The sequence below is a fragment of the Bos indicus genome, chromosome 10 (genome assembly GCF_029378745.1).
Source record: "Bos indicus isolate NIAB-ARS_2022 breed Sahiwal x Tharparkar chromosome 10, NIAB-ARS_B.indTharparkar_mat_pri_1.0, whole genome shotgun sequence".
Classification (NCBI taxonomy): Eukaryota; Metazoa; Chordata; class Mammalia; order Artiodactyla; family Bovidae; genus Bos; species Bos indicus.
In genome coordinates this window covers 57,638,587-58,215,302 of record NC_091769.1, presented here as the reverse complement: position 1 = coordinate 58,215,302, position 576,716 = coordinate 57,638,587, and the positions used below count along the sequence as shown (strand labels likewise).

Sequence of the window (576,716 nt, the reverse complement as noted above, 5' to 3'; positions counted from 1 at the left end):
ACCTAGAATATATGTCCATTCCTGTTAGAATGAAACAGTCTACCTTTTAGGGTAGAAGAGTCTCAAAGAAATCAACTTGCCACCAACTGGTTGGCGGTTGGTTGATCTCCTTGAGGAACAGTGCCATATCAGGAGCTCTTTTGCTGTCAAATTGGACATTTAGCAGTGGCAATAACTAGATCAGCTCTAATAAGCAGGAACCTGTACTTATGGGCCAAAATAGCCTCAATCTCTGCTGCATGGCCACTTTATTCAAGTATCCATTGCACCAGCAACGGTGTGGTCAGTGGAGGCCACAGGTGGAGTCCAAAGGTGGAGTCAACTGGCTAAGTCATTTTATATTAAAGGATTTATAGCTGCCGTTTTGCCTTTTCCATACGCCATGGCTTTTTTACTCCTCTATTCCCATTTTGCCATCCTTTGCGTTAAAGAATGTTTTCCAATGTAACATTTTTAATTCCCTTGTCGTATATATTTGAGTTATTTTCTTAGTGGTTGCCCTGGGGATTATTATTAATACTTTAATGTATAGCAACGTTGTTCCAGTTAGTACCAATTTAATTTCGATAGTATTCAAAAACTTTGCTCTCAAATAGTTCCATTCCCCACAGCAGTGTTCCCCAACCTTTTCGGCACCAGGGACCAGCTTCACGGAAGACAGTTTTTCCAGGGACTGGCAGGGAGGTGTTGGTTTCAGATTGATTCAAGTGCTTGCGTTTATTGTGCAGCTTATTTCTATTATTATTACATCAGCTCCATCTCAGATCATTAGGCTAGACCTTGGAGGTTGGGGCCCCCTGCCCTACACCCTTTTTGTTTTCTTTTGCTTGTACAAACTGAGTAGTACCCTTATTGGCTGCCCATATATTTTTTTAGCAAGTGACACCAAGTTTCATTAATTATCTCCATAACTCTCTGCTGGTCAAGTTCCCCTGGTTGCCACTCTGATCTTACCACTTATTATCATAATTGTACCCTCATGGTTTCTGACACTTGTGTGATGCCATCTGGTTCAATTATTTCTGGGTTGTATTAACTCCATTGCTAATAAGGAAGTGAGTTTTACAATAATATAGCCTACCATCAGTCCAGCCTGCAAAAGAGCCGCCACTGAACTTCATAGCCAGGCTGGTACGTTTTCACCAACACATCCTGTATTGCTTTTGTAGATGGTGTATCCTCCCCGTCCTTCCGTGGGACAGTCATCTGGTGGGGTTTCTGGTCTTTCATAGTATATCGATACCAGCATGCTCACTTCCCTGAGTCCTTTTTAAAGCACTGAGATAGCATTATACGTAAAATTCACCATTTTGAAGTATACAAGTCAATGTTTTTCAGTATGTTCACAAGGTTGGGCAACCATCACCATAATCTATTTTAGAGTAATTTCATCACCCTGAAATGTACCCCTGTGCCAGTTAGCAGTTCACTCCTTATTCTCCCTGACGGCCCCTGGCAACCACTAACTTACTTTCTGTCTCTAAGAATTTGCCTACTCTGGACATGTCATTAAGTGGATGCATACAATATGTAGCCTTTTATGCCTGCCTTCTTTCACTTAGCTTAATGTTTTCAAGGTTTACCCATGTTGTGGCATATATCAGACTCTCATTCCTTCTTACAACTGAATAGTATTCCATTTTATGGATAGAGCAAATTTCATTTATCCAGTCATCGTTTGATTAACATTTGGGTTGTTTTCCCTTTTGGGCTATTATGAATCATGCTGCTATAAATATTTGTGTACAAATTTTTGTGTGGACATTATGTTTTCAATTCTCTTGAGAATACTTGTAGAAGTGGAATTGCTGGGTCAAATGGTAATTTTATGTTTAACAGTTTTAGCAGTTGTCACACTGTTTTTCAAACTGGCTGCACCATTTTACATTCCCACCAGCAGTGTATGAGGGTTCCAATTTTCCCACAACCTCACCAACACTTCATTTTCTTGTTTAAATTGTACTTTTATTTATTTTTAGCTGTGCTGGTTCTTTGTTGCTGCATGGGCTTTTCTCTAGTTTCAGCGAGCAGTGAGTGTGCGGGCTTCTCATTGCCTGGGCTTCTCGTTGCGTAAGCTTCTCTTGTTACAGAGCGCAGGCTTTAGGGCTTGCGGGCTTCAGTAATTGCATCACGTGGGCTCAGTGGTTGCCGCTCCCAGGCTCTAGGGCACAGGCTCAATAGTTACGGCACACAGGTTTAGTTGCTCTGAGGCACGTGGGATGTTCCCGGATTAGGGATCGAACCCATGTCTCCTGCAGTGACAAGCAGATTCTTTATCACTTAGCCACCAGGGAAGCCCTCTTTCTCTTTATTATAGTCATTCTTAGTACTCTTGCCTGGAGAATCCCATGGAGGGAGGAGCCTGGTAGGCTACAGTCCATGGGGTTGCAAAGAGTCGGACACGACTGAGAGACTTCACTTCATTGGTGTGAAGTGGTATCTTATTGTGGTTTTGATTTACATTTCTATAAAAATCACTGATATTGAACATATTTTCATATGCTTTTTTATCCATTTGTATATCTTTCTTATTGAAATGTCTATTCAAATACTTGGTCTATTTTAAAATTGGGTTATTTGTCTTATTACTATTAAGTTTATATATATATATATATATATATATATATATATATATATATATATATGTTAAGTCGCTTCAGTTGTGTCTGACTCTGTGTGACCCTGTGGACTGTAGCCTGCCAGGCTCCTCTATATATACATTCTGGGTATTAGATTGATATCAGATATATGATTTGCAAATATTTTCTCCTATTCTGTAGGCTGTCTTTTGACTTTCTTGGTAGTGTTCCCTGAAGCACAGAAGATTTTAATTAAAAGAAAAGATTTTAATTTTGATGATCTAAACTTTGGTTGACTGTTTTGTATCATGTCTAGGAAACCATTGCCTAATACAAAGTCACTAAAATTTATACTTTTTTCCTAAGAGATTTATAGTGTTAGCTCTTACATTTAAGACTATGATTCATTTTGACTTAAGTTTTGTGTATTTTGTGAGATAAGGGTCCAAATTCTTTCTTTTGCATGTGGATAGCACCATTTATTGGAAAAAAAAAAACAACTATTCTTTCTTCACAGAATATTTTTTTGGTATTCTTGAAAATCCACTGCCCCATAAATGTGTAGATTTATTTCTGGACTGTCAGCCTTTTTTCCTTGATCTACGTGTTTATCCTTATGCCAGTACTACAGTAGCTCTGTAGTAAGTTTTGAAACTGGGAACTGAATCTTTCACCTTTGTTCTTTTTCAAGAATGTTTTGGCTATTTGGGGTCCCTTACATTTCCATATGAGTTTTAGGATCAGTTTGTTAAGTTCTGCAGAAGAACCGAGTGAGATTTTGATAGGGATTACATTCAATCTATGGATCAATTTGGAGCATATTGCCATCTTAATATTATGTCTTCTAATAAATGAACATGGACTATCTTTCCATTAATTTAGGTCTTCTTTAACTTTCTTCAACAAAATTTTGTAGTTTTCAGTGTACACATCTTGTCAAATTCACTGCAATCCATGTCAGTTAAATCATGTTACTCCCTTGGGATACGGTTTCTTTCCTCCCTTATCAGACCTAGCATGTCCCCAGCTGAGTTATGCTGCCCCTTACCCCTAGGTATAGACTTTGTGGACAGGAGGGTAGAGGGGGAAGATCCTGAGGAGACACATTTTGTACTGTAGGAAGAGTCCTTGGTATGGTCTCCAGCAAGGGGAGTGGATGGCTCTTGATAGAAAAGGGTGGCTCACTTTTTCAGGCTCAGAGGATGAAAAGAAACCTGGGAAGGTATGTGTCAGGGTCTCCTTCTTCCCCAACAAAAGCCCTGCCCTTGGACTAGGAGACCTAGTCTAGTTAGTAGTTTAACCTTCTTTGGAGCTTGGCCACATTGATGAGTTAGTGTTGTCTGGTCCTTATCTTTCTCTGTGCTCCCTCTGCTGGTTATTAAAGTCTCTTTGCCAAAGAGACTCTGGCTTTCACTGTTGGCTTTCAGCTGCCTGCTATCCACTCGCTCAGCTTTTTGTTTTCTTCTCCTAGAGCTTCAAAAGAGCTAAGCAATAACCATACAATTCCACTGTCCTTATAGTTACTACTCTCTCCATATATTGCACCAACTAATACATTCTCTTTCACGAGTATGCTATTCCAATTCACCACTGGTGGAGGTGTAAGTAACTAGACTGCTACCTTATGCCAGGGGCCATCTGTGCTCCATTCATCACCAGCGATGTGGTCCTCCTACAAGTCAGGTGGTGATCCAACTCCAAAATCCCATCTTATCATCTGCTTTCTCAGGTCTCTCCTTGCTCCAGCTGTGCCAGTTTGGGTTTTCCAGGAAGCAGACTAAGACAGGCTTTAGTGTTCAGGATAATTATGGAGAAGGGCTCTTGGGATCAATATCTATGGATTGGAGGAGAAGGAAACAAGACTGGGCAGACAGAGGTACTAATCTGAGACGCAAACTGGATAAGCTCAACTAACCCCACTGGGAGTTCTTTAGCAGAAATGGCCCATTGCAGTTGTCCTGCACAGGGCTAATATAGCCAGGCTTCTCTATTCTTCGCTTGATGAGTCCTTGGATTTGGGCCACTTGGGAAAGGGGCATCTCCTTAGGCAAGGTGGCTCTTTGCAGGTGAGGCCAAACCTGAAGGAAATGACCACTGACAGATGTGTGTCAACCACAGTCCTCATGACTGGGCAAAAGATCCTTCCTTGACGGGCATCTGGTCAATGCATCTCAACGTCCACCACAGTTGTCATGCCAGCAGCCTACTCTCGAAATATCCAGGTAAAAAAAAGTTAATGATGCTATGTGTGCAACTTTTTTGTAAGCTTGAATGCTTTCAATTCAAAACAAAAAATATGAACATGCTAACATAAATTAAATGTGACTAAGGAAACACCTAGAAAAGAGCCTTCTGTTGCCGATACAAAGAAAAGGGGATTGGTGTTGAAAGATGAAAACTCGTTTGAATGAGTAAAATATGGATCACCAGAAAAGTCAGTGGGAGGTAAGACTGAAAAGGCAAGTTGAGGCTTCATCCTTGCTGATACAACATACTTCAGAATAGGGTAATAACAGGAGGTTCCTATTTCATCACAGCTAGACCTGCCTTTAATTTCACCTCACCTCTTCTGAGTAGGTGAAATCTTTTTCAGATTATTGTTAATGGTTACTGTTTCTTATCTCCCTCTTTTGTTCCTTTCCTCTCCAAGCCCATCATGGAGCTTGAAATGTGAAGATGCATGTCTTTGCTCAGCTTCTCATACTGGGATGAAGATTATTTTTAAAATTAATCTCTGAGTCACAGAGCGAGGAGGGAAAGAATCATTTTAATCTCTTCCTTTTCCCTCCTTCATAATCTGCTGTACGGCTAAATCATTTTAAAAAATCTGTCTTTTTCCCTCTTCCCCAAGAATCGTTTCCCTTTTGTTTTTCCTTTGGAAACAGTATTTACAAACCCTCAGAAGCTTCTAAAACTGGAAGAAAATTTTCTTTGCTGAATGGACCACCAGCTAAATTAAGGCTTCTGTAAGCTGCTTTCATGTAAGTAAATCTTTTTTTTCTGATAGTTCTGACTGTTGGGGCCTGTAGAGATTTTACACAGTTTCTCTTCATCCCCTTCCCATTGTGTCATCAGCTTTACCTGTCTGAACTTTCCTTTGTCTCTCCTGGGCTGCAGAGAAAACACTCCTGTTTTCTGTGGAAGATGCAGGCAGAGTCTTCTGGCCTTCTATCTTTGCAGCATGCTCCAGCATGTCTCATGCTTCACTATTTGATCACAGTTCTTTGAAGGATAAATAAGTATGGAAGCAGTGAAAGCTGCATTCTTCAAAACCTTTTTTTTTTTTAACCAATTTACACACTAAATGTTGAAGAAAAGCCCTACCCAGCTAAGTTACTCAAAAAATAGGGAGAAAGTTCTACCTTGGGTAAAGCAGGCACTTAAAAGGAGTATCTGTGAAATGAATTGAGTGAAAGAAGAGAGAGAGCTGGCTTAACTTCAGGAAACCATGGTTTAAACAGGCAAGCTTCTGGGTAGAGATATTAATAGCACCCCTTATTTATACAGTCGTTTAGCATTTTCAGAGTGCTTTCACACACATTATCTCCTGAGATCCTTGGAACAAGCCTGCAAGGGAGTGAGGCATTTTAACGATAAGATTAAATGACTTGCCTGGACTCTAACAACTAGTAAGTGGCAGAACTGGGGCCAATACCAAGGTCTGCTGACTACTGTTGGTGCCAAAATACTGGATGGATTTTTCTGATTTCAGGGTGGAATCCTCAAGGATTACTAGAGGACTAAACTTAAAAAATTTCATAGACTGTTTTAAAGTGGGCTCATACAAAAAAATTCACTAGACTGAGATACCCTTAAGCTCTCCAGAGTAGTAAACACCAAGCGGGCCAATCTAAATTGATGTAAAGATAAATTGCACAAAGCCACGTGAGCGGACAGAAGTATGGCAAATGAATTTCATTCCGTACTGATTTTTGATAATCCTTTTAGGTGGTTAGTCTGAAAGACACTTGGAAGAAGATGAGCTTGGAATTATGTTTTATTTCAAGAAAGAGAACCATGAGCTATTGCTGTTTGCTAAAGTCATATAACAATGATTTCCACGTTCTTAGCCTCTTTGCTAAGAATGTGGAAAACAAAACTGAGAGCACTGTTTTGTTCTACCTTTGACAAAATGGTAATGAGGCTAAACCTGGTGTAAAGCATCTAATTCTGCCTGAAAACCTTAAAAAAGAGCCTAGTCTATATACCAGGTCAAAGAAAAGAGCAACTACAATAATCAAAGATTTCCTAAGACAGTTGCTTTAAAAATAGGAGTAAATAAGTGGATATTTGGAGGAAATTCTTATTTACCTTTTGAAGTTAATGTCATGGGGGCAACTGTGATATTCAAAAACATTTCATTTTCAACAAACATTTTATTGGGAGGATACTATGTTCAGATACTATGCCCCACACTAGAGTTTAGGGTGAATAAAATGTAGACGTCAGAGAATAACAGGCTGGATGAATTTTTAGCCCAACTCAGTATAGTTTTTCTCATGTTCTTTACGAATTGGTATCGAGTTTACAGTGAAGTCTTTTGGGTTTGGTTGGTATGTGTTGGTTGCCAGAGACCAGTCAACCGTGATGAATTTGCACACAAGTTCTTCAAGCAGCAAGTCTGAAGGACTGGACTCTTCATACCGTGTGGTGGATACAGTGAAGTTATTACAATTAATAACCTTTCTCATTAATGTTTAGTTGTTCATCTGGGTCTTACACATACCATCCTTCTCTAAGAGCTCAGCATTTCTTCTGAGTTAGCAAAATACAGATAGTCTCTGAATGAGAGTTATGTTCCCAAACTTTGATTTCTCATTTAGTTGTTTGAAACTGAAAATGCATTTTTCCCAGAGAATGTGACAAATACTGGTTAGGTTCTCAAGCCAACTCTTAGAAGCCCATTTAGCCCACAAGCAGCTGGACTACAAGAGGATGAGAACTGTGACCTACAACATTGTTTCCATGGGAAAATGTGCTCTACAGCAGAACAAGGACTTCCTTCCGCCCCCACTTCCTACCTCCTGAGTAGAAGCCACTGTTTACTATAGGACATGCAGCTCCTGTGAGTGGGCAGCTGGTCCTGCAGCAGCCTTGGATGCCCGACCCACAGAGCAGAGGCACTCTCTCACCTCTCCTGCCCTAACCCCGTCGTCAGTGAACAGGAGGCAGGCAGGTAGAGTGTCTTTTCCAGACCCACTTTCTCCAAAGCAAGGCTATTGGGACTCTTTTGTGGGCTGGGGGGTTCGAAGTTGGCTACCTAATTTCTGAGGCCTCTTATTCATAGAGTAGGAAGAAAGAAAGGTACTAAAATATAAAGCTTTTCTCCTTTCTTTCTGGTCTCTCTTGACTTACAGTGTTTTAGACAGTCAATAATTATAACAAATATTCTAGATAGGGAAAAATTAAAAACAAGTTGTCAGCATGAATTTTATATTTTTATTGTAAGATAAATATAGTTTGAAATACAAATATGAGTGTTTACCTCCTATGTGAAATCACTAAAATGACCCGACTTCTACGTCGCAGCTCTTATGAGCATGTGTTTTGATCTCACCAGAGCAGTGGAAAGCAACTAACCATTAGCAGCAGAAAACTAACTTGACCATTATTTTGTCACTTCCTGATATACACATTGGACCAACACTCTCTAGCTTTGACTTACTGAGGTATAAGAAATGGCTGAAAGGAAAAAGAAATATTTTCGGCCTGGAAGGAAATGGCAAACCACTCCAGTATCCTTGCCTGGGAAATCCTATGGACAGAGGGGCCTGGCAAGCTACAGTCAATGAGGTTGCAGAATCGGACACGACTGAAGCGACTTAGCATGCATGCAAGTGGTTGACTAATAAGGGGAAGTAACGAAAGGACGTGATAGGGTTCCTTGATCTTTTGTGTTTCCTAGAATGCCTTCTTTCTGTGTTTGAAGCAAGTTCTGGTTCCAATGGAAACATGGCCTCTCAGAGCTGTCAGCACCCCCACTTATTCAGTTATAAATGTATCACACCTTGTACTTCCTTGCTGTGTCTCACTGAACTCCAGTGCATTGTGAGTCCACCAGAATTCTGTCCTCACGGAGCACTGAGAAAACTGCATGTGAATAGGGTGGCAAAGAACAGTGGACACGAATTGCATCCATCTCCTGCTCAAATGGATGTGGATGCTCCATTGTCCCATCCAACCGCCCTACAAGCATGAGTTCAAAGATAAACTTACTAGGGATTTCAAGATGGTGAGAGGAGAGTATGAAACCAAACATGGGGTCTTTCTGAGCTTGGGTCCTGTGTAATGCCCTGGATATGGGGCAAGGGTCAAAGATGGGGAGATAGCCTGCAGTGGGAATTCACAGGATAGAGCTTCCCAGGATGGGCAGATGGATCTTTTAAGCCTCCTGAGGGTCTGGCCATTTCCTTTCAGAATACCACTCCTAGGGTACTCTTCACTGGAAACGGTGAAGGCTTCAGTCAGGTCTCAGAGATGGGTACTGGCCTCTGGGGATGACATCTTCAGGGAAAGTTGTTCCAATGGTGGTAACTGACAGCTGGCAAAATACATCAAATAGAAGATGAGATTGTGGCAGGTAGACCTACTGAACAATATACCAGTTGATAACTTGAGCACTCAGAATGACCAATGTAAACACATCTTCAGCATGTTTCCTTAGAGTTACACATAGTGACCACCTTCTTCCCCAAATGGCAGATAGCTCGACAATTTGGAGTGCAAAAAGGAGGGGAATGACCTCGTGTACTGAAAGCTGCTTTGTCCCCACAATTCAAAATATTTATCACTCGGTGGATGGGCTAAGGAACAGTTTGTCGAATCTTACTTTAATTTGCATTGATCATGTGCTGGAGGCCCAGATTGTTCTCATAAACTGAGGATGGGTATAGAAGACTTTGTGGTCTCAAGAGTTCACTTCAAAAATGTGGACTATCTCCAGAACTCAGGAGCATCTCTTCTCCTCAGGCTAACAGGGCTCTCAAGATAGGAAGAGGACGGACAGAGTATAAATAAGAAAACCCTCATACCAGATTTCTCTAAAGCCAAGAGTGTCACCATAGCTCTGCTCCCTCTTAAAAAGTGTTTGTGTGTGTGTTGCCACAGGAGCTGCACTATTGTATTAGTCATTTAATTCTACCATTCTGCAAATTTATCCCACTTCCAGAAAATACTGACTTCCAAGGCAGATAAATCACAGGGAGGATCCTTTGATTATCTGTTGTTCTTGTAAAATTATCCGAATAGGTATTTCCCAGTATATTTAAGTGGTTAGTTACATAACCATTATTCAAAAAGTAAGTGTACAGATTGAGATTTTGTTGCAAAGAAAGCTAGGTTTTGTCTAAAAAATGTAAGTAGCTTATGGCATTACAGCTTTTCTCCAATATCCTATTTATCATAGCCTAAGAGAATGAAATAATGTTTATAAAGTGTTTATCTGAAAGGGTTACTTGATAAAGGCTATTACCAGGAAACTAACAATAAATAATAATGAATAAATAATAAATAAAGGAAACTAATCCTGTATCCCCCTTAAAAGCAATGGTTCAGCAGTCACTAGCTCAGTGTTCAAAGCAACCTTACAGAACGTAACTACCACAAAGAACAAGAATCAGCTGGACTTGGCAATCAATTTCTTCAGTGGAAAGTTGTTTTATTTACAAAGAAAATCACAACATATTCTTTTGGAAACCATGTCTAGAAAAGCAATCATTTTAAATTAATAGTATAAATACTGACACATGGAAACTTCCAATTAAAGACCTTGGATGTTATCACCTCTCTATAGGCCCCTCCTCCCCCCACCCCCCCAGAAATTCCTTTTATAGCATCCCTGACAGGTGGCCATTGTTTTCTGATTGAATGCTTCCAGTGATGTAGAACTCATTTCACCAGGAGGTCCTGACTACGGGGCTCAATTCCAGTATCCAAAACTGTCTTTTCTTATGCAGAGCCAAAATCTTCCTCTCCATAATAGCCCTCCTGATGGTCTTATATCTGAACTCCAGTGCAATATGGAAGAAATCTACTCTCTGCATAACAACTCTTTAGCAAATTGCTTTTCTGCAGGTTAAGCAGACCGAATTCCCTCATCTTTTCTTTAGAGGAAAAAATGGTTTCCATACTCTACCTGGATGTCTCCTTCTAAAGAATTCTGATTTGTTATGCAAGGAGCTCTTTTAATGTTGTATCTATATTTGAACACATGAGTTCAGAAATTCTGAACTGAATAGCATAGGTCTAGTACCCCTGTGACTTGAACACTGTTTTGCATTAACACAGTCTACATTTTGTTAGGTTTTTTTTTTTTTTTTTTTTTGGTGGCAGCTCACATTGTATGCATATCTCTATCTTATAGTCATACTATCAGGTCAAGTCTCCTAAATCCTGGCCCCTTTCAAATGATTTCTTGAACAAAGATACTATGCTTTGTATTTATTGCAACCAGATGTCATCTTTTTTAAAAAAAATTATTTTGAGTAACTATTCTGTCAACATATTCAGATCTGAGTTCTGTATCTTCCTCAAATCTTAACTCAAAACATTGATAAAAATATTGCCCAAGTCTTGACAAAGGAGGACAAATCTGTATCGCTTGAGACTGGAAGCCTCAAGATTAATGTCTCTCCAGTAATTAGCAGTCTTTGAATCAAACTTTCTCTACAATTCAGTTCAGTTCAGTCTCTACAATTATCTAAACCCATATTTCTCAATCTTATCCACAAAAATGCTTTGACTTTTTGAGATGATCAAGACTACACTACCCATTATTTAGTAATATAATAATCCTATCAAGAAAGAAGTGGTATTTCTTTTGTCATTATTTACTTGAAAAGAATCTATGATGACTCCTATTAACTGTTACATTTTCCCTAACATATGTTTAATGATTTACATTAGAAAATTTCCAGGAATTGGCATCAAGCTTGGTGGTCTATATGTCTAATATCTGCCTTACCCTCCATCTTTAAAATCAAGATACTGACAGTTTATTTTCATAGGAAGATAGTAAGTGAATTGGAAAAAGATCAAACAAGTAGCCTAATGAGGGAATCTAAACTCAAACAGGAAAAATGGGACCCACCTGGGTGACTCACGACTTTCCCTTCATCAAGGCCAGTTGATTTGTCTTCAAGTATCACTTGTATTAACATCCCCTTTCTATGCCCAATAGAAACACATTTCCCCTCTCTTCCATCCCTGCCCTCCTCTCATGCTTAAAACACAATTTGAATTGGGTTTTCTGTCACTGTAACAAAAAGAATTCTTACACAGAAAGGGTGGCTCCTTAAACGACATCAGAGTATTGTCACCAGAGTAAGACAGACTGGATGCATGGCAGAAAACAACAATGTAGATGAATCCTTCTACCTTCTTCCTGTTGCCAACTTCTTGTTCACCAAATCTATCCTTTGCATTCATTCCAGAATTACCGTTCTTAAATACTAGTTGAATCATCTAAATTCCTCTCCTTCTGCCTTTAGCATAAATCCAAAAGTTTTGGCATCCAAACAAGGCCTTCTCAGTTGGGTACTAACTTGCCTTCATTTCCCCAGTCCTGTCAGACTTTTTTCCAAAGCGTGTCCAGCACATTCATGCTTTTGTACATTCTGCCCTCTCATCTTGAAATGTCTTTTTCCTCATACTTTGCTGATGGAATCAAGCCCAGCTCAAATGCTCTGTCTTCGGGTTGAAACTTTCCTGGTATCTCTAGACCTCATCACTTGTTCCTTCCAATAAGAGCAGGTACTTTGCATTTCTGCTCAGGAAGCACTCATTTCAAGCTGCCTTATGGTGGACTTACCTGCTTCTTTCCCACATTCTTCCACTACTATGGTGGCTTTCAAATGCTTAGCAATAACACAGCTCAAAGCAGTAATGACCAATAAGTAGCACTAAATGTAATTCGCTCAGTCGTGTCTGATTCTTTGGGACCCCATGGACTACACAGTCCATGGAATTCTCCAGGCCAGAATACTGGAGTGGGTAGCTGTTCCCTTCTCTAGGCGATCTTCCCAACCTAGGGATAGAACCTAGGTCTCCTGCATTGCAGGTAGATTCTTTACCAGCTGAGCCACCAGGGAAGTGCTACTGTGATCCAATTAGCATTTTTATAGATATCTACAATTAGTTCATCAATTCTAAGAAGTACTTCCTCTATTTTAATATCTCTGTGATTAGGATGTAGCAATAGGGTATCATCATCTGGATAGTTTTACTTTCTTATACTACATAAAATATTGGTGTCTTCAGTTCAGTTCAGTTCACTGGCTCAGTTGTGTCTGACTCTTTGCGACCCCACGAATCTCAGCACGCCAGGCCTCCCTGTCCATCACCAACTCCCAGAGTTTACCCAAACTCATGTGCATTGAGTCGGTGATGCCATCCAGCCATTTCATCCTGTCGTCCCCTTCTCCTCCTGCCCCCAATCCCTCCCAGCATCAGACTCTTTTCCAATGTCTTTTCCAACTCTTCGCATGAGGTGGCCACAGTACTGGAGTTTCAGCCTCAGCATCAGTCCTTCCAATGAACACCCAGGTCTGGTCTCCTTTAGGATGGACTGGTTGGATCTCCTTGCAGTCCAAGGGACTCTCAAGAGTCTTCTCCAACACCACAGTTCAAAAGAATCAATTCTTCGGCATTTAGCTTTCTTTATAGTCCAACTCTCACATCCATACATGACCACTGGAAAAACCACAGCCTTGACTAGACGGACCTTTGTTGGCAAAGTAATGTCTCTGCTTTTTAATATGCTGTCTAGGTTGGTCACAACTTTCCTTCCAAGGAGTAAGCGTCTTTTAATTTTATGGCTGCAGTCACCAACTGAAATGATTTTGGAGCCCAGAAAAATAAAGTCAGCCACTGTTTCCACCGTTTCCCCATCCATTTCCCATGAAGTGATGGGACCAGGTGCCATGACCTTTGTTTTCTGAATGTTGAGCTTTAAGCCAACTTTTTCACTCTCCACTTTCACTTTCATCAAGAAGCTTTTTAGTTCCTCTTCACTTTCTGCCATAAGGGTGGTGTCATCTGCATATCTGAGGTTTTTGATATTTCTCCCGGCAATCTTGATTCCAGCTTGTGCTTCTTCCAGTCCAGCGTTTCTCATGATGTACTCTGCATATAAATTAAATAAGCAGGGTGACAATATACAGCCTTGACGTACTCTCTTTCCTATTTGGAACCAGTCTGTTGTTCCATGTCCAGTTCTAACTGTTGCATCCTGACCTGCATACAGGTTTCTCAAGAGGCAGGTCAGGTGGTCTGGTATTCCCATCTCTTGAAGAATTTTCCGCAGTTGATTGTAATCCATACAGTCAAAGGCTTTGGCATAGTCAATAAAGCAGAAATAGATGTTTTTCTGGAACTCTCTTGCTTTTTTGATGATCCAGCAGATGTTGGCAATTTGATCTCTGGTTCCTCTGCCTTTTCTAAAACCTGCTTGGACATCTGGAAGTTTACAGTTCACGTATTTCTGAAGCCTGGCTTGGAGAATTTTGAGCATTACTTTACTAGCGGGTGAGATGAGTGCAATTGTGTGGCAGTTTGAGCATTCTTTGGCATTGCCTTTCTTTGGGATTGGAATGAAAACTGACCTTTTCCAGTCCTGTGACCACTGCTGAGTGTTTCAAATTTCCTGGCATATTGAGTGCAGCACTTTCACAGCATCATCTTTCAGGATTTGAAATAGCTCAACTGGAATTCCATCACCTCCACTAGCTTTGTTCGTTATGATGCTTTCTAAGGCCCACTTGACTTCACATTCCAGGATGTCTGGCTCTAGGTGAGTGATCACACCATCATGATTATCTGGGTCGTGAAGCTCTTTTTTGTACAGTTCTTCTGTGTATTCTTTCCACCTCTTCTTAATATCCTGTGCTTCTGTTAGGTCCATATCATTTCTGTCCTTTATCGAGCCCATCTTTGCATGAAATGTTCCCTTGGTATCTCTAATTTTCTTGAAGAGATGTCTATCTTTCCCATTCTGTTGTTTTCCTCTATTTCCTTGCATTTATCAATGAGGAAGGCTTTCTTATCTCTCCTTGCTATTCTTTGGAACTCTGCATTCAAATGGGAATATCTTTCCTTTTCTCCTTTGCTTTTCGCTTCTCTTCCTTTCACAGCTATTTGTAAGGCCTCCTCAGACAGCCATTTTGCTTTTTTTTTCATTTCTTTTCCATGGGGATGGTCTTGATCCCTGTCTCCTGTACAATGTCATGAACCTCCGTCCTAATTGATGACATTTTAGATTTGTTGGAATAAGATACATAATCAAAACACAAGTTTCACAAAACAATGTTTTTACTCTATGTTATAGGCTATGCTCTCTAGTTTTTTCTATTTCATTAAGAAAAAATTTCACATCTTAATCCACCAAAATGACTTCACTATGTTTGGCAGTTTGAAAAACTACTGAGAACTTAAACTTTTTACAGCCACACAATAGAGTTAAGAACTAAAACTGACTACATTGACTCTACAACCCCAACATATGCTTAAACATGATTTTAATTTCAAGAAATTTCTGCCCCAAAAGATGAAGTGGCAAATAACTATTGCAGTTTCAAGACCTTCCTCAAAGTCCATTTAACTGAACAACAAAGAGACCTAGCCTTCTTCAAGGTAAACAGCCCCTCCTCCATAATATTACTCTTGGGTTTATCAAATAACTGTTGACTTTTTAAGGTTTGCTTCACAACTCTTCCCTAGGTCTACTAATCCAAAGATTTGTTGTTTGTTAAGTCACTCAGTCATGTCTGACTCTTTGCAACCCCATGGACTGCAGCATGCCAGATTTCCCTGTCCTTCACCATCTCCAGGAGCTTGCTCAAACTCATGTCCACTGAGTTGGTGATGCCATCCAACCATCTCACCCTCTGTCGTCCCCTTCTCTTCCTGCCTTCAATGTTTCCCAGCATCCGGTCTTTTCTAATGAGTCAGTTCTTTGAATCAGGTGACCAAAGTATTGGAGTTTCAGCTTTAGCATCAGTCCTTCCAATGAATATTCAGAGTTGATTTCCTTTAGGATTAACTGGTTTGATCTTCTTGTAGTTCAAATATTATATCACAAAATTTAGTCTTATCTCAAACATGCTTTCATTGAAAGACCTGTTTTTAACCCTAATTCTCTGAAGCTTTCCTACCCTTGACCTCTTTCTCTAAGATGCTACTAAAACTGTCAACAAATTTGGCTATGCTTGAGCAACAGGTTATTTCAGTGGTCTTTGACACATTATAAGCTAAGGGAAAGCACAGTGCTTCTTATTTATTCTCTACCCTCTCCTCATCACTGCGGATGGTGATTGCAGCCATGACGTTAAAAGATGCTTGCTCCTTGGAAGGAAAGTTATGACCAACCTAGACAGCATCTTAAAAAGCAGAGAAATTACTCTGCCAACAAAGGTCCGTCTAGTCAAGGCTGTGGTTTTTCCAATAGTCATGTATGGATGTGAGAGTTGGACTATAAAGAAAGCTGAGCACCAAAGAACTGATTCTTTTGAACTGTGGTGTTGGAGAAGACTCTTGAGAGTCCCTTGGACTGCAAGGAGATCCAACCAGTTCATCCTAAAGGAGATCAGTCCTGGGTGTTCATTGGAAGGACTGATGTTGAAGCTGAAACTCCAATGCTTTGGCCACCTGATGCGGAGAGCTGACTCATTTGAAAAGACTCTGATGCTGGGAAAGATTGAGGGCAGGAGGAGAAGGGGATGACAGAGGATGAGATGGTTAGATGGCATCACCGACACAACAGACATGGGTTTGGGTGGACTCCAGGAGTTGGTGATGGACAGGGAGGCCTGGCGTGCTGTGGTTCATGGGGTCGCAGAGGCGGACACGACTGAACTGAACTGAACCCTCTCCTCCTGGTGTTCAAACACTGATGGATGGGGGAGGAAAGGTGTCATGAATTTCAGAGGAGCTCCAGCAGGCAGAGCAGGGATGTACAGTGGTCAAAGAGAAGGAGCTCTTATTGCAGAGAAGCGGCATTCACAAATAAGAAATCCTGTGGTTAGGACAACCCTTCCCTTTTTCTTGGTTTTATCTACTCACTGTGTCCTCTTCACACCTGTTATTCAAATGGCATTATTTTAAATATAAAAAAAAATAAACCATTCAAACTCCATCCCACTCACTTAACTTCAGGCTAGTATGTGAGCTTTGAAGTGGTCTTTGCCTCCAGCTTGAAGCTTGAGGATGCGCATAATAATGGATATCTGATTGCCAAACGTTTGGTTCTCACCAGAAATGGTGATTCGGTTACTGAAAAAAATGCTGACCTGCGTCTCTAATTTAATAAATACCTACTACATTTCACACAAATACTGGAAGGCTTCCTGGATTCAACCAGCCATACTAAAATAAATAAATAAGCTTTTTTTTGTCCTAGTGGGCCCAAGAAGGTACCAATCTACATTTCCCACTTTTCTCACTGTACACTCTTGTCCAAATTCTACGCTTCCCTCAGACTGGCTTAGTCCCAGTTCCTGCAACAAGCCAGGTGTTCCCCTCCTCCATGTCGTTGCTCATTCTGTTCCCTCCGCAGGAACAGCCACCCCCACCCCCCCACCCCCGCCTCCCCGCCACCTCCTCTAGTTTCACGGGCTCCTTCTCATTTGGCTGAAAGGTCAGCGGTGGCAACCTCATTTAGAAGCCTGTCTTAGCACTTGACCTTTAACGCGTTTGCCTTGTTCCTTGGCTGTTGCCTTCTAGTCCATCCATCTTCGGGTCCAGCTTCCTAATTCCCAGGGGATGGGGAAGTCCTGTTCCTCTAGGTCGTCCAGTCCCATGCACGTAGTAGGTGCGCAGTAAACGCTCACAAAGAGTTTGACCACTATGTGCTCTAACCCTGGGTCAAGTAGCAGAGCGAAGAGTGCCTGTCTGTTCACCTCCTTGCCAGCTCCCTAGCCCAGCCCAGCGCATCAGACCGGAGGCTGGGGACAAGCCCGCGTGCTTCTCTTGCCGCCCCCGCGGCGCGAGGAGCCCAGTCACGGGCGTTGGAAATTCCGGCGCGTGCCGGCGCGCTGGGCCGGGCGGGGGCGGGGGAACCCGTGGAGTGAGCCTGTGACGTACGGGGGCGTGGCTCCAGAGCCTCCGCCCCCTCTTCCTCGCCCTCTCTCGCGGGTCGGGGTTACATGGCGGCGACTGCGGCAAAGCGAGAGCCTCGGAGACGCCGCTGCCGCCAGCACAGCCGGAGACCTGAGCCGACACTGGGGGCTGTCCGTGGGCCCCGCACTCCCTCGATGAGTCGGAGAAGTCCGGTAGGTATATGTGTGTGCGTGTGCGGGGCGCGCCGCCGGGGCGGCTCAGGAGGGCGCCGCGGCGGGCCCGGTGGCTGAGCCGGCTCTCTCCTCCATTGTGTGTGACCCTCCGGCGGCCGTCGCTCAACAAAGGCGCTTTTGTTCCTTCTCCCGCCCGCCCTCGGCCCGCCCGCCGGCTCGCTCTCTTGGGCCTGGCCGGCGCGTCCTCCCGCGGGCCGCCGGCGGCGGGCCGGGGTCCCCGCGTGGGGCCGGCAGAGCGGCCGGCGCGCCCCTCCCACCCGGCACGCCCCTCGCGGGCCCGGGTGCCGGGCCCAGCAGTGCGCGCCCGCCTCGGGCCCGGCTTGCCGGCTGCCTCCCGACCGCTTACGTCTGGCTCCGCAGGTTCGAAACCCGGCCCGGCCGGCGGCGGGCTGACGCGGGGCGGCGGCCGGGAGGGGTGACCCGCCCCAGCCGCGTGAGGTGGCGCGGAGTCTAGCCTTCCTGGCACTCCGCCTTTCGAAATGCTCCCGCGTCTCCTCCCCCATCCGACTCCGGTGACTCGGCCTCAGCTGACTCCGGCCGGGCAAAGTCTCCCAGTGCACTCGGCACATTGCGTAGCGCGCCGGTCACTCGACTCGGCGCGGAGCCCCGAAGTCCTCTGCCCGAGTTGAATCTGGCCGCTAAGGAGGTACAGAAAAACTCCTCCAAATCGGAATTCCTAATTTCTTCCCCCTCCCTTTACTACAGCCTTGTCTGAGCTGCGTTCGGGACGCGCAGCGGGGGTGGTCCTTGAAAGTCCCCAAATGAAAACTTGTTTTGTCGGTTCACTGAAAAAGAGCTTCCTCGCTTCTCGGTGCATTTTTCTCTGACTTGGTGAGGTTTGTTGAAAAGTAAGGATTTTTTTGGTCGCTTTTTGTTCCTTGATTGGTAAGACTGGTTCAGGTGTTAGGTGGGAGCGTTCCGAAGCAGGATCTTTTCGATTCCTTTCCTTTTTATTTCTACCTTTGCTCGCTCATTGGGAAAGGTCCACTAACGTGAGGTACTGCATTTGCAGCACAATTAGTGTTCTTTTCCTTCATCGCTAAAAATGCCCTCCAAAGTCAGTCTGAGTTTTTGTTTTTTGTTTTTTGTTTTTTTTTTACAGATACAAGATGATTTATCAAAGGAAAGAAAAATTAACAGGGGACAAAATAGAGCGATAACAGCTTCAGAGTACTTTTCCGATTGTTTGAGTCGTCTAGCCTTGTTATTTTTTAAAGCTCTGATTGGACGCATCCTCTCTCTCGAACGTTGGGGAACTGAAATGGAAAGAGTAGTCTAATTAGAAGATTGAAGGGATCAAACAGGAGTGGGCCCTGAAAGGAAATTGCCTCTAGAGTTTCTTCGTAGAATGTCAGATACTTATGTTTGAAATATGCTTGGTAATCGGTGGCAGAGACTTTACATTTCTTGAATGGGTAGTTGTTCAGACATGTTTAGGAAGGGCTTGCTATGTGCCAAGGAGCAGAGAGTCCTTTCACATATATATGCTACATCACTGAGTAAGAATTGCCTTGTGAAACTTGTAAAATTGCTTATTGGTGTCCTGAATTCAAGAATTGCAGTCGTCTAGGAAATATACCAGATTTGAGCAGGAGGTGTTTTAATCACCTAAGAATTACTGTTAGAGAAAGAGCTCTGGGAAATGGAGGATTATTTATAAAAACCTTTATGACCATATTTTGTAGTTCAGTTATTTGCAAAAGAGGATTAAAAATGTTTGCTACTTTCTGTGATTAAGAAAGAATCCAGAGAAGATTGATTTGAAGATCAGTTAATTTTGCGATAGAAAAAGTACGTGTTCTAATGACAAATGTTAGTACTAAAAGTGTTGCAGCATTTTGCATAAGTTCGTTTAAACATCGTGAGAATTCATAACTGAGAAAATAGTAAGGTTTGCTGACTCAGGGTACATTGCTGAAGGGGATGGGGTCGGGTAGGAGGAAGCTTCGAAGTGCTGCAAGTTTTGAGTTGGGTGATGACTCATCCTGCCCACGGACTGCTACGTGGCCCTTTTTTTTATACACTATTTTTTTTTTTTAATGATAGGCTAAAATGCTCCTGTCTACATTATAATTCTCTATCACACAGAGGAGCCACAGATTCTCTAAAAAAGTAATGGCTTCTGAAATTGCATTTTAAAGGGATATCTTATATCCTGCAGGTGGAATTTGGTAACATTTGTTGAAAAGAAAGGTAAAATTAATTGCTAGTCAGTTGGGGCAATGAAATATTTGATCCTATGGGTTGGCCAAAAAGTACATTTGGGTTTTCCTGTAAAATGTTAGGTGAAAACCGGAGGGAACTTTTTGGCCAGTGCCACAGCAGTTCCTTGGCTATTGATGAGAGAGGTTTCTTATGGATTTTTTACAGATAGTACTTTTATGGTATAGATAGAAATTAACCTTTTTGTTTTCATTGGTAATGTAAAAGTTAACTTTGTACTATCTAGAAATTAGTTTGTGTTGTAAAACTACAGCAGTGTTTAATCAGATAAAGCTCTGAACATAAGCATTTCACTCTGGTGGAATTATATATAGTGCTTTCTTCTTTTTTCTAATCTATATTAATTTAATAGACTATAATATATAATAATTTAAAAGTTAAAATAGGTATTGTTATAGGCACTATTTTTTCATCAGTCCTTTTCTTAGATAAGCTGATTGTATAGTTCCAAATTTAAGATTTACATTGAAATTTGGTAATAAACTATTTTGACTGATTGTAGAAAGCCATTGTTTAGCAGGTTGACCTAAAATAAGATTGAGAAAAATGGGGATTGAGAATAACAATGTGTTTTAAAAGTGAGAAGAAAAACTCGCCATTCTCATATTTTTCTTTGTGTATACTATTTATCTTCTCAGTGATTTATTTGAATGGTTTTGTGGGCAGTAAAGTGTATTAATGTGAATTAAATCTTTGAAGAGATTTTGGAAGAACATTGCATGATTTATATAGGGGAACTTTAATAAAGTTTAGATAAAACTTTAAAATATACTTCCTACTAAAGTAAATATAAAAATACAAGTAGAAAGTATTAAAGACTTTCAAAAGCCTTTTAGAGGTTGAACGTGTATTTCCAGTGTGTGTTTGTGTTTTAAGAATGTAGGTAATTACCTGTCATGCTTAATTCAGAATTTATAAACTGGTTGTGTTAGTCTGTCTTCCTTCTATGAGGTATTGACTTATGAAATGATGATGAGCCTCCCTGTTGCTTTCCAGTTCTGTGTTTGCATTGCCCACTTGAATTCTGTGTTACTTTAGGGCCCCTGTTAAAATAGAACATGCCTCAATAGTAAATTCTTTGTAGCGTTGTTGGCTTCCCACTGTCAGCTCCTTTAGCCTGTTTTGTGGACTCTTAACGTTACCCTATAGCCTGCTAGAGATACGGAGATTTTGGTTGGTTTTATTGCTCAGTCCTGATTGAGACTTTACAAAAACAAAAATGTTATTGTAGTTACTGGGTTTTTTTCCCCTTAGGAGTTGCTTTTCATGTGGAACTGATTCCTTTAAAGTAATAGTGGCATGGGCAGAATCCACCAGTGTTTTTTTTCCTTCTGAACTGCATATTTGGAAAGTGTAGTGTATCCCCTTTGATACTTTTTAAAAGGTTTATCTTACATAACATGTCTACCTTTTAAATCCATTTCTGAAAAAGTATACAGAGATTGTAGCAAACGACATTTTCCCATTGATTTTCATTTAAATTTGATGTCTTTTTCATAGGGAAAAAAATTTATTTCAGGAAAGATACTGTCTCTTCAGAATGTGAGAAATCTTATGTGCATTTAATTCTGTACAACCATAAAACTATAAAATGTTAGTTTTTACGGAGGAGTTATGGACATTTTATCTTCCCCCAGGTACATCATTTTGACTGCTCAAGAAACTGAGGCCCAGAGTGATCTAAAATCTTGGTACAGGGTGATTTCTGGACCAGTAGTATTAGCATCATTTGGGAATTAAATGCAGAATCCTGACCCCATCTCAAGACTTATTTAGAAGCTACAGTTTAACTAGATTCTCAAGTGATTCAAACGCATGTTCATTTCTGGCAACACTGCTAAGTGATGCATACATAAGTTGCTCCGCTGGTTAGTGACTGATTTGGAAAACTCAGGTCTTCTGAGTTGCTCTTTCCATTGACCCTCCTAAAAAACATCAAAAGGAAGATTGAGAATCTAATCACTGTCCAGTAGAACTTTCTGTGATCATAGAAGTATTAGTATTTTACTCTGTGTTGTCCAGTGAGATAATCACTAGCCACATGACAGTTGAGCATTTGACAGGTGGCTAGTATACCCAAGGAACTGAATTTTTAATTATATGTATTTCTAATTAATTTATTCTCCGCTGCATGAAGTTAGTGGCTACTGTATTGGACAGCACATATTTAGATGATCTTTGCCCACATTAAGTTTAAAATTATTTGAGCTGTAATTTAATAACTGATTAGGCTTAATTTGGGATTCCCTGATGGCTCAGATGGTCAAGAGTCTGCCTGCAATGTGGGAGACCCAGGTTCGATCCCTTGGTTGGGAAGATCACCTGGAGAAGGAAATGGCAACCCACTCCAGTATTCTTGCCTGGAAAATCCCATGGATGGAGGGGCCTTGCAGGCAACAGTCCATGAGGTCACAACAAAGTCGGACAGGACTGAGCAACTTCACTTCACTTAAACTTAATAATTTCCTCCTAATTTACAAATTGGAGTGATGGTAGGTTTCTAACTACCTACATCCCTAAAATGCCTAGGTATTAGTTTAGTAGTTATTATAAAGCAATGCCAATTTTCTGATATACTCCTGTGTTCAATAGTGTAGATAATCTAAGCTGCTGCTCCTGCTAAGTCACTTCAGTCGTGTCCGACTCTGTGCGACCCCATAGACAGCAGCCCACCAGGCTCCCCCGTCCCTGGGATTCTCCAGGCAAGAACACTGGAGTGGGTTGCCATTTCCTTCTCTAATGCATGAAAGTGAAAAGTGAAAGTGAAGTTGCTCAGTCCTGTCCGACTCTTAGCGACCCCATGGACTGCAGCCTTCCAGGCTCCTCAATCCATGGGATTTTCCAGGCAAGAGTACTGGAGTGGGGTGCCACTGCCTTCTCCGAATCTAAGCTGCAAGAATATCTATTTCCCCGTTTGTCTCAAACACTTGGATTTAAAAATATTAAAAATAAACTGTTAGGGACTTCCCTGGTGGTCCAGTGGCTGAGACTCCACACTCCCAATGCAGGGGCCTTAGTTCAATCCCTAGTCAGGGAACGAGATCCCACATGCCCCAACTAAGAGTATGCGTGTCACAACTGAAAATCCCAAAGGCTGTAACTAAGATCTGGTTTGGCCAAGTAGGTAAATATTTAAAATAAATAACCTGTTAAGTAAGTGTTCCTTAATTATCTTATGGATAGCATTGAGGGGACAGTTTTTGCCTCTGGCGTAATATCTCCAGGTTTTTTGGCAGTTGTCGATAGCTGCCAGATTGATCTGCCTTTTCTTGTGTTATTTCCAGGTGTAGAAACATTGAGTGATTCTTAACCTTCCACCTTATGCAGTGGGAAGAGTCTAACCCTAGAGTAAGTCAGAGTGACCTGTGTCCAAATCTTGCATGATTTTGGTGAACTTGCTTTATCTTTTGGAGCAGTGCTCTTGTTTGTAAAATGAGACTTAAAAGGTGGTGGTTCTGAGTAACAGAAATAGTTTTTTACTTAGAAAATGTGTGTGTGTACTCAGTCATGTCCGATTCTTTGTGAACCCATAGACGTAGGCCTCCATTCTCCTCTGTCCATGGAATTTTCTGGTCAAGAATACTGGAGTGAGTTGCCATTTCCTTCTCCAGGGGAGCTTCCTGACCCAGGGATCAGACCCACATCTCCCACTTCTCTTGTACTGTAGGTGATTCTTTACTGCTGAGCCACCAAAGAATCCCCACTTAGAAAATGCCTGGCACTTAATGGACACTCAGTAAATTTGAATTACCTTCCCTTTCCCTTGTTCTCAGCTTCTTACAGCCTGTATTTAGTTTTATGTTTAAGATTCTGATTTTAAATCTTGTTGGTTCCCACCAATTACATGACTTCTTGCCTTGCTTCATTCATGTATATCCCTAGTACATTCCTCCACTTGTGCTCTAAATTCCTTCTCTTGATCTTTTTTTTTTTAATATTTTTTTGATGTGAACCATTTTTAAAGTCTTTATTGAACTTGTTACAATATTGCTTCTGTTTCACCTTTTGGTTTTCTGGCCAAGAGGTATGTGGGATCATAGCTCCCTGACCAGGGATCGAAGCATCACCCCCTGCCTTAGAAAGTGAAGTCTTAACCACTGGACCACCAGGGGAGTCCCGTTCTCTTAGCTTCTTAAGGACTCGTCTCTTGCCTGCCTCATGAATTTTGCCCCTTCTATTGGACTGTCTTTGAAAAAGTGAAAAGTAAAAGTACCAATCCAACTCTTTGCAACCCCATGGGCCCCCTGGAGCTCTCCAGGCTCCTCTGTTCTTGGAATTATCTAGGCAAGAATACTGCAGTGGATAGCCAATCCTTTCTCCGGGGATCTTCTTGACCTAGGGATCGAACCCGGTATCTTTATTGATATACAAATGTGCTATAGAGCTATACAGTAGCCACTAGCCACATTTGGCTATTTAAACAAAAATTATCAGTTCCTTAGTCATGCTAATTATATTTTACTTGCCTGGTATCCATGTGTAGCTATTGGCTTCTGTACTGGACAGTGTAGATATAGAGTGGAAATCTCTTACAAACCCTCTCCTGATTCCACATTTTTCTCTTCTAGCTATTGCCTCATTTCTCTAGTCTACTTTGAAGCATATTTTCAAGAACTATCTTTGTGTTCTCGTTCCACTTTGCTTTGTTCTTCAACTCTAGACTTGTGTCACCATCTCACCACTGAAAGTACTCTTAAGTCAAGGTTACCAGCGATACCATTTACCAAATCCATCTTAAAGGATCTTATAGCAGCATTCAGTATTGTTAACAGTTTCCTGCCTATTCACCTGCTTCTCTTAGTTTATGGGACACATATTTTTGTTTTCCTCCTACTTCACACCTTGTCATACATTAACAGGCTTCTCTCTCCTCTCCTGCCTCTAAGTATTGGCATATCCCAGAGGTTGGTCTGGGCTTCCCTGGTAGCTCAGCTGGTAAAGAATCCACCTGCAGTGTAGGAAACCTAGGTTCGATTCCTGGGTTGGGAAGATCTCCCTGGAAGAGGGCATGGCAAACCACTCCAGTATTCTTGTCTGGCGAAACCCCATGGGCAGAGGGGCCTGATGGGCTTCAGTCTTTGGGGTTGCAAAGAGTTGGACACGACTGAGCGACTAAGCACACAGAGGTTGGTCCTGGACTTTCTTCCTCTTCTCTTAGTTCTGTCCATAGATAGTCTCATTCAATTTAGTTTTTAAAATATTATCTCAGTTCATTCAGTTCAGTCGCTCAGTCGTGTGTGACTCTTTGAGACCCCATGAATTGCAGTACGCCAGGCCTCCCTGTCCATCACTAACTCCTGGAGTCTACCCAAACCCATGTCAACTGAGTCGGTGATGCCATCCAACCATCTCATCCTCTGTCGTCCCCTTCTCCTCCTGCCCCCAATCCCTCCCAGCATCAGAGTCTTTTCCAATGAGTCAACTCTTCGCACGAGGTGGCCAAATTACTGGAGTTTCAGCTTTAGCATCATTCCTTCCAAAGAAATCCCAGGGCTGATCTTCTTCAGAATGGACTGGTTGGATCTCCTTGCAGTCCAAGGGATTCTCAGGAGTCTTCTCCAACACCACAGTTCAAAAGCATCAATTCTTCGGCGCTCAGCTTTCTTCACAGTCCAACTCTCACATCCATACATGACCACTGGAAAAACCATGGCCTTGACTAGACGGACCTTTGTTGGCAAAGTAATGTCTCTGCTTTTCAATATGCTGTCTAGGTTGGTCATAACTTTCCTTCCAAGGAGTAAGCGTCTTTTAATTTCATGGCTGCAGTCACCATCTGCAGTGATCTATTTCCCATGAAGTGATGGGACCAGATGTCATGATCTTCATTTTCTGAATGTTGAGCTTTAAGCCAACTTTTTCACTCTCCTCTTTCACTTTCATCAAGAAGCTTTTTAGTTCCTCTTCACTTTCTGCCATAAGGGTGGTGTCATCAGCATATCTGAGGTGATTGATATTTCCCGGCAATCTTGATTCCAGCTTGTGTTTCTTCCAGCCCAGCGTTTCTCATGATGTACTCTGCATATAAGTTAAATAATCAGGGTGACAATATACACCTTTGACGTAGTCCTTTTCCTATTTGGAACCAGTCTGTTCCATGTCCAGTTCGAACTGTTGCTTCCTGATCTGCATACAGGTTTCTCAAGAGGCAGGTCAGGTGGTCTGGTATTCCCATCTCTTTCAGAATTTTCCACAGTTGATTGTGATCCACACAGTCAAAGGCTTTGGCATAGTCAATAAAGCACTATCTACATGTGAATAATTATCAAATATATGTTTCTGGTTTAAATATCTCACCTGAATAGACTTAATGTGTCCAAAATAGAACTCCTTCTCTTATAGTGTTATCCCAGTCTCCCCCATCTCAGTAATTGGCACCTAGGAGTTATGCTTAAAACCTGTTTCCCTGTATCATCCTCCATATCCAATCCATCGCCAGGTTTTCTTGGTCTCCAGAATATTCGGGTTGTCCTGGTTTTCTTCCTCATGTCTACCAGCCTGGTCTCAGTCGCCGTTATCTCATGTGGCCTGCTGAAATAGCTTTTAACTGGTCTCTGCTTTCACTTGACCATCTTCTTCAGTGCATTCTCCTCCCAGTAGCTAGAATTATCTTGGAAACATGGAAATGCAACCATGCCAGTTGTCTGCTTAAAATTCTTCAATAGCTTTCTTAGTTATAAAATTCAGAATCGTGCCTCTTTTTCGCATCACTCCCTGCTCCCTTTACTAAGGACACCGTCAGTACACTGGCTTCTTTTCTTTTCCTCCAAAATTCCAAGTTACATCCTGATCTAGATTGTATTTCTTTCCCCTCTGTTTGGGATCCTCTTGTTCCATCTCTTAGTAGTGCTGCTTCCGTTTACTATTCGGGTTACAGCATTTTAGATGGCCATTTCCAAGCCACTCCATCAGAGCACTTGGCCAAACCTGAAGTTATACTTACTTGTTGGTCTTTTCTCATTAGAGTGTAAACTGTTTGGAAGCAGAAGAACCTTAATTGTCTTATTCTCCACTGTGCCATAGAACACTGCTTGACACATGCCAAGTGCTCAGTAAATTTTTGTGCACCTATAAAATGTTTGGCTCCCTTAAATTTCTGAAGGGAAAAATATGTTAAAGATTGCATTGTAGTCATTGTAACATGATTCTGAACTGAGTTTTTTAGCTCTCTGTACATTATTGGTACAGTTGCAAAAACTTAAATGGGATCTGAGTATTAGGTGGTAATACTATGCCAGTGTCAATTTTCTGATTTTGATGATTGTATTCTGGTTATGCAGAAGAATGTCCTGTATATAAGAAACACTAGGGTTGGGAAGAAAGGTACAGTGTACTTGTCAATAAATTACATTACTATTAGAAAGAAGATCATGGGCTTTGGACTGAAACCTGAAGTTCAAATTCTGGCTCTCAGTGTGTGTGACCTTTAATGCGTTATTTAAATTCTCTAAAAATCTCAGGACCCATTTTGCAGTGTTGTTAGGAGGATTTAGTGTAAGAGTAGTATGCTTCATATATAATACATTCTTAGGCTTTCTGTTGTTCTATATTAAAAAAAATCTATTCTCATGTTCAGTGCTGTGATTTCCTTTATAATACAAATTTTTTCATTAATTGCTTTTATAAAAGCTGATAATGTAAGATAAATATGTACCAGATAATGTTATTTATATCCTCAAGTTAAAACTTTTTGAATTGTATTCCATAATGTAGTTCTTAAATTCTTAAAAACTGTATACTTTTAAGTTATAAAGTAGAGCCTCTAAAAATTATTTCAATTAAAATATGTGGGAAAAATAATAAAATATGTGTCTTTGTCTTGAGTAACATGGTAAATTTTTATCTTCTTTGAAAGTGTCAGTGAATCTGTGGTATTTAAATGCTAATGTATTAGTTTGTATTATTATTGATGTAAAAATTACACAAAAACTGCCTAGGAAAATGAATCATTACTTACAATTGGTGATTTTAGTTTTCTCTTTTTCTTTCCCTTCACTCCCCTTGATGGGATATTATTAAGTAAACATAATGACCAAAAAGGAACTTTCCAGGTGGCTAAGTGGTAAAGAATACATCTGCCAATGCAGGAAATGCACGAGATATGGATTTGATCCCTGGGTCAGGAAGGTCCCCTGCAGAAGGAAGTGGCAACCCAGTCCAGTATTCTTGCCTGGAAAATTCCATGGACAGAGGAGCCTGGCAGGCTACAGTCCGTGGGGTCGCAAAGGAGTCGAACACGACTCTTGACTAAAACAGCACATACAGCAACAGATGACCAAAAAGGGAGAAGGTGTTTAAGGATGACCCCTGAGCCTTTTTATTTTTTTCAGTCTATTTTTCACAGTTTATTTTCACAGTCTATTTTAAACAGTATAAACTACTTCACTAACACTGCAAACCTTAAGACCGCATGATTCAGGTCACCCTCTTGAAACACACTGTGCTCTTATGTTTTACTTCTACATATGCTGTAACCCCAATACATTACTACTTTTGCTTTAAACAATCAATAGTCTCTTAAAGACATTTAAACGTGTGGATTGGGTTGTTTTTTTTTTAAGGCTTTTTGCTTTTTCCAATTATTTATGCTTTCTGTAGATCTTCCATTTGGTTCATCTTCATGATAACAAACTTCTTTTAGCATTTCTTGTAATGGGAATCTGTTGGACAAATTCTTTTCATTTTTTTCTCTTTGAAAATGTTTTTGTTTTGTCCTTTTTGAAGTATGTTTCCCTCGATGTAGACTTCTGGGCTGGTTGTTTCTTTCGACACTTGAGAGATGATGTTCTGTTGTCTCTAGCTTTTGTGTTTGTCTGCCTTTGTTCCTATTGTTTTTCCCTAGTATATACTTTTTTCTCTTTCATAGTTGCTTTTAAGAGTTGCTTTTGACCTTCCCGCTCTCTAACTTTCAACAGTTTATCATGTGCCTAGATTTTTCTTTGTATTTATCCTGCTTGCAGTTCATTGACCTTCCAGGTCTGTGAGTTGATGTCTTTATCAGTTTGGGGAAGTTTTTGCCCATTGTCTCATCACATACTTCTGCCCTGTCAGCTTTGTAAATCATGTCAGCTTTCTGAACTACTTTTCAGCCTTGCTGCTGGCTCTTTGGATTGCTTGGACATTTTCTTTGATTTCCAGTACCACCTCCGGTTTTCTTTACATCAGGTTTTTGCCCATTTTCTTAAGGAAGAATATTTGCCTTATACTCGAGTGCCTTTGAGGGATTTATCTCATACTTCGTGTCTTGACCTCCACCTTGAGAGGGGCATCTGTCTTGGACAAAATGGATACCCATATGCTTCATGAGGTTTTCCCTCAGCTTTTCTGACTTGGCTTCAGACTTGTACTCTCAGTGAAGACCCGTGGGGAAGGATTGGCAGGTAGGGCTTGTAACTGGGCTTCCTCTGAATTCTAATCTGTTACCTGAATCCGCGTGCGGCAAATATCATTGTTTATAAATTTGACTGGTTTCTTCTTCGTCCTGTTAGTGGAAAATATCTTGTTCTCTTGCAACTTTATGAGAAATGAGAATAACCATGGTCTCTTGTGTTAGGAAGGGCTTGATATTTTCTAGAGTTTAGAGTTCTTTGCATCCTTAGCTTTCAGGTATATTTCTTAATTACAGTTCTGTAGCTAAGAGTCAGACACGACTGAGTGACTTCACTTTCACTTTTCACTTTCGTGTGTTGGAGAAGGAAATGGCAACCCACTCCAGTGTTCTTGCCTGGAGAATCCCAGGGACGGGGGAGCCTGGTCTTTGGGGTCACACAGAGTCGGACATGACTGAAGCGACTTAGCAGCAGCAGCAGCAGCTTACTCAGTTTATCATGGTTTATCGGGAGAGAGTAATGGTGTCTTGCAACTTTCTGCATTTTAATCAGAAGTGGAAATCCTGAGTCTTTCACTAAACTTAAAATATTTTGGAGCTGGAAGAAATCATGGAGTTTAGCTACATCATTTTCCTGATGAGGAACTGAGACATAGTAATATGAGAGGCTTTGATTACAAAGCTAGTTTCGCCACAGATCCTAGACTAAACTTCAGATCACTTTATTTCGTGCTTCTTTGTTTTTAATATGGGGTTGGTGACATCAGATGAGAAGTTTTCAGCAGTATCAAACTGCTGAAAGAGACTTACGCTATTTTTTTTTTTAATTTGGCCGCATCAGGTCTTAGTTGCATCACATAGGGTCTTCGTTGTGGCTCACAGTCTCTAGAACTCAGGCTCAATTGTTACGATGCCTGGGCTTCATTGCTCCATAGCATGTGGAATCTTCTGGGACCAGGGATTAAACCTGTGTCCCCTGCATTGGAAGGTGGATGCTTAACCACTCGACCATCAGGCAAGTTCCTACTTACACTATTTTCTATCTTACAAGCTTTCTTGTTTAGGTTTGGAGAAAATGAGAAACAAAGGAGAAAAGATATTCCAGAAAAGCTATATGCCATTCTGAATAATTTTTTTTAAAAATTGGGCACACTTTTAAGTAAGCATGTGATTGTCTCCATTTGGTGGGGGTCCAGACATGTTTTTTGTGGCCTTGAGCAGTGGAACCTTCTTCAGACCCTCACCAGGGTTAGCTCAGAAATGACAGCTGTTGTATTTTTGATGCCAGTCTGGAAAGCTGTGGTGCTTTCAGATTCTCCTAACATGGGATAAAGAACAGTACAATCAGAGAGTACTGGCATGATCTTCCATATCTTCACAATACCCACTTGCCAGGCTAGCAGGACTTTTTACAGAGTCCTGCTCATCTGGTTATATAGGGCACTGCTTCAGTGGTGCAGTCCCTCTCCACTACCTCAGCAAAACAAACTAGGAGCTATAACAGAGCTAACGTTTTTCTGTTTCTCCAGTCCAACTGGGTTGAAATCAATTGCTTTCTTCGTGTGTTGGCAGACCTATATGTTCACCATAGGGTGAGGCTCCTGAGCTAATGCCTGGAAAGGAAAGCACCGTATCTGGAGTCATCACCGATGTTCCCACATGGTAGGTCAGAATGTGATCAAATTCTGAAAAATCTGAGGGTAGAGCCTGTGTTCTCCAAAGCTTTCTATGTTATTTACATTAATTCATTCAGTAGTGTTTAAGGTGCCTACCATCAGGAACTATGCTCAGAAAATGTCAGTAAAGGTACTTAGTCCCAAACCTTTAAAAATAGAACTGCAGCAAGGGGGAAGGGAGTGGTGCCCTAGAAAATGAAGATTAGAGGATTTGAAGATTAGAGGGTAGATTAAATGAGATTGGGGATGGATGGCAAAAGACAAAGGAAGGAAAATGCTATGGAAAAGAGAAAGCAAGCCTAGTGGACAGAGAGAAGTCTACTACAATGGAATCTACTGCAGTGGAATACAATGCTCTAGGAGTACGTGCTCCATGAGGCTTTTTTTTTTTAAACTATTTTGATCCCTTCTATACTTTAATGCCTAAGACAGTGCCTGGCATTTGATAAGCACTCAAGGTTTTGTTGAATAAAAATGTAGTGGATGGATGGAAGAATTGAAACAAACAGTGAAAGCTCTTAAAAACTGCTTCTGGGCCATTTTGGGATGGCATTTCCCTACTGCATTGAAGTTGGTGCCACCATGTGACCTGCTTTGGTCAGTAAAATATGAGTAGAAGTGAAGTGTATGATTTGTTGGATGAAGGTTTACGAATCAGTGGGGCGGCCCAGGTGGATCAGTGGTAAAGATCCTGCCTCCCAGTACAGGAGATGCGGGTTCCATCCCTGGGTCAGGAAGATCCCCTGGAGGACATGGCAGCCCACTTCAGTATTCTTGCCAGGATAATCCTTAAGACAGAAGAGCCTGGCGGGCTACAGTCCATGGAGTTGTGAGCAGTTGGACGTGACTGAGCACGCACGACGTTACATATCAGTGAGAGATTCTCATTTCTTTCCCTCTGGTACATTGAGTGGCTGTGATAGAGGTGGTATAGCTCCTTCAGGAGTTTGAATAACAGCTGTTTCACTTGTTGCATGAGCCAGGTTTAAAAGGTCTTTTTACTCACTGAGGTTTGGGGGTTATTTGTTACTGTAACACTGTATAAGCTGTCTCTCGACTACTATAGAAATTTGTATTCATTTTTGTTTGGTTGGAATCGTTAGATTTCCAAAGGTACTTGAAGAAGGCGGCTGCCCAAGTGTCTTCTGCTTATATATTTGCCCCAGTGTTTCCTTGCCATTGGTTAGGAGAAGAGTCTTAGAAATGACAGCTCTGACAGGAGGAAGATAGGAAGGGGTTGAAGGGTTATTAAAATTATTTTAAATTTTCCAGCCATAAATTTGTAGATGGGATTGTGTTTAATGTTTTCTGTTAAATGTTTAATGTTAATTTTATAGCAATTTCAATCACAGTTCCACCATTCTGGGCGTCCTAGTATATTAAGTGGGAGCAAAACCTAGTCAGGTTAGAAAACTTGTACTGTGCTTTCATAGGTCATAGACTTTTAGAATTGGAAGGGTATGCCTAGCCGCTGTTAACGGAGAAGGCAATGGCACCCCACTCCAGTACTCTTGCCTGGAAAATCCCATGGATGGAGGAGCTTGGTGGGCTGCAGCCCATGGGTTCACTAAGAGTCGGACACGACTGAGCGACTTCACTTTCACTTTAGAGATCGTGTGACTAGTTTATCTAATCTGTAAAGTTCTGATATTCCAATGTGAGTACCTAGAGTAAATAGCAACTAGATATGAGCATCAAAATAAACATATGACGTTTATCTTATAATGGCCTTTTAAATGGTTGAAGTCCCTAATGTTAAAATGCATTTAGGCAAAGGTTCAGACAATTTAAGAACAGAAGTTAGGACTAGAAGTTTTTAAAAAACTGGTTACTTTGTTAGAAGCTATGTAAGCATCCATCTTTGAAAGTCTGTCTCTGTAGCTAATGGTAGTTACTGATAGCAGGCAAAAGCCCCTTAGGCTTTGATGCTTAAGTGTCAAGGTCCTCCCTCTCACACCGAGTTCCTGAGATGATTCACTGACACTGGTTTGCACTTCCGACCTCCTTGAGGCCCAAATCCTGAGAGGGGTCCCTGATAACTGTGGGCTACCCTGCATTAGGAGTAAGAGCTTTGTCAGGAATGCGTATAAGCAAGCAGTTAAGCTGTAGTCTTTGGCTTTCTCTGCCCTAGAAGCTTAGTAGCTTTGATGAGAGCTTGAGAACATGATCTTAGGGAAAGGTGAATTTGTTATAACAACACCTCTCTGTGCCAGGGTTAGGAAACCGTCCTAGGTGAATGTAAGTAGAGCTCAACCTTTCCCTTCTCTCCAAAAGTAACTGAGCTTTGGCTGAGATGTGAGGCTGGCTGAATGCCAGTTAACTCAGGTTACTCGGTTGACCCTGGAGAAGAGCTAAATAGGCAAGAGCTGGTGAGGGGTGGGGGTAAGTGAGTGAGTGAGTGTGATCAGGCCAGATGACCCAAGTCAGCATTTAACCTGAGAAGCAGCAGAATAGAAGATGGAAGGGAATATCAGGCAAGTAACCTTCATATTTAAGGCCCTCACCTCAAACTTGTACTTGCTGACACTTACCAAGTTGTTCATGGGTAAGAAGGGAAAGAAAATCGAATTTCTGTAGAATGTGGAAATGAGGCTGCTGCTGCTGCTGCTAAGTCACTTCAGTTGTGTTCGACTCTGTGCAACCCCATAGACGGCAGCCCACCAGGCTCCCCCGTCCCTGGGATTCTCCAGGCAAGAACACTGGAGTGGGTTGCCATTTCCTTCTCCAATGCATGAAAGCAAAGTGAAGTTATTCTACTGTCTTTTTTATTTCTTTCTTTTGTGTTTTATGACTTCATACACTTAGGCCTGACTTAGAGTACCTGCATTTCTCTTGGTGATGGAGTGAGCTAAGTGACAGAAAGCAGGAGGCAATTTAGGGAAGAAAAAGCTCGAGGCAACATTTGTGGCTAATGTAGTTTCAGGGAACTATCTTGTAAATGTTGGAAGCTGGTACTCAGCCTGGCTACACAGAGAGCTTTTACTTCCATGTTATGGTGAATCACTAAAAGAAGACCAAAGAGCCAGCTTCATTCTTATAAATCATTCTCTGCCCTTCATTTTTATTTACCAAATTGTTAAAAACAAAGCAACATCAACTTAGCTAATTAAAACTTAACCAGTGATCTCTCTCCAAGCAACACAGTATCAGCACTCAGATTAGTAGGAATGGGAAACATTTGGAGACATAGAAATTAAAAAGGTGGTGGGAAGGGTCATTTTAAAGTTACTGTCCTGGCTTGGTTTTCCCTTTCTTCCCTTGAAGTGTGTAGAAAGTGCAAAAGGAAGGAGAACTGCACATCTTGAGTCTGAGCCTTGAACTTTGCTTTTATGAAGTTAAACATGATAGATGGTGGAGAAAATGGTATAAATGAGACATTTCTAGAGGTTGTTGAGGTGGATGGAGGATGCACTGACCAGTAATCTGCTGATCCAGTTTACTTGCAGTTGCATGCCCGATGACTGCTTGGTGGATGTGAAAGATGGAGGTGATTGGACAAGATCAGGATTTGAAATGTAGCTGCTGTAAGGGTCATAGTGATAAGGAAGAAGCTGTTTTCATAGTCACTAAGGAGGAGCATGGGAGGCCTTTGGCTTTTTATGGCTTCCAGAGGCGCATATCCTGACTGCTCTAATTAGGTCAGATCACCCAGTGTCTAGGCTCTCACAGCATCCTGTACTGCTTTTTCCCTTCTGCATTCCCTTTTTTCCTATTGTTGTTTGTTTCCAGCTGTACTATAAACTTCATGAGGGCAGGGGTCAAGCCTATTTTTACTTACCATTTTATCTGCAGTGCTTAGGATGCTGACAAGTACATAACACAATTTGCAAATACTTGCTGAATGGAGGGCACTGAATTGGAAGCATTTACTAGATCCACTTTATCATACAGAGGTATGGCATTACCTCCAACTTACTGATTAAGGTGGGCTTACTTTTCAAGCTCCTGGATGAAAAGGTGGTAAAAAGCTTTTGGTCTAACAGATATTGAAGGACTTTGAAGACTACTACTCACAGAGCAGTGAGGCGACTATACAGGCAAGCACTCCCCAACCTTTCCTCCGCCACTCCTCCATCCCAGTTTTTTTTATTGGTACAGTCCTCACTGTCTGGTGGAATTACAGTTTAGTTGATAAATATTACATTCTTTCTTGAGATTGTGGTCTCATATTTCTGTAAAGTTTGCTCAAGGCTTTCAGTATAGGCATCATCTGAGTCTGTAATGAGAACTCTGTAGCTCTCAGCCTAGGCACAAGCTCTTACCTTCCCTGAAATGAATTTTTACCCATTCTTTACCCCTGTAAATGATGACCAGTGTCTTTGAGATTTCCGAAAGGGCATTCTCATCCTTACATTTGTTTCTGGTCTGTAATGCTTCTTGATCTCACTGAGATTGAAAGGGGCCCCATATGGATGGAGGTCTTGAGTCTGCAATTCATCCTCTGAATGGAGTTTCTACTGTGATACTTTTCTCATGAATGACAGTGGTGGTGTTTTAGCGAAGCGTTATTTCTGCTTGTCTCTGATTGCTGTGTTAGTGAACTAGAAGCTTATGAGAGTACTTAGAGGTTTTAGTATTATGTCAAGTCTGTTAAACAGACATAAAAATGTACATTTATCAAAAACTTAAAACTTGACTGATCTTTAAGGAATTGTCTACATCAGGGCAAGAGGGGTCATTTATCTACTTAGTTTCTGAGTTATTCGTATTATCAGTTTCTCACACAGTTATTTTTCGTATTTATGGATCTCTCAGAATGGAAGATTTGCTCAGATTGAAGCATATGCTGTTACCTTATTTTTCAGGATCATATATTTCCACATGTGAAGTATATAGAAATATGAATGAAGCAGACAGGGAAATAAGGTAGATTCCTCTGTTGTATAGAAGCTTCACCACTGTGAAATAGCTGATGTGTTTGGTCCTAGCAGTTCTTAAGCCACACCTGAAGGTGATTGCAAGTTGTCATGTCTTCAGGTTCAGAATGGACAGCTTTATTTCATTCACTGATAAAAGTTTCTCCTGCCTTTAAATAATTATAATTAGCTCTTTGAACCAAGGATTATTGCAGCTGTCCTATTTCCAGTCCTTTCAGACTCATTGAGAAAATAGCATTGTATATGCACCTATACTAGCTTTAAGGTCAAAAGTCAGCAACAGGAAGCCTTTTCGTTTAAGGGTCTAGGCTGTATTACATGCTTATAGGCGTGTATTAATATGTTTAAATGAGCTACTGCATTGGTCTCCTAGTTGCTTCTGGAACATGAAACAAATGCTCATCTTAGTGTATTTATTTATGCCTAATAGCTTTTTGATGTTTTTACTTTTTTCCAATATTTTATGATAAATTTATTTTATTTTGATTTTTTAAAACTTTTTATTTTAAATTGGAGCCCCCTCTGTCTATAACAATTACTTCCACATAACATCCTTAAGGCCCACCCACCTCCTTACTTCCTCCCTTAGAGCTTTGCTCCAGTAACACCTTATGAGAGAGGCATTTCCTCACTACCCTCTTTGTCTCTTTTTTCTATTTTATTTTTCCATACCACTTATTGCCATCTAATATGTGTTTTGCTTTTTGTCTGCCTATGTTTCCGCCTGTAGTATGAACTCTTCATTTACATTCTACCTAACTCTATAACATTCTAATAATTTGTCATACTTCAGTTGTTTTTTAAAAAATAACACATTAAAGATTGGTTGAAGCATGCTGTGTAATCCCCCCGCCCCATTCTTGTTTCTTCCTTCATTCCTAAGGTGATTATTATCTTTAATTTGTTATTTATCAATCTTATGTTTTTATACTTTTGCTACATCTGAATGTACGTTAAAATAGCTTGATTTTGCATGTTTATCCACCTGCTATAACTAGTTGCAGCATGCATGTTTCTGTATGCAGTTTGCTTTTTAAATTTAGTATATATTTGATGATTTCTGCCATCTTCATTTTTACTATTATATAGTAGTTCACTGTATGACTATAACTCATTTATTCTTATTGTTGAAAGTTTAGGCTGTTTTTGTTATTTTGCTATTCCAAAAAAAAAAAAAAATGAACATCTGTATATCCATTTGTAAGCACTTATCTAGGGAATTTTCCTTGAAGAAAAATTGCCAAGTCATAGGTATGATATTTATTTATTTACTTATGTATCTACTTAATGCCAAATTGTTTTTTGATGTTCTTACTCTTTCCCAATATTTTATGATAACTTTATTTTGTTTTAATTTTTTATTAACTTTTTATTTTAAATTGGACTATAACTGATTAATAATGATGTGATAGTTTAAGGTAGACAGCAAAGGGACTCAGCCATACATGTACATGTATCCATTCTCGCCTAAACTCTCCCCTCCTATCCTGGCTGCCACATAATGTTGAGCAGAGTTCTCTGTGCTGTACAGTAGGTTCTTGTTGGTTATCCATTTTAATTATAACATTTTGTATACATATCAATCCCAAACTCCCTAACTGTCCCTTGTAAACTCTCACCATTTTTGTAGGAAAGTTCCTGTTTTTCTACATTCCTCTCCAGACTTGATATTTGCAGTTGAGACACTTCATTCAAACTATTTTTCCAATCTGAAATATCATCTTCATGAAGTAATTTGATATTTTTGATCATCAGTGAAGTTAAACATTTCATAGGCTTTATTCATAGGTTAATTCACTGTTTAAGTTCACCCCTTTGTAAGTGAACTTACGAAGTTCACCTTGTAAGTTTAAGAGCATATTTGGCAAATTTCTTATTTGTACTGCTACATTTTTGTTCATTAGGTATTGTCAGGCATTAACTCTGTCAGGCAGAGTTAATAAATAAACATGCCCTTTAATGAACTAACACTTTAAGATATTATGTATGTATTTTTAGAAAAATGTGGCAAATGCTTTACTGAAAAATTCTAAAGAATTCTGTAAAAATATTATGAACTTTTCCTTTGCTCATTGGCATTTAAGAAATTATACGGCCTAATGACCTAGATAATACAAAGAATCTAGTATGGTGAGGTCTGGAGCCTGAGTCAACACATGTGAATTGCTTACAACATAGGTAGCTATTTTTGATTGAGGGTAAGCTTTCCATTTAGTGACGTATGTAAGTTTAATACACCACCAGTGGTAGCTTATAGCTAAATGCCCAGTTTGTGTCATTTTATAAAGTTGATTAAAAGAGCATTTCCTGCAGTGGTGACTCTTTTCCTTCTTTTTTCTCATCCTCCAGGTTGTATCAGAGTAAGATGGACGGTAGCTTTGATTGTGATTGTGGTGAGCTGGAGCCACCTGATCACTAACAAAAGACATCTTCTGTTAACCAACAGCCGCCAGGGCTTCCTGTTGAAATATACAGCAACAGAGGAAGAAAAGAAGCAAAACGGAAATAGCGCTTACCAGCACCTTAGAATGATGCTGCTCAGGACCAGTCCAACACTGAATGTATCTGCACTGTGAGGAGAATGTTCATAGAAGCCTGTTGTGTGCATATTTATTCACATTTTTGTTAAATGTTAAATCCTTCAGCACAGTAAATCTGAGTGCATAGTATGTCATTTCATTCCGTTTGAGTTTCTTGAGTGTTTTCTTTAAATGTCTGCAGAGTTGCTGTCCCTTTCTTGAACTATGAGTACTGCAATCTTTTTAATTCTCAGTATGAGTAGAGCTTTTTGAGCTTTAAATCTAAGGGGAACTCAACAGGCCTGGTTGGCATATGCAATGAGCATCAAGAAACCATCTTGCTGTGGACGCAGAATTATTTTTTTCTCCCTTTTTAAAAGATCTTTCCTTTCGATGCCAGTTTTCTTCCTTGTTCACACAAGTTCAACAATTTGAAAGGAAAAGCCAATAGTAAGGGTTTAAAAATGGCAGAGAAATTTGAAAGTCTCATGAACATTCATGGTTTTGATCTGGGCTCTAGGTATATGGACTTAAAACCATTGGGTTGTGGAGGCAATGGCTTGGTTTTTTCTGCTGTAGACAATGACTGTGACAAAAGAGTAGCCATCAAGAAAATTGTCCTTACTGATCCCCAGAGTGTCAAACATGCTCTACGCGAAATCAAAATTATTAGAAGACTTGACCACGATAACATTGTGAAGGTGTTTGAAATTCTTGGTCCTAGTGGAAGCCAGTTAACGGATGACGTGGGCTCTCTTACCGAACTGAGCAGTGTTTACATTGTTCAGGAATACATGGAGACAGACTTGGCTAATGTGCTGGAGCAGGGCCCTTTACTGGAAGAGCACGCCAGGCTTTTCATGTATCAGCTGCTGCGTGGGCTCAAATACATTCACTCAGCAAACGTGCTGCACAGAGATCTCAAACCAGCTAATCTTTTCATTAATACTGAAGACTTGGTGCTGAAGATAGGTGACTTTGGTCTTGCACGGATCATGGATCCCCATTATTCCCATAAGGTATGTGGAAAGTCAGTTGAGGCAGACCTCTAAATTGATACACATCATCAGAAACAGGTGCTTGTAATTTCCTTTGTGTGTTGTGGCAGAATTTGTAGTTAATTGTATTAAACTTTGCATACTACCTTTTTTCCATTCACAGTCTCCCTGTGTTTGAAGTGAAGGTGGAACGGGATCCTAGTTAAATACAAATTCTGGTTATTTGTAATAACTGAAACTCTCTCTTACTTAAAAGTAGGATATATCATGTGTTTAGGGCAGAAGGTTGCTGTTTCAGTTTTTACTTTTTTTTGTTTGTTTGGATATACTCTTCTGTTATGCTTTGTTTAGCAAACTTAGTTTGAAATCTAAATTTGCACAAACATAAAGTAGGCAATAAGAATAGGCAGAAGAATTCATAGTAACTTTGCCTTAAATAAAATTTGCTTTTGTATAGGAAATTAATGATATTTTTTGAGCTGAACTCTTTAGTTTTAGTTTTTTAGTTTTCAAATGAAATCATATATGGGACTGTGATGTTTAAAATGTAAAAATGGAGCTGTTTTGGTATAAACCATCCCTGGGAAGCCTGCTTGCTTGGCTTCCCATAGCACACATCTAAGACACATCTTGGTATTTGCATGTATCATCTCACATTGAGTATAACTTAACTTTAAAAAAACTTCAGGATCAAAATTGAGTACCAAAATGAAATGGATGACCACATCTTTATGGATAACAGTGAAGTATTGTGGATAGAACACTGAACTAGGAGTTACACTATCTAAAATTGAGTTCCATTTCTACATCCAGCTAAACTATATGACCTGCAGACTCCTTAACCTGAGTGTTAATATCTACCTTCATATTTTCTCAGCATTATTTTTAGAGTGAAACAAGGCAACATATATTTAACTGTTTTTGTCAAATACTTCATAAATAAAAAGTAGTGAAATTGATTAGGAATGGCGTGTGCAGTATAGCCACATCCCCTGGGTTGTCAGTAAGGAGGTTGGTATTGCTTTATGAATAGCTCACCTTTGGTACTCTTTCCTGACTTTTCTCTCATTGATTTAAAGCATACCTACTTCATTGTTGACTTGAAGTGATAAATAGCTTCTCTTCTCAAACCTGTTGTGAATATGTGCCCTAGAGTTAACACTAAATTCTTATAGTATTCTTTGGTCGGAATACTTCATGAGAATATCATGTTGTAGATGATATGTTACAGGGGGAGTTTAATCTCCATACAGCCTCAGAAGTGCAAGAGCCTTGAAAAAAGGCATAGAAACCACCAGTACTGTTTAAGGATTTTACAATTACAGTTTGTTTTTAGATTAAGGGCGCTTTAATGAATCATGTTTTATGTACTGTTATTCAGCTAAAGTAAAAAGTATATTTTTGTTTCTTTTTCAGGGTCATCTTTCTGAAGGATTGGTTACTAAATGGTACAGATCTCCACGTCTTTTACTTTCTCCTAATAATTATACTAAAGCCATTGACATGTGGGCTGCAGGCTGCATCTTTGCTGAAATGCTGACTGGTAAAACCCTCTTTGCAGGTTAGAAATTTTAAAATAAATGGAAAAATTATCCCAAGGAGAAATAATTTCATACATTTCTATGAATCAAGATTTATGTAAGATTTAAACCAATTTATTATAGTCTAAACTATTAAAATTAAAAGATAAAATGGTATTTTAAAGATTGAGAACACTTACATATTTACTGGATTGTTCAGTAAAGTTAGTCTGAATTCTAGTGTTTCTTTAAGAAACATCTTAAAAAAATTAAGAAATATCTTTATTTCTTAAATATAATTTCCTATTTTATAGATCAATATTTGTCGGTTGTTTTTATTAAATGATACCTGTGTTACCTGATTCTGTCAGTGTTTGTCACTTCCTGGTGAAATTTTTTTTAGCTATTGTAAATTCAGTAATTCTTTCTTTGTCTCCTATCAACCCTGTTGCTTGAACTGCCATATCCTGTTGGCCTGACTGATGTGATATTTCAGAAACAACCAGTTTTATAATGAGTTTGGTGCTATGAGGGAGTCTAAAAAAGTGCATGAGAAAGTTTTGAGTTCAGGTGGATTAAAATAAAAACCTCTAAATAAACAATTTTTTATCTTAAACCTTTGTACACTTTAAACACTTAATTAAACAGAAATGTTTATGAAATGATTTGAAAGACTCAGTTGTAGGTCCCTTCTAAAAACCTTTTCAGTAGGTTTGTGAACCATTCAGTAAAAGCAGCATGAGGGAAATCTATTGGTTAGGATAGGCCTCATATTAATAGCACCAAAAGGCAAGGCCTAAGCATTCATTGGAAATCTGTGTATTTTTAACTTACAGTAAGTGTTCTAACCTTATTTTTTGGTCTTACTCAGTATCTCCACTTAGATGTTTAATGGCATCTCAAATTTAACTTATCCAAAACTGACCTCCTGATATCTCTCCCTCCTACTTCCTCTTTCTGCTGTCTTCCTCATCTTAGTAAACCAGACCCACTTCTTAGTTGCTCAGGCCAGAATCTTGGCGTCATCTTTCACTTTTCTCCTTACAGGTCTTATGGGCTGTTTCTTTAAAGTATATCTTGAATCTTACTGCTAGTATCTCTTTCACTACTCTCATCCTCCCAGTCCAGGAAGCCATTCTGCCTCTCCTAGTCTAACGCATGATCTCCTAACTGGCTTTCCTGCTTTAACTCTTCTTGTCTGTGGTCTAGTTACCACATAACCACATAGTAATGCTCTGAAAACACAGCTCATGGCATTTCTCTGTTCAAAACTCTGTAATGGTTTTTTATCTAATTCAGAATGATGTAAACTCTCAGTGTTCTGGTACCACTGGGCTCATCTCCTGTCACTTTCCTGAGTCACTGTACTTCAGCTACACTTGCCTAATTGTTGTTTCTTGTACACACCAAGCCCACTGTCTCCTCTAGGCCTTTGGGCCCTTTCTCATCTTACTGGAACTCCCTTCCTCTTTATGAATGTATGGTGTATTACCTAACTTCCTTGTCAGCTTCTCAGTGAGGCCTTCCTTGGTCATAAGGATGATACAGTCATAACAACCAAGGGGTTGTTAATATAAATTAACCCTACTCCTAACAGTGCTCTCTGTCCCCCTTCAGTTCAGTTCAGTTGCTCAGTCATGTCTGTCTTTTTGTGACCCCATGACTTGCAGCATGCCAAGCCTCCCTGTCCATCACCAACTCCCGGAGTTCACTCAGACTCAGGTCCATTGAGTCGGTGATGCCATCCAGCCATCTCATCTGTCGTCCCCTTCTCCTCCTGCCCCCAGTCCCTCCCAGCATCAAAGTCTTTCCCAATGAGTCAACTCTTCGCATGAGGTGGCCAAAGTATTGGAGTTTCAGCTTTAGCATCATTCCTTCCAAAGAAATCCCAGGACTGATCTCTTTCAGAATGGACTGGTTGGATCTCCTTGTAGTCCAAGGGACTCTCAAGAGTCTTCTCCAACACCACAGTTCAAAAGCATCAATTCTTTGGCGCTCAGCTTTCTTCACAGTCCAACATCCATACATGACCACTGGAAAAACCATAGCCTTGACTAGACAGACTTTTGTTGGCAAAGTAATGTCTCTGCTTTTGAATATGCTATCTAGGTTGGTCATAACTTTACTTCCAAGGAGTAAGCGTCTTTTAATTTCATGGTTGCAATTACCATCTGCAGTGATTTTGGAGCCCCCCAAAATAAAGTCTGACACTGTTTCCACTGTTTCCCCATCTATTTCCCATGAAGTGATGGGACCAGATGCCATGATCTTCATTTTCTGAATGTTGAACTTTAAGCCAACTTTTTCACTCTCCTCTTTCACTTTCATCAAGAGGCTTTTTAATTCCTCTTCACTTTCTGTCCCCCTTAGCTTACTCTAATTTTCTTCATTTGTCACTGTTGGATGTAAATGTTTACAGAAGTTGTTATCTGTCTTCCTCCATTATACTGTGAGCTCCACGAAGGCAGGAATTTGGTCAGTTTTGTTTCACAGGTGTATTCTAAAGTACCTTGCTCATGGTAGGCACTCAAGAAAAATTTTGATTGTTGAATGAGTTTCTAGAAATAAGTGGAAAAACAAATGAATGTTTTGTTTTTTAAATATTAGCTGCCCATTTACCCTGAAGTTTCCCCTTTTATTTCTTTAATAGTGGTTCTGAAATGTTAACTGAGCTTAATCCATAACTATAAAACTTTCTGTTTCACAAATCTAGTCTAAGGCTCTATTTTATTGATAGGGAAATTAAATCATCACCGTGTTAAATATTCTCCGAGTTATAGTGAGTTAATTAGTATGTATGGTTGAGACTAGAATCTCATCTTTTAAATCTCAGTTTATTGCTTTTTTCACTACTTTCTGATACCTTAATATGAGACCAGACTTCAAGTCAATTTCTTACGGAAACAAAGCAGCTAAAACTGAACATATCAATGAGCAGAATTTGAAAAAGATAAGCTTTTTGAGCAGATTGATGATGATGTTCAAAGTAGTGCAATCTGCTGATTAATGATGCAGTTAAAACCATTTTCCTCTTTGATGGTCATTATAGTTCTGTTAGTTTCCTGTAGCTTTAGAATGTTTATTGCCAATAGGTTAAACATTGAGAAATGTGTTTATTAATGTTGTATTTGGTATTTTTTAATCTTATCTAGGTGCACATGAACTTGAACAGATGCAGCTGATTTTAGAATCTATTCCTGTTGTCCATGAGGAAGATCGTCAGGAGCTTCTCAGCGTAATTCCAGTTTACATTAGAAATGACATGACTGAGCCACACAAACCTTTAACTCAGCTGCTTCCAGGAATTAGTCGAGAAGGTACTATAACTGAAGAGTAACCATCATGTAATGGTGTGTTTGTGTGTGAGCAGGATGTGTGTAGGGAAGCTTTAGCTTTTTATTGTTATAGATGTGGCATTCTCCCAAATAGTCTTTAGACACTCAAGGTGCACCTAAAACTTAAGCTCTTGCTTTCCTTTTTATAGCCAAGCACTTAGGCTGGGAATCTTTTCTTTGCTCTGAATAATTTTCCAGATTCCAGTGTACCCCTCTTTTCTGGTTCTGACTCCATGTGCTTTTCCAACTTTTACTTCTGATCATCTCTGCTAGGTGAACGTGTTTATCACTGACTCTTATTGAGCTGGAATGGGATTCTCTGAGGGTTATATGATAAATAAGTAAGGGTACAAATATAAGTGTGATTTAGATATGAAAGAGGGTATTGATTTGAAGGAAAGCAGGGGTTTTAGAGCAAGGAAAAGATGGAGGAAAGATCAAAACTACATATGAACAAACTTGTTACATAAAAGATTGCAGATTGGTGTTAGTAATACTGGGTGCTAAATGTGACAGTTTGTGTAGACTTAATAGGAACATGGAGAGAATCAAAACTTCATTGACCATTAAAGCAGTTAATTTCATACATCAGAATGGAGAGATGTATCTTCAGGGTTTGTTGATACAAATAAGATACAAAAGTCTAAATGCTGTAATAGTTATCTGTAATAAGATAACATTTTTTAAAAGAAGAGCATTAGAAATGAAAAATATCTTCCTTAAAAGTTGATTGTATCATACCTTTAAGGATTATTGTACTGTATTTAGCTGTATCCATGCCAGAATTGTGATAGTTTTTTCCTGAATCATAAAGTTAGGGAGATAGAGTTTCCTAAACATCTTAAACTTTCTCTTTATATGTTTATTGTTCATATCACCCACTCTGATCATTATGTAGTTAAGGTTAATGTGTATCAAAGTGCTTTAACTTAGCAAGTGTTTTGAGAAATAGGCACTGGATGGCAAAACTGATGACATTGTCTTTTTTCCCCTCAGCTATGCTTGGAACTCATTATTAAATGCTTGAATGAAAAGGAAGCAACTGTATTTAATTTCAACAGGTTTCATAAGCTTCCTTTTCAGGAATGCTACGTTTTTAACCCGTCTTTTAGAGTATCTTTACAGTCAGTAATATATTGCTGACTTTCTGACTCCTGATCTTGTTGCCATTGTCATGATGGCATCCTGTTCATAACTGAACAGCAGTCATGTAGCACTTGACTATGCCTCAGAGTTGTCTGTTGGAACTCTTTAAAAAGTGCAGAATGTTAAATCAGAATCCAGAGGTGGGGAGGCAAGCAGGACATGTGTCTGCTCTGCAGGTATGACCCTGCTCAGCCAAATTGAGAGAGAGTGCTCAGGGATTGGCTTGGAGTCACTGTTGCCATTGCTGAGTCTTATCAAAACAGGCAAGCTAGTAATACAGAACGTTGCTGTTGAGGCATTTGTAACCTAATTAAATTTGAATCTTCTTTTCCCTTGTCCTCATTAGTCAGCTGTGAACTAACCTGAATATTTAGTTGGTGCCTGGGATTTATTCATAATGTGTTGAACAAATGTCTTTGATAATAGGTTCATTAAAGTAACCATTGAACAAGGATTCTTGATTTTTATAAGTGATAGAACTCTGTGCATGTGTGGGTGCACGCACGTACTCATTCATGTCCAACTCTTTGCGACCCCATGGACTGTAGCCCATCAGGCTTCTCTGTCCACAGGATTTTTCAGGCAAGAATACTGCAGTGGGTTGCCATTTTCTACTCCAGGGGATCTTCCCAACCCAGGGATCAAACCTACGTCTCTTGCATCTTACGCATTGACAGGCAGATTCTTTACCACTAGTGCCACCTGTACTCGCGTACAAATGCATTGCAGAGTGTTCAAAGTTCCTGAAGCTAAAGACTTGTTACATAGATGTGCTCTGCAAGTTTCTTCTTCATTACCACTGGAATTTTGTTTGGAGGCAGAGTACCTTCTGAGCAATGGGGAACTCTTAGAGTAGTATATGTTCCTTTCTCACATTCTATTTATGATCTTCAGAGGGAAAAAGCAGACAAGATTAAGTACATGTGAATTGACAGATTAAGACTACTGGAACCCTGTACTGGTTAGTGTCTTTAAATGGATACCCAAATCTTTTAAATTTTCCTTCATGGTTACCTTTTATCCTCCCTTTCTCTATAGTTTACCACTTATTTCTTTGTCTTAGCATACCATTGTAGTAAATAGACTGATTTCCTCTAGAGCAGGGCTATCCAATAGAATTTTCACAATGATGGAAATGTTTTTTATTTGCATACATTTGGGAGTTCAGCCTGACTGTTAGCCCTCCCTTTTCTCCCTGCTATCAGTTTTAGGGATTCTAGAGTATATTCCTCTCATGTAGTTGGATATGTTTCACTCTGAGAATGGCAGTTATGCTGAGTCAACTATCAGTAACTGTGCCTTAGATTGTCTGTTGCCTTGAGACACGTGGGGCATTGACTTGCAGAAGAACCAAGAACAGCTTGATGTATCATGAAATCATTTCCTAGGTTAGGGTAATATAGTAGAGGCGGGTGGGGAAAAGTTGGAGCACAGGCAGGAACCTCAGCCCTGGGCCACTGAAGGGTATGAATAACAAGGAGCCTTACCTTTCTTCTCTTTAGTACTTCATTGGACTGATCTGAGGATTGAATGAGATAATGTAGTGAAGCACTTTGTGGAATATAAATCACTGTATAAATGTCAGCTACTTTTAATATTAATGAGAGATTGGGAGTTGAGAATAAGGTCCTTTCTAGAGTGCAGCTTAGTTTTAGAGAAGTGCTAACTAGCTTTTCTGTTGAGATAGAAGGCAAGGATCAGTAGATGTGTGACAGACCAGAGTGAAGAAGTAGGGATTGAGATAAATGTGAAGGTTTATCTGCTTAGAACAATGAGAAGATTGAGAGCAAAAAGAAATGGTGAGGAACATTGCTGAGCCATTTCAAAGGCCAGTTGAAATTCCACAGTATGTGTGAGTCTGTAGAGAGCTTAAAGAGAGAGAGAGAGAGATACACGCACGCGCGCACGCACACACACACACACACACACACACACACACACACGTGATTTTGCATCCAGCTTTTATCAGTACTGTATAACTAGGAAACAGAAAAAGTAGAAGGTGGGAATGGTTCAGAGTTGAAGATGGTGTCACTCATAAGGCATTCAAGTGTGTGGTGGTGGTAGAAGGCTGGTGACAGTGATGCAGTCTGAGTTAGTGAAAAGATCTGGGTTTGTGGTAGCTATGCTGTAGCCCTAAAGTGATCAAATGCATTGTGTGATCTGCAGTAGTATGATTGGTGTGAAACAGAAGTCAACAAAATTAGTACAACAGCTGGTCAATGAGGTTAGGGGAGCAAGGGGCTTTCTTTATATTGAGCACTAAACACTATACATTTCATTTTTATACCTTATACCTATCTCTGTATCCATTCTATACATGAAAAAATGGAAGTTCAGCAAGTTTAACCTCTCCAGTTCCACATAGCTAGTAATCCAGCTAACCTAGTGAGTTGCAGAACTGAAATTAGGACCTATGTATCAGGTTATGCCATATGAAATTGCTGTTTTTTGACTGACAAAAATGAAAATTTCATATGGTTCAACTTCATATATTCCTTTTCCTTTATAATTGGCCATAATATGAGATTGGGATATATTTCAGACACTTACTTTGTTTCTTGGACACATGTCTTTTTAATCAGTGAATCAAGTAAGTTGTTTTGTTTCTCTGACAGAACTTCAATTAACTTACCTTTTAATTGTGTAATCCCTTTTTTTCTTTATGGGTTGCTGGACCTCCAGTACAGTTAAGGTTTTTTCCTTCCTCTTGTAGCACTGGATTTCCTGGAACAAATTTTGACATTCAGCCCCATGGATCGATTGACAGCAGAAGAAGCGCTTTCCCATCCTTACATGAGCATTTATTCTTTTCCAATGGATGAGCCAATCTCAAGTCATCCTTTTCATATTGAAGATGAAGTTGATGATATTTTGCTTATGGATGAAACTCATAGTCACATTTATAACTGGGAAAGGTAAAACTGACCCTAAATTAGGAAAAGCTTTTGTTTTGAATAAAACATAATTTAGTGAGTTTTATTTTAAATTGTATATGATAAGACAATGTAAAAATCTTAAAAGTTTAGAAATGGTCTTTTTGGCTTTCTGCTAAACTTATTGATGTCTTTGAATAGCCTTTATGTAATTTCAATATTTAATAGTTACTGCTTAGTATATACATAATGGGAAAAATTAAATGCTACTTTGGAACAAGAAGTAGTTAATGTTGAAATTAGTTTGTTTACTTGCTGCATTTTTTAACTCCTAAAATGTTGAAGTATTTATGATCAAACATATCTGCCAACCATCTACATGAACATTTCTACTATCTATATATATAGTTGTTTTCTCACATACCCAGATGTCTTCCAATCTCGACATTTTCTACCATACTTATTAGTTAAGTCATCTGATTTCTTTTCTATTCTCTCCTCTTCAACCGCCACTGTTTTCGCTTGTGTCTTAGTCTGCCTGTACTTGGTTGTAGTGTGGGCACCTTGCTGTAATGTGTCAGTAAGAGGATACCACATTCAGTAACACATTTACATGGAGACTTGTTTTGTTCTACTTATGGTGATGAGTTCCAGCAAGCCTTCCTCTAGTCTGCTTTATTACCATAGAGTGAAAATCTGTACGGCACCTGATTGAAATTAGGGATCTACATTTTGTGGCCATAAAGGTTTTCTTTTTCACCCGTGTGTGAAATTATATTTATAGAAATTTTGAAATTGAACTGTAGACCAGCCAGCCACTCAGCTGTTTATGTGCAGTTTATATAATTATATGCTCTGTTGCATCATACTGCTTTTATATAGTAACAGGGCTTACCTATCCATTAAGATTATAAATTCTTATATGACTTAATACTCTTATTATTCCCCTCATAGACCTAGCAAGCATAGTGCTTTGACTCAAAAGGCATGCAGTAAATTTGAAAGTGAAATCATATACCTGGAGTAACACTAATGTATTAATTTTTTTCAGGTACCATGATTGTCAATTTTCAGAGCATGATTGGCCTATACATAACAACTTTGATATTGAGGAAGTTCAACTAGACCCAAGAGCTCTGTCTGATGTCACTGATGAAGAAGATGTACAAGTTGATCCTCGAAAATATTTGGATGGAGATCGTGAAAAGTATTTGGAGGATCCTGCTTTTGACACCAGTTACTCTACTGAGCCTTGTTGGCAGTACCCAGATCATCATGAAAACAAATACTGTGATCTGGAGTGTAGCCATACTTGTAACTACAAAACGAGGTCATCATCATATTTAGATAACTTAGTTTGGAGAGAGAGTGAAGTTAATCATTATTATGAACCCAAGCTTATTATAGATCTTTCTAATTGGAAAGAACAAAGCAAAGAAAAATCTGATAAGAAGGGCAAGTCAAAATGTGAAAGGAATGGATTGGTTAAAGCCCAGATAGCTTTAGAGGAAGCATCACAGCAACTGGCTGAAAAAGAAAGGGAAAAGAATCAGGGATTTGACTTTGATTCCTTTATTGCAGGAACTATTCAACTTAGTTCACAACATGAGGCTGCTGATGTTGTTGACAAATTAAATGACTTGAATAGCTCAGTGTCCCAATTAGAATTGAAAAGTTTGATATCAAAGTCAGTAAGCCGAGAAAAACAGGAAAAAGGAATGGCAAATTTGGCTCAATTAGAAGCATTGTATCAATCTTCTTGGGATAGCCAGTTTGTGGGTGGTGGGGAGGACTGTTTTCTCATAAATCAGTTTTGTTGTGAGGTAAGGAAAGATGAGCAAATTGAAAAGGAAAACACTTATACCAGTTACCTGGACAAGTTTTTTAGCAGGAAAGAAGATACTGAAATGCTAGAAACTGAGCCGGTAGAGGATGGGAAGCTTGGGGAGAGAGGAAATGAGGAAGGATTTCTGAACAGCAGTGGGGAGTTCCTCTTCAACAAGCAGCTTGAATCCATAGGCATCCCACAGTTTCACAGTCCAGTTGGGTCACCACTTAAGTCAATACAGGCCACATTAACACCTTCTGCTATGAAATCTTCCCCTCAGATTCCTCATAAGACATACAGCAGCATTCTGAAACATCTGAACTAAAACACTCAGCAGACATTTCCCTTTGTATTCTTCATGAAATGTGTTTTGTCTTTTTTATTACTAGTGTTTAAGTCTTTTTTTTTTTTTTTTACTTGAATCAGATGGTGTCATTTAGAAAGGATTTTTTTCTTGGTTTTTAAAATCCAGACTTTTTTTCTACATGTGAGATGGTTTTCATTTTAACTGGCATGTCGTTTGCACACAAAAATAAAGAATAGAGCAAAATAATGCAATGCAGGAGGAGACAAAAGAAATGCACTAAGACAAGTAAAAAACATTCTCTTATAGAACAATGATCTGTTTTACAGGAAACAAAAATCTTGCCTTGAAATTTACACAGTGAGACTGTACATAATTGCATGAAAATATCTATTTTTTTCCTAAAACATTTTTCATTCATGAGTATTTTCAAGTTTTTCATACTGTACACATTTCTTAAAAACACATGATACCAGCAGCAACTGAAAATGAATGCCGAATTTGGTACACATGTGTTATCTACCTCAAGGTAACAAGAGTATGTGGCAAAACATATACCACCCATAGTGCTTCACAATATGCACTTCTATTTAGCCAGCGTTTATTGTAGTAAACTCTTCTTAATGAGATTCACTCACTGTTTATAAATGTTCTGGTATGCATTCTTTATAGTGAAGTGTTACATCACATCTTATTTATTTTAGCAAATCAGTATATTTTCTGTATTTAATGATAAAAAGTTAGTTTTTGAGATTTATTTGCAAATACACTTTTTTCCATTTGGCACTATGGTTTGTTGCCTACTTAGCTGAATATATAATGTCAGCTTATCCTAAGGCTGTCCACGTACTTAATTTACTTAAGTATTCATTTTAAGTAAAGCGCTCACTGTGTATAGGAATTTGTATTTTGGAGGTGCTTGATCTATCTACAAAGAAAAATTAGGAATTACTTTATTATAAAATGCTCCTAGAAGTCTTAATTGTGTTTATTTTTTAAAAAACTGTAATGTTAGACTTGTGTGCATGGAAGTAATTAAGGTACATCATTATTGTAGTTTAAAAGTTGTACATGATAAGACATATTTTGTTTTTACTGTATGTTTTTACTGAATGATCTATTCCCCATCCCAAAGCAAGCATGAATAAAATTAGGTTAAATGTAGCATGTGGCATCGCAGTCTCTTAGAATTTGTCTCATCTATTTTACTTTATGGAATACTGTCTGTATCTTTGGTTATCCTGTTTGAAGAAAAAGGACAAATAAAACATGGCCAGCAAATATGGCTCCTGTTTAACTCTTTGGCTTCCCTGGTAGCTCAGCTACCAGTAAAGAATCCTCCTGCAGTACAGGAGACCCTGGTTCAATTCCTGGGTCGGGATGATCCGCTGGAGAAGGGAGAGGCTACCCACTCCAGTGTTCTTGGGCTTCCCTGGTGGCTCAGCTGGTAAAGAATCCACCTGCAATGTGGGAGACCTGGGTTCAATCCCTGGGTCGGAAAGATCACCTGGAGAAGGGAACAGCTATCCGCTCCAGTATTCTGGCCTGGAAGATGCCATGGACCGTATAGTCCATGGGGTCTCAAAGAGTCGGACACGACTGAGTGACTTTCACTCTAGGTAATGAAAATGATTACCTAGCTATAATGAAAATCACTAGCAGAATCTTCTCTAGTTCCACTTTTCAGCATCTTTGAATTGTGGCTACAGTTTAAACTATGTTAGGCTAAAAGACTTAGAAGAAAAAGACTTTTTGTCTCCACACAGAAATCTCTTGTTGACTTAACCTCACATATTAAAATGGTAAGGCTTTATAGATTTCAAAGCTATTATATAAGATGTATGTGGAAGCTTTGAACTGTGCGGTTGGAGGATGTATTTGTATTTTAATTGTATTAAATGTATTTGTTCTGCATCATCATTCCTTTGCTCAAGAACATACCCATTTACCTATCCAAATATGACCATTCTTTGTTTAACTTCACTTTTCCTGTTTGTCTTCCATTCTTGTTTCATACATTCTCTTAATATCTGGACTTTCTGCCTTCGCACTGACCTATTTATTGATTTCATGTGGATTCACAAAGGTTTTAAAGATACATATATTTATAATGAATTCAGTGATTTCAGTGAATATCACTGTTGTGAATTTATATACTCAAATTACCTTAAAAACTTAAGGTCTTAGAGGAGAAGCTTTCAGTTTTTCACATTTGGATATGATGTTACTTGTGGATTTTCATATGTAGCCTTTGCTATGTTGAAGTAATTTCCTTCTGTTCCTATTGTGTTGAGGTTTTTTTTTCTTTTAATCATGAGAAGATGTTTAATTTTGTAAAATGCTTTTTCTCTTGAGAGTAATCATGTGGGTTTTGACCTCCTGATGATGTGCTGTATTACATTGATTTTTTTCATATATTGAACCAGTCTTATTTTCCAGGAATTGCACCTGTCCATAGTTGATAATGGACAGTTTTTATTTTCTTATATACTCGATGGACGTGAGTCTGAATGAACTCCAGGAGTTAGTGATGGACAGGGAGGCCTGGTGTGCTGCGATTCATGGGGTTGCAAAGAGTCGGACACGACTGAGCGACTGAACTACACTGAACGGAACTGATACTATATAATTCTTTTAAGATGCAACTGGATTTAGTTGGCTTGTTTTGGGCTTTTTTTTTTTTTTGAGGATTTTTGTATCTATTCATCAGGCATATTGGTCTGTAGTTTTATTTTCTTATATCTTTGTCTGATTTTGCTATCAGGATAATGCTGGCCTCATAGAATGAGTTTGGAAGTATTCCCTCTTTAGTTTTTTGGAAGAGTTTCAAAAGGATTGGTATTAATTCTTCTTTAAATGTTAAACTTCTCTAGTGAATCTGTCTGGTCCTGGGGTTCCTTTGTTGGGAGGCTTTTGATGATTGATTTAATCTCCACTTCTTCACAATTCACTCTTGTAGGTTGCGTATTTCCAGAATTGTATCCATTTCTTCTAGGTTATCCAATTTGTTGGCATACAGTTGTTCATTATAGTCTAATATGATCCCTTTTTAATTTCTCTCTCATTTCTGATTTATGTTGACTCTCTTATTCTGGCTCAGCATTTATTAAATTTGTTTATTTTTTCTATATTTCCATTTATTTCTATTCCAGTTTTTTTTTCTTCCTTCTGATAACTGGGTTTAGTTCTTGATAACTGGGTTTAGTTCTTTTTTTGTTTTTTTCCCTTGCTCCTTGATGTGTAAAATTAGATTGTTGATTTGAAGCCTTTTTTTTTTTTTGGTCTTTTTTTAATGGAATTTATTTTTAGGGAAATTGTAGATTCTCAGCAAAAGTATGCATAAGGTACAAAGATTTCTGATATATCTACTGTCTCCATATATGTATAATCTTCCCTATTATCACCATCCCCCACCGGAGTGGTACATTTGTTATAATTGATGAACATAGCACTGACACATCAGAATCAGCCTAAGTCCATAGTTTACCTTAATTAGGGTTAACTCTTGCTATTGTATGTGGGTTTGGACAACTGTATAATGACATGTGTCCACCATATGTCAGGTGATTCATAGATCTCCATTTCTTTTTGGTCAGTTTATGGAGATTCATTTTGTTTCTTTGAGCTTTGTTTCCCTGTTTATTCATGTGTCTTGTTATTTTCTTTGTTCTGATTTTTGCATTTGAAAAAACAGGTACCTTTGCCTGCTTTACAGACTGACTTGTACTGGGAAATATCACCAGTCTTGTCAGCTCCAATACTTTGACCACCTGATGCGAAGAGCTGACAAATTTGAAAAGACCCTGATGTTGGGAAAGATTGAAGGCAGGAGGAGAAGGGGACAACAGAGGATGAGATGGTTAGATGGCATCACTGACTCAATGGACATGAGTTTGGGTAAACCCCGGGAGTTGGTGATGGACAGGAAGGCCTGGCGTGCTGCGGTTAATGGGGTCCCAAAGAGTCAGGCACGACTGAGCAACTGAAATGAACTGAGCTTCCCAGCTAGAGAAGTTTCTCAAACCTTTTATAGGATTGTGTAATCTCTGTACTTGTATGTATAAACTCCTCCCCGCCCCCGCTCCAACTCTTCATCCCCCAGCCAGATTTCTTTTCCGAGGGTTGCTTTGTCTAGTGTATGTCCGAGATTGTCTGATACTACAGCAATTCCCTGAGCTCTCTTTTGTTCTCATTGGCCCCCAGGCATTCAAGAATGGTGCTTTTAATCAGGCCAAACTGAAATCAAGTCTCTTGGGCAGCCCCCCAAAACCTGGAACAGTGGGGGATTGTTCCAGTCTTCCATTTCCCTCCCAAAGGAGGAGCTACAGGGTGGGTGGGCTTTCCCTCCCAAGCAGGAGCTATGCTGGCTTGAGGAGGGGGCTGACATGGTTGAAATAAAACTGCTTTTCAAATTATTCATTTAAGTGTATCTGTTCTTGGCTTTGAGATTGTCAACTGGTGTCTGGAGTTCTCATGAAGGCTTTTTGGACCATATGCTGTTAAGTCAGTTTTTCTCTGAGGTAGTGAGGTCTAGGGGTTTCTATTCTGCCATCTTGTCTATGTCCAAAAATAATTTTTAAATGACTGATTATGACTTAGAGGAATGTCCCAGCTGTGGTGCAGCTTTCAGACTTTTGGATGATCTGTGTCATGAGATGAGTCACATCTCTGAACTAATGGCTTGGCATCACGATTTTTAGAGCTACTTCTGAATCTTAGATATTAGGTTTAATTTGGAAATAGCAACACCCTCCCTCCCACACTTCTTTGGTTGGTCTTTAAGATTTCAAGCATGTAGAAAAAGAATTTTTTTAAAAACATACCACTTGCTTTATTAGTTTATCTAATGTCAGTTTGTGTCAGATAAACACCTACAGATAAAACTGAATCCCTCTCAGCCCTCCCACATCTCATTTCCCTGCCTCTGTCCTCAGAGGTAGACGCTTTCTGAATTTGGTTTATCATTCTTTGCACAGTTTTTGTATATGTAATGTTGCATGTTAAAATCATGGCATATTTTTTCAACTTAGGTTTTTCATTCAACATGTCTGAAGTTTATGTTGGTGTGTGTAGGCCTCCTAATTCCATTTTAATTGCTGTTTTGCAGTGTATCCATTTTTGAAATGACACTTGTTTTTAAAATTTTGCTGCTACAAACACATTTGCAGTGAGAATTCTTGTAAACACATATAAGAGTGTCTTTTGGGTAATACATAGTACAATTGCTAGATCACAGAGAAAACATATCTTCAAGTCTGTGAGATGCTACATTGCTGTCCAAGTGTATGAAAGTTCCTGTTAATCACATCCTCCCAAAGAAGAAACCAACTCTTCTCAGTTAACCCTACCAGGCTCGGTGTGTTTACTTGAAGTACAGTTCAGTTCAGTTCAGTTGCTCAGTCGTGTCCGACTCTGCGACCCCATGAACCGCAGCACGCCAGGTCTCCCTGTCCATCACCAACTCCCGGAGTTCACCCAAACCCACGTCCATTGAGTCGGTGATGTCATCCAACCATCTCATCCTCTGTCGTCCCCTTCTCCTCCTGCCCTCACTCTTTTCCAGCATCAGGGTCTTTTCAAGATGAGTCAGTTCTTAGCATCAGGTGGCCAAAGTATTGGAGTTGTAGAAATCGAAATTTCTAATTCCAAACAACTTCACGACAAAGTTAAGACTACACCTTAGGGATTTTTGTGCAGTTGCTTCAATGATGATGAGATAGTCTTGCTTCTTATTTCTCACTGCAGTTGCTGTAGCTTGGGGACAGGTGAGTCAATTTTATAAATTTATACTTGGGCCTACATCTAGGGAGTAAACCAAACTTTTAAAATAAAATCCAATATGGTATCACCTTTACTTCTAGGTTAAAATAATGTATTTTACTAGGTTCTGCACAGTATTATTCCTTTCGAAATTATTTAGAAGTACTGTTTTCTGTAGCACATTTAGTGGGCTGGTTTTGTTCTTTGAATTGCTCACCTCCTAATCCTGGCCTTTTCAGTTTCCATTTACTGTTGAATTCAAAACAAGCAAAGACTCTACCCTAAATGGGTTTATCGTGTATCTACTATTAATAAATATTAATAATTAATAGTTTGCCTCTTAATATTAGGGTTTCTTACTATTTAATATTTTGAAATCTGGCTTGAGAGGAAAAAGGACAAATTGGGAGATCCAAGTTTTGGATCCACTTTCACCATTAACTCATCTTCTCATTGGGTGGCACTTACTCTTTGGACCTAAGGTTCTTGTTAATTTAGGTGATACAGATTACTTGAGCGTAATAATACAGCCTACCTGGGACAACTCTGAATGGGACACCTTTTGAATTCTAACCCACTATAATAGCCATGATGTTTAACCTTTACCAGTATATATTCCTTCTAGGTCTTATTTCTGTAATAGATGCACTGGGCTGAGTAAATTAATGACCCTGAAGCAGAATAAGAATGAAACTTTGTGTTCAGTGCAACCTTGCCAGAAACAAAAGTATTCAAAGTCCAAAGTTGTTTACCTTTGAAAGAGCATTGTGAACTCACCAACCTCTTTCTTCATAGTGCCTGGGGCATGCTCCTTAAATAAACCAGGTGAAGAGAAGGATCTTTACAAGCTCTTCCAAAGCTTAGTGTGTAATAAGTATCTTACAGAAAAGATGGATGTTTGATTACCCATGTTGGAACATCATCTCAGTTCCAATGCGGAGATCTAACAAATTCCACTGGATTTGTATGCTAACCCTTGCTGTCTTGATACAGCACAGTGATAGTGTTACAAGTCTAGCTAAACAGGATACTTACCTTGGGGTATGTCTGCATGTACAATGCCTTCCTTATAGCTCGGTGCTGCTGGAGTAGGATGACGGTTGCTTTGCCGGATCCTGGGCTTCTGATTTCAGACTCCAGCCCAAGCCTGTTTCTTCACGTCCAGCTTAAAACCACAAATTTGGATCCAAATTTGTCTGTGTACTTGGACTCTGCTTCCACTTGAGCTTACCACTCCCACACCCACATAACTTGAGATGACTTCAGCTGCCTACTGAGACATTGAAACTTGCAGTATTGTGCAGTCTTTAAGCACACAAGCTTCAGAGTCAGATCCAAACCAGGCTTAATACTGTGTTCTACTGCCTACCAGCCATATGTGGGTTATTCATCCTCTTGCTTTTCCTTATCCGTAAGATAAGGCTAATGACACCTAACTCATGGGGTTTTGTAAGGATTAAATGAAATGTATTCAAACTCTTTAGCAGAATGTGTCATATATCATAAACTATCCTTGCTCTTGTCCTGTTTCCATTGTTGCCTTTCCCTCCCCAATTGGACTGAAACTCTGAACTCTGACCTTGACTTTGCTTTCATTATCGCTTCCCCTTATCTAAGTATCATAACTTCTGGCCTTGACATACAGATGGCATTTTGTTCTAGGCATACTGCTCATCAGCTCTGCCCAACTCCTGCCTCCAGGTTTTGATCCTTCCTCAGCCCAAACCCTGGCCTGAACTACTCCAGCACAGGCAGCTCTCAGATCTATGAAGACTAAACAGTTCATGTCCACTTTCTGTGTTTGCTGTAAATAGTCTGCGTTGCTTTTTGTCTCCCTGGAGAACAAGTGTCTTCATTTGAAAGTCAGAAGCCTAGGAGTCACTCGGTGTTCCTTCCTCTGAAAACCCACAACCAATCCCTCAGTGAGTCTATGGCAATATCTGGAGTCTGACCACTTCTCACCATCTCCATCGCTGCTACGTGATCTAACCCACCATCTGTCTGCTGGACTATGGCCATAGTCTCCTTTCTGGTCTCCCTGGATCCCCTACAGTTTATTCTCTGTACAGCAGCCAGAATGATCCTTTTAAATCATAAATCAGATCATGTCTCTCCTCCAATTACTCAAAATCTCAATGACTGCCCTCCTCAGAATAAATGTGAAGGTTTTGACTGAGGCCTACAAGGCACCCATCCACAACTCCTTGCCAAGTTCATGAAACATTTTGACGTAGGAGAGGGAAAGTGAGAGAGGGATGAACAGCCACCTTGGCTCCCACCGGCCCCCACCTTAGGCTGTGTACTAGCTCTTCCCTCGGCCTAGAAAGCTCGACCCAGAGTGCAGCATCCCTTCCTCCCTCCCTTCTTAGAAGTCTCTGTTCAAACATCAACTTATCACAGAGGCTGTCCCTGACCAGTGCATGTGAGGTAACACACATCTATTACTCCTGTACACCTGCGCTGGTTGATTTTTTTCCAGCAAATACACAAACACATAATATCCCCATTTTATATTGTCTGTCTCTCTCCACTTAGACCATAAGTTCCTTGAGACAAGGACCTCATCAGTTTTTTTCACAGCTGTATCCCCAACCCCTAACGCAGTACTTGGCACATAGTAGACACTCAATATTTGTTGAATGAAGGCATGAAGGAAATGAATGATGACTGCTGTTTTCTAAATTTCCTTTTGGATTGACGGGGCTCAGGGCTAGTGAGGCTCTATTGACTTTTCTCGAAGAAGGCAATGGCACCCCACTCCAGTACTCTTGCTTGGAAAATCCCATGGATGGAGGAGCCTGGTAGGCTGTAGTCCATGGGGTCGCTAAGAGTCGGACACGACTGAGCGACTTCCCTTTCACTTTTCACTTTCATGCATTGGAGAAGGAAATGGCAACCCACTCCAGTGTTCTTGCCTGGAGAATCCCAGGGACAGGGGAGCCTGGTGGGCTTCCGTCTATGGGGTCGCACAGAGTCAGACACGACTGAAGCAACTTAGCAGCAATAGCAGCAGCATTGACTTTTCTATTTGCTAAATAGTTTTGAGGTTAAATTATAGTGTTCATGGTTCTCCAGCCTTTCTATGATTTGCAGTGGGGAAGGAATAACTTTGGCGTTCCTTAGGTGTGACTCTCCATAACTAAGAAGCTCTAAATTGCAGTCTCAAGAGCAGTTAGAAATTCTCAAAAAAATGTCATCTGGTCCAGCAGGTTCATTTTCCTGAATTGCATTTCCAAAAGTGGGTGCAGTTTAGGTTAATGACAGTCTTTGCTCCTGACTCAGCTGCTTGCCTATTTTCCTGTTCTCTTTGTTGGAATGACTATACCTGTCAGGGTTGCACAATATGTTCATGACCCAGTTAAGCCAGGACGAGGTGGTTTATTTTTTAACTGCCTCTGTGCTATTCCTGTTAATCGTAACCCTGCCAAATGAGCCAGGCCTAGACTGTATGTTTAGTTCAGGAACTTTGGCAACAGAAACCATGCTAACCTTTGAAAATTTGTTGGGATTCAACAGGGGACTCATGGAGCCCAAGAACTGGGCCTCAAGAAGAACCAGAACCAGGCTGGAGGGCACCAGCAGCACAAGGAGGGCTGTTTCTCAACCCTGCCTCATTCTTTCTAGACCAACCGGGCTTCCTGGCCCAAAGATGGCTGCTCACAGCTCCAACTTCAAGTGTAACTTCCGGATGTACAGAATGCTTCTGTCTAGGTGTGCATCTCTCTGTTTCCCTCTCCTAAGTCAAAGCTTCTCTGGAAGAAAATCATATTGGCCCACCTGTGTTTAACTATTACCAGTGACTGGGTTGTGTTGAGGAAACATTGCTGCTGGAAGTCAGCCCTTTTAGTGGAGAGTGGAAGGCAGGTAGAGGGGTTGTTTTTAGATGGCTGTCCCCAGTGTGCCTGCGACACATGGTGATAAACTCTCTTTCCTCGATCATTTTGAAGGACAATGCTTTTGCAACTGGACCCCACGGGGTCTTCCAGGCATTGATTCCACTGGCTTGTCTCTTGTTGGGTTTATCAGAACAATCTGTAGCTTCATCAATCACAATTCTTTGATTTGTATATAGTGTTTGAGGATTTTTTTTTTTTTTTGTCTGCACTGGATTTTTATTGTGGTGGCAGGCACTTTGGTGCTGTGAGCCAGCTTGGTTGTTCTGTGGCGTGTGGGATCTACTTCTCCGACCAAGGATGGAACCCACATCCCCCACATTGGAAGGCAGATTCTTAACCACTGGACCACCAGGGGAGTCCCTGTTTGATGACGTTTAGAGCATACTAATATACTTCATGTGAGTTTCACAATAACCCTATGAAGTCAAGTAGACCATATATTATTATCCCCAACTGCAAGTTTAAGGATACAGATAGAGAAATAAGTAACTACCCCAGGTTTGGGCAGTGGTGGAATCAGGACTAGAATTCAGGCCACCTAATTCTTAGGTGCTTTTTCAGGTTTTTTAATTAGAATAAAAATTTCCTTTAATGTCTGCTAAGTGACTTATTTGAAAAGACCCTGATGCTGGGAAAGATTGAGGGTGGGAGGAGAAGGGGACGACAGAGGATGAGATGGTTAAATGGCATCACTGACTCAATGGACATGAGTTTGGGTAAACTCCGGGAGTTGGTGATGGACAGGGAGGCCTGGTGTGCTGCGATTCATGGGGTCGCAAAGAGTCAGACATGACTGAGCGACTGAACTGAACTGAAAGTGTCACACCAGTATATTTCTCTGTTGGTGGTATTAAATAACCAATTACTGATAAAGGAATTTTTTATTTTTAATTTAAAAATATGTGTATAGATTCTTTTAATTTAATTTTTATGTATCTATCTGGAGAAGGCAATGGCACCCCACTTCAGTACTCTTGCCTGGAAAATCCCATGGACGGAGGAGCCTGGTAGGCTGCAGTCCATGTGGTCGCTAAGAGTTGGACACGACTGAGCGACTTCCCTTTCACTTTTCACTTTCATGCATTGGAGAAGGAAATGGCAACCCACTCCAGTGTTCTTGCCTGGAGAATCCCAGGGACGGGGGAAGCCTGGTGGGCTGCCGTCTATGGGGTCGCACAGAGTCGGACACGACTGAAGTGACAGCAGCAGCATGTATCTATCACTTAATTGTCATTAATTATAATTCTTAAAAATTATATTTATTCATTGTGAGATAGTAGAAATATATTGGTCCTTGCCCCTGGTTCCTGGCACAGAGTTTTTAAAATCCTTGTAATTTCTTAAGTGATAAGACCACTAGAAGCATCTTATGTTCTAATATTTGGTCTTTGACTCCAGTTCTGACACGGAATTCCTAAATCCCTTGGAATTTCCCGGGTGTTAGCAGTGCCTTTTGTTCCAAAGAAGTGACACCTGGTAGGCTTCTAGATGGGGACTGGTGACCAGAAAGACCAACTATGATTAGAAGCTTGATGTTTTCAGCCGCTTTCTCCATTCTCCAGGGATGGAAGAGGGGCTAGAAATGGGATTTATGACCAATCCTATTAATGTGATGAAGCCTTCATAAAAATCCTAAAAGTATGGAATTCAGAGTTTCCAGGTTGATGAAAACATGTGTATTCTGGGAAGGTGATTCACCCAACTACATGGGGAAGAAACTCTTGTGCTCAGGATCCTCCCAGGTTTCACCTGTATCTCTTCATTTGCCTGTTTATCTGCATCCTTCATCACATCCTTTATTTCACAGCATAAACTTTTAAGCGTTAAGTAGACATTTTCCTGAGTTTTATGAGCTGTTCTGGAAAATAATCAAATCCAAAGGGGAAGAGGCTGTGGGAACCCTCAATTTGTAGCCAAGTTAAAAGTTGCAGGTAACCTGGGACTGCTTGTGATTGGCATCTGAAGTGGGGGCAGCCTCAGATCCCCTTAACGTGGGATCTGATGCTCTGTCCTGAAAGACAGTGTCAGAACTGAGTTTATTTGTGGGAGACCCAGCTGGTCTCCCAATTGCAGACCCAACTGCAGAATTGGAAAACACCCTCAACATGTAGTGTCAGAATGTTGTGAGTACGGTAGTAGTAGTAGGGCAAAGACACAGGAGAAGTGTCGGTTTTCTACTCATTCATTGAATATTTTGTCTTATTTCCTTACATATCACCACAGTTAATGTAGGTTATGATTTACTAACATGTTATGTCTAAAGTTTATTATCTTCTGGAGTGTAAGCTTCTTGAGGGTAGAGATCTTTGTCAGAGTTTTTCACTGATGACCTACTTCAACACCTAGAAGAGGGCCTGCATATAGTAAATCCTCAAATGTTTGTTGAATCTGTTTTTTATTTAACACAAATACATAAAGGTAATTTCATACATTTTTAGTGCATTTTACTCTCTTTGCTTGTTTCTCCCCAGTTGTCTACTCCCTCTCAGAAATCCCCACCATACGTGCCTGGTAATCACATGTATCCTAACATAGCATACTTATAGTATATATAGACAGATAGATAGATATACACACCATATTCACACATATGCAAATATACTTTTAACGTTTAAAAAATGATTGGTTTTCAAAAATGTCATATTGTTGGAATAAACTTCCTTGTCTATCTTGCTTTAAGATACGGAACCTGCCTGACTCGATTATTTACTTACCAATGGGAGAAAAGACAAAAGGAGTTCTAAGACTTCTAACAAATTAAAATGTTACCTTATTTACTATATGGACTCACACATGTCAGTTGAGTACTGTAGTCCATAATGATCAATTAGCATAATAGAACTTTCAAGTTTCAAGTCCATGTTGCACCAAAAATACCTTAAAATTTTGAAGTTCTGATGCCTCAGAGAGACATTTTCATGATTACTAAGTATTTGACTTAGGATTTCATTCTTTTTTTTCCCTGTACTGTACCAGGTGGCATGTGGGATCTTAGTTTCCCAACCAGGGATCGAACCCATGCCCCTTGCATTGTAATCGTGGAATCTTAACTACTGGACCACCAGGGAAGCACCAGGATTTCATTTCTATATGTGTTTCCAGCACCATTTCTCTTAACATTCTCTTCTAAATGGCTTCATTGTTTGGAAACTAAATCCTTTTGTACCTGTGTCACCGAGTCTTTCCTTATCTGTTTAACTGGTGAACAGAAAGGCATTAGGACGTTATTTTATTTCTAACTATTTTTTTCAACAACTAATAAAAACTCATTGAAAAATTAGAAAATGCAGATAGGCAAATGGGAAAAATTCTCCAAAACTCCATCACCTAGGTAAAAATCAATGTTAATTACTATTCCTATATTATACCTTCCCTCTCACCTTCTCTGCTTCCTTCCTGGTTTTCTCCTAAGGTAATTGCTTTATTTTTCCATATTTATCAAAGTATAAAAATGATTCAAAGGTATACAAAGAAAATTTCCTCCCCCCACCCCCCATACTCTCTCTCTTCTAAATATCCAGTCCTCACAGGTAACTGCTGTTATAGTTCATTGTGTACTTATCCAGAATTTTTTCTATGCATATGCAAACATCTATACCATTACTTTTTCAAAATTGGGATCACATTAGACATACTGTTCTGTAACTTATTTTTCTTCTCTAACAATGCATTTCAAGCATCTTTCTATGTCATCAGTAATTGAGTTTTTTTTTAAATGGCCATTTAGTGTCTAATGGTAAGGATTCATCATTTGTAGCTAGTTTCCTATGAATGGACATTAATTGTTTACTACTTCTGTGAAGAAAGCTGAGCACCGAAGAATTGATGCTTTTGAACTGTGGTGTTGGAGAAGACTCCTGAGAGTCCCTTGGACTGCAAAGAGATCCAACCAGTCCATTCTAAAGGAGATCAGTCCTGGGTGTTCTTTGGAAGGAATGATGCTAAAGCTGAAACTCCAGTACTTTGGCTACCTCATGCGAAGAGTTGACTCATTGGAAAAGACCCTGATGCTGGGAGGGATTGGGGGCAGGAAGAAAAGGGGATGACAGAGGATGAGATGGCTGGATGGTATCACCGACTCGATGGATGTGAGTTTGAGTGAACTCCGGGAGTTGGTGATGGACAGGGAGGCCTGGCGTGCTACAATTCATGGGGTTGCAAAGAGTCAGACACGACTGAGTGACTGAACTGACTGACTGACTGACAGACATAGCTGTAGTAAACATTCTTTGGGTGTCTTTGAAACATTTCTGAGGATACAATTCTAGAAGTAGAAATGCTGGGTCAAAATTCTCCTTACACTAAACATTTCAAAGATCCCCCAGGGCTTACTTTTAGCCTGCTGCCTCAAGGTGGAAGGCTGGTTATTCTCAGCTTCTCACTCAGACATGAAAATGTATTGCAGGTCCCATATGGCGCAGTGGTAAAGAATCTGCTGTCAATGCAGGAGACATGGGTTCAATCCGACTGGTGGCAACCCACTCCAGTATTCTTGCCTGGGAAATCCCATGGACAGAGGAGCCTGGTGGGCTTCAGTCTATGGCTTCTCAAAAGAGTTGGACACGATTTAGCTACTAAACAACAACGAAGTATGTATACACCAATTGTGACCTTCCAATCCATCCCACTCCCTCTTCTCCCCTTGATAGCCATAAGTTTGTTCTCTATGTCTGTTTATTGTGATTTTGATTTCCATTCCCCTAATGACTAATGATGCTGAGATATTTTCATGTGTTTATTGGGTATTTGTATATCTTCACTGGAGAAATATCTACCTGGATCTTTGCCCATTTTTAAATTGGGTTGTCTTTTTATTACTGAGTTGTGAGAGTTCTTTATGTGTTCTCTGTACAAATCCCTTAACAGATATATGATTTGCAAATATTTTCTCCCATTCAGGGGGTTGTCTTTTCAAATAATGAATTAGAAAATATTCTTTCTTCTATTTTGGGGGAGAGTTTGTGAAAGATTAGTATTAGTTCTTCTTTGAATGTTTGATAGAATTCATCAATGAAGTCATTGGAACCTAGGCTTTTCTTTCTGGAAAGTTTTAAAATCAACTACTAATTATTAGATTTATTTTTGTTCTTGATTTTAAGGTAAGACTCTAACTTAGTTTTTTCTAAATAGATAGTCAATTGTTCTAACATCATTTACTGAATAATCTGCCTTTTCCTGCTGATTGTAAATGCCACAAAAATTTCTTTAGACCATGTTTGGATCTTGTTTGCAGCCTTACTCCTAATGAAGTACAAAAGGAATTTGCTTTATCAGTGGCTAAATTCTTTGTCCTGGGGCATGTAAGGTTGGAAACCATAAGGGACCAGGAATGGCTCATGATTTCCCTGTCTCACCATGAATGTGTCAGTGTGGTCTGGACTGCACACAGAGTCCACCAACACCCCCAAGCCTTTGTCCTCGTCTGGGAGCATATCCTTGGATGCCTGCCTGCCTGCCCACACCACAGCAGAAGTTCAAGCCAGGCCAGGGCCACCAGTCTGCTGGCCTTGCTCTTGTGGTCTGGATCCCTGCCTTGGATGATTTCCTGGACTTTGGAATCAGATGGGCCTATGCGTCTTTCCTGAACCTCTCTGCAATCACATTTTTCTATGACCTTGGACTTGGTCTTTTAATGTGCATCAGTGTTCACCACTCCTTCCATGCTTGGGAACAGTGAGTTGTGTTCTCTGCTTTCTTTCTAATCCAGGACACTAACTATACTAATCTGCAACTCTCCTCTTCCCCGCCCCCCACCTTATTACATGCCTCTACTGATCTCTGAACTACTCATTCTGACCCTCTCCACTCTGACTCATCCCACAATTGTTGATGGTTCAGTATGAACATGCAGACTCAGCCATGACACCCCGGAAGCAGGACCCTATGCTTGATTTGACTTGATTCTGAGTCCTCTCCTCTCCCCTAATTCTATTATGTGTAATAGATGCATGTGAAGCCATGGGAATAAATGAGGTGGTTGAGAGCAAGAGTGAATGGTGAGAAGGTGCCAAGACACACCCTGTCAAATACCAACATTCAGAGCCCAGTGAGAGAAGTAGAAGCTGAGACGAGTGACCAGGGATGTGGACAGAAAACCAGGAGAATGTGGTGACTGAGAAGTCAAGACATGAGAATGCTCTAGGATGGAGGGAGAGGGCAGTGGGACCAAACGCTACCTTGAGAATTCACGTTAGATTGAAAAGTACAAAATGGATTCGGCAACACAAGGGTCATTGGTGACTTTAGTAAACTTCGGTATCAATCATCAGCTAACTCCATTGTTTAAAACCCTCAAAGCTTCCCGTCGCCCTGCAGAGAAAGTGGCCTCCACTCCAGCATCGCCCCTTACCTTGTCCACGCACTCAATGTCAGACTCCAGCCAGGCTGAGGTTACTGCATAAAGAGATGCCCCATTCCCTCTCCTGTGCTGCTCCCTCTGCCTGGAACCCTCTCCTCTTAGACTCCCACATGCTCTTCCCATCCAGTTTAAGTACTGTCTCCTCCAGGAAGCCTTCCCTGACCCCCAGGTTGGGATAGCTGGTCTTCTTCTCTTTTCCCAGCACATCATGTATTGGGATGAGAAAGATACATTTTCTCCCAGGAGCATGCCTAGTCCCCCTTCATTCTCTCATCCTCTGGCCAGGACCTGCCCCACCATGTTTCCAAGCATGCAGGGAAACAAGCCTCAGCGATGAAAGCGGGATTGCACCCAGCTTCCCTCTGACCAGGTAAGTAAACACTTGAGAGTCAAGTTGGTTGGCAGCAATGGGATGGCTGCTTCAGCATCACGAACCACAAGTGTTTCTTTGCTCTTTGGTTTCATGTGGGTCAGGTTTGCTAAGAGACCCATGGCCAGGAGTGCAATTCCTGGTGACCCCTTCCTCGGGGTCATGAGGTTGCAAAATCCCCAGTATCAGTTCAGGTCACAGGCTTTTCACAGCACTACCTGTGCCTCCAGTATGGACTTGCTGGCCTCTGCCTCTTTCTGCTTCTCCACCTGCCCTCCTCCCCTGGAGCCCTTCCCTCCTCTATGTACCCATCTTTCAAGCATCTGATAACATCCTGCTGATTCACATTTGCTTCTGCATTGATGAATCTCTGCCAAATCTTCCCTTGCCCCACAGGTCTCTTCCTCCTTTCCCAGTGGAAGGGTAATCTCTTGTTGAACTGTTAATTCCCTAAGGTCGAGGAGCATATTCTTCCTTCTTGTATTTGTTGAGTCCAAGTTTTGCTAAACTGTACTTGCTAACTGATTTCAAGGAAAATGGACTTTAAAAAATTAGTTTATTTATTTTAATTGGAAGATAATTACTTTACAATACTGTGGTGGTTTTTGCCACACATCAGCGTGAATCAGCCACGGGTGCACATGTTTCCCCCCATCCTGCATCCACCTCCCCCCTCCCTCCCCACCCCATCCCTCTGGGTTGTCTCAGAGCAGCAGCTTTGAGTGCCCTGCTTCACACATTGAACTTGCACTGGTCATCTATTTTACATGTGGTAATACACATGTTTCAATACTATTCTCTCAAATTATCCCACCCTTGTCTTCTCCCACATAGTCCAAAAGTCTGTTCTTTACATCTGTGTCTCTTGCTGTCTTGCATATATAGGGTCGTCATTACTGTCTTCCTAAATTCCATGTATATGTGTTAATATACTGTGTTGGTGTTTCTCTTTCTGACTTACTTCACTTTGTATAATAGGCTTCAGTTTCATCCACCTCATTAGAACTGATTCAAATGTGTTTTTTTTTTTTTAATATATAGCTGAGTAATATTCCATTGTGTATATGTACCACGACTTCCTTGTCCATTCGTCTGATGATGGACATCTAGGTTGCTTCTATGTCCTAGTTATTGTAAACAGCGCTTCAGTGAACCTTGGGGTACATGTGTCTCTTTTAATTCTGGATTCCTTGGTGTGTATGCCCAGCAGTGGCATTTCTGGGTCATATGGCAGTTCTATTTCTAGTGTTTTAAGGAACCTCCACACTGTTTTCCATAGTGGCTGTACCAGTTTGCATTCCTACCGACAATGTAAGAAGGTTCCCTTTTCTCCACATCCTTTCCAGCATTTATTGTTTGTAGACTTTTTGATGGCGGCCATTCTGAGCGGCATGAAATGATGCTTCATTTGTGATTTTGATTTCCACTTCTCTAATAATGAGTGATGTGGAGCATCTTTTCACGTGTTTATTAGCCATCTGCATGTCATCTTTGGAGAAATGTCTGTTTAGTCCTTCAGCCCACTTTTTGATTGGGTTGTTCATTTTTCTGGTATTGAGCTGAGTGAGCTGCTTGTATATTTTGGAAAGCAATTCTTTGTCAGTTGTCTCATCTGCTATTATTTTTTCCCATTCTGAAGGCTGCCTTTTCACCTTGCTCATAGTTTCCTTCCTTGTGCAAAATCTTATAAGTTTAATTAGGTCCCATTTATTTTTTGTTTTTATTTCCAGAAATGGACTTTTGTATTATTACTGACCAGAGAGGCAGGATTAGAGTGTCAGAAGCATTCCAGCCACTCTGAGCATGGTTCTTTAGGTGTGGAGGTGGACTTTTGAAAAATTTACCCTTTACACATGGCTCCCTTGAAATCCAACTCCTGACTCCTGACTCAGCTGCCTCCTTATTTAAAGGTAAAGCTCCCACCTGAGGAAGAATACAGTCTCCTCAGAAAGGTCAGACCCCTTACTGCTGTCAAACCACACCTCCTTGCCCCTTTAAGAACACCTTTCCTGGGGTTGAAAGGTAAAATAGCTCTGCTTTTTAAAACGTGTAATGTTATATATTGTTTTACTTCTGATAATAAACTAGGTCTATTTGACGTTATAAGTGTTAGTTGCTCAGTCGTGCCTGACTCTTTGCAACCCCATGGACTGCCGCCCACCAGGCTCCTGTGTCCATGAGATTTTCCAAGCAAGAATACTGGAGTGGGTTGCCATTTCTTTCTCCAGGGGATCTTCCCTGACCCAGGGATCGAACCCGGGTCTCCTGCACTGCAGGCAGATTTTTAACCAACTGAGCTACAAAACATAGCAAATACACTAAACTATAAAAAAAAAAAAATTAAATAAAAAAATCACCATATTCTTCCACAGATAGCCACTGTAGATATTTTGTACTTTTTTTCTATGAAAATACAAGATATGTAAAGAAACCACATGGATATATATATAGTATAGTTGTTAAAGCATTAATTTAACAGGTGAGGTCATAGATGTACTTTTGCATATAGGTGTTCTTCTCTTGATAGTCTTGTGGACTAAGCCCTTTGTCTTGGAGCCTTTGTGCCTCTGTTTAGCCCTGCAGCCAACCCTTGCCCCACCCCTCAGCATTCCAGTTCCCCATCCTCCTCTACTTTTGTTTTCTTAACACTTCTCATCTCTTACTTATTAAGCAATTTTCTTATTTCTTATGCTAACTGGTTGTTGTGTGTCTCCCTCATCCACTCAATGTAAGCTCCCAGAAGGCAGGACCTTGTCAGTTTTGTTCAATAATGTATCCCAAATGCCTAGAGCAGTGCCAACCATATGTATGTGTGTGTGTGTGTGTGTGTGTGTGTGTGTGTGTGTGTGTGTGTGTGTGTGTGAAGTCGCTCAGTCGTGTCCGACTCTTTGTGACCCCGTGGACTGTAGCCCGCCAGGCTCCTCTCTCCATGGGATTCTCCAGGCAAGGATACTGGAGTGGATTGCCATTTCCTTCTCCAGGGGATCTTCCCAACCCAGGGATTGAACCCAGGTGTCCTGCATTCATTGCAGGCAGACGCTTTATCCTCTGAGCCACCAGGGAAGCCCCAACCATATAGTAGGTACTAAATAACCCCTGTGGACAGATAACTCAACACTATATGTCTTCCATTTTTCATTACTAAAAGTTATAAGCATATGTATTACTAGTAAAGAAAAAAAAAGTGTACTGTAACTAAACTCAGGTTCAGCTGTTTGCCACTTAAAAGCCAATACACAAGAGTGAGTGTTGATTAGAAAAGAAAAGTTGTTTTATTCAGGAGGTTGGCAACTTGGGGAGAAGGTGAACTCATGTCCAAAAACCAGCTCTGAAGATTCTGCAGGGGCCATGATAGTGTTTGAAGGGAGAAACACCTGGGGGGCGGGGGTCAGAGTCTTTGAGGTCTTCCACAGTCTGCATACTTTCTCCTGATTGGTTGGTGGTGAGGTAACAGGGTGGTGTTCCAGGAACCTCGCGCAAAGCCTGAAGTTAACGTCCTCGGGCTGGGCGGAGCTTAAGGTCTCACAGAAGATCTCAACGGTGTTTTGTTGGATATGTTCTCTGAGGGAAGCAGAAGCCTGCCGCACACTGCGCTGCTGTCTCTTGACTGCCTCTCCTTTGTTTCTGCTTGGTGTAGGGGAAAACTTCCAGACATTTGGGGATCAGGAGTGTCAGAAGTGAAGTGTTTTGTGTGAGTAGTAAAGAAGACACAGTAGGAAAACACTGGGGTTTTCCTGGCTCAGGTGGAAAATTGAGTTTTTCCTTTATCATCTATTTCTACTTTGATCTAGCTCTGACCGCTGAAAAGGCCTCTATTTGCATAGGGCTAAAAAAAAAAATCATTTCTCATTCTCTGTGAAGTTTACGTTTTATAGTTCTCTTCTTTTGAAAAGCTGAGGAAGGTAGAATGTCAGCTACGTTACTAAGCAACATTGTTTATGGTAAAAATGACCTACTATATCTGGACAATGAGGACAGTGAATGAATTAGAAAGACATGGTGGAAAGCTGTGGCTTTGCAGTTTCCTGAGAAGTATGACTCTTGGAATTGGACATATCCCTTGAGGGAACAGGGAAGCAAGCTAGTCCCATAAAAATATTGCTAATATTAGAATATTAGTTTCTAGTTGGATTATATGAAGATTATATATGAGGATTATATTCATTGTTTATCTGAAATTCAAGTGTAACTAAGCATCCTATACTTTATCTGGTAATTTTGGGGGGGAGGTGGTATCAGTTTGCAAACTGGCTCCTGTACAGGGAGGGCAAGGAGGAGAGACTGAAGAAAGAGGCAGCCCACTCAAGGTTGGTAGGTGGCAGGCTTTAACAAACAAAGCAACTTACATACAAGGCTTGTCCTAGGATGCCGAAAGATGAAAGGATTTCTGGCGCCCTCCAGCACCTGCCTGCTAGAAGCTTAATGAAAAGTTCAGTCATCCTCCCTTGGTATCCTCAGGGGATTGGTTTCAGGACCCCCATGGATACTAAAATCCGTGGATGCTCAAGCCCCCTACATAAAATGGCATAGTACTTGCATATAATGTATATGAATATTTTCCCTATGCTTTAAATCATCTTTAGATTACACACAATGCCTAATACAATGTAAATACTATGTAAGTAGGTGTAAATACAACGTAAATGCCATGTGGTTACTGGTCCACTGGTAAATTCAACTTTTGCTTTTCAGAAGCCGTTGGAATTTATTTTTGACTCTTCCATCTGAGGTTGGTTGAATTCAAGGATGTGGAACCTGTGGATACAGAGGGTTGATTGCCTTAACTGGGTTCAGTTATGTATACTGTCCAGGTGGTCTCAATAACACCTTACTCAAGGCTGCATCCTTGGAACAGCTCCCACTGTGGGAACACAGGGCAGAACATGCATTCCAAGGAGCGAGTAGTGGATGAGGAACCTCTGACTGCCTGGGTCCAGCTCATGGATCAACCGGCAGTCACGTCCTTTTGATGACCTCCTTCAAGGGGTAAGGAATGGGGGTACCTAGACAAAGGCCTGCCACTCCCCTGTTGGTGGGCTGTTTCTTGTCCTGTATCCTTATTCTAAGTGAAGTCAATGCCAAGTGTGGCCTATTGTAGTGATGTGAGTCCAAATGTTTACTAGAGCCTGAAAAGAATGCCCAAGTAGGCACTGTATCCTAGAAACGGTGATCAGCTGATGCAACAGCACCCTGGGAACCCAGACTGCATTCTCGAAATACTGTTTCTTATTTAAGGAAATGGCTAATTCTACTGGAACAGTATAAGTACAGGATGAACCTGGAACATTTTGTCATACCAGAAAGCAGGACCACTTGAGGACCGCTATGTGCAGGTCAAAGAACTCAGAAGCTTGCCTCGAGTGGTTGGGATTTGCTTTTTGAAGTGATAGGTTGTAAGGAAGCATATAAAAGATGAAAAAGGTTGGCTGTGAGTTGATAACAGTTTAGGCTGGATTTGTAGAATGTGAGGAATCACTACGTTGTTTCATCTAAATTTGTATTTTTGAAATTGTCCATAATAGAAGTTTAAAAATAATAAAAAAGGTGTCTGTGCCACATAAAAAGGACCAAGATGTAAAAAAAATTGTTCCTAAAGTTGAATAAAGGCTTCCCAGGTAGCTCAGTGGTAAAGAATCCACCTGCCAGTGCAGGAGATTCAGGAGATACAGGTTGGATCCCTGGGTTGGGAAGATCCCCTCGAGGAGGAAATGGCAATCCACTCCAGTATTCTTGCCTGGGAAATTCCATGGACAGAGGAGCCTGGCGGGCCTGCAGTCCATGGGGTCGCCAAGAGTCGGACATAACCGAGCACACATGCACACACGAACACACAATTGAATAAATAATTTAAAAATCTAGATTCAGGAATTCCGTGGTGGTGCAGTGGTTACGACTCTCAGCTTTTGCTACTGAGGACTCAGGTTTGATCCCTGGTCAGGGAACTAGGATCCCACAAGCTCCATGGCACCACCATAAAACAAACAAAAAACTAGCTTCAACAGGTAAAGAGCTAAGGTTAAGAGAGAATTTCAATTCTCTTCAAAGGAAGTTGAACGAATCACACTGGCAATTCTGGTATGCATGTACATCTGTGCTCATTTATTCTCCCCTCTGGGAGCAGAAAAGAGGCAAACCAAGCATCTTGGGACCCTCGAAGACCCAAGCCTTCCCCACGAGCCTAGAGGGGAGTGTGACCTTCCTCCTGCCTGGGCACAGCCAGGGCCTGCATCCCTCCACCTCACTGGTGGCCAGGGGACCCTCTGAAACCTCCAATAAAGAGAAGAGCCAGGATTACTAAGAATTACTGTTTAAGAGCCTCTCCTCATCTCTTCAGTGACCATGAAGATGGTCATGTTGGGAGAGCAGCAGAGAGTAGCGCTGTATCCAAGTACTCCCCTCATGCAGCCTAGGTTCCAGTTCGCCCAGTGGCTCAGTCAGCACGAGGTCACCTGCTGCCCTTAGCCCACCAGGTGCCCTTCCCTCACCTCACTGCAATGCCACTTGCTATTTCTGGGCCCCTTGTTTTATTCAGTCGTCACATCCCTTCCCCTTCTCCCCTCCCCCCTACCTCCTCATGGAGCAGGCCCTGGTCACCACCCTCCTAGGACAGTTGCCAACTCGAGGGCTGCTCACAGTTACTGGAAAGCAGCTTTAAAAATATAAATAGCTGCAGTAAAGACTGGTCAGAGCTGTCAAACCACAGAAAACCCAACTTCTCTTTCCTGAAAACTGATTTCTGAGAAATAGGCTTCTCCCCTTGAATAGCTACCCTGGTCTCCAGCTGTGGGGGCAACTCTTGTTCCCAAAGGTATACCAGATCCTGTGGTCGACCATGATGCTAAGTCCCTTTTATCTGACCTTGTCTGACTTTTTAGCAGGAAGTCAGTTTCATAGCCAAATTAAGCCTTTTCTGGATGTGCAATTGGTGCTTAATACATGTCTTTTAAACAAAATTTACTCTTGCTGTAGCTGCTTGATTTTTTAGTGTGGTGGAAACATACAATTACAATCATGCTGAAATGCATTTGTTTCTAGAAAGTTTCAGTGTCTGGTTTTTAGGATGAAATGAGCTTTATTTCTTAAGCCATTCATTTGCTCCTTGTTAAAACTCTGATTCTGGACTGGTCTACTTTGTGAACACAGATTGTGTGCTGTGCTAAGTCACTTCAGTCATGTCCAACTCTTTGCGACCCTACAGACTATAGCCTGCCAGGCTCCTCTGTCCATGGGATTCTCCAGGCAAGAATACTGGAGTGGGTTGTCATTTCCTTCTCCAGTGGATCTTCCCAACCCAGGGATCAAGACTGTGTCTCTTATGTCTCCTGCATTGGCAGGTAAGTTCTTTACCACTAGTGCCACTGGGAAGCCCAGGAACACAGATTGCAGTGTAATTATTATTTAGGTTCAATATATATTATAGGTAAGATGCATCAATGGGTATGCCAGTACTTTTGATAAAACCAAGCATTCCCCTGCCAGACCTTTTAGGTCTTTTTTCCCCTCTTGCTAATTTAAGAAATGCCACCCCTTACTCTCCAAATACTATAATTCTCTAAGCTTGTGAAGTGTGTGCAGTGGGGTTTTAAATGCTGTCTCATAGCCATGACACTGATCTCTTTTCAGTTCCCCCAAGCACCTTTGGTATCTTCGGGTGCTTTGATCAAGTTCCTCTTTTATGTAGAGGTTTTTTGAAGACACCAAGAAAAAGACCTGGATACATTTTTTAAATTTTTATTTATTTATGGCCATGCTAAACAGCATGTGGAATCTTAGTTCCCCAATCAGGGATTGAACCTGTGCCCCCTGCATTGGAAGTGCAGAGTCTGAATTGCCAGGGACATCCCAACCTGGGCACTTTTCTTTCTCAGTTTTCTCCCTTAGAGAAGACACAATTTCGTGTAAGACATCTATGAGCTCAAATCTTTCATCCTGTCTATAGCATTCAGCCAAATAAATGTTTATCAAGCATCTACAGTAAGCAGGAATCTATCAGGAATAATTGGCTGCAAGTAACAGAAAATCCAACCTACAGAGTTTATTTAAAAAAAAACACACAAAAAACAGATTCATTTTTCTCATGTGAAAAATTCAGGAGACACTCAGATTCTGATACTGCATCAGTGGTAAAAATTATCAGGGATGACATCTGTGATTATTTTGCCTATCTCCCATGGGTTCAAGATAACTCTTACAGTTCCATTTTTATCCATATGAATCCGTATTCAAGGGAAGGAGAAGAAGAGGCCATACTAGCACTTTTCTGTGTCTCAATATTAGGGAAGCAAAAGATTTCCCAGAACCTCCTGACAGACTTTTGCTAACACCTCATTGGCCAGACCATGTCACATGGACACTTCTAGCTGCAAAGGCAGCTGGGAAACAACTTCCACAACTGAAGGACACAGTTTTCAGGTTGAAAGGGCTCACCTAAGTGCCCAGAACAATGGATGAAAACATACCCATATATCATTGTGAAATTTCAGAACTCTAGGGTCATAGAGAAGATCCTAAAGGCTTCTGGAGAGAAAAAAATGAGCCACCAAAAAAGGATCAGGAGTCAACACTGCAAGCTAAAAAAACATGGAAGATTGCCTTTAACACTGAACTAGAAGAAAATGAAGAAATGGATCTAAAATACTGAAGGAAAATGATTTACAATCTAGAATTTGATACTAAAAATATTAATCAACTGTGAAGGTGGGACTAAGACATTTTCAGACATGCAAGGGCTTCAGTTTTTTTTACCTCCCACATACTCTTTTTCAAGAAGTTAGTGGAGGATGTATTTCAGCAAAACGATGGAGTCAACCAAGAAAGAGAAAAGACTCGGGTACTGAAACAGGAGATCTGGGACTGCCTTTGTGGTTCAGTGGTTAAGAATCTACCTTCCAATGCAGGGGAGGTGGTTTCAGTCCCTGGTAGGGGAACTAAAATCCCTCATGCCAGGGGGCAACTAAGCCCAGCATGTTTGAACTACTGAGTCCTCAAACTCTGGACCCTGTGTGGCACAACTAGAGAGAAGCCCACGTGCTGCAACAAAGATCTGACACAGCCAAAAATTAAAATAAATATGTAAAGTTTTAGAAAAAAGAAACAGGAGATCTTACAGGCAATAAAAGCTAAGGCAATCCCAGGATGATGATACTGAATGGATGTTGCAGGATAATAATTGTGTACCAGGTACAGATGGCAACCAGCACAGATTTGAGCAGGTCAGAAAGCTCTGAGAGACAGTTCTTCAGGAAGATGAAATGTATGAAATACCTGATATTAACTAACTTCCTTGAGTTAATACCTGCCTTAATTTTCACTTGATTAGGTTTTTAAGTGAGTATTTTTATTTTTAATTATTTTTTTGCTGCACCCAAAGGCTTGTGGGAACTTAGAATTTGAAAAATGTCTTGAGAAGAGATTTAAACAACTGTTGGAGAATTTAAGGATGGATTACTGAAAAGTTCATAGAAAACTAATAAAAAAAAACTAATCAAGTGGGAAATTCTCCTCAGGTCCTGTGGTTAGGACTCTGAGCTTTCACTGCCGAGGGCTCAGGTGCAGTCCCTGGTTGGAGTTTAAAGATCCCACAAGCCTCCAGGTGCAGCAAAAAAATAAATTGATTAAAAATAAAAATATTCACTTAAAAAAACCTAATCAAGTGAAAATTAAGGCAGATATTAACTCAAGGAAATAAGAGAAATGTACATGAAAGGAGAAGTAATCATAGTTTGTTACATGGCTCAGCTCTGAATGGTGTACAAAATCAAAATAATGTAAAAAATTAATATTTATTTAAGCAAAATCATGATATAAATATATTGGGTGGGAGTAGAGGGACAGAAATTTGTGTGGCAGGAGTTGAGGGGATAAAAAAGATAAGTCTTCACTATCATGGTGTGAAGACAATAGATAACATGCCACACTGATAATCAAGGAATAATAATCCAAAAATTCTGTTTAAAGATATAGAGGCAAATCCAAAAGAATCAGTTAAAAGCATTGAAAGGAGTTGTCTCTGGGGCTGGGAAATGGCAGGAGAGGGTCTAAGAACTGTTTCTCCAACAGATCTTACTGAACCATTAGACTCTTTAATTTATGACTGCATATTACTTCAAAAAAAGTAAAAAAGAAAACAAGAAATTTGACAATGATTTAAGTGGAAATCTTTAACTATCTTGAGATTTAACTGAAATCTTTACTGGATCAATTAGTTTGATTGGGCTCAAGAGGAAATGTATTATCATGAAAGGTTAACTATCGGGTAAGCATTTAATGAGGTGGTTCTCAACTCTGGCTGTGCAACTCTGTTTGCATGGTAGAATCTTCTAGAACCTGTTCAAGCTGTGCCCCACACAAGTCAATCAAATTGAGATTCCAGAGCTGGCAAAGGCATCCATAGTTTTAAAAGTACTTGAGGTGATTCTGATGTATATCAAGACTGAGACCCACAGGTCTAAAAACAAACTGAGGAACATATTTTACAATTTACCTGCTTCCCTTTATTTTATTTTTAAAAACAACTTATTCATTTATTTTATTTTTGTCTGCACTGGGTCTTTGTTTCTGTGCAAGGGCTTTCTCTAGTAGTGACGTGCCAGGGCTACTCTTCGTTGTGGTTTGCTGGCTTCTCGTTGTGATGGCTTCTCTTGTGGAGCACAGGCTTTAGGGTACATGGGCTTTCATAGTTGCAGTTCATGGGCTCACTAGTTTTAGATCCCAGGTTCAGTTACTCCACAGTGTATGGAATCTTCCTGGATCAGGGATTGAATCCATGTCTGCTGCACTGGCAGGCAGATTCTTATCCAGTGTACCACCATGGAAGTCCTACCCTAATTCCTTTAAATAAAGCTCATAGGATACTTAAATAGTGACTAGAAAATAATAAAGAGTTTGACCCCGTTCCCAGAAGAATAGGTGATGTGAAGATATAAGTGAAGGCTGACATGCTGGCCCAGCATGGAGGCAGCTTTGGACCAGGGTATCTAGGCTGTATGGAGAAGTCAAGGTCAGTGTCACTACAATCCTAACATCAGGAGAGCAGTGGCCTCCATGGTTTCAACACAGGATAAGGGTGCAGGGTTCAGATCACAGATTTCTTAACTTTATCCTTTCTTTTTGCATTTTCAGCTTCTGAAAGCCAGATACTCAGAGGGTTCCTCTTCATCAGGTGATTAGAGCACAAGGTAGCCAGTGACCTCTGAAAGCAGAAACACATAAAATCAAGCTCTCAAAATGCTTACATTTTGCAAACTGATACATGCAAACCGATGGTCTCTTTATGATCCTGTACATCCCTTTGGGCTACCAGACTGTCTTTTATTAGTCTTGAGGCAAGATGACTTCATGACTCATCAGGTTTGAATCTTATTTTTTAAAATATGTTTTATGGATAAGCATTAGATGAGCAGAAATGTCTTCCCCACTTGGCATTCTTCATTAATTGAATGCAGAAAACACTTGGAAGAAAGACTGTGCCAGGAGATCCAGGACTCTATCAGGAAATCAAAAGTCACTATCATTATAATCCAAGTCAAGAGGAATGGGCTCATTGTGTCTTACCTCTTAGGATATAATTTCGGCAGTTATGGGGTCTCTTTACCTGAGGCCTAGGGCGGAAACTGGCTTGTAAGCAAAATGGGGAGTCCCACTCCCTGAAACATGACCTATCCCCCATCTCTGCCCTTGTCTCTAGGCTTTGCTAGATCTCTCTCAGGCTGGCTCTGGGATCAGGAATGCAGTTATAACAGCAGTGGATTTTTTTTTTTTCGCTTTGCCCCTTGGCATGTGGGATCTTAGGTCCCTGACCAGGGATGGAACCTGCACCCCTTGCAATGGAAGCCCGGAGTCTTAACCACTGGACTGCCAGGGAGGTCCTATAATAGAAGTGTTCTAAATGCTTTGTGCATATAATCATCACTGGAGTGTTCAAGAGTTTTGTTGTTGTTTAGCCGCTAAGTCGTGTCTGACTCTTTTGTGACCTCATAGACTGTAGCCCACCAGGCTCCTCTGTCCACAGGATTTCCCAGGCAAGAATACTGGAGTGGGTTGCCATTTCCTCCTAGAGGGGATCTTCCCGACCCAGGGATTGAACCCACATCTCCTGGATTGCAGATGGGTTCTTCACCACTGAGCCACCAGGGAAGGATTTAAGGTAATTACAAAAAGAGTCAAAATTCAAAGTGGAAGGCTCAAGTTTGGGACAGGGCTAGGTTAAATATCCAGGCAAAAGGGACTCCAGAGAAGCAGCCAGGAGGGCTGCTTCGAGGCGGCAGAAGGTAGAGGTGATGCTGGTACCAAGTGGCACCCCTGTTCATGGCTTCTCTTTCCGCTTTCATTCAACCTTCCCATCCCAGCTCATCTCTGCTGCTTGGCCCATCATCCTCTTCCTGGGAAAAACACAGGGGCTAGGGAGGGCCTGCAGTGCTTCAGCGTTAGCACACACCTCTGGCCTGATGTTTATGACTGATTAGGGGGTAGTGTGAAGCACCAGGCATCGCTCCAGTGCTGAGGTCCCCAGGCAGCCAGCTAGGAAGAGGAGCACACCTGGGTCACAGGCAAAGCGCTTGTGTGAAGAGGTGTGCTCTCAGCCACCGCTTTGCAGAGCCTCGAGTCTCCGTTCAGTTCAGTCACTGAGTCGTGTCTAACTCTTTGCAATCCCATGGACTGCAGCATGCCAGGCTTCCCTGTCCATAACCAACTCCTGGAGCTTGCTCAAAACTCATGTCCATTGAGTTGGTGATACCATCCAACCATTTCATCCTCTGTCATCCCCTTTTCCTCTTGCCTTCAATCTTTCCCAGCATCAGGGTCTTTTCAAATGACTCAGCTCTTTGCATCAGGTGGCCAAAGTATTGGAGTTTCAGCTTCAGCATCAGACCTTCCAATGAATATTCAGGACTGATTTCCTTTAGGATAGATAGGTTGGGTCTCCTTGCAGTCCAAGGGACTCTTAAGAGCCTTTTCCAACACCACAGTTCAAAAGCATCGATTCTTCAATGCTCAGCTTTCTTTATAGTCCAACTCTCATATCCATACATGACTACTGGAGAAACCATAACTTTGACTATGTTAGGTAGTTAGAATAGGAAACAGGAGTCCAGAATGGCGGTGGCTAAAAGACAAGGAAGGGAAAAGCCTGTGAAAATAGAACAAAGGAAGGTCCGAGGACCAGAGTGAGGACCTCAGGTAGAACAAACAGCACTCCTGGCTAGCCCAGTTTATAAAGGGCAGGCCCAGGGGGAGAAAAAAAAAAAAAAAAACATATAAAAAGAGGAACCGAAGGGCAGGGGCTCCTCTCTTCTCTTCGCGTCTTAGGGTTGGCATGCCCTCACTCCTCGAGGATGTATTTTCCTGCTATTTTCTAAATAAAATTGAGCTATAACACGGAGCTGTAACACTGATCTAAGAGCTATAACACAGTCTGTTCGAGACCTGAGAGCTATAACACGGTCTGTCTGAGAGCTATGACATGCTGAGGGCTCTAATGTCCGTCGCTTCAAATTTTTGTTGAGACGAAGACAGAACTGACGATACACTCGCCTGACAACTAGACGTACCTTTGTTGACAAAGTAATGTCTCTGCTTTTTAATATGCTGCCTAGGTTGGTCATAGCTTTCCTTCCAAGGAGCAATCGTCTTTTAATTTCATGGCTGCAGTCACCATCTGCAGTGATTTTGGAGCCCAAAAACATAAAGTCAGCCACTGTTTCCATTGTTTCCCTGTCTATTTGCCATGAAGTGATAGGACTGGATGCCATGATCTTAGTTTTCTGAATGTTGAGTGTTAAGCCAACTTTTTCACTCTCATCAAGAGACTATTTAGTTCTTCTTCACTTTCTGCCATAAGGGTGGTCTTATCTGTATATCTGAATGTGTCTTCTGCATATTTGAGTTTAAGGCAAAATTGTTGTGGGAGGAAGCCTTAAAAATAGCTGAGAAAAGAAGAGAAGTGAAAGGCAAAGGAGAAAAGGAAAGATATACCCATTTGAATGCAGAGTTCCAAAGAATAGCAAGGAGAGATAAGAAAGCCTTCCTAAGTGATCAAAGCAAAGAAATAGAGGAAAACAATAGAATGGGAAAGACTAGAGATCTCTTCAAGAAAAGTAGAGATACTAAAGGAACATTTCATGCAAAGATGGGCACAATAAAGGACAGAAATGGTATGGACCTAACAGAGGCAGAAGATATTAAGAAGAGTGACAAGAATACATAGAAGAACTGTACAAAAAAGATCTTCATGACCCAGATAACCACGATGGTATGATCACTCACCTAGAGCCAGACATCCTGGAATGCAAAGTCAAGTGGGCCTTAGGAAGCATCACAACGAACAAAGCTAGTGGAGGTGATGGAATTCCAGTTGAGCTATTTCAAATCCTAAAAGATGATGGGAATACCAGACCACCTGACCTGCCTCTTGAGAAATCAGGTCAGGAAACAACAGTTAGAACTGGACATGGAACAACAGACTGGTGCCAAATAGGGAAAGGAGTATGTCAAGGCTGTATGTTGTCACCCTGCTTATTTAACTTATATGCAGAGTACATCATGAAAAACGCTGGGCTGGATAAAGCACAAACTGGAAGCAAGATTGCTGGGAGAAATATCAATAACCTCAGATACACAGGTCATACCACCCTTATGGCAGAAAGTGAAGAAGAATTAAAGAGCCTCTTGATGAAAGTGAAAGAGGAGAGTGAAAAAGTTGGCTTAAAACTCAACATTCAGAAAACTAAAATCACGGCATCTGGTCCCATTACTTCATGACAAATAGATGGGGAAACAATGGAAACAGTGGCTGACTTTATTTTTGGGGGCTCCAAAAACTGCAAATGGTGATTGCAGCCATGAAATTAAAAGAGATTTGCTCCTTGGAAGAAAATCTATGAGCAACCTAGACAGAATGTTAAAAAGCAGAGACATTACTTTGCCAACAAAGGTCCGTCTAGTCAAGGCCATGGTTTTTCCAGTAGTCATGTATGGATGTGAGAGTTGGACTATAAAGAAAGCTGAGCATTGAAGAATTGATGCTTTTGAACTGTGGTGTTGGAGAAGGCTCTTGAGAGACCCTTGGACTGCTAGGAGATCCAACCAGTCCATCCTAAAGGAAATCAGTCCTCAATATTCATTGGAAGGACTGATGTTGAAGCTGAAACTCCAATACTTTGGCCACCTGATGCAAAGAACTGACTCATTGGAAAAGACCCTGAGCTGGGAAAGATTGAAGGCGGGAGGAGAAGGGGACGACAGAGAATGAGATGGTTGGATGGCATCACTGACTCAATGGACATGAGTTTGAGTAAACTCCGGGAGTTGGTGAGGGACAGAGAAGCCTGGCGTGCTGCAGTCCATGGGATCACAAAGAGTTGGACTTGACTGAGCGACTGAACTGAACTGAAAAGATGATGCTATGAAAGTGCTGCACTCAATATGTCAGCAAATTTGGAAAACTCAGCAGTGGCCACAGGCCTGGAAAAGGTCAGTTTTCATTCCAATCCCAAAGAAAGGCAATGCCAAAGAATGCTAAAACTACTGCACAATTGCACTCATCTCACAGGCTAGCAAAGTAATGCTCAAAATTCTCCAAGCCAGGCTTCAGCAGTACGTGAATTAGATCTCCGTAGGAGCTCAGAAAATGCGCGAGCTTTGCCGAGGTAGACGCTGTCTGGATCCCAGTGTTCAAGTTCAGGGTCATTAACCTGGTGACCAGAATTGGAGAGGTGTAGCAGTAAGTCATCGGAGAAGGCAATGGCACCCCACTCCAGTACTCTTGCCTGGAAAATCCCATGGATGGAGGAGCCTGGTAGGCTGCAGTCCATGGGGTCGCTAAGAGTCGGCCACGACTGAGCGACTTCACTTTCACTTTTCACTTTCATGCACTGGAGAAGGAAATGGTAACCCACTCCAGTGTTCTTGCCTGGAGAATCCCAGGGACAGAGTAGCCTAATGGGCTGCTATCTAAGGGGTCGCACAGAGTCGGACATGACTGAAGCGACTTAGCAGCAGCAGCAGCAAGTCATAAACCTGTCCCCAAGAGCGTGCCTAACAAACGGGCACAGCAGTGCCTTGTTTCAGGGTTTTTATTGTGTTCACCTGCGTTTTCAATTCCTTTGAATTTTAAACAATATTAGAAGAGGTTTGGCTGAGAAATGTAAAATCACATACTTCATTATCTTCTTGAGCAGAACTTGTAGTGACAGCTGAGTGGCAGACAAAGCAGAATGGAGGCCACGGGGCAAAAGTGGCCAAGTGTTGTGGGGGAAGCACCTTTGACTTTGTGTGGGGCAGACAGAGGAGTCAGTGGCTGATCTCCTACCTTGTCTAGGAGAGGTGCCCTGTCTGTCAGTCAGTTTTGGGGCTGGTACGTCAGGATGGGTGGCCATGTGGCACTGGAAACGTGAAGGGGTAGGGGGCACAAGTCATGAGTCCTCTCTGCATTTTAAAGGCACAAGATGTATTTTCCTCAGGTTGTGCCCAGGCAGCTCTTTCCTTTCCCCCTTTGAAACCCTGAGGTTGGAAAGTTGAAGAAGCTGAAACTCTCCTGTGCTGCTGATGGGCATGTTAAATAGAACAATTGCTCTGGGAAACAGTTTGGCATTTCCCCAGGATGTTAAACCTAAAACTACCTTATGACCCAGTAATTGAACGCCAAGGAATATACCTTGAAAGTATATGTCCACACAAACACCTTATAAAAGAATGTTCATAGCAGCATTATTCATGATAACCAAGAACAGCAAACAACCCAGATGTCCATCAACAGATGAATGGATAAACAAAGTGGATACAGCCATACAATGAAGTATTACTCAGCCATAAATAGGAATGAAATACTGACATATGCTAGAACATGGATAAACCTTGAAAATATAATTCTGAATGCAAGAAGTCAGACTCTAAAGGCCACTTGTTGTATAATTCCATTTGTATGAAATGACCAGCCAGAATAGGCAAAGCCAGAGATGGGAAGTACATTGCTGGTGGTGAGGGGTTGGGGGAGGGAGAATTGGGAGTGACTGCCTAATGGATGTGGGGTTTCCTTTATAGGAGCTGGAAATGTCTGGAATTAGATAATGGCAATGGTTGCATAACATTGTAAATACACTGAATTGTACAATTTACGTTGGTAAAATGGTGAATTTTATGTAAAAATTGCAAAAATTAGTGGAAGGCCCAGCAAATTTATCTCAGTAATGTTTCTCATTTCCAAGAACTTTATCGCAGGAAGATTGTTAAAAGGCTTCCAAATCTGAGGCACTGATGTTGTATTCTAGTTTCTTCTTTGCTTCTGCTCCCTTGGAAATTTTCTTTCTGCCATGTTGTTGCTTCTGCTATGCAGTTGGAGTTCTCTTTTGTGAACCTTGGGGGTTAATGGTTATTGATGAGGGTCTAAATCTCATCTAATTCTTGCTACTGATTAGAATCACCTGGGAATGCTGCAGTTGGTGTGTAGACCAACTATATCAGAATTTTCAGGGGAGGTAGGGGGATCCCTGGGCATTGGTGTCAGATCCCCTCGGTGATTCTCTATACAGTTGGAGTTGAGAGTTTCTAATCTAGATTAACTGATGTGCTGGCTCTGTCCAATTCTAAGCCCTGTTCCCTGGTAGAAACTTACTTTAGGTGATAGTAATAGTGTGGGCCCAAGAAACTCTACCTTAGGTGGTCGTGGGGGCATGACAACTCTCAGCATAGGTTATGTGGGCCCGGGAATCCCTCATTTAGGTGATTGTAGGAGGCTGGTAATCTCAGGTTACTAGATAGGTGCTGTGAGGGCCCAGGAAACTCTATTTTAGGTGATGATGGTCCCAGAAAACTCTGCCTTAGCTAATTGTGCTTTAGGTGATTGTGGGTGCCTGGAGAAATAAGCCATAAGTGATTGTGGGGGCCCAGGAATCTTAACTATAGGTGACTGTGGGGCTCTAGGGCAGTGGTCCCCAATTTGGCACCAGGGACCGATTTCATTGAATACAATTTTTCCGTGGACTAGGGCTCAGGAGATAGTTTTGGGATGATTCAAATGCATTACATTTATTCTCCAATTTCTTTCTTTTTCATTAAATTGATTTTTTTAAAATTTTATTTATTTGGGGGTGTGCTGGGTCTTTGTTGCTGCATGGGTTTTGCTCTAGTTGGAGTGTGTGGCATTCTCATTGCAGTGGCTTCTCTTGTTGTGGAGCAAGGGCTCTAGAGCATGTGGGCTCAGTAGCTTTGGCTCCTGGGCACTAGAGCACAGGCTTAATAGTTGTGGTGCGTGGGCTTAATTGGCTCCATGGCATGCGGGATCTTCCCGGATCAGGGGTAAAACCTGTGTCTTCTGCATTGGCAGGCAGTTTCTTTTACCACTGAGCTACTGGGGAAGCCCAGTGCACTTTATTTCTGATCTAATGCTGCCGCTGATCTGACAGGAGGTACCAGTCCATGGCCCGGAGGTTGGGGAGCTCTGCTCTAGGGGAATGTACCTTAAATGACTGTGGGTGCCTAGGAAAATCTACTTATTACTTTGTGGGGGCCAATCATTCTATTTTACTGATTGTAGGGGTCCAGGAAAACTCTGCCTTAGGTTGTTGCAGGGGTCCAGGTAACCCTAAAGTAGGTGATTGTGGCCCACACTTTACTTAGATCAATGTGGTGGGCTGTGGCCTCTACTCTAGGTGATTGTTGAGGCCCAGGAAGTTGTAGCGGAGAAGGCAATGGCACCCCACTCCAGTACTCTTTTTTTTTTTTTTTTTTTTTAAGTTGGTTTTTATTTTCTTTTTTTTTAATTTTATTTTATTTTTAAACTTTACATAATTGTATTAGTTTTGCCAAATATCAAAATGAATCTGCCACAGGTATACATGTGTTCCCCATCCTGAACCCTCCTCCCTCTTCCCTCCCCACACCATCCCTCTGGGTCGTCCCAGTGCACCAGCCCCAAGCATCCAGTATCGCGCATCGAACCTGGATTGGCAACTCGTTTCTTACATGATATTCTACATGTTTCAATGTCACTCTCCCAAATCTTCCCACCCTCTCCCTTGCCTGGAAAATCCTATGGGCGGAGGAGCCTGGTAGGCTGCAGTCCATGGGGTCTCGAAGAGTCTGACACGACTGAGAGACTTGACTTTCACTTTTAACTTTCATGCATTGGAGAAGGCAATGGCAACCCACTCCAGTGTTCTTGCCTGGAGAATCCCAGGGACCACGAAGCCTGGTTGGCTGCCGTCTATGGGGTTGCACAGAGTTGGACACGACTGAAGCGACTTAGCAGCAGCAGCAGCAGCAGGAAGTTGTAGAGAGAGGGTGATTGTGGGTCAATGAAACTCAATCTTAGGTGACTGTGGGTCTTGGGTGATTTGGGGTCTGTGATCTCTACCTTGGGGCTTCCCAGGTGGTGCAGTGGTAAAGAAACCACCTGCCATTGCAGGAGACACAAGAGATGAGGGTTGGATCCCTGGATCATGAAGATCCCTGGAGGAGGAAATGGCACCCTTCTCTAGTATCCTTGCCTGGAGAATTCCATCGTCAGAGGAGCCTGGCAGGCTGTCGTGCGTAGGGTCACAAAGAGCTGGACACAACTGAGCAACTGAGCACACATGACCTCTACCTTAGGTGATTTTGATACTCAGGACACCTTCCTTAGAGTATTTTGGGAGACCAGGAAAGTTTAATGAAGGGGATTGTGGGAGGCCCGGAATCTCTAGCTCAGGTGATACCTGGGGCCCAGGAAATTGTACCTTCGGCAATTGTAGGGGAACAGGAAACTGCAGCTGTAATTATGCTATTATGGAGGCCAGGAAAATCTACCTTAGGTCATTTAATTCTAGGAAACTCTATCTTGGGTGATTGTGTAACCAGAAAACAGGAGATTGTGGGTACTCAGGAATCAACCTTAGTTCCTCATGGGGGAGAAGGTACTATTAGCAACTGGGGGCCCTGGAAATTCTACCTAAGGTGAAATTAATGACCCTGGTAACATTACATTAGGTGATTTTGGACTCAGGAATCTTAGGTAATTTAGGTATATGAAAATATAGCAGTGACTTTGGTGCCCCAGGAAATCTTATGTTAGGTGATTTAGGAGGCCCAAAACTCTAGCTTATGTAATTCTTGCAGGCTCGTGATACCCTATGTTAGGTGATTATAGGGGGCCAGCAATTCTACCTCATGTGATTGTGGGAGTTTGGGAAACCCTAGCTTAGGTGATTGTGGGACCCTAGAAATTCTAGCTTAGGTGGTTGTGGGAGGCCCAGGAGACTCTGGCTTAGGTAACTGTAGGTAAACTGCCTAGAACGTCTACCTTAGTGATTGTTGGGACTAGATAGTTACCTTTGTTGATTTGGGCTCAGGAAAGTCTACTTAAGGTGATCATGAGGGACCAGAAATCTTTATTTCAGGTGATTTGGGGATGCCAGGAAACTGTCTTCATTGCTTTTGGTCTAAGGAAATTTTGGTGATTGCAGGAGCAAAGGTACTAACTTATGTGATTGTGGGGGATGAGGAACTTCTACCATAAGTGGTTATGGGGGTCCAGAAGTCTCGCCCTTAGGTAATTATGAGAGCCAAAAACAATTGCTTAGGTGATTCTGGGGCTTTTGGGGACTGTACTTTAGGTGAGTGTAGTTCAAGCACAGTTTACTATAATTGATGGTGGGGGCCTAGAAAGGTCTACCTAAAGTGATTTTGAGGAGTTGGAAAAGTCTAACTTACGTGGTGCAGTGGCCCAGGAACTCTCCCTTGGTTGGAAGGTGGGTGTAGGGTAAGGGAGTTAGAGAAGGTGAGGTTTAGAAAAAGAACGAGACAGGCGCTTTACAGGAACAGATCACCTTTAATGAGGCGAGAAAGGGCAGCAGTCAGATTAGTGAGCTGCTGCACTAACCCAAGAAAAGAGTAAGTATATATAGGCATATATGTGGAAAGCTACTATCTTAAGGGGGCCTGTTCTTCTGCAAGGTGTTTTGGAGTAGTTATCTCTTAAACGGCTGGGGCAAAGAATTCTGGAGATTGGTCAGAGGCTGGACCAGCTGGGACCTGGGTGTAATCAACCTTAATGTCCTTTTTTTTTTTTTTTTTTTTTCCTTCCAGGAGAGAGAGTTCTTTGCTTTGCATAGAATGGTGGGGAGGACCTGGAGGGGAGTTTTAACTCCAGGCTATTTTGAGCCATGTAACTTTCCTTCATTCCAGACCCTAAGAAATATATACAAAAAGATAAAGAGAGGTGGATGCCATTAATGTTCAGGGCTTCTTTGTGCTGATAAATGAGAGTCAGGGGTTTGTGGTCTGGGAGGAAGGAAGTCTAAGGCCCGTAGTGTTGATTTTCTATTCTAGCCGTCAGGGTCTCAAGTAAAAGAATAGTCTTGACTTGGTCTCAGGAAATGGCTTGGATTCGGTCTTGGAGGAATCCCTGAAAAGATTAAAAAAACAAGGCCCAAAGGTGAGTAGGAGGATGATAAAAATAAATGGTCCGAGAAGGGGTAAAACCCAAGGCATCCAGTTCCAATCAGTTAACCATGACTGCCAGGAGTTGCTTAATCTCTGGCGGATTCATGAGGCTTGATCTGTAAGGTTTTTTGCAGCTCCTTGGACAATATTGGACTAGTTGGCATAGAAACAGCAGGATTTGTCTAGAAAAAGACACAGACCTCCCTTCTCTGCAGTGAATAGATCTAATCTTCTATTTTGTAATACTACGGCTGCCAAGGAATCAAGTTGATTTTGGATAGTTATTAGGCCTTGAGTTATTTCATGGAGGCTGTCTGATAGGTCTTTAGATAGTGTCTGATAGTTCTTTAGATAGTGTCTGATAGTTTTGGTTGGAGGTGGTTAAGCTGGCCGTTCCTGTTCCAATTTCAGCCACTATTTCTAGTCCTACTAAGAGGGGAATGAAATGAATGGCTTGTCTTATTCGATTGTGGATGAGAGGAATAGGCAAGCTGTGGTTCGTGGGGTCACAAAGAGTCGGGCATGACTGAGTGAGTGAACTGATCATTGGGGGCTATTAAAATGTTTGGACTGGAGAATACAAGGGTGGAGGTCCCGGTCTAATTAGTAGGTAGACGGAGGTATGTGGATGTTCCACACAGGAAAAATAGGCCAGGTGTCATAATACAACAGCTGAAGTCAATGGCGAAAAGGAGTCGAGGCGGGGTCTTGATCATTCGTTCAAGGACACTCAGAGATCCTGCTAAGGTGGCCCCAACGATGGGAGAGGTGGAGGAATATGCTGAGGGAAACTGCCCTGTAAAGGTTAAAGAGTGTCCTGTAGGACCAGAAACATTATATATAGCCTTTCCAGTGGCAAAGAGTAAGGTGGAGGTATGGTTGCACATGGAGTTAGGGATTGTGCCCATGGTGGTTGGTCATTTGAACTGGTTTGGGAATTTCTGGATACGCAAAAAGGAGCTGGTTGTAACAGTGTTACTCTCTGGGCAATAGGGCCTCCTATTGGAGGTTTTTTGTTGAAGGAGGGAAGTTTGGTGAATAAAGATTCTAAGAGTATGTCTGAATTTCTGATTTGGTCACTAGTGTGAAGATATTTAAGATATAAGATGAATAAAGGCTCTCCACGATATGAGTGGTGTAGGGACATGTTACCTGTGGTCCAGTCGAGGATGGATGTGGGGAGGGCTGAATCTCCCAGAGGAGTTATGGATAAACATATCCAGCAGTCTTTAGCCAATTGTGGGTTAGAAGCATTGAGAAGGGTATGGGTTAAATTAAGGGTCTGGAATAGATAGTTGAGGTTAGGATTTTGAAGGAGTTTGTGGGTCAGAGGAGGAAGGGAGGATAAGAAGATGTTAAACAACATTTAGGGAAGTGAGTATAAGATAGAAAAGAATTGGATTTCAAAGGGGTAAAAGTTATAAAAGGTTTCTTGTAGCCACAGGGTGGAGATGTAATCTTCAACGTGTTCAAACATGGATCCTTGAGGACTCCAGACCTAGATATCTGCCAGAAGTTGTTCCAGGAATAATTGCAGCCATGAAAACGACAGGCTCATCTGTTGCCAGTTGGGGCCAGGAGAAGCCGTGAGAGCTGTAGAGTTGTAGGGACTGTGTGAGAAACTTGATAAGTATTAGTCTGGCAAGCATTTTCATCATTGGGCTGCATAAACTTTTTTAAACGAGTGATGTGTACCCAAGGGATGATTTCTTTTAATTTTGCGGTGGTAGGAGTCAGCAGAATTACCATGTAGGGACCTTGTCATTTTGGGGTTAGATCTGAGTGGGACTGAACTGTCATATAGACTTTGTCTCCTACCTGAAGGGATGGGTATGGAAGATTGTGGTGTCGTCGAGGGAGTAAGTTATCCATATGTTGCCAAAGGGCATCTTGTATCTGGGCAATTAAAGGAAAAGGAAGGTGGGAAGGAAATTTGGGACTGTCCTGGGACGGGGGAAGACCCAGAGTATTATGGGCCTCCCATACGTGGCCTCGAATGGACTGATATTTAAGGGTTTTTTTTTTTGGTAAGGCCCAGACCTTTAAGAGGGCTAAAGGGAGAAGTTTAGTCCAGTCTTAATGAAGTTCGATCGTTAATTTGGTCAGAATTTCTTTTAGGACTCAGTTGGCTATCTCAACCTTACCGGAAGACCAGGAATGATAAGGAATGTTAAACCTCCAAGGAACTTGAAGGGCTCGTGCAATATTTTGGGTGATCTGGGATGCGAATTCAGGTCCGTTGTCAGACTGGAGGGAGGAAGGCATTCCAAACCTTGGGAGGATTTCATTAAGAATAAGCTGAGCCACAGAAGGGGCTCATTTGTTAGTAGTCGGGAAAGCTTCAATCCATCCAGAAAATGTATCTACAAAGACTAGGAGAAATTTAACCCTTTTTACAGATAGCATGTGGGTGAAATCTACCTGCCAGTCTTGTGCGGGAAGATGTCCGTGAATTTGGTGGGTGGGGAAACGAGGCGGGGTGGGGGTGGGGGGGCACGAATGTTAGAATTAGGATTTGTCTGCAGACAAATGGTACAGTTTGGGTCAGATTATTTAAATAAATCATATCGTCCTTAGTTCAATAAAGTTCTTAAGGAATGCCTTAAGTACTTTTGCAGAGGGGTGGAAAAGGGAATGTAAATATGAAAGTAATGTGCGGATGTTAGGCTCGTCAATTTGGGCTATAGTGAAGACAGGACTAACAGAGGCAGCCTGTCACTTTGCTTCGTGATCTGCTATATTGTTATAAAAGGAGATAGGACTATGTCCCTGATGTCCCCAGCAATGTATTACAGCAGCTTGTTTTGGGAGCTGAGCCACATGGAGGAGTTCAGAAATAAAAAGAAGCATTGAGAAACAGGTGTGCCCTTCTGAGTCAGGAATCCCCTCTCCCTCCAGATTATAATGTTAGAATGTAATATGTTATAGACATATTTGGAATCAATGTAAATGTTTATCTTTTGGTCTTTGGCTAGGGTCAAGACTTGTGTAAGAGCTATCAGTTCAGCCTGTTGTGAGGATGTGTGAGCTGGGAGTGTGGCTGACTTGATGAGGTGAGGGGGGATAACTTTGTTGGACTGTCCCTGAACTATAGCATATCCAGCCCCAAATGGGGCTTGTTTCTGGGCACTGCCATCTATGAAGCAGGATGAGACTTTGGGGTCAGTAAGGGGCTGATCAGTTAAATGTTCAAAGGGATTAAGTGTCATATCTAAGGTCTGAACACTGTCATGAGATAGATGTTCTGCTTCTGGATCTGGTATAGGGAGTAAGCTAGCAGGATTCAGAGGTTTACAAGGCATAAAAGAAAGGGATGGGTCGAGGAGGTGTGCTGGAGGATCTGTAGTCAAGCAGCGGGCAGAGAAAGGAAAGCCTGATGAGAGAGTAAATCTTTGAAGGAATGAGGTGAGCATACATTTAGAGGAGCATTTCGGGTTAGTTTTTGGGCTTCAGGTATTAAGAGGGTGGTTGCAGCTAAGGCCTAGAGACAAGGTGGCCATCCGAGCGTGATGAGATTGAGTTGTTTAGATAAGTAAGCCAGAGGGCCCCATATGTCCTCCCTTTTTTGGCACAGAATCCCTAAGGCATGTCCTTGTTGAGAATGTACAAAAAGGGAAAAAGGATTGGTGTAATCAGGTAAGTAAAGAGAAGGGGCCTGTAGTAAATGTTTGATAAGAGTCTGTGTTGGGGTGTGGAGAAAGGTGGGGGCCAATAAGGGTTCATCTAAGTTTCCTCGAGTAGCTTGGTAGAGAGGTTTTGCATAGAGAGCAAAATTTGGGACCCATATTTGGAAGAAGTTTAATGGACGTAATAGAGAAAGAAGTTCCCTCTTGGTTTGGGGCCTGGGGGTCTGTGTCAAGGCTCGCAGTCTCTGAGCTGGGATTATTTTGGATGTGGGAGTGAGAAGCAGTCCCATGTAATTGACAGTGGTAGAAGCTATTTGTGCTTTGGAGGACGAGACTCTGTAGCCCCAGTTGCCGAGGGCATTTAATACCATCACAGTGTGGACTAGGCAGTTATGGCGAGAGGAACTATGTGACAGTAAATCATCCATATATTAGAGTAAGGTAGTAGAGCCTAGGTCTAAAGTTTGTAGGTTTCTTTGAAGGGCTTGACGGAAAAAATGAGGGCTATCTTTAAACCCTTGTGGTAAAACGGTCTAAGTTAATTGTTGAGATTGATATGTGTCTGGATCCATCCAGGTGAAGGCAGATAGGGGCTGTGAGGAGTGGTGTAGAGGTATAGTAAAGAAAGCATCTTTGAGGGCTAATACCGTGAAATAGAGTGTGTCAGGGGGAATATGCGAGATAAGGGTGTAGGGTTAGTGACCACGGGGTGTACAGGTATTATGGCCTCATTAATCTTGTGAAGATCGTGGACTAGACACCAGGAGTGGGGTCCCTTTTTAACTGCCAGGATAGGAGTATTATGAATAGAACAGATAGGCTGCAAAAAGCCGGCTTTGAGCAGTCAGTAGATTATTGGTTTAAGTCCTTGTCGGGATTCTGTGGTCAGGGTATATTGAGTTTGGGTTATTACTTGAGAGGGATTTTTAAGAAAGAACCACACGGGGGAATGGTGTCTAGCTACTGATGGGGGCTTCAGTGTTCCAGACCTGAGGATCTATCTGGGGAAGATCGGGGCAGGTTTTGGGAATGAGGGCTGGCCAATGGTTCAGGTGCCATTTGGATGCAAAGAATTGATATGGGATCTAAGAATGGGAGGTTTATAGAAGTTTGTAGCTTAGCCAGAAGATCACGTCCCATCAACGTCATTGGGCATTGAGGAACTACTATAAAAGAATGTGTTAGTGTTGCTTTGCCAAAGGAACAAAGGAGAAGGAGGGGTTATTTTGGGATAAAAAGGGATGTCTGAGACCCCTTCGATGGCCACTTCTGAAGGTTGGAGAGGGCCCTTGCTGCTGCTGCTGCTGCTAAGTCACTTCAGTCATGTCCGGCTCTGTGCGACCCCAGAGATGGCAGCCAAACAGGCTCCCCCGTCCCTGGGATTCTCCAGGCAAGAACACTGGAGTGGGTTGCCATTTCCTTCTCCAATGCATGAAAGTGAAAAGTGAAAGTGAAGTCGCAGCGACCCCATGGACTGCAGCCCACCAGGCCCCTCCGTCCATGGGATTTTCCAGGTAAGAGTACTGGAGTGGGGTGCCATTGCCTTCTCTGGGAGAGGGCCCTTAGAGGAGGTTAAAAGTGAAAAGGCTGCTCCAATGTCTATTAGAAACGAGACTTTGTGTCTGACCACTATGCCAATTACTTGAAGCTCTGAGTCCATCTGTATGGGGCAGACTTGGGGTCTGGAGCTTGGGCTCCGTCACTGGAGTAACTCAGGCACAATTGGATCATCTCTCACCTCATCCGAGGAACCATGGTCTGGGGTGCCAGGGCCTCCCTGAGTCTGGTTCCTGGCCCATTGTTGTTGGGCCTGGGGTGGACCCCGAGATTTGGTGGGTAGTGTCTGAGGACAATCCATTTTCCAATGGCCCCACTGTTTGCAGGTGGGGCAGGGTTTGGTGGGTGGCCGGGGATTTGGACAGGACTTAGCCCAGTGTCTCGTTTGGTTACATCTGAAGCAGGGGCCTGGAGGGTTAGGTCTCATACGGTTGGGCCGAGGTTGATGGGCCAAAGGGGTTGAATTTTCTCCTTGGATAGCTGCTGTATAAAGCATGTTTGGCCTTTCTTTTCTTTCCTTTTTTCGCTTCTTCCTCCCTATTGTTGAAAACTTTAAGGGCTATTTCTAGGAGATCTCGCTGAGGGGTTTGAGGGCCCTTCTCTAACTGGCGTAGTTTTCCGCGAATATTGGGGGATGACTGGCTTATGAACTGGACATGTAGGTACAGAAGTCCGGCAGGGGTGGAAATATCTACTGTATTTTTGGATTGCCTCAGTAAGCTGTGAAAGAAAAAGGGCAGGATTTTCATCTTTTTTTTTTGAGTCACTTCCCTAATCTTGTCGTAGTTAACATGAATGTGAGAGCTTTTTAGCATTCCTTCTAAGTAACAGGTAATCATATGACGTAGGTACTGGATGTCGGCATCACCTGCTTGATATGTCCACCGTGGCTCAGTTAAAGGGACTGCATCATCAGCCACCGCATGAGTCCTATCTTGGTTATAGAGCTGATCAGCATGGGTCCAGGCTGCCTGCCATATCCGTTCCTTTTCTTCAGGGGTTAAAGTGGCATTTAACTTTAATAAAGGTCATTCCAGGTTAAATGATATGCTTGTGTGAGGTGGAGGAATTCGTTTCTATATCTAGTAGGATTTTCTGAAAAGGATCCCAATTTTTCTTCAGTTTGGCTCATATCAGAAATTGAGAAAGGCACATGAACCCGTGTAGGGCCCTCGGTCCCGCTACCTCTCTGAGAGGAAATGTATTTGCTTCAGGTCCTGGCCGATGGAGCGGGGGTGGAAAACTCTTTCGGGGTTTCCTGTTTTGCAGGAGAAAGCGCTAGAGGATGGGGTCCCGTCTCCGGAAGCTTTCTCTCCTGGACTGTAGGGAGGAGGCTCATCTGCTGGGTCAAAATAGGGGGCTGAGGGTTTAGGAGGCCTTTTAGGGGCTTTAGATTTGGATTCTTTTGTAATGGGGGAGGGGGAGAGAGCAGAGGAGGATTTCATAGGTAGAACAGGCCTTGCAGAGAGAAGGATGGCTTCTAAGGTCCCAGAAGGCTTGAATATAGGGGACCTCCGACCATTTGCCATTCCGTTTGAGGAAGTTAGTGAGATCTGATAAAATATTGAAATCAAAAGTCCTAACTCAGGCTAGTGGTTTTGGTTATCCAGTTTGTACTGAGGCCAAATTTGAGTGCAAAGTGACTCGAGTTTATGAACCTTGAGATCGGTCAAGAGTAGAGGTTTGAGGTTTCGTTTTCACAGGCTAAGAGAGAGTCCCATGGGACAGACTGGTTTGCCCCCATAGCAAATGGCTAGCGACTGTCTGGTCGAGAGAAAAGGTCATCTTTTGACTGGGCAAAGAGAGAGAGAGAGACTATGAAGGAGGGAGGGGTGTCCCCCAAGAACCTCTCCAGAGGGCCTTTTGGCCTGAGGGTTCCCCCGGAACATGGGAAGGATGATAGTAGTCTATGGCACCCTAGCGTACTGTCCGAGCTTACCTGGGCTACTGGGTCAGGTGAGAATTCGTGGTGGATGGAGGGAGGTCGAATGGCAAAAGGCCTCTGTCCTGGAGTTGGTCGGTCTCATGGAAAAGAAAGTATAGAGAAAAGAGGAAGAGAGAGAGAGAGAGGCCAGTATTCCTTGGGTTATGTGGAAAACCAATAAAGCCCTTACACAGGACTTGTACTGTTCACGAAGGCATAGGGTGTCCTGTCGAGGAGGTCTTGAAAGCCCGGGCGGGAAAGTGGGCTTGGCAGGCTTCCAAGAGCTAGCCAAAGAGCTGGCTGTGGAGAAGGAGAAGGAGCTGGCCGTGGAGAAGGAGAAGGAGAAGGAATCTCAACCTCCTGGGTTTTGGCACCAAAAAGTGTAGGGTAAGGGAGTTAGAGAAGGCGAGGTTCAGAAAAAGAGGGAGACCGGCACTTTACAGGCTGGACTGGCTGGGAGCTGGACATAATCAACCTTAATGTCCATTTTTTTTTTTTTTTCGGGTGAGAGAATTCTTTGTTTTGCATAGAGTGGTGGGGAGAACCCGGAGAGGAGTTTTAACTCCAGGCTATTTTGAACCATGTAACTTTCCTTCATTGGGCAAAGGAAACTCTAGCTTAGGTGATCGTGGGGACTCAGGTAAATCTAGCTTAGTGATTGTAGGGGTCCAGGAAATTCTGTTGTTCAGTCACTAAGTTGTGTTGACTCTTTGCAACCCCATGGACTGCAGCATGCCAGGCCTCCCTGTCCATCACCAACTCCCAGAGTTTACTCAAACTCATGCCCATTGAGTCAGTGATGCCATTCAACCATCTCATCCTCTGTTATTGCCTTCTCCTCTTGCCTTCAATCTTTCCTAAGATCCGAGTCTTTTTCCAATGAGTCAGCTGTTTGCATCAGGTAGCCAAAATATTGGAGCTTCAGTATCAGTCCTTCCAATGAATATTCAGGGTTGATTTCCTTTAGGACTGACTGGTTGGATCTCCTTGCAGTCCAAGGGATTTTCAAGAGTCTTCTCCAGCACCACAATTTGAAAGCATCAATTTTTTGGTGCTCAGCCTTCTTTATGGTCCAGCTCTCACAGCTATACATGACTACTGGAGAAACCACAGCTTTGAATATAGAGACATTTGTCGGCAAAGTGATGTCTCTGCTTTTTAATATGCTGTCTAGATTTGTCATAGCTTTTCTTCCAAGGAACAAGGATGTTTTAATTTCAAGGCTGCAGTCTCTGTCCACAGTGATTTTTGAGCTGAAGAAAATAAAATCTGTCATGGTTTCCATTTTTCTCCCTATCTATTTGCCATGAAGTCATGGGACTGACTGCCATGATCTTAGTTTTCTGAATGTTGAGGTTTAAGACATCTTTTTCACTCTCCTCTTTTACCTTCATCAAGAGGCTCTTTAGTTCCTCTTCACTTTCTGCCATTAGGATGGTGTCATCTGCATATCTGAGGTTATTGACATTTCTCCTGGAAATCTTGATACCAGCTTGTGATTCATCCAGCCTGGCATTTCACATGATGTACTCTGCATTTAAGTTAAGTAAGCAGGGTAATAATATACAGCCTTTCCCAACACGTACTCCTTTCCCAGTTTAGAACCACTTGTTCCCAGTTTAGAGTTAGTTGTTCCTGCACGATTCTAACTGCTGTTTCTTGACTGGCATACAGGATTCTCAGGAGATAGGTAAGGTGGTCTGGTATTCCCATCTCTTAAAGAATTTCCCAAAGTTTGTTGTGATCCACACAGTCAGAAGCTTTAGTGTAGTCAATGAAGCAGAAGTAGATGTCTTTTTGAAATTCCCTTGCTTTTTTTTATGACTCAGCAGATGTTGGCAATTTGATCTCTGGTTTTCTGCCTTTTCTAAATTCAGCTTGTAAGTCTGGAAGTCCTAGGTTCACATACTGCTGAAGCCTAGCTTGAAGGATTTTGAACACTACTTTGCTAGCCTGTGAAATGAGTGCAATTGTATGGTAGTCTGAATATTCTTTGGCATTGCCCTTCTTTGGGATTGGAATGAAAACTGACCTTTTCCAGTCCTGTGGCCACTGCTGAGTTTTCCAAATTTGCTGGCATATTGAGTTAAACACTTTAACAGCATCATCTTCTAGGATCTGAAATAGTTCAGCTGGACTTCCATCACCTCCACTACCTTTGTTTGTAGTAATGCTTCCTAAGGCCAACTTGACTTCATACTCCAGGATGTCTGGCTCTACATGAATGACCACACCATGGTGGTTATCTTGGTCATTAAGACCTTTTTTGTACAGTTCTTCTGCATATTCTTGCCACCTCTTCTTAATATCTTCTGCTTCTGTTAAGTCCTTGTGGTTTTGTCCTTTATTGTGTCCATTTTTGCATGAAATGTTCCTTGGGTATCTCCAGTTTTCCTGAAGAGACCTCTGCTGCTGCTACTGCTGCTAAGTCGCTTCAGTCGTGTCCGACTCTGTGCAACCCCAGAGATGGCAGCCCACCAGGCTCCACCGTCCCTGGGATTCTCCAGGCAAGAACACTGGAGTGGGTTGCCATTTCCTTCTCCAATGCATGAAAGTGAAAAGTGAAAGTGAAGTCACTCAGTCATGTCCGACTCCTAGCGACCCCATGGACTGCAGCCTATCAGGCTCCTCCATCCATGGGATTTTCCAGGCAAGAATACTGGAGTGGGTTGCCATTGCCTTCTCCGGAAGAGACCTCTAGTCTTTCCAATTCTATTGTTTTCCTCTATTTCCTTGCATTGTTCACTTTAGAAGGCTTGCTTATCTCTCCTTGTTATTCTCTGGAACTCTGCATTCAGATGAGTATATTTTTCCCTTTCTCCTTTGCCTTTTGATTTTCTTCTTTCCTCAGGTATTCGTAAGGCCTCCTCAGACAATTATTTTGCCTTCTTGCTTTCATTTTACTGTAGGATGGTTTTAATCACCACATCGTGTACAAAGTTGTAAACCTCTGTCCATAGTTTTTCAGGCACTCTATCAGATCTAATCCTGTGAATCTAATTGTCACTTAGACTATATAATCATGAAGGATTTAAGTCATACCTGAATGACCTTGTGGTTTTCCCTACTTTCTTCAATTTTAAGATTGAATTTTTCAATAAGGAGCTCATAATCTGAGCTACAGGTCCTGTTTTTGCTGATGGTATAGAGCTATTCATCCTCGGCTGCAAAGAATACAATTATATGATTTTGGCCATCTGGTGATGTCATTGTGTAGAGTCATCTCTTGTGTTGTTGGAAGAGAATGTTTGCTATGACTAGTGCGTTCTCTTAGCAAAAATCTGTTAGATTTTGCCCTGGTTCATTTGTACCCCAAGGACAAACTTGCCTGTTACTCGAGATATCTCTTGACTTCCTACTTTTGCATTTGACTTTGGGCTTCCCTGATAGCTCAGCTGGTAAAGAATCCACCTGCAATGCAGGAGACCCTGATTTGATTCCTGGGTTGGGAAGATCCGCTGGAGAAGGGATAGGCTACCCACTCCAGTATTCTTGGGTTTCCTTTGTGGCTCAGCTGGTAAAGAATCCACCTGCAATGCAGGAGACCCTGATTCGATTCCTGGGTTGGGAAGATCCGCTGGAGAAGGGAAAGGCTACCCACTCCAGTATTCTGGCCTGGAGAATTCCATGGACTGTATAGTCTATGGGGTCACAAAGAGTCGGACACGACTGAGCAACTTTCACTTTCACTTCACTTTCACTTAGATGATTATGGGGGTCCAGGAAACTCTGAAGTAGGTGATTGTGTCCCAGACTTGACCAAGATGGATGTGTTGGGCCAGAAACTCTACGTTCGGTGACAGTGGGCCTAAGAAACTCTAATTTCCAAGAATGTCTCCCTAGGAGATTGTGGAGCCAGGTAAATACCATAGATGATAGTGAGGGCCCAGGAAACACTCCCTGAGATGTTGGAGGCCTAGGAAATCCTACCTTGGGTGATTTTGGTGGGGCTGGGAATCTTAAGCTCCAGGGATTGAGGGCCTAGGAAGCACTGGCTCCAGTGATTGTGGACCTAGGAAACTCTTCCTTTGGTGATTTCTGGGGGCAAAGGTCATAGTACCTTAGGTAACTGTGGGGATCCTGGAAAATCTCTTGTGATTGTGATGGCCCAGAAAGTTTTCTTACAGTGATGTGAGGGCACAGGAATCTCTACCTTATGTTATTTTGGGGGCCAGACATTATTCCGTTAGATGAATTTGGGGGCCCAGTGGGGATAGGAACTCTACCTTTTAGTGACAGTGAGTCCAGGATACTCATACTTGGGAAACTGTGGTACCCAGGATGGTCTAGGTGATTGAGTGGGCCTCCAACATTCGACCATAGGTAATCATGCTGGTTTGGGTAACTCTAACGTAGGCTTTTTTGGTGGCCCTGGAACTTAGCTGAGGTGATTGTGGGGCACAGCGAACTTACCTTGGTTGATTGGGTGGGTGGGGAGGCAGCCAAGAAAAATCTAAGGTAGGTGGTTGTAGGGCCAGAATACTCTACCTTAGGTGATTGTTGGTGTTCAGGAAACTCTAGCTTATGTGAGTGTGGAGGCCAGGAAATCATCTCTTAAGAGATTGTGGGGTCCAAAATTTAATTACTTTAGGTGATAGTGGCCTCAGGAAAGTCTAGCTGGGGAATGCTATCTAGGTGAACTGGGAGCCTAGAAATTCTGTATAAGTGATGTGGAAGCCCAGTGAAATCTCCCTTTAGAGCATTGTGGGGCTTGAAAACTTAAGTATTTTCCTGAATTCAGGAAAGTATATCTTAGGTGAGGAGGGTGGCTTAGAAAATTCTGTGTAGGTGATTGTGGGGGCAAGGAAAAGTCTAGCTGAACTAATGATGGGGCTGGGCTATTCGAACTTAGGGGACTATGGTGGCTGGAAAAACTCTCCCTTCGGTGTTGTGGGCCTCAGAAGTTCTATAGTAGGTGACTGTGGCTTAAACTCTACCTAAGGTGATTGTGGGGCTACAGGACACCCTAAATTAGGGGACTGCATGGGCTTCCTAGGTGGTACAGTGGTAAAGGATCTGCCTGCCAAGGCAGGAGATGCAGGAGACTCTGGTCTGGTCTCTGGGTTGGGAAGGTTTCCAGGAGGAGCAAATGGCAACACAATCCATTATTCTTGCCTGGCAAATCCCATGGAAAGGGGAGCCTGGCAGCCAAAGTCCATGGGGCCACAAAGACTCAGACACAAATGGGCTCGCATGGAGGCATGCACGCAAGCAACTCTATGTTAGGTAATGTTGCTGCTGCTGCTAAGTCGCTTCAGTCGTGTCCGACTCTGTGTGACCCCATAGACGGCAGCCCACCAGGTTCCCCCGTCCCTGGGATTCTCCAGGCAAGAACACTGGAGTGGGTTGCCATTTCCTTCTCCAATGCATGAAAGTGAAAAGTGAAAGTGAAGTCGCTCAGTCGTGTCCGACTCCTTGCGACCCCATGGACTGCAGCCTACTGGGCTCCTCCACCCATGGGATTTTTCCAGGCAAGAGTACTGGAGTGGGGTGCCATTGCCAGGAGCATGGAAAAACTCTATCATAGGTGATTTGGGGAATTAGGAACTTGATTAGGTGATTGTGGGGGCCCATGAAATAATACTTGGGGTGATGGTGGTAGACCAGGAAACTAGTGTGTGTTTGTAGGGGCCAGGAAACTCTTCATCAGTGTTTTTTCTGGACCCACATCTCTAACTCATGGAATTTGGGTGGCCCAGGAAACAAATCCTGGGTGATGGCGGGAGCCCAAGGAACTCTTGTTGTTCAGTTGCTCAGTCATGTCTGACTCTCTGCAACCCCATAAACCGCAGCACACCAGGCTTCCCAGTCCTTCAATAGGTTTGCTCAAACTCATGTGTGTTGAGCCGGTGATGCCCTCTACCTATCTACTCCTCTGTTGTCCCCTTTTCCTCCTGCCCTCAGTCTCTCCCAGAATGGGGGTCTTTTCCAGTGAGTTGGCTCTTTGAATCTGGTGGCCCAAGTTTGGAACCTCAGCATGAGTCCTTCCCATGAACATTCAGGGTTGATTTCCTTTAGGATGGACTGGTTTGATCTCCTTGCTGTCCAAGGGTCTCTTGAGAGTCTTCTCCAGCACCACAGTTCAAAAGCATCAAGTCTTTGGTGCTCAGCCTTCTTTGTGGTCCAGCTCTCTGATCCAATCTGTACATGACTACTGGAAAATCCATAGCTTTGACTGGAATGGACCTTTGTTGGCCAAGTGATGTCTCTGCTATGGTGTCTAGGTTTGTCTTAGGTACCTTAGTTAATTTTGGGGGCCCATCCAAGTGTAGCTTAGGTGATTGTGAAGGCTCAGGAAAACTCTTAGTGGCTTAAATGATTGAGATGCCCAAAACTCTACCTCATTTCACTGTGGGCCCCAAGAAACTACACCTTATGGGATTTCTGAGGCCTACAAAACTCTCCTTTAGGATATTTTGGGGAGCCAGAAACATCTGTGTTAGTGGATTATAAGAAAGAACAGAACTCTACCTATCTAAGGGGGTGCTGATTCCATCCCTGTGGGGGAAATAAGATTCCACATGTCCTGCAGTGAAGCTGAAAAAAAAAAAGAAATCCTCATGGGTTAGATGATTTCTAATGTTACTTAGATTCTCTGATTCTAAGGTGTAATTAGGGTTGTTATGCTTATCACAAGCTTGTTCTATGTTTCTTTCGCAAGAATGGATGTATCCAGAATCTGCAGAGAATTAAAATTCAAGATCTGCAACCATGTGGAGTTACTTGCATGTCCCCACACGGTTAGGCATGAGAACTCTTATAGAGGCGAAAAGGAATTCGGGAGAGCTAGAGTAAACAGGAGCCATGGGTTTTCATTGGCTAAGTTTTTGCCAGGAAAGAAGAGTCAGATGTGTGGGCTCAGGAGCCTGTGGGACTTCAGGAAATTCCTCCTTGGTGAATGTAGAGACTATGGAAACTCCATCTTAGGAGATTGTGTAGGGCCAGGAAACTCTATTTATGTCCACCTTAGGTGTTGTGGAGGGTGGGGTTGAGAAGAACAACAGCTCGAGAGGGGTCCAGGAAGGCTCGCAGGTATTTTGTGACTGCGGCTCTGCTGCTCCTCTTGCTTCTATTCTAACTTTGATGGCTCCCTTGCCAGAACTCTAATTTATTAAAAATGTAATTGTGCTTTTATCCACTGGGAAAAAGCTAGAGTCAGAAGTCTGGGGTTTGAGACTGGACCTGGTGCTTCACTGTTTATTTGATGCCCAGCCAACAACTTCCAGGTACTACTCCCTCTTTTGCAGCTTCTGATCTTGGCATTATTTCATAGTTTTCTGGGAGAGAAAGTTCAATTTTTGGAGATACACTTTATTGCCTGAAGTGGGCTGTGAAAAATCTCTCAGTTCTGCTGGATTCCTCTGTCAATGTGTTCCCATTGACATTAAATCTGGAAACTCCATACTGCTGAAGACACCATCCCAATTTTCTATTGATTACTGTAGTGTCTTTCCAGTAGTCTTTGAGAAGAAAGGAGGAGATTAATATATATTTAGTTGATTTTCTATTATCAGTATGGACACTTGCAAGTAATTTGTGATTAAAAATGATAGCAGAAACATAAAAGGATAAAAAGCTGTTTCAGCCCATCAAACCTAGTCTTCCTAACAAAATAAAAAATTTAAGAGTCAGATGAATACAGATGTAAAATCTTAGTGTAAAATGCAATTCAGCATGTAAATACCATCTGCTGCTAAAAGGAACCAGGTTTTCTTGGAGAAATGACTTTCCCTTCTTGGTATCTGTTTTTTATCAGTATGGGCTTTGGTATTTTACCCATTATTCAATGGGTTCTAATCATGTCTTATCTTTATTAATTGATGCTCAAGTTGTCCCAAATTTTGCCAGTGGATGCCTCTTAGAGAAAAAATTAATAAAGAGGAAGACAACAGAACTGTGAACTTGGAATCCATCAACTAAGGACCTTTAAGACTGTACTGGTTATAATTATATCCTTAAGCATTGTGCTCTCAATATTTATAAGTCTAAATGAAATATCCCGGAAATAAAATACATAAGAAATAAAAGAACAATTATTTTTTTAAAAAACTGCTAATGACCAAGTTGCCTGAGCCATTGTTGGATCATGCCTGATGATACTTGAATGAAGGGAAACAATTTTCTTAGGGAGTTTCGGCCTGTTTGCTACAGCATAAATGTAGAGATTGTCAACATACTGTACTTTCTTAAATGGGCTTCTTTTAACTTAACCACCAGTGAGGAAACTGAGTTCCAATGAATGTAGGCATTACAAATTGCAAGACTTGGGGAAGGGGTCAGGGACTGATGAAGACCATTAATTCTGTCTGTACATTTTCCTCAGAAGAACCACACCATTGCATACTTTTGACTTAAATGTAACATTTCAATTTTGGAATGATACAGATATACCTCTAAAACAAAAATCTGAGCACTTTTAAATACCAGAAAGGCTTTGTGCAAGGTGACTAAAGATAGATACCACAACTCTTCCAAAATAAATTTTAACGTCAGTGAGAACTTTATTGAAGTATGGTTGATTTACAATATTGTGTTAATTTCTGCTGTACAGCAAAGTGATTCAGCTATATATATATTATTTTTCATATTTTTTTCGTTATGGTTTATCCCAGGATACTGAATATATATAGTTCTCTGTGCTATACAGTAGGACCTTGTTGTTTATCCATTCTATATATGATATTAACAGTTTGCATCTGCTAATCCCAAACTCACAACCCATCCCACCCTCACAGCCCCTCTCCCTTGGCCACCATGAGTCTCTTCTCTGTGAGTCTGTTTCCATTTTGTAGATAGGTTCATTTGTGTCATAGTTCAGATTCCACAAATAAATGATCCCATACGGCATTTATCTTTCTCTTTCTGACTGACGTTAACTTAGTATGATCTCTAGGTCCATCCGTGTTGCTGCAAAAGGCTTTTTTTTTTTTTTTACAGCTGAGTAACACTCTATTGAATATATATATATATCTTTTTTTTTCTTTAAACTTTTTCTTTTGTATTGGGGTATAGCCAATTAACAATGTTGTGATAGTTTCAGGTGAACAGGGAATGGATTCAGTCATACACATACATGTATCCATTCTCCCCCAGACGCCCCTCCCATCCAGGCTGCCGCATAACACTGAGCAGAGTTCCCTGTGCTATACAGTAGGTCCTTGTTGGTTAGCCATAATGTTCATCTCAAACTTCCTAACTATCCCTTCCCCCCAATCTTCTCCCCCAACCCCTGTACCCCAACCGTGCTGCTGCTAAGTCTCTTCAGTCGTGTCCGACTCCATGAGACCCCATAGATGGCAGCCCAGCAGGCTCCCCCGTCCTTGGGATTCTCCAGGCAAGAACACTGGAGTGGGTTGCCATTTCCTTCTCCAATGCATGAAAGTGAAAAGTGAAAGTGAAGTCGCTCAGTCGTGTCCGACTCTTAGAGACCCTATGGACTGCAGGCTACCAGGCTTCTCCGTCCATGGGATTTTCCAGGCAAGAGTACTGGAGTGGGGTGCCACTGCCTTCCCAACCCTGTTTGTTCTATAAGTCTGTTTCTGTTTTTTAAATAAGTTCATTTGTATTTGGGCTTCCCTTGTGGCTCAGCTGGTAAAGAATCCGCCTGCAATGTGGGAGACCTGGGTTTGATCCCTGGGTTGGGACGATCCCCTAGAGAAGGGAAAGGCTACCCACTCCAGTATTCTGGCCTGGAGAATTCCATGGATTGTATAGTTCATGGGGTCGCAAAGAGGCGGACATAACTGAGCGACTTTTACTTTCTTTCATTTGTGTCATTTCTTTTTGGGTGTGTTCAGACTGTGACCCAACGAACTGTAACCAGCCAAGCTCCTCTATCCATGGGATTTCCCAGGCAAGAATACTGAAGTGGGTTGCCATTTCCTCCTTCAGGGGATCTTCCAGACCAAGGGATTGAAACCATATCTCCTGCACTAGCAGGCGGGTTCTTTGCCACTGTGCGGCCCGAGAAGCCCCATCATTTCTTTTTAGATTCCACATATAAGGTATGTCATATGGTATTTCTCTTTCTGACTTATTCCACTCAGTAGGACAATCTGTAGGTCCATCCATGTTGCTGCAGATTGCATTGTTTTTTACGGCTGAGTAATACTACATTGTGTGTATATGTATATATACACACATCACATCTTTTTTATCCATTTATCTGTCAGTAGACATTTAGGTATGCAGGCGACCCCGATTAGATTCCTGGGTAGAATCATTCCTGGGTTGGGAAGATTCTCAAAGAATGAACAGGCTACCCACTCCAGTATTCTTGGGCTTCCCTGGTGGCTCAGCTGGTAAAGAATCCGCCTGCAATGCGGGAGACCTGGGTTTGATCTCTGGGTTGGGAAGATCCCCTGGAGGAGGGCATGGCAACTCAGTCCAGTGTTCTTTACTGGAGAATCCTCACGGACAGACAAATCTGAGTGACTAAGCACAGCACGCAACACACACATTTAGCTTGCTTCCATGTCTTGGCTGTTGTAAATAGTGCTGCTGTGAACATAGGGATGCATGTATCTTTTTAAATTAAGAGTTTTCTCTGGGTATATGCCCAATAGTAAGATTATAGGATTATATGGCAACTCTGTATTTATATAGTTTTTGAGGAACCTCCGTACTGTTTTCCATTCCCACCAATAGTGTAGGAGTATTCCCTTTTCTCCACACCTTCTCCAGTATTTGTTATTTGTAGAGTTTTTTCACTATGGCCATTCTGACTGGTGGGAGGTGTACCTCATTGCAAAAGAACTGACTTTAGACCAATCCTCTCACCCCGAACCTAAAGCCCTTCCAGTCTCTGCCCATCTGACTACTGGGCAGAATTGAGTGCTAATGAACCTGTCTCTTAGGTTTTTAATCTCTGGAGAACTAAATATTATCTACTGAAAAATACTTTGTTTTTACCATTTTTGTGTGACCTAATTTTACAATTTTTCTGTGGGAAATTAGCACTGATGAAAATATAAAAGTCTCTGTACTGTAGTTCCAAATAAATAATAGGCAGATAGGATATAACAGCTTCCCAGAACAAATACAGTCACTGCGTGAAAAGAGTTTCATGGGATGATCAGAGAACTGAAGAATTAGATGTCCTTATGATTCTACCAGGGCAAAAGCAGGAACATGGTCACCTAAGGTATACCTTACATTGTTCAGTGATTCCCAGAACTCTATCAAAGCAAATCAGGGGAGTGGAACATGATATTCAGAGATGTGCAGTCACTTGCCCAAAGCTGATGAGTGGTAAGAACAGTGTTGTTAGGTAACATTTAGTTAATACTCATTATGCGGCAGGCCCTGAGTTAAGTAATGCTCCCATTCAATCTTCAAAACAACCTTATGTTGTAAATCTATTAACAGGCATTTTTCCACACTAATGGGGTAATGTATGTTACTAAAGGCTAATATGTCATTTAGTTAGGAAGTGGTGGAACTGAGATTAGAGCAGGCAGGGTCAGGAGTCCAGCCTGTGGTCTGAGTTTGCTTTTCAGCATGTCACTGTGCTAATGGGGGAGAGGGGGGGACCTCTCTGCGTGATAGCCAAGGGGGAGAAGTATTGTGGCTGGGACAGAGGTCTTGGAAGTCATATGACCTTAGTTTAAGAACTAAGTCCTTTACCAGTTATGTGTCTTTGCGCGAGTCACTTAAAAAAAGTCCGTTTCTTCAAATGAGTATAAAGCATAGAGTGCATACTGAATAAATGTTAATTAGCCATTATAATTTCAGAGATCTGTGAAAGCAGACAGGAGTGAATTTACAGAGGAGAGTTTAGATAAATGTAAAGGCGAGGAATGTCATAATATAGTTCGAATAATTTTTAAATTTGCAATTAGCCCTGAAAAAGCTGAGAGAAATTCCCAATTGATAATGCAAACTTTCAAATCAGAAAGCAGAAGCTGAGAGATAAAATGGAAGGTGGGGACAGCAGCAGTTTCTCTTTCGGGATTAGAATTTTTTCTGTTCTACAGTGACCACCTCATTGGGCCTTGAAATGGACCACTCATTAACAGTCTTCAAAACTAGAACGTCCAGTCACTTGGCATACAGATAGATTTGGATATAAATTCCTGAACCTGGAAATGATGAAGTTTTGCTTCTGCACCAGTTACTTTACATGCTCCCTTTGAATTGTGTTTTTAGTGGTGGCCATGCAAAGTGACTTGGCTTTCTACTCCTGCTCCTCTTAAGGATGCCAAGTAGTGCCTGGCCTCTGCTATTGCACACTTTCTCCTCCTCAAACCTCCAGTTCTTTCTCTTCCATCCTGACCCCGGATGAGGATACTGCTGCTTATTTCACCGGGAAAATGGAAGCATCTACATAGAACCACCACACACCATCTCCACCACATTTCCCCCATGCTGTGCATCTGTGTGCACACTCTGCCTTCTCTCCTCTCGCGCAGGCGACCACTCTGCACCTGGGTAAAGCCACTGCTCCCTCCATCACCTCTTGTCCTTTCCATCTCTTTGATCAGTCCCATCAGTATACACACATGCTGTTAATTTTCCCTTTAAAAATCCTCTCTTCTATTAAAAAAAGATAAACACCGATGAGTTATGATATTATGTTAAGGCACTCTTGTTAATAATGCTATTTTGATAAGTTTTAAGTTCTCATCTGAAAATGATATACACTAAAGTTATCAGAGGTGAAACAATGGTTCTTAAAAATATTCCAATCAAAATGTTGTAGATGAAGCACAGTTTTCAACATATCAATAGGTATTGAAATTGGGTAACGAGAACATGTAGGTTCATGTTACTTTTCTCCTCTATTCTTATGTATGTTTGAAAAATATACATGGAAAAGGTTAAAAAAAATCATCTCAATTCTGCTTCCTCTCCAGCTATTACATTATTTGCTTCTCTTTAGGATAGTACTCCCTGAAATAGTATATTCACTGACTGATTTTTTTTCTTCCTTCATTCAGGTTTTTCCCCCTTACCATTTCAGCAAAATTGCTTAAGACCACTAATGACATCCACATTGTTAATCCAGGGGTCATTTCTCCTACATTACCCATTTGATAGCTGATTACTCCTTCCTCCTTGAAATGCTCTCCACTAGACTTCCAGGACTACAACCAGTGGGGGACATGCAGTTGTCAATACTATGGATACAGGTATCATTCTTGTCTTGTTAATCCCATGGGCTTCCCTGGTGGCTTAGTGGTAAAGAATGTGCATGTGATGCAGGAGATGTGGGTTCAATTCCTGGGGCTGGAAGATCCCCTGGAGGAGAAAATGGCAACCCACTCCAGTATTCTTGCCTGGAAAATCCCATGGACAGAGGAGCCTGGCGGGCTACAGTCCACAAGGTCACAGAGTCCAACATGACTTAGCACGCACACATGTTATCTCTGAATGATAAATGGCTTCTGAAAGGATTTGATTTCCACCTGTTGTTAATTACATACAAGAAAAGGATGTGTTTCAGGGCACAATGTAAATGTTGGCAGTTGATCACAAGAGTGAGGCTGGGACTGAGGGCAGCATCATGGTGGCATGAAGTGTTCCTTTTTTCTCTCCCCTTCAACCTACAACTAATTAGACATCTGTAACGAAAGTGCCTCTGCACACACACCAAGACACCTAGAGATGCACCCATCTGTGTATCTGAACGTGGGTGGACTGCACCCTGGAGAAGGCCACACCAAGGGAGTTGCGGTGAAGGTGGCAGCCAGTGGCATCAGTTTCTCTGGCAGAGCAGGTGGAAAGGGAAAAAGGTGAGTGAACATCCAGCTGGTGATGGCGCAGCTGGAGTCCTCAGCAACACCCTGAGTCCTGAAGAGAGACCTCTGTGACTGGGAGGATGGAAAGGAAAGAAGGCAGCCAAGGACAACTGAAGGTGTGGACTTCCTGCTGTTTGTCCCAGAATTCCACTGAGACATGTCCTCCCCACCCTGACCTCTCTCTGCTGGCATTCCCTTAGTAGAGGACTCCCCTACTGGGCCATGGGCACACTCAAAGTGCCAAGTGCTTACTGTATACCTCCCCCACCCCAACTCCATCACCATCCTTTTTTTAACACTAGGTTTCTTATGCATATGTGTGTGTGTTCAACCCAACTATTTTCGACCCCATGCATGGACTGTAGCCCATCAGGCTACTATGTCTATGGAATTTTCCAGGCACATGCACGTCTTCCCTATTTAGCACCAGTAGAATAAATCAGAATCTTGTGCTATAGTGCCACCTTCTGGAAAGCAAAAAAAAAAAAAAAAAAAGGCATTTTATTGCCAGCCTGTTGAAATATTAGAAGCGAAGTAAAAAAGCCTTGAATCACTCAGGTGACACAGTGGTATAGAATCTGCCTGCCAATGCAGGAGATGCAGGTTTGGTCTCTGGGTTGGGAAGATGCCCTGGAGAAGGGCATGGCAACCCACTCCAGTATTCTTGCCTGGAAAATCCCATGGATAGAGGAGACTGGTGGGCTACAGTCCATGGGGCTGCAGAACTGGACATGACTGAATGTGCACACACAAACAAAACCTTACCTAAATAAGAAAGGCATTCATTATTTCAAATGAAGATGTGCAGAGGTACATTTCATCAAATAGTATGAAAAAATCATGGTAATACGGTATCCCCAAAATAAAATGACCATTTCCAGCAATTGAACTCAAAGACACAGAATACTATGATTTACCTTATAAAGAATTCAAAAGAGTTGTCATGGAGAAATTCAAGCTATATATAAGAAAACTTGGCAATTCAATGAACTAAGAAATAAAATCAGTAAACAGAAGGAATACTTGACCAAAACTGCATGCATGCTCAGAAATGTCTGACTCTTTGCCACCCTATGGACTATAGCTAGGCTCCTCTGTCCATGGAATTTTCCTCCTCAAGGGGATCTTCCTGACCCAGGGATTGAGCTCATATCTCTTGCATCTTCTGCATTGGTAGGCAGATTCTTTACCACTGCGCCACCTGGGAAGCCCAAGAAGTGAGATGAAGACTGCATTACAAACACTGAAAAACAGAGCAGATCGGATGGAAGAGAGAATTAGCAAGTCAGAGTGTAAGAATTTGGAAATGATTTAGGGGAGGAAATCCGTCAAGATGGTGGAATAGAAAGATCCTGAGCTCACATTTTCTCACAGGCATACCCAAATAAAAGCTATCTGCAGAACAACCATTGATGAAAAAAACCAAAAAACATCTATAACTAAAGACACAAAGGAGGAGCCACAACAGGTAGGAGAGGCAGAGTGCTAATATAGTCAAGTCCCCTGCCCACTGGTTGGCAACCCACAAATGGGAAAATAATTACAATTGCAGAGGTTCTCCCCAAATAGTGAGAGGTCCAAGCTCCATGTAGGGCTCCCTAGCCTGGGGGTTCTACACCAGAGAGATGAGCTCCTAGAGCATGTAGGTTTGAAGGCCAGCAGTACTGACTGTCAGGGTTCCCAGAGGGCTGTAGGAAAGAGAGACTTCACTCAGAGTGTGCACAAAATCTCACGCACTCCAGGACCCAGGGAGAAGCAGTGATTTGACAGAAGCCTGGGTCAGACCTCCTGCTGATGCTGGAGAGTCTTCTTGAGAAGCAAGAAGCACCTGCAGCCCACCCTGGAGATACAGGTACCGACAGCAGTTATTCTGGGGAGCCCCTTCTGTGGACGCTGTGTGGGCAAGTGCCTTCATGGATGGAGCCCTCCCTCTAGTTCCTCAGCCCCAGGAGCCGCCTTGAACTGGCCTGTGGGCACCATTGCTGGGATGCTTCGGGTCAAGCAGGTAACTGGGTGTGGCTCCAGCCCCACCCTCCAGCAGAGAGGCTGCCATGAGACCCTCTGAGCCCACCAGTGCCTCTGGACATGGCCCTGTCCACGAGAGGGCTCATGACCCAGGCTCACATACCAGCGTGTACTAGACCTGAAGCATCCAGAGCCCTCTAGCCAGAGACCCCAGTTCCCAGTCTCATTTACCAGGGGGCAGACACCAGCTACAAGAAGACTGGAGCCGGGTTCCACTGTAGCCTCGCCACCCCCTCCTGCCAGCCAGCAACCTCCACACAAGATAAGACTACAAAGCCACAGGCATCAAAACAGTGCAGTACCACCACAGACACACATAGGTCAGTGAAATACAACAGAGTGCCCAGAAATAAACCCATACACCTACAGTCAATTAATCTTTGACCAAGGAGGCAAGAATATACACTGGGAAAAAGACAGTCTCTTCAGCAAGCTATGTTGGGAAAGCTGGACATAAGTCAATGGTTACAACACACCCTCTCGCCTTACAGGAAAGTAAACTCAAAGTGGCTTAAAGACTTAAACATAAGACATGACACCATAAAACTCCCAAAAGAGATCATAGGCAAAACATTCTCTGATGTACACTGTACCAATGTTTTCTTAGAGAAGTCTCCCAAAGCCATAGAAATAAAACAAGGATAAATGGTACCTAATCAAATTTTCCTCTATTTCTTTGCTTTGTTCTTTGAAGAAGGCTTTCTTGTCTCTCCCTGCTCTTCTCTGGATCTCTGCATTTAGTTGGGTGTACTCCCTTGCTTTTTGCTTCTCTTCTTTCCTCAGCTATTTGTAAAGCCTCCTCGGACAACCACTTTGCCTTCTTGGATTTCTTTTTCTTTGGGATAGTTTTGTTTGCTGCCTCCTGTCAAATATTATGGACCTCTGTCCATAGTTCTTTGGCAGTCTGTTCACTAGATCCAATCCCTTGAATCTATTTGTCACTCTACTGTATATTCATAGGGGATTTAAGTTGTACCTGACTGGCCTAGTGGGTTTCCTAGCTTTCTTTAGTTGAAGCTTGAATTTTGCTATGAGGAGCTGATGATCTGAGCCACAGTCAGCTTCAGGTCTTGTTTTTGCTGACAAAGGTCTGTATAGTTAAGGCTGTGGTCTTTCCAGTAGTCATGTGCAGATGTGAGAGTTGGACAATAAAGAAGGCAGAGCACCAGAGAATTGATGCTTTCAATCTGTGGTGCTGGAGAAGACTCAGTCCCCTGAAAAGCAAGTAGATCAAACCAGTCAATTTCAAAGGAAATCAGCCCTGAATACTCTTTGGAAGGACTGATGCTGAAGCTCCAATACTTTGGCCACCTAATGTGAACAGCTGATTCACTGGTGAAGACCTGGATGCTGGGTAAGATTGAAGGCAGAGGGTAACAGAGGATGAAATGGTTGGATGGCATCATTGATTCAATGCACATGGACTTGGGCAAACTTCAGGAGATGATGAGGGTCAGGGAAGCCTGCCATGCTGCAGTCCAGGGAGTTGCAAAGAGTTGAACATGACTTGGCAACTGAACAAAAACAATCAAACTTACAGGCTTTTGCATAGCAAAGGAAATCATAAAAAGAAATAAAAAGACAACCTAGAGAATGGGAGAAAATACTTGCCAATGATGTGACTGATGAGACAGATTATATAACTCAACAACAAACAACGCAATTGAAAAATGGGCAGAAGACTTAAAGAGACATTTCCCAAGGCAGAAATACAGATGGCCAATAAGCATGTGAAAAGAGGCTCAACATCACTAATTATTAGAGATATGCAAACCTAACTATAGTAAGGTGCCACCTCACACCGAGCGGAATGGTCATCATTAAAAAGTCTACAAATAAATCCTGTAAAAGGTGTGGAGCCAAGGGAACCCTTCTGTTGGTGGGAATGTAAGTTTGTGCAGCCACTGTGGAAAACAGTATGGAGGTCCTACAGGAAACTAAAAATAGAAGGAACATATGATCTAGCAATCCCACTCCTGGGCATATACCTCGACAAAATTCTAATGCAAAAAGATACTTGCATCCCTATGTTCATAGCAGCACTATGCACAAATACCAAGACACGGAAACAGCCTAAATGTCCATCAAGAGATGAATGAAGAAAGAAGATGTGGTACATATAAACAATGGGGTACTACTTAGCTATAAAAGGGATGAAATATTGCCATTCGCAACAACATGAATAGATCTGGAGACTATCATATTAACTGAAGTAAGACAAATATGATATCACTTATATGGCATCTAAAATAGGACACAAATGAACTTATCTACAAAAGGAAAACAGACTCAGAAATAGAGAACACACTTGGTGCCAAGGCAGAAGGGTTTGAGGGAGGGATGAATTGTGATTTTGGGGTTAGCAGATATAAGTAATAATATACAGAATGGATAAACAACAAGGTCCTACTACTAGATAGCACAGAGAACTATGTTCAGTATCCTGTTAGAAAGCATAATGGAAAAGAATATACAAAATAGGTAACTGAGTCAATTTTCTGTATAGCAGAAATTAACACATAGTAAATCAACGACACTTCAATAAAAATAAATTTAAAAGAAGATAAAATTGTCCCTTTTCTGTTGATAGCAATTTATATATGAGATGATGTATGTAAACTTCATGGTAACCACAAAGTAAAAACCAAGATCAGAGACACAAAACATAAAAAAAGGGGATAATGAACAAATCACCATGAAAAGAAACAACTTACAAAGGTAGAAACAGAAGGAACAAAACCAGTGGAAAGACAAGTAGTCAGAAAGCAAAATATAAAATATAAAGGGATTGAACTCAGCAATCAAAAGGTACAGAGTGGCTGGCTGGATTGCAAAAAAGACCGAACCGAATGCTGCCTAAGGAGACACATTTCAACTGTAAAGACATATATAGGCTCCAAGTATAGGCCTTGGAAAAGATATTCCAAGCAATCAGAAGCAAAAAGAAAGTGGGTTTAGCAATATTTATATCAGTCAGAGTAGACTTGAAATAAAAAATAAGTGACAAATATAGTCACTGTATAATGACAAAGGGGTCAATACACCTTTCACATGTTTTATAGTGAGATCTATACAAGTGAAAACTAAACAATACACTTTTAAACACCACCAACGGTTAAAGAAGAAACTGCAATTAAAAGTTACTGAAACGAACATGTAAATATACCATTTCAGATCTTGTGAGATGCAGTGAAAGAAGTTCTGAAAGTTTATAGCAATATGCACATATATAGTCTAGCTATCTTTTCAAAGAACTAGTTCTTAGTTTTGTTGATTCTTCCTATTTTTATCTAGTTTCCATTTCTTTCTCTCTGATCTTTATTTCCTTCCTTCTGCTAATTATGGGATTAGTTTTTTTTTTTCTAGTTCTTTGTGGGGACCATTAACAAGATAGCTTATAAACCAGGGCCAGCTAGTAATATATCAGCATAATCAGTGAGAAAGGATGCCCCCGTGATCATCGTAATAGGAATCCACAATGGCCACGAACAGTGCCATTTGCTTAGAAGATGGAATGAGAGAAGGAGAAAAACTCTCCTGCACTGTTGGTGGGAAGGTAAATTGGTACAGCCACTATGGAGAACAGTACAGAGGTTTCTCAAGAAACTACAAATAGAACCACTATATGATCCAGAAATCCCACTCCTGGGCATTTACCTGGAGAAAAGATAATTCAAAAAGATACATGCACCCCAATGTACACTGTAGCACTACTTACAATACCAGGGTCACAGAAGCAACCTAAATGTCTATCAACAGAGCAATAGATAAAGAAGAAATGGTATATACTTACAACGGAATATTACTCAGCCATAAAAAGGAAGAAAATAGGGCCATTTGCAGAGATGTGGATATACCTAGAAACTTATACAAAGGGAAGTAAGTCAGACAGTGAAAAACAAGTATCATTTATTAATGCATCTGTATGAATCTAGAAAAATGGTACAGATGAACCTATTTGCAAACAGAAATACAAAGATTTAGAGAACAAACATATGGACACCAATGGGGGGTGGGGTGGGATGAACTGGGAGGTTGGGATTGACATATACACACTACTATGTATAAAATAGATAACTAATGAGAACCTACTGTATAGCACAAGGAACTCTAAAAAAAAATTAGTTCCATGGATTTCTTCTTCTAGACATCCTAGGCATTGTGCCAAGGGTTGGGAATACAAATGGAATAACAAGGACATAGTCCCTGCCCTCAAGGAGGTTATGGTTCAGATGGGGTGAGACACACCAAGAGACACAATCGGAGCTATAAATATGCACACAAGATAGAATGCTGTGCAGAGAAGTGTCCTGTCAAGAGGCTTCTAGAAGAGGAGATACTTCCACTGAGTCTTGAACAAGTAAGATTCAACTGCATAAAGAATATAGATAATAGAAGAGCAGATAGAAGCCCACAGGAAAAAAATCTAAGTTTGCAAGCTATAATCACTTCCATAAGGAAGGAAAATGGTGGAGAGGGGACAGGAGAATGGTGAAAAAGGGTCAGAGCATCAGCTGGGGTGGCTTGTACTCAATAGGATATGAAGTCAGAACTGAGCAAGATGCCAATGGCTTAGACCCTTATGGATTGATTTAGATAGTGTAAACTGTGAAAGCTGGGAGGCTCGCTACTAACAGTCTGGCTTTGTAAGAAAGCTTTCTGGCTGGAAAGATGGAAAACTTTCAGTAGGGTTGAGCTTCTTAGGTTTTAGTTTGAAGAGGATGGGAAATTGACAGTTGTTATGGACTTAACTGGCCCCTACAAAATTTGTAAGTTGAAATTCTACCCCTCAGTGTGATTGTATTTGGAGACAGGGTCTTTAAGAGGTAATTAGTGGTATAATATAAGAGGGGAGATACCAAGAATGCCAGTGCAGAGAAAAGTCCATGTGAGGACATGAGAAGATGGCCATCTGCAAGCTGAGAAACCAATGCAGCCAACACCTTGATCTTGGACTTAAAGCCTCCAGAGCTGTGAGAAGTCAATTTCTGTTGTTGAAGACACCCAGTCTATGGTGTTTTGTTATGGCAGCCCAAGAAGAAGAATACAAGTGGTTACTCTAAGTCCTAGATGTAAATAGTAATCATGAACAAAGGCCATAATCCATGAAGGCTGAGCACAGTAATCAAATGAGTGTTAGATAACCGACACATTGCAGAATACATATATATCTATTACAGGTGTGTGTGTGTGTGGATCAATCAAGGTGTGGAATAAGAGGACATGGAGTTCACCTTCCCCCCATGAACGCATAAAAAATACATCTACATGTGGAACAATTCTCACTGAAAACTATCAAGAAAGTGGCAGGAGGACTCCTGTACAACCAAGGATGTAAGAAAGATCAAGTAGGAAAGGAAGAATAGAAATTAGGTATGGATCTATGCCCCTGGGAGGGAATTCAGAGAAAAAGGGAGATTACATGGGTGGACACCCACCTTAGGGAGTGACTGGTCAGGGCCACAGATTGAGCATCACAGTCCTGGTATCCCACACCAGAAGGAAAAGAAGAGCCTACACGGCTCATTGGAAGATTGCTGGGAGTAACAGCAGGGCTCTGGGAAGCCTGGAGTCCACTTGAAACAAGCACCCATGTGCGGGCTGCCCCTGAGGCAGGGCAGAGGTCTGCTCTAGCAGCTGCTGGGTTTCCTGCACACCCTGCACACCCTACCCTGAGTCAAGTGAATGGTCAGCACTGGATTTGGGGTGGCCATCAGCAGGGAGGAGACTTGACTGTGGGATAGAGAAGTGACCTGGTTCTGTGGTGGAGCCTGGGTGGGGCAGTGGTGGCCACTGGTGGAGCTTTCTCAAGCACATACCAGAAGCAGCCCAGATTCTGACGGTGTTGCTCCTCCACAGCTCAACCCGTGATACATGTTCAGAGTCCATGTGGGCCCCTCCTGCCCTGTAGTGTGGATCCAAAACAGGGCATGGGCAGCAGAGGCTGGGGGCACTGACTAGCTGTGACAGACAAGCGACACTTGTATCTAAGGCTGCATCTGCGTGGAGGGAAAGAAAGCTGCAGGTGCCTGCACAGAGCGCATCAGAGACAGCTTGGACCTCTGTCTACACCGACATGAGCCAAGAGCCCACAGGGGCCCCATATGCTTCAGAATGTCCTTGATCTGGGGAGAAGGGAAAACACACGCTTAAAGGGCAGGTCAGCCCGAACCTTGGAGCTTCTGCTCCAGCTACTTGGGACCAGACCCTGCCCCTGATAGGAAGATGACAGCCGCTGAGAAGAGCAGAAGTCCCCCCTCACACTCAGCTCTAGCTCCAGCCCCTCCATCTCCAGCCCCACCCCCTACCAAGGTGATGGCTGCCAGCACACCCTGAGGCAAGATGTGGATGTGTCCATTCGAATCCAGCTCTCCCATCAAAGGCACTGGGCACACAGTCTGTACAGGGACACTCCCACATAATAACACCCCTACAAGAGGCAATCCTAACTGTTTTACCTAAGTTCACAGAGGCAGAGAAAAGTCAAGCAAAATGGAAATGCACAGGAACTGCTCTCAATTAAAAGAGCAAGAGAAGACCTCTGAAAAAGTAATGAAACAGAAATAAACAATTTATCATATAAAGAATTCAAAGCATTGGTAATACAAATGTCAACTGAATTAGAGGAAAGAATATATGTACATAGTGGAAGATTTAACAAGGAGCTAGAAAATATAAAGAATCAGAAATGGTGAAGTCAATAGCGGAAATAAAAAATACACAGAAAGGAATGAACAGCACACTAAGTGACTCAGAAGTATGCATAATGGAAATCACCCTATCAGAACAACAAAAAGAAAATTTAAAAAATGAAAACAATTTAAGAGATTTTTGGGATAACATAAAGCATATTATAATTTGTATAATAAGTGTCCCAGAAGGAAAAGAGAGCAAGAAGAGTATTGAAAATATAGTTGAGGAAATTATGGCTAAAAACTTCCCAAAGTTGAAGAAGGAAATAGATACCCAGGGATAGGAAACAGATAGGATCCCAAACAACATGAACCCAAATGGACACACAGTAAGACATATAATTAAAATGGCAAAAGTTAAAAAGACAATTTTAAAGGCAGCAAGAGAAAAACAAAGTCATATACCAAGGAACTCTTCCCCAGAAAGCTATCAGCTGATTATGTAAAAGAAGACTGCAGCCCAGAAGGGAGTGGCATAATACATTCCAAGTGCAGAAAGGTAAAAATCTGCAACTGAGGATACTCTACAGCAAAATAATCATTCAGTAATAGAGGAAAAAAACTCAGACAAGCAAAAACTAAAAGAGTTTATTAATATTAAACTTACCGTAAAAGAAATGTTAAAGGTTCTTCTCTACATAGAAAAGAAGTAAGAATTCAGAGGAAAGGGAAAATCGCCAAAGGAAAGGCAAATATATAAAAGTGACTGAAGATCAGTCACTTAAGTAAGGCAGTCTGAAGACAGAAAGACATGAAACTGTAGAAGCAATTATAACTAAACACTCAAGGGATAAACATGATGTAAAATATGACATCAAACACGAAAAATGTGATCAAGGAGAGTAAAAAAAAAACGTAGATCTCTTAGATGTCTCTGAACTTACATGAGTACTAGTTTAACACAAATAGATATAGTTAGGTCAACATGGTATTATCCACATGGTAACCACAAATCAAATATGTACAACAGATACACAAAAACTAAAAAAGAAAGGAAAGCAAGCATATTCTAAGGAAAATCATCAAACCACAACGGAACAAAAGCGAAGAAAGAATAACTATAACTTCCATCCCCCATCCTGGGAAACAATAAAATGGGAATAAGTACATACTTATCAACAATTTCTTTGAATGTCAATGGACTAAATGCTCGAGTCAAAACATAGCTTGGCTTATTGGATGAAAAACCAAGACCCTTCCATATGCTTCCTATAAGAGACTCACATCACAGCTAAATACACAAAAACTGAAAGTGAAGGGACAGAAAAAGATATTTCTTGCAAATGAAAACAATAAGAAAGCGGGGCTAGCAATACTCACATCAAGGTATTATATAATGATAAAATGATCAGTACAAGAAGAGATTATTACACTCGTTAACATTTACACACCCTATACAGGAGCACCTGATATTATGTTCATATAGCAAATACTAACAGACATAACAGGAGAAACTGACAATAATACAATAATAGCAGAGGACTTTAACACCTCACTGACATTAATGGAAACTTCAGAAAATCACTAAGGCAACAGTGGTCTTAAATGATACAACAGACTAGCTGGACTTGTAGATATCTATAGGACATTCCATTCCAAAGCAACAGAATATATTCTGTTCAGATACACATGGAATGTTTTCCAGGACAGATCACATCCTAGGCCAGAAAATAATTCTCAACAAATTTAAGAGGATAGATATTATATCAAATATTTTTTGAACACAATGGTATGAAACTAGAAATCTGTTACAGAAAGAAAAATGGGAAAACAACAAACATGCTACTAAAAAATCAATGGGTTAATGAAGAAATCAAAAAAGAAATCAGAAAATATCTTGAGACAAATGAAAATGGAAACACAACACTCCCAAATCTGTGGGACACAGCAAAAGCAGTTCTAAGAGGGAAGTTTATAATGATACAGGCCTTCCTTAAGAAACAACTCATTGCTTAAGTGCTCAAAAATTAAAAACACAAATACCATATAATTTAGCAGCTTGACTTCTGGAAATATATCCAAAAGAAATGAAAATATTAACTCAAAAATATATGTGCACTCTCGTGTTTACAGCAGCATTATTTACAATTACCCAAGACATGGAAACAACTTAGGTGTTTATCAATCAATGAGTGGAAAAGGAAGCTATGGTGTATGTATGCTAATTCAATATTAGTGTATAGAAAAGCAACAGAGTTCTGTATATTGTATCCTGCAATTTTGCTGAACTCATTTATTAATTTTAATTATTATTAGGTGGAGACTTAAGAGTCTTCTACATACACACCCACAGACACACACAGGAATATTATTCAGCCATAACAACAGCATGGAAATCCTGCCATTTGCAACAACATGCATGGACCTCTAAGACATTAGGCACTAGGCATGTGTGCTCAGTCCTGTCCAACTCTTTGCAACCACATGAACTATAGCCAGCCAGGCTCCTCTGTCCATGTAATTTTCCAGACAAGAATACTAGAGTGGGTTGCTATTTCCTTCTCCAGGGAATCTTCCCAACCCAGGGATCAAACCTGCATCTCCTGAATTGGCAGGTGGATTCTTTACTGGCTGAGCCACTGGGGAAGCCCTGTAAGACATTATGTGAACTAAAATAAATCTAAGAAAGACATACTGTATCATCTCACATATACATGGAATCTAAAAATAAAGCAAATCATAAAAAAAAGGTCAGATTTGCGGTTACCAAGAGTAGGGGTTGGGGGAAGGAGAACTGGATGAAAGTAGTCAAAATGTACAAACTTTCAGTTATAAGATAAATACCTACTAGGGATATAATGTTGGAGAAGGCGATGGCATCCCACTCCAGTACTCTTGCCTGGAAATCCCATGGACGGAGGAGCCTGGTGGGCTGTGGTCCATGGGGTCGTGAGGAGTCAGACACGACTGAGTGACTTCACTTTTACTTTTCACTTTCATGCATTGGAGAAGGAAATGGCAGCCCACTCCAGTGTTCTTGCCTGGAGAATCCCAGGGATGGGGGAGCCTGATGGCCTGCCGTCTATGGGGTTGCACAGAGTTGGACACGACTGAAGCGACTTAGCAGCAGCAGGGATATAATGTACAAACGATGACTATAATTAACAATGCTGTATGATAGACAGGAATGTTATTAAGAAAACTATTAGATCCTTAGTTCTCCTTAGAGGAAAAATAATTTTCTTTTTATAGTAGTAATCATTTCACAATATAAGTTAAGCCATTAAGATGTATACCTTCAACCTATATAGTGATAAATGTCAATTACACCTCAGTAAAACTGAAAAAAAAATACTGTGACCTCCCTCACCCCCAGAATCCAGAGGGAGGAAAATGAAGACCTCCATGCCAGGCAAAATCCATGTGGGTCAGTCAGAAAGCAATTCAGCCCTAAATTACCGCTGTAGGTTCTGTCATGTGATGTTAAGGAGTCCTGACTTCAAGGGCCACCTCCTCTTGGTTGCTATTACACTCCTATTTTCCTCCTTTTCTTTCCCCTCTTCTCTTCCCTTTCCCAAAGGCTCTCCCCACTCCTCCTCGGACTCAAACATCATCTCCACAGGGTGGCCCTTTTCACCACCATCTTCTACTTCCCCTACCATCAGTCACCTCTTCTGGCTACCACCAATCAGTTCTGTGAGTTTGGAGGGTTTATTTTATTTTTTATTAATTTATAATGCAGTATACTGGTGAATGTTGACATTCTAGGAATCAGTGAACTAAAATGGACTGGAATGGGTGAATTTAACTCAGATGACCATTATATCTACTACGGTGGGCAGGAGTGGTCAACAAAAGAGTCTGAAATGCAGTACTTGGATGCAATCTCAAAAACGACAGAATGATCTCTGTTCGTTTCCAAGGCATACCATTCAATATAACAGTAATCCAAGTCTATGCCCCAACCAGTAATGCTGAAGAAGCTGAAGTTGAATGATTCTATGAAGACCTCCAAGACCTTCTAGAACTAACACCCAAAAAAGATGTCCTTTTCATTATAGGGGACTGGAATGCAAAAGTAGGAAGTCAAGAAACACCTGGAGTAACAGGCAAATTTGGCCTTGGAATGTGGAATGAAGCAGGGCAAAGACTAATAGACTTTTGCCAAGAAAATGCACTGGTCATAGCAAACACCCTCTTCCAACAACACAAGAGAAGATTCTACACATGGACATCACCAGATGGTCAACACTGAAATCAGACTGATTATATTCTTTGCAGCCAAAGATGGAGAAGTTCTATACAGTCAACAAAAACAAGACCAGGAGCTAATTGTGGCTCAGATCATGAACTCCTTATTGCCAAATTCATACTTAAATTGAAGAAAGTAGGGAAAACCACTAGACTATTCAGGTATGACCTAAATCAAATCCCTTATGATTATACAGTAGAAGTGAGAAATAGATTTAAGGGACTAGATCTGATAGAGTGCCTGTTGAACTATGGACGGAGATTCGTGAAATTGTACAGGAGACAGGGATCGAGATCATCCCCATGGAAACAAAATGCAAAAAAGCAAAATAGCTGTCTGGGGAGGCCTTACAAATAGCTGTGAAGAGGAGAGAAGTGAAAAGCAAAGGAGAAACGGAAAGATATTCCTATTTGAATGCAGAGTTCCAAAGAATAGCAAGGAGAGATAAGAAAGCCTTCCTCAGCGATCACTGCAAAGAAATAGAGGAAAACAACAGAATGGGAAAGACTAGAGATCTCTTCAAGAAAATTAGAGATACCAAGGGAACATTTTAGGCAAAGATGGGCTCGATAAAGGACAGAAATGGTATGGACCTAACAGAAGCAGAAGATATTAAGAAGAAGTGGCAAGAATACACAGAAGAACTGTACAAAAAAGATCTTAATGACCCAGATAATCACGATGGTGTGATCACTGACCTAGAGCCAGACATCCTGGAATGTGAAGTTAAGTGGGCCTTAGAAATCATCACTATGAACAAAGCTAGTGGAAGTGATAGAATTCCAGTTGAGCTATTTCAAATCCTGGAAGATGATGCTGTGAAAGTGCTGCACTCAATATGCCAGAAAATCTGGAAAACTCAGCAGTGGCTACAGGACTGGAAAAGGTCCATTTTCATTCCAATCCCAAAGAAAGGCAATGCCAAAGAATGCTCAAACTACCACACAATTGCACTCATCTCACACGCTAGTAAAGTAATGCTCAAAATTCTCCAAGCCAGGCTTCAGCAATACGTGAACCATGAACTTCCTGATGTTCAAGCTGGTTTTAGAAAAGGCAGAGGAACCAGAGATCAAATTGCCAACATCCACTGGATCATCGAAAAAGCAAGCGAGTTCCAGAAAAACATCTATTTCTGCTTTATTGACTATGCCAAAGCCTTTGACTGTGTGGATCACAATAAACTGTGGAAAATTCTTCAAGAGATGGGAATACCAGACCACCTGACCTGCCTCTTGAGAAATTTGTATGCAGGTCAGGAAGCAACAGTTAGAACTGGACATCAACAACAGACTGATTCCAAATAGGAAAAGGAGTACATCAAGGCTGTATATTGTCACCCTGCTTATTTAACTTATATGCAGAGTACATCATGAGAAATGCTGGGCTGGAAGAAGCACAAGCTGGAATCAAGATTGCTGGGAGAAACATCAATAACCTCAGATAATGCAGAGGACACCACCCTTATGGCAGAAAGTGAAGAGGAACTAAAAAGCCTCTTGATGAAAGTGAAAGTGGAGAGTGAAAAAGTTGGCTTACAGCTCAACATTCAGAAAACTAAAATCATGGCATCTGGTCCCATCACTTCATGGGAAATAGATGGAGAAACAGTGGAAACAGTGTCAGACTTTATTTTTTGGGGGCTCCAAAATCACTGCAGATAGTGATTGCAGCCATGAAATTAAAAGATGCTTACTCCTTGGAAGGAAAGTTATGACCAACCTAGATAGCATATTGAAAGCAGAGACATTACTTTGCCAACAAAGGTCCGTCTAGTCAAGGCTTTGGTTTTTCCGGTGGTCATGAATGGATGCAAGAGTTGGACTGTGAAGAAAGCTGAGCGCCGAAGAATTGATGCTTTTGAACTGTGGTGTTGGAGAAGACTGTTTAGAGTCCCTTGGACTGCAAGGAGATCCAACCAGTCCATTCTGAAGGAGATCAGTCCTGGGTGTTCTTTGAAAGGAATGATGCTAAAGCTGAAACTCCAATACTTTGGCCACCTCATGCGAAGAGTTGACTCATTGGAAAAGACTCTGATGCTGGGAGGGATTGCGGGGAGGAAGAGAAGGGGACCATAGAGGATGAGATTGCTGGAGGGCATCACCGACTGGATGGACAAGAGTTTGGGTGAACTCTGGAGTTGGTGATGGACAGGGAGGCCTGGCATGCTGCAATTCATGAGGTTGCAAAGAGTCTGACATGACTGAGTGACTGAACTGAACTGAAGCATGGACTGCCCACCAGAAAGACAAGACCCAGCTCCACCCACCACTGGGCAGGAACTAGCCCCTCCTACAAGGAAGTCTACATAAGCCTCTTAGTCTCATTCACTAGAAGGCAGACAGTAGAAGCAAGAACTATAACACTTTAGTTGGCAGAATGGAAGCCATGTGATTATCTCAATAGATGAAGAAGTTTTGACAAAATTCAGCACCCATTTATGATAAAAACTCTCCAGAGAGTAGGTACAGAGGGAACCTACCTCAACAATAAAGGCCAATGATAAAGGCCATATATACATCTCTCGGAGACAGAGTTGCTCAAAATTTTGTCCATTAAGTTGGTGACTCTATCTAACCATCTCAACCTACATCAATAATAAAGGCCATAAATGACAAACCTATAGCTAACATCATATTCAACAGTGAAAAGCTGAAAGCATCTCCTCTCGAAGTAGGAACAAGGTGAGAATATTCACTCTTGCCACTTTTATTCAATGTATTTTTACAATTCTTAGCTATGGCATTCAGAGAAGAGAAAGAAATAAAAGGAATTGAAATTGGAAAACAAGAAGTTAAGCTGTCACTGTTTGCAAATGACATGATACTACATATAGAAAATCCTAAAGATGCTACCAGAAAACTACTAGAGCTCATCAATGAATGTGGGAAAGTTGCAGGTTATAAAATTAATATGCAGAAATCTGCTGCATTTCTATACACTAACAGTGTAAATAAAGTCTGATGCTATAAAGAACAATATTGCATAATGTTAAGCCCATGAATCAAGGTAAATTGGACATGGTCAAGCAGGAGATGGCAAGAGAGGACACTGACATCTTCAAAATCAGTGAGCTAAAATGGATGGGAATGGGCAAATTTAATTCATATGACCAGTATATCTACTACTGTAGGCAAGAATCCCTTAGGAGAAATGCAGTAGCCCTGATAGTCAAAAAAAAAAAAAAAAAGTTAGAAATGCAGTAGTTAGGTGCAATCTTAAAAATGACAGAATGATCTCAGTTCGTTTCACAGGTAAACCATTCAGCATCACAGTAATCAAGGAAAAAGTATACTGGGGGAAAAACATGACCTAAATATTTTTGCTGCCTACAAAAAATATTTTAATATGATACCTACAGATTAAAAGTAAAAGGATAAAAAAATGATATACCATGCTAATGTTTCCAAGAAGCAATTCTGACTCCATGTTGGAACAGCTTCTTTGACTTGTCTTTCATGCTGCTGTAATTATCATACATAAGGCCCTGTCTCAGTAAACCCAGCCCCTCTGCCTGAGTGTTGGACTAAAGTGCCTTTATTCAGTTCACATCTGACACTTCTCACCTGCAACTGGATACAAGAAGGAATAGACTTCTGTGTGTGAACAGTTACTCAGTTGTGTCAACTCTTTGCAACCATAGACTTTAACCTGCTATACTCCTCTGTCCATGAAGTTTTCAAAGGAAAAATATTGGAGTGGGTTGTAATTTTCTACTTGAGTGGATCTTCCCCACCCAGGGATCAAACTCACATCTCCTGTATTGCAGTAGATTCTCTATTGCTGATCCACCAGGGAAGTTCAATTATTAGAGAAACACAAATCAAAACTAAAATGAAGAATCACTTCCACCTATCAGAATGGTCATCATAAAAACATCAATGAACATAAATGCTGGACAGGGTGTGGAGAAAAGGGAACCCTCTTGCACTGCTGGTGGGAATGCAAATTGATAAAACCACTAAAAAGAATATGGAGATTCCTTAAAAAACTAGGAATAAAACTACCATATGACTCAAGAATCCCACTACTAGGCATATACTCCAAGAAAACCATAACTGAAAAAGACATATGTACCCCGATGTTCATCACAGCACTATTTACAATAGCTAGGATATGGAAGCAACCTAAATGTCCACTGACATATGAGTGGCTAAAGAAGTTGTACATACACAATGGAATATTACTCAGCCATAAAAAGGAGCCTAGAGCCAGACATCCTGGAATGCGAAGTCAAGGGGCCTTAGGAAGCATCACTACAAACAAAGCTAGTGGAGGTGATGGAATTCTAGTTGAGCTTTTTCAAATCCTAAGATGCTGTGAAAGTGCTGCACTCAATATGCCAGAAAATCTGGAAAACTCAGCAGTGGTCAACAGGACTGGAAAAGGTCAGTTTTCATTCCAATCCCAAAGAAAGGCAATGCCAAAGAATGCTCAAACTACCGCACAATTGCACTCATCTCACATGCTAGTAAAGTAATGCTCAAAATTCTCCAACCAGGCTTCAACAGTATGTGAACCAAGAACTTCCAGGTGTTCAAGCTGGATTTAGAAAAGGCAGAGGAACCAGAGATGAAATTGTCAATATCTACTAGATCATAGAAAGAGGAAGAGAATTCCAGAAAAACATCTATTTTTGCTTCATTGACAATGCCAAAGCTTTGACTGTGTGGATCACAACAAACTGTGGAAAATTCTAAAGAGATGGGAATACCAGACCACCTGAGTTGCTTCCTAAGAAATCTGTAGGCAGGTCAAGAAGCAACAGTTAGAAATGGACATGGAACAGTGGACTGGTTCCAAATTGGGAAAGGAATACATCAAGGCTGTATATTGTCACACTGCTTTTTTAACTTATATTCAGAGTACATCATGCAAAATGCTGGGCTGGATGAAGTGCAAGCTGGAATCAAGATTGCTGGGAGAAATATCAATAACCTCATAATATCAAAAACATCAATATGCAGATGACACCATCCTTATGGGAAAAAGTGAAGAGAAACTGAAGAGTCTCTTGATGAAAGTGAAAGAGGAGAGTGAAAAAGCTGGCTTAAAACTCAACATTCAAAAACCGAATATCATGGCATCTTGTCCCATCACTTCATGGCAAATAGATGGGGAAACAATGAAAAAAAATGACAGACTTCATTTTCTTGGGCTCCAAAATCACTGTATATGGTGACTGCAGCCATGAAATTAAAAGACGCTTGCTCCTTAGAAGAAAAGCTATGACAAACGTAGACAGCATCTTAAAAAGCAGAGACATTACTTTGCTGATAAAGGCCCATCTAGTCAAAGCTACGGTTTTCCAGTAGTCATGTATGGATGTGATAGTTGGACTATAAAGAAAGCTGAGTGCCAAAGAACTGATGCTTTTGAACTGGTTTGGAGAAGACTCTTGAGAGTCCCTTGGACTGCAAGGGGATCAAACCAGTCCATCCTAAAGGAAATCAATCCTGAATATTCGCTGGAAGAAAATCAATCCTGAACATTCACTGATGCTGAAGCTGAAGCTCCAATAAGATCCAGACTGCCGTGCGCTTGCTGCTACCTGGGGAGCTGGCCAAGGACGCCATGTCTGAGGGCACTAAGGCTGTCACCAAGTATACCAGCTCCAAGTTAATATAATATGTCTTGCTGCTGTTAATGGAGAAGGCAATGGCACCCCACTCCAGTACTCTTGCCTGGAAAATCCCATGGACGGAGGGCCTGGTGGGCTGTAGTCCACGAGGTTGCTAAGAGTCGGACATGACTGAGCGACTTCACTTTCACTTTCACTAATGCAAAGAACTGACTCACTGGAAAAGACCCTGATGCTGGGAAAGATTAAAGGCAGGAGGAGAAGGGTCGACAGAGGATGAGATGGTTAGATGGTATCACTGATTCAATGAACATGAGTTTGAGCAAGCTCTGGGAGATGGTGATGGACAGGGAAGCCTGGCATGGTACAGTGCATTGGACACAACTGAGCGACTGAAATGAACTGAAGAAGCAAGGCACTTGATTCAGTTTTAATGAGGTGGATGAACCTAGAGCCTATTACACAGAGTGAAGTAAGACAGAGAGAAAAAGAAATACTGTATATTAATGAATGCATATATATGGAATCTAGAAAGATAGTACTGATGAACCTATTTGCAGGAGAGCAATGGAGACACAGATTTAGAAAACAGACTTGTGGACATAGTAGGGGAAGGAGAGGGTGGGGCCAATTGAGACAGTAGTATTGAAACATATACGTTACCCATATGTAAAATTAAATAATCAGTAGAAATTTGCTGTATGATGCAGGGAGCTCAAATCAGGAGGTCTATGGCAACCTACAGGGGTGAGATGGAGTAGTATGAAGGAAGGAGGTTCAAGAGGGAGGGTTATGTTGATACATGACAGACCAACACAGTATTGTAAAGCAATAGCCTCCAATTAAAAATAAGCAAACTTAAAAATATAAAAATACTTTAAAAAGTAAACAACTAAAAAGAACAAAGCAGGAGCAGACTTGGGGGAAAGCATGACTTAAATATATGCTGCTTACAAAAAAATACTTTAATATGATATCCACAGATTAAAAGTAAATGGATGGAAAAGATACACCACGTAAACATGGCAGAGAAGAAGCAAATCTGACTTCATGTTGGAACTATTTCTTTGACTTCTTTTCCTGTTGTTGTTATCATAATCATATATAAGGCCATGCCTCCGAAAACCCAGCCCCTCTGCCTGACTGTTGGTCTAAGTTTCCTTTGTTCAGCTCACAGGGAGATAATTTGACAATCCCCACCTGTGACGGGCTGCAGTAAGGAAGAGAATGTTTGTGCTGTATGTAGAGAGTTGCTCAGTCATGTCAGACCCTTTGTGACCCAACGGACTTAGCCTGCTAGGCTCCTCTGTCCCTGAAATTTTCAAGGTAAGAATACTGGTGTGGTTGCCATTTCCTTCTTGAGGGGATCTACCTGGTCCAGGGATCCAACTTGTGTTTCCGGCACTGCAGTGGATTCTTAACGCTGAGCCACCAAGGAAGTCCAATTATTGGAGAAATACAAATCAAAAGTACAATGAGGTATCACCTCATACCAGTCAGAATGGCCATCATAAAACAGTCTACAGACAATAACTTCAGGGGAGAGCGTGGAGAAAAGAGAACTTTCCTACTCTGTTGGTGGCAATGTATATTGATAGAGCCACTATGGAGAAGAGTACAGAGAGTCCGTAAAAAACTCAGAATAAAAGTACCATATGACCTGGCAATACCACTACTGGGCATATATGCAGAGAAAACCATAACTGCAAAAGATACATGTACCCTAATGTTCACAGCAGCACTACTTCCAACAGCTAGGACAGGGAAGCAACCTAGATTCCATCCACAGATGTGCAGATAAAGAAGTTGTGATATGTATTTACACACAATGGAATGTTACTCAGTCATAAAAAGAAATGAGATTGAGTCAGTTGTAGTCAGGGGGATGAACCTAGAGCCTGTCATACAAAATGAAGTCAGTCAGAAAGAGATAAACAAATACCATATACTAATGCATATATATGGAATCCAGAAAAATGGTACTGATGGGCATACTTGCAGGGGAGGAATAGAGACTGAGATGTAGAAATGGACTGGTGGACAATGGAAGGACTTGTGGAGGATGGAGAGGGTAAGATGAATTAACAGAGTGTCACTGACATATATACACTACCATGTGTAAAACAGAAAGCTAGCATGCAGCAGCTCTGTAGCACAGTACAATTTGTGCAGTGGTCTGTGATGATCTTACAGGTCAGAGGGTGTGGGTTGGAGGAAGGCTCAAGAGGAAGGGAATATATGTATACTTATAGCTGAGTCATGCTGCTGTACAGCAGAAACCAATACAACACTGTAAAGCACTATTGTCCAATTTCAGGATAAGAAAACATCTACAACCCATAAATGCTGCACAGAGTGTGAAGGAAAAGGAATATTACTACACTGCTGGTGGGAATGTAAACTGATATAGCCACTATGGAGAAAAGTATAGAGGTTCCTTAAAAAGCTAAGAATAAATGTTATTGCTGGTTGAAGATGGCGGAGAGGAAGAAGTACGTTCATCTCCTCCTGCGAGAACACCAAAATTGCAACTAGCTGTTGAACAACCATGGACAGGAGGACAGTGGAACCCACCAAAAAAATGTACCCCATGTCCAAAGACAAAGACGAAGCTGTAACAAGACCGCAGGAGGGGTGCAATCACGATAAAGTAAAATCCTATACCTGCTGGATGGGCGACCCACAAACTGGAGAACAATACCAAAAAAAGTTCTCCCACTGTTGTGAAGGTTCTGAGACCCACATCAGTCTTCCCAGCCAGGGGATCCAACAAAGGGACTGGGAATACCCAGTGAATCTGATTCTATGGGCTGGTAGGATTTGACTACAAGACTTACTCAGGACTGGGGGAAACAGACTCCACCCTTGGAGGGCACAAACAAAATCTTGAGTGCACCAAGACCCAGTGGAAAGGAGCAATGACCCCACAAGAGACTGGATAAGACCTTCCTGCTGGTGTTGGGGAGTCTGATGCGGAGGCATGTGTCAGCAGCAGCTTGCAGCAGGGACACAGGCTCTGGCAGCAGCAGTCCTGGAAGGGGACCCTTGGTGTAAGTCCTCTTGAAGGTCACCACTAACCCTACCATAGAGCCCATAGACCCCAGGGCAGGTCGCTTCAGGCTAAACAACTAACAGGGAGGGAACACAATCACATCCATTAGTAGACAATTTGATTAAAGTTTACTGAGCACACCCTGCCCGCCAGAGCAAGACCCACTTTTTCCCACCGCCAGTCCCTCCCATTAGGAAGCTTACACAAGCCTCTTAGCCTACTCCATCAGAGGGCAGAAAGAAGCAGCAGGAAGATCTACAGTTCCACAGCTGGCTAGAACAAAAATCACATTACAGAAAGTTAATCAGAAGAAAATGCAGAAAGTTATATCTCAGATGTAGGGACAAGATAAAACCCCAGAAAAACAACTAAATGAAGTGGAGATAGGCAACCTTCCAGAAAAAGAATTCATGATAATGACAGTGAAGATGACCCAGGATCTTGGGAAAATAATGAAGAAGATGCAAGAAATGTTTAAAGACCTATAAGAACTAAAGAACAAACAAACAGATGAATAATACACTCGAAGGAATCAATAGCAGAATGACTGAGGCAGAAGAGACCAATGACATGAAGGACAGAATGGTGAAAATCACTGCCACAGAACAGAATATAGAAAAAATGACAAAAATGAGGCAGCCTAACCCACTCCAGTATTCTGGCCTGGAGAATTCCATGGACTGTATAGTCCATGGGGTCCTGAAGAGTCGGACACGACTGGGGCCTTTCACTTTAAAGAGATCTCTGGGACAACAAGAAAGGCACTGACATTTGCATTATAGGCATCCCAGAAGGAGGAGAGAGAAAGGACCTGAGAAAATATTTGAAGAGATAATAGCTTGAAAACTTCCCTAACATGGGAAAGGAAACAGTCTATGAAGTCCAGAGGCATGACTCAGACAGGATAAACCCAAGGAGGAACACACTGAGACATATAGTAAAAATTAAAGACAAAGAAAATATACTAAAAGCAACAATGGAAAAACAACAAATAGCATATGAGGGAACTCCCATAAGGTTATCAGCTTATTTCGCAACAGAAACTCTAGAAAGTGAAAAGTGAAAGTGGCTCAGTTGTGTCTGACTCTTTGTGACTCTGTATAGTCCGTGGAATTCTCCAGGCCAGAATACTGGAGTAGGTAGCCTTTCCCTTCTCCAGGGGATCTTCCCAATTTGGGGATCAAACCCAGGTCTCCTGCATTGCGGGCAGATTCTTTACCAGCTGAGCCATGAGGGAAGCCCAAGAATACTGGAGTGAGCAGCCTATCCCTTCTCCAGGGGATCTTCCTATCCCAGGAATTGAACCAGGGTCTCCTGCATTGCAGGCAGATTCTTCTTTTTTTTTTTTTTCAGTTGATTTTTTTTTTTCTTGATGTTTTAAAAATATGGAACGCTTCACGAATTTGCATGTCATCCTTGCACAGGGGCCATGCTAATCTTCTCTGTATCGTTCCAATTTTAGTATATGTGCTGCCGAAGCGAGCACTGCAGGCAGATTCTTTACCAACTGAGCTACCAGGGAAGCTAGAAGGAAATGGCATGATATATTTAAAGGGATAAAAGAGAAGAACCTATAACCAAGAATAGTCTACCCAGCAAGATTCTCATTCAGGTTTGATGGAGAAATCAAAAGCTTTCCAGATAAACAAAAGTTAAGAGTTCAGCACCCCCAAACCAGCTTTACAATGAATGCTAAAGGAACATCTCTAAGCAGGAAACACAAGAGAAAGAAGAGACTTACACAGAATAAATCTAAAACAATTAAGAAAATGATAATAGGATCATACATATTGATAATTACCTTAAATGGAAATGGATTAAATGCATTAACCAAAAGATAGAGACTGGCTGGGTCAATGAAAACATATGCATGTGTACCTTTCCACTTACCACATCATTCTGCTGCTGCTGCTACGTTGCTTCAGTCGTGTCCGACTCTGTGAGACCCCATAGACGGCAGCCCACCAGGCTCTCCCGTCCCTGGGATTCTCTAGGCAAGAATACTGGAGTGGGTTGCCATTTCCTTCTCCAATGCATGAAAGTGAAAAGTGAAAGTGAAGTCGCTCAGTCGTGTCCGACTCTTTGCGACCCCATGGACTGCAGCCTACCAGGCTCCTCCATCCATGGGATTTTCCAGGCAAGAGTACTGGAGTGGGGTGCCATTGCCTTCATGGTATCTAACTGCAAAAATTCTGTTAGGTTAATCATGTTTCTATTATTGTTTTCATACCTTATTCAAGACTCCACCTTTTATTGCATTGAGCAGCTTCAGCTACATGCAGCACATTTTGGTAAATTCTCTTTTCATTTTTATTTTATTACAAATATTTTCTAATTTTCCTTGTTATGGCTTCTTAGATATACCCTCATCTAAAACTGGACATTTAATTTCTACATACATGGGATTTTTAAAAGATCTTTGTTATTATTTCTCATTTTGATACTAAATTCCCACTTAAATCCTTTACTCTTTGTAATCACCCTCCATGTTTTTTCAGTCTTTGAACTTTATCAAGAGTTTCAACAGCTAACTCAAAGATCTCTCTTGGTAAATGTCACATGGCACTTGAAAATATGTAGGTTATTTTCAAATACCTTTTGATATTGGTCTGTAACATAATTCCACAGTAGTAAGAGAACAGATCTGTTTTATTTCAATACCTTTAGACCATGACATTTCTGTACCTGGTCTTCTGGATGTTTCAGTGTCTCCTAGTTTATAGTCTATGGGAACTTGAATAGAATTTGTATCCTACTGTTGTATGCAAATTGTATAAACCTTAATCATGTTGAATTGGTTCATAATGCTTTTCAGGTCTACTATATTATTTTACTTTTATGAACATTCATTCAGTTAATTTCTGAGTTTGATATTAAAACTCCAACTAAAAATCTTAATTTATCTACTTAAACAATTGTCACATATAGTGAACCATATGTAACTTTGTTCTGTATTTTCCAAGTCTCTTATAAATGTGTTATAATTTCATAACTTAAAAAAGTAAAACAAAAGATTTTAAAAACTATGATTGTCACAATACATGTCCAGTGAGAATCATCTAGAAGATCTATGTTATCCTCACTCCTGGAATGCTAACCTGTAGAGCAGAACTTTCCGGAATGCTGCCTGTGACTGGATGCTCTGGCATTCAAAGGTTCATCTGGGAGTGACACAGGTTCAGTTCAGTTCAGTTCAGTTGCTCAGTCATGTCTGACTCTTTGCGACCCCATGAATCACAGCACGCCAGGCCTCCCTGTCCATCACCAACTCCCAGAGTTCACCCAGACTCACGTCCATCGAGTCAGTGATGCCATCCAGCCATCTCATCCTCTGTCGTCCCCTTCTCCTCCTGCCCCCAATCCCTCCCAGCATCAGAGTCTTTTCCAATGAGTCAACTCTTCGCATGAGGTGGCCAAAGCACTGGAGTTTCAGCGTTAGCATCATTCCTTCCAAAGAACACCCAGGGCTGATCTCCTTGCAGTCCAAGGGACTCTCAAGAGTCTTCTCCAACACCACAGTTCAAAAGCATCAATTCTTTGGTGCTCAGCTTTCTTCACAGTCCAACTCTCACATCCATACATGACCACGGGAAAAACCACAGCCTTGAATAGACAGGTACTTCCATTTATATTTTATTGGTCAACTAAGCCACTTGGCCATTCCTGAATTAAGTGGGGGAGGGGTGAGGCACAGGCAGGAAGAATAATCTTATGTGACTAGGAAAGAACCAAACATTTGTGAAAAGCCCAAATAACTTCCACAGTTCACTCCACCCCTGAGGAATACCTCCTTGTACTCTCTCTTCGTAATACTGAAGTATGTTGGTTCCCTTCCCATCTCCATAAATTGTCCTCTGCCAGTTCCTTTTATTTCTCCTTCTCCTATATGAGATTATTACTTAAGAGTATGCTCTTGGCTAGATTTTGAGTGTGTGTGTGTGTCTGTGCATATTTTAATTCTCTCCCTTAACTTTACCTGTAAAACTTTAATTATCAAAAGCTGTGGAGATAATCTCTTGAATTCCAAACCTATATTTTTCTTTTGGAAAATCTCCTTGTTTAATTCATGACTTTTCTGTTTCCTTAATGTTCTAGGAATCAAACATTCAGTAATTTTATTCTTTTGCTTTCTTCCAACCTATCAATTTCCTTTTGTTTTCTTTTATATTGCTTTGCAAACTAGCCTTTTTTTCTATAACCTATTCAAATAAGAAGTGAGTTCTGAGCTCAGACTTTCTATATATAATATTTCCTATATATAATATGTTGATACACTTCAAGCTGGCTTATCTAAACATTCTTTTGAATGCATTTTTCTCACTTCTGAATCGACTTTGTATTTTTACTATTAGTGTACTTGACACTTCACTCAACTTTCCTACGACCTCCCACAATGATTATTCTTCTAGGGAATATACGTTTTTCCTTGCTTTTCATTCTCTGTAGTATCTAGCAAAGATTTTGCCATTGAGGTGATACTCATTTTTAAATATAATATGTAGATGTCAACACTCAATTGTAGATTAATCCCCAAGTGTTAATTAATTAGGTTAAAGTATATGTATTGAAAACATATTTACCACACCTTTTTCTCTTACCTTGAACTTATTGCCTAAGTTCTTAGATCTTTTCAAATGAATTATTACTGAGTTGTCTGACTCAGCTCACACCTTCCTATAGTTAATATTTTTTTTTTGAGTTACCTAATCCTGGAATTTATTTGCTTTATGAATGTATAACTTTCACTTAACTCTGTTAAATTCCCTGTGTTGATTTTAGCTCTTTTTCCAAGATTTAAAATGCTAATTAGAATAATGCTCACAGAGGTGAGATAAATACCCTAAACATTTAAGATATACCTATTAATTTGCTAAAAGAATCAAGCATTTTCATTTGGTAAATTCAAATCTATGGAATATTTATCATTCTTTTATTATCTTTTGCTTTCAGTTAAAAATAAATGTGCTGTTTTTATGCAAAAATATATATATATAACTACCATATAACCCTGCAATCCCACTTCTGGGCAAATACACAATGAAAACCATAATTCAAAAGATACATCCACACCATTGTTCACTGCAGCACTATTTACAATATCTAGGAGAGGGGAGCAAGGTAAATTTCCATTAACAGAGGAATAGATAAAGAAGATGTGGTACAAATACACAATGGAATATTACTTAGTTAGAAAAAGGAGGGAAACTGTGTCATTTGCAGAGACATGAATGGACCTACAGACAGTCATATAGAGTTCAGTATGTCAGAAAGAGAAAAGCAAATATCGTATACTAACTCATGGACATGGAATCTAGGAAAATGGTATAGATGATCCTATTTGCACTCATACACACACAGAGAACAAACGTATGGACACCAAGATGGAGGAGGTGGGGTGGAATGAACTGTGAAATTGGGATTGACATATGTGTACTATTGGTACTATGCATAAAATACATAAATAATGAGAATCTAGTGAAATGCTCAGGGAACTCTACTCAATGGTCTATGGTGACCTAAATGGAAGGAAATCCAATGACAGGGGACATATATAAACATGTAGCTGACTCACTTTCTGTACAACAGAGACTAAAACACTGTAAAGCAATCATACTGCATTAAAATTTAATAAAAAATAAGTAGGAGCAGCTCCGAGGAGGCGGCTGTGGCTGTGGTGAGGGAGGAGGTGGCCTGGGCAATGATCTAATCATGTCAGATAAAGATGATCTTGAGACTGCAGTGATAACTGAAGCAACTCCCATCCATGAAGATGAGAACTTATCATCTTCTCAACTTCAGCCAAGACTTTTGAGTCAGTTGACTAGTGTCAAGTCAGAGTAAATCAGAATCTATAGCTTCTACTCAGAAAAGACCAGAGTCCAAATGTTCCAGTGACCTTGAGACAGAAGTTCTCCCTGTTCAGGCATCACAAGCTGCAGGCCAAGAGACTGTTTCCAAAGATGTACCCAAGTCTGGATGGGGCTATTGGGGCAGCTGGGGCAAGTCCTTGCTCTCCTCAGCCTCAGGTAGGACAAGGTATTTCAAATGTCATTGAGAAGGCAGAGGCCTCCCTTGGAATCCCTAGTCCCAGTGAAATTTCAACTGAAGTCCAGTATGCAATAGGAGAGACAAATGCCAAAGAGAATGGAAAGTCCTCTCCAATGAGTGGGCCATTTGGGGTATTCTCGACCATCTCTACTGCTGTTCAGAGAACAGGAAAGAGTGTTATCACTGGGAGTTTGGATGCCTTAGAATTCACTGGGAAAAAGACAAGGGATGTAATAGCAGAAGGGGATCCTGGATTTAAAAGAACCAAGGGCCTGATGAACCAGACTTCTGATCTACACTGTCTCAGGTTTTACAAGAGGCAAAGGAGAAAGAAGAGCTACAGACTTCCAATGAGGTTACCATGGAAACAGACAAGAAAATTCATTATGGGCTACCCTTTGATGAATTTCAAGGCCTTTCACATATAGAAGCTCTGGAGATGCCCTCTTGAGAAAGTGAAATAAAGGTGAAATCTATTCTTAATTATCTGAGAAAAATTAGAGACTCTAAAACTTGAACTGGAGCAACTCAAAGAAGCATTTTCCCTAGCAGAGTTCTATGAGGAAGAGGAGGAAGAGAAGAAAGGGAATGAAGACTTTACCAAAGAGAGAACAGAGCTATTTTCTCAGCTGCATGTCTCCTCCAAACAAGAGAAACTTGCCAGGGCAAGAAATACAGCCTATGAATGGATCAGGACATCCCTGGCCAAACAAGTGGAAGAGAGGAAGAAGAAGAAAAAACAGTTGGAAGCAGAAAAATCTGAGCAAATCAATAACAATTCAATAGAGGATATCCATGCATTTGCAATCTGGAGCCTAGCAGAACTGACTGCCTGCTCAATTGAACTGCTTCACAAAACAGCTGCTCTGGTTCTGCATGGCTAGAAGCAGGAAGTAACAACCATAGAAAGGAGAAGAGCCCTTTGCCAGATGACAGTTTTGTTGTGTCAAGAGCTGTCCTCTCTGTCTAAAGAGTTCATCACCTGCCTAACAGCTGCTGGGGGTAAGGAAAAGGGTGATGTCCTTAATCCACTAATCACTAGAGGCATCAAACAGTGCTTCCTACATGCTGGATGTCTTTCAGTGACTTTTACCCGAATTGGAGATCTCTCTTATTGAGAACATTACTGAGTTACCAGAGGCATGAACTTCATGTCCAGAAGCCTTTGTCCAAACATCGAGGAACAGAGAAGATTCTACCTAAGACTTGTGATGGCCAAGAAATGCCACTGTCTTCTGGTAGCCCTGCAGAAGTGAGGGAGAATGGTTATTTAAGTATATAAAAATCCCGGCAGGAGAGCAGGTTTGAAGGAAGTTTGTTGTCTGCACTGCTTGGCTGAAGTATTCAGGTCCTCACACGGCTCTTCCCAGTTGTTATAATTAATAAATTATTTGAAAAGAAACTTTATAGACAGTTAAAAAATAGCTCTAGGTTAAAGTTAATGGGACACTCAGGTAAAGATAGTGGTCTTTTTTTTTTTTTTTTTTAGATGGTGGTCTTTGACAATACGCAAAACACTAAAATTTTTGTCATGGATGTAATTTTACAATCCATGGATTTAACTGGTTGTTAAGCAAGAGGAAAAGAAATTTAAAAAAAAAGAGGAAAAGGAATTCAGTATTCTGGAATTCATGTGCTTGATCTATTAATGCCATTTTCTTTCTACTTTCTATAATAAAGTCTATGGCTTTAAGAAAACTGAGTATGTATAAATCCTGTAGCGATTACCCTTTATTACATGGATTCTTGTAACTGGTTAGAAAATTTCATTTACTCTTTAATTCTCAGTAGATATGTGGCATTGAGAGAAGCTTATAGAATATTTAACTATAGCAAAGTGCCCCTTGAGTTCAAATTGCTCTCCCATCCCACAATGGTAAGCTTCAGGTTGTAGCTGACCCCAACTCTACCAGATTCAAGACCAAGAAGTGCAATTTTGTGTGCAGATATTCTGAGTTTCCAGGATGTTTTTCATGCATACCTTATATACAGGATGAATTCTATAATAGCCAGCTCCAAAGAGTGTTGAAGCTCTCTCAGTCATTGTTTTTGTTGTATGAATATTGCTGAAGTGGACTGTAGAGTCCCATGAAAACGATGTTCATGTATAATAGGATTAAGACACAGTATAGTTTCTTCATTCTTTTTTATTTCTTTTAATGTATTCTTTAGCATGTTTATAAATGTAACTTTTATCCTTCAGATCTTAAGTCTTCTTTTGCTTTCTTCAGCAATTTAAAATACTTACAGGTTATCCCCTTCCTTAAAGCTATTTTGGTATCTACTCTTTTAAAAAACCGTTCTCATTAAAAAAAAAAAAAAAATAAAGTCCATTGTGAAAATAAATAAATTTATATTTAAAAAAAAAAAAACAAAAAACCGTTCTCCAACTTTATGGTTTTTAATGATTCAGGTAACTTTTGCGAGCTCTGCTCCGTATCTTTTAAAACCTTTAAATAAAATGTAATAGTTCTTTCAGTTTATCCTTTCATTTATTTTTCCAAATGTAAGCCCCAATATCTTCTCAAACCAAAGAAATAGCAAAGCGAATCTATAACATAGGTTGATATCAAGACTGTTTCTATGTGTCACCTTATTTGGGATGGGGGAAGTTTGTTAAGCAAGGTAGATTTGGAATAAAAAGGTACACAAACATCAAAAAAAATTAATAAAAAATAAATAAAAATCCAAAACTCATAGATACAGAGAACTGATTGGTAGTAGTCAGAGGAGGTGGCTATTGGTGGGGAAAATAGAAGGTGGTGAAAAGGTACAAACTTCCAGTTGTACAGTAAGTCCTGAGGATGTAATGTATCTGAGTATAATTGATAACACTGCATTGCAGAACTGTAAGCTGCTGAGAGAGTAGGTCTTAAAATTTTTCATCATAGGAAAAAATCTGTTAACTTTATGAGGTGATGGAAGTTAACTAAACTTATTGTGATAATCATTTTGCATTATATATATTATACACATATTAATATATATGTAATCACTATGTTGTACACCTAAAACTGATGTTATATTCCAATTATATCTCTAGAACTAACACCCAAAAAAGATGTCCTTTTCATTATAGGGGACTGGAATGCAAAAGTAGGAAGTCAAGAAACACCTGGAGTAACAGGCAAATTTGGCTTTGGAGTATAGAATGAAGCAGGGCAAAAGCGAATAGAGTTCTGCCAAGAGAATGTACTGGTCATAGCAAACACCCTCTTCCAAAAACACAAGAGAAGACTCTACACATGGACATCACCAGATGGTCAACACCGAAATCAGATTGATTATATTCTTTGCAGCCAAAGATGGAGAAGCTCTATACAGTCAGCAAAAACAAGACTGGGAGCTGATTGTGGCTCAGATCATGAACTCCTTATGCCAAATTCAGACTTAAGTTGAAGAAAGTGGAGAAAAACCCCTAGACCATTCAGGTATGACCTAAATCAAATCCCTCATGACTATACAGTGGAAGTGAGAAATAGATCTAAGGGACTAGATCTGATAGACAGAGTGCCTGATGAACTATGGACGGAGGTTTGTGACATTGTACAGGAGACAGGGATCAAGACCGTTCTCATGGAAAAGAAATGCAAAAAAGCAAAATGGCTGTCTGAGGAGGCCTTACAAATAGCTGTGAAAAGGAGAGAAGCGAAAAGCAAAGGAGAAAAGGAAAGATATAAGCATCTGAATGCAGAGTTCCAAAGACTAGCAAGAAGAGATAAGAAAGCCTTCCTCAGCGATCAGTGCAAAGAAATAGAGGAAAACAACAGAATGGGAAAGACTAGAGATCTCTTCAAGAAAATTAGAGATACCAAGGGAACATTTCAGGCAAAGATGGGCTCGATAAAGGACAGAAATGATATGGACCTAACAGAAGCAGAAGATATTAAGAAGAGGTGGCAAGAATACACAGAAGAACTGTACAAAAAAGATCTTCATGACCAAGATAATCATGATGGTGTGATCACTCACCTAGAGCCATACATCCTGGAATGTGAAGTCAAGTGGGCCTTAGAAAGCATCACTACGAACAAAGCTAGTGGAGGTGATGGAATTCCAGTTGAGCTATTACAAATCCTGGAAGATGATGCTGTGAAAGTGCTGCACTCAATAGGCCAGCAAATTTGGAAAACTCGGCAGTGGCCACAGGACTGGAAAAGGTCCGTTTTCATTCCAATCCCAAAGAAAGGCAATGCCAAAGAATGCTCAAACTACCACACAATTGCACTCATCTCACACGCTAGTAAAGTAATGCTTAAAATTCTCCAAGCCAGGCTTCAGCAATACATGAACCGTGAACTTCCAGATGTTCAAGCTGGTTTTAGAAAAAGGCAGAGGAACCAGAGATCAAATTGCCAACATCTGCTGGATCATCGAAAAAAGCAAGCGAGTTCCAGAAAAACATCTATTTCTGCTTTATTGACTATGCCAAAGTCTTTGACTATGTGGATCACAATAAACTGTGGAAAATTCTGAAAGAGATGGGCATACCAGACCACCTGACCTGCTTCTTGAGAAATCTGTATGCAGGTCAGGAAGCAACACTTAGAACTGGACATGGAACAACAGACTGGTTCCAAATAGGAAAAGGAGTACCTCAAGGCTGTATATTGTCACCTTCCTTATTTAACTTATATGCAGAGTACATAATGAGAAATGATGCGCTGGAAGAAGCACAACCTGGAATCAAGATTGCCAGGAGAAATATCAATAACATCAGATATGCAGATGACACCACCCTTATGGCAGAAAGTGAAGAACTAAAGAGTCTCTTGATAATAGTGAAACAGGAGAATGAAAAAGTTGGCTTAAAGTTCAACATTCAGAAAACTAAGATCATGGCATCTGGTTCCATCACTTCATGGCAAATAGATGGGGAAACAGTCAACACAGTGGCTGAATTTATTTATTTTTTTTTTGCTCCAAAATCACTGCAGATGGTAACTGCAGTCATGAAATTAAAAGACGCTTGCTCCTTGGAAGGAAAGTTATGACCAACCTAGACAGCATATTGGAGAAGGCAATGGCAACCCACTCCAGTATTCTTGCCTGGAAAATCCTATGGACAGAGGAGCCTGGTGGCCTGCAGTCCATCGGGTCGCATAGAGTCGGACACCACTGAGCAACTTCACTTTCACTTTTCACGCATTGGAGAAGGAAACGGCAACACACTCCAATGTTCTTGCCTGGAGAATCCCAGGGAGGGCAGAGCCTGGTGGGCTGCCGTCTATGGGGTCGCACAGAGTCCGACACGACTGAAGCACCTTAGCAGCAGTAGCAGATAGCATATTAAAAAGCAGAGACATTACTTTGCCAACAAAGGTCCATCTAGTCAAGGCTATGGTTTTTCCAGTGGTCATGTATGGATGTGAGAATTGGACTATACAGAAGGCTGAGCACCAAAGCATTGATGCTTTTGAACTGTGGTGTTGGAGAAGACTCTTGAGAGTCCCTTGAACTGCAAGAAGATCCAACCAGTCCATCCTAAAGGAAATCAGTCCTGAATGTTCACTGGAAGGACTGATGCTGAATCTGAAGCTCCAATACTTTGGCAACCTGATGCGAAGGGCTGACTCATTTGAAAAGATGCTGATGCTGGGAAGGATTGAAGGCAGAAGGAGAAGGGGATGACAGAGGATGAGATGGTTGGATGGCATCAGTGACTCAATGGACACAAATTACTAGTAAAGTAATGCTCAAAATTCTCCAAGCCAGGCTTCAGCAATACATGAACTGTGAACTTCCAGATGTTCAAGCTGGTTTTAGAAAAGGCAGAGGAACCAGAGACCAAATTGCCAACATCCGCTGCATCATGGAAAAACCAAGAGAGTTCCAGAAAAACACCTATTTCTGCTTTATTGACTATGCCAAAGCCTTTGACTGTGTGGATCACAATAAACTGTGGAAAATTCTGAAAGAGGTGGGAATACCAGACCATCTGACCTGCCTCTTGAGAAATTTGTATGCAGGTCAGGAAGCAACACTTAGAACTGGACATGGAACAACAGACTGGTTTGAAATAGGAAAAGGAGTACGTCAAGGCTGTATATCGTCACCCTGCTTATTTAACTTCTATGCAGAGTACATCATGAGATACGCTGAGCTGGAAGAAGCACAAGCTGGAATCAAGACTGCCAGGAGAAATATCAATAATGTCAGATATGCAGATGACACCACCCTTATGGCAGAAAGTGAAGAGGAACTAAAAAGCCTCTTGATGAAAGTGAAAGAGGAGAGTGAAAAAGTTGGCTTAAAGCTCAATATTCAGAAAATGAAGATCATGGCATCTGGTCCCATCACTTCATGGGAAATAGATGGGGAAACAGTGTCAGACTTTATTTTTCTGGGATCCAAATCACTGCAGATGGTGATTGCAGCCATGAAATTAAAAGATGCTTACTCCTTGGAAGGAAAGTTATGACCAACCTAGATAGCATATTGAAAAGCAGAGACATTACTTTGCCAACAAAGGTCCGTCTAGTCAAGGCTATGGTTTTTCCAGTAGTCATGTATGGATGTAAGAGTTGGACTGTGAAGAAAGCTGAGTGCCAAAGAATTGATGCTTTTGAAGTGTGGTGTTGGAGAAGACTCTTGAGAGTCCCATGGACTGCAAGGAGATCCAACCAGTCCATTCTGAAGGAGATCAGCCCTGGGATTTCTTTGGGAAGAATGATGCTAAAGCTGAAACTTCAGTACTTTGGTCACCTCATGCGAAGAGTTGACTCATTGGAAAAGATTCTGATGCTGGGAGGGATTGGGGGCAGGAGGAGAAGGGGACAACAGAGGATGAGATGGCTGATGGCATCACTGACTCGATGGAGGTGAGTCTGAGTGATCTCTGGGAGTTGGTGATGGACAGGGAGGCCTGGCGTGCTGGGATTCAAGGGGTTGCAAAGAGTCGGACATGACTGAGTGACTGAACTGAACTGACTGATGGAATCTAGAAAAATGGTACTGATGAGCCTATTTTCGAGTCAGGAATAGGAAGCAGATGTAGAGAATGGACTTGTGAACACTGCTGGCTAAGGGAAGGGTGGGACAGACTGAGTGAGTAGTACTGAAACATATACATTACCGTGTGTAAAATAGCTAGCTAGTGGGAAGCTGCTGTACAACACAGGGAGCTCAGCCCAGTGCTCTGTGATGACTTAGCAGGGTGGGCTGCGGAGCTGGTGGGGGTGCAGGTTGAGAAAGAGGGGATATATGTATATTTATGGCTGATTCATGCTGTTGTATGGCAGAAATCAACACAACACTGTAAAGCAATTTTCCTCCAATTAAAAATAAATTCTAAAAAATTATGCTTAAAAAACTAAAAACAGTTGCTGTACGATTCTGCAATCCCATTCATGGGCACACATCTGGAGAAAAACATGATCTGAAAGGACACATGCACCCCAGTGTTCACTGCAGCACTGTTTAAAATAGCCCAAACATGGAAGCACCCTAAACGTCCACTGACAGAAGAATGGGTAGACTATGTGGCACATATATTCCACGGAATATTACTCAGCCATTAGAAAGAACGGAATAGTGACTTCTCTGGTGGTCCAGTGGTTACGATGTTGCCTTCAAATGCAGGAGGTGAAAGTTCAATTCCTAGTCAGGGAGCTAAGACCCCATAGGCCTTGAGGCCAAAAAACTAAAACATAAAACAGAAGCAATATTGTAACAAATTCAATAAATACTTTAAAAAGGATTCACTTTTTAAAAAATCTTTAAAAAAAGAATGAAACAATGCCATCTGCAGCAACAGTGACGGACCTACAGATTGTCATACTGAGTGAAGTCAGACAAAGACAAATATGTAATGTCGCTTATATGGGGAATCTAAAAAATGACACAAATGAATTTACAAAACAGAAACAGATTCACAGTCTTAGAGAACAAGCTTTTGGTTACCGGAGGGGAATGGGTGAGGGTGTGGGGGGTGGGGGGTAGGGGGGATGGGAAGGATAGTTAGGGAGTTTGTGATTAACATACACATATTACTATATATAAAATCAATAAACAATAAGGACCTACTGCTCAATAATAAGGAACTCTGCTCAATAATATTTAATAAGCTAGATGGGAAAAGAATTTGAAGAATAGACACATATTTATGCTAGCTGAATCACTTTGCTGTACATCTGAAACTAACACAACATTGTTTATCAAGTAAACTCCAAAAAGAAATAAAAAGTTAAAAAAATTAGAAAAAAATCAGTTTAAGCCAAAAAGGAAATTTATCAAGCCCCAAGTAGCTTTAGGCACACTCAAATTATGCGATTTCAGTCATGTCATCAAAACTATTTCTCCACACTCCATCCCGCCCCCAATCTCTGACCTCTGTTCTGTGACCTCTTCTCTGTGGGAAGGCAAAACATTCTCTCCAGATTCTATTCCCAATGGTGATGTAAGTCAAAGAGCTGGAATACGTCTGGCAAGAACACAGGACCTATGTGAAGAAAACTGTAAAAGACCTAAATAAATGGAACAGAAGTTCATGTTCTTAGAAGGGAAAATGCAATATTGTAAACATATTACTTATTTCCAAATTGATTTATAATCTAATCCCATTCTATTCAAAATCCTAAAGAGAAGTCTTAGTGGATTCTTTATTAACTGGTTTTTAGAATTTATCTTAATTCACAAAAATAGCCAAAGATTTTTTTTTTAAAGAAGAATGGTGGAGGAGATTAAACTATAAAACCAGATGTTCAAATATGCTATAAACACATAGTAATTGAGACAGCGCTGTTAGTAAAGAAAAAGATAAGTCTACAAACTAGATAATACATTCAAATTAGCTAGGAAAAAATGGACCATCTATAAACAAGGCTGAAATACTACCCCAACTCTTCTTTTGGAAGGACTATGTCCTACTTCATGCTGCTACCAAACGCAAGTTCAAGTGCCCCACACACAGTGAAGCCAGACAAATCGAAATGACAGAGTGTGGAGCACAGAAAGACTTATTGCAGAGCTCTACAAGGAGACAGGTGGCTCCTATCCTCAAGCCTGGAACTTCTCAGAGTTTCATCAAAGCACTTTTGAAGGCAAGGTGAGGGAGGGGCTAGGTTAGATGTTGCAAACTTCTTGGTGTGGGAAGCCTTTGTTCTTGCAGCTTCCCACATAGGTCAGGTCATGATGGTCCTGTAAACCTCCAACAAGATAGATATTATTCTCTGTCTTGCAACTTTTTATCTATATATGAATAGACTCTTAAAAGTCAGAGCCCTGAGAATAGGCTATCCTGTATATTGCAGACAGTAGGCAACACCCTTTTACAAGAAGTGCAGAGGCAGCATGACTAAGCATTGGCAACAAAGCACAAATGTTAGTAAAAGGAACAGATCAAGCATGGAGTCAGATTTGTTCTTCCCTATCACATACTACATTAAAAAGGATTCCAGAATGGATCAATGACCAAGGACATAAAATACTTTCTTTGTAGTCCTGGGACAAGAATGACTTTCCTAAAGGTGACAAATACCACAAGCTATACAGGCAAAAGCTTAGGATGATTTAACACTGGCAGGAGTGTGAAGAGCTAAGCATTCCCTGACCTGGTGTAAGTTTGGATTGGTAGAACCTCTTTTGAAAAGTAATTTGGCAGCAGCTAAATTTTAATACACATCCACTGTGACTCAATCTTTTTCTAGAATTATTTTCTGTAGACATAATAATGCAGGGCTATGCACATATACAAAATCCATGCAATATTGTTTCCAATAGCCCATAAAGGGAGAAACACCCTAAAACACAAGGCAATGGAAAGTTAAATCAGCTTATCCTGCCATACTGAACAAGTCAGAACAGAAAGCAGAACTGCATGTTCTGAAGAGAAAAGGCTCATAAGATGAGGCAACAAAGCAGGTCCAATTGTTTGTAAAATGCAAGTAATGGCCAGGAAGGCCTGGGGGGACACTGCAGTTTTTTAATTTTATAACCAAATAGTTAATATTTTCATTGTGTCAAGACAATTTCAAGCAAATGCCAAGTGGAAGACCAAGCCCAGGAATGTAAAGAGGAAACAATCTCACAAACAAGAAGGGACACCAAGGCAGCGGTCCACTCCAGCCACACTGTCAGTGGCCATGACGGGGCCAGCCAGCACCATCCAGATCACTGAGCATTTACATCATCAAGGTGCAGGATGCTCCAGACAGTTTCAGTTGCTAGTATCAGTACACTGACTGAAGCCAACAAAGGCTGAACCATCAGTTCCTCCAAAGCCCTGGAAATACCACCCTTTTGGACACTAATGCCTACCGTTTTCTCCTTGGGCACACCAGTTTTTCGCTTGTTTTTTGTTCTGTTACTGTAGGGATGGGATTCAGCCCAGCAGTTTTAGCTAGCGTAGATGAAATGACCGCCTCAACATCTGTAAAGGCACAAACGCAGTAGGATCTCATACCACTCAACGTTCATGCATATCCAGTTAACCATGGGGCCCACTATTTCTGGAGCACGCCCTCCTGCAAGAAGAACTCTCTGCTTCACTCAAAAACGAATCACACATAGGGCATCATGAATCAAGGGCTCAGCTTCTTCAAGCACTGGTTTGTTAGGACCAGGAACCACAACCGGAACCTTTTCCTAGGCTTATACAGCCTGTAACCTGGAGCAGTTTGCCAGAATCATGTAAACTGATCCCCTCGGCTCACTCACCCAAACCCAGCATGTCAGCAGTAAGTTGGTCAGTATGAGCAAGTGGCTTGGTTCCAGTTTCTTTCAATATCCTTAACTACTGCAATGTTCATTTTGATCAGGAAACTTAATTTAAGATCACTACAATCATGTCTTAAGAAGAGACTTCTATCCATCTTTAAAATTTGCTTCACTTAGAACATAGACTGTCTTCCCTCAGGGCTTGGTCCATCTGGGCACAACAGACACTGATTATCCTGATTTGCTTTTAAGCCCAATCTTAGGCTTTTCAATTCTGCTTATGTCAGAATTGGCCACATTTTGGTTGAGAACCGGCCCTTGCACCAACTCACAATGAACAGTCCCAGCAAGTTTTCCCCCCGCCCCCGCCTCTTTTTTAAAATGACAGTTTACCTATTTCTCTCACCCTCCACCCCCTACCTCCGGCAACCACCAACTTATTCTATCTATAAGCTTGGTTCTTTATTATTTTTTAGATTCCATCTGTAAGAGAGATCACACGATATTTGTCTGTCTGTCTGATTTATTTCACTTAGCATTACACCCTCGAGGGGATTAGCAGGTTTCTTAGCGCTTCTGACATCTCTAAGATCTACGCCAGCAGCTGTGGTGGGTCTGTTGCTCTCCTCCCTGCATTTACACTTGATACTGAGAGACAATGGTTGAGTTCAACGAAGCGGTTGCACTGCTAACAACTTTCCTCTGTCACTTGGTTCCACAGGTCAAGGCACGTCAAGACTTTATTACCCTTTTCCAAATCCTTCAAGGATGACTCAGAAATAATAAATCCATTTCTGAAAAAAGTTGTTTTAGCAATTGGAGAGAGAGTGTGAGCCAGAAACAACGACCGCTGATGTGGCGCCACTTCCCTGGTTCTCTTGAGCCGTAGCTCCCAGCATTCTGGCGGCTGGATATAACATTCGTGTTTGTTTCAGAATGGAAGCACCGTTTGTAATGGTCTCATTACCTCTCCCATCTTGAACCATTTTATCCATTCCTTTTGGTCGAAGTCTTGTTCTAACAGCATCAGCAACAGCTTCATCTATGAAGACATCGCTGAAGCAGATCTAGGCTGGCTTTTTATCCACACAGATGTTATTCCCCTGGCTGCTGACAAGCTTGGCTGGGTCCATGTTGGCTCTAAAAGGACATATGGACACAGATTCCAGTGGGCAGCAGGATAACTATGCTCACAGTTAACCACTGAAACAGATCAGAATATGTTACCCCCAAATATGCCACTTTGACATATTGATTAATTTGAGCTGAAGAAAACTGAGAAATAGCATATATAGGAAGGGCTCTCTATTCTCCCTCTTCCTGCCTAAAAGGAGGGCATAAATTTCCTGTGAGAAAGGTGCCTTTTTGTACCAGGAAGGGGAGAACACTTCTATTACTGGCAATGGGAGTTAATACCAAGATGAATCTGCATTAATTTTACTAAAATAATCCTCATCTTCCATTTGCTTCCCCCATTTATTTCCTAGTCACTGTCTCACAATATATTGTGTTGGCCAAAAAGTGCGTTTGGGTTTTTTCATAAGATGTTACAGAAAAACCCAAACAAACTTTCTGGCCAATGCAAAACGACCCCTGAGAGCCCAACCCCTTCCCTTTGTTTAGTCATGCTTGTGTGCCTCAGTCGTGCTGGACTCTTTTGAGACCCCATGGACTCACTCCTCTGTCCATGGAATTTTCCAGGTGAGAATACTGGAGCAGGCTGCCATTTTCTACTCCAGGGGATCTTCCCCAAACAGGGATTAAACTTAAACCATCATCTCCTGCATTTCCTGCATTGGCAGGTAGATTCTCTACCACTGAGCCACCTGGGAATCCCTTGTTTAGTCATTCCATTCTCTGCTAAAACGGTATACAAAGCCCAAGTATGTTTCTTTTTCACTTGTTTTCTATAAAGTCCCCTGTAAAAAACAGCAACAAATAAAATATGTATGTTTTCCTCCTGTTTTCTACCTTTTGTCTTCTAAATTCACAGGCCTCAGGTACAGTATCTAAGAGGCTTCAAGTTTTCTCTTTCCATCAACTTCAACTGATGAACTGAATTCAGAATGGAAGGTGAAAGATAAGGACTTGCTAAGCACTTGTGTATTGATTAAATGTTTAAAATGATTGTTTGTGCTATATTTAAAGAGACAATAAAAGGAAACTGTCAAGTTACTGCTAAGAATAAAGGCTTATTGAATCCCAAGCAACACCAACTACATTTTTGAAAAAGATGCATAAATTTATTAAAACTTAAGATTTAAAAATTTATTGAAATAAAAAATAAAATTTAATAAATTTCAATACATTAACTCTAGAAACCAAGAAGAATTTAGAAAGGATTCCTTTAAAAAGATTTACTATTACATTCTTTGTCAGACTGTGACTCAGGGAACTTGTGGTATCCTTTTACACCCCAGACACACTGCCTTGACAAATCACTCAGCAGTAGCACATGAAATCATGGATAGATGAGAGACGCATATCCACTCTTATCCAAATGTAGCAAATAGCACCATATTGCGTAGTTAATGGTAAGCAGTTTCTTCTGTAATTCTTTGGAGCAATAAGCCTTTCGACCCCTGTGTCCCCCATTTTAAAAAGAGCCACTTGGGCCTTTGTCCCAATATACTGGGTTGTCAGGAGTTAAAACGCTGGCTGAAACACTGCAGGACTCCTTACATCAGGTCAGATCAGTCGCTCAGTCGTGTCCGACTCTTGCGACCTTACATGAATGCAGATAAAAATGTCTCGGAAGGTGGTTTACTCTGATTTGGTCTTTCACATTTCAATTTTGCTTGGTTGCTCAGAGTTAGGCAGGTAGAAATAAGAATTTTAGAACTCACGATAATTTTATCCAGAAGTAGATTATGATTATTGCTGTCCAGTATGAGAGGAAAAACCAGACCAGCTGTCTTTCCCAAGATGGCTGGAATGAGTGGCTGAAGAAGAGACAAAATCCATCCTAAAAGGGGAGGGAGAAGAGAATTAGATTGTTTCATAATACTCAAAACCTGTACTCAATTAAACACACAGTGCTTCTGGACGAAACACTAAGACAATTCCTGGATTTAAAAAGTTAAAAAAAAGTCCTGACCAGTAGGTTACTTGTAATTAGGAATCTTTCAGTTAGGGTTTGTAAGAAGTTGTCTAACACAGGAGGTAGAAGAACGTAGAGGACGTGATTTTGTCACTTAGAGCGGGAATCCTCATCTTTTCACTCACTTCTTTCAAAACCCAAGAAGAAAGTAGAATACTATAGCCTGTTTTTTCCTGATCACAAAACAGATGCTATCTGGGAAAATGACAAATTACTAACTTGAAAGGTATCTCCTGAGACAATAAAGCAAGTAGTTCCATTCAGAAAAATGGGCAGGAAGGGACCTGAAATCCAGACTGTGGCATTTTAACTGCAGCTGAGAGAGATGTGGGCACGTCTTCTTTACCCAATTGGAGAGTTTCTGCATTTTGATATTAAAAGATTGTTTCTTACTCAATGGTGATTAGCCAAAAGTTGAGAAAAAAAAAAAAACACCACCTCCCCATCAACTTCCTCTTTCGTGTGGAAGGCCCTTGGGGGCCAAATGCCTTGTTAAGACTAATGGCTCAGGTGAGTTTCTGATAATTCACAGGCCTGGAGAGTTTGAAGACCTACGCCCCCATCCCCTCAAAAGGATGCCATTAATGCTAACACCTTAAACTGTTCGTATAAGGTCAAGGTTCTGACTCAGTACTATCCTTCCTCCACAAAAGGAACCCAATTCATCGATACAGGTCTGTCAGGAAATTGCAAACAGTGCAGTGTCTTCCCTAGATTATTTTTCGATTATGTTTCAATTGCTTTTTAGATCATGTTTTTAATTGCTGGTTTTAATAATTTGGCTGCATTTCTTCTGTAACTTGGGTCACTACAGTCATTGCTTCAAGTCCAGTAAGGAAGAGAAGAAAGAAGCAGGGGTCTCGCTCAGAACCCAGCAGGGCATTCTACCCTCTTACTGCAGGCTGGCCAGATTCTGCTTGATCATCGGCTTCGTTATGGAGCAGCAGTGAAACTCCTGCTCCAGCCTAGACCACAGTGATCAATGACTTACAGCTGAGAGCCAGGGCGACAGGCGATCTCACAATTGAAGGCTAAGTGCAGTAAATTAGAAGTTAAGGAACCTCAGGTCAGCACCACCACAGGGCGCACGTGCACACCCCACCCCCCAGACACCTCCGCCTTAGCGCTTCCTGAGAGATGTGGGGACGGACCAGGGGCTGCTTTTTCATTCTCATGTTTTAGGCTGGGGTGCTCTGACCTGCAGAGCTGTGGGCTCCATAAACAAAGCTGCATCTAAAAGTTCTGTATAAAGAATCCATCTGGCCCAGGTCACCCCATTGCGGACTTCATCACTATGGGATCTACTTAACTAAACAAAGCATCCAGACCTAACACGAGCACATCCTAAAACCGAAAGGTGGTCAAGGGAAGGGCCTGATGCTTTTTCAGAATGGTTTCGTATGCGAGCTGTCTAGCTAGGCCTGTTTCGGTAACTGACTCTACCAGTACAGAAAGTCAGACTTCACCCCAAACTTCCCAGTCCTGCTGAAACGAATGCCCTACAGGACTGGCGTCTTGGAGTCCCTCTGCTAGCCGGCAGCGTGGGCGCGTCCCAGGCTGCCCACCAGCCCCGCGTCCTTCGCGCTCACCCAGCCGCCGTTAGTCATCAGCCAGGCGCGGTGCCTTTCGCAGAACTGAGCACACAGAAGGGCCACCAGGAGCCGACAGTCCCTGCTAACGCCGTCGTCGTCTCTCTTCTCCTGCCGTCGGGTCGTCTGCGGTGGCCTCTCCAGCAGCGACCCCGCGAAGGTTACGAGTGAGGCCACGCGGCCCCAGCTGGGGCCAGGGTCTTCGTCGAGTAGCCTCTGCGCCATCCTGGCCACCAGCTCGACGCGGTGCCTGCGGCAGCGGCGGTATAGGGGCAAGACGTTTCGATTTGCTTCCTGGATACGTGCGGCCACGTGGCGCAGCACGGCAGCCTCAGGCGTGGACGGCGCAGGAGCTGGAGTGCCCGGCTCCCGGGCGCAGAACTCCAGGTAGTCCATCAGCAGCCGGGCGGTGCGCTCCCTAAACGGGTCCACCATGGCTCCGCCTCTACCGGGGGTCCGACCCCGGCCTGTTTTCTGGGCCTGCCGGCGCCCCGCCCCTTCTCGCATTGGCTCGGCTCAGCCCGCCCCCAGGCAGTTGCTTTCCCAGGTCTGGAGAGGCGCCTTTGATGGGAATCCCATCTACACTTGTTCCGGTCCGAACAGCCGAGGCCCCGTGGTGTGCATGGATTCACATAGAAGTCAGGGCCAGAGTGAGACTCTTTGGGGGTTATTGTTTTTAGCTTTCGGCTTGGGGACTAAGAACCCGGAGGGGACAGTCTGGGCAGCTGGGCTAGACTTGTCTCTCCTTTAGGAGAGGTTCCCTGGTGGCTCAGATGGTAAAGAATCTGCCTGCAATCCAGGAGACCAGGGTTTGATCCCTAGGTGGGGAACGTACCCTGGAGAAGGGAATGGCTACCCACTCCAGTATTCTTGCCTGAAGAATTCCATGGACAGAGGAGCCTAGGGGCCTATAGTTCATGAGCCGAACATGAGTGAGCCACCAACACTTTCTTTCATACTAGGAGAGGTTGACAAAGGCTACACACAGCCCTCCACTGGTGACTCCCTTGAAAGTATTATCAGCATTTTCTCCGATTGGATGGAAGCATCCAGGTGTGTGTTGGAATCTGGCCATACGGGACAGGAAACAGGATAATTCTCCTGCATGTTGCTACTAGAGTACCAATATTATCTACTTTCGTGCATTCATTCATTCACTCATTTACTCCTAGCCTTTGGGGTGCTAGGTCTCCCCCTTAGCACTGGAGATACAATGGAGAACACGGCATGTGGTCTTAAGGACCCTACAGTCTAAGTGATGGGACAAAGAAACGGCCAATCCCAGCACAGTTAAACTGTGGCTATAATAGAATTATTCAGCTTTTGGCTGTTTCTTATAGCTACATCCTTATATTACTTAAAATTCTCCACTTTTTACTAGCCAATCCCTCATTACTCCACTCCCCTATTATAGTTAATGTACTTCTTATACTTAATCTTTCTCTGTTCATGTTACTCCATGGCTTCTTTCTCCTGAATGGACTCAGGCAGACACAGAATTGGTATCAGCTGTGAAATTTGAGAGGGTTCATTGGTCTGGAGCAGTTTGAAATATCCCCACCAGGGTGAAAGATGAATAGCTGTAACTTGTATCACCTACAAAAAGAAAGAGGCACGAACTTGGTAGGTCACTTTGGAGGGAACATACACATCTGAGTATGCAACCTCAATGCATCTACAGGCTGGTGGACTTAGGAGTAAAACAAGAGAAGGCTCTGCAGCTGTTCAGGCTGCAGCACGAGCTGATTTCCCAGGTGGTGCAGTGGTAAAGGATCTGCCTGCAATGCAGGAGATGTGAGTTCAGTCCCTGGGTTGGGAAGATACCTTGGAGACGGAAATGGCAACCCAATGCAGTATTCTTGCCGGGGAAAGCCCATGGACAGAGGAGCCTGGTGGGCTACAGTCCATGGGGTGACTAATCGGCAACAACAAGCTGCTGTACTACTTGGGTCTTATGATCCAACAGATCCAATGATACTTGAAGTGTCAAACAGGGAAGCTGGATGGAATCTCTGACGAGCACCAGTAGCATTGCAGTGCAGACCTGTAGGATTTTAAAGCAAATCTATGTCCTCTTTTGCCAGTAACTATTCTCCTTTTGGGGAGAAGGCAATGGCACCCCACTCCAGTACTCTTGCCTGGAAAATCCCATGGGCGGAGGAGCCTGGTAGGCTGCAGTCCACGGGGTCGCTAGGAGTCAGACACGACTGAGGGACTTCACTTCCACTTTTCACTTTCACACATTGGAGAAGGAAATGGCAACCCACTCCAGTGTTCTTGCCTGGAGAATCCCAGGGACGGGGGGAGCCTGGTGGGCTGCTGTCTGTGGGGTCGCACAGAGTCGGACACGACTGAAGCGACTTAGCAGCAGCAGCAGCATTCTCCTTTTGAGAAGCAGGTTCTGGCTTGCTACTCAGTCTTGGTAGAAGCTGAATGAGGTGATCATGAAGTTTGAGATCTCATCATAATATGGATGCTGTTGGACCTATCTGGTTATAAAGTTAGGCATGCCCAGTAGCAATCTATCATAGAAATGGTATGTAAGAGACTGAACTCAGGTCCTTGACGTAGGATTGTATAGGTAGGTGGCTCAGATCATTGCAACACCAACTCCTGTTGCTTTGCCCCCTCATTCCATGCCTATGGCCTCCAGGGAGTTGCTTATGACAAGTTGACTGAGGGACAAGAACTCAAGCCTGGATTGTAGATGTTGTGTTGTTGTTTAGTTGCTCAGTCATGTCCGACCTCATGAACAGCAGCATACCAGGCTTCACTGTCCTTCATAATCTCCCAGAGTTTGCTCAAACTCATGTCCACTGAGTCGATGATGCCATCCAACCATCTCATCCTCTGTCACCCCCTTGTCCTTCTGCCCCCAATCTTTCCCAGCATCAGGGTCTTTTCCAATGAGTTAGGCCTTCACATCAGGTGCCCAAAATATTGGAGCTTCAGCTCCAGCATCAGTCCTTCCAATGAATGTGCAGGGTTGATTTCCTTTGGGATTGACTGGTTTCATCTCCTTGCTGTTCAAGGGACTCTCAAGAGTCTTCTCCAGCACCACAGTTTGAAAGCATCAATCTTCAGCACTCAGCCTTTTTTATGGTCCAACTCTCATATCTATACATGACTACATGTGGTGGAAACACCACAGCTTTGGTTATACAGACCTTTGTCAGCAAAGTGATGTCTCTGCTTTTTACTACACTGCCTAGGTTTGTCATGGCTTTTTTTCCAAGGAGCAAGTGTCTTTTAATTTCATGGCTGAAGTCACTGCCCACAGTGATTTTGGAGCACAATAAAATTAAGTCTGTCATTGTTTCCATTTTTTCCCCATCTATTTGCCATGAAGTGATGGGACCAGATGCTATGGTCTTAGTTTTTTGAATGTTGAGTTTCAAGCCAGCTTTTTCACTCTTCTCTTTCACCTTCATCAAGAGGCTCTTTAGTTCCGCTTTGCTTTCTACCGTTAGGGTGGTGTCATCTGCATATCTGAGGTTATTGATATATTGTAGATAGGTGTATATGATATGCTGGTACCACATGAAAGTGGATGGCTAGAGCCTTATAGCTCTGCTCAGGGTCCGGGGGCTTGTGAAGACAGTGGTGAAGGAAAATCCTCCCACTGGTTAGAAATTGAAGCAGGATATATGACTTTACCCTAAGTCTGGGGTGAGAGATGGCTAGAGTAGAGACCTACACTGATACTTGGGCAGCTGCTGCTGGTTTGGCTGAATGGTCAGGACCTTGAAGACTGGTGACAAGGAAATCTTGGACACAGATATGTGGGTGAACCCCTCTAAACAGGTGCAGATTGAAGACAGTTGTCTCCCATGTCAATGCCTCCAAAGGGTGGCCACTATAGAGGATCTCACTAATCAAGTAGACAAAATTCTGTGCTATGTGGCTATCAGAGAGCTTCTTTACACAGCTGCCATGGTGCCTGCTCTATGAATGCCCATGAATGAAGAGGCCATGCAGCAGAGACAGAGGATGTGGCCATAACAGAACTCCCTCTCGAGGGCCTGATCTGCAAGTGCCAGCGATTCTGATGTGGTGAGAAATGAATTTTGCCAGAAGGGAATATAAACCTTGTCAAACTGAGCTGGTTGGGACATCTTATGAGTTCCCTTATTAAGTTAAATGTTTTGATATAGGTTCATGTTTTATTTTCACGGGAGTCATGATTTTACATTTTTGAACTTTTTATTTTAGCAGCAAGCACAGTTGTTTCTTAGATTTGGAGTAGCCTGGGTGTTAGTAGTAAATCTTCTGGCCCTGCCATTGGTTAATATCAGCTGAATCAAACAAATGAATAAATAACCTCCACACAGAACTTCTTATCCAGTTTGCAGTCAGACTTGGCTATAATCTCCGCTCTGCCACTTGGAAGCTGTGCAACTGTGAAAAAAGTTTTTCAGCTCTCCCGGCCTCAATTTCCTAATGTAAGAAATGAATGTGATGAACTGTCTGCATCATAGGTTGTTACAAGGGTTACATGAGTTGGTATGTACAAAGGCTTTAGCATACTGCTTGGCACATAGTAAAAGCTCTTTACAGAGGAGCTTATATTATTAATATGAATTGATCAAGGTTACCAGGCTCACTAGCACCACTTCTAACCCAAATGCAATTTGTGACATTTTTGGTGAGTCTTACCTATACAGTTTCTGGTTTTGATTTTAAAATACTGAAAGTAGCTAGAGACCACCTACTATTTTTTCATATACATTTTAACAGCTTTGTTGTGATATAATTCATAATACCACAAAATTCACTTTTATAGATTTCAGTGGGTTGTAGTATATTCCCAGTAGTGCAACCATCACCACTGTGTAATTTCATTATCTCAAAGGATATCCAATCTCCTCAGTAACCACTGATCTACTTTCTGTCGCTATGGATCTGCCTATCATGAAAGTGGCACATTTCGTGTAAATGGAATCATTCACTATGGGGTCCTGTGTGCCCGGCTTCTTTTACCTGGTATGTTTTCAAAGCTCATCCATGTTGGAGCTTGAATCAGTACTTAATTCCTTTGTATTGCTAAAAAATATCCCATTGTATAGATAGACCACATTTTGGCTATCCATTCATCAGCAGTTGAACCTTTGAATTGCTCCACTTTGAGCTGCTCTGAACATTTGTGCTCAAGTTTCTGTGTGGACATGTTTTCATTTCCCTCAGGTACACGCCTAGGAGGGGAAGGCCACCTATTACTGGGGAACACAGACAGCGACTTCTGGTTCCTGGTTTACATGAGTAACCAGGCAAATGTTAAGCATTCCCCAGTGGTGTGTTGGTCAGATAACCTGGGGTTCAAAGATAGGCAATTTTTGTTGTCACAGTCTTTGCATAAATGTTCATACCATATTTGCACTGAGTTTTTCTTATGTATGTGGTTAAATCAACCAGCACATTATTTCTGATCCCATCTCCTCCCTGGAGGGTCTGCATCCTTTTCGCAACTACAGAAACATATTCATTTCACTTCTTTCACCAGAATTACTGTAAGTCCACGCACCGTGGAGACTGACCAGTCCTGAAGGCCAGCCTAGCTAGCACCAAGCCCTGGTTAGAGAAAAAGGCGTTGGCAGATGCTCTGAAGACTGATCTGATTCTCCCCTCTCACTGGTGAGAGAGCACGTGCTCCCAAAGGATCTACAGACAAGAAGATTCACTGAGACCCTTCCCCAGCTTGCCCCCTCATCAGAATTCCCAGCCCACTTCAGTCCTGCCTTATCCTGATCTCCAGGGAGGGGCCTTAGGGTCTGTGTGTTCAACTTGCTGTTGAGCCAGTGGGCACATGTGGGGAACGCAGATCTACAAATGCCTGCTCAGTCAGCAATCCTAGGCTTGGAGGGAAGCTCCAATCCCAGTGCCAGTTAATCTTTGAACTCAGCAGTTGGGCTTACCCCAGAATCCCAAGGGTCTTCCTTTGAAAAGACTGTCAAAGAGACAGCCCCCGCTGGTCTCTTGCCTTGCCCACTGCCTCTCTGTGCCCAGGTATGCTGCTTTCAAAGTCAGTATGACCCTGGGAGTCTTTCCAGGGGACTCTCCAAAGTCAAAACTATTTTCACAATAATACTGACTCCTTTTTTGTACGTGTGGCTTTTAAAACTCTGATTTTCTCAGGAGTTTTCAAGAGCTACTGATGGGTGGTAGAATATGTGCTTCTGGAATCCTGTGTTTCATCATTTTTCTCAGTTTTCATTTCTAATATGATAAATATTGATAGATATAAGCCACATAAACAAGAAGCTCTTTGGGTCCTCAATAATTTTTAAGAGTGTAGAGATATCTTTAGATGAAAACATTGAGAACCACTAGCCTAGATGAATCTTTAATAATTACTATTTTGATACATGAGTAGGGACTGTATGGGTGAGAGGAGAGGAAAGAATGAAAAAGGAGGAGAGTAGGGAGGAGGGGGAGAGGGAGGAGGAGGAGGGGGAGAGGGAGGAGGAGGAGGAGAGAGACAAGGAAAGAGGGGAAATAAGGAGAGAGAGGAGGGGGAAGATGGGAGGACAAGGGGAAGAATGTGGGAGAAGGGACAGGAGGAGTTGGAAGGGAGAGGATGAGAACAGCAAAGGTAAGAGGGAAGGAACTTTAGAGCTCTCCCATTTCCTAGATGAGGAAACTGAGGCTGAGAGGCATTTAGATATTATATATCCTGTAAAAGTGGAAAAGCTCGGTCTAAACCTTTGTCCCTATGCTGTCCCCCTCTTAAGATCAATCAAGGGTTAGCAGGATCACCTTCTAGCCAGATGGCCAAGCAACTAGGAGGCCAGGTTGCAACGGCCCTTACATCTTGTGCTCTTTTAAAGTCACTTACAATGCAGGGAAGGGTGTGGAGGAGGCCCAGGATAGGAAGAGGGAAGTGGATAATGGGTGCCTGCTCTGGCCCCGGGCTCACTGCAGAACCCCGAACCCAGACCCGCTTCTGGGAGGCCAGCCGCCCGCTCCCTCAAAGCAGCTGCCTTGGTTTTAGTGCACAGGTATGTCCCACACCACCTGTCATCACACACCTCCTTGTTAAACCCCTTCTCTGCCTAACCTTTCTCTTCGCTGGCTGGAAAGGGGGTGTCCAAGGCTGTGCACACCAGTGGGCACATCTGTTTGGCCCCTTCACCACAATGGTTTAGGACCTTTGCCTCCTAGTCTTCTAAAAAAAAAGAAAGCCTGATTAACAAACTCCACTCAGTATTATTTTCAATATGCAAAATACAATTTATTACCTAAAGTTTAATCCCTGAATCTCCATGTAGTCTGTATATTCCCAACCACGTATTTCATCAATAATACTACTGAACAACACCCAAGTGAGACTAAATACTTATAGGGGAGGTGGCTTACTGACCATGGGGGTGAGTGTTGGAGGGAATACTTTCTTAGGGCCCTGAAAGTCACTTTTCTGATTGTAAAGTTAGGGACTACTTTGCACATATACTGATGATACCTCCCACCTCTCCAAATATACATTGAATTTGCTTGCATCTGAGTGACTTCTCCTTTGCCCTGTCTTCTTCACTTCTGGGAGGTCGAGGTCAGAGTGCAGACACATGGAAGGGTCTGTGGGAGACAGGGAAGGAAGTACCATAATGAGGAGCCCAGGAACAAACTCGGGAGAACCTTCTGGGAGCGGAGCTTGGGGATTTCACAGGACACGTTGTGGGGCCAGCACTTCAGCAGCTGGCAGGAACTGGGTGGACCTGCTGCCCATTTCCCTGAGCCCCTGATCAGAATGGAGTCTGCTAAATGGAGAAGGTGCTGAAAGGTGTCCCTCTGGGCTATGCTCTGGCCCATCTTCTGTCTTGTTCTCAAGGTGGGTAGAGCAGCAGAGATGGAGTGGGTGCAGGTTGGGGGAGGTGAGTAGGAGCCTTTCACATGGTCTCTCTCTACTCCAGGACCTACTGTGTAGTAAAACCCTTAGTAAATGTTTTCTTGGCAAATGATTGAATATAACCATTATGTTTATTTTAAGAGTTTATGGAAAAGCTGGCCTGGGGAATTTCTGACTCATTTTGATATCTGAATGAGTAGTTTTGCCGGTGGGCCTGGTGCACCCCCTGAGGTTTACAGGCCTATCAGATGGCTCCAGGTCTGGAAGGGCCTCTGCAAGCAGCAGAACCTGGGGCTGGGCCTGCAAAGCCAGAAGAGAGAAGGGAAGAGAAGGAGAAGGGCCAGGCTGCAGCAGAGCCATGAGAGGGGACCGAGGATCTGGGGGACTCAGCACACACAGCCCTCAGACAACACAAGGACATGGCCCGGCAGACCCAACCACCCAGAGGGCAAGCCTCACCCAGGAATGGTTTTTGGTTTGAGGTGACCTTTTATTTCCCTAAGTGATGAATCCCGTCTTTATGAATGAGGAATTTTCTAAAACAAAGGATAAGCTTCTACACTTGAAAATAAGGGATCCTACAACTAAAGCACTTGGTATCTTCCAGAAGGATCTGCTGAATTTTAAATAAAGGCAGGATATTATGTTTTTTTCCTCCATATAAGTGAAGCAAAGACATCATCATTCAAGAGCTAACAATCTGTGTATGTAATTACACTTGCAATGCAATAAATATGAGTATAATTGATATGGACAAGATTCACTTTAGCTTGAGTAGATGCTACTAATCCTAATACATCTAATACCACAAATAGGTTTTTAAATAAGTTTACTGTCCTCTGTTCCCACATAGAACGGTTTTGGTTCCTCTGAGAAGCGTTTGTGTCCCAAACAGCACTCAGCTTTTCCCTCTAATGACAGAAAATGTCCCGTCCTCCCGATACAAGCCACCATCACAAGAAACACAGATCAAACCTGTCTATTCTACCCATATCTCTGCTTCATTTGTGACACGGAAATGTTTTACCTGAAAAAAAAAGACAAGAGGAAGCAAGGCTGAAAAGGATACTTTCACAATAAAAACACATGTAAAAGAACTGATTTTGTCTTATTACATTTGGAATTGGAATTTTCTTCTAAGACCAAGTAACGTGGTCCTCACATAGTCCATTAAAATCAGCAGTTCCTGGGGAAGGTTTCAAATGTCAGAATGCACACTAAGAAAAATCAGCTTTTAAAGTGCTCCAAAAAAAAAATCTTGATTCCAGGAAACAAAACGGGATATAGTAAATGGTCAATTCTACTGGGAATAGTAGAATTCTACCAGGAATAGAGAATGAGTTGAGACTAGTATAATTTATAATAATCTTAAAAACAGATATATTTGCAAAAATGTTCAAAATGAAAAACACTGTGCTGGAAGGTGTTTTCATAGTGTTGGAGGTTCACACCGGGATCTTTCCAGGGTGATGGTTTTAATAGTAATGTTGGAGGCGTTTGGTGAACTGTCAGTCACGGAGCTGCTCACTTGAAGCTAAGTTGCAAGAAACTCTCAGACCCTCTAGAAGTAAGATCTATTTACATGTGATGAGTTCAGGTTCTATTTTCAGGTGCCCATGTGCACTGTGATTAAGCCCAGACCTGCAAAGACACAGACAGACAATATTCAGTCTGTTTTCCAGTTGACATTTGTAAAACCTGAGTTTAAAGACAGAAAATCAAAATTTTTAATACACAAACATACACACTGCATCCAAAATAGAGCACTCACATGTCTCAGAAGGATAATACTTCATTCCTAGCGACTCAAACGCGCTTCTTTGGCCCTCGCCTTCCCTCTCCCTTAGTTAACTGTCTGAAGGGCATCTGTGGCCCCCTTGCTGCTGCTGCTAAATCGCTTCAGTCGTGTCCGACTCTGTGCGACCCCATAAATGGCAGCCCACCAGGCTCCCCCGTCCCTGGGATTCTCCAGGCAAGAACACTGGAGTGGGTTGCCATTTCCTTCTCCAGGCCCCCTTGCTAAGGAATGGTAATTCTTAGACTGACAACTGGAATTCTCTGTACGCATCCAGCTCTCTGGGTATACTGACATGGCTTTATTAATTTATCAAACTCTTGCCCAGGATGATGGAATCACAACTTCACTGTTTATTTCATGAATTTTGAAAAAAATCCATTTATCCTAAGACTGGACTATTCAATTACTCATTTTAGAAATGACATACACTTCTTAGGATAATATGCAGCATCAAATGACCAGCTACTTTTCTAGACAGTCTTTGAAATTCTCTCCCTCCCCTGACCCTGTGTCCAGCAAACAATCTTAAGCTATGTCCCAAATTTGTTCAATCCTACTTAAGTCCCTCCATCAAAAGATTTACCTTCAATCAGACCCCTAAAACCTTTGGCAGATAAATATCTGCCTTTGCTCTCTCCTTCTGAAATGCTAAGATGACTGTCAAGCTTGTGATCTTCCACAGTGAAGTAAGTTTTGCTTGCTGAACAGTTATTTTGGTGGCATTTCTAGGGAGCTAACACCTGACACAGTCATGGAGCTCTTTGAGAATCTAATAAAGCCATATGGACACTATTCCTGGAAAAATGCACACATATACACAATTTAGCATGTAACTGCACAGACTTCATAGGTCTCCTGAAGCCTCTGTGTGAACTTCACAGGGGTCTGTGACTGGGATAAGGATCCTGGTGCTCCTGGGAGGTGAGATTGGAAATTGGATTTGTCACAGGCTGGAATCAGACTTTTAGGGTATCTGTGTTGGAATACCTGCATTGATGGGAAACTCACTACCTCCCAAGGCAAATCATTCCTCTGTGGCTACAGACTTGAAATTAGAGCTCTCTTTTGGCTGCCCAGGCCCATCCTAGCTTACTCTGACCTCTCTGCTTTCAAGAAGACCAATCCCGCCTGCTCTCACACACACAGTAATGTAGAAAAAGCTTCTCTTACTCTGAGGGTATGATCCCATGATCCTGAGCAAAAGGCAGTCCCATCAGGGGAAACTCGTAGAGTACTAACACGGTTTTCATGTCCAAACAAGATGGAGACTCGAGACCCCTTGAGGACATCCCAGACGTTGATGGTATAATCATTGTATCCAGCAAACAGCAGGCGACCTTAAAGCAAGAGGTAACATGGTTACTCAACCAGCTCCTTCCTTTTGATTTTCTTTTCATGACGCTCATTCATGTGCTCGTTCACTCATTCATTCAATAAACAGTGCTTTAGTGCCCACTGTATACCAGGCATTGTGGTTTGCCCTGGGGATTCAAAGAGGAGAAAGCACAGTTGCTGGCCCCTGTGGAGGGTGATGGTGGGCGGGCTGACTCATGTATCATTGCACGCTGTGTGGAAGGGGCTGTAATGGAAGTGCTCAGCTATGTGTTAAGTGCTATGTGATCACAGAGGCAAGGTGATCAAAGAGGATACTATGGGAGAAGCACTATCTGAGTTGGCCTTGGAGAGTTGAATAGGAGTTTGCCATGCAGAGAAGGGAGGGAAGATGATGTTCCAGGGAGCAGCAGCAGCACAAAGGCACAGCTGCATGACTGGAAGGTGTCTGGGAGAACTGAATGGTCCACGGACACAATGTGCCAGTGCTGCCCTGACTTTCCCTGGTAGCCTCTCCAGCTGCGAAGGCAGAGGCGACGTGAGCTTCGGGGCAACAAGAAGGGGACTCTCGCTTCACTCCTTCCACCTCTGAAAAAAGTCCCTTTTCAAGTGTCAAGGGGGAAATGGAAGGCTGGAGAGGAAATGCCTAAAGGCATAGCAGATGGAGTTCTGATATATCATTGTTCTGAAGAAGAGTGTTAGATGGGCCCAGCCTTCATGTATGGACTGGGGAAGCTGCTTCAGGCTGGGCAAAATGTGGTGTCAAAAATGCATTGGAGGAAAACCAGTGCAGGCTAGACTCTCAGCAGGTGGAGCCATAGGAAGTTCAGCTGAGGGGAAGCCTGACGGATTCTCTGAGGTCCCGTTTCACAGTCCCAGGAAAACCTTACCACTGAGGGAGAAGTCCACGCTGGAAGCTCCAAAGATGATGCTCTCTTTGGAATAGATGGCGACCTCCCTGTCTGCCCGGAGGTCATAGAGGCGACACTGGGGTGACAAAGAGGACAAAGAGGCACTTGTTTCTGGGTCCTGTTTGGTGCATCAGTGATCACAGAGCTACAGGCAGGTGCCGGTAGCTTGTGTGGTTTGAGGGTCAGGGGGAAAACCTTTCTCTTTCTCTCAGTGTTTTCTTCCTCAATCCCAATTCTTATTATATCCCCATGAAGCACTGGAGACTCGAAGAAACAGCAAATGCAGATTTCTTTAGTACAAAAAACAAAATGTAAGCCTTCTTTTTTTCTGATAAGGAATATGTGTTCATTGTAGAAAATTCAGAAAATCTCAGAAATGCATAAAGAAGGAAATCCTAGAGATATTTACTAACACCTGGCTATTTCCTTCAGTTTTAATCTACTTTAAAAAAATTACTTATTTGGCTGCAACAGCTTAGTTGTGGCACGCACAGGGTCTTCAGTCTTTATTGTGGCATGTAGCATCTTTAATTGAAACACGTGAGATCTAGTTCCTTTATCAGGGATCAAACCTGCGACCCCTGCATTGGGAGCTCGGAGTCTTAGCTACTGGACCATCAGGGAAGTCCCAGTCTTAATCTATTTTACGTGTGGATTTAAATGGGGTGGCTGTTTCATTATTGCTTCAATAATAATCTTCAAAAAATAGGATTAACGTGGTTGTTATATTCCTCATGTGGATAGATCAGAATCTACTTAGCCATACTCTGCTAAGTGTCTTGATTGTGTCTAATTTTTCTCTTTTATAAATAAAATTATGAGGAAGCCATGATCATTCTGCTATCAAAATCTTTATACGTATCTTTAATATTTTCTCAGAATAGCTAAGGAATGGAATCCTTAGAATTGTTTCCAAGAAATTACAAAGGATAAGGAAAGCTTTTAAAATTCCCAAAATCTATGCCCTTATATTTTGTTAAATATTCTTTGGCATACAGAAGTTTTAAATTTTCATTATTAACAAACTCTCAGTCTATTCCTTGTCATTTCTTTCACAATAGCAAACTAAGGTGAAATTCATTATTTAATAAGATATTTGCTATTTTGAGAGCATAGTAAGGTTGTGCCTACTGAAAAACAGGTCAACATTATTTTGCAACTAGTATCAAAAGACTTAAAATTAGGCCAGTTTTTGACTCATCAAGTTTATGTATGAGAATTCATCCTAAGGAAACAATAAGAGAGGTACCAAAAATACTTGCTTATAGCAGAGTTTTTAACAGGGAAAAAAAACCCTAAAAAAAACCCTAAATGTCCCCAGATTGAAGATTGGTTAGTAAATGATGACATATCCATAATATGGAAAACTATTCAATCATTAAGAATATATAATGTAGGAAAGTATTTATTGGCATGAGAAAATGTTCACAATCTATTGCTAAGTGCAAAAAGCAAATTATAAAACAGCATTTGTTTAAAAACTAAAAAGACAGAAAGGAATTTACTCAACTGTGATTTTTCTTGTATAGAATGATTAACAAAATTTAGTTTTTTCCCCCTAAGTTTTCTTTATAGAAGTCATATCAGTTCTGTAATCAGGAAAACAATTATTTTTGAAACATAAAATTAAGTCAGCATATCTCTCCTTCAAATAGGAAAAGCTCTTGAGGACTTAAACATACCGTAGCATCATCTGATCCTGAAGCAAAGGCATCTCCACTTGGGTAGTACCTGCAGAGAGGAAGTGTGGGGAGAAGGCACTTAGAGCCGTGATTCCCAATCCTGGGTGACCATCAGAAGCCTCTTGGAAGGCCGGCCCACGCTGGGCCCTCGGACTCTAGGGACACAAGGACTACTCATTACAGAGACCAGAAACGGAGGCTCAGCAGGGAGGCCCCACTGGCCTACCTTAGTTTCTTCTCTGTAAACAGGGGACAGTGACACTGGCCTTGCAGAGTGTTGGTGAGGATAAATGAGACAATATGTCTATTTGTATCTGACACTGAACACAGGCAGATGCCTATATCCTTACTTTCCCTTGATCACACACCCCATTCCAAAGGCTTGGCCAGAGGTCAGGGATAAGACAGTGCTTACAAACACAGACGCTGCAATTGGATGAAAGGGGACTACACTGGCCACTCACTACAGGGGGTACTTTTGGCAAGCGACTTCGACTGGCCCAGCCTCAGTTTCTTCATCTGAAAAGTGAGGAGGATAATGCACACTTCCTATTGTAAAGACTGAATAAGACAGTATACACACAAAAAAATGGCATGGGGCCAGATAAAATGAATGCAATTAATGATATGATTACTGTTACAGTCATCCTCTCCTCAATAATCAGGCCTCTGGAGAGAGGGTACTGTAAGTTGAGACCTGATGAATATTAGAAGAGGGTTCTGGGTTGAGGGGACAGCATGGGTGAGAGAATATGCAATTTTAAGCTGTTATTTCATGAATATATAGGAATTTATTTTTGTAGCTTTATAGTCTATCTTGTATCTTAATAACTTCACTTACTGTAGTAATTTCTCAAATTATTTCCTTGGATTTTCTAGGTACTCTCTACACATCTGCAAAAAATGATAGTTTTTTCCCCTTCCTACATTTAAGGTCAGTGAGCTAGAAAATTCTTATTAACATTTCTACTAATAAAGTAATTATTCTTACTGTGTTCTAGCTTTTAAGGGGAATAAGTCTAGTGCTTTCCTCTAAGTATAATGAAGATTCTTCAGTGGTTACACTTTAAATGCTGTCCTGATGGTGCCATCTTCCAAATGTATATGTTAACTCCTGACCTCTCTCTTGGAATCCAGTTCCCAGATCCGGCTACCTACTTGACGTCTCCACTTGGTCATACAATAGCATCTCAAGCTTGGCTAGCCCAAGACAGAACTCCAGAATCCATGTGCAACCATTGCCTTCTCCCTGCACTGCTTCCAACCCTCCTGGATTTAGCAAATGGATCAGGGTTTATGTCCCTTATAACAGATTCAGGTTCCCTGAGCTCAGGATTCTCCTCCTGAAATGCAACCCCTTGAATGTGCAGGTGTCATTTAGTCCTTTTCATGTCACCCTGTGATACTGGAGCTTGGATAACTAGCATAGCTACCACCATCACTATTAGTAATCAACTATCCTTCATCTCTAACCCAGGAATCTTATGCCTTTTACCAGCACCCATGAAACTCTGGAAGCCTTACTTGATAGCCTGCAATCAGGGTAAAATCTCAAATCCTTCCCAATTCTAGACATTTCTATCCTCACTGTGTCTTCTTTAGTTTCAGCCACCATCACTTCTATCTGGAACTCACACAACAGCCTTCTAACTGGCTATAATACTTCCATTCTCATTCCCCTACAATGCATTCTCCATACAGCAGCCAGAGTGATCTTTTAAAGACAAAACTTGTATCATGTTAGCCACCTCAAGTGGTCACCTGGCCTTTTGTTAGGTCCCTGAGCATCTCATCTCCCTGATCCTCCTCCCAGCTCTTTGAAAGCCTGGCTCCTTCACTATCCTGGTATCAATTTAAACATCAATTTCTCAGAGATGCCTGACCAGTCAAAGAAATAACCTATCTCCATCACAGTTCCCTGTTTTACTTTTCAATGGAACTTATCAGTATCTTTGTATACTGTACATTTATCTGTGCTTTGTCTTATTTGTCTCCTATAGGAAAGTAGAAAATTTTTATCTTGTTTAAAACAATATTCCCAGTTCCTGGAATAATGTTCAACAGATAAGTACTTAATAAATATTGGTTGAATGAATGAACAAAAAACACTGACTTCCTTTAGACAGGAAATAGCCATTGCTCCTGGTGAAATTACATTGAAATGCTCCAAGAAATCTGGAGTATTGTTCGGTCTCACCACACATCAGCTGTTATTGCTGGAAAAGCCTCTCTCAGCAAAGTAAATTGAGGCTGGAGGCTAAGCATTAGCCCAGGCTAGGAGACAGCAGAAAATAGAGAAGCAATGAGAACATTCTACTCACGGACCGGACACTATTGATGTCAGATTCGTGTGTTTCAAAGGCCTGCACGCACTGTCCAGAGCGCATGTCCCACACCATGGCTTTCTTGTCACATCCCTGCAAACGTAAAGTTACCCCGAGTTATGACTACTGCAAGGACTGCCCACAGACAGGTATGAGTTCTGGTTATATCACAGAGATCGTTCAGTTCCCATTAGTAAAGGGCTCTGACAACATGCTTTTTTTTTTTTTTTCTAAGACTAGCTTTCTTTAAGGCCACTTCCCTCTGACCTCAGGAGGTCAGAGCTAGGTCCTAGGGTAGGGGGAGCAAAAGAAAGTACCCAGACACCCTTTTTAGCATGTTTTCTTCTCTGCCATCTTTCTAAATGGCTGCAAGTTCTCCAGGGCCTCCTTCTTCCTTTCCTCCTAGGCATTTCTCTTCATGTTTCCCCCTCCTCTTTATCTCTGCTTCTATAAGGCCAGAGGGGAGGGCAAGTGGACAGTGGGTATGGTGGGAGCCCCCAGGCTTGCCTCAGGTGTGTGGGGCAGCCTGAAGACAGGTGGACAGCCAGGTGCTCCTGGCCAGCTGCAGCCCAGCAGCCCAGTCAGGGGGCTGCCCATAGTCAGCTGGGTGGCTCAGGCAAGTCACCTCCCTGGGTCTCGGCCTCAACACCTATAAAATGAACCCTCTCTGGGTAGCTAACATGACCCAGAGAATCAAAAACACCAAGTTTATGCATACTATCCTGCTTCTAGAAGCATTTTGATAAATTTTTGCAGAGCAGTCTGTGATTAAGCATGAGCTATATAATTAGAGTCTCAAAGGACAAACAGAAGGAAACATGGGTTAAAATTAGATTGTTGGTTTCAACTCAGAGGAAGGGGTGGGTGAGGTACCATACTGATGTTTCAGAAAGACCTGCAATGGGGATTCAACTCTCCAACATCTTTACTGAGAATGCGGACAAAGGAATCAGAGTGTCTTCAAATCTTTGGAGGACCCTAAATCATGAAGTTTAATACTCTGAAAGAGAGAATATGATCTATAATGATATCAACAATCTGAAAAAACAGTGTAGTTGATTGGAGATAAATACAGTTATACAAAGACACGGGAATTAAACTTACACAGATGGGGCCAAATATTCAAGAAGAGAATCAGTGTCCCTGCCAATTAGAGGCTTCACAACCCTCACCTGAGGTCCAGAACCAAGAGGTGGGCAGCTTGGAACAAAGGGCCTTTATGTCTTCCAGTTGCAAACATCATTAGATGGTGTCTGCATCTCTGTCCCCTCCCACCACTGTCTCTTGACAGAGATGAGACAGGACCAGGGTCAGGTCAGCCAGCTCAGTTCTCCACACTTATTCCCAGATGTCCTAGAAATACTTGCCTCTCCTACTTGCATAACACACTGGAAACTCTTCCCTCTACTATTCATAATACAGTAGAATATATGCGGAGGTGGGGGGCAAGTGCTTTTGTGCCTTCTGCACAATTTACAAAGGATGAAATGTGGAGTCAGGCAGCAAAGGTGGGTCCCGGGTGTCCTAACTCGTCTGGTGCTCCTTTGCCATGGTGGCCTGCCTGCCGACTCTGAGCCTTCAGACACACTGTTCCCTGTGCCTGGGAGTTGGAGGGGCTGGAGGCTGGCAGGGGTGGGGTGGGAGAGTGTCCCACTGATGCCAAAGCCCTGATCACACCACAGCTATGCCTCACTGCTGTTTCTACCTGAGCCGCCTGGTGTCCTGGCTGCTGTCTCTACTGCTCTTGGATGCCAACTCTCTGCTACTCAGCCAAGGAGTCTCAGCCCTGCTCCAGGGGTGTCCCATCTAGTCCCACAAATTGACAGGAAGTGCCACCCTGAGGCTCCCTGGGGGACAGGGGGCTCCTAGAGATCTTCCTGGGATCTTTACCCCAGACACGAAGGTGTTCCCGGTTTCTGATGGGGCCAGGTCCAGGCAGAGCACGTCGGCCCCATGCCCATGGAAGCTCTGCAGCAACTGCCCGCTCTCCACATCCCACAGGGCACATGTGCCGTCACCGCTCGCCGTCAGGATCTGCCGCAGGAAAGGACAGGAAGGGTGTCATTAGGCCCTCTGGGAAGCCAAGCAGATGCTTGCAGTTCCACAGGGAAGAGAAGGCTCCTCACACATACACACACACACACCCCTGCTGAATCTGGACTCTAGCACAGAACTCTTTCTCCAGTACTGAGAAAGACAGTCCATTTTTGACACCCTTGCTGTCGTGAGCTGTTTACATTCCTGTCCTCTTGCAGAGGATGAAATCTGGAGGCCTTCCTGCAGTACCTGCCTGCCTGACACGTAGGAAGCACTCTGTGAACACCTGCTGAACAGAACCCCCAGCGGGTTCCACAGGCAGCCAAGCCTACCACTGAGCTTCCCAGACATTAGCATGCACCCCACACCCAGAGGCTCCCTGGGCCACTGAGTGGTGCGGACACACACGTACAGGGCCAAGGCCTTTGCTGTGTGCTAACCACGTCCAGGCCCTCCACTAGGTGGCAGGGTTGCAGAAAGACTGTGCCTTGGTCGCTGCTCTCCTGGAGCTCTGTTAACAGGATTGGCAGGAAGCCCATCTAACTCCCTGTCCCCGTGTTAATCAATTCCAGGGCAAGCCACACTTTCCCAGTGCTGCATTAGACAATACTGAGACCAAGTAAAAATAAACTAGCTGCTTGCTCCAGGAAATAACCTGATCCTGTGAGATAAAGACTCTGAACTAACTAAACAACTTATTAGCAGGACTAATAGCTTTGTAAAAAATTAATGAAACAGAGTGTGCTGTGCTAAGTCACTTTAGTCATGTCTGATTCTTTGTGACTCCATGGACCATACCCCACCAGGCTCCTCTTTCCATGGGTTTCTCCAGGCAAGAATACTGGAGTAGGTTGCCATTCCCTTCTCCAGGGAATCTTCCTGACCCAGGGATTGAGCCTAGGTCTCCTTCATTGCAGGCGGATTCTTTATCGTCTGAGCCACCAGGGAAGTCCTCAGTCTAGCTCTTTAATGGAAAATTTTCCTGGCATACTCTTTGATCAAAGAAATGAATAGTTTTTAAAAGTTAACAGTAAATTCTTAATCTTTAAAATATTTTAAATATTTGTGCTCTTCATTATAAGTAAAAATAAAATTTTTAAATCAAACATTCATTATGATAAATGCACTAAACAGATCCTCTAACTCCACTGTCACTCATTTATTTTGGATTGTATAGAACTTGCAGGTCTTATACCAGCCTTTTGAGGTTTTCATTTTTCACCTTAGATCCCAGGGCTGGAAGGAGGCTTAGTTCATGAGTTCAGTGGTACCCAGCAAAGGCCATGCATCTGAATTACCTGTGAAGCTTTGTGTTAATAATAAAATAATAAGAGCTAGCATTTATTGATATTTACCAGGGTTTATACCAAGTACTTCTGGAGAAGGAAATGGCAACCCACTGCAGGATTCTTGCCTGGGAAATCCTACGGACAGAGGAGCCTGGTGGGCTACAGTTCATAGGGTTGCAAAAGAGTCAGACACAATTTAGTTACTAAGCAACACCACCAAGTATTTTACATGAATCATCTCATTTAACCCTCAGAAAACCTCATGAGGGAGGAATATACTACCATTCTCACCTGTAGGTGAGAAAAACGAAACACAGGATAATAAAACCTGGTTTAGAACATCTTCTGTTGCTTTGGCTGCTCCTCACACCCAAAGACGTGAGGAATGGCCACGGCAGCAGCCAGGGCTACCGTGCCCCCTACTGCACAGACACGCGAGACTCCTGGTGGCGAACAACAGGGGCAAACACTGCCCTCCCAGTCAGAACACGGCCCCCAGACGGCAACCGAACAGTTCCCCATCACAGGTCTCCCGGCCACTGCCCTTACTGGCCCGCCTCCTGACATCAGTCAGCTGAAACCAGAACGGGCTTTAGTCTGACTCAGACAATCTCCTCCTTCAAATAAACCCAACCTGCCCCAGCCCCTGCAATGGCCGCCCACCGTCTGTAGGGTCAGCTCCGCCATGCAGGGCACGTAACCTACCCTCCTACCTCTCAGGCTGCCTGCCTCCCACAGTGCTCCCCTCACACCTCACTGGCAACACAGTCCTCCAAGGCAGCCTCTCAAGGCATGTTTATGACCCCCAACTCCTGCTCCAGGCTCCCAGCCTCCCCGCTGTGCAGCCACCACTGGTAGCTGGCCATGTGGGTGGTGGCATCTACGAGGGTTTGTTGGAGAGAAGTGACAAGGGCAGTGTAGGATGTTTAGGATTCTGAAAGAAAATGGAGCCTATGTATTACCTCCACTTTGTGGCTTATTCAAAGTAGGGTACAGATTTTCTATATGAAGCCTTCTTTTTTCACATTTGTTAAAACAGAAGTCTAATATAGGTACAATGAGGTGTGTCAAGTACACAACTCTGAAAGTCAGCACCCAGAAGGACCTTGGGACCACTTCTCCCACTCAAGATAGGAATTTCTACCACCCCAGAAGATTCCCTGATCCACTCCCACCCCTACCAACTCAATTAGAGGAGGAGGTTTGATATGGCAGGGAATTATTTCAACTGTACCAACAATTAACAGCCCCGACTCTACCCATTTCTGATCTTATTAAAAATAATAATGTAACTAGGAGTTCCCTGATGGGCTAGTGGTTTGGATTCCACACTTTCATCATTGTGATCTGGGTTCAATCCCTTGTTGGGGAACTGAGATTCGGCAAGCCATGTGGTATGGTCAAAATTATAATATATATATATATACACACACACACACATATATATTATACTTGGGCTTTCCAGGTGACACTAGTGGTAAAGAACTCGCCTACCAATGTAGTAGATGTGGGTTTTAACCCTGGGTTTGGAAGATCCCCTGGAGGTGGGCATGGCAACCCACTCTAGCATTCTTGCCTGGAGAATCCCATGGATAGAGGAGTCTGGTGGGATATGATCACAGGGTTGCAAAGAGTCAACTAAAGTGACTTAGTCTTCTATATAAAATTATATATATATATATATATATATATATATATAAATTATAGTACAGATAAAACCAGTGAGAAGCAACAGGAGCTTCCTCTTAGGGCCAACTGCTGGAGCATACACATTCTCCTGTAAAGAGGGACACTGGAACAGTTTCCTCACCTGCACCCCCTCTTTAGTTCTCCACGACTGAACTTGCTCCCCCTGCAGGCTGGCCCACCATCACGCAGGCCCCTGATTTACCTGCATGTCAGAGTTGGTGAAGCTGCAGGCCGACAGGTAGTTGGTGTGCATAGCAACAGACTTCTTTTTGGCAGCCATGTTTTCATTTTTGTCGAACGTCAGTGGATACACAGAACATTTATTATCCAAACCACTAGCAGGGAAAGACAGAAGTGTCAAATGTTAATACAGGGCAATAGAACATGTGTATACTTTCTCATTGACACACACTTTCAAAATGTTTTCCTTTGGCGGTATTATATGTTGTAACCTATCCCTAAACTTTTACTTTGAATATTTTAAAATGAATAGTAAAACTGAAAGAAAAGTAGTACAACAAACTCCCAGATCCCTTCATGTGGATTCGCTAACTTAACATTTTGTTGCATTTGTGGGAGCAAATTCTGAACCATTTGAATGCAAGTTGCAGATATGACATACTACATCTAAATACTTCAGTCTGCAAATTACATCTCCTAAAAATAAGACCATTCCTTTATAATCACTAACTCATTATCACGTCTGAGAAAACTAACAAAAATTCCGTAACACCATGTAGTAAGCCATCCATATTCAATTTCCCAACTGTCTCAAGGATCCAGAGCCCAAATAGGTCTACACATTACATTCTGTTTTTATATCTTTTTCAGATTTTTTAATGGAGAAGGAAATGGCAATCCACTGCAGTATTCTTGCCTGGAGAATCCCAGGGACAGAGGAGCCTGGGGGCCTGCAGTCCATGGGGTTGCAAAGAGTTGGACACAACTGAGCGACTAAACAACAACAACAAGATCTTTTAATGCAGGACAGACACAGTTTTTGACTGTTTATAATGAGAGACTTCATTAGGTCAGTTGTCTTAGAGAATGTCACACAGTCTGGATTTGTCGTGTTCAGAATGGCTACCCACTCCAGTATTCTTGCCTGGAGAATTCCATGGACAGAGGAGGCTGGTGGGCTACAGTCCTTGGAGACACAAAGAGCTGGACACGACAGAGCCACTAACACTTTCACTTTTATTAATGTTACATTTAAGTATAACATTTCTAGCAATAACACAAATGTGACATTTTTGTGCATTTCTTTCCTACTGCTTCACTTTAGGAGGCTTGCCATGCCTCTCAGTCCAAGATTGGTGGTGCCAACTTTGATTACTTGGTCAGAGTGGGGACCACAAGATCTTTCCACAGTAAGGGTGACTTGCTGGTGATTACAAGCATACCTTGTTCTACTGCATTTTGCATTTTTTACAAATTGAAGGTTTGTGGCGACCCTGCCTCAAGCAAGTCTATCAGTGTAAGTTTTCCAACAGCAATCTGCTCACTTCATGTCTCTGTGTCACGTTTTGGTAATTCTCACAATATTACAAACCTTTTCATTGTTATTACATGTTTTATAGTGATCAGCGATCTCTGATGTTACTACTGTAATGGTTTAGGAATGCCACAAACTGTGCCCATTTACAATGGTGAACTTAATCGATAAATGCTGCATGTGTTCTGACTGCTCCACCGCTCAGCTGTTCCTCCATCTCTCTTCCTCCCCTCAGGCCTGCCTATTTTCTGAGACACAACAAAAATGAAATTAGGCCAATTATTAACCCTACAATGGCCTCCAAGTGTTTAAGTGAAAGGAACCGTCGCAAGTCTCTCACTAAATCAAAGGCCAGAAATGATCAAACTTAGTGAGGAAGGCATGTCAAAAGTGTTAAGATTCATTACTATCATCATTTCATGATATGCTGAAATTATCCCAAATTTGGACACTGGGAGCCCCTTCAAGCGGGTCTTGTTTTCCATTTGATATGACTCCACTGATATGACTGAATGTTCCCTTGCTTCCTGGAACGAGGAAACACCTTCAGCTTGCTTTATTCTCTTCCTGCCCAGACCGACTCCAAGGAGCCCTGCTTCTATTTAGTGGGGAATGACATTTGGGAGGGGTACTCTCTTCTGAGGCCCTGTGCCTTTCTAATTGCTTGGAGGTACAGGTGTAGGCCTGGCTAGTTTATGACCAGTGACTGGCCTTGGCAAGCTTGTTTATAGATCATGTGGGTGAGAACGATTGGCACTTGGCTGTGACAATGGACAAGCATGCTCCAGACTGGGCTTCCCTAACCCTCGAGGTGAAATATGTTCTCCTATTCTGAAGCTTCAGGGTCATCGCTGTAGCTCTGTTGGGATACTCACACTTAGGATTAGTTGTAATGCTATGCGAAGCACACAAGTCCTGCAGTGTGATGCAAGAAGAAGGAAGGCCACGTGACTTCACAGGGAGGGGATGACTGGGCGCTCCACATTTAGACCCCTCCTGGACTGTGCCCTGTGCATCTCCTCCTCTGGCTGGTTCTAATTTGTATCCTTTCACTGTGATGAAACTGTGAGCGTTAAGTATAGCACTTTCCTGAGTTCTAGTTAATTACTGAGCCTGATGGTAATTTTGGGGCATGACCCTGTGCCTATGTGAAGTTGAGGAGAGTCTAGTGGGGGTTATGCTGTGTAACTGCTGAGCTGTCTGAACTCCTTCACACCTACCTTGTAACTGTGTCATATGTATATAAATGTGTTAAACATGTGTGTTCACATCTATATTTATACCTTTATCTTTTATTGTCCCTTCATATCCTTTTAGGAAGTACATTGATATACAGTTTACATAAATATTGCCATCCAGTTATAAAATGATACAATATACTTTTGAGTTATTAAAAAGTGGGAAAATATGAAATGCATGTATATAAGCAGGGTCTCCAGAGGGATCTCAGCAAGTGGAGAGAGTGGGAAGTTGCCCTAAAACAACGGTCTAGACAGAGAAGATGTGGGGAGTGATGGCTAGGGTGACCCTGGCTGGAGAAGGCTTCAAAGTTTTTGCTTGGAGGTCCAGTATTTTCATATTTGAAATAAAACCCTTTTCTCTTGATTATAAAAATAACATATGCTTAAAAAAAACTGAAAATAGACAAAATTGTGACAAAGAGAAAAACATCCATAGTCTCAACATCCAGGAGAACTACAATTGCATTTTGGTGTACTTCATTGCAGCCTTTATGCTGACGCTTCTTCTCTAAATATGGCTGAGCTCCTACTATAGAAATACTTTGAATGGTCCAGAATTAACACAAGGACAGGGAATTATAGTGGTTGCAATTCTCACTGCCAACTCTGTTAAACTGAGCACAAGAAAAACAGATTAAGGCACAATATTTCTATTACTCTTGATGCTCTTTTCACTTACTGTCATTAAGAATCTCCTTTTTAACAGTATATAATATTCCATTCAATTCATGTACCACCATTCACTTAATTTCCTTTGGTGGGCATATTGTTTCCCCTTTTTTGCTTTATTTTAAATAACAATACAATAAATGTTATTGCTCATTTTTTTTCTATATTTCTTTCTTTCAAACAAGTTCTTAGACGTGGAATCACTAGATCAATGGTCATAAATTTTTCAAGGCTTTGAATACGTATTACCAACATGCTTTCCGAAGTATCTGCACAAATTTGTGGTCCCTGCCAACAGCATCTGAGAGCAGAGAGAATAGATTTTAAACTTATACTAATGTCAATCTGTAATGAAAATCAATTATGAAAGACATTCTGCAGTTTCTTTTTCCTTGGTAAAATTCAAGGAGGATTACACAATGCTTAAGTAATCAACAAAAATTACAAGTTCTTATCTGTATGTTTTGTTTATAGAACAGTGTTTTATGGCTAACAGGACACATGAAAGGCTGCTGTCTCCCCTACTCACCCACATGCAATGGCACATCCCGATGGGGCGTACGCACATGCCATCACCCACGTGCAGGGCATCGTGACTGCGTGCTCCTGAAACACAGCACACACCGTGCTCAGAACAAATGAGGGCGCTTCTACACAAGTGTCAGCTTTTAACAAGGAAAATGGCTGAGGCATCTACCAAATTACATTCCAGTTGCAAAGGGGTTGAGACTGGTGAGGAGACTCAGCTCTCCAATAATCATCCAAACCTTATATCATATATTCTATGAGTGAAAAATCTCACAGAGCAAAAAAGTATCCTTAACATCTTCTTTCTTACTGCTATACTCCCCCTGTTGTTCTGAATGAATACTGGGGCTCATTTTCTTTGAAAAGACTATCCAAATTTCATTTCAGATATATATGTGTGTGTGTATGTGTGTATATATATACACACACACACACACTTCATCTTATTTACTCAGATGCTATTTTTAAAACATACTCTTGACTTTTTATATGTGTAAGTTTGTTTACTTGCGAGTGAGTATATGATAGCCTCTGTCCCCTGTGGGTCCTAAACCATTCCAGGCAGGAGTGTGGGTGAGGGTGGGGAGGGGGAGTGGAGGGAGAAAAGGGAACCAGTAAAATGGAAGCACTAAGAGGACATGAAAGTCCTCGGATTCTGGCTGGGGTCTGAGTCACCCGTATTCTCCTGCCTACACAGATAGGCAACCAAGGCACACTTAAAAAACTTCTGTGGCCTTACTTCCCTGGGAGCCCTGGGCCCTGGTCCCGGTCCCAACACCAGCGATACGTGCGGCCACACAGGCTGGCCGTCGGATCCACCTCAGTTTCCCTCTCCACCCGGCGAGGCGGAAGATGGGACTAGACGGTTTCTAAAGCACATTCGAGCGCTGGTCTTCTTTCCTGTTATGATCCTCTGTGTTTTTGTGGGGAGACATTGGCCCTGATACTCCTGTCAAGATTCTGCTGTCACTCCCAGTCTAGCAGCCCTTTGGACACCATGAATAGCCTCAGGGTGTCACGAAGGAGGTGAGGTGGCCACTCTCAGCACAGGGCATGCAGCCCTCCTGCTGACCAGCAGTGATGACACCCTGCCAGGGGCCTCCAGTGGCAACACTGCAACTCCCCAGAAACCAGGCAGCGTGTGCTTCCCACCATGCTAAGGCCTCCGGGGAAGGGTCCCCACTCCCCACTCCTGAGGATGCTGAGGAGTGCTGGGAGAGGCAGGGCACATACAGGGAAGCCCTCTGCAAGCTGCTCTACTGTCATCTCTGTCATTCCCCAGGGGCGTTGACCATTTAGGACTTTGCTCTACAAGATGGTTCTTGAATAGCTGCGATCCAAAAATCTACAAATAATAAATGCTGGAGAGGGTGTGGAGAAAAGGGAACCCTCTTACACTGTTGGTGGGAATGCAAACTAGTACAGCCACTATGGAGAACAGTGTGGAGATTCCTTAAAAAACTGGAAATAGAACTGCCTTATGATCCAGCAATCCCACTGCTGGGCATACACACTGAGGAAACCAGAAGGGAAAGAGACACGTGTACCCCAATGTTCATCGCAGCACTGTTTATAATAGCCAGGACACGGAAGCAACCTAGATGTCCATCAGCAGATGAATGGATAAGCAAGCTGTGGTACATATACACAATGGAGTATTACTCAGCCATTAAAAAGAATACATTTTAATCAGTTCTAATGAGGTGGATGAAACTGGAGCCTATTATACAGAGTGAAGTAAGCCAGAAGGAAAAACACCAATATAGTATACTAACGCATATATATGGAATTTAGAAAGATGGTAGCAATAACCCTGTGTACGAGACAGCAAAAGAGACACTGATGTATAGAACAGTCTTATGGACTGTGTGGGAGAGGGAGAGGGTGGGAAGATTTGGGAGAATGACATTGAAACATGTAAAATATCATGTATGTAACGAGATGCCAGTCCAGGTTCGATGCACGATACTGGATGCTTGGGGCTGGTGCACTGAGACGACCCAGAGGGATGGTATGGGGAGGGAGGAGGGAGGAGGGTTCAGGCGAACACATGTATACCTGTGGCGGATTAATTTTGATATTTGGCAAAACTAATACAATTATGTAAAGTTTAAAAATTAAAAAATAAAAAATAAAAAAAAAAGATGGTTCTTGACCACACCAACTGCCCATTATGACATTTAGTGAACATGTTCAATAGTGCACAATAAGGATGCTGTTGAGACAGATATGGGTTTTATTTTTTACACAGTGAAAGGGACACTGTCTTTCTAAGTAACTATTGGAGTCCATATTTAACATACAGTACTTGTTACTGTAAATGCCGACACAATGCAGGCACGCAAGCTCACCTACACATAGATTCTGCCCTTTCCGTTTAGTTAATAGTCTAAACTTAGGCCTCCTTTGGAGCAGTGCATGTCTATGCCAGACTTGCAAGGGGCTCAGACTCCATAGCACCCCCATGAAGTGCAGTTTAATCCCACGGAAGTCTCAGCTCCCCACCTACCATGGGGTCTAGTGGGAGACAGAGAGGGAATAGAAGACTGGGGATTTGGTATCTCTTCTCATCCATCAGAAGAAAAATCATCAACACAGTAGCAAGTGTGAATGGGACAAGTTTCTGGGCCACACTCTTTCCTGTTTCCATGTCAGCCTCCTCATGCTCTTCTCCGGGCCAAGGGCTGGATTTGAGAGGAATGAATGCTACAGTGGGCTGCTGAGCCATCTGAACACAGATGGGCTTTTGTGGAGTTTACACCCCCAAGTAGGCTCCTGAGGGGCAGGGAAACCACTAGGGTGATGCTTGGAGAGGATGAGGACAGGACTGGGATTCTGGAGTGCCTCAATCCGCCGGGGACAATGCCTTACCTTGTTAGTGGTGAAGGAATCCCACACGATCACTTTCCCATCCTGGAGGAAAAGAGTAAAGAGTTCAACAAACTAGTGATCACCACTGGGGAGATGGTGGGGGCAGGCGCAGCATAGGGGCGGGGAGGGAGAGGTACAAACTGTTACACTGCTAGATGCCAGGGGCTGGGGGTGGGCTGGGGAGTGGGCAGTTAAGTGTTTAACAGGAAAAGTTTCAGTTTAGGAAAGTGAAAAATTTGGGAGATGGATGAGGGTGAGTTGCACAACCGAGTGAGTGTACTTAGTGCCACTGCACTATGCAGCTAAATCTGGTTAAAATAGTATGTTTTATATTATGTGACTTTTACCGCAATAAAAAAAAAACATTTAAAAAAGAGGTACAAACCATTACGTATGATATATTGTACAACATACAGAATATAGCCAATATTTGTAATAACTATAAATGGAGCATACAACCTTTAAAAACTGTACATCACTATACTGTACACCTGTAACATAATATTGCATATCAACTACAAGAGAAACAAAACAAAAACAAAAAAGAGCAAACAGTTTAAGAATCATCAACAAGACAACAGGTGAACTGCTCAGAACCACTTGGAAAACCCGAGCAAGTGTCTGGACAATCAAGACCCTACAATGCACCCTTGAGGAAACAGGAATAGATGAGGCTACACTTCCCAGCCTGGTGCAAGGCTCAGTTCTAAACCCTGCATTCCTTGCATAGATACAATGACAGAAAGCAATGCTCAGACACTTTTTTCCTACCATTTATAAACCAAGCACAAACTGCTGGTAAACTCCCATCACCAACATACCCCGAATGTCAGTGAGTTCACTAGGATGAGGTAATCCTGAAATGACCTTCAGATGCCTAACAGCCACTAACAGTCTCCGTCTCCTCACCCTCCCCACCAGTCTCTCCTCTCTACCACTCACCTTGGAGTCCACATTCCCTGTAGGAATGTATAAGAGCCTCACACCACTCCTGGTCTCCCCACCCTGTGTGGAAGCTGTGGAGCAGTTCTGAGATCAGTCTGACTTCTCCAGGTGCTCAGGAACATCCCCTACCCTGACGTTTCACACCTACCACACCTATGCTACAAACATGGGACTCACACCTATGATGGTGGGGACCCCCGTGGGCAGCTGTTCAGGAAACGCAGAGCACTTCCACAGACCTCTGGGCTGGCGATGCCACGGACAACGTGGCCATGTTCACTGCAGTCACTGCTGCAGCCCTCACTGGGGGTGTGGGGAGGGGCTATGATCTCATCCATTTAATACAAACTCACCAGAGATAAACCCACATGAGCTGCAGTCCCTACAGGGCAGTCATCTGCCCAGAACGTGGTGTGCGGGTGGTCCAGGCCCCCAGGCTCCGGCCAGCAGTGGAGGAGAATGGCCGAGTAGATTTCCTCCAGCACGTGGGTGGAGGATGTGCAATCCTCAGGGATGGAGAATCTGCAGCCTCTATGGTGGGCTGGATTTTTTATTAATCACTCAAGCCATCTGGAGCCAAATCTGGTAAGTGAGGCGGATGCCACTTAGGGACACCAGCAAGGTCTGATGAACTAAAGTGACACAGCAGCTTGCTTCACTTCATCTGATGCTGAGATCATGCTGCGTGGGCCTGAGGAGTCATGGTCAAGGTCAAAGCCGGCAGCTCGGAGTCTTTTAAGACTCCTAAGCACATTAGTTCTTCTAGTCTAATTTCTCTGACTAAAGGCCCAAACACAAAATTTGGGTGGATTAGATACAGAGCAGAGAAGAGAGCTGGGGGTGGGGTGGGGTCTGGAGCTCCTGCTTGCTGGGGTGGGGGTAGAGACTCGGTGCATCGCCCAAGTCAGCGCTCCCTTCAGAGGCTTCCTCCAGCGCACAGGTGGACTGCCTGGCCCCACCACCCACCCACTGTGTGCTCTGGAGAGACAGAGGCACCCGTGAGGCTAAAATCAGTCTCAGAGCTAAATGTGGTCCCTCCATGAGCACAGATGTATACACCAGGGGCCTATGTACCTGGAGAGATTGAGCCTACCCCAACCCCACCCACACAGTCAGGTGGATTAATCTGCCTTTTAGGGGAGAAAGGCTGCTCTGAGTCACTCAGAGTCTGTTCCAGGGCCCTTCTGCTGCTCCCCACCTTCCTCACACCTCCACCCACCTCCAGATGCCCTCTGCAGTCCGGGTGGATGGATGGCGTGAGTCAGCGGTGCCGATGCAGCCCTCCTTCCCTCCCTCCCTCTCTAGTAAGAGCGGTACAGAGCGACAGAAACCCAACATATGGTGTTCTTTCAAGGATTAAAAAAAGTCTAAAAGACTAGGCAGCAACACAGACATCTGAACAACCTCTTTGTAAGATGGAGCATTTGGGAAAAATAAGCCTAGAAAGAAATGCTCTAAAATAATACTGACTATGACAGGGTGGTAGGAGTAAAAACTTCTCTTTGCTCTCATTTCCAGTAAAATACATAACCAATAAATTAAAAAGCACATGCAATGTGATATACTAGATCTGTAGGTAATAAAGGAGATTAATAACACCTGTCCTATACTGTACTGACATGGATATTAGAGCTCATGGATTATTTAGAATATGTACCTCCCTGGTGGTTCAGATGGTAAAGAACCTGCCTGCAATGCAGGAGACCCAGATTAGATCCCTGGGTTGGAAAGATCCCCTGGAAAATGGGAATGGCTACCCACTCCAGTATTCTTGCCTGGACAGAGGAACCTGACGGGCTATAGTCCATAGGGTCGAAAAGAGTCAGACAATGACTGACTGACTAACACTTTCACTTCCCCCCCGCCCCAGTTTTAATATTTATAAGGGCTATAAACAAAAATCAAATTTTCCTTTGAAAAAGCTGGACTAAAGGAAGCGGCAGGAGCCAGAAGCTAAATCAGCCAAAAAAATATATGACCTCAGTGTGTGGTTCAATGCGTGTAACACCAATATAGACATAAAAAGGACTAAGCAGTGTAGTCAGCCTCCTGAAAGACACGTCCTTGTCCAGGCCCCTCCCTCATTATATCAGGGTTGGTCTGTGGGACCAGTGGTATACAGCAGAAGGGAGGGGATGTCACTGCTGAGGCCAGGTCATCAAACACAGCATGGCTTCTTCTTCTGTCTCCTTCTGTTGCTGTGGGAGGCCAGCTACCGCGTCATGAGCAGACCAATGGAGATGTCCACACAGTGAGGAGCTAAGGCCTCCAGCCAAGAGCCAAGTGAGCGAGCCATCTTGGAAATGAACTTCTGCCTTAGCCGAGCTGTCAAATGACTGCATCCCCGACCAATGTATTGACTGGAACCTTGTGAGACACCCTGAGCCAGAACCATCCCGCTGAGCTGCCCCTGATTCCTCACTCTCAGAAACCATGTAAGATACCAAATATCCACTGATTAAGTTGCTAAACTTGGGGGAAACTTGTCATGCAGCAGTTTAATAAGTAATACATAGGCTGCAAAATCAATGATGTGACCTATATAAGCTGACTGACAAAAATTATATTTCACAAAATACACAGTTTAAATGTGTTACTTAAGGTGTAAAAATTGCTAAACTCTTAAGCTGAAAGTAGCCAAGGTGGCACTTCACTTATGCCCTCAGCTTGGGGGAGAAAAACATCCTAATTTAAAAATGCTTTCCCTTACAAATAAGACCATGAAATATGCTCAGGAAGAAAAACTTTTGAATGGTTTGTCAAACAGAGTTTATAATATTTTAGTTACTGCCAATTGCAAATCTACCCAAATTAGTTAAGTTCTCAAGCATGCCAGAGAATTCTTAACGAGGTAACTGGTGCCCTTTGGCAAACAGGCAGAGTCATAATGTCCTAAGAGGGTTTTTGAAAAGGATGGCTCCTTCCCTTCAGCTTTACAACCAGAAGCATGCCCACCATCACCCGATGGGTGTGACATACCTGAGAGGAGCTCACGAGCCTCCTCTTATCCTTGCACCAGTCCATGCACAGAACCTTGTTCCCGTGGCCTTTGAGGGTCCTTCTGGTCTTCATGACAAACTGTCCCAGGGCCTCCACGCGCTCAGCCACCTGGTGCACTGCAAGGACAAGGTGCGCTCAATCCCGTGACCAAGGACCAGGTCTGAGCCACACACTGAACAGGAGGCTGTCAGGGCTCTTCCTCCTGCACTTTACCCTCAGGACTCGAGATGCTCTCTCTTTCAGGCTCAGCCCCCATAGCTCAGCGGGTGAAGAATCTGCCTGCATTGCAGGAGACACGGCAGATGCAGGTTCCATCCCTGGGTCGGGAAGATCCCCTGGAGGAGGAAATGGCAACCCATTCCAGTATTCTTCACTGGAGAATCCCATGGACAGAGGAGCCTGGCAGGCTACAGTCCAAAGGGTCACAAAGAGTTGGACATAACTGAGCAACTAAGCACACACAAAACACAGAAGGTAGAGACATGTTGTCATTTTCCGTGGGCTTCAGACTCTATGTTTATAACTTACGTAATATCATATATCAACTATGCTTCATCAAAAAAGACCCTATGTGTTTCAAGGCGCTTGCATCCATATATGCATGCTGAGGGCCTGAGGAAAGGACTGCCTGCTATCTGCAAAGCTTGACACAGAATCCTCCCACTGAAAGGCCACAGCTCTGCAATTCAGGGGCAGGCAGTGGAATGAGGTCGCTACTCCCACCGATGGGTGAGGAGGCTGAGGCTCACAGAGGTTATCCGGCTAATACCAGTTCATACAACTAACTGGGAGCGAAGAAGGGGCTTGTGGCTCTCTCACCGACTCCTTTCCAGTCACAAGGACAAATGACCTTACAGAAACTGCCCCATCGGGTGCCGGGATGTGCCTCCACGTGCTCAACAGCAGGCCCGTGTGTCCTCTCTGGTCCCCCCACGCCTGGCTCAGGCCTGGGATGTGGCTGGTGTCCCCTCCACATGCTGTTGGAAAGAACGAATTGACCAACCCAGCAAACAGTACCCCATGGATTTACTGAAAGCTTACAGTGCCGGCAGAGATCAAGGCAACATTCTATGGGTCTGAACCCATGAGGTGCAGGAAGTATGTACACCAGGAAGATGCTCCAAAAATCAATCCTTCAGGGGCTGGGACCACAGCCTTTATCATGAGGTTTAGGGAGAGCTTCTGAGGGGTTTTTAGAAATGCAGTCAACTGACGAGTCTTAAAAGGAGACAAGTTCACATGAAACAGCAGAAAGGGCCCCAGAAGCCATCCGGTCCATCCAGTCATCGAGGTGGTGGGGGAATCACATGGCATCTGCCCCTTGCTGCGCTTGCCTCCCCCTTCCAGGTTAGAGGCTGTGCCTGGGCTCCTCACCTCATCTCTGTCGCTCTTTCCTCCACACCTCTCAGCTGGGCCTTTTTTCAGGCAGGTGGGGAGGACAGAAGGGGGCATTCTAAGCCAGGGGTCAGCCCCAGGAAAGCTGTAGGGTCTTGGTACAGACAAAGCATCTGGGGTGGAGAGGGACAAGGCACTGGCCCCTTCCTTCCTCACTGGGGAAGTGCCCACCTCCCTCCCGGGAAGCCCGGACCGAGGGGCTGACCCTGCAGTAAGCCCTGTGACAACAGTGCCCCTTCTTGGGAAACCCTTCCTTCTTCCTTCCCCTCTTCCCTTCTTTCTCTCTAAACACTTTCGTGTATAGTTCCCCAAAACAAGGAACTTTCTTACATAACTACTGTATAATGATCAGAGAACAGACACAACCCTATGTCTAATCTATAGACCTTACTGAGACGTTCTCCATTGTCCCAACGATATCACTATAGCAAAAGAAAACCTAAGATCACATGTTGCCTTCAGTGGTCATTTTCTTTTGTCTCCAGTGATTTTGTTCCCCAGCTGGGCTTGTCTGACGCTTCTTCCAAATGAGCTTTGGGTAAAGGACATTGGCAGGAACACTGCGGACCAGAGATGAGGTCCTCCCCGTGCATCTGCCCCACCGGGAGGCGTCTGCTGTCTGCTGGTCCCTCCCCAGCGGTGCTTACTCTGATCACCTGGTCAAGGTGGCATCTGCCATGGTGCTCCACTGTACAGTTACCATTGTGCCTTTTGTCATGAAAAAGTACTTTGTGGGGATGTACTCTGAGAGCACATACATATCATGTTACCCCTCAAACTTGAATATCCCACTTTTAATATCCATTAATGATTCTTGCTTGAATCTGATTATTACAATGGCTGGCAAGTGGTGACTTTTCTAAATTGTTCCTTCTGAAGTTTTCAGTTGGCCTTCTAGTATACAGAGGAAGGTTCCCTCTTCCCCAGTGTATTTATTCATTTATTTACATTAGTGGGGAACTCATGGATTCTCACTTAATTCAAGAGGTTATAATCCTTTGCTACTATTTATTTGGATGCCCAACTGGGCCCTGATTTGCTCAGTGGGAGCCCCATCAAGCAGCAGAGACCTTCCCACACAACCACATCATCCTCTGAGAGCATCTTCTGGCAGGCTCATGTCCCCTCCATGCCCTGGCCCCAGAAGCAGCCACTTCTCCAAGAAGTCTTGGTTTCTTTTAGTTGTCCCATTTTTTATGATGAAAGAAAAGAGTACACAGGTTAAAAGTCTTTGTGAAAACCCAAGTTGTTAAAAGTGCTTGCTAAACTATAAAATGCTACATGAATGGGCAAATAAAACACCATTGCTTCTGTTAAAACACCACATTTTTTATTGCCATAAACAGCACATTAGTCTTTTATGGCAATGTTCTTCACAAAAACATACAGAATGCAATTTAAAAGCAGACAGAAGTTTTCTACTTTTTTACAAGCCTTTTACACAAGCTTGCCCCAGAGCTGTGAGCATATCCTAGTTGGTATTTCACTTTGAAACTTCGTATCTGTACTAGCGCTGCTTCCCTCCGTTCAGCATTAGGGCAATCCTAGCCATTCAATGTCCCTCTTACCAAAAAAGACTCACCAAGCAAAATGGGGTCTCCTTACATAACATGAATTTGAACACATTCCAACTTATTAATTATTTTTTCTCATGACATTTTCTCTTCCTATACACAGATTCACTCCCAACCCACTCTATCCTGCTTCTATCTGCCAAATCTCACATTCACTAAATTCGAGTTTAAAAAAAAATTTTTTAATGACATTAAAAACAAAAACCTGGAAATGAGCTGAATATGTCCTGTAAATCTTTTTTGTGGGAGCTTGGTTCAGGGCAGATGGGGTTTCTCCTTTGCCTTCTGATGAACTACCCCTTCAGAAGGATTTAACTTTTTCTTGAAAAACAAAAAAGAAAAGAAATGATAAAGACAACCAGCTGGTTTCTATAATAAGAACTTCTAGAATATAATGATAACCTGTGAAGAAATTCCTCTAGAAGGTAAGTGGCAGGAGGATGGGGAGCTTTCTGCTTGGATCTCCTTGGAGCATGCACTGGAGCAGAGCCGTCAGGAGCCTGGGCTCTAGGTCACAGCCCCGTGCAGCTGCTCCACATCCATGAGCAGGGGCTCGCCTTCCTGCAACCTCATTTTCCTCATGGGGTTGTTGGCAAGACTATTCCAGTCAGGCACAAAGGAAGCACACTTAAAATATCCTTGAAAACAAACACTGTGAAATCAATTATTAATATAGAACATAAGTTTAAAATGAATGAGAGGTCTTAAACAGGAAAACAGAATTATTTTTTAAATGATCTTGATTAACTTTCTAAATTTTGCACCAATATACAGTTTCTGTGATGGCCACAATTTGGTAGAAGATGAAAGGAATCAAGCAAGAAAACTTAAACAAAGCTAATTTGTAAAAACTCATTCTGTCATCCCACCCCAAGGCAAAATGGGGTGGGATGTATACAAAACCCTCAAACACCTGGATGGAAGGAAAATATTTACAATCACTTACCTCACTTATGTTTGTAAGAGATTTTCTAATTGCCCCCAAACCATAAATTGGGCTTCTCTGGTGGCTCACATGGTAAAGAATCTGCCTGCAATGCAGGAGACATGGGATTGATCCCTGGGTCAGGAAGCTCCCCTGAAGAAGGAAACGGTAACCCACTCCAGGATTGTTGCCTGGGAAATCCCACGGACAGAGAAGCCTGGCTGGCTACATAGGGTTCATGGCATTGCAAGAGAGTCTGATACGACTTAGTGACTAAACAACAACAAAACCATGTATTAGCCACAGACAAAAAACCTCCTCTCAAATCCCGAATTAGAAGCTGGAAGGGTCAAATTACGTATGGTAGAGCCTTTATGATGGAATAATATGTGATTTTAAATCATACTTTTAAATACTGACATTAAAAAGAACTATAAAAATGATACATGGGGCTAGTCAATTCACTGGGTTCAATTAAAACTAGGCTCAAACGAAAAACCAACTCAAACTGTACCTCGGACAATTCCAAGCATGCTTATAAATATATACACAAAGTGAAAACATAAGCTATAAAACACAAGATACTAAACGTGGTTACCTCTGGGTGGTGGGCTTACGGATGATGTGTTTCTCTGTATTTCTGAATCTGCCACAGTGGCATGAGCTTATGATGACAGTCTTCTAGCAAGAGGAAGGGGTGGGGAAATGAAAGGCAGGTTTGCTTTCTGCTCCTTCTGACCTAATAGGCCACACACACAAGAGCCAGAAGCAGATTACTCTGCTGGGAAACTCACTTTTTTAAAACTCAGTATACATAGCATATTTCCTCAGAACATGGAAAAAGTCAACCAATAAATTTGCTTCAGACTAATCCAGAAATATGGTTTTCCTAACATGGGAACATCAGAATAGTCCAAGACTACAGCCATAGAGCTTTTGAGATAAAACCTTTCACAATGTTGTATTTAGAACAGATAGAAAAGGGAATAGCACTGGGTGATAAACCCTGTGGTTTCCCATATTTTGCCTGGATTTGTACCTAGAGATGTTACATAAGTCTCTTTTTTTGAGTTACTCTGTTCCTAGACAAAAATAGAATCTTCCCTTAAGGGGCTGGAAACCTGCATGGAACCCCCACACAGGCCCACGAGACCTTCACACATGTAGGCTGAAACGAACACAGCCTCCCTCTGGCTGTCTGCTTTCAGCCTGTCTTCCAGATCATTTGTCACTTTAATTTCAAATTAAGAACTCTTTAGAGTTGAACTCTCTCCTTTTTTTCCCCTTGATCTTAACTCTCATTCCAGTATTCACTTTTGATGACAAAAGCAGTAAATACACCAATGGGTATAAAGTTAAGAGTACCTCTACATCCCCCTCTACTCCCCTCTCTGGAGATAACATCTCCCATGCGTCCTGCCACACATTTAATGCATATACAAGCATCTCTTGTTTAAGTTAATAAGACCATGTTGTATACACTGTTGGGCACTTTGGTTTACTTACTTAATATTGACAACTTTCAATATACACACAGACTTAGTTTCCTTTCCCCTTTTTAATGTGAATTTCAGCTTTCTGAGAGATGGCCTAGCATGGTGAGAAGGAGAGCTACTAGGAGCCTGGTGTCTACTCTGCATGTTCTCTGAGAGTAGCTGGATAATCTCTGGGAAAGCCCTAAGCCTTCGGCTGCTTCTTCATTCACAAGGAAAGGGGAGAGGTGTTGGGACGGGAAGAAAACTTTTTGTGCTTGAAGACTGAGGTTGAAGCAAGTGACCCCTGTAGTTTTAAGAGTTGTATGATAGCCACATCCCCCAAAGATGTTCACATCCTAATTCCCAGAACCTGTGAATATGCTAGCTTCTGTGGCAAAAGGGACTTTGACGATGTGATGAAGTTAGGGATCTTGAAATGGGAAGAGTATCCTGGATCATACAGGGGGGTCCAATGTAATTAATTACAAGGGTTCTTATAAGAGGGAGACAAGGGGTCAAAGTCAAAGAAAGAGATGTGATGACAGAAGCGGAGTTGGAGTTTTATGGAGCTACAAGCCAAGGCATGCAGGCAACCTCTAGAAGCTGGGAAGACAAGGAATGGACTCTGCCACAAAGCCTTAGAAGGAACGCAGCCCTTCTCACCGCTTTTAGACTTCTCACCTCCAGAACTGGTAAGAGAATAAATTTATGTTGTCTTAAGCCACTGTGTTTATGGAAATTTGTACAAAAGCAACATGAAACTAATACAAGCTGTCACCTCACGGTTCTAAAATGCCTGAGAATCAGGTGAGGAAGCACCTATTCAGGGGGGAAGGTCATCAGAAGGTCATGAGAAGGTGATGAAGGTGAGGATGGGGAGAAGCAGGAGGGGCTGGAGGAGTGAGGGGAAAGGCAGGGCAGTGGCACAGGGCGTGGGGCTGTGGAGTTTGATGTAGGCTGGCTTGCCCTTAGGTCACCCATAAGAACCACTTCCTGTAGTTACGAGTTGGCCCAGGCTTTGACCTGGGGATGAGGGTCCAGCGGTATGGATGCTGGTCTGAGGGTCAGAGGGAAGGGAGCTGAAGAACTGAGTCTGGAATTAAGTTCACTTTCCTCCATGTTTATGCTCTAGTTTTGTTGTATTGACTTTTTTAAGGCAAGAATTTGGGCAAGGTAGAGCAAACAGAAGGCTGACCAACTGTTGCAGTTTGCCCAGGACTGAAGGTCTTCCCAGAACGCAAGGCTTTCCATTTTATAAAATCGAGAGTCCCAGGCGCGCAAAGATGACTTGGTCACCTTGGCTTATGGCTTAAAGATCCTTTCCAGACCAGGACAGGGGCTACAGGGTCACCTATAACAACACCAAAACACAAACACACACACACTCAGGAAGAGGCTGAGAGACTGGAAGTGGGAAGAGCCCAGCGACCCAAGATCAAGGAGATCTCTAAGGGAGAGGCTGCGGTCAGAGGAGCTGTGCTGTGATTCCAGGGGTCTGTGATGGCGTGAGGGGCCAGTGTCTGATGAGGGTCACCCTTGTGGATCCTGAAGACGCCAGGGATGGGACAGGGCTTAGAGTCAAAAGGAGGACTTGAGCCATGTGCCGAAGTCCTCAAGAAAGGAGGGAGCCTGGCTGGGAGGTCGGGAGACAGTAGAACAGAGGTGAGGGGAAGAGGGAGGTCAGCTGAATGCTCAGAGCCTCAGTGGAGCAAGGGTTTAACATGAGAGTGAAGAGACGTGGTCCAGAAGCTGCAGAGGGAATAAATGAGATCCTGGCCACATGATCTCTGATCTTTTCTACTCAAAAATTCTGCCATATACAGGTGGGGATAAATCCTTCTGCTGTGGGCTCATGATTTGACCCCGGTTTCTGAGAGCCCTGCATTTTGGGCAGGACAGGGGTTCCCCGTTGAAAAGCTGCATTGTAACCATCTCTCTGTCTCAGGCAATTTACCAGATTCACAGAAAAGGCTGAAAAATATCCCAGTGGGCAGCCTGTACTGTTGAGTAAAAGAGTTTCTAGAGAATGCCCTCTGCACTGAGCACTAACATATTTGGTAAAACAAACAACAACAACAATAAAACAAATTGAAAGTGAGGCTGGGCTGGAATCCCGGGTCCTCTACTTAGTAGCTGGGATCATTTGGTAAATCCTTTCACCTCTTTGGGCTTCCCTAGTGGCTCAGACGGTAAAGCGTCTGTCTGCAATGCAAGAGATCTGGGTTCGATCCCTGGGTTGGGAAAATCCCCTGGAGAAGCAAATGGCAGCCCACTCCAGTATTCTTGCCTGGAAAATCCCATGGACCGCGGAGCCTGGTAGGTTGCCATCCATGGGGTTGCAAAGAGTCAGACACAACTGAGCGACTTCACTTTCACCTCTTTATGCCTCAGTTTCCTCATCTGTAAAATGGAGACATCAGATGACCCAGAGGCACTAACACCTCGGGGTGATGATGCTCGGGGCATCATCACTATTGTCTGTGGAGCATAGGAATTTGCAAAGGGAAATGGGACAGACCCATCAGCCATTCCCTACTTCTCTGATAACAGAACCCAACTTTGTTTGGGGATGGCAGCCTGCCCAGCTTACTTCCTTTCTCAGCCTCCCTTGCTGTAGCCATGTGACCTAGTTCTGGCCAATGAAGTACAAAGAGAAATATGTTGGGGAGAAAGGAGGTTTATGAAAAAAACTTTTGCCTTCCTGAAAAGAAGGAGAAACAGAGGCTGGTGCCCACATTCCCCCTTCTTCCAGCCCTGGATACAAAGGTGATAGCTGACGCTGTGGCAGTTATATCATAATCACAGGGCAGACACGAGTGCCTTAAGCAGTGGAAAGAAAAGAAGCATGGGTTCCTGATGACACGCTGGGCACCTGAACCAAAGCAGGCGACTGCCTACCCTGATTCTTGTTATGAAAAACAACTCCCAATTTACTTAATTACTTTGGGGATTATAGCTAATTGTAACTGAATATATTTCTAAAAGATATAGGGGCTCAGCTTACCTATTTAAAGGAGGCCCCTACAAAGGCACAACATGTTTGAGATTCAGGTCATCTACTTCTATCAAGAGGTTTGTCAAAGAAAGGAATCAGGTGCTGAAGCACCTAGCACTAACCTCATTTTTTTTTTCCAAAGAGGATGCAGACAGGGTGGTACCAAAATGGCAGGAGCACAACGCTTAGATGTGCCTGAGGGTGCCTTGGAAAGGTCCGGCTCACCCTCAGGGCTGAACAAGAAGCAGATAAAGCCACTTCCCCAAGCCTGGCCTTAGCCCAAGCCCCGACAGAGTAAAGGGAAGCCGATTCCGCCAGGAATCATGTCACCGGGCTATTTAATTGCTCACTCATAAAAATCACAGAGCTGGTTCTGCATTATGGTCGTGAGTAATAATGTAAATTTATTTAAGACTGCTGCTCCTCTTTTATGCCAACCACACCGCATCCAAACAAAAGCATCTTAACAACCTCAAATGAACGAAATGTTTGCGTTTGGTAAGCCCCTCTGCTTCCTTTCCCTGTTTCCACCCTCAGATTGGAAAAGTGAGATTTTAAATCAGAGTCTGGTTCCTTACAAAAGCAAAACTGAGAAAAAAGAACAGTGATGGAGAAAGTAAAATGACAACCGAAAAAATCCCCAAACCAAACCCCAAACCAGGAGTTTCCCCTAGGCCGTGTCCACAAGAGCTCGGGGCGCTTGCCTCCCCTGACAACCCCCTACACCCCGCTCTGCTTGGGAACGGGAAGAATGAGATCAGTTTGCTTCGTCCAGGCAGGTGATGACGATAACTGGTCCCACGATCCCCCGTCAGGAGGACAGCGGCCAGGAGCTGCTCCGCCCAGAGGCGGGCTGGCTTCCGCCAGCGGGCGGGGGGCTCTAAGAGGTGCTGGGAGCCCGCGAGGGTCCGGCTCCGGCCCCCCACAAGCGCATCCGGGGGATCGGGCTGCGTCTCAAGCGGCGCCGGGGCGCCGGGCCCTCAGCCAGGGCGGCGGCGCGGGCCTGACTCCTCCATCCTGCGCCCCCGCCCCCGGACCCGCCCCGCTGGTCTCCTTCCCACCGCCCGCCTCCCGGCGCGCAGCCCCCGCCGCGGCCCGCACTCACACTCCACGTCGTGCAGCTTGGCCCGCTCCTCCTCCAGTTTGCCCTTGAGGCTCTCGGCCTCGCTCTTGAGCGACGCCAGCGTCTCGTTCTCATGCAGCCCGTCGGCTGCCATCTTCGCGCGGGGACGCAGCGGGAGGGAAGCGGGGATGCGAGTTAGCAGGCGGCGGTGGCCGGGCCGGCTAGCGGGCGCCCAGCCGCCACCGGCGCAGCTCCAGTCGCCTCCCCGAGCGCGCCCCGCCCTCCGGCGCGTACGCCGCCGCTGAGAGCCCGGCTGCGGAGGCCGATCCTCCTCCCTCTCCGCGGGCCGCAAGAACAGCGCCACCTCCGCGCCCCCGCGCCCCCGCTCCGTGCCCCCGGCGACGCTAATGTTAGCGCACAGCCTGCCGGCACGCAGGAACGTTGTGCCCATTTTGCTGGTGGAAAAACCAAGGCTCGGAAGTGATATGCGACTTGCTGAAGGATGCGCAGTTAGTGAAGGCCAGGCTGGGATTCCAACCCAGGACTGCTCCTGCTCCTGGGAGTTTGGCGAAGTCCCAATGGTAGAGCCCTTCCAACGCCCCTTCCTCTCACCTCCCCTGTTTGGGACTTAATGTTTAGGTGTGCCTGAGGGTAAAATAGGAAAAGGAGTACGTCAAGACTGTATATTGTCACCCTGCTTATTTAACTTATATGCAGAGTACATCATGAGAAACGCTGGGCTGGAAGAGGCACAAGCTGGAATCAAGATTGCGGGGAGAAATATCAACCTCAGATATGCAGATGACACCACGCTTATGGCAGAAAGTGAAGAGAAACTAAAAAGCCTCTTGATGAAAGTGACAGAGGAGAGTGAAAAAGTTAGCTTAAAGCTCAACATTTAGAAAACTAAGATCATGGCATCTGGTCCCATCACTTCATGGGAAATAGATGGGGAAACAGTGGAAACAGTGTCAGACTTTATTTTTTGGGGCTCCAAAATCACTGCAGATGGTGACTGCAGCCATGAAATTATGAGACGCTTACTCCTTGGAAGGAAAGTTATGACCAACCTAGATAGCATATTCAAAAGCAGAGACATTACTTTGCCAACAAAGGTCCATCTAGTCAAGGCTATGGTTTTTCCAGTAGTCATGTACGGATGTGAGAGTTGGACTATAACAAAATTTGAATGCCAAAGAATTGATCCTTTTGAACTGTGGTGTTGGAGAAGACTCTTGAGAGTCCATTGGACTGCAAGGAGATCCAACCAGTCCATCCTAAAGGAGATCAGTCCTGAATATTCATTGGAAGGACTGATACTGAAGTTGAAACTCCAATACTTTGGCCACCTGATATGAAGAAGTGACACATTTGAAGTGACCCTGTTGCTGGGAAAGACTGAAGGGAGGAGAAGAAGGGGACCACAGAAGATGAGATGGTTGGATGGTATCACCAACTCGATGGATGTGAGTTTGAGTAAGCTCCAGGAGTTGGTGATGGACAGGGAGGCCTGGCTGCAGTCCATGAGGTCACAAAGAATTGGACATGACTGAGAGATTGAGCTCAACTGAACTGATACAAAAATAAAGCTAGTTCTGGCTTCTGAAAAGCTCTGGGGTCTTTGCCCGTTCTTGGTTTTGCTCTTCTCTTATTCACTACAGAATCAAGTCCCTGTCCTGGGGGGCAGTCAAAGGAAGTGATGATGGGGTCAGGGACTCACAAGGACCCAGACTCAGGGCTTCGGAGCCCCTGATCAGTGATCTCAGACCGGTCGCTTATGACGGGTCACTCCACCTTAGAATGAAGGGCTGCTGCAGTTCCCTCAAGGAAGCAAATTAATGACTTTGTGGCAAACTCAAGCATCTGCGCTTCCCAGTCCCTTTCGTGCCAGGCACTGTTCCACTGCTTTACATTAGTAACTCACGACAGTCACCCTGAATGAGCACTGTTGTCACCTCTGTTTTACAAAAGAGGCACAGAAAAGTGAGATGATTTGCTTGGTTCACTCTCCCAGAAACAATTTCAGAGTCCTTAGAACAAAATATTAAGAACACAGGCTCTGTCTACATTCCACTGCCTGGGGGTGAATCCTGGTTGTGCTGTTCGGCCTTGAGTGGCTTACTCAGTTTCTCTGTGTCTCAGGCTCCTCATCTGTAAATGGGGAGAACACCTTCCTCATAGAATCCTCATAAGGAGTGACTGCGTAGAGCATTCAGAGCAAAGCGTGGCACACAGTTATGTGCTCCTTGATATTATGAAGGCTACCTGGTACATGTGAGCAATTAACAGGAAGTATGAGACCGGGGGTCATGGGGACACCTCTCACAAGGCCATCTCAGAAAGCCTGGGAAAAGCAGCATCCTCGTATCACCTCTTCAGGACTTCATGGCCCACCGCGGGATACGTGTGCCTGACTCAGGGTCTGCGTGTTCGTGAAGACCTGGGGTGAGTGGAGCTTCATACTGGAGTGTGCCCTCTTCTGAAGGTTCTGTGTAAAATAACCCCCAAACATCCTCCAATCTAGGGAGTTTACCATCTGGAGAAGAAGCCAAGGAATGCTTTAATGTCTGGCAAGGTTTGCAAGGGCTTCCCTCATAGCTCAGTTGGTAAAGAATCCGCATGCAATGCAGGAGACCTCACTTGGGTTCCTGGGTCAGGAAGATCCCCTAGAGAAGGGAAAGGCTACCTACTCCAGTATTCTGGCCTGGAGAATTCCATGGACTGTATAGTCCATGGGTTGCAAAGAGTTGGATGTGACTTTCACTTTCAAAGTTTGCTAAGTGCCTTCCATTACTTTGCTGTGCACTGCTTTTTTAAAGTGTAAGTCAGAAAAGTTATCTGCTACATTTCAGCAGTGGTGGAGTTAGAGGGTTGCCCCATCCATGAAAAGTACCCACTGGGGGCTATGTCTACACAATCCCAAACACCCGGATTAAAAAGTTAGCTGTTAGTCATTTGGAGGTCTCTACAGTCAAAAGAATCTGTCTGAATATTTGGGAACCTTCCAAGTGCTCGTGGTGGAGCAGATGACAATCCTCTGAAGAACATCTGCAGGCAGGGTTCTGACCTGGGAAGAATCTGTGATGCTACAGAGAACCTGACATCTGGGATTCTGGGCTCCAATCTGTCCAGGGAATGTAGTTTCAAGTAGAGAAAGATTAACACATAGTACTGCTCCAGGATGGTAGGGCCACCAGAAAGCAGGTTTAGGAACTGAGTGTCCTCAGCTTGCAGTGTGCAGATCCAAGTTTAGAACAAAATGTGCTGCAGGTAGAAGCCCATCACAATGAACCTGAATCCTGTGACATCAGGATTACTATACTGCACCAAACCCTGTGTGCCCCCTTAGGCTGCTTATCTGCCATTTGCTTTACAGGAATAATTTTTTAAAATGTGTTCACTGTTAGGAGTTATAATGTGACCAAAAGGATGAATACGGTTTTCCCTTCAGTTGGATAAAATGTGAAAGTTATCTTTCCCCACTTAGCTAAGTGTCTCGGTTTTTGTTTTCTCATTGTGTCCACGATGGAGATTTCCTACGGAGCCTGTGGGAAAGTGTGCTTTACCACTTGTGACCAGGTGGGGGCTCCACTGAGCTGCGCTGCTGAGGACAGCTTTGCAAATCCTCTGAGACAGGACTCATTCCTAGAGCCTCAGCCAGACTGTGGACATTGCTGCTACAGGATTTGAAGCCTGTGCAAAGCCATCTCTGGTGAAGACTGATTTGTATACTCTGAAAAGTGCCAGGTTTTTGGTTCGGTCCCTACCCTGGCTGAAGGCTTAGGTCCAAGGAACAGTTTTCCTTGAGCTTGATTTTGCTCATAACTGAGGCCTATGTGCTTCAGTCTTCAACAGAGCTGTTCCTAGGGACAGCTGGCACAAAGCCTTTGGGAAGGTGCTCCCTGGCTGTTTATTTACCAGAGTCCCTTTTAGCTTGCTTGTTTGCCAAGCCAACTAGGAGAAGACAGAAGGAAAAAGCATTCGCTCTAAAAAATAATAAGCTGAAACATTTATTGAGTGCTTTCTCTGCTGAGTATTAAACACTTTATAAAATAAACTCATTCTTCTTCCTCCCTAAACCCTGAGATAGATGCAATATTGTTGTTTTCTGATGGGAAAACAGATCTCTTGGCAGAGCTGAGATCCACTGGCACAAGGCCCCCGAGGAACATAACTGGGAATTGAAGCCAGCCCATCAGACACCAAAGCTCACATCCTAAAGCCTCACACTGTACTGTCTCACTCAGCCTGGGTGTGATGCAAATGTTCGTGTGTGTACCCTGATTCTATGGCAACCCACCAGTCACAAGACCCTCACATTAGACATTATTTAAAGACAGGTAATGACATAAATGTTTTTTTAAAAAGCAGCACTTACAATTTCTACACATAGTGAACAGTAGTTGAGCTGTTCAGATTTCTTGAAAACTGGTCTCAGAGCCCGTTGTTTGAAGCATCTGTCACAGGAGCCAAATACGTTAACTAAAAAGGTCTGATCCATATTTTACCCCAGCTGACGCTGGAAAAGAGGGAGAGAAAAAAAGGGAGGTGTGTGTATGAGAAAAGTTTCACAAATTAAGAAACAACCTTTAACAAGCTCTTTAGTCTCATTTCTCTGATTTCTTGGGCATTTCATAAAAACTGAAAGTATTATGAAACAGTCCTAAATATTTTATCGGTTCAGTTCAGTTGCTCAGTCGTGTCTGACCCTTTGCGACCCCATGAATCACAGCACACCAGGCCTCCCCGTCCATCACCATCTTCCGGAGTTCACTCAGACTCACGTCCATCAAGTCAGTGATGCCATCCAGCTATCTCATCCTCTGTCGTCCCCTTCTCCTCCTGCCCCCAATCCCTCCCAGCATCAGAGTCTTTTCCAGTGAGTCAACTCTTCGCATGTGGTGGCCAAAGTACTGGAGTTTCAGCTTCAGCATTGAGGGCCTAGAGGAGCTATCCCACATTGAAGGTCAGGAGGGGCGGCGGTGAGGAGATACCCCTCGTCCAAGGTAAGGAGCAGCGGCTGCGCTTTGCTGGAGCAGCCGTGAAGAGATACCCCACATCCAAGGTAAGAGAAACCCACGTAAGATGGTAGGTGTTGCAAGAGGGCATCAGAGGGCAAACACACTGAAACCATACTCACAGAAACTAGTCAATCTAATCACATAGGACCACAGCCTTGTCTAACTCAATGAAACTAAGCCATGCTGTGTGGGGCCACCCAAGACGGGTGGGTCATGGTGGAGAGGTCTGACAGAATGAGGTCCACTGGAGAAGGGAATGGCAAACCACTTCATTATTCTTGCCTTGAGAACCCCATGAACAGTATGAAAAATATTTTATAATGGTTTGCAAATTTTTACTTTCTACTGTTTGTTCATAAAAGAAACTTTGTATTAGACTTTAATAAGCTTTGTATTAACATGGTAGTTAGCATAGATGTAAAATCAACTTCTTGAGCTGAAAGCAGAGCAGAGAGCTAGATAAAGTGACTTGTTAGACAAAGCATGCGTCACCCTCCCATGCAGCTTCTCTTTTCTTTCTTTCCTTTTTTCCTCCTTTCTTTCTTGTTTTCTTGGCCATACGTGTGGCATGTGGGATCTTAATATCCCAACCAGGGATCAAACCCTCACCCCCAGCATTGGAACCATGTAGTCTTAACCACTGGACTGCAAGGGAATTCCACAATACATGTTTTTGTTGACTTTTTTTAAAAAAAGAAAGAAAAAGAGATAGAGAGAAAAGGGGAGAAGGGGTGTGTGTGTATGTATGAGAAAAGCCAATGGAAACAGCTTTTTAAAACCTCATCTTGGGACTTCCTTGGCGGTCCAGTGGTTGAAGCTTTGCTCTTCCACTGCAGGGGACTTGGGTTTGATTCCTGGTCAGGGAACTAGGATCCTGCATACCGTGAGGTGTGGCAAAAAAACATCAACTCATCTTCTCGTTATCATGGTAGTTGCTCAGACCTATACATGCAAATAAAGTCTATGCAGTTAATTTGTAACCTTTACTTTATTACAAGATGATGGGTCAACACCAGCTCATTTATTTAATCAGTAAGAAAGTGTCAGACAATAGACTTTCAGAACAGACATGGACACAATTGATCTTTGCAGTACAGTATTTTAATCCTGTGGGGCCTTACAATGTTGTTGTTGTTCTTTAGTCTGTAGGTCGTGTCAACTTGTTTGTGACCCCATGGACTGTAGCCCGCCAGGCTCCTCTGTCATGGGATTTCCCAGGCAAGAATACTGGAGTGGGTTGTCATTCACTTCTCCAGGGGATCTTCCCGACCCAGGGATTGAACCCACGTCTCCTGCATTGACAGGTGGATTCTTTACCACTGAATCACCAGGGAAGCCCCTTGTAGTGGATTCTGTAATTTAAAACTTAAAAAAATTTCTCCCCTCCAGATGAACTTTTGGAGTAAAGATTGAGCCAGAAAACCTGGAGCCTGACCCCAACCAAGTAAATGTGGTATTGGTTCCCTGTAAGGAACACACCTCATTTATGAAACATTTGCCAGTCACAGATCCAGGGGTCACTGCCTGTCCACCAAAGTCAATAGACAGGCCCAGGTCACCGAAGGGAAGGCAACCTTGAGGAAACAAGCATTTGTGCTAAAGGGTGGGGTGCTGACTGACCCAATCCTGGCCCCACTACTTGGGCAAGTGACTTCACCTCTCTGCATCTTTGCTCATCTGTCAAATGGGGATCTTAGCATCTGCGGTGTCAGGGGAATTATGAGAGATAGCACATGAAGTATTTAGCTCAAGGCTGGAATACAGTGAGTGCTCCATGGATGTTATGCTGCCCTGTGAGTGGCTACAACAGCAGAAGCTGTGGCAGCGGGAGAAAGGAGGGGAGTGGGGATGAGGCTGGAGGTGAGGAAAAAGCAGAGGGGAGTCTATGGCCACAGTTTAGACGAGATGAATCCTGTACTATGGCAATGCTGTGGGATGGACTTGGACCATGCTTCCAAAGGAGAGGGAACTGGACTTGGTGATGTTTGGGGAAGAGGGGAGGGAGATGTCTAGGATGTCTCTTAGGTTTCTGTTGGAAGGCTGAGGGGTCGGGGCACCACTGTTGGAGAATGAGGACCAGGGGGTGAAGGTGGGAGGGGACAGTCATCGTAGCCACGCCAATTTAATACATGTTCCAAAGGGTGGGCCATGTCAAGGTTCAAAGAAGAAATCCCCTGAGTATAAAGAGCTTTGGGAGCACTAGCCTGAATGTTTGAACAGAGTCCAAATTGAGAAGGATGTATTTGTGGGGCAGGTGGCAGTGGGGACACCCCTGGGGGGGATGTCTACCACGCAGGGGTAACCATGGGGCTGGGGAGAGACTGGGGAACTCATGAGAGGGCCTGTGAGAGGCCCTGACCTCTCACAGCCACCCAGGGAGGGAAGCAGGACATCTGTGTTACCACAAGGGAGATACTGAGGGTTTAACAACGGAAAGGTCAGTGATGGAGCCTGAATCTGTATGCAGAGGAAGTCCACGACCCTTACCACAGAGCCAGCACCATCACGCTGTTCTGCTTTGTCACAAAAAGAGAGTTAAAGAATGGGAAAGGGCCTGCCCACCAGGGACTGGCCTGGGGTGGAGGCCTGGTAATGCTGCCCCCGCCTCCCCCACCCCCTGCCACTGCCCAAACCTGCCAAGGTGGCCAGTCACAAGGTCGTGCTCAGGACTCCGAGTAATAGCATTAGGAAGGTGAGCCATGGGTTTTCAGCAGGGAGTGACGTCATTCAAGTGGATTATTCCAGCATTTGCACTTCTGCAAGTAGGTCAGAGAGAGAGTGTACAGCAGGAAAATCAATTAGGTTAAGAGACTGTTATCAAGTACTGGAGAAGAGGAAATATGCTCTGGACAGAGTAGTAGCTGCAGGAGTGGAAGGTGAGAGGAACCCCAGGAACTAAATGCAGAAGGAATAGAAGGACGACTAGGAATTATGGGAGATCGACTCCCACCAAGAGAGAAGTAGAAAAATTGCCACACAGAAAGACAAATATCATATGATATCACTTATATGTGGAATATTTTTTTTAAAGGAACAAACAAACTTATTTATAAAACAAAAGCAGAGTCACGGATGTAGAAAACAAACATGGTTACTGGGGGATGGGGGGGAAGATACATTGGGAGATTGGGATTGACATATACATACTACTGTATATAAAATAGGTAATGAATAAGTACCTACTATATAGCACAGGGAACTCTGTACTCTGTAATGATCTATAGGGGAAAGAATCTAAAAAAAGAGTGGATATATGTATTTGTATAACTGATTCACTTTGGTGTACACTTGAAACACAAAATTATAAATTAGCTATACTCCAATAAAAATTTTTAAAAATTTCCAATATTCCAAATCTGGATAAAGACTTTTCCCATACTGAATTTTATATTTTTTTCACATTATAAAAGATGTACATGTTCATTATATATAATTGGAAATAGAAGGACACGAAAAAGGAAAATCTGTCATCTACATGCCTTGTCCTAACAAGTAACTGACCTCTGTTAGCATTTTATGTTTTATTCTAATATCTCCATAGGCATCTATGAATACACATTAAAAAAATTGGAATTACATGCCATATGCAATTTTGAACTTTGGTTTTTTGCATAATAGCGTTTTCATCTTCACATGTCATTGCATATTCTTGGAAAACACCAATTTTTAAATGGAGACCACAAGTCTTGAGTCATATCCACCGTAAATTATATTGTATAGCTAGCATTTTAGATCCGGTTGGTTGAACATGAGCAAGCAACAAAGTAAATTTGGAAGATTATAGCATTTTAAAACTATAAACGTTATACATGCTCATTGTGGAAAATTTGGAAAAATCAGAAAGGTATAAGGAAGAAAACAGTCACCCATAACCCATTGCCCAGAGACTCCACTTCACATTTTAGCTATGCAGGAATAGACTTTTAGGACCAGAAGTCATACTGTTCGTGTGCACTCTTTACATCCTGGTATTTTCCATTTAGTTTTTATAACATGGGCTAAATTTAATTTTAGTACAGTCTATTGTACTTATTGAAAATAATCATTTTTATGATGAGGGAACTTTTCACAGCTAGAGCAAAAGCTTCAGTGGGCACTTTGACAAGAAAAAAATAAAAATACCCCATTTTAACAAATTCTGACATGAGATTGCTCTGCAGTAGGAGTTACCTAACCCTAAGCCAAGCACAAAATTTCTTTGAAATGTTTCACTTAAATATACATTTCCAAAAAAAAAAAAAATTACCAAATCACCTACTACCCCATGATTATTTTTTTAAAAAGTCAGTGCCAAGGATAGAAAGTCAAAAGTGAAAATCCCCATTACCTGCCCTACACTCAGTTCCCTGAGTTTGGAGGCTATTCTTCCAGAGTTTTCTGATGCCATAGATAAAAGTTTGTTAGTTACATAAATGGAATTGTTAGCCACTTGCTTTTTTACCTAACTTATTCTGTTACTGCTTACAGAGCTATCTGTTTTTTGGTAATAGCTTTAGTATTATTTTATACTATGGAGTGATGGAGTATCACAATTTAATAAGCCAACATCCTACTGTAGGATATATAGGGTACCCCCAGTTTTCACTTTTAAAATTGTGCTTCATTGACCCAATTAAAAATGGGCAAAATTACCCTCATACTTTGCCAGTGGGAATGTAAAATGTTGCTGCCTCTGTAGAAAACAGCTTGGCAGTTACTCAAGAAGTTAAACATGGTTGCTACCAAATGACCAAGCAGATTTACTCCTGGGCATATTCCAAGACCATCAAATACATATGTGCACATAAAAATCTACACATGAATATCTGTAGCAGCATTTAAGCCAAAGAAGTGGAAACAACTAACATGTCCAGCAACTGAGGAATGAATAAAGAAAATGTGGTCTGTTCATCCAGTAGACTCTTATTTGGCAATTAAAAAAAGGATGAAGTCTGATGTGCTACAACATGGATGAACCTTGAAAACTTTACGCTAAGTGAAGTAAGTAAGATGCAAAAGGCCACAGATTGTGATTGCATTTATACAATACATCCAGGATAGGCAAATGCACAGAGACAGAAAGATTAGAGGTTGGCAACAGGTGGGAGGTAGGGGGTTGGAGTGACTGCTTAACGAGTATGGGGTTTATTTTTAGGAGTGATGGAAATTCTCTAGAATTAGATAATGTAATTTGCTTGTGAATTTACTAAAAACCACTGAAATGTATGCTATAAAACAGTGAGTTTTATGTTGTGTGCAGTTGTATCTCAGTACAGATTATTTTTAAGTGGGCAAAAACTTGGACACTTAACAAATGCAGATATTCATACAGTCAATAAACAGATAAAGAGGTGCTCAACATCATTAGGTGTCAATGAAATGCAAGTTAAAAGACACTGTGAATCCACTACTTACCCACCAGAACACCTAAGAGTAAAGACTGATGGCGTGAAGTGTGGGTGAGAATGTAGAGAAGTGGACCCCTTCAGCTGGTGAGAGAATAAACTGGTACAACCACACCAGAAAACTAATTGATAGGAGCCACTAAAGCTATGCAAACATATCATTTTACTCCTTGATATATACTCAACAGAAATGAAGACTTACATCCTCAAAAAAACCATGAATGTCATAATAGTTTAATTTATAATAGCCCCAAGCTGGAAAAACCCAAATATTCGTCAATTTAGATAGATACATAAATTATCATCTAATAAAAATGAATAAACTGCTGATACACATGACAATGAATGGGTGAGTCTCACAGGCATTAAAACTATGTAATGTTTAGTGTTAGAAGCCTCTTTCTATTCTATATGCTGCACTTCAAGATTTACGTTGACATGTGAAGTGTTATGTGGGTCAGTTTTTAAAACTTATTAAATTGTAAAGATGCTTAATTTGCCCCTGATGTCAATACTAAATATATTCTTAAAACAAAGCACCTATCTATCTCAGAAGAAATGCATGTGAAATGTGGAAAAATTAGAACATACAGATTAACTACCATAACTTCCTTTACCTATACTCTCACTGCCCAGAAAGACCCCTGTCAACAACTTGGTATGCACACACCTGAACACTTTTCTGAGCATTTAAGGAAGTCTGAGTACTCTAATGTTAACACATACATACCTTCCAGAGAGTCAACACTTGGAACCGATCAGCAGAATGTGGAGAAGTTAGAGCTGCAGCTTCAAGGTGCTAAGGCAACTGCATCCGTCTAAGTAATCTCCTTATCTGGACTTCACAGCTCAGCGGCTCTCTTCCTTCCCACCTCCGCTCTGTGTTCACAGCTGGGGCACTCACTGCAGGTTGCATCACTCACTCACCCCCTAGGCCTCCATACCGCCAGGTTCCCTCAGAAACCCCGTGGACCAGTTTTTAGAGTGCAGTTCTCTGCTCTCTGCAGGAAGCAGAGTTTGGCAGGTTTGACCCCTATGAATTCACACCCTGCTTCACTGAGTGGCCCCGACATTTACCTGTTATTGAAGGTTAGCAGCAGCTCCTGCCTTTTCACAGTCCTCACCCCATCAGTACCTCATGGTTTTGGCCACTCTTTCCACCTTCGTCTTTGTAGAATGGATCCAGACAGTGCGGTGAGTGCTTCCCTGCCCCTTTCTCCATGTGTATGCTCTTCAGGCTCTGCAGGTCCCCTTGTCTTCAAGCAAGATCTACTCCTTCCCAAGACTGACCCCCTACAAACCCTGCTGCCTCCAGTAGGACTCTGCTCCTGAAGTTCCACTTGCTAGCATTGAGATGACCTTTTCTCCAGGAGCTCACAGGGTACCAGAGGGAACAGCCAATGTTACTGTCCTATAGCCCATGATGGGTGCTATAAAACAGACAGGAAGCTTGAGTTATGGGAGCCAAAAAGGAAGAGTGATGGGCTCTTTGTGGTGTCGGGGAGACCTGGAAGGGGCAGGAAGAAGGCAATCCATGTGAATCAAAACCCAGCCAACTCTCTGCCAAGTAGCCCCTAATGCTGGCACAGTCTGGGAGCTACATGGAGATATAGCCAAAGAGGGCATATTTACTTCCTTGCTAAAAAATTTTATATATGTTTTATGAGGTGTTATGAATCTGTAACATTTCCAGCATCTTTAAGTATGACCCTTAAAGCAAAGCATAAACCTTGTGCACTTAGGAAAAATGTAATCTCCTGGCAAATAAAAGAATTTGACCCAGATCACGTGGTAATTTTATTGATTAAAATATTACAAAGTTCTACTCCTCATGTCTTCATATACAATATATCCGAGTGAACTAAATTAAATCATTTATGATATGAAAAGACATTATTACATATTGGAAGGGTGACGTTAATTCATCATCATGGATTATCTCTACTCCTAAGGTATATGCCCATATTAGAGTCAGCCATGGCCTGTGACTCTGGGGAGGTATGGAAGAACACTGAGTCCACAGGCCAGGAGTGCTTATCAAGTCACATTTTCTGCTCTGAAAAGAAGAAATAAGGAAACCTGGAGGAACAAGGAATAGTCAGTTCCCAGAAAACTTGGGAGATTTCTCAAAAGAAGGAACTGACATAATTTTTCAGTTATTTTTATGAGGAAATCTTAAAACATATTTGAATGCTGATAAGACAGAAAAAATCATTTAGGTTGCCTTTTCAAACTAGTTTTTTAAGTCATTGTATGAAAGATATTAAACAATGACAAGTTATGGCAAATATGTTGGCAGAGAAAATTTAATGACGTGTTCTTTTGGAGGAGATGATAAATGATGTGGGAGTTAGACTTGAATGATATGTTAGTTTTAAATGAATATTTACATAAAAATACTTCATGATTTATTTCAGATTGAATATTCTCTTAAAAATTAGAGGGGCCTGAAATAAATATTTTTTAATGCAGAAGCATCTTCAGTAAAAAGAGTTGGTGAAGCACCCCCACTCTCATCAAGCAAGCGTGTGGGTGAGAGAATTTCTGATGGGTCATGGTCAAATGGGATTATTTGAAAGACAATCCTGGAACCCATTTGTGGCTTCATAAATATCTGGGCTTCACATGAACCTTAGAAAACAGGATAAGCTGTGTCCCGAGAGTCTCACTCCCACTGGGTGGACCCTTGTCATAAGATAGAGGCACCAGGCAGAAAATATGAGTATTGAAGGAATTCTAGTAAAATTTGGCTGAGATTCCAAAGGTAGATGTGGGCTTTCCAATCTCAACTGGTGTGTGTGAATTCTTACAAGATGACGGCGGCAGCACCATCACCATGAGCAAGAGGAGATGTGGCCCATTTGGGAGAATTCTTATTTTCTTCATTAAATCACATTCCAAAGCATCTCCAGTTCCAATCAGGTGTAAGCCACCTCCCTCTTATTTGAGCTTCACTGAGCTTTTGAAAGAAAAGTGCACTTATGCCCTTTTCTCCTGCTATAACCTATTGAGAAAGCCAAGCTTAAAACTGCTGGGGATCTGGATCATTTCCAGGGCATGTGGAGAGGGAGTAAAAGGAAATGTGACTTGAAAGAGGTGTTTGGTGTCCAACATCAGGTGTGATGAATCCTCTCGGCTGTTGAGGAGAGCCTGAAATGAGAACCAGGGGGAAGATGAATAAGGAAACCAGCGCGCTCTGCTGTGTTGCTGTCTGGAAGTCAAGAGCAAGGAAAACACAACAGTGAAAAACTCCTTTCAAAATCTTGTGAGATAACACACAAAGGGGCTTTTCGACAGCACAGCACAAGGTGAAATGGTCTGTTTGGGTCTTCCAGGCCAGCTCTCATGAAGACCTACTTGCTCTTTTTCACTTCAGAAGTTAATTTCCCCCAGGATGGGCTGACTGTAAATCGATCTAGTTTCTATTCTTACCTATTCTCATGGCATAATTCTCAGCTCATGAGTGGAGCTCAGTATTAAATTTTTATTGCATTCATAATTATTTTTAGTTCAGTGGTTTGCAAACTTTTTGGTCTCAGGACCCCTTTAAAATCTTAAATTACTGAGGACCCTAAACAGCTTTCGTGCATGTGGTTAGAGCTATGGATATTTATCATATTAGTAATAAAACAATAATTTAAACTACTTATAACAAGAAAAGCCCAAGACATGTTAACATATTTTTATTGAAAAATAACTCAAATTTGAAAGAAAATTTTAAAAAAAACTACTGGGAAGTAGTATTATTTTTTATAATTTTGTAAATTTTTAATGACTGACTTAATGTGACAGGTGGAATCTTGTATCTGCTTCTGCATTCACCTGTAGTGATTTGCTATTCTGGTTGAAGTGTGTGAAGAAAAGTCTGCCTCACACAGGTATATATTTGGAAAAAGGAAGACTTTGCAGACTCTCTGAAATTATCTCAAGGATCCACTCCTCCCCACCTCACCAAAGACTCTTGAATGCAACTTTTGAGAACTGCTGCCCTAAGGCATTGGGAAAGAAACTTTAGGGATTAAAATAAGAAAAAATGAGTACGTAGGTTCTCTGTTTCTATTCAGCCTCTGTTCCCTTGTCTATGCTCAAAGACTGATGAGAAACAAGACATGCTGAAGGACTGTAGACTGAGAGTCATGGTTTTGGTGTTTTCAGTCCCTTGCCACCAGGGCTAAAATGGCTTCTGAAAACAGGGGGAATTTGACAGGGAAGATTTCTGCCACTTTTCCTGTGGGCATTTCCTTTGTATATTTGTTACATGTACTTTAATTCTGAACTTCTATAGTGGTAATTAAATATCACTGTCTCATACTAAAAATTAAAAGGCACATCTTAAGCATCTCACCTGCACTTTGCGAACGAAGGATGGAGTCACTCTTTTTTCAAAGTCATCTATAGGTGTGTATGAATTAAGAATCTTTATGATCTGCAAACAATGCATAAGATAGTATAAGGCCACGAAAAGGATAACTCTGTCCATGAAATGATTGTTCCAGTGGTCTGGGAACAGTTGGGAACCACAAGTGGTTCTTTAATACTGTAATCTGGCTCTAGGAACCATGTGTTATTTTTTTCCCCAAGAAGAGAGAAAACAAACTGAGAAGAGCATAGATGGGAGCAAGGACATCATATAATTAGATGACTGTGAGACAATTCCCCATTTCCAGCCTCCTTCTCCAGTCCTACATCCTCTCCCCACACACACACACATCTGTGGTTTTGTGGGCAGGGAATGTGCCATACGAACTTTTAGGTTTTCAAGGTCTAGAGTTACTATTTAATAAATGCTTGTTAGATAAGTGGGTAGGCCAAAGAGCACACAGAGATGCAGATGCACCCCATGCCAGCTAAGCCAGGAAAGGGGATGCCAGTCACATGATCACTGGTGAAGATCAGGGAGACACTGAACAAACCTGATTACCTGCACAGCAGACAGGGAGGTACAGCGTTCGTAGATCTCCTTGGCATCACTGTCGGTGGTCTTCTTCACCTGAAGCAACCATGCTGCCTGTGAGAGAGGCTCCAAAGTTTCCTTGGCCAAGTTGTTCTGTAAATTCTTATCTTTAAGCCATTCTTCTAAGTAACTGATGTTGCACCTGGAGTAAAAGCCAGAGGAGCAGAGAATAGTGGGTGATCCATTTAGAACACTTTAGGGGAAGGTGTAGAGTCCCTAAGCATGTCCCAGCATGGTACCAGTGTTCACTAAGATCCTCAGGACCACGTCCAGCAGTTTCTTCATTTGTAACAAGAGGGGGTTGGGCCAGGTGATCAGCTCTCATCCATGATTCTAAGGATCAGGATGGTCTAGGGTGAGTGGTCATAATAGCAATAAACTTTGGAGAAAATCTGAGCAAAGAACAGTGACTACAATAATTTATAAAACAATCTATTAATGTACCTTTAATAATAGATTTGAAAATATCTTAAAGGAAAACCTCATAGTGATATTTGAAGGGGGGACTTCAATTCAGTTCAGTTCAGTCGCTCAGTCGTGTCCGACTCTTAGCGACCCCATGAATCATAGCACGCCAGGCCTCCCTTCCATCACCAACTCCCGGAGTTCACTCGAACTCATGTCCATTGAGTCAGTGATGCCATCCAACCATCTCATCCTCTGTTGTCCCCTTCTCCTGCCCCCAATCCCTCCCAGCATCAGGGTCTTTTCCAATGAGTCAACTCTTTGCATGAGGTGGCCAAAGTATTGGAGTTTCAGCTTCAACATCAGTCCTTCCAATGAACACCCAGGACTGATCTCCTTTAGGATGGACTGGTTGGACCTCCTTGCAGTCCAAGGGACTCTCAAGAGTCTTCTCCAACACCACAGTTCAAAAGCATCAATTCTTCGGCACTCAGCCTTCTTCACAGTCCAAGTCTCACATCCATACATGACCACAGGAAAAACCATAGCCTTGACTAGATGGACCTTTGTTGGCAAAGTAATGTCTCTGCTTTTTAATATGCTGTCTATGTTGGTCATAACTTTCCTTCCAAGAGGGGATTTACACTGGTATAAAAACTGTTTGAACTCTTTTCCTAAAGTATCAGAAAATTTTCAACTGGTAGAAGGTTTTCTAAGTTCACTGGGGTTTCTATTCTAGTTTCTGTCACTTACTATCATAGGTTTATAAGTTAAGAGGCATGGGTTTTAATCTCACCAATCTGTTTTGTGAGCCTGGAAAGTTACTCTACCTCTCTTGGTAAATCAGGGTGTTGAGAACACTCACACATTGCTAGGGAGAATGTAAATAGTACAGCTGCTAAGGAAAACAAGCATTTCCTCAAAATGTTAGACATAGAACTACCATCTGACCCAGCAACTCCGAATTGAAAGGTCCACACAAAAAAATCATACACAAATGTTCACAGGAGCATTAATCATTATAGTCAAAAAATGAAAACAACCCTAATGCTTACCAATTGGTGGGCAGATAAATAAATTGTGGTCTATCTATACAATAAGATGTTATTCAACAATAAAAATGAGTGAGATACTGACACATGCTACTACATGGGTGAAATATGAAAACATTACACTAAGTGAATGAAGCTACTCACAAAAGACAATGTATTTTATGGTTTCATTTATTATAAGCAAATCTGTAGAGGAAGAAAATATATTTGATGTTGTCATTGGATCAAAGAAAAAGCAAGAGAATTCCAGAAAAACATCTACTGCTGCTTCATTGACTACACTAAAGCCTTTGACTGTGTGGATCACAACAAACTGTGGAAAAATTTTTTTTAATTTTTTAATTATTATTATTATTTTTTTACTTTACAATATTGTATTGGTTTTGCCATACATCAACATGCATCCGCCACGGGTGTAAACGTGGCGGATGCATGTTGATGTATGGAAAGACATGGGAATACCAGATCACCTTACCTGGCTCCTGAGAAATCTGTATAAAGGTCAAGAAGCAACAGAACCAGATATGGAACAATGGCCTGGTTCAAAATTGGGAAAGGAGTACATCAAGGTTGTATATCATCACCCTGCTTATTTAACTTATATGCAAAGTACATCATGTGAAATGCTGGGCTGCATGAAGCACAAGCTGGAATCAAGATTGCTGGGAGAAACATCAATAACCTTAGATATGCAACCTTATGGCAGAAAGCGAAGAGGAACTAAAGAGTCTCTTGATGAAAGTGAAAGACTACAGTGAAAAAGCTGGCTTAAAAAAAAAAAAAGCTGGCTTAAAACTCAACATTCAAAAAATAAGATCAAGGCATCCGGTCCCATCACTTCATGGCAAATAGATGGGGAAACAATGGAAACAGTGACAGACTTTATTCTCTTGGGCTCCAAAATCACTGCAGATGGTGATGGCTGCCATGAAATTAAGACACTTGTTCCTTGGAAGAGAAGCTATGACCAACCTAGACACCATATTAAAAAGCAGAGACATTACTTTGTCAGCAAAGGTCTGTATAGTCAAAGCTATGGTTTCTCCAATAGTCAGGTACTGATGTGAGAGTTGGACCATAAAGAAAGCTGAGCACTGAAGAATTGATGCTTTTGAACTGTGATTTTGGAGAAGACTCTTGAGAGTCCCTTGGACTGCAAGGAGATCCAACCAGTCCATCCTAAAGGAGATCAGTCCTGGGTGTTCATTGGAAGGAATGATGCTGAAGTTCCCATATTAAGGCCACCTGATGCAAAGAACTGACTCATTGGAAAAGACCCTGATGCTGGGAAAGATTGAAGGCAGGAGGAGAAGGGGACGACAGAGGATGAGATGGTTGGATGGCATCACCAACTCAATGGACATGAATTTGAGTAAACTCTGGGAGTTGGTGATGGACAGGGAGGCCTGGTGTCCATGGGGTCACAAAGAGTCGGACATGACTGAGCGACTGAACTGAACTGAACTGAGGTGAGGAGGAGGGGACTCAGTGGGATGTGGGTAGGGGATAAGAGTGGCTGATAACTGGGTTTAAGGTTTCTTTTTGGAGTGATGAAGCTTTTCTAAAATTACATTATGGTGATGGTTACATAATTCTGTAAATATACCAAACTTCATTGACTCTACACTTTAAACAAGTGAACTGTATGGCATGGAGATTATATATCAATGAAGCTGTTTAAGAAATTGAGTGAACTAGGTGATCTTTAAGGTCAGCTCTAGCTCTGACCTTCCAGATTAGCAACTCCCCATGGGTTATATCACTGGGACAATAATGCTGAGTTAATGTATTCCATAAGGAGGTAATAAATGTGAAATGACTTCTCTTGCTCTGATAAGCACCCCACCCCCACCCCGACACTGTCATTCTCAATTTTGTCCCACTAGTTTAAGTTCTTATTACAGTAGATTCCTAATGGGCCTCCCATCTCATCCCTTCTAATCCATCCTATTCAACTCTGCCACAGTTTTTCTAAATCTGAATTTTGAGCATCTTAATCCTCCTACTCAAAAATCTGTATTGGGAGCTCTAGTTCTTGGTAAGATGGAATAAGCACTCCATTTTGTGTCTCCCACGGAATGCAGTTATAAAACCTGGATGGAATGCCTGGAACAACTATTTGAGGACTTTGAAAAGTAAACAGTAGCAGGTGGTGTGGGGAAGAAGACCAGAATCTGAAGTATCTCCCAATTAATACTGAGTTTACCAGTATCTTCCCCTTGGCTAGTCACTGGTTTGAACTCAAAGCAGCCTGAAATTCAGCAGTGGGCATTGCTGATAACTAAGAGCTCTAGGAGGAACCCTCCAGTTCTGGTTTGAGGTGCTGAAAAGGGGGTGTCCTAATACTCTGAGAGAGGGTAGAAATTCTGTTTTTCTTATTTCTCCTTTTCTTTCTTTTTCTTCACTCTGTTATGCGCAAGCCCCAAACAGTCCTATGGTGGTGGCAGCAGGCTCCAGCAGCAAACTAAATCAGAGAGGGGAACTTCTTCAGCTGGAGGAACTGCAGCTCAAGGGGATGGGGGTGAATGCCTCTAGCTCTGTCCTCCCACCACCTGGCCCCAGATGGGGACATTTGCTGGGAGTGTAGCACATAGTGAGTTAAGTAAAGCCCAAGTAGACTTAATGTGATAAATGGTTGGGGCTCCAAACTTTCAGTGAAGGGGGCATGGGTTCAATCCCTTGTTGGGGAACCAATACCATGCATGCCATGCAGTGTGACTAAAAAATCCAAATAAACAGCTTTTTAAAAATCCAATTTAAAAATAAAAGATATTGATTCCAAATAGATTGAAAAAGGTAAGTATGATACTATAATTTCTAGAACAACCATTAAAAAAGATACAGAGAGATATAGAGAAAATACAATAGGGAAATTTAAAAACGATGCCAAAAATATTCAAAGAACCCCAAATAAGACAGAAACAGGAAATCAAAGAAATAAAAACCAGAAGGAACAAATAGAAAATAACAAAAATGTAGGCTTATATCTAAATATGTCATATATCAATAAGTACATTAAATTAAAATGGTTTAAATATAACAAGAAACAGAGATTGTCAGACTGGATTAAAAAAAAAAAGGACCCAAATATATGCTGCCTACACTTCAAATATTACACAAATAAGTTTACAATAAAAGGATGGGAAAAGGTATACTATGAAAACACTGATCCAATTAAAAAGTAGACTTTCAGACAAGATATGACTGACTCATTTAGCTCAGTCATGTCCGACTCTTTGTGACCCTATGGACTGTAGCCTACCAGGCTCCTCTTTCCATGGGATTTTCCAGGCAATAGTACTGGAGTGGATTGCCATTTCCTTCTCCAGGGGATCTTCCCAACCCAGGGATCGAAGCTGGGTCTCCTGCGTTGTAGACAGACACTTTACCGTCTGAGCCACCAGGGAAGTCCATAAAGTAGACGTCAAAGCAGAGAAAATTAACAGGATGGGATAAAGAGAGACCCCCACATAATGATAGGAGGGTCAGTTCACCAAGATGACATAACAATGTTTAATGTGTATGCACCTTACTCAGAGTGTAAGAAAAACACAGCTTCAGAATACATAATGCAAAAACTGACAGATTGAAAGAATAGATACATTCATAATTACAGTTGAAGACTTCAATACACCTCTCAGTAGTCAATTGAATTAGTAGACAGAAAATCAGCAAGGATACAGAAGAACTGAAAAATGAAAGTGAAAGTCAAAGTCTTAGTCACTCCTCTGTCCATGGAATTCTCCAGGCAAGAATACTGGAGTGGATTGCCATTCCCTTCTCCAGGGGATCTTCCTGACCCAGGGATCGAACCCAGGTCTCCTGCATGGCAGGCAGATTATTACTGTCTGAGTCACCAGGGAAGCCCCAAAAAATACCATCGACAAATTGGGTCTGACTGACATTTATAGAATATTCTACCCAACAACAGAAGAATGTACATTCTTTTCAACTGCATTTGGAATATTCACAAAAGTAGACTGTATTCTGGGTCATAAAAGCAAGTATTAACAAATTTAAAAATAACTGAAATCATATAAATTTTCTCATCACTTCATGGCAAATAGATGGGGAAACAGTGGAAACAGTGACAGACTTTATTTTCTTGGGCTCCAAAATCACTGCAGATGGTGACTGCAGCCATGAAATTAAAAGATGCTTGCTCTTTGGAAGAAAACCTATGACCAACCTAGACAGCATATTAAAAAGCAGAGACATTACTTTGCTGACAAAGGTCCGTCTAATCAAAGCTATGGCTTTTCCAGTAGTCATGTACGGATGTGAGAGTTGGACCATAAAGAAAGCTGAACACCAAAGAATTGATGCTTTTGAACTGTGGTGATGGAGAAGACTTTTGAGAGTCCCTTGGACTGCAAGGAGATCAAACCAGTCAATCTTGAAGGAAAACAACCTTGAATATTCATTGGAAGGACTGATGCTGAAGCTGAAGTTCCAATACTTGGCCGCCTGATGCAAAGAGCCAACTCATTAGAAAAGACCCTGATGCTGGGAAAGATTGAAGGCAGGAGGAGAAGGGGATGACAGAGGATGAGATGGTTGGATGGCATCACCAACTCAATGGTCATGAGTTTGAGCAAGCTCTGGGAGATGGTGAAGGACAGGGAAGCCTGGTGTGCTGCAGTTCATGGGGTTGCAAAGAGCCATGACTTAATGACTGACCAACAATAACAAATATAAAGTTTGTTTTTTTCAATGTAAAAGTATTTATAAGTTTGTGTTTTAAAAATAAATCTGGGAAAGTCTAAGACAAAGTGGGATGGTTGGGAACTCTAGCATCATAACCTACAGTGTATGTTAACCTGTGTGCATCTAGGGATCTTTTTAAAAATTGTGGTAGAAAATATTACCATGTTAACCATTGTAAGTGTATAGGATAGCATAGTAGCCTTCACTATATGCACCATGTTGTGAAACTAAGCTCCCAGAACATTTTGTAAAACTGAAACTGTACATCCACGGAACAACAACTCCCTTTCTCTCTCTCTCTCATCAGCTTCAGGCAACCACCATTCTACCTTCTGTTTCTAACAGTCCGACTGACAAAGTATATTCTTTAAGCACAACAAAATTAAACTAAAATCAATAACAGAAAGGTAACAAGAGAGTCTCTAAACACTTGGAAATTAAACAACACACACTTCTATACCATCCAAGAGTCAAAGAGTAAGACTTGAGGGAAATTAAAAAATATTTTGAATTGAACAAAAATGAACTGAACAACATACGTCAAAACTGTGTGTTGGGGGATAGAGTTAAAGTAGTGCTGGGAGAGAAATGTATAGCATTAAATGCTTATGTTAGAAAAGAAAGTCTCAGAGCTAATAATCCAGGCTTCTACTTTAGGAACCTAGAAGAAAAGAAAACTAAATGCAAAGTAGGCAGAAGGAATGAAGAAAGACAGGAACAGAAGTCCATTAAATTTAAAAAATAAGACAAAAATCAATGAAATCAAAACTTGGTTCTTTGAAAAGATCATAAAATTGATATACCTGTAGCAAGACTGACCAAGGAGAAGAGAAGACAAATTACCCACAGAGAAGTGGATGGGGGCTGTTGCTACAAATTCTGCAGAAATTAAAAGAATAATAAAGGAATATTCTGAACAGTGATATACACTTTACCTCAACTGTGATGAAGCGGGCTAATTCCTTGAAAACCAAAAACTACCAGACTCACCTAAGATGAAATCTATAACCCGAATAATCCCACAACTACTAAAAAAAAAAAAAAAATCCATAGTTTAAAGCCTTCTGAAAAAGAAAAATCTCTGAGGTTGCTGCCATTCCCGAGGGACTAAAGCATGCATTTCTCATGCTGGCACTCCGCTCTGTCTCCGTAACTCATCTTTCTAGATCCACATATCACTCTGGTTCTCCTTTCAAGGAGGGCTATTCATACCCTGCCCTAAGCATTCCTTCACTGAGGCCTGTGCTCAATTCTCTAGTTCTTGGGCTGAAATCCTTCTCGTCCTCTAAGACCCAAGTCAATGCCTTTTGTATTCTCCCCAGATTCCCTCAGGACAACAAGCAATGTCTGTACTTGGGCCACATCATTCTGGTTCCTAACAGAACTGTCTCCACAGGCCCTACCTAGGTTCTTATCAAAGAACCCTGGGCGGCCTTCCTTGAAGGCTCAGTGGTAAAGAATCCACCTGCCAATTCAGGAGACACAGGTTCAATCTCTGATCCGAGAACATCCCACTTGCCGTGGAACATCTAAGCCCATGCACCACAACTGTCGAGCCTGTGCTCTAGAGCCTGGAAGCTGCAACTACTGAAACCACGAGCCACAATTACTGAAGCCCCTGCACCTGGAGCCCATGCTCAGCAGCAAGAGAAGCTGCTGCAGTGTGAAGCCTGCACGTTGCAACTAGAGTAGCCCCCACTTGCTGCAATTAGAGATTTGCACAGCAATGAAGATCCAGCAGAACCAAAATATATATATATATATTTATATATATAAATATATATATATAAAATTGCAATAGCAAAACATTAATTATTTTAATTAATTTAATTAAAAAACATTTAAAATATATATTATGTGTGTATATATATATATATATGTGTATATATATATATATATATATAAAATGCCTGGGCAAAATAACCACAATGGAACTTGCAATAAAAATGCTATTGTGGAGATGGTGAGATAAAGTTCCACGTGAGATAATATTTCTTATAAATTTATGACTGCTGCTGCTAAGTCGCTTCAGTTGTGTCCGATTCTGTGAGACTCCGTAGACGGCAGCCCACTAGGAACAAAAAAAAGAACTACGTACTAGGAAAATTTTTACATTTTCCCAGGAACTGGTCTGCTTCACCATGCCAGATGAGACCAGAGAGCTACTGATGTTTTGCTTTTTTCTCCTGGCAGTCAGAAAGCCCAGTGCCTGTTTTCAAGCTACTCTGTCCACTGTTAATTTTTCCATTCTTAGAGTTTGATTTTCCACTTGTGTTCATGTTTTGCCATTGCAGTGCTTGTGTTGTCATGGCAAAATCACTGCCAATCCTGAAGTACCTTGTTTATGGCAGAAGCTGAATCAATATCTGAATGAACAAATGTCTCTAAGATGTATATGCTGTTCACTCAGAGCAACACACTGGAAAGGCAGTACCTCCCTAATAGCACTTCCAATTGGTGAGAGGAAAGAGTGCTGGGCACCTATGGGGACAAATGTTCACTGAGCTTGGGGACCTCCTGGTGGAATAAGAGTTGTTTAGCAAAGACTTTGGTGACATGTGTAGGTTTATGACTTGACTTTAAATAAGCCTGAGGCCTGCCCCAGAGGACTTCAGGGCATCTGTTCAGAGCCTGGGAAATAAACAGAAGCCTTTCCTCTCAGTGAAGAAGAAAAGACCCACAAAGCCCAGCCCTCCTGAATACTCCCTTGTATCTGAAAACCACAACCTGGGGTCATGGGAATTTCACACACTGCTTTGTAGAGATGTCCAAGCTTCACCAACGCTAAGGTGTAATGGATGCCTCTTGTGTACTACTTGGCTTAATAAACTTTTTAGGTCACTTTTCATTGTGTCACTGCCATCACCACCACCCTACATCCTCCTGTCACCTACAGGTATCAAATCTGTGTGCATATTAAAAAATCTTAAATACCTACCCCATATTATTTGGTTTCTAATCATGTGACTGTTAATTCAAACAATAGCTAATGATCTGTGTTTTCTTGGTTTAGAGACAGAAGCTGACACACTTCAAAACTGGATAACTAGACTTCCAGGTGGCACAATGGATAAGAATCTGCCTGCCAAAGCAGGAGACACAGGTTCAACCTCTGGTCCGAGAAGATCTTGCATAACACCAGGCAACTAATCCCACATGCCATGACTACTTAGCCTGTGCTCTAGAGCCCGTGCTCTGCAACTAGAGAAGCCGCTGTAATGAGAGGCTTTCACACTGCAAAGAATAGCCCCATAAGAAGTAACTAGAGAAAGCCCTTGAAAAGCAACAGAGAGCACAGCCAAAAATAAGTACACAAAAAGAAATTTAAAAAAACAAACAAACTGGATAACCATGTCTGCAGGATGAACTCTCAATGCTTGGCCTGGCATTTTACGCCCTCCCAATCTAGGTTCAGCTTACCACTCTACTATAGCCCTGTAGATCCTGACATAAGCCTTCACTTAATTTAGCTGCTGCTGCTGCTGCTAAGTTGCTTCAGTCATGTTCAACTCTGTGCGACCCCAAAGACGGCAGCCCATCAGGCTTCCCCGTCCCTGGGATTCTCCAGGCAAGAACACTGGAGTGGGTTGCCATTTCCTTCTCTAATGCATGAAAGTGAAAAGTGAAAATGAAGTCACTCAGTCGTGTCCGACCCTTAGCAACCCCATGGACTGCAGCCTACCAGGCTCTTCCGTCCATGGGAGTTTCCAGGCAAGAATACTGGAGTCGGTGCCATTTCCTTCTCTGCACTTAATCTAGACAGAGCTATTAATATTTACTCCTGCATGAGGAGGGGTCCTCACTCGGTCCTACCACTATGGCTTTGCCCACTCATTCCCTTGCCTGGAATGTTCTTCCATTTTTGATTACTCACAAACAGTTTTCAGGCTTCTTTAACTTTTCTGGCCACAATCATCTCTCCTCTCTGAAGCACTTCCTGTACCACTTATTTATGACTTAATTATAGTGGTCTTGAATCATCATTTAGCTTCTCAACAGCAGGGATCAAATCACCCTTTCCTTTGTTTCCTGTGTCCCCCACCAGTGCTAATCACAGAGGTGGTGGTCAACAAGTACTGGCTGTATATATGATAACCACAGAGGGCCAAAATTTAAAATACACAGTTAGTTCTTAGTTGAAGCCACTCTGCCAGGGTGTCAAGTTAGCATAGGTAGAGTGATGGGAGGAGGGCCTGGCATCATATGGCTGAGATCTCCTTGGCTCTAAGAGTCATTTTGCACACCCTCCAGCAGTGCCGCTCTTGTGGAGGGAGGGCGGGCAGAGCATGCAGTCTCGGACTTCAGGAGCATCCTTTCCAGCCAGCCTCTCCAGGGTTAGTGGTGGCTTATGGATCTTACCTTATCTGCATCCCTTTTCTACAGGAGCACATGTCCTTGCGCAGGAAGAGGCTGTTCAGGGTCACCGCCCCGATCAAGAAGAAGAGCTGCTTCACTGCCTGCCTCATGATCTCAGGGTCCAGGCCATTCTGGCACATGGTGCTGTAGAAGTAGCTCAGCTGCTGCAGGACGGAGGTCATCGTGTAGGCATCCGTGTCATCTATGCTGGAGGACCGCTTCCGGAAGCCTGTGGGCTTCAGGCCAGAAATGCCCTGCAGACTCTCGTACTCCAGCATGCCTGGCACTACGGAGAAAAATGGAAGCTTTTCTTGCACATGCAGTGGGGACGCCCAGAGGACATTTCCCCTGCTCTCGTGTGTCTGTTTCAGGGAGTGGGACAATTTTCACAAGAGTTAGTGTGGATACAGCTGTAGCAGAGAAAGCAGAAGGATGGAGGGTTGGGGAACACCAGGCTGTAAGGGGTGGATGGGAATGCACCACCATCTACAGGAGGGGAACAGTTCCTCTTCTTTCAACTTGACAGGAGAGAGAGCTGGTTAGCATGACAACTCATGGTCTGGAACTACTTAAAGCCTACAGTATTTCAATTTCAGAAAACTGAAGAAAGTATACAAGAAATTGAGTGGAGCTCTAGGATTTCAAAAATACTTGGCTCAGAACCAGTGTTAGCCACATAAGGAGCAGCGGTTCTCCCAAATCTTTCCCTACAGGATGGATCCCCCTTACAGAAAGAAAACTATGACCCATGTACTTTTATATATGTAATCACTTTAGGCAATCAGAGAATTAAATAGTGGGCATTTATATTAGTAAAGTTTCTTGTTCTAAAATTATGTTCTTTGAAGCTACAGTAGAGAAGCATACTTATGTAAGGTGATACTGTGAATCTCTTATTTGCATTGTGGTTAGGGAAAATCTCTAAAAATAGTATTACTTGAGGAAAAAATGGTTCTCTTCCTTTCTGAGTATCATGGCTGTACCACCTCTGAAAATTAATGCTTGTTTTTGGGAGATGTAGAGGTTTTTGTGTGAACGTTTGCTTATACCACTGGAAACATGACCAAGTCACGATTTGGATTGTCAACACCACACTGGCATTTTCTGCTACTATGAGTACTATCACCCTAGTGACTAAAACCACTTATGTCAACATGACTTAGTTGTTTTCTTTGGGGGAAGGGTGGGGCAGAAAAGGATAAGACTAAACCAATACATTATTTTACTATTTGCTTAAAAAAAATTATATTCTTTTCAATTACACATTCCATGCAGATTTATTTTTTAAGGTCTCAACATCATTATAAATATTTCTTAGTCATCAATTCTTTTCTTACCTATTATTGGTTGAATGTTATTTTCCATTACGATAACGAACTGATGATATATTCGTATAGCCACATCACTAAGAATCTGTCTGTATTCTGAAAGGTCAAAATTGTTCAAGCAATTCTTATTCTGATGTGGACTATTATGCTTCATGAATTCCTGAAAGTAATTTTGAACATATAAATATTAGAATAATGTAGACACATAGGATATTAAAATACTATCTCTGTATCTAATGATATTACAATAAGTTTATACTATAACTCCTATGGAGAAGGCAATGGCACCCCACTCCAGTACTCTTGCCTGGAAAATCCCATGGACGGAGGAGCCTGGTGCGCTGCAGTCCATGGGATCGCTAGGAGTTGGACACGACTGAGCGGCTTCACTTTCACTTTTCACTTTCATGCATTGGAGAAGGAAATGGCAACCCACTCCAGTGTTCTTGCCTGGAGAATCCCAGGGATGGGGGAGCCTGGTGGGCTGCCATCTATGGGGTCGCACAGAGTCAGATATGACTGACGAGACTTAGCAGCAGCAGCAGCAGCATAACTCCTATACTTAATGTCTGATCTGTATCAAATTCTTAGTGTTTGGGATAGCATTTATTTTCTATAACTAACTACACTTGACCCTTAAATGATATGTGTTTGAACTACATAGGTCTTACATGTGTAAGGTCTTAAAAAGGTCCACTTACACGTGGACCTTTTTCACTAAGTTATGTATTATATAGTACTACATGATCTATAATTGATTGAATCTAAGGATCTGTAAATATTACTGTTCCCCCATGGAAGCTCATAGGAAAAACAGTGAAGCATTCAAGGAAGTAAACTGCTGTAAAAGGTTGATAGATGCAATAAATGAGATTCATAACTTTACAGAGTATAGACCAATCTGAAATGCTTTAATATGGATGTTATGGACTGAGTATTTGTTTCCCTCTCAAATTTATATGTTGAAGCCATAATCTCCATTGTGGCTAGCTTTGGAGATGGGGTCTCTGTCTCCATGTTATTAAGGTTAAACAAGGTCACAAGGGTGGGAGTCCTGACCTGATAGGATTAGTGTTCTTATAAAAGGAGACACTAGAGAGATCCCATGCACTGAGGAAAGGCCATGTGAGTACACAGGGAGAAGGTGGCTATCTTCAAGTCCAGAAGTGAACTTTCACCAGTGACCCAATGCTTGCACCCTGATCTCAGGTTTCCATTCTCCAGAACTGTGAGAAAATAAATTTCTGTTGTTCAGGCCACCTAGTCTGTGGTATTCTGTTACAGCAGCCCAGCCTGAACATGGTAATACATTTACAATGTTCAAAGAAGTAAAATTAAAAAAAAAAATTTAAGATAAGAATAGGACATTGTAAAAGGCAGAGGTAAAAAAGAACCATTGGAATTTTAGAAATAAAAAATAGTAAATAAAGAATCTTCAGACAAGGAAAAAAACCTTGTATACATGGTTAAAGTGGGTAAAGAAAGGATTTAAATAATGGTGATGCAATTAAAAATAAAATTTTTAAAAATGATGATGATATGCCTCCCATTAAAGCCACACAGATGCCAGGTTATCTTAAAGGACTGGTCTGTGCCCCTCTTAGCTCCAACGTTCCTTTTGGTTAGAAGTTGGATTTTCTTTACCTATTTCTCCTTTTGTTCTTTAATACTAGTAGGATTACTCATATTTTATTTTCTCTCCTGAAAGAAGATATGTGATCATTACTTCACATGTCAATTTGGGATAAATAATCACATCAATTATGGATAAAAGCATAATTATGAACTCTAAATTTGAATTATAAAGTTAGAAGAAAAAAGAACTTCATGATCTCAGGGTAGGGAAGAATTTCTTGAACAGGACACTGAATCATGTATCATAAAAGAAGAGGACAGATAGATTTAAGTACATCAAAATTCAAAACTTGTGGATGACAAACGACTCCATAAAGAAAAGTTAATGATAGGCCACAATCTATGTAAAGACCTCCTATAAATCAATAAGAAAAAAGAATCACCCCTAAGAAAAACGGGTAATGGATGTGACTAGGCAATTTAAAAAACAAACCAACTGATGAGTAAGCATATGAAATGATGCTTGACCTTGCTAGTGATCAAGCAATTACAATTTAAGTCAACAGAGTATCATCTTATAGCCATGAGACTGATAAGCAATAAAACATCTGTCAATACCTAGTGTTGGCAAAGGTATGACACGCTAGAACTTTATATACTACTGATAGGACTATAGAATGGTATACCCATTTTGCAGAGCATTGAAAATCCCAGTCATTTTTGTTCTTTTAGGTCAGTGAAATAATGCTCTGTGAGTATTTGATGGTGAAGAACTTCAATATAATGTTAGCCCCTTGAAAGCAGAGTCAGAATGGCAAAGGATTTACAGATGATGGAGGAATAACCAAAATCTTGTAGTGATAACAGCTATGAAAACGTAGGCAGGTTGAACTAAAGGCTGTGTTTTAGAGTGATAACATTAACAACTCCAGAATTTTACAGCCAGAAGGAAAATGAAAAATCTCTGAATCTATCTCATGAATTTTTTAAAAAGATTTTTTGATGTGAACCGTTTTAAAAGTCTTTATTGAACTGGTTCAATAAAGACTTTTAAGTTACAACATTACTTCTGTTTTATGTTTTGTTTTTTTTTTTTTGACTGCAAGGTATGTGGGATCTCAGCTCCCCAACCAGGGATTGAACCCACACCCTCTCCTTGAAAGATGAAGTCTCAACCAGTGGACCACCAGGGAAGAATCCACCTCATGTAATTTGAAAGTCAAGGACACTGAGGCTTAGTATCATGCCCGGGGTCTAAACCTCCTTCTGGAAGTCTTTTTGCCTGTGACCTCCATTCAGCTGGTGATGTGAAGCTGGTCTCCTGGGGAAGAAGGAAGCCAGGAGGCCAGCTGGAGCAGAGGATGTTCCTGGGCTGGGCAGTCTGATTCCTAATTACTCCGGCGAGCTCGGGCCCACAAGGAGGTCGCAGACTGGCAGTCAGTACACAGCATGGAGCAGCAGGCGTCCCTACCTCTTCTCCACTGTACTGCTTCAGGCAATTGAGGAAATGACAGGTATTGGAAAGCCAAAAGGACAGCATCTCAAAGTCTTCTAAATGTTCCTTAAAAAAAAAACCAAGAAAAGACAAAGTTGGATTTTGTTATTGTTCTGAGCCAAGAACAGACATATCTTACTTGTTTTTCTAGCTGGTGGCTTTTGACCAAAAATAATTCTTCTTTTATTAATTAAAGACTTTATTAAATTTACACTATAAAAAGAATTTTATTTTCTTGGGCTTCAAAATCACTGAGGATGGTGACTGCAGCCATGAAATTAAAAGACAGACACTTGCTCCTTGGAAAAAAAAGCAATGACAAATCTAGACAGCATATTAAAAAGCAGAGACATTACTTTGCCTACAAAGGTCCATATAGTCAAAGCTATGGTTTTTCCACTAGTCATGTATGGATGTGAGAGTTGGACAATGATGCTTTTGAACTGCAGTGCTAGAGAAGACTCTTGAGAGTCCCTTGGACTGCAAGGAGATCAAATCAGTCAAGGATTTGACTAAAGGAAAGGAAATCAACCCTGAATATTCATTGGAAGGACTGATGCTGAAGCTGAAGCTCTAATACTTGGGCACCTGATATGAAGAGAAATTCATTGGAAAAGACCTCCTGATGCTGGGAAAGATTGAAGGCAAGAGGAGAAGGGGACAACAGAGGCTGAGATGGTTGGATGGCATCACTGACTCAATGGACATGAGTTTGAGCAAGCTCTGGGAGATGGTGAAGGACAGGGAAGCCTGGCGTGCTGCAGTTCATGGGGTTGCAAAGAGTCAGATACGACTGAGCAACTGAACAACAACATGAAAATAAAGCCGTATTTATTTAGCAGGTTATGGTTTGCAAAGTACTTCTGTACAGGTTATATCATCTGTTATGACACTTGAAGCAGGCACTGTAGGAATGCCTGAGAAAAGTCTCAGTCCTTGGCCTCCAAATGTCACATTCTGGCTGGGAAGACAGACACGACATATGTAGGACACAGTTAAATAGGTGGCTGACAGCTTACATGGTAGGCATAGGCGGTGCTACAAAAACTCAGAGGATGCAGAAATGATGGGGAACCAAGGCAGCTGAGAAAACCACAGGAGAGAGGCAGAAGGATAGCCTCCTTGAAGGAAAAGGGTGGCCAGACAAGAGCTCAGGATCAAGGACTCTGCTGGCAAGAACATTCCAACTTATGGGACAGGAAGGAGAGGAATGAGCAAAGGAGTCAGAAGTAATGAAGACCAGAGAGATAAGAAGAAAACTGGGAGAGCCCTGGGTTTTAAAAAACAATGTCAGAGAGTTTCAAAGAGGTGCTGCTACTGTTTAATCCATTTAAAGAGAATAAGTTAATAAAATACCATTGGATTTAGCAAGAGGAATTACTGGTGATCTTTCTGTGGAGTAATGTGGGTAGAAGCCAGGCTGCAAAGAGGGAAAAATAGTTGGTGGAGACAAGTATTTTAAGTGCTCTGGCAGCCAGGAGGGGGTGTGTGAGAAAAAGGCCCAGTGGTCAAGGGGGTATGTGGAACAAGTGAGGGCTGCTTTAACGTGCTATGCACTGGAGTGGGAGGATCACGGAGCCGTTGAAGAAGCTGAGGTGGAAGATGCTCACAAGAAAGGCTTCATACTCCTTATGCTATGTACCCTTCACTTTCAAAGTATTTAAACATTCCAGAGCAGCAACAAGGGGCAAACACCGTGTGCCTACAGCCTGGAACGTAATGCGAGTGTGTCTGCAGAAAACCCAACTTAGGAAAATAGGGACAGGGAAAACATGATTTATGGCAGTCTCTTCTAAGAACACATGGGTGGTTCCCATGAAGACTGACTGTAAAGCACCAAATCAATGTCAGCTTTCTACTCCTAACTCCTGATGAATAATGAATTCTTAGTACAAAATTGGGCAGGGTGGACGGTGGGAGAATTACCCATTTCCTGATGCACTCACTGCTTTTATTTCTTCTCTTTTCCAAGAGTATTTAAGATAGGGTTTGATTGCTCATGACTTTTCTAGAACACATATTTTACTAAAAGTAAGATAGGCCTTTCCCAACTACACATTTTAAATACATCTCATAATCAAACATCACTTCTTCTTTGGAAGGGGAATAAAGGATAATGGATCTATATTTTACTGGTCCCTTACATATACCTTATCTTCATGTCTGGGCTAAGAATAAAAGTATATACTGTGGTTTTATAAAGGAGAATTATGTAAGTGCCAAGGGAAGAGATGAGTATTTTTCGGCTATTCCTATTCCTTGGCATTCAAACTTGTTACGTGGATAGACACATACTCCCTACAGTCAAGAATCTCACACCTGAGGGGACAGACGTGATGGGGTGGTGACCATCAGGTTGTAGTCTTACAGGTAAGGACTTGAGGTGTAACTGGCCGTGTCCCACCCTTAGGGCTGTCTGACCTAAGCTGTCTTTTCCTAATTAGATTGGCGTCTTTCACTGGGCCTCTGACTGGCTTGAAGAAGCATGTAGTTGACCAAACACTGGAGGTGTAGGTTGGGAAAAGTCTGGGCATCTGGTCATTTCCACAAAAGTTCCTAAAGTAGCCCTAATACCAAGGTCCAATGTCAGAAAAGTAGTTCCTACCTTAACCACCTGCTTGATGCCATTAATGGTGCTGTTCATGAGGGACTTGAGCATGTCAGCGTCATTTAGAGAGTCTGCGTAGCGTACACACATGAACAGGATATGAGCCGGCAGCCCGGGGATCATGTTCACCACCACACCGCGGGGCTTCAGGTCTGGAGCAGAGAGAGTCGGTGAGGACTGCAGCTCCCCCGATAAGAAACCTATGTATGGGTGGGGGTGTCTGCTTTTCTGTACTTGATGCAGTGCCTGAATACCCAGAGATGTTTTTTCCCTTTGAGGAATTAAGGCTGGCTTTTTTTCTTAGCAAAAATATACATGCAGGTGCCACCTGCTTCTCTTACTTCTCATTTGCAAAGTATTTTCTCTTTTCCAAGGTTGAATAAAAGACAGAATTTCATATCTCCAAGGTAAGAGAGGAACCCCAGTCCATGCACCCCCACTTCAGCCTCTATGATGAGGATGGAATGATCTTAGCAATCACATGCCTCTGCCATGAATAGAGAAAACAGGTGTACAACAGTCCTGCAGAGGAGGATCAGTTGGCCTTGAGGAGAAGAGAATGGCTGGAAGTCGGAGTAGGGATGTAGAGAGAAACTTTATAGAACAAGTTAAGAAAAGCAAACAAAGACCTCTCCATGTCTGCATTAGGACAGGGGAACAAAGAGGCCCCGCAGCTGTGTACCAGTGCGGGGTGGAAAAGAATGGGTAGGCGGCTCCTGTGCTCTGGGGAGGGTCACTTAGGAGAAGAGGAGTAAGGCTATACATGGGCTTTCTGCTTTGAGATCCTGGGACCAGCTGATAGGGAGGCAGTTTTTCTCCTTCTCCCTAGAAGACTATGTGGTTTCCATGGTGACGACAGGCAGGCTAGTAGCACTGGTTCTAAGACTGCCAACCATAGAGCATGCCAATCGGGAGATTCCTGTAATAGCCATGGCTGAGAAGGCCCTGCCACACAAACGAATTTCTCAGCAGAAGGCAAATGGAACAAGGGAGCCACGGTTACTTCTCCCAAGACTCCTGTGCTAAACCACAAAGATGAGGAGGTGTGTCTTCTACCCTGACCATGTGATGAGACTTGGGAAGAGGTTAGGGTAGTGCATCTCAACTGAAGGCAAGGTAGCAGATGCCAGAAGGCATGTGGCAATGTCTGACAGCATTTTTTTTTTATTGTCATGATTAGGGGTTGCCACTGGATTCTAGAGAATAGAAGCCAATGATACTGCTCAATATCCTACAATACAAAGCCCCTATCCACCCGAAACAAAGAATCACATGGTCAAAAATGAGGCTGAGAAGCTCTGTGCTAGGGGAAGAAGCAGTGGAGGAAAAAGAGGAACTATCATCCCTGCCCAAGACCGTGGCAATGACTAAGGCTCAAGTTCTCAAAAATTAAGCAAAAATTCAGAGTCCCAGGTTTCATTACCAAGAATGAGGTTTTGAATGAGCTTGGCCTCATCTTCTCTCTTGTATTCCAGCATTCCAAGGTACTCCTTGGGTCCTGAGGACAGGTGCACGTCATTGGCTGTAGGCAGAGGCAAATAATCAGCTAAATACACAATAACAAGCATTATAATGAGACTACTCCATCTCTTTCCATCCCATTCTGGCTGATTTGCCCATGAAATGCTCTGGCTTTCTGATAAATGCAAACTTTATTGAAGCCTGAAGAATTTCTTCTGGTAGCAATTCTTATCTATGAGTATATCCATGAGTATAGCTGCCAGTGTATTTTCTCATGGTCACCTGGTATATAATGAGTGCAGTAGGGATATGAAAGCAATACAGGATATTGCTTCTGCCTTATTACAGTTAAAAAAAAAAAAAACGAGATTCACAAAACATGTAGTGTGCAGTCACCAAACAGCATGATCCCAAGGTGGCTGGACTAGTTTCCTATGTGCTGTTTTATGCCACTGTTACAGTGGCATAAAACAAAAATTTTTTAAACTACAATTTAAAAAATCTTACAGTTCTGGAGTTCATAGACTAAAACAGATCTTACAGTACAAAAATCGAAATGTCAGCAGAGCTGTTTTTCTTCTGGAGGCTCTAGTGGAGAATTCATTCCTTGCCTTTTCCAGTTTCTAGAGGCTGACCACATTCTTTGGCTCTGGCCACATCACTCTGACCTCTGCTTCTATCATCACTTCTTTCTCTCTCTCTGCTTCCATCACCTTCCCTCACTCTGTCATTCCTGTCTCTTTCTTACAAAGTCTCTTGTGATTATATTGGATCTACTTGGATGATCCAAGTAGATCTCCTCATCTCAAGATCCTTCACGTAGGGACTCCCCTTGGTGGTCCAGTGGTTAAGAATCCCCCTTCAATGCAGGGGACATGGGTTCAATCCTTGGTCGGGGTCCTAAGATTCCACATACCATGGAGCAACTAAGCCTGTGTACCACAGCTATTGAGCCCATGTGCTCTGGAGCCCATGTCCACAACTAGAGTTAGTGCACCACAACAAAAGATGATGAATGAAGATCCGGCTTGCCACAGCTAAGACCTGAGGCAGCCAAACAAATAATTAAAAAAAAAATACTCACATACTCACATATACAAAATCCCTCTGCCATGTAGAGTCATATATTCATAGGTTCTGGGGATTGGGATGTGGACATCTTTGGGTGGGCCACAGTCTGCCTTCTGGTCCCCAAAGACTCATGTCCACTCTGAGAGGAGATGTGACTTATAGAAGTACAAGTTAGAATGTCAGAATGATTCCAAAGATTTTATGCTGCCAAATTTGAAGATGGTGAAAGAGGCCCACAAGTCAGGAAAAGTGGGTGGCCTCTAGAAGCTGGAAAAGGCAAGGGAATAGAATCTCCTCCTAAAGCCTCCAGAAGCCCTGCTGACGTGTTGATTTTAAGCCAGTGAACACCATTTTGAACTTCTGACATCCAGAACTGTAAGTTTCATGTTCTATTAAGCCACTAATTTCACGGTGATTTGCTAAGCAGCCATAAAAAATAAATACAGAGGACATAAGAATTTATGCAGAGGTAAGTAAGAACTGTTGAAAAATGGTTCTTGAAGGAGGTAGCACTCCAGCTGGGCCAAGAAAAGTGAGTAGGCTCTGATGGGTGAGAAAGAAGATAATACAGGTAAAGAATTAACAGAACTCTCTTCTACTGCATGAGAGTTTGTTCTGTGATTTACCAGCCCTGTTCCCTTGAAGACTGATAAAGGTAGAATGTTAACTATTTTACTAAGCAACCTGTTTATGGTAAGAAGGACCACTGATTGCTGAACTCCATCTAGACCGGGAAAACCAATAAATGATGCAGAAGCACCTGATAAGGACATCCTATTTTGGGTATTCTTAAGTGTGGTGACTTGTATCTGAGCATGTTTCTTGGGAGCTAGTGCCACCTAAAGAGTGTCCTAGAGGTACTGGCTTTTCCTGACAACAGTCATGTGAGTGAGCCTGGAAGCAAGTACTCCAGCTCCAGCTAAGCCTTCAGATGTCAGCATCCTTGCTGACTACTCTACTGTGACTCAGCTAGAACCAGCCAGCTGAGCTGCTTATAGATTCTCGACCTTCAGAAATTGCACTGTTAAGTGTTTGTCATTTTAAGCTACTAAATTTGGGAGTAGTTTGTTATATGATCAATAGATACCTGATACAGGAATGGAAGCTGATGCATTCCACTTAAAACAAGTTGGGCTGGAGGTGATAATAGAAAGGTGAAGGAGTAATCTTAGAGGCAAAAAGGGAGTAGGACTCAGGAAAAGTGAGGAACGGCAGGTGGATTTTGGAAGTCCTTACGCAGAGACGGCAGTTGATTCATTCTTTCCCACAATGGGGATACCATGGGGTAATGGGAAGGACAGACATGGTCTCTTCCCTCATGGGGCAGATGACCTTTATCAATAATTATGGAAAGGAAAAGAGCCTCATTTTGGTTTTGGAAACTTAAAGTCTGATGAAAAGTTGAAAAAAAAAACCAATAAAGGAGTTCTTCAAAGAAATGAGGATAGTAAAAGGAACAGAGAGTTGCAGATACAACCTTAGTGACAGAGATTGGGAGAAAGCAGCAATATTGAACAAATGAGTAAAGAGTTAGATGAGAAAAGTCAGAACGTTTCAGTGACTATTTGCAGGGCAGGAATAGAGACACAGACATAGAGACCAGACGTGTGGACACAGCAGGGGAAGGAGAGGGTGGGGTGAATTCGAGAGAAGCACTGGACATATATATTACCATATGTAAAACAGACGGCCAGTGGGAAGCTATGCACAACATAGGAAACTCAACCTATGGACACTCTGTGACAACCTGGAGGGGTGGGATGGGGGGTGGGAGGGAGGCTGAAGAGGGAGGGGACGTATGTGTACTTATGGTTGATTCACACTGTTGTATGGCAGAAACCAGCATAGCATCGTAAAGCAATTATCTTCCAATTAAAAATCAATTTAAAAAAAAGAAAAATTCAGTGACACAGAATCAGGCGAACGAAAGAAAGGCAGAGAATCTTTTTCCCTGGAACTTATAAGGACACTCAGTGTGCAATTCAGTTCATGTTGAGGACTTCAGTCTGGCTTCTTAGCTATCTAATAGATATCTAATTAGCTATCTAGTATCTTTTCTTCTAATAGAAAGTAGGATATTGACCCCATGTAACAGAGAGGAAATAAACTTTAAAGCAGTTAAATCTGAAACGTTTTCACAATTCCATTTTAACAACGAGAGAGTTAACAGAGAAAGAGGTTAAAAGCATTCCTTTCAGGGTACCCCTTACAATTACATGAGCACATCTGGTATCACCTGAGAGGTGGTGAGCCACCTGCCTGCCTTTAAGGATCTCCACTAGCCCATCACTGGGCCCCAAACACACCAGTGGAGACTCATTTCTTTAGTTTTCAAATTCTTTGGACCACATCAGGAAGTAATATGTCAACACATGTAAACTGTAGCTGAAAGTTCAAAAAATTGGAACATGGATGTTGTTTTTCTACCTTTTTCAATTGTCTTGGTAAGAGTCTTCACTTGATCTTGTAACTTTTTAATCACTCTTTCCTTCATGTCTAACTCTTCTTCAAGATCCTACAAAAATCAAAAGAAAGAGGATGTTAGCTCAGAAGCATCTTAATTCTATTATTTGGTAAGAACTTTGCTGAGCTGTAATTCACATACCACACAATTCACCCACTTAGTGTACACTCATGATTTTCAGTATAGTTGGTTGTGCAACCATCACCACCATCTGATTCCAGAATATTTTCATCACATTAAAAACAAACATATAACTTTTAGCTGGCACCTCTTTGCCCTCCTATTCCTTCCCAGCCCTGGACAACCACTAATCTACCTACTGTCTCTACATATTCGCCTATTCTAAATATTTAATATAAATTAAATCATAGAACATGTGGCCTTTTGTGTCTGGCTTCTTTCATTTGGAATAACGCTTTCCAGGTTTATCTGTGCTGCAGCAGGTATCAGTACTTCATTGTTCTTTTGGCTGTGGGATCTTAGTTTCCTCCAATCAGTGAAAGCACTGAGTCCTGACTACTGGCTGCTGTTGCTGCTGCTAAGTCGCTTCAGTCGTGTCCGACTCTGTGCGACCCCATGGACGGCAGCCCACCAGGCTCCCCTGTCCCTGGGGTTCTCCAGGCAAGAACACTAGAGTGGGTTGCCATTTCCTTCTCCAATGCATGAAAGTGAAAAGTGAAAGTGAAGTCGTTCAGTCGTGTCCGACTCTTTGCGACCCCATGGACTGCAGCCCTCCAGGCTCCTCCATCCATGGGATTTTCCAGGCATAAGTACTGGAGTGGGGTGCCATTGCCTTCTCCACATGACCACTGGACCACCAGGGAATTCCCAGTACTTCACTCCTTTTTTTTTTGACTGAATACTATACTATCCTATTGTATGGGTATACCACATTTATCTTGATCTAATTTTTCCTTGATAAAGCCATGCCCATCGTAGAGAGTTTAAAAATTTTCACACGCAGGTGTGAAAATGTGCTCTCTTGATGTCAGAAGCTGAAGGCAGAGAGGCTTCAGAGATTTGGGTCCCGGCTTTGCCTCTCCTTCCTGATAAAGGGGGTGGCCCTGCCTATGCTGAATTTGGCTCAAGAACCAGAAGAGTCTTGGACACCTATAAATATTTCCTATAAAGGGCAGAGAGTATTCAGGTTCTCCCTGAACTCCAAGGGCTTTGACACAGAAAGGATTCAGGCTTCTCTGATCCAGCAATTCCCACCTCGCAATCAGTCCCTGCAGCCATGGATGGGCCCTCTGGGGACTCTCAGAGCCCAGGGAAGTTGTGCTGTTTCCACTCATGGCTACCTCTCCCTACTACAGTCATGTTCCTGGCTAAACACATTAGGAGCTTTATCTGGCCTCACATGTGGGACTGTGGGCGCAGTTTCTTTCCTCCTATTTGAGCCTATTTTACAATACATCTAATAATTAAAAAGTCACCCATCAATCCAGAACCTGAGGAAATCACTGTTTATGTTTTATTTCATTTTTTTTCCTCCTAATATGGCATATATCCATTTTATAAAATTGGGTCATACTGCTTATAAAGTTTTAAATTCTGTTTCTCATTATACCGTAGATATTTCCCCCATCATTGATAATATACCAAACTGTCATCTGATATACAATAATTTAATCTACCCACTACAGCTGGGCATCCTTTCTTTTTTTGCTGTGTCTAATAATACTATGCTGACCATTCTAGATGAAAATCCTTGTTCACATATTTAATTATCTACTTAGGACAGAATCTCAGAAGTTGCATCACTGAGTCAAAGGGAATGCACTTTCAGAGGTTCCTGACATTTGCCTCCAAACTGCCCCTAAGAAAGTTGACACCAATTTCTATCCCCTGAAATCATGTGTGGCTGGGTGCACTTCAGGGTGTTCTCACCAGCACCATAAGATCTCCATTATTTGAGAATCAAAAAAATACCTAGCTTTAATTTGGTATTTCTTTGATAAATAGAAGATCGCTTAAACTTTTCTTTCCAACTTTAAATAAATGATTTTCTTTGACTCAGAGGCTCATGCAGTGGGCTGAACAGTGTCTCCTTGAAATTCACATCCATTTAGATGGACATGTACACACTGCTTTATTTAAAATGGATAACCAAAAGGACCTACTTTATAGCCCAGGGAACTCTGCTCAATGTTGTGTGGCAGCTTACATGGGAGGGGGATTTGGGGGAGAATGAATATACGTACATATGTGGCTGAGCCCCTTCAGTGTTCACCTGAAACTATCACAAAATTGTTAACTGGCTATACTCCAATATAAAATAGAAAGTTAAAAACCCTTCATATCCACTTAGAACCACAGAATGTGACCTTACTAGAAATAAGGTCTCTGCAGTTGCAATTAAACCAAGGATCAATGTGAGGTCACACTGGATCAGGATGGGTCCTAAATTCAATAAGACTATCCTTATGGTGTGACTTGAGAAACCTATTCTCTGAGAAAGGCATACCCCTCTCAAAAAAGATGGTCATCACCCAAGTGATGATCTGGATCATCTGACTGCTGCTGCTACTGCTAAGTCACTTCAGTCGTGTCCGACTCTGTGCGACCCCATAGGCGGCAGCCCACCAGGCTCCCCCGTCCCTGGGATTCTCCAGGCAAGAACACTGGAGTCGGTTGCCATTTCCTTCTCCAATGAATGAAAATGAAAAGTGAAAGTGAAGCCGCTCAGTCATGTCCAACCCTCAGCAACCCCATGGACTGCAGCCCTCCAGGCTCCTCTGTCCATGGGATTTTCCAGGGATCATCTGACTAGAATGTATTATTTCCTATTAAATGTTAAACTCTCTGCATTCCTCTTTTTATATATATAACTACCCTTTTAAGTTAAGTTCTGACACTGCAAAATATGATTTTACCCTATCATGTTTTTCTTGTGAGATAGGAAATGGGGGGGCCTGATGAGGAGGAGCAGAGCCAGTGGGCACGTGCAGCCTGACCACTGGCTGGGTGAGCCCTTACCTGGTCATGGTCTTGGAGGCTGCCAGGCCAGGAAGGCGCCTGAGAGCATCCACCTCCCAGGAAACTACTCCATCTGCTACTCTGGCGCTTCTCATCCTTGTGGGTTTCACACACCAATACAATTTCAGAAGCATTTCTGGGAGCTAACAGAGTTGCCAAATGCCATTTTGACAGGGGCATTTATAACTGGATGAATACTTTCATAGTTTAAAAAGTTAGCCACCTATTATTTTGATCATTTCATAGAAGAACACTTTGACTCTGAAAATTATGGGAAGAGCATTTCCCCAGAAGCAAGCGGGGGTCTTGGATGGAGTAAGCTTTGTTCAGAGAAGGTCACACATCAGCCTGGCATCCTCAACATACTCCAGGCAAGGCTGTTGTCATCTCAGACAAGCACTGCCCATGGGACAATGCTCAGGACCTTCCACTGGTCCTCTCTCAGCCTGCGTAAACCCCCTGGCTCCCCTGCAATGGCCATAACCTCAGAGGCCACCTGTCTTTTGAGAAAAAGAAACAGATTGCTCTAGTGAGAGGTGGATGCTACTCATCAGATGCTTGGGGTGGCCTGTCCCCCCTTTCAGTGATACCTGGACATAGGCAGTCATTTATCAACAGGTTAGAAAACTTCTCACCCTCTTCTCCATAGTGAGACGAGATGCTTCCTGCTGGAAACTACTCTTGACTTCATTTTCAGTTTCAGATTGTTTCCTCAAGTGCTCACTGGCCTCCTGAATTTCTTGAATCTTATCCATCAGCTTCTCTTTCTCTTTGGTATGTATTTCATTTTGGGCTTCTATGGTCCTGAGGAAAGGATTAGGAAGTTTTGGTATAAATTTGATCATCATGAAAAATCAGTGGAAAAATAGTTTGGCCACCTTACGTGTAAAACAAATTGTACCTGAATAGGGGAGTGCTCACAGTGTGGGGGAAGAGACCAGGGTTAGTGGGGTATAGAAGTCCACAGCTGCTTCAGCCTCTTAATCTGATAAAAATTTCTCATCCTCACCCGCCCACACCCCTTGATGGCTCCCGTAAGATATCCATACCCACTCATACCCTTATGACCAAAAGCCCAGTCATTATATCCTTTGTGAAAAGCCTGGGATCAGATACTCAAAAATCCAGGGATCAGAGAGAGAAGAAAAGGGACCCCATCCAGAGTCCCAAAATGATGCCCACCACTTTCCTACACCTGGCCCCTACCCTCCCAATGAAGAAATTCTCTCTGGGATGTAGAGTGTTTATTTATTTTTCTTGAAATTAAGTATCTTGAGGATTTTTAAATTGGAATGGAACCTGAATGACAAGTTTGACATCTATTCCTCTGATGATAAATAATAATATGAGAGTCGATTTTAATCTGATTAGGATAACAAAATGATTGTGAATAAAATTCACAGTGAAGAAGTCAGGGTAACTGACTTTTCTAAAGATTATAAAATTTTCCAAAATATTTTTACCATACAAAAGCACAATCTAATCTAAGCTATAAAAATATTATTTGATATGAGCAATGTTATGTGGTATGGAAAAACACTAGGATATAAAATGGTACCCTATTAATGAATGTAAAGCTCTAAAATTGCAATTCTAACTTGAGTTACACATAAATAATTTAATCTAGATTTTATTATGAAAGAATTGAATCAAAATAAAGCTTTAAAAATGTTTTACAGTTATGATCCAGTGATTCTATGAAGGTTTGTCAACTTCTCCATGATGGACAAGTCAGCAGGAAATGCATAATCTTTCTATATTTCTAAGAGAGAGGGAAGAACCCATGCACTGTGTGTCTGTACATGAATATGACTAAGGGAATTCACCACTCTGATTGACTGGAAGAAGTTCAGTGATGAGTGGAAGTAAATTACACAGGTAAGGATCTTGGAACACAAGACACTGAGGAAATTGAGGGTTTGGGCAAATGCCTCACTCACCTTCGCACCTTCATGTATTTGTCAAAGCTCAATGTGCGTTTTAAATGAATTAAAACACCACTGATTATTCTTTTATCTGCTTCTCCAGAGAAATGGTTAAAATTTCTATTAAAATAATTTTTGATCATCATCAAAAAAATTTTACACAAAGTATCTCAACAAGCTCACAAAACATTTTTCTCACAAGGTTCCACCAGGGGCTCTGTTGGTCAGGATGTAATTTGGGGGAGCAGTTATCAAATGAAGATTCTCTATCAAAATGGATTTTAAGCCTCACCCTAAGTGGCCTGCTGAGAGAAACACTGTCCTCTCTCATACGATATTATTTTATCAGTTTTTTGAAGATATAATTTATGCATATGGCATAATGTTCTAAGGGCATAAACGGGTACACAGTGAAAAGCAAGTCTCTTCCATCTTCCGGGCACCAGTCACCCAGTTACCCTTCCTGCAGGCAACCAATGTTTTGTTGGTTTCATTTCTTGTACATTATCCCAGAGGAGGGTGTGTGTGTACACAAGCATTTATTTTTACACCTGAAGAATATCTTGCTTTTGTGGCTTAATAACCTTCTTTGGTATCTCCCACAATTTCAGAAAAGCAAAGCATTGCATGAGTGTGGGCTTGAGGTACATGCAGGTTGACACTTACTTGCTCTGTGTTCCTTCTTCTTCTTGATTGTGATTCGACTGATTTGACAATTCTTCTAGTTTTCCTAAGACAAGAAGAGCTATCAGTCCTTTGGGGGGTCATACCACTGCATTCTGATTTGGGTTTGATCATATTTCATATTTTCAGTTATCAGGAGTCCTAAAATGCACCCAGCTAGAGATGAGGTTTTATTTGATCTGAACAATGTTTAAAAACTTCATAAGCCATTATTTAAAAATTGTGATATTTCACATAAAAACCTGGATTTCTATTTTTTCTTTAAAAATAGGAATATCAAGCAACACTGGAGCCCGAGATCTTAGTCAGCAAAAGTCAACAGGGCTTGCTTGGAGGCAGCTGCTGCCTTCAAATGCCTATGAATCTTACTGTACTGTCCACACATCCCACTTTCACATTTATGTCACCTAAGTCCTTGGAGAATCAGTTTGACAATGACCTTTTGGTCATTTCTTGGATACAGGAAACCATTTTCTTTTTTAAAAAAACTTTCTATTTTTTTTTTTTTTAAACTTTCTATTTTATATTGGAGTAGAGCCAATTAACAATGTTGTGACAGTTTCAGGTGGATAGCAAAGGGACTCAGCCATACATATACATGTATCCATTCTCCCCCAATCTCCCCTCCCATCCAGGTTGCCACGTAACATTGAGCAGAGTTCCATGTGCTGTACAGTAGGTCCCTGTTGGTTACCTATTTTAAATACAGCAGTGTGCACATGTCATCCTCAACTCCCTAACCACCTTTTCCCCCAACAGGAAACCATTTTCTAAAAGCAGGTTCATGAGGGTTCCAGTTACCTTTCATGGTTTCAGTTTGTTCATTCAGGCGGATTTCGAGATCTCGCTTCTGTTTTTCCAGTTCTGAAATTTGTTGTTTAAAGTCTGGGATCATCTTCAGAGAAGAATTGGAAATATTAGAATATGAAACACTTTGAAATCCCAGAGCTGCTCAGAAGCAAACTAAACTGCCTAGATCTTTAACCCCATGGAACATACGTCTAGAATAGTTATGTAAGACAGCTAGCCAAGGTATTAGACTGGATGAAATCATGTTTTTTACCTCAAGACCTATACTGTCACAAGAAATACCAGCATGCTCAGAGTGTGTGGTTCTCACCCAGCTCCACCCTCCACATCCTGGAGGGCTCCTGGAGGGGCACCATCTGGGAGGATTTATGGGAATTCTCTGCTGAGCTGAGGGAGGGAGATGGGAAGAATGACAACCAGTCTCTTTGGTTCAGAGACATCATCTCCTCATCAGAAATAGGAGAATCATCTCAAAGGGGTCCTGCTGTGCCCTGTGAATTCCAGGCCATGCACTGCTTTCTTATCAGAGGTCTGGAACGATCCAATAAGTTTCATAATCCTCTGTCCTTGTCTAGCTGTATGCTTGTTTAAACGTCCACCATTTCTACTTGTAGTCAGGTGCAAGTGAAAGTCGCTTAGTCATGTCCAACTCTTTGCGACCTCATGCACTATACAGTCCATGGAATTCTCCAGGCCAGAATACTGGAGTGGGTAGCCTTTCCCTTCTCCAGGGGATCTTCCCAACCCAGAGATCGAACCCAGGTCTCCCACATTGCAGGCATATTCTTTACCAGCTGAGCACAGTCAGGTAAGGAGAGTTTTTTTTCAACTGTACATGTTTATGAAAACACCTGTGCCTCTGAAGTTAAGATGAAAAATACTTGTTTGATTGTGCAATCAGATCTTACTGTAAACTCCTCATTAAAGTTTCAGCCAAGTAGTAAATAAAAATGTGCAGGTCCTTAACTACTGTTTCACACATCTGCTGTGCCCAGGGTCATTTCTCCTCACCTGCTGACACATCCTTGAGATTTCCTAATACTCCCAGGTTAGGCAGAGGAGGAAAAGCCAGTAAAGAAGTTGAGAAGGAGCAACCAGTGGGGTGGGATAAGAAACCCAGGAGAGCATGGTGTCCTGGAAGCCAAGAGAACAATAAAGAGGAAGAGGGAGTGATTAAAAACAAACTGGAGCCTATTATACAGAGTGAAGTAAGCCAGAAGGACAAACACCAATACAGTATACTAACGCATATATATGGAATTTAGAAAGATGGTAACGATAACCCTGTATATGAGACAGCAAAAGAGACACTGATGTATAGAACAGGCTTATGGACTCTGTGGGAGAGGGAGAGGGTGGGAAGATTTGGGAGAATGGCATTGAAACATGTGAAATGTCATGTATGAAACGAGATGCCAGTCCAGGTTCAATGCACGATGCTGGATGCTTGGGGCTGGTGCACTGGGATGACCCAGAGGGATGGTATGGGGAGGGAGGAGGGAGGAGGGTTCAGGATGGGGAACACATGTATAATTTTTTTTAAATTTAAAAAAAAAATATATATATATATATAAAAGAAAAAAAAATTACCAAATGCTGCAGAGAGATTAAGACCAGGGTGAAAAGGAATCTTTGTGTTCAGTTCTGTGCAGGCAGATTCAGTTAGAGGGAGGAACACACCGCAGCATGGGGTGGCCACAAACAGGAGATGAGTGGAGCTATCACAGCCAGATGGCATGGAGAAGTATGGCCAAGTCCCCCAGAGAAATGGGGAGGTGGCTGCAGGGGGTATGGGGTTAAGAAAGGCATGTTTTTGATAATTAGATTCCTAAGGCATTCCTTCATACCAGTAGATAAAAGTGAGAAGGAAGAATTAGACAAATGCAGTGGAGAAGAGCAGGCATCATGGAAGAAGGAAGTTGTTGAAACAGTGAGATGAAGAGCTAGAAGAGGGCAACTGACCTTCCGCATGCAAGCCCCTCTCAAGAGGTACCTTTTTATCTTTATGCTTTTTGTGACTTTCCAAGGGGTTGGGGCTAGATTTAACATATATAAATTTAAAAGCACACACAAATCACAGAACTCGGACTCATCCCATGGTACACACTTTCAAAATGCTTTCTAGGCTGGTGTAATTTTATAGTTTTATCTTCTGAACCAGTTCTTTCACTCCTGGAAAATGTAATTTGTTTTCCAGCTGAGACACTGAACTTTACTTCACTAAAGCATAACATCTCTAGAATAAAGGCTGAGATCATACCATGTTTTCCGATGTTAGCCTGGTAACTTCATGACGGATACTTTCATTGATGTCATTCTCTTCTCTAAATAATTTCTGCAGGTGGTTGATTTCCTGACTTAGATGCACCACTTTGAAGTTCAGAGCTTCAATCTCCTTTTCATAGCAGTCCTTCTGGGACTGGAAATGGTTCTCCAAAACGCTGTCAGAGGAATGGTCAAGAAATTAACCACATGGTCTTTATCCTGATGACAACTCTCAGCAGTTATGAAAACCCACAATCAGCGCCAGGTGCTAAGCACATAAAGTTCACCTGTGTCCAAAAGGTTACAGGCTATAGAATTAGTAATGTATAATTACAAACTTCAGCTATGTGATGTTATGTGGTATTAACAGGTAGTGGATGATAAAAAAATTTTTAGACATTTAAAAAATTATGTTTCTATTCTAATAATTAAAAGTACCCTCTGTTTGATGCAACAATGATAAAGACACATGTCACTACACATTTTTCAAAACCCATAGTATGTACAACATCAAGAGTGTAAACTATTGACTCTGGGTGATAATGGTGTGTCAGTGTAGGTTCATCGGCTCTAACAGATGTACCCTCTGGTGACACATGTTGATGGCTGTGTGTGTGTAGGGGTAGGAGGTATATTAAGAATCTCTGTACTTTCTGTGAACCTAAAAGTGCTCTAAAAATAGTTTATTAATTTTAAGAAAGCAAACATATTAAATTTAAACACATCTATATATCTAGGAAAGTGAAAGTGAGAGTTGGTCCATAAAGAAGGCTGGTGGTGAAGTCACTAAGTTGCGTTGTACTCTACCGACCCCATGGACTGTAGCCTGCCAGGCTTCTCTGACCATGGGCTTCTCCAGGCAAGAATACTGGAGTGGGTGGCCCTTTCCTTCTCCAGGGGATCTTTCCAACCCAGGAATTGAACCTGGGTCTCCTGCACTGCTGAAGGCTGAATGCTGAAGAATTGATGCTTTTGAATTGTGGTGCTGAGAAGACTCTTGAGAGTCCCTTGGACTGCAAGGAGATCAAACCAGTCAATCCTAAAGGAAATCAACCCTGGATATTCATTGGAAGGACGGATGTTGAGCTGAGGCTCCAATACTTTGGCCACCTGATGCGAAGAGCCAACACGTTGGAAAAGACACTGATGCTGGAAAAGATTGAGGGCAGGAGGATAAGAGGGTGACATAGGTTGAAATGGTTGGATGGCATCACTGACTCAATGGACATGAGTTTGAGCGAACTCCGGGAGACAGTGAAGGACAGGAAAGCCTGGCATGCTGCAGTCCACAGGGTCACAAAGAGTCAGACATGGCTTGTGACTAAACAATAACAACAATATATCTATAGCAACACTGGCTAACTTGTTTGCTATCAGTTTTCATTTAACAGGTTATGTGTTTTACTACTTGGCCAGTTATCCCACAAAGAGATTGTTCTTCATTATTAAACTAACTGCTCAATCCTTGAAGAAATCATCCCAGGAATTATGAGACCATTCTGTAAGGAATTTACTTTGTCAATCAAATCTATGAAAGGTAAATTTTTGACTTTGCAATAGTATTTTGTCTCTGAAAAACCATGAAAAATCCTGAGGGAAATTTCTCACCGTGTTGCTTTCTTTAGTCCTTCATAAGCAAACCAAAGTTCTCCATCCTCATTTAAATGTTCCAAATCTTCCAGAGAGAGCCTGAAACATGAAGAGGGTGAGAGAATCATTTCTCTCATGTATTATGTGTTTCTAAATACTTGTTCATGCAAAAATGATTACCTGTTTCTTACATCTTCAATGTCATAGCTCTCAAGAAGTTGTCTGGTGATCTCTGACATCTTTTCTGAGGGGAAAAGGCAGAACTGGAATAAATTACATTTTTGCATAATTTCTATTTTCCCATTTCCTTTTTTAGGGCCCGGTCCTCTAGCCCTACAGACTCTCTAGCTAACCATCTCATCAGCTAACTTACCAGCTATCTAACCAACCAATCATGAAGCCAACCAACTATTCAACCTTCCATATACCCAACCAACCAGCCTCAGATCAAAGGACACACTGCCCGAGTGGAGACACCTATGATGCCTTCAGCCTGCCTGCCATGGACTCAGTGACTCATATTTTCATTACCTCTCATTTCCCTTTTCTGGGACTGCACATGTTTTTCCACGTCTATCTTCTGTGTCTGAAGTAACTCTATCTCCTTTTCAAACTCAGAGATCGTCTGAATCCCAGCAATGACAGAACCATGTGAAGAAAAAACAGCTGTCACAATTTACAGCAGACAAAGGGAACACTAGTACTGTGTATTTATCTACGCAAGTTGTCCTCACCAGTTTCTCAGTTAAAATCTTGTTAAGCCCTCACTGCTCATAAAGTTTGGCCATAAAGTATTGTTTAACTATCTGAGCTACTGTTATTCTCACATGTACTTGGTTGTATCAACCGAGTTAGCCCCACTACTATATAAAGGGAAAAAGTAAGTCCTTACTACCTGGGGTGGGGATGGGGAGGTGAGGGAGCTGAGAGAAGTCCAGGCACAAGGGCCAAGTTCTCTCTCACTCTATGATGGAATCTTGCACACAAAGAAGTGGGCAAAGTCATCACCTATTTAGGGTTTGGGCTGCAGCTAGTCTTAGATGGGACTGAGTGGCAGGGCCAGGGTGCGCCCTGGGTCTGTGGGAGTTGGCAGGGAGGGCATGACCTGAGTCCAGGAGGGGGGCGAGGCTGCTTGTGGGGAGAAGGCTGCATTCTGCCTGTATTCACCTGTGAGCTCAGGTTTGTACTTGTGTAGATGTGGGAGCTGTACAGAGATGAATAACCCCTCCTGGATATTCTTTTCTGTTTTTGTGAGTTGTCATATCAGTGTGTATTAAAACAAAAAAAAACTTTATCAATACTGGTGAATTTTTGTGTGGCCATTTAAAAAAATTTTTTTTATTTTGCATTATCTAGTCATTGAACTCAGTCATGTCCAACTGGCTCTCACAACATCTTTAAAAAGTGATTGCTATTTATTTGTATCATTAAACACAAAAGCTTTTAAATTACTTTTCCTTAAAATGTACTTATGAACAGAGCTGAATATGCAGCTTGCCTTAAAAATGGGGAGGGATGTGCTTTAAAAATCAAGCATTTAACAGAAAACATAGTCAAAGTATTTTTAGTTTATATGACTCAATTTTCAGGTACAATTTTCAGAGATGAGCTGGAACTGATGTAAGGCCAGATGTTTATATATATGATCTCCCTAAACTGATAGTAATTCTTAAGAAGGCTTATCAATTGAGATTAGGTTTGGCTAATATAAAAATGAGATGTGCCCTTTTTTTGTTATTGATTAAAACACAGAGATAGAAAATCCAAGACTGAGAGAACAGTCCCAGGCAATTTCCAGCTCAATTACTCCACCATGCCTTTCAGCAGCTCCTGTTCTTATGGTTCAAAATATCTGCTGGAATCCCAGTCTCCCACCCACATCCCAGGTGGCAGATAGAGAAATGGAAGTGGAAGAGAAAAGGGTATACACCTTATCTGTGAAAGTAAGCACCTCACAGAAGCATCACTGAACAATGGAACCCTTCCATTTATGTTACCCATTCATGGAGTTGTAACTCATGACAAAGGAGGGTGGGGATTGAAACAGGAAAGCCATGTGTCTAGATTGCTACTATTGTTTTTAATTAAAAAACAAGGAGAAAATATATGTGCAGACTATAACCTGCAGCTTCTGTTACTGAAGTGTGGTGTAACAGTGTTTGGGACAGATAAAATTTTGCCTGTGAAATTAAAAAAAAAAACAAAACATCAAAACTGGTGAATTTTTGTGTGGCCATTAAATTTTTTTTTTTTAATTTTACATTGTCTAGTCATTAAGATCAGTCATGTCCAACTTTTTGTGACACTATGGACTGTAGCCCACCACACTCCTCTGTCCATGAAATTCTCCAGGAAAGAATACTGGAGTGGGTTATCATGCCCTTCGCCAGGTGATCTTCCCGACCCAGGGACTGAACCTGTGTCTCCTGCGTTGCAGACAGATTCTTTACCACCTGAGCCACCAGGCAAGCCCATTTTGTATTGGGGTATAGCCAATTAACTGTGGAAAATTCTGAAAGAGATGGGAATACCAGACCACCTGATCTGCCTCGAGAAATTTGTGTGCAGGTCAGGAAGCAACAGTTAGAACTGGACATGGAACAACAGACTGGTTCCAAATAGGAAAAGGAGTACGTCAAGGCTGTATATTGTCACCCTGTTTATTTAACTTATATGCAGAGTACATCATGAGAAACGCTGGACTGGAAGAAACACAAGCTGGAATCAAGATTGTCAGGAGAAATATCAATAACCTCAGATATGCAGATGACACCACCCTTATGGCAGAAAGTGAACAGGAACTCAAAAGCCTCTTGATGAAGGTGAAAGTGGAGAGTGAAAAAGTTGGCTTAAAGCTCAACATTCAGAAAACGAAGATCATGGCATCTGGTCCCATCACTTCATGGGAAATAGATGGGGAAACAGTAGAAACAGTGTCAGACTTTATTTTTCTGGGCTCCAAAATCACTACAGATGGTGACTGCAGCCATGAAATTAAAAGACGCTTACTCTTTGGAAGGAAAGTAATGACCAACCTAAATAGCATATTCAAAAGCAGAGACATTACTTTGCCAACAAAGGTTCGTCTAGTCAAGGCTATGGTTTTTCCTGTGGTCATGTATGGATGTGAGAGTTGGACTGTGAAGAAGGCTGAGCCCCGAAGATTTGATGCTTTTGAAGTGTGGTGTTGGAGAAGACTCTTGAGAGTCCCTTGGACTGCAAGGAGATCCAACCAGTCCATTCTGAAGAAGATCAGCCCTGGGATTTCTTTGGAAGGAATGATGCTAAAGCTGAAACTCCAGTACTTTGGGCACCTCATGCGAAGAGTTGACTCATTGGAAAAGACTCTGATGCTGGGAGGGATGGGGGCAGGAGGAGAAGGGGACGACAGAGGATGAGATGGCTGGATGGCATCACTGACTCGATGGACGTGAGTCTGAGTGAACTCCGGGACTTGGTGATGGACAGGGAGGCCTGGCGTGCTGCGATTCATGGGGTTGCAGAGAGTCGGACACGGCTGAGTGACTGATCTGATCTGATAGCCAATTAACAATGTTGTGATAGTTTCAGGTGAACAGCAAAGGGACTCAGCCATACGCACACTTGTATCCATGCTCCCCCGAACTCCCCTCACATCTCTGGATATTTTCTAAGTTAGCCTAAGTGTTTAAAGGTTATACAGCTTTTGTTTCCACAGTGGGTAAAATAGGAGATCAAGTTGGCATGTTTTGATCATTTTACATATATGACCTCACCCCTGTAACATGCCTATGAAGTGAGTAGAATGACTAGAAAACTGAAGATGCAAAAGTGTAACATGCATTGTTTAGGGTCACAGGGCGAGCTATCAGGACCTAGGACTATCCATCCTCAAGCTCCACTCTCTGTATTGTTAAAGTAAATGTTCCAAGTCTTATCTGTATTTACCTATTGCTATTTAGTTGCTCGGTCGTGTCCAACTCTTTGCAACCCATAGACTGTAGCCTATCAGGCTCCTCTGTCCACGGGATTTTCCAGGCAAGAATACTAGAGTGGCTTGCTTCTCAAAGGGATCTTCCAGACCCAGTGATTGAACCTGCATCTCTTGCACTGGCAGGCAGATTCTTTACCACTGAGCCACCAGGGAAGCCCTTATTTAGGTATAGGTATTTACCTATAGGCTTATTATAACATGTATAAATGATGATAATGGGTTTATTTTCTTTGAAAATCAGACTAATCTCCTTAATATACCACACTGAAGAGTTTAGATCATAGTTTTAGCTACCAGAGAGGGAGTGAGTGGTTTCCTCTCACTCACTTCACCCCAAGGGCAGCCACATAATCTCATGAAATACAAACTGCAGCCAGATGATGTGACTCCCAGATTGACATCAGTCTTACGTGGCTGCTAAGGATGAAGGGCTCACAGGTATATGTGGTCCTTCTGGATTCCACAGTCCAATCTACTATTTTCAACAGTAGGAAATCAGAACCCAGAGTCTGAACATGGGCAGTTCTGCTAAGAAATTCAGGTATGAGTCCACGACATATCTTCTAAACTATGCATGGCTATTCCATGATGATTACAGAGGATATTTGTGTAATTGTAACAACTATTCTACTAACATGTGTTTCACGTATCTAGTGGAAGCTTAAAAATTTTCCAATCTCACTAAAATGGTTTGCATTGAAGAATGGAGGGAGAAACAAGCTTGGATGCTTTTAGCTGATCCTGTGGGCTGCCGTCGGTGGGGTTGCACAGAGTCGGACATGACTGACGCGACTTAGCAGCAGAGCCGAGGGGACGTGAAGCCGCTCTCTCTTGTGCAGACAAATCAGCCAAGAGCTCGTGGATGATCGAGGAGTCTTACCTTTGCCTGCTTGCTCAGCCAGGCCACTTCTCCTTTCAGGTCATCAGAGGTGACCCGCTCTTCTTCTAGCTGATGCTGTAGTTGCATCTTCTCATCCTTGAGAGCTTTAATTTCTTCTTTCAAGGACCGGATCTGCTTCTCATAGTCTTGTGTTTTCAGTTCAAAACTTTTTTCAAGAAGTCTAAGCATCAAAAGAAAAATTTGAACCATTTCTAAGGTCTTTACCCTTAATTAGAACTACACATCATTTTGGAAATAAGAGGAGACTCAGAAAGGAAGAGCCAAGTGAAGACCTATTGTGAGGACGGTGGCCTTATTTTTAGAAGACTGTTTTTATGTCCCCTTAGGTTAAGGCAGCTTCTTACCTCTTCAGAATCAGAGAAGTGTGGCTCTACAGTGATCACACACAGGGAACACAGGAGAGGGAGGCTGAACTTAAAGACTCAATGGTTGTTGGGGTACTATAGCCCCCAAGCCACCCTGGTTCCACATAGTCCCCTAAAGGGACCGCTTCACTCAGCAAAGACCTTGGCACATTCTGCCAAGTCCTGTCTCCTGCCTAGAATCAAGGATCCTGGAACAGCCTGGCTTAGTCCTAAACAAGTTAATATGGCCATTTAATAAGGAAAAGGGTCCAGCTTGTCAAACATTTTAGAATAAACTGCAGCAAATCCAGGTACCCCAAAGGCCACAGAAAGCCAATACCTTGTAAGAAGATTGCACAATTAAATACAGGGTAAGTGCCCAAGAAAATAACCCCAGACAGATACAGAACCTAGACCAGCCCCACGCAGCCCACAGGGGCCCAGTCAGAATTGAAGCTGTCCAAGGAGCTCTGTGAGTTTATTAAATCATTTTCCCACCTGCTGGGCTGTCAACTCAGTCCATTTTATGACTTGCTTTTATAGTACAGAGGGGAAAATCCTGAGGAAGAGTCATACTCCCAATAGGATTTTGTTTCTTTTCTTCTTATAAATATCAACAAACATTTAAACTTTGTTTTCAGATTAAAAACAAAACAAAACAAAACAAAAACTACAGTGTTCCTAAGAGTCCAGGAAAATACATTTGAAGAAGCAAATTGCAACCAGAAATCTTATGTAAAGAGAATCTTAAGACTTGTAGTCTAAGACTTGGAAGCTGACCAGGAGTGTGCCCACTGACTGTGGGACCCTTGAGCTTCCAGAGGGTTGTGATGGGACAAGTCTTTCCCAGTCAGCTGACCAGGGACCAGACTGAGCTGTGGGTGAGTGCTGAAGAGGACTGTAAAGAGCTCAGGCTGGCTCTCTAGCCCCTGCTTGAAATGATCGCTCTTAAGTGGCCTCAGATGACCAGGAGATGCCAAGAGCTGAGCTCCTCTCTTCTAAAGTTAAGAATTCATGGAAAAACAGACTTTTCAAGGTAAAAAGTTAACTAGTCCTATTTAAAACCTGATGTAAATATGATGCAGCAATTCCACTCCTAGGTATATATGCAAAGAAAAAGAAAACACTATTTTAAAAGAATACATGCACCCCAGTGTTCATAGTAGCACTATTTACAATAGTCAAGATATGGAAGCCACCTAAGGGTCCATCACCAGATGAATGGATAAAGAAGATGTGGTACATATATACAATGGAATGCTACTCAGGCATAAGAAAGAAAAATTTCCATTTGCAACAACATGGATGAAACTGAGGGATCTTATGCACAGTGAAATAAGTCAGACAGAAAAAGACACTGTGTTTTATAGGTGGAACATTAAAAAAAAAAAAAACCACAAATGAATATAGCAAGGCAAACAGACTCATAAAAAACAAACTAGTGGTTACCAGTGGGGAGAGGGAAGGTGGAGAAGCAAGAAAGGGGAAGGAGATTAAAAGGTACAGACTACTGTGTATGATATAAATAAGCTGCTAGGATATATTGCATAACACAGGGAATATAGCTAACATTTTATAATAACTACAAATGGAGCATAATGTATAAACATTTTGAACCACTATGTCGTACACCTGAAGCTAATATAGTATTATAAATCAACTGCACATCAAAAGGACTTCCCTGGTGGTTCATACAGTAAAGAATCTGCCTGCAATGTAGAAGACCTGGGTTTGATCCCTGGGTTGGGAAGATCCTCTGGAGAAGGGAATGGCTATCCACTCCAGTATTCTTGCCTAGAAAATTCCTTGAATAGAGGAGCCTGGCAGGCTACAGTCCAAAGCATTGCAAAGAGTCAGACAGGACTGAGCCACTTTCACATATGCACACACATACATCAAAAGAAAAAAAACTGATGTAGGATCATGAAACACTGTATGTATACATTAACTCTTGGAGTTCTTCAGTGACACTCTCTCCCCTGACTTCTTGGCATCCTGGCCCCCTCATCCAGACCCAGGTTCTTCCGCTAACTAACTTCACAGGAAAGTTGTATATGCTGCCACCAAGGCAGCACTGTGCCATCTAGCCTCCAACAGAGACGCCAAGAATGTTCCATCTCTTCCCAGCACTCTGCCATGCAGCCCTATCTGGAGATCTAAAGACCTGTGAATTTACCCCTTAAGAGAGAGAGACACAGACTGGAGCCTTTAGATCTTAGCAAAGCGTTTGTTGAGACAGGAAACATGGGGCTGGTACAATTCAAGGTTATGGGGACCTGTCTTTTTAACTAATTTTTATTGGAGTATAGTTGATTTACAATGTTCTGGTAGTTTCTGCTGTACAACAAAGTGCACCAGTTATACATATCTGCTCTTTTTCAAATTCTACTCCCATATAGATCATTACAGAGCACTGAGTTCCCTGTGCCATACAGTAGATCCTTATTAGTTATCTATTTTAGATACAGTGGTGGGTATATGTCAATCCCAATCTCCTGATTTATCCCTTTCTCCCTTGGTAACTATAAATTTGTTTTCTAAATCTGTGACTCTATTTCTGTTTCATAAATAAGGTCACTTGTATCATTCTTTTAGATTCCTCATGAAAGCACCATCACATATTATATGTCTTTGTCTGACTCCACTCAGTATGACAATCTTTAGGCCCATCCATGTCACTGCAAATGACATTATTTTGTTTTTGTTTGTGGCAGAGTAACAATATGCCATTGATTAATATATATGTCCATCTTCTTTGTCCACTCCTCTGTGGTGAATATTTAGCTTGCTTCCATGTTCTGGCTATTGTAAGCAGTGCTGCTATGAACACTGGGGTGCATATAATATTTTGAATTATGGTTTTCTCTAGATATACGCCCAGGAATGGGATTTCTGGATCATATGGTAGCTCTAATTTTAGTTTTTTAAGGAACCTCCATACTGTCTTCCATAATGGCTACACTAATTTTTATTCCCACGAACAGTGCAGAGGGTTCCCTTTTCTCCACACCCTCTCTAGCATTTATTGTTTGTAAATTTTCTGATGATCGCCATTCTGAATGCTGTGAGGTGATACCTCATTGTAGTTTTGATTTTTATCTTTCTAATAATTAGTGATATTGAGCATCTTTTCATGTGCCTCTTGGTCATCTGTATGTCTTATTTGGAGAAATGTCTATTCAGATCTTCCAACCATTTTTTTTTATTGGGTTGCTTTTTTTATATTGAGCTACATGAGCTATTGGACCTGCCTTAATTTATGTGAGGTGAGTTACACGCCTTACTGTCTGGGACAAGAGTCAAGTTTACAGATACAATGTGAGGGTAGGGGGCAAAGAAGGACGGTTTAAGAGGCAATAATTTTCACCCTTGGACTTGAAAGCTGAAAAACGTGGCAGTCTCTGAACTTGTCACTGTCTTGGTGATAAAGAGAAAGCAAGACATGCCCAGTGGTCCACTGAGCCCATAACTCCAGAACCTGTGCAGTGTCTGAAATGTGCACCCTTGGGGACGTAGCTCTCACAAAGCTGTCTCTCACTTCCTAAAAATATCCGTGCTGTGCTCTCCTGTATCTGTGATCTGCAACCTGCAAGCTGAGAAGCAAATTAGAAAACAGCAGAGAGAGAAGGAAGCAGTGGCTTTAAAGCAAACGAGATTTCATACACTCTTTGTTGTTCTTCTTTTCGCACATCATCAAAGAGCTGCTTGGTGAGGTTATCCATTTTTTCTGTGAAAAGAGAATGAATGCTCTTTGAAATAGGTGTGAAAAGCAATGCCTTGATTGTTTCATGCCACATTTAACAAAGTAAGAATGTAAGAACAATCGGGTGGTATTTATTATTAATGGGACTTAAGATGAGAGTGTAATTGTCATCTTTTATAAATTAGAATTCTGCAATTAGAATCTGAATTGGACAAGTACAGATGGACAAGCTAGGCTGCGGATGGCTGCTCCACACGCCAAAGGAAACTGACGCTGCTGGTCCCAAGGGTCTGCACGTGACAGCCCAGGGCTGACGCGGCTCAGTGCTAAGGAGGCGTCTTTGTTCAGGGACAGGACTGGGTACCACTTACACTGGGTAACTTGGCCAGAGCTAAAATTTGAGTGCAAATCCTTGGCAAGCCAGAAACATTATCCCAGCTTTGCCCTGACAATGCACAAGGATGGCTATAAAATTTTTAAAAAATGAGATTCTGAATGATCCCTGTTACCACTACCCACAGTCATCACCCCCTCCCCATCTTCTGATATAACAGCTCCAGGCTTACGGCCCACCCATCTGTACTTTGCAAATGGCCCAGGAGATTCTGAGGCACAGACAGGGACTACTGTGCTCTGATAAAAGTTGGAAACAAGCCAGGTGACCCTGCAGGGTACAGTTGCCACAATTTAAATACAGTTATTTTCTGTGGAGTGAAAGTGTTCTCATTACACCAGAGGCGTCTGGTTCAGCCTGAAACTCGATTCCTGCCCAGTGCCTATTTCCTGAAGGACTAGGCCTGTGAACCGGTGAATGTGCATCGGGCCACCTCGGGCTTTACCTTTCAACTCTTCAGTCTTCTCTTGAAGCTTCAGCTGTATTTGTTCTTTCTGTATTTCCAATTCTGAATTATGCTTCTGAAGCTTTGCCAGTTTCTAGCAAAGGGAAGGGAAAAAATGGTTTTTTGAAAACCTTGCTTTGAGTTTCATCACCATTGCCTGCATATTTTTAAATTAGTTATTTTTCGGTCTCGGCGCCCGTCCATAGGTAACAGCTGGCAGCAGCCCACTGCGAGATGCTGTGTTTAGCTCCACATGCAAGGGCTCCATGTGACTTCAATAGACACTAGTTCCCAGCCCCATCCAACAAGGGCTGAAATCAAGGAGAAAGAACCAAATCCAAGGTCTTCCCAAAGTCAAGGCAACTCCTCTGTCTTTTTATTGGCTAAAAATAGCCAGGGTATTCATACATTAAATGTAGGAAATTTATGATATAAAGTGGATTCACACTTCGAGAGTCTTATGACTCAGGAAGGATGTATGATCACAGTAGTTCTCCAGCAAAGTCTCTGCTGGGCTGGCAGCTGGGGGCCCCTGGGTGCTGGTGACTGGTGACTGGCAGTGTGGGAGATGCTAGCCTCTGTGTTAGTGCAGCCGGGCACTTGGTCATCGGAAGGGCAGAGGGATGCCCTAGTACCCCAAGCTGTCACCACTCTGGGTGTTGTGGGACTTTAGAAGGTGCAGAATGGATGGTAATAAATAATGGGTTTGAAAATATCAGCTCACGCTTTTGCAGGGCTATGAGTCACTTGGCTGAACTATTTCATGTGACAATTTTATCGTCACAGTAATTCTGTCAGTCCCTTTTTGTTATTCCCATCTTCCATATGAGGAAACTAAAATTCAGAGAGGGTAAGCGACTTGTCCAAGTTTCCCAGACAGAGAAGATCTCAACCTGGGACATCTGGTTTTTACATCTACTGCTCTTTTTACTATGACACGAGATGCAGACCTGCCCACGCTTTGCACTGCTGCCCTGGGGATGATGCTTCCAGGGTGCACGCCAGGTGGACAAGTGACAGCAGACCAAGGTCATGCTGGATGAGAGGGAGACATTGCCTAGGGCCCTTTCTCAGGCCTTCCATCACTCCACACAAGTGGAAGGCAGTGAAAACCTTACAGTGTGCTTCTTGAAGCACAGGTCTCCTCTTCCCCTTACCCCTTTCCCCTCCAGACTCTGGGCCTCAGATCTCCCTTCTCTAAAACGCAGGCTTTCTCTGGTAATGAAAGCCAACAGCAAAATCTGATTTCTGTGCAGAAGTCATCTCTGTGGGAAATGCTGCACCATGATCTCTTCCACAGAAAGACTCACAAGCTACGTGCACAGTCATTTCCAGCACAGACCTCTTCCACGGAAGCCCTGTATCTCATCCCCTTCTCCTCATAATTCTGCCTGTGGGCGGCTGCTCTGTCCAGTTCAGATTCCAGTTTCTGAATCTTCTCCACGTCACCGGCCCGAAGGGCAGCCAGGCTGGTCAGCTTCTCCACCAGCCCATGGTTCTCTTTGTTCTGGAGGAAAGAAACATCAGATACTCAGGGGTTTATCCAAAATAAAGAAGCTGTTCCATTAGCTTCTTGCAACTTCTCATCTAAGTGGGAGGTTTTTTTTACACTGACCATGATTATCATCACAATGGCCCGTAAGCATCTTCACCCGGTGAGAATAAGGAGGCAGAGCTGGTCAGGCAAATGCTTTCCTGAGTTGGGGGATCTTTTGGTCCAAACCCTGGAGCTCCAGGACAACCCTAGTTCTGTGAGTTGAACTGGGTCTTCTTCATCTCCCCAAATCCACATGTTGAAGTCCTAGTCCCCAGTACCTCAGGATGTCACTGTATTTGGAGATTTGGTCTTAAAAGACGTAACTAAGGTAAAACGAGGTCACATGGGTGGACCCTGATTCAGTATGACTGGTGTCTTTATAAGAAGGGATTAGGACAGATGTGAGGGGAGGGGAGACGACGTGAAGACACATGGGGAAGAAGGCCGTGTATAAGCCAAGGAAAGACACCTTGGAAGAGACCAAAGATGCCAACATCTTGATCCTAGACTTTCAGCTTCCTGCACCGTGAGAAAATAAATACCTGTTGTTTAAGCTGCCCTGCCTGTGCTGGCTTATCACGGCAGCCCTAGTACATGAATATCTGGAATGCAGCTCAGGCAGTGTGGGGTCTCCCACAGGCCCCGCTGCCAGTGGTCAGGGCTGTTTTTCAGGGCTGTTCCATACCAGCGACATAATGTGCAGGACTGCTGCACAACACAGGGAGGGGGAACTGTATCAAAACCTCAAGTTTTTGGTTTGCACATTCACCCACTCACCAAGGACTCCTATGATACAGCTTAGCACTACCTTTAAAGTTTATCAGAGGAGAATCTGATTATTACTTGAGACAGATGTAGGAGTGAGTTTTATAGATCTGGACACATTCCTGGACACAGCCTTCCCACACTGACTGAGGGTGTATAGAGTTTGGGTTTTTTTTTTTTTTTCCTATCAGTAGGAATGGAATGGGGAATCTTCCCTAACTAGGCAGGGCTGTAGTCAGACCACATTGACCTTTGGGGAAGTAAAAAATGGCAACTCCTCTGGGCCAATGCAGCTCTGAAGGAGCATGGCTTGGCATGAAGGTAGCATCTTTGTGCAAATTAGAAAAAGACACTCTTGCCTCAAGGCAGTACAACTCTACACCAAGACACATGGCAAGTGAAGTCACACTGGATTTCAGCTCCCTCTCCTTTCTTGGGCAGGTGCCCTTGTGCAGTGTGCAACCTACACACTCGTGTGTATCAGCCCTTTACAGTGTACTTCTGCTTCCTAGCTCAGGTAGTCCATATAAACTGCTTAAACCTCCTAACATGGGCATAAATCTTCAGTGTTGACAAAAAATTAATTAATCAATAGTCAATATAAGAAAGAAATAAAGTATTTTATTTGAGTCAACCTGAGGATTATAACCCAGGAGACAGTTTTTCAGAAAACTGGTGACTGTTCCACCTGTTAGAGGTCAAAACACAGGTATATAAGCTTTTGAGACAAAGGGCTATACATCAAAGTAAAATATTGATATTTTACACAGTCCAACAAGGCAAATAGCAAATCACTGTGACCTCTTAGAGGATTTGAGCAGACTCTTATCTCTTAAGGGGCTACCTTGCTAGTTGGGACCTGCCGGGAGCCGGCATATTGCATATTGAGTGCATATTGCATATTGAGTGCAGCACCTTCACAGCATAATCTTTCAGGATCTGGAATAGCTCAACTAGAAGTCTATCACTGCCGGGAGCCAGCACGAGGAGCTCCACCCATGACAAAGGTCATGAGGAAGGAGGCTTGGCATACGCAAAGGCGGGATCGAGCCTCAGGAATCCCCCTGGAAATTCTCAAGCATCTACCCCCAAAACCAGAGTCTGCCTACTTTCTGCTTTGTGTTCTCACCTACACCTCTGACTTTACAGAGGGGGCTGTCCCCCACTACCTCTCTCTGAAACAAGAGTTAACTTATAGCTCCAGTTAATAAAGTTTCTGGGTGTGATAGTGTTTCAACCTACAAACTCCTTTGGAAGTCCTCTAGCCTGCCTGAATAGGTTTTTCCAGCCACATGTGATCGCTCAGAGCCTCCCAACTGTGAGAGGCAGGAGATGTTCTAAACTGTCTAAACACAGATTCCTTTGAGTAGTTAAAAGATTGATTTGAAATTGTATTGGTGAAGGGTTTTTCACTTGTTGGGCTAATGTTTGCTGCTAAGTCTCCATATCCCTTACCTGCTGTGTCCCTGGCAGTGTATTGATTAATATAATTGGTGTAAGTAGTAGCTTTAATGTTTATAACCTGGGACCCTTGAGTTAATTCTTTTTCTTGTTATAGCCCACCACACCTTTGCTCTGTAGGAATGAAACTTTATCTAATGCTTTTGGAGGGTGGCTCCTGACCAATCACCTTTAGAGAAAAATAAGTTTTCTGAAGAAAGGGTCTTAAAATGTTAACAGGCCTCCGGGCCAGAAGATGATGCAAATCACCTAAGCTTTTGCATATGATAAGTCTGCAGGAAGAAAGCCTGGCTTGCTGCATGACTCTACCCCTTCCCCCATTATCCTCAATGCATAATTTAAGGTATAAAAACTACTTTGGAAAATAAAGTGTGGGCCTTGTTCACCGAAACTTGGTCTCCCCATGTCGTTCTTTCTCTCACCTTCTGGCTGAATTATTCAGCCTCTTTTCTCCACTGAATTTCCTCACTGAGCTATCCTTATTTTAGTCTCTTTTCTTCACTGAATTTTCCTACTGAACTATCCTTATTCTATTACTCTTTATATCCTTAATTAACATTTAATTAGGCAGTTGTTTCCTGATCCTCGCCGATGCCGTCCCCGCTTCGAATTCCCTGGATCCACCGGGGCTGGACCCCGGCAGCGACCTGAAGGAAATTGCTTTCTTTTGTGGGGTGGGGGCGGGGTGTTAAACAGACATTTCTGTGTCCTCTAAGGGGATCCAGCTGTCGTATAGCGCAGATGCACAACGTCCACTAACGGGGATAACATTGTGGCTCAAAGGGCAGAGAAAATTTTATGTTCAATTTTTCTTGTCTTGCCTTAAAATAACTTTATTTCATCAACAGCATAGTTAAGGAACTAGTCTGGAACTAAAATAAATCTGTTAGAAAGAGTAAATATGAAGGATGCATAATGAACACTTACCTGGTCTTCTAACTTTTTCTGCAAACGCTGAACTCTGTAAGTGAGCTGAATGTTGAGCACGAATCGTCGGATATTCTGAAATCTGCGTCTGGCCAGCCATGCCCGGGCATATTTCTGTAGGATCACAGCCTTGTGTTCCTTCAGCATCTTTAAAAGAAGATTTTGGGAAATGCAAAATGGGTCTCCACTGTTTTTTCTCATCAACTCTTTCAGTGTTGAGAGATGTAACTACCAGAATACTCCTACAGGGTGAAATACTAATTTTTTGTAATCAACCCACACAATTCTGTTTACCTATTTTTTTTTCAGATTTTTAAAAATTGAACTCTAGTTTACTTACAATGTTGTATGAGTTTCAAGTGTACCGCACAGTGATTCAGCTATACCTATATATATATTCTTTCTCAGATTTTTTCACTATAGGTTATTACAAGATATAGTTCCCTGTGTATAGTCTTTGTAGTTTATCTGTTTCATATATAGTAGTGCATATATGTTAATCCCAAAGTCTTAGTTTTTCTACTCCCCTCCCACTATCCTCTTGGTAACTAACCCTATGTTTGTTTTCGATGTCTGTGAATCTATTTCTGTTCCATAAATAAGTTCATTTGCATCATTTTAAAAGATTCCACATATAAGTGATGGCACATGATATTTGTCTTTCTCTGATTTACTTCACTTACTATGATAATTTCAAGCCTCAACCATGTTGCTGCAAATGACATTATTTCACACTTTTTTAATGGCTGAATAACATTCCGGTGTGTATGTGGTATGTATGTACCACATCTTGTTTATCCATTCATCTGTGAATAGACATTGAGGTTGTTTCCAGGTCCTGGCTACTGTAAACAGCACTGCTATGAACATAGAGGTGGGTGGATCTTTTCAAATTAGAATCTGTTCTAGATATATGCCCAGGAGCAGGATTGCAGGATCATATGGTAATTTTATTTTTAGCTTTTTAAGCAACCTCCATATGTTCTGCATAGTGGCTACACCAATTTACATTCCCACCAAAAATGTAGGAGTGCTCCCTTTTTTCCATAACCTTTCCAGCGTTTATTATTAGTAGATTTTTTGATGATGGCCAATCTGACTGGTGTGAGATGCTACCTCACTGTAGTTCTGACTTGCATTTCTCTAAATAATTAGTGATGCTGAGAATCTTTCATGTGCCTCTTGGCCATCTGCATGTCTTGTTTGGAGAAATGTCTATTTAGGTCTTCTGCCCATTTTTTGACTGGGTTATGTTTAGTAGTATAAGCTATTTGCATATTTTGGAAATTAATCCTTTGTTGGTAGCATTACTTGCAGATATTTTCTCCTACCTAGACTTTGGAAACAATAACCAAATCCTGGCTGCAGCAGACACATATGAACAGACATTCATATCCCAGAAAGCCACACCTTTTGATACCTCCTCCTTGCCAGGAATCCTCGGGTGTAGGCCTGGATGGTGATAGTGGCCACACGAATCAGCTGGTACAAGTTGCGGACGAGATACGCTCGACAGTACTTCTGAATGACAATGGCTGCCCATGCTTCTTTTAAGGCAGTGGCAGTAACAGCTTTCCTTGGTTAAAAAGAATGCAGAGTAAACCTGTTGCCAATGGGGCACTGACTTCCACCCCAGAGCAACCAGCTTGCACAATACTTCTTAACTGAGGCATATTCCAAAGTTCTGCAAATTATGCATTTAACGTTGGAATGGTTTACGCTAATGTCTAGTCAAGATCAGTGTTATTACTTCTTCTTTCCATCCTGATTCGAACATGGATCTGTTCCAGGAATGAGGCACCACAGGGGAACTATCCCACTCTTCACATTCAGGCCGATCACCCCACCATCACTCACATACCCACAGAGGCTGTGACAACACAACTGTGCTTTGGCTTTGCGCTTGCTCATTCATCTAGTCATTCATGTGGGAGATCATGCTGGCACCTCCAGATCAGGGGTTGAAAAACTATGGCCTTGGGGCCACAGCTGCACCTTCCCACCTGCTATTGTCACATTTTGTTGTAACATAGCCACACTTATTATTTACATATAGCCCATGGCTGATTTCATGCTACAAAGGTAGAGTTTAATAGTTGTGAGAGAAACCACAAGACCCCCAAAAGCCCAAACATTTGGCCCTTACAGAAAAAGTTTGTCAACTCCTATATGATGGCCTGGAGGTGAGGAGAAAGTTCTTACTTGCAGAGTTCACAACCTCGTAAAACAGACTTAGAAATGGTCAAGTGGGATAAGAAGAAAAATAAAATTACTACTAAAAGATCTGTAAGAGAGATCTTACTGAACTATCATTCTGCTTGGGAAGAACTGACATGTCAGCCAGGCTTGACAGAAAAGTAGGATTTCTGAAGACAGTAAAGGCTGGAAAAGGCATTTCAGACTAAGGGACAGGTGAAGACACGGAGGCCTAGCAGTGCCTGAAACATTCAGAAAAAGAGAATTTGTCTGGAGTTGCCAGAATATAAGATACATGGAGAAAACTGGTAGTTAGTGAGGTGAGAAAAAATAGATGGGGACTGTTTGTTATCAAAATATGTACTTACTGAACATGTACTATGTGCCACTCACTGTGCTGGGTCCTAGATATGGATGCAGAGGCAACCAGGCAAGTATCATCCCTGTCCTCTCAGAGCGTCTGTGCTTATGGCTCCATCCAAGCCATGGGGACCCATGAGTACCATGTCAAAGGCTGAGTGCCCTTCTCTGGGAAACAGGGGCCACTGCAAGCATGAGAGGCAGGAGCAGGGGCTCTATGAGGCACTGCTTTAGAAGTCAGGAAGGAGAGGCAGCGGGTAGAGGGCTGTGCTACAGAGTGAAACACAAATGATAATGAAGGCTCCATGCAGGGCAGGGGTGTGGGAATGAAATAAGCAGGACAGACACAGGAGGCAAATGGAGGAAGCATGAGTTTGGGGAAGACAGTAACTCTGGACTTTCCTGCCCTGGGGACTCCTGCAATTAACTGAAACCAGAGGCTTGAGAGGGAAAGCGAGACTGACTGTAAGTGTATGTAAGATGGTTGCCTAGGGGAACGTGGGCCAGGAGGTAGGGGCAGGGTGGTGGAATGGCAAGCCCAGTTTGGGGTGGGCTGAGATGAAGGCTGTGGTGTGTCAGTCACGTGGAGGAGCCCAGATACTGCTGGAGGTCAGGCATAAGGCTCAGGATGAGGGAACCTGAGCTACACAGCCTATCTTTAAAAACCTGGCTCTCCTACTACTGTCACAGCAAGGGAAGGAGGGAGGCTGGGCAGACACGGAGATGCTCACAGTGCTATCCAGGAAGGATGCTCGTCTCGCTGGCCATCCCAGGACGGCCTCTTGGGAGCGCTCACAGAGGGGTGGGATGGCTGTGTCCTCCACTCGGGCAGCCCTACCCAGGGCACTCATTGCTTGTGGGCAGAGCCTTGCCACGATCTCTCAGGCATGGTCTGGCCCCACTACCTGCAAGTTAGGTTGGTCAGTGGTGCCCTTATTCACAAGCTTCACTTGGACCCTGATCACCCTTAGGCGTTTTAAGTTCCCAAGGACTAGCGGCTCAGCCTCTCTACCTGGTCTCACCAGGAATTCTGGCCCTCTTCAGCAACACCCTGATCGGGGCTTTCTCTCATCAAGGTCTTGGTTGCCACCTCTGCCATGTGGGGACAGTACGCAGAGTCAGCACCACCTGCCCCCAAGGACACACCCGTCTGCTCTTGAGGCTCACAGCCACCTGTGTACCCACACACACATCTGCACCTGGGTCCTGGGAGAAAAGAGGCCCTGGGGGTGATAGGGAAGAAACTCGTACAGTTGCTCAAGTTTTCTTGATTCCAATTCCGAGGGTAAAGAATCTGCCTGCAATGCAGGAGAGCCAGGTTTGATCCCTGGGTCTGGCAGATCTGGAGAAGGGAATAGCTATCCAATTTCCAATTGCCTGAAGAATTCCATGGACAGAGGAGCCTGGCAGGCTACAGATCATGGGGTCTCAATGAGTTGGACATGACTGAGCGACTAACACTTACCCAATTTTCACTCCTGGTTTCAACATACCTCACGGTTTTCTGACCCCGGAAGTACTGCTGGATGATCAGGGCCGCTTGTCTCTCTCTGAGGAATTTTTTTCTCTGGAGCCAGCCACGGATGTGCTTTTGTATCACAATACAACCCTGCCTCAGTTTATCCAACCGGAGTTTTTCTAAATAAGCCACTTGCCCTGCTCTGAAGAAAATTTTGGTTTTACCAAACTGGTACTGATTAGAATCCTGGAAGAGAAAAATGACATAATCAGAACAAACTGTCAAATTTTCTACAGTATTTGGAAAAGATGTTTAGAGATCCAAACACACCACCAATATTGTTATTTTGACATCTCTGTTCTTTGACATAAAGAGGAAAACTGATTGTGACCTGGAAGTTTATGTTTTGCCTTTTTTGTTTAAAGACTCTTCGGAAGAAGAAGTGGACAGGAGGGTGAGGGTTGTGTCTGTGGGGTGAGGGTGAGAGGGGATGTTATTATTGTGGGTGATTTTCAACTGGGCTGCTGGGGAGCTCCAGCCACTTATAGGTGGTTTTCACAGAAGGGCAGAGGTGCCTGGAAAGGCTTCATTTCTGTCTTCATTTGGCGTCTCTTCATCAATCTTCCAACAAAACGAGAGAAGAGTCTCTACATGGACATCGCCAGATGGCCAACACCGAAGTCAGACTGATTTTTGCAGCCAAAGATGGAGAAGCTCTATACAGTCAGCAAAAACAAGACCAGGAGCTGACTGTGGCTCAGATCATGAACTCCTTATTGCCAAATTCAGACTAAAGTTGAAGAAAATGGTGAAAACACTAGACCATTCAGGTATGACCTAAATCAAATCCCTTATGACTATACACTGGAAGAAATAGATTTAAGGGATTAGATCTGATAGACAGACTGCCTGATGAACTATGGACAGAGGTTCGTGACATTGTACAGGAGACAGGGATCAAGACCATCGCCATGAAAAAGAAATGCAAAAAAGCAAAATGGCTGTCTGGGGAGGCCTTACAAATAGCTGTGAAAAGAAGAGAAGCAAAGGAGAAAAGCAAAGATATATCCATTTGAATGCAGAGTTCCAAAGAATGGCAAGAAGAGATAAGAAAGCCTTCCTCAGTGATCACTGCAAAGAAATAGAGGAAAACAATAGAATGGGAAAGACTAGAGATCTCTTCAAGAAAATTAGAGATACTAAGGGAACATTTCATGCAAAGATGGGCTTGATAAAGGACAGAAATGGTATGGACCTAACAGAAGCAGATGATATTAAAAACAGGTGGCAAGAATACACAGAAGAACTGTACAAAAAAGATCTTCATGACCCAGATAATCATGATAGAGTGATCACTGACCTAGAGCCAGACATCCTGGAATGTGAAGTCAAGTGGGCCTTAGAAAGCATCACTACGAACAAAGCTAGTGGAGGTGATGAAATTCCAGTTGAGCTTTCCTAATTCTGAAAGATGATGCTGTGAAAGTGCTGCACTCAATATGCCAGCAAATTTGGAAAACTCAGCAGTGGCCACAGGACTGCAAAAGGTTAGTTTTCATTCCAATCCCAAAGAAAGGCAATGCCAAAGAATGCTCAAACTACCACACAATTGCACTCATCTCACATGCTAGCAAAGTAATGCTCAAAATTCTCCAAGCCAGGCTTCAGCAATACGTGAACCGTGAACTTCCAGATATTTAAGCTGGTCTTAGAAAAGACAGAGGAACCAGAGATCAAATTTACAACATCTGGTGGATCATCGAAAAAGCAAGAGAGTTCCAGAAAAACATCTATTTCTGCTTTATTGACTATGCCAAAGCCTTTGACTGTGTGGATCACAATAAACTGTGGAAAATTCTGAAAGAGATGGGAATACCAGACCACCTAATCTGCCTCTTGAGAAACCTCTATGCAGGTCAGGAAGCAACAGTTAGAACTGGACATAGAACAACAGATTGGTTCCAAATAGGAAAAGGAGTACATCAAGGCTGTATATTGTCACGCTGCTTATTTAACTTCTATGCAGAGTACATCATGAGAAACGCTGGGCTGGAGGAAGCACAAGCTGGAATCAAGATTGCCGGGAGAAATATCAATAACCTCAGATATGCAGATGACACCACCCTTATGGCAGAAAGTGAAGAAGAACTAAAGAGCCTGTTGATGAAAGTGAAAGAGGAGAGTGAAAAAGTTGGCTTAAAGCTCAACATTCAGAAAACGAAGATCATGGCATCTGGTCCCATCATTTCACGGCAAATAGATGGGGAAACAGTGGAAACAGTGTCAGACTTTATTTTTTGGGGCTCCAAAATCACTGCAAATGGTGACTGCAGCCATGAAATTAAAAGACGTTTACTCCTTGGAAGGAAAGTTATGACCAACCTAGATAGCATATTGAAAAGCAGAGACATTGCTTTGTCAACAAAGGTCCGTCTAGTCAAGGCTATGGTTTTTCCAGTGGTCATGTATGGATGTGAGAGTTGGAGTACAAAGAAAGCTGAGCACCAAAGAATTGATGCTTTTGAACTGTGGTGTTGGAGAAGACTCTTGAGACTCCCTTGGACTGCAAGGAGATCTAACCAGTCCATCCTAAAGGAGATCAGTACTGGGTATTCATTGGAAGGACTGATGATGAAGCTGAAACTCCAATACTTTGGCCACCTGATGCAAAGAGCTGACTCTTTGGAAAAGACCCTGCTGCTGGGAGGGATTGAGGGCAGGAGGAGGGGACGACAGAGGATGAGATGGTTGGATGGCATCACCGACTCAATGGACATGGGTTTGGGTAAACTCCAGGAGTTGGTGATGAACAGGGAGGACTGGCATGTTGCAGTCCATTTTCAGGCACAACTGAGTGACTGAACTGCACTGGATACCACTCCTCTCCTGGCCATCAGAGCTACTTTCCCCATCTCTTTTCTGTCAAAACTCATGGCTTCAGCAACCTTCTAAATCCACACTGAGAGCCACGACCTGGCTTAATGACTGTGTAGCTGAATGTGTAACATAAGTTAGGCCCACAGAAGTCGCTGGGTTGCAGGAGAGTCCAGCAGGACAGGAGGACTTGGTGGGGTAGGGGAGGGACCCTGAAGATGAGTCCTGCTGTTGGGAGATGATGCTCCATGAGTAAGTCTGCTCTGACCTCCTTAGCACACAGACACTCGGGCACATCTTCTTTCTTCCCAGGCATTCATGACATTTATGGCCCCAAGACACAGGCAAAGATGAGGCAAGTGCTTGGGAGCCCTTGATTCCAGGAAGGAGGACTGACCTGGATGAGCCGGTGTAAGACCAATTTGCACACTTCCTTCTTATCGCTGAATGAAAGCTCCTGCTTGGTCATGAGGACCCCATAGCGGCTGTAGAACTCAATGTATGTCCACCTGGAAAACCAAGGCAGACCTGAGGAGGCAGGCTGGAGGAAAGCGCACATGCTGTCTGTGGACCCCACAGGCTTACTTGCCACTGTTTGGGGGGCCTTGACCTTTGACCCAGAGATGCTGGGACACCGCCCAAGCCTCACCTGAGCACACTTGTGTGCTCCCCGGATGACTTCTGTTAATGCTCCACTTCAACAACTGTCTCCCCCACCCCCTCCAGACCGCTGTCCCAGGAGCCCTGGGGGGGCAGCAGGTGACCCTCACTAGGACAGATGGGGTGGCAGGTGGGGACGGTGGCCTCTGTCTACCATGCTGCCCGTCTATCACCCTCTCTGACCTTCCCACGGCATGGTGGGATATCTTATGGACAGATCTGCCGGAACACAAGGCAGTTCCTCCCTTGGTTCTCAGCACAGACCTGAAGTTGGGCACTCTTCCCCCCAAATGAGGAGCTGACAACATACCTAGAAGGGTAGCTCTGGGCACTAATGCGAATCGTTTCTAAGACGCCACAGGCTCGCAGCTGCTGAACAATTCTTTTGGAGTCAAACCTTAAGGACGATTTGATCATGTATTAAATCATCATAGTTGACAAACAGGCCCATAAACAGTGTAGCAGACCTGCCCCGAATGTGAGCTCCTGGGGACCAGGATCTGCCTGTCTGACCCCCAAACCCAGCAGATACTTGATAAATACGTGTTGGATGTCATTGAGGGTAGCACCTCTGTGGAACAGTTCAGAAGCCACACTGAGGACACGGAAAGGACCAGTTGATTGTTTCTTTTTTTTTGGAGTTTCAAATCAGCTTTCTAAAGACTATCCAGTGTGAATTAATAGTTGAAGAATGTATGATATTTGAGAATAGTTCCAATTAAAAGTAAACTATTGAAATTTAGGTTATTAAAATAATAAATATGAAGCAGAATATATATACTTGCATAAATATATAACTTCTTTAATCTACCATTCTTCGTTATGATGGTATGCCATCACTTGGACTAAGAGGAATGTATGCCCTAGGTCTACATCCAAACTGTTGTTCTGTACTTACTACAATTTTGAACCACAACATTTTAAAAATATTTTATGTCTTGATAAAAAACGTTAAATTATTGTAAGAAAACAATTAATAAATAACCAACATTTAGGAGAAATAGATCATGGAAATCTGCTTCAGTTTTTAGATTCAAATGAATAAATGTTTAAAAGTTTTTGGTAGATACACAGTAACTTAATTCCAGTAATTTGACTTTCAAAATATTTACCTCAAACTAACTTTTTAACATCTGTTTTACTCTTTATAGTATGATCATTTAGAGGGCTCCAAAAAACCATATGCTAATCCTAACAGATGCAGAAAAGGCTTTCAACAAAATTCAACATTCATTTATTATAAAAATTCTCCAGAAAGTGGTAAAGAGGGAACCTACTTCCACATAATAAAGGCCCTGTATGATAAACCCCCAGCAAACATTATTCTCAACTGGGAAGAACTGAAAGCATCTCCTCTGGGAGCAGCTGATTCTGACCAAGATGGCAGGAGCAGCTTTGTGGGGAAACGACAACCAGAGTGAGAGAAACATCCAAGTTCCCCATCCTAGCACCTACACGTTGCTATGTTCCCTGTACAAGACACTCCCCAGGTGGCCCTCTGGCCTAGGTCTGACCCTCTGAGGACCCCAGACACAGGACAGTGCAGCCCCTAAGGTGCCTCTCAGCTCGAGTCACCTAAGAGACCCTCTGTAACTTCTACTCGTGGGTTCGGGTCTTCCTCTTGGGGCCCCAGAGAACAAGCCTAAGACCTCATGCCAGGTTTGAAGGCAAAACTTCAGACCCCTCTACAGCCTTTCTCCTGCAAACACATACAAATTCTCACCATCAAGGAAAATGTTCTGGCTTTCTCAGTTGCATAAGCCCTAGCCGTAGAATAATTCTTTCAGATCTAGCCCCTTTGCTTAATCCCGGAGATGAGCCGGCTTAGCCAGAGGGGTTGAACTAATACTAGATGTAGAGGGCAGACTTGTTTTGAATCATTTAAAAACCCAGAAATAGTAAAGTTCTAGACAATTATAAGCAAATTCTCCAACATCATGACAGAGACGGCTTTCTCGGTGTTTGCCCCCACCCTCCTCTGTTGCAGAACACTTACTCAAAGGGCAGTTTCTCATCATTTGGCTTAATGCATCGGACATAGTGGGGAGTGGTGGCGTTGAGTGTCTCCATGAGCAAGTACAGAGAGCTGCGGAACTAGGAAACAAGGTCAGGCGACAAACATTGCCCTGAATATAATAACGCTCAGATGAAGGTTAAAAGAAAAAAAGGGCCTCTACTGTATAGCACAGGGAACTCTGCTCAATGTCCCGTGGCAGTCTGGATGGGAGGGGAGTTTGGGGGAGAATGGATACATGTATATGTATGGCTGGGTCCCCTTGCTGTTCATCTGAAACTATCACAACATTGTTAATCAGCCATACTCCAGTATAAAATAGAAAGTTAAAAAAAGAGGTTCAACCTTGATAAGTTACTCAAGAAGAGGAAAAATGAAATTCATGCATAAACATCTATTATGAAAGGTTTTAGTCTATGACTGGGTTTATCTCAGCATATCCTGCTTTTACGGACAGAGGAGTTCTCTGTCCAATACTCCCCAACAGCCAAGGGCTTAGTGAGGCAGGTTATTGTGCAAACATACAGTTTGCTCAGAGGTGGAGGCACCATGACGATGAACTACTACTCTTCTTTGCATTTATATTAGGTTTGAAGAAGCCCAGTGCCAGTGTCCATGTCCATGGCTTCCTAGGTAATGCAATGGTAAAGAATCTGCCTGCCAGTGCGGGAGACATAAGAGACATGGGTTCGATCCCTGGGTCTGGAAGATCCCCAGGAGGAGGGTGTGGCAACCCACGCCAGTATTCTTGCCTGGAGAATCTCATGGAGAGAGGAGCCTAGCAGGCTATAGTCCAAAGGGTCACAAAGAATCAGATACAACTGAGCACAGCACAGTGTCCAGGCCCAGAATGGTCCCACCCAGCCCTGATCCTGCCCTCAGCCTGGCTGGGCCTTCAGCCACTCTCTGGGTACCTTGCTCCCCACGGTGCTCCGGAAATGCTTGTTGTTTGGCTTGATGACTGGCTTTGCAGATTTCACTGTGATTGCTGAACCAAATGGGGAAGAAGGAACTGGATTTTCTTGAAAAAAGTTGGCACAGAGATGAAACTAGGAAGAACAGAGAGGGTTTTAATGTCAAAAGTGTTTGCCCACAGTCCTCAGCTGGTATAATCGAGGAAAAGGTCAACATAATCCCAACCTGTCTAAACCAGTGGTGGGTAAAGTAACAATCCGGGCCAAATCTCAGTTCCACAAGGGGACCGCCCTCACTGGGGATGCCTGATGGTTTCTTTCCCAGGAATGAGAGCAGGAAGGAAACCATGTGAATATCTGTATGTGGGTATCGCTCCACCAGTCAGAAAACGAGATAATCTTCCTCCTTCTGTGCCTTGGCTCATGTTGCTTCTGCACTTGGAACCTCTTCCCTCCTAACCTCACATTCTCAGCCCCACAGATTTAACTGTTGTTCAGTCACTAAGTTGTGCTGGACTCTTTGTGACCACATGGACTGCAGCCTGCCAGGTTCCTCTGTCTTCCACCGTCTCCTAGAATTTGCTCAAATTCATGTCCAATGAGTTGGTGATGCTATCTAAACCCTACCCATTATTTAAGGTTCTATTATAATATTTTCAGCCCCACTCCCTTCAGAATACCTTTCCTGGTATCCCAGCATGTATTAATTCCAACTTCCTCTGAGTTATCTTAATCTTTAATCTGTACCTTTTTTTAAGACACTACTTTCTACTCTGCATCACTTTTTCCTTTAAATGCCTTATCTCTTAGAGAAGACCTTATGTTTTCTTCTTTTAAATCAGACATTGAGAATCTCCTTTGGGGGAGAGTTCTTGCCTGATGTATCCTGTAGCCCCCATGGAACAAGTAAATGCGAAATTCCCAGGCCTCTGATAGCTTGTGGGTTTAGTGGAGAGACCCATCTGTGCTTCATGGCAATCTGAATCCCTCTTGAGGAATTCAGCATGCTGGACCCCAAGCTGGCCTGGGGTGAGTATACATACAATCGGTGAATTACGTCAACTAATTTGGTACACAAAATACAGACTATTTCTACATTGAATTCTCTGTCATAGATCAATGTTAATAACTGAAGTTTCCATGGCCTGTGATTTATTTATGACCATTAGGGGAAGTGCTCAGGCTTATTTGGGAAACTGTCAAAACACCTGAGCATTAACAAAGGACAAGAGACCTTCAAAAACAAGGAAAATAAGTATGATAATCAAATCTTCACAAAAAATGAAGGACTGTGGATGAAACATCCTTATTCTCAAACTTTAAGAATTTGAGTTCTTAAAATTCTTAAATTGAGAAAAATGTTTAAGGAGGAAAAGAAAAAGCCAGAAGTTACTCTTACGGTGACACTTCAGCACATGGTACCATGGATTCAAGGAGCCCACGTTCGCAGAGCAGCATCCTGCCTTGCTTTGGTTTCCTTGAGCACTTACTTAGCACTGCCTTCCACGAATTGCTCTCATCTGGGAGGTAGGTTGCTCCCTGTGCAATGTGAGCTCCTTGAGGTCAGGAACCCTATCTGTCTTGTTACTGCTGTTTCCCCAGAGTCTAGGACCGTGCTTGGTGTATGGTAGGTGCCCTATAAATATCTGTGAGTGAAGGTATAAAGTGTGAATGACTTTTTAAATGATCTTCTTCACTGTCCTTCCTCTCTATCATCGGCACATTTGATTTTTGATTTTGCATGTAGTAAAAATTTGAATGCTTTCAGAAGCTAGAAGCATATTTTAGTGCCAATTCTAAAATGGTCATTTTTTGTTTGTATATGAAACCACCTTGAGTGGCATCTAGATTTCTAATGAAGAAGGACAATACAGTTGGGATTAAGTATCTTGGACTAGTACTGGATCTTCTGAAGCATCTGGCCAGCTTGGTATCCTGTGAAAGTTTTTTGTTTTCTGGGTAGACATTCTTATACAGTATTGTCTTTAAAATTAGATTGTCTCTTCTATATTGAAAGCATTTTTATATTTTCTAATTTAAAAATTAGTATTTTCTTATAGTGTGCAATAAAGCTGAAGAAGGATGTATGGTTTTTGCAAATACTTAAAGAGTAGATAAAATTTTAGATTTGTAAAATTAATATACTGTACTGGCACAAAATAGTTTTAAATTATAATTTAAAAAGCTCTCTAAAAATAAAAATAAAACAAAATAAAATACTCATCACTATACTAATGAGGATGATTTTTTGTATGTAGAAGCTACAATTTATTGTTACAAGACAGATAACATGCACATGTTTCTTTCTCTTGATACACATCTAGGTCCATGTCAAGTACACAATGAATAACATCAATTACCCTTTAGTACTTTACAAACCTTGCTTGCTCTCAGGATTTCAACCAGCATGTCATAGACGGTATCTCTGTTCTTCTCAAGGAAACCTTCACATTTATACTCTACCTATGCAAACAAAGGCGTTATTTCCAAAGAGGCAAAAGCTGAAAGCATCTAAGTACCACAAGTTTCTTTTTTTTTTTTTTTAAGAAAGATTAATGAAGGGGCTATAAAAGCAATGTTTTAAAAAGAGATCCAGTTTCTGTTTGTCTCAGCAACCTCATTATATTATAGAAATCTTGGAAAGCTGGGGCTGTGTCATCTGATGGGAAGCACTGTGTTCTCCCACTGCCTGGACTTCTCACTGGCCACTCTACACTCACCTACACTCACCTGTTAGTTTCCACTGGCCACAGGTGGGTGACTGTTCCCTGTTATATGTGCAATTAATAAACGAAGACCTCACTTAGGGTTCTCTTTGCCTTTGAAGTCACCAGGAGGAGCAGAAAAGCTCAGTGGTATCCTCTGAGTTCAAACAGAAATGTCTTCCTGAATCAGCATTAATGTGGTAGAAAGAAAAGAAAAACTGACCAGCTGACCACACAGCTTTCCAAGGCACAAAACCCTTAGAGTCAGATTTACAGTGGGTTAGAGTTTGGTTTAGAAAAACCCTCCATGAAGCCCTTTCTGATTCATAAGGCTTCTTGAATCTGTAACAACAAAATAGCCAGAGTGGCTCCTTAAATATTCAAATCTCTAGTTAGTGACAAAGCTACAGTCATCAAAACAGTATGGCACTGGCATAAAGACAGACACATAAATCAATATAACAGAGCAGAGAGCCCAGAAATGAACCCACACTTTTATGGACAATTAATCTATGACAAAGGAGGCAAGAGCATACGGTGGGGAAAAGACAGCCTCTCCGGTAAGTGGTGTTGGGGAAACTGGACAGCTACATGTAAAATAATCAAACTGGACTACTCCCACATCATGCACAAAAATAAATTCAAAATGGATTAAAATTTAAATGTAAGACCTGAAAACATAAAACTTGTAAAAGAGAACACAGGTAGCATGCTCTTTGACATTGGTCTTAGTAATACTTTGGGGGATATGTTTCCTCAGACCAGGGAAACAAAAGCAAAAATAAATCGGGCTACACCAAACTAAGAAGTTTTTACACAGCAAAGGAAACTATCAACAAAACAAAAAGGCCACCTACAGAATGGAGAAGTTATTTGTGAATGATATATCTGAAAAGGGATTAATATCCAAAATACAAGAACTTAGATAACTCAACTACAAAAAAAGAATCCTATTTCAAAAATGAGCAGAGAATCTGAATAGATATTTTTTCAAAGACAAACAGATGGTCACCAGGCACATGAAAAGATACTCAGGGCTACTAATCACTGGAGAAATCCAAATCAAAGCCACAGTGAGATAAACCTCACACCTGTCAGCATAGCTATCATTGAAAGGACAACAAATAACAAGTGTTGGTAAGGATGTGGGGAAAAGAGAACACTCGTGTACTGTCAGTGGGCATGCAGATTGGTGCAGCCACTATGGAAAACAGTATGGAGTTTACTCAAAAAATTAAAAATAGAATTACCATTTGATCCAACAATTCCACTCCTGGGGGGTGTGTGTGTGTGTGTGTGTATATATATATCTCAAGAAAACCAAAACACTAATTCAAAAAGATATTTGCACCCCTGTTGTTCATTGCAGCACTATTTACAATAGTCAAATTTCTGGACTGTTATTTTAAAATGTGATATTCTTCATAAATAAAAAAACATTTTAAAAATTGTGAACAAACAGGCTCTTGGGGTGCTGGAATGTGGAGGCAGAGAGGGTGTTCAGGGACCCCTGACAAGGACTCTGCTTTGTCCCATGGGGAGGAAAGTATCCTTACTGGTGCACAGTTGGGTTAGGAACCAGGAACGCTGGCTGGCTGTAAACACACCCGTGTGAATAAAGCACGAGCACTGTTGTGTAAGTTCTTCCAGGCTGGTGTGTGAGCCACTAGATAAACAAGCAATGGTGTAATAAATAGAGAGCTTTCCCAGGAGACTGTCTGCAGGGACTGTGTCCCAGGCAGCTGAGTGTCTCTGTCTGGGCTCTGAAGACCACAGCAAAGTGTGCTGACGTACTGTATCTAAGCACAGCTGCCTTGTTCTGAAAACAATTTTATTTTCCTGGCTAATTAAATTGAGAACGTAAGCTAACGCTATGGCATGTGTGGTTTCTTCCCTCCAATCCACAGTCCACACAAAATGCAGCGTTGTTAGCTCTCTTAAGAGGATCCTCTTAGAAGTACCAAATGACAAGAATTAAATGTACAGAAATCATGTACTATAGACAGGGTCTCTTGAAGTAAATCCCATATATGTGCTTTGCAGGAAGTCTGATACCTTTTTTTTTTTAAACTTGGGATCACAACTGAAATTATAAAGGACAGCTAGAAAATATAACTTGCTACATCAACACTTGTTTCATGAGCATCTCTTCAGGAGCCTATGTGAAAAACTAAAGCACTAAAAGGCGATCATGTTTAACAGCGCTCCTCTCGCCCACACAGGTTATTACAGCTGAGCAGCTGGCTGTCCCCTCCACTGCCCCTGTGGGCACCCAGGCACGACCAGCAGACTGACCCACAGCATCAGTGGCTAGGACACACAAGCCCAGGCTGTCCCCACAATCCCAAGGTGCAGGCCAAGCCACAGGAGTAACACCCAGCTGGGTAATAAAGCAGACAGCAGGAGTTTTCTTGAGGAAGGAAAGTAAGATGAGGAAGCATGTTTAGGCAGGTGGCTATGGTGAATTGTCTTCTTATCCTTCCATCTTCTAAGCTTTCTTTAATTTGATTTTTTTAAATAATTTTTGAAATTAAAGTAACATTTTTCCATAAGAAATTGGAGACATACAAAGAAAACAAAGATCACCTAGAAAACCCATCATCTTGAGTCAATCTATGTTACCAAAGTAATAAATAAATTATGACAATAGAAAAGCAAAGGGTCAAAAACAAGACATAGCTTTCAGTGTAGGAAACAACTACTCTGTCTTTTTTAAAAGTTTAATGTATTTTGGCTGTGCTGGGTCTTAGTTGTGGCACACAAACTCTATGTGTGGCATGTGAGATCTAGTTCCCTGACCAGGGGCTGAACCCAGGCCCCCGCACTGGGAGCATGGAGTTTTAGCCACTGGACCACCGGGGAGGTCCCTATCCAGTCTTGATTAGAACAATTTCATAGAGAAAATAAACTGATAAATGGTTAATGAACTTACGATAAGCCCCAAATCAGAAATGAGGTCCACTGGCAATACGTTTATCTTTAAAAAATATAATCGAAACTCATGTATTATGTGATAAAGCCAAATTGAGAACTGTCTCTCTCACACACACACACACACACACACACACACACTTGCGTACACACAAGTATTCCTCATCACAGCCACACGCTAAGTGTGACAATTCTGACCAGAAAAGCCCCTGGCTTGCCTGCTCATCCCAGGGGACAGCTAGACAGCCGTGGGCAGACAGCTCTGCTCCAGACTCTCACTGTACCTTATCTGCAAAGTGCTGGATGATAAAGGAGGTGTTTGACATTCTGGGTTTTTCAAACAAAGAGTTTTTGTTGACAAAATTATTATACAGCTTTTGAAGCCAGTTTTCATCAGTCCCATGTGGTAACTGGAAGAGAAAAGCAAACCAAATAGCAAGTAAGACAACTAGAGACAAAAGATTAACCAAGGGGAGGAAAAGTGCTAATTCTAAGAAACCAAGATGAGCTGCACTTCCAAGTGGACTGCTCGACACGGGAGGCTCCTTTTTTAACAGCAATAGAGGCAAGAGTCTGTCTTTGATCTTATTCTTTAGAGTGATATTTCAATAGACATTTTATCACTGCTCTTTTAGAAGAACAAGATGTTACCAATGAAAAGGAAACAGTGATATAATCATATAAGGATGAAGGATTTTATTTCTGCAAAACTGGCAGTATTTTAATATTTTTTCCCAAAGTAGTCTAAAGATTCAGGAAAAAGTAGCATAAATTCCATTAGGTGAAAACAATTTTTATTCTTGGTTGAATGGAGAAAGGTTGGCACCGAAATGTAGTCCTTTCCATCTCCTGCCTCAGGAAGAATTTTTCTTTTGTTTTACTGCCTAGTTAATAACTCCCTCCTTGAACTAAGCTAGTTGCAGAACTTGTTCTTGATACTGGTGATTTTGAAGCTATCACCAGCTATATTCAGCCTGAACTCTGTGAATCTAATACTACATAGTGTCCAAATGACATCTGCAAACTTCTTTGTGACACTGGTCACCTAGGGACTATCTCTGTAGTGTTAGTCACTCAGTTGAATCCAACTCTTTGCGATGTTAGGGACTGTCGCCCACCAGGCTCCTCCTGTCCATGGGATTCTTCAGGCAAGAATACTGGAGTGGGCAGCCATTTTCTCCTCCAGGGGATCTTCCCAACCCAGGGATGCAACACAGGTCTCCTGTGTTGCAGGGAGATTCTTTACCATCTGAGTCAACAGGGAAGCTCTGTAGATTTGGTACAAATATTCCTAGAGCCCACACTGGCCTCTGAACCCTGCCTCCAGTAGATCATCCCAGAATGTTTGGCCTTGGTGCTTGCCTTTTAATCTTACATCACTGCAGGGACTAAAACATAGGTGGCATCAGAAAGGATGGTTTGTGAGAAGAACCATGGAATTGAGAATTATAGGGAGAAAATACCAGTACGTCTTCAACATTATAATCATGGACAAGTGAAGTCGTTCAGTCGTGTCTGATTCTTTGCAACCCCAGGGACTGTAGCCTACCACGCTTCTCTGTCCAAGGGATTTTCCAGGCAAGAGTACTGGAGTGGGTTGCCATTTCCTTCTCCAGAGGATCTTCCTGATTCAGGGATTGAACCCAGGTCTTCCACATTGTAAGCAAGACGCTTTACCATCTGAGCATGGAAGGGGGTGATAAATCTTTGGAAAAAAAATGTGTTTAAACATTAAAATATCAATTTCCAACCAAAAAGACCAAATATCGTCCTAAGGGTTATTTTTTCCTATGGCCCCATGAAGGCCACTGCTAGGCTGACTCACTATAAAGTTGTTCCTCCCAGAGGGTAATAACAATAGGAAAATTCCTAGAGACTCTTTTCTCAATTGTATGATGTTGATTTTTCAGCTGTACCTCCCAGTGGATGACTCATGGAATCAGGAAGTAAGAGAAAACTCAATTCCTGTTAGTCATTAACAACTGGAGTGTGGTCACTTGCTGTTTCCATGTCTACTCTATATACACACCCAGAGACAGCTTCAAAGGGCTCCTCCCTGCTGGACATGACCTAAGAGGTCATGCATGTTACCCATGGGTGGGCTATACATGCTGAGGGTGGGAGATTTACCCGGCCTCCTGGGGTTCCTGCTATGGACTGCTGTCCCAGAATTAACAGCCAATCAACTGGTAATTGATCAATCAGGAATTTACATGTAGATTTTTAAAAATTCTATTTGGAAATAGGCTCATCTATTATTGCTCTGAAGTTAAAGAAAATTATTTTTAAAAGTTACCAAGCATTCTTCATCCAGTAACTCCAAAATGCCCATTTTTGCTTCAATCAGGTCAATGACTGGTTGGTTGTCATAAAAGTCTATCAGAGTCCAAGGAATGTCTTCCTTCATATACTCTTCTTGTTCAAGTTTAAAGACATGCTGGAAACCCACAAGTTAATATAGAAAGTAAAAGAGAGTATTAGAGTGTGCTTCTGAAGAACAGGACATAAACATTTGGAAAATGTAGGCACATGACTTGATTTGTAATGTTTATGGAAGCCTTTGAGGTGCATGTCACTCCCCTTTCCCACAATCAATGCTGCTGGGGTCCTAACCTGGGTCTAGTTGTCATCTTGCTGCCCAGGCTGAGTGGGTCCCCACATCCTGGGGTGTAAACTCTGGGCCAGCCTGCCACCTTTGGCACTCAAGGCGGTCCTGGAGCCTCTCCCTGCTCAGCCACTGCTGCTGTCAAACATGGAGCCAGTCTCTTTGATTGGGTTAAGAGCAAGCCCACCCAAGAGGGCTGGCTGTGGGGCCAGTGTGAGAGGCTAACAACTTGAAGAGCTTTGTGCATTACTTGTTTGAGCCACAGGGGTACAGGAAAGGCTTCCCAGAGGGCTGGCTCAGGCTCATCCTGGCTGCAGGTGGCAGAAGGGGGAGGGGTTGCGAGGAGAAAGGCTCCCATGGGAGAATCCCACTGGGAACTGCAGGAAGCCCAACAGGTGGCTGGGAACTGGACAGTGCCCACACAAGCTAGAAAGAGAGAGAGAACACACAATGGTAATGGCTGGAGTAATAGATGGGGCTGCGGAGGACGGCAGAGGGGAAATCATGCCAGACCAGATTCGTGGAGAACCCCCAGAGAATCTCAGTCCTGTGGCCTTTTCCTGGGGGCAGTGAGCACCCATGGAGTTCATGTCGAGACTTAGGTTCTGGAAAGGTAACTCAGTTTGGGGGTGGGAATGGCTTTGAAGAGGCCAGTACTGGAGGGGAGAGCCTAGACAGGACTCAGCCCAGGGCTCCTCAGAGGCCGGACACTGCAAGGAAGGGGAGTAAGAGCAAAGAGGCTGGGTGAATGCAAGGCTCAGGACACCGGGTCAGGGGTGGGGCTTTAACCACAGAAGGGAGCATAGACGACACCGAGGCCAAAAGAGGAAGGTGGCAGGGTCCCTTTGTCATGGCTTACCTCCCAGAGGCTACTCAGATGCAGGGGTCCAGCAGAGGCCAGATTTATGGGACAGGAGCCAGGAGAGAACTCACTAGGGCTTATACTTATATTTTAAGTCATTACCCCTCCCAGGAGGATCTGCCTATTGATAGATGACTCTAACAACATCAAAGGGGGAAAAATAAGGATTTAGTGGAAGAGGAGGAAAGGCAGAATAAAAAAAGAAAAGAATGGAATTTCAGCCTCTGATGTGTTATTTTCAGAGTGTCTCGCATATTTATCATTCTAAGGTTGCGGTGAATGTGTGTGTTGGGAAGCAAGGTGGCCCTGGAGTCCGGAGAGGGGCAGGATCCACATGTACTATTTGACTTCAGGTGAGTTATGCAGCATATCCACTTGGAATAAATCTTAGTTTCAGTTTTAAATGCTAAACTTCCAGGGAATCCATGAGAATGATAACAGAGTACAAATGTGGGGTGAAATTTAATGCTTATACATGGATTAACTCTGGAGCAAGGAATAAGAAAGAAAAGAAGCATTTACTGAATATTATTCAATATTAAGTCTTCTCCTCACAAGAATACTAGGAAAATACAACTGGCTCATTTTCAAAATGAGAAAACTGAGGCTCAGAGAACCCAAGGCCCCAGAGGAAGGAGGTGGTAAATCTGAGACTCAAATCCACTTCCGTTTCAGCAAAAGCTCATGCTCTCTATGATGTCACACTATCTTTGCCTCATGAGTTGTGTGGGAGAAGCTGAATTTCAAAGACAAGCAGGAGTTCTCCAGGTGAAGAGGAAGGGATGGGAAAGGACAGGGGCAGGGGGGTTGTGGCAGAGAGTATGTGCAGATACCGAGGCTCACAAGGACCGGAGCCTGCAGGAAACTAAGTGACTTGGTCTGGCTGGAATGGGTCTGTATCCAAGAATGGCAGGTGATGAACTGAAACAAACGTTGGCAGGTGCCTCCACAAAAATGACATCGGATGGGAAGGTGCAGTTTCAAGAAACAGCCACAAGATGGTGCAGTGAGCCAGCATGTGACTCTTTAATGCTGGTGAGATTTGAGGAGGACAAGAGCCAGACTCGGACTCGCTCCCTGTTCAGACAGACAGACAGACAGACACAGCTGAGAGCAAGTTTCAAGAAGGCAAAAAAGTCACCTACCAGGTTAAACTGCTGTTGCAGCTTTTCATTAGCATAATTTATGCAAAACTGTTCAAAGCTGTTCACATCAAAGGTTTCAAAACTGAAATACAATTTAAACTAGTTAAGACATAACTTGAAGGACATACATACTTGCTTATAGGTTAGTATTCTTCACAACTTTAATAGTGTAACTGTTTTTTATGTTTTCTGTGAGTTTTAAACATGCTTCAATTCTTGTTTTAACCATCCTAGCAGTCAGCTTGTAAGTCTCGTTTTTCCAGGCTGCCCCAGGAAGGAATCTGGTGTGTACAACACACCTACTTGAGGCAGGCACTAACGCAGGCATGTGCACAATATGGCATATCACATAATCTGTACAACAACACTGACATCAGCCTTATTATCCTCAGTTCACAGATGAGGAAACAAGACTGAGAAGTTCAAAAATGTGTCTGGGTCACACAGTCAGTGTCAGACTTAGCTATGAGTCCACCTGACTGTAGCACTTCTGCTCCCAGTGAAAACAGCAACATTGTCTCCTGTGCCCCGACTCCTTGCTGAAGGCAGAGGCAGCACAGTTTTGCCTCCCAGAGGGGCGCTTTCATAGTCCTCAGAGGAAAAGAGCAAGGTCACAGCCCAGCAGACCCCTTCAGGCCCAAGGAAGACATGGCCCCACCTCCGTCTTCAGACTTTTCAATGGCTGCCGCTGGAGTTGCAGACCCAGGAGCTGAGAAGGCCAGGAGATAACAGCATGGAGAGTGGCTGGAACTGTGTGGGACCCGTGATAACCAGGTCTGCCCTACAGGATGGTTGCTGCTCAGCTCGAGCCAGCTGTGGCCATGGCTTAATCAGATCAGGATGTCTGGTCACCTGACTCTCAAAGAATCCAGAAACCTGGACTTTTATGTGAATTACCCCACTCTGTAAAACACGATGTCAGAGAAGGCGATGGCACCCCACTCCAGTACTCTTGCCTGGAAAATCCCATGGATGGAGGAGCCTGGTAGGCTGCAGTCCATGGGGTCGCAAAGAGTCGGACACGACAGAGTGACTTCCCTTTCACTTTTCACTTTTATGCATTGGAGGAGGAAACAGCAACCCACTCCAGTGTTCTTGCCTGGGGAATCCCAGGGATGGGGGAACCTGGTGGGCTGCCATCTATGGGGTTGCACAGAGTCGGACACGACTGAAGTGACTTAGCAGCAGCAGCAGTAAAACACGATGTAGGCTGAACAGAACTGGGGCACCCGATCCACCACCTGGGCAGAGGAGCGTTCCTGCCAGGAGGAATCCGAGCACTTTAGGTGTTGGTGCTGATGCCCATCACCACACTTAACCCTAACACCACCCTAGGTGAGGGGTTGCCCTCACCCCACTGTTACACATGACGGTCAGAAGAGATGGTGACCATCACAGAGTGGTGCCAGACACGCGAAATCTGACCCCAGCTCGTGGTGACTCTAAAGCCTTAGTTCTTAATCGCTCTAATCCTGAGAGGTTCCTGCCAGCTTCAACCACGGGTCCCCTGGGAGTCTCACGTGGCTGAGCCCATTTGGCTCAGTACAGAATTTCTGGGGAGGTTAAGGTCCCAGACTGTCCATGGAGCAAGAGGAGAACCCAGAGCCCTGACAGCCCCATTCCACTAGTGCCCTGTGTGATCAAGAGGCTCGGCCGGCTGGACACTGCAGACAGGCCACAGCTGGGCCTGGAGGGGAGGCAGAAGGGCCTCACTGTGCCCTGAAGCCCACAGCTGGGGTCAAAGGCAGGACTTCCTAGGGTAGAGGCGGGATGTCAAACATCAGTGACATTCCTTTTCCTGTTCACATCGGAATAATCCTTATGGTTTGTAAAGACGCATTCACAATTTCTTCCATTTGACCTTGGTGATATCCCTGCGAGAGAGGCCCCATCTTACAGACACAGAAAATGAGGTTCAGTGACACCCTCCAGGCCACACAACGGGTGTGGTGCAGTGCTTACTCCCTGGGGTGTGACTCCTGGCCCCAAGCCCTTCCAGCTAGGCGTCCAGAGAACATAAACACCTGCCTGGCTAGGGAACCACAAGCCTCCATGACGTCCGGAGCTGAAATCTCAAGGCTCACAGCTTGGGCTTTCATTGTCTTCATGCAGGGTAACTTTCCCTTTCAGGCCACCTTATTCCCAGCTCACCCTGAGCTCAGCTCTCGCAGCAGCTCCAGGTGTGCAGGAATGAGGGCTAATCCACCCATGAGCATACTGGAGAAAGGCATGAAAGGATTCACTCCAGACAGTACCACTCTTATTTAAAGGGGAGAGCTTACTTTTTTGGAGGGTGAAATGAATTCATGGGTGACAAGTGAGCATGTTACCGTTTAAATGTTTAGAGAGGGGTTTAATTTTAAAATTTAAATTTAAAACATACTCTAACAAGTTCTTAAAAATTTACAGTTCCTCCTGTCTAAAGTTAGCCCACTTAGCCAAAAATTCAAATTCCTGATTACCGTGGTCTATCAGCTTTGTGGATGCCTGCCTGCTGTTCTCCTGACTCCTAATTCTCAGCTGCCCCCTCTCTTCCTGGTGCCTGGTTAACCAGTGGCACATCCATCCACTTATTCCTTTCCCAGGAGCCACCCCAATCTCTGATGGCCTCTTCCTCCACTAAAATTTAAGTCCCAACAGGGCAGGGGCCAGATGTCTGTTCTGTTCACCCATCACACCTGACACAGTTCCTGGCACATGAATATGTGTTCTTGAATGAGATAATATATTCTTAAAAATAAAGGGCTATTTATTTTTGAAAACACAGAAAAGAACAGAGAAAAATATAACAATCACTTATTTCCATCACAATGAGAGAGACTGTTATTAAGCAGGACTATTTCCATGTAAAAGTCTACTTAGATGATTACTGGCTGCTCAAATCCTTACTTTTAAGGTAAATAATTTACTAGACTACCCCAGCAATGTAAGAGTTTTATAACTGTTGACAGATACTATTAATTGGGAGTCACATGTATTAACTTAGAACCCAGATGGCAACCCATTCCAGTACTCTTGCCTGGAAAATCCCATGGACAGAGGAGCCTGGCGGGCTACAGTCCATGGGGTTGTGAGAGTCTGACAAGACTTAGTGACTAAACCACCAAACCACCACCGTGTTAAACAGGTAACACCCCTGAGTCTATTTCATACAAAATAACTATTTCTCTATATTTGGGTAGAAATTCTGCCTGCCTCACCCTGCAGCAGGTAGCAGCTGGCCAGCAGAGCTAGCTCGCCCCTCCATATGGGAAGGGAGGAGGGTGAGTTGCTTTCTCCAGGGTGTGAGGGGCTACTCGCCAATCCAGGTGGAATACTCCGTGATGCCTTCCCTGGGAAAATCTGCCCTCCCGCTCTGAGAAACCAGGGTTGGTCCTGGGAGGGGAAGGGGTTAGGCGCTTGAGGCCAGCCTCTAACAAACAAAAGCCCAAGTGCTAACTCCTCTCAGAGCTGGCCACCATGCTGGCCGGGCTTCCCTCCCTCACTCTCTCTGGCTACTCTATTCTTTAAGTGTCTTTAGGATGAGTCTGACCCAGAAAAGCAGGACTGGGCAAAGAAAAGAAGCTAGAAAAAACCCTCCAGTGTGGTAGCTTGATCCACCAAATATATCAGAATTCATGGAGAATGGGGCAAACACATGACCCCTATGATCCAAGAATGGAAGAGGATGTAGGCATGAGGGGCCTGGTTGGTAAAAGGCTCGGGTCTGAGCCTGCCTCTGGCCCTGTGCTCGTGGGCAAGGTGCAGGGCCTGTGGGGCTGTCAAGTGGGAGAGGCATGTCAGGGTTCTACACTTCATGTGGCCTCTGCAGGAAAACAGAGGTGGGTGCAATCTTCACGTGGTACTGGGTTCTCCCACCAGCAGCGCAACCGTGAATGAGTCTTCCTAAGCCTTGGTTGTTTTATCTGTAAAATGGGGACAATTATAAGGTTGTTTAAGGAATAAAAAAGTGCATGGAAACCACTCAGCATGGTAGTTGGCATGCACTCTTCATGTTGGCCATTCCTGATTTAGAATTTTTTTAATGCACCCTCCACAAAAGACACTGTAGCCCAGGAGACTATACTTAACATCCATAGACGCAAAACCAGAGAACACCATCTTCCTGATCATGTGAAACACAAAAGAACAACCAGACTAAAAACGACCTAAAGATAACAGGCATTTGACATTTAAATGAGGAAAGACAAGCTCACCGAAGAGAATCTTACCCATAAATGTCCAAAACACCAATAAAAGTGTGCTGCTTGCCTGAAAACTGCAAGGCTTGGTTAATTCTCTCCACAATGTAGTCAAACAGGTGAGCGTAGATCTTTTTGGCCAGTGCATCCCTGGCATTGACAGCCTGGGGCCTGGTCATGGGCTTCACCACTGTCTCGGAGGTTGTGACGATCTTGCGATTACACAGCCACTGAGCGACTCTGCCACTCTCCAGGCCCAGGAGCTCACAGAACACCTCCAGGTGATCATCATCCTCCTTCAGAAACAAAAGACACAGCCCCATCAGGCCATCTAAACTGGCACTGGCCCACTCAGCTGTGCCCCTCGACCTAGGCACGATCAGGCCTCACAACACAGAGCCAGGGCTGGGAGTGAAGCAGGAGGGCCCGTGGGGGCATGGAGCCTGCACCTGGTCCTAGGCTGGGCACCGCTGTGGTGATGCCAGGAGATCCCAGGCTGTGTCCTACCCAGATTTTCCTTCTGGCCAAAGAATGTCAGTAGTGATGTTTAGGCCACAGAAGCAATCCTCCCCCTCTCCCGTGCTTGTGGACACAGCCTTAAGGCCTCTCTCTGCCCTTTTGTATCACACCCAGGCCACCTGTCAGAGCCAACACTTGCCCTGTAACTCTTTGTGTAGCTGGGGTCTGCCCAGCGTGGGGTCTGGCCCAGGAGGGACCTCAGCGTGTTGTCAGGGAGAACGTGGTGGGCTCCCTGAACTGAAGTGGTTTTCCAGCCAACGTGAGGGCTGTGGTGGGGGACTTCTGGATGTACAAAGTGAATCTTGTTTCTCTCCCAAGCCTGGGCATGAGAGCTGCCCCACTGGCCAGCAGACGAGGAAAGGTCTGCTCCTGCTTTAGGCAGCAGGAACTAGGGGTTCCTGTCACTAGGCAAGGAGATGCAATCCCATGTGACTGCATACCACCATTCCTCTTGGGCAGGGAAAACTTCCCAGATGGGCTCATCTGTAGACAGCATCTCAGTCAATTGGGAAAATCACATGACTGCATTTAAAAAGCATCAGGTTATAGTGGCTCTAACAACCTAAAAAGTCCTACCACCTCCCTACTGCCCACCCACATCCCTTCTGACCAATATCACAATAAAATAAAGCATGTCAGGACTATGAGGTTTGGTTGAGCCATTGGTTTCCTTCCTTCTAAGCAGGAACCCAACCTTCTGAGACAAAAACACCCAGCTATAGGGGGAAATGCAAAGGGGCAGCAAGTTTTAAAATGTAAGATGGCTTCATTCAGATTGAATTTGCCCAATATTTCACATTCTTGATGCAAATGAATGAAAATTATTTTCTACAAAGATCTGACATTTTTTGTGTGTGGGATTTGTCTTCTAAGATTGATAGACAAAGGATTTTTAGTCTATCAATTTTAATTCCTTCTCCAAAATGCTACCTTCACAACAAACTTCACAGAACAGAGTTCAAAGCCAGGGTATTTGAAAGTCGTATCTTCAGTCTATGTGAGTTTCAGAAGAAAAAGTGCAGAAGCCCATTTCTGAGGTAAATGAGCCAGGACCCAGTGGGAGAACTACCCCGCACATCTTCCAGGGCTGTCATCACCTCCTCCAAACTTCCCAGTCCTTTGTGAACTGACTCTGCAAGGACTGGATACTGGTGGGGATGGGGCAAGGCACTTAGTGTGATAATCTGAAGAATTACTTCCTAGTTACAGGGCAACAGGACTGATGCACTGAGCCAAAAAACACATCCTCCACATCTGCTCAGCGCTCTCTCCCCTTAAACCGTAGGTACCAGAGCTGAGAAATGAACAGGTGTACAAAATTAACAATTGTTCTCATCGGTTGTTCTGGAGGCATTGTTGTAAGACTGAATGTCTCAGTCATATGAAAAATTCATGTGTTGAAGTCTTAACCTGGAAGTGGGGCCTTAGGGAGGTAATGAGGTTTAGATGAGGATGGGGTCCCTTGATGGGATTAGTGTTCTTATAAGAGGAGGAAAGAGAATAGAGCTTGGCTTTTCTCTGCCCTGTGAGGACACAGCAAGAGGGCAGCTGTCTGCAAGCCAGCATCTTGAGAACTCAACTGTGTTGGTACCTTGATTGTGAACTTCCAGACTCTAGGACTGTGAGAAAATAGATTTCTGTTGTTAAGCCACCCGGCCTGTGATATTTTGTTATGACAACTGGAATTGACCAAGACACACATTGTTAGTACAAAGCTTTAACAGCAAGGAGATTTTGCATTTCACAGAAACATTGTTAACATGTGACTGTCCTCGTTACATGGATATTGCTGAGGATAACCACATACCTCACACCAAAACATAGCATTTGTTGCCTAACACACATATACAGAAACTTATCTTGTGTCCATGAAACGATGAAATCGGTCACAAAACTTACAGGGAAGCCTATTTCCAGAGAGGAAGCCAGCACCATTGGGGTTTCATTCAGGCACGTGTCAGGAGGTAAGACACCTCCAGAGCCCTTGAGGTTCTTCATGATCTGTGCCCCTCCCCCATACACAGTTTCTGACCTCACCCGCCACTTCTCCTTTCTCTCACTGTCTTTGCATTTACCAACCTTTTGGCTATTTTTTCAATAACACTTCCTGCCCAAGGGCCTTTGTACCTGCTGTTCCCTCTACTTGGAATATTCCTCCTCCAGATATAGACACAATTTCACTTGCTTACTGAATTAGAAAGGCTTTCTCTGGATGCCCTATTCAAAAGGCATAGCCTGTCCCCACCTATTCTGCTATACTTTCCTTTTTTAAATTTTCGGCCATGTCCTGTGGCATGTGGGATCTTAGCTTCCTGACCAGAGAGTCAACCCACACTCCCTGCATTGGAAGTGTGGAGTCTTAACCACTGGACTACCAGAGAAGTCCCTATTTTCCTTCTTTTAAAAAAATAATTTGTATTTATTTTTATTTTGAGCTGTGCTCAGTCTTTGTTGCTGTGCAGGCTTTTCTCTAGCTGTGGTGAGTAGGGGCTGCTCTCTAGTCGCGGTGTGCAGGCTTCTCAGTGAGGTGTCTTCTCTTGGTGAGGAACATAGGCTCTAGGGAGTGTGGGCGTCAGTAGCTGTGCTACTCAGGCTCAGCAGTTGTGGTTCCTGGACTCTAGAGCAGACTCAACAGTTGTGGTCCATGGGCTTAGTTGTTCTGCAGCATGTGGGATCCTCCCTGACCAGGGATTGAACCTGCGTCTCCTGCATTGGCAAGTGGATTCTTTACCACTGAGCCACCAGGGAAGCCCCCTATTTTCATTTTTAATGGTTATTGCCAGCTGCCAGCGCCTATAACTTTTACTGTGTCTCCTCACCTCCATTTTCTCCCCTTGATCAAAAGCTTCATGAAGGCCTTCTGATTTTGTTTAGTTCACTGATGTTTCTCCAGAGCCTACAACAGTGTCTGGCACATAGCAGGCTTTCAGTAAAAATCTGTTGAATAAAAGGAAACCACACAGGGGTTGTGTTTCCCCCTTCTCTGCTGTTGCAAGGGGCAGAAGCTTTCCTCTTTGAAGGTAACGCATGGAAACCCCAATCTTCCTTGTTCCTGTTAAACTAGTCTCCCTAGTAGGTCCAGTGTGCCTGGTGCTGAAATACAAAAGCAGGGTAACCCTGAGAGCTTCTGCTGATCATCCTCCCAGCACAGGATGGGGGAAACAAACACGTATCTTACGCTGATCACTGATCTCTCGTTGCCCACTGCTGCAATCCGTACATTGCCCAGATGTAGGATGGCCGCCAGAACCTTAAAAACGTCCATCTGAAAATCTTCCTTGAAACCTGAAAACAAAATGTTTCCCAAATTAGGAATATTCCATTTCTTCTCTTGCATAATCACTAGTAAGATAAGCACGTGAATTCTTTCAGGACCCTCTAATACCGTCAGTGCCAAGAGATGGGACAGGGTACAAGGGAGTGGACCCCAGGGAGAATCTGGCTCACTAGTTTGTCTCTCTAGTGTGACGTGTGCAGACACGCAATGTAAACTGTTCGGCCCACCAGGCTTCCCCTCTGTGGTGGCTGCTAGGAAGTTCAACCCAGAAATTAATATCTGAGAAACTATTTCATGTCAGGTTCCTGGGAGAATTGGCTGTCATTTATTCTGTATGTTGTGCTTACTTTTTTAAATAAATAAAATTTTAAACTTTTTTTTTTAATGTGGACCATTTTTTTAGAAGTCTTTATTGACTTTATTACAATATTGCTTCTATTTTATGTTTTTTTTTTTTTTTTTGGCTGCAAGATATGTGGGATCTTAGCTACCCAACCAAACTCAAGCTTCTGCTTTGGAAGGCAAACTCTTAACCACTGAACTGCCAAGGAAGTCCCTGCTGTGCTTTTTTTACTGGTATGTTTTTTTCTTTTTTGTTCACAAGCTCCCCAAATGCTTTTTATGGTGGTGCTGGAAGGACTCCATTTGCCCCTCCAGCTCTGCACCCTGCTCTCTGACCCAGGGGGCTGGTCTGTTTGGACCAAGGTGATGGGTTTTCATGCCCTCTGGTTGGGTCTGGCCAACTGGTACCCTGTCAGGAGATCAGAGGACAGGAGGAGAAGGTATTGGTACATCTCCCCATCTCTTTCCTTGAAGTTGCCTCAGGCTGGCTGTGCAGGAGGTATCTATTCCAGATCTGGTGCTGACTTTTCCCAACCCTCCTTTCAGGCTCAACTAACACCCCTGTGCCCAAACAGAAAGAGTTGTTATTTCCAGGTCCCTACTGCTTCTTGCAGCCCTCTCAGCCCCACACAATTTGCAATTTGTATTTGCTCCCTTGGTAAATAAACTCTCCTCCTTTTATCTTATTTAAATGTGCCCCATGTTCCTTGCATGGGACCTTGACCAATACAGGTGGAATTATCACTTGTGAATGAAAAGAGTTGCCTGCCGTATCAGCAAACAATGGATGCTGTGGCCATCAAGCTCTCAGCCACTATCACTGCCCCCAGGGGTGCACCCTGAGGGGACTCAGGATGGAGAAAAGCAGAATACTGGTCCTAGGTAGCTAAGGTGCCTATCAAAGGAATGATTTCACTGAGCCCAGACTGTTGCACCTTCCCATATATATGATAGAAAAGCGCTGAATTCCTTAATTTGAGATACCTGGTTTTCTTTAACTAACAGTAATATTTTGATGTTCTGACTACCTGGTCTTTGCTGTAAGACTCCTATATATCCTGGCTCCTCCCTTACCTCTTCAGAGCAGTCCCTCAGAGCTGTCTGAGAGGCTGCATCCTGGGCTCAAGCCCTGCTTTGTCTACTGAATAAAACATAATTTTCAGTTTTAAGGTTGTGTATTTTTTTTCAGCCAACAGGAGACCCTCACTTACTCCAGCAAAAAAGCAGCAGGCCCTCAATGCCCAGAAAGAGCCATTGTGGTCACTGCTGCTTCCGACTTGAAGATACCTGGAATATCTCAATAGCAGCTAGGTCATGTTCCAAAAGAATTTCAAAACCTGGAGAGTCTTCTCTCCTTCAAAGATCACACAAAATCAAAGTCACATATGATTTCATTTGCTATATGACTCAGGGAGTTCAAACTGGGGCTCTGTAACATGCTAGAGGTATGGGAAAGGGTGGGAGGTGGGAGAGAGGGGCATATGTACAACTATGTGTGATCCATGTTGATGATGTATGGCAGAAACCAAATCAATATTCTAAAGCCGTTATCCTTCAATTAAAAATAAACAAATATTTTAAAAAGTCAGATATGATTTCAAACCAAAATTACATAGATGCCTCCAGTTCAAGCAGAGTCCAGACATTTGCAGTCACCCCATTTCAAGCTAACATTTCCACCTGAAGGACAGCAGATTCTAAAAGAAATAACCTCCAGGGCAACACCATGATAAATGACAGGTAAGTGATGAGGAAAAGCAACTAAAAATGCAAACTTGGAGAATCTGCTCTGGCACTCCCACTCTCTGCATAATCCATGACTAAGCCCATGCCTTCCAGAACTGACAAAACTGAAATAACAACTCCAAAGCAATGACTCAAAGAAAGAACTTAAGACCTTAGTTAAGTAATTCTCTTCAGTGAGATAAAATCCTTGCAAAAGCACTGATGGCTTGAAGTGGGTTTCAACAAGAAACACAGTGGTCAAGTTCCTTGAACCTGAGGTCCAGGAAAGATCTGTTTCCAGAGTTTTCTTTCTGACAGAGATCTTAATGGTCAGGCAGAGATCAAAGGATAAATTAAATGAGAGTCAGCAGAAGAACAAAGGAAGTAAGCTCTTGATCAAAATGCACCCCATTCTGCTCCCTCAGGGGGTAACTTGTGGTCTGCTAAGTTCCTTGAGATATTGTGGTTTGTATTAAGAAATATATAAATTGGCCTTCATCTAGTTTCTGGCACAGAACTTCTAAAAGCCTGGGAACTTCCTAAGTGGTGAGAGAGACTTCTGTCTTTTGGTAATGAGGCAATTTTGGAATGCCCCCTGGGTCATGTGTGGATGGGGCCTGGTTGCCAGGGGAAGCAACCCTGCGATGAGAGTGGGAACTTTCAGTCTCACCCCTCAACCTTCGGGGAGCAGAGAGGCACTGCAAGTTGGACTGACTGCCAATGGCCAATGATTTAATCAGTGTACCTGTACTGAAGTCTCCATTAACCCCAAAAGGACAAGGTTTGGAGAGCCCTGGAGTGAACCCATGGGACTGGGGAGAGTGATACACTCAGCACAGAAGTTTTTGCTCCTTCCCACATACTTGCTCCTATGTATCTGTTCCAATGGGCTTTTCTTGAGCTTTATATTCTTTCATAATAAACTGGTGATATACTAAGTAAAATGTTTCCCTGAGTTCTGTGAGCTGCTTTAGCAAATTGGTTGAATTCAAGGAGGTGGTTAAGGGAACCTCTGATTTACAGCCCTTCAGTCAGGAGCACAAGTAACAACCTGGACAGGAGGCTGGCACCTGACATGGCCAGGGGCGGGGCTGAGCCCTCAACCTGTGAGATCGGATGCTTTCTCCAGGCAGACAACGTCAGCACTGAGTTGAACTATAGGACACTCGGCTGGTGTCCAGGGAATAGCGCGGTATGGGAGACCCCCGTCCCAGCAACACACTGGAATTGGGTACCAGAATCATTTTAGCACGTCAGAAACAGAGCCAGAAGAGAAAGAGCATGAAACTCTGCATCAAGCATTATCCTGAGTACTTTCCACATGTCACCTCATCTAATCCTTACAACTATATAAAGTACTAGTATTTTTTTAGGCTCCAAAATCACTGCAAATGGTGACTGCAGCCATGAAATTAAAACATGCTTGCTCTTTGGAAGAACAGTTATGACCAACCTAGATAGCATATTAAAAAGCAGAGACATTACTTTACCAACAAAGGTCTGTCTAGTCAAAGCTATAGTTTTTCCAGTAGTCATGTATGGATGTGAGAATTGGACTATAAAGAAAGCTGAGTGCCAAAGAATTGATGCTTTTGAACTGTGGTGTTGGAGAAGACTTTTTTTTTTTTTTTATAGAGAAGACTCTTGAGAGTCCCCTGGACTGCAAGGAGATCCAACCAGTCCATCCTAAAGGAAATCAGTCCTGAATATTCACTGGCAGACTGATGTTGAAGCTGAAACTCCAATACTTGGCTACCTGGATCGAAAAACCAACTCATTGGAAAAGACCCTGATGCTGGCAAAGATTGAAGGTGGGAGGAAAAGGGCATGACAGAGGATGAGATGGTTGGATGGCATCACCAACATGATGGACATGAGTTTGAGTAGGCTCCAGGAGTTTGTGATGGACAGGGAACCCTGGCCTGCTGCCGTTCATGGAGTCACAAAGAGTCTGACACAACTGAGTGACTGAACTAAACTGAACTGAACTGTTTCCATTTTACAGAGGGGGAAACTAAAGCACAGAAAGTCTAGTGAACTTGCCAAGGTCACAATCACACTGCATGTGTCATGGCTAAGCAATTTACTGCCAGTGACCGCTGCAGTGTATGAAAAGACCCATGGAATCACAAAGCTGCCCTAGGTCACCCCAGTGTATCTAAATGTGATGCTCTCCTGACAACCCCACACCAGGCAAAGAAGTGTGAGCAGACTCCAGAGGTCTGTTTACTGGGTGTGCTGTGAAGTGGATCTGGGTACTGAGCTGGATGACCTCACTGCTAACCTTGCCTGTCTCTCCAAACTGTCTCCATAACAAATCACAGCAATGGACAAATCAATCAGCAAGTACCTATTTAGCAATGACATTTTAAGAAAGGTATCTGCCCAAATGTGTTATAAGCCTATGTATGATTCACACTGGGTAGTCTGCTCATGAGGGAATCAACATCTAAGACAGAAAACACTGAGACACAAACAAGAGGACACGACCTATGGGCTAAGTAGTGTACACGAGGTATTCACATTGTTGGAGATGTGCTGTTGGACAGAACTTTCCTTGGGGATGAAAGGTTCTTTATCTGTGTTGAACTACATGGCAGCTATTAGCTACATATGGTTATGAGCACTCAAAACACACCTAGTGCAACTGAGAACTGAATTTTAAAATTTATCTCATTTTAACTAACATAGACAATCATCTGTGGCTAGTGCTTACTGAGTTGGACAAGGAAGGTTCACAGACCATGAAATTGACACAAAGCATGAGATTATTGGCTGTGGGGGTCACAGGATGATGGCAATCTCAAAGTTACAGTGAGTTCCATATGTGAATCCACTCCACAGCAGGAAACAGGTCTCCAAAGACTGCTGAAACTTCTTTGCCTGGTCAGGGGCCCTCAGGAGATGTCCATGTTTTAGATACACTGGGGTTGAAGCTAGGCTCATGACTCCACCCACAAGTCCTTTCACAAATTTCAATAAAAGTCAAAGGAACCCATCAACTATGCTCACTCTATCACCTGGGACAAGGTTCAACAAATGTTTTCTTACTAGGCTTTGCAGGCTGTAGAGGTTGTCACAAGAACTCAATTCTAGCATCAAGCATGAAAACAGCCATAGATCATAGTTAAAAAGTGTCTCTGTGTTCCAATAAAACTTTATTTATAAAAAAAGGCTGTAATCTGCCAACCTCTGACCAAAGACATTTTTTTAGTGATTCATGCACTGAGGTCACGCTTTCATTAAACGTATACTGATCTCTTACAGACAGAGCATACCACAGTTCACAAACCATTTAAGACATTCTCTCTTAATTCCCACATCATCCCTAACAGCTACTATGGTGGCTACCAATGATGACCCCCCCCACAATGCATCACCCTCCAATTGTTCATACCCTCTGTGGTTCCCTCCCTGAGGGTCATGACTCAGCTGATCCTATGCCTTGCTTTTGATTATAAGCACATAAGCAGTAGTGATGCTGCACTGCTTCTGAAGCTGGTTCATAAAAAGACCCACAGAGTCTACCTGAGCCTATTGGAACTGGCTCTGGGAGAAGCCAGCTCGTGTGCAGTCCATCTACCCTGAGACCAGCATGCGTGAGGAAGGCCACACGGAGAGAGAGAAATGCCTGCCCTGCGCCCAGTAGTTCCAGTCACCCCAGCCCATGTAACAGAAGAAGTCTTCAGCTGATCGAGCCCCTGCCACCACCAGACAAGAGTCCCCACGTGAGAAGTGCCCAGCTGAGCCCAGTCAGCCCAGAGTCACAAGAGACAATGATAAATTGTCATATTACTTATTTATATTTTTTACCAATTAAAAGTGCCTAATTCAATGCAGTTAAACTGCATTCACAATATGGTGCAACTATCCATTTCCATACTTTTAAAGAAAATCATTCCAAACAGAAATTCTGTAGTCATTATTGAATGACTCCCTATTCCTCCCGCTCCTTAGCTCTTGGTAACCTCTCTTCTATTTTCTGTCTCTATGAATTTGCCTATTATTGGTACCTCATATAAGAGGAATCATACAATATTTATTATTTTATATCTGGCTTATTGATAAAGTTCTTATTCTTAGAGGACTCACAGCCATCTCCAATGCATGCATGTGGAGAAACATTAAGAACTGTATATTTCTCTATAACGATTTTCTTTTGTTGAGTTTAAGTGAACTTTGGAAAATAAAATTTTGTAGCAAAAAAATTTTTGATTTTTTTAAGGAGTGGTACTTTTTAAAAGATTTTTTAAAATGTGGGCCATTTTAAAGTCTTTACTGAATTTGTCACAATACTGCTTCTGTTTTATGTTTTTTTATTTTGGCCATGAGGCAGGTGGATATCAGCTCCCTGACTAGGGATTGAAATTGCACTCCCTGCATTGGAAGGTGAAGTGTTAACCACTGGATCGCCAGGAAAGTCCCTGATCTTTTTAAAATGAGAAGTTTTGTTAGAACCATTGACTAGGTTAGAAATTGAATGTTAGTTCATAAATTCCTGATGGAAAGAAGCCCAGAGTTAGATATTTTTAATTGGAAATGTCTATCTCGAAGTTTTCACACAGTTCATAGATTAGAATGAGAAGCTTCTGCATGATTATTTTTTTCTCTTTCAGATATATCATTATTTGCAGATATTCTCATTCAGATTTAGTTGGTCTGGGGTGATATCTAGATGTTAGATATGTTTAAAAGAAAAGTCTCAGGTGACCTGATATTCCAGTATTGAGAGCCACTGGCATAAGTCACTTTCTCAAAGAGTAGCACTCATAGTTAAGATCATTTAAAACAGTGCTGGATTGTTTGCAATTTTAATGGTTATTTGTTAAATGGAATTAATTGTTCATTAAAGTTTCATCTTAATGACAATAATCCAGTAATAACCTGAATGTTTGTAATAGAGGAACATTATGATAAATTATGTCATATGTTATCAAAAATAGTCATTTTAAGCTACCAAGATTTGGAGTACAGCAATAGATAACTGAAATGACTGAGTATTTTCATTGCTGCCCCAGTGTACAGATGGGGAAACTGATGCCCAGAGATAATAACTGACCTGTGCCAGGTGGTGCTAGTGGTAAAGAACCTGCCTGCCAATGTAGGATACGCAAGAGACGTGGGTTCGATCTCTGGGTGGGGAAGATACCTTGGAGGAGGAAACGGCAACCCACTCCAGAATTCTTGCTTGGAGAATCCCAAGGACAGAAAAGCCTGGAGGTCTACCTGCAGTCCATGTCGCAGAGTCGGACATGAGTGAAGCGATTTAGCACACACACACGTGCGAGGCCACAGACCTATTCTATGAGGCATGGGGAAAAGCCTGAGCAAATTCATGACAATAGATAGTTAAGGGCTAAACTTTGAGGTCTAATGGGCAAGCGCAGGCCATCAGAGGAGAGGAGGTCACCAAGCTAGTGTTTTTAAATAATAAGACTTGGTGGGAAGTAAGCAGGTACAGATTCTACGGTTGCCCTGCCAGCCACACCCAGTCACTCTCTGAGACAAATCCCGGGAAGGACTGAAGCAGGACAGCTCTGCCTCTTTCTTCCCAGCCCCCCCTCGCACAGCACAGTGGGCAGCCATCACCTTTATCAGCCATCGGAGGCAGCGGACTGCTATCCTTATTCCCCACAAAATTTGGGGGCTTTGCCTAAAACATCTTGGCCCGGTGTGCAGGGCTGGGGTCATGGTAACACAAGCAAGGTGCCCAGCGCCAGCTCTGCACTTATGCCATGGTGAGAGCAAGCACTCCTTAAACTCTGCACCCCAGTTGCCTCTCTTGTCCCATGCTAGTCCTGGCCTTGCTGGCGTGGACATTTGTAAAATGATCTAATGTATGTGATAAACTGGAAGAAAATTGCTGCTGCTACTTCCAGTAATTAGGGAGGGTTTCCTGGAGGAGGGGATGGTTTTGTTCAAAGGATGGTTAGGACTTTGACGACAGGGTATAGTTCATAGAGACAGAAAGCAGGCAGGAACATTTAGCAAGTATCTGCTGTGTGCTCAGCCTGGTGCTGCGTGCATTTCCCTACCAGTTGTCTTGAGTGTCCTGTGGGTAAGGAATACAGCCATTCTACAGATCAAGAGGCTGAGTCTTAGAGAGGGTAACCTCCAGAGTCCTGCCAGCTTGGCTTTTAATTCTTGCTTATTTGATTGCAAAGCCTCCTCTTGTTGCATCATTTCACTGTGAGGTGCCATTAGAGGTGGGAAGGAAGGACAGGTCCCCTGGGAGCCCTGCTAGAGCTAGGCTGCCTGTCCCCTCCTCATGCTGCCTCTCAATGGAGCACGTTACACAGAGATTGAAATCATGATTATTATTTTAAGAAAATGTTAATAAGCACCAGAACTGCTTATCACATTATTAGACACTGTCTAAATTGCCCTTCTTAAAGCAGTCACTTTTAAGGTTTTTTTTTCATGTGGACCATTTTATTTAACTTGGGTAAGGACCCAAAGGGTAAGGACCAAGTCTTTATTGAACTTGTTGCAATACTGCTTCCATTTTATATTTTGTTTTTTTGGCTGCGAGGAAAGTGGGATCTTAACTCCCCAACCAGGGATTGAACCCTCATTCTCTGCATTGGCAGGCAGTCTTAATCACTGGACCGCCAGGGGAATCCTAAAGCAGTTTTGAAGGAGCAGAACTGGATGGAAATTGTGCTTAGGAAACCATCTTGTGTTCATTCTTGATTACACAACTGTGCTCATCTCACCTATTACTCTGATATATTTAACCTCAAGTTCTTTGCCTTTTGCATTCAAATATCATCAGCTAGGCCACAACAATGAAAACAGCTAGGGCTAATAAGAGATAAACATTTTCTGTAAGATGTAAAAATGGTCTATAGTCTCACATTGATCAGAAGCTTTGGCAGTTTTGTATGTATGTCTAGACTAACACAAAATGGGAAAGTGAATGACTATTTTTATAAATATCACTTGTAGTCTTTTCAAACTTGAGCTCCATTTGGGAAAGGCAAGGTGGGAAAAAACTGAAGAGTACCTACTTCACCTGGGTCAGCATCCTAGCAATTAAAGATCAGGTTTTCTGTATACAAATGAGATGTCTAAAGACCCTGGGTATAAATTCCAGTTCTGCTCTTTACTAGCCACCCCAACGTTGGGTAAATCACTTACTGTCTCCATGCCTCAGTTTTCCTATTGTAAATGCAAAAAAAAAAAAAAAAGCAGCTACCTCATAAGGTGGTTATAAGGTTTAAATGAATTAATACAGGCAACAAAGTATTTAGAATGGTGCTTGGTGCATACTGAACTCCATATAGGTGTCCCTTATTTTACCATGATCATCAGGATACCTGTCAAGGCCAAGTAGGCTCAACATCACACCTCTAAACTGATTCAGACCTTTCCTTTCACCTGTCTTCTCTGTAGTCAGCCTGGAAGAGCTAATGAGCATCCACAGGGTTTATGGCTCATGCTTCTCACAGCAAGCCAGTGAGCCTGAGTGCAAAGGAGTTGATTTCTAGATCTGTCAAGGGAAACGCACAATCTAGATCATTTGGCCTCTAAATATGTTTTTTGATTGACTCATCCTAAAATTGGGCTTCCCTGGTGGCTCAGATGGTAAAAGATTCAACCTGCAAAGCAGGCGACCTGAGTTTGATTCCTGGGTTGGGAAGATCCCCTGGAGAAAGGAATGGCAACCCATTCCAGTTGCCTGGAGAATCCCATGGACAGAGGAGCCTGGTGGCTTACAGTCCATGGGGTCACAAAGAGTTGGGCATGACTGAGCAACTAACACAACAACAACATCCTAAACTTAGAATTGATTCGATGTCTTCAGAACACACGCATGCTGGGCATCCCCGTGTTCTTAGAGAAGACGGCCACTCCTGGGACAGGATGTTTTCGCTCACCCAGCAGTGTGAAGGTCTTCTGAGTCTCTATCATGTCGGCTCTGTCATTCACACCCTCAAGGACCGTGCTGCCCCCCATTCGCGTATAATTAAATTCTTCTGCACTCCCTGAAATCAAAAGATCATGATGTTTGTGACACAAGAAGGTGAACATACATGTTTATCAGAAGCAAGAAGAGCAGTTCACACTTAATGTGCTATATTAAGCACTTCACAAATGTTTTTCCACTGACTCCTTAGAATTCTACGTTGCTGACTCGGAAGTTGAGGCTCAGAAAAGTGAAATGGCCCGCTCACAGTAAGTGACTGTGGCAGAGCGAGAAGTAAAATGCAGGCGTGACTCCAGAGCACATGGTTTTTGTTCCCACAGCTAACAATTTCATATAGCTTTACTGAGGTTCATTGAATGTATGATGAACTGTAGAAAACTTGATGAGTTTTGACATACATATACTGTTACAAAAACATCACCATGGTCAAGATAATAACCAGCGGCTGCTAAGTCGCTTCAGTCGTGTCCGACTCCGTGTGACCCCATAGACGGCAGCCCAGATGTGCACCTAAATTTGAATAGTAAGTGATGCTTCAGAAAGCCCTTCCACATTCACTATCTGCATTCTGTTTGGCAGATAAGGCATGGATACTATCATTATATAACATCTGAAGAAACAGATTCTACAAGTGCAAACAAATTCTTCAGGATTAGAGTATGTGTCGGAGAAGGCGATGGCACCCTACTCCAGTACTCTTGCCTGGAAAATCCCATGGATGGAGGAGCCTGGTGGGCTGCAGTCCATGGGGTCGCTAAGAGTCAGACACGGCTGAGCGACTTCACTTTCACTTTTCACTTTCATGCATTGGAGAAGGAAATAGCAACCCACTCCAGTGTTCTTGCCTGGAGAATCCCAGGGACGGGGGAGCCTGGTGAGCTGCCGTCTATGGGGTTGCGCAGAGTCAGACACGACTGAAGTGACTTAGCAGCAGAGAGTGTATATTCAACTCCAATACACTAGACAATTCTATCTACCAACTCAGCCCGGGTGACCAAGACAGGAGAGCTAAGGTACCACAGGAGCTGGGCTGTTTGCACTGAAGGAAAAGTGGCTCGTTAACTATGATTACAATTAATAATGATTTTGAATCTTCAAGGATGTTCAAATTATGATATATATAGATACTCTGTCTCAGGAGAAAGGGAAATATGTCATACCTTAGAAAAATGACCATCCAAGGAAATTCAGATAAAAATAAAATTTAAGGACTTAAATCAGTAAGTCCTAGCAGTCAGAAGCCTTCTTCAGGTGATTCTAGATGGATGATCTCCATTGCTCTGGAGCTTTGAAAAGAACCCTGGGGTTGAAGGGTACCTGATTCCTGGACCAACCTGCCCCTAACTAATCTACCTGCTTAGTTAAATGCATCAATTCCACTCCTGGAACTGAAGGATCTTATGTTTTTGGACAGAATACTTTTTTAAAGTGATGTTATTATAAGAAGAAGAGATTAACCTAGAATTTAAATTCTTACACAAAAAAAGAGACTCTTCTACACACCATGCATTACGTACCTAATTTAAGATGTTTAAATTCCGACTGCTCTGCGGATGCACAAAGCTGATAGAAAATGTGGTAATTTCGTTCATTTTCTGACTGTAAAATAAAGAGGAATCCTGAAATCACACCAGACCTTATCAAATGAAAATGTGAGGTTTTCCATAAGAGGGTCTTAGATGGCTAATCTGATCTCACAGATATGGACATCTACCTGTGTTTTTGCTGTGACCCAACCTGGTGGTCCAAGATCGCCTTCCAAATAACCACCCTCAGAGAAAATGATATTAAATGAAAACATGCTACGAAATGGGAATAATGTAATTTGTACTAGTTGAAATTTTAAAGAAACTCCTTGCAATACAAGGCTTACTTTCTCTCCTTCTGCGTCAAAATGAAGATAATTTTCTCCATTTTATGGACAGAAGAATCTTTCTCTTAAACCCCACCTCACTAGCTCTGATCCCATTCTCTTCCTAATACAAAAAAAACAACTTCGTTTATTTTAAATAGTTTTTGTGTTCTAGAAAGACAAACGATCTTTAAATGCTAAGAATTTTTAAAGTGCCTAAAATTGAAAGTCATAAACTTTTCCCTTGATTGTGAAATTCTATTGATACTGTACCTATCATCAATTTTCATTTTTAAGAAACAGAAAAAAATAACCCACATTGCAAATGAAAGATAGGAAAATTCTACCTCAAGTCACCAAACAACATAGGTTGTGTAATGAATACATAAATGTGAGCCATACTATAAAAGTCGGGAAAAAGGAAATTTAACTAATATTTTTATCCTTACTTGAAAGACAACTCTGGATTTCTCTAGCAGGTAAGTTCTCATGTTCGCTCCTATAATTTGATTTCTCTCATCAAAACTAATTTCCGTGTATTTCCCAAACCGACTGCTGTTGTCATTGCGGGTGGTCTTGGCATTTCCAACAGCCTACAAAACATAGCAACAACATTAAAAAACCTTTGCATCCATATTCTTGGAGCAGTTATAGTAAAATCCAATCCTGTATGCTAGGGGAAGATCTGATTAGAGAGGGAGGCTGGAAGGCAGGGGCTTGCAGAGAATGAAACATATCCTTAGCTCTCCTCAATCTTACTTCAAGGCTCTCCTCAATCTTACTGGTAGACACTGAGCAGGATGAGGGAAAGCATGGGTTCTGATGTTTTATGGCCCCAGGTTCATTTTTACTATCTGGGTGATGCTAGCAAGCATCTTTCTAAGCCTCAATTTCTCTATCTGTAATATAAGCATGCATCTTACAGAGTTGGGAGGATTAAATGAGATAGTATCAATATAAAGTGCCTCAACTCATCTATGCCTAAAATATTAGAGATGCTTAAAGTCCACTTCCTTCATTCAACCTTTATTTTTGTCCTTATCACTTCCCTACTCAAACTTTCTACTCAACCAAAAAACAGCCCTCTCCCATCCCTCCCATGCTGAGGATGACTTTTGCTTTTTACTTCTGCTCTTGACTTCTGTCTCTCCTCTTGCCCTCTCCCTTCCTGAGCACCCTCCATATCAAAGTGCCTTTCCTATGCACAACTACTGCGCTCCTGTCCAGGTCATTACACTTTCAGACAACATATGTTTGCTCAGCACCTGCCGTGGGCCACATGCTCGGTAGGTGAAGATGGACCAAGGGAACACGGTCCCGCCTTCACGGAGCTTATAACTGCAGGTGAGACCAACCCTAAAGAAACAGCCACACAATATTATCCTGCGGGCATTTAACAGCGCAGTGTTTCTTGACACCTTTTTATAGCTATCTTGGGTTGTGATTTATCTTTCTATTTAAGTTTAAAATATGTTAGAGGAGTCTTTAAACTTGGGGATTGGACCTTAATCTTTTCCTTACTTCCTGTATTATCAGGCATAGTGACTTGAACAAAATAGGTGGTCTGATAAATATTCATTGAGGATTTTGATTCGAGAGAGCAGAAAGAAAAGGTCTAAGAATCCAACAGTCTTAACTATTTGCTACGCTTCCAAATAAATCCAAATCGATTCATTTCCCTCTCCCCTGAGCTGTCAGATGCTCTTTCTTCCTTGAGGGCTGTTTCCTTAACTCCTTGGTGCCATCATGGGTGGCCTTGCCCATATGTTTGCCCAAGTCAGTGGTGTGCTAATGAGTCAGTCTTGGGGAAGGGAGGAGGAAGAGCCTGGATATGTGACATTTGCCAATTTGAAAGGTATAAATACTTCCACCATGACTGATTTCAAACTACCAAGGCTTTAACAACAACTTGCAAAAAAAGTCCTGAATATTTAAAAATCAGCTTATGAAAGCTGGTATTGGTTGGCTAGAGAACACTGCTGGTCTCAGTGTGCCAGTTGTGTCTGCGGTTGAGGAATTTTCCCCTGGGATATAAATGTAAACAGGGGACTCCTAAAATCCTGATGGTAGAACTTCTAGCCCAGCAGGTAGAGCAGAGAAGCTTTGGAACCAGCAATCCGTGCTCCAGTCTCCTACAAATCCCACTAGGGAACAGACTTCCTGGCTCTTTCCTGCTCTTACTTCTTTGGTCTTTAAAGGACCACATACAGGCATACCTTGAAGATACTATGGTTTTGGTTCCAGACCACTGGAATAAAGCATATGTCACAATAAAAGTCACATGAATTTTCTGGTTACCCAGTGCAGATAAAAGTTATGTTTGCACTATACTATATAGTGTATTAACTGTGAAATAGCATTGTATCTAAAAAACAATGCACACACATTAAAAATTTTTTTTTGCTAAAAAAAAATGCTAACCATCATCTGACCCTTTAACAAGCTGTAATCTTTTTGCTAGTGGAGGGTTTGAAACACCGTGAGAGTTATCAAAACAGGACACAGAGACAAAAAATAAGCAAAGGCTGTTGGAAAAATGAGCTCGTAGGCTTGCTTGACACAGAGTTGCCATAAATCTTCAGTTAGTTTTTTTAAAAAAACAAAAAGAAATATCTGTAAAGCACAATCAAGCAAAGCACGGTAAAACAAGGTACACCTGTATACATGAACCAGCCCACCTCTCCATATACACGCCTCTGCCCCCGCTCCCCATGCCCACAGGGTACCCACCTCGGTTATGGGGTTTGATGCGAGGACCTTGTCTTCCACGTGAGTGTTACTGCTGGACTTGCTGACGGTGGCAAAGTACCTCATGGCATAGCGAGCAGACACTGTCTTTCCAGCACCCGACTCCCCACTTACAATTATTGACTGGTTTTTATTGTTTCTAAGGCAAACAGAAGGATTTTTAAAAAATCCTTTTAAAATGTTCATTTCTTTCCATTAAAAAGGCAATATATGCGCACTAATAAAAATGCAGATAAGTCAGAAGGGACTTGGTTTATCATGCTAAAGGAACTTTTTTAACATGCCAGTGAATTTCCTTCTAGTCTTTTTCTCTGTGATCCTGCTGAACACACAACTCTGTCTCCTGCTGTGTCCCCTGTATTGAGAGTTCCCAAGGCCAGTCCCAGACCAGTGATCCACTGGGAGGACTCACAGGTCTCAGTACACGTTTGTACTCATGGCCAAGACTTACTACACCAGAAGGAGACAGCAAATCAGCGAGGGTCAATGGCATGTGGGCCGAGTCCAGAGGAGGCCAGGTGTGAACTTCCAAGAGTCCTTTCCCGGGGGGTCACACAGGATGCACTTACTTCCTCCAGCAATGAATTATGACAACACATGGGAAACACTGTTTACCCAGGATGCTCAACAGAGACTGTGTCCAGGGTTTTTATTGGGGTCTGGTCACATATCCTCTCCTATCACATACCAAAATTCCAGATGCCCAGGAGGAGAGCGGATGTTCAGCCTGAACCACCTTGTTTACACAAACAGTTTAGGTATAGTGAGCCACTCACAATTGTTACTCAGCAATTAGGAAGTTCTATGAACCCTCCTGAAATCCAAGTTCCCAGAGGCTCACCATGGGCCAAACTTGCACGTAAGTCTCTAAGGACAGCAGTCTCAGGCCTATGTCACCTCCTTTCTCCTTTCACTTCAATATAAAAACATTTTTAAGACATTATTTGAGAGCAATTACTTGAGATGTGCCTGGAAACTTGTGCTCCATAAGCCAACATACTCTGTTATATAACATGGAGATCTTAAAAAAATGCACTAAACTTTCCATATCATAAGATGATGATGGTGGAACCTTTTTACAGTGCCATCCTAGCACTGCTTGTGTGTGAGGTTCTTGGTGAATAATTTACAAGGATTCTCATTTAAACCTCACACAAATCCTACACCACATACTGTATATCCATTTTACAGATGAACATAACAGTGACCCGGTGATGCACAGAACACACAGCCTCTCTGGGAACTCTGGAGAGGACATTAGCGAGAGTCCCTGGTTCCACAGAGGATGCTAAGATGCTGAGGACATGAATGACACCCTGGGGTTACTGAAGCCAGCTCTCCTGATTCCCAGTATAGTATCCACAAGTCCAAGAAGAGCCTGCTTTATGTTCAATTCTGCTATTGCAGTTAGACAGGCCTCCAGAGGAAACTGGCTCTTCAAGCTTGAACCTGGCTCAGCTCTGAAGCTCCAATAAGCTCATGCTGTTGACACCCAGGAGTAGTCCTGTATGCTCTGAGGCACACAGATTCTAATCTTGCAGATGCCCTGGAGACCTGCAGGGGCCAAGGTAAATCCTAGATCCATGGTGTTTTAGGATTGAAAGGAAACTTGCTGCAGCAAAAGCCAAGGTAATTGGCAACTTTGGGGGGAACCTTCAAGATCTTTTATTTTCTGGCACTGTCAGGCTTGGCTGCCCTCTGCTCATGAGTCTCCATGCTACCACCAGGGCTCAGGAAAGGAGGAGAATTCACATCATTTGTCACAGCACCTGAGTAGGGATGGCAGGTTCGGGGCCAACTGGTGTCCTCAAAAGCAAAGCTGGCCTGTCTCCCTGCCTCTGATGTGTTTCAAAGAAGAGGGAGTCACAGAGTCCCTCATGGCCTGACTGGAACATGGAGGACACCTGCTGAGCTTGAGGACATGGGGTTCAGGTGTCCCAGGTGATTGGTTATTAATTGATAATTCTAGACCCAACAGTCATCCTCCCCATGCTTCTTAGGGTCTAAGCTCCAGTTCTTAGTGGGCATGTTGCTGCCCATACAAAAGACTACATATCCCAGCCTCCCTTGCAGCTGGGACAGTCATGTGAGTAGATCCTGACCAATAAGCTATAAGCAGAAGTGCTCTGTGGGGCTTCTGGGAGGGCTCCTTAACCAGGAGGGACACACTCTTTCCCTGGAACACTCTAGCCTAGAAAAGAGAGAAGAGAGCTGAGCACTAGCTTGGCTCTGAGGATGTGCATCCTGCCCCAAGGATCAGGATGCTGGGAAGTACTGGGTCCCTGATGACTTGGTAGAGGTGGCATGCTGGTCCTGGACTGCCCAGCAGACTTTTCTGCATGAGAGAATCATGCATTTCTATCTTGCTTAAGTCACTGAGCATCCAGCTCACGGATGAGGACCCTGAAGCTCAGGGAGCTCAGGGCTGTGTCCAGGGTTATGCAGTAAACAGTAGCAGATTCAGGTCCTGTGTCTCAAGTCTTGATCTGGAAATAAGGAAATGATGGCAGCTCAGAAGACTTCACAGAGGTGTTTCCAGACTCAAACTAGACCGCTGTCTATGAAAGTTCTTTTGCAAACTGTAAGGATCTACAAAGATCCTTTTGCAGATCAGGATGTTGAAGACAAAACAGAATAGTTATAAGGAAAAAAAATTACACATGGAATCTAGAAATCTGAGGGAAAATCCAAGCTCTGCCTTTCTCTTGCTGAGTGACCTTGGGTGGATGGCTTCAAATCTCAGTCATCTGACCACTGCCTGGGCATCCTCATCATGGGCTCTTTTGAGGGCACTCAGGGTGATGTGTGGGAGTGTGTGCACAGTGCCTTGTCCGGTGCTAACAAAATAAGAACTTCACATACCACACAAGAAAGAGGAGGCAATATTAGCATAAAACTTCAAATATCCTACAGCTAAAACCTGTGCTCATCTATCATCAGAATCTTCTGCCTTGGCTGGGCAAAAAAGCCTAAACATCTCACAGTGGAGAAAAAAATCAGTTTTCTTCCAACCAAACACATTGCAAGAAAAGCATTGACTATTCCCAGGTTGGTAGGACCGACAGGACTATCTAGGAGTAAAACCAGGAGGCTTGGTGGAGACAGGTCAGCTATATCCAACATTTGCTATTCGGTACAAGCCAGTCTGCTCTACCAAGCACCCCCTCCAGCCTGATGGTCACTTAAAAATAATTATTTATTTAGCTGTTGGTCTTAGGAACAGCACGCAGGAACTTTGTGGCGCATGGACTCCCTGGTTGTAGCAGTGGGCTTGGTTGTTCTGCAGCATGTCTAGTTCCTAGACCAGGGATCATACCCACATTCCCTGCATTGCAAGGTAGATTCTTAACCACTGGGCCATCGGGGAAGTCCCTGAGGGTCACTTTTAATGAGACTGGGCCAGCTGTCTCCCTGCCACTATGAGGCCCAGCAGATGTAGGAGCACTGGGAGAATCAGAGGAAGCCCCACCTGGCCATCTGCTTGTATGCCTCTTCCGCCACGGCAAATATGTGTGGGTCCATGTCGCCCATGTTCTGCCCGCTGTAGGCATGGATGATGGGATCTCCATATATTGGCAGCTGCTTGTAAGGATTCATGGCCACCAAGATGATTCCTGAGGAAAGATGTTGGATGCAGTGATGTCACCTCTTTGGGTCTTTTGAGAAACTTTCAGATCAGCCACTTATTAAACCTGCTGTGCGAGTCTGGGTAGGTCACTTTATGCTCTGAATCTCCGTTCCCTGCTGATGTCACCTACATTTCTAGGCCACCCTTAAGGTTAGACAAGATGACAGATGGCAATGCACTAAAACTGAGAGGCTCTTACCATCCTCAGCGTAAACACAATGATAATATTGCTCCAGTAATAAACTTATTATAGCCAATAGAAACTCAAACACAAGCTTTACCTACATACATTTTTCTTGGTACTCCAAGCTTAGTATTTGTTGAAGACTCTTCCCACCGAGATAGTTCATTTTATAACAGATTCTCTAAGTTCAGATGTCTGTACCTTTTAGATAGCAATCTGGGCAAATGTTTAGGTGTGATTACGCATTTTGACAGAAGTCAACATTTCTAATATAAACATAATCTAAAACGTAATCAGGATGCTCTAGACAGCAAGCGTTCCTGCTCTCCTGGAATTGCTTTCCTTACCGCTGTAGGTGTAAATGAGTTTGGATTCTGCAAAACGGATTCTGAGATTGTGGAGCACTGCAGGCTCATGGAGATAGCTGAGAGCTGTGAGGTCATTCTCACCCACGAGGATGTCAGGATTTCGAAGTGGAGGCAGACATTCAGGATCAATGGAATAATCCAGCTCCTTTGGACAAAGATGAAATTAAAGTTCTGGAAGTAAAAGGTTTGGAGTGTTTCTGTTGAATCACTGTCCTCTTTCCTATCTACCCCTCTTTGGCACTCTGGAAAACAAATGTATGTATAGCAGTGAGAAAATAATCTGACTTTTGGGAGCCAGGGGATCAAGGTATTGACTGTGTGCCCTAGGGTGTATCACTTATCCTCTCTGGGTCTCTCTTCTTTCATCTGTGAAAAGATGCGCTGGACTGGATTGGGGATCCTCAGAGCTACAGAACCCTCAATGAGGGGTGACAGAGAAGCCATATGGCCAGGGACCTGGGTACCCTGTCCAATTTCTGACACAGGGGCTCTATTTGTATGTGATTCAGCTGCTGGGTACCACAAAAACTTTCATTTGAAAACAAGGTTTTGTTGCTAAATGACTCAGTGATCTAAGGGCCCTTGAAGCTCTAAGGTTACTGCATCTCTGTATGAAGTTGACATTCTTGGTGGTGAGGAGTGTCCAAAGGAGCTGATGTGGGTGAGTCTGTCTGTGGGCAGCTCCCTGTGCAGGTGACTCCTGTCTGCAGCTGCCTGTGTTCCCAGGGGCACACGTCTCCTGCTGCAGGGCTGCCTGTTTCTATCAACCTCAGCCCTGGGCCGAGTAACCGGCTCAGGATGGCCCCTCTTCTGTGGGATTTCACCAGTGTGTATTCTGGAAGTAACTGCCTGAGCAGAATAAAGGTCTTGTGGGTCTTGTAGGTGTCAGAGCATTAAGGGCCCTTTTCACCACCTGTTCTACCTTCCTGTACTTTCATTTCTCAGTTTTGGGAAGGGACTTGAGCAAAGTCACCCAGCAGGCTTGCTTCTCTTCCACCTTCCCGGGCTGCCTTCCTTCCCAGAAAGGCACAAGGTGAAAAGGCGAGCCAGCTGCCCCTTAGCAAGAACCTGCTCTGCAGCCCCTGGGCCAAGTACTCTGCACTGGTTTCCCCTTGATTCTCAAAACTGCTCTCCAAGGAGGGCTTGGCATCCCAAACCAAGACTTAAGGAGACAGATTCAGAGGGGTAAAGATCCTTGTCCAAGGTCACTCAGTTAACATGCGTCTGGCTGACTCTGAGGCCTGTGTCGTGATGCCTCCAGTCAGTGCTGGCAGGGGGTTTGACTTGTTGGGCCGTTTTCCATAAGGAGAGCAGCTCGGAGCACTCCAGGACGACTGGGCACAGGGCCCCAGAGCAGCTGCCTGCTCATTATCAGTGCAGTTATGTTATGGACCTGCCCCAAGCAGGCTATTCTTAACCTACACACTTTCAAGAATAAGATAAAGAAAAGTGCTACTCGTTTATAATTTTTTACTTTTCCTGAGTTTTTCTGTTTTCTATTTTAAATCAACAACCTCCTTTTCCAGTTCAGCCACTGTGTGTGTGCACACGTGTACATTTTATGTGTAAAAGAAACAGAGAGGGAAAGACAAATGGAACAGACAGTCTTTGGGGGAGGGGGGAAATGTGAATGTGAAGAACATGGAGAATGGAGACAGAGGTGACATTTTCTTACACAAAGCAGGCTTTGTCCTTCATGGTGTAGACAATGGGTTAAATAAAGCACAGTGTGGCCGCCTATTACCTTACCTGCCTCTCCCCCTCCTCCTCCATCCGGGCAGCTGGTTCAGGGCCAGGAATGTGGCCACCTGAAGCCCTGCTCATGTTACTAAAGCAGCACACTGCCACTGCAGCTGCCGCCCTGAGATTTTTCTCTCCAAAGCCATCTGATCCCTAATCAGATGACTGAGACTCAACAACTGCCCCCCAGGAGTATCTGCTGGGAATGGGAAGGCTAAGTGGAAAGAACAGCATCTCAGCCTCATCCCCTGCACCTGCATATGCCCCCAAGCATGATCTCACCTGATCTCCAGCAGCCCTGTGAGGTCCCGCTGCTGCTAACTTCAGCTGACACATGACGAAGGTGAGGAGTCACGGGCACAGACTTAGTGAGTGGCTGTGGTAGGACTTGAATCCAGATAGTCTGATTATAGAGCATGTGCCCTTTTTAAACTGCTTTGTCTCCCTTCCCAGAATCTCAGGAAATGACCCCCGAATCCAGGTCCATCTGACTGATGGGCAATATCGTGTTCTGTCTCTTAAGAGACATTTCCATACCTTGGAAATCCACTTTAATATTCACGTGATATTCCCCAGACTAACTCCCACATCCAGATAGATCATGAAAATCCTTTGTCCAGCTCTGCACCCAAAGACTTGATTCTAAAAACCTAAGGTCAGCCTAGCTGTGAATCTAGTAAGATGTCTTTATAGCTCAACAACTCAAATAACTTCCTCTCCAAGTTTCTCATCTTCACCCAGTCTCTCTGCTGAGACTCATAAAACCAAAATAAAATCGTATTTCAGCATCCTCCCAACATTGCTGAATCCCCAGAAAGGCAGCACAGAACACAGACCTATCCACTGTTTCTCACTCCAGAGAGAGACTCAGCTGATGTAGGAAACTTGATATCTTAAGGTAGTGTGGGGTGGGGGCAGGGCAGGCGGGAGGGGCATAAGAACACAGCTGGATCCACAGCAGCAGCTGCCCCTCACGTGCCCACCCATGGGCTGCACCCACAGCAACATTTGCCTGTCCCTCCTGTACACACCCACAGCTCCGCTTTTATACATACAGGTAGCCAGGACCAAGGACCCTCACCGTTCCATCCTCCAGCAGGAGTTGCAAAACTTTGTCACCAACTCTATAGTCCTTTGCTATTTCAGCAGACTTCCAAACTTCTTCAGAATCAGGAATCCAAACCCTGTTGTACTGACCAAGAGAATAAGACAGGTTTAATTTCAGCACTTTAAAAGCAAAATACAAATTGTTAGATGACTAGACTCAGGGAAAGTTTTCTCTGTTCACTTATGTCAGTAATGTTGGGCTGGATGAAGCACAAGCTGGAATCAAGATTGCTGGGAGAAATATCAATAACCTCAGATATGCAGATGACACCACCCTTATGGTAGAAAGTGAAGAACTAAAGAGCCTCTTGATGAAAGTGAAAGAGGAGAGTGAAAAAGTTGGCTTAAAGCTCAACATTCAGAAAACGAAGATCATGGCATCTGGTCCCATCACTTCATGGCAAATATATGGCGAAACAGTGAAAACAGTGGCAGATTTTATTTTTGGGGCTCCAGATGGTGACTTCAACCATGAAATTAGAAGACATTTGCTCCTTGGAAGAAAAGTTAGGACCAACCTAGACATCATATTCAAAAGCAGAGACATTACTTTGCCAACAAAGGTCCATCTAGTCAAAGCTATGGTTTTTCCATTGGTCATGTATGGATGTGAGAGTTGGACCACAAAGAAAGCTGAGCACGAAAGAATTGATGCTTTTGAACTGTAGTGTTGGAGAAGACTGTTGAGAGTCCCTTGGACTGCAAGGAGATCCAACCAGTCCATTCTGAAGGATCAGCCCTGGGATTTCTTTGGAAGGAATGATGCTAAAGCTGAAACTCCAGTACTTTGGCCACCTCATGTGAAGAGTTGACTCATTGGAAAAGACTCTGATGCTGGGAAAGATTGAAGGCGAGAGGAGAAGGGAACAACAGAGGATGAGATGGTTGGATGGCATCACCGACTCAATGAACATGAGTTTGAGTAAACTCTGGGAGTTGGTGATGGACAGGAAAGCCTGGCATGCTGCAGTCCATGGGGTCGCAGAGTCAGATATGACTGAGTGACTGAATTGAACCAAAGTTCATTAGAAATACTTTTACCTAATTTTTGCTTGTGATGTAATTTTTGAAAGTGAAAGTTGCTCAGTTGTGTCCAACTCTTTGCAATCCCATGGACGATACAGTCTATGGAATTCTCCTGGCCAGAATACAGGAGTGGGCAGCTTTTCCCTTCTCCAAGGGACCTTCCCAATCCAGAAATCAAGCCCAGGTCTCCCACATTGCAGGCAGATTCTTCACCAGCTGAACTTTTAAAATGTATTTATTGGCTGTGCTGGGTCTTCATTGCCATGTGGGCTTTTCTGTAACTGTGGAGGGCAGGGGCTACTCTCTAGCTGCAGTGCACAGGTTTCTCAGTGTGGTGGTTTCTCTTGCTGCAGAGCACAGGCTCTAGGGCACTCAGACTACAGTAGTTGCAGCTCCTGGACTCTAAAGCACAGGCTCAATAGTTGTGGTGCATGAGCCTAGCTGCTCTGCAGCATGCGGGATCTTCCCGGATCAGGGATCAAACCCGTGTCTCCTGCACTGGCAGGCAGATTCTTTACCACTGAGCTGCCAGGAAAGCCCCTGAGGTAATTTTTAGTGTATCTGCAACGCACCAGGTCTAGCTGCTTCATGTCACAAGTACCAGAATTCCCAAAGCCTCCTGAATATATCTTGAAAAGAAAAGGAAAGCCTGGGAGGGGAAATCCGTGAGTCCCTCAGTGGGAAGATCTGAGCACTGTGACATGAATTGGAGCAGAGGGATTTGTTTCATCACTAATGGACTATGTGGCTCTGGGCCAGACACTTTTCCTGCTCACTTTTCTCATCTGCAAAATGGGCACAAGACCTACTTCATAGGTTTGCCAGGAAAATTAAATAAGACTGTGTAGCTGTGTAGTTGATGGCACTTTGTAAAATGCTGTGGAAGTCTTGTTACAGCGGTGTTACCACAGTCTTACTGCACTGGTCAGCAGCCAGGGATTCCCTCCATGGGAAGTGCAGAAGTTCCAAGCTCAGTTTCCCACCTGGCTCTGTGCTGATGTACAAGTCCTTAGGCTTTTGAACCACACTGCTATGTACTGAATTGTTCCCACTCCCCAGACTTCATATGTTGAAGCCTTAAACCATATGTGAGTGTAGTTGGAGACAGGGTCTTTAAGAGGTATAATTAAGGCTAAATGAGGTAACAACGCCCTGGTCTGATAGGATTAATGTCATAAGAAGAAGGGATACAACAGAGTTTGCAAACACACTCTCTCTACCTGCATGCACAAAAAGAAAGGTTATGGGAGTTCACAGTGAGAAGACAGCTGTCTGCACCAAACAGAAGACCCTCACCAGACACCAACCCTGCCAACACCTTGATCGGGGGCTGTCCAGCTTCCTGAACTGTGAGAAAATATTAATACACCTCTGTTGCTGAAACACCCAGTCTATGGTATGTTATCACAATGTAACAATTCACACTCATAAATTGGGAAGCAGGCAGCCTCACTCGCCAGAATTCACCAGTGGTTCCTGAATGCTGCTTGAGATAAACACAAAGTGACTGCCATGTCCCTACCAGGCAGCTGTGATAGGACTCTACGAGCCATTCGTCTCTCTCCTCCATGCGTGCTGTCAGCATCATACACTGACTGCTTTTGCTCTGACCGGGACCCCACATCTCACATTCTTCTGTGGTCATCCATTCATTTATTTGTTCTTTACTCTATTGTTCATTCATCTATCTAGCCATTAATTTACAGATTCAACACCTAGGCAACTATCATGTATGTGTCTGGCACAGTGCTGGTTTGTCAACATGGTTTTTTTTGCTAACTCAGCCAATCTCTAACCTAGAGCTGTATGTGCATATGTGTATATTTGCATCTCTCTGCTCACATATCAGTGGTTTCTAGCAATGGGGTACCCCTACGGGATACCCCTCTACCCTGAGACATAACCAGGCCAAAGGGAACAAGAATTGGGAAGCACTCACATGGAGACATGAAGCAGCACTTAGAAAAATTCCTGAATCCAGAAGCTGGATAGCTCATAACCCATCCCAGATCTAGATGAAGCCTAATAGGCCATCCAGCATCTAACCCTCATTTCCCAGAGAAAACTAGCCTCAGGGACTCCAGGTTCCCCAGAAGCAGACCTGAGATGAGCAACCAGTTCAGGCTGGTGCCTACAGTGGCACCCTGTTCTACCTCCTTATACTCACAGGCCAAAGGAATGCTGGTCCTCTGGCATTGTCCCTCACCAGGACAGATGGACTGTCTGAAGGTAATTGTCAAGTGTGTAAATTCTTGTAACAGGCAATGTTTGTGCCTGTAGGAGAAAAAGTCAAGGCACTTTTGCCTAAGTGCCTGCCATCCTGCTGAGTATAGTCCCTGGTCACTGAACTGGCACTGGCACCACCCTTGACTCTGGGGACAGTCACGCACAAGACACTGTCCTCTGTGAACCTCTGCTTCTGGACAGCTGAGAAGGCAAATGTCATGACCAAACGATGGCTTGGTCTGAACACGTGGCCCATGGTCTGCTGGTGCCTTTCCACCATGGGGAAATATTTCCTTAGGTTGAGAGATCATACTTATTTCAGTTATATAAAATTCTGGGCAATAATTATGACTTTTCATTCTTCTTCACTATGATTTTATATATTCTCTGTTTTTGCATATTTTACTTTTATAAGTAATATAAATCAGAATATATCATCTTTAAAGGCAAATATGGGACTTCCCTGGCAGTGTGTAAGACTTCTGCAAGGGGCAGGTTCGACCCCTGGTCAAGCAACTAAGGTCCTGCATGTGTGCATCATGGCCAAAACAAAACAAGGCAAAAATTAAAAATATGTTTACAAAAAGACTTGTACGTGAACATTTCATAGTAACTTTATTCATAACTGCTGAAAATTAGACTCTGTGTCCACTCTGTGTCCATGAGAATAAAAAAACATAAAACTGTGGTATCTTCATACAATTGGCTACTACTTACCAATAAAAATACTTAACTACTGATATAAGCAAGAACATGAGTGAATCTCCAAGTGTTAGACTGAGTTAAAGAAGCTGTACACAAATGAGTACATTCTGTATGACTCCTTTAAATGTAGTATTAGAACAAGTAAAACAAATATAATGTGGAGAAAAACTGAGAACAATAGTCGCCTCCAGGTATGGTGGGTCCAGGGAGGTACTCTTGTGGGCAATGGCAACATTTTGTACCTTGAAGGGGTTTTGGTTAATAGGTGTTACCACTTTTCAAACCTCAGAGGATGTACACTTAAGATTGGTACATTTTGTTGTCTGGAAATTTTACATGAAGAACTAAACAAATATGGAACTCTTGGAAATTCCCTGGTGGTCCAGTGGTTAGGACTTGGCACTTTCGTTGCCATCACTCAGGTTTAATCCCTGGTCGGAGAACTAAGACGCTGCAAACCATGTGGTGTGGCCAAAACCCAAAACCTGAATATGCAACTCTGAACAATGTGCATACTGGAATATTGAGGAGGACACATACTGATGTATGCAATTACCCTAAAATGCTTCCCAAAATAAGATGGGCTGAGGAGTGGACAGAAGTATAAAAAGATGCACAGATGCATTACAACAAATACAGTCAAATATTCATACTGCAATCTAGGTGGTGGGACAGAGGCTGACTGTAAAGTTTTTTCAACTCTTTTATATACTTTAAATTTTCATAATAAGTTGTTGAGGGAAATAAAGAATAAGTATAAAACAAAGTTTCAGGTACTAGGACTAGATTAGGACAAAGCTGGCTGAGAAGCACATTTATTAATCTATTAGTTAATATAAGCTACCTCACTTATCAAACAAAAATGTATGTATATCATTGATTTGATATCAATCATGACTCCCTAAGTTGTCTGGGTTGCTTTAATTCTTGACAGCTAGCTAAGAGTAGGAGCTTGCTGAAATGTGGCATGGGGTGAGTAATATTTGTGAGTGGGGTGGGGTGGGTGGGAGGGAAACAGAGAGAGAGAGAAAATGGAAGAATGACCCAGCAGGGACTTCCCTGGCGGTCCAGTGGCTAGCAATTCCACACTCCCAACGCAGGGGGCTGGGGGTCAGGGAACTAGATCCCACATGCCACAACTAAGAGTTCACATGCCAGAACTAAAGGATTCCAGTGCTGCAACAAAGATCGAAGATGCTACATGCCACAGATAAGACCCAGTGCAGCCAAATAAATAACTAAATATTAAAGAGAAAGAAAGAATGACTTGGCAGGGACTTCCCTGGTGGTCCAGTGGTTAAGACTCCATGCACCCAATACAGGGGGCTGGGGTTCCATCCCTGATTAGGGAACTACATACCATATGCTGCAACTAAGACCCAGCACAGACAAATAAATAAACAAATATTAAAAAAGAATGACCTGGCAGGTGATGACACACACTTGAAATACACACCCAGGCAAACAGGTGGACAGAAGCCTCACAAGCAGACACCCACACCCACACTCCACACATACTTGTAGCCATGGGCTACTGTTTTTCACATCAGATCTGCTATCGAAAACATTATTACTAACTTTATAAAACTGAAATTTTTATAATAAAATTTTTTTTATTATAAAATAAATCACTAATATTTTTATGATAAAAATAATTTGAGACTATCCCATTTATCAAGAGTTGGCCACTATAGAATTTTATAGCTGAAAGGGTCCCGGGAGATTGTCTTTTCCAAGTTGTCAGTCAAAGTTCTTTTTAGAGATCGCTTCAAACGAAATGGTGGTAGCCTACCATGTTCTGCAGCTGAGGTCCCCCAGGCCTTTCCATGGAATCCTTGGGCTCTGAGAAGTGATGCAAAAATCACTAAACCAACCCAAGCCCTTTGTTTAACTGATTCCCAAACTCCAGCCCAGAGAGGTCAGTAACTCGCCAAATACCACACAGAGCATCTCAAAGGCCAGGACTCCAGGGAGCCAAAGCTTGGGACTCCTTCTTTGAACTACTTGTTAATTAAATGAGCCTGCCTAGAAAATAATCCTGAACTCTCAACGCAACCGTCTCCTTGAGAGTGCACAGGCTGGTTTGTTTTAGCTCAAAGTAGCATGAAATGTAACAGGTCGCGTGAAACCAAAGTCTGTTTTTCTCCAGCAAGAACACAAATGTCCTCCTCAGCCCCGGACCCCCGGGCTGCCCACACCCCACCAAGCCTGGTGTCTCCGCCGGCAAGGCTATCAGCTGTTTAGAGCCCCGCAGCTGAGACCCAACCTGGTAAGTAAACAGCCCAAGTTTACCCAGTTCCACCTCAGTTACACCCATTAGGTCCCGCCCTCCTGCCGCACATTCCTCGACCCACAAGGCCACACTTCAAAGCAGGAGAGCTACCTTTGCAGCGTTTGGACAAACACTGTGACTAGCTCTCATATGATCTCCTCAGGATGGCTCCTTCCTATTAGGGCAGGTGCCCCCGGACTCAGGCACCTGCCAAGCCCTCCAGGGCCACCTGCAGTGGGGCCGGGAGAGAGGAGAGGCCTACCTCCCGCAGAGGGAAATCATGCTGTGCCCCAGCCCAGAGAGAAGGCAATGGCAACCCACTCCAGTACTCTTGCCTGGAAAATCCCATGGATGGAGGAGCCTGGTAGGCTGCAGTCCATGGGGTCGCTAAGAGTTGGACACGACTGAGCGACTTCACTTTCACACATTGGAGAAGGAAATGGCAACCCACTCCAGTGTTCTTGCCTGAAGAATCCCAGGGACGGGGGAGCCTGGTGGGCTGCCATCTATGGGGTCGCACAGAGTCAGACATGACTGAAGTGACTTAGCAGCAGCCAGCCCAGGAGGCTGGGGAAGGAGGCAAAGGCTTCAGGAGTCCTGACCCTCAGGAAGTGACACGTCCCCAGGGACAGGCTGCATCCTTCCCCCCACCTGCTCATGCCTCCTGCCCATGTAAGGGATCTACCAGCATCAGGCACTGAATGGCTTGGAGACTTTACTCGGCATGTAGGGTGCTGGGGGTCTTCTTCCTCGCCACTCTCTGAACTGGAAGGGGGTCTCCCACTCTCGGTCAGCCAGGCCAGAGCAGTGGCCCCATACTCCCTCTCCTCTCCTCCTCCACCTCAGCCATTCCTCCAGGCTCCTTTCAGCTCCCCAGCCTCCTCCCGTGTCTCCCAAGGTCCTTGTGGCCTCTCCTCAAGACAGACTGTTTCTGGAGCCTTTCAGCCATGCCCACAGCTTCCACCCCCGGCACCATGGAGTTCTTCCAGCCCAGGTCTCTCAGTGGGTCTAGACCACATTTCCACCTGTCTCCCATACGTCACCCCTTAAATGTCTTCTGACACACAACTGCCGGGCTCAAGTGATCACTACACCAGCCTCAAATGCGATCTTCCTCCTCAGTTCTCTTACTCCTCAAATCAGAAACCTGGGACACTGCTGGGCACCCCCACCTGCCTTCCCTTCCCCCCTAACAATCTAGTGGACACCAGGTGCTAGAAGGCCTACGTCTTAAACAGGGCTCACCTGTGTGCCCCATCCACTCCCCCATGCCACGGCCACCAATCGCTTCCCCTGTGCTGCCCCCACCACTCTCCCGACGGGTCCCACAGCCTGCTGAGTGCTTCCTCCACCAGGCTGAACGCAGGGTTTCTGTGGACACACAGAGTCCTTTCCCCACACCTGAATTTCCATGAGTGGGGCCCAGCAAGATGAAGACTAGAAGTGCCCCCTGATGGATGGTGGTACACATCAGGCCTGGGAACCACTGTCAAGCCAGTTCTCCTACTCAGGCCTCACTCACCTTCATTTTCAGTCCATCCCCTGCTTGCTGCCACGAGAACCACGAGCAGACTGTGGAACATGCCAAACTCTTCTGGCTCTTTGCTGTGCACTTTCTGTTCCTCCACCCACAGTGTCACCCGTCGTCCCCCCTGCAGTGAGCAACTGCTCTGAGCAGTCGGAGTCAGTTCAAGACTCCCACATGTGGTAGCTCCCCCCGACCCCCCACTATACCTTCCACCCAGGCAGGACTGGATGCTTCCTATTCAGAGCTCTCTCTGCCCCTTCCCCAGGTTTCTGGTAGCTTCCCTTCTCCACCACTGGCATGTGAGCTTCAGGAGCCTTGTCTCTGTGCCCTGGAACTCAGTACAGTGATCTCCCCATAGCTAGTGTAAAACATAAAAATTTATGAACAAAAATTCAAATTCCAAGTAGTTTGCACAAATAAACTTGGTATTTTAGTCTTTACACCCTCCTTTTTATACTCTTTTGAACTACTCATATATAATTTAATTTTTTCTTTTTTGGCCACGCCATGCAATATGCAGGACCTTAGTTTCCCAACCAGGGATTGAACCCACACCGCCCGTATCGGGAGCGTGGACTCCTAACCACTGGACTGCCAAGGAAATCCCTAAACTGTTCATATATAATACAATAGATAAATATAATATGATAGATAAATCTAATTTTCCAGAGTGGTTAATGATATATAGAAGTCTAAAACTGTTTAGAATACCCAAATGGAAATTACTCAACTCAGTTTTGACCTTATTTTAGACTGAGGCCCTGGGCTGCATTTCTCTTGACCTTGCATATCTGAGTCTCAGCAGAACTTCTGTGAAGATGCCTTGTGAATTCCTCAAGCTCAAAAAAGAGAAAGAGATGGGTAAAGGATAATGTAACTTGTGAATCTGCGGCTAAGACCTGAGTCCTGATTAATTAGAAAGAGCAATTTAAGGTCTTTAGAAGCATGCTATAAAGCTCTACTGCTGCACCCTGCATTCATCACTGTCACCAATATCTTAGATAAAAAAACCAGAACACGTGTATCAAATATGCACATTAAATGATGAGCTAAAGATGATCAAGATTAAAAAAAAATTTTTTTTAAGATTCAAAAAGGTTTTGATAAGCTGCAGAACACTGAACAACAAGATGGAAAATTAAACAGGAATAAATGTAACATCCAATGGTTAGGTACCAAAAATTAACTGTATTACAATAGGATTAATATTAAAAAAAAAAAACTAACCTCTATTAAGCATTATGTGTCAGGTATTGTGCTAGGGATTTTATATAAGTTATTTATTGACTTGTGTAAAAATCAATGAAAATGACTGTCAAGACTTAAATCCGTTCTATGGGTGTGGAAACTCAGCGAAGTTAAGTAACTTGGTCAATGTCATCCAGTTAGGAAGCAGCGGAGCCAAGACTTAACCCAGTCACCTTGTCAGTGCGTTCCAGGAGCAGCACACAGCAGCTCTGCTTAAAACCAACAGAACACGACTTAATGCTCGCCTGCACAGAGGGCTGCTCACAGAGGCTGCAGCCCTACGAGTTCCACAGTCCTCTGGCTGAGCAGGCCAGACCTGGAGAGCTGTGCCACTAAGATGGGCATCAAGAAATTGAAAATGTTCCAGAGGAAGGTGGCCTTGATGGTGACAGGTCTGGAATGACACTGTAAGAAAGAGTTTGGTAGCAGTGTCACTCTGCTCACGCTCTCTCAGTCCTGCCCACACCTCATTCTAAAGAGTTCCATGTCTCAACTCCTGCCACCCTGCCTCAGGTCCACCAGTCCCTTCTGAAGCTATTCCATGCCTGGTGCCTTTCTTATATCTTCAAATTTCAGTCTTCTACCAGTTCCATACCTTCAGTCTGTGATCATGCCCAGGTGTCCCCTCTTGCCCTCACAGTTTTACTAAAAGAGAAGCAATGCCAAGGACATCCTGGAGGCCGAACCTAAAGATACTTCCTCAGCCTTCATTCTCCTTGACTCCTCTGCAGCTAGAGAACTGACTGCCGAATTGTTACTGATATACATGGTCTCCATACTTTGCATATTTTGTTTATGATCACACAGCGGATACATTCTTGTGTCTTCATTTTACCATGTTGTTACGAACTCTTCATAAGTAGCATTTTCAATGGCTTCATACTATTCTTTTTTCTGTAATTCACTTAACTCTAGCCCTATGCTGGACATTGGGATTGGTTCCATTTTAGTTACCAGAAGTAATTAGAATAACTAATTAGTTATTAGAAGGTTATTTGATCTGATAAATAACCAGATGTTGGAGGAGGTAGCCATGAAATGGATGGACTTTCCAAAACTCCTCTGTGTTGTGGGGAGAAAGGTCAGATCCCTTGAAGAAACTGAAGATGATGAAGGCGGTTGAATAGGTGGTAACAGTAGGATGTATTAAGAAGACAGGCTTTTAATCCTAGTTTGATTGCTTCTATGGAACCTTAGGCAACTTACTTGATGCTACTGCTAAGTCGCTTCAGTCGTGTCCGACTCTGTGCGACCCCATAGACCGCAGCCCACCAGGCTCCCCAGTCCCTGGGATTCTCCAGGCAAGAACACTGGAGTGGGTTGCCATTTCCTTCTCCAATGCATGAAAGTTTGAGTGATTTGTAAAAATTGGATAGCAATATCTAACACATCAGATCAGATCAGACCAGATCAGTCGCTCAGTCGTGTCCGACTCTTTGCGACCCCATGAATCGCAGCACGCCAGGCCTCCCTGTCCATCACCAACTCCCGGAGTTCACTCAGACTCACGTTCATCGAGTCAGCGATGCCATCCAGCCATCTCATCCTCTGTCGTCCCCTTCTCCTTCTGCCCCCAATCCCTCCCAGCATCAGAGTCTTTTCCAATGAGTCAACTCTTCACATGAGGTGGCCAAAGTACTGGAGTTTCAGCCTTAGCATCATTCCTTCCCAAGAAATCCCAGGGCTGATCTCCTTCAGAATGGACTGGTTGGATCTCCTTGCAGTCCAAGGGACTCTCAAGAGTATTCTCCAACACCACAGTTCAAAAGCATCAATTCTTCGGCACTCAGCCTTCTTCACAGTCCAACTCTCACATCCATACATGACCACAGGAAAAACCACAGCCTTGACTAGACGAACCTTTGTTGGCAAAGTAATGTCTCTGCTTTTGAATATGCTATCTAGGTTGGTCATAACTTTCCTTCCAAGGAGTAAGCGTCTTTTAATTTCATGACTGCAATCACCATCTGAAGTGATTTTGGAGCCCAGAAAAATAAAGTCGGACACTGTTTTCACTGTTTCCCCATCTATTTCCCATGAAGTGGTGGGACCGGATGCCATGATCTTCGTTTTCTGAATGTTGAGCTTTAAGCCAACTTTTTCACTCTCCACTTTCACTTTCATCAAGAGGCTTTTGAGTTCCTCTTCACTTTCTGCCATAAGGGTGGTGTCATCTGCATATCTGAGATTATTGATATTTCTCCTGGCAATCTTGATTCCAGTTTGTGTTTCTTCCAGTCCAGCGTTTCTCATGATGTACTCTGCATAGAAGTTAAATAAACAGGGTGACAATATACAGCCTTGACGAACTCCGTTTCCTATTTGGAACCAGTCTGTTGTTCCATGTCCAGTTCTAACTGTTGCTTCCTGACCTGCCTCAAGAGGCAGATCAGGTGGTCTGGTATTCCCATCTCTTTCAGAATTTTCCACAGTTTATTGTGATCCACACAGTCCAAGGCTTTGGCATAGTCAATAAAGCAGGGATAGATGTTTTCCTGGAACTCTCTTGCTTTTTCGATGATCCACCAGATGTTGGAAATTTGATTTCTGGTTCCTTTGCCTTTTCTAAAACCAGCTTGAACATCAGGAAGTTCACGGTTCACATATTGCTGAAGCCTGGCTTGGAGAATTTTGAGCATTACTTTACTAGTGTGTGAGATGAGTGCAATTGTGTGGTAGTTTGAGCATTCTTTGGCATTGCCTTTCTTTGGGATTGGAATGAAAACTGACCTTTTGCAGTCCTGTGGCCACTGCTGAGTTTTCCAAATTTGCTGGCATATTGAGTGCAGCACTTTCACAGCATCATCTTTCAGGATTTGGAATAGCTCCACTGGAATTCCATCACCTCCACTAGCTTTGTTCGTAGTGATGCTTTCTAAGGCCCACTTGACTTCACATTCCACGATGTCTGGCTCTAGGTCAGTGATCACACCATTGTGATTATCTGGGTCGTGAAGATCTTTTTTGTACAGTTCTTCTGTGTATTCTTGCCATCTCTTCTTAATATCTTCTGCTTCTGTTAGGTCCATACCATTTCTGTCCTTTATCAAGCTCATCTTTGCATGAAATGTTCCTTTGGTATCTCTGATTTTCTTGAAGAGATCCCTAGTCTTTCCCATTCTGTTGTTTTCCTCTATTTCTTGCATTGATCGCTGAAGAAGGCTTTCTTATCTCTTCTTGCTATTCTTTGGAACTCTGCATTCAGATGCTTATATCTTTCCTTTTCTCCTTTGCTTTTCGCTTCTCTTCTTTTCACAGCTATTTGTAAGGCCTCCCCAGACAGCCATTTTGCTTTTTTGCATTTCTTTTCCATGGGGATGATCTTGATCCATGTCTCCTGTACAGTGTCACGAACCTCATTCCATAGTTCATCAGGCACTCTATCTATCAGATCTAGGCCCTTAAATCTATTTCTCACTTCCACCGTATAATCATAAGGGATTTGATTTAGGTCATACCTGAATGGTCTAGTGGTTTTCCCTACTTTCTTCAATTTCAGTCTGAATTTGGCAATAAGGAGTTCATGGTCTGAGCCACAGTCAGCTCCTGGTCTTGTTTTTGCTGACTGTATAGAGCTTCTCCATCTTTGGCTGCAAAGAATATAATCAATCTGATTTTGGTGTTGACCATCTTTTGATGTCCATGTATAGAGTCTTCTCTTGTGTTGTTGGAAGAGGGTGTTTGTTATGACCAGTGCATTCAGATTAAATGAAAGATGCTCTGAGGATAAAGTTCACAAACCTCTGAGGATGGCATCTGGCACATAAGAAGTAGTCAGTGACTATAAGATAAAAGTAACCATGATCCACACCATCTTTGTCATGCCCATAGCTCTTTCTGAAAGCAGAAAAACTCATTCATGCATGCACACATCAAACATTTACTGAGTCCTTACTGCTCCCTGTTCTCTAGAAACTCTTGGTCAACAGGGGAGAAAGAGTTAAGGAGCTGCTACATCATCATGAAATGTGCCTGGATGGAGGGACTGGCTGCAAAAATTTCTCAGAAGAGGCACTGCTCAACAATGTGAATTAACCTCAACAAGAGGTTAATATCCAAAATACACAAGTACCCCATACAACTCAAAATAAAATAAACAACCCAATGAAAAAATGGGCAGAAGACATCAATAGACATTTGTCCAAAGAATACATACAGATGGGCAATGGGCACATGAAAAGATGCTTGATGCTGCTAATTATTAGCAATTAATTAATAATGATTGGGCTTCCCTGGTTGGCTCAATGGTAAAGAATCTGTCTGCCAATGCAGGAGACAGAGGAGATGTGGTTTCAATCCCTGGGCTGGGAAGATGCCTCGGAGGAAATGGCAACTCACTTTAGTATTCTTGCCTGGGAAATCCCATGGACAGAGGAGCCTGGCAGGCCACCGCCCATGGGGTCACAAGAGTTGGACACAACTTAGCTACTAAACAACAACTAATAATAATTAATTATTATTATAGAAATGCAAATTAAAACCATAATGAAGTATCGCCTCATAGTGACCATACTGCCCATCATCAAAATGTCTACAACTAATAAATGCAGGAGTGGGTGTGGAAAAAAAAACCTTCTGATACTGTTGGTAGGAATATAAATTGATGGTCACTATGGAAAACAGTATGGAGGTTCCTTAAAAAACTAAAAATAGCACTACCGTATTATTCAGCAATCCCAATCCTCGTCCTATATCCGAAAAAGATGAAAACTCTAATTCAAAAGGATACATGCCCTGCAATGTTCATAGCAGCCCTATTCATAATAGCCAAGACATGGAGACAATCCAGTGCCCATCAACAGATGACTGGCTTAAGAAGATGTGTTTCTCATACACACACACACACACATTCAGCCATAAAAAAAGAATGAAATACTTCCATTTGCAGCAACACAGATGGACCTAGAGAATATCACATTAAGTTGGAGAAAGACAAATATTATACCTTTACATGTATAATCAAAAAAATAATACAAATGGATCTATATACAGAACAGACTCACACGGGAAACAAACGTATGGTTACCAACGGGGGAAAGGAGTGGAGGAGGGAGAGATAAACTAGGAGCACGGGATCAACAGATCCAAACTACTATAGATAAGATAGATAAGCAAAAAGGGTTTACTGTATAACACAGGGAACAACAATCAATATCTTGCACTTGTCTATCAAGGAAAATAATCTGAAAAAAGATATATAACTGAGTAACTTTGCTGTACACCTGAAACGAATACAATATTGTAAATCAACTGTACTTCGATTAAAAAGAGAGAGAGCGATGCGGCACTGCTCAAATTGCATTTGTAAAGGTAAGGCTCCGGTGAGCAGCACAGACAGATACTGTACCAGGGCACAGAGTGGTGAAGCTGCAGGAACGCACTGCAGGGCAGCAGGAAGCCTGGCAAAGCATGAGCCAAGGTAGGAGCTGGCAGGTGGCTCCTGACGATGCGGGGGTTGGGGTGGGGGTGGGGGGGCTTGTGGCTGGTTGCTGAGTCTGAAAGTGACAAGGGCCCCCAGAGTGGCTCAAGTAGAGGATGGCCGGACCGGTTTTTCTCAGAGAGATTTCAAATAGTGGAGCTGCTGAACAGCAACCGCTTTGAACATTTCTAAGGCATATTGCCAAACAGATTTTGAAAAGGGGTGGGTCATTTTACACTCCAACTGTCAGCAACTACTCTCAACACTTTGCCTCGCAGGAGTCTCCTTTCTCAGAACCTCTTCCTGTGGTTCCCACGCCAGGTCTCTTGTGTCCTCCTCCCTGCAGTGGCTCCATCTGCCTCCCCTCAGCCTCCTCTCCCTTTCTGAGGGGATGCAGCCCTAGTGTCCTGTCTTGGCTCTCTTTCACATCTTGCTGAGGCCCTCACTGCCTGGGCTTCAGTGGCTACCTCTGGGCAGAAACTCCTGGCCCATCCTCTACACCAGGCTCCAATCAGCCAGGGCAATGCTCCCAGGAAGCCCCCTCAAACACCTCAGCCTCTGCAGATACAAACCTTGCCTCGTAACTCCCCTAACGTCTCCTCCTCTTGAAGTCCCTGCGTCAACAGCACCATCCTGCTTCCATCATCCAGACTCTAATCTCACGTCGTTCTTGGCTCACCCCTCCCACTCAGAGGCCCTAGCTCAGTCTCTCTTCTTTATCTATCTTAAGCTCTCTGGAATCAGCTTGCATCCTTCACTTCTAATACTGCAGCCCTGATTCTTTCCCGGACATTTAGGATGACCTGAGAACTCAGCTACCTGACTCCAGCCTCTCTCCCACAGGCACAGAGTCCCATGGTCAGTGCTGGCATATCTGACTTCCTAAAACACCCCATTCAAAATCTTCATTGGAGTATGAAGCCCTGACTTAACTCTTTGGCAGTCAAGATTTTCCGCTTCTCAGCCCTACCCTTGAGCAGGCTTTCCAGGCCTCAGCAAATTGAATTCCTCGACAGTACTCACATCTCATTAACCAGAAAATTTCTGGGATTTCCTGGTGGTGCAGTGGATAAGAATCTGGTGATGCAGGGGACATGGGTTTGATCCCGATCCAGAAAGATTCTACATACCAAGGAGCAACTAAACCCATGCGCCACAACTACTGAGCCTGTGCTCTAGAGCCTGGGAGCCCCAACTACTGAGCCCGCATGCTGCAGCTACTGAAGCCTGAGTGCCTAGAACCTCTTCTTTGCAATAAGAGAAGCCACCTCAATGAGAAGCCTGAGCAGCACAATGAAGGGTAGCCCCTGCTCACTGCATCTAGAGAAAGCCCGCACACAGCAATGAAGACCCAGTGCAGCCAAAAATATATAAATTAAATTAAAAAAGAAACCTCCTGGAGGCAAGACTATCACTTAAAATTTTTTTCTACCCGCCCCCCACCCCCAAGCAGGAAGGTGGAGGGAGGGAGTGATAGGGAAGCAAGGGAGAGAGTGTAAGCTTTTGTCTCAGTTTAAAGAAGAACTCTTTAACAAAGCAAGTTCACTAAAACCTAAACAGGGAGCTTCACAGATGGGTAGCTCTGAAACTGACAAAGTGGAGGCTGACTGGCTACCGGGAAGAAAGGTAGCAGCTTACGGACACAGGACTTACTTGGACACAAAATGGGTGGAGATGGCCATCAAGGTGCCCTTCGGCTCTGGGAGTCTCAGTCTTTGTCCATCCAAGCTCACCTCTAGAAAACTCGTCCATAGTAGTTTTTCTACACTGTGCCTGGTACCTGCTGCCGCTGCTGCTGCTAAGTCGCTTCAGTCGTGTCCGACTCTGTGCGACCCCATAGACAGCAGCCCACCAAGCTCCCTGTCCCTGGGACTCTCCAGGCAAGGTACCTAGTAGTTGGTATTTAATAAATATTTCTAGTGTGAGGTACTTGATGACAGGTGTCCTCACATCCCTGTATTTTTGCTTCAAGAAAAATTACTACAAATGGATGAATCAAAATTTTTTTCTCTGTCCTCCAAAGTAGCTTCCAAGAATACTTTTGTTCAAGAATTTTCTTTTACCTTCAATAAGTTGAAGCCCTAAGTAGCATGTTTGAAGATCTGATGACTCACATTCTCCCAGGTAAAACTATTCCAACACTGCCATTTAGAATTCTGGTTAATGGAAATGCATTAGAGGGGGAAATAGTTTGGTTAATTTATATTTTTACTATTAACTAAACAAAGTAGAAGAAAAAAAGTTGCTTAAACAACTAAAACAAATTTACAGCCAGTGCTTATTTCTACAGCAAAAGTGTCTTTTTAAACATAAATCTAGGGCACATGTCAGGGGAAATTGTTGAATTCTAGTCTTTTCCATTTGAATACTGGGGACCAGGGACCACAGATTTCCTCCACTGGGGTAGGGGATGGCTTTATAGCGATTAGAATGGATTTTTTTCAGAAGGGCCAACACTTTCACACTTTTTATCCTAGTATTTAACCAAGCTCATCTCAGAAGATTCTGGGCACCGTGTGGGTATGTTGGCCTTCCTAGACTGGGGTGGGGTTGCGGGGAGGGGTAGGGGGGGAACCCTCTGGTGGCGAAGAGGAGGTTTCAGAGGAATGCTCTGGAGTGATTCCCAGAGTCAGAATGCAGGAATTCTAGAAAACATCCTGAATGCTGCAGTTCCAGCTTCTGTGCCAACGTGCTCAGAGGGGCTCCCAAGAGGAAAGATTATGGATGTTATTATTTGCCCATGTCTGAGGTTTCTAAGTCTCCATGGGCAACTCTGATTCCACCTGTGGCTCAGGAGGAGGGGCAGAGAGGCGCAGGAACAGGACACGCGACCCCCCGGAAACCGAGAAGCTAGGGTCCGGAGCAGCAGCCTCTCGCACTCGGTCTTCCCAGCCCGAGGGGACTCTGGCTGCCGGGGGAGGGGTGGGGAAGAGAGGGCCTTCCCCACGGTCAGGGGCCGGAGCTCTCGAGGGGGCGACGCTCCCCGGACCCGCAGTTCCTCCGCAGCCCCTCCCCGAGGCGAGAACGCCAGGTGCACAGGTTTGGCCCGGCCGCCAGGTACAGTCAGCACTAGCGCCTGCCCGCTGCCCTCCCACGCGCCCTCCCTTAGGTCTGGTCCTCCCGCCTACCTTTGTGTATAGCTCGGCTACCGCCATGGGCAGACAGGGCAGCTCGAGGGCTGCGGAGATGAGAGGCTCGGGGGCTGGGCGGGCGGCTCCGCGGCCCAGCGGAAGGCAACCGTCCTGCAGGCCCAACAAATTACGACCGGATCCTGCTGTGGGAGAAGTTTTCCAGCAGCCGAGAAACTTTCCCGAGTGCTGGCGGCGGGGGAGGAAAGGAGTCCCGGATTGGCCCTTCCCGGCCCACCTGGCGAGGCCTCGCTGTGATTGGCGGGACGGGGGCTGCGGGCGGGGCGCCCCGCCGCCCGGCAGGTTCCCGCGGTTAAGTGGGTCCACCTGGCGGGGTCAGAGAGCGCTCAGCCAAGAACTAGTCCGCTGGGGATTCGCGGGCTCTCAAAGCAGGAAAAAGGTGTGTTCCAAAGCGTTCCCGACCAAGTTTTAGCTTCTTTAGGTCTCTGCGTGCTTAGTGGAAAGAGCATAGGATATAACTATTTGCATAGAAAATCCAGGAGAACCACTAGAACTTGTTAAAGAGTTCAGTCAGGTAACTAGATTCAAAATCAGATGTTAAAATGAATAATTCTCCTGTGTATGATCAATAGCCAGTTAGAAAATATTATAGAAAGATAGAAAACAAGGTATTTGTAATATCAACGAAAACGAAGTATCTGCTGACAAAATCGCACTTTACCTTTGTGGAGAAAATGTTTGAATTTATTTTCAAGGGTCAAAAAGAACATTGGAATGGGGAGTCATGCTGTTTTCATGGCTAGGAATATTTAATATTGTACAGGTGTCAGTTCAGTTCAGTTCAGTCACTCAGTTGTGTCCAACTCTCTGCGACCCCATGAACTGCAGCACACCAGGCCTCCCTGTCCATCACCAACTCCCGGAGTTCACTCAAACTCATGTCCATCGAGTCGGTGATGCCATCCAGCTATCTCATCCTCTGTCGTCTCCTCCTCCTGCCCCCAATCCCTCCCAGCATCAGAGTCTTTTCCAATGAGTCAACTCTTCACATGAGGTGGCCAAAGTATTGGAGTTTCAGCTTTAGCGTCAGTCCTTCCAAAGAACACCCAGGACTGATCTCCTTTAGGATGGACTGGTAGGATCTCCTTGCAGTCCAAGGGACTCTCAGAAGTCTCCTCCAACACCACAGTTCAAAAGCATTAATTCTTTGGCGTTCAGCTTTCTTTACAGTCCAACTCTCACATCCATACATGACCACTGGAAAAACCATAGCCTTGACTAGACGGACCTTTGTTGGCAAAGTAATGCTTCTGCTTTTGAATATACTATCTAGGTTGGTCATAACCTTCCTTCCTTCCAAGGAATAAGTGTCTTTTAATTTCATGGCTGCAATCACCATCTGCAGTGATTTTGGAGCAAAAAAAAATCAAAGTCTGACACTGTTTCCACTGTTTCCCCATCTATTTGCCATGAAGTGATGGGACCAGATGCCATGATCTTAGTTTTCTGAATGTTGAGCTTTAAGCCAACTTTTTCACTTTTCTCTTTCACTTTCATCAAGAGGCTTTTTAGTTCCTCTTTCTGCCATAAGGGTGGTGTCATCTGCATATCTGAGGTTATTGATATTTCTCCCGGCAATCTTGATTCCAGCTTATGCTTCTTCCAGCCCAGCGTTTCTCTTGATGTACTCTGCATATAAGTTAAATAAGCAGGGTGACAATATACAGCCTTGACGTACTCCTTTTCCTATTTGGAACCAGTCTGTTGTTCCATGTCCAGTTCTAACTGTTGCTTCCTGACCCACATATAGGTTTCTCAAGAGGCAGGTCAGGTGGCCTGGTATTCCCATCTCTTTCAATTTTCCACAGTTTATTGTGATCCACACAGTCAAAGGCTTTGGCATAGCGAATAAAGCAGCATTTTAATTACCAGCAAAAAGCACTAAGAGGGGATGCTGCTGCTGCTGCTATGTCACTTCAGTCCTGTCCGACTCTGTGCGACCCCATAGACGGCAGCCCACCAGGCTCCCACCGTCCCTGGGATTCTCCAGGCAAGAACACTGGAGCGGGTTGCCATTTCCTTCTCCAGTGCATGAAAGTGAAAAGTGAAAGTTAAGTCGCTCAGTAAGTGTCCAACTGTTCGTGACCCCATGGACTGCAGCCTACCAGCTCGTCCGTCCATGGGATTTTCCAGGCAAGAGTACTGGAGTAGGGTGCCATTGCCTTCTCCCAAAGTGGCTGTTACAAATAATGCTTCTTTTTTAACAAAGAAATTTAAAGTTATCAGTTTCCTTCTATGATCGGCTTTGGTGACATCTCATATACTTTGACTTCGTTGCATTTTTATTTTGAAAGAAAATGAAGAGTTCAAAATATTTTCTAATTTTCCTTGTGATTTCTTCTTTGTTATTAGAAGCATCTTATTTAATTTCCAAATATTTGCATATTTTGCAAATTTCCTTCTATTTTCTTCTAATTTGATTCTGTTGATTTCTAATTTGCTTCCCTTCTCTACTGTGGTCAGAGAACATTCTTTATGTGATCTCAATATTGTTCAATGTACTAAACTCTTTTCATTGTCTCGCATGTGATTTATTCTGAAGAATGATCAGTATGTACTTTGAAAGAATATAGGTAAAGGGTTCTATAAATGTCAGTTAGATCAAGGTGGTTAATATTGTTTTCAAGTCTTATATATTCTTGCTGATTTTGTCTACTTCAGCTAATTACATGCGTGCGCTCCTTTTCTCTCTTTCCCTCTCTCTGTCTCCCTCCCCCGTATGCTCCTCCACTTTCTTCCCTTCGAGTCTTTGGGTTGGCATGCCCTCACGCTTCAAGGATGGATTCTCCTGCTATCTTCTAAATAAAATAGAGCTGTAACACTGATTTGCCTAAGAGCTATAACACGGTTTGCCCAAGACCCAAGAGCTGTGACGTGCTGAGGGCTTTAATGTCCGTCACTCCAAATCTTTGTTGTGATGAGACAAAGAACCGGGGAGCATACACTCACGCGACATCTATGGTGCCATAACTCGGATTTAACCTGGCTGAACCAACCTCCACGCAGAAGAGGCCATGCACAGCAGGAGCCCAACTCAGTGAAGCTTCTGGCACTAGAGGCAGAAGGCAAAGAAACCCAGAGCAGGGGAAGGCCCATTGTGCCGGAAACCGGGACAGTGAAAAACGAACTCAGCAGAAAGCTCATGCAGCCCAGTCTCAGATTCCAGAAGACCTCTGGTTAAGGTAAGAGGTCCTCGCTCCTATGGCTGGAGGGACTTTTACAATCTCTCATTTCTTGTTTCCTTGAACCTCCCGTGAACAGGTGGGCAGCAGGGGGCACAACTGAGAGACTCTGTTACACAAGCCAGCGGGGGTTCTTCTGTTCTTTCTCTTCTCTGTGCCAAGGATCAGACCAATGAAACTGTGAGCACCGGTCAGATATTTAGCAAATTTTCTGGCAGGCTATGAAGGGGATTGGAGAAGGCAATAGCACCCCACTCCAGTACTTTTTCCTGAAAAATCCCATGGACAGAGGAGCCTGGTAGGCTGCAGTCCATGGGGTTGCTAGAGTGGACACAACTGAGCGACTTCACTTTCACTTTTCACTTTCATGCATTGGAGAAGGAAATGGCAACCCACTCCAGTGTTCTTGCCTGGAGAATCCCAGGGACGGGGACGCCTGGTGGGCTGCTGTCTACAGGGTTGCACAGAGTCGGACACGACTGAAGTGACTTAGCAGCAGCAGAGGCATGATATTGATGGCTACAATTATTATTGCTGTCAATTTATCCTTTCAATTTTGCCAAATTTTACTTCATGTACCTTGGGGTTCTGTTAGGTGTATATAATTTTTAAAAACAGAGAAAACAAAAACAAGGACTCAGGCAAGGCTTATTTCTTTCTCATATATGTATATATTTTAGATTATTTTCTATTATAGATTATTATAAGATATTGAACATAGTGCCTTGTGCTATACAGGAACAGCTACAGTAAATCCTGTTGTTTATCTCTTTTATTTATAATAATAGTTTGTATCTATTAATCCCATAATCCCAATTTACCCATACTTCCTTTCCCCTTTGGTAAACAGAAATTTTCAAATGCAGTACTTGGATGCAATCTCAAAAATGACAGAATGATCTCTGTTCATTTCCAAGGTAAACCATTCAATATCACAGTAATCCAAGTCTATGCCCCGATAGTAACGCTGAAGAAGCTGAAGTTGAATGGTTCTATGAAGACCCACAAGACTTTTTAGAACTAACACCCGAAAAAGATGTCCTTTTCGTTATATGGGACTGGAATGCAAAAGTAGGAAGTCAAGAAACACCTGGAGTAACAAGCAAATTTGGCCTTAGAGTACAGAATGAAGGAGGGCAAAGGCGAATAGAGTTTTACCAAGAGAACGCACTGGTCATAGCAAACACCCTCTTCCAACAACACAAGAGAAGACTCTACACATGGACATCACCAGATGGCCAACACTGAAATCAGATTGATTATATTCTTTGCAGCCAAAGATGGAGACGCTCCATACAGTCAGCAAAAACAAGACTGGGAGCTGACTGTGGCTCAGATCATGAACTCCTTATTGCCAAATTCAGACTTAGATTGAAGAAAGTGGGGAAAACCACTAGACCATTCAGGTATGACCTAAGTCAAATCCCTTATGATTATACAGTGGAAGTGAGAAATAGATTTAACAGACTAGATCTGATAGACAGAGTGCCTGATGAACTATGGACGGAGGTTCCTGACATTGTATGGGAGACAGGGAACAAGACCAACCCCAAGAAAAAGAAATGCAAAAAGGCAAAATGGCTGCCAGAGGAGGCCTTACAAATAGCTGTGAAAAGAAGGGAAGTGAAAAGCAAAGGAGAAAAGGAAAGACATACCCATTTGAATGCAGAACTCCAAAGAATAGCAAGAAGAGATAAGAAAGCCTTCCTCAGTGATCACTGCAAAGAAATAGAGGAAAACAATAGAATGGGAAAGACTAGGGATCTCTTCGGGAAAATCAGAGATACTAAGGGAACATTTCATGCAAAGATGGGCTCAATAAAGGACAGAAATGGTATGGACCTAACAGAAGGAAAGCTATTAAGAAGAGGTGGCAAGAATACACAGAAGAACTGTACAAAAAAGATCTTCACGACCCAGATAATCACGATGGTGTGATCACTCACCTAGAGCCAGATGTCCTGGAATGTGAAGTCAAGTGGGCCTTAGGAAGCATCACTACGAACAAAGCTAGTGGAGGTGATGGAATTCCAGTTGAGCTGTTTCAAATCCTGGAAGATGATGCTGTGAAAGTGGTGCACTCAATAGGCCAGCAAATTTGGAAAACTCAGCAGTAGCCACAGGACTGGGAAAGGTCAGTTTTCATTCCAATCCCAAAGAAAGGCAATGCCAAAGAATGCTCAAACTACCACACAGTTGCACTCATCTCACACGCTAGTAAAGTAATGCTCAAAATTCTCCAAGCCAGGCTTCAGCAATATGTGAACTGTGAACTTCCAGATGTCCAAGAAGGTTTTAGAAAAGGCAAAGGAACCAGAGATCAAATTTCCAACATCTGCTGGATCATTGAAAAAGCAAGAGTTCCAGAAAACCATCTATTTCTGCTTTATTGACTGTGCCAAAGCTTTTAAATCTGTGGATCACGACAGACTGTGGAAAATTCTGAAAGAGATGGGAATATCAGACCACCTGACCTGCCTCTTGAGAAACCTATATGCAGGTCAGGAAGCAACAGTTAGAACTGGACATGGAACAACAGACTGGTTCCAAATAGGAAAAGGAGTTCGTCAAGGCTGTATATTGTCACTCTGTATATATGCATATATACTCTGTATATATGCAGAGTACATCATGAGAAATGCTGGGCTGGAGGAAGCACAAGCTGGAATCAAGATTGCTGGGAGAAATATCAATAACCTCAGATATGCAGATGACACCATCCTTATGGAAGAAAGTGAAGAAGAACTAAAGAGCCTCTTGATGAAAGTGAAAGTGGAGAGTGAAAAAGTTGGTTTAAAACTCAACATTCAGAAAACTAAGATCATGGCATCCGGTCCCATCACTTCATGGCAGATAGAGGGGGAAACAGTGGAAACAGTGTCAGACTTTATTTTTTGGGGCTCCAAAATCACTGCAGATGGTGACTGCAGCCATGAAATTAAAAGATGCTTACCACTTGGAAGGAACGTTATGACCAACCTAGACAGCATATTAAAAAGCAGAGACAATTACTTTGTCAACAAAGGTCCATCTAGTCAAGGCTATGGTTTTCCCAGTAGTCATGTATGGATGTAAGAGTTTGCCTATAGAGAAAGCTGAGTGCCAAAGAATTGATGCTTTAGAACTGTGGTGCTGGAGCAGACTTCTGAGAGTCCCTTGGACTGCAAGGAGATCCAACCAGTACATCCTAAAGGAGATCAGTCCTGGATGTTCATTGGAAGGACTGATGCTGAGGCTGAAACTCCAATACTTTGGCCACCTCATGCAAAGACCTGACTCATCTGAAAAGACCCTGATGCTGGGAAGATTGAGGGCAGGAGGAGAAGGGGACGACAGAGGATGAGATGGTTGGATGGCATGACCAACTCAATGGACATGAGTTTGAGTGAACTCCGGGAGTTGGTGATGGACAGGGAGGCCTGGCATGCTGCAGTTCATGGGGTCACAAAGAGTTGGACATGACTGAGCGACTGAACTGAACTGAAACAGAGATTTTTCTTTTTTTGAAGTTTGTTTTCTTTGTCTATGAGTCTGTTTCTGTTCTTGTATATCGATTCATTTTTAACTTGTATTTTCACTTATATTTAGTTCAAAATATTTAAAAGTTTCTCTAGAGATTTCTTCTTTGATCCATGTGTTATTTGCTGCTGATACTGCTAAGTCGCTTCAGTCGTGTCCGACTCTGTGCGACCCCATAGATGGCAGCCCACCAGGCGTCCCCGTCCCTGGGATTCTCCAGGCAAGAACACTGGAGTGGGTTGCCATTTCCTTCTCCAATGCATGAAAGTGAGAAGTGAAAGTGAAGTGGTTTAATCTCCAATTATTTGGGGATTTTCCAGCTGTCTTTCTGTCATTGATTTTTAGTGTTAGGCTTTTAAATTTTAAAGGTGTGTTTCATGGCCCCAAATGTGATCTATGTTGGTGTATGTGATGTGGGTTTATTTATGACACTAACAAAAATCCTTTACATCCATATCTTTATTTGAACAATTTTCTTTAATAGCTAGGAGAATACAGCATTAATGACACACATTTACTAAGTACAACACCAGACAACTACAAATTTAGAGCATAAATGTCTATCTGATATTGTTTTGGTTTTCATCTTAGCACTAGGTGGTATCTAGTGAAAACCCATGTTTCAAAGGCTTTTGTTGACATGAGGTGCATTATTAACTTATTTTTTAAAATTTCATGTGACATATGCTGGGGTGGGTTTAGTTTAAAACTAGTGTTGTTTGATAATGCCTTTCACTTCTCAGTACTTTTGCTTCCTTTTTCATGGAGGAATATTTCACTTAAGAACTTTTCAAAGATTAACTAGATCATGTTTTTCCATGTAGGTCAAAGTAGAATTCCTTTTCCAGATCCAACAAGGAAAAAGAAAAACTGCAATGTTCAATGCCATGGTAGTTAAAAGACATATCCATTTCACAGTAAGTTGACAATTGAAGTTAGTAATTAAAATAATATTAAATGTCATAAGTTCATTTCTATGCAACACTGTTAGAGCAACTTAAATTCTCCAAGGACACAAGAAAATCAACATAACTCCTGGGTTCCACAAAAATTCACAATTAGGATCATAGATTATAACACATATATCCACATTTGAAGGAAAAATTCAGCATATGTTGGAAAAATTAAATGGCTCAAGTGTTGTAGAGACCCTGAAATGTAGGCTAAGTTTTTATAACATATAATAACAATAAGATATTTAAAACTATTGACTCTGAAAAATGTCATGAAAATGTATACTGACCTACTAAGCATTGAATTGTACATACAAACTTCAATTCAAAAATCATTTTTCTAAAAAGAAATGTTTTCTGTCAAATATTTCAAGCAACATTACAATACTAAGGAAATGATATTCATATTTAGACATCTTAATGAATCTAGTAACACCCATTAAATTGAGCTAATGAGCATTTTAACTAGACCAAATTATAAAATAAAAAATGTATAAAATGTATTTTGGCAAATATTTTACATAGTGCTTTCCAGTTTCTGATCTATTGAGACATCTATTGTAATCTCAGTTTGACTTAATTTAGGATAATACAATGAATTAGAATTATAGCACTGTTTCCTATTTTCACTCCAGTTTTGATATGGGTAAAGTGTTCTTAAAAAAAATTTTAATGAATGTCCATGAAAGGTTTTACATTTATACCCTTTAGCCTAAGAAAATGTCAGTTCAGTGGGAAACAAGCCATTTAAGAATTACCAAGAATCTAAATTATCTCTATATTTCTTTCATATGTTCATTTGCTTACTTGTAACACAGAGCCCCCCAAAGTCAGGAAACACTCTCTAAGATTACATTTCATTGGCTCTGAGGTTGTTGCTGCCTCAGAGTTCCAATACCCGTTTGGAAATGAGAGCAAAGGAAGAAGGAACAGGAGGGGAGGGTCATGCAGACTGGGAAGGAAGAAAGGAGGCCACGCCCACCCACACCCTCACACCTTGAGAAACAGGGCAAGATACCTTTCCAGGCAAGACTTCCCCTTACAGAGGAGTTCCAGAGAACTTAAGGCAGCTCTAGGAAGGAAGGGAGCAGGGGTTAAGGTGGCCCTCACAGCACAGCCTGAGAAGAAATCAATGCCCTTATGCATACACAGTGCCTCCCTAACCTCTTGGCGCCAAAGCCAACACTGGCAGCATGCACACACTGCCATGTTCAAACACACAAAGACTTGTGTATGGCCTGCCTGGTACACAGCCCTCAGAAGGGACCCAGGAACTTGGCCTGCGCCCACAGGTTCTCTCCAGGCTGCTCAGCTAGCTTACCTGGTGGCTCTCGTAGTGACTTTGAGGGCTGTGTGTTGACAGTGACCTTCTTCTTAACTGTTGGGAGGCTCTCTCCATTTCCTGTCAGGCTGGGACAGCCTGCTACTAAATAATGACCAAAACAGAGTTCTGCACCCTCTCAAGGTGGGGGTGGGGTACTGATCTATTACAAAAGCCAAACCTAGTTATAGTTGGTGAAAGTGAAAGTCACTCAATCGTGTCCGACTCTTTGCGACCCCATGGACTATACAGTCCATGGAATCTTCCAGGCCAGAATACTGGAGTGAGTAGTCTTTCCCTTATGCAGGGGATCTTCCCAAACCAGGTCTCCCGCATTGCAGGCAGATTCTTTACCAGCTGGGCCACAAGGGAAGCCCAGTTATAGTTGGTGACTATGACAAGAAGGATAGCACAAGGCACCCCATGTGATCAGCACCAAGAACTTGGTGCTCAGTGTTTATTCAACGCTGATAGAGAAAAAGAGTACCTTGTGCTGGGCCAGGGCAGCCCACGGGCACCAGGAGGAACAAAACGGAACCTGGGGACTTTTTCAAGTCTCTGCCCCACAGGTGCTCTCACCGCCACTGCTGAGTGTGGAATGATGGCACAGCTTGGGCAACCTAGGCAACCTTAGTCAGGCAAGTCACTGGCCTTATCTCGGTCTCAAGTTTTCACACACACAAGGATGGCAGTAGCGACCCTCCCGCCTTCCAGGGCTGCTGTGAGGACACAATGAGGTACCAGAGCACGTGAGCTGGAGTAAAGATGGCCAGGCACAAGGTACTGTTGCTACATGCCCTTTCACTAGGAGAACTGAAGGGCCACCTTCAAGCGTGACATTTTTCCTGTGTTTTATGTGAAACAGTTGAAGTTACTGAAGACTGTGTATGTGTGGAAGAGAAAGAGAGAGAGAAAGAGAGAATATGAGGGCATGTCAGGATGGTGCCAGGTGCGCCTTCACCTAGGGTTACCAGGGAAGACATTTCTCACAACCATTACTCTACTGAAATTCTAATCAAATAAATTATTAAACTGTGTTACTAAAAGCTTTGATCTATATTATACAGAATCATCACTTATGCAGAAAGAGGCAACTTTCAATTATCCATTGAAATGAATGAAATAAAGCAAATGAGACAAACTGACCCAAATCCCCAAATCTCCTCTCAGTTGGCTTTGGAATACATATTTTGGTACTTTTGCAATTGAGGAAAGAAATGTCAGGTGCACGGGGAATTCTCACAACTTCGGAAGGAACCATGAAGCTACACGTCATGGATTTTACTCCATGCTCATCTTTCCCCTTCATTATAGTTTCTCTCAGGCAGAGCAAAACCTTAACCTGAGAGAAGGTACAAGAAGGGAAACTGCTTCTAAGTTTTCAGGTTTGCTTTCCAAGGTGTGAGCTCAGTCTCCATGTAAGGTGAGTGGGGAAGAGACTATTGAGAAGTGGCTATTGAGACAGTGAATTGTTTTCTCAGAGAACTCTTTCTTTGAGTTCCTATAGTATGTCATGTTGGAATTATGAACAAGCGTATTAGTGGTAATGCTAAGTACTGCAGAGAAGTGAAAACAGTGAGAACTCATGTAAAAACTGGCCTGAAGGCAGGTCGGTGGAACAGCTGAAGACTGACTCCACCACAGCCTTCAGCATAGTCAGAGTAGGTGAGTAGACAGTTGAGGGGATACCTGACATGGCTGAAGGAAGGGAAAGAATGAATGGATAAGTGAGTGGATGGATGGTGTGGAGGCTGGCAGAGGTTTGTTTGAGGCTGGGTAATAAAGTGTGAATGGACAGAGGGAAAGGTGAGAAGCCCTCAGAGAGGCCAAGGATACCCACAGTCAGCAGAATATTGTTGCATCTCCAAGAAACTAGGACACAGAATGACTTACCAAGATTTGGAGTTCTGTGGTTGTAAGGTATTTCTGTTGTGACTAAAGATCTTCAGGCCACTAAGAGAAATTAATTCAGATCCCCATCTGGGGTTCTGGATAGACCCTGGAGGAAGCTGGAGCCCTAAAATAGCATAATATTTGTGTGGCCATCCCTGAACAGGAGAGCCTGTGGCTTGGGTGTGGAATAGAGGCTCTTTGTAGCAGAAAGATGGGAGATACGAGAGAGAAAGGCCCAGAGTAGACATGCCTCAGGATACAAGCTGTCTGTGGGAAAGACAAGGGCTGCAGTGGCAGTGGAAGCTAGAGTGTGAGCCTGAAGACCCGACATGACTCAGGGTGTGCGTGGAACATGCTACGCAGGACTAACCTGGGAAAGGGCCTCGGAGGATTTCCGGGTTTCAGTAGGGGAGCCTACAATCACAGTGGCATTTGAGGGGACATCTCTCCCACCCAAGTCCCATCTATGTTCTTAGACTCTGACACATTCAGTACTAAGTAGGTGGTTTCACAAGTTATTGAAAACCACATTGACAACCAGGGAAAATTGAGAGAGTCCAAAGTAACATTTTTGCTTGATTTTGCAAATGAATAAATGTATCCAATCTGAATACAGCAGTACACAATTTAATAAAAATTACCTGAACTAAATTTCTAAAAGCATGAATATAAATCATATTCATTTAAGGAAAATTATAGCTTCATAAACCTATGATTTTACATTTTATTAATCCCTCAAAATTAACGTGCTCCAAACACTAGGCTAACCTTACTGAATACCTGCAGCTCACTTCTCTGTGGTCCAAGCACGCCGGGGAGAGAACTTCAGAAGTGGAAGGGACCTTAGAAACTGGCTGTCTAGCACTCTTACTGTATAAATGAGGAATCTGAGGCTCAAACAAGTTAACAGACAGTATTTATCTTTTAATAACAATCTTTATCACTGATTTGAAAATGTTTTACTTCCATTAATAATATTGCACATATTTAATAGATCATCTAACAGTTAATTTATACAAATCTATGATTGTAATTCCGAACCAGAGTTTCTAGTGAAAGCTAAGAATTTGCTTTTGCACAATCTGAAACATTTATTGTTTAAGATTTGTGGGACAAATGGAGAATATGTTTACTTAGAATGTCAGAATGAAAACTTATAGAATCTGGGTCTTATTAAACCAAGTCCTCTGTAAAATTCAGCAATCTCCTTATATTTTTATATAGGTCAAAGTATTTCTAATATGATGCTCTTTAAAATATCTAGTGGTACTGAGAACATTTATAGAAGTTGCAAAGCCTAAAAAGTGGAATCAATTATTTATTATATACTTTCTTTTGCATAATTTATAAAAGAATCAAGATTTCAAGACGTGAATCATGAATATTCTGACAATCCTCTCTAGATACTGAGATTAATTCTTAATAAATTAAGAAGAAAGAAAACCTGTCAGGGTTGAAAATATGCACTGCAGGAATCAGATCTGGTAACTAAAAATAAGTCACTTCACAGAACACTGTATCCTGATGTGATATCACCCAGGGAAAGTTAATGAGCACATCAATATAACACATCCTGAATAAATGACATCAACAATAACCACTTTGCCTAGTCCTATCCCTAAATGTCAAACGTTGTGTCATATTACTACATGACTTCCCAGTGTCTGCTACTTGTGCGGGTGAATCTGTAGATACGTGCGTGTAATCCAGTTAAAACTAATCTGATTGGACTGTAAACAGAGTCGATAAAAGAGAAGCTTCTTGTTGTAGTGCCTAATATGAATATCACTTACATTTTAAAGAACATAGTATGTAGCAGCAATTTAAAATGCTCAGTAAACTGCAGTACAAATGGACTTCCATGCTCTAAGCAAACCAACATTCTCTTAATATTTCTACATCATAGGGACACATAGAAGGGAGCTACTTATCCAGTTACTTTACATAATGTCAGTTTATTTGTTCCAGTTTGACATTATCAACATAATTCCTAAGCTGGTATGATATGTACTCGGTGATTTTTCTTTCAGTTCTTCCAGTTAGCACACAGGAGGTTCCTTGATGGCGCCTTCTTAACAACAGCTCATATTCATATCTGGAATTCAGGTTTTTTATATCATTTAGATGCAGTGATAAGGATTTAAAATAAATGCTGGCACCTGAAGATACATGTTTTTCTTTTCTTCCATCATTCACCTGCACGTCAATGGCAGACACCTAACTGACCAAGGACAAGTGTTGTCATGAAGGTAACATGGCACAAAGGAACCTATCTTGCTTTCCAAGATGATGAAAAGTATCCTAGGGGCAGTTCTAGTCAATAATCCCTTATTTGGGAGATGATAAGTACTATCTTTTAAAATGTGTTTTCAGTAGCTCACTTGAAATAATGGGTTCTTATTTCAGGCAAGAAATGTATTGTCAATATTTGCCTTGACATCACTTTCAGACCCGTGATATGAATCCCAGGCCCAGGCTGGCTGGAATCTGGATGGTTTCTAGCGCAAGGGAAGAGGGGTTAAAAGGAAAGGTGACAGGAAAGATGTGTTTTGCATCCATGAGAAGTTGAGGAGAGTCTTTCCTGTCTCGTAAACGCATCTGAGAAAATAAAAAAAAAAAAACCAGAACATCAGTTCTTTGAATCTATAAACTTATTTTTTTTAGACAAAATTCTACCAAAACCCCTCAATGAATGACAAATGTTTATATTTGTTTTAAAATCACTTCATTTCCGCAATATTATCAAAAAATTAATGCACCATGAAAATGATACAATAATATAATAAAAACTGCATTATCCTTCAATAAATTATAAAATTTCCATCCAAATGACTGTGTTGGTAAACTGAAGCAAAAGGAAGCCTGGGAGATCTTACCTGTATAGTACGAATAAATGACACAGAAACTCTTTCTTCAAACTCATTAACTGGTGTATACAAATTCAACACTTTGACAATCTGGGGGAAATAAAATGATCAACATTTTTAGCATATTATCAAATACATACATTCCAGGTACCTCTAATCAGGAAAACGAAAAGGATCTTTGCCTATTGCTTTCAATTCTACTCAGGGCTTGGTTAGGACAAGATGGGAGAGGGAGCTGTTCTGAAGGCACATTTACCTTTATTATTTAAATTTTTACAATAAGAGTGTATTAATAACCTCAGATATGCAGATGACACCACCCTTATGGCAGAAAGTGAAGAGGAACTAAAAAGCCTCTTGATGAAAGTGAAAGTGGAGAGTGAAAAAGTTGGCTTAAAGCTCAACATTCAGAAAACGAAGATCATGGCATCCGGTCCCATCACTTCATGGGAAATAGATGGGGAAACAGTGGAAACAGTGTCAGACTTTATTTTTGGGGGCTCCAAAATCACTGCAAATGGTGATTGCAGCCATGAAATTAAAAGACGCTTACTCCTTGGAAGGAAAGTTAAGACCAACTTAGATAGCATATTCAAAAGCAGAGACATTACTTTGCCAACAAAGATCTGTCTAGTCAAGGCTATGGTTTTTCCTGTGGTCATGTATGGATGTGAGAGTTGGACTGTGAAGAAGGCTGAGTGCCGAAGAATTGATGCTTTTGAACTGTGGTGTTGGAGAAGACTCTTGAGAGAGTCCCTTGGACTGCAAGGAGATCCAACCAGTCCATTCTGAAGGAGATCAGTCCTGGGATTTCTTGGGAAGGAATGATGCTAAGGCTGAAACTCCAGTACTTTGGCCACCTCATGTGAAGAGTTGACTCATTGGAAAAGACTCTGATGCTGGGAGGGATTGGGGGCAAGAGTAGAAGGGGACAACAGAGGATGGCTGGATGGCATCACTGACTCGATGGACGTGAGTCTGAGTGAACTCCGGGAGTTGGTGATGGACAGGGAGGCCTGGTGTGCTGCGATTCATGGGGTTGCAAAAAGTCGGACATGACTAAGCGACTAAACTGAACTCTGAATATATATCTGTACATTTTAAGAAGCAATATAAATTTGAAAAATCATGAAAAGTAAAAGTACTCCCACTTTCATGCTCTCATTCTCTCAAAGTAACAATAGTTATCAGTATCCTGAGTATTCAGCTAATTACTTTCTATATATATTCTATGTGTAACCTATGTAAGATTTCTATGTTTTGAGATAAGTGATGAACATTTAAAAAAATCCAAAAGTCAGCACAAAAATAACTCGGCAAAAGAAAAGTGGGCATGTTTATGCCTGTGCCTTGCCTCATGCTGTGGCCACTGTCCTCCAAGGCCCTTCCCATCTTTTTACTGCCTTAAACTCAAGACTTTCCCTGAATGATTAATTACTGATCCTCAGCAACATTTGGAGTCTTCCCACTAGCTTATTAGTGCTCAGGGCTTAACTACCTACCAAGGGCCTAGCACCAGCCCTGGGTTTCCCTAGCCCTATGGCCAGCTGTGCTAGGAGCTGGTCCCACCAAAACATGGGGCAGCAGAAACCAAAGGAAGCAGGGTGGGGCAGCCAACCAGGCCAGGGGCCAACCCTGCCCACTAGGGAGCCCACAGTAGAACTACTGTGGCCCTGTCACAACAGAAGGGCCTATACAACCCACATAGGGGGTACTCGTGGGCACAGAGCTCTGGCGACCAGAGGGCAGCGTGCTTCTGAGCCCCACAGGATGTTTCCTATATAAGGCCACTTCTTTAAGACTGGGAAATGTAACCAGCTGACTTAATGCATAGAAAAAAAAAAAAAATGGGGAAAAATGAGAAGATAGGAATATGTTTTAACCAAAGGAATGAGACATAACCTCAGAAGTACTAAATGAAGTGGAGATGAGCAATCTACCTGATAAAGAGTATAAGGTTATGATCATAAAGATGCTCACTGTACTCAGGGGAAGTAGGGATGAACTCACAAAGAGTTATAAAATACACAGAACCAGAAAAAGCTGAATAATACAATAACTGAAATAAAAAAAGACACTGGAAGGCATCAACAGTAGACTAAATGATACAAGTGAGTGGATGTGAGATGGAAGACAGTAGTGTAAATCAAATCACTGAAACTTTATAGAGACCTCTGGGACAACTTAAGTGATACTGAGAAAAAACAGTTGGTTGCCAGAGGGGAGGGACAGGAGGCATTCAAAATAGGTGAAGGGATTAAGAGGTACAAACCTCTAGTTATAAGGTAAATAAAGCATGAGGATATAATCTACAATATAAGGAATATGGTTTATAATATTGTAATAATCTTATATGGGGACATATGGTTGCTAGACTTATCATGGTTATCATTTCATAATGTATGCAAATGTCAAACCACTGAGTAGTATACCTGAGACTAACATCATATTATACATCAACTACATTTCAATTAAAAAAAGAATTATCTGTCTTAAATAGATAAGTCTAAAGAATCATTCAATTATCAACTAATATACAAGACTCTTTGGAGTTCAAGCTCCATAGGATGTATAGAATGTATACCCCATAAAAACAGAAACTTTGTCTTGTTCCTGGTTTTATCTGAGTGGCTGGAACGTTACACAGAAGAGTGTAGAGAATGGATAAATATTTACTGAATGTTGAATGTGCATGAGTGTGACTAGTACTGAAATATACTTTGTGGTAAAATCTCCTGTCTTCAAGATCTACAGTATTGATACATATCATCGCTGACACAGGTGAAGTTAGCTCAGAGACAAGAACAATAGCTAGAAGCCTTGGTGACTTCCCTGAATGTTACCCTTGATGAAATTTATAATAGGGAAAGCTGCCTTACCTGGGCAGTAGTTAAAGCATTGCACATGGAACAAATGGCTTCCGCGTCATCATCTGTTTTCTTTTTCACTTGCAAAAGCTGAGCAGCCTGAATGAGAGGCTCCAGGGTTTCCTTAGCCCCACTGTTCATCAAATTCTTGTCACGCAGCCATTCTTCTAGTTGACTGACATTGTACCTATGTCAAAAAAGGGTTGAGGGGGATGCAAATTTACCGAATGTTATCATAAATGTGTTAATTTTTCTGTGTATGGCTTTGTTAGGAATTTCAGTTGAATTCTGTTTTTTAAATCATTAGCTGTGCTTAAAAATTTATCACTATAAATAATCAGGTTTATAATCATAATTATATGAGTGAGTATTATTCTAGAGACTATAATTCTCTTTAATGGAAAACAGAAATGTAGCCATAATAGCAAGTTATAAAATAAGGTGTGCTTAAAAAAAAAAATAGAACACATAGTATGGCTGTATCCTTATTAAACAGCAGAGCAGAAAACACCTTCCAGCTTTTTACAACTTGAGAGGAGAGAACTAATAATCCTCTAATTGCTCTCTGTTCCTTACGTCAAACTCCAAGCTAGTGGATACAGTAAGATCCCCACCTAGAGCCTGTGCTCTGACCCTTTTCAGGGAAGAGCCTGGATGATGAGGTAGTGGCCTGAGGAAGTTTAGGGATGTAGGGAAGAAGGGCCAGTGGGGGCATAGGAAGAGGCAGACAGAAAATATGAGGAGAGACACAGAAACTACACAGATGCTGAGGTTTTAAGAGGTGGCCAATCAGGTGACAGTGGTTTGCAAAATAGGAGTCAGATAAACGCAGCCACAGTCAGGACTTAGTAATCAGGCCAAGAGGGGCTTCGTGGGTATAAACAGAGCGTGCAGAGAAATAAATTCAATGACTTGAGTGGAAGGCATTACCTTCTGACTGCTGTCTACAGTGGATATGAGTCAGAATGGAAAATTTGGAAAGAAGGTCAAATTTTCTAAGATTGAGTAACTATAGACTTTTATAGGAGAAATACTTTCCCCCTCTCTTGGTGAATTTTCCAGCTGTTTTAAAATAAATTATTTGCCAAAAAAATAATTCTGTTATGTTAATAAGGTAATGCTGAGGAGCAATTGGACAAAACTGAGTGCAGCGTTTCTTAAAACTGAGAGGGGCATACTTCAAACATCAGTAAAAGATTTACTCCCTCATATGAGTTAACTTTACATGCAGCCGGGTTCCAACAAGCAGTGGCTGAAGGCCTGCTGGGAGCAACCACGAATGACAGTGGAGGAAGGTCAGTCAGGCAGGAGGAACAGCTCCATGCCCGGTCTGCCCTTACTGCCCACCTGGGGGCTTCAGACGCCAGGTGCCCGGGCCTCACGTGTGCCCCAGCACACAGTTAGGCAGCCCGAGAAGGCCCTGACAGGCGTTGGAGTTCGCTCACCTGATCTGCATGCCTTTACTCCAGGAGCACATGTCCTTCCGCAAAAGGAGGTTGTTCAGGGTGACGGCCCCCACAATGTAGAACATCTGCTTGACCACCTGCTTGATCAATTCGGGGTCCATGCCGTGCTGACACATGACCGAGTGGAAGGAGTTGAGCTGTCGCAGGATGGAGTCCAGTGTGTAGGTACCCTCGTCAGCGATGCTGGAGGTTCGCTTTCTTAGCCCTGTGGGCTTCACCCCAGAGACACCCTGAATGGTTTCATGCTCCAGCATTCCGGAGACTAAAGGAGAAGTTCATACGTCAGAGAAGATTCTGATGGAAACACACGCACATGCACACACACACACACACACACGCACACACACACAATTTAGGAAAATGATTTGAGCATCAAAATAGAAGGAAAAGGAACTACAAATAAAAGGGCATCTGGATTTTAAACAATGAAAGAATTATCCTTAAATGCAAAAATTTACCATGAAATTTTAATGGATTATTTTCTAAAATATGAAACAGTAGTCTTAATAGCACATGTGTAAAGTTTCTTGGGAGGATTTTTGAGAGAGAGGTTTTTAAGAGAGAGGCAATTAGGGAGAAGATAAGTATTCTCCAGTAGTATCGAGCCTCAGAAGCAAACAAATCAAGCAGTAAGAAAAGCAGGAGACCAGGCAGTGGTCTTGGGAGTGGGCAGTCACATGGGGCTGAAGAGCTGGGCCCTTCCTTGCCCTGAGCTTCCCTCAACAGCTTCGCACAAAATCAGCAGCCTGCAAGTTTTACATGCCCTCTAATTCCAATTTCACACCTGCTACACTTTCCAAAGGAATATAGGAGGCTTGATACGTACATGCATACCCAGAGTGAGTGCACACATATAAAGAGAGGTACATGGAATCTCATATACATAGACACACACGCTGATCAGTTGCTCATCCAATGAGAAACTGCAACTTTAAACCAAATTGCTTTTAATGATTCTACAGGGGCCATGAGATGAACAACTCAGCATGGAGTGTCTGAGCCCTGTTCTTGTTGCCATAGTAGCTTTCCAGCCCTGTTATTATAGCCTATCAGGTAATCTGCAAACCCTTCTCAGTCTCTTTAGTTTTAGTTGGGTCCCTAGAAAGTTCTCTGCAGTAATGCCCTCGATGAAAGTTCCAAGTATTTTTGTTTTAGAAAACTGGACAAGGTCTGAGATATGTTGCTGGATATAAAGCATAACCCAATCTTAAGAGAGAGGCATTACACATTAGAGAGGGAAACGATTAATAGATCCTGCCATTTCCATCACGCAGAAGCAGGGACTTTGCCGTACCCCAGTTAGTCACGGCTACAGTTCTGAGATTCCTCAGCTAATTTTGAGACTGAGTCTTACTACTTTACCTTCTCCACATGAATACATGCTCTGACACATGTGCCCCAAGACAGACTTGGACGTCAGCAATGCCCTGGACTTACCGATCATTGGCTGAAGGATGTTCTCTAACACCCTCACGAGCTGCTGGTAGATCTGAATTGCCAAGTCACTGAGCACCTGCCGGTACTCAGCCAAGTCAAAATTGGTGAGGCAGTGTTCATTCTGGCGAGAGGTGTTGTGTTTCATAAAGCCCTAGAGCCATAATGCAGAGTTAATGACATTCATGAAATAAAATGTCTCCTGTCTGTTTAACTCTCTCATTTGATCAACATCCTCATGCTCTTTTTTACCTTTCTCCTAAGAGTTCCCATCCAACTTCCACATAAGTGCCAGGATAATCCTTCCCAAATTCTGTGAGTTTGTTTCTATCACATCCCTGCTTCCACTTCTTACTAGCATTTGAATAATATCTAAACTTGGCAGTCTAGCATTTAAGCCTTTCCACCAGCAATGTCAATGAAACAAGATAGGGGAACTCAATTTGAAAAAAAAATTAATGAGTGTTTTCACTTATGAAACAGCTGGTTTACTGCCAAACACTGAATTATGTAAAATACCAATCTCTTAACTTCAGTTCATTAAATAGAGTCTTACTTATAAATTCTGTACCTGAAAGACATACATAATTTTCTTATAATTGGTCATTTCTACAGAGACTGGTGAATAAATAAAAAATCTTCCTTTATTATATTTTATGGTATTCATACAGGCTTCTCAGTCCAAGCTTAGAACGGAATCTTTTGATGGTATGTGGTAACACGGAAAGCCAACTGTATAGGCAGGTACTTTTGCCTACTTGACGGATTCTGGCCACACTCAAGCATCTGCCTCTCTACAACTTACTTGACAACCTGGTCTAGAACTGGGGACTTAACAGGCCCTCGGGGGGATTCTGGTCTGTCTGTCCCGCCTGCTCAGGGGCCATATCTTATTCATACTGTATTTCCCATCATTTGCCAGGACATTCTTCTGCTCCAAGCCTGTGAGTGCTCAGAAAGTGGCCACTGCTCAGCTTCTCTGCCTGTCCTGACAGCAAAGGATGGGGAGGCATGAAGGGCAGCATTTATGGGCACAAGCTCTTGAAGGTGGGCAGACCCAAAATCCTAGCTCAGCTCCTTATGGCTGAGAGGATGTGGGCAAAGTGATGAACTGCTTTGAGCCTTAGTTTCCTCATCTGTAAAACTGGGTTAGAATTACAACCTCAAAGAGAAGTAAGAATTAAACAACATAATATAAGTGAGTGCTGTCTCATATATACTATGTAGCCATTAACAAATAATAATTATATATATGTAGTTTTGAAATAGGAAGTCTATCAACTAACTGATGAACACATCACTATAAGCAAAAGCAAAACATATTTTTGGAAAAATATTGAGATATCTTTTAACATGATCATTTTTAATGTATTATAGAAAGCTATAATGGATTCATTTCTTTAAACAGCTCCATATATCAATCCTTGAAAATCCCATTTTCACGTCTTACCAAAAAGTTTCAGTGCGATAACTATTCAATGACCAATGCTCATTTTATTTTTGCTGTGCTTTCTCATAATACAAACTCGCAGAGCGAAGAAACTATGCCACTTCCCAAGTCAGTTTCATAAATAATGAATGTCAAATAGAGCTATAAACTGTTAAGCCACTTCTGAATTCAGGTTTCTAAATTAACAAATGACTAAACATTTTGTGCTTTAAATTTTTTCCTTAAAAAGTTCGGATAAAGTATAGCATGCTGTTTTGTAATCAAGGTTTTCTCACCTCTTCTCCACTGTACTGCTTTAAACAGTGCAAAAATCGGCATGTGTTAGAAAGCCAAAAGGAGACGGTTTCAAAATCATCACCTCTTTTCTAAAAGAGAGAATAAGCCTAAATTAGTTTTTTCCTTATGGGAATAAAAGCCTGAAAAAACTGATTAGATACCAGAAGACCTGTTTCCTTCACTTACCATTAACAACAATTAAAAAATCAATCACTTTACAGTTGTAAAGCCTCATGTTGCAGCTGCTGTAGAATTCAACCACTGAATTCATTAGCTGTTACCTTGCTTGGATCTGTTTTCTTGCCATTAGAAAGGGATGCCCATTCATTACATTGATATTAGCTTAGTAGTCCCTTTAGGTAGAAAACAATTCACCAAGTCTAGCTTACCCAAACTTACTTCCCTGAGGGTTACTGAAGGGAATAAGAAAGGACTAAAGGTACAAAAGAGAATCACAAACATTGTGAAGCACTAAAACCCAGATTAGGTTAAAAATCTTGTCAGTGAATAAGATACAATTTCTGAGGAGCGAATCAGACATGGGATGGAGGGAGTCCTGTGCAGAGCACTGGACAGACTGACTTTTCATCAGTACTGGGCCACATGTCAAACAACATCTCTAAATCAAAACAGGACACGAGACAAATGTACTTCAGTTTAAAAAAAGGATGTTCCAAAAGAGTGCTATGATCAAGAATCTACGCTTTTTACATTTTTTAAATTATTTTACTTTTTTCTGAAGTCTTTATTGAATTCATTACAATATTGTTTCTATTTTATGTTTTGGTTTTTCTACTACAAGGCATGTGGGATCTTTGGTCCCTGACCATCACCCACACCCTCTGCATTGGAAGACGAACTCTTAACCATTGGAAAGTGGAAGTCTTAACCACCAGGGAAGTCCCAAGTAGCTACTCATTTTAAATCTTTAAACAATCTGGTACAATAATTAGTCAAATTAGATAAATTTCTTCTTATAATTAAGATGAGAGGGAGAAAACTTCATGATTTGGTTTTGCTGTCTTCATAGGCATTAACTTCAGAAGTAGTAAAATTCATAGTTTAATAAATGCAATATACCATCAATATACCAAAAATTACATGAGCTCCATTCAGAAGACATTCATCAATTTTTGAATGTTAAAATATTTAGAAACTCCACACTTTAGTAAGCACTGCAGAATGTAACTGCATAGAGTATCTGTGCAGTGGGGACTGAGAACTGGCATCAAAAGTTATGACCAGGGGCTGGGGAGAGTGTTTAATGGGTGCAGAGTTTCAGCTGGGGAAGATGAAAAAGTTCTGGAGATGATGATGGTGACAGTTATACAACAATATGAACGCACTTAATGCCACAGAACTGTGCACTGAAAAATGGTTAAAACTAAGAATAACGTTCACTGTTTTTCTAGGTTGTCAAAAGGATGATTATGCAACGTGACTCAGTGATTACTGAGTTATGTAGGGCTTTCTGTTCTATTATGTAACTTCGCTGTCTTTTCCAAGTGTTTCCTCTCTGATTAGTATCTATGTGTTGCTGCTCACATGAAACCAGGCATTTCAGGTAACAAGGAAAATTCTGGGGTGAGCTGGAGAATAATGGGAAGAAAAGTCAGAAGAGAATTTTAAATATTTTATCAGACAGCTTTTTATATGAATGGGCTAGGTATTACTAAATGTTTTTAACACCTATTTTAACTATAGCATCATATTCCCTATATATATGAACTTCACTAAGTATTTTTAATTTAGTTCTAAGACAGACCTTAAAGCAGACTATTTCTATGAAGAAACTTAGTTTACTTCACAACTAAATGTAAGTATATTGAGTTAATTTTGATTATTGTTCAATCTGAGCCCTGTTTACAAAGAAAGCACACAGACACATTACATAATGAATATTTCCTATAATGGAAGGTATCAGTTAAGACTAAAATGTGGCCATAACTGGCAACTTAGATCATGTCTAATCCTTTGACTGTGTGGATCACAATAAACTGTGGAAAATTCTGAAAGAGATGGGAATACCAGACCACCTGACCTGCCTCTTGAGAAACCTGAATGCAGGTCAGGAAACAACAGTTAGAACTGGACATGGAACAACACAGTGGTTCCAAATAGGAAAAGGAGTCCACCCAAGGCTGTATATTGTCACCCTGCTTATTTAACTTATATGCAGAGTACATCAAGAGAAATGCTGGGCTGGAAGAAGCACAAGCTGGAATCAAGATTGCTGGGAGAAATATCAATTACCTCACATATGCAGATGACACCACCCTTATGGCAGAAAGTGAACAGGAACTAAAAAGCCTCTTGATGAAAGTGAAAGAGGAGAGTGAAAAAGTTGGCTTAAAGCTCAACATTCAGAAAACTAAGATCATGGCATCTGGTCCCATCACTTCATGGCAAACAGATGGGGAAACAGTGGAAACAGTGTCAGACTTTATTTTTTTGGGCTCCAAAATCACTGCAGATGGTGACTGCAGCCATGAAATTAAAAGACGCTTATTCCTTGGAAGGAAAGTTATGACCAATCTGGATAGCATATTCAAAAGCAGAGACATTACTTTGCCAACAAAGGTCCATCTAGTCAAGGCTATGGATTTTCCTGTGGTCATGTATGGATATGAGAATTGGACTGTGAAGAAAGCTGAGCGCCGAAGAATTGATGCTTTTGAACTGTGGTGTTGGAGAAGACTCTTGAGAGTCCCTTGGACTGCAAGGAGATCCAACCAGTTCATCCTAAAGGAGATCAGTCCTAGATTTTCTTTGGAAGGAATGATGCTAAAGCTAAAACTCCAATACTTTGGCCACCTCATGTGAAGAGTTGACTCATTGGAAAAGACTCTGATGCTGGAAAAGATTGGGGGCAGGAGGAGAAGGGGACGACAGAGGATGAAATGGCTGGATGGCATCACCGACTCGATGGACTTGAGTTTGAGTGAACTCCGGGAGTTGGTGATGGACAGGGAGGCCTGGCGTGCTGCAATTCATGGGGTTGCAGAGATTCGGACACGACTGAGCGACTGAACTGAACTGAAGGATGGAAAAATACCTCTGTATAGACCTGTCATCATTAATATTCATTATGAGAAATTTGTTGAACATGAACTAACCTTTAATACTTTTTTGATGCTATTAATTGTTGATGTTAGCAACGACCTTACTTTCTGATCATCATTCAGGTAGTCAGCGTGTCGAACACACATAAACAGGATATACGCTGGTAACCCTGGAATCAAATTGACTGCTACACCACGTGGCTTCAGTTCTAAAAAAGAAAAGAGGAAAAACAGTCTTATATAACTTTGAAAGTCTTCATAAGGAATGCTTTTTGACATATAAAAGCACAGTTCTCATGTAACAGTTCAATCATTCAGGGTAAATAGGTCATGTTTTTAAAAAAGCATATTTTAGAGTAGACGACTTCTTGACTGTAGGGACATGAGAATCTTAGTTGCTTACACAATGACAACTCTCAAATGTCTATCTTCTGCCCTGACTTTTCCTTTGAATCTAGGCTCATGTAACAAGTGGTTTTTGACATCTCTGCTCAGGCCTGTCCCCCAAAGCCCATCTCCCACGGAGCCTGCTCTTCCAGGAATTGTCCCATCTCAGTAAGTGGCAGTCTCTGCCTTCTAGTTTCTCAGGATATAAACCTTGTCATCATCTTTGTCTTCTTTCCTTTTCTCACATCACACATCTAATCCATCAACAAATCCTGTTGGCTCTACACATAAGACATGTCTAGAATAACCCTGCTACTTTTCTACCAGCTCCTCTAGGCTAGGCCGCCACCATCTTCTCCTGGAACCCAGTGAGAGCTTCCCAACTGGTCTCCCTGACTCATGCCTCGCTCCACAGTAGTACACTTTCCACATAAGAGTAATTCTATAAGAAAATGTAGTCAGATCATGTCACTCTTGTTCTGAAAATCTTCCAAGTAGCTTCTCATCTCACTCATTTGTAAAACCCGAAATCCTCACCATGGCTGTGTGATCTGGCCTGCTCCTGTTTCCAGCTCACTGTGCTCCCCCATTAAATGGGCCTTCTTGTTGCTGGGTGACGACGCCAGCCATGTCCCCACCCTAAGGCTTTCTGTCTGGAATGTTCTTTTCTCAGCTATCAGCAGGACTTGCTTCCTTACTTCCTTTGGTCTCTATCCAAAGGAGATCACCTTGTCAAAGAGGCCCTTCCTAACAACTTTATATAAATTCATACACCTGCCTTCACTGTTTATCTTTCTCACCCCCTTATTTGTTTTTATCTACCTCCCCCCACCCATGGAATATAAACTCTTTGAGAATAGACTTTGTTCATTACCCAATACCTGGAAAATGCTTAGCACACAGTAGGAATGCCCCAAAGGTTTACTGAATTGATGAATCTTTTTTAATTCTATGCTTAAAAACCAGTGGCTTCTTACCATTTTTTCAAAATGAAGATCACACTGAAACTTAAGTGCCTCTGCATCTATAAATAGTTCTAAGTTTAACACCGTGAACTCTAGGAACATTAAATCACTGCTGATCACACTGCTGCCACCCTGGCACCTGGGGGGAGGAATGCTCTGCAAAGGCTGAAAGGAGAGGCTTGTAAGTGTTTTGAGCTTACAACTTATGGGCTGCATACACTCCTGAACTATTTCCCATGCTCCCCTAAAAAGTCTTCTTGCAGAGCCAGTGGGCTCATGCTGCTGCTGCTGCTGCTAAAGTTGCTTCAGTCGTGTCCAACTCTGTGTGACCATAGACGGCAGCCCACCAGGCTTCCCGTCCCTGGGATTCTCCAGGCAAGAACACTGGAGTGGGTTGCCATTTCCTTCTCCAATGCATGAAAGTGAAAAGTGAAAGTGAAGTCGCTCAGTCGTGTCTGACTCTAGCGACCCCATGGACTGCAGCCTACCAGGCTCCTCCGTCCATGGGATTTTCTAGGCAAAAGTACTGGAGTGGGGTGCCATCACCTTCTCCAAGTGGGCTCATACCCAGACTCAAAGGCCTTCTGCTGCTCTGAAGGGCTTCTTCTATTCCCATCTCCATTGTCCAGTCAGTCCTCCCTTTCCACTGCTGGAATCTTTTCCTTAATTCTGTTCCTTCCTACTATTAAACTGTTTTTCCTGACATATTTAGTCATATACCTTCCTAGGGAAATAGGAACAAGAGAAATTCAGGGACTTAAATGGCCTAAGGCAGTGGTGTTCAACTGCAGCTAGCTACATGTCAGAATCCCTTCCTTGAGAGAGAAAAAAAAGAACTAGGGACATGGCCAGGTTCTTTCCTCTAGACATTCTGATGTAATTAGTCTGCAGGGGGGAACATACATCAGCACTTTTCAAAAGCTTCCTGGGTTATTATAATGGGCAACAGGAGCTGAGAAGACCTCACGTGACCCTAACAGGCAGTCCTCGCTGGTGTCCTTGTAGGGTGACTGACAGCCATGATGGGGTCAGAATGCTGTGGCAGTACTGCACACAGCACGCAAGGCTGACTGAAGAAACCAGTGTGACTAATAAATGAGTGACTAATCTCTCCCACCACTGACACGCACCAGAAAGACCTTTCAAAATACTTGCCCAGAATCAGGTTCTTCACAAGTTTTTGCTCATCCTCCTTCTTGTATTCCAGCATTCCTTGGAAATCCTTTTCCTTCCTGGGAATGTTGACTGGACGAATGGGTTCATCAATGATTTGTCCTGGTGATATGTTCTCCATCTGGCCCACTTCATTAGAAACAAAAAGAAAAAAAATGTTTTCCAGGTAGAAAAGATGAGTGGTTTCATGTTCCTATTAATTTTAAGTGAATTCTGTAACAATAGAAACTTGCCATATTTGCCACTTAATTGCCCCTTCTTTATTATTATTATTTTTTTTAGTTCTACCAGTTTATTGCTACCAACCCGTCACCCTCCACCCTCATGCACACATGCTCAGTCAAGTAACCCCATGGACTGCAGCCCACCAGGCTCCTCTGTCCATGGACTTTTCCAGGCAAGAATACTGGAGTGGGTTTCCATTTCCCTCTCCAATTTGCCCCTTCTTTAAATAATTTTTTTTTTTTTGGTAAAACTGGACAGACAGATGGTAAAATTATATGTTAATGTCACTCTGACAACAACTAGTACTACTATCAACATCAAGAATCTTAACTGATTCAAAAGCATCTTTTTGTAATACATTTTATTTTGTAATAAGATTAAATGTCCCCAAGTAAGTGGCTTAACTTCTTAGTTAACTAATCAGTATCAATCATAAATGTCTAAATATATTTAGACTTTAATTCATAGAAGGAAATTCAATATTCTATAGAGGCACCCCTCATTCCTGAAGAAACCATGAGCAGATAATACAACCTGTATTTAATATGTGTGTGTGTGTGTGTGTGTGCACGCTCAGTTGTGTTTGACTCTTTGTGACCCCATGGACTACAGTCTGCCAGGCTCCTCTGCTCAAGGGATTTTCCAAGCAAGAATACTGGAGTGGGTTGCCATTTCCTTTTCCAAGGGATCTTCCAGACCCAGGGATTGAACCCATATCTCCCACACTATCAGGAGGATTCTTTACCACTGAGCCTGGGGAAGCCTCTGTATTTAATATTAAAATAATTGCCTAAATGTATTCATTTTTTTGTTTGTTTGTTTTTAGTAAAGTGTTAAAAATCGTACCACAAAGTTGCAACCAAAAAAGTACAACCACTGGTGAACAACCCTTTCAGATGTTAAAAGTAATCACCATTGTTGATGGCAGCTGTGAGAAAAGAACTTGGGGTTAAAAGAAAAGTCTCCAATTTCATCTCATCTGGGAAATGCAAGGGAACACGAGTTACAACAGTGTTTGTGGAGCTAAATGCTAGCAAGCATATTTTTAATTCTCTTATCTATAGGAAGAGGAGCAGTTAAGACATCTGTTTAAGTGCAGATTAAGTTTGAGTTCAGAGACTGTTGGCAAACAAAATGCAGATCAGATGCATTAGAAAGTTCTATCTTGCTGAGTCCACAAGGTATCAGTAGTGCTTCTCCTGTCACTCTGGGCAATTTCCCGTGTTAGTTCTGGGAAGCCAGTTCCACAGCACAAGGTTATCACAGAGAACACCAGTACCTGCCAGCGCTCCTGCTTGTGTGGCAGAGAGCCTGGTGACACCTCGTCCACCTCATGCTGCAGCATCACACATCGGGGCTATCAGCGCTGAAAATCACCACCATCTATCAACATTATGATATCTAGAGAGCCATCATACTGTAATTGGACAAATCAGGGCTGTGGCCACTTTCCATAACCTAGTGTTTCAGACGTATGATACAGTCTGGAACCACAGGACTAATGGAAAAATGCATGCATCTTCACAAGAGATATGAGATTCAAGCTATTTAGTTTTACATAAATTATTTCTGGAGACAGTTTAAACACAACACCAGGGGGATCTCAGAATCAGCATACAATGGCCCTCACAGCTCCTGTATATGTTCTGTATGTAAAACAAAATAATAGAATCCCTGCCATCTATGAACTAGTTGCTTTGAGCCACAGGAACAATTCTATGAGGGGAAACTGGAAGGAAACACATTCAACGTATTGATATTAAGTTTATCAACAAAGGCACATATGTGGACTCTGAATAACTCAATACATTTTAAACCTACCAATTTTTATCATATTTGATTACAACGTATAGTATTATTTTATATAACACCAAGGAAGGAAAAATACTGCCAATTAAACTACAACCTAACAACTGCTATAAGATACATCATAATTTCAGAGATGTTAAAATGTGAAAAATTGTGCGCCTCAGAATTTATGAAATATAGTGAATATTTTAACTAAGAGATTACATGTTTTAAAAGAAATCTTCACTTTCCTTTCATATATCTCTAAAGAAGATATTTTTGGTTCTGTACAAAAATGCCAGAGATAAAATTTGCCATATTTTCATTAAAATTTTCTGTGTCTTTGAATTCTTGTCAGAGATTAGAGTCTTTACAAAAACCCAGAGATAAAATATAGGTATCAGCTCAACATAACCTTGATTTATTTAACAAATCATATATTAATTAAAATGTCAACCCTTATGTAGTATCAGGAAAATATAAAGCCTGAAAGAGAGAAGCCAGAATACTACACAGTTTTTAAAGACTCGGGGGATGCCGGGGGTCATTTAGCCCAATGCTCCATCTAATACAGACATCTTTATAGAAAGATCTGAAGCAATACCTATTTTTATCATCTAGATTATTTATACTTGAGAGAAAAACATTCCTGAACCTTTTTATCCTAGAAAAAGAAAGGAAATTGGAAGATTTTTTTCCCCCCTCACTTTTGGTACAGGGAAGACCTTGATCTCAGGTTTAACTGAGACAGTCAAATAAATTACTATAAGAAGAAAGAATCTGTTGAGAAATACAACACAAAGGAGAGAAGTCAGTGGTCCTCAGAAGGCATGGATTCTAGTTCCACTTTGGCCACTAAGTGGCTGAGACTTTGGAAGTCACAGTTTCTGGGTCTCAGCTCTGTTCTCCTATGAAGTAATTAACTGATTTCTAGAATTCTTTTAGGTCTAAATTCACTGACTTTATGAAAATTGAGATGGAACACCCACTCCTGCATTAAAATATAGCACAAAGCACATCAAACTTTGAAATACTCTTGATTTAGATATATAATTTCTGCTAAAATTAGGTATGTTGGCCTTAAAAAAAGTCTTAGATGGTGTCTAAAAATGTCTCTTTAATTAAGTGTAGCCCATAGGAGGAGGTAAGTCTTGCTATTTTCAACCAGAAGAATTTAAGTACATTATTATATATTTAGAAAAAAATAAGAAAACTTTTAGCTATTAGAAGGTGCTTTGCTATACAAAGTTATCAGTGTTTTCTACACACTGTGGGGATAAGACAACAGGAGACAAAGGTGTGGGAAGGGCTTGTAGCCTTTATGCTCTGCCTTGGGGAGGGGAAGGACACTGCACTCAGTAAGTGCTCAAGACGCATAAGCCAATTTCATCTTATTCTGTAGATGTGTATCATTTAATTCAGTTTTTAAGACTATCATGCCTTTTTTGTTTAATCTAGAAATTGCCTTCTCAAATGTCCTTATAGATTTAAGAATACAATTGGCAGGATAGTTTAACTGATGAGGTTGAATTCTGATTGATAATGGCTTAAAATCACTAACATCATGTAATAGTCTCATGTATCCCTTTAAGTAAAAATATACATATCAAAGAAAGCTAAGTAAAAATGTAAAATAAGTGATTTTTCTATTTATCAAAAGTTACTAGCATATGGTAAATGAATCATTAGGAGCTTAAAAAATAATTTTACAAGTTAATACCCTTAAAATCAGTTTCTTTTAAGCAGATATTCTGCTAATTATCATCTTATGATATAATTAATAGAGTTTAGTGCAGAAGGGTTCTCTGAATAAAGATTTTTTTAAAGTTCTGCCAATAGACATTACAGCCCATGTATGTGATTTGGAGGTTCAAAATTTTAATTGATGAATCACATAATGCTAAAGGATTATATAATAAAACACAACTATAAAGTAATCTATCTGCTATCTAAACAAATATTTCAGTATTTGTACATGGGAGGGAATATTATCCTCTTCAAAGTAAATATCCATGTTGCTGTTCTAAATATTTCTGACACTTATGTACACATTCAACAAACATTAATGGAATGATTGTGACAGGTCAGACAATATGGTAGGTGCTGTGAAAACAAGGGGAAATAAGAGATGGTCACCATGCTCAAAAAGATCACAATCCATTGAGGAAGCCAGTTATCAGACAGAAAATTTGCTAAAGACATGACAGTGAAAACCACAAAGGTGGGAGGTGAACTGTGGTACCACAAAGGGTACAGCCGTAGGGTCTGTCTGGACGATCAGGAAAGGCTGCTCTTGAGCATGTGACATATAACTCTGGTCTCAAAGGATAAGCAGGCCTTGACTAAGAGAAGCGGGAAGATCAAACAGGTGGAAGAGTTATGGCAGGCCTGGCATGTTGGAGGAATGAAAGCCAGACAGTCAATCATGGCAGATTCTTTTGAACATTCCCAGTGATGGGGAATGTTCACCCTTTGAGCACAGCAAAAATCATTCAGTGACAATGACAGAATAGATGGGCGGTCAGACTGCACAGCATCATTTCTGGTCAAAATGGTAATAGCTTGCATAGGTCTGAAGGCAATTCCAAAGAGGGGCTCAAAATCTCTAGAATAATGAGATCGTTGCTGGAATAAGCTTACAATGTGGCTTTAGCCCTGTTCACTGCTACATCCCTGGCACCTACTTACTGAAGGAACACTCACTCACAAGAATCGTTTGTATATAATAAAAACTGATATCCGATTCTTTCTCAAGGTGTTTTCCCATTATCATCATACATAAATCTTGTTTTATAGAATCTCCTTTATAACTACAATTCATTTTTTCCTATTTACTTTTCTTTTTGTTCTGCATTTGATGGTAAGTTCTTTGAGGACAGACTCTGTTTTACTCATCTTAGTATCCCTAATACTAAGAATAACAGTAATAAAAATAAGTTGTAGATAGCATTTACTATGTGTTAGGAACCGTACTAAATTCATTCTACATATTAATTAATTTAATCATTACAACCATGTCAGGTAGATATCATTATCATTCCCATTTAACAGGTGGGAATAGTGAGGAATAGACAGGTTCAGTAACTTGCCTAATATCAGATGACTAATAGTGGAAGACCCAGTATTTAAACCCAAGAAACTTGGGTACAGAATCCACACTCTTAACTGATATGCAATATTAACTAGCACAGTACCTGGCATATAGAAGACAGCCATTAGATGTTTATTTAATGAATTCTCTCTTTGTAAGTTAGTACTACCATGAAAAGAACATTTTTCCCCACTCAGCAATGGAGATTTCTACTCCACGGAGGCCAGGTTTGTTGAAACTCATTTTTGTTATTGTTCCTAATATTCACACACAAATTGAGCCACACTCTTAAGCCACTAGGATAGTATATAAAACCAAGGTTCAGCAACTGTCATAAAAACATGTTTAAATACCTTCTAGTTCACCAATTTTTTTGGCAAATACTTTCAGTTGTTTTTTCAGTTTCCGGACAGTCTTATCTTGTTTTTCGAGTTGTTCCATCAAATCCTAAAGATCAAAATGAGAAATATAACAGAAAGATCAAAATAAACCATCTAAAATGCAGAGAAGGAAAGCAGACACAAAATTACAGAAACAGTACTTAGTTTTACATAAAAAGTTAGTTTTACATAAAAGCTCCATAAAAGCTCATTGGTGGAGCCCCACCTGGCTAAAACTGGCAGGCAATAGGAAAGGCAGCTATAATAAAAGCAAATGTTAAAATATACAGTGCAGTAACTCCTTTACAGTGTGATGGACAGCAGGCTCACTATGGAGTGAGTAGACTCCAGTAGACTCCGTGGGGGCAAAACAATTAAATGCTCATAAAATGTACTGCTATTTCAGTAGAAAGTTTTTCATTTAAAGGGGGAATAAGCAAGGTAAATTTTGATGAATGCACACAGTTTTGTGTGAAGCTTTAAGGATGGTTGAACTTAGGGGCTTTTAACTGACACCTATGTGTGTGAAGCACTGTCTCTATGAGTTAGTTCCACCCTTTGGAGAGGCTAAAACTAGTCCTATAACTTAAGAAAAGTTAAAAGGTTTCGGGAATTAAAAGGTAAGTTAAAAAATAACCACAGAGAACAGTACAGAGTGGTTAACAGACTAAGTGACAGTTAGATAAAACACCCATAGAAATCTCCTGGGTAATATAATTTTGATTATAGGGAAAAAAGGGGATAATTCCATATGATTTGTGCAAAAAGAGAAAACAAAAGCAGTACATTCATGGGCAGGGGTTAAAAAAAAAAAGGTGTGGTACTTGGCTCCTTAATCAAGAATTCTTTCAAATGACAGGCAGAGACAAAGAATCAATAATTAAGAAGAAAAGTGGGCAACAGCAAACCAGGAGCTTCAAGTGGAAATAAAGCAATGATTTAAGAGGTTTGTGGTTGTTATTCAGGATACGGATTTTAAAAGGCATTTATAAATACAAGGATTCATTCTTTTTCCAATTTAGACAGGGCTGACTTAGGTATTAGACCAATGATTCAAAAGGAACAGTTGCTAACATTTCACAGTGTTCAGTTGTGCTTCTTGGATTTTTACTTTACCTTTCAAATCATATTTTGCTTCCATCACACTGTAAGCCTAGTGTTAATAACAAACCAAAGGTGACAATGGACGCAGGACACTGACAGAGGCGACATCACTGGCTAAAAGACAGCTGTGGGGAGAAACAGGTTTTGTGGAAGTTTCTGAAGAGACCTCCCAGGAAGGGCAGGCAGAGTGCTCTTCGCTTATAGAGGGCTAGAAACAGTGAGGAAGACGACAGAGAAGCACTCTTTTACATACAATCATCCGTTTGTAAAGTGAAATCCGATATGATTGATACTTCTTAGGGTCATCTGCATATAATTCCTCAAAATACTGAAAAAACAGGCACAATGGACATTTGTTTTTCTGTATCTTTGAGGGGAATGCTACCTCTCAGCAAAACCAATTTTAAAATATTTTAAAACACAGATAAGGAATCTATATATATAGACTCAAATGGCTCTGATTTGACATCTGTCATTGCCCTCTAATTTTTCTAGTACAGATGATTCTGATTCTATATCCACAAATACATTTTCACATGCTTGGAGGAAACAGGTGATGTTAGCAGGTAAACAGAGCTGTGGTCCATATTCCCCAGCAAGGCTGTTATTTCACTCCTCAGACCTACTCCTAGGCTGCTGCACTTTCTCTGCTGCCAGCAGCAGCAGCAAGAGTGGGGAAGGCAATTCAAACAAAAGTGAGAATACTGGCCAAGTTGGAGCTCTTGTTTGATGTTGGAAAGACTGGGCAGAAGCTGTGTGCCTTCCTTCTCTGAAGGGCAGCTTGGGGCAACCTGTGAAGTTTGCTCACTAGAGGAGGCAGAACAGTCATCTCTGTATTTGCGTTTGTTGGGTAGGTGGGTGGGAAGGGTTTTCAGGGTAGAGTTTCGAAGAACACAAAGCCTAGGCCCACCGGTGCTTTAATATTCTGCCCAAGTGCTTCCTACAGAAATGCAAAAATAAGACACTCTAATGACAGTTGAAAAACTGCATCATCCCCTATAGGTAAGTTTGAATCCATTCTCCTGAATTAGCAATCAGTGAGGCAGGAGAAGCCTATGAACCTACAAAGAGTTTTCCTAAAATTCAAATTAGGTTTCACCAGCTTAGAATATGGAAGGGATTGATTTATTTTTGTATCAGCTATACAAAATCGAAAAGAAAAGTAATAATGCACACAAGATTGCAAGGGAAATGCTTAACCAACTTAGCAAAACAACTCTGAGAATCTACCACCCAGAAGCATCTTTATTTCATGGTTTCACCTTGTATTTTAAGATAATGATTTAAAAGCACAGAATTTATATGCTAATCAATCATTATTATGTTATTGAGTATATTTATCAAGTCTTAGGCACTGAAGCACTGTTAGTTTAAGCAACAATATACTTGTGAGTAATAAAATGACATGATTCAGATCTTCCTCCACAAATCAGTGATATTTCAGGCACTTTGAAAAGAGTCTAGACTTCAAGTCCCTCACCCATCTCTCCCATTGCCACAGTCTCACCAGCATGCTGTCCTCAGAAGGAAGGACAGACTGGGAAAAGAATACCTTTGGGTTTTGCTTCCAACTAATATAAAAGATGGTTGAACAGGTGACACTAGAAAACTACCTGTAATGCAAATGATCACTAATGGATAATTCAGGTTGTTACATCTTTAAAGAAAATCCAAATTACTTTATTACAAGTTATTAAAATCCTGAATTAAAGAAACAATTACCACTAGCCCTAAACAGCTTTTCTCAAAACCAGTCTGACACTTCAGTATAGATTTTATATAGAAATGTGGAATTGGGAGTTCCCTGGTCAGAGAACTGAGACCCTGTAAGCCATGTGGCAAAGCCCCACCACCACCTGCCAAAAAAAAAAAAAGGAAATATAACTTTTCAATGACTTAATTTAATAAATGTTTATCAAACCTAAGTAGAAATCTGTAATAAAAGTTATTTTGTGGCTGAGAAAGAAATATTTTGGAAAATATTTTCTATAAAAGAAAGGACAGAAAGAGAAAAACAAACAAACAAACTTGGTCATTCGGAATCTATCTGGCAAGGGAAAAAAAAATCTCTCCATTCACTGTCTGAATTCTATTAAAAAGAATCAAGAATGTAGAAACTTGAATCCTGATGTTTCTCCTTGACCCTGGAGTCCCAACCAAGGTCAACCTACAGCCCTCTTTGGTTCTGCCATCTGCTCCCTGACTAACTCTAACCCTGCTGTCTGCCTGAGAAGGAGCTGGGAGGGACTCAGTGGCGCCTGGGGACCAAAGGTTGGCACAACCACACAACCTCCTGGATGGCACAGACTGTGCAGCTGCAGTAGAGGAAGCTGAGCTCTCAAGCTATCAAGACCCCAGCACACAGCCGGCCAGCATCTTCCACACCCTCCAAGCGAGGGCTGAGGTGCTGAGAGGCGTCTGAGCCTTCTGTGACAAACCACCGGAGTACACGCCTTTTTCACTTCTACCAACATAGTTGTATTTTCCTTACTGTGTCTGGGCTAGAGAAAGAGGGTCACAAGTGTGGGGCAGTGAACGGCATCTTTCCCATCCAGGAAGGAGGTTTAGCTCCTAAAGCATGGAGGGCTGCTCTGCTGTCCTTACCAGGTTCTCATTGGTGAGCCGAGTGATCTCGTGCTGCAGGCTGGCCTCAATGCGGGCCTCCGGGGGCAGCTGTAGGTTCTGGGCCAGCAGCTGCTGCTGCCGGTTGTTCTCCTCCTTCAGGCTCTGGATTTCCCCACGGAGAGCTTCAGCCTCATTCTCATGGCTCCTCTTCTGAGACTGCAGCTGGGACTCCAGGAGCCTGTGGAGAAGCCACACATGGAGGAAAGGGAGGTGACATCTGAGTCCCTACCTGGTGGGTGTGAGGCTTTGTGCTCACTTGAAAGGGCAGAAAAATGGGGACTCTGTAGTGTCTGTGTAGCTTCTGACTTGATTAGAGTCTAGAAACTCAAATGGAGCCAGAAACAAAATGACTGCACTCACATATGTGTCTTTCTGAATTGAGGATCCTGCTACAAATACAAAGTTCTCAGAGGCCCTGAAAAACAGGAGAATTTTACTCCTTTGAAAGCTTCATAGGAAATGATGACTAAAACAATTAAAAGACATAACTTTAACCTGGCTTACTACATTTGCAGTAGCATTAATTTAAAGTAGCATTTAAGTTGGCAAAATTAGTATTACTATAATGCCTTTGCCACAAAACAATCACTATGGAGGGCAAGATTACAAATGCCCACTTTAAATCTGCCTTGAAGATCTTCAGCATTCCAGGCGGGGGGTTGTGACCAGGGTCCCACTTTTATCTCTGAAGGAGAGAAAGGCTAGAGTGCTATTCTGAAATACATACAGATTTACTCAAATGCAGACAGAGTTCCTAAATTTTGTTTATATTTTAAATTTGTCATCTTCTTTTCCCCTATAACTTCCTTATCAGTAAGAGAATCCTAATAAGATATGGTTTTGGAAGATCACTATTAGTGGGACCAACAGAGTGGTTCTTGAACTTCTTTGAGCAAACATACAGGTCAGCTGTGCCATGGACTAGGGCACTGGCCAGAGAATACCAGAGCCAACTGGCAACCTCCCTCTACCAGGCACCCCCATTCTACATTCACTCCCTTTCCCAAAGCCAAGACAAAGTTATAGATAGGAATTAACTAACAGGAAGAAAGAAAAGATGTTTTTATTCCAATCCCCTTGGTTAGCAAATGCTGGGCAAAACTTACTGATACTATTATAAGCAAAGAGTAAACAACAGACTAAAAATATTTTGGGGATTACGAAATTTCCAAAGGATCTGAACCAATAACACCACAAAGTTAATGACAACAGTATGTGATAAGAAAAAAGCAGAATAAGTAGAAATTCCTTAAACAAAACAGTCTATTAAGTAGTTTAAAAATTAAGTAGTTTAAATATTAAATATTTACAGTCTATTAAGTAGTTTAAAAATTAAGTACTTAAATATTAAGTAGTTTAAAAATACTGAAATGGTATTTTTAAGACATAAAAACAGTATTTTTAGGACCACAAAAACCCCAGTATTTTTAAGATTTTAAGACACAAGTATCACTAGAGGAGATGAGCATCTATGTTAGAAAAGTGTTGCTGTTTCAATTTTATTTGCTTTCTCCTAAACATATTTAACATGATGAGTTTGGTAATTATTTTGAACTATAGCTGTGCAGGAAACCCTCCTGGTTTGCTGTTTCACAAATCTGAATTCCACAATAACCACACTGAATGCCAAGTCATGTACTGTTAGGCAGCATGATGATAATATATGAGAATGTAGCTATATTGCCCAGGCACAGATATCCTTTGAACTGATCATGATTCCAAACAAAAAACAGCTAAGTAATATGTATTAATCTTTCCTACAGTTGTTTGGGCTCTAGTTGAGAGGTTTGGGTTTTCTTCCACTCTCAGTGAGACATTCACAAATTTTAGTGTCGGAAATTTACCCAGGAAGACAATGTATAAGAAATACAGAAGTTAAAGTCAGGAGGCCACTGTTAGTAAGAAAAACAACAAATTAATAACATTCCATTTTGAGGAGACAAGTATAACCTGTTGGCTTGTTTTAACCCTTCATAAACCAGCAACAGCTCTCCATCCTCATTCAACTCATGGCAATCCATAGCAGATGGTCTTCCATGCAAAAGGAACAACAATGCAAAACACAAAGGGATACAGGGTGGCAATGAGATGACGATGGTCAACAGTAGCACATGGCATTTCAACATGTTATTAAGTCACTAGGACTGTCTTTATTAATTACAGATGACTTTAAGACATTACCACAGAAATTATTTTTGGTTAATATATTTTTTAATGAGTAATATGTAATATCACATGTAAAGGTGGAGAATTTAAAACAAAATAATCAAGGATCCAGGGCTACTTTTCCTGCAAAATAATAAATGACTTAGGAGGTGGGAAAGACATCTGTTTTTAACATTTTTTTCAGCTAGCAGAGTGATCTTATGTCACACATTATGTTAGAGACTAACCACAACAGTCATACACATATAGAATGAAAATTTAAGCTATTGTCTTCATGTGGCAATCTTTATAATTCACTTCAAAATGAGGTTTTAAGTCTTCTGGGTAGGAATTTTTTTTAGCTTGATAAAATCTAGTTTTGTATTTTTAAAATTGCTTTTAAAAGTTCTTATAGGAGTAACTGATAAATATGTCCAAAGTTCCCAGCTTTTATGACGCAACTTAAAAAAAAATTTTTGCATCAAAAATTAATTTTAAGACCTGGGGAAATTGCTTTTTTATTAGAAAAGTCACATATTTTATTAAAAGTATGTATAATTAACAAGTAAAACTGATGAAACTGATTAGAGGTTTTTTTCTATTGAGTATATAAAAATAATATTTTGAGTGTTTGCCAAGTATCAGACACTGTTTTACATCCTTCCACAGGTATTATTTCATTTAGTTCTCCTAGTAACAATATGTATCATTTGCCATATTGCAGAAGAAGACCCCAAAGTTTAGAAGTTAGATACCTGGCAAGTGCTATCTGACTACAGAGCCCAGGATCTTACTCCTCTTACTAGACTTTTGTTGTTGATACCATGTTTACATAAAACGAATTTCATAGATTGCTCTTTTACCTTTCATTTACCATCTTTCCCTGGAGAGTTGGTCTATTTGCAAGGTCTCGATTGTATTATTACATGCCGATGACTTCAATATTTACATCTCAGCCCACACATCTCTCCTGTTCCAGATCTATATTTTCAATCTCTGAATGAAGTTCTCTTCTTGGATGTCTTCCTACTTCCTTAAATATCTGTAAATCTACTGATAATTTCCTGTACTTCCCCACATCCCAGACCCAGCGTCGTGAAGTGGCACCTCTATATAACTAAGTATCCACCACAGATGCTGCGGAGTTGCTCTTCATGATCCCCCTCCCCTGATCACACATCCAGTAAACTGCAAGGCTGCTCACCTCATCTTCTTAAGTATCTTTCTAAGTGTGTCCCACTTCTTTCAATCCCAATGGCTACCAACTAAGTCAAAGTCACTATAACCAGTCATTCAATTATGGGAATAACCTCTTAACTGGTCTTTATGGTTTTAATCTTGTTCCATTACAGTCTATGCTCTAACATAAAAGCCAAGGCTAGCTTTCCAATCTCATCATACCATTCTCCTACTAAAAATCTTTCAACAGCTTCCACTGTCATTGGAGGGAAGTCCAAGTTCTCTTGGCTATCTCCCCAACGCTCTACAAACTCTGCGAAGGGAAGGACTGCATTTACCTTGCTTAATGCTCTATTGCCAGTATTTGCTGCATGGTCTGGGATGAAACAGGTATACAATATATATCTGGTGACTGAATAGCTTAGCGGATGGATGAACAATTTAATATAGCTCTTTTTACACTAACACATTCTCAGCTATAAGGTATGCTTACAACTTACATTCATAAATTAAAATTTAAGGTTAACCAAATACTTTCATAAGCATTATCTACTCTTGTCCATAAAAGAAGGTAGTAAATACCTTATATCTTACATGGCAGTATTCTTTAGTCTGTGAAGTATTTCTGCATACCAATTCTGATATTATGCATCAAGAGACCTAGATGTACACTGATAATCTCTGTTATCATCACTGGCCAAGTTCTTTTAAGTATGTAGTCTTTTAAGTTCAGAGTTTAATAGCATGAAGGTTCTTTGGGAAGGAGGAGTGGCAGAAAGGCCGAGGACTTTCAGAAATGAGCAGTGATAATCTTAGCTACAGGGAAAGCTTTGGGGAAAGTTCAGTCATTTAGTGACTGTGCAAATCTGCACTCTCAGCCCACCCAAGACTCTTAAGACTGAGCTAAGTGCCGTTAGGATTTTCTCAGAACACTTTAGGAAACGTGACAAAAACTTGGTCTCAAATATCAAGGTCCCATCTTGGGAAGTCATGGTACCCTTCGAGAATTATATGGCCAACACGGATGTGATTCAGCTATTTCATCACTTCTCTTTACATTAAATTTCAATTACTGAAAGCTGCAGCTGCCCCTACAAACCTTCACAAATAACCATCCTGAATAACAAATGGAAGTGACTACCCAAGATAGTCCAAGCTACAGAGTAAGCAGTTGATTTTCTTTCTCAAGGCTAAGGCCCTAAAAACACAGAAATATACTCCCCTGATGTAAAGAACATTTTCCTTTCAATTTCTTATCAGTAATGCTACCGTCTTAAAATGAGATTTTAACTGGGAATATATTGGAAACTTTGGATCCCTTTTGAAGGTCAGCTGATGTCTAACAAAACAATGCATAAACATTTGTACTCGCTGTACAAGAGGCTGGCTTGAAGACTAAAGATCAACAGGATTAAACCAAAATGAATAAAGAAAGATCAACTTACCTGTTGGTTTCTTTCAAACCAATATATGCTTGTGCTATTTCGCCTTTATCTTTCATTTTCTGTACATCTTCTAAAAGTATTGTGGAATCTGTCATTGTGTTCTAAAGGGGAAAAGACATTTCCACATTAAGTGTTAACTCAAAAGCTTTGGACCACATTTAACATTTTTCTTTCTAACAGAATAGAGGGTTTATGAGTTCCACAACACACCTGCCCCACCAGAGCATCTACGCTAGCCCCAGGGTGACTACAGAGAGTGGGGCACAGGCAGTTAAGAGAACAAGGCACCTCCGTCCCTCTCTTGAGAATCCCTAACACTCTACTACAAAGATGATGTGATTTCAGAGAAAACAAAATCATTGATGGGCCATGTGTGTTTTATGCTGTGTGAAATAAATAGATAAATATCAGTATTCTTGCCTGGTTACTATTCTAATGTTTATATACACTTTTAAATATATTTATTTCTATCTATCTATCCATCCAGTGTATATAGCTTTAAAACAATAACCAGGCAAGAACACCAAGAAAGTATTCAATGGAATGTACAAAGCTGTTCTTTCTTTTACTTCTGGACTGATTATAACAAAACAAATGCCCTAAGAAATATGAAAAGTTTGACACAAAATTCATTTTTCTGTTAAAAACTCAGTACAAAAAAATTGGTGTTTAGATTATATGTTTCAGCAAAACTAAAGTTTTCTCTCACATCTTTAGATATATATAAATGGGAAGGATATAGCTCCTTGGAAGTATCTACCATCTGCTGTTATTCACTGTTTTTCACTCTGTTACGGTATAGGAATAGTATATGAGCTTTTGAGATAAACATCTGGCAGGTCAGAATAACTAATGATTTTGTATAGAAAGGACTTTTCTGCTAACATTTTCACTTCCTTTTTTTTTTCTTTTTTTGGTCTAATCTGTTTGACAACCAATATAATTTCAAAATTTTGCTTCTACTCCAGCCGCTCTCTATCTCTCCTAAACCAGGGCAAGAATAGACAATAAGAACAACTGTCCTAATAGTCTCTAAAGCATAACACCCTTTAGAATCCATGGGCCCACTCTGTTTGTCTAAATACTATATGCCTAATCCTTTAGTCAATGTTTGCTCTAAACCCAGGTCTTACAGTAAAGTGGAGATAATAGAATACACTTCAAATATTGTGATCTTAGAGACCAAGATAACTTTAATGCCAACAAGAGGCCCATAAATACTTGCTTTTGAATTCCAGTATTTATTAAAAAAAAAAAAAATCGTACTTATATGCTAATGCTGTCCTTTTGTGAGTTTATAAATTCATACTTAAAATACGATAAAAGCTATAAAGAATTTATATTCTACTGAATTTTAAAAATCTTTCACATAAACACTACATATAGCATTTAAAAAGTATTTTAGCTATGTTTTATAAATATTTTACTATACATTTGATAGAAATTTTTTTTTTCTTTTTTATGAAGGCATAAAATCTTTCTGTTCTTAAAAAGCCATACTCAGATTTTTTTTTTTTATTTGGCTGTGCTGCATGGCTTGTGGGATCTTAGTTGCCCAACCATGGATTGAACCCGTGCCCCCTGTAGTGGAAGCACAGAGTCCTAACCACTAGACTGTCAGGGAATTCCCCACACTCAGAATTTTAGTTTTAAGTAATAACTTAAAGAACCAGTATCTATATTAAATAATGCTACATGTATTCTCTGACATCTGAGAACCTATATGATGTGGTTTTGAACTTGTAGTAAATTAGGTAAGTTGATCTAGTGAGCCAGTCTAAACGAAAGATGGTATAAAGTAGCCAGTCCTTCCCTCCTCTGGTCTACCTTAGCTAAGAAACAGGTAAGTATAGGATCAGACTCAGATTACCAGCGCTAGGAAGTTCCTTACTCACTGCTCAAAGAGTTTCTGCCAAGACAGGAACCAGAAGTTCTGAAAGGGCTGCGCCATGTAGGAAAATCCCACCCTTCCCAAGAAGGGGATGCTCAGCTCCTCAGCCTCCTCCTCACCCTTGGCTGACAAACCCACAGCTGGTAGAAGTGAGAGCTTGTGCTTCTGAGTTAAGGGCTTTCCTCCCTGCTTGTGGGGGCCCACCATTACCACCACTGAGGGTCACAGAGCTGACTATGAGTTCAAAAGTCATGGAGGCCTCTCTGTGATCCAGACAGGAACCTATGACATCCATAATTTTACCACTGACTTCTCAAATAGGAAGAGGTCAAACAGGAAATTAATTTGTAAATACCAAAGTAGATTTGGTGGCCAGAAAGGATCAACTGTGTATATTGGGGGATACTTACAAACTAAAATCTAGGATTAAATAGAAGTATTTGCTAAACAATTAAAAAATTCGAATTACCTTGTCATCCTGAAAAATCACAAGTCAGCAAGCACGAAAAACAAATGGAAAAAACAACAAACTCTTAGTTCCATAAATAAATTCCATCAATGAGTCCCCATCAAAACATAAAAAAGCTAACTGTGAAAACAACCATGACTGGTTTCTCCTAAAACTAATTCTGTATGTAAACTAGTATCCATGGAACTGGCATGTGGTGGACATTAACACATATTTATGGAATGGCAACTCTTAATTCTCAGTTGAAATTCTTTTTGAGTTGTTTTGATTTTTCTAATTGTACAGTATTTGTGAGGATGTGAGAAAACAAGCCTGCTGCTCATGTACTGGGGTGAAATTCTTATCTTAGGTTTGTGAGAGTTTCAGTAATGCCTTGACAGGAGGTCATTCATTAGTCCAGGTGAAGCCTCCCAGAACACTTGCAGAGGTAGAGCAGGTAAACTAGATGTGGCTGGACTCTATCATCACCTGGCTCATGGGGTGTCACTGCCTGCAAAGGAGTTGTGAAATGTCTCTTGACTAGAAACGGAGTGGGACAAACAGCCCTGGGATTGAAAGGTCTCAGTCAGTGTCCTGTGCGTTTCTCTTAAGAGAGAAGAGGCTGATGCTATGTGTGGGCTGAGAACCTGGAGAGCAGGGACCTTGGTTAGACAGGGCCAGCCCAACAGGGGCTGGGGAGAAGTCGTCACATGGAATATGTGAGGCAGGTGAGTGAGAGTGTGTGATCCCAGAGCCACATGCTCTTGTGAGCTGAGCTGTTTTTAGGTTCCTTGGTTCATTTTTCTTTCCATTAACTTTTACTAAAGTTTCTGGTTATTACAGAATATCAGATTGTCACAGGAAACCAGACACAGGGATCCTCATTTTGGACTCTACTCCAGCTAGCATGCAGAGGGAGGCTGGTTTCTCAGAGGCTCAGTCCCCTCTGTGAGTTGTCGTTATCAAGTACGTCATGTGCCAGGTCTGGTATCTTAACCACATGCAGAACTACCATTTCTAAGAGAAGTGCTCTTGAACCTTCTAGGCATCCCATTCATTATATACTATAGGCTTCTAAAAATTGAATTATTTTGAGATACAATATTATATTAATTTCATTTATGCAACAAAGTGAGTAGATATTTTTATACCTTACAAAATGATCATGATCATTAAAATGTCTAATTACCATCTGTCACCAGAGTTATTACAGTACTATTGACTATACTCCCTATGCTATAAATTACATCCCTATGACTTATTTATAACTGGAAGTTTGTACCTCTTAATTGCCTTCACCGATTTTACCCAACACCCTACATGCCTCCTACCCTGCAATCACTAGTTTGGTCTATGAATCTGCTTCTGTTTTTAGATTTCATGTGTAAGTCATATTGTATGGCATATACTGGTCTCTGTCTGACTTACAGTCATTTTTCACATGACATGTCATGCAGCTGGGATACTTGATTGCCTAATTCTTGGTAACACTTTGCTGCATGAACATGGGCAAGGAGGAACGCAGATCAGGTTTTATGATGATTACTCGAATTCTCTCTGGTATCAAATGACAAAAAGCCCACTTCTCACCAACACACAGCAGTGTTGGATCTGAAGTTACCTGAGGGCAGGGAAGGACTCCAAAGAACCATCTATATCTCCATCCTAGGTCCCTTCTGTGGAATCACTAAATACAGTCCCTTCCATCTGGGCCCACTCCCACATTAAACAGAATTCCTTGAGGTGAGCAGAAATCATCTCCATGTCACTTCTCTTCATTGATCTCATGTACAATCTTTACATGTGTTATCTTCCCAGTTAAACAGGCTATTTTCTTTCTTTTTTTTTTTTTTCAACTTACATTCTTTAAAACCTCATTTATTAGATTGGTCTAATGACATATTGCACCAAATCTTAAGACAAAGGACACTGGACATTAAGAAAGAGGTCCACCCCAGTCTTTACAATCTAGTGCAGTTCCTCTTCTTCTTGTGTAATACTCTGCTAGCATTATTACAAAAACCAAGGCTATCTTGGTTTCTGTAATTTTAGCACAGTGCTTATACAAGAAGGTATAAACAGGCTATTTTCAACAAATAATTTAAAATTGTATTTAATGGCTTCCCACAGCAAGGTAATTTATGGATTTTTGTACTTAACAGAATTGTATTTCTGATTAAAATTTATTGTGGTCAGATTACTATAAAAATATTCATTTTAAAAGCCCTTTGTTAATGAGTGAGAGGTGAAACTTTGAGAAGCAGTTGGGATTTTACTTGCTTCTTGCTCAGTCTAATTGGTATTTGCAACAGTTTTTAAACAATGTTGAGTTTCTTTTTTTCAAACGATGATATCCTCAATTAGACTAAATACACTTAGGTTTCCTTCACATAAATTGGAGGGAAAGAACAGGAAGAGGCCAGTCCCCAACACCCACCTTTGCCACTTGCTCATGCTCACCTTGGGTTGTATGGCTTCCTTCTGGCTCACCAGCTGAGACCTCAGGATGAGGACTTCCTCCTTGCGGACATCAAGCTCCTCACTCACAGACGTCAGCTGCTCCATGAGGACACGGTAGGCTGGCGCGCCTGGGGCAGTCACCTCAGGGGCACTTTTCTCACTGAGGGCCTTTCGTAACTCATTTAGCTCATTTTTCAGTTTTTTGTTTTCTGACTCTAGTTCTTGACGCTGTAGGATGAGACAAAGAATGGTTCATCACCATCTTCCTCAGCTTTACATAGGATTACTTACCTTTCCCCAGGAAAGCAGAAGAATTCTGCTGGAAAAGACCACCAGAGCCACCCTAGGGAATGGTTCCCCTGGGAACTCAGCTCTGCAAATTCAGAAAGTCAACATCAAGTGGAACTGAGCAAGGTGAATGATACTTTGCTTCATCAACCCAGGTTTCAGAATCAAATTTGTTCCAGGTCTGCCCAGGGTATGTTCACAGGCCTGAAGAGAATGCTGAGTCCTTAGGTATGAGTTTGGGTAAGTACTAAGAAGCTCAGGTTTTCTTTATGTGTAAATACAAGTGCAAGTATAAGGGTCCAACTGTCAGGTTACTTCTAATGAATGGTTCAAATGAGCAGATCCCTGAAATGTTGAGTAGCATCCTCTTATCTCTGTTGTAAAGCGGACGAGAAAAACCACTGGAATTTTAGGCTTCTAATTTCTAATTAAGAAATTATATGACATGTAAGCTAATAAAATTCTCTATAGTGTTTCAATAACAACAAACAATATATTTTTGAAACTTCTTTCCTGTGTGACAAGCTTGTGAAGGTGCTGGCAGAAACCTTGAGATGTGGAAGGAGAGGATGGGCCACCTCCTCCCTCAGCCATCCAGATGGACACACACATCCTTCACCATCTCCACACTGTCACAGACCACCTTCACCATCTCCACACTGTCACAGACCACCAGCCATCCTCATGTCACCAGTTAGCACTGCCCTTGGCACGCTCTGCTCCAACAATGGCAACAGGAGCCCAGAATAGAGTTCTGATGCTAAACTGTTTACTGACACTAAAATACAAAGGGGATAGGATACTGGGTGGGAAATAGTGAAGCAAGCAGGCATCAAAAGTACCATGCTGATTTATTTAGCATTACAATAATGAAAGCGAGACCCTTCCATACAAACATAAAACATTTTATTGTTTCTTCCAGAGAAGCAATTTTAGGTTTGTAGCACCAAATTAGACCTTTCAATATGTCACACTAAGACTATCTGAAGACCTTTTTTTTTCTGCTTTAAGAATTTATAACCTTTTCTTTCATGGATTAGTTCATTCTTATGTGTAAATGAATGCTCCTTCCTATCCCCAGTATCCCACCGAAGTAATCAGATTCATATTTCTGTTTCTGCAACAGAAAAAATATGAATGTCTCTACTTCAACACCTAAGCTCCGATGCCATGTTTCCCAAACTTTAACGTGCATCAGAATCACCTAGAGGGTGGAGGGCTTTAGATTTGGTGTGACGCCCACAGATTCGCTTTTCCATCAAGTTTCCAGGTGTTGTTGACGCAGATGGCCCAGGGACCACATTTTGGAAACACAGCTCTAACACTTTGGAACTTTGTGATCTGGGCTTCATTTTTAACATACTACAGAGAATGTCTCTCCTTGTCAATTTTTTTGTGAAAGGCAGGCAGAAGCAGAAGATTTGGAGATCAGATTCCTATCCCTGTTCCTTTGGCCTGTCCCATCCCATCCCATCTGATTCCTGTCTTGCATAACCCATATCATGATTTGGTTTTCTAGGCAAAGAGTATAAAAGACAAAGGAGAATAATGGAGATGACCCTTTGCTGCCACCCTTTTCTTTTTCCACAAACATAAAAATGTACTACCCTAGTAGTACTTTCACTGGGGGAGCAAAATATTTAATTATGTTATAATTTAGAAAGGCTAAAAAAGGTCCTATGGGGTATTTAAACAGTAAATATCATATTTTGGGGGTGAAAATTAGTTTTCAAACAAGTTGTGATGGGAACCTAGCATGTTTCCTATTGTTTGGCAATCTGGATTCAAGATCAGACTTTACCAACTGATAGTAAATCTCTTCACTGTTCTAAGGCCTCAGTTAATTGATCTTATAAAGGATATAAAAATTATCTCAGAAGTGTGACAATGACTAAACAAGATAAGGTAAAGGAAAAACATTTCAAATTGTAAGGTAAATATAAGGTATTATCAGTTAAGTGTTTAGAATCACTCTTAGTGTCTTCAGGGGAAGGAGTTGAACAAGGCATTGTGGGTTTGGGCGGGTAGAGGACAGGCACTCTCCACACCACGATGCCATACAGCCTGGAGAGGAGGCACTTGTCAGGGCTCTGGACTGTGGGAAGCAGCAATCCACACAGAACAGGGGCCTCTTAATGTGCATAGATTATGTTCTAAATCACAGTAATAGGAAATAATTTATCAGGACTAGATTTGCATAATATTACTAAAAACAAAAAAAAATTCATGATTGTTTAGAGAGACCTCAGGAGTTCTCAAGTATATGTAAATGTCTACTGTTAAATATTTTGTGGCTTTTCTAATTTTTAGTTTTGCTTGGTTATAATTATGAACCTTATTGCAATTTTCCAGCTATTTTAAACCATAATTTTCAAAAGCAGAAAAAAAGTTTAAAAACTGGCATGATCGGAAAACATCAAGAATAATAAATCTAAGGCTAATAAATTAATTAATAACCTAGGGAACTTTTGGAGCTGGTGGTGACTTGACAGCTGACAATCTGATAGCTCAGACTTCTAGGGGCTCAAGATTTTGATTCTGGAAAGCAAAGGAAGGAGCCAGGTGGTGCACAGCCAGCTCGGAATCAAGCAATGGGACAGTTTCCCCTCTGGGCTTCATCTCTGTGTTACCCAAGATGCTCTGTATTTTAGGAACTAATGTGCCTAACCAGGGCCTTTTCCTGTGTTCGTGCGCTCTAGAACACACAGTGGCAGCTTATCTCCATCTAGTAAGACTCTGCCTTGAACCACTAAGAAGATAGAGTTCTCCACCTCCATCCCCTTCCCTCCAACTGTTCTTTAAAATGTTAGACTATGTTTCTTCTCTGTAAACAAATATCTGTCTTTCACTGCAAACACATAGTTTCAGTGGGATGTGACGGTTAGAGCATGGGGTTTGGAGTCAGAGACACCAACATTCAAAGTCCGCTCCTGTCAGTTTCTAGTGGGGTTATCTTAGGAAGTTACGTATACTTCTTAGTGTCGATTTCTTCATCTATAAAATGGGAATTAAAATGCTTACTTGCAGGATTGTTGTTAAAAACTAAGGCTGATGTATAAAGTGCCTGTATTTTAAAATGATGAAGATAATGACAGCAGCCAACGTATGTTGTGTCTTTACTATGTGCTCAGCACTATTCTACACAGTTTTCATGAATTTCTTCATATAATCCTCATGAAAGTCCTATAAGATAAATATTATCATTGTTCCCACTGTATACATGAGATAACTGAGGATTATTTGCATACAGCCATAGAGTGGGGGATCCAGCATTTGAACCCAAGCAGTCTGACACCAGGGTCCATGTCCTTTACTACTTTCCACAGCCTCCAAAGGCAGCTACTGCTTAGGCTGAAATCTAGCTTCTGTGAAAGAGAACTTTAAAAAGGTAACAATGCAAGGCCAGAAATAATGCCTGCAAAGAGCTTAAGCTAGGGCCTCAGGTACCACCAAGGATGTTCTCTGAGAGAAAGAGGCTCTGAATGGGTTTCTTGCCAAAACAAGATATTCAAAGTCTTGACCAGACACTTCCCATTACCTTGAGTGACTCATATTCCAGTTCTGCACCTCTAATCTGTGGTCTTTCTTCTTCCTAGGGAAAAACATAAAGTTAAGAACTTTATAAATAAGTAGTTATATTTTAATTGTTAATTTTTACTCAGAATATTACCTAGCTCTGCAGAAAACAGTAAAGAGAATTTAGCCCTCACTTGAAGGAAATCCTACTTGATTAAAGTACTTCTAGCCTAAGTTCCCATTAAAGAGACCACAGAACCCAGTTTGCCATGGCCCCAGGGTGGGAGAGCTCTGCTCACCTTTGCCTTGCTGCGGAGCACCTGCTCCTCCTTGCGGTCCAGCTCATCCTGCATCACCTGCTTCTCCTGCTCCAGCTCTGTGACCCGCTTCTGGAGCTTGAGGAACAATGACATGTCCAGAGGCACCTTCTTCTCACTTGGCTCCTAAACTCCAGAAATTATAAGATGGTCAAGATGATTCATAAGATGTAAAATCTGATGAGAAAATGATGAGCAGCTCGATAGAAAAATAGTCAAACTTATAGGAGAAATATAAATGGCCAAAGAGTACATGAATAGCACATCCAACGAGCTAATAAATGGAGAAATGCAAATTAAACAACAGTGAGGTACCACTTTCCTCCATCATATTGATAAAGACTAACAGTGTCTTACATGATGTTGGTGGAAGTATAAGTAGGCCCTTTAGAAGAGAAAGTGAGCTGTATTCATTAAAATTTAAATCTGTATATCCATTAAACTAGCAATCTATGTTTAAGAATTAATTCTACAAAAATATTTACACAAGTACACAAAAATATCAATATAAAAGATGTTCACTGTAGTATTTTTGTAATCACAAAACCTGAAAAGACTCCAAATACTGGTCAATAGGAGACCTACTTAAATAAATTCTGGTATAATCAAACTATGAGATATTTACAGCTGTTAAAAACAATGAAGTAGATCTACACAAGTAGATAAATATGTTCTAGATAAAAGTATTAAGTGAAATATACAACTTGCAGGATAGTATCTATATTGTGATCTAATTTTTCTTAAAAAAAAAAAAAATACACGTGACTTTTAAATATACCAAGCCCATGGCATACAACAATCTAAAAGGCCATCATGGTTATCTTAGAAAATGTGAGGTACTGTGGGAAAGTTTTATTTTCAGTTTCATACATTTCTATATTTGAATTGTGTACAATAAGCATGTACTACTTTTATAATTAGGAAAAATGATTTTTGAAAAGGTGAAATGCTAGTATAAATATATTGAGATCATACAGAGAGAAAACAAAAAAACCAAAACATATATAACCCTTAATAAACTAAAAGATAACCCAGTAGCATTTAAAAGTATGTCAACTGGTTCCAAAACAGAATCACAGGAAGAACTACCAGGTTAAATAAAGATACACTAATTCAAGACAAGCAAAAAGAAGTAATTAACCATCATGGAAATTCTGAGAATGTCATAATTGTTTTACCTCATTTACTTTGTGTTTGAATTTTTAATGAGTTAAGAGAAAGAATTGTATCATTAGACTCAGTGCAGAAGATAAAGAGTCTCTTTTCGTCAGAGAGAAAAAGAATGGTAAGAACAATTTATTTATTTAATTAAATAATCAAAGTATAATTATTAATTATAACAAATATAATTAAGTGTTATATTAATAATTAATAAGTATAATTATCAACCTTTCCCTTCTCCAGGGGATTTTCCCAACCCAGGGACCGAACCCAGATCTCCCACATTGCAGGTGGATTCTTTACCAACTGAGCCACAAGGGAAGCCCTCTTAATTGATCAGCAAATCTTACATTTCCAAATGTCAATTTTTAAAAAAAAAGTTTTTTCTTGATATAAAAGCAAAATAAGTTTTCATAGAAAATTTAGGAAATAAGAAAAGTACAAGAATGAGAACTGTAAGTATAACCTCATATGCAGAGAAAACTCATAATTTTTGTCCAGTCTTTTTTCTATAAATTTATAGAACAGGAAAAATATTTCATCATAATTTTGTACCATCTTAAAAACTTGGCATTCATTATAACTGTTTCCCAAATTTATAATATGATACTTGAAAGCATAATTTTTGATGGCTGTATTAAAATGTATACCATCATTTGCTTCATCATCATGTTACAGATGAGCACTTAAGTTATTTCTAATTTTTGTACTGAAATATACTAAAGTAAACATCCTAGTATATAAATATCTAAACATTAATGCTTTAATGTCTATTAGGCCTGTTTATACTTCCATCAGTAACCACCACCTTGCCTGGAGCAGCAACGACTGTTATATCATTAAAAAAAAATTGGCTCATTTGAAATACCAATAGTGGTATTTCATTATTGTTTTAACTTATATTTCTTTGCCATTTAATGAGGTTGAATAATTTTTATATTCATTAGCTATCTTTGATCTTTTGTGAATTCCTAGTAGTGCCAAGTTCAGCATCATTTTAGTTCTAGAAAAAAACAAACACCTAAGAAGAATCAAGTAAACCAAGAAGTGGGGCACTTATAGGCTATCAGGGTCATTTATCTACACGCTAGTTAGACCTGGACTTTTCTTACTGTCCATTTTATCATGCTCAGAGTAAGAAAAAGGTTGGGTATATTGTCTGTCCTGACTTAGTAGAATAGAGAAAACATATTTCCTTAACATAAAATCACTACAGAATTTCATTCACATAAATACTTATTTCTATACACCCCACAAATACTGATATTTTAGCTTATTTATAATATAAACATTCCATCTTGTGTATTTTAACATTTGTTCATCTTATTAATGATGTATGTATACACGCAAAGTTGCTTCAGTCATGTCCCACTCTTTGCCACACTGTGGTCTGTAGCCCACCAGACTCTTCTGTCCATGGGGATTCTCCAGGCAAGAATGATGGAGTGGCTTGCCATTCCCTCCCTCTCAGGGGATCTTTCCAACCCAGGGATTGAACCTGTGTCTCCTGTGGCTCCTGCATTGCAGGAGGATTCTTTACTGAACCACTGGGGAAGCCCATTAATGATGTATATATCCCTGAAAATTTTAATTATTTAATCCTTTTTTCATACTATAACTGAAGCCTTCATCCTATAAGTGAATATAATATTTCATTCACTGTAATTAAAATGTCATCATTTGGGAATAATTCCTCTCAGCTTTGAATGGTCATTTTTTGTTGAAAAGGAATCCTTTTATTAAAATAGGGTGGGATAACTCTTTAGATACCAGCTAATATTACACAAAAAATTAACTAATTGCTATAGATAAGAACAAAATTTTATGGATAGGAACACTTGACAAGTGCAAAACTGTTTGAGACATCAGATCAGATCAGATCAGTCGCTTAGTCGTGTCCGACTCTTTGCGACCCCATGAATCGCAGCATGCCAGGCTTCCCTGTCCATCACCAACTCCTGGAGTTCACTCAGACTCACGTCCATCGAGTCAGTGATGCCATCCAGCCATCTCATCCTCTGTCGTCCCCTTCTCCTCCTGCCCTCAATCCCTCCAAGCATCAGAGTCTTTTCCAATGAGTCAACTCTTCGCATGACATGGCCAAAGTACTGGAGTTTCAGCTTTAGCATCATTCCTTCCAAAGAAATCCCAGGGCTGATCTCCTTCAGAATGGACTGGTTGGATCTCCTTGCAGTCCAAGGGACTCTCAAGAGTCTTCTCCAACACCACAGTTCAAAAGCATCAATTCTTTGGCGCTCAGCCTTCTTCACAGTCCAATTCTCACATCCATACACGACCACAGGAAAAACCATAGCCTTGACTAGACGAACCTTTGTTGGCAAAGTAATGTCTCTGCTTTTGAATATGCTATCTAGGTTGGTCATAACTTTCCTTCCAAGGAGTAAGCGTCTTTTAATTTCATGGCTGCAGTCACTATCTGTAGTGATTTTGGAGCCCAGAAAAATAAAGTCTGACACTGTTTCCACTGTTTCCCCATTCCCATGAAGTGATGGGACCGGATGCCATGATCTTCGTTTTCTGAATGTTGAGCTTTAAGCCAACTGTTTCACTCTCCACTTTCACTTTCATCAAGAGGCTTTTGAGTTCCTCTTCACTTTCTGCCATAACGGTGGTGTCATCTGCATATCTGAGGTTATTGATATTTCTCCTGGCAATCTTGATTCCAGTTTGTATTTCTTCCAGTCCAGCATTTCTCATGATGTACTCTGCATATAAGTTAAATAAACAGGGTGACAATATACAGCCTTGACAAACTCCTTTTCCTATTTGGAACCAGTCTGTTGTTCCACGTCCAGTTCTAACTGTTGCTTCCTGACCTGCATACAAATTACTCAAGAGGCAGATCAGGTGGTCTGGTATTCCCATCTCTTTCAGAATTTTCCACAGTTTATTGTGATCCACACAGTCAAAGGCTTTGGCATAGTCAATAAAGCAGAAATAGATGTTTTTCTGGAACTCTCTTGCTTTTTCTATGATCCAGCGGATGTTGGTAATTTGATCTGTGGTTCCTCTGCGTTTTCTAAAACCAGCTTGAACATCAGGAAGTTCACGGTTCACATATTGCTGAAGCCTGGCTTAGAGAATTTTGAGCATTACTTTACTAGCGTGTGAGATGAGTGCAATTGCGTGGTAGTTTGAGCATTCTTTGGCATTGCCTTTCTTTGGGATTGGGATGAAAACTGACCTTTTCCAGTCCTGTGGCCACTGCTGGGTTTTCCAAATTTGCTGGCATATTGAGTACAGCACTTTCACAGAATCATCTTTCAGGATTTGGAATAGCTCAACTGAAATTTCATCACCTCCACTAGCTTTGAGACATAATGATTAGTAACTAAGAGTGCTCCAAATGGTGCCCATTCTTATCTCTAATGACATGTATAATCAAAGAGATATTGTCCTCCCCATACCACATGAGCAAGGAGGATGACTGGACCATCTAGCTCAGGAAAGTGTCTAGGGTTTTGTTTTTGCTTTCTTTCCTTTGTAAGGACTTTGTCATCTAGGGCTTTTCCAAGAAAGTGAAGCTTTAAAAACTAATCTAAAAAATAACAACAGTCTCTCGTTAGAGGAAAATCAGGAAAATAACAGAATTTCTTCACAAAATTACCATGACAGGCCTGGCAGTCATCCGGGAATTATTGCTAACAGTAGCTGAGAAAGTTACAGTGATGCTTTCCCTGGATTTGACAAGTGTGAGGAAGCTTGAGAGCAGAAGCAGAACTGAGATAATTAGTCAATGGTTACTAAGAAAGGTGCATGACACAGCAGGGAAAGCAATGGTTCCCAAAAGTGTTACGTGGTCTTTGTAACCCCAGACCACAAAGACGCTGGAAGTGTGGGAGGGCTGTAAGGCAAGCAGAGCTGGCAGGTGAGTTCTCCACAAACAGCAGTGGAGGTGCCACTGTGACTTGTGAACAGCAAATCACACGTTTGTGATTTGTGACTAAAGAGACATTAATCCTTTATTTTTACATCAAATTTTGCTATTAACACATGATTGAGGTCAGAATTCTGTGTTTCAAAACAATCTATTTTAATTTAAAAATCAATTCATAAGCAAGAGTGATCCCCTTATTGCCCTGGCCCCTGGATTCTAAAGGAGTTACTTGGGAATACTACATACAGGAGTTGAAAGTTTTCCTTTAGTTTCTAAGAGGTGATTTGTAAACCTGGCCATTATAGAGGAAGTAGCAGGAAGAAATGCAAACCTGGAGGTGGTAAGTAACTTGAAGAGCAAAGTGACAGCCATAGCCTTAGATTGCCATGTCTCCTGCCCAACTTCCCTTTGATGATCAATCTCTCTTTTCCTATTATCAGTTGTACAGATTCCCATCTTTCTGATCCTGGCCACACCCAGTCTGTTTATTAGACTGGGTTTAAAGCCTGTTTATTGGAGCAAAAACCTTTATTTATTGAACACTTATTATGTATCTAACACTGTTGCAAGTATGTAAAAATTAACTCACTTAATCTTCAAAACATCACTATAAAGTAAGATAATAATAGCAGTGCCACTTTATAGAGGAGGAAACTGAAATGCAGAGAGACTGAGGCTAAGGTTATGAACTCAGTCCTAAGGAGGAGAGTGACTGTAGTCTGCCCCATGATGAAGACAGCACTAACCAAAGCCAGCCACGTCTCAGATGCACGCACTCAGTCACAAGCAACAAGCATGACTAGTTCAGTCAATATCCTTCCTCGTTTCTGAGAGGAGACTTCCTGTGTATGACCTACTGCTGGTGGTCATACATGACTACCATGTGACAGACAGTATCAATACCCCAAGATCTGTTGGTGATTCCTGAAGCACAATTCATTCTTCATTTTTCAAAAAAGATGAAAACTGTACCAAATCCCACTGTTCAGTTCAGTTCAGTCATTTGACATAAAACAAGTGAGAATGAGAAATGAAAAAGGTTACCTCTCCCCTCAAATCTGTAAGAATTTGGAGAAAACACCTTTATATCCACTAAAGGCTCAGAAGCTGTAATTTTGAAATCTTCAAAGTCTAACTCTGGGGTAATCTCCAAAGACAGCTACCAATGATCACCCAACAAAAATAACTTTCTTCCCATTAAGAGATGGAGTCCATTCCCCTCCTTGAATCTGGGCTGGCCTCATACTTTGCTTTGACCATAAAATGTGGCAGAACTGCTACCATGCCAGTTCTGGGCCTGGCTCTAACAGCCTGACATCTTTTGCCCTTGTACTCCTAGAACCCACTCACTGTATTATTGAAGAGAGACGCAACATGGAGAAACCCAAGGAGGAGACCTTCTCACCCCAGCTGAATGCAGGGAGATACTCCAACCCACACCATAAGGGACAGAAGTACCACCCAGTCAAAACCCAAAGAACTGTGAGCAATAATAAATTGCTGTAGTTTGAAACCACTAAAGTCAGGGATGGTTTGTTGCACAACAGATAACTTGAACAACCTCTGCTATTATATACTGGCCATATTGCTGTATCAATGTTCCCAGACTAATGTTATCTGTTTATCTGTAGGTAGAAAGGGGACTGGAGAACTCCAGTGTAGAACCCCTGAGTGGGAGGAGGTGAAGTGTGGAGCTCTGAACAGACAAGTCTCAATTAGAATACTGGCTCTGCCACTTACAAGCTGTGACCTTGGACCAGTTACTTGGCCCCCTTGAATGTATGAGTCCAACTATATGACATTCCAACAATGTGACACTTTCTTTAAAATGAGCAGAATGAGATGGAGAAACTTTTCATTCCCAAGTAGAACTAAGAAAGGAAAGAATCATTCAATTTTTTTCAGCTCTTCTGCCAGAAGCAGTCTATTTCTGACTTGGCCATTTTCTCAGAATATGAGATAAAAATAGAAAATAATGTGCCTGAATTACCCATTACAGAAACTAATATCATATTTGAAGAAGATATGAGAATTGGTTTGGGAACAATCTAACTTAAAGTCACTGTACTCTTGGAGTTACAGTAATATGTCATTTTGATTTTAAACCATGTAACACAAAACACTAAGACAGATTCATAAGCTGTTTTCCATGCATACAAACTGTCACCAAACAGGCAGCAATTCTGCTAAACTCTAGGGCATTGGTGTTTATATTATAATATTCTAGGATAAAAGCTTACTTTTCAAAAAATGACCTCAGTCTAAAATAAATTCATATATTTTTTACATACAGAACATGTTAAGGTATAAAAGGGAATTACAAAAGGGAAAATCTGGTCCTCAAAATCACATTAAAAATTGAAATATTGATTGACAAAAATATGTAATAGGTATGTATATACACAGCTAATTAAGCACCTTCAAGTCATTTATAAAGAATATAGAACAAATGTTACATTTATGAACAAATGGGGTCCTCCCTGCAATGGAAATGTTCTCTGTTAATAACAGGATGGGCACATCTTACTTTTATTGATAGGTGTCTAAAATATACCTCTGTCCTTGATGGAATATCTTCAGTTTCTGCAATTTCAGAGCTAAAGGTGTATTCAGACTCATTGCTGCTGTGGGTAGAGTCTGTTCTCTTGTGTCCAGGTTTAGGCACATTCTGCAACACAAATAAGCAGCTACAGTTAACACAACATAATTAAATAATTGAACTTGGCATAGTTAAGACAGCATCCACCTTAACTTGGTTCTAATATTCACGACCTAATGCTCTCATGCCCAAACAATCTATTCCATGTTGTCTTAACAAACTCTTACAAGGGTCACCTCCTGAGCAGAAAGAGGCACCAGGAGGGTGTGACAAGTACAGCTGCAAAACTAAACACTCAGATAAAAATCATCTCTGATTAACAGCAGATCCCCTCTTAAAGTTGTGAGTGGCTAGTCACACGAGGTGAAGCATAAGTATGATGACTTCCATATTATAATCAAACAAAATCACTCCAAAAGTCCACAGGATATATTCAATGACAGCATAATCATTTTACTGCACCATATTAATAGGTCACGGGAGGGGGTTTTCACACAGGCAATTACAGCTTCTGTCAGTTTCATGCATGGAACTGAAGCTCTGGAGTCAGCAGTGGCAAGGATGAGTGTGCAGAACAGGAAGCTGCTCTGGGAAGATCCTTGGGTTATTAATTCAGGGAGCCCAGGTGATAGTGTCATGACATGTGGTAACTAATGAACTAGTATTCAGCAAGCCTGTGGGGAATAGAAAAGTTAGGTATTTGCAGTCCCTTCCTTTCTGGAGAAGTGGTTAAAGAATGACTTGAAGGAAGAGGAAATAAAAAGGTGGGGTTTGGGCCCCTCGCTCCGAGGGTGCCCCCAGCAGAAGAGGTGGAGAGGTTCAGTGGCCTGGATCTTCTAGGGTTACAAATCCTGAGAGCTTCAAAAAGGCCTCTGAAAGCTTTGTGATCTGTCCAATTTCCTTTACTCCTTCCAAGGTGCAGGAAAAGAGCCAGAAGCCACAAAGAGCTTTTTGCCTCGTTCCTTCCAACATCCAGGCTTAGACAAAGCAGACCCATCTGTGAGACCACAGGGAAACAAGCCCTCAGGAGTAGTTGGTGTCTCAAGCCAGACCACTTGGATTGTTCTATGTTTATTAGTAATTTTGGCCTGCAATTTTCTGTGTGTGTGTGTGTGTGTGTGTGTGTGTGTGTGTGTGATTTCTTTGTCCGATTTTGGTATCAATGTGATGCCTCACAGAATGAGTTTGGAAGCTTTCTGGAATAGATTGAGCATAGGTGTTAACTTTTATTAAAATGTTTGACAGAATTCACCTGCAAAGCCATCTGGCCCTGGACTTTTGTTGGAAGTGTGTGGACTGCTGATTCAATTCCATTATTGATATTTGACCTGTTCATATTTTCTGTTTCTTCCTGATTCAGTATTGGGAGATTGTATGTTTCTAGGAATTTGTTTATTTCTTCTAGATTGCTCATTTTATTGGCATGTAATTGTCTAGTAGCCTCTTACGATCCTGTGTATTTCTGTGGTATAACTACTCTTTCACTTCCGATTTATTAATCTGGGCTCTCTCTTTTTGTCTTGATGATTATGGCTAATAGTTTACCAATTTTGTTTATCTTCTCACAGGACCAGCTCTTTAGCTTTGCGCATCTTTTTAACTGATTCTTAGTGTCTATTTCATTTCCATTCCAATCTTTTTTTTCTCCTACTAATGTTGAATTTTGTTTGTTCTTCTTTTTGACAATACTTCCTTTAGGTATAAGGCTAGACTGCTTATTTATTTGCCATTAAAATTCCCTTCTTGAACTGTTTTTGCTGCATTCCACAGATGATAATCATTGTGTTTCCACTTTCATTTATCTCCAGGTATTTTCAAAATTTCCTCTTTGGTTTATTCAGTGACCCATTGGTTGTTTAATAGTGTATGCTTAGCTCCATGTATTTGTTTTTTCAGGTTTTTCCTTGTAGTTGATTTCTATTCTCATAGCATCGTGGTGGAAAAAGATGACTGATATGATTTCAATCTTCTGGATGATCTGTCCTTTGATGTAAGTGGGGTATTAAAGTCCCTTACTATTATTAAAGTCCCTTACTATTATTGCGTTACTGTCAATCTCTCTCTTTACATTTGTTAATATTTTCTGTATGCATTCAGATGCACCTATGATGGGTGAACATATACTTACCACTATTATATCCTCTTGTTGGACTGATCCTTTTGTTATTATGTAATGTCCTTTTTTGTCTCTTGTTACTGTCTTTGTCTTAAAGTCTATTTTGTCTGACTCTTGACATCCCAGCTTTCTTTTCATTTCCATGGAATATCTTTTTTCCATTCTCTCCCTTTTAGTCTACATGTGTCTTTATAACTGAACTGACTCTCTCACAGGTGTGTGTGTGTCTTTATGTCTTGTTTTCATTATCCATTCTGCCACTCTATGTCTATTGATTAGAGCACTTAGTCTAATACATTGAAAGTAATTATTGATAGGTATGTACGTATTGCCATTTTGTTAGTTGTTTTCTGGTTGCTGTAGCTCCTTTTTGTTCCTTTCTTTCTTCCCTTGTGATTTGATGACTATCTTTACTATTATATTTGGATTACTCTCCTTTTATATATGTGTATATCTATAATATGTTTGTGGTTATGACAAGGATCATATAAGCAACAATAAAGGAGGTTCAATCATATACATATACATACATACACACACATATATAATTATTTAAATATGATCTCAAGTTCAAAACATTATAACAACCATGCATTCTTAGTTCCTCTTCCACTATTAGTGTTTTTGTCATCATATTTTACATCTTTTTGTTCTGTGTAACCTTTAATCTTCTACCCATTTTGTTGAGGTTTGTTTTTTATATCTTTAGTTGCATGAAATAATTTCTGCTAGTCTTCAGTTCAGTTCAGTCACTCAGTCGTGTCCAACTCTTTGCAACCCCATGAACTGCAGCACACCAGGCTTTCCTGTCCATCACCAACTCCCAGAGCTTGCTCAAACTCATGTCCATTGAATTGGTGATACCATCCAACCATCTCATCCTTTGTCATCTCCTTCTCCTTCTACCTCAATCTTTCCCAGCATCAGGGTCTTTTCTAATGAGTCAGTTCTTCACATCAGGCAGCCAAAGTATTAGAGCTTCAGCATTAGTCCTTCCAATAAATATTCAGGACTGATTTCCTTTAGGATTGACTGGTTTGATCTCCTTGCAGTCCAAGGGACTCTCAAGAGTCTTCTCCAACACCACAGCTCAAAAGCATCAATTCTTTGGTGCTCAGCTTTCTTTATGGTCCAACTCGCACATCCATACAGGACTACTGGAAAAACCATAGCTTTGACTAGACAGACCTTTGTGGACAAAGTACTGTTTCTACTTTTTAATATGCTGTCTAGGTTTGTCACAACTTTTCTTCCAAGGAGCAAGCATTTTTTAATTTCATGGCTGCAGTCACCATCTGCAGTGATTTTGGGGCCCAAGAAAGTAAAGTCTGTCACTGGTTCCATCGTTTCCCCATCTATTTGCCATGAAGTGATGGGACCAGATGTCATGATCTCAGTTTTTTGAATCTGAGTTTTAAGCCACTTTTTCACTATTCTCTTTCACTTTCATCAAGAGGCTCTTTAGTTCTTCGCTTTCTGACATAAAGGTGGTGTCATCTGCATGTCTGAGGTTATCGATATTTCTCCTGGCAATCTTGATTCTAGCTTGTGCTCACCCAGCCCAGCATTTCACATGATTTACTCTACATAGAAGTTAAATAAGCCGGGTGACAATACAGCCTTGACATACTCCTTTCCCAATATCAGTCTGTTGTTCCATGTCCAGTTCTAACTGTTGCTTCTTGACTGGCATACAGATTTCTCAGGAGGCAGGTCAGGTGGTCTGGTATTCCTCTCTCTTGAACAATTTCCACAGTTGGTTGTGATCCACACAAAGTTTTTAGTGTAGTCAATGAAGCAGAAGTAGATGCTTTTCTGGAATTCTCTTGCTTTTTCTATGATCCAGCAGATGTTGGCAACTTGATCTCTGGTTCCCCTGTCTTTTCTAAATCCAGCTTGAACATCTGGAAGTTCTTGGTTCAGGTGCTGTTGAAGTCTAGCTTGGGAGAATTTTGAGCATTACTTTGCTAGCATGTGAGATGAGTGTAATTGTCTGGTAGTTTGAACATTCTTTGGCATTTGCCTTTCTTTGGGATTGGACAGAAAACTGACCTTTTCCAGTCCTGTGGCCACTGCTGAGTTTTCCAAATTTGCTGGCATATTGAGTGCAGCAGTTTAACAGCACTTTAACACTGCTAGTCTTCAGGTCATTCTTATACACAATTGCTCCGTAAAGTTATAATTTTGGTATGCCTGTGGGAAGAGTTGAGCACAGGGTCCTCCTCTTCTGCCATCTTGACCACACCCATCCAAATTATCTTGTGTTTTACAGCAAATATTTCAGGGCATTTCTGGTCATTTGTGCCATTAGGTTACATTTAAGGCTGACGGTTGCAGGAACAAGATTGTCAGGGAACTCTGTTTCCTGATATCAGAATAAGTAGACCAGGGATGGTGTGCAGCACTATCAAAAGTACAAAAAGTACTTGGCCAGATGCAGAAGAGTCCATGAAATAGGTAAGACAATTTATTACAAATAGCAGATGAATCTTCTTTGTTTAGGAATATGCCTTTGAAATTACAAAAACTACTGAGAAAATACTTGACCTTACAAATATTTGCTTTATAAGCAAATTTTACATTAAGTCATTCAGTACATAAACAAAGTCCAGCAATGCTGACTTATAGTCTAGTCTTCAAAGTGTTTGAATTTATAAAACTATTTATGAATACAGTGATGTGATTCCTGGGATTTGCTTTAAGACAATCGAATCCATTGGATGGAGCGTGATATAGGTTAGAATGGGAGATAGAAATGTGATGACTGTTTTGGAATTGAGTGATGAGTACATGGAGTACATGGGGGTTTATGCTACTATTCTATTTAGTTTTGCACACGTTTAAATTTTTTTATAAAAATGGGCAAAAGTATTTGACTCACCACCATCAAAGTCATCTCTTCCTTGAGGTCATCATAGCGTTCTTCCAAGCGACTAAACTCATTCAGAAGGTTCTGATATCTCAGCCTTTCATCGTTAAGATCGAGTTCCAGTTGTTTTGTTTCTTCTACTAACTTCTTCTCCATAGTCTCTGAAAGAAGAGAGAGATAAAAACATACCAAAGACAGCTTCACAAAATGCAAGAATAAATACATGGGCACTGGCTTACAGTCTTTGGGAGGGGTTCTACTTTTAGCAGCACTATGATCTATGAAGAGTATCTTAGTGGAGGCAGGGAAAGAGAAAATATCATGGCCAAAGAATAAAATAATTTACTAAAAACAACAATCATCTATTGTATTCTTCCATGAACAGAACTGGTTTATTCATTGGTTACAGCACATCCTTGATAACTTCCACTAGTCAGCATTTAGTAACTAGAAGTACATACTTTTTATTCCATTAGTATTCTGTTTCAGGCTACTCATAAAATTCTTTTGTTGAAAAAGTTAGAGACATTCCTCAGGCCCCTAGGGGAACAGTGACTTCTCAGAAGACCTAGCTGTCCTGCTCTCCAGAGTCTCTCTACTCATCTCTCAGTCCCTGGCTTCTGTCTTACAATTTCCCAATACTGCGAATGCCCTTGTCCTGTTACTCCTTCCATTCTACTCAGGTAAATTGCCACACCTGGTCCTCTGTTGTCACCATTCCTATGTGCTGCTGGGGACTTGACTTTTCCATTTACTCACCTCACTCTACCCTCTCTATCCGCTAGTGGCTGGCATGTAGATAGGACATCATTTGGAGAGTGGAGACTAGCCCTTGATTGCAGATCAAAGTATCAATAAAAAAGCCTTAAATCTCAGCCATGTGCTTTCTCTCAATGAGCTGAGCCAGCCACATTTATAAATACTGGGCTTCCTACCTCATATTTTGTGCCCATATCTTAATCTGTCCTGCCTGCTTCATTGCTCACCATCTCTGTCAGCCCCACGAGGCCAAGGACTTCCAAGTGTCCTGTCATGACTGCCTCCACAGTGTTCCCCTGTCCTGGAGATTTAATAATTTGCAAATAAATGAGTGAAAGGATTTTTTTCTCTATATAACATTCTATAAATTGCCTTTTATTCTCACAAGTTTGTGGAAGCTGCCCAAGGCTACCAACAAATTTTCCCTAGGCAAATCCACTGCTATTTGTTTTGTTCTCTTTAGTATCAAATAACATTTCCTTTTTCCTAAAAGAGTTCTCATCATTCTGGATTTTTCCACTATATTCTGCATCCTAGCAACCTTCTTTCTACATCTTCAATGACTGTTTTCTCTTTCTGTCTTAACTTTCTTTTATGACTCTTTTTCTTCACCTTATCTCTTTTCTATGATTATCCTATAAATTCCAGACTTTATTATCTTTTCTATACAGTATTCCCTTTAATTGGGAAGAAGGGTATGGTGTGGGGAAAACCCCTGAGGGTTCTCTCTTTAATCTCAATTTGCTTTCAGATCACCTCTATCTGGAGACCCTAGCTAACATCCAAATTTTAATTGATTTGCCTCATAAACAGAGACTTGTTTTCCTCAATTTCCTCATTACTAATAACATATTATTGTTTTGATAACTCATTGCAACACTTTAGAAAGTTTTTGCTCCTCTTTTGAATACCATATCAAAAATGATAATAATCTGTTAATTCTTTTCATATATTTTCACTCTAACCTACCTCTTCCTTTTTATTTCTACCACCAATTGCTGTAGTTTGATATACATCGTCTTATCTCATGTTTAAGTATATGTGGATTTCTTGTAAATTATAATCATTTTAATTTATCTTACCAACAGCAAATAAATGTCTACCTCTAGTTAGTGTCTTTTTTTTTTAAGATGGTAAAAAGTGAGTGATCTTAGGAAATTAGTATTCATTCATTTAGCAAAATCAATAATATACACAGATACATATACTCCTATAATATACATATTAGCTCAAGAATTTGTCTTAAATCAAGAGGACTCCTATAAGCTATAAATCATACATACAATTATTTTTTTAAGTTATATATGATATTGACTAAGCATGAATTCATATTTGTACTTAGGGAGATACGATTTACAAATTCACCAACTAATTCAACCAAATATTTAGAGTGCCTGCCTCTGGAACTCTGAAACCTTTTTGATGCCAGCCTAAATACGCAAAGTTATAACTTTTAAACCCTTGGTCTCAGGTTGTTTGGAGTGCAGTAGGCTGGCCCCACATGAGCCTTACCTGTCATCTCCTTAGCCTGCTCCACGATACGGTGATTGAGGACCTCTTTTTCCTGCTTCAGCAAAGTATTTTCTTCCTTCAGATTTGACACCAGCTATAAAATGAAACAATAAACTGATATGGCTGCAACAGACAGAGGAAACCCGATACTGAATACGAAACACACAGTAGTCACTCCTTACTGCCATGTCTCACTGTCTCACTTCTTTGCTGAGTTATATTCAGTCATCCTTTAAACTTGGTTCAAGCATTACCCCCCAGAAAGCTTTCCCAGAAACTCGTCCAATTATATGTCTCTCCATTGGACTGCTACAGAACCCTGTAAATGCCTCCTTATACCCCTTATAAATGATTTACTTTTACTTCCCTGATTGACTAGAAATTACTGGAGGACAAAGATGATTTGCTGTTGTTGTTTTACTTTGTACCTTGAGCATTAACCAATTGCCTGACACCTAGAAAGCATTTGCTCTTAAAGTAATATAACACCTTTTCACCCCAAAAGCCTAACACAATGCTTATGTGGACCCAAGATACAACAGAAAGATTACAGAGGACAAGAAAAGTATGAAATTCGCTGAAGACCTTCCAAAGCTCCCTGTTCTCTGTCTTGAGAATTTTACTTTCATCTCCTTTTAAGAGTTTTGCAAGGTTGTAAACTTTTATTCCACATTTAAGCATTGGCCTTACAACTATGTGACTATAATGTCATAGAACTTTACACTCAAAACAATTAAAATGGTAAATTTAAAGTCACATATAAGCATATTTTACCACAATAAAAAAAAAAATGTTGACCTTTTAACTTTCTGGTTTCTGGTTAGATAAGGATTCTCAGGAAGCAAAAATCAAAACCAAAGGTAACTTTGCAAAGTTGATAATTTATATAGTTTAGCTTTGTAATAGAATGTGTGCTGAAGTGAAACCTGAATAAATGACATGTGAATTCCTTTCTCTAAATGTAAGTTCATAGAATTCTTAAAGGAACAGCTTTAATAATAAAAAGAATGTATGAAGAGTTCAGCGATGGAGACAATGGGCTGTGACGAAGGATCCCTGAAGAACAGAGAACTGAAGTTACAGCACTGAGCCACGGCAGACATCAGGCCAGGAGGTGCTCTTTCTGATTGTCCAGTCTCTTCCTTCTGTCCTGAGAAGGTCTGCTCTCAGTACAAAGGCTTGGTTCTTTGGGTGCTCTTGAGAGAAGCCACTCTTTGTCAGGGCTATGCAACCAATCACCTGTGGTGCTTTTTCAAAATAAATGTGTCTGACCCACACTCCCAGAGCTTGGGCAGGTATCTTTTTAAAAACTCTCCAGCCAATTCTGATACACATTCCTGGTTAAGAAGCACAGTTCTCTGGACCTTCTAGGCTCCTTGATCAGGCTGACTGGCAATGCAGCTTTCCTGACCACAAGGCTGGCTCTCCCAGGGAAATGTTTTCATTCTTACCACACTCCATCTAAAAGACTTAATGGTAGTGCCTATAGATATCCCTGTGAAAGCTGCAGATAATAAAACAAGAAGAAAGGAGAAATCTGAATATGTTTGGGTATACTATTCTATCTAACTAGAAAGGTATGAATTTGACTATGAAAAGGAAAAGAGAATACCCCTATCAAGTTAATACTCTATAGTTTCTAAGGAATTTTGGAAGCTTTCAGGGACTCAGGAAATGGGGAAAAAAGAGACTGAGAAAGAGAGAAAATGAGAAAGACAGATCCTAAACTTCAAAAGTATCTCATTGGATATATATTCAATAGAACAAGCTTGCCATGTCAAAGTAACGTATATTAATGGTGGTTTAGTTGCTAAGTTGTGTCTAACTCTTGTGACCTCAGGGGCTGTAGCCCGCTAAGTTCCTCTCTCCATATGATTTTCCAGGCAAGAACACTGAAGAGTACTGAATCCTTCTCCAGGGGATGTTCTCGACCCAGGCATTGAACCCAGGTCTCCTGCACTGCAGGCAGATTCTTTATGGACTAGGCTACCAGGCAAACTGTTTCCAGACACAGAGTCAAGATCTGTTGAAGATATAGATGGGTTTATTTTAATCAGGATCCTGAATATCATGGAAGGATTGCAGTCTTATTAGTGACACTATCCTACCTGAACTGTCTAAGCTCCTTCAGAGGTTCTTACTGCATAAGCTCCTGTGGAGGTTCAGAAGTAGTTACAGCCAACAGAGTCAACTCTGTTTTCATTTAAAGATGGTAATACTAGTAGGATCTCTAAAAATCTATTACTTTTTCCCAGTAAGCCTTATGTTGAGGTATTTTTTCTTATGTTTAAACAATACTCCTCATTACTTCTTGAGAGCCTTCGTGTTTTCTATATTTAATAAAGTTTTGATATAAGTTAATACAAATTTGCAGTGTGGAAACATCTGTCAATCTGTAAGCTGTTTTGTTGTTATTTTTTGCATAGTAGTTCTTGACTATGGCCAGTGTAGACATTTGGATTTCTGGTGGACTTCTCAAAACAGCCTTAATATAGGTTTCCATAAAAATTCCTACTAGCTATTGACAGTTTATTGTTTAATTTACTTCTTAATCACCTTAAGCTGGCTGACTCCACACAGATCTATACATTCAACAAAAAGAGTGTATAGTAGGTACTTGGCCATCAATTTTCTTCTTATAATACTGCTTTCCTTCTATTTTTAGTAGAGTAAAACGTTCTACTAAAAGACCTATAGCTACTCATCCAATATATAGAAGAACTCCTTGGGGAAAAACACTAATAATGAACAGTCAACTGACTGAAATGTGTGTTTTACCTTCAACTGAGAACTACATTGAGCTACAATGGCCAACCAAGTCAATATGGCAGCACATCTCCTTTGTGAAAGAAGTAGATGAGGATATGAACATCAGCTCCTACCTGCTCAGTTTCTTGTTTGTATCTATCAGCATGTTCCTCAATGGATTTTTTCTCAGACTGAGTTTGTTCCAGGTCTTTCCGTAGCTTGGCAATTTCTTCCTGCAGACTGAGGACCCGTCCAGTAGCAATCTTAGCTTCTTCTTCACTTAGCTGAAGACGTTCTAAATCACTTCGTAGTTTCTCGGTCTCCGAGTTGTATATTCCTTCTAGATTGGTCAGTTTCTCCATGAGGCATTTGTAGTCTTTGTTCTTTAAACACACACATGAGTGACAGCAAGTAAATATACACACCATGAATTGTACTTAGTGAGAAAACCATGCCTATTCATCATATTCATGCTGTGTCACTGCAGCACTGATATAGCCTCTAACCAAAATACTAGTGACATTTAAAGTAACACAATCAGTCCCCTCTTAGTGATACAAAAAGAGAACAGACACAATTATTTACGTTTTACATGAGATGAGCAACATAGATGTGATTCTCTCATAGTCACAAGGAGAGTTACCATACTAAATTCTCTTTCCTGATTCTCAATCCAGGAATAGGAAAATCTAGATTTGTTTTTAAAAACAAATCAGTGTGCTACTGAAAACCATGTGCTGGCTAGTGATGTATAGGAATGGTAAAACGGCCTCAAAATCACGTCTTACAAATCTCTTTGTTTAACATCTGGAAACTCTTCCCATTCAGAAAACCTGTCTGATGAATTTTATTTCATTCTCTTTTCTGTTTTTCTTTGTCATCGTTAGTATTTATATGTCACTAACTACCTATATAATTTTCAGGTGCTAAAATATTACTTGGTAATAACTATCTGTAAGAAATCAAACTGTTATCTCTGCAAATAGACTGCAGATTCCTCAGAAGCATGGACATCTTCCTGCTTCTTTTGCCATCTCAGTGCTAAACAACTCATCTACAAAAGAAACAATACATTACACATAACTGAATGATAATGATGAAAGAGCTGTGTAAAATATAAAGCACAATATGATTCTCAGTCCTAACCTTTTGGACTGCTAGTAAACCTGTCTGTGTTCTCAAAAACAATTTCCCGCCTTGGTCCTTGAAATTATAATCTTACCTATGAGCTTGTCACTATTGCCTGCTCATTAATGTCACTACCATTTTACTTTTTTGCTGAGACTGAAAGGTAAAGTCAAAAGGAGACAATGCTGGAGATAATCCCAGTGTATTTCATTAGGCATGCTGCATTTTTAGGACTGCTGTTCAAAACACACCTGCTCATCAACTTTGCGCTGCAGCTGCATGATCTTGTTCTCCATGCCAATGTGGAGCTTCTTATAGCGCTCCACAGAGCGGGCCTCGATCTTAAGTTTCTTCAGCTCACGCTTGGCCATCATCCGTCGGAAGCAGCACTGAAGGTAGATGATGGCGTGGATGCTCCTCCTATAGCAGGTGCGAGCCAGCCAGCCACGGACCCATTTCTGAATGATGACTGCTTTGTGTTCACGGAGTATCTGGAGAGAAGGGTAGGTGCAAGTAATGTCAGACCCTGGACTACACTCAATTTCAACTCTATCAACCTATGGATGCAGTCTGAGAACCACACATTAACTAAAGGGAAAGCCACTGGAAAAGCTGAAGCAACCATGTATTATGTGGAGTGTACTTATCACAAATATATGGAGGCACCAATTATTTTAAAAGATGATTGAAATATAATCTTTAAAAGGCAATTTGAGAAACATATATAAAACATGTATTACATCCACATGTCATATGTGGGATTACATGTCTATGTATGATGATAAACAGAGTATACACATAAGCGCCATCAAAATTAAAGACACCAGATTACTAAATAGAAAACTAATCTAAAAAGAAAGAAAAATGCATTAGGTTTCTTATAACTACATGATTTCTAAAAGCAATCAGTTATCCTTCAGAAAATAAACAGAGCTTGATACCCTGTGAATTATGTGCTAGTAAAATAGATTTACCCACTACCCTTACTGCTGGGTCCACATCACTGTGCATTAGGTCTCTGGCTTGAGGATATAGGGTATGGTTGGTAAGCAGGCTATAGAAGCCAACACTTAGGGTACTGCAAAGTTTATTATTAATTTATTGATTTTTCCCCCAGAAACAACAAAAAAAATGATTCTCTCATTTGCCATTTTTGAGGAATACCACTCTAGTGAGGATTTCCCATTGCTTTACAAATGTAGCACAAACCCACACATGGGGTTCAAAGGTAGTAGGGATAGAACTTTAAAAGGAAAGCTAAAAGAAAGATAAAGTAAACAGATATTAATTTTATATTGTGTTTTCTTAAAAAAAGATATTCCCCTAAACTGATAAACACTCATTCATCCTTATGATGTAAATCTCTTGTCACTAATGACCATCAAGCAGAGATTGTGCAAATAATTTCCAGGAATGATGGGAAAATTCTTAGATTTTAGGAAGGGTTGAACTAGCAAGACTTTGAGGTCCTTTCAAAACTATGATCTTATAAAATGGCAAATAGATGGGGAAACAGTGGAAACAGTGGCTGACTTTATTTTTGGGGGCTCCAAAATCACTGCAGATGGTGATTGCAGCCGTGAAATTAAAAGACGCTTACTCCTTGGAAGGAAAGTTATGAACAACCTAGACAGTATATTAAAAAGCAGACATTAGTTTGTCAACCAAGGTCTGTCTAGTAAAGGCTATGGTTTTTCCAGTGGTCATGTATGGATGTGAGAATTGGACTATAAAGAAAGCTGAGTGCTGAAGAATTGATGCTTTTGAACTGTGGTGTTGGAGAAGACTCTTGAGAATCCTTTGGACTGCAAGGAGATCCAACCAGTCCATCTTAAAGGAAATCAGTCCTGGGCGTTCATTGGAAGGACGGAAGGACTGATGTTGAAGCTGAAACTCCAATACTTTGGCCACCTGATGCGAAGAGCTGACACATTTGAAAAGACCCTGATGCTCGGAAAGATTGAGGGCAGGAGGAGAAGGGAACAACAGAGGATGAGATGGTTGGATGGTATCACCGACTCAATGGACATGGATTTAGGTAGACTCTGGCAGTTGGTGATGGACAGGGAGGCCTGGCGTGCTGTGGTTCATGGAGTCGTAAAGAGTCAGACATGACTGAGTGACTGAACTGAACTTGTGTGATATGAATGTTCCAATGTATTCACTTAAGTACTCACTAGTGATTATGATAAAGGGATACAATATACCTTTCATGAAACTTTTTTTAAATGTGTAAAAAATCTCTGAAACAGTCTCTTCAGATAGTAGCAATTTGGTAAGATCATTGAAAAAACAGTTCCTATTTTTAGGATATGTAGCTGAGAAAAATAATGAAATCATGTGCCATCCCAGATGATACAAAAGAAATAAGTGGTTGTGTTTAAAGTCATCAAATACAAAATAAACATGGGTTTCCCCGGTGGCTCCATGGTAAAGAATCAGCCTGCTAAGCAGGAGATGTGGGTTCGATCCCTATGTCATGAAGATCCTCTGGAGAAGGAAATGGCAACCCATTCCAATATTATTGCCTGAAAATTCCCCTGGACAGAGGAGCCTTGCAGGCTACAGTCTATGGGGTCCCCCAAAAGAGTCAGACATGACTTAGCAACTAAACAACAGCAAAATAAACATAGGTGTTTCAGAGACCTATATAAGTGTCTTCAGCTAACTCAAGACTGCACCTTTGGGCTGTTTTCCTAATGCCAAGGTAGCCTTCAGTTCCCACAAAGTGCAGTCACCATGCATCACGCTGCAGTGAGGCAGGGCTTTTGCTCTCACTCAACGTCAGAATCCTGAGGGAAGCCCCTGTCTATCTGGATGACTAGTGACAAACTGGGTAAAACTCAGTGATGGCAAACTGAAGGCTTTCAGAATTAAAAAAAAAACTCAAGCAGCACACAGTGGCAAAGCTATTAATGCCAATTTTCCTATTCAATTTCCTTCTCCCATGTAACTTCAGACATTGGTCCATTTCTGTAATTTCAGTCAAATGGAAATGGTATATAATTAGAGCTTCCATTCTCAATCTCATTTCCATGAGTGAGTCAGAGGCATTAAATAACACTTGCTTTCACTTTAAGACCTCTCAAAGCTGGAGAAGGGGAGGCTGAGATTTGAATCACAGCTAGAAGGATCACTAAGGGGGTCCCAATGGCCTACACATAAACTAGTCTCTAAGCTGGTACCCTCACTAGGTCCAGTCACAGTGGGAGCTAAGCTCGCTAGAGACTTCTACTGCTAACCAATAGCCTCAAACCCCAGTTCAGATGTTCCCAAAGACAGTACTGAGGAAAACAGGGGAGTAACCAGTTTGGCGTATCTAATAGGTCAAGTTTAATAAGGCTTTACCTTCCCTTGAAAGCTCATGCTTGAAAAGAAAGAACACCTAACCATAAAGCAGGCATGGGCAGAAAGACCTGGAGAAACTGTCTTCAAATTTTCTTCAAAGCACAGCTATTTAAATATGTTCATTCAAGCCTCATTAGCTTTCCATGTTTCTTTGTTGTCTAAAATTAATTTAAATTAAGAAAGTAAAATACATACATGAATAGGGTCCAGGGCAAGCCCACATACTGCCTATGATTAGAGAAATGTCCTATATCACTCAACTGACTCTCCTTCTAACAATGCCCAAAGGGCTCCAAGATCTAGACTGTTCAGTTTAGTTCAGTCGCTCAGTCATGTCCGACTCTTTGTGACCCCGTGGACTGCAGCACACCAGGCCTCCCTGTCCATCACCAACTCCTGGAGTTTACTCAAACTCATGTCCATTGAGTCCATGATGCCATCCAACCATCTCATCCTCTGTCACCCCCTTCTCCTCCGGCCTTCAATCTTTCCAGCATCAGGGTATTTCTGGCTTATTCAGAATATGTTCTAAAGAACAGTCTCCAGACTAAACTACAAAGCTACAGTCATCAAGACAGTATGGTACTGGCACAAAAACAGAAATATAGACCAATGGAACAAGATAGAAAGTCCAGAGATAAACCCACACATCTATGGGTACCTTATTTTTAACAAAGGAGGCAAGTATATACAATGGGGCAAAGATAGCACGTTCAATAAGTGGTGCTGGGAAAACTGGACAGCTATGAGTGAAAGAATGAAATTAGAAAACTTCCTAACACCACCCACCAAAATAAAATCAAAAGGGATTAAAGACTTAAATTTAAGACCAGAAACTATAAGACTCTTAGAGGAAAACATAGGCAGAACACTCCAGGACAAATCACAGCAATATCCTTTATGACCCACCTCCTAGAGTAATAGAAATAAAAACAAAATAAACAAGCAGGGCCTAATTAAATGTAAAGGCTTTTTGCACAGCAAAGGAAACTATAAGCAAGAAGAAAAGACAACCCTCAGAATGGAAAAAAAAAAATAGGAAATGACAACTAACAAAGGATTAATTTCAAAAATATACAAGCAGCTCATACAAGTCAATACCAGAAAAACAAACAACCCCATCAAAAAGTAGGGAAAAGATCTAAACAGACATTTCTCCAAAGAAGACACAGATGGCTAAAAAACACATGAAAAAACATTCAATATTGCTCATTATTAAAGAAATGCAAATCAAAACTAAAATGAGATATCATCTCACACAGGTTAGAATGGTCATCATCAAAAAGTCTACAAACAATAAATGCTGGAGAGGGTGCTGGAGAGGGTGTAGAGAAAAGGGAACCCTCTTGCACTTCTGGTGGGAATGTAAACTGATACAGCCACTATGGAAGATGGTATGGAAATTCCTTAAAAAACTAGGAATAAAACCACCATATGATCCTTCAATCCCACTACTAGGCATATACCCTAAGGAAACCAAAGTTGAAAAAGACACATGTACCCCAATGTTCATTGTAGCACTATTTACAATAGCTAGAACATGGAAGCAACCTACATGTCGATCAACAGATGAATGGATAAAGAAGCTGTGGTACATATATACAATGGAATACTACTCAGCCATGAAAAGGAACACATTTCAGTCAGTTCTAATAAGGTGGACGAACCTAAAGAACAGACTCAAAACCTTGCTGAAATAAAAGAGAGAAAAAATGTTCATTGACCAGACCATATATTGTTAGAAGTGATGATTAGGTAAGACTAATCTGGTGATCCACTATCTCTAGTCATAATGATTAGTGCTAGACATAAAGCTTACTTGTCAAATATTTCTATAGGATCATACTCCAGTTAATACAACTTTAACTACATTGATATTACATTTGATTTCACTTTACCATGGTAAATTCTTCCAAATTTGTTTCATTCTTAATCTTCTGTTCATCTGTTATATACTTTAGCTATTCAAAGCTCACCATAATTAGCTGAATAAAGACCCCTAGATTCCTCCATGAATCTGTAAATGTTACCTTATTTGGGGAAAGGGTCTTTGAAGGTATAATTAAGTTAAGGATCTTGAGATGGAGAGATTATCCTGGATTATCTAGGCGGGACCCAAATCCATCACAAGTGTTCTCAAAAGAGACAGACAAAAGGAAGTAAAGTTAGACACAGAGAGAAGATGATGTGAATGAAGATGGAGGCAGGGCTTGGAGTGATATGGGCACAAAAGTATAAGGAATAGTGGTGGCCTCCAGCATTAGAAGAGGCAAGGAAAGGGTCCTCCCCCCATAGCTTCTGGAGGGAGTGTAGCTCTGCTGACATCTTGTTTTCACAGTTCTTGCCTCTAGAACTGTGAGAAAGTTCAATGAGAAATTGTTGGTGGTAATGTATTACAGCAGCCACAGGAAACAAAAATGTCACTTTTCCCCCCCAAATTACATATGCAAAGGGAATAAAAAGGTAAGCCTTCTTTTTCCAAGTCATGTTAATAAATGAATAAATATGTACTTATTATTTAATATTTTAAAATATATTTCAATTGTTGGTTGAAAGGGAAAGTGAAAGTTGTTCAGTCATGTCTGACTCTTTGCAACCACATGGAAATCTCCAGGCCAGGATACTGGAGTAGGTAGCCTTTCCCTTCTCCAGGGGATCTTCCCAAACCAGGGATTGAACCCAGGTCTCCCACATTGCAGGTGAATTCTTTACCAGGTGAGCCACAAGGGAAGCCCAAGAATATTGGAGTGGGTAGCCTATCCCTTCTCCAGGGGATCTTCCTTGTTTCCATACAAGTCCTACATCCATAGGAGGGCCTGTGGCACTTTGTACAGACGTGGGACTTGATTAACATTAATGGGATGAATAAAAAAGTTGAAAACAATGCCTCACCTTGTGATACCTATTTCTGGCCAAGTAGCCTCGCAAATAAGACTGAAGGACAATTGTGGCAGTTCGCGTGATCTTGTATCTCCGGCGAGCTACATACATGCGCCAGTACTTCTGAATGATAGTGGCTGCCTTGGTTCTGCGCAGGAACTTAGCATAGCTGGGAGAGAAAGAGTGGCGAGTTGTCAGTAGTCAGAAAAACCCAGGAACACATTTTGTAGAGGATGAAAGCACCAATGTCTTGCCATAATAAGTAGTACTTCCATTGATTATTCTAATAACATACATGTTAAATCAACATTTATATTTCTTATATTTGTAGTTAGTTTATGAGCCCCGAATACCTGTCCATCTGTTATCTCAAATGAACCTTACCTAACCCTAAAATGTAGGCTGTCCCATATCACTCGATTTTACAATAAAGAAGTTAAAGGTCATAAAGGTTTATTCCTTTTAGGACTGTGCTTATTACCCCAGGCTATGTACCCTTTACATAGCAGACCAGTTTACACAGTAATACCATACCTACTTATCACCAGCTTCCTGAGCTCTATCTATTGTGAACACATGATGTTTTTTCTCAATCTATTTACTTGGGCATAAGTTTTTTTTTATCATTAATTCATGTCTTCTGATAGCTCTAAATTAAAATTATCCTAATATGTAATCACATGTCAGTTAATTCTTTTCTACAGTTCTCAGCTTATTGCTCCTAAAAACACCTCAATGGAAGCATTTTTAACAGGTTATATTCATGATTGTCCTGATTTACAGATGATTTCTTCAAGTCCATTAAAAGTGAAAGTGAAAGTCGCTTAGTGTCTGACTCTTTGCAACCCAATGGACTACACAGTCCATGGAATTCTCCAGGCCAGAATATTGGAGTGGGTAGCCCTTCCCTTCTCCAGGGGATTTCCCAACCCAGGGATTGAACCCAGGTCTCCCACACTGCAGGCAGATTCTTTACCAGCTGAGCCACCAGGGAAGCCCAACATAAACGTATAAAAAATAAATACTGAGGACATGAGTAGACAGTAATTTGTAATTTTTTTTGAGGTTCAATCTGATTCCTAAAGGTGAGTGAAATTATATTCTATTTAACTGTCTTATGAGTTAATTCCTTGGAACTAAGAAAAGGTAAGGTGTTGCCTTGAGTGGATGTGAGAGTTGGACTATAAAGAAAGCTGAGCACCAAAGAATTGATGCTTTTGAACTGTGGTGTTGGAGAAGCCTCTTGAGAGTCCCTTGGACTGCAAGGAGATTAAACCAGTCTATCCTAAAGGAGATCAGTCCTGAGTGTCCATTGGAAGGACTGATGTTGAAGTTGAAACTCCAATACTTTGGCCACCTGATGCGAAGAGCTGACTCATTTGAAAAGACCCTGATGCTGGGAAAGATTGAAGGCAGGAGGAGAAGGGGATGATAGAGGATGAGATGGTTGGATGGCATCACCGATTCAATGGACATGAGTTTGGGTAAACTCTGGGAGTTGGTGATGGACAGGGAGGCCTGGTGTGCTGCGGTTCCTGGGGTCTTAAAGAGTTGGACACGACTCAGCGACTGAACTGAACTGCCTTGAGTGGTAGGGTGACCACCCCACCCCAAACTGTCCTAGCTTAGACAATAAGTCAGATGCACTCTCCAATCTTGGCTGCCCCTGAGCAAGCGTGTACACGCCACCAGGACACATACCATCGGGCCTGGTGGCCTCGCACATATCTCTGCACAGTGATGGCAGCCTTGCGCATGCGCAGGTACTTCTTCCGCAGCAGCCACCCTCGGATCGTCTTCTGGATCCGGATGCAGGCAGCCCTCAGCTTGTCTGCCCTCAATTTTTCTAGGTAGGCCACTTGACCAGCCCGGAAAAAGATCTTTGTCTTCCCAAACTGGTATTTGTCCTTGTCCTGTATTTGGAAGAAACTGTATACTCAGAAGTAGAAATGATGACCAAATAAGTGAATTTTAAAGAGAAAAAAAAAAAAAAGTCTAAAAGCAGTATCAGTAAAGGGATGAAACTATTAGCTAAATCTTGGGCTACATCACAAGTATCTAATGGAGCCAGCTTTTTGATCCTAGGCAAGTTGAGCGAATAGAAGGGACTTTAAGGAAAACTGCAGTTTAAGAGTTATTTTCCAGAATTAGTCTACCTGGAATTATTATCTGAAGCCCAAAACTTGGTTGTGGGTTATAGGCAGCTACTATTTGCTTGTTTGTATTTTAAATATCTCAAGGAAATGGAGATGCTGACACTCCCTCTGACTGACCCGGGCTGTAAGGATTACATCGGGCTGTAAGTTCCATGAGAAAGCTGAAGGGACAAAAACACCAGTGTGAAGAAAAAGGCAGGAAGTAATACATACAAAATAAAAACAAAAAGATTAAAAATGCTGCATATTCATGTTAAGAGTTAAGTTTCTCAACAGTTATCTCTTGGTTTTATCAATAGTAAGTCTGTCTACAAATTTCAAAAATATAATCATTTATAATGCTCACTGACTTCTGATTATAAGCAAAGTTGAGCAGTAAACACAGATAGATAGGCATACTATTTTTGGTTTATTACATTCTGATCCAACTATTCAAAATCATGTGATTTATTAAACATCTCACGTTGAAAGAGGAGAGTTTATTTGTAACAATCAATATTGTGATGTAAAATTCAAAGTGAAAACAGAGAAAATAACTTTTCACTGTAAGCAAATATTTCCTATCTTGTACATGAAAAGAGAAAATAGGAAATCACATACATCTAAAACTACTTCAGTTTAAATCAATAAATCTTACAAAGGAAGCTAGCTGGAAAAGCTAGTAAGTGGTTCCCTTTCCCAGCCCCATCTCATCTCAGCTCCCCTCTCCCTGCTCCCCAAGCCTGCCCTCCTCTGCCTTGTGGTCCCAAAGTTCAGCCGGGAGAGGTCTAGGGGAGGAAGCTGGTGTGGGATGACTGTCCCTACTTTCTGCTCTTCATTCCCTAGAAAGGACTTGGGCCAAATTCAAAATGGACCCAATTCTTTTACACATCACCAGGAAAGTGGCCTAAGCTATTTCAAGAAAAAAAAAAAAATTATTACCAGAGAAGAGATATTACATCTAATTAATAGCTAGTAATTATTACTAATTACTTCAAAGTGAGTTAATCCATCCAACCTAATGTCAAATAAGTGAAAATATAATATTCTTTAAAAAACATTTCATGAATCTTAAATTCTCCACAGCATACATCAGTGGCTATCCAAGTGTAGTCCTCAAACCAGCATCAGCATCACTGGGAACTTGATAGAAATGCAAATTATTGGGCGCATCCCAGACGACCAAATCAGAAATTCTGGAGGTGGGGCCTGGCAATCTGTAGTGTAACAAGTCTTGTAGGTGACTCTGATGCATTCTAAGGTCTGCAAATGCCTTAGCTTGGTAGGCAAGATCCTTCAAACATCAACCCCGATTTCCTAACGAATTCCTTACTTCCCAGGCACCAATTTTTTACTGCAAAAACAAAAATCCTACTGTATTGTTTTTTTGAGAAAACTATGCTTTCCTGCTTCCACGTTCTTTGCTCCCTACTAGGATAGTCTCCTTCCAGGTTTACACAGTCTTACCCACCTTTCAGGGCCTGACTCAAAATACATGTCTCCTCCCCACAGCAGAAGTGGCTTTGTCTTCCTCTGATTTCTTCTCTCATTCATTCAGCATTTCATAGACACTAAGGTATATTATACTTGTCTTTAAAATGCATTGATTTAGAAGACATACTATGTTACCTGAGGATAAGACTTATTTTTTCTTAATCACACAGCATTTGGCCTGGTGTCTTTCTTAAGTAAGTACTCAGTAAATTTTTATTGAAAATGATCCAGTTCTAAAAAGAATGCATCTGAAGTCTAGGCTCAGGCCTCACCATCCTGTTTCTTGATACTGGGCTGTTGTCCTCACTAGTCCTTCCATCGTAGAGACAGGGAGCCTCGAACTCCAAGACAGTGTACCTCTCCCCGCTCCCACTCCTGAATTCATTGAATTAGTGCTATTTGGACACCCCTAGGACTTGTACAGGTTATAATCACAAGGCCTTTGGCAAACATCTGTTCAGATACAGATGAGTGAAAATCTTTCTTACCACTATCAGTTTCTCTAAAACATTCTTGCATGTTTGCTTTCTGTCACTTAGCACATCTTTTTGCTTCATTAGGACCCGATAGCGGCTGAAAAATTCTTGGTAAGTCCACCTATGAAAAGAGACTCATGTCAGCTTATCTAAGGCAGCAGGAACCTCCCCCATGAGGATCCCTTGTATTTGAAAGCTGCCAGGCCCACCGAGAGGGGAAACCTGCTGCGCTGATCCGAATGGTTTCCAGGACACCGCATGCTCTCAGCTGCTGCACTGCCCTCTTCTCATCAAACCTATGAGTAAAGGTGGAAATCATTAGTACACAAAAAAGTCTGGCTCTAGCCACAAACTACTGTCCTCAATCCAGAGACTGAAATCTTTTGTAAAGAGCCAAATGAATAAATTAGAAAAAAAAAATTCAAATGTTGGAGTACTGATTCAAAATTGAAAACTCCATTTTGAGAGTGGGGAAGATTACTAGCAGTAAGAACATACACCAAAAACTCATAAGAAATACCACTGAGCATATTTAAAAAGCCCAAGCTCCTCTGTACTGTGCAGTGCTCATTACACGCCTTGGCCCGACTAGTTGGTCTCATAATTCTTTAGTTCACCATACAGAGCTACCCGAGAATAAAGACTGGCCAGCTCTGAAGATTTCTTTAACAAGAAGAACAAATTAAACATGCCCCATTCAGTTTTTTTTTGTTGTTGTTGTTAATTACTAGTGTTCTAAAAGCTATTTAACTCAGTGTATACATACTAATCATTAAGTGTCCATGTCAGTTAAAAAGTATTTTATATCTTAGCTGCAGTTCACTCTAGATAAACAGCACATTAATGTTAAATTGACACTATAAGAGGAAGTAGCAAGGCCTGCTTCTTACAGGATGATCACTCCCCTTACTCCCCAGTTGTGCCCTGAATGACCTATCTGAGGTTTCTGTGGTGCCGTCTTCTCAGTGTTTTGTTGGTGATGGGAGATGGGGTTGGTTGACTCAAGGTAATGGGCCCTGGGGCTGTCCAGAAGAGTTGCCCAGGGCATGAAAGCTTCTTCCTGCTTCTCACCTCCTCAAGAAAGACTTCTTGGGAGTGAGAAGAATACAAGAGTCTTTGAGAAATGCCCTGCAGTCTAAGGCAGAATCTCCAGCGGGCAGGAGTGGCAGGAGCATAGTTCAGGAGCATGCACAAGGTGTAGAGTGGGAGTTATTACAGTGTTTGGGAAGGGTGCCTTATCTTTGACCCACAAATTCCTGTTCTAGAAATACAGTAGTCTAAGGAGATATTCAGGCAGGCAAATATACAGAAATGTTTGGGAAAAGATGTTTATCATAGCCAAGGAATAACCCAAATGGCCATCAACAGGGAATAACTTAAATAAATGATGGTATGTCTCTATAATGGGATATGACGTAGCCTTAAAATGGTGACAACGATTTGTATTTATAAACATGGAAAACACTCACAATTTATTAAGTTGAAAGTGAAGTAAAACAGCAGTTACAGCATGATTCCTTCTCTCTTATTAATGTGTCTCTCTTTCACAGAAACACACACAGAGCAGGGAAGGACTGATCAAGATCTATGTCAGTTAATACTTATTACCTCTCTAGGTATAATGAAATGCTTTTTCATTTACTTTTATACTGTTTTATATTTCCTGAAAATTGTTTTTACAATGTGCATGCATTACCTTCAAAATTAGAGAAATATTTCTGTTTTGGAAAAAACTTCCTCTCATGTATGATATTGATGAAGGACAAGATGCATGGTAAAAAGCAGACTCCTCTGATGCTTTCAACAGTTGAAAAGCAGCAGGGATGACTGTGAGCCTTTGCTAAAGCAACCTTATCTCACCCAGCTCTGGTTTTAACTGAAGCCCAAATTAACCAAAAAGGTCTTAAACTGAAGTAAATTCAAAATAGAAAGTAGAACTAGAAATGTGTGGTTGACCTCAAATGTTTAAAATTGTCATAAGGCCAGCTGCTAATTTGTTCTCACTTTTTTCAGGGTTGGGGGTGGGGGTGGTCTACACTGCATGGCCTGTGGATCTTAGTTCCCTGACCAAGAACTGAATCCAGGCCCCAACAAGTGGGAGCATGGAGTCTTGGCCACTGGACCACCAGGGAAGTCCCTGTTCTCAAACTCTTAAAAGGGAACAAAAACTGAAAAAAATTCTATTAACTATTTCTTCTACAAGACATGAAGATTTACTCACGTATTTTTTTCCCAGCTGCCGGTTTGACAATCCTTACAAGATATGGATTCTTTTAAATTCAGCAGTTGAGAAATACTTACGTGAATGGGAACTTGAAGTCGTTAGGCTTGATACAGCGCACATAGTGAGGGGTAGTGGCATTCAGGGTCTCCATAAGCAGGTGGAGGGAGTTTCGGAACTGCATAAAAAAGAGCAGAAAGGTGCATCAAGGTTTGTCAGAGTCAAAGATGACATAAAACAACCTAAACTTTTCTTCTAATGGCGCTAATGGAGATGACTTGGCCGCCTGTGAGCCTGACCAGCCCCAGGTAGTAGAGCTGCTAGGGCTTTCGGTTCAAATTTCCTTAAACCCTAGCATTCACATGCTTACTCTGTGACATTCTTAATTTTCCCTCTCCCCCAGACCCTTTAAAATAGACTTTATTTTCTTAGAGTGGTTTAAGGCTTACAGCAAAGTCAGACAGAAGACACAGTAACTTCCCACATACCCTCTGCCCTGGCACAGGCGTGGCCTCCCCATCATCAACTTTCCCCACCACAGTGGTATATTTGTTACAGCTGATGAACCTATTTGGACACATCATCATTATTATTATATTAGAGTTCACTCTTCCACACACATTCCGCCCCCCCACACTTTTAATACAAATTTCTGTGGCTTTCTGGTGTACACTCAAAACTTTGACTAAAAATACAACCTTGCTTTAAGGATATTAAGGTCATTTAATCATGTATAGTGGGAATTTTGCTGTACAATACTGAAAAAAGTAGCAGATGACTTCAAAAAAGGATAGGAAATGAGGGGGAGAATCTGAGAGTACAGCCAGGCTGGGGTTACCTTTCGGGACACGGGATGATACTGAGGGCTGTGGGCCCGTGTCGGGCCCTGCTTCTTGTCTCCTCCGGCAAACAAACTGACTGGCACTCAGTCTCCTGCCCAAGGCTGAGCCCTTATTCGGGCACAAAGCTTGTGTGCCATGTTTCCCCCGACCCCGGGTGCACAAGACATCAGAAATGAGGGGGCGGGGTTCCTGGGCTGAAGGAGTTGTACAACTCTAGAGAGGAAACAGCCAGAGACCAAAACAAAGGCAGCAGTGGTTTGTGAGGGAAGATAAGCACTAGAAGAACTAAAATGTAGAAAAAATGATTTTGGGCAAAGCTTCTGCAGCCACGGGTCTATGATATGAGAGGACAAGTATGGAGGAATGAATGGACAGAGTTCCACATTCTCAGAGTGAGCACTCCAGCCTCTTGTCACCTGAGGACCCCACCTGGGAGGCTGACAAAAGAAGACCCGAGGCTCCAGTTGAGCCAGAGGGAAGCAGCACCGCAGCGGCGGCTCCCTGAACTCACCTGGTGCCCCACTGTTTTCTTGTGCTCTTTGGCCGTCTGGCCTGGTCTGCCTTTGGTGGGCTTTGAAAGGGTGCGGGTGAGAGGCGTGCGCCCTGAAGAGGTGGCTGAGGTTGGGCTGATGGCCTTCTCATCGTCTTGAAATAATTCTGGTAGCATCTTAAACTGAGTCAGAAACAGTAAAAGGAAATCACACTCTAAACTCAAACTCAAATGGAAATCTTTACAGAAACATTAGGATGATTTGTAATCCATAGTGATTCCCTTCCTTAAGTAACTCCTTTCAGAGTCACATTCCAGAAATAATCAATATCTGTGGTAGGAGTCAAAAATATGAGCAGAAGGGACATAAGTGCTACAGAAATATAGGTGGAAAATGCAATAATTCTACAACCTTTTTGGGGGAAAACGAAATCAAAACTGCTCCTCTGAGATCTGAAATCTTAATCCATGGGAAATGCCCTCTAAACATTTTACTGGTTTTAAATGATAACTATTTTATGAGCAAAAGACTAACTGAAAGTCCTATCTTATCACCTCAGTTCCACAAAATGTTCCATCTTCGTGCTTCGTTTATCTACACACCAATTCAAATGGTGAGCACCAGCTAAAAGCATTACAATTGGGAAGGGTGTCAAGAACTAGTTCTACAATATAAGATTTTTAAAAAATCATGAATTAATAATTTTTAGAAAGTAGTTTGGATTATAGGAAAAAGAGTAAAGCTTTGCATTTGTTTTCAAAGGATTTATAACTTAACTGCATAATTCCTGTAATCAATTTTGTGTTCTATCAGGATAGCGAAAAGAAAGACTATTAAAAGATCTGATAGTTAATAAATGGGTGGAGAGTATAAGTTAAAGTGGTTGGAAAAAAAATTTATGGAACAAAAGAGACTTCAAACTAATCAACAAGAATGTTTTGATATATGTACATATCTTTACAATAGTGATACATTCCATAGACATAAAATAAATCCTTCTTATAAGTAAAAGTATAATTGCAATAACCAATTATTTATCTAATAATCTCAGAGTATCTCCAGAAGAAATAATTTTCTTAAGAGAATTCTTTCATTACACAACAAAATCAGTTAATTTTGTTTGCTACAATGTGTATATTAACCATAAGGATAATTTAGGATATAATTCATGATGTATATAACAAATTGTTATACATGACATACCAATAATGGCTGTTTGCTACACAAATGAATGTATCCTTTGATTTACAGAGTTCATATAGCTTGGTTGGCTACAAAGTAGGGGAGGGGGGAATGTTTTACCATTATATTGTATTACAAAGGGGAAAAATAAGAGTTCCTAATAGATTTGATCTGAAAACTCAGCATGGAGTTAAGATGTTAACTTACTTGATAATAGGCCAAGTACTCTGGAATCTACCTATACTGTTCTATCATTCACAAGTAAATTGCTAGCTCTACATTAGCACTCCCTACCTAAATTTGTTTTGTCTCTTTTGTGTACAATGTAATAGAGCTGGTTTGAAATATCATATTCACCACTGGTGCTACAATTTAACAAATATCTACAATATCTACCAGAAAACTGCTCAATGTTTAGAGTTCAGAATATACACACACACATGTATATGCATAAGTTTTGTGTCCTCTTTACACAAATTATGAATTTAAAATTCTCTACATTGAGTTTCCATTTCTAATAAGTACATTTTATATTGTCATATTAGAAACTACTCTATGATTTCTTCTTTAGGCAGCATTCCTGCCTCCTCATGGCCATTTTTCTCAGACTTTTTTCCTGGTTCTTCCTCAGGCCAGTCTCCAGAGTTGAAAGCCTTATTCTCTACTATTTTTACCTACTTGTTCTCCCTAAGCAATCTTATCCAGTACTATCTTGCTCTAGTGCCATCTTGCTCTAAACACTATGAATTTATATGACCTACTCTGACTTTCCTTCTGACCTGCTGACGTACATTTCCAACTTCCTATATGATATGTCCACTTGACTACTTAATTGCCATCTCGGGCAAAACATGTCCAAGACAGAACTTTTATTTTAATTGAAGCATAGCTGATCCACAATGTCATGCTAATTTCCACTAAAAGCAAAGTGACTCGGTTATACATAGATATATGTTGTTCTTTTTTCATATTCTCTCCCATTATGGTTTATCATAGGATATTGAATACAGTTCCCTGTGCTGCAAGGGTAGGACCTTGTTGCTAATCCACTCTATATATAATAGCTTCTATCTGCTAACTCCAACCTCCTACCCCACCCCTCCCCCAACCCATTCCCCCTGGGCAACCGAAAGTCTGTTTTCCATCTCCATGAGTCCAAGACATAACTCTTTTGACTCATTCTCTCAAAGCCTGATCTTTTATGTCTTCACCTCAGTAAGTGGCCTCATTATTCATCCAGCATTGAGGCCCAAAACACAGAAATAATCTTCAATTTCTCCCCTTTTCTCACTCTCCATACTCAAACCATCAACAAGACCTGTCAACTCTCCCCACAAAGAAATGATAAGCTATTTCCACTGCTATAACTTCAGTATCTTAATCCACTCTCTCTCCCAAGGATTATTACTCCCCATTTCCAGCTTCCCCCATATCTCCACACAATAGCATACCATCCCCCATATGAAAACTGTCCAAACTTTCCAAAGCAACAGGAATAAAATCCATACTCTTTACCATTGTTGTTGTTGTTCAGTTGCTAAGTTGTGCCCAACTCTTTGCGATCCCATGAACTGTAGCACACCACAGGCTCCGTGGGGTTCTCCAGGCAAGCATATTGGAGTGGGTTGCCATTTCCTTCTCCAACTCTTTACCATACTTGCCTCCAAAAAGTGGCCTCTCTCTACCCATCCTACACATTCTACTCACCTACCATCATCTACTCACTCCAGCCACACTGGCCTTCCTCATGGATCTCAAACCAACCAGTTTATACAGTCTCAGCACTCCTCACCCTATTGACTGAGGATTCCAACTTTATTTGAAGAGAGAAAGGCAGAGAAACAGACAGTCGGATATATAAGCAGGTAGATATGCCTGGACATTCCATCTTGTTTCTTTGATCTGTCTATACTTAAGACAGGAATCTGAATAATTTAAGGCTGAACTTATATGTCTATGAAGCAGTATTAAAAAAGACAGAAGCATCCAAGTAACTGCTTCATGAAGATGTGGGAAATCGTCTCAGTAGCAGCACCATTGTTCACTAAGCTTTTTATACAGGAAGCACTGCTCTGAAAGCTTAATACAACCTATTTAATCTTCATAACAACACTTGAAAGAAGATACTATCATGATTCTATTTTACAGATGAGAGATTTGCAGCATAAACTCAGTAGATGAACTGTGCTTCCCCTCATCAATTAGCAACACTGAGAGCAGAGGTTACAATTCTTTTTCATGGTATTTGGTACAGTTGCAATTTAATAGTATTTAGTCAAGTCCCAATTTATGTGTTTCTTGATACTTGATGTGGCAACAGAAGATATTTTTATGGTGGGAAAATATAAATTAAGACACCTTCTTGGAATTATTTGTTCTAGCTCAATTAAAATAAATAAATTTATATTAAAAAAAAAAAAAAAAAGACACCTTCTGTTAAGTTGACAATTTTGGCCAGAAGCTGCAAAATTACAGGAAAAAAAAGAAGACAAAACACATACACCCACAAACAGAACCCCACACCATATGACCACAAATATAAAGCACATAACACAAATATTGATCATCTCAAGTTAGTACTTCCAAGAGTACAAATTGACAGTAGGTTACACTTACTTCTTATCAGATACAGAAAAAGTAAAATATAAAGTTCATGCCCTTGGGTTGGGTTTTTTCTGCTGACTGGGAGCAGTGGATGTACATCTCACACCACCTCTATCCCAACTGCAACAGTGCTGTAGAGACTGACTGTGCTGCGCTAAGTCGCTTCAGTTGTGTCCAACTCTTTGCAACCCTATGGACTACAGCCCACCAGGTTTCTCTATCCAGTTCTCTCGGCAAGAACACTGAGAAGATGCCCTTCTCCAGGGGATCTTCCCAACCCAGGGATCGAACCCATGTCTCTTATGTCTCCTGCATTGGCTGGAGGGTTCTTAACCACTAGTGCCACCTGGGAAACCCCATGGAGACTGGAAGTCACTCCAAATGATTCCTCAGAGTGCAGAGCTACTTTCTGGAAATTAAGGATTCACTAGCCAATCAGAAAAGTTCAGAATAAAGTCACAAAAGATTATGGATGCCTGGGGAATAAGAATTGATGAATGCTCTGTGTAAGCTAAGTTATTTAGAGTAGTACCATTAGAATTCCATGGTTTTTCACTTTGCCAACAAAGATCTGTATAGTCAAAGTTATGGTTTTTCCTGTAGTCATGTACGGATATGAGAGTTGGACCATAAAGAAGGCTGAGCACCAAAGAATTGATGCTTTTGAACCATGGAGCTGGAGAAGACTCCTGAGAGTCTCTTGGACTGCAAGGAGATCAAACCAGTCAATCCCAAAGAAAATCAACCCTGAATATTCATTGGAAGAACTGACACTGAAGCTAAAGCTCAGATACTCTGACTACCTGATGCAAAGAGCAGACTTGTTGGAAAAGACTCTGATGCTGGAAAAGATTGAGGGCAGGAGGAGAGGGGGTGACAGAGGATGAGATGGTTGGATGTCATCATCAACTCAACAGACATGAGTTTGAGCAAACTCCAGGACATAGTGAAGGCCAGGGAGGCCTGGCGTGCTGCAGTCCATGGGGTTGTGAAGAGTTGGACCTGACTGTTTTTGAACAACAACAAAAACTAAACAACATCAATGATTGGCACTGTGAGAGTATTTTCTCTTACACATCATTCCTATGAGTTATAAAGCATTAATATTCAGGGCTTACAAGGATAAGTGAAAAACTGACTTTTTCCTACAGGTACTTAAGACTATAGACTCATCATTTTCTGAGGGTTAAAACTATAATTTGGTCCTTATATGATCTTTCTATTGAAAGTAAAAGTTTTTATTCCAAAAACAAGAATCAAAATGTTCATATAACATTCCATTGAAGTTAAAGGACTTTCTTAGAAAAAAACAGAACCTGCTGGTCAGAAATCTGCAAGAATTCACATGAATATTTTTAATCTTTCATTGAATACTTGAATATCTACTCTGTTAAACTAAGTAACCAAGTAACTAACTTCCTGGTTTGCTCCCTGTAGGATGGACATGAGCCATGCTCCCCTCCTAACGCTTTCCTGATGAGAGTCAGAGGGTGGAGGTTGGGATCGACCTCATAATCAACCTCAGATACACATCACAGTTTGTTACAATCTGGAATATTGTTTTCCTACTAGAATACAGTGTTTCTGGTATCTAAGCCTAAGAAGAATAATTTCAAAGTGCTTCGGACCACATCTGAAATTGCACTCAGTGATCCAGAGGTCAGTTTTTACCTGGATGGAGTGCTTAAGGCCATGTTTCTGGTGCATCCCTTCAAAATGACATAGCAAACCCCAAAAACCATCAATTTTCTCTCATGGTATCTCACAAAGGCACAAGAGAGCCTGGAACTGCTGTGAGGCAATAATTTCACATAAAATACCATTGCATTGTGGTTAAAAATGCAGACTGTCAGCTCAACAGCCTGAGTTTTAATTTGGCTTGGAAAATGACTAGCTACAAAGTTTCTGTGCCTCAGTTCTCTCCTCTGTAAAATGGGAGCAGTGATAATATCACCTCATCATAGGATTAGATGAATTAACATTTGTAAGGCATTTAAAATGCTACATGACACATCTATTTGATAAATTAAATCGACAGCAGGGCTGATTCTGTTAGAAAAATTATAATATGTTAAAAAGCTAATGCTTAAGTCATGAACATTTTAATGAATATATCCTAATTGGAGAAAGCCTATACAAGGTTACCTTGCTTGATTTAAGAACTTTAATTTGTTCTTCAAAAACGGTGTCTTTATTCTTTTCCAGAAAGCCTTCACACTGGTATTCCACCTGAAAACACATTGGAAAGTCTCCTTAGTTAATAAAAGCTTTGAATAGATACAATTTATCATCAACAACAAAAATAAGTATTAGGCCCAGGCCATATGATGGGCTCTCAGTGAAGTGTTATTAGTTTTATTCTAAGAAACTAGTATCATTCTTGGTAAGAAGCATGTTAACTCTAGAGTAAAACTCTCAAATACTGCTTTTCCTAGAGAACAATGGCAGTGGTGATTAAATGTGATCTAAAAGATGATCCCAATTCATGCATAGCTTCATAAGAAGCTGTTCTTCTTCATAACAGCTTCATAAGCCCCTCAAGGCCAACCACTGTATCTCTTCCAAACCTGGTTCACCTTTCCATAGGGGAAAGTCTCCTTTGGGGAAGAAGAGACTGAAGAGAGAGAGAGGATCAGAAGGAACAAACAGCTATCTGGCAAAAAGCTGAAGTGATGATCACGGACAGAGGTGGAGGCTGGGTAAATACCGTATGAGCTGGTAGGAGGACTACATGAGACTGGACTCTCCCTGTTCCTAAAAGACTTCAGCTATCTACCACTCAAGGGTCCCCAGCCTGTACTACAAAGCCCTTAGATGGCCCTGAAGCCATCCAAAGATCTCCAGCTAGACGTAGGACAGATTCTGAAAACCCTCAGTTCCTGACAGGGACCATGGGAAGCTTACCAGACGCCTACCCCACAACCTCCTTGAAATATAAACTAGTGTCACAGCTCCAGATGTTCTGAGTAGACTCTAGAACCTCTGAAGCAGCAGGTCTGCATGCCTTATTAGCAGGGACCCACTCAATCAATCTCAGAGGGCCACAATCGTCCACAATTTCTTTTCTGAAACCTCTGGGGTCACTATCCAGAATCTTTAAGTAGATCTGAAGCAGCAATCTGTAATCAAACATATTAATATTTCTACACTGAAATATATAAATATCCACCTAACTGGGATAAATAAAGACTATAAATAACCTCATGTTACTTCAGGTCAAAGATCAGGTTTAGCCACTAAATGAATTATGAAAATACTTGTGTATTTCAGAGTTTCCTGGATTTCAGAATTATAGATACACTTATTTCATAATATAATTCCATTTAGGTTAAACCAATAAGCCAACAATTAAGCTTACTTTCCCTAAAATGAGCTAAAGAATGAAAGCTCAGCAAAGAAAAAACTGCTATCGACTATTGATTTTTTTCCTCTTTGAACTTAAGTATTCAAATAGAAAAGAGATAATAAAGCTTCCTTACTTTGTCAGCAAAATGCTGGATGATGAAAGCTTTGTTTGATAGGCGGGGCTTCTCAAATAGTGCACATTTGTTCAAATGTGTGTTGTACAATTTTTGAGCCCAAGTGTCATCTGTACCTTTAGGCATCTACATTCAGGAGAAAAAAAGAGTAAGAAAACAAGGTGAATATTGTTATGGGATTCTTCTGATGCATCACCCAAAATGTCGTGTTTTGACTTTGCCTAACAACTTTAACATCCAATTCAGGAACTCATTCCTTTCACGTTTCTCTCTGAGAGGTCCCAAATCAATGATTGGTGTGTGTGTGTGTGTGTGTGTGTGTTTTCCTCTGTCCATGTAATTTTTCAGGTGAGAATACTAAAGTGGGTTTCCATTTCCTACTCCAGGGGGTCTTTCTGACCCAGGGATCAAACTTAAGATTCTTGGGTCTCTTGCATTGGCAGGCAGATTCTTTACCACTAGCGCCACCTGGGAACGAAAAGCAATGACTGAGACCTGCCCATGGGTGACTCAGCCCAAGCTTTGAGTAACTCAATCTGCCTGGACATCAAATAAATACTCAATATACTTTTATAGCAATGAAACCCTCACAAATGAAAGATGACATACCATGATTATCATATATTTCAAACAATTTGTTAAATAAAGATAACATTTGCATATAGTAGATTATTTATATAATTCAGAAAGGTATAAAACAGAGAATAGTCTCCTCTCACTATTTCCACCAACTGCTTTATCTGTCTTTAAAGGCATGGATACAAATAGTATCATTCTATAAACTCCTTGCATTTTTAAAGATTTTTATTTTTTTAAATTAAGGAAGTATGATAACACATTTATAGGAGATTTGAAAAATATAGAACAAGGTTACATATAGTTCCACTATATATTACAAGTATTTTTTTAAGTAGATAAATTAAGATTTTTAGTTGGAGTTTCAATATAAAATCTTCAAAAATTAATAGAATGAATATACAGAGAAGTAGAAGATCTACTAGATCTGAAAAGCTCTGTGAACCAATTCAACATAATTAAGATTTATACAATTTTTATACAACAGTAGGATACAAATTCTATCCAAGTTCCCATAGACTGTAAGCAAGGAGACACTGGGACATATCCAGGGGTATAAAAGAAGTTGCAAAAATTTCAAGGTCTAAAGGTATTGAAATTAAACGGAGTCTGTTCTCTTATCACTGTGGAATTATGTTAGAAATCAGTATCAAAAGATATTTAAAAATAACCCACATATTTTCATGTGCAATGTGACATTTGCCAAGAGGGATCCTCAACTTAGCCATCCTTGTATTTTTCCTTCTTCTTCTTAGTAATAGTATTCTTGTATTTATGCCTACTAGGTTGTTACTGATTTTTTGTTATTATGAAAACTGCCACAATGGCTCCTTTTAAACAAAAACTTTGGATTCTTTTGTAAGTATATTCATAGGGTAAACTCTCAGCATTTCTACTTCTGGTTCAAAAGGTATGTGTATTTAAAATCTTGATAAATATTCCTCAAAAATATGTTCTACTAACTTTTGTCCTTCATCAAGAGTATATATGCAATAAATACTAATTTGGTATTATCAAATTTAAACTCACTTGATAGGTAAAAAGCTGTGTCCTATTTTTGTTTTGATTTATGTTTTATTTAATTTCAAGTGAAACTGAGCACCTTTACATGTATTCTTTTTGTTTATTGAAGGTATAGTTGATGTGCAGTATTATATTAGTTTCAGTACAACATAGTGATTCAGTATTTCTATAGACTGTACTCCATGTGAAGTTACTATAAAACTCTGACTATATTCCCTGTGCTGTACATTACATCCTTGTATCTTGTTTATTTTATAGCTAGTAGTTTGTTCCTCTTAATCCTGCCTTCACCTATCTTGCCCTTCTCACCAACATCTCCACAATGGTAACCACTAGTTTGTTCTCTAGTATCCAGGAGGCTCTTTTTGTTTTGTTACATTCATTTGTCCGTTTTATTTTTTTAGATTTTACATATAAGTGAAAACATACAGTATTTGTCTTTGCATTCTTAATGTTGTAGGAAATCTAGATGCTTAGGAGGATCAGTGCACATGAACTTGTAACTTATGACATATAAACTAAAGAACAATGAAGGGAAAGGATAGGTTGTTTGTCTAGAATCACTCATCAGTGAAGCCAGGGATCCAATATTTTTTCCACATGCTGCATCTTCAAATATTAAAACTAAAACTCTTTACCTACCATATATATAAGTAATAAAGAACAACTAGTCAAGTTTAAAATTATAGATATTTAGAACTATTATTCAAAATACCTTTTGTACAATTTCTTACATTTCCTGAACTATATCATACCATTGAACAAAAGTACCAAATATAAGCATATCAATGACAAAGGTGGCTAAAATTGGTAGTTGCGGTATCTAATGCCAGTTTTTCACATAACTTAGAATCAGCTGAAAAGGGAGGGGAGATTCTCCTAGTCTCAACCATATTTTGAACGCTTTGGAGCTAGTGATCCTTCAGAATGCCAGTTAGGGTAACCCCACTCGTTGCCACTGTGGCACTTCACGTATACTAGTGAGTCCCTGCTTAAACCTACTTACCCATTTTACCTCAACGCACAATTCTGATGTATTAAACACATCAGAAAATCATACTTACCTTGCATTCCTCATCCAGCAAATCTAGAATGCCCAGTTTAGATTCTATAAGATTAATGCAAGGCTGATTATCATAAAAATCTATGAGTGTCCATGGAATTTGTTCTTTCATATATTCTTCTTGTTCTAATTTGAAAACGTGCTGAAATGAAAAAGAAAAAAACTGGCATTACTACATCACTGTCATAAATGTTAGTCAATAAACATGTATAAAACAAAAGTTGAGACAGTCAATGGCTTCTAGCAGCAATCTTGGAGAAACATGATTTACAGGCAGAGAACAGTATAAGAAAGCAAATATAAACCACACACGGAAAAACCTCAGCTACCTAGGATTTTTGGCAAACAAGAAAATCTAGGTATGTGAATATTTAAATAGCTGATAAATGTGGCAGCTTTTGATTTTTTGATATGTATATATCCAAAACCACACTATGTACTTTTTGGCCCCTTAAATTATCGCACAGTGTTGCTAAACATATGGGCATAGAAATGCCTTAGCTGGCCTTGAACAACCTGCAGAGAGGATGCCCTCCAGACTACTGAAACATTCTGGGTGATGCTTACAGCATGACAAAGTAATTCTTTTAAGGGACCATGGTGTTGAAGTTCATGTGCCTCAGAATTAGATAACAGTTGGTTTTTTGTGTCTGCCTTGATTATCCTCCACAGCCAGGGAATCTATGGCTCACTTTTCTGGCTTCTACATCCAATTCTGCCAGCAGCTGCAACCACTACAAACACATTACTATTTCTGCTAAATGCTTCAGCCACTGCTTCTCATCTCCATCCACTCACTTAAGCACAAATATGTATTGACTGTCTACCATGTCCCAGTCACTACACACCATTAGCAAAATAGACACAGACTCAGCCCTAAGAGACTTTGAAGACTAGTGGGGAAAACAGACAGAAATCAATCACAAGAAACAGAATTACAAACTGTAATAATGTTCCAGAGAAAAATAATGGCCAGCTATGAGCTCAGGAGTTCCTAACTAATTTGGAACATGGTAGCAAGAGAAGGCTTCCTTGAGGAAGGGCTGTGTGACCTGAGGTCTGCAGTGAAAGGTAGTTAGGTTGGTCTAGGAAGGAGGGGCAACAGAAGCACTGCATTGAGCTGACCAGTCAACGGAGCCAACCCACAAATTCTAGTTTCTATAGGTGCTAATGACCTTTACTCACTTCTTCCTGCAGGGTTCTGCTTTCCTTTCTTGTCTCCTTTGTCACACTGGTTCTCTCACATGTCCTGCAGCTTTTCTGGGAAGATTATCCCTCTGTGGCTATTACCAGACAACACATATTTCTTAGAACCCAAACCCCCATGAAACCTAAGGGTTACCAAGATTTCTGATACTTTATTCTCCTCACACACCTGGAACTTTCCCACATTATTCTATACTTATTATAATGCTGTTCTTGGCTCATTTGCAGCATTCATAGTCTAACCAGGTGTGAAAGCTTTAAAAAAAAAACACCCAAACTTGTCACACATATGAATATTTATGTAATGCTAATTAGAAAGCAAATTTCTTCTGTTCTTTTGATTAATGCGAAGGCAAATGGGGCACCATGTGTCAGCAAGATGCCCTGGCTGATGGTAGCAATAATTCTTCACAAATGAGTCCTATCTTCCTTTAATTCATTAATCTATATGCAGTGTGGTCTTCACATTGACAATAGAAACAGTCTCTATGTTTAGTTTGGCAAAATCCATGGGACCTCAAAAATTTTCCACTCTTAATTGCAAAATTAAGGGCATGAGGTTCAATAATGCAAGAGATGCTTACTCGGTAAGGTAATGACTCCAAGCACTAAACCTGCCAGTCACCATGTTTCTCCTGCCCACTGCCCACCCCACAGCCCCTGCTGTGGGAGCAGCCTGAGCACCAAGTTCTTTACTGTAAGACCCCATGCTCCAAGACACAGCTAGTCAAGGGCCAGAGATCTCTGATGAACAAATGAACTGGGTTAATCACATTCTCTTTTCTCAGATATAAGGACTGGGAAACATACAATTAACAGTGCAAGCTGATGCTGCAAGAAGTCAAGATGAATGGGAGTTAAGCAAGTTAAGAAGACAAAGCACCTCAACCACTGCTTCTTCACAGGAAGTGTGAGATAAGTGAGGAAGCAAAAACCTAGACAAAATATATACCATCTGAAGGAGAATATATGCCATCTGATAATAAGAAGGAGGGAAGAGAGAAGGAAGAGAAATAAGAGAGAAAGGGGGAAGCCTCTCTCTCTTGTGCAGAGAGAGAGAGAGTGTGTGTGTGTGTGTGTGTGTGTATGTATGAGCAAAGAGAGAGAAGAAACGGATGGACAGAGACAGAAAGAGGGAAAGGGAAACAAAAGGGTCAGAAACACACATGCAGAGACACGAGGTCCTCGAGAAATAAAACAAATCAGCCAGTCCCTAATGAGGCTGGCGTTAGTTCCTTAATACTTCCAGTCACCTTGTGCCAAAATATACTGGGAAAGAGCAGAAGGCTCTGCTGTTGATTAAAGTATTGAGAAACTCAAGAAAACCTTGAGAAAAAATAATATTCCACTTAGTGTCTGACAGATTTTTATTAATGTTCCTTATGCAGAAACACAAAATATACCAGTCACATTCTTATGAAAACAGCTTAAAATTTTAAGATCACTTCTACATTATTTCACTATACTAAGTAGCTTAATTTGCCAAAAAGAGGGTCCAAATTTTTATCAAAGTACAATATTTATGCAATATTTTACAAAGATCAAATAGTCTAGAGGTTTTATGATGACAAGCAACGATCCCTTATTCTGTCTCAACTCAATCCCAGTCTCATTCCTTGGAAACAACCATTTTTAACTCCCTCAGCTATTCTGGTATTTATCTCTGAACAATATGCTTTGTTGTTGTTGTTATTGTTTAATCACTAAGCTGTGTAGGAATCTTTTGTGACCCCATGGAATGTAGCCTGCCAGGCTCCTCTGTCCACGGAATTTCCCAAGCAAGAATACTGGAGAGGGTTGCCATTTCCTTCTCTAGGGGATCTTCCTGACCCAAGGATTGAACTTGTGTCTCTGTATTGCAGGCATATTGTTTACTGCTGAGCCACCAGGGAAGCCCTAACAATATGCTTGTTGTTGTGTGCTCAATTGCTTCAGTCATGTCCGACTCTATGCAACTCCATGGACCGTAGACTGCCAGGCTACTCTGTCCATGGGATTTTTCCTGCAAGGATACTGGAGTGGGTTGCCATGCCCTCCCACAAGGGATCTTCCTGACCCAGGGATCAAACCCACATCACCTGTGTCTCCTGCATTGGCAGGTGGGTTCTTTACCAGGTGAGCCACCAGGGAATATGTATATGCTTATCAGCTATTATTTTATTTATTCATTTAAAACTGTCGATTTCCTGATGAGACAGATGAGGCCAAATTCATATATATCACTCTCTACTATTCTTCCTCTATCCTTCCGATATTACAATTTTTAGATCTTTTTGTTTTTATTATTTTTGTAACTTAAAATAATATCTTTAAATTTCCATTTTTCATTCATCAATTGTAGGGTATACCACTCAACCTCTCTCTTCATATAATGAGGATAATAGGGCTCTTACCCATCCTTCAGTTCTATTCTTTTTCATATTCTAATTCCAATAGGTAATTCATTTTAAACATTCTATTTTATCAATAATAATCATGCCTAATCTTGCACTTAAAACTTGTACTTAGCATGTGGTGAGCACTTTACATATTCCAATTCTTTAATCCATATAACTACATGCAAACTATTACCATCCCTATTATACAGATGAGGTGACTAAGGCCCAGCAAGGTCAATTAACTTTCCCAAGGTCCCCTAGAAAATCAATGCAGAGTGTATTCCAATCTTTTTAATTTTTTTTTTTTTTTGCTTGCTGCTGCTGCTGCTAAGTCACTTCAGTCATGTCTGACTCTGTGCGACCCCACAGACAGCAGCCCACCAGGCTCCCCCGTCCCTGGGATTCTCCAGGCAAGAACACTGGAGTGGGTTGCCATTTCCTTCTCCAATGCATGAAAATGAAAAGTGAAAGTGAAGTCGCTCAGTCACGTCTGACTCTTAGTGACCCCATGGACTGCAGCCTACCAGGCTCCTGCGTCCATGGGATTTTCCAGGCAAGAGTACTGGAGTGGGGTGCCATTGCCTTCTCCTTTTTTTGCTTAGCCAGTTTAAATATATTTCCTGCTTGATTTCTCTGTGTTTTTTTTTCCTTCCCCTCAGCTAATGTGCTTTTAAAATCCCTACATAGAGATGTAGAGGGTTTGCAGCATTTCTTTCTTTTTTTTTAACAAGATAACTTCATCTTGTGGAATATCTGTTAACATCCTGAGAAATTTGACATTCTGAGGAACATGTTTTAAGTTGAATCTGAATCCACTTGAGCTTAGATTTGCCTGCTAGTGTTGGACGGTCTCCTGTGGAGGCATGGGTTGGCAGTGGCTTGCCTTGGGGACGGGGCACTGGCAGTAGCAGTCCTGGAAGGTGACCTCCCAGAGGTCACCATCAATCCCACCATAGAGCCTGTAGCCCAACCATTTTTAAGTGCTTCCAAATCCCTCAACACCATGGTAACATATCTGCTATTACTACTTCGAAAAAGCCACTCAAAATCCTTCCACTGCCATTGTCCCAGTGAATGTCTCAGACTGTTGAAAAGAGAATATGTAAAACAGAATACATAAAAAATATGTAGAAAAGAGAATATGTCCTGACTTTTTTGCCCTGTTGCTGTTCAGTCACTCAGTCGTGTCCAATTCTTTGTGACCCCATCAACAATAGCATGCCAGGATTCCCTGTCCTTCACTATCTCCTGGAGTTTGTTCAAACTCATGTGCACTGAGTCGATGATGCCATCCAATGGTCTTATCATCAGACTGTCCTGATATCTTGCTAATACTCCACATATAATTAGCCTCTGGGATGACCAACTGAATGATATCCCTGGAGTCAAAGTTTCACACCCCTATGTCACTATCTAACACACTTCCTGCTTCCTTCTCTCAATATATTTGGACCAAATTTTTACTGTTCTCAGACAGCAGATGACCTTGAATCCAATCTGGACCATAAACATCTTTCCAAGGTTGCATCATTCATTAATCATAAGTTCCTCAGCAATTTAACTGCTTTAAACCATAGATAATAATTGAAATTCATAACTTCACTTCAGGAGCCAGTGTTTAAACACATACCAGGAATTCAAAGAATAATTTTTGGCAGAATATTATTTAAGCAAGAAAATTCTTACCATATTGAATTGTTGCTGTAGTTTTTCATTTGCATAATTTATGCAAAACTGTTCAAAACTATTTATCTCAAATGTTTCAAATCTGTAAAATCAAAAATAATATGGGAAGAGGAGAAAAAGGAAAAAATAGCTTTTAGAAAATATTCAAAATGTGCACATTAAAAAGAAATAGGAAATTCCCTAACATTGCAAAACTTACTTTCCACATCAGTGAGGATAAGGCTTTCTAAGTTAGTAACACGAAATATGTACCCAGCAGATAGACATCAGCAAAGTGGCAGAGATTTTTTTTTCAAGGTGCAGCATGTGAATATATTCAATAGTATGAGTTTTTGAGGGCATATTCATCCCCAGGTAGGGAACAATCGGAATTACAATAAAGCTACTGCTCTTGTCAATTCACAGATTCACAATTCTGTGTTTACATAAACACAGAAGGGAAGGGAATAGAAATGTCAAAGGTTTTTTTGAAAAGTGAACTGGATGATGAAAAATTAGGCATCGAAAGGCACAAATGTATAGGAAAGGGTTCAACATTAAAGAAAGGTACCCAGAGAAGGCAAACTAGCAAATGAAACTAGACTTTAAAAAACTCTCTTCTTATTTTCCCTTTAGCTCACCAGTAGGAGACATAGTCAAATACCTACTTGGAGTTACTAGATAATGTCTAGAAAGAAAGGCTCAGACCACTAAGCCAAATACACTCACCCATAAATGTCCAGTACACCGATAAAAGAATGCTGTTTGACAGCAGAATGGAGTGCCTGATTGACATGATCTACAATCCAGTTAAAGAGCTTGGCATAGATGTGCTTGGCCAGTGCATCACGGGCATTCGTGGCCTGCAGCTTGGAGATGGGCTTGATGTACGTCTCTGTGGCAGTGGCCAACTTCCGATGGCAGAGCCAGTGACACAGCTCCTCAAAGTCCACACCCATGAGGTCACAGAAGATGCTGAGGGGTTCATGCTTGGGCTGCCAAAAGAGAATGTGTTATTTCCTAGGACCAGATCAATCAAGTAAGAATTTACTGAAAAAATATTAACAAAGAGGTAACAATTAAACCTGACAATTTCTTTCCTACAACAAACACCAAGAACATTTGAAGCTGATCGGTGATAATCACAATCATCCATCAAACCAGAATCTAGGCAGCATTTTGTAATCTCTTCTAGGACTCACTTCAAAAAATGACCTCTTCCTTTGTCTCTTTATCATACTTATTTCCATCCATCTTCAGGCACATTCATTTAGTCAGTCAGAAAATGAGTCAGCTTGTCTATAAATATATTATATCCCAGCAGAAAAAAATAGACATGTACCGGCTTCCTTGGTGGCTCAGAGAGTAAAAGGATTCATCTACAATGCAGGAGACCCGGGTTCAATTCCTGGGTCAAGAAGATCCCCTGGAGAAGGGACTGGCTACCCACTCCAGTATTCTTGCCTGGAGAATTCCATGGACCTGAGGTGGGCTACAGTCCATGGGGTCACAAAGAGTCGGATACGACTGAACAACTAACACTTTCACTTTCACGCTGTCCTCCTAGAACTTATAGTCACTAGAGGAAATGGACATTAACTAAATGATTGCTCCCTAAAATTAAAATTAAAATTACTACAAAGGAGGACACTAAGATTCCATGTATAAGGAATGTGCCCTATTCAGGGAGACAGGAGACAGCGGCCTTGAGAAATGGAGTTGATATCTGAAGAATAAGAAGGGGTTAACTAGGTGAAGGAGAAGGCAATGGCACCCCACTCCAATACTCTCGCCTGGAAAATCCCATGGATGGAGTAGCCTGGTAGGCTGTAGTCCATGGGGTCGCTAAGAGTCAGACACGACTGAGCGACTTTACTTTCACTTTTCACTTTCCTGCAATGGAGAAGGAAATGGCAACCCACTCCAGCGTTCTTGCCTGGAGAAGCCCAGGGACAGGGGAGCCTGGTGGGCTGCCGCCTATGGGGTTGCACAGAGTCAGACATGACTGAAGCGACTTAGCAGCAGCAGCAGCAACTAGGTGAAAGGGTCTTCCAAGTAGAGGGGACATCTAGTATAAAAGTCCTGTGGTGGGAGGGAAACCAGAGATGTGAGGAATTGAAGTTACGTGAGGGAGATAATGTAGGGGATGAAGCCAGAGGCTGTTCCATGGCTAGTCTTTCCTCTAAGAGCAATGAGGGCCAATGGCAGGGAGGTGTGAGGTGGAGGTACTAAAAGGTTATAAACAGACAACTTAATAGTTATTTGTGTGGCTTCTTAGACTAGTATTTCTAATCTAAGGACCCCCTGCATCATCTATGGCAGGGATCCCCAACCTTTTTGGCACCAAGGACTGACTGTAGAAGACAATTTTTCCATGGATTGTAGAGTGGGGGAATGGTTTGGGGATGCTTCAAGAGCATTACATTGACTGTGCACTTTATTCCTGTTACTATCATATCAGCTCCATCTCAGAGCATCAGGCATTAGATCCTGGAGGCTGGGAACCCCTTACCTACAGGGATCCCTGTATCCCCTACAATGTCTTCCATAGGTTTTGCATGAGTAGGCATGAAAAGTATTCATAAATTAAAAATACTTATTTAACTTAACTCATGTTACATTATATTTTTTAACATCTTCACTCACATGTTTCAATTGCATGATAACATTCCTGAGGAACAGGCAGGGTGAACACTGCTGTCTCTAATTGACAAATTAGGACATAACATCCAAAAGACTAGCTTGGCAAAAAGCACACCACCAGTTTATGTCAGAATTGTCATTAAACCCTGGGTCTCTTGACACCCTCCTCCCCTGACCCTTCCCACTGAAGCAGTCCCTTCTTTCTTTCATGTTCCCTCCTCTCAAGTAATCACTTCAGACACAAATCAGCACCATCACCATCAACACGGATCAACTCCCTTGAATAAGCAGCTTATTTCACTTATTTATATATGAATTGTGTGACATTTAGAAGTGGATCAGCACTCTAAACATTTTATTTGAATGGTACTACCATTTTGTTGTACGAGGTCAATGTTATTAACTGTTTGGTTCAAATGTTCTACAACTTAACTAATTTTTAGACTTCTTTACCTATCAGTAATTGAGAGAAGTCAGTAATATCCCACTAGACAGATCTGTCTTTTTATTCTTGTGGCAATCTTTTGCTTTATATATTTTGAGACTACATCATTAGGCACACGCAAGTTTAGAACTAGCGCATCTTCCTGGCGAATACACGTCTCTAGCAATACATAGTGACCCTATCTCTAGCGCTGCTTTTGGCCTCAAAGTCCATTTTGTCCAGTATCAGTGCAGCCCTACCAGGTTTTTTCCTAGCTATTATGGTGTGTCCTTTCTCAACTTTTTACTTTCGAACTACCTGTACCTTTACTTTCCAGGAATGCTTCTTTCAAAAGTATATACCTGAATTCTAAAACTGGTCTGACAATCCATATTAACTAAAACATTGGCTTCATTTGTAATTATTTCTATTAATAACTTTTTTGGCCTTTACTTGTCCCTCCTTTTCTAAAAATTTCTCTTTCTTGCTATTTTTGAGATTATTTTTTTAGTTCATTTTCCTCTTTATTAGTTTGAAAGCTTCACTTTCTGTTTATGTTTTTATGATAGAAGAATTGATATATTAGCTAACTTAATGTAATTAAATAACATGAACTCCAAACTCTCAATCCCAATCTATAAGCTTTGCTATCCAGTACTTTATTATCTTTTTGGGAGGAAGAAAGGGATGGTGATTCACTCTAGTTTTTTAAACTTTTTATTTTAAACTAAATTCAGACTAACAGAAAAGTTGCAAGAAAAGTACAAAGTATTCCCTCCACCCAGATTCCTTAAACATTAACATTTTACCAAGTTTGCTCTTTCTCTCTCACTCTTTCACACACGTTTGCTGCTGCTGCTGCTGCTAAGTCACTTCAGTCGTGGCCGACTCTGTGCAACCCCATAGACGGCAGCCCAGCAGGCTCCCCTGTCCCTGGGATTCTCCAGGCAAGAATTCTGGAGTGGGTTGCCATTTCCTTCTCCAATGCATGAAAGTGAAAAGGGAAGTGAAGTTGCCCAGTCATGTCCGACTCTTAGCGACCCCGTGGACTGCAGATCACCAGGCTCCTCCATCCATGGGACTTTCCAGGCAAGAGTACTGGAGTGGGTCGCCATTGCCTTCTCCTACATACATATTATTTTTCAGAGTCTTTTGAGGGCATGTTGCAAACTTGATGCCCTTTTGATACTGAATACTCTACTGTGTATTTTCCTAAAATTATATAACTATAGTACAAAGAATAAAATCAGAAAATTAGCAGTGATACAACCCTATTACCTAGTAAATTTTACTGACTGACCTAATAATGTCCTCTGAGGATAGGGTTGTTAGGGACCGGGATCCCACTTCTATGGTCCAGGATCCAGTCTAGGTTTGTACATTGAATTTAGTTATCTTATTTCATTAATCTCTATTAATTTGAGGAGCTCTTCACCCTTTTATTTCATTTTGTCTTTTGAGAACTTGATACTTTAGAAGGGTAGTGTGCCCCTCAGTTTGGGTCTGTATGATGTTGCCTCATGATCAGATTCGGCATGCCTTTTTGGTGGGAATACTAGAGAAGAGATGTGGTACCCTCCTCAGGATGCTGCATCAGAACTCATGCGATGCTGACTGGTTGCTTGGTTATGGGAATGTCTGTGAGGTTTCTCTACTACCTCTCCCTCTGTAATGAGTTTTTTGTAAAAAGTATTTTGTGGCCCAATACACTATTTGTGTCTGACTCTGTGCAACTCTATGGACTGTAGCCTGCTAGGCTCCTCTGTCCATGGGATTCTCCAGGCAAGAATACTGGAGTATTCTTGGGTTGCCATGCCCTCCTCCAGGGGATCTTCCCAAGCCAGGGACAGAACCTGCATCTTTTATATCTCATCTCCTGCATTGGCAGGTGGGTTCTTTACCACTAGTGCCCCCTGGGAAGCTCAATTCATAATAATTATTTTTTTTAATTAATCAAATTTTGCCCATTTTTTTATTGATTCACCATTCCCTCTGGAATTTTACATCTTGTATCCAGATCACTTTCCTTCTGTCTTAACCATGTCTTTTAATATTTCCTTTAGTGAGGGCCTATTGGTGACAAATTTTCACAAGTTTCTATTTGTCCAAAAACACATCTATCTTTTCCTCATTCTAAAAAGATATCTTTACTGGATATATGATTCTAAGTTAGTAATTATTTACTTAGAACAATGAAGATGGTCCACTGTTTTCTGACTCCTATTACTGCAGTTGGGAAGTGAGCAATCAGTTTAATTGCTACTTTTTCAACACTATACGTCTTATCTTTCTTTGTGTTTCAAGAGTTTTCTCTCTGCCTATGGTAGCATTATGGTGAGCCTAGAAGTGGGTTTCTTTTTATTTATTCTATCTGGGATTTTTTGTCCTTTCCAAATCTGTGGTGTAGTGTCATTTTCACAGGTTCTGAAATTTGTTAGTAATTACCTCCTCAAACATTTTGTCTGCCTCATTCTCTTCTTTCTTTCCCTTAGAAATTCTGATTAGATGAAAATTAGATTCTATTACTCCATTCTTCATCTCTTTTAACTATTGTTAAGGGCTCCATCTGTGGGTCCCATCTTGCATTTTGGATCATTTCTTCATGTCTGTCTTTCAGCTTATCACTTCTCTACTCAGTTGTGTCAAATCTGCTATTAATTTCTTTCCGCATTCTTAGCAGGTTTGACTGCTATCTGTTGTTTTGCCTAGCTCTTTCTATTTTGTTTTATCATGAGATTTGAGATTTTTGACTATGAGTCAGTATTTCTTGTAACTCTTCTCATGGGACTCTGTTGAGGCCTGGATTGAAGGTGGATTTGCATTTGCTTCTGTCAAGCTTCCAGGGCACTACCAATCCAGGATCAATTTAAGCCAAGTTTTATGTATGTTGCTGTTGGGGACCATCCAGGAACTATGAAAACAAACTGGGAAATAAAGCTCATTGCTCTAAATTTTTAGGGAACTATTTCTGCCCTCCCCCCTCCCCCCCACCTAGTTTAGAGACTTGATTTTTCTTTGTACTCTTGGAGAAGGCGGTGAGCATGTTCCCCATTTAGGGTCTCAACTTTAGCAAAAGCTTGCCTTCCTGCTCCCCTGTTTGTAGGAGTCTGGGGCTCCGTTTTTTGTCCTCCGCACCCCACTTGGCTAGAAAACCACAGCTCAACGTCACTGGGTTCAGCAAACACTCCCAGGTGAGTCCGTGCTTCTGCTCTGTTCCAAGTTCCTATTTTCACTCAGTTTATATATACATTTAAATATTTCTTATGTATTTATTAAAGTTCTTATGCATTTATTATAAATATTTTTAGAATATAATTTATCCAGCATGAAGTGCGATCAGAGCAACTAGTCCAAAACTGGTAAAAAACAAAGTCTCTTTTATTTTAAAAATGAGGAAACTAAGGTTCAGAGAAGCTAAGTAACTCACCCCAAAACATAGAGTGCATAAATAGTAAAGCTGAGATTGAACCCAGGTGGAGATGCTGAAATATGTATTTCAAAACTAAAGTCTAATTTACCCAAATTTAAGTCACATGAATTCATCTACATGTAGATTTGCAAATATCAACTTGGGTGTCTGAAGAGTGAAACATAAATCTCAGAATTGTTTCCTATTATAATCCTTGAGGAAGCAAGATGGAAAAAGAATTAATTATATTAAAACTGCCTCCATTTTAATAAAGTTAAAAAAACACCTAATAAGTATCTACATGTATATGTGAGTGTGTGCATTGTGTGTGATCTTTGATAGGGGTGATCAGAAAATACTGCAAATCACAATGCCAATGAGAACATTCTGAGACTGTTAGGTTTTATTACAGTTTAAACAAATGAATTGAATTTTAATTTTCAGTGTGTAGTCATCTCTACATGGGGAAGAATATGTAAATCATAGTGAAGACACCACATCTCTCCAGTCATCTAATTCCTTTTCCCAGGAGTAATCACTGCTAACAATTTCTTCAGTAACTTTTAAACCATATTCCACAGGACAAATAAACTTATCAATTCTAGTATGTGTGTCATGGGCCAAACAAGCTCTTCACTGTAGACTCACCAATCCAACTTTGACATCGAATATTTCCCACCTCTGTTTATACAGCTCACACATATACCCAAGTTCTTTCCTTCCCCATCCCTCCCACACACACAAGCAATCACTGTGAACCAGGGATCTGAATCCACATTTCTTTATCGACGGTTCAAAATTCTACTCTAGACAGTGTATCTTTCCAGTAATTATCTCTCTGATAATTATTAATGTTAGTTAATAGAGAGACTTCAAACACATTGTTTCCATAAAGAATCAACAAAACTAAAACACAAATCAACTGTCATCACAGGAAGCTTGCTCTGAACTCACAGGGATTGTGCAGCTGTCTGAATCTCGAGACATAAACACAACATTGCCTAAGTGTAGGATGCCAGCAAGTATTCGGAAAATTCCCATCTGATGAGATTCACTAATTCCTGAAACAACAGAGTAAATGAACAGTGATTAATTTCAGAATAGGAACTAAACAATTAAAGCACATAATTTAACTTTTTAAGAGTTTAATTTTTAACACTTGAATACTGCCAGATGCTGTACACATTATAATGTGCCATAGTTAACAACACTTTCACCTTTGTTGACCTTTACACATGATGCACTTTAGCACTGTGGTTTAGAGCATGGGCTGTGCAGTGAGACAGGCCTCAGCTGGAAGCCGGGCTCTGCTCCTGACCTGCCATCTCACATGGGCAGACACCTTCACCCTTCTAGTTTCTGATATGAGACACAGGGACATTAGAGACTATCTCAGAGGAAGTTTGTAAACATTAAAGGAGAAAATACACTTAGTAAAGTTAACACACTGTGTGACACATGGTAAGTGCTAAACAAATTCATCACACGATTTAAGTATCTCACTAACACTACTATTTAGCTCTACTCTAAATGCAAGTTGTGGCTCAGTAAGGTTGTTTTAAGTCAAATTATTCAATCACTTCTTTTAACTACAGACCAAGAATAATTCAAAGAGACCACACAATTAAAAATGTTCAGGCTGGTGCTATGCCCCAGCCTGACAAGTGAGTAAACAAAGAACTAGAGCAGGACCTGAAAGATCAGGCAGGATGAGAATGCAGGTCAGCCCTTGGTGTTTTACCAGATGACGCTTCACTCTTCAATAAGGTAAGATTTTTCCAGAATATTAGATATATATTATGTTTAAGCAAAAATATTAAAAGTATTTCCAAAAATGCAATCATATACAGGTAATTCAGAGTTCATTTTACAAGGAATGTTTCTACCATCTCCTGCGTTATGACCTTTTCAAATTTGCAATTTTCTGTTTATAAACAGAGTTAGCACTGGAAGTAAAGCAGTGTTTCTCAAACTATAATATGCATATGTGAATCACCAATGGATCTGGTTAAAATGCAGATTCTAGTTTAGTAAGTCTGAGATTCTAAATTTTTACAAGCTCCATAGTGGTCCTGGATCATACTCTGATTGCTGCTGCTGCTCCTAAGTCGCTTCAGTCATGTCGGACTCTGTGCAACCCCATAGATGGCAGCCCACCAGGCTCCCCTGTCCCTGGGATTCTCCAGGCAAGAACACTGGAGTGGGTTGCCGTTTCCTTCTACAATGCATGAAAGTGAAAAGTGAAAGTGAAGTCGCTCAGTCATGTCCGACTCTTAGCGACCCCATGGACTGCAGCCTGCCAGGCTCTCCATCCATGGGATTTTCCAGGCAAGAATACTCTTGATTAGCAATACTTTTAAATTAACTCATCTCAGGTTACTCCTCAAAATACCAATGTATGACTTTAGAGTTATTCATATGCTGACATTGAAATAAATAATTCAGCACTAAAAGTTGTATACTACATTTCTAAAGGTCAATTTATTTATATGTAGATCCAGTATATTTTTTTTAAATCTAGAAACAAGAGAGTGACCTGAGCCAGTTCAGAAACAAATAAACTACATGTAATACATTATTTTGTCACCAAGCCAGCTCAACCACATTTCCAGGCCACAAAAACACACCCAAAATGAAAAAAAAAACAAATACACAAAAAAATCCTACAAAATATAAGCTTCTGAATAGAAACCCATTCCATTCAGCTCTACATTTCAGATTTTGTAAAAATTTAAGTAAACAGTCCCATATCTTTCCCCTGAAGCCGTGAACGTATGTTTTAAATAGCTTTATTGAAGAATAATGTGCATATCATAAAACTCATCCATCTTAAGCATGCAATTCAAAAGTTTTGGGTAAATTTACAAAGTTGTACAATCATTACCATAACATATTTTCAGTATAGTTCCCATCATCCCCAAGAGAAATTCTATGCCCATTTGATGCCCAAATATTTTTTATGAAGAATGTTAAATCTGGAAAAAAAAAAAAGTTAAATCTCCCCCAAATTTTCACCACTTAATATGTAGCTAAGCCAATATTCCAAATCAAAGGTTGCTTGAGTCAGAGAGCTATTGCTCCCAAGAATTCAAAGATAAGATTACATACCTAGCAAAGTGCAGGCCTGCCTGGTATGTGCCATCTCCTTGGCATCATCTACTCCTTCAATCACAGGACTGCCACCTTGATTCGTGTAATGAAAGTTATTTGCATCTCCTGCAATTAAGGAAAAATTGTAAAAGATTTGCAGTCTATGAAAAGGCCTTGACTTCTACCCTTATGTCCACTCTGCTTTAGAGGCAGTGAAAGCACAATTAATTGTATAGAGTCTGGAGTCTGACTGTCTGTATTTTTAGTTACATTTTAATACAAGACTCAAATTAAATAATGGAGCAAAATGTTTGTAGAGTTTAAGTGAATAGTCCTTTCCTAAAGGTTTTATTTCAATCTACATGCTAGGATAATTTCTTCAAACACTTTCCTCCTTTCTTCATCAGAGACTTCATATGGTTCTACCACATAAACTCCTTTATATTTTCTTTCCTTTTAAACAAGGCAAATTTCAAACATACACAAAAGTAGAGAAACTAGTATAATGAGCCTTTGTGTACTCATCACACTCATCTTAAATAAGCATCAACTCAAGACTAATCTTGTTCCATTTATACAGCCACTTACCCCTTATCCATCCCATGGGTTATCTTGAGGCCAATTGTAGACCTCTTATTTCATCCATAAATATTTCAGTACAAGATAATCTTCTTTTTAAGAAGTAAAGTTATGAACTTGGAAATAAACAGAAGATAATACCAGCACAATAAATCTAATGTCATATTCATACCTAATCGCAGCACTTTAAATTCAGATAAGTCTGCTGAGGCACAAAGTTGATAGAAGATATGATAGTTTCTCTCCTCTTCTGCCTTTGAAATAAGAAGAGTTTTCAATTACAGAATTTTAATCTAAAACTCAGAAAAGTTTTATGTTTAATATCTATGATTATTGAAATGTGATTTATTAACTATGTGTATCTGTGTGTGTGTATCTGTTAGTCACATTCAACATAATATTTGTGATAGTAATGTTTTTTAAACTAGTAAACAGCTTGCTATATGGCACTGTCATAAGAGATCAGTGACTTTTGGGGAAAGTAAAATCTCTGTTGGCCCAATACTCATATTTTCTCACAGTACCTCTTAGATTCATGGTCTTCCTAACACTCTGGGGGAAAAAAGTCCCATCTTTCCCATATCTTAGACTGGACCATCTACTGTAGTTGTTTGTAAGAAATCCACAAATGCACTACATCATCCATATCAATTTAGATTATATATTTAAAAATCAATAAAAATATATTTCAAATAGAAGGTAAATTGTGTACAATTCTAAGACCATTTCTTAGTATTTTCTGACTGCCTTCTTCCACATATATACTTTCAAAATACAATGTAATAATACTGCTCATACAAAACTTAATTCTTATATTCTATCATCATATTCCTGAATTCTGCAGTGTATTCAGTTGACAGAAAGTGAAAGTAAAAGTCACTCAGTTGTGTCCGCTCTTTGCAAACCCATGGATTATACAGTACATTGAATTCTCCAGGCCAGAATACTGGAGGTGGGTAGCCTTTCTCTTCTCCAAGGGATCTTCCCAACCCAGGGATTGAACCCAGGTCTCCAGCACTGCAGGGAGATTCTCTACCAGCTGAACTCAGTTGACAGAAGAATACAGCAAGTAAGGCCAAGGTCAGGTTTCATGCATAATGGGGGTTGGTGTCTGGTAAAGAAAACTTATTACATGGACAGAAGACCCTAAACAAAAAAACAATATACCAATGACTATAAGCACGAATAGGCAATAAGAGGGCTTCCCTCATAGTTCAGTTGGTAAAGAATCTGCCCACAATGCAGGAGACCTCGGTTCAATTCCTGGGTCAGGAAGATCCGCTGGAAAGGGATAGGCTACCCACTCCAGTATTCTTGGGGTTCCCTGTGGCTCAGGTGGTAAAGAATCTTCCCATAATGTGGGAGACCTAGGTTTGATCCCTGGGTTGGGAAGATCCCCTGGAGAAGGGAAAGGCTACCCATTCCAGTATTCTGGCCTGGAGAATTCCATGAACTTGTATAGTCCATGGGGTCGCAAAGAGTTGGACACGACTGAGCCATGTTCACTTTTCAGGCAATATTTTAGGGGGTTCAGTACACAGACAACTAGAAAAGCTGGGGAATCTACAGAAATGCTTTGATAATCTTCGTACATGAAGGAATATCAAATATGTACTCTCTGTCTGACTCACTTTGATATAACCAAACATCCTCAATATTATATAGGCTTGACGGTTGGGGAAGAGCTAGAATTGCTTCACAGTTTCTAGACAAGAAGGGTTAGGCCCCACTACTAGCCTTTGGTCACCATACCAATTTTCCCTTTCATCGTCTACCTATCAATCAAATCTGTACTATTTAGACTCAGTCTTCTCTTAGATCATATATTTCCCCCATTGTTTCTTCTGCCTACTAAATATTTTTTTAACCTATTCAAGCATACATGTGTATACAATAACACTGTTCTGCATGTATCTAGATATGAGAACAATGGAGGAGGGTAACTATTGCTTTACTATACAAATCAGATATTACATTTCAGTTCAGTTCAGTCACTCAGTCGTGTCTGACTCTTTGCGACCCCATGAACTGCAGCACGCCACGCCTCCCTGTCTGTCACCAACTCCCAGAGTTCACTCAAACGCACGTCCATCGAGTCAGTGATGTCATCCAGCCATCTCATCCTCTGTCGTCCGCTTCTCCTCCTGCCCCTAATCCCTCCCAGAATCAGGGTCTTTTCCAATGAGTCAACTCTTCGCATGAGGTGGCCAAAGCATTGGTGTTTCAGCTTTAGCATCAGTCCTTCCAAAGAACACCCAGGACTGATCTCCTTTAAAAGGGACTGGTTGGATCTCCTTGCAGTCCAAGGGACTCTCAAGAGTCTTCTCCAACACCACAGTTCACAGTATTACATTTAGGTAGCCATAAATCAGGCACATCCCTAAAGTCAAAGCCTCAATAGTTCTAGGCTGCCCAAACTCATGACTTTCAGTATGTTTTTCCTACACGTTCTAAACCTTAATAGACTTGTGTGATGGAAACTATAGACTCAGCTATATGGCAGTGCCAGGGCTATTGGAATTTCCACGAGGCAGGCGTCCAGTGAAGGAGCTAGAGGAACCCCATGTCACAGTTTGCAGTGGGTCACCAGGAGTCCTATACTAGGAGTTTTCCAGTGGTAAGTCCACATTTCCTGAGCATAAACATGTCTGTCAGTGTTGTAATGTATAGTGTTTACCATTTACAAATAAAAAAGGAGTAAGAGCAGGAGTTCCCTGGGGGTGGGGAGGATTCCAGATTTTCATTGCCAAGGCCTGGGTTCAATCCCAGGTTGGGGAACTGAGATCCTGGAAGCCACCCCCACTCCTGCTTTCAAAAGGACTAACAGCATATGTGTGAATGAAAGTCTTACACCAATACGTAGACTTGAGTGTGTTCTCTGACAGTGGTTCACAACTGAGTTATGAGGATCTATTAACTCCCAACATTCTATCTAAACAATACCATATTCTGAAAGAAAAGAAGGAAGGAAAAAGGTCAAGAACATTTTTTTGGAACTGAGTTCAAGCTATAACTCATTGAAGCATAGACCAATGTCTTCCCTATCAACTGGGAAATGTGACAGACAAGACTAAACTATCAGCACCTCTTCTTAACTAATCTTTTCATACAAGCATCTGGAGGAAACAGCAAAAATCATTAAACCTAAATCACTGTCCAGTCCCAAGACTATTAGTCTAAGGGATATTCTCTGACAGGCATTGTTTCACATGTTTCAGTCCAGATGTAGTTTGTAGTAATACTGACATAACATGCTCAAGAGAATCTGGGAATAAAGTGAGCTCTGGAATGATACAGCAATCTGTATGTATACTGGCCTGGCTTACCTGGAACACCACTCTGGATTTCTCTAAAAGGTAAGTTCTCATATTGGCACCGATGATTCGATATCTCTTATCAAAACCAATCTCAATGTACTTCCCAAAACGGCTACTATTATCATTCCTGGTTGTTTTAGCATTTCCAATTGACTGAAAAACAAGGGGAAAAAAATACGGTTTTAGAAGTGCAATTCATGCCCTGACACGAACAGATTTGTTCAGGGAGAGACAGAACAGAGGTGAACACAACCCTTTAAAAGTGATTCTTTTAAAAACAGAACCAATTTTGCCTCTGCAAATCGCATGCTTTGTCACTGCACAATCACACAGGTATATACTAATAGTCGGTATCAGCCTTGTTATTTTCACACAAGTGATTTTCAGAAACAGCAGACAGGAGGCCAGCGGTTGGGAGGTCTTCACCATGGAAGAAGGCATGGAACACACTCATTCATGTCAGCAAAGTAAAAGAATGGATGGGACCAGGGGCTGCCTAGGCATAAGCCATCCTAGTTAAATAACTAAGTTTTTGATTTCTTGAAATGTAGTCTGTTTCATGTAAATAAACTGGCTAAGACAAACTAATATTTTCCTGGAAATATTGCCCTGGTGTTCAGGGTCTCTTTGTTTCAGCTGGATTGCTTATTAGTGGAGTGTTAGTAATTACCCCCTCAATTCAAAGCAATTTTCAGAAACCAGAGACAGTAAAATTTGGCTTTGAATTTGATAGTGGTATCTAACTTGTGAGACATCTGCTACAGAATGTAGAGAATGTACATTTCTGCTAAATTTTTACTATAATCTTAAACACTTAAATGGCATATGCACTGCCTTCTGATTTAGGTGACATGCTTCTATAATTTTTCCCTTCAAGGCAAAGCAAAAAGCATGCTACAGTTAGAAAAGCAAGGGTTCACACAGTGCATATATTAAACACTTAATTAGATAATTTCATATAATTAATATCTTTCCCTATGCAAAGCCTGTGACTACTAGGATTAGTACACTGAAACCGCAGCAGAAAGATATGAGAATGTTCTGCAGCATTAAGAAAGCAATATAAGAAAAAAAAAAAAAAAAAAGGCAATACAAACACAAGTGATAAAAACAGTAGTAGCACAGCCACAAAAGTTAACACATTAGAATCTCTGATCAATCAAAGAAAACATGTTTAGTCTCTGGAATATGACAGGTATTATCCTATTCTGTTCTGACAATGAGAACACTGCTAAATTTAAGATTAACATTAAAGATGGAAAGAATGGCTGGAAACTACTTTTTCAGCAAAACTTGACACTACAAAATGCACAACAAAAATTTGTGTATCTCCACATACAATATATAGAGGAATCTCCATATATTCCTATTATTTTATTTTGTTTAGAAAATGAAACTAATGGATCAATGCAAAGTTTTCTTTCAACACAACACACTCTGTCAAAGAGCAGATGAGGTTACATGTGGTAGCAGTGGCAGAGCAGTGAGAGTTAATGAGTGCTTCCGGGGCACTGTCCTCAGCACCTTCCCCAGCAACTACGCAAGCTGGGAGAGGGTGGTCCACAGCTTCTCCTCCCTCCCAACTCCTATCCCAACCTCCACATGTCACCTCCCTTGGATCTCCTCAGAGTGTGGAGTGGACCTGCCAAAATCACTACACTCTGTGAGAAGAAGCAGTGAATTGCCAGGGTTGAAACAGATCCTTTTGTCTTTAAGTATAAGGTATATCAACATATAGCAAAGAATGGTAGAGGAGTAAATGAAATACAAGTCTGAAGATTTGGGTGTCACAGCAGGCCCTACCACCAACTTGCATCATTTAATCCTCTGAAGAGCATTAGTGTCCTCATGTGTTAACTGACTAGAACAGACAAGCAGTAGTTGTTCAGTGGCTCAGTTGTGTAAGACTCTTTGCAACCCCATGGATTGCAACACGGAAGACTTCCCTGCCCTTCACCATCCCCCAGAGCCTGCTCAAACTCATGTCCACTGAGTTGATGATGCCATCCAACCATCTCGTCCTCTGTCATCCCCTTCTGCTCCTGTCTTCAATCTTTCCCCGGCATCAGGGTCTTTTCTAATGAGTCGGCTCTTTGCATCAGATGGCCAAAGTACTGGATATTCAGCTTCAGCATCAGTCCTTCTAATGAATATTCAGGATTGATTTCCTTTAGGATTGACTGGTTTGGTCTCCTTGCAGTCCAAGGGATTCTCAAGAATCTTCTCCAAGACCACGGTTCAAAATCATCAATTCTTCGATGCTCAGCCTTCTTTATGGTCTAACTCTTACATCTCTATATGGCTACTGGAAAAACCATAGCTTTGACTAGAAAGACATTTGTCAGCAAAGTAATATCTCTGCTGTCTAGGTTTGTCATAGCTTTTCTTCCAAGGAGCAAGTGTCTTTTAATTTCATGGCTGCAGACACCATCTGCAGTGATTTCAAAGCCCAAGGAGCTGCTTTGCCTTTCACTTCTCTTTTCTCAGCTATTTGTAAGGCCTCCTCAGGCAACCATTTTGCCTTTTTGTATTTCTTTTTCTTGGGGATGGTTTTGATCACCACCTCCTGTACATTGTTATGAACTTCCATCCATAGTTCTTCAGGTACTCTGTCTATCAGATCTAATCCCTAGAATCTATTTGTCACTTCTACTGTATAACCATAAGGGATTTGATTTAGGTCATACCTGAATGGCCTAGTGGTTTTCCATACTTTCTTCAATTTAAGTCTGAATTTAGCAATAAGGGGTTCATGACCTGAGCCACAGTTAACTCCAGGTCTTGTTTTTGCTGACTGTATAGAGCTTCTGCATCTTCAGCTGCAAAGAATATAATCAGTCTGATTTCAATATTGAACATCTGGTGATGTCTATGGATAGACTCATATCTTGTGTTGTTGGAAGTGGGTGTTTGCTAAGACCAGTGCATTCTCTTGGCAAAACACTGTTAGCCTTTGCCCTGCTTCATTCCTTACTCCAAGGCCAAACTTGCCTGTTACTCCAAGTAACTGGAGTACAGGTAACAGAGTACTCTCTTGACTTCCTACTTTTCCATTCCAGTCCCCTATGATGAGAAGGACATCTTTTTTGGGTGTTAGTTCTAGAAGGTCTTGCAGGTCTTCATAGAACCATTCAGCTTCAGCTTCTAGAATAGATGAGCAGTAGCATCCCTTTCAAAAATAAAACTATATGATTCTAAGCCTTTAACCCGATATGGACACAAGGTTCTGGATATAAATAGTGCCTTTTGTCCTTTCCCCTAAGTGTTTCATCAGCCTTACAAGTACTGTATTTATAACAGCCTCCCTAATGCTCTTTTCATTTCAATCAGCAAGAAACTGTTAAAGGAAAGAAGTTTTGTGGTCTTGATTTCACTACTGATTTCAATGACATGTTGAGTGCATTATTCTTCTTTACTAAATGGAGATGGAAATCTTCAACTACAATTTATTAAAGAGGAAAAAGAACTATTAAGACCCAGTGTGCCCCCATCACTTTCCTGGTCCCTATCTTAGGATAAAAATTTCTAAGGAATAAGAAGGGCAAAAAAGCAAATGTCATAAAATTGAGCAAAAAAGAATCATTTATTTCTCTGTACATCATTTGCATTTTGCAAAAGGAGTCTATGCTGAGGATGAGTTGCTGCTGGCTTTCCAAAGGATAATGTGCAAATCCCATAAGTCACTGGGCTACAATGTTCAAGGTGTGGGATGACTGTAATCACTGGAGACATAGACATGCCTTTCTTGACATCACAGTAAAGGGCTCTGATACAGAGACATAATCCTGAGCCAGGCTTAAAAGCTACAAATTTTCTAGGCCACATATTCAATATTTTACCTATGTTTTCTTCCTGTAACTGTAAACCCTTTGTCACCATTTTTCAGCCCTATATTCCATTTTAACCTTTCAAATTGGGATGCCCTTATTTGTAATTGTTGAAAAGTAGTTATCTCTTTAACAAATTTTATTAATCCAAATTCCTGCAGAGAAACTAAACAATATTATAGAAAGAAGCAGCTAAGCATAACTGCTGTCATTAAAAATTTTAATAAATTAATTTTTTTAAATGTATAACTGCTGTCTTTATCTTTTTTTGTTCTTCCTAGCAAATGAGGTAAATTCCTTATAACTGTATTTAAAAAGTAGTATCTGAAGCCATTTCAAATTTTTAATATCACTCCTACATAATACAAATCTGTGTTGTAGGAAAAAATGTAGTTATTTTTTTAGAATACAGAAGGTCATAAAATATTCCATTCAATTAGACATATTCCAGAAGCTTCATTCCAGACTTATATGTTATTATACGGTCTGAATCTAGAAGAGATGGGGTTTCCTAATACCATCATAATCAGGACTTTGGTATCTTCTAACATTAGGGATTAAGAATGGACTAAACTACTGTTGAACACCAAGAATTTGTTGTTATGATCAAAAACAGTAAAAAGAATGGCAGAAAGTAAATCCTTGCTGTTATCTAAACCAAAACAAGAAATGGGCTATATAGACTATTATCACGATAGTAACAGGAGTAGGATCTACCATTATATCTATATAGTTTAAATTCTTTCAAAATCTTAATATTTTCTTAAGATCTTTACTACTTTCTTTTGACATAAGCATCTGTTTTCTCCTATCCATGCTATTTCAGAAAACATTTCCAGTTCTCTTTCCATAGCTCCCCCAGCCCAGGAGGCTCTTAACTTCCCCAACATCTCTTATTTTCTCAATCCCAAGAAGTCCTGCTGCTCTAGAAGGTAGCCCTGTGGGCAAGGGGTCACAGCATACTATAATGAAGTGTCACACACAGCACTGCACACCAGGCACAATTACCTCTGGACTGATTAGTGCAAAAACCACTTGTATCACTGGTGCACCAGGCCAGTTCTAAACGCCATCTGTGTTTGGGTGACAAATAAGACTTGACAAAGGGAAAGAAACAGGAATAAGGAATGCTGACTAGGGTTATTGTAAAAAAAAAAAAAAAAAAAAAGGTTTGTTTCTGCATGTCCAAAGTCATTTCTCTCCATTTACTGAGACTTATTTTCTCCATTTAATGTAACTTTCCTAAAATCACGTCAATACACAAATAATCCTCCAGTTACAAATCCTAAAATACTCAAATTTTCACATGAAAAGGTCTGTTTTCTTTGGTCTGAGCATGTCTACTTTGTATATATAGTCTACTTTTGAAAGGATATCTTTTCAATGGGTTTGAGTCAGTTCTAGTGAGTTGGATGAACCTAGAGCCTGTTATACAGAGTGAAGTAACTCAGAAAGAGAAAAACAAATATATTAACACATATATAGGGAATCTGAAAAAATGGTATTGATGAACTTATTGGCAGGAAGGAATGGAGATGCAGATGGACTCCATTAGAGAATGCTCTTGGGGGAGGGAGAGAGACAAATGGAGAAAGTAGCATCAACATATATACACGATTGGGTGTAAGATGGATAGCTGGTGAGAAGTCGCTGTGTAGCACAGGAACTGTGTACACAGAGCTGTGTAGCTCTGTGATGACCTGGAAGGATGGGATGGGCAGGGAGGGGAGGGAGGCCAGGGAAGGAGAGGATGTATATATAGTTATGGCTGATTTGTGTTGCTGAATGGCAGAAACCAACACAACATTATAAAAAAAATAAAAAAAAAGTTAAATTAACAAAAGGGGGGAAAAAAGGACATCTTTTAACAGATCTTCCTTTTTTCAAGAATTTATATTAGTAAATTTCATTTTCTAATCTAAAACTGTGTGATATGCTTGACAGAAACATGCATAAAAATGTTTCCAAGATCATGATTTAAGTTTATAGTTCTACCTGGAAAAATATAAAAACTTACAGCTAAACAGGTTAGACTACATACAGAAAACGAAGTGTGGGTAAAGGAAGACTAAAACTCATCATGCTTGAGCATAGTGAATCCTACGTTTTAGAAGGAGCTTAAATAAGCTCAGGACTGGGGGGAAAGGAGTAGCTTATACTTCCAGTACAAGCAGCAATAGATACAACTCCATTAACTGAGGAAAAGAAGTGCCATTGCCAGCTACTTGGAGGCAACAATGTAGTGGTAGGTTAAAAACACAGGTTTATGGAATACAGTGGAATCCTTTATAGCTGGACTTTACTTAAAATGCCTACTTTACTGAATTTTTACTTTTCCTAGATCTCTTACTAATATCAGGAACAGTATTTTCCTACTCTTAGTGGTTGGGAGGTCCCAAACTTTCTGACATGTGATGTTTCAATCAAATTTTTCAGTGTGGTTCTTATGGAGAGGATACAGTAAGAAGGCCGTGGCTGCTGCTGTCTTACCTCCATAATGGGGTTGGAAGCCAACACCTTTTCCTCAACATTGGCTTCACTGGCAGAACCACTGACTGTTGCAAAGTATCTCATGGCATACTTAGCTGAAACTGTTTTTCCTGCCCCAGACTCTCCACTTACAATGATGGACTGATTTCGTTCATCTCTGTAAAACAAAGAAGAGCAACTGACATTACTGCCCACTTCTAAATGTGATTAACATCATTTTCTCTGTGTTCTCATCAATGAGCCAAGGTGAGTTCTTGCTCGTTCACACATGCAAAGTTGTGAGAAGGAACCCAAGAACGACATTTCCTAATAAAAATAACAACTTACCAAGTAACAATGAATAGAGAAGGAGAAGAAGATATCAAGCATTAATTTGAGAGCATTGCATCTAAGAATGAATCTGTAACAGTCTGAATTTTTTGTGTGTACATATCTCAAATATATCACTTTATTAATAAATAAAATTATTTTTGTATATTACAGCACTGTTGTCAACCACCTTCAGAAGAGACAGGAGTTACTACAAGTGAATTTAGAAGAAAATACTACTTAATTAAAATGACAAATAGTCTACTGGCTAACAGTCCATAAAGTAGTATCTCTCACAAATTCCAGTTCTTATTAAAGTACCCTCATTACCAGAGAATAAACAGTTCATTTGCTGGCTGATTCATTCAAATATGTTAGAACTCAAAGACTATCTACTATTACATACTTCTTTAATTTACTCATACAGTGACTCAAAACTCTAGGTGATGAACTGGCTCATAAGACTAACATTTCTTTGAGGATAAGGACCTATATTACCATACTGTTAATATCCAGCACCTAGTCCAGAGTCTACACATCACAAATGCTTAGTAAATGTGCACTGACTGAAAGTGAGTCTAGGAATAAGTCTGCCTTGGCTATGACTTTGATTGGGACAGAAGCAGGAACTAAAACTTTCTGAGATGAAACTAGCAATCAGCTACAACCCATCAAATTAACTGAACAAGTTCATAAAGGTGGTATCCTTTGTGCCCTTAATTTATAGAGACAAGATGACTTCAGGGGTTTTTAGTGGAACTATCCTACACGCCACAAGATTGGGAAGTTATTTCACTACAGAAGATGACCTTTTCATCTTTTAAAAGATATTTACTTATCCAACAAGGACTTAGCAAACACCTACTACACACCAAACATAGTGCTAGATACAAGGGATACAAGTTTAAAAGCTATGATCTGTATCCTCCAGTGACTGATGGTCTGAGAGGAAAGACAAACTAATAATTAAAGACTATAATAAATGTAATGTATTGAGAAGAAGAGGTGATCAAGGAAGGCTCCCTAGAGATGATCCAGCAAAGTCTAGAAAGATGAGTAAGAGAAAGCAAGGGAAGAAGTTAGGAAAGAAACATTCCAGGGAAAGGAGATAACATAAGCGAAGGCTCAGATGCATGAGAAGTTAGGAAACATTAGATAATTCAATTTGGCTAGAACATCAAGTAATGACAGATAAGGCCACAGAGGTTAATAAGAAGTGGATCACAAAGATCTTACATGAGATGTTAAGGAATTTGAAGTTTACCTAAAGGTCACAGAGTGCTACTTCAGGGTTTTAAACAGAAAATAAACAATCTAATCAGTAAAATCACTCTGGCAGCAATGTGGATATGAGTGGCAAGGGATCCAGATGAAAAGATATGAAAGTCTGAACAAATATTGTGGTGGTCTTGACTGAGACAGGCAGGTGGGTTTAAGAGAAACCAAAGTGGTAGAATCAAAATTACTCACAATAAGTTTCCAAAGTACAAAGATTTTTCTATGATAAAGGCTGTTTTTTCGTTGAGAAATGGGACTTAACACATTATTTTAGAAAATTTGAAAAGTACAATGGGAATATCCAACTCAGGCCTGATTAAGTAGTTCACATCACACTACCAGGGCCAGTAAACAGCCTGTTCTGACACTTTGACTCCCATACTATGGGGAAAATTAGGACCTAGGTGACACACTAAGGAATATTTAATACTTAACAGTAAAAGCTTGCATATAATTCTCATTTCTAAAAAAAATCCTTAAATCTCACAGTCATCAACTCATTCCCTTTTATTTGAATTTCTAGACTCAGATATTCTCACTGCATCTGTACAAATGATTTCAAGATAAATCACTCTTAACCAGTTCTCGTTGTAGGACCAATACCACCTTTCTCTTTTTCAGTCATTTAGAACATTTTAATGTTCTCAGATACATTAATCAAAGGACACTATCAACAGTCTTTGGATTACCTTCTATAATATAATTAGACAAATTATCTTTTCTTAATTCCTGCATGATCAGTTCTGTCACTATCCCCTGTGTGACAGCTACCTTGACAAAATTCTCCCAGTATGCCTTCCAACAATAAACAAGGTGAAGAGGCTTCCACTAGTCTGATGAAAAGGAAATATTAGTGGGAACTGTTATCCTAAACTGTACTGCCTTTCAAATACTATTTCAAGTCTTTATGATAAAAAGTTGGGGCTTCCCAGGTGGCTCAGTGGTAAAGAATTCACCTGCCAATGCATGAGATACAGGTTTGATCCCTGAGTCGGGAAGATTCCCCTGGAGAAAGAAATGGCACCCCCACTGCAGTATTCTTGCCTGGAAAATCCCATGGACAAAGAAGCCTGGTGGGCTACAGTTCATGGGGTTACAAAGAGTTAGACATGACTGAGCAACTGAGCATGCAGGCATGCGTGATAAAATGTTATATCAAAAAATTTAAACTTCATTATGTAGTAGCCCTTTCCTATACCATGGGGAAAAAGAGAACTCTGAAAGGAGATAAGGTTAAGGATTGTTCAGGTGGATTACACATATTTGTACAAATACACACATACACACAGTGATTTCAAGCACACCAGATACATTTTCTTTTCCAGGAGATTTAGGATCCAGGATCCACATGACCAGCAGTTTTTAAGGGACTCCAATATTTATTATATTCCCTTGCTTCTGGGCAGAGGCTTCCCTTCTTCCCCAAGCTTAGTAGAGCACTCCAGTATATAAATAAGCACCACTCTTCCATTATAGAAATTTCTCTGAATCAGGCTCTGATCTTTGACCTGTCATTTACCAATTTCATGACTTTGAGCAACTGCATGCCCTCTCTGGGTCACAGTTTCCCTCATTTTAATGATTAAATAGCACCCAAAGTCCTTCTTAATTCTAAAGTATTAATACTATAAACTAAAAGTTTAACTCCAGAGTTGATTTTTAAGATGTTGGATATGCCACAGCCTGTACTCTAAGCCAGGTAAACTCTTGGGATCAAGTACAACTGAAAAAGGACAGGCCTACAGATGCTCAGATGGTCTTAAAGGGCTATATTTGACATGGCCAAACATTTCTTCTCTGTAGGACCCTTGAATCTAAGGTGGTCAAAATCAACACAGGGCTACAAAGGGAAAAAAATGTAAGCTCTTTCTACCTGCTTTTAAATGAAGAACAGGAAATAGAAATGTGTATAAAATATGTACAGTCATCTTTAAAATGTTGTTCAGCTATATGTGGCCACAGGATGAAATGTCAAAAAGAGACAAAAGCAGAGATAGGTAGAAGTAAGAAAGACAACTAGAGACATAAAAGGAAGAAGGGTAATACATAATAAAGATATGAAGAGGGAAAAACAGGAAAAGTATAATAGAGATAGGGAGAAAACAGCCAAAAACAAAGGATAAAAAACTTTATGGTTTTAAGGTGAATATCAGAGTCTATCCTACTCTACTTATTTGAGCTCTAAGTTTTAGAATGTTGAAAGCGTGCAAATATGTAAATAATAATTTATTGTTCTTCCAAATTTTGATTAGCTGATCCTTAAGGTGCTCGCGTCCTTATAAGACCCTTCATTTACTACTGGGATGTAGATATCATTTCAAGGACCTGATAAAACCAAATTAAGGAATACATATTTACCATTCTTCATCAAGGACAAATCAATCTGGAGTATCCTAAGGCTGCAGGAACTGAGAATTTATGATTTCTAGCTTAGCCAGTCCTCTCAAATGTCTCTGCAATGATCCTAAATGGCCTGGGTACTGGGTGCCCTGAAGTAAAAGTGAACTCTTGTGATCTGTTTAGTCAATAGTACTTCCAGAGGCTATAATGTGAATCAAAAGCTACCACCCAAAAATACTGCTTCATTCATTCATTAAACAATGAAATGAGTAGTCACAATATGCCAAACACTTTATGAAGATAGAAGACTCTACAGTCATGGCCTATTGAGACAGATTGAAAACTATAGTCAAAATATAGTGGACCTGGTGGCTCAGTGGTAACGAATCTGCCTGCTAGTGCAGGAGATGCAATTTAGATCCCTGGATTGGGAAGATCCTCTGGAGAAGGAAATGGCAACCCACGCCAGTATTCTTGCCTGGGAAATCCAATGGACAGAGCAGTCTGGCGGGTTACACATCCATGGGGTTGCAAAGAGTCAGACATGACTTAGCGACTAAACAATGACAACAACAATTACAAGAAAAGAGGTCTACCCAGGATCTTATGAAAACATGGAGACGGAGAGGGAGATATGAGGAGGAGATGCCAGGAAATGCTTTCTAGAGAAGGTGATGCCTGAATTGACTCATATATAATAATAATGAGAAACAAGGTTGTACAGGAAAAGGCAATAGAATTAAACTATGGAGAAGCACCTGAAACCCCAGGAACTAAATTATTCAAGGATAGAATATCCACTCTGGGTTGATGAAAGAGAGAGATGTTATACTTTAGTCTATTTTCCTTCAATCTGTATCTGTTTGGTCTGTCCAGCCTTTCCTTAGATTATATCTATCAAGATTTCATTTTGTATCAGGTATATTATTTTACAGATTTTCCTTCTGAACTTTACTGTTTAAAAACATAATCTCTCTAGTTTATTGTGCTCATGCTGAATACTATTCATATTTCCAAGACCATCATCTTGTTCTCTGCAAACTTAATGAGCATACCTTCCATTCATATCCAAGTCATTAATGAGGAAACTAAATATTGCCAGCCTGACTCACACAGAATACATTTACTATATCTACTCACCTCAGTATTAACTCTCAGGTGTTGCCATGGTCTAATTTTTAGCTTACAAGTGAACATATTCTCATGAAACAAAATCTAGAGGTTTATTTTTTTTTATAGGCACTCAATCTAATTGCTTCTCCCTTATTCAATCCCTTGATTAAAAAAAAAGAAAAATATTAAGCTAGTATAATAAAATGCTTTCTTCCAAAGTTATGTATTTACTGTGATATGGCTTTTACTTGAGACTGTAGTCTCTATTTCTCTTGTTAGAAGGTGCAAGGTTTTTCTACATTTTTATTATTGCCAAGCATTAAGATAGGCTCTGCTCTGTTTCTCCAAGATTTCTGCCTTTGATTAATCCCAAGAAGAAAAGATTTAAACTCTAAAACTTACTAGATAATAAGTAAATAAGACAATACGTCCTATTAGTTTTTAAGCAGAAATATTTGCTATAAGACTGTGCTGTGCACTAATGAAAGCTGGGCTACAGAGGCAGAAAGATTACTCAGGAAATGAAAACAAGTGTTCCTTAGAGATACACCCATTTTCTGCTAAGAAGTCTGTCATATACTGTCAGTTCTCATGTCACTTTGACTTGCCTGTTTCATCAGTATGTTGTTATTGTGTAGTTGTCAAGTCATGTCCAGCTCTTTTGTGACCCCATGGACTATAGCCCTCCAGGCTCCTCTGTCCATGGAATTTCCCAGGCAAGAATACTGGAGTGTGTCGCCATTTCCTTCTCCAGGGGATCTTCCCAACCCAGGGATTGAACTCATGTATCCTGCACTGGCAGGCAGATTACCAGTGAGCCAGCAGGGAAGCCCTTCATCAGTATAGAGCCTGTGAAATTAATGTAAAGATGCCACAAAAGAAATAGCCTGTTTTTTCCAGTAATGGATATATAGAAATAGGGTCATGTAATTGGAAGTAAGAAAATTAAACAACAAAGAAGATAGGCTTTGGAGACTCAGAGCCGGATTCAAACCTCAGTTCTCACATACTATTAGCACAATGGTCTGAAAGTTACTTTCCTCAGTTTCCTCATTTGTAAAGCAGGAGTGATGATGTTTGCTCCCAGGGGTACAATGAAATTAGAGGTAACATGCCTGATCCCATGCTTGGCACACAGTATATTTCTAAACATTGTAGCTCCTAATTACTAATACAAGTTAGTCCCTATATATATAATATATAAAATTCCTTATCACATAGCATGTGCTACTTCATATCTGTATAAGTAGAAATAATTGGTACCACATGGCTGGTGAATCACAGGCAGTAACAGGAGAGATTTTATGATCTATAACTGCCAGCATCCACTTGGCCAATGAAACTCAGAGTGAAGCTTCAGAGACTGCCTAAACACATGCAAAAAGGGCCCACCCTAAGGAAAGGCCTAGCAATAGAGTCGTGAGACTCCGTGATGATGAAGACTGTGATGATAGTAAGAGCTTAGATTTAAATAGTATTTTTCAAAATGCTTTTTATGTTTATCATCTCAGGTAATTTTCATGTCTGATGTAAGCACGATAAATATTATCTTTTCTTGGTTGGGGGAAACGATAATGCAGAGAGGTCAGATGGCTTATCCAAGGTTAAAGCAGAGGTAAGTTGTTACACTCCACATCTCTTAGTTTCCAGATGAAAAGTCTATACTATGCTCCTTCTGCATCTCTCCAAGCTCCTCACCATGGTTTGCCCTTCACTGGAAAGAGTAAAAGACTTCTGCATTAGTCCCCATGAACCACATGGAAACAAATGCATACCAAAGAATGTCTGCAATGTAAAGCTACATCATCTAGTGCAAGTGTTCTATTTCAGGATATAAGCTGAGGTCCAGGGAGACCGGAAGATTTAAGCTTATATAGTTATTTGTTTATGTAGCTTCGACTAGTATGGATATCGTTTCCCTTACACTAAGGTTATGCATGTAACTCTCAAATTTATTTTAAGAAAACCCACAAATGAAACAATCAATAAAATTTATTTGCTCTACCATTCACAGTGGAGGAAAACAATACCAAATCAAGCAATCAATATTACTTGGTTTTAAAGAGAAAAAAGAGATTAAAAAAAAAAAAAAAAAAAAGCCCTGATGTTTTAAGGAAAATAATACTGTGCTTTAATTATCAGCGAGCAATCAGTTTCAGGATGAGAAAAGACTGATAAGAATGTGAAACAAAAATATGAGAAGACAGACATAGCAGCCCACTGAGTTCTTCTCTTCTGTAAGCTGACAGGACAGTTAAAATTAAGAGGCTAGTCTATGAAAATCTCCTATGAGGACACTATTCTCCGTAAGCGTCATGCTGAGAAAGAAGGAATGAGCCAAGGATCCTAGTTACGCTGCTGTCACTGGACATGTATCTACGGGGCAGGAATCACTTGTGTCAACTGTGCTTTGAGGACAGATGTCGAAAATGCCATTTCAGTCTTAAATATCTAAAATGGAACTCCACCCCCTTCTTCTTCCAACACTTCCACCCCTACATGCACAACCTGCTCGGCCTGAATTTCCTCCATCTCAGTAAACAGCAACTCCAACGTTTTAGGTGCTCAGACCAAACACTTTGCCACCATCCCTGACTTCTCTTTTTCTCTCATACCCCTATATAAACAAGCCTTCTTATGTTCACCTTAAAAACTTATCCAGAGCCCATCCACTTCTCACCGTCTCTGATTGTATTATGCTCTATTAGGTTATCATTAGCTCTTGCTTGGATCAATACAAAATCCACCTAACTAGTTACCTAGAATTGACCCTTATTGCATTACATTCAGTCCTTTGGTTGTTTTTTTACCTTTGAGATGATTTCAAACTTATAGAAAATGGCAAAAAGAGTAAACTGAATTCCTGTACCTGCTTTACTCAGACTCACCAATTGTTTAGATTTTGCTCATTTGTTTCATAAATGTCTCTGTTTCTCTTATTTTGATATTTTCTGAAACATCTGTGAGTAAGTTATAGACATGATGACTCCTACATATTTTAGAGTTTACTTCCTAAGAACAATGACATTGCTCTTACATATCTACTGTGATCAAAATCAGGAAATGTAAAATTGACAAAAAACCATTATTTAATCTACAGTCTATATTCCTATTTTACAATCATCCAGTATTGCCCCATACAAAGTTACCCTGTCTCCCTCATCATCAAGGATTCAATTCCAAATATTCACTGCATTTAACTGGCATGTTTCCACTCTCTCCTTTAATCAGGAACAGTTCCTCAGCCTTTCTTTGACTATCTTGATCTTGATAATTTTAAAGAGTATATAGAGCTATTTTTCAGTATACACCTCATTTACAGTTTTTCTCATGATTAGATTCAGGATATACATTTTTGGTAGGAATCTATCATGAATTTTTAACACAGCTGCCAGATCATGTCATTTCCCTGCTCAAAACCCACACTCAGAGAAAAAGTCAAATATGCTACAAAAGTCCTCAAGGCTTTGTATGGTCCTTGCAATTGCTAATCTCTCTGCTTGGAATATTCTTTCTCCAGATATCTGAATGGCTTGCTTCCTCCTTTCCTTCATGTTATTGCTCAAAAGTTAGCTTTATTTTTTACAGAGTTGGATAAGTTAATACCAAAATCTACATATAAAAACAAATGCCTAAGGATAACCAGGAAAATAATGAAAAAGACACTGTGTGGGGGGAAGGGTGGTTAATGGTATCAGACACACAAACATAAAACATACTATAAAATCACTACAATCAAAGTGTGGTACTGGGACATGAATAAAGGAAGAGGAAAGAATATAGCCAAGAAATTAAACCAAGAACATAAGAAAATTATGAACCAAGAACATAAAAAAAACATAAGAAAACCAACAATAAGAAAAAAGGGCATGATAAATTTTAGGTGGCATCTTAAATAACTGGCAAAGATGGGCTTCTATAAGTGACACTGAGATAACTGTGCAGCCATTTGGAAAAAATACAAATTTAGATCCATATGTCTCATACAAAAGTATAAACTCCAATGGGATCAGCGATCTAAAGGTAAGCTATAAAAACAATACAAACACTAGAAGAGGATTAAATCTTTTTTGCTTTGGTGTAGAGAAAGGTTTTCTAACAGTGACGTAAAATTCAAAGAAATAAAAAAGATTAATAAATTTGCTTGGAAAAGGACATTACAAGCAAAATAAAATTGAGGGGAAGTATTTGCAATATAACACAGATAAAGGGCTAATATATCATATATATATATATTTAACTCTTAAAATTGAGGATCAAAAAACCAAAAAACAACAGAAAAATGTAAAAAGTTGAATCAACAATTCAGCCCATAAACAAAGAAACAAACAAAAAATGAAACTGCTCTTAAACATATGAAAAGACATTCAAACTTACTCATATTTAAAGAAATGCAGATGAAAACAACATTAAGATACCATTAAACTGGCAAGAACATGACACAGTGGTAAAGAATCCCCTGCCAATGCAGCAGACGCAAGAGATGCAGGTTTGATCCCTGAGTGGGAAAGATCCCCTGGAGTAGTAAATGGCAACCCACTCCAGTATTCTTGACTGGACAGTTCCAGGATAGAGGAACCTGGTGGGCTATGGTCCATGGGGTCGCAAAGAGTCAGATGCAACTAAGCACACACACACACACACACAGATTACATATTTTGTTGATAAAGCTATGGGGAAATAGACACTCTTGAACAATTTAGGCAAAAATGCAAACCAAAACAACTCTTTTAGAGGGAATCTGGCAATATATTTATACCTACCTTTTGACCTACCAATGCCACTTTTAAAACTACAAAAATGTGCTCCACCTCTAACTTGTCTTCTTAAAGGCTGGTCAAGGTTACTGCATTAGCACTGAACACCGTGTAACCCAATGCAAGCAATGAGGCTTTAGGGGTAAGAACCTGTACAATGTGAAGTCAAACCCCACTTCTGCTATGTACTAGCTGATAGGCACCAAACCCAGCAATGCCTCCATCTGCTTACACAGCGATTTTGATTTTCAAACCATTGTGTCACAAGTCACCAAGACCATGGTGTTCAGTTCAAACAGCACTGTGCTAGACATGGGAGCCATAGGTTCCAAGAGCAACTGGGTCCTGGCTTGGAGCAAAAGCACCAATGTTGGACATGAAGACACATTCGACCAGAACTTCTACCCGAGCTGAGGAATTCCTGAGATAGCAAGTTGTTAGAGAAAAGCTCTGAAACAGGTATGAACCTAAACTACCAAAGCCTGTCAGTGATTAGATTCTGCACCCTCCTCCCAGAAGCAGTTGGGTGGTTTAAGCTGCTCATGGCCCTCTGGCAGTTGTCCAGTTGAGGTAGCCAAGAATGTGAAAGTCCCTTGCTCTATCTCTTTGATCCCATCACCTCTCCCGTCCCTCTTCAAGCAGAGAGGTGCACTCTCTGCCCCTTGTGGATGAGAAATCTCCCTCCAGCTCTGGCCCCACTGGCAATAAATATCACCAACTGGAATGTTCCAAATATTTATGATCAAGATATTGAGAGCTGCCCAATGCCACTGCCCCACTCTGTTCTTTCAGTGCTGCTTGCCACTGCCTGGTATTCCCGGCAGAGATGAGGACAGCTGTAGCCTCCTCCAGCTATGGAAAAACTGCCTACCTCTCCTTCCATCCCTGAGATGCCTCTAAGGTCCTACCGATGATAGACTGCCAGTGGGTTCTCTTGGGCTTTAGCTCCTGGAGAATGTTGTACAGAGTTTACATTTTTTTAAAAAATAGTTTTCATAAAGACATATATATCACCCTTATCCCCAAGATGTGGGCAAAATTATCTCATTTATCTAGGCCTTGCTCCATGGTGTATCTGAGTCAGACTGTATATTTTGTTTCCAAGACTTAAAAGCAACTTGGAAGAGAAACAAATAAAGAAATACAAATATAAAAATGTATATAATAAATAATAAATATACAAACTTATTTATTGTAGCACTGTTTGCAATTGCAAAATATCTAAGTGATCATATATGGGACAGTGGTTCAACAAATTAATAAGTTAAGTGGGGAAAAAATGAACCAACCTAGGTAACTTTGGAAATTGGTACTTCATATTATGTAAGACTAAAGACAAAATGACCTGGACACAATATTGCACTTGAGTGGTAAATTTGGTTTTCACAGGGCTATGGGTTAGCATTTCTGAAAGTAAGAATATTCTAGGATTGAGCAAACAAGTAAATATACTATGGATAAGGAGAGTCAGGTTTCTCAAGATCAAAGAAAGAAGTTAAAAGAAGAAAAAAGAAATCAAGAATGAAAACTATGGTTTTGGGACTTCCCTGGTGGTCCAGTGGTTAAGAATCACCTGCTAATGCAGGTGACGTGAGTTCAATCCCTGATCCAGGAAGATTCCACATGCCATAGGACAACTGAGTCAATGCGCCACAACTAGAGCCCACGAGCCTCAACGACTGAAGCCTGTGTACCTAGAGCCCATGCTTCACAATAAGAGAAGCCACCACAACGAGAAGCCCACTCACTGCAATCAGACAAACCCACATACAGCAACGAAGACCCAATTTAACCAAAAAATAAATAAAAAATAAATACAATTAAAAACAAAACAGAAGATCACCATATGGTACCCCAACACTAGTCAAAGCGAGAATAAACATCAATAAAAATTTAAAAAATAAAGACAAAATATAAATTAAATAAAAACTGTGGTGTTGAACTGAAATTGGAGGAATCAGTAATTTTAATGGTTTTATGGTTTTAAATATATATACATTATATAGATGTGTATAGATGTGAAAGATGTGAAAGATGTGTAAGTGTAAAGATGTGAAAAGTCTGTGCTACTTAGAGAAAGGTAAATTAAAACAACACTAGGACACCATTTCTCACCTGTCAGTTTGGTGGAAATTTTAAATGATGACAACACCTTCTGTTGGTGAAGGTGTGGGGGGCAACGTATTTCTTAGCTGTGTGCACTGAGAAGGTTTATAGGCAAGGATTCCCACGTAATGAATGCATCTAGCACCCAGATCTTAGTTCCTAAGTGCCATTTCTTCAGTACAAGGAACCAGGGGTCCTTGAAGAAATGGCTGCATTCATTGGGGGTTGGGGCAAGAAAATTAGAAAATGAGTCAGATGGTGCTAGAAAGTTAGGAAATGCTCAAAAGATGATGGAGAATGTGAAAGGACACTGGAAAGAGCTCTCAATGGCCAAATCTGAGACAGTTTGAACAAAATAAATAATGATAGTAATGTAGAGTAGGTAAAGAATCTGTCTACAATGCAGGAGACCTGGATTCGATCCCTGGGTTGGGAAGATCCCCTGGAGAAAGAAATGGCAGCCCACTCCAGTATTCTTGCCTGGAGAATCCCCATGGACAGAGGAGCCTGGCAGGCTGCAGTCCATGGGGTTGCAAAGAGTTGGACATGACTGAGCAGCTAAGTACACACACTCGAATGCAGAATAATCCATAGTATGAAATGCATGTCCGTGAGTTCATACTGATACAAATACAAAATAAATAATAAGTAAGTTGGGGAGGAAAGAAATAGCTTTTCCTTAGATTAGACTTCTATCCATAGCTGTAGAAGGAATGATGGAAACAACAAACAACCACCTGGCAAACACCACAGTAATAACTGCTGCAGGTAAGAACTGCTGATGGATGTTAAAATTAGTGAGTGAAAGCATATTATGAGAAACAGGATATTTGCATAGTCTCAAAGTATTTTCCCATAAGGTACTTACTAATTTCAGTTTAAAATAATCACCTTAGGGACTTCCCTGGTGGTCCAGTGGTTAAGACTCCACACTCCCAATGCATGGGCTTGTGGCACATTTTATGGGTGTAGATTAATTCATATAAGTGGCAAACATAATATCATCATTGACTGATGCATATTTTAAAACTATCTAAAAACAAAACTGAACAAAGGGAAAACAAACTTGCCATTAAGAAGTCATGCTGGCGTCACAGAGGAAATACTAAGGAGGTAATATTAAGAAACCAAAGCAAATTAAAGGGTAAAAAGCCAGAAATATTCATATAATCCAAAAACTGTGGATTACCAGTAACATGGATGGTGAGAGCCAAGCTTTCATATTTAAAAATAGTATTTTCAAAAAAGTCATATAATTCTCTATGAACTGTAAAAAATTTCCCAGGGATTTATTTTTAAGTAGGGAATACCATGCAATCCCCTCTCTGCCCAGTAGCTCTCAGGTTCAACTTGTAAGGTGCTAGCATTGTTTTGCAGAGCTCAATACCAAGTAAATAAAATACTGTCAGGCTTTTCTACTGGGCTGGCCAAAAAGTTCATTCAAGTTTGTTTTTCCATAAGATGTAGTGGAAAAACCCAAATGAACTCTGGCCAATCCAATATTTCAGGGGGAAAAAATTGCATCAATAAATGGAATTTTCTCACTTTTAAACTTAAAAGTAAACTTTTGGTTACTATTCTATAGCAGAATCTGAAATAATATGACATGTAGAACAAAACCGTGCTTTGTCATTTTATATTTAATATGTCAATATTTCATAGTGTCAGACCAATTGATTTTGAAATCATTTTACTAATACATTTATTTTTTAATGTTCTTTTTCATTATGGTTTGTCACAGAATACTGATATAGTTTCTTATGCTATACATAGGACCTTATCATTTATTCATTCTGTATATAATGTTTGCATCTGCTAATCTTAAACTCCCAGTCCATCCCTCTTCTACTCTGCCTCACCCCTGGAAACAAATCTATTCTCTATGTTCATGACTTTGTTTCTGATTCGTAAAAGTTCATTTCTATCATTAGCTTTCTCATCTATAAAATGACAATACCAACCTTGGATGAGTCCTATAAGGATAAAACTACTTAGTAAATGGGAGGCAATTAAACAGTGCCTTGCACAGAAAGAGTACTTAATAGCCTTTACCTGTTATTAGAAGTATCAATACCATTTTACTAACAAAAGGGTATAATGACTTCTATGGATTCTGTCATTGAAATAATTCTAAAATTCTGTCACACACTGGTCCAATTATGTACAAACATTCTCTCTTGTTGGAAAGGAGAAAATAAAAAACTCTGCAGTATTAGTTTTCTCTCCATAAACTGCTTGAGGGTTTCCAATATCATATTTATAACATGCCACATCCTTACCTGTAGACTGGAGAAACAGGTTAAAAATAGACTGTCCTTCAATGCATGCATAATTTTGCATTAAATTATATTACCAAGAGCATAATCTAGTCTTGAAAGTAGATTTTTCTTTCATTCTCCACTCTAAAAATATTATTAGGGTTCCACAGTTATCATCAAAGACATTTTCCTGATGCTGTTCAGGATCACTGATACCCTAAAATTCGCTAACTTAAAACTCACAGTTTCCTGTTTTAATTACCCCAGATACAGACAGATTTCTATCAGCATTTAGGCCTTTTAGTTCTGGTCTGCCACTCACTAGATGAATAACATTGGGCAAGTCGCTTAATACCTCCAAACCTTGATCCATTCATCTATAAAATGTGACATCTGTCCTTAAATAGTCACAGGATTATAGTGAGATACCAAAGGTAATTTTTAAAAACTATATGTCCTTTTACAAATGTTAGGTGATTTTGATAATAATTCAGGCCACCTGAAACAATCGAGGCTGTTTATTTAATAATTTACAAGTTGTTATTCACTGTATTTTAAAATATCTGTGACTCAGTAAAGAAGAAATGATCACATCCAATAAAAGTAATGAAATAGCAATAGAGCTTCCACCAACCTGGCCATTTGCTTGTAAGCTTCTTCAGCTACTGCAAAGATATGTGGATCCATATCACCCATGTTCTGACCACTATATGCATTAATAATATCTTCTCCATAAATAGGCAGCTGTTCATAAGGATTTATAGCTACTAGGACTATACCTGGGAAGAAAGGCAAAAAACCAAAAGAAGTCAATAATATCCTAATGGGCGTATCAAACGTGGTAAAGTGAGAATCACAGTTAAAATTCAATTAATATCAAACTAACAAATTGCTAAGAGTCAAAATATACCATAGCACTTGCCTGTGAACCATTAAGTCCTAACTAAAAAACCATTTACAAACAAGACTAGGTTATTTAAAGTAGTAAAAATTGTGGCAATATTGGAAGAATTTTAAATATTTTTATAATATTTAAACCAAAAATTCTACTTCTAGAAATGTATCCAAATGAAATAAACACATATTCATGTAAAGGGATTAAAAAAAAAAAAAAAAGATGTTTATTATAATGTTATTCGTAACAGTGAAAAGTAGAAACAAAATACAAAACAGAGGGACAGTGGTTTATGTTTAGCACAAGAAACTATATTCTACATCCTGTGATAAACCACAATGGAAAAGAACATGAAAAAGAATATACATATGTATAACTGAGTCACATTGCTATATGGCAGAAACTAAATATGACATTGTGAATCAATTTTATTTCAATAAATATTTTTTAAAAAGGGAGAGTGGTTTAATATGTATTATTATATCCATGCGATCCAGATCATGTTTGTGACAAATATTAAGTGCCCTGGGAAAAGACGACACACTATATATAGACTGATTCCAATTTTATATTTATTTATACTCTTTTACATTTACACACAGGATATAAGACAACTTAATATTGGTTATTTTTCAATGGTGAATTACATGTAATTATTTTTCATTTTTTATACTTTTTTTTGGTATTTCCTTAAATTTTATATCAGATATATGTTAACTTTAGTCATTCATTCAACAAATATTTGACTACAATTAAGTTTTGAGTCTTTTCTAAGTGTTATATTTATAGCAGTAAAAAAAAAAAGACTAATTTAAATAGAGTATAACCTTTAAAAACTGTAACCACTATACTGTACACCTGTAAGTTATATAACATTGTAAAGTGAAAGTCAAAGTCACTTAGTCATGTCCAACTCTTTGTGACCCCAGGGACTGGGGCCCACCAGGCTCCTCTGTCCATGGAATTTTCCAGGCAAGAATACTGGAGTGTGTAGCCGTTCTCTTCTCCAGGGGATCTTCCCTACCCAGGGATCGAACCCAGGTCTCCCGCACTGCAGGTGGATTCTTTACCGTCTGAGCCACCACATCAACTATATTTCAATAAAAATTTTTTTTTTTAAAAAGGAAAAATCTTTGTCCTCCTGGACTTTGTAATCTAGAGGGAAATTCAGGCAATAAATAAGAAAAATATATGTATATATATATATTACAGGATAGATAGTAAGGTAAATGGGGGATTAAACAGAGAAGGAATATTGATGTCTAGGAGAAGAAAATATAGGGTGGACAGGAAAGGCTTCAATGAGAAGGTAGCAGTAGCATATGTGCAAGAAAGATAAACTGAAGAAAAAATGAATATTGACCAAAAGACTTAATAGGTAGGAAAGAAAAAGAGCAAATATCAAGAATATAAATTCTTTTAAGAAGAAAAGATAGCTGTCCCTGCCCCAAACTGGAGCCCAATGAAGAAATGTTGAGCACTAAGTTGGGTACATGCAGCAGAGACTTGGAAGGAAATGGATAGAAATCCCAGACCTGAGACTCAGCAGATAATACTTGGTGAAAGAAGGATTAAAAAATCAGTACAGAAAAAAGAGCTAGAGAAAATGAAGAATAAGAAGGAAGCAGAGAAAGAAGAAAAAGAAGGAAAAGGGGAACATATACATGTATGCTTAACTGCTAGGAGAGGGGAAGAAAAAAAATCTTGGACTGGGTCACTGGCAGCTACTACTGGAATGAACAGGGGCCCAGGCAAGCAGATCAAGCAAGAAGTGTTACTACAACTCAAGTCAGTCCTGCACTGCTAAGCATATTGAGAAAAAGAAAACATTTTGAACCCGCCCCAAAGATAAGTCTTTGGATGCCTACTCTTCAAGTATTGGTTTTTGTAAGAGATGAAAATAACTTGCAAATCAGTACTGAATATGGCATACGACTTCTATGCAGAGAAAAAGCAAAAGATGGACCCAGTTCTTTGTATTCTGAGTAATATTATTTAAGTTCATAAAAGAGTTTATTCAGCATAAAATGCAACTAGCTAATGAACACTGGTAAATCTTTTGAGAATCTGTATACGGGTCAGGAAGCAAAAGTTAGAACTGGACATGGAACAACAGACTGGTTCCAAAAAGGAAAAGGAGTACGTCAAGCTGTATATTGTCACCCTGCTTATTTAACTTATATGTAGAGTACATCATGAGAAACGCTTGGCTGGAGGAAGCACAGGCTGGAATCAAGATTGCCGAGAGAAATATCAATAACCTCAGATATGCAGATGACACCACCCTGATGGCAGAAAGTGAAGAAGAACTAAAGAGCCTCTTGATGAAAGTGAAAGAGGAGAGTGAAAAAGTTGGCTTAAAGCTCAATATTCAGAAAACGAAGATCATGGCATCCGGTCCCATCACTTCATGGCAAATAGATGGGGAAACAGTGGAAACAGGGGCTGACTTTATTTTTCTGGGCTCCAAAATCACTGCAGATGGTGACTGAAGCCATGAAATTAAAAGACGCTTACTCCTTGGAAGGAAAGTTAAGACCAACCTAGACAGCATATTAAAAAGCAGAGACATTACTTTGCCAACAAAAGTCCGTCTAGTTAAGGCTATGGTTTTTCCAGTGGTCATGTATGGATATGAGAGTTGGACTATAAAGAAAGCTGAGCACCGAAGAATTGATGCTTTTGAACTGTGGTGTTGGAGAAGACTCTTGAGAGAGTCCCTTGGACTGCAAGGAGATCCAACCAGTCCATCTTAAAGGAAATCAGTCCTGAATATTCACTGGAAGAACTGATGCTCAAGCTGAAACTCCAATACTTTGGCCACCTGATGCGAAGAGCTGACTCATTTGAAAAGACCCTGATGCTGGGAAAGATTGAGGGTGGGAGGAGAAGGGGATGACAGAGGATGAGATGGTTGGATGGCATCACCAACTCAATGGACATGGGGTTGGATGAACTCCGGGAGTTGGTGATGGACAGGGAGGCCTGGTGTACAAAGAGTCGGACACAACTGAGCAACTGAACTGAACTGAAATCTTTTGATAACTCTGAAGTGAATATGTTTCTAAGAAAAGATCCACCCACAGCCTTCTTTCTCATGCACATTATTTCCACGGTTATGTCCATTAGCAAAAAGAATTCACAGTTCACTCAGACAGCAATGCACACTCACCACAATATGTATAAATAAGTTTGGAATCAATAAAGCGGACTCTGAGATTATGGAGTACAGCAGGCTCGTGAAGATAACTGAGGGCTGTGAGATCATTTTCACCCACAAGTATGTCAGGGTTTCTTAAATGAGGCAGTTCCTTGGTCTTTGGATCTAGACGATATTCCAAATCCTGAAAATGCACAAGATACAGCATCTGAATAAATCATGGCAAAAACCTGATACAGGCATGTATTAACACATTTTGATCATTTCCTATTCCTGATTTGTTTCTCAGTTATTAAATACATTTTCCTGGTACCTCCCAAAACCACAGAAATTGGTGGAAACAGCAAAAAATGAGAGTCTGTTTTCACTAGATGTATTAACTCATAGCAACATTTTTTGCTAATACAGTTTGAAAAGTCAAAGCCTAGATTATTTTTTCTACCTAGTTACTAGGCCAGATCATTTTCTATGGGAAAATAATTCTTTTTTTATCCTCTTCACCTGGTATAAGTGACAGACAATATAAGAGAGTGCTAAGAGCTTGGCTCTAGAGCCAGATCAACGCAGGTTCAAGTCCTGAAACTGTTATTTACTTCTTGTGTGGTCTTGTGTATATTATTTAACCTTAATCTTTCATTTGTAAAAAGGGCATAATGGAAATAGCTCACAGGCATGTGCTAAAAATTAAAGGAGACAATGTTTGGTATGTGGTAGGTACTTGGGAACTCCTGAACCCAGAGAGGCCCAAGAATCCCTTAAAATTAGATGTTAACACTTTGCATCTATGCATCTATGTGTAAGTACATACACATATGTGTATTTCTTTAAAATACAGTCCATAGTTTTTATTAGACTTTTAATGAAGTGCTTGGCCCTCCAAACTAAGAAGTACTACTCATTTTAAGGAATATGGCTTTATGGCAAAGTCAAACATGGAGACTGTCACTCAATTATGTATTAAGGGGAAACAACATACAACACATGAAAAGGAAAAAAACAGCAATATAATTGCAGAGATGGACAAGTTAGTTTTGTAAAAAGACTTTTGCTAATACTTTTGTTAATACTAAAGAGATATATAGAGGTCAAATGTTCAAATCAGGTTGGAATGAATTCTGCAAAATGGGGAGGAAAGTTTTACAGTCTGACGCTCGACCTCTCTTTGTCTGTTTATTAGGATCTAATGTCCTTTTCCAAAGCTGACTAGTCTTTGCATTGGCTTCTGCCATACAAAAAATGGTTATGTGATCTCAGGCAGACTGCTTAATATCTCTGAGTCTGGGCTTCCTTATTTGGAAAATAGTTACAATACCACATGCGAACGCACGGGTTTGCTGTGCGAATTATCATAAGAAAATATAGCCTAAAGTACCTAACGTGCCTCACAGAGTGGATGATCAATGAATATTGAATAAGTTAATTCCTTATTTGGTAGTCAAGGCCCTTCTAATCTGGTCTAATTCTTCCCTGCCTTCTTTCTGAATAATTGCCTTGCCTCTGTTTTGCTCTCCTGAAATTCATTCTCCACTCCACCACCAGTGAGTCCTTTCTAAAACAGAAAACTTGGCACTCTTCCGTTTAAAAACACTACAATCACTTCCCAGGTATACCAGTTGAAGTTTAAGAGTTGCAGCATGAACATGAGGCTCTCTTTGATCTGGTACCCCCCCACCCCCATATTCCTGCCAGTCCTCTCCCGTCAAATCCCAACAACATGAAACTTGTACAGTTCTCCAAATGCACAATACTGTGCATGCCTCCCTGCCCTTGCTGAGGCTCCTCCAGATCCCTGAAATGCACTCCTCCTTGTCTATTCATTCTTTAGACGATGCCTCTCTGACTCTTAGCCTTCATCAGTTCCTCTGACCAGTCTCCACTCTGTTCTATTTTGTTTCTTATTTATATTTATTATATCTTATGTCACACTATTCCTAAGTATATGTACTTTCTTATTTGACATTAATGTCAGAGAGCATATTTTTTGCCTCTTCTTTTTTTTTGTCTCTTCTTAACATGATACATAGCAAGTACCTTAACATACTAGCCTTAAACTAGAACACACACCTTTCTAAATCTCTGTTCAGTCAACTTGTGATATTCACTATCTTCAAAATATATTCCAAGTCTCACAAAGTCTATTCCCTTTCTCTTTGTTAATCTAAACTCTGTCTAGTCAAAACTCTTCCTTCTCTTGGGAGTCTTCCCTGAAGCACCCCACAGTGATGTTTCCCTCTTTTGGGACCCTAAAGTCCTCACTGTCTTTACAGTACAGCACAGTGGTTATGAGCACAGACCATAAAGGCAATCTACTGGCTCAAAGTCCCAACTTCATCCCTTAATGCCTATATAACTCTGAGCAAGTCCCAAACGTTCTGAGTCTCAGTATTTCATCCATAAAGTGGTAATAATAACAGGCCCACCTCATAGGATTGTTATGAGGATTAAGTGAGTTATAGGATATACAGGACTCAGAACTACACCTGGTACATAGTAAGTGTTTAATACATATTAACTGTCAGGACAGTATTACTCACTTGGGAATTAATCATAAGCTTATCTTTTGACATTTTTAGTATTGCAGTATTGAACTACTTTTTATATCCTGCATTCTCCTGGCTAGATTATAAATTGTTTAGAAGAAATTAATGTCACACTAAAAGTGTGACATGCCCTGTCAAATGCAGTAGAGAGAATAAAAAGGGTGGAACCAAGAGTCTATTCTGCAGTGAATGAAGATGGGAAAGTATAGAGACACAACTGGTTATAGGTTTTTCTGGCCACTAGCAAAGGGTTTTATAGATAATAGCTTCTAAGTAAATATTTTTCAAATACCTATTTCCAGCAAATATCATATCTCAAGCTGGGTCTTGAAATGTTGTTTTCTTAGCTAATATGAATTATTTAAGTGATATCCTAAACAAAATACAGATAAACAGGAATATCTATGGGAGGATTAGATGTGAATCTAAATCAGGTCATAATAAATTCATAAGCCAAAATAATGGGTTTTTTAAAGTATCTGCTATTTTCACTAACCCTTTGGGATAGAAACTTGTTTGCCATTTTTATCAGTTAAGTGAAAATATTAGATTAATTCAAAATTTAACTTCCAAGTGAAGTTAAGTATCTCACAGCAAATTTACCCTTTTGAATTTCCTTTACTTTATGCCATTAACAACAAATAAAAGCAGAATTCCTACCTTTCCATCCTCAAGTTGAAGCAGGAGAACTTTATCTCCTGGCTTATAATCTTTGAGCAGCTCTGCTGACTTCCAAACTTCTTCAGGATCAGGTATCCAAACCCTGGCAAACTAGAAGACAAGAAGAAAAAAATATTTAAACCAGCAATTCAATTACTTTATAATGATATTAAAAAATCATGGATGTATTTATAATTAAACAGTTTATGAACAAAATAAAACTCAGCAAATATGAAATTTAACTTTTAAATTAGCAGATGAAAAGTACTTTAGCCTCAGTAGTACCATAAGTCCACATTATTAAAAGGCACAATGCTCTGTATTGTGGTAATAATTTCACAATATATGCAATTCCAATCATTATGCCATACACCTTAAACTCATACAATGCAGTATGTCAATTCTATCTCAATAACACTATGGAAGTGGGGGAAACTATGCTCTGAAGAAATAGCCTTGATTAAAATTTGACTTTGCCTTATATTAAGAATGCTACCCCAAAATTTAATTTTAGATTAAAATGTACGTATAAACCTATTTTTTCACTGAATGCAGACTTTCATGGGTCTAAGAACAAGATTTGGAAGCTCTGGTGTAGTGGCTGTGCCAGTTTCAGCAGCACAGCTATTTTTTTCAATCATAAGATTTAAAATTTGAATTTTTTATTGTAGTTTTCATCCTGTGTTCTGCAAACCCTTAGTGATTTCTCAGTATTCATGGGGGATCATTATGGTATGAGCAGAGGAGCCACAGCTGTTTTACATACTGGACATCTGGAATTTGCTTTGAAGAAAGTTCTGTTGCTAATTTTTAAAAAATGAGAAGGCACTGCTGTCTATATTTTGTTTTCATTATTATGAGTGAAAATGGTAAAATGGAATATTCATCCTAGCCTCAATATCATGAAAGAGGTATCAAGAGGAGTTTCTAAAACAGCAAATATTTAGCCTTAACTACACCCTCTGGACTTAAGCCAATTTTGAACTTCAGATCAATTTTGATTGGGTCCTCCAAACACCACAATGAAGAGGTGTTTTATGACTGTTTGGATTCCTTAGAAAGGACTCTCCCTTTAAAACATATGTACACTAAACCTTGGTGCCCATTTTCAGGAATATATCACATATGAAAATATCACCAACGCCAGTCTTTCTCTATTTTCTTCAGAGCTTTTATTACTACCTGAATTTATTTATGCTATTTCTTGTTTAAGTATTTACTATTTTTCTTTGTTAGAATATAAGTTCCATATTTGTCTTGTTCAACACTGTATCAAGTGCTTGTGTATCTGGTACAAAGCTGGGCCCTGAGTATTTGCTAAAAGAATGCCAATCCTTAAATTGAATAGAAGTGAGCATAGAAACAAACAAACAAACAAATAGGACAAAACCTCACCCCTTGCTTTATTTATCTCTTATTATCATAGATTCATGCAGATTTTTGGTCTGAACAGTTTGTAGAGAAAAGGGTACCAAGCCGGGTTATGGGTTCCAATCACAGGACTACCAGATTGGTCTTTTAGCTTTTATTTCAGGTATCTGCAAGATGGGGGATGACAGCAAGACTCATCTAGTTTATCTCCAAGGTTTATACACACAGAAACTCTGTGAAAAGTATAAACCAATATAAGTATAGGCTGAGATTGTTACTAAGTGTTTTTTCCATAAGAAGTGATTGTTAATGTTATATACCAAATATGTTACTACAACTTATTTCATAACTTTTCCCTCAGTTATACAGCCCCTTAAACTGAGTAATATCCATACACATTACTAAAATCTTACTCATTCAATAAAGATTTCTGGGAGGCTCAAGAGGGAGGTGGTACATGTATAATCATGGCTGATTTGCCATAAATGTTGTGCGGCAGAAACCATCACAAAATTGTAAAGCATTTTTCCACCAATTAAAAAATAAATTAAAAAAATAAACATTTCTGTTTACTAACTGCTTCCACTCTGAAGCCTACTTTAGAAAGCCAGTATTTCTATAACTTTTTCTGAAAGGGATTTACTAGTTCCAAAAAAGATGTCTGAAACATGAGACTCAGAGTCATGAAATAACCTACTACCCTGACTGATGAAAACACAAAAAGCAAAATGGGTCCAAGTGAGTATGTAGAATCATGGCTGACCTGCTCTAAACATGAGTTTTCAACTAAATCTAGAAAGAAGTGCCTTTGTGTTTTGTCCATAGCAAGCTCTAGCTCAGATTTCTACAAGTATTTTGGAAGCAGTAGTGAGCTGGTACTTTGCCAAAGGTTTGATTTCCAAGAGCCAGATGTTAACAACACTTACAGATAGAAGACAGAGGCTAAGGCCCTTACACTCACCAGAGGCAAGATACTGAAATACCAAACATCACTCTGACAACCAACTTCCCCCTTATCTTATCTCTGCTGCTGCTGCTAAGTCACTTCAGTCATGTCTGGCTCTGTGCGACCCCATAGACGGCACCCTACTAGGCTCCCCTGTCCTAGGATTCTCCAGGCAAGAACACTGGAGTGGGTTGCCATTTCCTTCTCCAATGCATGAAAGTGAAAAGTGAAAGTGAAGTCGCTCAGTCGTGTCCAACTCTTCGAGAACCCATGGACTGCAGCCTACCAGGCTCCTGCGTCCATGGGATTTTCCAGGCAAGAGTACTGGAGTGGGGTACCATCGCCTTCTCTGTTATCTTATTTCTATCTCTGGGGAAAATATCCAAGGAGAAATAGGTCAGAAATCAGTCTATTATTACCACTGTCTCTTTTTTATTCTTTTCCATCTTAATCAGTGAGGATCAGTGACTCTGCAGAAACAACTATACAGAACTAGGTCAGTTGGGAAAATATATATACCTTAGATACTAAAATAGAGAGGAATCTCAACCTGACAATGCCCCTTCCTATTGCCTCTAAAACCTCCAACCCTACTTTCCACTGTCCCCTTAAGCCCCCAGAGAAAATACACATGGTAGCCCTGATGAAGAAGACTAAGCTTGTTCAGCTACATCCAGTGTGAAGACTGAAAAGGAAGACAAGAAGGCAAGGTCCCAAGATCACACGAGAACCTAAAAGAGATATATGTTAGCAACAGTCAGGGAGGAATCAGAAATAGGAGTGGATACACCTACCCACTAAGTCTGCCCAGGTACCTAGTGAAACCAAAGCAGTTAGTGAAAGATAATCCTAGCCAAAGTGAACCAGCCCTGACAGAGTTCCCAGCAAGACAAGACAAGGGAAGGTCCAATGTCTTGTAACAACTCTGTCACCAGCTGTCTCCATTAGCTAATAGAGGGTGAAGCTTTCCTGCAATGCTCCCCATTCCATTTTTAACTCACACTACTCTAGCCCTCATTACCTTGTGAGTCCTTCAAATGCCTCACTTACGATACCTCAGACCTCCTACCCTAGACTGCATGCTCCTTAAGCCATCTTTGAACCCCATCTAGACTGGCTTACCTCCTTGACCACAGTTAGTGGCACATTTGTGTTGATTCTACTTAAGGCAGAGGTAGGGCAAGGGAAGGGGGAAAAGTCAGGAGAATGGCGAAGAGAAGTAGCAAAGGCAAACTTCACAGACCCACCTCAGGATTTTTCTTGAAGCTACAAAGCACAGCTGAGATGGGGTAGGAGTCAGAGACTCAGAGAAGAGACTCGTGGAGTAGTAGGCAAAGAGTGAACACTGATGCAGAAACTGTAGAAGAAGGGAAAACAAGGATTTGGGATATGAGGTACTGTGACTAAAGCCACAAAAACTGTAGGACATGAAGAAAAGAGGAAAAGGCTTAAAACAGAAAACACTGAAATATAAATACACATCAAAGATTAGTAGCTTGCAAGGAAAATAAAAACCATCTGTCATACAACATAATTTACGACGAGATAAAGCTGACTGAGTCTAATGGGAGAGCCCTGGAAAGGCGGGTTCAGGGGACATGCCTGCACCGGTCCCTGAAGAGAGGGGCACCAAACAGCATGGCTTCTCAGGGGTTACACCCATCCCTGTGTGCTGAAGGAGGCAGCAGTCATCATTCTCATTGTATTCTACCACAATGACAACACTCAATTGGTCCTTGATTAATGCAGGTGACTCACTGGAAGTTTTGCGAACTTGCATTTTGTCAGTCAAGGAACCCAAAAGTTTGAGTATTCAGAATAATATTTTCTGAGGCCTCACACACCTTGGGAATGAGACTGACAGTAAATGACCAGTCCCTAAATCCCAAAAATCTGATCCATGTGATTCTCTCCCTTCCCCAAACTCCCATGCACGTTATTTGCTTACAGACAGCACACATGCACATCTTTCATAGTTCCCCTATTAAGTCATAGCAGTTTGGCAACATGGAATCTACTTGGTTCAATTTTAATACCCCATTGAAAACATTCACAAAAATGAATGCTTTATGTGACAATTCAAACAAGCCTATAATAACTAAGTGCTTCTCTAGGCTATGAACTGAAGCAGAAGAGAAATCCTGAATCATCAATACCCTTTCCTCTGATCCCTGACATTAACACTGATAGCCAAGTGGTTACTAAGTAATTCATATAACCCTAAAGGCATGTTTTTCAGGTAGAAAATTTAGGAACTACGATGTTAAAGCACATGATGGACTTTCCAGAAACTACACGCACGCACACACACACACTGTATCTGTTGACATAATAAACTCCCATATACCCACCTAGGTTCAGGATTAGAACCTTACCTCTCAGTGGAATCATATTCTTAAACATTTCATTTTCCCTCCATTTTCAATCATCACTGCCACAGTCTGGTCATGCCAAACTATGGGTTTGCTGTATTGTAAATAAGCCCTTGCTTTCAAACAACAGACTCCTATTTATCCTTCACATCTGTGTTAAAGTACTGCCTTCTCTAAGAAGAACTTCCTGACTTCCCACCATCATTTGGCACTCTACTCTCAATGTCCCCATTACCGCATGCAATTTTCATCCCACTAAATGATGACTTTGCTTGCCTATCTCCTTCTACCGATTGTTGGTTCCTTGAGAGGAAGAGTATGTCTCATTCACCTTTGTCTCTTCAGCACTTAACACAGGGCCCGTCTAATAATTTCTTAATAAACCTTTATTACATGAATGTTCCTGGCCGTACACATTATACTCTAAGAGGGTAGCTTAAAAGAAGTATCAGAAAGAGGCTCCAAGAATCTTCTAAAGGGTCTCTAATTTCTAGAAGTAGAGAAAGATGAAAGTGACTTTGGAGAGCTGAATTATATAGGAAATTTTGGTTTGAAAGAAGGAAAAACAGCCAGACAGCAACGCAGCAGAGAAGTAATGAAACACCCTTTCCTCCCCCAAACAAACCTCCATCCCTTCATAATTTATGTAGAGTGGAAGCTACACCTCACTTCCAGAACAGAAAGCCCCACTCCCAATCCCACCAAGGTGATGTGACCACCATTTCCACCAACCATCTCCTACAGCAGCAAAGTGGGGAATGGATGGGAAGAATGGTAAGCCAAGGGGTTGGAGCAGGGAAAGAGGGTCACACCAAAATGGGGGAAAGAAGAGAATGGCTGGGGGTGAAGAAAAGGGGCATTTTGGATGGGGCTGGAAGTGAAGAGCAGAAGTGTCCTGTGCCCCTCTGAGGCTTTTTAACAGATACAAGCATACCTCACTTTACGGCACTCCACTCTGCTTTACTGTACTTTGCAGATGGAGGGTCTGTGGCAACCCTGTGTCAGGCAAGTCTACTGGCACCATTTTTCCAACAAGATTTGCTCACTTCATCTCTGTGTCACATTTTGATAATTCTCACAAAGTTTAAAACTTTTTTGTTCCTGTTACATTTGCTTTGGTGATCCGTGACCTTTGCTATTACTACTGTACTTGTTTTGTGGTGCAGCGAACCACATCCACATAAAATGGTGAACTTCATTGATAATGCTGTGCGTGTTCTGACTGTTCCAACTACTGGTTATTTCCCTGGCTCTTCCTCTCCTTGGGCCTTCCTATTCTTTAGGACACAACAATATTGATATTAGGCAAATTAATAACCTTATAATGGTCTCTAAGTCTTCATGTGAAAGGAAGAGTTGCAGGTCTCTCACTTTAAGTTAAAAGCTAGAAATGATTAAGCTTAGTGAGGACAGTGCATTGAAGGCTGAGCTAGACCAAAAACACTTACACCAAATAGTCAAGCTGTGAATCCAAAGAAAAAGTTCTTAAAGGAAATTAAAAGTGCTACTCCAAAGAACACACAAATCATTGATATGGAAAAAGTTGGAGTGGTCTGGAAGGAAGATCAAACCAGCCACAACATTCCCTTAAGCCAAAGCCAAATCTACAGCAAGGCTCTAACTCTCTTCAATTACATAAAGGCTGAGAGGTAAGGAAGCTGCAGAAGAAGAATGTGAAGGTTGAAGGAAAGAAGTCATTTCCGTAACAGAGAAGTGCAAGGTGAAGCAGCAACTGCTGATGTAGACGCTGCAGTAAGTTATCCCAGATGATCTAGTTAAAATACTGATGGTGGCTACCCTAAACAACAGATTTTCAGTGTAAACAAAACAGCCTTATTTTGGAAGAAGATGCCCTCTAGGACTCTCATAGCTGGAGAGAAGTTAATGCCTGGCTTCACAGCTTCAAAGGACAGGCTGACTCTCTTGTTAGAGGTCAATGGAGCTGGTAGTTTGAAACTGAAGACAATGCTCATATACTATACCCCAAATTCTAAGGGCCCTTAAAAATTATGCTAAAACTACTCTGCCTGTGCTGTATAAATGGAACAACAAAAGCTTGGATGACAGCACATCTGTTGACAACATGGTTTACTGAATGTTTTAACCCCACTGTTGAGACCAATTGCTCAAGGGAAAAAAGATTCCTTTCAAAACATTACTGCTCATTGACAATGCACCTGACCACTCAAGGGCTCTGATGGAGATATAAAACAAGATTAATGTGGTTTTCATGTCTGTTAACAGAGCATTCATTCTGCAGCTCACAGATCAGGAGTCATTCTGACTTTCAAGTCTTTTTCTTTAAGAAATACTTTTTCTTATTCTTTAAGAAATACTTTTCACTGCTATAGACAGTGATTCCTCTAATGGAAGTGGGCAAAGTAATTGAACCATTCTGGAAAGGAGTCACCATTCCGCTGCTGCTGCTAAGTTGCTTCAGTTGTGTCCGACTCTGTGCGACCCCATAGATGGCAGCCCACCAGGCTCCCCTGTCCCTGGGATTCTCTAGGCAAGAACACTGCAGTGGGTTGCCATTTCCTTCTCCAATGCATGAAAGTGAAAAGTGAAAGTGAAGTCACTCAGTCGTGTCCGACTCTTCACGACCCCATAGACTGCAGCCTACCAGGCTCCTCCGTCCATGGGATTTTTCAAGCAAGAGTACTGAAGTGGGTTGCCATTGCCTTCTCTGGTCACCATTCTAGATGCCATTAATCATGATTCATGGGAAGAGGTCAAATACCAACATAACAGGAGTTTGGAAGAAGTTGATTCTGACCCTCATGGATGACTTTGAGGAGTTTAAGATTTCAGTGGAGGAAATAACTGCAGATGTGATAGAAATAGCAAGCATTAGGAGTGGAGCCTGAAGATGTGACTGAATTAGGGCAATCTCACAATAAAACCTAAATGAGGAGTTGCTTCTTGTGGAGGTGCAAAGAAAGTATTTTTTGGAGAGGGAATCTACTCCTGGTGAAGATGGCTGAAATGACAACAAAGAATTTAAACTTGGTTAACAAAGCAGCAGGGTTTGAGAGGATTGACTCCCATTTTGGAAGAATTTCTTGTGGGTAAAGTGCTATCAAACAGTACTGCATGATACAGGGAAATAGTTCATGAAAGGGCAAGTCAATTAATGCAGCAAATTTCATTGTTGTCTTATTTAATGAAATTGCCATAGCCACATTAGCCTGATCAGTAAGCAAAGACCAACATGGAGGCAAGACCCTCCATCAAAAAAAAGATTATAACTTGCTGAAGGCAAAGATGATGATTAGCTTTTGGGTTTTGTTTTTTTTTTTTTTTGTCACTAAGTTGTGCCTGACTCTTTTGCAACCCCATGGACTGTAGCCTGCCAGGTTCCTCTGTCCATGGGATTCTCCAGGCGAGAATACTAGAGTGGGTTGCCATTTCTTTCTCCAGGGGATGTTCCTGACCCAGGGATTGAAAATGCATCTCCTGCTTTGGCAGGCTCTTTACCACTGAACCACCAGGGAAGCAATAAAGTAATTTTTAATTAAGGTATGTACATTGGTTTTTTTAGACATAATGCTATTGAACACTTAATAGACTACAGTATAGTGTATGCATAATAGTTGTATTATGCACTGGGAAACCAAAACATTATTGTGACTCATTTTATTGCGATATTCACTTTATTGCAGTGGTCCAGAACCAAACTCACAGCATCTCTAAGGTATGCTTGTATCAAGGCTTAGACCTTAAAAGTGTTAGAGCTTGAATCCAAATCCATGTCTACTTTATAAGCCAAACATTCTTTCCACTCTCTCTCTCTTCTCCCTAGTTAAAATAGATTTCAGAAAGAAACTCCCCTCCCCCACTCCAAAATTGATCCCCTTTGTGTTGTAATGAAAAGTGCTATTAAACCGGCCCATTTCATCAGATGAGACTTAAGGATGTCTCATCTAGACAATCTGTCAAAGCCACAGGGGTCAGCCAGGCATCCATCCTCAGTATTCCAATTAGTTGTGACCATAGAATGAAGCTCTGCCAAGAAATGGGTTCAGGGAATAATACCAAAAAAAAAAAAAAATCTGCCAAGAGCTAAGATTTTAATAAATGAATGATTCCAGTTCATTTACTTCTATAAATGACAAATGACAGGGTTAATTTAAGATTTTTAATTTTTTTGTAACTCTTAAAGTTACCGTGCATGTACTGTGAAGTCAGCTTCCAGCAGGCAATGAAATTATTTTAATTTCATGAAGAAAACAAGAACACTGAAAATTAATGAATATATTTTGTCACCATCAAGTAGCAAAAATTAAATAATCCTCCCTAGAATTCTATATGATATGGTAGAGCTTCAGAATGAATATTTTTAGATACTACAGTTCTTTAATATTCCTGTAAAGATTATTTTAGGAACTAGGTCTCACTTTATAAGCACAGCCTTCAAATCCGCATCTAGAAAAAATTACTATTTCTATCAACAATTAGCTACAGGTATTTAAGGATAAATTACAAAATTCTAAATAGGCAAAATAACCAAAGGTAAGATAGAATCAAAAACAAAGAAAGGAATCCTATTGATCATCTTCACTGTAAGGCTTTTTGTTTGATTAGGATAAAGAAAATTCCTAATTCATATTCTTTACTTAATTCTTGCAATATGCTTTATAATTTTTATTATTAAAGAAGTCTCTCAGTCAACAAACAGCTTGAAAAAGGTTAAGTAACTGACACCAAAGTCACTTAGCTAATAAATGACAGAGGCAGAATTCAAACCCAGGACAATCTCTGACTTCAAAACCACTCAGGATGTATAATGAAGGACAGAAACTCAATGAATCACTTTCCCCTGATTGTGATCAAGGTTTGCCCAATTAAGCAAACCAACTCACACTTTTTTACCACTTTCAACACTTGCTCCCAATATAGAAAGAAGTATAAAAATAGTCATGCTAATTATGTACCTTTGTATATAAATGTCTTCCTTCCACATAGAACATCTACCAGTCTGATAAATGATTTGGTGCTGAAAGAAGTCATGGGTAATTTTTAAATCTGAAATTAAAATGTCTCAACATGGTAAATTTTTTTCTTCCATGTTTTTTTGAGATGTAGTTGATATGCTGCTGCTACTGCTGCTAAGTCATTTCAGTTGTGCCCGACTCTGTGTGACCCCATAGACGGCAGCCCACCAGGCTCCCCAGTCCCTGGGATTCTCCAGGTAAGAACACTGGAGTGGGTTGCCATTTCCTTCTCCAATACATGAAAGAGAAAAGTGAAAGTGAAGTCACTCAGTCGTGTCCGACCCTCAGCGACCCCATGGACTGCAGCCTACCAGGCCCCTCCGTCCATGGGATTTTCCAGGCAAGAGTACTGGAGTGGGGTGCCATTGCCTTCTCCGAGTTGACATGCAGCACTGTATAAGTTTAAGGTATACATCATCATGATTTGGCTTATATACACTATGAAATGATTACTACATCTCAAGTTTAGTGAATACCCATCATCTCATATACAGAATTAAATAAAAAATTTAAATATATTTTTCCTTGTGATGAGAACCCTTAGGATTTATTCTCTTAACAGCTTCCATTTATAACACACAGTGGTGTTAACTATATTGTTTGTTATGCTATGTTATTAACATGATTATGTTAATCATGTTGTGTGTTACATCCCTAGTATTTATTTATCTTAAGACTGGAAGTTTGTACCCTCACCCAATTCCTGCTTTCCCAACCTCCCACCTCTGGTAACTACAAATTGGATTTCTTCTTCCATGAGTCTGTATGCTTTTAAAGTATAATTTACCTATAATACTAAGACAGCTCCTGGTACACAACACAGTGACTCAATATGTCTATAAACTGAAAATGATCAACACTCAACATGCTAAATTTTGAAGGAATCTGACAAAACAGACATTATATGAGATAACACAGATATATAGCTCCCTCCTGTTTATAACAGGCAGCTCAGTTTTGTTTGCCCCCAGCTTTGGGGATGCACACTTCTGGCAGAGATCAACGGTCTGGAGCTACCTTGGGGTATTGCAGGTCCTTCATGATCTGGCCTCTGACAACGTCTTCGGTCTCATCTTTCACCATTCCTGCTTGTGTTTAACCCCTCTAACAACATCTCGTTCCTCCATACCTATCTCTTTACTCACATTAAACTCCAAGCCTGGCAAACCTTTTCCCTATCCTCATCACCCAGTTCATGCCTGTGTCCTAGAAGTGCCCATCTTTCAGCAGCATTTGACTGCTGGCCTTGGCAACCTACCTGGAATGCTCTTTGCCTGAATTCTGAGATTCCCTATTCTCACAGTTCCCTCCTACCCATCACATCACTCCTTTCACAGGTCTGCCTCTGCCATCCAACCTCTAAATGTTGGAATGGCCTGGACCTCTGAGCTGAGTCTTTTCTCTCTTCTGAAAGTGAAAGTCGCTCAGTCGTGTCTTACTCTTTGTGACCCCATGGACTGTAGCCCTCCAGACTCCTCCGTCCATGGAGTTCTCCAGGCAAGAATACTGGAGTGGGTTGCTACTCCCTTCTCCAAGAAATCAGTTCCAACCCAGGGATTGAACCGAAGTCCCTTGCATTGCAGGCAGATTTTTTACAATCTGGGCCACCAGGGAAGCCTTTTCTCTCTTCTAGTGCAGTATTAAGAGGCAGGCTGTAGGACTGGACTGGGTTTTGTGGTTTACTAACACTGTGGCTTCTCTGGGCCTCATCTACAAAAAAAGTAATAATAATGCCTATGATAAAGAGTTACTATGAGGATTAAATTAATATTAGCTATCTTCATTAATATTATTATTATGATTAGCTATTACTATTGTTATTTTTAATTTTACAGTGCATTCTATCCACCTTCATGAGTTTGAACACCAATTTTCCCCAAATTTCAATCTCTAGCCCAGACCTTTCTGTTGAACCCCAGACCCAGACTCATATAACTTCCTAAGATCTCTATTTAAATGTCTCATAGGCATCTTAAACTTAATTGTAATTATTTCCCCATAGGTTTGTCTCTTTAACTAGATTGTGACTTCCTTGGGGACAATATCTATGATATATCCATTGTCATCACCCTCACACCTGGCCCAGTGTTTAGCAAAGTAGATGTTCAGGAGAGATCAGCTGAATGAATGAACAAATAAAAAACAAATGAATGATGAGTTGTTAGGAACCACAGAATTTTCATGGATTTGAAATCTGAAGAAATGGTATGCTAAAACAGAAAACCAATCATGGCAGAAGTTACAGAAGAGAATCAAAAATAATTTCATTAGCTACCAGTACAAACATGAGTGGAAACAATAATCCTGTCACAGACACTTAAAAATACAAGCCTGGCTTGCCCAAATGAAATGCCCAGCATTTCTCAACAGGAGATTACTTGTAAAGATAATGAACAGAACATGCATAAATATGAAGAGCCTCTATGTTACAAGAACATATTCATATTTATGTCTTATGTGCTAACTATGCCTTTTTCCAAAGCTTGGGTAGACTTTTTTTTTTAATGGTAGAATTCCCATAAAAACTGTCTGAACAAAATTCACAATTTGACTTTGTAGCATTAACATTTTAAACTGCATATACAACAGACTAGGCTATTAATAACTCAGATGACCATTATACCTACTACTGTGGGCAGGAATCCCTCAGAAGAAATGGAGTAGCCATCATGGTCAACAAAGAGTCCGAAATGCAGGACTTGGATGCAATCTCAAAAGTGACAGAATGATCTCTGTTCGTTTCCAAGGCAAACCATTCAATATCACAGTAATCCAAGTCTATGCCCCAACCAGTAACACTGAAGAAGCTGAAGTTGAACGGTTCTATGAAGACCTACAAGACCTTTTAGAACTAACACCCAAAAAAGATGTCCTTTTCATTATAGGGGACTGGAATGCAAAAGTAGGAAGTCAAGAAACACCTGGAGTAACAGGCAAATTTGGCCTTGGAATATGGAATGAAGCAGGGCAAAGACTGATAGGTTTTGCCTTGAAAATGCACTGGTCATAACAAACACCCTCTTCGAACAACACAAGAGAAGACTCTACACATGGACATCACCGGATGGTCAACACCGAAATCAGATTGATTATATTCTTTGCAGCCAAAGATGGAGAAGCTCTATACAGTCAGCAAAAACAAGACCAGGAGCTGATTGTGGCTCAGATCATGAACTCCTTATTGCCAAATTCAGACTGAAATTGAAGAAAGTAGGGAAAACCACTAGACCATTCAGGTATGACCTAAATCAAATCCCTTATGATTATACAGTGGAAGTGAGAAATAGATTTAAGGGCCTAGATCTGATAGATAGAGTGCCTGATGAACTATGGACTGAGGTTGGTGACACTGTACAAGAGACAGGGATCAAGACCATCCCCATGGAAAAGAAATGCAAAAAAGCAAAATGGCTGTCTGGGGAGGCCTTACAAATAGCTGTGAAAAGAAGAGAAGTGAAAAGCAAAGGAGAAAAGGAAAGATATAAGCATCTGAATGCAGAGTTCCAAAGAATAGCGAGAAGAGATAAGAAAGCCTTCTTCAGCGATCAATGCAAAGAAATAGAGGAAAACAACAGAATGGGAAAGACTAGAGATCTCTTCAAGAAAATCAGAGATACCAAGGGAACATTTCATGCAAAGATGGGCTTGATAAAGGACAGAAATGGTATGGACCTAACAGAAGCAGGAGATATTAAGAAGAGGTGGCAAGAATTAAGGAAAAACACCAATACGGTATAATAACGCATATATATGGAATTTAGAAAGATGGTAACAATAACCCTGTTTACGAGACAGCAAAAGAGACACTGATGTATAGGACAGTCTTATGGACTCTATGGGAGAGGGAGAGGGTGGGAAGATTTGGGAGAATGGCAATTGAAACATGTAAAATATCATGTATGAAATGAGAAGCCAGTCCAGGTTCGATGCACGATACTGGATGTTTGGAGCTAGTGCACTGGGATGACCCAGAGGGATGGTATGGGGAGGGAGGAGGGAGGAGGGTTCAGGATGGGGAACACATGTATACCTGTGGCGGATTCATTTTGATATTTGGCAAAACGAATACAATTATGTAAAGTTTAAAAATAAAATAAAATTAAAAAAAAAAAAAAAAAATACACAGAAGAATTGTACAAAAAAGATCTTCACGACCCAGATAATCACGATGGTGTGATCACTGACCTCGAGCCAGACATCCTGGAATGTGAAGTCAAGTGGGCCTTAGAAACCACCTCTACGAACAAAGCTAGTGGAGGTGATGGAATTCCAGTTGAGCTATTTCAAATCCTGAAAGATGATGCTGTGAAAGTGCTGCACTCAATATGCCAGCAAATTTGGAAAACTCAGCAGTGGCCACAGGACTGGAAAAGGTCAGTTTTCATTCCAATCCCAAAGAAAGGCAATGCCAAAAATGCTCAAAGTACTGCACAATTGCACTCATCTCACATGCTAGTAAAGTAATGCTCAAAATTCTCCAAGCCAGGCTTCAGCAATACGTGAAACATGAACTTCCTGATTTTCAATCTGGTTTTAGAAAAGGCAGAGGAACCAGAGATCAAATTGCCAACATCCGCTGGATTATCAAAAAAGCAAGTGAGTTCCAGAAAAACATCTATTTCTGCTTTATTGACTATGCCAAAGCCTTTGACTGTGTGGATCACAATAAACTGTGGGAAATTCTGAAAGAGATGGGAATACCAGACCACCTGACCTGCGTCTTGAGAAACCTGTATGCAGGTCAGGAAGCAACAGTTAGAACTGGACATGGAACAACAGACTGGTTCCAAATAGGAAAAGGAGTTCGTCAAGGCTGTATATTGTCACCCTGCTTATTTAACTTCTATGCAGAGGACATCATGAGAAACGCTGGACTGCAAGAAACACAAGCTGAAATCAAGATTGCTGGGAGAAATATCAATAATCTCAGATATGCAGATGACACCACCCTGATGGCAGAAAGTGAAGAGGAACTAAAAAGCCTCTTGATGAAAGTGAAAGTGGAGAGTGAAAAAGTTGGCTTAAAGCTCAATATTCAGAAAACGAAGATCATGGCATCTGGTCCCATCACTTCATGGGAAATAGATGGGGAAACAGTGGAAACAGTGTCAGACTTTATTATTTTGGGCTCCAAAATCACTGTAGATGGTGATTGCAGCCATGAAATTAAAAGACGCTTACTCCTTGGAAGGAAAGTTATGACCAACCTAGATAGCATATTCAAAAGCAGAGACATTACTTTGCCAACAAAGGTCCATCTAGTCAAGACTATGGTTTTTCCAGTGGTCATGTATGGATGTGAGAGTTGGACTGTGAAGAAGGCTGAGCACTGAAGAATTGATGCTTTTGAACTGTGGTGTTGGAGAAGACTCTTGAGAGTCCCTTGGGACTGCAAGGAGATCCAACCAGTCCATTCTAAAGAGATTAGCCCTGGAATTTCTTTGGAGGGAATGATGCTGAAGCTGAAACTCCAGTACTTTGGCCACCTCATGCGAAGAGTTGACTCATTGGAAAAGACTCTGATGCTGGGAGGGATTGGGGGCAGGAGGAGAAGGGGACGACAGAGGATGAGATGGCTGGATTGCATCACCGACTCAATGGATGTGAGTTGAGTGAACTCTGGGAGTTTGTGATGGACAGGGAGGCCTGGCGTGCTGCGATTCATGGGGTCGCAAAGAGTCAGACACGACTGAGCGACTGAACTGAACTGAACTGAGGCTATTAATATAATGTTGCGGTGTTCACTTGATATGCTGAAGGCTCAACTAGGTGTGTGATGCATACCAAGGAGGCAGGTGCCCCCACAGATATCTTGAAGGAGGAGGAGAACCACAGAAGTGGTGCTGGACCCATGAAGCTTCTGGCCATGCTTGCACCCTGACTGTGATGAGATAATTACTAGAAAACCAAGAAGCAGAAATCATTAGATATTGAAGTTACGAAACTCTGACTCAACAATTCCCAGACTCTAGAGAGACCGAGTGTACACTCTTCTTCCCTTACAGTGACAGCTGTAAGGGACTAAAACTGAATGGACAAGAGCATCTGCATCGAGGGGCTGGGGATTCTCAATAGGACGATAGGAATTGACGGGACAACGGGGATAAGAGAAAGCTCAGGTCCCATTGTTGCTCAATTTTAGGTTGTAAAAATCTCCTAATTTATGAAATAAAGGACATTTGTTTTTAAGCAAGAGTTAACTCCAACTGCATGTAGCTGGAAGAACATTTTGAAAGACAAATGCAGCACAAGCAAGCAAAGGTTCTAAAAGAACTGGGGCCTCAGCTTTTTCCTCAGATGTCAAGTTGGGATCCTGGAACTGTTGTGACCACACCCTTCTAGTCTAACAAAATGGATTTCCCTGGAAATAAGAATTTTATTGTCTGTGATGACTGAGGAAGACAGTCTTTCTTTCTATCCCTTTATAGTGGCTTCCTACTCCTAACAAAATTTTATGAGTTTATGTATTTCTTCTCAATACATAAAAAGCTAAAATTTTTAAATGCTGTAAAATTATCACACCTAAAATTGTTTTCCTTTTTCATTATTGTACATAGAATTAGTTTTCCCTTACTCATTTTTCCTAATATTTTTAGTCATTTAAGCTTCTGTTACAATTTTTGGCATGCTTCATACAAAAGAGGTTCTGTTTTACTAACTCACTCTACAGCCTTCATAAAAGCTACTCTAAATTTATTTTATTTTCAATCTGTATCTGGGATAATCAGTTCCTTCTATTTACTCCCCACTGTATAAAAAGTACTTCCTTTTATTTGACCTATAATTACTTCTTTGAAGCTTCAAAAGATGCCCCTGAGTTCTCATGTACACACTGAATAAGTCCATGATGGCCTCCTCTTGTTTTCTTAGCTTTCTGAGCTTCTGCCAGATAAAAAGGTCATTCTGTAATCCTTTCAGATTGAAGGGTCTGATTTTTTTGAACAGTGCCTCATTCTTGCTTAATTTTAATCTCTGAATTTTAATTTTCTCACAAAACAAAGCAATTAGACAAAAGAGAATTTAGAGTCCAGGTTAAGCACATGGGCTTTGGAGTCAGACAGATCCAGTGACTCAATACTTCAATTGTATTAGAAGACTTTGAGTAAATTACCCAACTTCCTTCTTCAGGGACCTCATCCATAAAACTAGTTACTAATAATACTTACATCAGAGAGTTGTTAACAGATAAATGAGCTAAAGTTTAAAGACCTTTACATTATGTTGTCATCACCCTTATTTCATCCCAACCCCAGATTTAAGCACCTCGTTTGGCTTAACCTGAATTCCTTTACTATAGTCTACAATGCACTGTGCAACTTGGCCCCTGCCCTTGGGCCTGCCTTCTTTTATTCCCAGAACACTCCAACTCTTTCTAACTTCAAGGCTGTTGCTGTGCCCTCTGCCGATAGCATCTTTCTCTCGACTTCCCAACTCTTGTTACAGCTGGTTCCTTCCCATTCTTCAGGTCTCACTTTAGATGTCTCCTTTTCAGAAAGGTCCTCCCTGGCCACCCTATAAATCAATTTGTTTACTTGGGATTGTCTGTCTCCCCAGCTAATCTGAAAGCCCTGTAAAAGCAGGGACAACCACAAATTCTAGAGGCTAGAACAATGCCTGACAACAAACTGACAAATGTTTGGATAAGGTGGTTAGCATATATTTATATGGCTGAAGAAATAGGTCAGGACCAGGATATGGAAGACCTCACATTCCATGTTAAGTAGTTTGGTCTTTGTACTGCAGAAGACAGGGATTCATCAAAGCCTTTTTAAAAAACTGGGTAATGAGTGACCAGATATTTCTAACAGCCTAAATAAGCAGTTCTGTAAACAGTCAAAAGCACATCTTGTACAACTTCTGCTTGTGATTAGTTGTTCTTGCCCCAAGTTGTGTGTATACTACTGTCCCTCACATTCTGAATGTAGATAGAATTTATCTAATATACATAATTGCTTCCAGAATGTCACTCATATTGGGCAAATGGGGTTTGTATTGGAGGGAGAAAGAGTCACATTTGCCAAAGGGCAGGGGCTGGGAGGGCAGTTCAGTTGGTATTGCCTTATGAATGTTGGGAGCTAGAGAAGAGATTCTTACCCTGAAAACAAGAACCTTGGGAGGGAGTTCAACAGCAGGGATAAGGGGAGGGATGCTTGAATAAGCCAGCTCTGAGAGGGCAACTGAGCAAGACACCTTGCAGACTGGTTGAGTCACCTAAGGAAAAGAACCCTGCTAGCCTGCCTCTGAATGAAAGCACCGACAATCCCTGGGCTCTAGGCATTTTCCTAGTCTATTCGCCTCTCTTTTAAAAAAAATGGGGGTGGAAAAATGTCCTTTTAACTAAATTTTAGCTGAGAAAAGCAGTAGAAAAAGTTGTCCTAGGATTTATATTTGGACAAAAAAAAAAAAAAAAAAAGGCTGGCTCAAAATACGTTTAAGAAAAATATAAAACTTCTGGGGGGCAAAATACATCACAAACAAAGTAAAAAAAAATTGGCTTCTCAAAATTTTGTAGCAAACTAATTCCCTTATTGTATAAAGAGCTCTTACAAATTAATAAGAAAAAGATAACCCTATAGCAAAACAGGCAAGAGAAAACAGGCAACTCACAGGAGCACCATTAAAAAAAATGAAACATAATGTGTCCAATTCACTAGTAGTTAAAGAAATGCAAATTGAAAGCACAATTTAAAATGATGTGTACTGGATTTGAAAAGACTTAGAGTAGATAATAACATAGGTTGGGAAGAAAGTGGACAATAAGCATTTTCATATACAGGTGATATAAGTAGGTACAACCTTTTTAGATAGCAATTGGGTAATTTCTTTTACAATATGAAATGCATATTTCAGGGATACATATGAAACTGGGATGCAGGTAGACATCTGATTTGTATTTTATGTATTTCTATATTTTGCATTTTTTGATAAGTATTAGTTTTATAATAAAAACCAAAAGCTTTAAAAAATATATACATCCTTGATTCAGAAAGTCTTTAGGAATTTTTGTCATGAAATACTAGAAAATACAAGTATTATTTCCAAAAATGTTCTGTAGCACTGTTTGTAAAGTGACTATTTAAAAATAATACAATAATATAAAGGCTAATATGTACCTGTATTAATATAAAGGTTAATATAATTACAGAAATATATAGTTAGTAAGTTACAGTATAATATATAATTAATAATTTATGGTATATCTATATAATGGAATACTAAAAAAAACAGTAAGATAGGTCTACATGTACTGATGTGGAAAGATACTGCTGATTGGAAAAGGGCAAGTGCAAAATGGCATCATTTTATGATTCTATTTTGTTTAATACACTTTAATATATCCTATAAAATAATGGCTTGATAGTCAACAGGTTTTCATTCATGGTTTCCACTCTTGTGAACAATACTTAAAAGTCTGTGTCATCAGAACATTCATCCTTTTGCCCAGTCATGAATGAGTGACACCCTCTGTGAGACCTCTCTGGGGAAAGGAGACCAGAACTGGTGAAATAAAAGATAAATGGATCAACGGAATAGAATAGAGGGGTTAGAAATACATCCACATAAACGTAGTCAGCTGACCTTTGGCAAAGGAACAAAGACAACACAATGGAGAAAAAATAGTCTTCGATAAACGGTGCTGGAATAACTGAACATCCAAACTCGAAAAATGAATCCACACAGATCTTATGTGCATGCGTGCTCAGTTGGATTCGACTCTTTGTGACCCCATGGACTGTAGCCTGCCAGGCTCCTCTGTCCATGGGATTTCCCAGGCAAGAACAGGGGAGTGGGTTGCCATTTTCTTCCTCTGCATCTCCTGCATTGGCAGGTGGATTCTTTATCACTGAGTCAACTAGGAAACCCATACAGATCTTACATCTTTCACAAAAATAAATTCAAACAGATCATAGAACTAAAATGTAAAATATCAAACTATAAAACTCCTGGAAGATAACACAGAAGAAAACCTAGGTGACCCTGGGTATGGTGATACAACAAACATATGATCCATGAAAGAAATAACTAATAAAATGGACTTCATTAAAATTAAAACTTCTGCACTGTGAAAGACAATGTTAAGAGAATGAGAACACAGGTCATAGACTAGGGAAAAATATTTGCAGAAAGATATATCTGATAAAAGACTATTATCCAAAATATGCAAAGAACTCTTAAAATTCAACAATAAAAAACAAACTATCTAAAAAATGGGCCTTAACAGACACCCCACTATAGAAGATATAAAATGGCAAATAAGCATATGAAAAGATGTTCCACATCATGCATCAAGGCAGAAATGCAAATTAAGATATCAATAAGATACCACTGGGCTTCCCAGGTGGCTCAGTGATAAAGAATCTGCCTGCCAATGCAGGAGACTCGGGTTTGATCCCTGAATAGGAAGATTCCCTGCAGGAGGAAATGGCAACCCACTCCAGTATTCTTGCCTGGAGAATCCCAAGAACAGAGGAGTCTGTTGTGCTACAGTCCATGCGGTTGCAAAGCATTAGACACGACTGAGCAACTGAGCATGCACACACTAGATACCACTACACACTTACTGGATTGGTCAAAATTTGGAACACTTGACAGCACCAAATGTTAGCAAGATGTGGAGCCACAGGAACTCTCATTCATTGCTGGTGGGAATTAAAATGGTAGAGCAACTTTAGGATAAAGTCTGGTGGTCCATGGTATTTACCCAAAGGAATTGAAAAGTTATGTCCACATAAAAACCTATACACAGGGACCCCCCCTGGTGATCCAGTGGTTAAGACTCCATATTCCCAGTGCAGGGGGCCTGGGTTCAATCCCTAGTCAGGGGAACTAGATCTTGCGTACTGCAACTAAGACTTTACATGCTGACTAAAGATTCTCCCAAATCATCCCACCCTCGCCCTCTCCCACAGAGTCCAAAAGACTGTTCTGTACATCTGTGTCTCTTTTGCTGTCTCGCATACAGGGTTATCATTACCATCTTTCTAAATTCCATATATATGTGTTAGTATACTGTACTGGCAGAAAGTGAAGAGGAACTAAAAAGCCTCTTGATGAAAGTGAAAGAGGAGAGTGAAAAAGTTGGCTTAAAGTTCAACATTCAGAAAACTAAGATCATGGCATCTGGTCCCATCACTTCATGGCAAATAGATGGGGAAACAGTGTCAGATTTTATTTTGGGGGGCTCCAAAATCACTGCAGATGGTGACTACAGCCATGAAATTAAAAGACGCTTACTCCTTGGAAGAAAGGTTATGACCAACCTAGATAGCATATTCAAAAGCAGAGACATTACTTTGCTAACAAAGATCCATCTAGTCAAGGCTATGGTTTTTCCAGTGGTCATGTGTGGATGTGAGAGTTGGACTGTGAAGAGAGCTGAGCGCCGAAGAATTGATGCTTTTGAACTGTGGTGTTGGAGAAGACTCTTGAGAGTCCCTTGGACTGCAAGGAGATCCAACCAGTCCATTCTAAAGGAGATCAGCCCTGGGTGTTCTTTGGAAGGACTGATGTTGAAGCTGAAACTCCAGTACTTTGGCCACCTCATGCGAAGAGTTGACTCATTGGAAAAGACTCTGATGCTAGGAGGGATTGGGGGCAGGAGGAGAAGAGGACGACAGAGGATGAGATGGCTAGATGGCATCACTGACTCGATGGATGTGAGTTTGAGTGAACTCGGGAGATGGTGATGGACAGGGAGGCCTGGCGTGCTGTGATTCATTGGGTCGCAAAGAGTCAGACATGACTGAGTGACTGAACTGATACTGTACTGGTGTTTTTTTTCTGGCTTACTTCACTCTGTATAATAGGCTCCGGTTTCATCCACCTCATTAGAACTGATTCAAATGTATTCTTCTTAATGGCTGAGTAATACTACATTGTGTATATGTACCACAGCTTAGTTATCCATTCATCTGCTGATGGACATCTACTTTCAAGGAAAAAAATAAAAACAAAAACTCTGTATGATACCATAATGATAGCTACATGTCATTATTTATTTATATAAATCCAAAGAATGTACAACACTAGGAATGAACTATAATGTAAACTGTGAACTTTGGGTTATTATAAAGTATCAATGTAGGTTCTGTAGCTATAATATACCACCCTAGCGGGGGATGTTGATAATGGAGGAGGCTATGCTTGTGTAATGCCAGAGAATATGAGAAATCTCTATACCTTTCACTCAATTTTACTATAAACTCTAACCTGCTCTAAAAAAAATAAAATTAGTCTTAAAAAAAAAGGTTACCCACTTTGTTCAAATTCGTTATTTATGTAAATGAAGTCTGTCTTTTCATATCAATTGCAGTGTTGGCTCTAATAATAACTAATAGGGATTATGACAGGAAAGGAATTGATTCCTTTGATTTTCTACAGCATATGAGAATAAGAACTAAATGCTAATCACCATGGAAACTTCACTGTTAAACAACTACCAAGTCTTTAGCTAAAACTCAAAGAACCTCCACTACATCATCTACAATTTGATCTATTTATATTCAGCTTTTAATCCACCCAGGAAACATCTGCAGAATTTAGGAAAACCCCTAACTCTCTCCAACCACACAGAGTGTGAAATTTCAGAATCAGAAGAGAGGTTAAAGCTGATTTGGCCAAACATCTCATTCACAAAGAAATTAAAGTTTCAAGAGCAATTAATTTCAACTGCAAAGCTGGCTCAATCCAGCCCCAGGATGTCATAAGTCCTTTTCTGGCTTCCTCTGCCTCTGTCTGCCTCCCTCCCCTCAACCCCCTCTCTGAGTCACAGCTAATAGATCTGTAAGAAATGGTACAGCAGCACAGATGGCAAGAGGAAAGAAAAATCAAGACTCAACTAAATTCTTTCATTATAGCACAACTTGGTTTCCTACAGTCTTTTCCCCTAGTAAACAATTATTGAAAACTGTGGAATAAGAAGTCCCACAAGAAAACTTTTTCCTTTGCATCATCTCCTCTTAACTTTAATCCTTAGCTGTGCCTCCAGCAAAATCTACAGAGCTACAAAGTGAAAAATCATAGCTCCCTTCACAGGTATATATAACTAAATCCATTTATCCAAAAGTACTCATTTATTCAACAAGTATTTACTGAGCATCAACTCTACACCAGGCTCAGATCTAGGTCCAGGGATGTAGCATCTGCACTGGCAGCTAGGCTTATGCTTGGGTTGCCTTATAGTCCTCCACTTGGGGGTACCAGAGTATCTGCAAGAGCCAAGGCATTTGTGCAATGGACCATACTGCACACATTCATTGTATACTAAGAGTCTTCATAATCATGTATACTGATGGCCTTTGGAGACTGAGACCAGTGGTGGACTCAAGAGCATTAATCCATACTGCCCAAATCCCAGCCAGCTCTTGTATAGTAAAAACCAGGTGGTGTGTATGTAACTCATGCTTGACAATATTGCTGGAACGAACGCCAGGGTCATCCTTGCTGAGAATTTGGGCAAATGGTCTCAAGCAATAAAAAATAATGTTCAGGGGACTTCTCTGGTGGTCCAGTGGTTGAGACTTCACCTTCCAATGCAGGAAGTGGGGGTTCAACCCCTGGTTGGGGACCCACATGCCTCATGGCCAAAAAACAAAAACAAAAACAAAACAAAACATAAAACAGAAGCAATATTGTAACAAATTCAATAAAGACCAAAAAAAAAAAAAAATGTTGAATGTAACCATGGAATACCCAGTGATTCTACAAGATTTTCTGTTTGGCTTAATACCATGATTGATACGGTTTGGTTCCACAAATGTTTATTATGTGTATTTTCTATTCCATGCACTGTTTTAAGGACTGTAGAAACAAAAAGGAGTAAGATATTGGCCTTTCCCTCAAGGGTCTGCTGATGAGATGGACACAGATATGTTACCCTGATGTGGTAGTGGTGGTGGTGTAGGTATGCACAAGGGGACATGGGAGCCCAGTGAAGGCAAACATCACCCACTGTGGGGAAAGAAATGGAGCGCACACTGGCTTCCTGAAGGAGGGGACACTTGAAATGGGGCTAGAAAGATGAAAAGGTATTAGCTAGGCAACTGGGGGAAGTGTGTTCCAGACAGAAACAACACGAGTAAAGGCATGAAGATGTGAAACATAATGAAATACGTTTGCGGAACAATGAATAGTTTAGAATCATTATAACAGGAAATGAGAAGAAACCAGAGAGATACCCAGAGCTCACGCCTGGCATATAGTAGATATTCAATGAATACTGGTTGATGAAAGAATTGGCTAGAGCTTTCATCAAGGAAAAGGTATGGTTACATGGTTATATATATTTGGGCAAATTTTGTATATCCATATGGTTAGCAGAAACAGAATATAATGCATCAGTACAATTATAAGAAAATGAGGCAGTCAGCAAGAACGTGGCTCACTCAGCATGGTCCTTGGAGATGCAGGCATTAAAAACAGGAAGTGGCTGGGCAGTGTTGATATTCTTATGACCATAAGAGAGGAAAGAGCTGGGGTGGAGTCTGTACAGAAGACATAGGCTGAGATCATATGTAAAAAGGTAAGAAGGGAACGCTTAGGATCTGTGAGCTTGAGAGCTTCTTGGATATAGCAACCATGCCTTTTTTCTCCCACTGGCCTAGGAACAGCCCATATAAATAAATCAAATGTCTGTAACATTACCTGTCTTTCCTCAAGGCCTCACACAGAGGAAACCCTGAACTGGGAAGGAATAGAATTCATATCCCTGATGGTTGTTTTCTGAGTGGGCTTGAATTCTTTGTTGCTGTTGAAGAGGCAAGAGAACACCCAGAGCTGGGAGAAGAGGATGTTAATACATTCTATACCCTAAGAATTCCATATTGAGAAATATAGGAACTCTGGGTCAGAACAGATTTTCTATAAGAAAACAGAAGCACTGAGGTTAATAAGGGTGGAAACATTGAAAACAACTCCACAAGGTGAAATTGAACCTTTTGATATCTATAACACTGATTTTTCTGTTCACAGTGCATTTTTTTAAAAGGGGGCTGTGTATGTGTGTGTGTGGTGCGGTTGGGAGGGGTAGGTATATTGGAACCCTCTGTCCTTTCTGCTCAATATTGCCGTGAATCTAAAACTGCTCTAAAACATAAAATCTGTTAAAAACAAAACAAAATAAAATATGACAAGTCCATTAGCATAGAAGTTAAAGCAGCTCAAAGCTGGGAGCCTGAGGCCAGGTTCCTAATCCCTGGCCCTGAATTGTGACTCTGACCCCTGACATCCCTGGACCACCTGCCTGTTTTTATTCCTCTGGATACCTAAGGGCCTATAATTGGGCTCTGGAGGTTATAAGAAGCTGAGAGTCACTTAAACTCATTCAAGTGAAGAACAGGAAGAGCACAGAGTACTAAGAATACATGGAAAAACAAAAGGATAAGGACCTAGAAAAGGGCTGGGCCTCACAGAAGCCAAAACTGACAATGGTACACAGTCCTGATTCCAAGGCAGCCTCAGGAAGCTCAGTGGTAGGGATTTGTGGTCTTTCTTATGCACCACTGTTAATGGGGTCATTTTAGCCCATATTCTACATCATTCTTCTCTAGTTGATCTTTTGTATCTCAGTTGTGATTCCCAAAGCAGAATATCTGAAGGGCTTGGTTAAATACTACTGTCTCTATTTAGACTGAATTTTTGAGATCAAGCAACATCACAGGAGCTTAGTTGGCCTGTGAGTGAGCTATCCTTGGGTCAGGTCCTCCTTTGGTCCAGTCACTTGGCCAGAGAGGCTGGGTCATGTGTTTCCTCAGCAGGAGTCCTAGCAGGTGAGGACAGCTGCCCTCAGAAGGAACTGTGGGTATGGCAAGTACTGTGAATTCATTTATGATCCGCTGATGATGGCAATGTTCTGGAAGTCTCAGACGTAGAAGAAGGAAAAAGTGACATCTGGACGGTTAGTAGAGACTTAGCAATAAAAAAAGTTTGTATATGAGGCCTTTAGCAGTCAGGACACGCCTAGACACTCCTGAAACATCCTTCCCAGCACTCAGCATTCCTTCCCCACCCACTCCCATCCCGTAATTTAGAAAAACATCTGACCCCTCTCCCCAGTATCCTAGGTCCTGTACACATTTTAATTGAGCAAATGAACTTAAAAGACACAATGGCAAGGATTTGAGGGTCCATTCCTAAACTAGATGAACTTTCCTTAGTTTATGGTTGTGTCCACATCTTTATCAAAGCCCTAACTGTGGTTCTTCAACTTTTATCATTACAGTAATTTGGAAAAACAGTCAGGTCTATATAGCTAATATCACACTACAAAAATGAGTAGTTCTGACCAAAGGCCTTGTTGCTGGTGGTGCTAATCCTTTCTTAAAGCAGCTGCAAGCAGATTTCTCCCAAGCATTTACAGTAGCTGGAGCTCTGGAGGGGCTTCCCTGGTGGCTCAGTCGGTAGAGTCTGCCCTCAATGCAGGAGACCCAGGTTCGATCCCTGGGTCGGGAAGAGGCCCTGAAGAAGGAAATGGCTATCCATTCCAGTATTCTTGCCTGGAAAATCCCATGCACAGAAGAGCCTAGAGGGCCACAGTCCATGGGGTTGCAGAGAGCAGGACATGACTGAATGACTAAACCACACCAGAACTCTGGAAGTCTCCCTAAGAAATCAGTCAGCACTAGAGAAACCATTTTCTTTATCCCTCCTCAAAGATTTGTTAGTAAACACGGGAATTTTGAGCTCTGGGTCAGGTAGAAGGCAGTGGCCTTTGAAGCTCCATTTTAAGGAAAAGTAAGTTGATTAATTTAATTCACTAAATGAACAAATGTGACTATAGAAGAAGAATCAAAAGTACTCTGAAAGTTGAACACTTTATAGCTGTGCCTTGCTTTTACACATTACATTTTTCTCAAAAGTTTAGCTGAATTAGACGCAAAGAATTGGAACACAAGAGGCCCTGGCTAGTTGGGTAGCTACAACAGAAGACACACATACACACACACCCCTTAAAAAAAAATAAGAATGTAAACTATTCCAATAGCCAGGAAGGAAGGAAGTAGATATTTAGGGGGAAAACACTGTACCTTCTTAATTCTTTTTATTACCTGAAAAAGACAGGGGAGGAGATGAACTTTAACCCTGACCACTTCTTCACTTTTCACAGGTTTTTGCAGATGTAAATATTTCTAAGTGATCATTACATGAGATGCCATAGAATATACACTGTATTTTTATATTTCTAAAGTAATAAAACAATTTTGTAGACAAAATAAAAAAATTTCAGGAATTTCCTTATTTCCTGATTCAATACGGTCTTTTTAAAATTGAATAAACTGTTCTTTTGAGTGAGCATAACAAGCAAAGAGACTGAGTTGAACAATTACAGGACTCTCATACTTAAGTATCTGTCACTAAAAATTATATTCATTTCTAATCAGTCTTTAATGGACACAGAAGCTCCCAATACTTTAAATTACTTCCCCTCTACTAATGATCTGTAAATGATAGAACACTAATCTTTAAAAGAGAGTAAAATATGAATTTGTTATGTGAAAAAGGATTGTTAGATGATGAATCATTTCAATGTCAAAAAATGTTTTGGGTATGGGATTTGAACAAAGCAAAGTAGATTCACAATCACTACTGGAATTAAGGGGACTTTGGAGAGGTCAAGTTTTCCGTCACATGAGTTAAGAAGCTGGTTTAAAAGAAGTCAGTTGATCTCTCCATGAAACCTCTGATGAGATCATGAGATACTGAATTCTCACATAACAAAGTCTCCTTTTAGAAATTCTTACCCTGGGTTGTACTGATCAATGCTATTGAAACGAAATAACAAGGAAAACATAAATTAGCATAATATTTATTCTTTTTTTTTAGATTTATTAAGCATTCTTGTCCATGGATACTAACTATACAGGTGAAGTGAGTAGACTACTTTTAAAACAAAAACAACAAAACACTTTTGGTAGAAAAAGTCCTGGAACTTTAACAGAGAAGACAAGAGTAAAGACTGTTAGCTCCACCCCCTCCTTTTTGTTAACATTATGATAATGAACTGAATGTTAAATAATTAAATTTCTTAAGTCATACCTATAAACAACAATCAAACCTATTTGTCTGCTCTGAATGTTATTCTTTTGAAAACACTACAGCAAATCTTTTAGGCTGCACTGAGGTTGGGTGAGGTAAGGTAGCCAGGATGACATGTCTAGGATTTGACCCCTCTACATTATACTGGGGCTTCCCTGGCAGCTGAGACGGTAAAGCGTCTGCCTACAATGTGGGAGACCCAGGTTCAATCCCTGGGTCGGGAAGATCCCCTGGAGAAGGAAATGGCAACCCACTCCAGGACTCATGCCTGGAAAATCCCATGGACCGAGGAGCCTGTCAGGCTACAGTCCATGGGGTCGCAAAGAGTTGGACATGACTGAGCGACTTCACTTCACTTCACATTATACTGAGCTAGGGCTCAGTGGTAAAGAATCCGCTTGCAATGCAGGAGCCACAGGAGACACAGGTTTGATCCCAGAGTCTGGAAGATCCCCTGGAGGAGGGCATGGCAACCCACTCCCGTATTCTTGCCTGGAGCATTGCATGGACAGAGGAGCCTGGTGGGCTACTGTCCATGGGGTCGATAAGAGGCAGACAGGACTGAAGCAACTTAGCCCACATTACACTGTGCTAATAGGAGCTTTCTTATTCAAACCTCAGTTCAAATGTCACCATCTCAGAGAGGCCATCATTTTATATTAGTGTTTTATTTTTCTTCACATTTTTAAAGAGACTGAATCCATTAATAAATTGTGAGAGGCTTTTCCAGTTGGGAAAAAAAACTCTTTTGCCATTTTTTTCAAATTGTAACTTAGGTGAAATTCTTCTAAAACAAGAGGGAAAAAAAAAGAGAAAGAAATAAAACAGCATTATACCTTGCCACTGCCATTCACAGAAACGCTAAGAGGAGTGGAGGCCACACTGTCTTGCTTACTGGAGTCATTAGATGCTCACAATCAAGTCTCTATGGATGTGTCCCCACAAATAAACACCCCTTTAGGCACACGGGTGAAGCAAACACTCAGAGTTTGAAATATCAGTGTGGGGAATGTGGGCTTTCTTAAGAAAGTAGTGAATTAGTATTTGTGTTATGTATGAATGCTTCTTAACTATGTTTTCAGAAGACTGTGTGATAGGCATTTTTAACCTCAATGTTCAAAATACGGTGGCTCTCAAAGAGAAGAAATAGATTATATGACACAAAACTATCTGAGGTGTGTATGGAAGAGTGTGTTAAAAATGGGCTTCACATTTAGGGCTTTCGTTGGTTTCAATTTTGCTTTATTCTTGATCATCATTCTTGACTTTCCAGACTCTGTATAAGGTCCTCATTCCTCTGATTAAAGGAATTAACTTGTATATTAAATACCTCCCTGGTGGCTCAAATGGTAAAGAAACCGCTTGCAATGTAGGAGACCCAGGTTTGATCCCTGGGCTAGGAAGATCCCCTGGAGAAGGGAGTGGCTACTCACTCCAGTATTCTTGCCTGAAGAATTCCATGGACAGAGGAACCTGGTGGGCTACAGTCCACGGGGTCACAGAGAGTCAGACACAATTGAGCAATGTTTACCTATTTTTTTATTTGACCCCCTCATCCCTCCTCCCCAGTTCGAAACAGCCCTGCTTCAAACAGCCTGCTGAGGTGACCTATCCAGAGTCCATCTTTGGGTTCTATAACAATGGAAGACCCTTGATTATCTCTCAATTCAACGGTCATGTGTTTCTGAATTCTTAACTTCCACACAGCACTTCTAGAGCAAAAAGTCTTCCACTTTATTGAACTTATTAAGTTCTCCAGTTTAATAAAAAAAAGTAAGGGGTTGAAATCAGGAGGGTGAACTTGTTATATGATATCCACCAGGATTCAAGACATCAGAAGAGAAACTTAAAAAAAGAGAAGCAAATTTTTGTAATCTTTCCTGTGAGTTCTCATTAGAAATGAGCAGTTTAGAAATCTATGTAGCTGATAATTGTAAATAATGAGTTCTTGGAAATCACACTCTAATGTGGAGAGCTGTAAAGCAGTTCATATTTTCCTATAAGAGCAATGTTTCTACTGAGGTTTGGGTTCCTGAGGCTAAAGTGGCATATTAGTTGCAGATATAATCAAAGAAATGCCATAAAGCAATATGCAAAACTATAAAACTGTGAAGCGATTTCAAATGTCAATATTATGCTGCTGGTCCTCAGTTCAGTTGCTCAGTTGTGTCCAACTCTGCAACCCATGGCCTGAAGCACACCAGGCCTCCCTGTCCATCACAAATTCCTGGAGCTTACTCATCTCATGTCCATCAAGTCAGTGATGCCATCTAACCATCTCATCCTCTGTTGTCCCCTTCTCCTGTCTTCAATCTTTCCCAGAATCAGGGTCTTTTGTAGTGAGTCAGTTCTTTGCATCAGGTGGCCAAAGTATTGGAATTTCAGCTTCGGCACCAGTCCTTCCAATGAATATTCAGGACTGATTTTCTTTAGGATTGACTGGTTTGATTCTCCTTGCAGTCCAAAGGATTTACAAGAATTTTCTCCAACACCACAGGTCAAAAGCATCAATTCTAAAGCACTCTGCTTTCTTTATAGTCCAACTCTCACATTCATACATGACTACTGGAAAAACCGTAGCCTTGACTAGATGGACCTTTGTTGGCAAAGTAATGTCTCTACTTTTTAATATGCTGTCTAGGTTGGTCAAAGCTTTTCTTCCAAGGAGCAAGCGTCTTTTAATTTCATGGCTGCAGTCACCATCTGCAGTGATTTTGGAGCCCCAAAAAATAAAGTCTCTCACTGTTTCCATAGGACTGATCTTAGTCCTAGGTTTTAAAAAAATATAAATTGATTATACAAGTATTCTACTATAAAGCACATAGAAAAAGCACACTATAACACAATACATATTTGATTTGAACTTTGCATATTTACATTAAACATAGAAATAATAGCAAAATGATAACAATGACTGAGGTTTACCTTAAAATACTCTAGAAACAAAAAATGTTGGGAGAGGCAAAAGAAGATATAGTATATGCAAAATGCTGACATCTGATGAAGCTCTGTGCTGGGGAATTTGTTTTGCTATTCTCTTTGTATTCTGTATATTTAAAATTTTTCTTAATAAAAAGCTTTAAGAATCTAAGCTATAAGTTATAAATTAATCACTACTTATAATTAGTAAATATTATTTAACAATTTCTCTTACTTTATTAAAACTTAGAAAAATCTTACTTTGGGGAAAAATGAAACAGATTAGTAAGGCTGCCCACGGGGAGAGGAACTAAGGCAAGTTTCCTACAGCAAGCAGTTGTCAACAGGGCAGCTGAGTCAACAGTCCTCTTCCAGCCTTTGAGATGGCATGTCCATCCATTACCACAGTTTAAAAGTGTAACTGCAGAGAATGAAGTCAGACTCTAACTTTACATTGCATATAAAAACTAACTCAAAACAGACTAAAGATCTAAATGTAAAACCTACAACTATAAAACTTTTGGAAGAAAACAAATGGGAAAAGCTCCCTGACATTAGATTTGGAAATGATTTCTTGGCTCTTGCACTAAAAATCACAGGCAGCAAGAGAAAAATAAAAATAAACTGGACTGCAGCAAAATTAAAAATTTGTGCATTAAGTACACAACCAAGAGTGAAAAGGCAGGGACTTCTCTGGTGATCCAGTGGTAAAGACTCTGTGCTTCCAATGCAGGGGGCGTGGGTTTAATTCGATCCCACATGTCTTGAGATGCAGCCAAGAGTGAAAAGGCAAGCCAGAGAATGGGAGAAAATATTTGCCAATCATATATCTGACAAGGGGCTAATATCCAGACTATATAAGGAACCCCTACAACTCAACAATAACAACAACAAAAACAACCAATCTGATTAAAAATGGGCAATGCACTTTTTTGCAAAAGAGGGGAAAGCAAATGAAAATCACAATGAGATACTACCTCATGCCCACTAGGATGTCTACTCTCAAAAAAATAAGAAAATAGCGAATGTTAAAGAGGATGTGAAGAAACTGGAATCCTTGTGCACTGTTGTTGAGAATGTAAAATGGTACAGCTGCTGCAGAAAACAATATGGCAGTTCTTAAAAAAAAAAACAAAAACATACAATTAACACCCAATCCAGCAATTTCACTTCTTGGTGTATACCCAAAAGAACTGAAAGCTGACTTAGAGATATTTGTACACCCATGTTCAGAGCAGCATTATACATAATATTCAAAAGGTAAAACCAATCCAAGTATCCATTAACAGACAAAGTAAACAAAATGTAGTACATACATTACAAGACCCACAGAGGATGCATAAAACTGTGAATAGTACCAAACTTTCATATACACTCACCTAGAGCCAGACATCCTGGAATGTGAAGTCAAGGGGCCTTAGGAAGCATCACTACGAACAAAGCTAGTGGAGATGATGGTATTCCAGTTGAGCTATTTCAAATCCTGAAAGATGATGCTGTGAAAGTGCTGCACTCAATATGCCAGCAAATTTGGAAAACTCAGCAGTGGCCACAGGACTGGAAAAGGTCAGTTTTCATTCCAATCCCAAAGAAAGGCAATGCTAAAGAATGCTCAAACTACCGCACCATTGCACTCATCTAACACGCTAGTAAAGTAATGCTTAAAATTCTCTAAGCCAGGTTTCAGCAATATCTGACTGTGAACTTCTGGATGTTCAAGCTGGTTTTAGAAAAGGCAGAGGAACCAGAGATCAAATTGCCAAGATCTGATGGATGATGGATAAAGGAAGAGAGTTCCAGAAAAACATCGATTTCTGCTTTATTGACTATGCCAAAGCCTTTGACTGTGTGGATCACAATAAACTGTGGAAAATTCTGAAAGAGATGGGAATACCAGACCACCTGACCTGCCTCTTGAGAAACCTGTATGCAGTTCAGGAAGCAACAGTTAGAACTGGACATGGAACAACAGACTGGTTCCAAATAGGAAAAGGAGTATGTCAAGGCTGTATATTGTCACCCTGCTTATTTAACTTATATGCAGAGTACATCAAGAGAAACGCTGGGCTGGAAGAAGCACAAGCTGGTATCAAGATTGCCAGGAGAAATATCAATAACCTCAGATATGCAGATGACACCACCCTTATGGCAGAAAGTGAACAGGAACTAAAGAGCCTGTTGATGAAAGTGAAAGAGGAGAGTGCAAAAGCTGACTTAAAGCTCAACATTCAGAAAACTAAGACCATGGCATCTGGTCCCATCACTTCATGGCAAATAGATGGGGAAACAGTGGAAACAGTGGCTGACTTTATTTTGGGGGTCTCCAAAATCACTGCAGATAGTGACTGCAGCCATGAAATTAAAAGACGCTTACTCCTTGGAAGGAAAGTTATGACCAATCTAGACAGTATATTAAAAAGCAGAGACATTACTTTGTCAACAAAGGTCCGTCTAGTCAGGGCTATGGTTTTTCCAGTAGTCATGTATGGATGTGAGAGTTGAACCATAAAGAAAGCTGAGTGCCGAAGAATTGATAGTTTTGAACTGTGGTGTTGGAGAAGACTCTTGAGAGCCCCTTGGACTGCAAGGAGATCCAACCAGTCCATTCTAAAGGAGATCAGCCCTGGGTGTTCACTGGAAGGACTGATGTTGAAGCTGAAACTCCAGTACTTTGGCCACTTGATGCGAAGAGCTGACTCGTTTGAAAAGACCCTGATGCTGGGAAAGATCGAAGGCGGGAGGAGAAGGGGACGACAGAGGATGAGATGGTTGGATGGCATCACTGACTCAATGGACATGAGTTTGGGTAAACTCCGGGAGCTTGTGATGGACAGGGAGGCCTGGCGTGCTGAAGTTCATGGGGTCGCAAAGAGTCGGACATGACTGAGCGACTGAACTGAACCCATATACACTAATTTTTTCCTATGCACACATATCTATCATAAAGTAATTTATAAATAAGACACAGTAAGAGACTATCTGAGTTGCCAGCATCATTGCTTCTGTGCTTTGGGCCATTATTAAGTAAAACAAGGGGGACTTGAACACAAGCGCTGAGGTACTAGGACTGCGGATCTGAACCAAGATGGCTAACTAAGTAACTAACAGGCAGGGTATGCTAGACAAAGGGATGATTCATGTCCTCAGCAGGAAGGAGCCGGATGGTGCGAGATTTTATCACACTATTCAGAACAATATGCAATTTAAAACTTATGAAACATTTTCATATCCAAGAAATCATTGCCAAATCTGCTGTCAGAAATTTTCCATGTAATATTTTTGGACTTTGGTTGATCACAGGTAACTGAACTGTGAACGTGAAACCACAGATAAGGGGGGACTACTATATATACATTTAGTGCAGTGTTATTCAGCTCTGGAAAGGAACAAAATTCTGACATGCTACCATACGGATCTTGAGGATATTATGCTAAGTGAAATACGTCAGTCACAAGAAACAGAAATATATTTCACTTATATGTATAATTCCACTTACATGAGACATCTAGAGTAGCCAAATTCATAGATAGTAAGTAGAAAAGTGGTTGCCATGGGGCTGGAGGGAGGAAGGAGTGGGAGCTCTTGTTTAATGTGTACAGAGATCCAATTTTGCAAGATGAAAAGTGTTCTAAAGATAGTTACACAATACGAATATACCTAATACCACTGAACTATATATGTACAAATGGTTAAAATGGGAATCTTTGTGTGTATTTCGTTAAAAAATTTTAAAATTAAAGTGTACATCTGTATTTTAAATGTTTATTAAATGCCCTAATACATGGTCATTTCAAAAAAGTGTATCACTAAAGTTGGCCTATGAAACCTACATTAGATCCTGTTGTCCGACTATTCCTACCTACAGAGTTGAAGTAAGAACAACTTAGTAACATTAATTACAACTTAGTTACTGAGATACTAAAGGATACTGTCACATAGCAAATTTAATGCTGGGTTTACAGATTTTAGTCGGCTTCTAACACTTCCTATTTTAAATTTTAGGGTCTTCAAGAATAGTAAGATAGACTAAGAAAAAACTACATTCCACTTACATCATAATATCTGGTCCCCATGGCACTATACCAACCCTAAATAACTGAAGCCATCTTTAGCCCAGGGAACTCTGCCAGGGCTAGTACCTTAAGACAAGCAGTGAACACTGCAACATGTACTTTCGATTGGATTCTCTAAAGAGCAATGAGTCAGGATCCAAGTGTCAGAAGATGTAGTCTCATGCTAATGAAAACAAAGATATTTACTGTTAAAACCCCTTTAATCCAAGTACCTCAAAGTGGTTGGCAAACATTAATCAAATAGAAATTAAGGCAGAGCCTCAAGACATATGAAGGCATGGGCTTTCAAAAACACACAAAAAGCTTCTAGATCCAATAACCAACTTACAAAGGAACAGAGTAAACTACACTATGGCAATATAATAATCAGCAGAAACTGACTGTAGGATAGTCTCAGGACAAATGACCCAGTTTCCCCAACAAATAAATTTCAGGAAATTAAAAAAAAGAAAAAGGAAAAAGAGAAGAAAAGAAAGGGAACATGTAGATTAAGAGAGACTTAGAAAGCATCACTATGAACAAAGCTAGTGGAGGTGATGGAATTCCAGTTGAGCTATTACAAATCCTGGAAGATGATGCTATGAAAGTGCTGCACTCAATAGGCCAGCAAATTCGGAAAACTCAGCAGTGGCCACAGGACTGGAAAAGGTCAGTTTTCATTCCAATCGCAAAAAAAGACAATGCCAAAGAATGCTCAAACTACTGCACAATTGCACTCATCTCACATGCTAGTAAAGTAATGCTCAAAATTCTCCAAGCCAGGCTTCAGCAATACGTGAACCGTGAACTTCCAGATGTTCAAGCTGGTTTTAGAAAAGGCAGAGGAACCAGAGATCAAATTGCCAACATCCGCTGGATCGTGGAAAAAGGAAGAGAGCTCCAGAAAAACATCTATTTCTGCTATATTGACTATGCCAAAGCCTTGGACTGTGTGGATCACAATAAACTGTGGAAAATTCTGAAAGAGATGGGAATACCAGACCACCTGACCTGCCTCTTGAGAAACCTGTATGCAGTTCAGGAAGCAACAGTTAGAACTGGACATGGAACAACAGACTGGTTCCAAATAGGAAAAGGAGTACGTCAAGGCTGTATATTGTCACCCTGCTTATTTAACTTATATGCAGAGTACATCATGGGAAATGCTGGGCTGTAAGAAGCACAAGCTGGAATCAAGATTGCCGGGAGAAATATCAATAACCTCAGATATGCAGATGACACCACCCTAAAGTGAAGAGGAACTAAAGAGCCTGTTGATGAAAGTGAAAGAGGAGAGTGAAAAAGCTGGCTTAAAGCTCAATATTCAGAAAACGAAGATCATGGCATCTGGTCCCATCACTTCATGGGAAATAGATGGGGAAACAGTGGCTGAATTTATTTTTGGGGGCTCCAAAATCACTGCAGATGGTGACTGCAGCCATGAAATTAAAAGATGCTTACTCCTTGGAAGGAAAGTTATGACCAAACTAGATAGCATATTCAAAAGCAGAGACATTACTTTGCCAACAAAGGTCTGTCTAGTCAAGGCTATGGTTTTTCCAGTGGTCATGTATGGATGTGAAAGTTGGACTGTGAAGAAAGCTGAGCGCTGAAGAACTGATGCTTTTGAACTGTGGTGTTGGAGAAGACTCTTGAGAGTCCCTTGGACTGCAAGGAGATCCAACCAGTCCATTCTGAAGGAGATCAACCCTGGGATTTCTTTGGAAGGAATGATGCTAAAGCTGAAACTCTAGCACTTTGGCCACCTGATGCGAAGAGTTGACTCATTGGAAAAGACTCTGATGCTGGGAGGTATTGGGGGCAGGAGGAGAAGGGGACGACAGAGGATGAGATGGCTGGATGGCATCACTGACTCGATGGACATGAGTTTGGGTGAACTCCGGGAGTTGGTGATGGACAGGGAAGCCTGGCGTGCTGCAATTCATGAGGTCGCAAAGAGTTGGACATGACTGAATGACTGAACTGAACTGAAAGTAATATCAACCAACTGTAGTGTCAGAACCTTGATTCAGTTTATGATACAACAGGAAGTGCAAATACCAATTTCACCTAATGTCATTAAAAATTATGAATATTTCATGTCTAATAATGATATTATAAAGATTATATATGTTTATCATATGTATATCCATATTTTTTAAGTGCTTGTGTTAGTGATGCTGTGTTAAGAGATCCCCAGATTCAGTGATACCCTAGGACAGTTCACAGGAGTCAGTGTACACCGTACTCATAGCTAAGATTTATTATAACAAAAGAATACCAAACAAAATCAGCAAAACGAAAAGATACGTGGGGTGACATCTACAGGAAACCAAGTTTGAGCTTCCAAGAGTCTTCTCCCAGTGCAGTCACACAGAATGTGCTTAATTCCCCCCAGCAACAAGTTGTGACAATATTGCCTACCCAAGGTTTCACTGGAGGTTGATTATAGAGGCCCACTCTGTCCAGCAGATACCAAGATTCCAGACTCCCAGAAGGAAAGCAAGTGTTGAGCAAAACTGATATTGTTTGTACACAAAGCTTAGGCACAGTGCATCACTATGAGTTAAGACAATGAGAACCCTCCTGAAATCCAAGTTCCCAGATGCTAACCAAGGGTCAAACTTGTAAGCAAGTCTTTCAATGGATAACAGCCATGCCTAATATGATAATTCCTTTCTGCATATACTGAAACATTTGGGATTAAATGACAGTATGTTCTGGGATTTTCTATGAAATAATATGGAAGAGCAGAAGTGGGTGGGGATAGAGTTGATATTGTTGAAGATGGAGAATGGGTACATGGGAACTTACTATTTTTTTTCTACTTTAGAACATGTTTTAGATTTTTCCATTATGAAATGCCTTGTTTGTTTTTAACCATAGGAGAAAACTCAGAAGCAGTGCTTAGGCTGTGAATCAACAGAGCTATATGGGCTTGTGGGGATAGGAACTGAAGCTTGTAGAACCCTTGGGCTGCTACCACTTTTCAAGGAGAGAGGTTGTCCCAGACCACGTAAACAGACTGTGAACCTTGGCATTCAAGAATCAGTTAACATGTCTCTTTCTGGGGGAAAGGGACAGAAAAAGTAGTCTCTTGTCCAAGGCAAACTATGTATTGAGCAAAAGTTTAAGAGCAACTTAACTATAGCTACAGATTAAGTGGCTGACAAATTATCTTAATTTATAGTTTTGCAAATCAGGTGTATTATACTTTGAGTCCTTAATTGCTGAGCCATAAAATAAATATGAAGCCACTCTTTCCCAAAGCATAATAACAAAGACTGGAAAATGCTTCCATTTTAACAATGTGCTCTTTAGTACTAAAACATGTTACTCACATAATACTGTACTCAGGAAAACACTAGATTCAGAGCATCTATCACCTTAGCAACAAGTTCTAAACACCAGACATTCTGAGCATTCTGACTCACAGCTACACAGTCTCCACAGACACCATTGAATTTTGGTTTACTTAGGCGGGTATATAGGAGGTAGGGGGAAATATGAGTAAAAGTATATACTTTTTAACTCTGAAACAAAGCAATCTGATTTTAATAATAATATAAGGGTGAAAAAAACAATGAAAAGCCCAAGGATGAACTATCAGCGTAACAAGCTTCACAGCCTGGCCCCTTGCTCTAACACCCCTACAATATGACAGCTCAAGCCATGATGGATGAAGAAGAATGATGCAGAGAGGACCAGCCCAAACCAGGAATACAGACTCACACATTTTTCCTGTTTTATATGAAGCAAACAGGTGTTAGTCACTGAGCAGTGCCATCCTTGGTTTCCAAACAGAAAGCATTTTTGACTCATCATCAATGACTCATCATCAATAAAACATTCCCTACCAGTGTGGATGGCTTTTCACTAATCCACCTACACATTATGCAACTGCCAATGTGACTGAAACATAAGATGAAATCTCTGGACTGGAAACCAGAAAAATACTTACAGATGGAACAGGGGCAAAGGGTCTCCTTCACTTCACTTCAGTTGCTCAGCCATGTCCAACTCTTTGCAACCCCATGGACTGCAGCACGCCAGGCCTCCGTGTCCATCACCAACTCCCAGAGCTTACCCAAACTCATGTCCATTGAATTGGTGATGCCATCCAACCATCTTATCCTCTGTCATCCCCTTCTCCTCCCACAATCAATCATTTCCAGCATCAGGGTCTTTTCAAATAAGTTCTTTGCATCAGGTGACCAAAGTATTAGAGTTTCAGCTTCAGCTTCATTCCTTCCAATGAATATTCAGGACTGATTTCCTTTAGGATGGACTGGTTGGATATCCTTGCTGTCCAAGGGACTATCAAGAGTCTTCTTCAACACCACAGTTCAAAAGCATCAATTCTTCAGTGCAGCTTTCTTTATAGTCCAACTGTCACATCATACATGACTACTGGAAAAACCATAGCTTTGACTAGATGGACCTTTGTTGACAAAGTAATGTCTCTGCTTTTTAATATGCTGTCTAGGTTGACCCTGTACTAAAACCCACAGATCTGTCCTTCCAATGGAAAAGCAAATCAACTCCATAAAGCCTACGATCAACACTTAGCAGTGGGTAACAAATACACTCCAGTATTTAGTTAGAGTTCCCTCCAGATACCTGTTATCAAAATGCAAGTTATTCTGATTAAATAAGAGGTAGAATGTATATCTTGTAATATGTTATCTAAATGCCAAGTTCTGGGCAAATATTAATGAGTCTCCTAAATTTATCTACCTGAGCACTTCAATAACAAGAAAACCAACTACTGTAAAGACTTTTAAATAAATGTTAAAGGTTGACAATTACATAGTTCTCAAGAATATCCAATAAATAATAAGTTTTCCTCATGCTATTTACAAAACCCAATGTTAGCCAGTAGTCAGTCACTCCTGAGAGCAATGAAAAATATATCTTGGTCTAAAGTATTTAAAAAATTAAATTGACTTACAAAATGGCTAAAATTCAACTATCCAGAATACTATTTTAAAAAAACAGAATACTACTAGGGATAAAAGGCACAAATGGCCCTGAGTGTTCAAAAGAAAAGACTAAAACTTTTATTAAGCTTTACTTGAAGGAGAATCCCTCAAGTTTTCATTCAAAGACTCTTCCTCTAGTTTTATTTTATAATTTTATCTGTCCCAAGTTCATGTCAGTTTAAAGACAGAAAAGTAATGTTGTCCTAATAGGATTGAGTTAATTTAGACAGGTAAGGAGGATTTTAAGGATATAGGGCTCTTCATGAAGCCTTAACAGTAGGAAGAATGCTTTAGACAAAACTGGAAACAGGACTTGGAAAGCTAATCAGTCCTTCTCAAGTTTCTCATCTCTGCCCCTTTGTGTGTATCTGCAACCACTACTTTCTGGATCCCATGACAGGTGAAAGATACCCAACACACATCCTGAGTGCCCAGTCTACAGGTCTCACCACAGGGAGTGAGATTCCCTCCTCTGAGAAAGTCCCAGGAAATGGATATGGGTCAACATAGGACAGGTTGCCACTTCTAGTCTAGTCACCCCTGGTGGCTGAGGTGAAAGAGGATGTCAAGTTAAACAAACTGGTTGAGGATTAAAGAAGGTCCATCACAATCCAGGAAGATGCTCAAAAGAGTAAACATTGCAAAGGAAGAGAAGGTGGAAAAATTCAGGGAATTAGAGAATAGTAAAAAGTGAGATTTTATGGCCTCATAATCAAGATGGCAAGCCCCCTAAAATGGGAAAATATCCTGTATATTAGCTTAGTAGACTATGAGAGCTTCACAGTAGCATTGCATTACTAGTTACCTCTATTAGGATATCCCGTCAGCCCATCACTCAGAAAAGTTTAAATTATATTCAATAGCCTCTCTTTAGAAGGGAGAGAATACTTATACAAATGGGACACTTGGTGACAGTTATTAACATACTACTGATGGAAGTATAAACTGGTACAATCTTTCTGGGAAGCAGTTTAGCATTATACACACGGTGTCTTAAAATATTCAGTAACTTTATCCTTCAGTTCAGTTCAGTCGCTCAGTCGTGTCCGACTCTTTGAGACCCCATGAATTGCAGCACGCCAGGCCTCCCTGTCCATCACCAACTCCCAGAGTTCACTCAGACTCATGTCCATCAAGTCAATGATGCCATCCAGGCATCTCATCCTCTGTCGTCCCCTTCTCCTCCTGCCCCCAATCCTTCCCAGCATCAGAGTCTTTTCCAATGAGTCAACTCTTCGCATCAGGTGGCCCAAGTACTGGAGTTTCAGCTTTAGCATCATTCCTTCCAAAGAAATCCCAGGGCTGATCTCCTTCAGAGTGGACTGGTTGGATCTCCTTGCAGTCCAAGGGACTCTCAAGAGTCTTCTCCAACACCACAGGTCAAAAGCATCAATTCTTCAGTGCTCAGCCTTCTTCACAGTCCAACTCTCACATCCATACATGACCACTGGAAAAACCATAGCCTTGACTAGACGAACCTTTGTTGGCAAAGTAATGTCTCTGCTTTTTAATATGCTATCTAGGTTGGTCATAACTTTCCTTCCAAGGAGTAAGCATCTTTTAATTTCATGGCTGCAGTCACCATCTGCAGTGATTTTGGAGCCCAAAAAAATAAAGTCTGATGCTGTTTCCACTGTTTCCCCATCTATTTCCCATGAAGTGATGGGACCAGATGCCATGATCTTCATTTTCTGAACGTTGAGCTTTAAGTCAACTTTTTCACTCTCCTCTTTCACTTTCATCAAGAGGCTTTTAGTCCCTGTTCACTTTCTGCCATAAGGGTGGTGTCATCTGCATATCTGAGGTTATTGATATTTCTCCTGGCAATCTTGATTTCAGCTTGGCTTCTTCCAGCCCAGTGTTTCTCATGATGTACTCTGACTAGATCTGATAGAGTGCCTGATGAACTATGGACAGAGGTTCGAGACATTGTACAGGAGACAGGGATCAAGACCATCCCCATGGAAAAGAAATGCAAAAAAGCAAAACGGTTGTCTGAGGAGGCCTTACAAATAGCTGTGAAAAGAAGAGAAGCAAAAAGCAAAGGAGAAAAGGAAAGATACAAGCATCTGAATGCAGAGTTCCAAAGAATAGCAAGAAGAGATAAGAAAGCCTTCCTGAGTGATCAATGCAAAGAAATAGAGGAAAACAATGGAATGGGAAAGACTAGAGATCTCTTCAAGAAAATCAGAGATACCAAGGGAACATTTCATGCAAAGATGGGCTTGATAAAGGACAGAAATGGTATGGACCTAACAGAAACAGGAGATATTAAGAAGAGGTGGCAGGAATACACAGAAGAACTGTACAAAAAAGATCTTCACGACCCAGATAATCACGATGGTGTGATCACTGACCTAGAGCCAGACATCCTGGAATGTGAAGTCAAGTGGTCCTTAGAAAGCATCACTATGAACAAAGTTAGTGGAGGTGATGGAATTCCAGTTGAGCTATTACAAATCCTGAAAGAGGATGCTGTGAAAGTGCTGCATTTAATATGTCAGAAAATTTGGAAAACTCAGCAGTGGCCACAGGACTGGAAAAGGTCAGTTTTCATTCCAATCGCAAAAAAAGACAATGCCAAAGAATGCTCAAACTACTGCACAATTGCACTCATCTAACACGCTAGTAAAGTAATGCTCAAAATTCTCCAAGCCAGGCTTCAGCAATACGTGAACCATGAACTTCCAGATGTTCAAGCTGGTTTTAGAAAAGGAAGAGGAACCAGAGATCTCATTGCCAACATCCGCTGGATCGTGGAAAAAGGAAGAGAGTTCCAGAAAAACGTCTATTTCTGCTTTATTGACTATGCCAAAGCCTTTGACTGTGTGGATCACAATAAACTGTGGAAAATTCTGAAAGAGATGGGAATAGCAGACCACCTGACCTGCCTCTTGAGAAACCTATATGTAGGTCAGGAAGCAACAGTTAGAACTGGACATGGAACAACAGACTGGTTCCAAATAGGAAAAGGAATACGTCAAGGCTGTATATTGTCACCCTGCTTATTTAGCTTATATACGGAGTACATCATGAGAAAATTTATCTTTAGTAATCAATTCTATGAAAATATTCCAAAACACACATAAAAATGTATTTTATAAATATTCATAACAGCATTATTTATAATCCCCAAGCTATGGAAATAACCTAAATGCTAGCAATAGAGCAAAGGTTAAATAAACTATGTCCAATTCATACAATAATCTGAAAAATTAACTATTTTAAATAACAAGGGAAATGCTCATGTCATAAATAGGGAAAAGAAATGCACAGAAATACAGATGATGTGTGTGTATACATACATATTTGTAATAATATATATAAATATATATATATATATAATACATATAAAAAAACTGAATGAAAACAGCTAAAAAGGGACTGTTAGAGTTTGTGTTCCCCAGGAAGCACAGTGTGAGATGGAGACTAGTGGGCAGGCAGTTTATTGGGGAGCGCTCCTATTACTATAGGAGGAAGGGAATGAAACACTGGGCAGAGGAGAAGTTGACCTGCAATGCAGGCATGTCTGCATCAACCAGTCTTCGGATATAGGCTGCCTTAGAAGAGTATGACCTTGGGCAAAATGTCTCTGCTACGCTGAGAATATTCCCAGCCACCTCACGGCAGCTGGGAAGAGGGAGTTGAAGTCACATAAAGTGAAAGTCATTCAGTTGTGTTTGACTCTTTGCGACTGTATAGTCCATGGAATTCTCCAGGCCAGAATACTGGAATGGGCAGCTATTCCCTTCTCCACGGGATCTTCCCAACCCAGGGATTGAACCCAGGTCTCCCGCATTGTAAGCAGATTCTTTACCAGCTGAGCCACAAGGGTTGGGAAGTTCTCAAAGACAGATCTAGGCAGGACAGCACAGTATCTACAACAGAGACTATATTCAAAAATTAGCATTGGTTGGCTTTGAAGGGTAGTTTTTAATTTTTAAAAAAAAATTCTTAATCAGGGTCTTCTGTCTTTTCCAAATAAAAAATAAATTACACCCTATTTTTAATAACGGATTTTAGAAAGATTTATAACTAATAGAAAAATAAACTTGCTTGACAGAAGTAATTATTAATATGGAGAAATTTTAATTATAAAAAGTATGTATGTATAGCTAAGGTTTGATTATTTTAAAAATTTAAACAAATCATCCAAATTCATCTCCAAGAAACATTATTAAAAAATATAGGACTTCCCTGGTGGCAAAGTAGATAAAAATCCACCTGCCAAAGCAGGGGACACAGGTTCAATCCCTGGTCCAGGTAGATTCTACATGCCATGGAGCAACTAAGCCCTGGCACCATTAACTTCTGATCCTACCCGCTGCAGCTGCTGAAGCTCTCATGCCCTGGAGCCTTGCTCCACAAGAAGAGAAGCCACCGCAATGAGAAACCTGCACACCACAATGAGAGCAGCCCCTGCTCTCTGCAACTAGAAAACCCCGTGCACAGCAACAAAGGCCCAGTGCAACCCAAAATAAATAAATAAATATAAGGATTTTATAAATATGTATATATATACAAACAACCTTTTCATAAATAGATCATAAGCTGAATACCAATCAAAATTAGGTCTTCACTTTGTACACTATACAAAGAACAAAAAGTGAAGATTCTAAAAATATTAGGAAAAGCTAATCTGTCTCTAAAAATAGAAAGCTATTTTAGGATTTACTTCACACTCACACATGCACATATGCTGGGTTATATACATCTTTGGAATGATTGATAAGATACCCAAAATAAAATTTTCATAAACTGTGACTTTACCTACCAGAAAGTTCCTTTAAAATGACAAAAAAATTTTTTATCAAACCATCTGAGTAATTCCTCATCTCCATAACAAAAGTATTTAGAATATACACCTATAAAATAGCTTAACAAAGGACTTTTGGTTCTAGATATGATAACTTGTATCAGACTAGTATTCTCAATGAGAACAATTAATAAAGATGGATAAAATGCAAAAGCAAATGAAAACAAAACAGCTGATTAAAAGTGTTTGGAGGAAACCAAAAAAATCATGATGTGAAGAGCAAAGTTCTGATAAAGAAGGGAAATATACTGAGGTGAGTCCTACAGTTACTGCTGCTTTTTTCCCTCAGGTCATTTGCCCATTCACCTTATGGGGTATGGAAGCTGAGCAGAGAGGATTAGCCTAGAACTTAATAGTCTCACTGGTCTAACAAGACAATAACTAGCTGGACCTTGAATCAGCCTTGAACTCCAAGACTGGGGTGGGGGCAGGGGCAGGATCTTAGAAAAAAACAAATGGTGTCAGTTGCTCATGATTTCCCTTTGTAGTATTTTGTCAGTTTCTACAAGGACACAACTAAGCAACCGAGCACACAAACTAGAGCTGTGAAGGGATAGTGGCTGAAAAACCAAGCACAAAGCAACCGTTAAGAAGCTAAACAACTAAGTAGAAATTCTGGCAACTCAAGAGGTGAAGAAACAAAAATTAGAGCTCAGGTTTAGAAGAAATAAAGGTCTTGTGAATACACTCCAGCTTTTATCAACAGCTGAGATCCTTAAAACATCCTATATAAGATATGGCCCCTGGAAACTGACTGTCCTTACAAAGCCTGAAACACAGTGAAACAACTCAATCTCTAAGTGGGCAAGGCTATCAGTCTGGCTGCCAGAAGAAAATTAAATCATTTCTGGAAGCTACCATCCAGAGCCTCTATAATTTTTCATATAGAATGTGCTCCATTCAATAAAAAAATTAGCAGGCATGACAAAAAAAGGACTAAATGACCAAAATCCAAGAGAATAGACAACAGAAAAGGAGACACAGGTGACTCAGATATTGGAGTGATCAAGCACACACTTTTTTCCAAAAAACTATGATTAAAAACCGAGCTCATAGAAAGAGAACAGACTGGCAGCTACCATGGGCAGAGGGGTAGGAAGTGGGCAAAACAGATGAAGGGGGTCAAACGGTACAAACTTCCAGTTATAAAATAAATCAGTCAAATCAGTCATGGGATGTAATGTACAGCGTGGTGACTAGAGTTAATACTATACTGCACATGTGAAAGTTGCTAAGAAATCTTAAAAGTCCTCATCACAAGAAAAAAAAAATTAACTATGTATGGTGATGGATGTTAACTAGACTTATTGTGGTGATCATTCTGTAATACATACAAATATCAAATCATGTTGTATACCTGAAAGTACCAAATGCTATTTGTCAATTATACCTCAATAAATGATTAATACATTAAAAAATACAAATAGTTGGCAATTTTACCAGAGAGCTTGAATAGTTTTTAAAAGGCAAGTAGAACCTATATAATTTCTATGTATAAAATAGATAACTAACAAGAACCTACTGTATAGCACAGGGAACTCTACTCAGTGATCTATGGTGACTAAATGGGAAGGAGATCTAAAAAAGAGTGGATGTATGCATATGTATAACTGACTCACTTTGCTGTACAGCAGCAACTAACACAACATTGCAAAGCAATTGTACTCTAAAAAAAAAAAGACATGTGGAAGCTTCAGAACTGAAAAATATAACTAAAATTAAGAATTCAGTAGATGGATTAGACACAGCAGAAGAGAGGATTTGTGAATTAAAAGATAGGTCAGTATAAAATAATCATATTGAACCAAAAATAGAAAGGATAAAGTAATAGATAAAAGATCAGAGACATAAGAATGAAGTGAAACAGTCTAACTCATATGCAGCTGAGTTCTAGAAGGATAGAGAATATAGGGCAGAACTAGTTGAAGAGACACCAGCCAAACATTTTCCAAAACTGATTAACAACATTAAACCATACAAAAAAGCTGTAACAACCAACAGTAGAAAAAATGAAAAGAAAATCATATATATGGATACCATATGTGGATATGATCATAGTACAACTGCTGATAACCAAAACCAAACAAAAGCCTTAAAAGCAGCTGGGGGCAGATGGAATTGGCGGTTAGGATGGCAAGTCTCAACAAATATCAAAGCAGTTACTCAGATAACAGAATATGTTCACTGTCAACAGTGGAACTATGCTACAAATCAGTAGCAGAAGATAACTAGAAAATTTCCAAAGTTTTGGAAATAAGACAATATATTTCTAAATACCCAAGGGTCAGAGAGAAACTCTCAAGGTAAATACAACCATTTTAAAGTGAATGGTAATAAAAATTCAACCAAAAAAAAAAAAAGAAGAATATCGCCAAAGTTGTGCTTTGAGGGAAATTTAAGCCTTTAAATTATACATTACAAAAGGAGGAAGGCTGAAAACTTCAATGTCAAGGCATATATATCTAATAAAGAAAAATCAGCCCAATACCAAGATTACTATCTAAAAAAATCACCTGCTTTAACTTCTAATGGAAAAACACGAGTAAATACTTGATGGATCTCTATAAATGATTTTCTGGTCCAGGAATGCAGTCTAAAATTCTATAAAGCATATCAAAGATAAAATACCACTTTAGATTCTTACTAACACTGGAGATACTATTGAATTCAAAGCTTTGTGGGGCTAGGACAGGTGAAGGCAAAATTGTAATGCAACTTAAATTATTTTTAGTGGCTCAAAGTATTTCTTCCTTTCTTTGCCTTTTTGGGCTTTCGTGGTAGCTCAGATGGTAAAGAATATGCCTGCAATGCAGGAGACCTGGGTTTGATCCCTGGGTTGGGAAGATCTCCAGAAGAAGGAAACAGCAACCCATTCCAGTATTCTTGCCTGGGAAGTCTCATGGACAGAGGAGCCTGGTGGGCTACAGTTAATGGGGTTACAAAAAGTTGGAAATATCAATAACCTCAGATATGCAGATGACACCACCCTAATGGCAGAAAGTGAAGAAGAACTAAAGAGCCTGTTGATGAAAGTGAAAGAGGAGAGTGAAAAAGCTGGCTTAAAGCTCAACATTTAGAAAACTAAGATCATGGCATCTGGTCCCATCACTTCATGGCAAATAGATGGAGAAACAGTGGAAACAGTGGCAGACTATATTTTTTTGGGCTCCAAAATCACTGCAGATGGTGACAGCAGCCATGAAATAAAAAGACGCTTACTCCTTGGAAGGAAAGTTATGACCAACCTAGATGGTATATTAAAAAACAGAGGCATTACTTTGCCAACAAAGGTCCATCTAGTCAAGGCTATGGTTTTTCCAGTGGTCAGGTATGGATGTGACATTTGGACTATAAAGAAAGCTGAGTGCCAAATAATTAATACTTTTGAACTGTGGTGTTGCAGAAGACTCTTGAGAGTCCATCCTAAAGGAAATCTGTCCTGAATATTCATTGGAAGGACTAATGTTGAAGCTGAAACTCCAATACTTTGGCAACCTGATGCAAAGAACTGACTGACTGGAAAAGACCCTGATGCTGGGAAAGATTGCAAGTGGGAGAAGGGAATGACAGAGGATGAGATGGCTGGATGGCATCACCCACTCAATGGACATGAGTTTGAGTGAACTCCGGGAGTTGGTGATGGACAGGGAGGCCTGGCATGCTGCAGTCCATGGGGTCGCAAAGAGTCGGACACGACTGAGCGACTGAACTGAACTGAAAAAGTTGGACACAACTCAGCAATTAACACTTTCACTTTCACTTTTGCCCTTTTACCTTCAACCCTAGCTCCAGATATGTCCTCCTACTACCTGTCTCATTATCACTAAAGAAAGGACTGATACTTGCTCACAATAAGACATCATAAATATTTATGCTCATAAAAGAACAACTCGCAAAGAGAATACCTAAGAATATTATTAGAAGAGAAGATTCTGAAGCATTAACGAGTTTTATTTACTAGAAGGCAATGGCACCCCACTCCAGTACTCTTGCGTGGAAAATCCCATAGACGGAGGAGCCTGGTAGGCTGCAGTCCATGGGGTCGCTAAGAGTTGGACACGACTGAGCGACTTCACTTTCACTTTTCTCTTTCATGCACTGGAGAAGGAAATGGCAACCCACTCCAGTGTTCTTGCCTGGAGAATCCCAGGGACAAGGGGAGCCTGGTGGGCTGCTGTCTATGGGGTCACACAGAGTTGGACACGACTGAAGTGACTTAGCAGTAGCAGCAGTATTATTATTTTTGGGTGGAGTAAAGTACACATAATGTAAAATTTACCATCTTCACCATTTGAAAATATACAGTTCAATAGTATTATGTGCATTCGCATTGTTGTGATACCATTACTACCATCCATTCACACAACTTTTTCATCTACCAAAACTGAAATTCTGTGCCTATTAAACAGTAACTCTCCATTCCTCCTTTCCCTCAGTGCTGTCAACCACCATTTTACTTTGTCTCTATTAATTTGACTCCTCATACCTCATATAAGTGGAATCATATAGTATTTATCACTTTGTAACTGATTTATTTATTTTTGGTCTAATACCCTCAAGGTTCATCTGCATTATAACTTGTGTCAGAATTTCTTTCCTTTTTAAGGCTGAATAATGTTCTGTTGTGTGTGTCTGTGTATATATACACACACACACAACTGTCTGTTGCTGGACACTTGGAGTGTCACATTTTGGATATCATGAATAATGCTGCCAGGAATATGGTGGCGGTGGTTGGACATAGGTGTACAAATATCTCTGTTAGACCCTGCTTTCAATTCTTTGGGTATAAACCCATGAGCAGAATTGCTGGATTGGATGGCAATTCTATGCTAACTTTTTGAGCAACTGTCTTACAGCTTTCCACAGTGGACACACGATTCTATATCCTCACCAACAGTGTAAAGTGTTCCAGTTTCTCCACATCCTCTCCAACACTTGTTCTTTTATTTTCCGTTTTTTGAGAGTAGGCATCCCGGCAAGTGTGAGGTGGTGTCTCATTGTGGTTTTGATTTGTATTTCCCTGATGATTAATGAATGACACTGAACATCTTTTCATGGGCTTACTAGCCACTTGTACATCTGTGGAGAAATGTCTATTCAAGTCATATGGCCATTTTAAAATCAGATTGTTTGTTGTTGAGCTGTGGGAGATCTTTATGGATTTTCCTTTATTTGTAGCATCTCTCAGAATTCTTCAAGTCACATTGAACAGGCAGCCTTCCTCTTTTTCCCCTATTCCCTAAAAAATGTTCTTAGTTCATGCCTAATCCAAGATGCTCATCCCAAGGCTTAAAAAGTATAAGGAGTGAGACTTCTCAGTTCTGAAAGCATCAAACATGTCAGATATATTATAAATTATTTTAATATATTATGTATATTAATATATACGCATGTATACACTGTCAAGAAACTTTTCTTAACTCGAAAAAAAGTTTCTATGAAACATCTTCATTTCCACTACTTAGAGAAAATATTTATTTTTTTCTGATTACAAAAAAGTATGCTGATTATAAAAATCCAAATATTATAGAAATAGATAAATTAAAAAGCAAAGGTCTCCCATAATCATACCTCTAGAAATAACCTGTTTAAACAGGTTAGTACAAATTCTTCCAGAACACAGGCATATGTGCACACACATATATACAGACTACAATTTGGTTTTTCTTACTTAATAATATATCCTGGACATCCATCCATATCATTAGGAAATGTTAATTACCTTTTTAATAGCAGTCAAGAAAGTATCCATATATGTAAACAAAAAGTGAATTTTAAAAAATTCACAAGACAAATAGACTCTAATAAGATCAAAAGCACTTAAGAGTCTATTAAGAACAGAGTGAGGAGGAAATGGAAAGTGGAGCCTGTGATCACACTGTATCACTCATACATAAGATCTAAATCTAATAGTGCTGCAGTTGCAGCCCTTCAACATCTGCCTACAGTGAGTGCTTTTACAAACCCACTCCAGTATTCTTGCCTGGAGAATTCCACGGACAGAGGAGCCTGCGGCAGGCTAAAGTCCATGGGGTCACAAAGAGTCGGACAAGACTGAGCAACTATCACTCACTCACTCACTCTGTACCAGAAACAAGGCTTCATCTACAGAAACGCATGATCAGTAAGGCCAGTCATGACCCAAACATATAGTGAGAGAACAGAGAAGCTGTCAAGCTCGATGACCAGCAAATGAACATGTATAGGAGTTTGCAAGTGCCAGGCTCCATTTAAAGTATAATTCTTTCTTTGTGCCACTGGAAAAAAATATTTTCGTTTATTTCTTTACACAAAAAACTAGTCTTCCTTTATGATTAACTTTTAAAAGATGCTCAAAAGAGGCATTTCCTTGGGAGTCTCAGCAAAGGACAATATTTAAAGTGAGAGCAGTTCCTCAGTGAAAAATGTTACCATCGTGTTCATCTCATGATATGGTCAAATTTTCTTAATTTTCTAACTACTCTTCTCCTCAAGAGTTCTCTATATTTTCCCACCTGTACCCCTTTCCTTGCCTACCTCTAAAGTTTCATACCGAATGGACAAACTTACCAAACATCTTAACACCGTTAGAAAATCTGAAAGGATCAAATTAAGCACATGGTTGGTATGGCTTCACCATAAACTTCACATAAGGATCAAGAGACCAAGTGGAAATGAATCTCAAAGTTGAAGGAACTTTTAATATCTGCCAGGAATTCTTCCAGGCTTCAATGGCTGCTGCTGTTGCTTCTTTGCCTTTTTAATATCTTGTTCCCTTCCTCCCCCATTGGAATTCAGAACATTGAGCTCCAGGATAGCCTGGGGACAACCGTGGCTGGAAGACTGGTATGGTCTATACACATTCATCTTTTAATTGATGTCTTCCACCCATTTATGTTCTCTCATATCCAGCTGTTCCCTTATTATTGAACCTCCAGTCCCTGCATCTGTCATGTTCACATCGCGAAGCCCAAGGAAAGCAAGACTTTAAAAAGTCATAGGTAATATGGGAAAGGACTCACAAAGCGGCCAGAATACCTATAAATTATGACTACGGCTAATTTATTTCACATTACTGCTCATATTTTGCAATGTCAAAAGTGTGACTAGAATTCACCCTTCTGTTCATGGATTCTGTCATATTCCCATGTTGTTTGTGCATAAATATCACTGTACAAATTGTCAAAAACTCACAAATTTATATTAATTTTATTCACATTAAAGTTGCTATATCTTGTTTAAGTTAGGAATACTTTCAGCTGCAAGGAACAGAAAAGTCTGACTAAATAGCTTAAACTACTAGGACTTTAATAATGTATGAACAAGAAGTCCAGGGAAGGCTACCTCAGAGTTCTTCTGCGAGCTCAGAAATATCACTGAGAACCCAGACTCTTTATCTTTCTGCTCTACCACTTCCGCTTGTTAACTTTCCATTCCCACCTTGTTATCTCACGACTGCAATTTTGCTGCCACAACTCTGTACATTATATTCCACACTTATGAATGAAAGAAAGAAGATATGCAGCCAAACCATTCTTCTGCTTCTGTTCCTTTTATCTGAAAAGCAATTTCCACCCACTCCCACCCCATAGAGGTCCTCTAGAAGATTTCTTGTTATATCACATTGACCAAAACTGAACCACACAGCTAGCTCTAACTATAACGAAAGTTAGAAAAAGGAATATCTGGCTTTCAATCCTTTATATTAGCAAGAAAAATAGAGTTGGGTCTATTTTTTTAAATTTAACCATTATTATTTTGAAATTTATGCTTATGACACATGTCTATATAATTCATAAAGTGCTAGTTATATTGGTTAATTACAGCTGGGTGCAGGACCTGCAAGAGCCCTGGTTTAGAATAAGTTCCTTTTTCTGGTGGGAAAAAAAAAGGTTGAGAATGCTGATGAAGGAAACATTAATAAAGGGGCTGCGATGAAAGCTACAGCTATGTCAGATGCTGACAATGTTGAATTGTAGACATAACTGAAAGAGTATTTCTAGTCAAACACCATCTAGAATGAAGGGAGAATTGTATTAGTGTATATAACTCATGTCTGAAACCATCGAGAAGCTTTAAGAATATGGTAAGTAGAGAACTATCTAGAGTTATGATTTCTCTTTTAAGGAAATGAATTTTTACAAATCATTTAAAATACATAAGCCAATAAAATCAGCTGAAAAGTTAACATTATGGACTCCGTTATGAGGCACCATCTGAGCCACCAGGGAAGCCCAAGCTTCGGGAGATGGTGAGGGACAGGGAGACCTGGCGTGCTGCGGTCCACGGGGTCCCAAAATATTGGACACAACTGGGCGACTGAACACCAACAACACGATGCAACAAGTGCTGGGCTAAGGCTTTACATCCATGCTTACATACGACGCCTCCGAGCTGCCCTGCGAGTGAGGACCTGCACTGTCTATGGTCACACTGGAAGAAACCCAACCTCATACTGGACACCATACTGCTAAACATGTCACGTTACTGTTACCTTATTTGTTCTCAGTATTTCCCATTCATTTTATGTATTTGTTATTCAATGCATCCAGATTTATAAAGCTTAACTCTTGTTTATATACTTAAATAGTCTTTTCTGTACTTCCTTTTCATAGTGTATCTGATTCACACAAATCCGAAAGTGGCAGAGCTGTTTCAATCATATCACGCCTTTCCAAAACCTAGACAAATAATCCAAATGTTCTATAGCTAGTTTGAGAAGCTTAGATAAAAATTACAACTAACCTAACAAAACAACAACCAAAAAAAGATATCGCAATACAGCATACAAACAAAAGTAAAACAGAACTATATATCTCTATTAGCCCTGTTTGTTCTGACCCCTCCTCTGTTTCATCTACTCTGAGTGTACCATCTCTACAGCACAAGGGCCAATATTATTTGTAAGCAAGTCATTGGTTCCTTGAGTTACGGAGGTGGTTCCCTTCCCAGACATAACCCTGTCTGCCCCACACATGGTAACACATATGTGGGCAATCATACCCAAATCTCCCAGTCTCAAACCATCCTTTTCAGTCTTTTTAAAAATACATTTTTATGATATATATATATATATATGTTTATGCATATTTTTCTTTATATCTTCATTATTATGCTACCAAAAATGCAGCTCTGGAACATACATAAAATCTTAAAAGAATTTTTTTAATTGGAGGATAATTGCTTTACACTGTTGTGTTGGTTTCTGCCATACAATGTGAATCAGCCATAATTATACATATATCCCCTCCTTCTTAAGCCTCCCTCCCTTCTCCCATCCCATCCCTCTAGGTTGTCACAGAGCACTGGGCTGAGCTCCCTGTGTTATACAGTAGCATTCCACTAGCTATCTGTCTTACACATGATAGTGGAAAGCCTGGCGTGCTACAGTGCACAGGGTCACATAGTCAAACACAACTTAATAACTGAACAAGAGCAAAATGTGTATATGTCAATGCAAGTTTCTCAACTTGTCCTACCCTCTTCTTCCCCTGTTGCATCTATAAGTCCATTCTCTTTTGAACATGTTTTCAACAACACAACAAAACGTAGACCTTTTTTATCTGTTAAAGAAAAAAACTGTAAACTACATGTTATGTGTTAATTTCCTTTTATTCCCCTTTTAACTATTAAGAAGTGAAGTTGTTCAGTCATGCGGGATCACTGCAATCCCACCGTAGCCTACCAGGCTCCTGCATCTGTGGAATTTTGCCGGGGAGAGTACTGGAGTGGGTTGCCATTTCCTTCTCCAGGGGATCTTCCCAACCCGGGGATCGAACCCAGGTCTCCTGCACTGCAGGCAGACGCTTTATCCTCTGAGCCACCAGGGAAGCCCCCTTTTAACTATTATTAAACCTAAAGGTAGATTAAACTTTCTAGTTTGCTAAAAGGCAGTGTCCTCAAAGGATAGGTCACAGAATGCAAGCTTCTACTGATTATAAAACGTTGAGTTGGAAAACCAAGATAATTTAATCACATGGGAAAAAGATCTTCCTACTTATTTCACAACCTGGTTTTCCCTAATTCAGGCTTTCTCAGTCCAATAATCCCACTGTCCTTAACTATTTGGAAGACAAAAAAAAAAAGAACCTTATAATAGCAAGATCAGCTGACAGAAACAATGATGGGAACATACATAGTCTCTTCTTCTCTCCAATAACCCAGCAGGCAACCTGACCTGGTATTTGCCACCCTACTTGTACACACAAATGTTTGCTTGCTAGGTCAACAGTATTTAAACTAAAATATGACAGCTATAAATAAAATGATAAAATAGAGGCCATTTTTAGATTGTAACAAAGCCTAAGTTCATGAACTTCTTCCTTGAAAACTGTCACTGAAGGCAAAGAGAGAGCCTCAAGAGAAAATAACTACATGGCCTGAATGATTCATGTTGAAATCAGAACCACTAGATGAGGACTGTAAGATGCATCAATAGCTTAAAATGGTCTCAAGTGAACAATCTGTGCCATTCTCCTTCTCTAGTCCTTGGGAAAAAAAAAGTTCTAAAGTCTTTTAATGAGACTGTACTCCATTAATTATTTGAGGCAGTTTTTGTTTCACTGGAATTAATTAACACAACCCTTCTTTAAGCTCCAGCTGCATCTGATGTCACTGTGCTGTGACACTGAAGAATGAAAACCAAAGGACAACTGGCTACTTAAGGAATTAAACTGACTAAAGTGAACAGCATGCACAGAGGTAGTTCTGGTGCTCTGACTGTGACTTTGTGTCTATATATTGACCACATTCTGAATAAAATCAAACTATATAATTTCAGACTTACAAAATCTTAATTGCCACCCAAAAGAAGAAATTTGCAAGCTGGAATCATGTGTAGTGGCACTATTTTACCCATATATATTTTATAACAATTAATTTGGCCTCTACCCATTCAGACTTATTAAATTTCACCAGCCTATAATAGTTACCTTAGAAAATCCTGAAAAATAACCAACAGATATGCAGCCCAAATAAGAATACGGGAGATGTTTAACGTTAAGAAAAACATTATTTTAAGAATCTAGGTTTAATATACAGAATGATATAGATTACAGTGGACTCTTACAGATTTTTTAAACTGGTACTATGTTCTTCTAACGGAGAAGGCAATGGCACCCCACTCCAGTACTCTTGCCTGGAAAATCCCATGGACGGAGGAGCCTGCTAGGCTGCAGTCCATGGGGTCGCACAGAGTCAGACACGACTGAGGGACTTCACTTTCACTTTTCACTTTCATGCACTGGAGAAGGAAATGGCAATCCCCTCCAGTGTTCTTGCCTGGAGAATCCCAGGGATGGGGAAGCGTAGTAGGCTGCTGTCTATGGGTTCCCACAGAGTCAGACACGACTGAAGTGACTTAGCAGCATGTTCTTCTAAATGACCCCACCATGTAGGTTTTCATAAACTCAGATGACACACCCTAATCCTTACTTTAACCAGTTAAATTGCACTCTGCATGTTTTGTCCACATCCTTATTAAACATGGGGCTTCCCTGATAGCTCAGCTGGTAAAGAATCTGCCTGCAATGTAGGAGACCCCGGTTCAATCCCTGGGTTGGGAAGATCCGCTGGAGAAGAAATAGGCTACCCACTCCAGTATTCTGGCCTGGAAAATTCCATGGATTGTATAGCCTATGGGGTTGCAGAGTCAGACATGACTGAGTGACTTTCACTTTCACTTTATTAAACACACCATAGTGGGAGCCCTGGCTTCAAGGGATAAACTGGACCTGCAAGACTCTGTTGGGCAATAACCGAGGAGGCAACTTTGCATGGTCCACAGAGTATTCCAACTTTCTTAAATATAAGGCATTGTTCTTGACACAGACTCAGAAAATTATTGGACCCAAAGAGGTACCACTTCTGCCCTAGAGGGACTCAATGTCTTCTGAAGAAGCTGGCCCCTAAGAACCCTTGCCCAGTTTCCCAACATATTTCAGTTGGAAGCAAATCATAAGAAAATATTTGTAAACCAAGGGGGTCTATTTGAAATACATTAACAAAAAGACTCCTTTTCAGACTTTTCAAGATCTTATGTCTCAGAGGTTATTTCCCAAGTTACTTAGTAAATGTGATTTTTTTTTTTTTTAATAACTGTCTCTGCTGTATAACTCTTTTCCCTTTAGCCTAAGTCAACTTTTTATTTCTAAATCCAACATATTCTGAGCAACCAGGCTGTCCCGTCATTAAATATGGATGCAGGAGCTTGGCAAATTTCAAATGGCTTTAATTAGTCAGGGATAGTCTCCTCGACTAACAAGAATAGGCAGGTACAGAAATGTGTTGACTTCAACACAACTTATCCCACTATATGATTTCCAAAATCCTGGAGAAGGAAGAGACCCACTGTCCTCTCAGGCTGGAGCTAACCTACTGCTTCATTCCCCTGGCACGCTGATCAATAACCTTGATCTATCTAACTCTCTAGTCTGGAGAATTTCCTTCTAGCAGGTTGTTGTGGCTGACACTCTAATATACCAAATATGTAGTTGTATTTAAGGATTTATTCCTGAGTGCTTTGATACTCTTGCATTTTTTTTTTTTTTAGTCCTTCTAAGCTCTAACTGGATTAATCTTCTTAACATTGATACGATAATCAAGTTTTTGCACCAATATTGTTATTGTAGAAAAATGGGATGTTCTATAATTATAGTCAGATGATTCACTGACAACTACAATTAGTTTCTTTTTAAAGGAACACACAAAGGCTTTTGATTCTCTTTAGTTAAACTGTCAAAAAATTGGACATAGTTATCATAGGGGATTGGTTGAATAATATGACTAATTCATGCAACATATTACTTGGAAGCATTAAAAAACACAGTATTTGAGAATATGCTTTGGTATTGTTGCTGTTGTTCAGTTGCTCTTTGCAACCCCATGGACTGCAACACGCCAGGCTTCCCTGTCCTTCACCATCTCCTGGAGCTTGCTCAAACTCATGTCCATTGAGTCAGTGATGCCATCCAACCATCTTGTCCTCTGTCATCCCCTTCTCCTCCTGCCTTCAGTTTTTCCCAGCGTTAGGGTCTTTTCCAATAAGTCGGCTCTTCATATCAGGTGGCCAAAGTGTTGGAACTTCAGCTTTAGCATCAGTCCTTCCAATGAATATTCAGGGTTGATTTCCTTTAGGATTGATCTCTAAGGAGATCAAAACAGTATTGGTAGAGGAAAATGTTTAAAATATACTCTTTAGAGGAAAAAAATCTTGCTACAAAATACTCTGCACAAAATAAACTGTTTTGCTAAAGAAAATATACATACACAAGAAAACTCCACTATACTTACATCAACTATTAAAAGCATCTAGGACAATGGGATTACATGCAATTTTTTTCTTTTGTATTTCTGAATTTTCAAAGGTTCTGCACTAAACATTCATTATTTTCACAGTTTTTTTTGTTATATTTTTTAAAAAGCTCCCATAAAATTTTTTAATTCAAATTTTAAAAATTATAAATAAATAAGCTCCCAAAGTAATTTTGCAAGTCATTTCTTATGCTATTTCACACCTATTATTAGTAAAAGTAATGGAACATCTTTCACCACAGAAGACTTTCAATTAAGTTTTAACATAAGTGAGGCAGTTTTTCCCGCTGCCTTTAAAAATAGCAAAATGATTTACTGGGTCACTACTATGTGCCAGGTCTTCTCACATATTCTATTAAAAGTAAAACATTAAGGATAGCCGGGGTGGCGGTGGCGGGGTGGGGCGGGGAATTGGCTGAAAATATGTCAACAGTAATGTCATCTTACAATTTAAAAAAACTCATCACCACCACTCAACAAATACTCCAATTCCATCAACTCTTACTGAGCTTCACTAGGTGGCAAGAGGGAAACCACGTGTGGCCCAGCTGGTGCCAGTGGTGAAAAATCCTCCCGCCGATGCCAGAGACCAGGGACTCAGGCTCCGTCCCGGGGTTGATAAGAGTCCCTGGAGGAGTAAACGGTGACCCACTCCAGTATTCCTGCCTGGAGAATTCCACGGAAAGAGGAGCCTCGTGGGCTAAAGCCCATGCAGAGTCAGACACAACTGGGCAACTTAGCACACACACACACACACACGAGAGGGAAACATGGTGAACAAAAAACAGAGTCAAGTAAAGCTGGAACAGAGCCTCTAGCAGCAAGGTTGCTTCAGCTTCTGAGAGAGGGCTTCCACAGACCACCTGCATCAGAATCTCTTTTGGCACACTGGTGAAAAACAGATTCTCGGGACTCTCAAAATCACTGTATCAATTTCTGGAGGCAAGACCCAGAAATTTACATTTTAAAAAGTATTTCAGATGATTGCTACATATAAGAACTAAGAAAGTCTAAGAACTCCAGTGTTGTAAAACACCAAATCAAGAGATTAGAGCTAGAAAAAATCTTGAATGTCAGGCTAAGGAATAAGTTCATACTAATAGTAGGTGGGTCTTGAGCAAGAAAGCAGCATGTTGAGATCTGTGCTTTGGATCAGTACTGCTTGTTACAGCATGAGCTGAAAACAGAACTGGAAGCACCGGAGAACAAGGGATAGTGATTTATAACAACGCATCAGAACTTACCAAGAGAAAAATCAAGTGGATCCCATCCCTGGTGCCAAAAAGGGGAGTGTGGGCTGGGAGGAAGAAGCTCAGTAAGAGTAGTTAATAGTTGTTTAATCGCTAAGTCATTTCTGACTCTTTGTGATTCCATGGACTGCAGCCTGCCAGGCTCCTCTGTCCATGGGATTTCCCAGGCAAAAATACTAGAGTGGGTTGCCATCCTTCTTCAGGGGATCTTCCCAGCTCAGGGATCAAAACTGAGTTTCCTGCATTGCAAGTGGATTCTTTACTGTTGAGCCACCAGGAAAGCCTCATGAAGAGTTAATGATGAATAAATAAGATGATATGAATGCTAAAATGTTCAATTCCAAAAATACAGGTATGGAGAGGAAGATTTAGAGAAAAACTGCCAATGGTACTTTCATGTTATTTAATTAATGTATTATTTGAATTGTGGGCTTGTTACCAGACCAAGCCTTGGTCTAGATGCTGGGTCAAAAAACAGGTGAGAACCACTGAATTCCATGCTTTAAATAGATGAATTGCATTGTATGTGAATTATATCTCAATAAAAATTGTAATCAAAACAAGATATCTCCCTTGTCCTTACAATGCTCAGAAATATACAAGGAGATAAGACAACTGTAATGCAGCGTGGTAGGTGTCAGGACACAGGGGCATCTTAGCCAGACCGGGTCTGGGGGAACTAACTCACAAAGAGTAGAGAAAACCAGGCAAGGGGAATGCTCCAAAGCAGCAAGAAGGCACCTGGAAAGCTCCTGACTTCAAGTGAAGACCGGAATGCCCCAAGGGAAACACGAGCGACGAGGCAGTCCCAGGGTGAAGGTAAGTTAGGAAGAGCCCTGTGCATTACAGCCTCACTACTGGAAGCATGGCCTTCAATCCAGCAACACCGGCATCACCTGGAAGTTGTTAGTTGTCTCCGCCCCACCCCCACCCCCACCCCAGATCTTCGTCAGAATCTCCAATTGAATGAGACCAGGTGATTCAGATGGACACCAAAGTTTAGGAAGCACTACATCAATAAATTTATTCTCAAGGAAAAATTCAATGGGGATATCACTGAGGAATTTCAGGACAGAGAGTGATAGGATCAGATGTGTGCACTACATAAACATCACTCAGGTAGCACAATGAAAAACAGATCACAGGAAGTAAGACCAAAAATTGCTTAGGACACTACCTGGGGATTCAGGAAAGAAATAATAATAAGGATGAAAACAGAGTAAAAATAATACCAGGAAATGGAAACTGATCAGTTAGAGTAGGATGGGAATGGTGGGGGGGTGAGGGAGAAAGTCAAGATAATTTCTAAGTTTTTGGTTAGAGTTTTGAATTAGATGTTGATGCTATTCACCACATAAAGAATGCAAATAACAACAATCAGAGTGGGTCAAATTTCTTAAATATGTACCAGGGATTCCTGTAAGTGCTCTGCATTAACAATCTCATTTAATCCTCAAAAAAAAAAACTATGAAGCAGGCATTACTATTATCCTATCCTAAAGATGGGAAAACTAGAATGGAGAAGTTAAGTATCGTACAGTGGCATGAAGAAGGAGGAGATAAAAAGATCAATTTTAAATACTTTAGGTTTGAGATGCTTCTAAAGATGGCCATAAGGCAGTTGTCTGTTGTTTATAGGGAGAGCAAGTAGGTCAGAAACAGATTTGGAAGTCATCGGCACAGGGCTGGTCCTGACTCATCAGGAGATGATCAGGCCACAGTGGGAGGAAGGAAAGGTCAAGGACAGAGCTGAGGAGCCCTGGTCTCTAAGGGGCAATAAGAGGTAGCTGAGCTTATGAAGAAGACAAAGCAGCATGACAGAAAGGAGAAAGACAGCTGTAACTGAACTGCTGCTGCTACTGCTGCTGCTAAGTCGCTTCAGTCGTGTCTGACTCTATGCGACCCCATAGACGGCAGCCCACCAGGCTCCCCTGTCCCTGGGATTCTCAAGGCAAGAACACTGGAGTGGGTTGCCATTTCCTTCTCCAATGCATTAAAGTGAAAAGTCAAAGTAAAGTCGCTCAGTCGTGTCCGACTCTTTGAGACCCCATGGACTGCAGCCTACCAGGCTCCTCCGTCCATGGGATTTTCCAGGCTAGAGTACTGGAGTGGGGTGCCATCGCCTTCTCCAGAACAGCAACAATAATAATTGCTAACGTTTCTAAGTGCATTAGTTCAGTTCAGTCGCTCAGTCGTGTCCGACTCTTTGCGACCCCATGGACTGCAGCAGGCCAGGCCTCCCTGTCCATCACCAACTCCCGGAGTTCACTCACACTCATGTCTATTGAGTCAGTGATGCCATCCAACCATCTCATCCTCTGTCATGCCCTTCTCCTCCCGCCTTCAATCTTTCCCAGCATCAGGGTCTTTTCAAATGAGTCAGCTCTTCGCATCAGGTGGCCAAAGTATTGGAGTTTCAGCTTCAACATCAGTCCTTCTGATGAATATTCAGGACTGATTTCCTAGGATGGACTGGTTGGATCTCCTTGCAGTCTAAGAGACTCTCCAGAGTCTTCTCCAACACCACAGTTCAAAAGCATCAATTCTTCAGCACTCAGCTTTCTTTATAGTCCAACTCTCACATCCATACATGACTACTGGAAACATCATGGCCTTGACTAGATGGACCTTTGTTGGCAAAGTAATGTCTCTGCTTTTGAATATGCTGTCTAGGTTGGTCATAACTTTCCTTCCAAGGAGTAAGTGTCTTTTAATTTCATGGCTGCAATCACCATCTGCAGTGATTTTGGAGCCCAGAAAAATAAAATCAGCCACTGTTTCCACTGTTTCCCCATCTATTTGCCATGAAGTGATGGTACCAGATGCCATGATCTTCGTTTTCTGAATGTTGAGCTTTAAGCCAACTTTTTCACTCTCCTCTTTCACTTTCATCAACAGGCTCTTTAGTTCTTCACTTCTGCCATAAGGGTGGTGTCATCTGCATATGTGAGGTTATTGATATTTCTCCCAGCAATCTTGATTCCAGCTTGTGCTTCTTCCAGCCCAGCGTTTCTCATGATGTACTCTGCATAGAAGTTAAATAAGCAGGGTGACAATATACAGCCTTGATGTACTCCTTTTCCTATTTGGAATCAGTCTGTTGTTCCATGTCCAGTTCTAACTGTTGCTTCCCTACCTGCATACAGGTTTCTCAAGACGCAGGTCAGGTGGTCTGGTATTCCCATCTCTTTCAGGATTTTCCACAGTTTATTGTGATCCACACAAAGGCTTTGGCATAGTCAATAAAGCAGAAATAGACGTTTTTCTGGAACTCTCTTGCCTTTTCAATGATCCAGCGGATGTTGGCAATTTGATCTCTGGTTCCTCCGTCTTTTCTAAAACCAGCTTGAACATCCAGAAGTTCACAGTTCACGTATTGCTAAAGCCTGGCTTAGAGAATTTTGAGCATTACTTTACTACCGTGTGAGATGAGTGCAATTGTGCAGTAGTTTGAGCATTCTTTGGCATTGCCTTTCTTTGGGATTGGAATGAAAACTGACCTTTTCCAGTCCTGTGGCCACTGCTGAGTTTTCCAAATTTGCTGGCATATTGAGTGCAGCACTTTCACAGCATCATCTTTCAGAATTTGAAATAGCTCAACTGGAATTCCATCACCGCACTAGCTTTGTTCGTAGTGATGCTTCTAAAGGCCCACTTGACTTCACATTCCAGGATGTCTGGCTCGAGGTCAGTGATCACACCATCGTGGTTATCTGGGTCATGAAGATCTTTTTTGTATAGTTCTTCTCTGTATTCTTGCCACCTCTTCTTAATATCTTCTGCTTCTGTTAGGTCCATACCATTTCTGTCCTTTATCGAGCCCATCTTTGCATGAAATGTTCCCTTGGTATCTCTAATTTTCTCGAAGAGATCTCTAGTCTTTCCCATTGTATTGTTTTCCTCTATTTTTTTGCATTAATAGCTGAGGAAGGCTTTCTTATCTCGCCTTGCTATTCTTTGGAACTCTGCATTCAGATGCTTCTATCTTTCCTTTTCTCCTTTGCTTTTTGCTTCTCTTCTTTTCACAGCTATTTATAAGGCCTCCTCAGACAGCCATTTTGCTTTTTTGCATTTCTTTTCCATGGGGATGGTCTTGATCCCTGTCTCCTGTACAATGTCACGAACCTCTGTCCATAGTTCATCAGGTACTCTGTCTATCAGATCTAGTCCCTTGAATCTATTTCTCACTTCTACTGTATAATCGTAAGGGATTTGGTTTAGGTCATACCAGAATGGCCTAGTGGATTTCCCTACTTTCTTCAATTCAAGTCTGAATTTGGCAATAAGGAGTTCATGATCTGAGCCACAGTCAGCTCCCAGTCTTGTTTTTGCTGACTGTATAGAGCTACTCCATCTCATGAAGTAAATATTGTTATCCCCATTATAAAAATGATGAAATTGAGGCACAGAAATGTTAAGGTCACAGAGATAGTGAATAGTGAATCCAAGATTCAAACCAGAATTCAAGTGCAGAGTTCATGCCTTGACAGCTATGATACACTCCCTGAGTTTCAGGTACTGGGAGAGGTGGAAGCCAAGGAAGGAACAGTTGTAACAAAGTCCTCTGAACAGTCTGGTCCATAGTAAGGCCTCAGTAAATATTCACCATTATTATTTGTTAATTGTACTGCCTTGGAATCATGCATTTATGCAAGTCACAGTTTTTAGAAGAAAGCAAATGAAAACTAAATAAGGTGAATTTCTATGTTTTAGTGGAGGAAGAAGAGCAAAGAACTTTCAAGGATGCTAAGGCTTCAACTCAAGTTTCCTATGTCTTCAATACCTAAATTTTCACACAATCAATCTCCAACCATATTTGTGGCTACCAGTCCTTAAAGTGGGCTGTTATACCAAGCAATGCCGGCAGGCCTCACAAACCCCGAAACACCTTCTATGTATGAAGAGTCCATTTTACAGTGACGTCTTTATCACTGGTGTGTTTTGTTCCATCCTAATTGCTTTAAAATAGGTGTGTGCTCAGTCACTCAGTGGTGTCCGACCTCTTGCAACCCCATGGACTGTAGCCCTCCAGGCTCCTCTGTTCATGGAATTTTCCAGGCAAGAATACTAGAGTGGGTTGCCATTTCCTACTCCAGGGAATCTTCCCAACTGAGAGGTCAAACCTGCATCTCTTGCGTCTCCTGCACTGGCAGGCAGACTCTTTACCACTGAGTCACCTGGGAAGCCCAGGTGGTTGTGCGGAAGGTCTCTCAGGTTCTTAACGGCTCGCTGAAGAAAAACTCATCCTCTGACCACTCCAGACAAATAGTAGTTTGCTCTAATTAGAAGGATATGCTGTTTACAAGCATATCCTTGTAACATATATTCATTTTGTTGGAAATAACATGTATTCAGGTAGTTTTCAAGTTACAATGTAATTGTTTATACTTTAAGACAGCAGCTTCATGGGTTTGTTTGTTTTTTTCTCTTTTTAAAAATATTTCTAATTCTATTATGCTTTCTGACCCAGATTCACCCAAGATCAAGCAGAAACAGTGAATAAGAACAACAATAAGGAAAATTGTCAGAAAAAGTAGATAGTTCAGATTTCCAAAAGGATTAGTTTTTTTCAGTAAACATATATCCTACTCTAAGAGGATTTTTCCAAACAGAATAAAGGTACTGGATGGCAGAAGGCATCTCACAGAAATGGGACATCTGGCCATCCTAGCCCTGAAGCAACATATATAAAAAGTGCTATTTTTAAAATGAAATAAATATCAATACCCTACCCTGAAAAATCGTAAATGCCAACCCTTGCCAAAGAGATGTAGAGTCTGAAATTGACTAAAGCTTACTAATCCAAGCAAAGATTTATGTACAACAAATGTTCATCATAGTACATTTCTTTTTACAGTGAAAATTGGTGGTAGTGGTGGTAGTGTTCAGTCACTAAGTCATGTCAGGCTCTTTTCAACCCATGGATTGTAGCCTGCCAGGTTCATTGATCCATGGGATTTCTCAGACAAGAATATGGGAGTGGGTGGCATTTTCTCCTCTGGGGAATCTTTCCAACCCAGGGTTTGAACTCATGTCTCCTATACTGGCAGGTGGGTTCTTTACCAACAAAACCACCAGGGAAGCCCACGGTGAAAATAAATTATGGTAAATAATTTATGGTACACCTGGGTGATGGAATATTATGCAGCCATGAAAAACATTTTTAGTGAATATTTTATAGGACTCCCAGTGGTTAAAAGTCCAAGCTCCCAATGTAGGGGACATGGGTTCAATCCCTAGTTAGGGAACTAAGATTCTACAGGCTGCACAGCACAGTCTAAAAATTTTTGCTTTAAATTTTTTTAATAAAGAAATATTTATAATATAAAAATTATCTCAATATATATTAAGCTTAAAAATCATAAAAATACTAATATAAATAGGTAAAAGACTTAAAGAAGTAAATTAATGGTTGAAAATGATAATCTCTGGATGGTATAATTTGTTTTTACAAAATTTTCCTTTATGCTTTTTTTATTTTCTGAATTATCTATAATACAACATTCCTATAAGCAGAAGAGGTATTACTAAAAAGTCAATTTTTAAAAGTTTTTCCAATTAATCTCCATTTTTATTTTTAACTCTTTCCCACTTTTCCTACCCTAATCTAGGTCTCAAGATCTAGGGCAGTGGTTCTCAAGCAGGGGCAGGAGACCAGGGATTGCTCCCTAGGGAACATTAGGCAATGTCTGTAGACAACATGGATCGGTTGTCACAACGGTGGCTGGGGGTTGCTACTGGATCTGGCAGATAAAGGTTAGAGATGCCACTAAGTATCCTACAACACACAGGACATGTCCCCAGAAAACAGAATAGTGCAGAAGCTGAGAAATCTTTGTTAGAATGAAAACAATGAGTATCAACAGGAAGGCTGGGTTAAGATACAATATTAGCTCTAGTGGGTTTAACTTCCCATCTCCAAAATAAGATTTTAACGAATACACATTCTAAATCGATGAAAGTTTAATCCAGATTTTGACCCAAATTTATTACTATTAAGAAGTACTTTTCCTAATTTTATGGAAAATATCTCTAGTAGTTCTGCTTCCAACCTGAGCATGATGCTTAGCAAACTAGAAGATATTTTTCAGCTTGAGCATAGAGAGATCAAACTTGTTTAAAAGTTGTTTTAAGTACTGCTATAAAAAAATTTTAAAGAGACAGTGTATCCTTAAAGAAATAGCTGATTATCTTATTGTAATCACTCCAGTATGGTAAGATGAAAAATTAGGTTCTAACTAGTCTAGCCTAATTTAAAATTAGTCTAACACAATAGTGTTTGTTTAAAACACATAAACTCACACAAAATTACTTTCTAATTAGGACTGAATAAAAGATAATTTTTAAATCATCTACCTTCAAAAAAATTGAAGTATAGTTGATTTACAATATTATGTTAGTTTCAAGAGTACAGCAAAGTGATTCCATTTTATATTTTTTCCAGATTATTTTTCATTATAGGTTGTTATAAGATACTGAATATAGTTTCCATGCTATGCAATAAATTCTTGCTACTTATCTATTTTATATATAGTAGTATATATCTATTACTCTCATACTCCTAATTATCCCCCTTCATATGCTTTATCAACATTTGCTGTTATGGATTCTCCAAGGCTTTTCTTTTAATTAGAAGTTACTCTCTAGGGGAAAGATAGCCAATATCCTCCCAGTCAAAAACCCTCCCATTCATCTGCTCAAAAATCAGAACAGGAGGCAGAACTCAGGCACTTTGGCACTTTTGGTGACTGATTCATAGTGGATATTGTTTTGTCTCTCTAGCACCATTCCTTCTGATGGGGAACAGCTTTCAGCTACCCCACAAGGTCTGAGTGGGACTATCAATCACAACGTCCTATCCTCCCTCTGGCCTCTGAGATGAGCAAGACTGGACTGCTCACTGCCTTCCTCCCCCATCACCTCCTCAGCACAGTGTCAGGAGAGGGCACATGACCACAAGCAAGGTCAGTCAGAAATGCTCCACCAGGCTCTCTTCTTCCAGGCCCAGAGCTAGACCATGTGGTTGGCGGGTGCCACTTACCACTTTTTTCATCCAGAAAAGAACTGTCCTGAGGATGAAACCAATGTCAAATAGCAGTCTGACATGAAAGCCAGTGACAGAGAATACCAGAGACCATGTCTGAGTCTTGAATCTAGCCATGCCTAGGCTTTTAGGACATCTAAGCAAATAAAATCCCTTTTGGCTTTGAGTTGGGTTTCCATCACTTCCAACTAAAACAGTTCTGGCTAATAAACTATCAAAGAGAGATCTGGAAAGTCTATGTGTCAGAACTATGATCCATGAATTAGCCAGACCCTTTCTATTATCTACATCTTAGCTGATATCATAACCTGAGACAATGTGTCTCATATGTCTAAAACAATGGTTAGATTAGAAATTCATTTTAAATGACTGTTTATTTCAAGCTCTAACAAGTATCCTTACTAAACTGGGATTTGATGTTATAAACTTCTAATCTTGATGTTAAATAATTCACTATTTTCCCAGTTTACCTTCATCTTTTTGAAGAGTCTGTCTTTTTATTCTGTCAAGCCTCTTCACTTCCCTGATCATTTTATTTCTCCCATTCTGAAGTTCCTTCAGAATATATTTATTAAATAATTATAAAATAAAATAAAAATATACCCCAACCATAGACACAGGATTCCTGGCCAACACAATGCATGTTTTTGTATGAGTGAATAGAGAGACAAAACTTTTCTTTTTTTATGTCCCCTCTCCCTCCAGTCCAGCCCTGTGCTCACATTTATGAACACAGTGGCACTTCAGACCAAATGAGGTAGATAAATGTTCCTCATGAACACTTAGGAGTGGATGACGCACTTCTCCCTTGATTTCAATCAAGTTTGCAGCTATTATTTTGAAATTAAAGCATAATCACATCATCCCTAAGTTCTACGATTGGCAAAAGGCCTCTGTGGAGACATTTAATGCAAATGGAAGCTGGTTAAAGAGACTTTCAACTGAAAAGGGCTTTAAAGAGACGTGGAGGCTGTCTATGGTGTGAAGAAGCCAGGGATAAGTTTCTGTAAAGGTTACAAATCTCTATCAGTACAAACCCAGACAGGTATTACAACTAAGGTCGATGGGGCAAGAGAACTGTTAAAGGGCTGAATTGACTAAAGGGCATTTTAGCACACTAATGACCTAAGGAAACAAGGCATCAAAGGCAAACACCATCAGTAAAGGTGAGGAATGAAAGAAAGATTAAATAAACCATATAAATTCCTTTCCATCTACTCCCTTCTCCCACTGTCGATGAAGTGCGGGTCTCTATATCGTTATCAGTATCAGTTGGGCTCCAAAGTGGAACTATAACATACATTTTTGGGAAAAAAAAAAAAACAACAACACACAACTCTTTCCCCTGCCCCTGCAGGTGAGCCAACTCCAGTAAATGCTTTGAATAAGCAGGGGAAGAGAAGAACCCAAGAACCTAAGAACTTCTGAGAGTGACAGAAATGTTCTGTATCTTGTTTGTGATGGTGGATACATGACAGAATATCAAAACTCAAACTGTGCACTTAAAATGAATTTTATTACATGCAAATTATACATAAATAAAGTTGATCAGAGAAAGACAGAGACACAGAGGTAGGAGCCAGAGGGAAGGAAGAAGACAGTCTCCCAGGCTGACAAATGGAGAAAGTCTGGGAAAACCACTGTGGGACAGGACAGGCCCGTCAGAGTGGAGTGGGGCTGCCCACTTGGTATTTGACCTAGGGTCAGATCTTATTCTGCAAATCAGCCAGGAGTTTATACTCTGATAATACCTCATACTTTGTTAAGAACTACCTAAACTGGGGACAAACAAAGCCAATCCATCCTCCAGTGGGCCATGTGCCTCTAGATTCTCCTGATGAATTTTGCTGCCTCTTCCACACTCTCAATAGGAACGTTATCCCCCTCCACCCCATCTCAACCTTTTGGAAGCTGAAGTTAAATCCCTGGAAGCCCATTCAGATCATCCTAATGCCCCCCTACTTCAAAAAGCACCAGGAATATATAAACTATTTATCTGGCAGTAACAACCCTCATTAAAATGGTAACTTTTTGGTAACCTTTTAGCCACTGGGCAATACATCAAACTGTCACACTTCAAGAAACAGTAACAAATTTCAAGAGGAAATCAAGACTATTCTGCTTTGCACAAGCAGTCTAAAGAAGTATTTCTGAGTAGCTTACAAGTTTCACAGAGTCAGCAAAACTTCGACATACATGAGAATTAACTTCCAATTTCTAAGCTAGAGCCACTGGTGTTAACTTACACTATTCCCTCTCCTTCCTACCTTGAATCTGCTTCATCACAGAGAACTCTCACACCTTCTGCCTGTACCTCAGTCTAGCAGATGTCCATCACTTTCCATTTTGTTTCCTCCAACAGTTTCCTTGGTTTCCGTGATGCCCAGCTCTCCTCTCTATTACTCACCCTGTTCAACATGCCTGAAAATGTGCTGACTTGTTTAACCATTTCTTTGTACTCTGCTTCTGTCCTACAAGTGGACTAATCATCCCAAACCATTATTTTCTGTTTCTCTCCTGTTAAAATATTCTTTCATGCATCTAACAAATACTTAATGAGCACCTACTATGTGGAAGACATTGTGCTAGGCTCTATAGGAGGTAAACAAACCTGATCAGCATCTCAGGGGGTTAACAGTATTGCGGGAGTGGCTTACATATACACAAATAACTATAATAAGATAAAATGTGTACAAGTCAGGCCATTGAGACAGAACTGTCAGCTGGATGTCAAGTGAAATTAGAATTAGTAAAGGAGAAGAATTGGACAAACAAAAGGCTACAGAGGTTTCCAACCATTAACAGGCCAAAGAACATTAGGAAGAAATATAGACAGAAGGAGCCTGACAGGAGACTTTAGAAAAGTGAATATACTTGCCAAAGCCCCAAATCAGGGCACAATATCAGAGATTTCTGTTCTGCTTTAAGATATTGGAAGCAGTCTGAAAAATGCAATTTCAACACCAAAATATTAGAATTTCCAGGATTGATGCCTTAAAGGGACAATGGCATAGAACATAAAATTGGAACTATCCCAGAAAATATCTAGTCCATGTGGCTTTGGTAGGTATGAAGAAATACAATGGGAAAGGAAGATTACAGATATACAATCTATTGGCCTAACAGGTGTTTCACCTAAGGAAGTTTACTTGGCTTCTCAAGTTGGGGGTTTAGATAGCTTTTGCACTGTTAGAAAACTCAGCATCCTGACAAACTATGGGACTCCTAATTAAACTTGAGGTAATGCTGGCTATTCGACAGCATTTATGTGCTGCCTGTGGAGTCTGGGAACCTGATGAGAGGAAGACTGGGATGCCATTTTATTGCTGTTGGTGACCCATTCAGGTCTAATTAATAAACCCTGTTCCACAAATGCTGAATCCTTTGAAGTTGCTGAAAGTAGTTACAGGTGATGTCATGATTCAGATATCCACTGGCAAGTCATGACTAGCAAACATTTTTAAAGCCAGATATAATAAGATGTCCCAGCCCCCTGTGATTCTTTCAGGAACAAGTCAGGTGGATCTAAAAGCAAATCAACACACAACTGTGTGGTTATACTAAATCCTTGAGCTGTACATTTTAAATTGGTGAATTGTATGGTGTGTGAATTCTGTCTCAATAAAGCTGTTATTTTTACCAACAACAAACATGCTTTAATCAAAATGTTAGTTTCCAGAAATGCTGTATCCTAGGAACCAGGCTATTGCCCTGAAAATGTTTATACTGCTGGAAAAATTTACAAAAAGGAAGCCCTGCTAAATTGCTGTGACAAAACTATTATCAATGTAGCTAAAAAGAATAAACTGAACGATCTTTTGTCTTTCACTGTAATAGGAGCTGATTTGTATCACACATCTAAATCTGCCTTTAAGCTCTGAATGACATTATTTAAAAGGGCACTTTACAAATTTAACTGCTTTATGTTGAATATCATAATTATGGCATGTCACTATTATGTCTTTCTTTGTAGACTACCCCAGAACTTCCTTCCCTATAATCCTCTGCAAGGGAAAAATCCTTGTGTTTATCCACTGATATTACTTCTAATGATTTCCCTCTTCCTCTAATAATCACTACGCAAGCCTCTATCTCTAGACTCATTCCAACCTTCTCATGTCCCAACCTGTTCCCTAACTTCTACAAATAAATATCATACCAGCTGTCTGCCTGCTGCTGAGGCAACAGCAGGTTATTTATGCCCTTGGAGATTCAAATTGGGCCAAAAATAAAAGAAGCAGGCTGTGAGCCCTTTGAGGAAAAGGATGTGTCTTGTTCATGTGAGAACCCCTCAACATTCCGCAGGGTACCTGGCATTCAGGAGGAGCTCAATTAATAGTTCTGCCTGCCATTAAGCTAAGGTCCACTCACAAAAAGAATAAGCCAACAAGCCAAGTGACCAGATTATTCTTAGATACAAATGTATTTAGGAGAAGGCAATTAAGCTCAACTTCCTTATTGATGCCTAAACCAGTTTGTCTTTACAATGACTAGAGGGTGAATTTTAAAACAGATTGTGATGATGCCACTACCAAAGCCCCCAAACTTAAAATTTTAAAAATCCCAGGATCTTTAAAATTTTTTTCTTGCCAATTATTTGGGGGTATGGGGGGGCGGTGGTTGGGAATACAGATCCAAAATCCAAGAGAAACGTATTATCCAACCAGTCTTGTTAAGCAGGCTACAAATAGGCAGGCAGCTGAAGGATGGACTCCTCAGGCAGTGAAGAATGGAGTCTATACAAAGTAATTGAGGAATATTTATAGACCCTATCTCTTCTTGTGAAAATGACTGATATTTCTTAGCACTTACCTCTAAGAAATGAGTTAATATGTATAAAGCACTTAAAACAGTACCTGACACATAGTTAGCTTTATATAAGTGTTTCTTAATGAAGTAAATTCAGATCAATTTCCAATTGCATTCAATCATATGTTAGAATCCACAATGCCTTAAGAATGACCAGGTTTAGGGAGAAGTTTCAATTGTGTAGTTTTCAAATCTGCAGCTGGAAACAAAGAGATCCCAGGATATGTTTCATGCAAACTCATTTCATGCTTGAAGAAATATACCTTATACTTGTAAAGAAATTCACAGGTTACAAAAGCAATCCCATCTATTATTAAGTTTGATACTCACAACAGCCTTGTGAGAGGCAGGGCAGGTAAAATTAACTCCATTTACAGATGAGTACACTGAAGTACAGAGAGATTAAGTGATTTGCCCAAGGTCACACAGTAAGTGAAAAGGCCCAGACTAGAAGAATCAAGGTCTCTGGATGCGGGGAGTGGGGGGCGGGGGGGGGGGGGGGGGGGGGGGGGGTGGTCCAGACCTCTTCCTTCTATAACATGCTGCAACTTGGGCTTACTTGGGTCGTATTTGGAAGCAATGATTCTGGGACCATAAATGTAGACTTGAAATGCAAGACACAAATGCAAACTAGAGTAGTTAAGGCAATTCTGTTAACTGGCATTGGAGGTAATTAATAGCTGACAAAACACTGACCTACACAGGAGTGGTAGTATAAAATGCCATGACTACACAGAGTCACAAAGGGCACCACACACTGTCTTGACAGGTAAGTTCTCCAAAATATGCCATTCAGAGATCAGCAGCACCAGAGAATATTGGCATCAGTATAAGAAAGGAAAGGCTGCCAGTTCCCTTGAACTAAACCCAGAAGGAGAAGGCTCGCCCCAGCGGCTGGTGAAGACAGGGAGCCTAACAAGGCTCTGAGGGATTACACGCAGATTGCAAATTCCCAGCGACAAATGAGTATCCACCATCCCAGTGAAATCAGCTTGCATTTATTCGTATCTTCCCCAGGGGCTCTCCACCCCAGGGTAAGCAATCTGAAACCCGGCAACTAAACGTGAAAATCGACTGGCGACCGTTTGCAGGATTCCAAATCTCACAGAAAGGTTGGCTGGCGGTTCAAGTGGCACCGCATACCAACACAAGACGTTATTTTAAGCGCGTGTCCCTCAGGGAGAGACCGATCAGATCTACCAGATCTAGCATCTCCCACCAGCCAGGATTTTTCCTAAAGCAAGACTGAGAGCTGAGCAATCCTGACCCAGGCCCGCCCTACTAAATCCACAGGGGGCCTCTTTCCACTTAGAGACCCGCACTGCTCCCGGCCCAGAAGCGTGGCAGGGATCAGAGAGGCACCCCGAGGCAGGGCTGCCCCCGCCGCCTTAACCATCAACGCCCGAACGAGGAAGGCGCCCCTGCGGTTGACCCACGGGCGGGCAGGGACCGGGATTTTGAAAGGCTCGGAAAGGGGGTGGTGCAGGCGGGGCCTCACCGGGCCCCCGCGCCCCGGCCCCTCCCTGGCCTGACAGCCGACGGCGGCGGGTCGCGCGGCCCCCTCCCCATGGCGCGGCTCGCGGGGCGCCTTACCTTTGTGTAGAGCTCGGACGCGGCCATGGCGGGCCCCGCGGCGCCGACGCCCCCCGCCTGTGCGGAGGCCGCACCTCGCCTGGGCGGCCGCCCGCGCCAACTAGGAAGCGCCCCGGCAGCCGCTGGCTGGGAGGAGGGCAGGGCCCGGCCGGGCGGGGCGGGCCGCGCAGGGCGGGGCGGGGCGGGGCGGGGCGCCTCAAGCGCTGCCGGCCTGCGGGGGGCTCGCCATCACTCCCGGGCTCGCCGCGAGCAGTGGCGCGCGCGCGGTGTGCCCGGGGTCCTCCGGGTCGCCGCCACAGCCACCCAGGCGGCCAGTGATGCTGCCGCCGCCGCCTCCCTGTGCATTATGGGAACGGGAGGAGGCTGCGCTCCGGCGCTGCTGCCACCGCGGCGGCTTCGGGTTCTCTCGGGCTCACGCTGCCTCCCAACGGCTGCGGGCCCCGAGCATCATCTGCCTGCCAGCCAGCGTCGCCGCCGCCTCCTCCCGCGCTGCAGAGCCCAGAAGCCCGCCCCAGGACACCTGCTACTCGCACAACCTTCCCAGGGGCGCGTCGCCTCCTGGATGCCCCCGACCCCAAGCAAGTACAGGACGGTGCAGAATAGCCCAGCCCCCGAGAGGGGAAGCGATAGCTGTGTCACTGAGGGTGGCCAGGTAAATGATTGCGACTCTGCAGGCTGCTTCTCCTGTGCTTCCCAGAATTTGTAGAGAAAGGAATTTGGGGAGAGGCTTCTTGGAAGGTCACAGAATAACCTAGAATTCCAGAAGAGCTTTGTTAGCCTTAGAGGTCTGGGAGTGAGCAAGAACTGGGAATCTGAGAGAAATAATCACCATGGTCACCCCGACTACTTCAGCATCTGCCACAGGGTCGTTTCGTGAAACCAAAGCATAGGGGGTTTTTAAACTATAAGTGCGCCTGGTACCAAGATGCCGCCATGGGGCAGCCCTGGAGCCTCCGCTCCTAGGCCTGCGCCTGCATAGCGGTCCAATACCCTTTGGTCCCAGCCTCTTTCTCTATCTAGTCGCTGTTATCCTTGCACTTCAAGCACAAGAATGTGACCCTTCCACTCCACCCACCATGCCGTCTTCTCCCCCTACCTCCTACACAGCCACACTTTCATTCCAGCTTGGCTAATCTCTGTATTTTTCACCCAACCTCTTTTTAGTGTGGCCGGCTTCCCTCAGTTCTTTGAACTCTTCAGATCAGATCAGATCAGTCGCTCAGTCATGTCCGACTCTTTGCGACCCCGTGAATCACAGCACGCCAGGTCTCCCTGTCCATCACAAACTCCCAGAGTTCACTCAGACTCACATCCATCGAGTCGGTGATGCCATCCAGCCATCTCATCCTCTGTCGTCCCCTTCTCCTCCTGCCCCCAATCCCTCCCAGCATCAGAGTCTTTTCCAATGAGTCAACTCTTCACATGAGGTGGCCAAAGTACTGGAGTTTCAGCTTCAGCATCATTCCCTCCAAAGAAATCCCAGGGCTGATCTCCTTCAGAATGGACTGATTGGATCTCCTTGCAGTCCAAGGGACTCTCAAGAGTCTTCTCCAACACCACAGTTCAAAAGCATCAATTCTTCAGCACTCAGCCTTCTTCACAGTCCAACTCTCACATCCATACATGACCACTGGAAAAACCATAGCCTTGACTAGATGGACCTTTGTTGGCAAAGTGTCTCTGCTTTTGAATATGCTATCTAGGTTGGCCATAACTTTCCTTCCAAGGAGTAAGCATCTTTTAATTTCATGGCTGCAGTCACCATCTGCAGTGATTTTGGAGCCCAGAAAAATAAAGTCAGCCACTGTTTCCACTGTTTCCCCATTCCAGCTTGTATTTCTTCCAGTCCAGCATTTCTCATGATGTACTCTGCATATAAGTTAAATAAACAGGGTGACAGTATACAGCCTTGACGTACTCCTTTTCCTATTTGGAACCAGTCTGTTGTTCATGTCCAGTTCTAACTGTTGCTTCCTGACCTGCATACAAATTACTCAAGAGGCAGATCAGGTGGTCTGGTATTCCCATCTCTTTCAGAATTTTCCACAGTTTATTGTGATCCACACAGTCCAAGGCTTTGGCATAGTCAATAAAGCAGAAATAGATGTTTTTCTGGAACTCTCTTGATTTTACGATGATCCAGCGGATGTTGGCAATTTGATCTCTGGTTCCTCTCCCTTTTCTAAAACCAGCTTGAACATCAGGAAGTTCACGGTTCACATATTGCTGAAGCCTGGCTTGGAGAATTTTGAGCATTACTTTACTAGTGTGTGAGATGAATGCAATTGTGTGGTAGTTTGAGCATTCTTTGGCATTGCCTTTCTTTGGGATTGGAATGAAAACTGACCTTTTCCAGTCCTGTGGCCACTGCTGAGTTTTCCAAATTTGCTGACTTATTGAGTGCAGCACTTTCACAGCATCATCTTTCAGGATTTGGAATAGCTCAACTGGAATTCTATCACCTCCACTAGCTTTGTTCGTAGTGATGCTTTCTAAGGCCCACTTGACTTCACATTCCAGGATGTCTGGCTCTAGGTCAGTGATCACACCATCGTGATTATCTGGGTCATGAAGATCTTTTTTGTACAATTCTTCTGCTTCTGTTAGGTCCATATCATTTCTGTCCTTTATCGAGCCCATCTTTGCATGAAATATTCCCTTGGTATCTCTAATTTTCTTGAAGAGATCTCTAGTCTTTCCCATTCTGTTGTTTTCCTCTATTTCTTTGCATTGATCGCTGAAGAAGGCTTTCTTATCTCTTCTTGCTATTCTTTGGAACTCTGCATTCAGATGCTTATATCTTTCCTTTTCTCCTTTGCTTTTCACTTCTCTTCACAGCTATTTGTAAGGCCTCCCCAGACAGCCATTTTACTTTTTTGCATTTCTTTTCCATGGGGATGGTCTTGATCCCTGTCTCCTGTACAATGTCACGAACCTCATTCCATAGTTCATCAGGCACTCTATCTATCAGATCTAGGCCCTTAAATCTATTTCTCACTTCCACTGTATAATCATAAGGGATTTGATTTAGGTCATACCTGAATGGTCTAATGGTTTTCCCTACTTTCTTGAATTTAAGTGGTGCCTAATGTCAGTCCTGGGGCTCTGGGATTTCTATCAAGAGCATCTCTCAAGGCTGGTGCCCTTGGTAGTGGTGTGTATCCTGCATGTGTATTTGAAGGAAGATCACTGATGGGACACTTGGAGCCAGTCCTCCCCTTACTCACTGTCTGTCCACAGTCTGCTCAGAGCTGCCAGAGGTGATTAACTACAGAGACCTGCAGAATTCTCTGTACCTTCCAGTTCTGAAACCAAATCTTTGGATCCCACCCTTTGTTTAAAAAAGAGAAAATCTACAGCTATGAGCAGTACACCAGGAAGAGCACTGGATTGAGATTGAAGAGATTTGAATTCTACCCCTCGCAGGTTCTCCATGCCTTGTATAAGGAGGGTAACCACTCTGTTTTCTCACCCTGCAGCTAGTAACCTACCTCCCAGGGAGTGCGCTGATGAAGGGGTTCAGGGTATACCACCTCAGGGTATGTGCTGCTTTGGTATAATGGCTATTTTGAGTTGGGGGACCTTGAAACACATCAAATACAAGAAAAATACTGACCTTCCTTCTTTTTCTCAAAAGCAGAAAATAAAATTTCTATATGAAAGATACCCTCCCTAGTACCAGAAGGAAAGTAACATTCTTATCTTCAAGGACAAGAAATCGAGAGCAAGAGAATTCTATACAAACAGACCTTGTTATAATTCTTATCTTCCTTTAGCCTCCCCACATTAAGTCACTTTCCCACAACTGCTTCTCTTTGTTCAACCCAATATAAAAGCTAGTAAGTTTTGTCACTGATGTGGGCCTTCATTTCCTTATGAAGGCTCTTGTATCATGTAAAGCAATATGAATCAGAATGATCTTCTTGCATTAATCTATTTTTTGTCAGTTTAATTTTCAGACCCAGCCAGGGATCCTCAGAGGGTGGAGGAAAATTTTTTCTTCCCCTAAACTGAAAAAAAAAAAAAACTAAAAAATTAAGTGATATAGGCGTTAGTGAAGTTTTTTAGTTGTTTTGTTTTGTTTTTCCCCTGAAGAAACTAGAATTATGTTCTTCTAATTCCTGAACACAGGTGTTGAACCACTCAAATATTTGAGCCCATTGTAGGAGGAAGGTAATGAGGATGAGGAAGAGGAGAAGGGTTTTCTGCCCTGGACCTTACATTAATTCATTCAGGAGAATAGACTTAAAAGCTGGAAGAAGCAATCAGGAAGCCCTGATGGCTGACCTCCCTACCTTAACCATGTATATTCATAGTCCCAAGCACTCTGCCATCAGGGAGCAAGGGAAACCAGAAGTAGGAACAACTTCTGAGGGTTTAAGATTTCCCCCTCCCAAAGAAGTAACCAGAGTACATTTTATATGCTATTTTAAATTGATAAAGTTTTCAATTATTGCTTTATAAGGGGGAAATTTTTCATGTAGATTGTTTTCCAAATGAAGTGTCCAAATTATTGTGAAAAATCTTTCCTCCAAAGTATTTGTTTCAACAGACACTGAGAGCTACATTGTACCAGAAAATATTCTACAGGCTAAGGTTTCAAGGGTAAACAAAACAGAGGCTTCCCTGGCAGTCCAGTGGTTAAGACTCCTTGCTTCCAATGCAGGGGGTGCCGATTTGATCCCTGGTTGGGAAACTAAGATCCCACATGCCTAGGGGGCAAAAAAAGTAAACAAAACAAACAAAATCCCTGACCCCATGGAGCTGACATTTTAGTCAGGAAGACAGACAATTATAAAGTTAGAAAGTGAAGGTGATAAGTGTATTAGTTTGCTAGCGCCATATTAAAGAACCACGACCTGGATGTTTTAGACAGAAATGTACTGTGTGGGCTGGAGGCTAGAAATCTCAGAACAAGGTACTGGCAGTGTTAGTTCCTGTTGAGATCTGGAAGGGAGACTGTTCCATGCCTGTCTCCTACATCCTAAAGGTTTGGCATCCTAGCAGTCTTTGGCATTCCTTGGCTTCTGCTGCATCAGTCTCTGTCTTCATCTTCATGTGGTATTTTGTGTGCATACGTGCTTCTGTCTAAATTTCCCCTTTTTCTAAGGACATGGTCATACTGGATTAGGGTCCACACTAGTGCCTTCATCTTGATCATCTGCACAGACCCTATTTCCCAATAAAATCTCATTCAAAGGTTGTAGGGGTGAGGACTTCAACATCTTTTAGGGGGCACAATTCAACAGATAACCATGTGCAATGGAGAAAAACTAAATAGAGAAGAGAGAGAAAAACTAAACAGCATTTTTTAGTCTGGTGGTCATTGCTTTACTCAAAGTGAAAAAAAAATCTATTAAGGGCCTGTCATGCAATAGCCCTGAAGACCATAAAGACAGAGATAAATGAAATATAGTCCCTGGCCTGGGAGCTCACTGGAAGAAGTGGCTGAAGGGGTAGGGGAAGGGGCAGCCTATGCTGCATGGTCACATAAAGTAGTAATTCTGTAACACTGGTCCAGCTCTAGAGGCAGAGTACAGTGTTAGTGGTCACAGCACTTTTGCTGGCAGTTACATACCCTAATATTTAATGTCTCAGAGGACTATGCAGAGGCATAGGTGACCTTTGGGTGGGAACCTCATACAGTTAATTAAAAGATCCAAAAGATGATATAGACTGGAGTGCATGTGTGGGTGTGTGTATGTATTCAGTCACTAAGTCTTTGCAACCCTGGTTGGGGAGGGAATCATTTATTGTTGAAAAGATATGTAAAGGAACAGCCAGGGGGAACGAGACTATGAAGCAGAAAAAGCAGAGTGAAGAATAGACAAAAACTGACCTAAAAGCCTTGAAATTTGGAAGGCAGACATCAGGTGCGCCTGGATGCCCACCCCTGCACTTCCCTAGTTCCAGCCAGTTATCCTAGCTTCCTCTCACTTGGGAGCTTAGGCCTAGCCCCACTTTAAGGCTCCCCAGGCAAGGAAGATAAAAAGGATCGTACTTAACTCAAAAGGTACAATTATTTTTATTCCCAGTACCTATTACTCTAATTCTAGATTCTAATCTTGTGTTTCCTAAAATATCTCTGAGCTCTGGCCTTTTGTTCCCAGTCTTCTAGCCTGCGTGCTGACCACCTGCTATTGGAGCAGCCTCTGCATCTCTAAGCCTAGCTTCTTTCAGCAGTTGTTTGTTCTAGATCTTGAAATACTGTCTGCTCAAATCCATAGCACTCGCCTGCTTTATATTGCCTTTATCTTCCTGAATTACTTGACTTCAAATACTTATTAGCCACTCTCATTCTGTGCCTCCAGTAACCACTGACACACGTCTCCCTTCCATGTGGTAATGGTGAAAGTCCCTCAGTAGTGAAAATGACAGATCCCACACCCCTTCTGCCATGTAAGGATATAATGAAAAGACAGCCACGTATGAGGAAGTCAGCTCTCACCATATACTGAATGTGCTGGCACTTTAATCTCGGACTTTCTAGCCTCTGTAACTGTGAGAAATAAATTTCTATTGTTTAAAAGCTACCCAGTAATTTATGCTATTTTGTTATAGCAGCTTAAATAGGTTACGACACCTGGAAACCACAAACACCTGTATTTTATTCAGGTTTCCTTAGTTTTTACCTAGTGTCCTTTTTTGTTCCAGGCCTCTAGGATTGTGAGAAAATAAACTTCTTTTGTTTAAGCCACAGTCCATGGCACTTTCCTATGGCAGCCCCAGCAAAGTAATTCAGGCCCCCTTTCCACACACTTGAATAAAGTCACCATATGCAGCCCACACTTAAGGAGGGGAAAGTCATGCTCCACCTCCTTGAGGAGAGAATATCTCCACAAACCTGGAATTCTTCTACATGGATGATTTGTCTCATCACCCCATTTATTTGCTTATACATACAGACTCATGGATATTTATTTTACATTTTGAATTATAATGTTATACTACTTTATTTTGCTGCTCAAATTGCTCAAGTTTTGGCTATTGGGAAATTTCAGTTGGTACCTGTATCCCTTTCACATACTAGCCCACCCCCTCTATCATTCTGTGTAGGTTTGGGGTTTTTATTTATAATATTTTTAGCACTTTCTTTCTAGTAATACAAGATTCTACAAACTCATCTTGTAAACTCCCTGCCACAGTTCTAGAATCAGCCACTTCTCCAAAAAGTCATGATACATTTCATTGGAGAATATTAGAAGCTATGACCTCAGCCTTGTTGCTACAGGGGTATTATTGCTTCTAGACCTTCTCAACAACAGAGCAAGGAATTATGTGTATGCTAACCTGTGTGTGTAATGTACCCCCCTATATTAAACCAGAGTTCATACTGACATCTCCAACTCTATATCTGTTACCACCTAGATCCCTCTTGCCTCATCCCCTAGCTTATAAACTCTGCTGCTGCTAAGTCGCTTCAGTCGTGTCCGACTCTGTGCGAACCCATAGATGGCAGCCCACCAGGCTCCCCCGTCCCTGGGATTCTCCAGGCAAGAACATTGGAGTGGGTTGCCATTTCCTACTCCAATGCATGAAAGTGAAAAGTCAAAGTGAAGTCGCTCAGTCGTGTCTGACTCTTCTCGACCCCATGGACTGCAGCCTAGCAGGCTCCTCCGTCCATGGGATTTTCCAGGCAAGAGTGCTGGAGTGGGGTACCATTGCCTTCTCCATACTTATAAACTCTACTAAAGTGAAAAACCTGAGCCTTTTTTTTTTGAAGAGCAACTTCTGTGTGTATTGTCGTTGAGGGGTTCAGTGAGATAAATGAGGAAATGGACTGGAAACTGGGTAGTGCCATAGAATTTTAAGATATTATTGATCAAATTCTCAGTCCTGTTTGTCCTCACATATTCTCTCCCTGCCTTTGACTGCCTGGTTCTGCCATGTAGCAAGATCGAATAGAAGTTATATCAAGAATTGAGTGACTTCTTAAACGGTATTTTTGATGGGAACGAAACGAACTTAGGAGTCAAGTCAGAAGGGATACGTAACTCAAAGCTTAGGACTATATAAATTTATTGACTTCTTGGGTATACTACCTGGCTGTATATTTAAGATCTTCTTTTACTGCTTCTAAGCATGTCAGATCAAAATGAATAAGGAGATTAAGTAAACTCTGAGGTTTTCACACCTTCAAGTAGAAAACACTGAAATGTTGTACTGAAGGAACACACCAGAAGGTATAATGGCATGTCATACTTGTGTTCATCTATCTTATTTTTGTATTTGGGGAAATTTTCAGCACTAGTCCTGCCTCCCTATACTTGCAAATCCTCTCTTCTTTTGCATCTTGCATGCAGTCATATGACCTATCCACAAAGATCAGTTTCACTTGACAAGACTTAGGTTACAGACGTGAGAAATATGGAGAAACAGGCTCTGCCCAGAACTTCCATTTGTCAGTGAAGGTAGTAGCAGAGAGAACTAAGTTTGGGAGACAACAGTGGTAACATCAGTGTTGAGTTCCTGGCTTGCGGTGGAGGTGGCAGCAGCTTCCGTAACAGGCCATTGTTGTATCATGTTTCTGGGGTTGTTCCTAGATTTACATCAAGACTGTTTCTGCAGCCTTTCTAACAATTTTGTAAGTGACCTGGTATCTTTCAATGAATCCCCTTTCCCTTAAACAAGCCAGAAATAAGAATTTGTGATTAAGAATACTGACCATTGTAGTGCGGTATATGGGATGAATGGGGTGAGTGGGAATGGTTACAATCCCAAGGGTATAATTTTCTTTCAGAAAATATTTATTGGGTACTTAAAACAGCCAGACACTGGGCTAAGTGCTAGAGCAAAATAAAATATTTTGCCTGGAAAAGAGGATAACTGAACGAAGGCAATTAAAATGTATCGTGCCTAAGGGCTAAAATAGTGTTCTGTGGAAATGGTTATTGTATCTCTGAAAATGAAACAATTAACATGATGTACAAGAGGGGATGTTTGAATTAATTTCAAAGGTATGTCTGAATTAAGTTCTAAAATATAACTAGGAATGTATCAGTAAATATCACCAACTAAAACAAGGCAAGCCACAGACTGGAGAAAGATGTTCATGATATATAACAAAAGACCCATGACATTTTTAAAAAATAAAGAACTTCAACTTCTAGGGAAGTTCCCACTTCTGGGGAATCTGACCTAAGATACCAGTAAAAGGCAATGTTGCCATACATACAATCTAGAAAATAATGGATTCAGTTTGGGAGAGCAGCTAAGTCCCAAGGTGACAACTGTGTGTTAGGATAAGAAATCAACAGGTTCAGACTGAAGCAAGGAGACATGCCTGCAGGGGAGTTGGAGCCAAAAGGATTCCACAGAATACTTGATGTGATGGAAGGTATTAAAATAATTGTGGCTATGATATAGGCCAAAAGGATGAGGGCAAAAATAATTAGAAACACCAAGAAAAACAAAAAGCTATGTAAGAAATTAAAAATCAGAGTATACCCTGTGATCTGCAGTGAACTGTTATCAACCTATAAACCTAAGAGGACTATTAATAATGATTGTAAAATAGAAGGCAAGTTACCAACCTTAATAAGGTAATTGTAAGAACATATGACAAAAGCCAAGAAGCAAAGAGAGTCAAAGGAAGGATAGTGATGTTAAAATTGTCCTCTTACACACTAGAGACAAGAAATGGTTGACAGCCAACAGGTAAAGAAATAATGGTGAAAATATATGATTAGACATTGTAAAGAAGCCTATAAAGGAATCAGAAGTAGTGATATGATCTTAGGAGGGAGGAGGAGGGAATGTAAACTTAATCCTCCTTTATCAGTCTGGAAAACTATTAGTTTATGTATAAAATTAAGAAATCAAGAAACAGTGGTCTAAACTACTATTGGGAGCCATGGAGGCAACGACCAGAAGAAACATGAAACAGCTTGAATGTCCCTAGTAGCTCTCCCTCTAGGGAGCTCAGCTTGGTGGTGGAGGCATTTTTTGTGATCCCTAGCTTTGCACTGGAGAAGGCAATGGCACCCCACTCCAGTACTCTTGCCTGGAAAATCCTATGGACAGAGGAGCCTGGTAGGCTACAGTCCATGGAGTCGCGAAGAGTCGGACACGACTGAGTGACTTCACTTTGACTTTTCACTTTCATGCATTGGAGAAGGAAATGGCAACCCACTCCAGTGTTCTTGCCTGGAGAATCCCAGGGACAGGGGAGCCTGGTGGGCCACCGTCTACGGGGTCGCACAGAGTCGGACACGACTGAAGTGACTTAGCAGCAGCTTTGCATCATGTACCTCTAAACTACTTGACTGCAGAATCACTACGAGTATAGTTTTACCTTTTAAAAAAGCTAGGAGGAGCAGGAAAAGAAATCTAATTATTAATTTAGAACCAGGTTTTGGTTCTGTCATTCTGACGGCAGCAATTGACATCCCACTGAAGGCACTTGCTGCATTCAGTGCAAATGAAAAAAAAAAAAGTTTTTCTAAAAAGTTATGAGTTCAAACAACAAAACCACTTTATGGTATAAAGCCCTACTGCAAGGAAGGAAACGCTAGACATGACCAAGATGGAGAATCAAGCATAATCTTTCTGCATCCATATCCTTAACCTGGTTTCTCATTTAATTTCCAATAAATATTCCAATTCACTTTATCTGTTCAACAAGCATCTGAGTATGTATAAGCTGTTTCTAGGTGCTAGGGAGGCAATAATAAATTAAGACTTCCTCCAAGGAAGTTAAATTTGAGTTGAGATGAGAATGAAAAAGAGCTAGCCAAACTATGAACCAGTGCTGTGTTTAACGGAAAAGAAACCTGAATTCAACACAGGCAAAAAGATCTTGGATATATGATGTAAGAATGAAAGTGAGATGGGGGAATGGGCGGGATGCAGCATGCACAAGGGAGCAGGAGTGGAAAGTGACACGTTAGGAACTCTAGCAGTTGTCCAGGTAAGAAACCCTGGCTCGGGGCATGGTGCCAGCAGTGAAGAGCAATCAACAAATTTGGTGTGGAGTTTGTTGGATGTTGGTCACAGCCTCTGAGGAATGAAGGGTAACTTCCAAAGTTGGTTTGAGTACTCCAATGGACAAGTGCACAGAGGTGTCATTTACTGAGTTGAAGGCTGGAAGGAAGGATAATGCTACAGAGAAAAATCAAGTTACCTTCACACACCATGATCTCCAACCAAACTTCCTTATACAGAGCCACATTTTCCTAGCTCCTTGACTATTCGAAAATAACAGCTCTCTACTTAAAATGCTCTTCTTCCTCCCTTTTCCTCCACCAATGACTACAGCAACCTATCTCTCAAAACTGCCTCTAAAATTCCCGATTACCACCCATCCCATTTATCCCCTAGACTGAATAATGTATTCCTCTAGACTTCCCGGAATGTTATTTCTACTTCTTTTAAGGAATGTTAATACTTATACCTTGTATTAAATTTTGGAGAAGGAAATGGCAACCCACTCCAGTATCCTTGCCTGGAGAATCCCATGGACAACAGCCTGGTGGGCTCCAGTCCATGGGGTTGCAGAGTCGGACATGATTGAGCGACTCACACACACACACATTTAAAAAAAGAAAAACAGTTGACTCTTAAACAACATGGGTTTGAATTGCACAGGACCAGTTCTAGGTGGAATTTTTCACTAAATATGTACTACACTACTACACACGCGAGGTTGGTTGAATCCATGGATATGTAACAACGGATAAGGGGGGCAGAGTGTAAAGTTATATACAAATTTTCAACCACTCCCAGAGTTGCCAGACAAGTGTATGTACATACAATTTCTCAGGTTGTCTCCTAAACCTTCCTGACAGTACTGTACTTGAGTGTTTTATACATGAGGTAGAAAAGACTCAATCTGCAAATATTTCATGTTAATCTAAATTACAAAGTCTCTACCAATATAAATTAGACTGCCAGGAACTCATAAACAAACATTATTTAAACCAAAACAAAATTAAAGACTATAATAGTCAAATTCTTTCTGAATATCATAGTAGCTGAAATCTAAAGGGATCAACTTCAGAAAATATACCAAAAAACAATTTAACACTTAAATGAGACAAAAACAGCAAATAAAATCGATACTAGGTAGACATTTATTTTTTGTGTATTTTACAAGTTTAATTTTGGAAGGGCTACTTGACAAATTTCAGCATTAACTGCCAACTCTATAGACATGTTCAACAAAAAAAGGCATTTACTTTTGGCCCTTTTAATACAGGCAAGTGTCCTATTGCATCACAAATAAGAGATGCTGTAAAAGATCTGAGGGCATATTAAAGAAATTGGATTTTTCTTTCAAATGCTGTTTAGTTGATAAATAACATAATACAAACATAATGGTGTGACCCATCAGTGATTTCCAGAATAAAACCCATAGGCCTACCTACTTTAAAAGGCAGGAACTAGTGAAAGTTATTAAAATCAGCATTTTTATCCTTAGATTATCAATCTCAGAATGAAACTTCTTTGATCCCAATTTTACAAGGTATGGTGTGGTGTGTCAGGGGGAGAAGGGATAAGGTGGGAGAAGGGACATGGGGGAAGGCTGGCAGTGCATGCTGAATTGCAGAAGTAGGACAGTGGCTCAAAGCTGTCACTTCCAGATAAGGATAGTGTTTTAGAAAATTTTAAATGGGTCTATAGTTGCAGTATATTGGGGAGAATATCAAAGGACTGATAATTTATCAAAAATCATTTACTGAAGGCCATCAGGGGGCTTAAGAGATAAGCAGGGATGGAAACGGGGGAGAAGTGAAGGAAAATGAGGTGGAAAAGGAAAATGAAAAATGAAGAAATGTGTCTGAATGTTGGGGAAACATAGAAAGGCCACCAAAGAAACTCTTTGTTGCCACTCAGACATGCCCTTCCTACAGGATACCTGCCCCTGAATCACCAGAGTTTGGGGCACAATTCAAGTAGAGCTCACATTTCAGTGTTGATGAGACTTCACTAATTTGGACTGAGAAAGAATACCTGTCTGATTTAGTAAAAAGTATCAATAAACATGTAGAGGTATAGTTCTGTTACATCAAATAAAATGAGGAACAAATTCCAAGTGAAGTAAGAACAAATACAGGCCTTGATGAACAGTTAAAATGATGTTTTTTTAAGTGAGCAGCACAAGAATATTGAGTAACTTGTAAAGAGACTGCAAACATGCGCCTTCCAGTTCATCCAAACAATCCAACAATTCTATCCCAACATGCCAATAACTAGAATTGTTTTACTCAGATACAGTCTTTAAAAATGAAATGTTTCTAAGAACTGTACTATCAAATAGGAGCTACTGGACATGAAACAGGTAATTTATTTTAGCTGGTTTTCATTTAAGTATTTTTCTCCAACTTGTTTATGCCAACATACATTTACAATAAGGACAATGATTTAAATTGGTCATTTCTCAAACCACAATTCTGAAACCATAGAAATGTTTGATGAAGCCCATCTTATTCAAAAATCTTCACTCAAGCAATGGTGAAACAGCCTGCAACTATACCTTCAATAAACTGAGCTAAGAAGCAGAACAGAAATATAAAAATGTATGACCTCTATCCCAAGCACCAATAATGGAGACTAAGCAATTACTTAAACCTACAAGTCCTACATGACCGGTCTCTCCTGATGGAAAATCCTGAGATTTCAATCATTGTGACTTTACAGAAGGCAGGCTGGTTTAATGAGGAAACTTACTTTTAATAAAAAGACAACAATATTTTATTTTGGGCACTTACTCAGTATTTCACAGATCCTCAACAAGTTTTGAGGTAGGTTAATATTAGTATTTATTTTACAAACTAAAACTCAGGCAGAGATTACATCACTTATTGCAAACCATAGCAGGAGTCCTACTATAACCAAGAATAACATGGTTTTTCAGATTAATCTGATGTGTGTGAATTTAACAGTGACAGCTTGCAAGTAGTCATTAAAAACAAAACCCAAACCCCACTAGGTATTACAGAAATTCTACTTCGGGCATTTTGTAATTCGTAAATCAATCCTATAATGATTATACATGCTTTTGAATAACCTACTTACTCTCATTACAAATCTATTTATGTATAACTAAACCTTATAATTGAAGAAGGAAATGGCAACCCACTCTAGTACTCTTGCCTGGAAAATCCTATGGACAGAGGAGCCTGACAGGCTATAGTCCATGGGGCCACAAGAGTTGGACACAACTTAGGGGCTAAAACTAAAACCACCAATCCTTATAGTAACAAATTAGTGCATTACTGATTTTGTTGTTCTCTTCTTTTGGGGTGGGTGGAGCAGGAAGATAATCAGCCAGCTTTCCCCAGAGTGCAGGGCAGCCTTTAGGTGCAGGCGCTATGCTCAACGCACCATCTATGGTGATTTGGGATCAAAGGAAATCAAGTATCTAATGAAGCCAAGATCCAGAAAAGATGCCTGGACTCAAAAGAGGTGGAGGCCCTGCACAAGTCAAAGAAGAAAAACGCACTATCATCTCAGGTTACAGATCCTCTACGTCATGCTACAGCGTCACAACTTAGGGGAAGAGCTCTTAAAAGAGCAGTAGATTTGTCCCAGCAGTCTGTTAATTAAAGTTCTTACTAACTAGACAAACCACACATACAATTAATTTACATTTTATTAAAATGACATCTATAGAAGCAAAATATCTAAATATGTATTATCTGTTCCACCTATCACGTAAATTGCTCTGTCACAAGTCTAATTCACTTAGCTTATTATTATTACTTGAAATTCAGCTCATTCTGACTAGATTCCTGGGCCAATCTTCTCAAATACTTGTTTTATTATAAATTTCCTTTTATTTAAACAATTGTCAGTTAGTAATAACACAGGATTAAGAGTGGTTAATTAACAACTGAGAAATTATAAGGAAAATGTAATTATTGGGTTAGAAAATACAGCACTCAGCAGAGCAAATTTCAAGAGTGAACATACTTATGTTTCTGAACAGGCTGAATCGCACAGCCCAACACAATGTGAGTCAAAGAAGCAAAAAAAAAGAAGGGAGGGGCCACAAGAGGCAAAGTCTTTTATTCTAGTGTCCCCTAAATTGACTGTGCAAGTAAAAAGTTTCTACATTAAAAAAGTTTATATAAATTATATGAACAGTAATTTTCATAAAAGTCAAAATGAAACGTTCTGCCTAGGACAAAAGATATGCCTAAGCAACATACCATATTTGCACAAGGCCACTGAATGTCATGGGTACTGCTAACAAATGAAAAAGCTTAAGTCTACGGCAGACTGAGCAAAGATTTCAGTTTGGTATTCTATAACCCCAAGACTATAAACTACTCTTACTATACAAAAGCTCTAATGACATACAGAGTTTTTTGTAGGAACTCTTGTGCTTCTGGTTGGCACATTTCTACTCTTTAATATGTGAAAGTAACACAGACAGTTGTGAGAGGTTGTGCAAAACTACTGTATTTACAAAAATGGCACAAAGTGAATTCAACAGTTGATGCACATGCACACTTCATTCACATCTTCAATGACAAAAGGTATTCTGAACACTATAGAACTGAATAAGAATACTAGCTTCAACAGCAGCTGTTAAGCAATAGAGTCACATAAGTTACACCAGAATGGGCAAATATTGCCCAAGTAAAATTCTATTGTTAAAGCCAAAACAGATTTAAGGCCATTCACGTTCAAGCACAGGATACAAATCTTTTGGAGCCCCATTTATTTGTGTTTGAAATATGTGACCTCTCTTCTAACTTGTGGTCTTAAACTTCTGTTTACAAAACCCAAAAGGAAAATCCAGAAGAAACCAACAGTAGAGGTTATATTAAATAAGAGTAACATACAAAGCTATAATTAAGATGAATTAAAGAAAGCCAACATTTAAACTGCAAAACTTGTTAGTTACTTGTTGGATCCAGCCCTACACTAGGAGTTAGGTAATATATACAATTATTTTCAAGTAGATTACTTTATGTTGCTCTAACATGTTCTTTTCATCAGTGCACTGTTAAACTAATCAAAAACTCTACACATGTATATTCCCTTAAAATAGCAGCACACACTACCGCTACCTGCAAAGCCATCACTCTCAAATGACACAGGGAGTAAAAGGAAATAAAAAGCAGAGGAGTAACATATTAAGGAGAAATAATGGGCATTAGAAGATTCATGCAGTTCAGCTCTTTTTAATCAGCCAGCCAGTTTGCTAGCAACAAGAGATGGTTTCCGTTGAGGAAGGTCCTGTGGAGTGGGAATGTGGTCACCAGTGACCTCTGTCTTATCCGGGGTTGCAGTAGGAAGTTGCTTGTTCTTCATTTTTGCTTTAGCCATGTTGTAATCCCCAGAATCAAAATATTTTTGCTACAAGGGAAAAAAAGAAGAATTCAGACTAGAGTTTAAAAAGTTTTTATGCAATTACACTCATTTAAGATATAAACGTGACTCTATACTGTCAATATAAAATAAGCCTAAAGTTTAGAAAAAAGCAAATATCAATTACATGAAATAGCTATGTCTCTACAGTGAATTCTGTCAGTCAGGCAAGAACACCTTCTTCAGGCTTACTTACATCATTCTAGTTCCAGTATGGAACCCTCAAGATTAACATCAACTTCCAAATCAATCTATTGGGAGTGAATAGCCCTGGACTTAAGAATGGGAGGCAAGCCTTTCATTTACTAATGTAAACACCTAGGTTAAATTCTTATTTAAATGATTTTGGGGAAAAACACACACATACAACTCACTAACTTGTATTTGGGATGTGCCACCCACCTTCAATCAAGCTTACAATTATGAAAACTATTCATAGATGCTGGTACTCTGTCAACTAAGATGAACTTTTCTGTAAGGATTTAAACCATTTATTTGAATTTAAGCAGTTCACTAAAATTAAATTTAAGGTTCAAATACAAACGCTAGGGTAATCGAAGAAATAAACTGAATAGAAATTATCACTTAAAATACACAACCCTATTCTATACCACCATTTTTCACCTAAGCCACTAAGTATAACAATCACTCTTTTTAGTTGGAGAGATGAATAGGTGAACACCATACCGTTTTATCACTGAAATAGAAATTCTGGAGCTAAAGATCAACCTTAATATAGACAATCTACATAAACTGGTGTGTTCCAAAGTAAAAACAGGTGAATTTGCCAGGTTCCGACTTTTCACCTATCGTGTTTGGCTTGCCTTTACTGAATGCCTGCTATACTATACAAGGCACTATGTGAATCATGAAGAGACATAAAAATGGACAACAGCCACCTAAATCCACTATTATACTGTCTTAAATACACAAGATGCTGTGGTTACTCAGAGCCCACAGCATAGGCAAGAAGAATCATCCAGATATGAGATGAGGACCTGGACAAAGGGTGAAAAATATAAATACTCTTTTTGAGATTTCAGAGATAACTCAAGTGGTAAATGGAGGAAATAGGAAATCACAGCTTAGTTTAAGGTTGTTCAGTAGCCTAAAAAAAGATCTCATGAGCTGCCTTCCTCCAGGGACTATTCTTTTATAAGCACCTAACGTTAGGCCAAGAGACAAAGACTAGGAAACTCAGACCAGGAAGATTTGCTGCAGCTTCATTTCTGCATGTTTTAAAATGTGTGTAGTGTGGGGGGCAGGATAAATTGTGAGACTGGGACTGATAATAGTATACACATTACTATAGAATAGATAACTAACAAATAAGAACCTGCTGTATAGCACAAGGAACTTCACTTAATACTCTGTAATGGCCTAAATGGGAAAAGAATCTAAAAAAAAAAAAAAAAGGATATAGGTATATGTGTAATTCACTTTGCTATACACATGAAACTAACACAGCATTATAAATCAACAATACTCCAATAAAAATTAAAAATATAATAAAATGAATGCAGTGAAAAAAAAGAATCCCAGAATTTCTGATGTACTATATATTACATTAGTGAGCTACTTAAGAGTTTAGTAGCCTCTAAAGGAGAAAGCAGCCTGCCAAATTTTTTAGAGTCAAAAGCACAAAATGAGAAATTTAACACACAGTGCAAATTTTAGGCAGATTTTCTCCAATGTAGTAAAGTCAGTTTCTAATAATAGCTATTCTAGGTGGCTCAGATGGTAAAGCGTCTGTCTACAATGAGGGAGACCGGGGTTTCGATCCCTGGGTCGGGAAGATCCCTGGAGAAGGAAATGACAGCCCACTCCAGTACTACTGCCTGGAAAATCCCATGGATGGAGTAGGGTGATAGGCTACAGTCCATGGGGTCGCAAAGAGTCAGACATGATTGAGCGATTCCACTTGCACTTATAGTAACCAAAGATTCATCATAAGGGGCTCTCACTTAACTGATCAGGCTACTTTGCTTGAGATAAAGGAATTAAATTTATGTAGTATGGCTAGAAAAAAACTAAAATCGATCGAAGTTTCTCATATGGGAAAAGAAACAGTTCAAGATGACAACATCACATGTCTTTAACAATTTTTAAATTTTGCTTTTAAGTGGGGAAAAAAACCCCAACATATTCTGTATCATCTTACTTTTTAAGAGCCTTCTCCCACTCCCAATTTAAGGGCCATACTTACAACCATATTTATAACTGCACTGACATGAATGGATCACCTAAGTGATAGTATTTATTTAAGGTCATGTTTCTTAAAATTGGATCCTCAGTTTTTTGGGACCTCGCAAACTCCACAAACATAAAAAACATGGGACAGACTGCTGCTTGATATCCCTCACATCTCATATTGTTTAAAGCCTAAAAATAGGTATCTGAGTAACACGGAGTATGTAAAACAGAAAGAAACTTAATATAAATGATATGCAACTGACCTTCTCGAATGAGTGAGAAACTGGTTAAAGATACTAAGACAATCTGCAAGTTTGCTATTGCAACAGAAGAAAACTAAAATCATGTGACCAGATATTTTCTGAAAAATAAAAATCTTTTAACATAGTAAGAAATGATATAGTTGAATATAAGATTTGACTTCTCTAAAAGTGCTTATTCACTAACATTTTGGTAAAATACAAAATTTTTCTAGAGCTCCCTTCTCAAATTCTACATAATTATTTCTTGATTTAAGTGGCATTTTCTTACTGACAACTATTTACATCTATAACACCAACTCCAAGATACAATGTATATAAATTCTAACTTGAAAATACTGAAAAGTCATAAATAGTTGAAGCTAGAGAAAAATGACAAAGACAACAGCCTGAACGTTGGAAGAAAGCTTGTTGGTATAAGTTGTGTTGAAAATTAGCAAAGGAAAATAAAGCTTCCTAAACACTAATTACCAGTTAAACCCTAAATTCAAATAGTAATTTAACAATCAAAGATTATTATATAATTCATATTAAAACCACATCTGGTGGTATCATTTCACAATGAGACTTGGCACAAATACATTTTACAAAGAATGTAGAATATGTCTCCCATTCTGCTTTTTTCTAGGTATCCCCTGTATTATGGTCTTTATAATTATACTTTTTAAAATTACAGTTAAAGCTACTAATACAAAGAAATAATTGTTCTAATTTACATTTCATTGATTTTTATCCTGTATAAACATTTTTTTCTGTGTTTTAATAATAATACTTCCTCTGTTAAAATCCTTTATCTAGGGCATCTTAATGTTTTCCTTGTATATTTGAAAAACTATTTTATGCGTTAAAAATACTATTATTTTTGTAATGATTTTCCCATCAAATTACTTTTCACAGAACAAGGATTTTATTTTTAAATTGTTATAATTCTTCCTTGTCATCCTATTTTTCAAAGCTGTGAATGGCATTCTTTCATGCTATATAAAAATGCCACTCTATATTTTGCCACTTTTAAAATTTTCTTTTCATAGAAAGACAATTAGTGTGTGGTATCACTTATATGTAGAATTAAAATCATCAAACTCACAGAAAACAGAGTAGAACAGTGGTTGCCAGGGGATGAATGGTAGGGGAAATAACTGTTAATGGGTGCAAACTTTTAATTATAAGATGAGTAAGTTCCAGGGATCTAAAAAATGGACAGCATGGTCACTCCAGTTAACAATACTGGATTATATACTTAAGTAGAGCTTTAATGTTCTCACCGTAACAAGAAGAAAATGGTAATTACGTGAGGTGAAAGATGTTAGTTAACCTCACGATGTTACATATTTCATGGTATGTACATGTATCAAATTATCACACTATGCCTTTAACTTACATAATGTTACGTATCAATTATAACTCAATAAAGCCAGAAAAAATATTCTCTTGAAATTTGATTTGAGAAAATAATCCACATATAACTAGAGTCAACATGTAAGTGCACACACACATATCTGGTAGTAAGGTACAGAGGTATAAATACAGACACCTATTCCACAGCCTCTTTCAGCACAGAGTTCACAGGGTGTAAACAGCTGAAGATTTACATATGAGAACTTACCCCTTTCTGCAATCGTTTCCTTAAAAAATCGGAACCTCCAGGCTTTTGTCCCAGATGAGGATACCTTGCTTTTAATTTTGCTTCTTCAGCTTTCTCTGGACTAGTCACTTTATCTTCCATTTCCTGAAATAATTTTAAATAAATTACTTCTGTATTACAATTCAGTTATATTAGATAATTCCACCTTTTAAATATCTGGATTCTGACTTTTGTTGTCGAATGCCAAATAATGCAGCATCTGACTAAGAAACCAAGCACAGAGGCTTTAAAAATCTGCCTTGTTTTTCAAATGATCCATGTGATAGTTCTATTATAGCTGTGATGCACCCCACACACTGGATAAAAATACCAAGATAGCTCAGCTCTGAAGTCTTGCTTGCCATTACTTTCCAGTCATGTATAATACATTTATAGTTATTCACCTTCTATGGAATGCAGCAGCTCTCTGCCCATATTTAGAGAACTACCTTAATAATGTTAAAATAAAAAAAATCTTTTTGATCTGTTTATTCAAAATCATGTTTAATTGGAAGCTCTGAGATTCTTTAATAGAAATTAATAGCAGCTTACTTATCTGATACATTTTCCTTGAATCACTCAATGCATAAGACTCTGTTATTTTTAAAGGAGAGAAACACCATCTGTCAATGTTTAGATTCTATTGCCTAATTTCTCCCCATATTTAATGGCAAACACTATTCATGCCAAAGATCCTATTCTTTAATGTACTGAAAATACGTTTTCTGTTCAAGGACTATCAATATTTTAAAGACTATTCACTTTTAACACTAGTCAAGATATAGCCCTCTTTCTTCCCAAGAATGATACATTTGTTGTTTGTTTTTGGCCATGCCACATAGCATGTGGAATCTTAGTTCCCCACGAGGGATAAAACCCTCGACCCCTGAAGTCTTAATCACTGGACTGTTGGGGCAATCCCCTGAAATGGTATTTTACAGGAAAGCAGTGTCTACCACTTCATGGCAAGTAGTGCAGAAGAAAGAATGAACAAAAATAGCACTGCCAAGATAGGGGAGGCTCAAGGCACACTTTCTAGCTAATGGATCATTTCTGCACACCAGCTCAGCAAAATCACACACCTCTGTATATCTTGATTCTTCTAGGCTATTTATGAAGTCAAAAAGCAGAAAAGCTATCCATAAATATGCCAAGCCTACTGATCTTAGAAAGCAGCAAGTAATCATATTAATCTAGGAACTGAAGAAACAACTTCATGTAATTTTTGCATATATCTTCCTTAAAAGTATATTCATATGTTTTATAATCAACTTTATAGATTGTCAATATTTTTTTTCACCTGTGAAAACTTCCTCATGCACTGTTACCTCTTCTCATTTTTAGTCTTGGAGGATTTTGAGAATACAGATGCTGCTGTCAAATATATCCTTTCTCTGGGGCTTCTTTTACGTGTATGCTTCCTTCTGTTTCAAGTGTTCTATTCTCTAGAAGCTGCCATTTCATGCATCTACATGCTTTGATTTTCATTCTTTTTACAGAGGTCACATCATTCATTCACTTGATGTATGTGTGCCCAGCCAGAGACTCAAAATAGTATCAGTGATTCTGCCAGTCATTCTCTTCAAAAAGGGTAGCTCAAGTGTGAGATGTGTGATGTAAACCTGCTATTCCCATGAGTCTCAATCCCAGAGTATGTCTCTTTCAGAGTGTAAGCATATCAACATACTGTTTATCATTCTAGTGTTTCAAAACTCAGCCCATACAAAAGGAGTCAACTACCTCAGCTGGCAATCAGCTGAAGAACCAGCTCAGTCATCTGTTTAAACACTAGACAAAAAAGTGACTATCACTTGACCTGAAAATTGACGTGGGGCTGTCTTCAATGTGATCATGACTCTACCAGTGTTATTTAACGGTGATTTTAGTTATATGGATTTTTGCCTTATCATCAGATAAGTTGGAGACATTAAGTAAGTATAACAGAGTAGTCACCACAGAGGCTTCACTTTGCTATTATGGCCCCAAGGTATTCACAGTGGTTAATTTAGAAGTGGACTTGGGAGGGACCTACTCTAGGGTTCCACTGTACAATGGCTTTTTAGATAGGTTGAAGCTAAATTTGGAAACTGGTTGAAAAGGACTCCAACCTGATTACAGCCCGAGCACCTTCAAATTAAAGGATGTTAACAGAATCCTACATTTCCACTAAAACCATCCAGCTTTCTTAGGCCTGGGAAATGAGAGCTCTCCACTTCTTTATCAGTTCTCTGTATCTAAGAAATAGTCTTTAATTTTCCCTAGTTTCCCATGTGTATTCAGGTTTCCCCGTTTTATACACACAGGAAAAAAGTTGTACACAATATGCCATTTTATCTGGCATTCCCGTATTTTAATAAGAATACATTTATGCATATACTTACATATAATATCCAATTAAATGAAACAGCTCAATTAAGTTGAAACAGTTAACAGTTTACTATTGAAAAATACTTTGGGGAAAATAGCACCTACAGCTCAAAATATTTAGATTTACAATTAATCTGTAATGTGTCCTAGAAAAACAAAGCAATTCTTGAACTTTCTTTCCCAACATACAGCACAATGGCAAGTGCCTGCTAGCTGCAACTTTGTGGTTGGATTCAGAATTTTAGCTACATTTAATACCAAGAAGGTGCAAGATGTGACCAAAGTTACATTTTTAAAATGCAGTCAATACCAATCAAAACATCTACAATACTTTTAAAGGATCATACAGAAACATTCTTAAACCTTTGGCAGATGTAGACAGTTTCAGGGCTTATTAATAAGCAAGTTCAAATGCTTGGGTGTTCACCAACGTTTTGACATAGGTCCAGACTTGCTTGTGGAGAATTAAGAACACATCTGGTAGTGGACTGTATCCATGGACACTGAGCCCACACTTACCCTTCTCTAAACACTCTTCTGAATCACAACAGAAGCCTGAAAGCACATTTCCCAGACCAAATTCCTTTAAGAGTCTGTCAGTGGAACCTATATCAGATTAAAAGGCATTTTCTTCCTGGTGATGCCACACACATGCAGACAGCAGCAGCTCCTGTGTGTTCTGCAGAAGGGCATTAAGCTCACGATCAGGAGCTATGGTAGCCGCTACATGAGATGCGGGCTCAAGGACACTGGGTTCAGAATAGTGCTCACTCTCACAGGGTCAAAAGTTTTTTGTAATTCCTCACTTCTGGAAACATCATTTTCCCCTCTTTTGCAACTCTAACCTTGTAACCTAATCCCCTAAACCATATCCCTTTCTGTTTGATATACCCTCAGTGATTTCTGTTCTCCAGAGGACACTAACTGATAAAAAATCAGGTAAAATGAGCAATTTATTGAAATATTTCCTACAAAGTACTTGCGTAATATAAGACAGGAAATAATGCAAAGTATAGAAGAATGTATGTAAATTGCCAATTATACCAAGTATGTATGGTAAACTGCCAAGTAAAATTAAGGCAATAAAACTGTTGTATAACTTTTGCTACTACTATTACCAAAAAAAAGGTCACCTTGCCTCCAGGATGGTCCTGGCAGAATTGTGGGTGACTGGGGTGTACACAGGGGTAACGAGGAGAAGTGACCTGAGAGCCTACTCCAGATGCCTGACTTTGATTCCTATAAAACCCCATCAATATCTGGAGCCTGGAGATGTCTGATGTGAATACTTCATTTCACAGTGATTTAAAATACAAAAAGCTGTAATAGATATTAAAAGAGTTGGGGCAATTTATCCTTACAATCATATTAAAAAATACAAAAGACAAAATTTGGTGTGATTGCATTTCTAGACATCCTTCAAAGGAATTTTTGAGCATTTATTCCAGCTAGAATGAAAATACATCCCTCAAAAACATGAGATAAACAAGGAAATATCAAACAAACTGGTATATATGCATGTATACTGAGTCAGTTTTCTAATTTTCCCTAGCTTTATTGAGATATAATTAATGGATTCATTTTTCTGATTTTAAGAGCTTAATATGTGAGGCTAAAAAAGGACAGAGTAAAAAAATATATGTTTTTAAAGTATTCTGTGTCTCATTTAGAAAAAGATTTATGATACTAATTTTACAATTCGTTTAGTTAAGGATGCTTGATAAAATTTCAGGGGGAATAAATTTAATAACAGAACTGAAGTATAAAACTTCCAAACTAACAGTGGGGGTAAAATGGAAGAAGAAAATCAATCAATTGACAAAAAGAGGGGAGGACAAGAAAGGAGAAAAAAGGCCAAAAAGCTTTATTAGGGATACAGAGGATCTAATGTTCATGCCTCTAATTTCAAAAAAGCATCAAAATATATAAATCAGTCAGATGATAGGGAGCAAATGACAAGACTATCAGCATAGGAAATTTCCACACCTCTTCCTCATACAGATAGGTGAGAAAGACAAAGCAGTCAAGGTACAGACCACAATCCAACTACAATTCAGAAGTTAAAAGTCAATTATTTCAAAATTATTTCCCTGTCATTTTGAAACTAAAATACATTACTAAATAATTCATGGTTTAAAAAGGAATAATAGGAATATAACAAATACTTGGAGCTCACTGATAATAAAAATTCTACACATACCCAAGTTGCAAAATACAAGTGTCTAAGGACTTAAAACTAAAACTCAATGAGCTAGGTCTAACTTAAGAAGTTAAGACAAAGAACGGAACCCAAAGAAAACAGGAGAAAATAAAAAACAGAAATTAATGAAATACAGATACAACAAAAAGAATCAACAGAGAGGAAATGACAAGCTTAACCAAGAAGAAAGTATTCTTAAAAATTCAAATCTGGTTTCAAAACTTTACTCTCCAGGAAGCCTTTGTGCGTCACAGAAATTTTACTACTCTAAAGAAACAGACACTAGAATGAGTGACTGCATTTATCTAAGTAGTTTCTATATACTGATAATAGCTTTGGGGGGAGGGGCAGAAGAAGCATCATTAGAATTTTGAAACTTCCATTCTAACCTATGAACTAGGAAAGAGAAATCCAGGATATCACAACAGATAAATGCTTATGATGTACAAAAAAACAAAAATTTAAGAACAATATTTTAAGTGATAGTTAAGTCTCTTGACAAGTAACATATGCCCCCAAATAATCCTTGTCATAACACTCTACAACTCACACAGAGCCTAACATTTACTAATGTGAGGCACTTACATTTTTGTGAACTATTCCATTGAAATACTTTAGCTATCCTTTTTATAAGTAGCAGGGGCATAAGGTATAAACACACAAACATATGTACACACAAACATATATTCAAATAATTAAGGATTATTTTATTGTCTGCCATGGAACTGACAGCAAGTTTGAATGATTATTACCACTCTTTGGCCCTGAGCAGGGAAGTTACATAGCAACATCAGCAAATAAAAATCTGACCACTTTGAACAAATTCTTTATCTGCTCAACAGTATGTTCACTGATGCACTGATTAATGAAAGCCAACAAAGCCTTTGGTATACTGTCAGGAAGGTACTAATACTGTTATCAACCTCTATGGAAAAACTCTGGAGTTCTACCAAGTCCTTGCTGCTTGCCCAGTGCCTGGTATTTATTTAATGGATGCCCAATAAAAGTCTACTGAATGAACAAATACAATATATTCCAAATGGTTTTTAGAAGTTAAGAAACTTTTCAAAACTTTTCTGAGATTTACCTCTAGATTGCTAAGAATTAATGGCTGTACACAAACCAGAGTAGCAGGCTGTGCTCCTAACTGAATGTATCTTGAGCCTTTTGCTTACCAAAGGTACTGTCAAAAACAGTCTCAGAAAACGCCAATATTAACCAGTTTTTTAAAAACTTGGAAAATGGGAAGGCAATTTATATTCACTCTTTACTGATGACATAATGAAATAATTTAAACAATATTTCTCTTCCTCTTTCACCACTCACAAAAGCACCACGCATGCCTTTTATTTATTTTGGCCACACTGCTCGACATGCAGGATGATTCCTGGACCGGGGACTGAACCTGGGCCTCCACTGTGAAAGCTCGGAATCCTAACCACTAATCCACCAGGAACTCCCTGGTTTTCTTTAAAATTAACAGTAATCTTTTTTTTTTGGCCACAAGGCAGGTGGAATCTTAGATCCCTGACTAGGGATCAAACCCACACCCCCAGCATTGGAATTGGGCAGTCTTAACCACTGGACTGCCAGGGAAGTCGCCCAGCATACCTTTTAAACTGTCAAAAATATTTGAGTTAGCCTTTTCCAAGACATCTTACTAACTTAACTTGATGAATATTATAATAGAAACTGTTTTCTAGAGAATCTGCTATTAAGATCTTCTTTTAAAAAATTAAAAGCCACCGTGTGTGTACATGCTAAGTCACTCCAGTTGTCTCAGACTCTGTGCAACCCTATGAACTACAGCCTGCCAGGCTCCTCTGTCCATGGGATTCTTCAGGCAAGAATACTGGAGTGGGTTGTCATGCTCTGATCCTGTGGATCTTTCCAACCCAGGGATCGAACCCTTGTCTCTTAGGTCTCCTGCAGTGGCAGGTGGGTCCTTTACCACTAGAGCCACCTGGGAAGCCCTAAAAGCCACTATATATATACACACATACATATATATATATATGAAGATCTATATATAAAACATTCCTCTACTTTCATTCAGATTTAACTGGGTCTAAGCTAAGGTTTTTTACATTACCATGGTCTAGCCTCTCTTTTTTTTAACTGCAGTACTAGCAGTGCCATTTGTATAGTCATAGTGCTTTGACAATGTGTTCAACCGGAAAGTGTGGAAAAAAATTTATTTAACCAACATTTTCAGAACAATGCCAGATGCTATGCTAGGGGGCATGCGAGAAAAGTTAAATAAAGGAGGGGCCCAAGCTTAAGATGCTCACTACAGAATTACCTGTTTTAAATCTCCACATGCCCCTTCTTATCCCCAGGATCAGACTGCATGCCTGTCTCAGCTTAGCGTTACTCAAAAGTGGATGACTGATGGATCCATGAGGTCTCTGCTAGTATGTTTTGATTTCACATCACTGATAATGTAAAGAACAATATAAGCATATGCTAGGGTATCTGAATTGCCATCTTACATTTAAGCACCTCTGTGGTGCTTTGTCAGAGCTTTCATTTACAACTCCATTTGTCCAGGATAATGAAAAAAGAATAGAGCTGAATTTAAAATGTAAATGAGGTACCTAAGACCACACAGCCTACTCTTACAAAAGGAGAATTGAGGGATCATATGGTCCAAGGGAGTGTTAACTTGCCAAACTCAAAAATCTCCTGCACTTTAACAACTGCTACCATATTCTCCATATACTAGAAATTCAGTTTCAGCAAAAACAACATGCCACACTGAATTAATAATTCAAATTAGATAGTGACTCCATGCCAGGCTCATCTCTTGATTTTAATTTTTCAGAGGCAATAGGCTAACATACCATAAAACTATAAAAATATTTTAGCTGACTTACTCTGGCTTTAATTGAAAGGTCATTTGGGTATACAGACAATAATCTAATTTTTTTTAGGTCATCTAACTATTCTTCCAAAGAGAAGAAACAGGTGATTTGGCCCACAGGAGCACAGAAGTGACTCTGCACATTCTCCTGTTTAGGGACGGGACCCATGCTACGGGCACTTAACATCTACAGCCAAACCTTAATTCAAGAAGAGACACTATTATATTACTAACACATTGGCGTTAGTGACAACAGCCCTAAAAACGAGGACCTGAATTAAAATTTTAATGCAGACACAAAAAGAAAACATTCAGGATAGCCTTAATCTTGTTAAGAGACATAATATTAGGCTGTCCCAAGTGAATCAAGACTCCACGCTTTAACAACATACTAGCAAATCTCATAAAGGAAAATTACATAGCACATTACTGTACATCAGCAGTTGAAAATGGGGTTGATTTAGTGTTTAAGACAAGACATCAGGGATATGGCTTGACCATTTTATTTGGATTCCTAAATCCTAAAGAAATAATGAACACCATGATAAATGATCGCAATCTTATGATATATATATTTCTCTTTATTTTCCCCCTAAGTTCAATTTTTATCAAAGTGTGAAAAATACCCAACAAAGTTTTCATTGGACTATTCTCGAATAAAGTAGTGACTTGGCCTATTATTTACGCTGTATTTTTTCCTCCAGTTACTTTACAAGTAATATCATAACAAAACCATCCAATTCAGGAAAAGTTAATATGGTAAAGAACATATGGAATGGGTTTAGAACACTAATCAAATTTCCAGCCTGATTAGGGGCATGGCTGTAACCTTAAGCAGAAGTCCTTACAAAATGCAAGTATTAGACCAAATCCTATTTATGATAATGCCCTCTGATTCTTTAAACAATTACGGTGGAAGAAGCAAGCGCTAGCCTATACAAATATAAAGCCTTTATGTTCGTAATTTGAATCACACAGATCCGTGGCACATTTCTCTACACCAGCAAGATATTGCAAGTGAATTTACAAAATGTCCCCATGTTTCCACACAAAAAAAGTGATCAATTAAATTGGTTAAAAAGAAAAAAATAAATTCCAATTTTTAGTCATATGCGAATCCCACTGGCTCACATTTCTAACCACACGTTGCGCCAAAAGCACTAAGTTACCCAGCGCATTTAAGCCTCACAACAGTATCAAGCAAGGACTTACTATTATTTTACAGATGAGGAGACTAAAGCCAGAAGAGTTCAGCAACTGACCAAGGTTACATGGCCAACGATGACTGGATCTGAAATTCCAACCTAGGTCTAAGTCACCGCCCAAACAGGAGATACCGCCTTTGAAGTGAAGAGCACGCAGACAATACAAGTAGTTGAAGTTAGTCATTTGAGGGAAAAACAAGGGTTCCTAGGTCAGCAGCCCATGGAAAACCTTAGGCTCCACAAGGTTCAAGGCTCTAATGAAAAGATGGGTGGTTAAAGAAAACCCCGAGACACCGAGGCGTCAAAAGGCACATTCCAAACGCGGACAATACTCAATTCGGCACCAGGCCGGCTAACTACCCGAGCTCCTGCGGACCGCCGACTAGGGAGTGCCGGGCCTGCCCAGGGGAGGAGGGGCGGCACACCCGCTCTGCACCGGCGCCGGGCTGGCTTCGGCCGCGCCCCTCGGCTCCAGGCGGGACCAGGCCGCCGCCAGGCCCGGGTTCCCGGCAGCGACGGCTCCCTGGCCCGCTACGCGCGCACACTCACCTTCTGCTCCTCCGCGGAGGCTGCCTCGGGGACTTCCGCAGACATACTGCTCCCTCTACGGACGAGAGGCCGAGAAGAGAAGCGATTACCGGGTGGTCGAGGCCGCCCGACCACCGCGCCGTCGCAGGCCCACCCGCCTCCCGCCTCCCGCCTCCCGCCTCCCGCCTCCCGCCTCCCGCCAGCTCCCCGAGCGCCCGCCCGGGCCGCCTCCGCCCCCGAAAATGGCCGCCGCCTTATGACGACACGCAGGCCCGCCGCGCTCGGCGGGCGGCCACCACGGCGGGCGGCCACCACGGCGGCCCGCCGCCGGCCCGCCGTCTCTCCCGCGCCGCGCCCTCGCCTACCTTACTCCGCTTCTCCAGTTCTGCGACGCCCAAGCACTTCCTTCTTGCCTTCAAAGGTCGCGGCTCGCGCCTAACCTCACATCCGTCTGCCTAATGCTTCCTGGGAACTGTAGTTTAAACGTGTAACTGCCTCTCCTCGCCCCGCCTGCCTATTCTGGTCCCTTCCTTTGGATCCAAGAACCTGCCTATTTCCACTTCTCCAGACTCGCTGAGTCCCGGATTCCTCTTACCTCTCTGCGCCGTGCCCACACAGAATTTCGGGCGCCCCAAAGCTCTGTGCTTCACAAGTCTTTCCCTACTCTGCCTTGCCTCAGTTCGGTTCAGTCGCTCAGTCGTTTCTGCCCCTTTGCGACCCCATGGACTGCAACACGCCAGGCCTCCCTGTCCATCACCAACTCCCGGAGTTTACCCAAACTCACGTCCATTGAGTCGGTGATGCCATCCAACCATCTCATCCTCTTTCGTCCCCTTCTCCTCCAGCCTTCAATCCTTCCCAGTTTTAGGGTTTTTTTCAAATGAGTCAGTTCTTTGCATCAAGTGGCCAAAGTATTGGAGTTTCAGCTTCAACATCAGTCCTTCCAATGAATATTCAGGACTGATTTCCTTTAGGATGGACTGGATGGATCTCCTTGCAGGCCAAAGGACTCTCAAGAGTCTTCTCCAACACCAAAGTTCAAAAGCATCATTCTTTGCCGCTCAGCTTTCTTTATAGTGCAACTCTCACATCCTTACATGACTACTGGAAAAACCATAGCCTTGACTAGATGGACCTTTGTTAGCAAAGTAATGTCTACGATTTTTAATATGCTATCTAGGTTGGTCATAACTTTTCTTACAAGGAGTAAGCGCCTTTTAATTTCATGGCTGAAGTCACCATCTGCAGTGATTTTGGAGCCCCCCCAAAATAAAGTTTCTCACTGTTTCCCATCTATTTGCCATGAAGTGATGGGACCGGATGCCATGATCTTAGTTTTCTGAATGTTGAGTTTCAACGAACTTTTTCACTCTCCTTGTTCATTTTCATCAAGAGGCTCTTTAGTTCTTCCGCTTTCTGCCATAAGGGTGGTGTCATCTGCATATCTGAGGTTACTGATATTTCTCCCAGCAATCTTGATTCCAGCTTGTGCTTCATCCAGCCCAGCGTTTCTCATGATGTACTCCGCATATAAGTTAAATAAGTAGGGTGACAATATACAGCCTTGATGTACTTCTTTCCTGATTTGGCACCAGTCTGTTGTTCCATGTCCAGTTCTAACTATTGCTTCCTGACCTGCATACAGGTTTCTCAGGAGGCAGGTAAGGTGGTCTGGTATTTCCATCTCTTTAAGAATTTTCCATAGTTGGTGGTGATCTACACAATCAAAGGTTTTGGCATAGTCAATAAAGCAGAAATAGATGTTTTTCTGAAACTCCCTTGCATTTTTGATAATCCAACGGATGTTAGCAACTTGATCTCTGGTTCCTCTGCCTTTTCTAAATCCAGCTTGAACATCTGGAAGTTCACAGTTCACGTACTGTAGAAGCCTGGCTTGGAGAATTTTGAGTATTACTTTACTAGCATGGGAGATGAGTGCAATTGTGCAGTAATTTGAGCATTCTTTGGCATTGCCTTTCTTTGGGATTGGAATGAAAACTGAACTTTTCCAGTCCTGTGGCCACTGCTGAGTTTTCCAAATTTGTTGGCATATTGAGTGCACCACTTTCACAGCATCATCTTTCAGGATTTGAATTAGGTCTTGGAATACCATCACCTCCACTAGCTTTGTTCGTAGTGATGCTTCCTAAGGCCCACGTGACTTCACATTCCAGAATGTCTGGCTCTAGGTGAGTGATCATACCATCGTGATTATCTGGGTCATGAAGATCTTTTTTGTATAGTTCTTCTGTGTATGCTTGCCACCTCTTCTTAATATCTTCTGCTTCTGTTGGGTCCATACCATTTCTGTCCATTATTGAGCCCATCTTTGCCTGAAATGTTCCATTGGTATCTCTAATTTTCTTGAAGAGATCTCTAGTCTTTCCCATTCTGATGTTTTTCTCTGTTTGTTTGCACTGATCACCAAGGAAGGCTTTCTTATCTCTCCTTGCTATTCTTTGGAACTATTCATTCAAATGGGTATATCTTTCCTTTTCTCCTTTTCCTTTAGCTTCTCTTCTTTTCTCAGCTATTTGTAAGGGCTCCTGAGACAACAGTTTTGCCTTTTTGCATTTTTTTTTTCTTGGAAATGGTCTCGATCACTGCCTCCAGTACAATGTCATGAACCTCTGCCCATGGTTCTTCAGGCACTCTATCAGATTTAATCCCTAGAATTTATTTGTCCCTTCAACTGTATAATTGTAAGGGATTTTATTTATGCCATACCTGAATGGTTTAGTGGTTTACCCTACTTTCTTCAATTTAAGTCTGAATTTGGAAATAAGGAGCTCATGATCTGAGCCACAATCAGCTCCCACTCTTGTTTTTGCTGACTGTATAGAGCTTCTTCATCTTTGGCTTCAAAGAATATAATCAATCTGATTTTGGTATTGACCATCTGGTGATGTTCATGTGTAGAGTCTTCTCTTGTGTTGTTGGAAGAGGGTGTTTGCTATGACCAGTGAGTTCTCTTGGCAAAACTCTATTAGCCAAGTACTCTAAAAGAGTACTGCTTTTCTTTGTACTCCAAGGCCACATTTGCCTGTTACTCCAGGTATCTCTTGACTTCCTACTTTTGCATTCCAGTCCCCCATAAAGAAAAGGACATCTGTTTTGGGTATAAGTTCTAGAAGGTCTTGTATGTCTTCATAGGAGCATTCAACTTCAGCTTCTTCAGCATTACTGGTTGGGACATAGACTTGGATTACTGTGACTTGGATTACTGTGTAACATTGAATGGTTTGCCTTGGAAATGAAAAGAGATCATTCTGTTGTTTTTGAGATCGCATCCAGGTACTCATTTAGGACTCTTTTGTTGACTATGATGGCTACTCTGTTTCTTCTAAGGGATTCTTGCCCACAGTAGTATATATAATGATCATCTGAGTTAAATTCACCCATAGTCCATTTTAGTTCACTATTTTCTAAAATGTCGATGTTCACTCTCACCATCTCCTGTTTGACAACTGCCAGTTTGCCTTGATTCATGGACCTAACACTCCAGGTTCCTATGCAGTATTGCTCTTTACAGCATCAGACTTTACTTCCATCACCAGTCACACCCACAACTGGGTGTTGTTTTTGCTTTGGCTCCGTCTCTTCTTTCTTTCTGCCTTGCCTACTTCACCCTATTTATCTTTAACATCCCCAATCTGACGTCAAGGCCTCGGGCTTTTCTTGAGCCCCTATACTAGGTCAGAGTCACCTCTTAAATACTGTCATATGTCTGCATAGTTGCTTAAGAATGCACACTTTATCATTAGACAGTGTTTGTTGTGGATTTCTTTATTAATGTCACATTTCCTGTTTAGACAAGCCACGTCAGGGCAATATTTGCTTATATTTTGTCCCCAGAGTCCAGCAATTCCTAGATAGTCAATAAATACCTGATGAAGGAAGTAAACTTCCATTAATTTATCAACTCCCAGGGGTCCATTCCCACTTTAGTGAAACTGCTAGCACCAAATTCCTCCAATAACATTTTAAATTGCCATTTTGGCTTTACATTTAATCTATATTCTACTTGACATCTGAATGCTATGCTAAGTCGCTTCAGTCGTGTCCGACTCTGTGCAACCCCATAGACGGCAGCCCACCAGGCTCCGCCGTCCCTGGGATTCTCCAGGCAAGACTACTGGAGTGGGTTGCCATTTCCTTCTCCAATGAATGAAAGAGAAAAGTGAAAGTGAAGTCGCTCAGTCGTGTCTGACTCTTCACGACCCCATGGACTGCAGCCTACCAGGCTCCTCTGTCCATGGGTTTTCCAGGCAAGAGTACTGGAGTGGGGTGCCATTGCCTTCTCTGACATCTGAATAGCTACTGGCAATAAGTGGTGGTTCCAATGAAGCCTCTCTCATAAAACTTGGGAATAAGATTGCCTTCTAAGGGTTAAGCTAGTTAAAAGCAACAGGTAATGCAATTCTGTGGGAATCTGGTAACCATCAAAACTCAAACCAGGGTGCCCTGGGTAAAATTGTTACCTAGTCCAAGCTCTCTATGCTGGCTGTAGGACAGGCCAATGAATCTAAAATAAATAAATAAATGGCAGGTTCTTTTATAGACCAGAGATTGGGGGAGATGAGGAAGCAAAGTAAAAAGGGCATTACTCTTGCAAATATCTCCTAGAATGGCAAGGCTTGGGAAGGGGATGGGTTAATTTCCTTCATCCTGCCATCTACATGTGGACTCTGGAAGGGTTCTGGAAGAAGGCACTTCACCAGTCAGGCAGATGGGCAGGATTCTCTGAGGCAGGCCATTGTATATGATTATCATAACAAAAGCAACAAAAAGCAAGTCAAAGAAACAGTTCTAACATGGAGTCAGAATTGGCTTTTGCTCTCAACAGAACCTCTGGCAGGAAAAATTGCACTGGGGTTGCAACTTCAAAGACAAAAGGTACACTTCTTTTGGGGAAAGAAAATGGGGATTGTCAGGCAAGGGAGTATTTAAAATAATACAGTTCAAGATGCTGGGCCTGAGCCCACTCTTCTACAAGGATCTCTATTGAGACTGACAAGCTGGTCCAGCTGAGAAACTTCCCAAGATCAACTAAATATTTGCTCTCATTTCATACTCATGGAGAAGGCAATGGCACCCCATTCCAGTACTCTTGCCTGGAGAATCCCATGTACAGAGGAGCCTGGTAGGCCGCAGTCCATGGGGTTGCTAAGAGTCGGACATGACTGAAGCGACTTAGCAGCAGTAGCAGCATACTCACAAAGGAACTTATTGAAAACTTGCCTTTCCTCTATGCAGACCTACAAGGAGAAGCCAAGAATCACTTTGGGAATATGAGGTGCCTAAAGGCCAATACTAATACGAAGAAGAGAAAGTGTGGACAAAAATGACCATGTTCGTAAACAACAGTGACATATAATGTTACTTGACATTTCTCCTACTTTTCCAAGTGTGTGTGAGTTTGTCCTTCTATAATCTTTTTTTAACCCTGCTGACTGTTACAGGGCTTGTCCGTCACAGTAGCAGGAATTACAGGATTTAGGGCTGTGCAGCTTGCAATTAAGAAGCAGCATGATGGAATTAATAGAGAACACTGTTGTGATAACTTGGATAAAGTACAGAGGGAAAAGAGGGCAAGTTATGTTGTTAAAATCTCAGCCTGTTCTGTTAATGTTCCAGCTACTGTGAACTCAAAAGCCATTTTCCCCACTCTTTTGACGGCCTGTATAAATTCCTCATGGGCTTCCCGTGGGGCTCAGTGGTAAAGAATTTGCCTGCCAATGCAGAAGATGCAGATTGGATACCTGGGTTGGGAAGATCCCCTGGATAAGGAAATGGCAACCCACTCCAGTATTCTTGCCTGGAGAATTCCACTGACAGAGGAGCCTGGCGGGCTACAGTCCATGGGGTAGCAATGAGTCAGACATGACTTAGCAGCTAAGCACAGGGAGAACGGAGAATGCACAAGTCAGGCTAACTTTTTCTTTTTTTTTTAAGTCAGGCTAACTTAAGTAACTAAAATTTTTATTGAGCAACTAAAATTTTACTTTTATTGAATGGACATTGTGGTATATATCTATGTCAATGTATTTGTGAGATAAAATCTAGTACACACATATATAGAAAATGAGTATATGTAACCTTAGATAAAGAGAATCTGGTCCTGAAAGATAGTGATACTCACAAGGGCAAATTTGAATTTCTGAAGGGCAGATTTTGACCAATGTAGAATTTACAAAGACCAATGCCCCATTGTGGGGACTGTCTGGGAGGCCATACTTCCCAAAATAATGTTCCTTTTGCATCATCAACCATGTACCTTAATGTTTAAAACTACACAGTGATCACCAATTCCCTATTTCTCAGAACTTTTCTTCCCTTGACCTCTAAGAAACTACTTTCTCTCTCTTACTTGTCTGGTCATTCCTTCTTAACCTCCTTTGTTGAATTTTTAAAAAATATTTATTTTTATTTATTTATTTTTGGCTGTACTGGGTCTTAGTTGCAGCATGTGGGATCTGGTTCCCTGACCAGGTATTAAACCTGGGCCCCCTGCATTGAGAGCACGGAGTCTTAGCCACTGGACCATCAGGAAAGTCCCTCCTTTGTTGAGTCTTTATCTGCCTCTTAATGTGGGGATTTTAACAATTCTGTCCTTGGATACCCTTCTCTTCTAATTTTACACATTCTGAGAAATCATTTCTACCCTCATGGCTTCAACAGTCATATATATTTTAGATCAGTGCTGCCCAAGAAAACTTTATGTAATGATGGAAGCATTGTGTATACGAGCTAGTCAACAGAGTAGCCACTAGCCATACATGAATAATGAGCCTTTGAACTGTTACTAGCACAACTAAGGAAGTGAAATTTCAATTTAATTTAATTGGCTACAAGGATTAGAATTATTGAGAAACCTTAGTAACAGAGATTCTCATTAAATCTGGGGTGAAGTCAAAGAATTGATGTTTAACCAAATCACAAAGCTCCCCCTTGTGATTCTGATGCATACATGCACAAAAGATTTTTCAGTCTTGGAACTTGGTTTATAAAAATTTTTTAAAGATCAAGGGTCTTTTTGCATTTTAGGTGCCCTAGTTCGAGTTTGTAGGAGTGAGTAAAGGAGGTAAGACGTTAAATCCAATCCACTCCTCACGAAGCTGAGTGAAGTCTGTCTACCTGCATCACTGCTGGTGTTGTATCAAATATCAAGAACAGAATACATTTTTAAATTGAAGTATAGTTCACTACAGATGGTGACTGCAGCCATGAAATTAAAAGACGCTTACTCCTTGGAAGGAAAGTTATGACCAACCTAGACAGCATATTCAAAAGCAGAGACATTACTTTGCCAACAAAGGTCCGTCTAGTCAAGGCTATGGTTTTTCCTGTGGTCATGTATGGATGTGAGAGTTGGACTGTGAAGAAGGCTGAGCACCGAAGAATTGATGCTTTTGAACTGTGGTGTTGGAGAAGACTCTTGAGAGTCCCTTGGACTGCAAGGAGATCCAACCAGTCCATTCTGAAGGAGATCAGCCCTGGGATTTCTTTGGAAGGAATGATGCTAAAGCTGAAACTCCAGTACTTTGGCCACCTCATGCGAAGAGTTGACTCATTGGAAAAGACTGATGCTGGGAGGGATTGGGGGCAAGAGGAGAAGGGGACGACAGAGGATGAAATGGCTGGATGGCATCACTGACTCGATGGACATGAGTCTGGGTGAACTCCGGGAGTTGGTGATGGACAGGGAGGCCTGGAGTGCTGCGATTCATGGGGTCGCAAAGAGTCGGACACGACTGAGCAACTGATCTGATCTGATCTGATAGTTGATTTTCAATGTTGTGGTAGTTTCAGGTGTACAGCAAAGTGATATATATATATATATATATATATATATATATATTCATTCATGCATATACATATATATGTTTCTTTTCAGATTCTTTTCCACTGTAGGTTACTACAAGATATTGAATATAGTTCACTGTAGTATATAGTATGTCCTAATTGTTTATCTGTTTTACATATAGTAGTATGTATCTGTTAATCCCAAACTTGTTAATTTATCCCTATTCCCCTTCCTTTTTGGTAATGATAACTTTTCTATGTCTGTAAGTCTGTTTCTATTTTGTAAATAAGTTCATTTGTATCATTTTTTAGATTCCACATATAAATGATATTATATGATATGAACAGAATATATTTTTAATGAAAGAGAAAGACTGGAAGATCAGTTCAGGGAAACCAAATGAGATACAGAGTGCCAGAAATCCTGAGTATAAATGGTTATGTCTGTGAACAAAATTCAGGGAACATATCTGACTAGGTCAGGTAACTGTAAAAAGAAAAGTTTCAACAACTTGACTGTTAGAAGTGGGACTTAGAAAGTGGGGGATACCATCTCTCTAGGGATTCAGTGAGACAAGAGAACTTTATATGAACTAGAAAGGCTGGAATAGGAAATTTTTGAATGAATTAAAAAGAATGAGGAACAGTGGGGTCTGGAAGAAATTTTTAAAACTTTAGGCATTGCCTTATTATATATCTTATTTCAGAGCAAATTAACTTTCTTTGCCAAGAATATTGATGAAAAGTATATTTTAATGCCAGGCCACAGTTACCAGTTTTAAAAAAAAAGAAAGAAAAGAAAAAAGGGGCAAAATACTAGTGTAGTTGAATGGAAAAGTCAGAAACTTTAACTGAGATTTGAATCCTGGCTCTTCAACTTACTGACCATGTGACCTTGGGCAAGTACTTCAAGTCTGTTTTTTCTTTCACTGTAGACTATATCCATACTCTCTGAATCATGGCTTTAATACTGAATAACAGAGAAATCACTTACAGAACCTGGCACACAGTAGGCATTCATATACTCCCTGCCTCTTCCCACAGTATTCACGTTTAAGACATACATCTCTCACAGATAATCCATGATGGAGTTAGTTGATTCCAACCCACACAGAGACAGTCTTAGGGATTGAGAGTGAGTTCCTATCATGAAAAGCCCACTTCCCATCTAGACTGATATTGTGTCCCAGGTCCAGTAGACCAATTGAGGTTTCACATATCAAAATTTGAACAGCTACCATCTCTGTAAAGAGATAGCTAGAAGGGCAGACGACAGGAGGAACTTTCACATTTACTTTATATAACTATGCAGTGTAAAAAGTTCTTAAACATGCATTGCATAAATTAAAGTCGAATCACTGCTTCACTCACAAACTGATTAGAGAAGAGTGGGGATCCCAAGGATGGAGTTTTTGGAGAAATTACTTCATTAACACTCTGGGAATGAGAGAGACCTGGTGGAGTCAAGTGACAGTAGGAGGGAAGCTTCTGTTGGGTGCCTTCCAGCCAGTCCCCATTGTCCTCATTTATTAATATTTTTCATTTTCTCCTGAGAAAATCTCCAAAGATTTCCCAGAGGTTACTTGTGTCCTTAAGTTTCTTTTAAAAAGAAGTTATCCCTCATTTTTCCAGTCTGCAAAACTGCCAAGTGAGCCTGCAGTAAGTGAGAACTCTCATAGGTAGCAGTGTTGGTTGTCTTACCTGCATATGTCAAACACTCTCAATGCAGTGACATAATCTGTGAGTACAAAGAGGGGGAGTACAAAGTCTTGGCCTATGACAAAAGAAGGGTAGGAAAAAAACCATTATGATAGAGATAGTGCCAGGGCAAGTGAGAGCAGACAGGGCTGGGTGACTGTACCTCACTGGGGAAAAGAACACAGACAAAAGAGGCCCTAAGAAGTGGATGGGTGAAAGGTCAACACGTCTTTACTGTGCACAAACTTGGCAGGAAGAGCACAAGATGCATCCAGCTGCTGCAGTCATTTTCTTGAAATCTACTTTAAAATGTCCAGAAAAGTGGAAAACCAAGCACTAGAAAAAATTCTACAAAGACTGCATTGTGGTACCTACATAAAAGACACCTGCAAACATATATATCACTAATTTTTGGATTACTAGAGAGGTTAAAGCAGCAATCACATTTTTTTAATTAAAAAAAAAAGCACTTTTATGTTTTAAATGTTTTTGTATTTTCCAAGTGTTATATAAAATGATCAATACTGACTTTTGTCAAGTGTATAAAAAGTCTATTGGGATTGACATATATACATACTAGTATATACAAAATAGATAACTGATAAGGACCTACTATATAGCACAGGGAACTCTACTAAATATAATGCTTATATGGGAAAAGAATCTTAAAAAGAATGGATATAGATGTATATGTATAACTGAATCACTGGGCTATACACCTGAAGCTAACACAATGCTGTAACACAATGCTGTAATCAACTATACTCCAACTATTTTTTTTTTTAAACTCTAGCTACATGTATTTAAATACTTATTCTAATAATTAGTTGATGGAATTTAAGAAAAGGCACATTAATGATACTCTCACCTCATTTTCTCAATCACACAGACCCAGAAAGTTTAGAGGATTTCTGAAGTCAGTTCTGTCAGATACCATTAGAACTGGGACTAGAATCCAAACCTTTTGGGTCCTAATCCCATGTTGTTACCACATGGCTAAAGATTAAGAACAAATCTTTACAAACTTGTGCCACTGAAAACTTTATTTTTTAGTTTTATGGAATATAAATAGCCTTTTCTCTTTAAGCTGGTATTTCAAAAGGAAATTTATAAAGGGCTTCTTGCTGACTACCCCCAAAGCCATCCGATACACATTCACATCCAGTTCAGATTCTTTTGCATGGTCTATCCATTAGCCGAGTACCAAAAATAAAGACCTTCCCATCTCCCAAATTCCAGACTGCTCACTTAGTTCTAGACTCCCAGGTATTCCAAATCTGGTCTACTTGAACGGTAGGTATTTTCTAACCCACATTCATGGCTTTGGGCATTCCCAATATTCATCCATTGTTAGCCGATCTGCTGTTACCCATTTGTCCCTGTAGAAAGATCTAAAACTACTCCTCTTTCTGAGGGGGATGGATGGAAGACTTTGATGCATTCAGTCAAGTTCTCTTACTCAGTGGTTTTCCCAGTTGCCAAATGCCTTCCATGTGACCCTGAATGAGAAACTGATAAACGGGAATGAGGCTCAAGACATCTTCCCTCTCCTCTTATCAGCTGTAAAGCTAGAATAGAAACTGTATGATGGGTACCAGAAATTCAATCACATAAATGTCTCATCCAAAAATAAAAGCCAAATACACATTTCTTTGTTTCTTGCATATATTTACAATATAAATACTAATTTGTCTTCAAAGTACATATTCTTTTAACAATTTGCAAAAATTATCTAGAATGGGACAGCGATTTAAGGTAAATCCTCTGTAGTAGTGAT

General features: G+C 41.1%; 6 protein-coding genes, 2 non-coding genes and 2 pseudogenes across 17 annotated transcripts; 2 read left to right on the top strand and 8 right to left on the bottom strand.

Moving 5' to 3' along the window:
• Positions 1-17,704: 17,704 nt before the first annotated feature.
• On the top strand, positions 17,705-51,774 carry MAPK6 (mitogen-activated protein kinase 6). Of its 3 annotated transcripts, XM_070797540.1 has the most exons (7): positions 18,397-18,509; positions 30,987-31,076; positions 38,317-39,505; positions 40,901-41,045; positions 44,157-44,321; positions 48,202-48,403; positions 49,413-51,774. In XM_070797540.1, the coding sequence occupies exons 3-7, from the start codon at positions 38,951-38,953 to the stop codon at positions 50,512-50,514; spliced, it is 2,169 nt and encodes a 722-aa protein (XP_070653641.1). In that variant the 5' UTR covers positions 18,397-18,509; positions 30,987-31,076; positions 38,317-38,950; the 3' UTR covers positions 50,515-51,774. The 3 variants fall into 3 exon arrangements, with proteins under 3 accessions (XP_070653639.1, XP_070653640.1, XP_070653641.1); XM_070797538.1 differs by lacking the exons at positions 18,397-18,509; positions 30,987-31,076 and adding an exon at positions 17,705-17,842; XM_070797539.1 differs by lacking the exon at positions 30,987-31,076 and having other exon boundaries at positions 18,372-18,509.
• An 80,287-nt stretch (positions 51,775-132,061) lies between these two features.
• LOC139185538 (U6 spliceosomal RNA) lies at positions 132,062-132,168 on the bottom strand. The gene has a single exon (XR_011569110.1). It is a non-coding gene; the product is annotated as a U6 spliceosomal RNA (small nuclear RNA).
• A 4,012-nt stretch (positions 132,169-136,180) lies between these two features.
• Positions 136,181-138,012, top strand: LOC109564550 (protein FAM114A2 pseudogene; annotated as a pseudogene).
• Positions 138,013-146,840: 8,828 nt separating this feature from the next.
• On the bottom strand, positions 146,841-148,428 carry LOC109564370 (T-complex protein 1 subunit delta pseudogene; annotated as a pseudogene).
• Positions 148,429-150,116: 1,688 nt separating this feature from the next.
• On the bottom strand, positions 150,117-152,535 carry BCL2L10 (BCL2 like 10). The gene is made up of 2 exons (XM_019967847.2): positions 152,076-152,535; positions 150,117-150,351 (listed from the first exon to the last, which is right to left on the bottom strand). Exons 1-2 carry the CDS (start codon positions 152,508-152,510, stop codon positions 150,229-150,231), a joined length of 558 nt encoding a protein of 185 aa, XP_019823406.2. The 5' UTR covers positions 152,511-152,535; the 3' UTR covers positions 150,117-150,228.
• A 6,743-nt stretch (positions 152,536-159,278) lies between these two features.
• Positions 159,279-193,440, bottom strand: GNB5 (G protein subunit beta 5). The gene is made up of 11 exons (XM_019968839.2): positions 193,196-193,440; positions 183,706-183,842; positions 179,782-179,823; positions 176,912-176,988; positions 173,180-173,312; positions 169,853-169,996; positions 167,964-168,055; positions 165,639-165,687; positions 163,936-164,032; positions 162,884-163,050; positions 159,279-161,556 (listed from the first exon to the last, which is right to left on the bottom strand). Exons 1-11 carry the CDS (start codon positions 193,305-193,307, stop codon positions 161,545-161,547), a joined length of 1,062 nt encoding a protein of 353 aa, XP_019824398.1. The 5' UTR covers positions 193,308-193,440; the 3' UTR covers positions 159,279-161,544.
• Positions 193,441-205,342: 11,902 nt separating this feature from the next.
• On the bottom strand, positions 205,343-323,919 carry MYO5C (myosin VC). The gene is made up of 41 exons (XM_019967848.2): positions 323,616-323,919; positions 306,038-306,148; positions 303,196-303,361; positions 302,506-302,650; positions 299,019-299,175; positions 296,738-296,881; positions 295,954-296,035; positions 294,387-294,494; positions 284,341-284,447; positions 280,674-280,939; positions 276,463-276,544; positions 274,147-274,287; positions 272,135-272,260; positions 268,594-268,677; positions 266,215-266,349; positions 265,283-265,380; positions 263,597-263,683; positions 263,024-263,135; positions 259,787-259,998; positions 257,148-257,313; positions 255,738-255,884; positions 252,390-252,554; positions 251,048-251,141; positions 250,169-250,232; positions 246,141-246,321; positions 241,819-241,912; positions 241,468-241,531; positions 241,306-241,386; positions 239,693-239,873; positions 237,424-237,517; positions 236,605-236,668; positions 234,649-234,817; positions 230,998-231,085; positions 227,462-227,560; positions 226,036-226,190; positions 223,407-223,496; positions 220,370-220,520; positions 219,036-219,318; positions 208,480-208,654; positions 207,904-207,984; positions 205,343-206,708 (listed from the first exon to the last, which is right to left on the bottom strand). The coding sequence occupies exons 1-41, from the start codon at positions 323,640-323,642 to the stop codon at positions 206,556-206,558; spliced, it is 5,229 nt and encodes a 1,742-aa protein (XP_019823407.2). The 5' UTR covers positions 323,643-323,919; the 3' UTR covers positions 205,343-206,555.
• Positions 323,920-330,781: 6,862 nt separating this feature from the next.
• On the bottom strand, positions 330,782-536,055 carry MYO5A (myosin VA). 5 transcript variants are annotated; one of them, XM_070797533.1, is made up of 42 exons: positions 535,876-535,984; positions 534,330-534,481; positions 462,402-462,512; positions 459,214-459,385; positions 455,781-455,925; positions 440,986-441,142; positions 434,678-434,821; positions 431,524-431,605; positions 430,791-430,898; positions 428,637-428,743; positions 421,936-422,201; positions 421,228-421,309; positions 415,959-416,099; positions 413,296-413,421; positions 411,962-412,045; positions 406,051-406,212; positions 404,778-404,875; positions 402,686-402,772; positions 402,489-402,597; positions 400,073-400,284; positions 398,384-398,540; positions 392,395-392,634; positions 391,150-391,398; positions 388,268-388,361; positions 386,009-386,157; positions 380,967-381,080; positions 373,336-373,479; positions 373,059-373,112; positions 369,233-369,460; positions 364,434-364,534; positions 361,615-361,695; positions 359,644-359,842; positions 357,293-357,367; positions 355,909-356,002; positions 350,434-350,580; positions 347,981-348,135; positions 344,864-344,953; positions 343,142-343,292; positions 341,684-341,966; positions 340,251-340,425; positions 337,381-337,461; positions 330,782-337,102 (listed from the first exon to the last, which is right to left on the bottom strand). In XM_070797533.1, exons 2-42 carry the CDS (start codon positions 534,336-534,338, stop codon positions 336,950-336,952), a joined length of 5,616 nt encoding a protein of 1,871 aa, XP_070653634.1. In that variant the 5' UTR covers positions 534,339-534,481; positions 535,876-535,984; the 3' UTR covers positions 330,782-336,949. The 5 variants fall into 5 exon arrangements, with proteins under 5 accessions (XP_070653634.1, XP_070653638.1, XP_070653635.1 ...); XM_070797537.1 differs by lacking the exon at positions 534,330-534,481 and having other exon boundaries at positions 535,876-536,055; XM_070797534.1 differs by lacking the exons at positions 357,293-357,367; positions 534,330-534,481 and having other exon boundaries at positions 535,876-536,022.
• On the bottom strand, positions 368,670-368,846 carry LOC139185519 (small nucleolar RNA SNORA81). Its single transcript, XR_011569098.1, has one exon. It is a non-coding gene; the product is annotated as a small nucleolar RNA SNORA81 (small nucleolar RNA).
• Positions 536,056-547,928: 11,873 nt separating the features above from the next.
• ARPP19 (cAMP regulated phosphoprotein 19) lies at positions 547,929-565,898 on the bottom strand. 4 transcript variants are annotated; one of them, XM_019968824.2, is made up of 4 exons: positions 565,801-565,898; positions 565,457-565,511; positions 556,255-556,377; positions 547,929-552,183 (listed from the first exon to the last, which is right to left on the bottom strand). In XM_019968824.2, exons 2-4 carry the CDS (start codon positions 565,499-565,501, stop codon positions 552,013-552,015), a joined length of 339 nt encoding a protein of 112 aa, XP_019824383.1. In that variant the 5' UTR covers positions 565,502-565,511; positions 565,801-565,898; the 3' UTR covers positions 547,929-552,012. The 4 variants fall into 4 exon arrangements, with proteins under 4 accessions (XP_019824383.1, XP_070653633.1, XP_019824382.1 ...); XM_070797532.1 differs by lacking the exon at positions 565,801-565,898 and adding an exon at positions 565,689-565,749; XM_019968823.2 differs by lacking the exon at positions 565,801-565,898 and having other exon boundaries at positions 565,457-565,610.
• Between the last annotated feature and the right edge of the window lie 10,818 nt (positions 565,899-576,716).

Excerpts from the sequence above, each read along its gene's own strand:
- MAPK6 (XM_070797538.1), top strand. The coding sequence starts at position 38,951 with ATGGCAGAGAAATTTGAAAGTCTCATGAACATTCATGGTTTTGATCTG. Across the intron at positions 39,506-40,900 it reads ATCCCCATTATTCCCATAAG|GGTCATCTTTCTGAAGGATT; the intron begins GTATGTGGAAAG and ends TTTCTTTTTCAG. Across the intron at positions 48,404-49,412 it reads CACATTTATAACTGGGAAAG|GTACCATGATTGTCAATTTT; the intron begins GTAAAACTGACC and ends AATTTTTTTCAG.
- BCL2L10 (XM_019967847.2), bottom strand. The coding sequence starts at position 152,510 with ATGGTGGACCCGTTTAGGGAGCGCACCGCCCGGCTGCTGATGGACTAC. Across the intron at positions 150,352-152,075 it reads TGATGACTAACGGCGGCTGG|GATGGATTTTGTCTCTTCTT; the intron begins GTGAGCGCGAAG and ends CTCCCCTTTTAG.
- GNB5 (XM_019968839.2), bottom strand. The coding sequence starts at position 193,307 with ATGGCAGCCGACGGGCTGCATGAGAACGAGACGCTGGCGTCGCTCAAG. Across the intron at positions 173,313-176,911 it reads GGATGTGCCATTGCATGTGG|TGGTTTGGATAATAAATGTT; the intron begins GTGAGTAGGGGA and ends TTTCCCTGCTAG. Across the intron at positions 163,051-163,935 it reads CGTGGACTTCTCCCTCAGTG|GTCGCCTGCTGTTTGCTGGA; the intron begins GTAAGGTTTTCC and ends TCTTGCTTTAAG.
- MYO5C (XM_019967848.2), bottom strand. The coding sequence starts at position 323,642 with ATGGCGGTAGCCGAGCTATACACAAAG. Across the intron at positions 303,362-306,037 it reads TCCTGCTGGAGGATGGAACG|GAGCTGGATTATTCCATTGA; the intron begins GTGAGGGTCCTT and ends CTTTGTCCAAAG. Across the intron at positions 266,350-268,593 it reads AAATCCTGAGAGCAAGCAAG|TTTCATCTCTGTGCCAACTT; the intron begins GTTTGTAAAGTA and ends TGTTCTTCCTAG.
- MYO5A (XM_070797537.1), bottom strand. The coding sequence starts at position 535,902 with ATGGCCGCGTCCGAGCTCTACACAAAG. Across the intron at positions 434,822-440,985 it reads CTTCCAACCCCATTATGGAG|TCAATTGGAAATGCTAAAAC; the intron begins GTAAGACAGCAG and ends CTTGTTTTTCAG. Across the intron at positions 348,136-350,433 it reads TGTGAAGAACCTGATTCTGG|AACTGAAGCCACGTGGTGTA; the intron begins GCAAGTATTTTG and ends TTTCTTTTTTAG.
- ARPP19 (XM_019968824.2), bottom strand. The coding sequence starts at position 565,501 with ATGTCTGCGGAAGTCCCCGAGGCAGCCTCCGCGGAGGAGCAGAAG. Across the intron at positions 556,378-565,456 it reads CCTCCGCGGAGGAGCAGAAG|GAAATGGAAGATAAAGTGAC; the intron begins GTGAGTGTGCGC and ends AAATTATTTCAG. Across the intron at positions 552,184-556,254 it reads GGAAACGATTGCAGAAAGGG|CAAAAATATTTTGATTCTGG; the intron begins GTAAGTTCTCAT and ends TTTCCCTTGTAG.